The sequence below is a fragment of the Pristiophorus japonicus genome, chromosome 1 (genome assembly GCF_044704955.1).
Source record: "Pristiophorus japonicus isolate sPriJap1 chromosome 1, sPriJap1.hap1, whole genome shotgun sequence".
NCBI classification, from domain to species: domain Eukaryota; kingdom Metazoa; phylum Chordata; class Chondrichthyes; family Pristiophoridae; genus Pristiophorus; species Pristiophorus japonicus.
In genome coordinates this window covers 121,891,000-122,467,715 of record NC_091977.1, presented here as the reverse complement: position 1 = coordinate 122,467,715, position 576,716 = coordinate 121,891,000, and the positions used below count along the sequence as shown (strand labels likewise).

General features: G+C 45.2%; 2 protein-coding genes across 2 annotated transcripts; one reads left to right on the top strand and one right to left on the bottom strand.

Annotated features, from left to right (window-relative positions):
* The first annotated feature begins 177,687 nt into the window (after nucleotides 1-177,687).
* Nucleotides 177,688-271,626, top strand: rorb (RAR-related orphan receptor B). The gene is made up of 10 exons (XM_070868423.1): nucleotides 177,688-177,878; nucleotides 178,319-178,421; nucleotides 191,202-191,343; nucleotides 198,976-199,392; nucleotides 232,257-232,378; nucleotides 245,269-245,401; nucleotides 247,161-247,268; nucleotides 251,978-252,088; nucleotides 252,262-252,374; nucleotides 271,471-271,626. The coding sequence occupies exons 1-10, from the start codon at nucleotides 177,688-177,690 to the stop codon at nucleotides 271,624-271,626; spliced, it is 1,596 nt and encodes a 531-aa protein (XP_070724524.1).
* A 56,330-nt stretch (nucleotides 271,627-327,956) lies between these two features.
* On the bottom strand, nucleotides 327,957-566,087 carry trpm6 (transient receptor potential cation channel, subfamily M, member 6). The gene is made up of 40 exons (XM_070867525.1): nucleotides 565,932-566,087; nucleotides 565,165-565,311; nucleotides 561,403-561,482; nucleotides 556,312-556,350; nucleotides 554,027-554,207; nucleotides 550,510-550,723; nucleotides 539,751-539,875; nucleotides 538,392-538,563; nucleotides 530,031-530,205; nucleotides 516,293-516,416; nucleotides 514,790-514,862; nucleotides 514,597-514,697; nucleotides 510,281-510,415; nucleotides 509,130-509,183; nucleotides 506,444-506,584; nucleotides 490,571-490,720; nucleotides 489,169-489,449; nucleotides 465,973-466,201; nucleotides 463,464-463,619; nucleotides 455,432-455,575; nucleotides 450,149-450,277; nucleotides 430,972-431,223; nucleotides 429,010-429,184; nucleotides 421,115-421,229; nucleotides 415,685-415,884; nucleotides 413,066-413,198; nucleotides 398,052-399,241; nucleotides 388,553-388,665; nucleotides 386,822-386,954; nucleotides 384,182-384,282; nucleotides 370,845-370,900; nucleotides 366,119-366,141; nucleotides 365,040-365,090; nucleotides 362,669-362,734; nucleotides 358,670-358,956; nucleotides 340,171-340,253; nucleotides 336,828-337,033; nucleotides 330,548-330,599; nucleotides 328,140-328,246; nucleotides 327,957-327,961 (listed from the first exon to the last, which is right to left on the bottom strand). Exons 1-40 carry the CDS (start codon nucleotides 566,085-566,087, stop codon nucleotides 327,957-327,959), a joined length of 6,354 nt encoding a protein of 2,117 aa, XP_070723626.1.
* Nucleotides 566,088-576,716: the final 10,629 nt, after the last annotated feature.

The window sequence follows — 576,716 nt, the reverse complement described above, 5'->3', positions numbered from 1 at the left end:
ATTAATCGCCGCTGCTCCTACAACAGGACGCCTCCTATAATGAGGGTCCTACTCAACGGGATATCTGCCAACATGGAGCTGGATATGGGAGCGAGTCAATCTCTCATGGGCGTTCAACAATTTGAACAACTGTGGCCGCATAAGAGACAGACCAAAACTCACAAGGGTCGACACCACACTAAGGACTTATACCAAAGAAATCATACCAGTCCTCGGCAGCACCATGCTCTCTGTCACACACAGGGACAGTGAACCGACTTCCCCTGTGGATTGTCCCCGGAGACCCCCCAGCACTGCTGGGGAGAAGCTGGCTGACAAAACTAAACTGGAAATGGGATGATGTCCATGCCATGTCATTAGAGGAATGGACCTCCTGCTCAATAGTTATAAAGCGATTTGAACATCTCTTTCAGCCAGGTGTGGGCACTTTCAAAGGGGCCAAAGTCAAAATCTACATCACACAGGATGCTAGACCGGTCCATCACAAGGCCAGAGCTGTACCCTATGACGAGGGAAAAGATTGAACACGAACTAGACAGGCTTCTGCGGGAAGGCATTATATCACCTGTGGAATTTAGCGACTGGGCAAGTCCCATCGTCCCAGTCATGAAGCCTGATGGATCCGTACGAATCTGTGGGGACTACAAATCTACCACAAACAGCGTCTCCCTACAGGACCAGTACCCGCTGCCCAGCGCGGAGGACTTATTTGCCACATTGGCTGGAGGTAAACTTTTCTCAAAATTAGACCTCTCATCTGCATATATGACGCAAGAATTGACTGAGGAATCCAAGCTACTCACCACCATCAACACACATCGAGGCCTTTTCATGTACAATAGATGCCCATTCGGCATCAGGTCAGCAGCTGCCATATTCCAGCTCAACATGGAGATTCTGCTCAAGTCCATCTCTGGGACAGTTGTATTTCAAGACGGCATACTTATCATGGGCAGGGACACCGACTCCCATCTCCGTAATTTGGAGGAAGTACTAAAGCGGTTGGATCGGGTAGGCCTACGAGTCAAGAAATCCAAGTGCCTGTTTCTCGCACCCGAGGTTGAATTTTTGGGCAGAAGGATTGCCGCTGATGGAATCCGCCCAACAGAGCCCAAAACAGGAGCAATTCGCCTGGCACCTAGGCCCTGGAATGTCTCAGAACTGCGCGCCTTTCTCGGGCTGCTCAATTACTTTGGGAACTTTATGCAGAACTTAAGCACGCTGCTGGAGCCTCTCCACGTGCTACTCAGGAAGGGGTGCGAATGGTTTTGGGGGGACGTCCAGGAACGCGCCTTCAATAAGGCACGCAACCTTCTGTGTTCCAACAGTGTTTTGACTTTCTTTGACCCAGGTAAAAAGCTAGTTCTCATAAGCGATGCGTCAGCGTATGGGGTCAGGTGCATTTTGCAACATGTCAATAGTGCGGGCAAATTACAACCCATAGCTTATGCCTCCAGGTCACTTGCACGGGCGGAGCGTGGGTACGGAATGGTAGAGAAGGAAGCGCTCGCGTGTGTGTACGGTGTCAAAGATGCACCAATACCTTTTCGGGGCCAAGTTTGCGTGAGAAACCGACCACAAGCCCCTCACGTCCCTCCTATCCGAGAGCAAGGCAATAAACGCCAACGCCTCGGCGCAAATTCAACGGTGGGCACTCATGTGGCCGTCCTTCGACTATACCATAAGGCACAGACAACTGTGCCGACGCGCTCAGCAGGCTACCCCTGGCAACCACGGAAGGGTCTGATGAACAGGACTGATAGTCATGGCAATCGATGCCTTTGAGTCCACAAGTTCTCCCATAACGGCTCGCCAAATCAGAGCCTGGACGGCCAGCGATCCCATGTTATCCCTAGTAAAAAGATGTGTCCTAACCGGTGACTGGGCAGAGGCTCGCGATGCCTGCCCCGAGGAATTAAAACCCTTTCACAGGCGCATGCATGAGCTATCACGACAAGCAGACTGCCTGATGTGGGGCAGCCGAGTAGTCATGCCTCTGCGAGGCAGAGAGGCATTTGTCCGGGAGCTCCACCGCAAGCACCCGGGGATCGTTCTCATGAAGGCCATAGCCAGATCCCACGTCTGGTGGCCTGGTATTGACGCGGACTTGGAGCTCTGCGTCCGAAGGTGCACCATTTGTGCCCAACTCAGCGATGCCCCCAGGGAGGCTCCACTGAGCCCCTGGCCTACCAAACCGTGGTTGCGAGTGCACGTAGACTATGCAGGCCCATTCATGGGCAAAACGTTCCTCGTAGTTGTAGATGCATTTTCAAAGTGGATCGAATGCATCATTTTAAACTCGAGCACCACCTCCACCACTGTGGAGAGCCTCGCAACCATGTTTGCAATGCACGGAATCCCTGACCTATTGGTCAGTGACAATGGTCCATGTTTTACCGGCGCAGAATTCCAAGACTTTATAATTGACCACGGCATAAATTACGTCAAGACGGTACCGTTCAAGCCGGCCTCCAATGGCCAGGTGGAGAGAGCAGTGCAAATCATTAAACAAGGCATGCTTAAAATCCAAGGTCCCACGCTGTAGGGTCGCCTGTTGCTGGCATACAGATCTCGTCCACACTCACTGACTGGGATCCCCCCCGCGCAACTGTTGATGAAAAGGACTTTAAAAACAAGGCTCTCATTAATCCTCCCAGACATGCACGAAATCGTTGAGGCAAAGCGCCGTAAGCTGACTGAGTACCATGACAGAAATTCGAGGGGGAGATGGAATGAGATAGGGGGCAAAGTGTTTGTTCTAAACTATGGCAGGGGTTCCAAATGGCATGCAGGGACAGTAACGGGCAAGGAAGGAAACAGGCTACTGGTAGTACGAATGGACAATGGCAAAACCTGCCGGAGGCATGCAGACCAAGTCAAAAGCAGATTTACCAACAACACTGTGGAACCAGAGGCAGACTACAATGTGGAACTCGCACCACACCTGGTGGACAGATAGTGGGAACAACCTGAGGAAAGGGCAATCCCAACAGACAGCCCAAGCGAGTCAACAACAATCACACCAATTGAAACACAGCCCAGGCGAGATACCAGCAACCACACCCAAAGAAAAACAGACACCAAGGCAAACAACTGAATCACAACTCAGACGCTCCACACGAGAGCGTAGACCACCTGAGAGACTGACCCTATAAAGACAATAAGACCTTGGGGGAGGGTGATGTCATGTATCTTACATTATTATATATAACTGTATCCTAACATGCTATACATGACTGTAATAAGATATGACCTGAAACCACCAGCATACCTTACCACCAGGGGTGCACTTGCAAGAGACAGGTATATAAGGACAGGTCTCCGGCAAGTGCAGCATTCCAGAGCTGTGAAATAAAGGTGCAGGTCCAGAGTGACCTTGACTTCACTACATGCCTCGTGTGAATTTGTACTGAGGGGACAGGACTTTACACAGGATGTAACTAAACATTTGCATTTATATAGTGTTTTTCATTTCCTCAACATCCCAAAGTGCTTCACAGTAAATATTTTACTTTTGAAGTGAAGTCATTATTCTTATGTAAGCAACTGCATCAGCCAATTTGGGCACAACATGGCCCCACAAATGGCAAATGATATAAATGATCAATTAATCTGCTTTGCCGGTTTTGGTTGACCAGATGAATGTTGGCCAGCACATTAGAAGAACTCACTGTTTTTCTTTGAACAGTGCTGTGGGATCTTTTAAATCTACCTGAATAGACAGACAGGTTCTTGGTTTAAAGTTTTACCTGAAAGATGACACTTCCAACAATATATTGCTGCACTGAATTTTCAGTCCAGTTTATGTACTCAAGTCCTGGAGAGTAGACTAAACCCACAATGTTGGGACTCCAAGGCAAGAATGCTACCAACTAAGCCAAACTGACACAATGTGAGGAACTTTCAACTTTGGCAAGAGTGTAAAATGGTCGGTATCAGATTCGATGTCCACTATACACTCTGCCTGATTTTTCTCTCTATTGTAAGAAAGATCAGGCGGGGCATATAATGCCAACTGATCTGATATCTGTTTTTCTCACCTGTCAAAGTTGAAAGTTCTGGCCAAAGTATAGGATATAGGATTGAAGAAATTACATTCTGACGGTTATAAAGATCGAAGAATGCTCACACTGCCAGTAGTTCCGTCCAATGCAAATCCTTAGAGTTGGCTATAAGTGGGTCACCAATTGCATTAGCCAACTTCTGCTATTAGTGGAAAAATAGAAACATAGTAAATCTTAACCTAACTAATCGGGCGGGAAACTACTAAGTTCAGTGGAGAGCAAAATCGGGTGGGGTGTAAAACCAGTGTCGCACCCGATCTTGTCAGTTTACCAACAGGCAGGTTAGGTTAAAATTGTCCCAAACTTGAATTTACTTGTTGTTGTAAAATTCAAAATTGCAATAGTTTGATAGTCCTTAAAGAATTTACAGAAACTAATCACTTAACATCTGAAAGAACTTCATGTACAATGAATTAATTTGAAGTGCATTTACAGCGATGGAGTGTGGTGTATAACAAGTGGCCAATCCAATGCTGTCAGTTTTCTGCCTCTGCAGAAGTTGAAATTTACCACCGGCCCTCATCATAGTTTTAGAGACAGAATGAAAATATTCGAAGAAAGGCATGGACTGATGGCATGGTAAAACGTGGCTTTGTAAAACTTGGATAATTGAGAACGGAATGTATAGACAAGAGAAATGCAGAAGATCTTATTTGATAAAGTGCCACCGAAAATATGAACATTATGGATTATGCTATAAAAGGGCCAGTGGCAGTATGGATAGAGAGATGACTGGAATGTCGAGAACAAAGGATTGCCTTAAATGGATTCTTAGACTGATAATCGTGTACACAAGGACCAGTTTTCTTCGAGCATATATGTATGCATGGAAGATAAACAAATTCCAAAGTGTTGGTGGATAAAAATCCCATTGTGATGACAAATGTGATTTTGGGGGTTTATTTATCCTCCATGTTGGAGAAGATAAATTACAGATTTACCAGGGATGAGGGGCCTGAGTTATGAGAAGATTAGAGCAAACAGGTCTTTATTCTATTGAGGGAAATTTCAAAGAGGTGTTCAAAATAACAAAAGGTAAAGATAAGCTTTATTAGATATCCCTTTGTAGGTAAATTCAAGATAAGAGACTGTGATAATCACTAGATACATAAAGCAGGACATTAGAAGAAATGTTTTCATGCAAAACTTAGCAGAATATGGCATGCTTTACCCCAAATGGCAATTGAGGCCAAATTGATTAAAGCATTCAAAAAGGTATCGGATAGTTACTTGAAGAATATCAGGGGATATGGGGAAAAAAAAATCAGGATTAATACGATTAATGTGTAAAATCAGCTCCCAAAGGAGCAGTGATTTAGTTGGTGGTCAGGAACAGGAGGATGAAACTGCAACTCAGGCTGATAAGGGACCACAGATGCAGAGGGGAAGGAGCTTCGGTTTTTGCCACTGTCCAACAGATTCGAGGATGAAAACAAAGACTGCAGGGAGGATGACCAAAAAGATCATGGCACTGTGGTACAGGCGGTCTCTCGTAGGGCGAGCATGAAGGAATATGGCAGTGGTAGGGGATATTCTAGTTAGGGGAATTGAGACTGTTCTCTGCAACCATGACCGAATGTCTTAAAGGCTGTGTTGCCTGCCCGATGCCAGGGTTAAGGATATCTCCTCACAGCTGGAGAAGAATTTGGAGAAGGAAGGGAAGGATCAAGTTGTTCTGTTCCATGTATGAACCAATGACATAGGTAGAACTAGGAATGAAGTCCTGCTGAGGGAGTTTTGGGGCAGCTAGGTAAGCTGTGAGGAGGTTTCAAAGAGGCTGCAAAGGGATAAAGAAACATAGCAAATAGTTGCAGGAGTAGGCCATCTGGCCCTTCGAGCCTACACCACCATTATCATGGCTGATCATGCAGCTTTAGTAACCCCATTCCTGCTTTCTCTCCATACCCCTTGATCACTTTAGCTGTAAGGGCCACATCTAACTCCATTTTGAATATATCTAACGAACTGATCTGAACCACTTTCTGTGGTAGAGAATTCCACAGGTTCACAATTCTGAGTGAAGAAGTTTCTCCTCATCTCTGTTCTAAATGGCTTACCCCTTATCCTTAGATGGTAACCCCTGGTTCTGGACTTTCCTAACATCAGGAACATTTTTCCTGCATCTAACCTGTCCAATCACTTCAGAATTTTATGTTTCTGAGATCCCCTCTCCTTCATCTAAATTCCAGTGAATATAAGCCTAGTCAATCTAATCTTTCTTATGTCAGTCCTGCCATCCCGGGAATCAGTCTGGTGAACCTTCGCTGCACACCCTCAATAGCAAGAATGCCCTTCCTCAGATTAGGAGACCAAAACTGTACACAATATTCAAGGTGTGGCCTCACCAAGGCCCTGTACAACTGCAGGAAGACCTCCCTGCTCCTATACTCAAATCCTCTCGCTATGAAGGCCAACATGCCATTTGCCTTCACCACCTGCTGTATCTGCATGCTAACTTTCAATGATTGATGTACCATGACACCCAGGTCTCGGTGCATCTCCCCTTTTCCTAATCTGTCGCCATTCAGATAATATTCTGCCTTCCTGTTTTTGCCACCAAAATGGATAACCTCACATTTATCTATATTATACTGCATCTGTCATGCATTTGCCCACTCTCCTAACCTGTCCAAGTCACCCTGCAGCCTCTTAGCATCCTCCTCACAGCTCACACTGCCACCCAGCTTAGTGTCATCTGCAAACTTGGAGATATTACATTCAATTCCTTCGTCTAAATTATTAATGTATATTATAAATAGCTGGGATCCCAGCACTGAACCTTGCGGTACCCCACTAGTCACTGCCTGCCATTCTGAAAAGGATCCGTTTATTCCCACTCTTTGCTTCCTGTCTGCCAACCAGTTTTCTATCCACATCAATACATTACCCCCAATACCATGTGTTAATTTTGCACACTAATCTCTTGTGTGGGGACCTTGTCAAAAGCCTTTTGAAAGTCCACTGGTTCTCCCTTGTCCACTCTACTAGTTACATCCTCAAAAAATTCTAGAAGATTTGTCAAGCATGATTTCCCTTTCGTAAATCCATGCTGACTTGGACCGATCATGTCACTGCTTTCCAAATGCGCTGCTATTACATCTTTAATAATTGATTCCAACATTTTCCCCACTACTGCTGTCAGGCTAACCGGTCTATAATTCCCTGTTTTCCCTCTCCCTCCTTTTTTAAAAAGTGGGGTTACATTAGCTACCCTCCAATCCATAGGAACTGATCCAGAGTCTATAGAATGTTGGAAAATGACCACCAATGCATCCACTATTTCTAGGGCCACTTCCTTAAAGGTTGAGTTATTCGGCAAGAAAGTGGCAGATGGAGTATAATGTGGGGAAGTGTGAAATTATCCACTTTGGTAGGAAGAATGGAAAAGCAGAATGTTTTTAAAAGGTGAGAAAAAAGTAAATGTTGTTCAGAGGGATTTGGTTGTCCTTGTACATAAATCACAGAAAGCTAATCTGCAGGTCCAGCAAGCAATTAGGAAGGCAAATGATATGTTAGCTTTTATTTCAAGGGGGTTGGTGTATAAGAGTAAGGAAGTCGTGCTGCAATTATAAAGGGCTTTGGTGAGATCACACCTGGAATACTGTTACAATTTTGGTTTCCTTACCTAGGGAAGGATATACTTGCTTTAGAGGGGTTGCAAAAAAGGTTCACTAGATTGATTCTTGGGATGAGAGGACTGTCCTATGAGGAAAGATTGAATAGAATGGGCCTAAATTCTTTGGAGTTTAGAAGAATGAGATGTGATCTCATTGAAATGTATAAATGGGCTTGACAGGGTAGATGCTGAGAGGCTGTTTCCCTTGGCTGGAGATTCTAGAACTCGGTCACAGGATCAGGGTCGGCCTATTCAGACTGAGATGAGAAAAATACTACTATCTTTGGAGGGTTGTGAATTTTTGGAATTCTCTACCCCAGTGGGCTGTGGATGCTCAGTCGATGAGTATATTCAAGACTGAGAATAATAGATTTTTGGGCACTAATTGAATCAAGTAATATGGGATAGGGTGGGAAGGTGGAGTTGATGTAGAAGGTCAGCCATGATATTAAATGGTGGAGCAGGCTCGACTTACCAAATGGCCTACTCCTGCTCCTATTTATTATGTTCTCTTGTGCTAAAATTTCTATATTTCTAAAAGCTTCAACATATCAATTCGTAAAATCTGATTATAAATACAGACTTTCATTTACATAGTGCCTTTCAGGACCTCCAGAAGTCTCAAACCACTTTTCAGCCAATGAAGTAAAGTCACTGTTATAATGTAGGAAACAGGGCAGCCTGTTTGCACACAGCAAACTCCCACAAACAGCAATAAACTAAATAACCAATTAACCTGTCTTTATGGTGTTGCTTGTGGGATAAATGTTGGGCCAGGATACCAGCAGAGCTCCCTGCTCTTCTTCTAATAGTGCCATGCAATCGTTTACTTCAACCTGACAGTGCAGTCGATGTTTTGGCTCAATGCCTCATCCAAAAGACTTGGCCCTTCGAAGGCTTTTCAAATGTTGATCTCTTTTTTTCTATAAAGAGAGCCAAATGAGCACACTATTGGGATCTAACCAGATGCCTTTCTCATAGGCCTAGTCAAACTAAAATAGTTAGCAAGCTAAAGAATATTGTGATGGGTGACCAAAAATTGATCCATGAGATGGGTTTTAAGGAGGGCCTTAAAGGAGGCAAGGGAATTGCAGATATTTTGTGAGGTGATTCCAGAGTATAGGGCCTAGATTGCTGAAAACACAGTTGCCAGTGGTTGGGCAAAAGGAGGAAGATGCACAGGGGAAATAGTACAGCAAAAGCAATTCACTGGATCTGGAAACTTTCAGAAAAGTCTGTTTGGAAAATCTCATTAGTCTGTAACCTTTGACAGCTTGCAGAAAGATTTCTACACCAAAATGAAAGATATTGTTCAAAGGAGAGTAATATAACAAGTGACTCATCAGTCTGTATACATCTCCAGTCCTGTTAGTGTTGAGTAGCTGAGTTTTTAGAATTTTAGGGATTTTATGGTTAAATTATGTAAGATATTTACCATAAAAGATTAATGTGTAAGTTATACTTTTTATACAATTTCACGGCCATCAAACCTTAGGAGGCAATAGTGTTATCCCTAGTGTGGGAGGAGGATCAGCTGGAATCAGGATCTCACTGTGCGTGCAACTTTTAAAATGAGATATAAATATTTTCATTGGGAAAAATGTATTTCAGTGCATCTTTAAGTAAATGCATTAATATAGGTGCAGTTTATAACTGGATTCTGTTGAGTGATAAAAGTTTTGCATTGGAATTAAATTAATGCAGCTATTTATTATTCACTTAGGTGATCAGCGATAAATTTAATAAACACTATCATGCAAAAATGTACTGATAGTTTGTATAATAACACAATCTGCACTTCCCCCCCCCCCATTTTAATTTCACCCCCCTCCTTCTATGCACAGTGCATTCCCCTGCCTAGACGAGACTGTCTGCTCATGGATTTCTAATGCAGATCTATAATAGACCACTAGGGGGTGCATGACAATGCCCTACAGTAATTTATCTCCTGAAGCTTCTCCACCTGGTTGCATAACTGAAACTGGGAGCTTGCTGTGTAGGAGTCATAGGTGTGAAGAAGCCAGCTTTTGTAACCTAATAGAACATTTGGAGAGACTGATTTTACTGAAAAAATATCAGTCTCTGTATTAAATAAGGCAAGGTGGTACTTGCACATGTGCAGACTCGTGACCTATTTTTCCATGGTGGAACATGTTTGAACACCATTGGACTGTGCCATTCAGTCAAACTAACAGCCTCTTAATGAGAGTGCTTCTCCTATTTAAGGAAACACTGTACAATGTGCAGGGAATTAATCAATGTCTGAGCAACCTATACCTTCAAACAAATGTCTTTAAACTACTGCATATTGTGGATAGAAATAATTTATAACCTTTGGAGCTTAATTTTGTGAAAATAAAAAAACTTTAGTATGTAGTACCATTAAGTACAAGGACAAGAGTCACACCGGCAATTTTCCGTATGGAGAGCAGGGCTGCTGGGAGATTGGGACAGAGGTTAGGTGCTTTCTAAGCAAGACTGATGAATATGAGACCAGCATCAGTACCAGCACAGTAGGACAAAATGGAGGGGATAAAAATACATTAATGATGGTAGAAAATAATTTTAATAAGAATTTTGCAAGGTCATAAGACCTTTTGCAACTTAAAATAATCTCTGAATATTTCATCAATTCAAAGCCCATACCATAACCAGTGTATAACACAAATTTTATAAGAAGCACAGTAATATATATTGTGATGAAGCCAGAATAATATGTTTGAGTTCTATGGAAATTTCACATGTAATTTACCCTGGTTGAAATTTACTGAGCTTTTGCATTCCGACATTAAATTATTTTACTTCCATTTCATGTCTTCTGATACACCTCAGAAATATTCTAAAGCACTTTGCATACAGTGAAATGCTGTTATGTAGGCAGATGTAGCAGCCATTTTGTACACAGCAAAATGCCACAAACAGTGAAATGAATGACTAGTTAACCTGTCATTGGTACTGATGTTTGAAGGAAGAATGTTGTCCAGAATCTCATGAGAACCCACTGCTTTTCTTCAAATTGTGACATTGGGGCTTGGATACTCTTCGGAGTTGTCCTAAGACTGCATGTGAAACCATTGCTAATCCACTACACGTTTCTCACACAGAAACATAGAAAATAGGTGCAGGAGTAGGCCATTCGGCCCTTCGAGCCTGCACCACCATTCAATAAAATCATGGCTGATCATTCCCTCAGTACCCATTTCCTGCTTTCTCTCCATACCCCTTGATCCCTTTAGGCGTAAGGGCCATATCTAACTCCTTCTTGAATATATGCAATGAACTGGCATCAATAACTCTCTGCAGCAGGGAAATCCACAGGTTAACAACTCTGAGTGGAGAAGTTTCTCCTCATCTCAATCCTAAATGGCTTACCCCTTATCCTTAGACCGTGTCCTCTGGTTCTGGACTTCCCAACATCGGGAACATTCTTCCTGCATCTAACCTGTCCAGTCCTGTCAGAATTTTATGTTTCTATGAGATCACCTCTTATCCTTCTAAACCAATGAATAAAGGCCCAGTCGATCCAGTCTCTCCATGTCAGTCCAGCCATCCTGGGAATCAGTCTGGTGAACCTTTGCTGCACTCCCTCAATAGCAAGAACGTAGCTCTTCTGATTAGGAGACCAAAACTGAACACACTATTCCAGTTGAGGCCTCACCAAGGCCCTGTACAACTGCAGTAAAACCTCCCTGTTCCTATACTCAAAACCCCTAGCTATGAAGGCCAATATACCATTTGCCTTCACCACTTGCTGTACCTGCATGCCAACTTTCAATGACTGATGAACCATGACACCCAGGTCTCATTGCACCTCCACTTTTCCTAATCTGCCGCCATTCAGATAATATTCTGCCTTCGTGTTTTTGTCCCCAGAGTGGATAACCTCACATTTATTCACATTATACTGCATCTGCCATGCAATTACCCACTCATCTAACCTGTCCAAGTCACCCTGCAGCCTCTTAGTGTCCTCCTCACAGCTCACATCGCCACCCAGTTTAGTGTCATCTGCAAACTTGGAGATATTACACTCAATTCCCTCATCCAAATCATTAATGTATATTGTAAATAGCTGGGGTCCCAGCACTGAGCCCTGCGGCACCCCACTAGTCACTGCTTGCCATTCTGAAAAGGACCAATTTATCCCGACTCTCTGCTTCCTGTCTGCCAACCAGTTCTCTATCCACGTCAGTACATTACCTCCAATACCTCGTGCTTTAATTTTGCCACCAATCTCTTGTGTGGGACCTTGTCAAAAGCCTTTTGAAAGTCCAAATACACCACATCCACTGGTTCTCCCTTGTCCACTCTACTAGTTACATCCTCAAAATTCCAGAAGATTTGTCGAGCATGATTTCCCTTTCATGAATCCATGTTGACTAGGACCGATCCTATCACTGCTTTCCAAATGCGCTGCTATTTCATCTTTAATAGTTGATTACAACATTTTCTCCACTACTGATGTCAGGCTAACCAGTCCATAATTACCCATTTTCTCTCTCCCTCTTTTTTTAAAAAGTGATGTTACATTAGCTACCCTCCAGTCCATAGGAACTGATCCAGAGTCGATAGACTGTTGGAAAATGATCACCAATGCATCCACTATTTCTAGGGCCACTTAAGTACTTTGGGATGCAGACTATCAATCCCATCAATATCCCTAACACAATTTCCTGTCTAATAAGGATATCCTTCAGTTCCTCCTTCTCACTAGACCCTCGGTCGCCTAGTACTTCCGGAAGGTTATTTGTGTCTTCCTTCGTGAAGACAGAACCAAAGTATTTGTTCAACTGGTCTGCCATTTCTTTGTTCCCCATTATAAATTCCCACGTTGGCCATGTAGGGCAATTTGGAGGCCAGAAAGAAGCCCCTTATTGTCTTGCCACCACTGGGAGGGAGGTAAATGCAATTTTGAAGCAACCTGTAAAATACTACAACACTTTTCAGTGAAATGGCAGAAGCAGCAGCAGCCTTGGGGTTGTCAGTAGCTGGAAGGTCATCCAGATTTTCTGATGTGTCCATTAAGGTGCTAGGAGGTAGCAGCTGATAGACACAACAGGCAGGAGGCCTTATATGAGAGTGATCATAGGCAGTCCCTCAGAATTGAGGAAGACTTGCTTCCACTCCTGAAGTGAGTTCTTTGGTGGCTGACACAGACTCTGTCACAGGTGGGACAGATAGTCGTTGAGGGAAGGGGTGGGTGGGGGCAGGTTTGCCGCATGCTCTTTCCACTGTCTGCGCTTGATTTCTGCATGCTCTCAGCGTTGAGACTCGAGGTGCTCAGTGCCCTCCTGGATGCACTTCCTCCACTTGGGGCGGTCTTGGGCCAGGGACTCCCAGGTGACAGTGGGGATGTTGCACTTCATCAGGGAGGCTTTGAGGGTGTCCTTGTAGCATTTCCGCAGCCCACCTTTGGCTCATTTGCCATGAAGGAGCTCCGAGTAGAGCACTTGCTTTGGGAGTCTCGTGTCTTGCATGCTGACTATGTAGCCTGCCCAGTGGAGCTGATCGAGTGTGGTCAATGCTTCAATGCTGGGGATGTTAGCCTGAATGTGGATGCTGATGTTGGTGCACCTGTCCTCCCAGGGGATTTGTAGGATCTTGCGGAGACATCGTTGGTGATATTTCTCCAGTAACTTGATGTCTACTGTACATGGTCCATGTCTCTGAGCCATACAGAAGGCCAGGTATTACTGCAGCCCTGTCGACCATGAGCTTGGTGGCAGATTTGAGGGCCTGATCTTCAAACACTCTTTTCCTCAGGCGACCGAAGGCTGAACTGGCGCACTGGAGGTGGTTTGGATCTCATCGTCGTTGCCTGCTCTTGTTGATAGGAAACTCCCGAGATATGGGAAAATAGTCCACGTTGTTGGGGCTGCGCCGTGGATCTTGATGACTGGGGGGCAGTGCTGTGTGGTGAGGACAGGCTGGTGGAGGACCTTTTGTATTACGGATGTTTAACATAAGGCCCATGTTTTCGTACGCCTTAGTAAATATTTTGACTATGTCCTGTAGTGCAGCCTCTGTGCGTAGACGCAGGCATCATCCGTGTACTGTAGCTCAATGACAGAGGTTGGGGTGGTCTTGGATCTAGCCTGGAGATGGCGCAGGTTGAACAGGTTCCCACTGGTTCTGTCATTTAGTTCCACTCCAGCGGGGAGTTTGTTGACTGTGAGGTGGAGCATGGCGGTGAGAAAATTGAGAAGAGGGTTGGGGCAATGACGCAGCCCCGTTTGACCCCAGTCCAGACGTGCATTGGGTCTGTGATGGATCCGTTGGTAAGGATCACGGCCTGCATGTCATCGTGGAGTAGGCGGAGGATGGTGACTATCTGGAGGCAGTCAGTGCAACCTTCACCACTCCAAAACTTCCATACAATGCAGAATGAAGTTTAATTGCCTCAAAGGTGGACCAGGTAAGTTCTGATGCCTTTACACACCCACTACCTCTCATGCAGCATCACTCATCCTCTTGTCTTTCAAATTCTTCCACAGCACCTGGGTGTCAGGGAAACACACTTCTGCAAAAGGTAACCTCTCAAAACACTGAAGCACATTCTTTGCTTAAAACCACTCTCAACTCTATGGGCTCAAAATTGCCCAGGAGTTGCTCTTTTTTTTTTTGGAGCAACTTGATTTTTCTGGAGTGTCTTAAAAATCCCTATTTTGCACATTCAATTTGTGCCAGTGTAAGTGAATTAGTTAGGATTTTTTAGTTTTGTTTTTTCAAAAGGGGGCGTTACCAGCTACTTTTGGCCATTTAGGCCACTTTGGACAGCTAATAGTTACTCCAAACTAACTTAGGCCAGCATATGTGGCCGCACAGAAAACCCTTCAATTAAGAAATTAGCACAGGTAGGTACTAATGACTTGACTAAAGAATGTGAATAGGATCAAATGGCTATACAGGACATCATATGACAAACTTCGCAAAGTTAATTTACTATACAACAGAAGCATTCATGGAAGCTTAAACTACAAAAATAAAAGAAGTAAAGAGACAAAACATGTTTACATCATTTTTTCAAAATATCCAAATAAAAAATAGAAGTACCTCCTGCTCGTAATTCTTATGTTCTTATGTAAGAAAGTATTTTCATCGACAGGGTTAAGGAAAGTCTTGAGTCAGCTCATTAAAATTACTGGCTGCACAGTTATCATCTTCCCCCCCCCCCCCCGCCACCCCCACCCCCCCCCCGCCGGATCAAAACTCTTGTCCCCCCCCCACCCGACGCCCCCACATCATAACTCCTTTTTTTGCCCCCCTCCCCCCCCGGATCAAAACTCTCCGCCTCTCCCACCTCCCAGATCAAAATCTCTGCCTCTCCTCCCCCCCCCGGGATCAAAATCTCCGCCTCTCCCCCACCCCGGATCAAAACTCCGCCTCTCCTCCCCCCACCCCCGATCAAAATTCTCCCCACACCAACTTGTTTGTTGTAGCCTTAGCCCGGGAAGGGCAGGCCACTCGGCCCAGGATAGGGGTGGGGTCCCACGCTGCAGCACTCCATCATCATCGGCAGAAACTACTGCACATGCGCGAACGCTCCAGTGTGCATGCGGAGAGCTGCTGGCACTGTTTTTCACACAGGGCCCTAGCTCCGCCCCCTAATCAACAGACCATGCTGTGCCAAGCCATGGGAGAGGCCACAGAGCGGCCAGAATCCGGAGACATCTTTTTGGCGCCGTTTTCAGCCCATAAAGTCGGCGTATCTCTAGTGAATGCGCCAAAAAAAACGGGTGACCAATTTTGAGCCCAATGTGTGTGCCACAAGGGCTTCTGATAGTCTTCAAGATTTCACAAGGCACACTCACTTCTCATCACGGCATGCCTGACCTCGTATGTAGGAAGTCTCCATGACACTCAGAAGCCTGCAACATTGCTTTCTCTCCATTCAAAGGAATAAATAGTGTACAACAAGCTCCACATGAAGGACAACCGGGAGGACTACAGTCACACAAAACTTGAATCTGCAGAACGAAGAGGCATCAGATATAATAGACAGATGCACAGGTGACCCTATAAGAAAGAATGAAAGAATGGGGTTAGAGGTGAGCTGGCTGGAGAAGGTTTACAAAGGCTGGGCAAGGTACATCATGCATCAGTTGAGCTTTATGTGCTTTTTCACAAGTATTGCAATGCTTTTACACATACCCACTTTTTTTTCAAAGGCACAGCTAAACAAGCTTCTGTTTTGGAGGAAGATGCCAGCCATTCCGATGACTGCCTGGGCACTTCCAGTTTAATAGCTGCTGCCACATCCTCACCAACTCTGTCTTTGCATCTTGTCTGCACAACAACCAGCAAAAGAGACATCCATCCTTGAGTAATTAGTTAGAGGGTTATCACTGGGTGAGTCATTGGGCACTAGTAAAAATGGGGGCCTTAGAGTGAAGGAGAAAGAGAGTGTAATTATTTCATGGAAGTGTGAGGGAGGGATTTGACTCTTCATGGCTGAGGAGCCGACGGATCTTAGGGGCTCTATCTTCAATGATTCAAAAGTATCAATCTTGTGGGCAGACAGTGTAGACTTTTTCCATTATATGGTTGAGATAATGGATGAGGAGGAGTCCACTTCCCACATCTGAAATACATTGCAGGACATGCAGGAGACTGACAGCCCAGGAGACTTCTGCACCATCAAGATGCCAGGAAGAGTTTCTAAGGATGCTGCTAGAATGGCAGCTACCACTGCTTCAATAAATACCTTGAGGATCAACCTGAACAACACACTTGCACAGGACTTCCAAGACTTAATTGGGACTATTCGGTTTGTAGCACTCCTGCACATGTACCCAGTATTAGGATGCAAGGAGTGAACACAGATGTCGCTACGTCTTCAGAAAGTGGTAATGAATCTGCTTCTTTAACAACCCCATCCCTTCCAATGTCTTTATCTATAGGAGCTCCAGACAGGGCCTAGCACCCCATGCTACTGCAAGCACCAAGCTGTCAGAAGTGGTCCCTCTGGGACAGCAGGTGCTTTGAGTCAAGGGCCACCTTCAGTCTCAAAGGCACCAGAGGAACCATCCCAGTTGCCCATTATTCAAACATATCTTTCTTAGGGAGCACTTTGAAAGAATAATAGATTAGGCACTGCTGGAATTTTAATTGGCATTCAGCATGGGGGGTAAGCTCAGAAGCAGTTGGGAAACCCAGGAGAATGCAGTACTAGGCCACAGAGATAAGGGAGGGAAGGTGGGATCGAGTTGGGGCTGGGGTCTGATTAGGGACCGGACTCGACCATCAGGGGGCCGGGGGCTTATCGGGGAGCCGGACATGAGCATCAGGGGGTCGAGATGGTGATCAGTGGCCGGATTCGAGTATCGGGGGGGGTCGGACTCGAGCATCAGGGGGCCGGGAGCTAATTAGGAGGCTGGAATCGAGCATTGGGGGGGGCTGGGACTGGGGAGTGATCAGGGCGGCTGGAGAATAATAGGGTAGTTGGAGTTTGATTAGGGTGCCGGACTCTAGCAGTTGGGGCTGATCGGGTGGGAGGCCGGAGGATGATCGCAGGATCATGGGATGGTCAGGTGACTGGAGTCTGATCAGGGGGACTGGTGGATGATCTGGGGGATGATCAGGAGGCCTGAGGATGATCAGAGGGTGGTGCCTCGGGTGGGTGGTGGGGTGTTAGTCTCTGATCCTGGGGGCTGGTTGAAGCATGGTACTGGATCCAGGAGGTAAGTGTAAAGGCACGTACCTCCTGGGTCCAGCAGTCATCGACTTCCATTAGCTGTCGGGTTTCCCGAGGCCTGGGAAACCTGACCAGCCACAGTTAAATTTAAAATGATGGTTAAGGCTGAGGCACACCAGCCTCATTATAATATTTAAATGGCTGACCCACCTCCTGGGAGTGGGTTGGCTGTATGTCCTCCCACCCCCCGACCACCACACCCCCGTCTCATCTCCATTAAAACCGGAAGTGGCGGGTAGGAGGCAGGTTGGGGTTGAGTTTCAGATTTTTAACACTTTAACTTCCTACCCGACCCCAACTCACCGTTTTTTGGGATTAAAATTTGCCCCTGTAAGTTAGTTGGCACCAAAGGGTAGCCACAATACTAAGAAGTAGAAAGGAAGAATCTATATTGTTGCCACTTTCTGGTGAATGTTGTTTAAGGTAGAGACAACTTGATCATATAGAGTCTATTTTCTATGTCTATTTTCAGCATTTGAGAATTGGATAATGGCAGGGTAAGAGTAGACTTCTGTCTTATGGAGGATTTTGGCAGAAATCTTAGTGAAAGATGGAGGGTGTTGGGGGAGCAAGAGAACAGGTATGTGCAGAGTGACTTCATTTGGGGAGTCAACCTGCAAATTTAGAAAGTATTAGGCTGTTGTTTGTGCTGTCTTTGCTCTGGCAAATGGTTGCTTGATCTCCTGTTCCACTTCCTCCTCTTCGGGCATCCTATTCATGCTGTGTGAATGCCTAAGTCTTTATTGATCTGTATACCCGGTCAGTGAGTATTTACATACAGGGAAGAGATACTTTCAGCGATGCTTGATTCACAAAGCCTTCCACATCTTCATTCTTCTCCTCAACCTCAAAATAAAAGTATTCCCATTGAGAAATCCGTGTCTAGACTATAAAGCAGTACTTTGAGCAGAGTTGAGTAAAAGTATCAGCAAACATCCTGACTCAACCCCCAAAATAATAAAAAGATCACTGTTGTGTATCTGTAAAGCATGCACTCCCATGTTCCGCCACCAGGGAGTGCACCCCCTGAAGTCCCAAGGGATCCCAGCATCCCTTGGGAGCACTGTATATAAGCCAGCCCCTAAAGCCTGTTCCTCACTCTGGAGTGCCTTAATAAAGACTGAGGTCACTGTTACTTTAATCTCCGTGTGCAGTCTCATCTGTGTTAGGAACACAACAACTGGTGACGAGTATACGAATCCAACGCAAACATGCAGGAAACTGTGGGCATCCTGGAGAAGTTCTCAGAGGGTGAGGACTGGGAAGCCTATGTCGAATGGCTAGACCAGCACTTTGTAGCCAACAAGCTGGACGGAGAAGGAAGCGCTGCAAAAAGGAGAGCGGTCCTCCTCACGGTCTGTGGGGCACCGACCTACAGTCTCATGAAGAATCTTCTGGCTCTGGTGAAACCCATAGATAAACCGTATGAGGAGCTGTGTACACTGGCTCGGGAACATCTTAACCCGAGGGAGAACGTGCTGATGGCGAGGTATCGGTAGTGCACGTGCCAGCGATCTGAAGGCCAGGAAGTGGCGAGCTACGTCGCCGAGCTAAGGCAACTTGCAGGACAATGTGAGTTTGATGGCTACCTGGAGCAAATGCTCAGACTTTTTTGTACTGGGCATTGGCCACGAGACCATCCTATGAAAACTTTTGACTATAGAGACACTGACCCTCATTAAGGCCATTGCGATCGCACAGGTGTTTATGACCACCAGTGATAACACCAAATAAATCTCTCAAAACACAAGTGCTAGCAATGTTCATAAATTAACTGGAACTGTGTTTGCGAGCAGAAATGTACAGGGCAGAAACCACGAGTCTGCAACTGCCAGCAGGCCTCAGGTGACCCAGATGACTGAGTCCGCAACAAAGGATGAATGCAAGGCAATTCACACCTTGTTGGCGTTGTGGAGGCTTCCATTCAGCCAATTCATGCCGCTTCAAAGGGTATGTTTGCAAGAGCTGAGGAACAATGGGGCATCTCCAACGAGTTTGCAGACAAGCTGCAAGCTCTGCAAAACCTGCCAACCACCATGGTAGATGAAGATCGGTCCATGGTGGATCAAAGCAATTTCGAGCCTCAGAGGAGGCAGATGCTGAAGTACACTGGGTGCACACATTTTCGACGAAATGTCCACTTGTAATGCTAAATGTAAATTTGAATGGCTTACCTGTTGCCATGAAACTGGACATTGGCGCTAGCCAATCCATCATGAGTAAAAAGATGTTTGAGAGACTGGTACAACAAGGCACTCAGACCAGCCCTGAGCCCCATCCACACAAAACTGAGAACGTACACCAAAGAGCTTATCACTGTCCTGGGCAGCGCCATGGTCAAGGTCACCTACGAGGTCACGGTGCACGAACTGCCACTATGGATTGTCCGGGGGGATGGCCCCACACTGCTTGGAAGGAACTGGCTGGGCAAAATCTGCTGGAACTGGGATGACATCCGAGCGCTATCACATGTTGATGAGGCCTCATGTACCCAGGTTCTTAACAAATTTCCTTCCCTTTTTGAGCCAGGCATTGGAAACTTTTCCGGGGCGAAGGTGCGGAACCACTTGGTCCCAGAGGCACGACCCATTCACCACAAGGTGCGAGTGGTACCTCACGTGATGAGAGAGAGAGTGGAAATCGAGCTGAACAGGCTGCCATGCAAGAGCATCTCCCCAGTGGAATTCAGCGAGTGGGCCAGCCCGATTGTTCCAATATTCAAAAGTGATGGCATGGTCAGGATTTGCGAGGATTATAAAGTGACTATTAATCGTTTCTCGCTACAGGACCAATACCCGCTACCTAAGGCAGATGACCTATTTGCGACGCTGGCAGGAGGCAAGACGTTCACCAAGCTCGACCTGACATCGGCCTATATGACGAAGGAGCTGGAGGAGTCTTTGAAGGGGCTCACCTGCATCAACACGCACAAGGAACTGTTCTTCTACAACAAATACCTGTTTAGAATTCGGTCAGCTGCAGCGATCTTCCAGAGAAACATGGAGTGCCTACTCAAGTCGGTACCACGCACAGTGGTTTTTCAGGATGACATATTGGTCACGGGTCGGGACACTGTCGAGCACCTACAAAACCTGGAGGAGGTCCTCCAGAGACTGGATCGTGTAGGGCTGCAGCTGAAGAGGTCGAAATGCGTCTTCATGGCAACAGAAGTGAAGTTTTTGGGGAGAAAGATCATGGCGGATGGCATTCGACCCACAGCCTCTCTCTTGGCATCTATCGGGAATGCGCCCAGGCCACACAACGTCATGGAGCAGCGGTCGTTCCTGGGACTGCTCAACCATTTTGGTAACTTTCTACCGGGGTTAAGCACCCTCTTAGAGCCCCTACATGTGTTATTGCGTAAAGGTGAAAACTGGGTATGGGGAAAAAACCAAGTAATTGCTTTTGAGAAAGCCAGAAACATTTTATGCTCCAACAAGCTGCTTGTATTGTATAACCCATGTAAAAGACTTGTGCTAGCATGTGGTTGGTGAGGCCTATAAAAGGCCCAAAGGCGGCAGCAGTCGGAGAGGCGGGAGTTCGTGGTTGGTGAGGCCTATAAAGGGCCCAGCGGCAGCGAGAGGCGGCAGCAGTCCGAGAGGTGGGAGTTCATGGTGAGGCCTATAAAAGGCCCAGCGGCAGCGAGAGGCGGCAGCACTCCGAGAGGCGGGAGTTCATGGTGAGGCCTATAAAAGGCCCAGCAGCTGCGAGAGGCGTACTTGTGCAGCTGCAGAGGGGAGAGAAGGCAAAAAAGAGGTAGAAAAAAATCAAAAGGTGATGTCACAGCCAAGGGGGTAAGTGATTGGCTGGTGATTAGTGAGTAGCTTTTCTTTTTTTTTATATCAGTAAATAACCTGTTAACCCTTAGATACCCTTAAATTAACAATGTTAAGTCATGGCAGGAGAGCTCGGTCACGTGATATGCTCCTCCTGTACCATGTGGGAACTCGGACGCTTCCGGTGTCCCTGACGACTACGTGTGCGGTAAGTGTATCCAGCTCCTGACGGACCGCGTTGCGGAATTGGAGCTGAGGGTGAATTCACTCTGGAGCATCCACGATGCTGAGAATGACGTAAGTATCACGTGTAGCGAGTTGGTCTTATCAGAGGTGAAGGGTCCACAGCCAGCTAGGGAATGGAAGACCAGCAGGAAGAGCAGTGCAAGGAAGGTAGTGCAGGAGTCCCCTGCGATCATCCCCCTGCAAAACAGATGCACTGCTTTGAGTACTGTTGAGGGGGATGACTCATCAAGGGAGGGCAGCAGCAGCCAAGTTCATGGCACCATGGCTGGCTCTGCTGCACAGGAGGGCAGGAAAAAGAGTGGGAGAGCGATAGTGATAGGGGATTCAATTGTAAGGGGAATAGATAGACGTTTCTGCGGCCGCAACCGAGACTCCAGGATGGTATGTTGCCTCCCTGGTGCAAGGGTCAAGGATGTCTTGGAGCAGTGCAGGACATTCTAAAAAGGGAGGGAGAACAGCCAGTTGTCGTGGTGTACATTGGTACCAACGACATAGGTAAAAAAAGGATGAGGTCCTACGAGACGAATTTAAGGAGCTAGGAGCTAAATTTTAAAAGTAGGACCTCAAAAGTAGTAATCATGGGATTGCTACCAGTGCCACGTGCTAGTCAGAGTAGGAATCCCAGGATAGCGCAGATGAATACGTGGCTTGAGCAGTGATGCTGCAGGGAGGGATTCAAATTACTGGGGCATTGGAACCGGTTCTGGGAGAGGTGGGACCAGTACAAAACGGCCGGTCTGCACCTAGGCAGGACCAAAACCAATGTCCTAGGGGGAGTGTTTGCTAGTGCTGTTGGGGAGGAGTTAAACTAATATGGCAGGGGGATGGGAACCAATGCAGGGAGACAGAGGGAAACAAAAAGGAGACAGAAGCAAAAGAGAGGAGATGAGTAAAAGTGGAGGGCAGAGAAACCCAAGGCAAAAAACAAAAAGGGCCACTGAATATAAAAGGGCTGCAGGAGGGGTCAAAACTAAAAACTAGGATTAAAACACTCTACCTAAATGCACGCAGCATTCGAAATAAAGTAAATGAGTTGACGGCACAAATGATTACAAATGGGTATGATTTAGTGGCCATTACAGAAACATGGTTGCAGGGTGGCCAAGACTGGGAATTAAACATACAGGGGTATCTGACGATTCTGAAAGATAGACAAGAAGGGAAAGGAGGTGGGGTAGCTCTGTTAATAAAGGATGATATCAGGGCAGTTGTGAGACGATATTGGCTCTAATGAACAAAATGTTGAATCTTTGTGGGTGGAGATTAGAGATAGTAAGGGAAAAAAGTCACTGGTGGGCGTAGTTTATAGGCCCCCAAATAATAACTTCACGGTGGGGCGGGCAATAATCAAGGGAATAATGGAGGCATGTGAAAAAGGAACGGCAGTAGTCATGGGGGATTTTAACCTACCTATCGATTGGTCAACTCAAATCGCACTGGGTAGCCTGGAGGAGGAATTCATAGAATGCTTACGGGATTGTTTCTTAGAACAGTATGCAACAGAACCTACAAGGGAGAAAGCTATCTTAGATCTGGTCCTGTGTAATGAGACAGGAAAAATAAACGATGTCTTAAAAGATCCTCTCGGAATGAGTGATCACATTATGGTTGAATTTGTAATACAGATTGAGGGTGAGGAAGTTGTCAGAAATGAGAGTCCTATGCTTAAACAAAGATGACTACAGTGGGATGAGGGCAGAGTTGGCTAAAGTCGACTGGAAACACAGACTAAACGGTGGCACAATTGAACAGTGGAGGACTTTTAAGGAGCTCTTTCATAGTGCGCAACAAAAATATATTCCAGTGAAAAAGAAGGGCGGTAAGAGAAGGGATAACCAGCCGTGGATAACCAAGGAAATAAAGGAGAGTATCAAATCAAAGACCAATGCATATAAGGTGGCCAAGGTTAGTGGGAAACTAGAGGATTGGGAAAATTTTAAACAGCAATGAATGACTAAAAAAGTAATAAAGAAAGGAAAGATAGATTTCGAAGGTAAACTTGCGCAAAACATAAAAACATAGTAAAAGCTTTTACAGATATATAAAATGGAAAAGAGTGACTAAAGTAAATGTTCTTCCCTTAGAAGACGAGAAGGGGGATTTAATAATGGGAAATGTGGAAATGGCTGAGACCTTGCTTCGGTCTTCGTAGTGGAAGACACAAAAACCATGCCAAAAATTGCTGGTCATGGGAATGTGGGAAGGAAGGACCTTGAGATAATCACTATCATGAGGGGGGTAGTGCTGGACAGGCTAATGGGACTCAAGGTAGACAAGTCCCCTGGTCCTGATGAAATGCATCCCAGGGTATTAAAAGAGATGGTGGAAGTTATAGCAGATGCATTCGTTATAATCTACCAAAATTCTCTGGACTCTGGGGAGGTACCATCGGATTGGAAAGCAGCTAATGTAACGCCTCTGTTTAAAAAAAGGGGGCAGACAAAAGGCAGGTAACTATAGGCCGGTTAGTTTAACATCTGTAGTGGGGAAAATGCTTGAAACTATCATTAAGGAAGAAATAGCGGGACATCGAGATAGGAATAGTGCAATCAAGCAGACGCAGCATGGATTCATGAAGGGGAAATCATGTTTAACTAATTTACTGGAATTCTTTGAGGATATAACGAGCATGGTGGATAGAGGTGTACTGATGGATGTGGTGTATTTAGATTTCCAAAAGGCATTCGATAAGGTGCCACACAAAAGGTTACTGCAGAAGATAGAGGTACGTGGAGTCAGAGGAAATGTATTAGCATGGATAGAGAATTGGCTGGCGAACAGAAAGCAGAGAGTCGGGATAAATGGGTCCTTTTCGGGTTGGAAATTGGTGGTTAGTGGTGTGCCACAGGGATCGGTGCTGGGACCACAACTGTTTACAGTATACATAGATGACCTGGAAGAGGGGAGAGAGTGTAGTGTAACAAAATTTGCAGATGACACAAAGATTAGTGGGAAAGCGGGTTGTGTAGAGGACACAGAGGCTGCAAAGAGATATGGATAGGTTAAGCGAATGGGCGAAGGTTTGGCAGATGAAATATAATGTCGGAAAGTGTGAGGTCATCCACCTTGGGAGGGGGGGGGGGGGGCGGGGGGGAAAAACAGTAAAACAGAATATTATTTGAATGGGGAGAAATTACAACATGCTGCGGAGCAGAGGGACCTGGGGGTCCTTGTGCATGAAACGCTTTTGGAGTTTACCTGAAAAAACATAAACATTAAACCGTGCCACCCGCCCTGGATGACACCAGACATTTACAAGGCCCTTTTTTTTTCTTTTTTTTGGGCACTAAAATCACATTTTTTTTCCTCCAGTGCCCCCTATAAAAGGGGAGGGGGACACTAAAAGCACCGGCAATTAAAACAAATTAAACTTTAAAACATAAAATCAAATTAAAATTTGGTTGCCGGGCGTGATGATGCACTCCAGTCCCTCCGGAGCCCACCTCTCGCGGAAGGCCGCGAGCGTACCGGTGGACACCGCGTGCTCCATCTCCAAGGACACCCTGGCGCGGATGTACGCGCGGAAGAGAGGCAGGCAGTCAGGTTGAACGACCCCCTCGACCGCCCGCTGCCTGGACCGGCTGATGGCACCCTTGGCCGTGCCCAGGAGCAGTCCTATGAGGAGGCCCTCGGACCTACCCGCTCCCCTCCGCACAGGGTGCCCAAAGATCAGGAGAGTGGGACTGAAGTGCAGCCAGAATTTCAGGAGCAGCCCCTTTAAATAATAAAACAGGGGCTGCAACCTCGTGCATTCCATAAAAACATGGAACACGGACTCTTCCAGACCGCAGAAATTGCAGGCGGCCTCGGAATCCGTGAACCGGCTTAAAAATTTGTTGCACGGCACTGCTCCGTGCACCACCCTCCAGGCCAAGTCCCCGATGAATAATGGGAGGACTCCCGCATAGAGTGCCCTCCATCGGGGACCCCCGCCTCCTCCAGATGGCAAGATGGTACGCCATGGCGTGTCCGGACGGCCGGCGAGGATGGCAAAGTTGAGAGTGTGCAGGAGCAGCCCGTACAGGAAACCCCTCCGCACGGAACTGAAAGGCACGGAGGGGATTTCCTCGAGGCGGCTCAAGTTGTGAGGCGCTGGCTCCCGAGGGAGGTTCCGGGGTTTGGCGCCGATGAGGAATTCCGTCCGGACGGGGGTCAGTTCGGACGGGATCTCCCCACGTGCTTGAGCCTCCTCGATGCACCTAACGGAGTCAGGGCCCAGAGCTGTTTTTAGCGACTCGATGGCTTCGGCCGTGCGGCAGACGTTGGCTGAATTTAGGCGCCGCGCCAGCGTGCCTGGCGCCATCCAGCCCGCTCCTCCGCCATCGAGCAGGTCCCTGACCCTGGTCACCTCACCAGCCACAGCCGTCTCTTCCGACCGCCACATAAAACCTCGGTCGTGGACGTATGGATTCCCGAGCAGCGGCTCCTGCAGGACAGCCGCCACTCCAGCCGGCGGAGAGCTGCGCTTGGTGGAGACTTTGTTCCAGACCCTGATGAGTTCCTTGTAAAAGACAGGCAGCTCCTGGAGGGCGGTCCTGACACCCCCCAAGTTCACAAACAGGAGCTGCGTGTCGTAATTGAGGTCGCGCTGCTGGTGGAAGTAATACGTCGCCAGAGCACACCACCTAGGAGGGGGCTCGACGTAAAGGTATCTCTGCAGGGTCTGAAGACGGAAAGTCGCGAGCTGGGCGCTGACGCACACCAACGACTGACCGCCTTCCTCAAGCGGGAGACTCAAGACCGCGGCAGAGACCCAGTGCTTCCTGTTGTTCCAGAAGAAGTCCACCAGCTTCTTCTGTATCTTGCCGATAAACGCAGGGGGAGGGGTCAAAGTGACCAGCCGGTACCACAACATTGCGGCCACCAGCTGGTTTATGACTAGCGCTCGATCCCTGTAGGACAGCACTCGGAGCAGTCCTGTCCTGCGCCCTAGGTGAGCGGTGACCTTGGCCTCCAGCTCCTGCCAGTTCGCCGGCCAGGCTTCCTTGTCGGGGCTAAGGTAGACTCCCAGATAGAGGAGATGGGTCGTGCTCCAGGCAAAAGGCCTGAGCTCCTCCGGCAGGGAGTCCACCCGCCACTGACCCACCAGGAGTCCGGAACATTTTTCCCAGTTGATTCTGGCAGAGGATGCGGCCGAGTAAATCTCCTGGCACTCACGCATCCTCCGCAGGTCAGCGGGATCCTCTATCGCGAGGAGCACGTCATCGGCGTAAGCCGAGAGGACGACCTCCACGCCCGGCCCTTGCAGAGCCAGTCCCGTCAACCTCGTCCGCAGGAGGCGCAGGAAAGGCTCCACGCAGATGGCATATAACTGGCCGGACATGGGGCATCCCTGGCGCACCCCTCTCCTAAAGCGAAGGGGCGCCGTCAACGACCCATTAACCTTAATCAGACACTCCGCAGCGGCGTACAAAAGTCGGATCCGGGCGACGAAATGCGTCCCGAACCCGAAAGCGCGCAGAGTTCCAAGCAGATAGTCGTGATCCACCCTGTCGAACGCCTTCTCTTGGTCGAGAGATAGGAAGGCGACCGACAGACCAGCTTCCTGGGAATGATGGATGAGGTCCCGGACCAGATGGATGTTATCGTGGATTGTCCGGCCCGGGACCGTGTAGGATTGGTCGGGGAGGATCATGTGGTCCAGCACGGTGCCAAGGCGAGCAGACATCGCCCTGGCGAAGATTTTGTAGTCCGTGCTGAGGAGGGAGACCGGGCGCCAGTTCTTAAGGAGGCGGAGATCGCCCTTCTTAGGCAGCAGGACGATGACTGCCCTGCGCCAAGAGAGGGGCATCTCCCCGGTCGCCAGACTTTCCCCCAGGACCCGCGCGTAGTCGCTCCCCAGGACGTCCCAGAACGCCCTGTGGAACTCCACGGTCAGCCCATCCAGCCCCGGGGATTTTCCCCTCGAGAGCCGGTCGAGGGCACCGGTCAGCTCCGCCAGGCTTAGCGGAGCTTCCAAATTTTCACCGCCCTCCGGGCTGACTTTCGGCAGGTCCTCCCACAAAACTCTACGCGCTTCCTCGCTGGACGGATCCGGAGAGAACAGAGCCCCGTAATATTCACGGGCCCTGTTGTTGACGCCCTCCGGATCCGAGACGAGAGAGCCGTCGTCGGCCAGCAGCGTCAAGAGCTGCTTACGGACACTCTGCCTTTTTTCCAGCGAGTAGAAGAAGGGGGAGCCGCGGTCCAGATCCCGCAGGAACCGGATCCGCGACCTCACGAACGCGCCTCGGGACCCGATGAGCTGCAGGTCCTTCAGCGCGGTCTTCTTCACTTTGTACACCGTCCGCAGGGCCGGGTCCTGGACGACTTGACCGAGACGGGATTCCAGGTCGAGCACCTCTTTTTCTAGGCGCCCGACTCCGGCCGCCCGCCTCTTGGTCGACCCCCTCGCGTACTCTTGACAGAAGACGCGGACGTGAGCCTTGCCCACGTCCCACCATAGCCTCAAGGAGGGGAAGCCCCCCTGCTTCCTTCTCCAGTCGGACCAGAATCGACGGAACGAGTCCTGGAACCGCACGTCCTCCAGCAGCCGGTTGTTAAAGTGCCAGTACCCGGACCCTGTCCTCGCGCGGAGCGAAGCGAGCTCCGCCCACACCAGGTGGTGGTCCGAACATGGCACCGGCCGCATGGAGGCTGCCGGGGCGCAGGAAACGTACGCCCGAGACACGTAAAGGCGGTCGACTCTGGACCATCCTACTCCAGGCCTCACCCAAGTAAAGGCGCTGGAGTCGGGGTGGAGATTTCGCCAGACGTCCACCAAGTCGAAGGACCCGACCAGGTCCCTCAACTTCTCCATCGCCGTCATGCTCTGCGGGGCACCGGAGCGGTCCCTCGCCTCGAGGGTGCAGTTAAAATCCCCCCCGAGGACAATGCAGTCGCCGACGTCGACGGAGCCAAGAAGACCGGACACTTCTTTGAAGAAGCGCGTTTGCTGCGGGCCGGGCTGAGGGGCGTACACGTTCACGAGATGGAGCGGCACGTCCCCCAGGCGAACCGTTACGTGCAGCAAGCGGCCTGGCACGGGCTCCTCGACCCCCAAGATCTCCGGCTGAAAATGCGGGCCCAGCAAGATGGCCACCCCACTAGAAATGGCGGTGAGGTGGCTCATGCGGACCTCTCCTTGCCATTCCAGGAGCCACGTGGCTTCGTCTCCTGGAACGGTGTGGGTTTCTTGCAGGAAGCACACCGCATATTTCCCCTCCCGCAGGAGCGAAAAATTGTCAAATCTACGACGTGCCCCTCTGCCGCCATTGAGGTTGAGGCTGGCTATAGTTATCTTCATGGCAAAAGCATAGTGCAACCTCTACCTTAACCTATTGCGGGGGAGGGAGCGGAGTCTTTGTTGACCTCCACTCCTTCAGCCCAGCGAGGAACTTTTTGAGCCGGCGCAGCTCAAGGCCTTGCGCCCTTGATAAGGGCCTGCCTGCGGCCATGGTTTTAGCGGCAACGCGGACGGAAGCGATGAGCAGCCCCGGCTCGGACCATCTTTCCCGGGCCAGATGGGCTTGGTTGTGGCGACCCTGGCTCTCGACCAAAAAGTCCCGGAGATCCTCTACGGGAATGAGGGGGATCTCAGCGGCGGGCACGAGGAGATCTACCGCCTCACTGGCGATGGACTCGAGATCTTCACCCGCGTCCTCCACCGAGTCCCCGTCCTCCTCCGGGAGGTCGCCGCTAGCAGCCGGCCCGTCGACCGCACGAGGTACGGCAAACAGCCCGGCCGCTCCATCCGGCCCTGGCTCTGCCCCGATCCCACCCCCAGGATCGTCGGCAGAGGAGTCCCCACTGGGCTCTTTTAGAATTGGTGCTGGGTCGGGAAGCGACAGCGGAAGGGGTTCCTCCTCCGCCCCAGGAACCGGGGAACAAAGAGACCCGGCCATAGAAAATCCCCAGGCCCTCCAAGCGCTCCTGCTCCAAAGTAGGGGGCGAGGGTGGGTGTTCCTCCCCCTCCCCGCCGCCACCCCCCGGCCCAGCGTGTACAGATTCATTAAAAGTGTTAATACTTTGTATTTCTGCCGAGTCGAGCAAATCCCGGGGGAAGTTGGATATTGGCTGGGCGGGCTCAGGTTCGGCCTTTTCGGCCCCGCCTGCCTCAGTCCCCGGGACGCCCGGCCCGGCGGCAATGCATTCCTCCGTGATCCCCACGCCCCCCACGACAGGCAGATCTTTCACGCCATCCCCGGGAGGCAGCGGCTGGGCAGCCTCGACTGCCTCACCCTCCCCGGGGACAGATTCCTCGTGCCTACGGCGCAGTTTGGGGGCGCCGGTGGAGGGCGCGGGACACGCGGCGGGCACCGACTCCTCCGCGGAGGGATGTTGTTTCCCCCCCCCCCGCCTCATTGGAGCGGCGCCTCCTTTTTTTTCCTGGGGGGGCACGGAGACAGGGAGACACCCGTGTCTGCCGAGCCCTCCTGCTCCACTCCCCCCTTTTTCTTATCTTGCCCGCGCCCGAACTCCTCTGCGGTATTAGTCAAGGGCTCGGGCACGGGCTCAGGGCACCCCGCGCTCGCCGGTGACGGGATTGGGCCGAGCCGGTGAACAGCCTGTCTGGCGCACTAAGGGGACCCGCCTCTAGGTGTTTCGCCGCCTTCTTTCCGGCCGGACGCTGTCCCTCCCCCCCGCCAGAGGCCGTGAAAACAAAGGCCTCCGACGATGCCCGCGCACCCACAGCTCCCGGCACGCGGACGCTACTAGGGGGAGGGGTGGCGGCGGCGCCAGCCTTGTCCACCCTCGGTGGTTTGGCGGCTTTGGAGGCGGGGCAGTTCTTGCGAACGTGCCCCACCTCCCTGCAGGCATGGCACCACACGCCGTCCAACGTCCAAAAGACGCGGTAGGCAGTCCCCTCGTGCACCACATTAAAATTGCCCTCTGTCGTCTCTTCCCGCGCCAGCCGGACAAAAAGCTGGCGGCGGAAGGAGAACACGTGGCGCGGGCTGTTCTCCCTGAGGCCAAGCGGTATGGGGTTGATCCCCGACCTTACCTCACCCAGTTGGTGTAGGTGAGGGAGGAGGAGCTCAGCGGGAACAAAGGGCGGGACGTTTGATAGAATGACCCTCTGCGGAGTGGCCTCGAGAGGGTCCACCGGCAGGAACGCCCCGCCCACCGTGAGCCCCTTTTCAATGGCCAGGGACACCGCCCGCTCCGACCCCAGGAAGAACACGGCCTTCCCAGACATCATAGAGGCTGCGACAATGGCCGAGGGGCCGACTACCCCAGCCATCGCCCGCACGCACTCCTCAATGCTCATTGTGGGGTGAGTGTAGCTCTTGACCCCGTGTTTCATAGTTATAAGTCTGAATGGTGGCAGGGCAGCAGGTGGCGCAGGAGTTGGATGCCGCCTGCGCATAAGTCCTAGCTGGCCCTGCAACCGGCGTAGATGGGGTCGCCATCACGGGGTCCCTTTAAGGGCTACACCCACCCCAAAGTCACAAGCCTTAATGGTCTTTAAATGGCCTCGTTTAATAGACTGAGCAGAGGAGCTCTTAACGAGGCACACCTCTCCCCTAGTTGACAATTGGGGAGGGGCCTTGCTCCCTCTGCTCAGTTGTCTTAATTGTTTTATATTTTTCCAATCAATTTGGGAGGAAAAGGGCTCAGAGGGGAGAGACAGAGAGTAACAGAAAAAGAGAGAGGGGGGTGGGAAGGGGGGAAACTGCGAGGGCAGGTCTCCCCTCACAGCTGTGGGTGGGTGCAATCCCCAGATGGCAAACAAAAATAGTCTTTGGGGTGGTCTTCGGGTGAGGGGAGAAGATGTCTTCACCTGGGGCAGCTAGAGCCAACCAGGCACACACTCCCAACGATGTTAATTAGGGTGGATTAATTGTTTCTTCAGCCTGGTAGCTCCAGCTATCCCAGGCTAGGCAATGGGGGAGGGGTGCTTCAAAGGTGTGTGGGGCCTAGTTGTAAGCAAGGCCCCCACACACACACACCCCCCGCGATGTTCCGGCCCCCGACTGGTCTTCTTTCCTCCCCCCACCGATACAGCAAAGTCTTTTAGGGACTGCACCAATACACCCACCTGTAGAATGGTAGAGTCTCCCTCCTTCCACACTGGATGTTGTTGTTGGTCTTTCCCCCTCTCTCCAACTCTTTGTAGAAATGGTGAAGTTGTTCAAGTTTTCTGCTTTTTCCTCCTCTCCCTCTGGGTGAAAGTTGGTGGTGAAGCCCCTTCCTTCCTTCCTTCTCTTCCTGGGCTGATTCACAGGCCCAGCCAGGAGCAAAAGCAGCAGCTCCTACTCTCACTGCTCACACAGTTTAGGCCACGCCTCCACTGCTCCACAATTGGCCCAGGTGCAGCAGGTAATCAGGAAGGTGAATGGAATGTTGGCTTTCATTGCGAGAGGGATGGAGTACAAAAGCAGGAGAGGTCCTGCTGCAACTGTACAGGGTATTGGTAAGGCCGCACCTGGAGTACTGCGTGCAGTTTTGGTCACCTTACTTAAGGAAGGATATACTGGCTTTGGAGGGGGTACAGAGATGATTCACCAGGCTGATTCCGGAGATGAGGGGGGTTACCTTATGATGGTAGATTGAGCAGACTGGGTCTTCACTCGTTGGAGTTCAGAAGGATGAGGGATGATCTTATAGAAACATTTAAAATCATGAAAGGGATCGACAAGATAGAGGCAGAGAGGTTGTTTCCACCAGAAGGGGAGGCTAGAACTAGGGGGCACAGCCTCAAAATACGGGGGAGCCAATTTAAAACCGAGTTGAGAAGGAATTTCTTCTCCCAGAGGGTTGTGAATCTGTGGAATTCTTTGCCCAAGGAAGCAGTTGAGGCTAGCTCATTGAATGTATTCAAGTCACAGATAGATTTTTAACCAATAAGGGAATTGAGGGTTACGGGGAGAGGGCGGTTAAATGGAGCTGAGTCCACGGCCAGATCAGCCATGATCTTATTGAATGGCGGAGCAGGCTCGAGGGACTAGATGGCCTACTCCTGTTCCTAATTCTTATGTTCTTATGTGATGCGTCGTCGTACAGAGTCGGGTGTGTATTGCAACAAGCTAACATTGCTGGGAAGTTGCAACCTGTCACCTATGCCTCCAGGAGCTTGTCTAAGACCGAGAGGGCACACAGCATGATTGAGAAAGAGGCACTAGCGTGTGTGTTCGGGGTAAAGAAAATGCATCAGTACCTGTTTGGCCTCAAATTTGAGCTGGAAACCGATCACAAGCCCCTCATATCCCTGTTCGCTGAAAACAAGGGGATAAATACTAATGCCTCAGCCCGCATACAAATATGGGCACTCGCGCTATCAGCGTATAACTATACCATCCGCCACAGTCCAGGCACCGAGAACTGTGCGGATGCTCTCAGTCGGCTACCATTGCCTACCACAGGGATGGAAATTGCGCAGCCCGCAGACTTGTTGATGGTCATGGAAGCATTTGAAAATGATAAATCACCTGTCCTGGCCCGCCTGATTAGGACTTGTACCAGCCATGATCCTCTGCTGTCCCTAGTAAAAAACTGTGTACTGCATGGCAGCTGGGCCAGCATCCCCGTTGAAATGCAAGACCTAATCAAGTCATTCCAGCGGCGAAATGACGAGCTGTCCATTCAGGCAGACTGCCTGTTGTGGGGTAACCACGTAGTGCTACCCAAAAAGGGCAGGGAGACGTTCATCTCAGATTTCCACAGCACACACCCGGGTATAGTAATGGTAAAAGCGATAGCTAGATCCCACGTGTGGTGGCCCGTTATTGACTGACTTAGAGTCCTGTGTACGGCAATGCAGCGTGTGTGCTCAGTTGAGCAACGCCCCCAGAGAGGCACCACTAAGTTTGTGGTCCTGGCCCTCCAGATCATGGTCAAGGATCCATGTCGACTATGCGGGCCTGTTTCTCAGTAAAATGTTCCTGGTGGTGGTGGATGCTTTTTCAAAATGGATTGAATGTGAAATAATGTCGGGAAACACCACCACCGCCACCATTGAAAGCCTGAGGGCCATGTTTGCCACCCACAGCCTGCCTGACACACTGGTCAGTGACAACGGGCCATGTTTCACCCAGTGCTGAATTTAAAGAATTCATGACCCGCAATGGGATCAAACATGTCACCTCAGCCCCGTTTAAACCAGCCTCCAATGGGCAGGCAGAACGGGCAGTACAAACAATCAAACAGAGCCTTAAACAAGTCACCAGAAGGCTCACTCCAAACTCGCCTGTCCCGAGTACTGCTCAGCTGTCGCACGAGACCCCACTCGCTCACAGGGGTGTCCCCGGCTGAGCTATTCATGAAAAGGACACTTAAAACCAGACTCTCGCTGGTTCACCCCAACCTGCATGATCAGGTAGAGGGCAGATGGCAGCAACAAAATGTAAACGATGGTTGCGCCACTGTGTCACGGGAAATTGATCTGAATGACTGTGTATGTGCTAAACTATGGACATGGTCCCAAGTGGATCGCGGGCAGGGTGATAGCTCAAGAAGGGAGTAGGGTGTTTGTAGTCAAACTGGACAATGGACAAATTTGCAGAAAGCACCTGAACCAAACGAGGCTGCGGTTCACAGACTGCCCTGAACAACCCACCGCAAACACCACCTTTTTCGAGCCCACAACACACACCCAAAGGATCAATGACACCATCCCGGATCAGGAAATCGAACCCATCATACCCAACAGCCCAGCAAGGCCAGGTTCACCCAGCAGCCCTGCAGGGCCAAAAACACGCCAGCCCAGCAAGGGCACAACCAACACACCAGAACAGACATTTGTACCGAGGCGGTCCACCAGGGAAGGAAAGGCTCCCGACAGCCTCACCTTGTAAATACTTTTCACTTTGACTTTGAGTGGGGGAGTGATATTGTGTATCTGGAAAGCATGCACTCCCATGTTCCGCCACCAGGGAGCGCATCCCCTGCCGTCCCAAGGGATCTCAGCATACCTTGATCACTGTATATAAGCCGGCCCCTGAGGCCTGTTCCTCACTCTGGAATGTCTTAATAAAGACTGAGGTCACTGTTACGTTAACCTCCTGTGTGCAGTCTCATCTGTGTAAGGAATACAACATTTACCACACAAGCAAAGAAACAGGAACCTTCAGTAGGAGCATACAAAATGGCCTCCTCAGTGTGGTATCCATCCCAGAGGTATCTTGCAAAAGTTTACTGTCACTGATAGAGTGGTAATGTTGTGCGACGGAAGTGGTGGGGAATGGGGTGGAGGAGTTAGCCATGCCCCTTGATCTTATTTAAATATGGCGGAGCAGATTTCTGGCAGGCCTTAAAGGGAACTTGCATTTTTTGGCGAGGAGAATACAGGTGCAGTTTTTCATTGCGAATTTGAGGCGGTAGCCTTTAAGAACTCTCTTCATGCCAAAAGGAGTGGTAATTCAGGGGATCTGATCTTAACATTTACCTGAACTACCAGATCAGGTAAAAAAAAAGAACTTGCTGCTTCATCTTTTCACAAGGATGGAACCTCTGTCAATGCAGCGTCCTCTCAGTATTGCATTGGAATGTCAATTTAGATTATGTGCTGAAATCCTGAAGTGGATCTTAAATTTACAACCCTACATCTGAGGTGAGACTGTTACCAACTGAGCATCATTACTGGTAATAAAGTTTAAATTCAGTAACATTTCTCAAAAGAAAAATTAGCTCCTGGTTTTAGAATTTTCTCTTTTAGATTTCCCTCCCAAGAGAGCAGGCAGGTGACTTGCTGTTCTGTAACGTGTTTCAAAGATATACGACTAAAGAGGACAGAGAGGCTGCAAAGAGATTTAGATAGGTTAAGCGAATGGGCTAAGGTTTGGCAGATGGAGTACAATGTTGGAAAATGTGAGGTCATCCACCTTGGAAAAAAAACAGTAAAAGGAATATTATTTGAATGGGGAGAAATTACAACATGCTGCGGTGCAGAGGGACCTGGGGGTCCTTGTGCACAAATCCCAAAAAGTTAGTTTGCAGGTGCAGGCAATCGGGAAGGCGAATGGAATGTTGGCTTTCATTGCGAGAGGGATGGAGTACAAAAGCAGGGAGGTCCTGCTGCAACTGTACAAGGTATTGGTAAGGCCGCACCTGGAGTACTGCGTGCCGTTTTGGTCACCTTACTTAAGGAAGGATATACTGGCTTTGGAGGGGGTACAGAGATGATTCACCAGGCTGATTCCGGAGATGAGGGGGTTACCTTATGATGATAGATTGAGCAGACTGGGTCTTCACTCGTTGGAGTTCAGAAGGATGAGGGGTGATCTTATAGAAACATTTAAAATAATGAAAGGGATAGACAAGATAGAGGCAGAGAGGTTGTTTCCACCGGAAGGGGAGGCTAGAACTAGGGGGCACAGCCTCAAAATACGGGGGAGCCAATTTAAAGCTGAGTTGAGAAGGAATTTCTTCTCCCAGAGGGTTGTGAATCTGTGGAATTCTCTGCCCAAGGAAGCAGTTGAGGCTAGCTCATTGAATGTATTCAAGTCACAGATAGATAGATTTTTAACCAATAAGGGAATTGAGGGTTACGGGGAGAGGGCGGGTAAGTGGAGTTGAGTCCACGGCCAGATCAGCCATGATCTTGTTAAATGGCGGAGCAGGCTCGAGGGGCTAGATGGCCTACTCCTGTTCCTAATTTTTATGTTCTTATGACTGACTTAATGATTTTATGTTTTAAAAAAAAAAATGTTTTCCTCTGGAAGTCCCATCAGAGCATCTCATCCCCTTGATCCCTGATTACAGAAGCAGCAAACATAACCTGAAACAAAGGGGGTGAAATTCCTCAAAGCTTCACCAACTCCACCACCATAACTTTTTGGCAGAAATCTTAATTTCCCGTGGAATGGAAATTTACCCACAAAATGTCAAATAGACATTTCAGCAAAGTTTCTTATCTTGAGCTCCCTGGACAACAAGACAGAGATTAAATTTGCTGTCAGAAATCCGGCCCACTAATCTGATACAAAACAGAAGTGATGAACAAGTGCAAGTGCTGAAGTTTTCTTTCAGAAACCTCATACTGTTTATTAAGTATGAACAGATTATAGGGGAGCAGTTAATATTTGTTTCATATTTTAATAAGCAGGGAATAAGTCTCTCTGATCAAGAAATTAACTTTGTACCAATGCGCATGTGCTGAGTAGAACTTTAGAGCCAGGATGAGAAAGTTAATCAGACAACCTTGTTTCACTTGCTCAATTGTGAGTTGGATTTTGCAAGAGGTTCTGGCCTGAAGGGTTGCAACATTTAGCTGTACTGTACACCCAATACAAGAAAGTAAGACTGGGAGGATCATGTGTTAGGTCAATGCCATTCGTACCTGGGCTAAAAAGTAGCAAGCGTTCAGGGAAAAAACAAAATCTAGCTTTTAATCATCAGATATGCAAGGCTAGAAATGATGGACCACAGGAGGTCAAAGTGTTACCACTACCCAAAGCAGCTGCTCTGGAATTGTTTGGATGGAGCTAAAATGGGTGTATCTTGCTGCAACAATGATAAATGTTTTTTTTATTATTTAATACTTTTTCTTACTAGATGAGAACTGTGTAATAAATGTTGGTCCTCACAATACATTCAATTATCTGCCTTGCAATAGGTATATACAATCAATATTTTGGACCATCATACTTGTACAATAAGTAAATATTAGTTAACCTTATGCTCTTTCCACCAAACAAACTAGATTGTTCAATTTCCAGATTACAGCTGAATCACATACCACATTGCAAAAACCCTCACAACCACGCTTATTTTACCAGATACCAGTAAAAACACAGAAGCACCTACATCTCAATGCGAGGAGCATTCGTAATAAGGTGGATGAATTAACTGCACAGGTAGCTGTTAACGGATATGATGTAATTAGGATTATGGAGACATGGCTCCAGGGCGACCAAGGCTGGGAACTCAACATCTAGGGGTGTTCAATATTCAGGAAGGATAGACAGAAAGGAAAAGGAGGTGGGGAAGCATTGCTGGTTAAAGAGGAGATTAATGCAATAATAATGAAGAACATTAGCTTGTATCATGTGGAATCTGTATGGGAAGAGCTGCGGAACACAAGGGCAGAAACCGCTAGTGGGAGTTGTGTACAGACCACCAAACAGTAGTAGTGCAGTTGGGGATGGCATCAAATAGGAAATTAGGGATACGTGCAATAAAGGTACAGCAGTTATCATGGGTGACTTTAATCTGCATATAGATTGGGCTAACCAAACTGGTAGCAATGCAGTGGAGGAGGATTTCCTGGAGTGTATAAGGGATGGTTTTCTAGATCAATATGTCGAGGAACCAACCAGAGAGCTGGCCATCCTAGAATGGGTGTCGTGTAACGAGAGAGGATTAATTAGCAATCTTGTTGTGCGAGGCCCCTTGGGAAGAGTGACCATAATATGGTAAAATTCTTCATTTAAGATGGAGAGTGACACAGTTAATTCAGAGGCTAGAGTCCTGAACTTAAAGAAGGGTATCTTCGATGGTATAAGACATGAATTGGCTCGGATAGACTAGTGAATGATACTTAAAGGGTTGACGGTGGATAGGCAATGGCAGACATTTAAAGATCACATGGATGAACTTCAACAATTGTACATCCCCGTCTGGTGTAAAAATAAAACGGGGAAGATGGCCCAACCATGGCTAACAAGGGATTAGGGATAGTGTTAAATCCAAGGAAGAGCTATATAAATTGGCCAGAAAAAGCAGCAAGCCTGAGGACTAGGAAAAATTTAGAATTCAGCAGAGGAGGACAAAGGGTTTAATTAGGAGGGGGAAAACAGAGTATGAGAGTAAATTTGCAGGGAACATAAAAACTGACTGCAAAAGCTTCGATAGATATGTGAAGAGAAAAAGCTTAGTGAAGACAAATATAGGTCCTTTGCAGTCAGAATCAGGTGAATTTATAATGGGGAACAAAGAAATGGCAGACCAATTGAACAAATACTTTGGTTCTGTTTTCACTAAGGAAGACATAAATAATCTTCCGGAAATACTAGGGGACCGAGGGTCTAGCGAAAAGGAGGAACTGAAGGAAATCCTTATTAGTCAGGAAATTGTGTTAGGGAAATTGATGGGACTGAAGGCCGATAAATCCCAGGGCCTGATAGTCTGCATCCCAGAGGACTGAAGGAAGTGGCCCTAGAAATAATGGATGCATTGGTGATTGTTTTCCGACAGTCTATCGACTCTGGATCAGTTCCTGTAGATTGGAGGGTAGCTAATGTAACCCCACTTTTTAAAAAAAGGAGGGAGAGAAAACTGAATTATAGACCGGTTAGCCTGACATCGGTAGTGGGGAAAATGTTGGAATCAATTATTAAAGATGTAATAGCAGCGCATTTGGAAAGCAGTGACAGGATCGGTCCAAGTCAGCATGGATTTGTGAAAGGGAAATCATGCTTGACAAATCTCCTAGAATTTTTTGAGGATGTAACTAGTAGAGTGGCCAAGGGAGAACCAGTGGATGTGGTATATTTGGACTTTCAAAAGGCTTTTGACAAGGTCCCACACAAGAGATTAGTGTGCAAAATTAAAGCACACGGTATTGGGGGTAATGCACTGACGTGGATAGAGAACTGGTTGGCAGACAGGAAGCAAAGAGTAGGAATAAACGGGTCCTTTTCAGAATGGCAGGTAGTGACTAGTGGGGTACCACAAGGTTAAGTGCTGGGACCCCAGCTATTTACAATATACATTACTGATTTGTACAGGGTCTTGGTGAGACCACACCTTGAGTATTGTGTGCCGTTTTGGTCTCCTAATCTGAGGAAGGACATTCTTGTTATTGAGGGAATGCAGCGAAGGTTCACCAGACTGACTCCCGGGATGGCAGGACTGACATATGAAGAAAGACTGGATCGACTAGGCTTATATTCACTGGAATTTAGAAGAATGAGAGGGGATCTCATAGAAACATATAAAATTTTGATGGGATTGGACAGGTTAGATGCAGGAAGAATGTTCCCGATGTTGGGGAAGTGCAGAACCAGGGGTCACAGTCTAAGGATAAGGGGTAAGCCATTTAGGACCGAGATGAAGAGAAACTTCTTCACTCAGAGAATTGTGAACCTGTGGAATTCTCTACCACAACGTTGTTGAGGTCAGTTTGGTAGATATATTCAAAAGGAAGTTAGATGTGGCCCTTATGCTAAAGGGATCAAGGGGTATGGAGAGAAAGCAGGAATGAGGTACTGAAATTGCATGATCAGCTATGATCATATTGAATGGTGGTGCAGGCTCGAATGGCTGAATGGCCTATTCATTCACCTACTTTCTATGTTTTTTAGAGGAAGGAATTAAATGTAATATCTTCACGTTTGCAGATGACACTAAGCTGGGTGGCAGTGTGAGCTGTGAGGAGGACACTAAGAGGCTGCAGAGTGACTTGGACAGGTTAAGTGAGTGGGCAAATGCATGGCAGATGCAGTATAATATAGACAAATGTGAGATTATCCACTTTGGTGGCAAAAACAGGAAGGCAGAATATTCTGAATGGTGACAGATTAGGAAAAGGGGAGGTGCAACAAGACCTGGGGGTCATGGTACATCCGTCATTGAAAGTTGGCATGCAGGTACAGCAGGTGGTGAAGAAGGCAAATGATATGTTGGCCTTCATAGCGAGAGGATTAGAGTATAGGAGCAGGGAGGTCTTACTGCAGTTGTACAGGGCCTTGGTGAGGCCACACCTTGAATACTGTGTACAGTTTTGGTCTAATCTGAGGAAGGACATTCTTGCTATTGAGGGAGTGCAGCGAAGGTTCACCAGACTGATTCCCGAGATGGCAGGACTGACATATGATAGACTGGATCGACTAGGCTTATATTCACTGGAATTTAGAAGAATGAGAGGGGATTTCTTAGAAACATATACAATTCTGATGGGATTGGACAGGTTAGATGCAGGAAGAATGTTCCCGATGTTGGGGGTGCAGAACCAGCAGTCAGATTCGAAGGGTATGCCATTTAGGACCGAGATGAAGAGAAACTTCTTCACTCAGAATTGTGAACCTGTGGAATTCTCTACCACAAAGTTGTTGAGGCCAGTTTGTTAGATATATTCAAAAGGGAGTTGGATGTGGCCCTTACAGCTAAAGGGATCAAGGGGTATGGAGAGAAAGCAGGAGTAGGGTACTGAAGTTGCAAAAATGTTCAGCCATGATCATATTGAATGGTGGTGCAGGCTCGAAGAGCTGAATGGCCTACTCCTCCACCTATTTTCTATGTTTCTATCTCCACAATCAAATTAGTCCCCAACACAGAAGCGCATACACAACATGGAGAAATAGAAACTCTGCTGGCTGAGATGATTTTGACAGGTAAATGAGGTGTTGTGGGGATCATAGAATCATGGCTAAAGCAAAAGACCTGATAGCTACAGAGCCCACCATCAGACTGAGAGTCATGGGCACCATTCACATTGTGGAAGAAAAATTGGGCAGAATGGAACATCCATCTCAGTGACTTCTACATCTGAGCTGATGACCTGTATTTTAGAGTTGTGCTTGACAAACAGTTGTCTGAAGTGGAAATCCCACAGAAAGCATAAAATATGAGCATTGATCCACAATACTGCAACTACTGCTATATCTTTCATTGCATCTAGTATCCAAAAAGGCCTGCAGCTAGACATAGATAGGCTTAGTGCAAAATTTTTCTCATCTTTATAGATGTGCATTGTTCTGTCCTCAGACAGATCAGTGCTAGCCATGTGGAAATGCCCACCACCAATGGCCTACAAGGGGTACCACAGATTCAGAGGGAGGATGCTGGAACCTGTGCCAGCAACTATTGTTTATATCCTGCCACTTTAGCCATATTCTCTATGCCCCATTAGAAGATGAAAAAAGTTATGTGGTAGCTGTTTAACATATTCTTTACCATGATACTCCAGAATCAATGAGTGCATTAATCCTTTTAATATTCCCTAAAGAGTCTGAACATTCATAGTTGATTGATCCACCTACCTCAAATGGTACCCTTGCCAGATGGGGAGTAAAGAGAGGGTACCACTACAAGCACTTACTGTGATAGTTCCTGTGAAGCATCAACAGTGAATGCTAAATCATTTCAATGGGTGAGTATGTGACCTGGCATCAGCCACTTCTGTATATGAAGTAACTTTCCCTCGGTTATATGGAAGGTTCCCTTCCTTGAAAAGAATTGCAATTATCTGATTTGCTCAAGACTCCCACTGGTCTGTCTCCACAACTAAATGTTGCTGTGCTGCTGCTAGATTTGGTGGAGAGTTTGGGGCAGAAATTGCCCCTTTTTATAAGGCCTAAGGCCGCCTGAAATTGGCGGCCACGGGTTGATGTGGACTGGCCGGCGAGCCTCCGCGGAGGTGCCGCCATGTTAGGAATTGCCCTTCCTCAGGTTTGGAACAGTGTAGGGGACCACCCTACCCGTTTTCCCGCTGCAGCGTGCACACACCGACCCCTTGCCAACCGGGGGTGACCCCTTCCCGAAATTGCCCCACGGGAAATTGCCCCTTTCCTAAAGTACTCCGCGGGAGCGGTATCGCCGCCGGTCGGTGCCACTGACAGCTTTTGCTGTCGGTAGCCTCGCTGTGGCTGCCCTTAAAGGGGGGGTGACACTGCCAACGACTCCATGTTTTTTTTGTTGGCCAACTGCCAGGTCGGGTTGACATTTATGGCCGCAGGTTTGGCTGGGTCACCAACAGGCAGCCTGTGACGCCTTGTTGGGTGCCAAGCTGCTGGCCTGGCCAAAATACTCCCTGGTAGCTCAGTGTTTGCTACTGAAGTGGCTGCAGAATTCACAGCACCCCTCCCCGTAAGTGCGACATGGCACATCCGCATTGTGCTGAGGTCATCAGCGCGGCGCTGACGTCTGGTTGGGGAAGCTGACCCGCTGCAAGGGCACTTCCGCCTCACAGCTGAGTGGAACACTGCCCCCACCCAAAAAAATATAAAAAATTGGGAATTTCTCTGGTATCTTCACCCCATGGGTTGGGGTGGAGAAAAATTTGCAAAAACGGTAGGTGTGCCCGTTTCGGGTGGGGCTGAATTTCGGCCCCTTGATATCTTCGCTGGACTTACAGGTGACAGGTCTGTAGGCTCCTTAAGTAGCAACTTGCTTTTATATAGCCCCTTTAACAATTAATGTCTCTAATTGTTTCACAGAGGCTGAAGGAAAAATTGAAGGTGAGCCAAAGAGAGAGGGTTGGATTTTAACGAGAGTCTTAAGGGAGGAAAGGGTGGTAGGGAAACTGAAGGGTTTAGGAAAGAAATTGCAGAGAGTGAACCTAGTGGGCTGAAGGCACAGTTTTCAATGTTGAGGTGGAGGGTAATGGAGAAACACAAGAGGCTGGTGTCGGAGGAATGAGAGGTTTTGGGGCTGAGCTATACATCTGGAGCAGTTAGAGATAGGGAGGAATAAAATAGATTTAAAAATCAGGATGAGAATTTTAAATTTGAAGCTTTGGAGAATCAAGAGTTAATGTAAGTCAGAGGACAGGAATGATGAGTGAACAAGACTTTGTGCAGGATAGAATGTGTGCTGGTATTATCAGAAACTGATTTTGGAAACTTTGTAGCCTCTGCTTACTATAGACGAACATTTGAAATTCTGGAGCATGCAATTTCCATGAACTATTCCACATTCAGAAAATATTCTGATGTGGAATTTCCCCTGCCATATTTTTTTAAGTCAAACAATAAATGAGTTTTGCAAGACTGCATTTCCACTCTGACCGCTCTGTCCTCTGTCTCCTACATTGTTCCAAAAAAAGCTCAATGTAAGTTCGAGGAACAGCACCTCGTCTTTTGTCAAGGCATTTTACAGCCTTCTGGACTCAACATAGAATTCAAAAATTTCAGAGCTGCCAATCTTTGGGACCCTTTCTCCCGTCCCCCTCAGAACCTGTTTCTTTCTTTTTTTCTCCTTGTCTCTCATGGCAGTTGGTCATTATCCCACTATTCACATCCTTTCTTGACTAATGTTTTTCTAACACCTGGCATTACCATTTGAATTTGGGCCATCATCCTTTTTGTGTCTCTAATCTCTCCTGTCTTCCAACCTATCACAGATCTTCCCTTTTGTTCTTTCTTCCCCTCCCTCTTTCAGTGCTTGTTAAGAATCTGTTCTTTCCAAACACTCTCCAGTTCTGACGAAGGGTCATCGACCCGAAACGTGAACTCTGCTTCCTTGCCATAGATGCTGCCTGCCCGGCTGAGATTTCCAACATTTTCTGTTTTTTTTTATTCCAGTTTCCAGCATCCACAGTATTTTGCTTTTGTGTAGTTACTACTTATTTGTAAATCTAATATTCTGTGTAATAACAAGCGTGCCTGCTTTGTGCATATAAAATCAGTAACTATCAACAGGTCCACAAGGATGCAGCAGGTGCCATTGTCAGTACCACAGACTTTTTCAGCAGCTTGTCATAAATAATTACACTGAGCACCAGAACTGCTGTAGATGACTTCTAGAAGTTCAGTATAATGGAGACTTTGAGATGCTCTGCTTACCAATGACAGTTGGGCAGTCAGAGGAATCCTGTGTGGTATAATACAGATCTGCAAAAGTAGGAAAGGTCATTGAATTTTAAAATTTGATACTGATCTGTGAATGAATTGTCTGTTTCAAGTTGATTGTATTTTTGGGACTTGAGTTTTTCCAGAGTTTTCAGCTCAGTATGTATTTGACTGCACATAAACCACCAGAAGGTCAAAAAATCACATTAAAAGTAAAGATTTAAATTCTCTGCACATACTGTATCTTGGAACAAAATACCATGCACTGTTAATTGTGTGACTTTGTTCTGCTGTAGCAAAACTGTCAGTTAAGTGACCCTCTGCTTCCTTGAAGCAGAAAAACGAAAGAGAATCACTTTTTAAAAGGAGCTCCTGGGACATGGCCGTTTACCAGAACAACATTTTTATTATGTCATTATGGAATTGAATAATGTTGGGAGTGCTTCAAGTATACCACTCCTAAGAATTCCAGTGGGATGCTCCTTCTTTAGTGGGGTTGGATTCCTGGACCTACACACGAGAAGTTGGAGAGATTAATGTATGAATTTGTTCTGACCATTTTAGCATAAATAAGTTTTAAATGTGTAAAGTAATACACAGAACCAGGAATTAAGTAAGGTGTTAATGTTAAAAATCATGGAAAATAGAATCAAAATGACTGCTTTCGAAGCTGTAGAGTGCATGGATTCCACAATTTGTAATTAGATTATGGATATTCCTAAAGATTGAATTTTGATTGACTAAAATCGGTTATAAAATCTCATTCAATGCAATCTTAGTGTCAGACACAAAACACAGAATAAAAATAGTTGGGAAAAATTGACAACTGGATAGCAAAGTAAAGTAGAATAATATATTAGAATTCTGAGTCCTGGACTCATTTTAAATTTGATTTTTCTTTCACACACATCTCAACCAGTTGTAATGGTCTTAAGCGAAATGTGTTTGGCCAGTCTCAACCCAATCTGTAGAGAATGTCAGTTCACAACCCAAAACTCCTATTTTCCATGCTAATTGGCATTCTTCATCAATGAGTCAAAAGTAGAAAATTAATTGGAATCTTTTCAAAAGGAAATGAATCAAGCATCTATTAAAAGTAAAAGGAATAAATTGAAATCAACATAGGCTTATAAGAGGAAAGTCATTTCTACCAAACTTAATGGAATTCTTCTGAGACTGAAACAAAATTTGTGGATGAGAGTTTGGAAGTGCACATTATACATCTTGACCTTCAGAAAGTAATTCAGAAAGTCACTCATAGACTTAAACCTTAAAGGATTCAACATGAAACTGTAAATTAGATTATTAATTGGGTACATAAAGTAAAGGGAAACCTCTTTTTTTTTTGCTTGCATGAATCCCAAGAAAATAGATGGCAGAATGTGATTCATACTTACCCACAAGAAGTAGGCTGATCCTATTGTAGTTTCTGGGGTCAGCCTAATTAATGTAATACTGTAATGGTGAGCTTCCAGCTTCAGGAACACCAATCATTGGGAGTTTGTATTTTGGAGGCATGGGAGCTAGCCTGCTGCTTAAAGGGGCCTAAAACACAAAAAGTAATTTCTGATGCAGAATAAAGTTTGCTCACTTGAAGAATATCCGTGAGCTCTGCAAGGTTTGCAGGAGGAGCCTGAGGCACACAAATGAAAGTTTAGAAGTTTCTTGGCATGAAGTCAGGCAGAGGAGGGAGGCATTGTTTTGCACAGTAACGATGACTCACAAGGAGCAGTGGAAGGTGGTGGTCAAGATAGTCAGTGCCAACTCAACCACCCCACGCAGTGCAACTCAGTGCCGGAAAAAGCTTAATGACCTTACCAGATTAAGCAAGGCAAAATGCGCCAGTCAGACCTTCGAAGAATGCATTGTAACAAAAATACCAACCACTTTTACTGACACAACCTTACTGTGTTAAAGTACTTAACTTGCTTACCATCAGCACCCAGGAAGTTGTGCGATGCCCTTTACATCTTTAACCTTCACCTGAAAATATTCCTTCACTTACATCCTCGCATACATTCACCCACAAAGTCTCACATGGAATCTAATTGCTTGGTTTTTGCATCATCAACCTCCTCCATTATAGGTTGCATGTTGCAAGATCATGTCATTCCCATCTGCTTCGGGTGAGAGTCTATGTCTGGATATGCTAATAGAACCTGGGAGCTAAAATCTCCTGGGTCTCACACTCCACCACCCACTTCAGTCCCCACACCCGATTCCCATTTGGAGTTAAAATCAGGGCTCTTGTTTCTCTCTCTTTTTTATCCTACTTTACCCTGCAATACCTTAGTATCAGCAAACTAGATTTGGAAACTTCATGTCACTCCTATTGAAAGTCACAAACGGACTATGCTCCTTGGCAACTCATTTAAACTTCTCCTCTTTTCTATTATAGATGTGGCCAAAGAAGAAGCAAAGGAAGAGAAAGAATCAGGGCCCCTCTACATGCAGCCATCACTCACTCTCCCTCACCAGCACCAACGCAGAGATATCTGCCCCAGTGAAATTAGGGAGTGATTCAATGGAGAGTGCACTGAGTGAAGCACAAAGTTAGGGTGGAGCATGAGGAAGCAGACATGGCTGATTGAAGGGTCAGGACAGATTGCCCGTCAACTGAAAAGTCTGAGGATCTAGATCTTAGAGGTCCTGCTTTTAAAGCCAGGATACTTGCAGAGCATCAAGTGTATGTGGAGGCACTAGGGAACACTTGGGATAGTGTGCAGCAGCATAATGGATAACTTTACAGTACCACAATCTATCCTGGAGTATGTGACAAATCCAGGCAGATTTGCAGTGAAGACTACCATGACAGGATCTAAGGGCAGTCTGCACTTCCTTCATGGATACTCTGACTGCTGCCAGAGAGGCCTGAGTTGCCAGATTGGAGAGGGTTGTCTCTCGCAGGCAATTAGGCCAGGGTTGCAGATAAGTATATCTCAATGATCTTATGGGTCTCATTGTTATCATTGGGACTGATTTCCTGCAGATCAATAGCCAACAATACAAGTAGCATTGCAAGAATGGGGTCCCTAGATACTGCTCTAACTCAGGGTGGCAGGATGTTCAGGCATTCCCACCATCCCTCTCCAATTCTGCACATGTGAGCAAAAGGATGCAGAGCCAAGCTGCACATGCAGCAGCACAGAAGATGCAGCTTCGTGAGACAACCTCCCTCCTAAGAGGCACCTATTGATATGCAACAAAAATTAAGGTAGTGCTATAATTGTTGTGCATGCAAACATTGTTCTTGGCAAGGTTTGGAAATGGCTTTGGAGAGAGCACAAATGGCGGCTTTGTGAATTGATGGACATAGGGAAGGCTTTGTAGATAGTGGCATTCTTGTGGTAAGAGGGAGAAATATGTAGATTGGACTACCGATGCACTTGGCAGATAAGGCAGTCAAATGTAGGCCTCCCATAACAAACGGCATGAATGTCTCTTTCCACCAGTAGTAGGTTATCCTCTGTATCTTCAAGCTGCCACTCCTCCTTTTGAAACCCTTGCTTTTCATGGGGGGCCTTTATCCATTGTGGCCTCCATAAGCAGTATACAACACTCCACCACACACCTTGAGAACTTTCCCAGACTATACTACATCATTTCCTCAGATTGATCCAAGTATCTATCATGCTTCTTCAATGTGCCCATAGCGTGTTCTAAGATTATTTTAGTGAGTGGAGCATTATGCAGCTGGGACCCTTGGAACGCACACAGATATCATCAACCATGGCTACATAAGAGAGCCTTGATCTCCAAGGATCCACTCAGAATCTTGCCTTTCCATGTTAGAGTGCTGGCACAGTGGAGCTCCTTAACACAAATGCATTACGGCAGCTCCTAGGGAAGCAAATGTTCACTTGAAAGCTGCAGTATTCCTGGTCTCAAACAAGCTGCATACAGAGGGAGTAATGTTCTTTAATGTTCACATATGTATGGGTGTTGATCAAAGAAGCACATGTGACCACATAATTGCAATCTATGACATTGCAGTGCCCTATCATGTTGCTGATAGTTGTCCATGGGGAACGTGATGAATTTGCTAGATCTCAAGAGCAATGCATCCGTGACTTACAGCTGTTTGCTTTGCTATAATATCTCCAGTGACATCCTAGAATTACTCCATGGCAAAGAAATTAAGGGTAGTTGTGGTCTTAATAGCCATTGGCAGAGCAGTGTGTCTGGTGGAGGTGGTCTTCAGGTCTGCTTGCAACACATTCCATAACTCTCTGAGCACTTCCTTTGAAAAATGAAGCCTCTGCAGATGTGGCACCTGCAAGTACGATTGTTCTTTTCTCATCAGCCTGCCGCCATCTATTGCTTCCTCTCTTATTCCAAGAAGCAAATGTAGAAGGGAATTCCAATATAGCCACGATTTTGCCTTGTCTAAAAAGGGAAGAGGCAAATGGTAACCCTTCAGCTATTGGCACAAAGACAGTTTAGAGTAGATGACAACAGCAAGAAATTTTTTTTAAAAACACACAAAAAGTGACACCATAAGGTTTTTGCAGCACTATTGGTTTGCCACTTTAATTTACTTCTGTCTTGAAGGTGGTGCTTAGCAAATTTGGGCGTCTGTTTCATAGTGCTGTAATTATGACTGAGCACAAATGAGGTGGAAATGATGGTCAAAGGGACTTAGGACATCAACACAAGATTACATCTTTTGTGCATATCTGCTGGCTGCCATGAATGACAACAGAGAATTGTGGAGGTGCAAATGTGAGTGGGGATTCTGTGTAATAGAAACATAGAAAATAGGTGCAGGAGTAGGCCATTCGGCCCTTCTAGCCTGCACTGCCATTCAATGAGTTCATGGCTCAACATGCAACTTCAGTACCCCCTTCCTGCTTTCTTGCCATACCCCTTGATCCCCCTAGTAGTAAGGACTTCATCTAACTCCTCTTGAATATATTTAGTGAATTGGCCTCAACAACTTTCTGTGGTAGAGAATTCCACAGGTTCACCACTCTCTGGGTGAAGAAGTTTCTCCTCATCTCGGTCCTAAATGGCTTACCCCTTATCCTTAGACTGTGACCTCTGGTTCTGGACTTCCCCAACATTGGGAACATTCTTCCTGCATCTAACCTGTCTAAACCCGTCAGAATTTTAAACGTTTCTATGAGGTCCCCTCTCATTCTTCTGAACTCCAGTGAATACAAGCCCAGTTGATCCAGTCTTTGTTGATAGGTCAGTCCCACCATCCCGGGAATTAGTCTGGTGAACCTTCGCTGCACTCCCTCAATAGCAAGAATGTCCTTCCTCAAGTTAGTACACAATACTCTAGGTGTGGCCTCACCAAGGCCCTGTACAATTGTAGCAACACCTCCCTGCCCCTGTACTCAAATCCCCTCGCTATGAAGGCCAACATGTCATTTGCTTTCTTAACCGCTTGCTGTACCTGCATGCATGGATTTTTGTCCCCGGCTGATTACTGCCCAAAATTGGTGGTACATAATAACATAAGAATTAGGAGTAGGCCATACGGTGCCGTGAGCCTGCTCCGCCATTCAATAAGATCATGGCTGACCTTGGACCTCAACTCCCCTTTCCACCCAATCCCCATACCCCTTGATTCCCCTAGAGTCCAAAAAGCTATCTATCTCAGCCTTGAATATACACAATGACTCAGCATCCACAACTCTTTTGGGTAGAGAATTCCAAAGATTCACAACCCTTGAGTGAAGAAATTCATCCTCATCTCATTCTAAAATGGCCGACCCCTTATCCTGAGACTATGTCCCCTAGTTCTAGACTGTCTAGCCAGGGGAAACAATCTCTCAGCATCTAACCTGTCAATCCTCCTCAGAATCTTAAATGTTTCAATGAGATCACCTCTCATTGTTCTAAAATTCAGAGGGTATAGGCTCAATCTACTCAAAAGTCCTCATAGGATCAATCTATTGAACCTTTGTTGCACCGCCTCTAATATGTATGTCCTTTCTCAGCTAAGAAAACTGTGCACAGTACTCCAGGTGTGGTCTCACCAAATCCCAGTACAATTGTAAGAATTTTTACTCTTGTACTCCAACCCCCTTGCAACAAAGGCCAACATGCCATTTATCTTCCTAATTGCTTGCTGTACCTGCATGCTAACTTTCTGTGTTTCCTGTATGAGGTCATCTAAATTTCTCTGAACACCAACATTTAATATCTCCCCATTTAAAACATTTTGGCTGGATTTTCGGCTTTTAAGATTTTGGGGCAATAATGACAGCAAGGCGGTCCTGATACCGCCTGGAAAAAGTTTGAGCCTCAGTCAGCAAAATTGGGCAGCTGGGCCGTGAGTGTGGGACAGAGAGCTAAGGGAGGCGTTGCACACCTCTCTTAGAGCACTAGGCCAGCTGAGCAAATGAAAATCCCGAGCTCAAGAGTCGGCCTCTGTGCATCTGGGGAGAAAAAAAAACACTAAAGATATTCCCAATAAATAACTCACGCTACCACAACATAAATCGCCAAAAAAAAAACAATTACTTACCTGAGGTCGACATTACTTGACTCACTGCAGCCACGAAAGGTCGGACTTCCCATTTTCATAGATGGTCCCAGCATGGCGCTCTCTGCAGCGTTATGGGACGGGCAGGAGCCAAAAATCGAGCCGGAGTCACAACCAGAGGTGTTGCACACTGGCTCGCCTCTTCCGGGCGGCAATGCTCCATGCCCCACCAAAACCGGCCTCAAACCCCGGCGGGGTGCTGGACGCTGGCCCCCTGCTCAGAAAAGCTTACCACCGCCATTGCCACCCCTCCGGGGCGAAAACAGAGGCGCCAACGAGGCGAAAATCCAAATTCTGTATTTCTATTCATCCGACCAAAGTAAATAACCTCACATTTTGTAAAGTCCTTACTCTACAGCATGAAACCACACGAGGCACATTCCAGGGACAAGGCCACTCTCTGATCTTAACTCTTTATTACATGACTCCAGAAGTGATGACCCTGCGTGGGACCGCCCTTTATATACCTGTGTGATCAGGTAAGGAGTGTCTCCCACAAGTTCACCTCCTCTAGTCAAGGTGTGCATCTAAGTTGAGTGTATACAGTAATACAGTGGTGTTACATTGTAGTTACAAACATGACATCACCTTCCGCCCCCAAAATCTTACTGGGATCATAGGTTTAGTCTTTCAGGCAGTCTACGCTCCCTCGTGGAGCGCCGCAGTTGGGGCTCTGGTTGTTGGACACTGACGTGAGTGTCTGTCACCTGTGGTGATTCCGGCCTGTCTGGGCTGACCTCAGGGACTGTGCATTCTTCTGATTGCTCTTGTTGCACGTTCACTGGCGGTGTTGTGAGCTCCATCTCATGGTCTTCTTCAGGTTCCTCCGTGTCCATGCTGAACCTTTTTTTTACTTGGTCCAGATGCTTACGGCATATTGTTGAGTTTTACCACGATGACCCTATTACCCTCTTTGCCAATTATAATACCCTCAAGCCATTTGGGCCTCATGGCGTGATTGAGGACGAATACAGAATCATTTATTTCTATACATCTCCCCCGAGAATTGCGGTCATGGTACTCATTTTGTGACTTGCGCTTGCCCTCAACTATGTCGGTCAGGACTGGGTGAATGAGGGACAACCGAGTTTTGAGTGTCTGTTTCATGAGTAGCTCTGCGGACGGGACCCCCGTGAGCGAGTGCGGGCAGGATCTATAGGCCAACAGGAGGCGCGATAGGTGGCATTGTAGGGAGGGTCCTTCAATCCTGAGCATACCTTGCTTAATGATTTGGACTGCACGTTCCATCCGGCTTGAACAGTGCAGTCCTGACGTGGTTGATGCCATTGCCCGACATAAACTCCCGGAATTCATAGCTCGTGAAACACGGGCCATTATCACTAACCAGGATGTCCAGCAAGCCATGGGTTGCAAAGATCGCACGTAGGCTTTCCACGGTGGTGGATGACGTGCATGAATTCAGGATGATGCACTCGATCCATTTCGAGCACGCATCTACTACAATGAGGAACATCTTCCCCATGAATGGGCCTGCGTAGTCAACGTGAATGCGTGACCATGGCTTGGTGGGCCAGGGCCACGGGTTGAGCAGGGCCTCCATGGGGGCATTACGCAGCTGGGCACAGGTCGTGCACCTGCGAACAGTGTTCCAGGTCTGAATCAATTCCAGGCCACCAAACATGTGACCGGGCAATGGCCTTCATCATCACAATGCCTGGGTGCTCGCTGTGGAGTTCCCTGATGAATGCCTCCCTGCCCTTCTGGGGCATGACTACCCGGCTTCCCGATAGTAGGCAGTCGGCTTGGATGGAGAGCTCATCCATCCGCCTGTGGAACGGTCTGACCTCCGGGCATGCTCCATGTGAGGGCGCCAAATCCCCAGTCAGGACACATTTCTTAATCAAGAATAGGAGAGGATCTCTATCCAGATTTTGATCTGGCGGGCTGTGATGGGGGAGCCTGCACTGTCAAAAGCATCGACAGTCATGACCATCTCAGCGCTTTGCTCAGCTGCCCCCTCGGTGGTGGCCAGTGGGAGCCTGCTGAGTGCATCAGCGCAGTTTTCAGTGCCGGGCCGGTGCCGGATGGAGTAGTCATAAGCAACTAGCATGAGAGCCCACCGCTGTATGCGAGCTGATGCGTTGGCATTGACAGCCTTGCTGTCTGACAACAGGATGTGAGTGGCTTGTGACCCTCAGCATTACCCTGCTGCAACACGCACCCAACCCCATAGGATGATGCATCACATGTCAGAACTAAACATTTACAGGGGTCGTACAGGGTCAACAACTTGTTTGAACAAAGTAGGTTTCGCGCTCGATCAAAAGCCCATTCCTGACAGTCCCCCCAAAACCAATCGCAACCCTTATGCAGAAGTACGTGTAGCAGCTCGAACAACGTGCTCAAGTTCGGCAGAAAGTTCCCGAAATAGTTCAACAGTCCCAGGAATGAACGCGGCTCCGATGTATTGCAGGGCCTGGGTGCTCGTCGAATCGCCTCTGTTTTGGATTCGGTGGGCCGAATCCCATCTGCAGCAACCCTCCTGCCCAGAAACTCAACCTCAGGAGCTAAGAACATGTATTTCGACTTTGAGTCGCAGGCCTACCCAGTCCAGTAGGCATAGCACCTCCTCCAGGTTGTGGAAGTGTTCCTCGGTGTCTCAACCCGTGATGAGGATGTCGTCCTAGAATACGATCGTTCCAGGAATGGATTTAAGCAGGCTTTCAATGTTACATTGAAAAATCGCCTCCGCTGATCGAATGCCAAACGGGCACCTGTTATACGCAAACAGTCCCTTGTGCGTGGTGATGGTGGTCAATAGTTTGGATTCGTTGGCCAGTTCCTGGGTCATATAGGCTGAAGTGAGGTCCAACTTGGTGAACAGCTTGCCACCTGCCAGCGTGGCATAGAAAACATAAACATAGAAAATAGGTGCAGGAGTAGGCCATTCGGCCCTTCGAGCCTGCACCGCCATTCAATGAGTTCATGGTTGAACATGCTTGGGAGTGGGTATTGGTCTTGCAGGGACACCCGATTGATGGTGGCCTTGTAGTCGCCACAGATCCTGACAGAGCCATCCGCTTTTAGAACGGGAACGATGGGGCTCGCCCAGTCGCTGAATTCAACAGGCGAGATGATGCCCTCTCAACAGCCGGTCCAATTCACGCTCTCTTTTTTTCCCGCATCACATGGCACCGCTCTGGCTTTGTGGTGCACTGGCTGGCATCCAGGATGATGTGTATCACTACTTTGGTGCCTTTGAAAGTCCCGACGCCCGGTTGGAATAGTGACTCGAATTGTTGTAGGACTTGTGAGCACGAACTTCGCTCCACCGAGGGCATTGAGTGAACATCCCCCCCCTCCCCCCCATTTCCAGTTCATCTCGGCTAACCAGCTCCTCCCCAACAGTGCAGGACCATTGCCTGGGACAATCCAGAGTGGCAGCTGGTTTACTAACCCATTGTGTGTGACAGCCACCATTGCACTGCCTAACACCGGAATGATTTCTTTGGTGTAAGTCCGTAATTGTGTCCCAATATGTTCTAATTTGGGTCTACTGGCTTTGAGTGGCCACAGCTTCTCAAATTTCTGAACGCCCATGAGTGACTGACTGGCCCCAGTGTCGAGCTCCATGCGTACTGGGATACCGTTCAACAAAGCCCTCATCATCATTGGTGGCGTTTTGGTGTATGAACTGTGAATATTCGCCGCATGGACCCGCTGAACCTCAGCGTCCATCGATTTGCCCCAAAAGTCATCCTGCCTCTCAGAACCCTCTTCTGGACAATCTGCCTCATATATTAGTCTGGTTGCAGGTTTTCTGCACATTCGAGCTAAATGGCCACTGGCTGAGTGTTTTCCCCCACACCTCCAGCATGAGTTAAAATTTCCATTGTTGGGGACAAAAGGACTATGGCCAGGAATTCCGCACTGACTGCCCCTTTGACTGCTCTCAAGTACCCTATTAGTGGGTGTCAATGGCCCCATCCCGGGCCGCATTGTCCACTGTAATGGCATGAACGTCCGCTCAGCCTGCCATTGTCTCTGTTGAGGTCCTGCTTTGGGGTCTATTGCTGCCTGGTAAATGTCGGACTGCCCCTGCCTGCCTGCGGGGCTCTGAGTAGCATTGATGATGTTGACTCCCTGATCCATCGCTGCGTTAGAGCCAGAATTGCGCACGTAAATCATTTTCGTCTCTCCCTCCCCCACCATGAAACTTTGAGCTAACAACGCTGCCGCTTCCAAGGTCAAGTCCTTGGTCTCAATTAACTTCCGAAAAATGCCCACATGACCGATACCCTCGATAAAGAAGTCCCTTAGCATCTCCCCCCTGCAGGTGTCTGTGAACTTAGAGGCTGGCCAAACACCGGAGGTCCGCTACAAAGTCCGGTATGCTCTGTCTTTCACGACGTCGGTGGGTGTAGAATCTGTGTCGAGCCATGTATGTGCTGCTCGCTGGTTTGAGGTGCTCCCGGATTAATTTGCTAAGCTCTTCAAAGGTTTTGTCCGACGGCTTTTCGGGTGGCAGTAAGTCCTTCATGAGCACAAGTCTTCGGCCCGCAGCTGGTCAGGAGATTAGCCCGTCGCTTGTCGGCTGCTGCATCCCCTAGCCAGTCTTTTGTAACGAAGCTTTGCTGAAGCCTCTTGACAAAATCATCCCAGTCTTCCCCAACACAGTACCGTTCCTCTGTGCTACCAGTGGCCAATTCTTGTGGGTCGCGAATTCCCGTTTCTCTTCGCCAATGTAAAGTCCTTACTTTACAGCATGAAACCACACGAGGCACATTCCAGGGACAAGGCCACTCTGTGACCTTAACTCTTTATTACAGGACTCCAGAAGTGATGACCCTGCATGGGACCTCCCTTTATATACCTGTATGATCAGGTAAGGAGTGTCTCCCACAAGTTCACCCCCTGTGGTCAAGGTGTGCATCTAAGTTGAGTGTATACAGTAATACAGTGGTGCTACATTGTAGTTACAAACATGACCCATTTCCCCACATTATACTCCATCTACCAACTTCTTATCCATTCATTTAACCTAGCCCTGTGCAGGCTCGGAGTCCTCACAGCTTTGAATAGTCAGCAAACTTGGATACATTACACTCAGTCCCTTCAACTAAATCATTAATATAGATTGTAAATAACTGAGGCCCAAGCACTGATCCTTGTAGCACCCCACCAATTACAGCTTGCCAACTGGAAAATTACCTGTTTATCGTTACTCTTTGTTTTCTGTCAGTTAACCAATCCTCTATCCATGCTAATATATTACCACCAACCACATGAACACTGGAAAATCCAGGCTAATAGCTCAAGTTAGGTGACTTTGTCAAGTAGAGCCCCCGTGCTGTTCATAATATTAATATTCGGTGTGTTGCAAGTACAATGTCTAAGTTTGCAGATGTCATAAAATTGAAAGGATAAACTGGGCTTCTGTGAAGCCTGTTATCTTGTGAGTTTATAGACACAACGACAAAGAAGAATAGCAAGTAGCTATTAATACTGAAATATATAAGGTAATGCATATCATTATTAAAAATAATATAATTTTCATTCCAGAATATATCAAATAGAGGGCAATAGGTAAGATCTGAATTTGCTAGTGAGCCAAGCATTGGAAGTGTTACTCTGTATGGCAGCAATTGCCAAGGCAAATAGAATGTGTAATAGATCCCTAGCATTTAAATCAAAGTGGGTAACACTGACAGCATAAAGGCTTGATAAAGCCACACGTGACGTATTGCTTCCAGTTATAGACTGTGACAAGACATGGAGGCACTAGGAAGAGCTCAAAAAAAGGGCAACAGAGATGGCACAGGATCTTAAATCAATCAAATATGAAGAGAGGCTAAGGGAACTAAATCTTTTTGCAATAGAAGACGACTAGGGAGATAAAACATAATCCTTTGAAACAGCCAGGGGAATTGGTTAAACAGTCCTGATTGAATAGGGAATACATAGGTAAAGCTTGATGCGAAAGCAGGAGGAAGAAAAAAATAATCTGAATGGGTGCTGTAAAGTGATTTTGGCCCTGAATTTCCTCAAACTGACTGAAGCCAACATTATGCTGAAATCTACACCGAACATGTCATCGGCAACTTACGACAGAAGTTTGAGAATCTCATTAGCGCATGCCAGGATGTAAAAACAGCGTAAAACAAACAGAAATCAGTGCAAACAATTAGGGCCTAAGGAAAGTGTGTAACATATGTCACCTTCCTGCTTTAAGTCCCTCTTTATCTTTACTGATGTTATGAAAATCAAAGCTTGAAGCCATGAAACTATCATGTACATTCAGCACAGCATGCTTAAGCAATGCAATTGTAGAAGCTTTTCTCCTTTTACTATAACAGATTCTGATGCCATAAAAAAGCATTGGAAGATCAAGAAAATACAATGCAGGTCTCAGTAAGTAGAAATAACAAAAGATTGCCAAGAAACATCACTGTAAAATACCAGAAATAGCGACTTTGTGTCCTGCTGCACCTAAAACTTTGGGCGTAAATTTACATCTGTTCAGAACTGGAGTCAATGCAGGAAACTTTCATTCTACGATCTTTTGCATAGGGGCGGGGCTATAGTAATGAGCTAAGCGAGGTTTCAGGACATTAGTCAAGGAAATTTGCACACAGCGAACAAAAACGACTCTCATACCATTGTTGCACAAGAAATTACGAAGAAATTCCAGGCTGTAAATTGCAATGAGATGGGTGGTGGTTTGGTGTCTTTTAGATTCTTGTGGTGTAAGAAATGGAAATATCAACCCCAACTTAGTAGTGTTGCACTTATAATAAGGTTCTTCCTCTTTTTGTGGACAACATAGGTGTGCCCTGGCTCAAACCTATTTTCATTCTGCTATTCCTGACCTGCAAATGCTTGACACAGATTTGGGGTACAAAAAGGGAATATGTTCCGTCTCTCAATACTGTCCTCCTCACTTTATTGATCGCATAGGAAAACTATCTTGCCTCATATAAAAGGAGCAGCTGACAGTTCCCTGTTTGTAGTTGTGAGGAGAGGATGTTTTGACACTCAACTACAGCTTGTAACAAAGGGTTCACCGCTGTGGTGATGCTTATGAAAAACACATTTTGTTGCTTTTGCAGTTTGTGGATTTGTGATGTGCAGGGTAAGCAAATGTTACGATCAAAATGGTTGGCTAAAATTTTCCCTTATTTAGGCATGAAATGAGTCCAACCTCAAGTGAATCCAGACTCAACCCAGATCATCTACAGCTGTCAGAATACACATGCTTATGGTACATTATAGAACATCTGTAAAAATGACTACCCAGAAATGTTTGCCACTGAATATCATGAAGTAGAAATGGAAATTGAAACAGAATTGTGGGATGCCTAAAAACACTTATTTTATGAAATTAATAATTGTACTCAAATTATTTTTTTTGATGCACAATGCTCATTGCTATTCTCAGCAGGTTAAAGTTTCATATGTTTAAAAGTCCCAGTGATGAAACTTAAACAGCTTCATTAAAAGTCAGCAGAATGCTTTCAATCTCTTTATAAAGAAGGGTTAATGTCATTATTGGGCAGGACCATTTAGAAATCGAGCAATGAAATGTTCCATGTCCTGTGCCACCCTGGTGTACATTTTCATAGTGAACACAAGAAGCTCGCTTGTTTTTCCAGATGGATCATATGACCCCCTTAGATTATTCATTTATGGAGATATTTCAGCCCTATGGCAAAATCATCTCTCTCAGGAAAACCCATAGACTGGGCAAGTAGAGAACATGAGAACTGTTCTTCTTAGCTGCCAGTCTAAGTCGGTGCTTATAACTGTCGTTGGCATAAAATTTGACCCAAAACATTAAATCCACCCAAAAAAATGAGCTGTGTATACATACACAGAAACCTTGAAGTGATATCAAAGCTGCACTTTGTATATTTTTACATTTTCCTCCACTTCCCTTAAAGCCTACTCATGGTGCACATAATCCCTGACTATAAAGGGGAGTAATACACCCCTAATGTCGCTGTGTATCCAGCCATTAGAATGTACACAAGAGCTGCCCAGGATAAGTAACGCTTTGGGGCCGAAATTGATCAACTTGCCGCCCACGGCCGCCGACATTCCTCTGGAAGATGCGCCCAGTGTCACTTTTGAGGTGGCCTGGAGCGGGCGGGAGAGGAGAGCCGCCGGAAACCGCCCGCTGACGTTAGCGGACGGCTGAGTGGCGCGACTTGACCTTCCGCCCGCCGAGCTCCCAGATTGAAGCGGGCAGGAGTCGCCGGAAGTGGGTGGACCGCTGGCTGGAGGCTGGTCTGTCCCCGATGGTAAGTATGAAGATCCTGAAAAAAAGGTGAGTGAATATTTTTTTTTCCACAGCGTCTTACCTAGATGGAATCCCCTGAAGGAATACCGATTATTTTTTTTTTTCAGCTGTTCAACCCTCCAGGAGCCCGACTCCATCCTTGACAGCACTTGGGTGGCAAGCACCTCTGCCGCCGAGAATGAAACCTCCTGCCTGCTGCTGCCCAGATTGGCAGCATACGTCGTTCATTTGCTGCCTGCTGATCTTTGAGGGACGTCAGCGATGAATATCCCGCCCAAAGTACTGTCCGGTACCTCGGTGGCTATCAGCGGCACTTTGGGCAGCATTTGGGTGGGCGGAGGCCTTGATCAAAATTAGCCCCTTTAACTTCCCTTTCCTCCCGCCCTGTGAGGAAATGTCTGGCCTCTGCTCTGCACCTCCTTATAATGATATGGAATATAGAAACCTAGAAATTAGGTGCAGGAGTAGGCCTTTCAGCCCTTTGAGCCTGCACCACCATTCAATAAGATCATGGCTGATTATTCAACCTCAGTACCCCTTTCTTGCTTTCTCTCCATACCCCTTGATCCCTTTGTCTGCAAGGGCCATATCTAACTCCCTTTTGAATATATCTAACGAACTGGCCTCAACAACTGTGGTGGAGAATTCCACAGGTTAACCACTCTGAGTGAAGACGTTTCTCCTCATCATGATCCTAAATGGCTTACCCCTTATTCTTAGATTGTGAACCCTGGTTCTGGAACTCCCCAGCAATGGGAACATTCTTCCTGCCTCTAACCTGTTCAATCCCGTCAGAATTTTATATGTTTCCATGAGATCCCCTCTCATTCATCTAAACTCCAGTGGATACAAGCCCAGTTGATCCAATCTCTTCTCATATGTCAGTCCTGCCATCCCGGGAATCAATCTGGTGAACCTTCGCTGTACTCCCTCAATAGTAAGAACGTCCTTCCTCAGATTAGGAACTGAACACAATATTCCAGCTGTGGCCTCACCAAGGCTCTGTACAATTGCAGTAAGACTTCCCTGCTCCTATACTCAAATCCTCCAGCTATGAAGGCCAACATTCCATTTGCCTTCTTTACCGCCTGCTGTACCTGTATGCCAAACTTCAATGACTGATGTACCATGATACCCAGGTCTAATTGCACCTTCCCTTTTCCTAATCTGCTACCATTCAGATAATATTCTGTCTTCACGTTTTTGCCCCCAAAGTGGATAGCCTCACATTTATCCACATTATACTGCATCTGCCATGCATTTGCCCACTCACCTAACCTGTCCAAGTCACCCTGCAGCCTCTTAGCATCCTGCTCACAGCTCACACCACCACCCAGCTTAGTGTCATCTGCAAACTTGGAGATATTACATTCAATTCCTTCATCTAAATCATTGATGTATATTGTAAATAGCTGGGATCCCAGCACTGAACCCTATGGCACTTCACTGGTCACTGCCTGCCATTCTGAAAAGAACCCATTTATTCCGACTCTCTACTTCCTGTCTGCCAACCAGTTCTCTATCCACGTCAGTACATTACCCCCTATACCATGTGCTTTAATTTTGCACACTAATCTCTTGTGTGGGGACCTTGTCAAAAGCCTTTTGAAAGTCCAAAGACACCATATCCACTGGTTCTCCCTTGTCCACTCTGCTAGTTACATCCTCAAAAAATTCTAGGAGATTTGTCAAGCATGATTTCCCTTTCATGAATCCATGCTGACTTGGACCGATCCTGTCACTGCTTTCCAAATGCGCTGCTATTTCATCTTTAATTGATTCCAACATTTTCCCCACCACTGATGTCAGGCTAACTGGTCTATAATTCCATTTTCTCTCTCCCTCCTTTTTTAAAAAGTGGTGTTACATTAGCTACCCTCCAGTCCATAGGAACTGATCGAGTCAATAGAATGTTGGAAAATTATCACCAATGCATCCACAATTTCTAGGGACACTTCCTTAGGCTGCATCCCAAAGTACTTATCAGGTCCTGGGGATTTATCGGCCTTCAATCCCATCAATTTCCCTAATACAATTTCCTGACTAATAAGGATTTCCTTCAGTTCCTCCTTTTCGCTAGACCCTCGAATCCCTGGTATTTCCGGAAAGTTATTTAGGTCTTCCTTAGTGAAGACAGATCCAAAGTATTTGTTCAATTGGTCTGCCATTTCTTTGTTCCCCATTATAAATTCACCTGATTCTGACTGCAAAGGACCTATGTTGGTCTTCACTAATCTTTTTCTCTTCACATATCTATAGAAGCTTTTGCAGTCAGTTTTTATGTTCACTGCAAGCTTCCCCTAATGCTCCCTTTTTCCTCTCCTAATTAAACCCTTAGTCCTCCTCTGCTGAATTCTAAATTTCTCCCAGTCCTCAGGTTTGCTGCTTTTTCTGGCCAATTTATATGCCTCTTCCTTGGATTTAACACTATCCCTGATTTCCCTTGTTAGCCATGGTTGAGCTACCGTCCCCGTTTTATTTTTACTCCAGACAGGGATGTAAAATTGTTGAAGTTCATCCATGTAATCTACAAATGTCTACCATTGCCTATCCACAGTCAACCCTTTAAGTATCATTTGCCAGGCTATCCTAGCCAATTCACGTCTCATACCATCGAAGTTACCTTTTCTTAAGTTCAGGATTCTAGTCTCCTGAATTAACTGTGTCACTCTCCATCTTAATAAAGAATTCTACCATATTATGGTCACTCTTCCCCAGGGGGCCTCACACAACAAGATTGCTAATTAGTCCTCTCATTACACAACACTCATTCGAGGATGGCCAGCTATCTAGTTGGTTCCTCGACATATTGGCCTGGAAAGCCATCCTTAATACACTCCAGGAAATCCTCCTCCACTGCATTGCTACCAGCTTCGTTAGCCCAATCTATATGTAGATTAAAGTCGCCCATGATAACTGCTGTACCTTTTATTGCACGCATCCCTAATTTCTTGTTTGATGCCATCCCCAATCTCATGACTACTGCTTGGTGGTCTGTACACAACTCCCACTAGCATTTTCTGCCCTTTGGTATTCTGCAGCTCTACCCATACAGGTTCCACATCATCCACGCTAATGTCCTTCCTTACTATTGCGTTAATTTCCTTTTTAACCAGCAACGCTACCCTACCTCCTTTTCCTTTCTGTCAATCCTTCCTGAATGTTGACTACCCCTGGATGTTGAGTTCCCAGCCTTGGTCACCCTGGAGCCATGTCTCCGTAATCCCAATTATATCATCATTGTTAATAGCTGCCTGCGCAGTTAATTCTTCCACCTTATTAGGAATACTCCTTGCATTGAGGCACAGAGCCTTCAGGCTTGTCCTTTTAGCACTCTTTGTCCCTTTAGAATTTTGCTGTAATGTGGCCCTTTTTGATTTTTGCCTTGGGTTTCTCTGCCCTCCACTTTTATATTCTCCATTCTTCTGCCCCCATTTTATTTCCTTCCATCTCCCTGCATAGGTTCCCATCCCCCATCCCCCTGACATATTAGTTTAACCCCTCCCCAAAAGCACTAGCCAGCACTCCCCCTAGGACATTGGTTCCAGTTTGTACTGGTCCCACCTCCCCCAGAACCGGTTCCAATGTCCCAGGAATTTGAATCGCTCCCTCTTGCACCACTCCTCAAGCCACGTATTCATCTTAGCTATCCTGCAATTCCTATTCTGACTAGCACGTGGCACTGATAGCAATCCTGAGATTACTACCTTTTGAGGTCCTACTTTTTAATTTAACTCCTAGCTGCCTAAATTCAACTTGTAGGACCTGATCCCACTTTTTATCTATCGTTGGTACCTATATGCACCACGACAACTGGCTGTTCACCCTCCCACTCCAGAATGCCCTGCAGCCGCTCCGAGACATCCTTGACCCTTGCACCAGGGAGGCAACATACCATCCTGGAGTCTTGGTTGTGACTGCAGAAATGCCTATCTATCCCCCTTACAATAGAATCCCCCACCGCTATAGCTCTTCCACTCTTTTTCCTGCCCTCTTGTGCAGCAGAGCCACTCACGGTGCCATGAACTTGGCTGCTGCTGCCTTCCCCTGGTGAGCCATCTCCCCCAACAATATCCAAAGCGGTATATCTGTTTTGGAGGGAGATGACCGCAGGGGACTCCTGCACTGCCTTCCTACTCCTGTTCTGCCGGGTGTCACCCATCCCCTATCTGCCTTTGTGACATTTGCCTGTGCTATCCACGACATCCTCAGCATCGCGCATTTAATGTCTGCTATAAAATTAGCAAATTATTGCTCACTGTATAAGAAATGTGTTGAGATGGTTGAGACATGTGATAAGGTGCTGCATAAATTCAAGTCCTTTGTCTTATTAATTCATAAACTTATCTTGTCAGGAGTATTAACTAGAATAAATGACATTAAGAATCTGTTATAAATTCAGTAGTTACCAATATTGTACCAGAAATATTGCAGAATCTTAACAATGTAATTTATACAAGACTTTGGAGTAACTTTAACTTTATACAATAGTGTACAAAGGGTGATATTGAATTGGCCTCCCATTATACATCTTGCCCCATTTACCTTTCTATTGACTTCACTGGAAAGCAAACTCTGGAGCAGTGGCTGATCCAATATCACCCATTGTACACTTGCGGCAAAAGTTGAAATTACCCTCCTGCTCCTTGATTGTGCAGTTTATCCATTCCCTGTATTTTGTTGTGGTGATGCTGGTCAGGAACTCTAGAAACAACACGCTATGATGAATCTGGGTAGAAGATTTAGACGTCACTCCGATATGGAATAATAGACACAAGACAAATTCTTGGGAAGCAGAACACTGACAATGTTACAGAATCTCATTCTCCGTTTGTAACTGAATGAAATCAGGTTTTATGGTGCAGAATAGAATTTAAAGTGTTAATGGAGCTGCTGTTTAGTAATACAGACATGAGAGGCCCTCTTGTCTTTGCGAGCTGAAGGGTGCAGTACGAATAGTCTCTGGCTCTTACATAACCCTGAAATCGGATATGCTGGATTGTTTACTCTGGCCTGTGTCAGTTCTAGTCATTTTTTTGGCAGGCATTAGTTTGCATAGCATATGACTGGGAAAATCTCCTGTTTCGCATTCCATGGGCATGCAGGAGACCTTTGTACAGTGTCCACCATGGCCCAAGATTTTGACGTTGTGCAATGAAAAAGCAATTTTGCAGTTCTAGTTGCCAATGTTTTTCTGTAAAAGTAAATGAGCTTTCTACGTGTCCTGTTGAGTGTTTGTGGAAGTATAAAATATTACAAGATTTAGATACGTTAGATTATTCAAATAATAAGCCTGGATTTAAATTCCAGATGTGCATGCAGGTGGCTAGGTAGGCAGCAGAACCTCTCGCCACCTCCTCACAGCAAGAGGCCTGGCAGATTTCAACTCCTGGACCTCGTTTGCATGTTCCAAGGCTGAGTTGTGACTGAACCTAGTGGGAATCGGCATGTGGCCGGTGGGTGCAAGTGGAATCTTGAGCATCAGAAGGCCGCCGCCTGGGACCTGAGGGAATGATCTGTGGCACCATAGTAAAGGAACAGGGGATCTGGAGACAATCACAGTCAGATGAGTGGAAGGGATGCCCGGAGGAGCGCACTTCTTTTTTGAAAAGGAGTTAAAACTTAGCCAGGCCTCTTGTGGCCACAATCCTACCTACTGTCAGGCTTCATTGGCGGGCGCAGCACAGAATGTCACTGCTGCCACCGGCGGTTAAAATCACATCAGGATCCAAATAAGGCCCCTGCCTGCCTGTGGCATGCTGTTGCCCTGACGCTGCTGAAACCCTGATGGTTAAAATGGTGGCGGGCACAAATGTGTCAGGAACTCAGCAAAGCACCCAACCGCCATTTTAACCATCCACCCACCTGACCCATTCTCAACAGTCAGGCAGGTATAACAAAAACATTGTATGTTATAATGTTTTTTTAATAAAATATTATAGCCTTCTGGCAATGGTCAAAATTGTTATATATAATTTCATGAAGTGTGCATGTTTGCACAGACACATACACATTAGGGAGTGTCCCATAATATAATGCAAATTATAACATGACTATGCCTCCTTACTGAAAGCCTAATAGTGAGTGTTAAGTATTGAATAACTGCACGAGGCTACGTACAGTGAGCTAGTTCAGGCATGACCTTACTCCAGTTTATTTATTCTCAGTGAGGATTCAACATGACTGCCAACATTATATACACGGTTTGCGCGTGTCTGCCAATGACCATTAGGACTCTTGACAGTCGCGCCCTCCGGTGGCAGGTAAAACCCAGCTAACATACATAACGTCATTCCCCCCAAAGTTCTTGGTGCAGGTTGTATTTACAAGTTGAGACGGTCCGGGGCCTTCTGCTCCCTGGTTGATCTTCTCAGTTCGAACCCAAGCTTAGGTGAGTTAGTAGGACTATTGCTGCATTGCGGAGCAGTCTGTCTGACAGGACTGTCGGGGATGGTAAGTTAGTCTTCGTGAATGACACAAAGGTCAACTGATGGTTGGATGTGTGTTGGTTGGTCGATGATGTTGTCATCAATTTGTTCTGGGTTGTCTGTGAATCGCAGTTTGGTTTGGTCGATGTGCCTCTTGCACATTTGGCCATTTTAACAGTTTGACTACAAACGCCCTGTTCCCCTCCTTGGCCAAAACCGTGCCAGCAACCCACTTTGGACCATAATTCAGGACAAACACAGGGTCATGAACAGCAATGTCACATGATACGGTCGCGCGATCGTGGTACCATTGCTGCTGTTGCCTTCTGGTTTCAACATGATTATTGAGATCCGGGTATACAAGGGAGAGCCTGGTTTTGAGGCCTCTCCATTAACAGCTCGGCAGGAGGGACCCCGGTGAGCGAGTGGAGTCTCATCCGGTAACAGCAGAATGCGGGACAAGCAGGTCTGTAGGGAGCCATGAGTCACGCGTTTTAGGCTCTGGATAATGGTTTGGACAGCCCGCTCCGCTTGACCGTTAGACGCGGGTTTGAAAGGAGCAGAACTGACATGCTTGATGCCATTACGGGTCATAAACTCGTGGAACTCTGAACTGGTGAAACACAGTCCATTGTCGCTGACAAGGACATCGGGCAGGCCATGGGTGGCGAACATGGCCCAGAGGCCTTCAGTAGTGACTGTGGACGTGCTGGATGACATGATTATGCATTCAATCCATTTGGAGTAAGCGTCCACTACCACTAAACATTTTGCCAAGAAAGGGGCCGGCAAAGTCTATGTGGATCCTTGACCATGGTTTGGATGGCCATGACCACAGACTCAGCGGAGCCTCCATGGGTGCGTTACTCAGTTGCATGCAAGTGTTGCACTGATGCACGCATGACTACAAATCCGAGTCAATGCCGGGCCACCAAACGTGAAACCTGGCAACGGCCTTCATCGTGACAATGCCTGGGTGGGTACTGTGTAATTCTCGCACACAAGTAGTTTCCCTGCCTTTTTTGGCATAACACAATTACCCCATAACAGACAATCAGACTGAATAGACAATACATCTTTGCGGCGGCTATGACTTAATTTCATCCTGCATTTCCCTGGGAATGGCAGACCAATTTCCATTTAGGACATCTTTTTACGTTTGACCGTGCAGGATCCTGGCTGGTCCAGGTCCTAATTTGGCGAGCCGTGACGGGTGACCCCTCGCTCTCGAAGGCATCCATGACCAGCAGCAAGTCTGCCAGCTGTGACATTTCCACTCCGGTTGTGGGCAAGGGTAGCCGGCTAAGTGCATCAGCACAGTTTTCAGTGCCTGGTCTGTGGCGGATGACAATCATAAGCGGATAATGTCAGTGCCCATCTTTGGATGCGGGATGAGGCATTGGTTTTTATACCTTTGCTCTCAGAAAACAATGAAATGAGCGGCTCGTGATCTGTTTGGGCTTCGGTTTGAGCTTGAAACAGGTATTGGTGCATTTTCCCAACCCCATATACGCATGCTAAAGCCTCTTTCTCTACCATACAATAGACTCTTTCAGCCTTAGACAGACTTCTGGATGCGTATGCAACTGGTTGGAGTTTGCCTGATATATTGGCTTGCTGGAGCACACAACCGACACCATATGATGAGGCGTCGCAGGCCAGCACTAACCGCTTACATGGGTCATAGTGTACCAGTAATTAATTGGAACATAGCAGGTTCCTGGCCTTAAAGGCTCTGTCTTGAGATTGGCCCCAAACCCAGTCGTTACCCTTTCTCAGCAACATGTGCAAGGGCTTTAGCAATGTGCTCAAACTAGGTAGAAAGTTACCGAAATAATTGAGAAGACCCAAGAACGAATGCAGCTCAGTCACTCTCTGGGGTCTGGGTGCATTCTTGATGGCGTCTGTCTGAGTCTGTAGGCTTGATGCTGTCTGCTACAATCTTTCTCCCCAGGAATTTGACTTCTGGTGCCATGAAAACGCATTTGGAGCGTTTTAGCCTGAGTCCCACTCTGTCCAGACGACGTACAACCTCTTTCAGGTTGTGCAGGTGCTCGGTGGTGTCACGACCAGTGATCAGGATGTCATCTTGGAGCAAAACGGTTCTTGGGACGGACTTCAGCAAACTCTCCATATTTCTCTGAAATATGGCTGCCGCCGAGCGAATTCTGAAAGGCCATCTGTGGTATATAAACAGTCCTCTGTACGCTTTGATGCACGTCAGTTTTTTTGAAGATTCGACCAGCTCCTGTGTCATGTAAGCGGAGGTCAGGTCCAATTTGGTGAACGACTCGGCCCCCGCCCCCTGCTAACTTTGCAAACAGGTCGTCAGCCTTTGGTAACGGGTACTGATCCTGTAGCGAGACTTGGTTGATCGTTACCTTGTAGCCTCCACAGATCCTGACCGTGCCATCACTTTTCAACACCGGTACAATTGGACTGGTCCATTCGCTGAACTCGACTGGTGATATGATTCCTTCCCGTTGAACTCTGTCCAATTCGATCTCTACCTTCTCCCTCATCATGTACGGAACCGCCCGAGCCTTGTGATGGATGGGTCTTGCATTCGAGCCTAGGTGGATCTGCACCTTGGCTCCCGTGAAATTGCCGATGCCTGTTCGAACAACGAGGGAAACATGCTCGGCACTTGAGCACACGAAGCGTCATCCACTGATAAGGCTTTAATATCATTCCAGTTCATTTAAATTTTCTCAAGCCAACTCCTGCTGAACAGCATTGGACCATTGCCTGGAACGATCCACAAAGATAAATCATGCACACCTCCATCGTATGATACCTTTACTGCCACACTGCCAATGACTGGTATGAGCTCTTTGGTGTAGGTACGCAGCTTCGCATTGATTGGGCTCAGTTTGGGTCTTTTTGCTTTAGTGTCCCACTGCTTTTCGAAAGCCCTCTGGCTCATTATTGACTGACTCGCACCCGTGTCCAATTCTATGGATACTGGAACCCCATTTAATTTAACTTCCAGCATTATCGGAGGACGCTTGGTAAAAGAATGTACCTCATCCACTTCTTCATCCTGTACCTCGGGTTAAATTGCCTGTGCTGCTTGATCCACGCTGGATTGATTATCCTCAGCCACGTGGTGTGTTGCAGCACGCTTGCTCGCTTGCGGACACATTCACTGAAGGTGCCCCATTGTTGCACAGCCTTTGCACACATATTGCTTGAATCGGCATTGATGGGCCCGATGATAGCCACCGCAAGATTTGATTCACCCCCGATGGCGGACTTTGAGCAGTTACTGGTCGTACGAACGCAGACGAGTAGGTCCTGCCATGTGCAGCTCTGCCTGCCGACGATATTATTTTATGCACAGTATTTGCTGGTGAATTTCGATGCTGGGAAGAAATCTGTTTCGAATTTTCGTCTGTGGACATGCATGCCTGAGCGATCGTAATGGCCCTGCTCAGGTCTAGAGATTCAGCAGCCAGTAGCTTTCGAAGGATGACCTCGTGGCCAATGCCAAGCATGAAAATGTCCCACAGCATTTCCTCCACCGCAGCTCTGAAGTTGCACGGCCCAGTGAGACGTCTCAGGTCGGCGACAAATTCCGCCACATCCTGGCCCTCTGAGTGATTGTGCGTATAGAAACGATACCTCGCCATGACGATGCTTTCTTTCGGTTTAAAGTGGTTCTGAACCAGCATACACAATTCATCATAAGTCTTATCTGTTGGTCAAGTCGGTGAGAATAGATTCTTGATAAGGCTATAAATTTTTGACCCACAAACGGTGAGAACTGCCCTGCGCTTAATTGCATTATCGGTTCCTTCCAATCCGTTGGCTACGAAGTACTGGTCGAGGCGATCAGTGAAATCCCCTCAGTCTTCCTTTTCCACGAATGCCATCCTCGTCGCCAATTGTTAAGTATCGAATAACTCCACGAAGCTAAGTATGGTGAGCTAGTTCAGGCATGACCTTACTCAGTTTATTCTCAAAGTAAGGATTCAACATGGCAGCCAACATTATATACACGGCTTGCACGTGTCTGCCAGTGACCATTAGGACTCTGACAGTCGCGCCCTCTGGTGGCAGGTAAAACCCAGTTAACATACATAACATCGAGGGTGATGACTTGCGATGCAGAAATTGAGAACATCTGGGGCTAGAAATTGCATAGCCCCCCCGTTTGGGGTGATAACTTTTCAGGGAGCACAAAAGCATTGCCGAGCGGTAAAGATTTGATTTTGCTAGGAACTTGCGCTTTAACGCTCCAAGAGGGAAGTGGAGTGCCAAATCATGTGCTACCACTTCCCTTCGAGTGCTAAAGGGAGTGAGCATGGCGGTATTGGCAGAGCGCTGAGCAATGCTCGGGATAGCGCTGCCATCTTTACAGGCTCCTTCCCTCCCTTAAAGGGAAGGGCCAATGCTGCGTTGAATGAATCTTCAGACTGTGCCTGTTGGGCAACGGCACCTTTGCTACGTGCATAGCAGCTCCAAACACTGAGGTAACCCCTTAGCACCCCGTTACCACCCCCACAAGCGCTTATGGGAGGCGCAAACCAAGCCAATTTCCCGCCCCCCCCCCCCCCGCGCCACCGGTCTTATTAAGCAGCGGTTCTCAATTGTGGGTCGGTGTCCCCCTAGGGGTTCACAAAAAGATTTCAAGGGTCAACGCCATGGGAAATTGACAAGAATCATAGAATAGAATCATAGAAAAGTTACAGCACAGAAAGAGGCCATTCGGCCTGCTGAGCCAGTGTCGACTCTCTGCAAGAGCACTTCAGCTAGTCCCACTCCCCGGCCCTTCTCCCTCTAGCTGTGCAATTTTTTTTCCTTCAGATACTTATCCAATTCCCTTTTTGAAAGCTATGAATCTGCCTCCACCACTCTTTGAGGCAGTACATTCCAAATCCTAACCATCATGTCGCCTTTGATTCTTCTGCCAATCATCTTAAATCTCTGTCCTCTGGTTCTCAATCCTTCCGCCAATGGGAACAGTTTCTCTCTATCTACTCTGTCTAGACCCCTCATGACCTCTATATTAAATCTCCTCTCAACCTTCTCTGCTCTAAGAACAACAACTCAAGCTTCTTTAGTCTCTGCATGCAACTAAGGTCCCTCATCCCTGGAAACATTCTTATGAATCTTTTCTGCACCCTCTCTCTAAGGCCTTCACATCCTTCCGAAAGTGCAGTGCCCAGAATTGAACAGAGTACACCAGTCGAGACCAAAGCAGTGTTTTATAAAGCTTCATCATAACTTCCTTGCTTTTGTACTCTATGCCTCTATTTATGATGCCCAGGATTCCGTATGCTTTTTTAACCGCTTTCTCAACCTGCCCTACCACCCTCATTGAATTGTGCACATATACCCCCAGGTCTCTCTGTTCATGTGTTCTTCCAATAAAAATGTATCACTTCGCACTTTTCTGCATTAAATTTCATCTGCCACATGTCCGCCCATTCCTTTTGAAGTCTATCACTATCCCCTTCACTGGTTACTTTGGCCCCAAGTTTCCACATGATTTGCTCCTGATTTTTAGCAGCAACTGGTGTAGAACGGAGTATCTTAGAAATCGGAATTCTCCACATTTAGTTTTCTGCAGTTCTAGTCAGGTAGAACAGTTTCACTTTGGAACAGAATTTTTTTTTCAAAAGGGGGCGTGTCTGGCCACTGACGCCTGATTTCAAAGTTTCCACAGTGAAAACGTACTCCAAACTAACTTAGAATGGAGTAAGTGAAGATTTTTGTACGCTTGAAAAAAACCTTGTCTACACATTTAAAAAAAAAAATCAGGAGCAGGTTACAAATTAGGCGTCGGGAACGAGGGGGGGTGGAGGGGGAAGGAAAGTCATTAAATTCTACAATAAATCCTTAGTTATACTTATACAAATATTATACAAATAAATCCAACCTGAATAAAAATTTATAAGCAAAGAAAAGATTAAATAAACCATGTTCCTACCTGTGTGAAAGTGCTTCAGGCAGGCCTTTCAGGCAGCGGTTTGCCGTCGGGACCGAAGGCTGAATGGGCTGGGCCCGAGACTTCGGGCAGGGCCCGTCCCCAGCACCAGATTTACAGGTAGGTGGCGTTGGGTCGGGTCGGGGGGAGGGAGGTTCGGTTTGGGTCGGAGGGAGGGGGAGGTCAGATTGTGGGGGGAGGGAGGGAGATGGAGGTCAGGTCGGGAGAGGGAGGTCAGGTCGGATCCAGTCCGGGGGCGGGGGCAAGAGCAGGAGCGGGAGTCGTGTCGGGTCCAGTCGGGGGGGGACCGGGAGTCGGGTCGGGTCCAGTCGGGGGGTGGGGGGGAGCGGGAGTCAGGTCCAGTCGGGGGGGCGGGGGTCGGGTCCGGGGGGCGGGTGTCGGGTCGGGTCCGGAGGGCGGGGGGTGGGGGGGGGGGCGCGGGTGTCTGGTCTGGTCCGGGGCAGGGGGAAAGCGGGGGTCGGGAGGAAGCAGAAGCTGGCCGTGGTAGGAGCCTTATTCATGCAGCACCAGTGAGGCCATTCGGCCAGGGCTAGGGGCTGCGTGCTTCGCGCCCCTCCCACATAGTTTCGGGCGCCTGGAGCTACTGCACTTGCGTGCCCACTGTAGCGCGCATGTGCAGAGGTCCCGGCACTGTTTTCAGCACAGGGACCTGGCTCCGCCCCCCCACAGCTCGTGCTGCGCTGCGCCAAGGGCCAGAGGACCTGCAGGGAGGTGGAGAATACGGAGGGTTTTTTTAGGCGCACTTTGTGTGGCGCGAAAAACAGGCGTCCAGGTCGGGACTGGGCCGTTCTAGGCGCGGCTCGAAACTTGGGCCCATAACTTCCAAGTTTTGTGTCTGCTGCAAATTTTGAAATTGTGCCCTGTACACCAAAGTCAAAGTCATTAATGTACATCAAAAAAATCTGTGGTCCTAGTACCACCCCTGGGGAACACACTGTATTCCTTAAGTCTAAAAACAACCATTCATCACGACTTTGTTTCCTGTCACGCAGTCAATTTTGTATCCATGCTGCCACTGTCCCTTTTATTCCATGGGCTTCAACTGTGCTGGCAAGCCTAGAACATAAGAACATAAGAAATAGGAGCAGGTGTAGGCCATAGAGCCCCTTGAGCCTGCTCCGCCATTTAATAAGATCATGGCTGATCCAATCATGGACTCGGGTCCACTTCCCTGCCCGCTCTCCATAACCCCTTATTCCCTTATTTTTTAAGAAACTGTCTATCTCTGTCTTAAATTTATTCAATGTCCCGGCTTCCACAGCTCTCTGAGGCAGCGAATTCCACAGATTTACAACCCGCAGAGAAGAAATTCCTCCTCATCTCAGTTTTAAATGGGCAGCCCCTTATTCTAAGATTATGCCCCCTAGTTTTAGTCTTCCCCCATCAGTGGAAACATCCTCTCTGCATCCACCTTGTCAAGCCCCCTCATAATCTTATACGTTTCGATAAGATCACCTCTCTTTCTTCTGAATTCCAATGAGTAGAGGCCCAACCTCCTCAACCTTTCCTCATAAGTCAACCCACTCATCTCCAGCATCAATCTTGTGAACCTTCTCTGAACTGCCTCCAGAGCAAGTATATCCTTTCATAAATATGGAAACCAAAACTGCATGCAGTATTCCAGGTGTGGCCTCACCAATACCCTGTATAACTGTAGCAAGACTTCCCTGCTTTTATACTCCATCCCCTTTGCAATAAAGGCCAAGATTCCAATGGCCTTCCTGATCACTTGCTGTAACTGCATACTAACCTTTTCTGTTTCATGTACAAGTACCCCCAGATCCTGCTGTACTGCAGCACTTTGCAATTTTTCTCCATTTAAATAACAACTTGTTCTTTGGTTTTTTTTCTGCCAAAGTGCATGACCTCACACTTTCCAACATTATACTCCATCTGCCAATTTTTTTTCCCACTCACTTAGCCTGTCTGTCCTTTTGCAGATTATGTCACATGTTATCAAGCGCCTTTTGAAAGTCCATGTACCACATCAACCGCATTGCTGTCATCAGCCCTCTCTGTTACCTCATCAAAAAAACTCAAGTGAGTTAAAATCCTGACTAGTTTTAGCAGGTGGCTTTGGGTGGACCTGCTTCACAGCTGCTGCTTGCAGATGGCAATCTGCTGGAAGGTTGGCAGTCGGGCCTGGCTCGCCGGGCTTTCGGAGCTGGTAGGGCACACACAGGTTGTGGGTGCTTGGCGAACCAATTGAGAGCAGCAGGTGGAGGAGTAGAACAGTCTGGAGCTTCTGCGGGAAAGCAAAGACTTGGGGCCCGTCGGACTCTGCCAAGTCAGCCCATGTATCTGTTATACATTGGCGCGGATGGGCCTGAGGTTAAAAAATCCCACAAAATTACCCCATAAGAGCCATGGCAAAGGTGCAGGTAAACAATGTAGAGACACTGGACAGCTTGTCACCATTTTTCAACCCTTTTCAGTTTGAGGTCACTATTGAGTGCATAATCGATCTGTTGGAGGATGAGTGAGGCCTAGGGCCTGGAAGCGAGGGCCTCCAGGCACCATAAAGTGGGTGAAAAGCTATCGTTCTTTGTGTTGAGGGGCCGAGGCTTTGTGAAATTTGACAGTTGCTCATGGCAACCATGTGAGATGAACCCTCCATCCTCGCCCCTTACACACTCCTTCTCACCCCCCTGCCCACAGGGAGTCTGTGCAATTTTTAAAAACCGGAGGGAGGCCTCAGTAGCAAAAAAGTTGAGAACCCTTGTTATTAAACACTAAAATGTACATTAACAGACATCAGACAATCTACTTAGAGGGGGGTATCAGAATTTCTGGTGTGAATATCTTCCTAGCTTTACTGTAGCTTTGCACCGATGTATATTCTGAATGTTTCCCCCCTGATATTTAAGGCACAGGGGTGTCTTGGACCCTTAGGAATGAAATGGTTTAAAGAGCTAGGTTTTATTTTTGGCAGTGTCACTTGAACCACTTTGTGTGGTCTAACAATTGACAGTTTAAGAGCAGTTTGAAATGCTAATGGCTGAGGAATCGAATCATGGACTCCAAAAAGAAAGCCTTTCAGTGCTATACCAAAAGAAACTTGCTTCCTAATGCCAAAATTAGGGGTTGGGCTGAATTACATCAAATGTTTAGTTTGCTGTCTATCAAGAATAACTTTGGAGAATGGCACAGTAATAGATCTTTTTAAACAGTAACAGAGTATAAAATTAAACAAGAATGATCTGTAAGATTGCTGGAACTTAACTTTCTGTTTTACTCTAATCAAGAGCTTTGTCTTTGAGCTACGCTGTAGGTAACACTAGATGTGATGTTGCCTCTTAGTCAGAAGGTTGCGGGCTCAAGTCCCACTCCAATGACTTGAGTACGAAATCTAAGCTGACACTCCAGTGCAGTCCTGAGAGAGTGATATCTCCAAGTCTGCAGATGACACTAAACTGGGTGGCAGTGTGAGCTGTGAGGAGGACGCTAAGAGGCTGCAGGGTGACTTGGACAGGTTAGGTGAGTGGGCAAATGCATGGCAAATGCAGTATAATGTGGATAAATGTGAGGTTATCCATTTTGGGGGCAAAAACACAAAGGCAGAATATTATCTGAATAGTGGCAGATTAGGAAAAAGGAAGGTGCAATGAGACCTGGGTGTCATGGTTCATCAATCATTGAAAGTTGGCATGCAGGTACAGCAGGCGGTGAAGGCGGCAAATGGTATGTTGGCTTTCATAGCTAGGGGATTTGAGTATAGGAGCAGAGAGGTCTTACTACAGTTGTACAGGGCCTTAGTGAGGCCTCACCTGGAATATTGTGTTCAGTTTTGGTCTCCTAATCTGAGGAAGGACGTTCTTGCTATTGAGGGAGTGCAGAGAAGGTTCACCAGACTGATTCCAGGGATGGCTGGACTGTCATATGAGACTGGATCAACTGGGCCTTTATTCACTGGAGTTTCGAAGGATGAGAGGGGATTTCATAGAAACGTATAAGATTCTGACAGAACTGGACAGGTTAGATGCGGGAAGAATGTTCCCGATGTTGGGGAAGCCCAGAACCAGGGGACATAGTCTTAGGAAAAGGGGTAGGCCATTTAGAACTGAGATGAGGAGAAATTTCTTCACTCAGAGTTGTTAACCTGTGGAATTCCCTGCCGCAGAGAGTTGTTGATGCCAGTTCATTGGATATATTCAAGAGGGAGTTAGATATGACCCTTACGGCTAAGGGGATCAAGGGGTATGGAGAAAAAGCAGGAAAGGGGTACTGAGGGAGTGATCAGCCATGATCTTATTGAATGGCGGTGCAGGCTCAAAGGGCCAAATGGCCTACTCCTGCACCTATTTTCTATGTTTCTATGTCGGAGGTGCCGTCTCTCGGATGAGACATTAATCCGCTTTACGTCTGGCCTCTTTGGTGCATGTAAAAGATCCATGGCACTATTTTGAAGAAGAGTAGGGGTGTTTTCCCCGGTTACCTGGCCAATATTTGTCCCCTCAGCCAACATCACCAAAACAGATTACCTGGTCATTATCACATTGCTGTTTGTGGGACCATGCTGTGTACAAATTGGCTGCTGCGTTTCCAACATTACAACAGTGACTACACTTCAAAAGTACTTAGTTGGCTGTGAAGTGCTTCGGAATGTTCTGAGGTTATGAAAAGCTCTATCTAAATGGAAGTCTGTCTTTCTAAGCATGACCTCTTTCAAGAATAACTTCAATTGCTCCTTCTTCAACGGGGTGGTGTCTTCATAAAAAAAATAAGGAAAATGCTGTGATTTTAACCAGGTTAAAACCAGGCAGGACAGGCACATTTAAAGTCGAGCGAATGACATATCCAGTCCTTTCCCACCCCAATCTGGCCAAGCTGGAAGGTGCAGATCGGGCTCCGATTACATCACCATGGCCCATGTCTGCTATTTTAATCCGAGGCCAGAGCATGTGAGCAGTAATGACTTCCCTGCCAGGCCCAACCTACTGGAAACATCAGCCAGGGCCAGATACGTACCAGCAAGGTGAGTTTTTAAAATTTTATTTGGTTCTCTGTGGACCAGGAAGTACAGGAGTGTTCCTCTCTGCTTAACAAAGAATTCTTTGGCTCTCTTCCCTGGGCTTCCCTTCCCCCTCCCAGACCACAATTCGCTTGCAGGTCCTCAATGTAGTTTTTATGCCGAAACAATTTGAATCATCCAATACTTTGAATTAAACAATGTAAATAGAACAAAATGGGAACTTAGTGCCAAAAAATGTAATTCTCCAATAATTTGAATTAAACAACTATGGTTCAAGAATAGTAGATTGTATTAATGGAGGCGGGTTGGTGGAGAATTTGGATTACTTCTAGCATTTGTTCATTGACATCTAGGCCTAGGCTTTCTGCTGCTGCCCATTCCCCCCGCCCCCAGGGTCATTCACCCCCAACCCCAGGGTCATCTTTAGTACTCATTACTGAAAATATTCAAAATAGATTTTTTAATTTTACTAGTTAAAAAGTTAAATATTCCTAGTTTTAAAAAAAAACTAGGACATTTCTTTTAAAAGCTCGAATTCTACTGTGGTTTAGCCAAACCAGCCAGAGCCAGCAATGTCTGTTTTCTAGATCTAATTTAGTGCACAGCAAATTAATCTTTAATTTCCCATTAGGTTTGCATGGAAACTCAATGAGAGAGGATGGACCTTATTACACAAATCCCAGCACATTCAATGCTGTAGGGTTTGAAGCTAACCTCCAGAATATTATTAAATCATGCCCATAAACAAATAATCTTACAGGAAGTTCTCTACAATATTCTAAGATGGGTAAGGCTCTTCCAAAAACATGACTGGTAACAATTACTGGATATACTGCTGAATTTAACCGATATACAGTGACACGCAACTTTGTATGTGCTGACCTACATTGGCTTTGGATCCATCAATGCCTCGAACTTAAAATTTTCATTCTTCTCTTCAAATCATCGCACCTCCCTATCTTTGTAATCTCCTCCAATCTACAACCCTCCAAGAACTCTGCATTCCTCCAATTCTGGCCTCTTAACACCCCCGGTTTCCTTCGCTCCACCATTGGTGGCAGTTGTCTAGGCCTTAAGCTCTGGAAACTTCTCCGCCTCTCCACCTCTCTCGACTCCTTTAAGTCACTCCTTAAAATCTATCTCCTTAAGTGACTCGGTGTCCATTTTTGGCTGATTACGCTCCTGTGAAGCACCTTGGGATGTTTTACTCTATTAAAGGCACTATATAGATGTAAGTTGTTCGAATAGAAAAGGCTGTACAACTGCAAAAAAACAGAAGAAGAACATACTTTATGACACAATCTTTTCCAGCTCGTTAAACAACAAAAAAACACTTTCGAGGTAGGGAGACTGAGGTCTAGATTTATCTAACCAGGGAAACTTGCCAGATTGGCTTTGCGCCTGCCCATCTCTGTGCTGATGTTCAGGTGTCAGGCTCATTTGTAAATGTGGCTGGCTCCCGGTAATGGTTCCAGTGCCGGGTCACACATTACAGGTTGTGGGAGGAAGGAAAGTGTCTGTGGTACCTGCTTCCCCGATGCATGGCCAGTCCTGCAGGCTGAAGTGAAACATTTTTATTTTTCTTTCACTTATTTTAAAATCTCCCACTTTGCCCTCTGCGCTCCATTGCACAAGGCAGTGTGGCCTTTTAAATTTTAACCCCCTCACCTACTGTGCCTTAGCAATGCTGGATGCCAGGAATGCAACAGTCCAAATATGGAAAGGGGTATTCAATATCTGCCATAATTTCCAGTCACATTTGTCACTCCCACCCTCCCAGAACTGTGTCTCAAATGGGTGGCAATTCTCAAGTTAATCTAGGCTTGGATGTTGCAGTGGGTTAGAACAGTTGGTGATGTCATGATCTTGTTTGGATAGGGTATCTTGAGAAATCACAGCCACACAAGCTAGGATTTATCGAACCATTCAAATAAATGGGCAGAAAATAGTGGGCTGCAGGTCTGCGAGATCCCAAAATGCACTCATTGTGAACCCCATTTGCTGATTGGAGGGCCAAATCAGGGAATCACCCCTACTATTCCTTCACCCTCTGAATCAGGTTTTGAATAAATCTCAGGATCCATTCAGGGGGAATTTTAACATGGGTGAGCTTGTGAGATTGGGTGCGGGTTAAATCAGGAAAGATTTTGTGTGTCGGGAAGCCAACTCCAACTCGCCAACTTCCAGGTTTAATGAATGTGGCACAAGGGCTGGGAAGCCAACCCATTCCCAGGAGGTGGGTTGGCATTTAAAATATGTTAATGAGGTTGACAGCCTCTGATTTAACTGGCTTCCCAGGCTTCGGGGAACCCGGCAGCTGAAGCAAGGCGAGGACAGCCTCAGGGCTGCTTGTGGGCCAGGAAGAGCAGGAGTGCTTCCCCTCCCCGCCCCCTTCAGACCTCTCCCCGCCCCCTTCAGACCCCTTCCCTTATAAAGAACTCCAGGGTCTGGGATCGGACCTACCTGGTCCTGCGGCCTCCTCCGGAGTGCTCACTGACGGGAAGCCAAGCCTGTTAATTAGGCTGACTTCGGGGCGGGGAACCAGTCAGGGCCAAAAGATGCACACATGAGTGGGAAACACACACTTCTGGGTTTCCTATACTAAACTTGGATTTAAATAGTACTTCATAGCCAATTAATATTTAATCACTGTTTTATAGGAAAACAATGCAGTCAATTTGAATACAACAGCAGTAACCAATCAGATAAATGACGAATTAATCTGTTTTGGAGGTATTAGTTGAGACCACAATATTGGTCAGGAAAACGGGGAACTCTTATATGCTCTTCTTTGAAAAGGTACAAGCGATCTCTTGCAGCCACCTCAACAGTTAGAAAGAGTTTCGGATTAACAACTCATTGAAAAGACTGCACCTCCAACAATGCAGCAACAGCAACTTGCATTGATATCGTGCCATGAACATAGTAAAACATCCCAAGGTGCTTCACAGGAGCGCTATCAAACAAAATTCGACACCGAGCCACATGAGATATTAGGGCAGATGAAAAGAGAGAGGTTTTAAGGAGCGTCTTAAAGGAGGAAAGAGAGGTAGTGAGGGACAGAGGTTTAGGAAGGGAATTCCAGAGCTGGCCTAGGCAGCTGAAGACACGGCCACCAATGGTGGAGTGAAGGAAGTTGGGGATGTTTAAGAGGCCAGAATTGGAGGAGCACAGAGATCTTGGAATGTTGCTGGGCTGTGGGAGGTTAGAGATAGGGAGGGGCGAGGCCATGGAGGGATTTTCAAACCAGGATAACAATTTTAAAATTGAGGAATTGTCTAACTGAGTGCCAATGTAGGTCAGCGAACAAAGGGATGACTGGTGAACGGGACTTGGTGAGAGTTTGGACACGGGCAGCAGAGTTTTCGATGAGTTTAAATTTCTGGAGGGTGGTCATTGGGAGGCCAGCCAAGAGTACGTTGGAATAGTCAAGTCTAGAGCAAACAAAGGTATGGATGAGGGTTTCAGCAGCAGATGAGCTGAGGCAGGGGCAGAGTTGGGCGATGTTTCAGAGGTGGACATAGGCGGTCTTAGTGATAGCGCGGATATGTGGTCGGAAGCTTATCTCCCTCAGTACCATACTGAAGTCATTTCAGATTATTTGCTTAAATCCTGGTATGGGGCTCAGACCCCACAGCCTTCTGATACAATGATGAGAGTGCTATCACTCAGCCAAATTGAAACTGCAAATTTGCAAAAAGGCATACCATTCATTCTATCTATTTAAAAATGTAGTTTGCCCTTAGTTTAAACTAAGCTTTTAATTGAAATGCTTCTTTTGTACCGTAAGTGTATGTAAGAATGATTTATTAATGCATTTGTTTTTAAATCGTTGATTTAGGGTTTTTTTTCCCCCCAACATGGCACTGTGCATACTGGGTAATAAATTCAACTAAGAATTGTTTAATTCCACTTAATTTGTTTTAAAGTCTGTCACTTAAGAGCTCTAGCTATGCTTTATTTTTGCCAGAGTGTTGTACCTTGGCTTTAATTAAATCTGCAAATAATTCCAAAAGTGCATATATTGGACTAATCCAGATGCCGGCCTGTTTTATTAATATATTCACATTGCAGTAAAAAAATAGATTGCCCTGTAATGGCTCTGCTTAAACAGAAGATCTAAATGTCTTAAATGGAATGGCCATTGTTCACTTTAAGCATGACTCAGCCCCAATTGGCTGCTTCCTCTCACTCGTGCACCTTTAGCTGTAACTGAGAGCAACTCTTAGGACTTGTTTAGTATGAAGATCCTGACAATGTTTTCGCACACCGGCCAAGATCAGAGAGCAACCCTTCCAATCTTGGGATTGTCTAAGATTAGTACAGTATCAACAAGTGTATCTCCTAACAATCCCAAATGGTTTGAACAGTTTGCAAAGCACAATTCTTGGGGCTACAAAGAGAAAAAAAAATGTAAATGTTGGAAATACACAGAAGGCCTGTCGTCCCCTGGAAAGAGGTTACTGATTCCGATGTAAACTCCTCGGCAGAGATGTTGACGAGTCTGTCACTGAAACATTGAGGGAGATTTTCACTTTGCCTGCCTGGACGTTAATCTGGTGGAGCGAATCATTCAGCAGTTACAGAACCTGTTGGATTTGCGTTCCTTTGATTTCAATGCGATTCTATACGGGGCATGCAATTCACTTCTCCAGATTAGCACACCCGGATGTAAATCTAACCCATTAACCTTCTTTTATCTTTTTCAGATTTTAACAGACCTGTAGCATCTTTGTTTTTTATTTCTTAAAATATTAAATAGTTTACTCCAATGATGGATGCACTGTGTATATATTTTATTTACTTGGCATTTGCAGAAACAAGATTCATACAATGGGCAGTTGGAGCTGGGCTCCTCCATGCTCTAAGCCATTGCTTGCTAGCAGGCTGCCCAATGCACATAGCATTTCCTGTGTATGTCCATCAGCCTTGTTCAGTAGGCTGGGCCCTCAAAGTCAGCATCTGAGTCTTCTGCAGCAGAACTAGTATGTGATCTGGCACTTGTGGCATCCTATCCCCCTGCCCCAGCTCCTACACACTCGTGTCCAGTGATTCACTATGTGAAGACACCCTCCTCTATTCTACTCCGAAAAGTACGTGTGGTGCCAATATCTGAGCTGATGCTTGCGAGGGTGAGATCGAGTGATGGTGCATCTTCAGGAAGGCTGGCCTCCTCTTCCTAAAGTGGCACAGAGACATCAATATTTTCAGCTCCTGAAATAGAAAGTGGGATTAGGCTGGATAGCTCATAATTTTATACAACCAGAGGTGACTATGTGAGTAGAGATGCGTAGTCATTACATGAGATGTGCTAGCTACATGGGACAGCTCGGGATGGGGCCTTGTGGGAGCAATGCCATGGAGATTGCAATGGAGGAGGCTGATGTAGCTGACCATGTCAAAAGCTGCAGAGAGCTTGAAGAGGGTGACAATGCATCATTGTCACAGTCACACAGATTTTTGTGGCGACATTGACCAAGCTAGTCTCAACCAGATTGAAGGGATCAGAATATGGAGGAGTTGGATCGTGACAGCATGTTCCAGAATATAATACTGTACATACAAATCAAAAAAGCGCACCATAAAATCTGTACTAATCACTCATATCATAGAATAGAATCATAGAAAATTACAGCATGGAAGGAAGCCATTTCGGCCCATGTCCGCGCCGGCCGACCAAGAGCTATCCAGCCTAATCCCACTTTCCAGCTCTTGGTCCGTAGCCCTGTAGGTTACGGCACTTTAAGTTCACATCCAAGTATTTTTTAAACATGGTGAGGCTTTCTCCTCTACCACCCCTTCAGGCAGTGAGTTCCAGACCCCCACCACCCTCTGGGTGAAGAAATTTCCCCTCATATCTCATCTAAACCTTCCCCCAATTACTTTAAATCTATGCCCCCTGGTTGTTGACCCCTCTGCCAAGGGAAACAGGTCCTTCCTATCCACTCTATTCAGGCCACTCATAATTTTATACACCTCAATCAGGTCTCCCCTCAGCCTCCTCTGTTCCAAAGAAGACAGACCCAGCATCTCCAATCTTTCCTCATAGTCAAGTTTCTCCAGTCCAGGCAACATTCTTTAAATCTCCTCTGTACCCTTTCACATCTTTCCTGTAAATGTGGTGACCAGTATCATTGAGAATTGCACACGAAGGTTAGTAAATTGTAAAATCCTGCATAAAGGTACCATATATTCACTAAATTGTATATTATATGAATTTAATTTTAATTTAGTTCTGGGTATTTAGGTAGCTGTACATTTTGTTAACGTTATGTTTTTCTAAAGCTGTGTCGTGGCTTGGTTAGCAGTTACACAAAAAAAACAATGTATCTCAGCTAAGTGCATCTGCGCAGGTCTGTTCGAGCCTAAAAGAGAACAAACACCCAGTGAATGGCTTCAGCGGCTTAGTAAAGAAACGATGGTAACAGTTGCAATGAGGTAATCAATAGTAAACCATGATTGTGAAGTAAAAACGTCACGTCAGGTTTCTGCTGCCGTCTGCCATCCATTTCACAAGCGTCACCAAGATCCACTTAAGACTGAACAACAACGTTTTAATGTGAATGTTTTTAAATTATATAATTTCATTTCCAAATATTCATAAGCGCATTGCCTCCTACAGTCTCAGTGATTTTGTTCCTGTAAACACCAAATAAAAAGAAAGGATTCTTTATCTGAGAGGAAATAATGTTGAAAGAAAGCAGTTCAGCTTTGATGTAGGTGACACTGCCATCTTGTGGCTATTGCTGGTGTGTGCCGAACACTAGGAAGGGCTTCAAATTGTCAATGCTCAAAAAGGACATTTCCTCATCTGTGGACCATCACCATTGAGATCATTCATCACCCATCACCCCTTCTCTATTCTTATAATTTTTGGTAAATGTTATAAATTCCAAATGAACTGATTTGTGACCTCAAGTGCTGGAACCACTCCCAAAGCAAGTGGGTCAAAGATATAAATGGCAAGAGGGACAATCAATTATTTGCATTTTGTGACAGATTGGGACAGGTTCCTATGTAGAAGTAAATGACTGATGGGTAATGGAAGAAATAGTTATTCCCACTTCATGTGGATGCAAGAATTATTGTAAAAATCATTACATCTAAAAATGGTTTTAAAGAACAACTATTGGATTTTTATTGTAAAGTGTTGCAGTTTTTGTTTTGGTAAGGAATAACCAGAAAAGGCATGTGCCATTTCCATCTCAATGATGCTGTACTCAAATGTGGCAATGATGCATTTCAATCTGATTTAGGTCATTTCTTGTTCCCCTTTAATAATTTATTCAGTAGTATGCAGTAGTCAGCTATTAAAAGGAATACTATCTCTTGATCATAGACAGTACCTAATTAGATTTCGTGGCTAGGGTTGGTCTTGGGGACGGTATAAAAATGGCACAATTGACATGTCAACTACTTTACCATAGTTATTTTTAAAGTAACTATTAAATTTAAAATATTTACAATACTTAAATTAGGTTTGTGAACTTAGAAGGCAAGAAATATGAGCTTATGTTGTTTGCACTGTGTCTACTGATAATGAGAAGCTTAAATGTTTTATGCTGTATTTGATGTGTGTGGGAAACTATATACGCAATATAACCTTGGGTACGGAAAGCTCTCTTGTGTTATTTCTAGAATGCATGTCAATCTAAGACTGGGTGGCAGAATGTGTTAGATTGCTGCTTTCACCTCCATGATCCGGTTTGAATCCAAGCTGGACAGGTGGAGATAAATCTTTCATTCTATCTGTTCCTTCTGCCTTTGTTAAGCATCGGTGCAGTGCACCATTGTAATGATGCAGAAAGAGTATAATTATCTGCTAAAGGTAAACAGTCTTTGTTATTAATTGCACGACAACCCTTTTTTCTGTACTTGCCAAATGCTGTGATACAATTCACATCAGAATTCTGTCACCCTGTCACAATAAGTCATTACAATGAAAACAGCACAGGCCTATTCCTGCTTTTAACCAACCCAGTGCCAACCCAGTCGTCAGAATAGTGCTCCTCTGTTATTTCGATCTCCTCAGTGCAGTGTAGCATGTCTTGAGAGACAACTCCCAATACCAACAAGACAGATTTTATTTGAAGGTGCTCTCTTCTTCCAGCCAGTCAGGTTTAAAACAACTTGAGCATTGTTACCGCAAAACCATCTTTATATTTTACAGCTAAATGCCTCTGGATCTTTCCACCGCCTCGCATTCTGTTCTCCAGTGTACCAATTTATTTTATGTTTCAGGAGTGTTCTAAAGTAGCCAGTAGCCACATCATGAAGCAGTGCTGTGCCAAGTACAGATCACAATGCGCACTTCACTTTCATTGAAGGGGCTCAGTCTGTGCACAGGCACAATTCTAAAGAAAAAAAATGATCAAATCCGGGAGCAGAAGTTGACCAAGTTTTGATGTGTTGTCTTTGTTCACTTATTTGTGTAACTAGAATTGCTGGAGAATTTAGTTTTAATTGATTTGTGGATCCTGTAAAATTTTTTGAATGTACTCTTTATGCTGAGGTGACCTCTTGCACAGCAAATGTGTACACTTTTGATAATGTATGTTCCATTTCTGGTTTATGTGAATATGGGGAGACAAATCTTTCAGATGAAAGTAAATCTCTAGCTTTTCAAACTGATGACTCTAAAATTTCAGGATCCCATCAGAGCCTCTTGTAGGAACACCAGTGCACCTGAACAAACATAATTTGTCATTGTGAGATTTGATGCTGTTGTCAGGTATTCAATGTATATGGAAAGATGTTAAACAAATAGCCTTGCAGACATTAAGTGTTGTGATCAAATCTGCGTACCTAAATTGAAGTAGAATGGAGAGTAACTGGCCACAGAACTGTAAAATAAATTGCTGTGAGGTCTAGTTCAGGTCCCGTGCATTTATCAGCACTATATCCTACTGATATCCTACTAGAGCATGCCGGGGGATCTCAGAGATGCAGTAATCGTGACCATCTTTTAAAAAGGGGACAAGTCCGACTGTGGCAACTACAGAGGAATCTCCCTGTTATCAGCCACTGGGAAAGTCCTTGTAAATCTCCTCTGTACCCTTTCTAGTGCAATCACATATTTCCTGTAATGTGGTGACCAGAACTGCATGCAGTACTCTAACTGTGGCCTAACAGTGTTTTTATACAGTTCAAGCATAACCTCCCTGCTCTTGTATTCTATGCCTGGGCTAATAAAGGCAAGTATTCCATATAACTTCTTAACCACCTTATCCACCTGGCCTGCTACCTTCAGGGAGCTGTAGACATGCACTCCAAGGTCCAACTTTGTTAAATAACGCTGTCTGGTTTCAATGGAGTGTTTGAGTTAGTTGCATGGGTTGGTAAATGTCATTGTGTTTCTGTATTAATTTAACAATATTAAATCATGTAACTCAATTCATACCATGTCAAATACATCAATACTAAATGACTCTTTTGTTATCATACTTTCTTCTAAAATATGCTGGGAGTGAATCTAGGTAAGGCCCAAAAATGGGCGAGGACACAGTGATGCGAGATATGCCTGCACCTGTTCAGAGGGCGCAGGCAGCATGTCACTTTGGTGTTGCCTGCTAATTTAAATGATTGTAGCGCACAGCCTAGCGACTATCGTACTGCTGACGGGCTGTGCGCTCAGCAGGGGGGCCCAAGTTAGCGTTGTTGGAGCAGGGCTGCCTTTCCTTAAAGCTAGCCTGTTCCTTTTCAAGGCAGTGTCTCTAGCCCTTAAAGCTGAACTGCCTTCTGAAAAAAAAATCCTTCAGAACTAGGCAGTCTGCAGCTTTTGAAGCTGAACTGCCTTCTGCAAGTAAAAAAATGCAAAAGAGCTTCAGCACTAACACAAATGGATCAACAAGCCAGGGAAAGGGCACCCAAGATCTCGTATGCAGTACTCTAGCTTTGTGCAAGGGTCAACGCTGAAAGAGAGGTCCTGTACCCACAGGGGGCCAGAAGGCCATCCAGAAAGAACAATGTGAGACCAGATCGTTGAGACTGTCACCCCCAGGACCTGGCTCCAGTGCCCAAAGAAGCTTCATGAACTCAGACCAGTGGTCAAAATCAGTGAATGCATCTTCAAATGCCGTCTCCTACCTACTGCACCACTAGCCTCACATTGCTCAATGCACGACCCGACGCCATCACTCACCTACCAACAATCTCTACCAATCACGAGGCTCACCTCACATTCCTAGCTTCACCCTCAGCTCCTTGGAGGAGAAGGTGCTGGCAATTCTTGGCGGGGGCACGGCTGAGCCCTTGGCCAGAATACAAGCTGCTGGTATCCTCGTGCGTGATCCTCCTCCTCTCATCCCACTTCCCCTCAACCACAATACCTTCTGATGTACAAGTTGAACATGGTATAGGCATGCACTTGCTTTCCCCTCACCACAACTCTACCCTTATGCCGCCTTCATTTCAAAATCCCACAAAATCCAGCCTGCCCAGCCAGTGGTTGACCAAGAAGAGGAGAGTGAAGAAGAAGAAAAAACACCATCACTCAATTTCATACTCCCAGCCACCAGCTCCTCGAGGTCATCCTGAAAGGCCACCTGTCGTGTCCCTCACTGAAACTCAGTAGCCTTCCACTATTCATGCTGCAGCCACTGGGGTAACACTCTATGACATCACTCAGATACGTAAAGGCATGTGCAAGCCACTCACTAAGAAATTGTACAGGGTGATTAGTCGATTTTTTTGATTGTAATATCGGATGCATATATCGATAAAGTTGGATTGGAAAGTTTGCTTTGTGATGGTTTTTATTTCAACATTGTGGCAAAGAGGACACTGATGGTCAATAACAGGGAAGGTAAGGTGCAGGACAAGTGTTGAAAGGAGAATCGGGTTGTGTTCACTGGTACCACAGGTGGATGATTCAATCCTGGATATCCCAGCCAGAAAGCGACTGTCTGGGTTGTCTCCATCCTTCCGCCTCCTCCTCTTCCCGCTGCAGCTAATTGTACCCTTTGCTGCCTCCTCTTCACCTCTATGTGATGTTGCAGCCCAAAGGGGGACTGCAACTAGAGCACCAGGGACTGTGAGCAAGTTGTGTTCTCAGAGGTCTTCCTTTAACATCAAAAACCTTGCAAGCATCCAGCAGCACTCACTGGACACTTCAACATCATTTTAAATGTATAAGCCACTACTTCAATAAAATATTTTAAAAAATCCAAGATCTAAAATCTAAACTTAGCTGAACGATGTGCATGTCTCTTTAAGAATTGCCATATTACAGCTGCACACATGTTCTTCCATGCATGGTTTGGACAGGGCGGTATCCAGAGCGACCATGTCCAAAATCACAGTTGTGCGTCAATTCAGCCATTGCACACTAATTGATGTCACAATCTGCATATTTACATGTGGGCGGCGAGCGCAGATAATGGAAGAGCGCAGGCAACGGAAGCACTACCAACCTCCCCAAAATGGCGGCTGGAAGTGGGCGGAAGTAAGGCAGACACTATTTCCTCAACAAAACCAGCCTTAACGGCCGATGCTAGACCTCTGAGTTTGGTGGCCATTGTGTATATATAATAATTTTAATATAAATGTAATACATATATTAGAAATATAAAACATGTACTAATTCTTCTTTTAATTTTCTCCCTTGATGCATCTGGGCATTAGGAATTTCAATGAGACTGAATGTACCAGAATCAATCTAAGGATCCACCAGCACTGGATCCACTGCAAGCACAAACTGCAACATATAGGAATCCAAACTGGCATAAACATAGCCAATAGCTCCTCATCCACACACCCTCTCAAGATTATCTACAGTAAACACTTCTGTATGGCTAGGCTTTGCAACTCACTGTAAATACTTTGTTAGATGTATATTGAGGAAATCCAAAGAGAAATCTAAACAATGGAACTTTGCTTCAGGATGTCAAATATTCCTTTTATTTTCCTTCATTTTCTTCAATAAGCTCACTATACCTGTACTCTACCGGTGTTTAAATCTAGTGGAGGAGTGTCAAAAGATTTGTTTTTAATTTGTAACCATGATTCCAAGCAGTCATCCATTCATTACATTCTCTTCTTCAAATAACCTTGGCAACACAGAATAAAGGAATGGTGATTTGAAGCTAGAAAATTAGTAGTCATTAGAAAATTTCATGTTTTGTGTTAACACAGCCTGTGCACTAAAGGAATGATTTCCTTTCCTTTTGAGGTAGATGTTAAACTGTCCATGGTGTCGACATTCACTGCTCTAAACAATTGGCAACCCACCAATGCCGTAAAGTAGTTGTATGGTAGAAACCACTGCCACTGGTGATTTTGGAAATTGACTACCTCTCATGAGAAGAGTGCCTGCTGATTCCTTAAGAAAGAACATTTATTTATATTATGCATTTTCATATTTCAAAAGTATCCCAAAGCTTTTCACATACAATGAATTTACTTGAAGTGTAGTGACTGTTGTCTTGTCAGCAAACACAGCAACCATTTTGCACACAACATTAATAGGTGTTGCTGGTGGAGGAATATTGTCAAGGACATTTTCTTCTTTGGCTAGGGATCTTTATTTGACAGATATGATCTCAGTTTAACATTCAATCCAAAGGACATCACTTTGACAATGTACCACCCCCTAAGAACATACAAACATACAAATAATGACAGACAGGTAAAGACCATCTGGTCCATCAAGCCTGTCCCACACAATTGTGATACCTTGTGTATCACAACTTATACACTCCATCCTGTTATGTATTGTCCAGGTACATTAGATGTATAAGTACAATGGTGCGCCACAGAGGGCGCTGTGGTGGGAGACCTGAAAGTACCTGCAAGACAGAGTATAAAAGGCTGCCCACCACACCTGAGAGGCACCCTGGAGTTGCAGAATAAAGGACTAAGGTCACAGCAATCACTACAACACCAGACTGTGTGGAGTCAATGATTTGAGTGCTACATACATCATATTGGCAACAAGGACACGGACGAGTTTCACTCAACCATGGCTACTCTGGGCTCGTTAAAGGATTTTACAGTGGGCAATAATTGGGAGGCCTTTACGGAAAGGCTCGAGTATTACTTTACAGCAAATGACCTGACGGGCGGGGGGGGGAGCGCACGGACGCACTGAGAGAAGCGAAAGGCGATATTGCTTTCCAGTTGTGGCGATGAGGTCTACTGTCTCGTCAGGGATTTGCTGGCACCCGCGAGCGCTAGGGACAAGTCATATGAGGAGCTGATCGAACTCATTCATGACCAACTGAAACCGAAGGAGAGCATCCTCATGGCCAGGCACACATTCTACCATCACTGCAGACCTGAGGGCCAGGATGTCACCAACTATGCTGCGGACATCAGGAGACTCGTGGCGCCATGTGATTTTGGTACACACCTTGACGAGGCATTGCGAGACGTTTTTGTTATGGGGATTGGCCATGAGGGTCTCCTTCACAAGCTGCTATCCACTGAACCTACAGTCACCCTGAAGCAAGCCATCACCACCAGCAGGGCATTTATGACCTCGACTTGCAGCACCAAGCAGATGATCCACACAGTCTCGAACCAGGCAGGCACTGTCCACAGGATAGCGCCCGCCACGGACAGAACTGCAGAACATGGGGGTCCTGGAACTCCGAGTCCGCCGAGGGGGACTAATCAAATATCACCATGCTGGCGCTGCGGAGGAAGCCATGGGGCTCACCGGTGCAGGTTTGCGGAGTATACGTGCAGTGCCTGCTACACGAAAGGCCACCTTCAGCGTATGTGCAAAAGAAACCTGACTCACCGTGTGGCTGAGGAGATGGTAGAGGATCCCAGCGAGGAGCAGGCAGAAGAAGATGAGGCTTTTGGACTGTATATGTGTACCGACGATTTGGCCCTGGTGATTATGGAAATCAAGATTAACGGAGTCCCCATGAGTATGGAAGTGGATACTGGATCGGGTCCATCATTGATGAGTCAGGAAACTCTTGATAAACTGTGGGTCAACCCAGCTGCACAACCCAAACTGGTCCCGGTCACGGTGAAGCTGCGCACCTACACCAAGAAATGAATGCCTGTTCTTGGCAGAGCAGATGTGCAGGTATCTCACGGGGGCGAGACGCATGGTTTACCTTTGTGGGTCATTGCAGGCGATGGGCCGCGCTACTCGGCAGGAAGTGGATGGGGAAGGTACGTGGGAGCTGGGAAGACTTCATTCCTCCACAGACTGCTGTCCCCCGGGTTCCCAAAGAGCAGCGCTGACCGAGCTGGAGGAGAAAGGAGCAGTTCATCGGCAGTCTAAACCCCCACTCAGACGAGCAGACCCGGGAAGAGCAGTTTTGTAAGTACGGGCCGATCGCTGAGGTGCAAGCTGGCGGGGCGCTGCAGACAATGAACGGGAAATCCACCGATGGCCGGCAAGTCCGGGGCGCCCACGCGGAGAAAAAGCCGGGCAGTGGTGGTGGCGGCCACGGCGGCCGCAGGAGAGGCGGCAGTTACGGGGACAATGACAGGAGCGGGGACTACAACGGAACGTCAAGAGGAGCTGAGCCTTGCTCTTCCAACCGAGACGGACTTCGACTCAGACTGGGACTCACATACCGCAAGGCCGGTATGGAGCAGGTAGCCGAGACGTCTGGGAATAAGCTGAAAGCAAGATCAAGGGCAAGCTAGATGTTGCCTGACCTGCTGAGTATTTCCAGAATGTTCTGTTTCTATTTCCAAGGGCTGTTACTGACACTGAAGCAGGAACAATGACAGCAGAAGAAAATAAATGATGGTAAAAAAAAAAACTTGGCCCCCAACTCCTCTGCAGTGTTAACATCCCTTGGCAATCGATACGCAAAGAATCTGCCTTTGAGACTTGAAGAGGAACCCTGTGAGGCACTGCTTATTATAGACTCCTTGTATTCCTCCTTTAAACTCCATCCACAACTGCACGAAGAGAACAAAACGTCACGCCAGTGAACTCAAGATGGTGGCGAGCCTCATGGCAGCAGAGCTCTGCACAGAAAGGCAAGCAGAGCAACTAAAATGACGGTGCCCAGTGGAAGCCTCTTGAAAAAACAGACGATGGTGTCTTAAAAGGGAAATGCACCCGGGAGTCTTAAAAGGGCCTTACACTGTTGGCGGTCCCCACAAAGAGACCTTTGTAAGGCAAGAGCAAGTCTAAATGAGCAATGTGATTGTAGGATGACAGATTTATGATGAGTTAATATTTTAATGCTGAATGGTTACTGTGTTTAAAATAATGGATATGAATTATGAAGAGAGTTAATACCACGAAGTACAAGTAAAAGGGTAATGGATCCGTGACTAACATGACTAATGGACTAATGCGATTTTCGATTTATGAGATTCATGCACTGGTTCAGCGGCTGCAGATGAACCGCTAAGGCAACTACTTTCTGAGAACAGAGGCAACGCACTAGTTGCGATACCCTGTCTCAGCGCAGCCCATTACCTCGGGCAAAAAAGGCCGGTATACCACCACCGTACCTCATCCAGAGGAGCTGGGATTAAATAACTGTTCAGTGTACCTGCAACCTTTTGACATAACTTCTGTACCATATATTATATGTACCATACAAATGTACTGTCTATGAATACCTGCTTTCTGTTGGAGGTTATGCTCGTGTACTTCATCATCCATGTAAGGACTGCAAACACCACATGCTTGCACCAGATCGCAAGCATAATCTCCACATGGGGGAGAAGAAGGAAGTGGATGGTCATGGACTCAAACTCACAAATCAACCAGGACGAACAAGGCTGAGGTTACCGGCAATGGCTTTTGGAACTGGGGCGGGGGGGGGGGAGTGAGATGTTATGTATTGTACAGGTACATTAAATGTATAAGTACAATGGTGCGCCAAAGAGGGCGCTGTGGTGGGAGACCTGAAAGTACCTGCAAGACAGAGTATAAAAGGCTGCCCACCACACCTGAGGCACTCTGGAGTTGCACAATAAAGGACTAAGGTTACTACAACACCAGACCGTGTGGAGTCAGTGATTTGAGTGCTACATACATCACACATCCCACCCAAAACCATGTGATGTCCTGGGAGTGGCAAAAGAACAGATTAAAAACCCAGGCTAATTTTGGGGGGAAAAAATCTGGGAAATTCCTCTCCGACCCAACTAGTCCAGCAGATCACTCCCTGCAGTACCTATCATCTGTAAGAGGTGGGGGCCGAAATTCATCGTCCCCGCAGGTTTGGCGGGCGACCGATAAAATCGATCGTCCGCCACAGTCGGATGATTTTCCCTCCCCGAGCCATATTCAGCTCGGGGGTGATTTGAGCAGTCTGCACTTCTGCGGGGAATGGCACGGTGAAGCCGCTGTAAAGGAGACATTCCAGCAGAGAGGGAAACAGCGTGCGGGCCGCTGGAAGGTGGCAAGGACAGGGATTTTCAGCTGCAAAAAGGTAAGCCTTTCCCCAGCAATGCCCCCATGAGGTAATCGAGTCGGTGCTCGAACGGGACACCGCTGGAGTGCTGCCGCGATCAGGGCTCTTTGGTAAGGAAATAGTTTTATTAATTATTAGTGATTTTATTTAAGATTACAGTATCCACTGTATTTATCTTTTAGTAGTTTTATTAATTGTTTTGGCTCCATCATTCAACCTGCTGAGTGCTGCTCAGGTTTGCACAGCCCCCTGTCCTTTTGTACGACTTTAAGGTCTGACTCTTCAGTGGAGGCCTGTGGGCTGCAGAGACCTGCTTGGCATGGTTCACCCTGAGGATGGGAGGAGTACTGGGAGGGTGACACCTGGTACACCTGCGTGCCGTCCTGCTTCTGACCAGGAGAAGGCGTCACCGTCGGTACAGTGCAGACGGGCAGCGGACAAGGGAGGCAGCAGCCATGATTTGATCATTCTGCACCAGACCAGTGTGCCCGCCATCTTCACCGGCCTGAATCAGGATTGCAGTGGTTAGCTGCTTGGGGACAAGGGATATCCTCTGTCCACTTGGCTGCTCACTCATTTGCGGAACCCCAGGACAGCACCAGAGCCTGCATACAATGACACTCGTTGTGCAACCAGGTGCATCATCGAGCAGTGCATAGGCATCCTTAAGCAAAGGTTCCGGTGCCTGGACCACTCTGGTGGCACCTTGCAGTACTCTCCTCACTGGGTCTCCATCATCGTCGTGATCTGCTGCATGCTGCACAACCTGGCCATCATGAGGGGACAGCCGCTGGAGGTCGAGCCAGCAGTACTACCTGAGGAGGAGGAGGAGGGGGCGCAGAAGGAGGAGGAGGATCCCCATTGCCACAGAGCTAGGAGGCGTCGACCCATTGCCACCCTGGAAGGGCCGGGTGCAGACTGGCCAGCACCCTCCTGGGAGGGTGCATCCTCACATATATGGAGGTGTCTGACATCTCTCTCCATGCATTATGTACTGCCTGTCTGCCAGGTCTCCCCACGTCAGGAAACAGTATTCTTCTTCTGTCCTCCACACCGTCCATCAGTGTCTCCAGCTCCATATCAGTGAACCTGTTGGCTCTCCTTGCACCTCTTACACCAGCCATCCTTCCAACCTCCTTCCCCCCTCAGGGTCTTGCTGCAAACCCTGGCGAACAGCTGGTTCATTAGAAACCCTTACCTGCATGCTGAATTTCTTAGTGGTGATGACGCTCAAATTAAGACAGCCACACCACTGAAAAATCCACTTTGGAAGGGTTCATTAGCGCTAGAACCCATTGTTCACTTTTGGAGCTGAATATGGGGTGGACCAGCCACGAAAAAATGTTGCTGCTAATGGCCACAAAGGTGGGGGGAGCACCAGCTTTCCAGCGGTACTGAATTTCGGGCCAGTGATCTCTGCCGCAGCCAGAAACAAATCCAGCTTTCGCTTGAAAGAATTCAGCGAGTCTGTCATCATCATAGGCGGTCCCTTGATGAAGGATAACTTGCTTCCACATGAGTTCACAGATGTTTCAATGAAGGACCCGGTGTTCTAGTCCTGAACTCCAATTGAGGGGGTGGAAGATGCCTATGCATGGAATTTTTTTCATGTGTGGTGACCGTTGCACATCAGTCACCACACACGCTTGACAGAGTTCGGCCTTTATCCAGTTGCAAGGGTTAACCAGGACAACTGGAGGCCTGCTCTGCTGCACAGACCTTGTGCGCACACATATCGCAGTGTGGCTGGTCCGTGCTGCCCCTGGGCCCTCAGCTTTTCCACAACATGAAGTGGCAACTTGTTCCACAGGTCTATTATTCTCTGGGAAAAGAACCACTTCGTGACGTCTAACTTAGATCTAGCCATGTACAACTTAAATTTGTGACCTCTGGTCCTACCTAACCTATTTCATTGAAATAAACTGTTGGCTGGAACACCATCTATTCCCTTCATCATCTTATAAACCTCAATCATATCCCCCTAAGTCTACATTGCTCTAAGGTATAGAGTCCCAACTCTTTTAGCCTATCTGGATAACTAAGATGCTTTAGACTTGGAATTAGTCTAGTGGCCCTCTTCTGCACCCTTTCCAGAACCTCAGTATCACCGACCATGTGAGGAGACCAAAACTGGACACAGTATTCCAAGTGCAGTCTGACTAAGGTCTTGTACAAGGACAAAACAGTACGCCTCGTCTTAGACTCAATTGTCTTATGGATATACCCCAACACCCTATTTTCTCTAGCTATCGCTGCACGGCATTGCACTAGAATGGCCAATCTCTTTCTATCTCCACCATCTTTAATGCCTTTCCCTGGAGGGTGTATGAATGTTGAGCATTTGCCCTGCCCACATGCAGAACACTGCACTTATCTAAGTTGTACATCCTTTTCTAGTCTTGAGCCCAATCTCTCAACATATTAAGATCTGCCTGAAGCAGACGAGCACCTTCTACAGTTCTAACACTCGCACAGATCTTGGTATCATCTGCAAATTTGCAAATTGTGCCACCAACCCCAAAATCCAGATCATTAATAAAAATAGTAAAAAGCAACGGTCCCAACACTGATTCCTGCGGGACGCCACTGGTGACTGGTCTCCAAACAGATCCAAATCCATCTATAACTACTCTTTGCCTGCATCCTGCCAGCCAGTTCTGAATCTAACTAATTCCACTAATACCAGAGACTCCGATCTTACAGAGAAGCCTCTTATGTGGTACCTTGTCAAAAGCTTTTTGGAAATCTAAGTAGACAATTTCTACTGGGCTTCCCTCGTAACTTTTTCAAAAAATACAATTAGATTTGTGAGAAATGGCCTATATTTAATGAAGCCAAGTTGGGTGTCCCTAATATGTCCCTCTCTATCCAAGTATTCATCTATTGCATCCCTTATGATTCCTTTAAGCATTTGACCTACTACTGATGTTAAACTGATGGGCCTATAATTACCTAGGTCTGTCTTGTCACCTTTTTCAAAAATGGGGACTTCCAATCTGTAAGAACTATTCCAGAGTGCAGTGAGTTATTAAAAATACAAGCCAGGGACTCACACAGCACATGTCCCATCTCCCAAAGGGCCCCCGGGTGGATATCATCTGGTCCAGCTGCTCTATCTATTTTCAAATTCTTAATTATTTCTAAAACAATATGCTTAGCTATGTTAATGTTACTAACAAAACTAGTATTATTAAATTCTAATATTTGAGCCTCATCTTCAAGGGTGAAGACTGATGCAAAGTACTTATTTAATATTTACACCATACCTCTAGTGAGACCTTTGTAACCTGTCCTTGAACACCATTCAGTGGCCCAATACAGTCTTTGATATTTCTCTGACTCTTCAGATAACTAAAAAAGCTCTTCTCATTACTGCCACAGTTATCTACAATCCTTTTCTCCATTAGCCTTTTTGCTGATCTAATAGCAGCCTTCATTTTCTTTAGCTGTTCCTTGTATTCAACCCTATTTATTTGAGTATTAAATGTCTTTAATTTATAGAAACATTTCTGTTTACATCTTATTTGTCTTTGTGCATAGCTAGTCTGCCACCTTGGCTTTTTCTTACTACATTTCCTTCTTTTGATTTTGTTCCATTTATATTCAACATCGGTCGTATCTCCACTGAGGAGGGTTAGCCAATTTACTCGTTCCAAGTCATCTGCCATTTTGGAGCAATTTGCTCTTCTGAAATCCAGCACGAGTTGAAGCTTCTCAGTACCTATAGTTCTACTAGCCAATTGAAACCATATAATGTTGTGATCACTGTTGCCCAGATGTTCCCCCACATGGAGGCCTGATCCAATATATGATTATCCCTAATTACTTCATTAACATGTTGAGTCAGGAAACAGTCTTGTATATTTTCAATAACTTTTTCAACTGCAGTTCCCACCACAACAGCAGGTAAACCATTGTGCCACTGAATGGCAGGAAAATTAAAATCACCCACCAGACAAAGGTGGCATTTTAAATTAAAAGCATCAGTGATCCATAATAACTCATCATGTTCAAGTGTCTGACCCGGGGGCCGATAACAATTACCGATAATTAATCCCTGTCCGTGAGCTTGGTCCACATGAACCTAGATAGCTTGAGCTGTGCCTGGTGAGGCAATATCAAGTCTCTCTCTAGCTGTTAGATTCTCACTGATAAAAATAGCAACCCCACCTCCCCTTTGACCTATCCTATCCTTTCTGAAACCCTTGTAGCCCTTCAGGTGAATATCTGTGCCATTATCGTCATCAAGCCATGTCTCAGAAATACACTCTGGGGCCGAAATTGCCGCCCTCCCCAAACGGGGCACACTTACCATTTTGTAAGTGTGCTGTCCACCCCAATGTATGGGCCGGATAATCCGGCGAAATTCAGGACTACTTTAACGAAGCTCAGCACTGATAACTGCTCAATACTATATTATCTTCCTAGCAACTCTAATGAGCCTGTGGCCTAAAGATTGCAGCTATTACCTCCACTTAATTTGCCGTTGTCATCCCAGTGAGAATGGAGATTCCAGGCATTTGTTCACTCTTTGCCAGTTGGTGTATATGTTATCTCCATATACCGACACTGCTGCTCAGTCAAAGCCAAGAAAGTCATCCTTTGATGATGGGTCCTCTAAGGTTTGTTTCCTGTTCCAATCCGAACTACAGTGCATAGTATTGTACAGGGCCTATTCAAACACTTAACTCAGTTATCTTCCCCTTGCAGTGAGCCAGAGTAGGGTGGAGTCATTGGGGCTGAAATTCAGCTCCCTAAAAAGGCCACTTACCGCCACAAAGCAACGGCCAGGGGGCAGAGTCGAGCGACCACCGACTTCTGGTCCAGTGGCCGGCGGCGGCGAAATTCAGCTCGGGGATTTTTCTGCCAGTCCCCACTTCTGCCCCGCCGCTGCAGACCGTCCTAAGTGCGTCATCAAAGGGTGCACCATTGATCTCCTGCACCTCCATCGAAACTGCCGCAAAATTTAGCTCCAAAAAGCTTTCATCCGCTGTGCGGTGCCCCCGACAGGTTTTTCTGTCAGTGCACCTTGCTTTCAGTGTGTGAGCCACGGCAGCGCGGCGGCCCTTCAAGGGGAGAGCGCACTGCCACGGCCGGCATGTTTTTTTTTTGTTGGCCGACTGCCAGGTCGGGCTGACAATTATGCCTCCGGGTTCGGCCGGGCCTCTAACAGGCAGCCTGACAACCCCTCTTGGGTACCAGACCACTGGCCCGGCCGAAACCCTCCCTGGTGGCCCAGTGAACCGAAGTTTCAAAATGCTGAAGGCTCTCCCCTTTAAGTGAAGGGGAGAGCAAGGTGACACACATGCGTCATGACGTCATCTCCACTCCGCTGCTGACTGACAGCGGCAGAAACTCCGGCCCACCTCCACTTCCGCCCCTCGAGAGTACTTACCACCCCACTTCCACCCGCATTATGACCAACTTCCGTTCCACTTCAAAAAAAACGCCAAAGAGCTGAATTTACCAAAAGAGGTGACCTCATCCAACATAGCGGAAAAAACACTTCAGGAGCGGAAGGTGTGACCTGTTTCGGGCGGAGGTAAATTTTGGCCCTATTGGCACAAAGCTGCATTAGGAAACCGGCTGTGCTTAAATGCCACACACAGAACCAGTTATAAAGCATAGTCAGCACTGATTGATTTTCAGTGTGCAACTTTCAACTTTAAAATGCATTGAAGAGTGATACAGGATAGAGTTCGGAATGAGTGTGAACTAAGAGTACCTGGCTTAAGAAGATGATGTTGTAAACAGCATGTGCATTAGCATGTCTTTTGTTATTTGGGGGCGAAATTGCATTTTGCCCCGTTTAGGGGCGGTAACCTTGGTGAGATGCGACTTCCTGCGCCCGGCAAGGAAGTCCTGCCCCGCGATCTAAATTTGGGTTAACGCCCCCGAGAAGAAGTGGAGCGCAATGTCGGGCACTCCAATTCCTCTCGGGCGGGTCTGGGCTGCTAACTTCAGGAATGTCTGAACACTACATGGTCTCTCTGCATAGCATCGACGCTGTCATGTATTCAACCAGCATTGTAACCCATGTATAAACTGACCTAAGTTGTACACCATGAGAACACTGACCACTAGGTGGGAGACACTCCTAACCTGGACCTTCAGATATAAAAGGGGAAGCTCCACCCACCTTCATCACTTGAGGGATAAGGAATAAAGGACAGGTCACAGACTGACCTCTCAAGCATGGGCCTCGTGTGCATTTATACTGTGTAGTAAGGACGTATCAGACGCAATCATCGGGCACTCCCCTTCTGTTAAAGGGGAGGGTACACTGCGAGCTCTGCAGTGGTTTTGAGGGCCCTCCACTCCAGAAACGGAGTGCCGGGCTGCACCATCGTGGCACGGACCCAGTGAAAAATATCACGGAAGGCTGGATCAGTAAGTCGGTCGAAAAATCAAAATGGAGCCACCTCCCCTTTAAGTTTTGCCCCGCGAGCGGAGTACGGCCTGGTTCGCGACCCACGAGGCTGGTGTTGAAATTGCCTGCGATGGCCTCATGGGACTCTGGCCAATTTCCACCATGGGCCAAAAACAGGCTGCAGCAGCACAGGATACTACCGGCAGGAACAGGGCGCTTCCAGTTTTGTGCCTCCACTAACTCTCGCGCAAAACAGAAAGCGCCCGAGTCACAAACCATGAGAATTTCTCCCCCTTGGTTTTCTTGTATAGTACTGTACTCAACAGACTTACAAAGCACTTGTCAATAGTGAAAATACACCTCCCCCTGGAAAAGTGCTGGAAGGGAGAAGGTGCTCTAAATGCAATCAGCATTGTAATTCCTCAAGTCGACTGTTCTGTGTTGATGTATTCAATGGGGTACCTAACCAGCCAGAAAACATTGTAGTTCTCCGGAGATAGCTTCTTCTCGCCCATTCTAAGCTCTCTTCAGTCATATTTTAGGTCACTCATTCACAAAGGGTGAGCAGGTGACCTGTTCCTAGACATCTGTCTCGAGCTGGAAGTATTTGACAGTGGCATGGTTTGACACTCTGTCTCTCAAGGTTTCTTCCCCCCCCCCATTCTGCTACTTGCCCAAATGGACTGGTTTACGTCAGGGAATTGCTGAGTAGGGAATCACAGTGAGGAACCTTCATGCTACAACTAAATTACACAGCATGTCTGCACATTAATGTACTACTCTTTACTGCAGGGGTCCATATATTGGGGCCGAAATTCCGCCCCGCCTGGTGCCCCTCCCGTTTTTAAAGTTTTTTGACCATCGTTTTGGAAGAGGTCTCCTCTTTTACGAACTTGAGCGCTTTGTCTTTTTTTTTCAATCGGCCAGGAAGTTGGTCTTAAGGTAAGTGCTGGTGGGGGGAGGGCGGGAAGTGGCAGCGGGACAGAACCTCTGCCGCTGTCACTCAGCAGCGGAGTGGTGGTGACGTCATTGTGCATCTGTGTCACCAGGTATCTCGCCTCCATTAAAGGGGAGAGAATTGGCCATCACCCACGATCAGACACTGGACCACCCGGGAGGGTTTCGGCTGGGCCAGTGGCCTGTTGGCAGCCCGGCCGAACCTAGGGGCATAATAGTCCGGCGGACCAAATAAAATGGCAGCCGCAGCATTGGGCCCTCGCCTTTAATGGCCGCCTGCAGCCAGGGCAGAGAGAGAGCATACAAGGTGCAATGACAGAAAAAGCTGTCAGGGGCACCACTCGGCGGCAGTAAGATTTTGGTCGCCAATTTTCACCGGCGATGGGGGGGTCCGGTGGTGCATGCACTGATGACGCACGCACGGCCAGTCAGCAACAGCGGGGCGGAAGTGGGGACCGCCAGAAAACCCCCCGAGCTGAATTTAGCTTGCGGCAACCATTCGACTAGAAATCGGCGGCTGCTCGACTCCACCGCATGGCTAATGCAGACGGGCTAAATTTTGGCCCCATCATCTGATGTAATCAAAAAACAAATTAGCAGGTTCATCTGTAGCACCATGGAGTAATATTGGAATAGATTCTCATGACAAGTGTCACAGGGCTATGTCTTTACAACTGAACTTCATCTACATATCAAAAATCTGGGTTTAAGTCAGCTAGCCTAAGGTGCCGTCAAGTGCTGCATTTGGAGAGAAATTGCAGACAAGGCTCAGCTTAGAAACCTAGCCCTCTTTTAAAATCAGTTGAAGCACAATTATTATGTAAATATGCAGCCATTGACATGTGATCAGTCTGGGCAGCTGGAGACCGGTACACTAAAGCTCATCCAATTAAGTTGCTTCAAGTACTCTTACAGACAAGAATATTCTATTCATTCAATATGGACACTTCAGAGAACAAGATCCTTCAAAATCTTTTGAGACAGTAACAAGAAGCCAGGCACGGTGATACCTCCATTTCAATAGTGTATGTACAATTTTCATCTTTTTTCCGATCACTGCTCAGGTGAGCAAAACAGTAATATAATAACAAAATGCAGTCTTTTTACAAAAACAACTATTTTAAGTTTTGAGGTATTGAGTTAAAATTTATTCTGTGTGTAAGGGATTACTTTACAGCCTTATAACTAATACAATCGAGTGTCGACTATCAGCGACCTCAGATCCCTACTCTAATGGATGAAGGGAGGCCACATCTTTAGCAATGTAAAGTCACCAAAAAAATCATGGTGCTGAAATTCTGAGCTCCCTGCTCCTCCATTACATAAGAACGTAAGAGCAGGAGTAGGCCATTTGGCCCCTCGAGCCTGCTCCACCATTCAGTAAGATCATGGCTTATCTGATCTTGGCCTCAACTCCACTTTCCTGCCCACTCCCCATAACCCTTGACTCCTTTATCATTCAAAAACCTGTCTATCTCCACCTTAAATATGTTCAAAGACCCAGCCTCCACAGCTCTCTGTGGTAGAGAATTCCAAAGATTCACGACCCTCAGAGAAGAAATTCCACCACATCTCAGTTTTAAATGGGCGACCCCTTATTCTGAAACTATGCCCCCTGGTTCTAGATTCCCCCATGAGGTGAAATGTCCTCTCTGTGCCTACTCTGTCAAGCCACCTCAGAATCTTATGTTTCAATAAGATCACCTCTCATTCATCTAAACTCCAAGGAGTATAGGCCCAACCTGCTCAACATTTCTTCATATGACAACCCTTTCATCTCAGGAATCAACCTCGTGAACCTTCTCTGAACTGCTTCCAATGCAAGAATATCCTTCCTTAAATAAGGAGACCAAAACTGTATGCAGTACTGCAGGTGTGGTCTTACCAGTTGGAGCAGGACTTCCCTACTTTTATACTCCATCCCCCTGTGCAATTAAGGCCAGCATTCCATTTGCCTTCATGATTATTTGTTGTACCTGCATGCTAACTTTTTGCGTTTCATGTACAAGAACCCCAGATCCCTCTGTACTGTAGCATTTTGTAATCTCTCCCCATTTAAATAATAATTTGCTTTTTTATTTTTCCTACCAAAGTGGATAACCTCACATTTTCCCACATTATGGTCCATCTGCCAAATTTTTGCCCACTCACTGAGCCTATCTATAATCCCTTTGTAGATTCTTTGCGTCCTCTTCACCACTTGCTTTCCCACCTATCTTTGTACCATCAGCAAATTTGGCTACATTACACTCGGTCCCTTCATCCAAGTCATTAGTATAAATTGTAAATAGTTGAGGCCCCTGCACTGATCCCTGTGGCACCCCACTAGTTACAGTTTGCCAACCTGAAAATGACCCATTTACCCTGACTCTCTCTTTTCTGTTAGTTGGTCAATCCTCTAGCCACGCTAATATATTACCCCCAACCCTGTAAGCTCTTATCTTGTGCAGTAACCTTTTGTGGGGTACCTTATCCAATGCTTTCTGGAAATCCAAATATACGACATCAACTGGTTCTCCTTTATCGACTTTGCTCTAAACATCCTCAAAGAACTCCAGAAGATTTGTCAAACATGATTTTGCTTTCATAAAACCATGCTGACTCTGCTTGACTGTATTATGATTTTCTAAATGTCCTGCTACTACTTCCTTAATGATTGGTAAAATGCTGGAGCCCATGACAGATGTTAGGCTAACTGGTCTATAGTTTCCGGCTTTCTGTCTCCCTCCTTTCTTTAATAGGGGTGTTACATTTTAAGTTTTCCACTCTGCTGGGACCTGTCCTGAATTCAGGGAATTTTGGTAGATTGCAACCCATGCATCCATTATGTCTGCAGCCTCTTCTTTTAAGACCCTAGGGTGCATGCCATCAGGTCCAGGGGACTTGTCCACCTTTAGTCCCACTAGTTTGCCTAGTACTTGATAGTGATGGTGATTGTTTTAATTCGCCCCCCCCCTCCCCCGCAATAGCTCCTTGATTATCAATTATTGGGATGTTTTTAGTGTCCTCTACCGTGAAGACTGATACATAATATTTGTTCAAAGTCTCTGCTATTTCCCTGTTTCTCATTATTAATTCTCCAGTCTCATCCTCTAAGGGAACAAATGTTTACTTTAGCTACATATGTCTTATGTCTGTTTTTATATTTCTTGCTAATTTACTCTCATATGCTATCTTCTCTATCTTTATAATTTTTTTAGTCGTCCTACGCTGGTTTCTAAAAATTTCAAAATCCTCTGGCCTTCCACTGTCCTTCGCAACATTGTATGCCTTTGTTTTCAATTTGATACCATTCTTTATTTCCTTAGTTAGCCATGGATGGCAGAGTGGGTCTCCCAGCCATGAACAGCCAATGCTGTAGAAATCTATCCTAAATCATGTGATTAATCAGGTGGGCAGCCTGTGCAGATGCTGCAATCTGAGGAAAATCAGAACATGCCATTGAAACATAGAAAATAGGTGCAGGAGTAGGCCATTCGGCCCTTCGAGTCTTCACCACCATTCAATGAGTTCATGGCTGAACATGCAACCTCAGTACCCCATTCCTGCTTTCTCACCATACCCCTTGATCCCCCTAGTAGTAAGGACTATATCTAACTCCTTTTTGAATATATTTAGTGAATTGGCCTCAATAACTTTCTGTGGTAGAGAATTCCACAGGTTCACCACTCTCTGGGTGAAGAAGTTTCTCCTCATCTCGGTCCTAAATGGCTTACCCCTTATCCTTAGACTGTGACCCCTGGTTCTGGACTTCCCCAACATTGGGAACATTCTTCCTGCATCTAACCTGTCTAAACCCGTCAGAATTTTAAACGTTTCTATGAGGTCCCCTCTCATTCTTCTGAACTCCAGTGAATACAAGCCCAGTTGATCCAGTCTTTCTTGATATGTCAGTCCCGCCATCCCGGGAATCAGTCTGGTGAACCTTCGCTGCACTCCCTCAATAGCAAGAATGTCCTTCCTGAAGTTAGGAGACCAAAACTGTACACAATACTCCAGGTGTGGCCTCACCAAGGCCCTGTACAACTGTAGCAATACCTCCCTGCCCCTGTACTCAAATCCCCTTGCTATGAAGGCCAACATGCCATTTGCTTTCTTAACCGCCTGCTGTACCTGCATGCCAACCTTCAATGACTGACGTACCATGACACCCAGGTCTCGTTGCACCTCCCCTTTTCCTAATCTGTCACTATTCAGATAATAGTCTGTCTCTCTGTTTTTACCACCAAAGTGGATAACCTCACATTTATCCTCATTATACTTCATCTGCCAATCATTTGCCCACTCACCTAACCTATCCAAGTCACTAAGGGGCTTTAGACACATTGCAGTTTTTTCTTTAATTTCCCAAATGGGAAAAAAAGGCCAGTCATTTTACCGTAATCGTTCCCTTTTCCAATGATTCTTATGGGGCCTTTGAAAGGCCCAGTACATGACCACCCCCCAACGGTCCTGCTTGGCCTAGTGATAGCGTAATGGATGGATTTTCCCAAACACACCCCAGAAATTGTCAGCAGACTTAGGACGGTAGTAGAAAGACTTCCTCACCCTCCCCCGATAAGAAATTGAGGCTGAATAATACACTGGGTGGAAACCAGGTGGATCTGAGTTCCACCTCAAATTTCAACCCTCCCGTGGGTGATTGGTCCCTCTTCTGTCAGTATTTTGGGGCTATTTGGGTATTTTTGTATAGCAGCTGAATCACTGAGGATGAATTGTGGCACTTTCACCAATGAAAAAAGCTTTGTGCCCATTGTTGGTCCAGAGAGATATTTACACGAGAATTTCTTGGGTCAGCTTATTTGCATTACCATGATGCTCTTCTCTGTTTAGCTCTAGCTCTAATGAAGCCAGGGTCTCCTTGCCAGTAATGTCAAAGTTCAGCCTTCTTGAATGGCCAAGTCATGAAAGGCACAGTATCTATAACTATTCATTACACATGATCTGAAGCATACTGCTGAGCCCTTCCCAACCTGTCCAGGCAGTGTAGAATTTGCCATTAAGACTACAATAGTCTCTCACTAACCAACCATGTAGAGGCTTATGTCTCATTGTAGTGCTCTTCTGCTGCTGTTCGGGCCACTTTCACTGGGGTGAATATCCATGGGAGCAGGGAGTAGGCTTTGTCATCCAGAAGCTATCTGCTGATGTGATTTTCTTCCTTGAAGAGGTCGAGTGAGGATCAAATTTTAAATGATAAAACACTGACAACTGTCAGCATATCTGGTGTAGACATAGAGACTTCTCACCATATTGTTACATACAGTCTGTACATCAAGGGAGTGGAACTCCCTCCTGTTAAGGGAATGTTCTGCAGGAGCTGCAAAGCGACATAGGTGCCATTGATTGCACCCTGGTCCCTGGGAATGCCAGCAACTCCATAAAACTGGATGGCCCTATCTCACTGTGATGCCAAAGTTCATGAATTCTCCAGTTCCTCTGTAAAGTAAGCTGACTAATGCATATGTGCTGCAGCCTGGTTGATATTACAGAGAGCCTCTGTGGCTGCCTGAAATTTGTTGTAACAGTTGGGTGCAGTTGTTATCTTCCGAGCCTCAGACAGAGCAGTACGGGTGGAAGAATGTGGCTGCGGGACTTCAATGCATTAGAAAAGAGTTACCCTATTGCCACTGAGGTGAAGTGCACTCTTCTTATGCACAACTTCTCCATGACCTGTGCTGCCAGTATATTCTATGGAGAGGGTACTATTTGGTAAGATCCTTAAATGCAGCCTGGGCCTGCTTTGGTCCGTTATGTGCTGCTTCTCCTCCTCTGTACAAGGGTATTCTCATGAGAAATGACATTTCTCATACCTGCTCCTAAGGAGCTTTCACTGCGAGTAGGATGTTCACGGTGGGGGATGGGGGGGGCCGGAGGGAGATGGGAGGGCGGGGGTGTTGAAAATCCACCAAAGTTCTGACGCTGTCAGGAGCAGCAAGATGGAAGTCCAGGTATGTGTGGGCAGAATGGTAAAAAGAATTGTTGCAAAAAAACTCTTTCAGCTCAGAAACCCTCCACTTTTAACTCGACTGATATTGGCAGTAGCTGTACCTTAGACTTCTCAGTGTAAGTTACCCAGAGTCCATTTCCAGTGTAAAAGCAGAAAACTCAGAGCTGCAGTGTCACTGGCCTAAAATAAAATATATTTTAATGAGGTCAATTGAGACTAGGTGCTCAAGTCATGGGAAGGATCAAAGAGTATGGGAGAACTAGGGAAGTGACTAAAAGACACAAAACATGCACCTTGGGAAATGGCTCCTTCCCAATTGCCCTGCCAGAAAGATTTTCTTGTATCATTTCTGCACCAATATGTTGAAAATGGCATGGAAATTCACCCACACTGAATTCTGCACTCATTTATAATATATATTTATAATATATAAATTGACTCATTTGATTGATTAATCGCTAGCAAGACCAACCCAAATGGACAGCTTAGCACTAGAGAAGCATTGTTTTGGCAAATTGTATCTAACCCCACCAGCAATGTAAAATCGGAAAATTACCCCTCTCTAATTTGTGTTTTAAAATACAGTTTGCGTTTTTCACTTTTTGTTGGTCAGCAAAGTGCCTAGAAAGAGTAATAATAATGACTAGCATGGGAACTGAAGATAAATGGCATGTGAGAATAGTGCTATTGAAGATCCGACTTTGTCTCGCGCTGAGTACAGGGAACTATATTTTAATAAATATTGATATGCAAAATATTGAGTAAGTGGCCTGACCTAACACATAGCTGACAAAACATTGTATTCGTCTGCAGAATAGGAATTTGGTACAAACATCACATTACAAGATTGATTTATAAGCCACATTTCTGCATCAGTTCCTAGTTTGACATTCATCAGTAGAAATTTTTAATTATTCATTCTCGGGATGTGGGTGTCGCTGGCAAAGCTGGCATTTATTGCCCATCTCTAGTTTCCCTCAAAGCGGTGATGGGCCGCCTTCTGTTTGCTTCAATGGTCTGGCTTGCTAACCCACTCCAGAAAGCTGTGATTTTGGCAACAGCTTGCTAATTGAAAATGGTACCATTGAGAAAACTCAGTTCAGTGTCACCCTCCCATAAATGTATCAAATCAAACCATTTTGAAATCCTACAGAAAATGAACAATGTAAGAATATGCCACTTCTTGTTTGAAATGTATTATCAAACAGACTATTGCTAAATGTTTGTGTAGAATGCTATCAGACTTTCTTCTATCCGTATAATTGCTATAAAAGGGCATGATAATTATGATGGGTGGATTATATTCAGGGTTTAAGTAGATCCATTAAAATGACTCTAGTCTTTCCCTGAAGAGGGTCACACAAATTCAGTGCAATTGAAGGTAGGAAAGTGTCTTCCGCTGAACATTTTTCATTAACAATGGACTGTACCTTATATTAATAACATTTAAGCATATCTAGTTGCACTAAAATATGACATCTCATTGTATGGAAGATAAAATCAAATTGTATGAGAAGCTCTTTATTTTATAATTCACTCATATCGCGGATGTGTTCCCGGGCTGTACTGGGTGCTTCCTATTCCATTCTACCCCACACTATAGTCTCGTTGTTCTACAGTTCTGATAGCTGATAGGGATACGGTGAGAAGCTATTGAACTTTTAACAGACTAGTTATTTAACACTTGTCAATAGAAGGGGAAGAAGTTTGATACAGTGCAGGCAAAGTGCACAGTTTCACGGGCTGATTTACCCAGGACAATGATTACATTGTATTTCTGTCTTTTTTCAACATATCACAGAAACTCAATAATTAATGCAACATTGAGTGCTAGTAAATGCTTTGAGAGAGTTTTTGACATGGGAGGCTAAGTGCAATCTCAACTTCCCAGAATTGATAAAGGATCAGGACGTGATAGTTAACACCTTCCACCTCGAACTGCATTATGCTGGCTGCATAAAGCAGGCAAAGCCACTTTTTACACAGGCTCCTCGCACTTGCCACATTAGTTGGTGAAGACTGCAAATATATTTTAATTCTTTCGTGTCTGCGGAGATGGCTAGAGACAGTGAGAGGAAGGAAGTCAGTGGCAGTCTGCCATGTTAGAAATTGATAGTCATAAACTGATTTATTTAATCTTTTCTTCTTGTATAATTGCCCTCTAGTGTAATTTCACATCTACATTAACACAAAAACAGACTTAACCATAAAACTTTTGTTTTAAGGTTCAGTTCTCCATAAATAAATGGGGACATTTTAAACTATGAATTCCAGGTTATCCAGTTTGAAAATAGTTCCATTCTGGTGTATGTTCAATTTATCTGAATAAGAATGAGAGTCTCAGATGGCACTGTTTTCACCACAATAATTGATGTGTATTTTGTGATGTTGGTTGCTTCCAATCCTACAGCCAAACGCTTCTAGTACAGGTCTTGCTTCACTTTATAAATACTTGACACCATACCTCGTACTAAACATTTAAATGTGGTAAACAGGGCAAACTGAATCCACCATATGGGCCATATTTCCTCTTGGAATTTCTGTAGTTGTTTAATTGCTAATTTTATTTTCTCCATTAAGTTTGTTGTGACCTTGTCCTTTGATTCAAGATTCTCCGATTCATTGTCAATTATAGATAAGTGTACCACATATTGATTTTCAATTCTGTAAATTAATTTCTGTAATCTGAGATTCCCTCATCGCTCAACCCAATTCATCAACTATGTTAGGTCCAAAGGCTTCTTTCTGGTTGTGAACCTATCTACATTTAGTTGATGTACTGCATAAATGCTCGTTAATGTATGATGAGGGCAGAGATTGAAATCTCCTGAATGGTACAAAAGAATACTTATAGCTCATATAGTGTATTGTAAAGTGTTAACACACGCTTGAACAATCGGAAGCCCCATTTGTCAGTGCAGCTGGTTGAAAGCAGCATTAGAAGCTCATTCATTTTAAATAAACACAATGGTAACTACACATATAATTGTAGTTTGAAAATCCCATATTTCAGTGACAAGTAGTCAGCAACAAAGAAAAAGGGATTGATTTTGAAGATCGACAAAAAGACAACCGTACGAGGAGGTGGGAGGGAAAACAAGTGCTCTGAAGGAATGAATCACTTTGTGGAGGGCTGATTAATAGCATTATTAGAGAGCATTCTTTCCCTGTTGCGAATGTAGTTCTTCAATTCCCTAACATAACGAAGAGCCCGTGGGCGGATGCATCACGGTATTGTGTAAATATGGCAGCTTATACTCAACAGAGGGAGAATTTACCTTAATCAATGTTATGACATTGGGACTAAGTGAAGCTGTAGCTCTTTGACTAAATGTAATGTGCGAGAGTCGTTTAATCAAAGATTTCTACTTATAGGGCCCAAGTTTCCACACGATAAAAAACGGGCGCCCCTCTGAGCTGGCGCCCGTTTTTCGCACCACAAAGTGCGCCTAAAAAAACCCTCCGTATTCTCCACCTCCCTGCAGGTCCTCTGGCCCTCGGCGCGGCGCAGCAGGAGCTGTAGGGGGCGGAGCTAGGACCCTGCACCGAAAACAGTGCTGGGAGCTCTGCACATGCGCGCTACAGTGGGCCCCAGGCGCCCGAAACTGTATGGGAGGGGCCCGAAGCACGCAGCCCCTAGCCCTGGCCGAATGGCCTCACTGGGGCTGCGTCAATAAGGCTCCTCCCACGGCCAGCTCCTGCTTCCTGCCAACTCCCGCTCCTGCTTTCCCTCCGCCCCCCCCCCCCCCGGACCGGACTTGACCCAAATCGACTCGCATGTCGCTACCGCTCCTGCTTCCCCGCCGCTCCTGCTTCCGCCCCCCCCCCCCCGACCGGACCGGACCCGACTCGACCCGTCTGCCGCTGCCACTCCCGCTCCCACCCGACTCTACTCTCTCCCCCGGACTGGATCCGACCTGACCTCCCCCTCCCCGACCTGACCTCCCTCTCCCTGACCTGACCTCCCTCTCTCTCCCTCTCTCCCCCTCCCTCTCTCCCTCCCCCGCCGACCCGAACCGAACCTCTCTCCCCGACCTGACCCAACGCCACCTACCTCTGGTGCTGGGGACAGGCCCTGCCCGAAATCTCGGGCCCGGCCCGTTCAGCCTTCGGTCCCGACGGCAAACCGCTTCCTAAAGGCCTGCCTGAAGAACTTTCACACAGGTAGGAACATGGTTTATTTAATCTTTTCTTTGCTTATAAATGTTTATTCAGGTTGGATTTATTTGTATAATATTTGTAAGTATAACTAAGGATTTATTGTAGAATTTAATGACTTCCCTTCCCCCCCCCTCCCCCCCCCCACCTCGTTCCCTACGCCTAATTTGTAACCTGCGCCTGATTTTTTAATGTGTAGAACAGGTTTTTTCAGTTCTACAAAAATCTTCACTTGCTCCATTCTAAGTTAGTTTGGAGTACGTTTTCACTGTGGAAACTTTGAAATCAGGCGTCAGTGGCCGGACGCGCCCCCTTTTGAAGAAAAAATTCTGTTCCAAAGTAGAACTGTTCTACCTGACTAGAACTGCAGAAAAAAAAATGTGGAGAATTGCGATTTCTAAGATAGTCTGTTCTCCACCAGTTGCTCCTAAAAATCAGGCGCAAATCATGTGGAAACTTGGGCCCATAGTATGTGCAAAACATTTACAGGTCCTGTTGTATTGACTGATTTGTAAGATGCTGGCAGGTGTAGTATCTGATTATGTTGCATCCTGTGGGCTGCCATGAGCTTGAGTCACCCTGTTCTGGTAATCATTACAAGATATAGAGCATGTTCCATTCCCATTAGATCCTTCAGCTGATCTCTATTTCTTTTCTACACATAAGCTGACATCAGGGTTCCCAATACTGACAGTTTTCCATTTACAGAATACAAACTCATGTACAAAACCTATGTAATTCTTTAGCTGACAAGCAGAAATACAGAATTATCTTATTGAAGGTATTTTGCAGTCTGTTGTACACAGTTCAGTGCTCCTGTCTCTGCAACTTCTTTTCCTGAATTTTTCTGAAAAAATATATGTTCAAGTATGGGACAAGAAATAGTGAAATTACTGAATCACTGATTTGGAGCTCCTTTTTTCATTCCTGGTCCAAATTGGCCATCCCATACACTCAGAATGTTCATTGGAATGACATGAAGAGTTATGTGTACCACTCAAATAATCTCTAAAAGGGAGAAATTAGTGTTTACAGTAGATTTTAGACTTAGTAGAATAGATTCTCCAATCATTTGGGAGGTAACCAACTAGAGAATACACCAGTAATGCTTCAGATGGTTAGACCGATCAAGGGCTCCAATAATACAGCCCGGTCAAAGTCTTCTGGATCATTGCAGTCTGCTGCATGTTCCACCATATCGACATCCAGCAAAGCATCAATATAGAGCGCCCAGCTGAGGAAGGTAAATGAACCGCAGCAAAGCAATGATGAAGATGAACAGGAGGCTGAAGCCCCAAGCACTGAAGCACCTTTGCTCACTGCTAGATCCATATGCCAGACTCTCATTGAAGAGATTTTATCCTTAGTACCTGTCTACCCATTACTGCTCCATTGCCAGATATTGGAAACTATTATAAAGAGAGACTTGAGATATTAACACCATTTCCACCGCAGCAGGAAAAGCTAAAACAATATTTAATTGAGCATTTTAAAGTTATGAATGGTTTTGATGGATGGAATAGGAAAAGACGTTGATGAGTCAGGGACAAGGCATCATCAATTTAAAACTGTTATTAAGAGTCAGCAGAGAGGTTAGGTTAAATTTCCTTACACTGAGAGTTCTTGTAGCATGAAATATTCTGCCACAATAAATGGTTGACCAAGAGGTCATTGTATCTTTTAAGGGGAAGCAGGATTTATATTTGAAGCAGAGGAAAATATACGGCTTTTGGGAAGCAGCGGTATTAGTTTTGAGATGGTCTGTCAAATAACTGACTTAGACATGATGGATTTGGCCTCTAATGTATGCTCACAGGTTTGTAGAGCAGTCCAGGCAGCGGGCGGTCGAGGGGGTCGTTCAGCCCGACTGCCTGCCTCTCTTCCGCGCGTACATCCGGGCCAGGGTGTCCCTAGAGATGGAGCACGCGGTGTCCACCGGTACGCTCACAGCCTTCCGCGAGAAGTGGGCGCCGGAGGGACTGGTGTGCATCATCACCCTTGGCAATCAAATTTTAATTTGATTTTATGTTTTAAAGTTTAATTTGTTTTAATTGCCGGGTTTTAGTGCCCCCCTCCCCTTTTATAGGGGGCACTTGTAAATTATATGATTTTAATGCCAAAAAAAATTTTTTTTTTTTAAAAGAGGGCAGTTTAAAGTGTCTGGAGTGTCCCCCAGGTCAGGGGGCACTCATTCTAATGTTTATTTTGTCCCCCCCCCCAAAAGAGTTGTAGAGCGGTCCAGGCAGCGGGCAGTCGAGGGGGTCGTTCAGCCCGACTGCCTGCCTCTCTTCCGCGCGTACATCCGCGCCAGGGTGTCCTTGGAGATGGAGCACACGGTGTCCACCGGTACGCTCGCGGCCTTCCGCGAGAGGTGGGCGCCGGAGGGACTGGAGTGCATCATCACCCCCGGCAACCAAATTTTAATTTGATTTAAGTTTACTGTCCAAAGTTTAATTTGTTAATTGTGTCGGTTTTAGTGCCCCCCCCCTCTTTAATCAGGGAGCACTTGTATTAATGTTATGAATTAAAATAGTTGTAGAGCTGTTGAGTTGGGAGTGGCATAGCCAGTCACATGATGTTCGCAAGACTCCAGTTGGGTTTGGGAAGCCACAATGAGACAGGTGGTTTGTGAGCCTGGTGGATGAACTAGTCATGTGTAGTGTGATAAACTTTTTGCTAATAAACCAACTAGTTCTTAATAGCAATGTGTTGCTATGAATTCTTAAGCAAAGAACCCATGAAGCATGCACATTACAGCCACCTTCTCTGCTGTAAACTTCTATGGTTCTATGATGCTAACAGCTTTTCTTACACTCATACTCCTTAACCTACATTGTGTTTAGATCCTATTCAACTAGCAAAGACCCCATTCTGGCTAAATGATAATACATTATCCAATAGTATAACAAGAACAGTCTCAGGATGCAGTACAAATTAAGGGTAACACATTGTATTTCCCTAAATGTAATATGCATGTCTGCCTGGTTTGTAGCACCCAAGTACATCTGCTTGGTGACAGTGTGTGACTGATGTACAATTTTCTCCTGAGGCTAAATCTTGCAAAGAGGCAAGCCTGTTGTGGGACTACCTCTCATCCATATAAATAGGCCAGGACAGAAAATACCAGCACTCCTGGACCTGGATAGGAGCTAACATTGGGTGCACTGCTCCTATACAGTGTTGGAGTAGAACTCAGGCGAGGAAAATTGGCCCTCATATTAAAAAAAGAGAAGAGGGATGTAATAGATCACCCAAAGATTGACTATACTCCCTCCAAGCCCTCCCTGGATGTTAAACAATGCTGTGCATCAGAAGCAAATGGGTTTCCTACTGCTCAGCTTTGCGAAAGCGCAAATGACGGGAATTATATCGTATAGTGTATTTCTGCCGATTGCATTTCATGACAATGCTCTACCCATATTTGGACGGATGTATCGTGCATCCAACATCAATCCTGGAAGTGCCGACATAAGATTCCCACCTAATGTCTCTCATCAGTTTGTTGTGCAGAGAGGAGAATTGGCCGGCCTCTGCGTCTTTTATTAGAGTTGTAAAAAGTTTCAGTGCACGGGTTACATTTTTGAAACATATATTGGAGAACTTGGGGTGAAAAATTCAATCAATTCTAGTCCTTTAAGCTAGAGTACCTAGGAGAATCTTGATTTTTTTTATCATCCCAGTGGATTAGCTCCCAAATGCAAGTAACCTCCACTAAGTGGCTAACTATTAGGGGAAATTTAAAATCTTCCCTACAGGCTACCAATCCATTAGAAGCAGCTGCAATAAAATACCTGGGTTAATAGGAAAGTTTGAAACCTGTCCCCAGTGGCTACCTGTAGTAAGAACATTAAAAAAAGTCAAGGACAAGATAAGGCCATTCGGCCCCTCAAAGTTCATTTCCCCTAGTATCTAGGTCTCCCATTTTAGCTTTCAGCTGAACTGGAACAATATAGTTACTGGCTGCATATCACAATTTGTCCAAATAAACTTTCAATTACTGGATGAATGCAAAGGGTTAGCCAAAGAACTATCCCAGGGAAGGAAGATATATTGAATCTAGGTCGAATAATCTCTGATTTGGTATAAATTCATTTCCTTGTGAGATTGGAATACTCAAGTGCCCAAAGGAATTAATAATTGCCTGCAGTAAGGTTGTAGCAGTCAGTTGAGAATTTAAAGTGAAACAAGCAATTATTAAAATGTATTTGAAAAAGATTTTTAAAAAGCTAGTCTTGAAAAAAAATTAATTAAAGGAACCAATTATAAACAAAATGGTCAGAAACTGGAGGTGGTCATGTGAACAATTTGAAAACCATCATTATCAACACAACAAGCTAATAAACTGAAGGGTCTGGAATTTGTGGTAGTAACAATGGTGAGGCTGTTAGTTGTTGCCATTATTATTTTGTAAAACTGACAGCAACTTCTGGCGTTTGCACAGTTAAACACGGAAATTGAGAAGTTGCTGTCAGTGATACCCTGCTCCTCCACAGGGTGCGCTGTTGCAGTCTTCACAGATGGAATAGTTTAGAAATCAGTGGTTGGTCATGAACTTCAACTATTTACACATTCTCTCTATAAGGAACAATGATAGTTATGCCTTCTTCAGTCAGTAGTAACTGAGTTTTTAAACAGCATACAAAGTCATAATTATTGCTGAACAACCTCTATGGCCCTGAGAAACTAATTTTACATGTGTGGAGTCTCATTCCCTCAGAACATTTTAAAAAGGCAGATTTTTAATAAAAAAATGTTTAAGTTTTTTGTTCTGATTTACATTTTTCCCTTAACCCCATGTGTATTTCCCAACCTTTATTTCACTTTCTATACAATGATTTAAAGATGATTTATTTTCCCTGCTTTTTACTTCCTGCTTTGCTGTCTGAGAATTCTTCAATCTGATTGATTGGCTGATCAGCTTGTCTACTACTTGACCTGTTGCTGCACGCCATAGATTACCTGGCGTCAAATTGAAACTGATGTCGGAAAAGAGGAAGTCTATGCTCTAGACCCCACTAAATCTTTGTGGGCAGCTTTTTTCGAGGTCAACAACGAGTGTTGCCCCTTCACAGCTGGGCGCTAAATCTGGGCCAATATGTTTCTCATCAGATTCTGTACGATCATGCTTGAGGCAGGAGCACTGGTGAGAAGAACTTAAACTCATGTAACCTGAACAATAAAAGGACATGTCATGTAATGGACAACTTTCTTCCAAAATGGATGAACTTTAATGGAGGGCAGGGCAGTAGTGGTACATGCTGACCTAATGCAAATGAAAAGTTAGAAGTTTTTCAAAGACGATATAAAAATAACTAGGGGAAGAAATATAGAGAAACCAGCTGCAGAAAGAAAGCTAAATGCTCTCTAGAGTTTAAAAACACTTTGGGGTTCAGAGAGTGATCTAAATGGATAGAGGCACATCTGTAAGATTAAGCATTTTGTATATTTTAGTAGACAATTATTCCGACAGCAGAGGAATTGGGATTAATGAAGTGTTTCTCCATTTTAAGCTCCAATTAAACAATTATAATTGTTAAATAGATGATATTGTTAACGCAATGTTTCAAGAAAAATGGTTCCAATCCACTGGTACTCGGTTCCTCTGGTAATGTAAACCAAGACTACACATCTTTCTGAAACTCATTCATTTTACTAAAGGGCTGTCTTGATTAAGGTTAGTACAATTTATATTCAATTGGATTCATTTTGGTTTAACCTGTTCTGCCCTCTGTAGTGTCAAGATCATGCTTGGACTGAATTTTCCTCTTTTTCTCCTGACCAGCCTGGCAGTGTGTGCAAATGATCATGTTGCAATGCAGCTCTCAGCAGTCGATGTCAGAGCCTCCATTTTGAGTATTCTCTCATGTGGCATTGGGTGTAATCATCCTAGTAAGTTAAAACCTCCCTCCCATTTATTTAGGAAATAATGTTCAAATCAAATGAAAATTGAGATTTGATTTGAATGAGAGGCATTATCCCGTTTGAATGTATTTAATAATGCATTTGATTTATGTAAACAGATAATTTTGCAGTTGTCATTACTTTAAAGAAGAAAATATAGACTTACACACAACATTTTTCATGTTCTTAGGACATCTCGAAGCATCTCACAGCCAATTAATTATTGTTGAATTGCAGGTACTGTTATTACGTAGGCAAATACAGCAGCCAATTTACACACAGCAAGGTTGCAACAGACAGCAATGAGATAAGTGATCAGTTAATTTGGTTGAGGAATAAATGTTAGTCAGGATCCAGAAAGATTTCCCTGCTCTTTTTCAAATAATGCCATGGTATCTTTTCTATCTACCTGAACAGACAAAGGGGGAACAATTTGTGTCATTCACCAGCAAAGTTGCCGGTCACAACAGCAACTGCAGTTAACGGCCGCTGGAGATAGCCGCAACACTAACCGAGTGAAATTGATCTGGTGGGCATCGAGATAGGTGGCGCAGCATTCACCTTCCGTGCAACCCTATCCTGGTGGTGTTGCTGCCCAGACCCGGCGGTGCAGCTTGCCCAAGGCCTCTGTGAGCAAAGCTGTGGAGCTCGCAAGGAATTGTGGCCAATAAAGAGGTCTGAGAATTAAAGGGACCATGCACACTGAAGCAATACAAAATAAAATGCAGTGAATCAATACATTTTTCAACCCTTTCTGCCTTTTAAGAAATATTCAATATTTAAAAGAAATTCCAAATGTGAATATTTAGCTGTTAAAGCTGAATTACCTTCCTAACCTCAACAAATGGGGGAAAACTGCCTCAGCACTAACACAAATGGCTCAGCAAGCCAGGGAAGGGGCATCCAGGGTTTCACATGCAACAGTCTAGCTTTGTGCAGGGGGTCAACACTGCAAGAGCACCCCTCTACCCATGGGGGCCAGGAGGCCCTCCAGAAAGAACGATGTGGAAGTACATCACTAAGGCCATCACTGCCAGCAGTGTCACCCCACCACCTGGCTACAGTGCCCAGTGAAGCTTCATGATCTCAGACGAGTGTTCAAGGTCAGTGAATTCATCTTCAAAAACCATCCCCTTCGAACTGCACCGCTAACCTCACACACTGCTCAGTGCAGGACTCCCAATCATTCACCTATTAATAATCAATTGTCAACAAGGAGAGGCAGCCATCCCAGCCCGTGGGACCGCAGGCAGAGGATTCCATCCCAGATATCCCAGCTACAAAGGGCAGTCTGGGATGCATCCTTCCATCTGATTCCTCCTCTTCAGCTTCCTCCTCTTCTGCATCTTCCTCTTTTCCTCTGCAAGTGGATGCTGTAAATGTGAAATTACAGCATAAAATGCTGGAAATATTCAGCTGGTCAGGCAGCATGTCGACCCAAGACGTAAACTCTGTTTTACTCTCCACGGATGTTGCATGATCTGCTGAATATTTGCAGCATGTTCTGCCTTCTCAAAGGCCTTTATTTATCATCTGAGCCCTTGCAAGCATCCAGCAGCACTCCCTACACACTTAACAAAATAAACTTTTCACATCTATTGCAGTAAGCCACCATTTCAATAACATTTAAAAAAAAACAGTCCAAACCCTTAAATTCAAACTTACCTGAATGATGTGTGTGTTCTTTTAAGAGCTGCAGACATCACCACTCTCAGCCTGCTTGCACACCAGGTTAACCTGGTATGCTTAGGACCTAATTCAGCACTAGGGTCGAAGTTTGCATTGATGATAAGTCGGCCTTGACGTCACCACGCCGCCACTTTTTTCCAGGGTGCTGCCAGTTACCAGCAGCGCAAAGGGGGAGAGGAATATGGCGGCCATCACAGAACCCACAACCAGCTGGCAAAAGAGCAGCAGTGGCCATTTTATCGCCATTTCATGGCACTATGTAGTGTCGGTAAGTAGATAAATTTCTAGATCAAAGAGCTTTGCTTTAACGGCCTAGAATTGAAATCGTGCCGCTCCGTTTTTAAAGAAACAGACACTGAAGGGTTCAATATGACTTACAGTGTGCACGCACTCAGTGCTGGGAGAGCACTGCATGTCTAATTGGACGGGGTGCCCCGGAGTCATCCAGGATGTCCACCTGAAACCATCATTAGACCCATTGCCTATGTTCTGGAGCTCAGTAGCTTATCTGAGAGAGTGGAAATGAAGCTCTATCCCAGAGTGATCGACACAGAATCCATAGGATAGACCCGCCTCCTACACTTTCTGGAAGCTGATTACAAAGTGGCATTGGAAGCGGAATGGATACAGATTATCTGCCAGCCACCTCAGTCCAAGCTTAGTGAGCAAAAGAGGAGCAAACTGAAAGAATGAGGAAAAAAAAAGAATTTGCAAGTTTTTCAAAATTGATCATCATCCTATGACTCAGCATTTCTGACTGATATTTGTACCATAGATGAAATCCCTATTGAAATATTAGAGTAAATTAAGTGATAACATGCTCCCAGCAGGGAGCTGTGCTTAAAGGGAGCACATGTCAGAATTAGGCACTACAATCGTAGCCTTAACCCCAATCCGTGCGTCATTTCAGCATGACTTTCTGGGAGTGCAGGACTGCTGCACTTACTATATATGAAGCCTTTGAGATTTCTTTCAGTAGTGATTTTTTTTTTTCATTGTGTGATATATTCCTTAATTAGAGTTTGGAGTTAAATAACCTCATCAGCAGGGTTCAATGATGAAGGATGCTCTCCATTGTTGAACCGGGCTGATGAGGTGATTGGAACAATACACAAATGCATCAAATTCATTATCTGTAAAATGAAGTTCTGTTCTTAAAATTTTTTCTGTATTGTATTGTTAGCCACATTCACAGATTCCCCACAGTTTGTCTCTCACTGTCTGTGGTCTGTGTCTTCCCTTGTCTCTTTCTCTGTGTATCCTTTTCTTTCACTATCTCTCGTTATATGGATGTGTTTCTTTGTCTCCCTCTGTATATTTCCCTCTTCCTCTTCACTCTGTCTTTCCATCTCCTCACGAAGACATCATCTACTGTTACTACAAAAGCTCGCACCCACAAAGATAGCATACATGGATTGTCTTTTTAAAAGTACAGATGCTATTTGGGTGCTTGCCCATAAATACAGTATCATGACAACTGGACTTTGGTACGATTAGGAACAGAAGAGGAAGAAAAGTGTGAATAAGTTCCCTAGGAAGGGATACTGCTGAGACTGATTGAACATTAATACCAGTATGGGTAGATCTGAACATTCAAACACTTCTTTCAGAGCTATCACTTTTATCCTATGTATTAATTGACAGCACATGTGTTTATCTCCAGCCCTACTGTCAGCAATTAATTTAGCTCTGATAACTGCTGCAGTGATTCACCTGGAACACATACAAACCATTGAAGGATTCTGGTGGAAAATTCCATTTTTTTTTCTCACAGAAAATAATAATGAGATAGCCGGCACTGCTTTGTAAGTAAAGATTATGATATGTCCTTACTATACAGTATAAATGCACACGAGGCCCATGCTTGAGAGAAGGTCAGTCTATGACCTGTCCTTTATTCCTTAGCACTCAAGTAATGGAAGTGGGTGGAGCTTCCCCTTTTATATCTGAAGGTCCAGGTTAGGAGTGTTTCCCACAAGTTCACCACCTAGTGGTAATTGTTCTCAGTGTACAACTTAGGTCAGATTATACATGGGTTACATTGCTGGTTGAATACATGACATCACCTCCCCCCACCCCCGCCAAAGTCTTATTGGGATCACAGGTTGAGTCTCTCTGGTGGTTTATGCTCTCTTGTAGCTCTGGTTGTTGGGTACTGGCCTGAGTGTCTGCTGTTTGCGGTGCCTCAGGCCTATCCGGACTGCCCACAGTGACTGGGCTCTCCTCCCTTTGGTCCCTGTGTTCGGTCACCTGTGGAGGAGTGAACTCTATATTGTGTTCTTCCTCTGCTTCTTCTATAGGGTTGCTGAACCTCCTTTTTGTTTGATCCACATGTTTGCGGCAGATTTGTCCATTGGTAAGTTTAACGACCAGAATCCTATTTCCCTCTTTGGCAATCACAGTGCCTGCGAGCCATTTGGGCCCTGCAGCGTAGTTGAGGTCAAAAACAGGGTCATTTACATCAATACATCGTGCCCTCGCGTTCCTGTCATGGTAGTCATATTTTTCCCATGAAAGGACCTGCGTAGTCCACATGGATGCGTGACCAAGGCTTGGCGGGCCATGGCCAGGGGTTAAGGGAGGCTTCCCTGGGCGCATTGCCCAGCTGGGCACACGTGTTGCACTTGCGAACACAAAGTTCCAGATCTGCGTCTATCCCTGGCCACCAAATGTGTGACCTGGCAATTGCCTTCATTATGACAATGCCCGGGTGCTCATTGTGGAGTTCTCTGATGAACACCTCTCTCCTCATCTGGGGCATGACTACGAGGTTTCCCCACAGTAGGCAATCGGCCTGAATCGAGAGTTCATCCCTGCACCTGTGAAATGGTTTAAATTCCTCAGGGCATGCCCTGTACGTGGCTGCCCTGTCCCCATTCAGGACACATTTCTTGACTAGAGACTATAGCGGGTCTCTATTTGTCCAGACTTTAATCTGACGGGCTGTCAAGGGTGAGCCTTCGCATTCGAAAGCTTCAACAGCCATGACCATCTCAGCAGCATGTTCGGTAGCGCCCTCAGTGGTGGCTAGTGGGAGCCTGCTGAGTGCATCGGTGCAGTTTTTGGTGCCCAGTCTGTGCCGAATTGTGTAGTCATAGGTGGCTAACGTGAGTGCCCACCTTTGTATGCGGGCCGATGCGTTTGCATTTATGGCCTTGTTGTTGGCCAAAAGGGACGTTAGGGGTTTGTGATCCTTCTCCAGCTCACATTTCCTGCCAAACAGGTACTGGTGCATTTTCTTTACCGCATATACACATGCGAGCGCCTCCTTTTCTACCATCCCGCAGCCCCTTTCTGCCTGGAACAGACTTCTGGAGGCATAAGCTACCGGCTGTAACTGACCCTTGGCACCATAGGATGACGCATCACACGTTAACACAAGTTTCTTACATGGGTCATATAGCGTTAACAGATTGTTGGAACATAACAAATTGCGTGCTCTATTAAAAGCCCTTTCCTGGCTGACCCAGATCCATTCGCGATCTTTGCGTAGGAGCACGTGTAGCGGCTCTAGTAGTGTGCTCACTTTGGGAAGAAAGTTACCAAAATAGTTCAGGAGCCCCAGGAACAAATGCAGCTCCGTCGTGTTACGGGGCCTGGGTGCTCTCTGGATCGCTTCCGTCTTGGACGCAGTAGGGCTGATCCCGTCTGCTGTTACCCTCATCCCCAGGAATTCTACCTCTGGAGCTAGGAAGACGCACTTCGCCTTTTTCAGTCGCAGCCCTACCATGTCCAGTCTGCGTAACACCTCCTCCAGGTTGTGGAGGCATTCTTCAGTATCGTAACCCGTGATGAGGATGTCGTCCTGAAAAACCACCGGCCCTGGAATTGACTTAAGGCTTTCCATATTTCGTTGGAAGATCGCGGTGGCCGAGCGAATCCCAAACGGACATCAGTTGTACTCAAACAACCCCTTGTGTGTCATGATGGTGGTCAGCTTCTTTGACTCACTCGCCAGCTCCTGGGTCATGTAAGCTGAGGTCAGGTCCAATTTTGAAAAAAGTTTGCCACCGGATAGCGTCGCAAAGAGGTCCTCCGCTCTTGGTAGCGGGTATTGGTCTTGGAGTGACACTCGATTGATGGTGGCCTTGTAATCACCACATATCCTGACCGACCCATCCGCCTTGAGCACCGGCACAATTGGGCTCGCCCAGTCACTGAATTTGACTGGTGAGATGATGCCTTCCCTCAGCAGGCGGTCCAATTCGTCTTCTATCTTTTCCTGCATCACGTACGGCACCGCTCTGGCCTTGTGGTGTACTGGCCTGGCGTCCGGGTTTATGTGAATCACTACCTTGGCCCCCATGAAAGTGCCGATGCCGGGTTGAAATAATGAGTCAAATTTGTCCAGGATCTGTGAGCATGATACTCGCTCCACAGAGGAAATTGCATTGACATCGCCCTATTTCCAGTTCATGACAGCAAGCCAACTCCTCCCCAGTAGTGCAGGACCGTCCCCCGGGACAACCCAGAGTGGCAACCTGTTCTCCGAATCTTTGTGGGTCACGACTACCGTGGCGCTGCCTCGCACCGGAATGATCTCCTTTGTGTAAGTCCGTAGCTGTGCGTCAATCGGCGATAATGTTGGCCTCCTGGCCTTGGACGCCCACAATTTTTCAAACTGTTTGATACCCATCAGGGACTGGCTGGCCCCCGTGTCTAGCTCCATTGATACTGGGATGCCATTGAGGAGCACTTTCTTCATTATCGGTGGCGTCCTGGTGTATGAACTGTATACATGCTCCACATGAACTCGCTGAACTTCAGCTTCCAGCGATTTCCCCCAGTGTCCATTTCTGCAGGTATTTTGCTCATCTCTGCAAACTCCGGCTGAGTGTGTGCCTCCATGCCTCCAACATGAGCTGCTGTTGGAAGCAAAAGGTCCCTTGCCAGTCGATCGTCCCTGACTGCCCCTGTTATTGTCCTTGAGTGCGCCATTAACAGGTGTTGATGGCCCCATTACTGGCCGCATTGTCCCTTGCAAAGGTGTGAATCGCCGTTCATCTTGCCATTGTCTCTGCCAAACTCCCCCTCTGGGTTCGACTACACGTTGGGGCATGCCCGATTGCCCTTGTCTGCCTGGAGAACTGTGTGCTGCTTTAACAATGTTGAATCTCTGTCCCAACCATTCCTTAACACAGTACTTCTCGTCTGTTCTGCTAGTGGTCATGCTCGCGTGGTTTAAATCCCAGTTTCTCGTCGCCATTGATAAGTCCTTACTGTACAGTATAAATGCACACAAGGCCCATGCTTGAGAGGTAAGTCTGTGACCTGTCCTTTATTCCTTAGCACTCAAATGCAGGAAGTGGGTGGAGCTTCCCCTTTTGTATCTGAAGGTCCAGGTTAGGAGTGTCTCCCACAAGTTCACCACCTAGTGGTCATTGTTCTCAGTATACAACTTAGGTCAGATTATACATGGGTTACATTGCTGGTTGAATACATGACAGATTGTATTGTTCCATCCCTGTTAAAAAAACACACCATCATCCTGCAATTACTGATTGATCTTTGATGAGATGTCCTTCCGTGGTGAATTTCTTTCTCATTGTGTGATATATTTCTGAATTAGAGACTGGAGTGAAGGTCAGAGTGGTTTGAAAGGTTCCAGGAACAGATATACAGCTGTGTTGCATTCTGGGTAATCTTGTTGAGCTGTGGACTAGCATATTTAGTTTAAAAAGCACTCGCTAGGTTTCAGAACTAAGGAGAGATGAAAAGGTAATTGTTATCTATGTATGTAAACCTCACCAAAATGTAAGACTTGCCACTAGGGGACACACCTGTGGGAGACCTAAGGGTCACCTGTGCACTCTGGGGCAAGTAGGTATAAAAGGTGATTCACCATGCTGCTTCCCCACTCTGGAGTTTGAATAAAGAGACCAAGGTCACAACAGTTTGAGCTTGCAATACAGTCCTGTGGATTTATTCTGAACATAACAAATTGGCGACGAGTAACGGATCACGAACTTTCACATGGTAATGGCTGCCGTTGGTATTCTTGAGAAATTTGTTGAGGGTGATGATTGGGAAGCCTTCGTTGAGTGCCTCGACCAGTACTTTGTGGCCAACGAATTGGAAAAGGCTGAAAAGGCGATCAAGCGCAGGGCGATTCTCCTCACCGTATATGGGTCTTCGATATATGGCCTCAAAAATTTTCTGGCACCAGTCAAACCAATGGACAAGTCTTACACAGAGCTGTGTATGCTGAATAGGGAACACCTCAAGCCAAAGGAGAGCATCCTGATGGCCAGGTATCGCTTTTACACAAACCATCGCTCTGAGGGCCAGAACGTGGCGAGTTTTGTCGCCGACCTAAGATGCCTTGCGGGACAGTGCGAATTTGCAGGATCCTTGGGGGAAATGTTGTGGGACTTTTTCGAGCTTGGAATTGGCCACGAGGTCATTCTTTGCAAACTGCTGTCTGCCGAATCTCTAGATCTGAGCAAGGCCATCGCGATAGCCCAAGCCTTCATATCCACGAGCTATAACACAAAACAGATATCTTCACAGATCGAAGCTCACCGGCAAGTACTGTGCATAAAATAATGTTTTCAGCAGGTAGAACAGCACAGGGCAGGGACACACGACTGCAGAGGCCAGACCTAGGCCTAGAGTGACTCAGAGTCCGCCGTGGGGCGTGAATGCGTATCCATTAGCACCATGTTGGCGCTGCGGGGGCAGCCATAGAGCCCATCAATGTTGATTCAAGCCCTATGTGTGCAAGAGCTGTGGAATAATGGGGCACCTCCAGCGAATGTGCAAACAATCTCTGACTCACCACGTGGCAGAGTCAGGAGAGGACGACCGATCCAGCGAGGATCATGATGAACGAGCAGGAGAGGCAACTCAACCTGAGGATGAAGAGGATGTATATGGGATACACACCTTCACCACCAAAAGCCCTCCAATAATATTAAAAGTTGAACTTAATGGCACTCCAGTCTCCATGGAACTAGACACGGGAATGAGTCAATCAGTTATGAACCAGAAGGCATTCAAGAGAAGCACAGCGACCCAAGCTGATCCCGATTCAGGCAAAGCTGCGCACCTACACTAAGGAACTGATACCAGTTATGGGTAGTGCAGACATAAGAGTATCCCATGAGGGAGCAGTGCACGATTTACCACTGTGGATTGTTTCAGGCGATGGGCCAATGCTGCTTGGCAGAAGGTAGATGGGGAAGATTCGATGTAACTGGGAAGATCTCTGCGTACCTTCTCCAGTGAATGACGTCTCTCCTTCTCAAAGGCTGAGCAAACCCCCACCTTCAACTGAACCAGGCATCGAAGTGCAGATCCATTTGCAGATTCCCGAGGCACAGGCCATTCATCTCGACCACGAGGAGGTGAAGATCAACCAAGCGGTGATACAGGCGCGGTACCCACCACCCGAAGCCGACAACCTCTTCGTGACAATGGAAGAGACTCCAGGTCGCCCATGCAGAGTGGGACTCCAGCCGAAATGATCGAATGCGTCTTCCTGACGCCAGAGGCAAAATCCCTGGGGAGGAAGATCACGGCAGTCGGCATCACGGACACAGATGAGAGGGCGTCCAGACCACGGGACGAGAGTGCGTCCAGACCACGGGACGAAGGTGCGTCCAGACCACGGGATGAGAGAGCATCCAGACCATGGGACGAGAGAGCGTCCAGGCCACGGGAGGTCGCTGCAACGGAACAGAGGAATGTGTCGCCCAGCAAGGAAGACAACTGGGTTTGGGGCAAAGGTAAAGAGGCGACCGGTGAGAAGGCCAGGAACCCACCACATTCCAATAAGTTGTTTGCACTATGTAATCCACGTGAGCGGTCTTTTGCGGCCAATGATGTGCCATTATATGGGGTTGGGGGGACCTTACAACAAGCCAAAGTAGCGGGCGAATACCAACCGGTCATATATATATCTGACAAAGTACTTGTAACAAGTGATGTGTTATCACATGGGGTCGGGTGTGTTATACAGCAAGCCAAATTGGAGAGCGAACCCCAACCAGTTGTATATGTATTTAACAAAGTATTCATAGCAAGTGATATGTTACCGCATCGGGTCAGGAGTGTTGTGCAGCAAGCCAAAGTAGCGGGCGAGCCCCAAACGATTGAACATGTATCCAATAAGTTAATCAAGGCAGTAGCCTGTATTCACGCGACTGAAGAGATGTACCAAAGAGTGTCCCTAGTATGTGCTCCAGTTAGACAAGCTGTCCATCCCACAAGTTTAGGAGAGCGGAGGCACCATTATCGATGCGTTGTTTCGAGAATGTCTAACACTGTCTGTGCACTGTAGCATGAACCGCCACGGACCAGGCACTGAACGGTTCTAATGCCTTCAATTGGCTACCATTGTCCACCACCGGGGTGGAAACGGCGCAGCCTGCAGACCCACTCGCGGTCGTGGAAGTGCTAGAAAATGAGGGGTCAACCATAACAGCCCCCCAGTTTAGGACCTGTACCAGCCAGGATACCACGTTACTGCCTGCCAAAAGTGAACTGCTAGATGGGATGTTGCAACCTATCTGTTGCAAAGACGAAAGGCCCATTCCAAATTGCAAAGTAAGGCAGGGCGGCTACACACAGTCGGTGGTCCGGGCTCCCATACTACGGCCCAGGATCCATGGGGACCACTAGGCCTCCGACCACTACCGAAAGTCTCAAAGCCATTGCGGCCATCCTGGGTTTGCTAGACCTCAGAGTCAGCAACAATAGCCCAGAGCAGGCAGCCCAAATCACTAAACCAAGCACCACGCGCGCCACGGTAGACTCCCTACAGACCCGGCTATCCTGGGCGCTACGCAGTCACCAGACAGAGCCACTCAGAACCGAGCCTTCAGTAGGCCATCAGCAGAGAATGCACCATGATCACACGGCCCCCCACGCGACATCAGAATAAGTGATGTAGAGCATGTTCAGAACCCCAGTTGGGCTGCTAGCACTGCATTAGCCAAGGGGGGGGGAATGGAGTGTGTGTGATAAACGGAGTATTTGATTGTGAAACCATGTACTGGGCTAACGCGTAAAGCATTTGGACTAGACCAAACTGCGAACTACAGATAACCAGGAACCACTGTGAAAGGACCTGGCCCCCAGCGACCCACTAACACGATCGACTTCGCCATCAATCACGAGGATGAACCCATCACGTCAGGACTTCAACCCAGGCGATCAACCCAGGGACACGGGGCACCAGATTGCCTCAACTTGCAAATAACTTGCACATAAGACTTTAGTGGGAGTGATGTTATGTATGTATGTAAACCTCACCAAAATGTAAGACTTGCCACTAGGGAGCACACCTGTGGGAGACCTAAGGGTCACCTGTGCACCCTGGGGCAAGCAGGTATAAAAGGTGATTCACCATGCTGCTTCCTCACTCGAGTCTGAATAAAGAGACCAAGGTCACAATAGTTTGAGCTTGCAATACTATCCTGTGGATTTATTCTGAACATAACAGTAATGACTGGCAGCTAAATAGCAAAAGCCCCCCCCACTCCAACTCTTTAACCCTCAGCTTGACTAAGTTAGTATAACTCTTAAATTGAGTGTCAAAACTGCTGGCTAATACATCGCTGCAAAAGATTCACTGCTACACCTAATACAAACTACCGCGCATTGGGACTTATTGAAAAATATCTAGCTTTAGTGGCCGGAATATTCTATTCCCCTACCCCCATCCACCAAAAAGCCACCACAGATGTGGTGTGCATGAGTGTAACTTGGCTTGGCACTACAATCTGGTGAGTCTCCATCCACAAGATAGCCTTCTTCGACATTGGAAGTTGTGCTGCTGGGCCTTTCTGGAACGAAAGCAGAGCAAATTTGGAAGGGAGGACAGTGTGATTCAATCCATGAGATTTTCCCTCATCCCATCCTTCCTTATGGCACAGAACAGACAGGCCTGGCAGTCGGGACATAAGAACATAAGAAATAGGAGCAGGAGTAGGCCACCTGGTCCCTCGAGCCTGCTCCGCCATTCAATAAGATCATGGCTGATCTGATCATGGACTCAGCTTCACTTCCCTGCCCGCTCCCCATAACCCTTTATTCCCTTACTGCACAAAAATCTGTCTAATTCCACCTTAAATTATTTCAATGACCCAGCCTCCACAGCTCTCTGGGGCAGAGAATTCCATAAATTTATAACCCTCTGAGAAGAAATTCCTCCTCATCTCAGTTTTAAATGGGCAGTCCCTTATTCTGAGACTATGTCCCCTAGTTTTAGTTTCCCCTATGAGAGGAAATATCCACATAAAAGTGCAGTGCAGTATATTTGCAGCAGCAAATTCAAATTTGTCTTGTACCAAGATTAAATTTTTTGTGTGTTAGATGGTCAATAGCAGGAGAGTTTTTTCTGAAGCTGTCAGTTGGGCTTCTGAACTTCATGGCTTTTTATCAGTGAGGCCTGATTGCAGGGGAGAGCGGTTTACCTAGCATTCAGTTATCTCATAAAGGGGAATCCTCCTAGAGATGCGAGCAAGGATGATGTTATCTCTGGGCATTCCTCTGTACTTGGCCTTCCTTGAAGATGAAAAAGAATAAAAGGACTAGACAAGGGTCTGACTACATTGGAAGAGACTAGGGAGGATAAGGAGTTATCCAGCCATCAGACTATACAGAGACTTCAACTCTTATGTTCAACTATCTGAGGAGTAGGCTTGAGGAGATTCAGATTTCTAAAATATATGCTCCATGATTTATGCAGGAGACTTCAAGGAATACTCTGGTCTAGAAATTGGATATGGTCTGAAAACGGTGGTGCTGTGGTCCAGCACTATTTAGCTGTGCCAGGTCAATGTGCTGTAGGTAGTATGGAAAATTCATGCTGAGTGCTGATCTCAGTGCTAAACATGGTGCTCATTGGCTTACCGCTCAACAGATGGTCCAATATTGGTACAGTCTAATTGTCATGTTTGGCCAAGGCTGTCTCCACTACTTAAAGGGGAGGTGTTTTGATGTAGCACCACCTCATTGTCATTCCATTTGGAGCACCACTTGGAAGCAAAACTGATTTAGCAAGAGATGGCAGAACGACAGCAGAGGGAGAGAGCAACAAGGCTCTGGGCAGCAACTCTGGAGGCACTGGTGGTGGCCATGGCGAGGAGGAGGGCTGTCCTCTGCCTACACACCAGAAGGAAGTATCGACCCATATGTGTAGAAGGCTCAGGCAGGAGCTATTTGCACATGTAACATCCAACAGTAGGTCCCCAGGTCCTGGATCCAATGCCGCAAAAGGTTTAATGATCTCACATGGCAGGTCAGGGTGAGTGAAGACTTCAGCAAATGCCATATCCGCCAACTGTCCCACAAGCCTCACACACTGCTCAATGCATCACACCCCCATCACTTACCTACCAACCATCTTTACCTATCACCACTCATACCTCACAATCATTTCACTGTCTCAAGTTTATCACTACTAAAACACTCACACCCACATCGCACACTTTGCACACAGTGACAGCTATTCAGCTATAGAAGATGCATCACACAAGCACATTGCACCATACTCACGGATGCACGTTCCTTTCGCTTGCAGGTTAAGGACGTGCACAATCACTGGGAGCAGCAGCAGACAGGTGGGGACAAGCTGTAATACAGGCTTTGAGCCAACTGGAGGAGAGTGTGCTCGACATCATTGGACAGGAAGTCATCAATGCCATGGCAACAGGTGAAGTTGAAATCCTTGTGGCCAACAACGATATGTTCATTCCTAATCCTTCTCACATACCACTTTCCCCTCATCCCACAACCTCATCTCACTTACAAGCTGCTGATGCTGTACGCATGCATATCATCTGTCTCTCTGCTTTTGGATAACTAAGAACAAGCAGCCACAGAGCCTGTCTCAGAGTTCGCTAGAGGAGAACGAGGGAGAAGAAAATCCAGCATTGCCGCATCTGGCACTCGCAGACACCAGCTCAGAACTGGCACGGCGTGTAATTTAGAGGATAGTATAGATGCGGGATCTGAACAGGGTAAGGTACTGGGCACAAGTGGGCTGCAGCAAGGCCAGGGGGGAAAGGATAGCTTGGGGGCCAGCTCCATGGAAGGTGAGTTCACATGCAAATTCTGCTGCATACGACTCAGATGAGGACCTCGATGGGGCAGCCTTCAGAAGAAAGGTGATGGGCATGCACATCAAATTGCTAGGTGCAATGGCAAGCCTGCCAGAGAGCCTCTTGGCAATGTCACGATACATGGAGAAGTCCGACTCCAACATTGGACGGGGCTTTGCGCAGATATTGGAGCCCACGATTTCCAGGCTGGAAATGATGTAAAACGCTTGGAGAGGCCTTGTGGACCCAGCCATGATGCTGTGCGTGATGGGCGATTGTCGCGGCTGCCATTGTAGCATAGGCGGAAGTGACTCAAAGTCTTAGTGCTGCAGCAGCAGCGCAGACCACTGTCCTGTAGTCTCAGTTTGCTGCCACCCAGGCTCAAACTGTTCCCACCCAGGCTCAAACTGTTCCCACCCAGGCTCAAACTGTTCCCACCCAGGCTCAAACTGTTCCCACCCAGGCTCAAACTGTTCCCACCCAGGCTCAAACTGTTCCCACCCAGGCTCAAACTGTTCCCACCCAGGCTCAAACTGTTCCCACCCAGGCGCAAACTGTTCCCACCCAGGCGCAAACTGTTCCCACCCAGGCTCAAACTGTTCCCACCCAGGCGCAAACTGTTCCCACCCAGGCGCAAACTGTTCCCACCCAGGCTCAAACTGTTCCCACCCAGGCTCAAACTGTTCCCACCCAGGCTCAAACTGTTCCCACCCAGGCTCAAACTATTTGTCACCCAGGCTCAAACTGCTGTCACCCAAGTTCAGACTGCGCCCATTGTGACTGGGTTTACCAGAGTCGACTGGGGCTTGCAGGGTGTTGCAGCAGGCCAGCAATCTGTCCTACAACAGATTGCTAGCAATGCTGAGGCGCCGCTCTGGGGGAGTAGCAGTGGGTCTGTGGAGCAGGAACACACTGTCCCCTCTCAGAATGACAGCACTTCTGTTTGCACCTCTGACACTCCACCATTGCCCTTTCCGCTGCCTATCAGCCAGGCAGTTCATACTGCTGCCGCCTATGCCGAGCTGGTGCAGTCTACAGCCGGGAATTCTCAGTCCAGAGTTGCTCGAGGTCGTCCTGCAAGGCCACCTGAAGATTCCCCCTCGGAAACTCAGCAGTCTTCGACCAGCCATGCTGCTGCCACTTCGAAGAGCACTAGAGCAAGAAAGGGCACATGAATGACAGGCACTAAGAGATAGCAGACGGGTGATTAGTTGATGTCGTATTTGTGAACTGATTATTGATTGAATTTATTAATTTCGTTTTGAATCTTGTTTTGTGGTGGCTCTCATTTCAGCTTTGTGCCCAGGAGGACGCTGTGATATTCCATGACAAGGGGGATAGTATGATGAGGATGTGGTGAGCAACGGGGATCTGAGGTCTCACTCATTGGAATTGAAGTCTGATAAGGCGTTCAGAGACAGCCTGTGCCAAAGGGGATTTGCTGCCTGCCTCTGTCCTTCCTCCTCTTCCTCCTCTTCCTCCTCTTCCTCCTCTTCCTCCTCTTCCTCCTCTTCCTCCTCCTCATCCTGCTCCTCACCTCCTCCTCCTCCTGAGGAGGTCCCACAATCCCTGGTGGCAAGGGCTGGGCCATCATGATGACCGAGTTGTGAAGCATGCAGCAGAGCACCACGAAATGGGACACCCGCTCAGGCGAATACTGGAGTGTTCCTCCCAAGCGGTCAAGGCAGTGGAACCATTGTTTCAGCAGCCCAATGGTCTGCTCGATGATGTTCCTGGTGACTGCATGGCTCTCATAATGAGTGCTGGACATCAGTGATCGAGAGTCATAAGCCAGGTGCAGAGCAGATAGCTCTTGTCCTCGAGCAGCCACACTCAGGTTTGACATGGTGGATGGAAAATAGCTGGCACACCGGACTGCGTAAGGATGAAGGCATCATGACAGATGGCAGGCACAGACCATTAGGATATGGAATATCTCAGGATTGTTATGCAGCGCCTGTAAAACCATGCGTGTGCAGTCGAATGCGCCCTGCACCATGGGGAAGCCCACTGTCCTGGCAAAGCCACATGCACGCCTGTCCTGCTTCTCTCTGCTCAGAGAGAAGAAAACGTAGTCCCTTCTCCTGGTGTAGAGAACCTCTGTGACATCCAAGCTGCAACGATGGATGTCGAACTGGGAAATGTTCGCTATGTCTCCAGCTGCAGACTAGAATGATCTGCTGGTGAAGAAATTGAGGGCTATAGTGATCTTGAGGGCCACTGGGAGAGCCGTGGTCTCCCTGCTGTGAAGCTGCCGATCTGGTTGCAGGACATTGCAGAGTTCAGTGACCACCTCCTTGGTGAAGCGGACCCTCCTAATACACTGCTCCTGGCTTAAGTGAAAATAATATAAGTGCTCTCTGAAGACCCTTGGTGATGGGTATGGTCTCCTGTTAAGAGCCCTCCTCCTCCTCCTCCCTCTGTGCACATCTTCTTCTCTTATTCGCTACTTCTGCTCTCTCTCCCGAAGATTCTCAAGCATGAGGGGGACTGCCATTAGAGCCTCCATGGCTATGAGCAAGTGTTGTGAGCTGAAGCCTTTAAATAAGAATGAAGGCATTCTCCACTTGCCCCAACACTCTCTGTCACCATAGAAAGAAGTTTGTAAAGCCACTATATTTGCAGGTAGTTCCACAGAGCCAATCAAACTGAAGAGACATATCGGCTGTTAGTTGTTGCTGATTATGCCTTTAAATATGGCTACTGGAGCCTCCTTCTGGCTTGGCAATGCTTGCTCAGCTGGTCGCAATGAACACAGGCTGGTATGTTGTGCGGCACATTCAAAAATGGCATTGCACACTCACTGACATCACATCTGCATAATCTCCATAACTATAGCGAGCTCACACATTGGCAGCACTGCCGACCAGCCAACAATGGCAGCTGCCACAGGAACCACCAGCAGCGAGCAGAAGTGCCGCATCCGCCATTTTATTCTTGAACTGGACCTTAACGGCCAGTGGTAAGACTGCAAATTTCTGCACTCTTAGCTCTGACCGTGGAAGTGAGGATATCCACTACATTGACATTTTATGCATCGGGGTCCTTCCAGTCTAGTGCTGGAGATCTCTGCAACATTTCACGATCACCTTCGCATCAGGCAGTATTCATGAGAGCTGACCAATTCATTTCATTACCCATGGACTGCTCCTCTCAACATGAAAGGGCTTTGTCAGAGTGGTATGCCTCCCATGGGTTCCAGGGACAGTGGATTGCATTTGTGTTACTATCAGAGTTCCAATAAAAGCTATAGCAGTTTACAGTGAGAAAGGGGTACCATTTTCTAAACCTGCATTTGGTTAGTGACCAGAAGTATAAGATCCTGCATGTCAACATGAGGTTCCTTGACAGTTGCCATAATGCATTGTTGATGAGGTAGTCATCTGCACCAGCAGTTTTTGCCAATTTAAAGGCAGGTCACTGGATGGCTTCTGGAAGATAAAGGCTTACCCTCTTTAAACCTGGCTAATAATCTGGATCAGATTCCTCGCAGCCCACGTGGTCACCAGAATTATAACAGTGTGTACATTTAGAATGGACTGAACAAGTCTGGTGGTGCTCTCCAATATGCTGTAGCATGAGTACTTAGAATAGTTATCATCTACTACATCACTCATACTTATGCCCTGGAGAGAGTTCAGCTGCAGGAAGAGAAGGAACCATGGCAAGAAAGGAAAGAGGATATAGATACTGATGAGCAGGGAAATAATGAACATTTGGAGGGTTGCCTTGGTGGTGGGCAAATTGTTGGAAAAAATTCTGAGGGACAGTATTAATCATCATTTAGAAAGGTATGGATTAATCAAGGACGGTCAGCATGGATTTGTAACGGGAAGGTCATGTCTGACTAACTTCTTTGAATTTTCTGAGGGGGTAACAAGGAGGGTTGATGACGGTAGTGCGTTTGATGTTGTCTACGTGGATTTTACCAAGGCTTTTGACAAGGTCCCATATGGCAGACTTGTCAGTAAAGTAAAAGCCCATGGGATCCAAGGAAAAGTGGCAAGTTAGATCCAAAATTAGCTCAGTGGTTAGAAGCAAAGAGTAATGGTTGGTGGTGGTTTTTGTGACTAGAAGGCTGATTTCAGTGGGGTTCCACTGGTCTCAGTACTAGGTCCATTGTTTTTTGTGGTATACATCAATGATTTCGACTTGAATGAAGGGGGCATGATTAAGAAGTTTACAAATGATACAAAAATTAGCCATGTGGTTGATAGTGAGGAAGAAAGCTATCAACTGCAGGAAGATATCAGTGGACTGATCAGGTGGACAAAAAAGTGGTAAATGGAATTCAATCCGGAGAATTGTGAGGTAATGGATTTGGATTTGGCACAAAAAATCAAAGAGCAAGTTATTATTTAAATGGAGTAAAATTGCAACGTGCCGCATTACAGCAGGACCTGGGGGTACTTGTGCATGAAACACAAAAGGATAGTAGGCAGGTACAGCAAGTGATCAGGAAGGCCAATGGAATCCTGGCCTTTATTGCAAAGGGGATGGAGTATAAAAGCAGGGAAGTCTTGCTACAGTCATACAGGGTATTGGTGAGGCCACAACTGGAATACTGCGCACAGTTTTGGTTTCCATATTTACAAAAGGATATATTTGCTTTGGAGGAAGTTGAGAGAAGGTTCACTAGGTTGATTCTGGAGATAAGGGGGTTGATTTATGAGGAAAGGTTGAGTAGGTTGGACCTCTAATTGGAATTCAGAAGAATGAGAGGTGATCTTATCGAAATGTATAAGATTATGAGGGGGCTTGACAAGGTGGATGCAGAGAGGATGTTTCCACTGATCGGGGAGACTAGAGGTAGGGGGCATAATCTTAGAATAAGGGGCTGCCCATTTAAAACTGAGATAAGGACAAATTTCCACTGAGGGTTATAAATCTGTGGAATTCACTGCCTCAGAGTGCTGTGGAAGCTGGGTCATTAAATGGGTTTAAGACAAAGATAGACAGTTTCTTAACTGATAAGGGAATAAGGGATAATGGGGAGCGGGCAGGGAAGTGGACCTGAGTCCATGATCGGATCAGCCACGATCATATTAAATGGTGGAGCAGGCTCGAGGGGCCGTATGGCCTACTCCTGTTCCTATTTCTTATGTTCTTAAACAGGCAAGGGAATACTCAATAAATGGAAGGATATTGAGAAGTGTAGAGAAATAGAGGGTCATTGGAGTACATGTCCACAGATCCCAGAAGGTAGCAGGACACATAGATAAGGTGCTTAAGAAGGCATATGGGAAACTTTCCTTTATTAGACGAGGCATAGAATATAAGAACAGGGAGGTTATGCTTGAACTGTACAAAACACTAGTTAGGCTACAACTAGAGTACTGTCTACAGTTCCGGTCCCCGCATTACAGGAAAGATGTGATTTCACTCGAGAGGGTACAGAGGGAGATTTACGAGGATGTTGCCAGGACTAGAGAATTTTAGCTATGAGGAAAGATTGGATAGGCTGGGGTTGTTTTCTTTGGAACAGAGGCGGCTGAGGGGAGACCACACTGAGGTGTACAAATTATGAGGGGCCGAGAGAGAGTGAATAGGAAGGACCTATTTCCCTTAGAAAAGTGGTCAATAACCAGGGGGCATAGATTTAAAGTAATTGGTCGAAGGATTAGAAAGGAGTTGAGGAGAACTTTTTTTCACCCAGAGAGTGGTAGGAGTCTGGAACTCACTGCCGGAAAGGTTGGTAGAGGCAGAAATGTTCATCACATTTAAAAAGTACTTAGATATGCACTTGAAGTGCCGTGACCTACAAGGCTATGGCCCAAGAGCTGCAAAGTGGGATTAGGCTGGATAGGGAGAACTAGGCTCTTTTTAGCTCGCACAGACGTGATGGGCCGAATGGTTTCCTTCTCGGCTGTAAATTTCTATGATTCTATTCTGTGCCTGGCCCACGAAATGTCAGAAGTGCTGTGATAAAGGACATATTCCCCTGAAAATAAAAAACCTCATCTGAACTTTCATGGCGATATCCAGACCCCAATATCTGTAGTTGGCAGCCTCTCCTTACAACAGTGCAACTTCAACTTTACATTTTTGTGGAACTTTGCTCCCCTTTCCCAGAACCTTCAGAACTGCCAAGGAAATAAAAGGTGAAGAATAGTGTCAAGAACATTTATTACATCAACACCGGTTTTAAGTCACACTACGTTCCTCAATTTTCAACCTTTTGTGTGCCTTGGTACCTTCTCTAATTGTGAACTACTTTAAGTGCTACCTGAATGAAGGGGATGGCTGGCTGCTCTCTATCTATTTGAGCTTCATGACACTGATTTGTTGCCCATGGCTGTCGCTGTCCTGAGAAAGATGAGGTGCAGGTTGTATGTTCAAATCAGACACCCAGGCAACCAGAACCTGCTGCTGCGAATGAGCATGTTCAAGAAATGTAAATCAGGAGTGAGTAGTACACCAATGTTCCACAACATTGAACTAGGCCTGAGGTGACAGCTGGATAAATAAATTGTATCAATACCAGAGATGTATAGCTGCTGGCAAGAGCTGAAGAGTATGGCATTAGTTCTGCCAACATTAAGCTGGAAGAAATGTTTTGTCATGCAAATCATTATGCTGGAGAGGGATTAGGAGAGTGTAACTATGGGTTTAGGATTGATGGAGAAAGTGATGAGGTTAAGTTGGGTGTTGCTGGAATACATATGGAAGTGACCAGATAATATTGTTAAGGAGTAAATGTTGCCCTTGATATCAAGGAGCCCTAGTAAAACTGAAGTCAGTGGGAATCGGGGGAAAGCTCTCCACTGGCTGGAGTCACTCCTAGCAGAAAGGAGGGATGGTTGTGGTGGTTAGAGGTCAATCATCACAGCCCCAAGACATCTCTGCAGGAGTTCCTCAGGGCACTGTCCTAGGCCGAACCATCTTCAGCTGCTTCATCAATGAGCTTCCCTCCATCATAAAGTCGGAAGTGGGATATACGCTGATGACTGTTCAGTGCCATTTGCCACTCCTCAGATAATGGAGCACTCCATGCCCTCATGCAGCAAGACCTGGACGACATTCAGGCTTGGGTTGATAAGTGGCAAGTAACATCTGTGACAAACAAGTGCCAGGCAATGACTACCTCCAACAAGCGAGAGTCTAACCACTGACCCTTGAAATTCAACGGCATTACCATCACCAAATCAACAACCAGGTTGACCAAAAACTTAACTGGACCAGCCACATAAATACTGTGGCAACAAGAGCGGGCCAGAGGCTGGGGATTCTGCGGTGAGTGTCTCACCTTCTGACTCCTCAAAGCCTTTCCACCATCTGCAAGGCATAAGTCAGGAATGTGATGGAATACTATCCACTTATGCCTGGTTGAGTTCAGCTCCAACAACACTCAAGATGCTCGACACAATCCAGGACAAAGCATCCCACTTGATTGGCACCCCATCCACCATCTTAAACATTCAGTCCCTCCACCATCAGAGTATCGTGGCTGCAGTGTGCACTATCTACAAGATGCTCTGCAACAATTCGCCAAGGCTTCTTTGGTAGCACCTCACAAACCCTCGACCTCTACCACCTAGAAGGACAAGGGCAGCAGGTGCATGGGAATACCATCGTCTCCACATTCTCCTCCAAGTCACACACCATCCTGACTTGGAAGTATATCGCCGTTTCTTCATTGTCCCTGGGTCAATATTCTGGAACTCCCTCCCTACCAGCTTTGTGGGAGTGCCTTCACCACACTGACTGCAGCGGTTCAAGAAGACTTGACCACCATCTTGTCAAGGGCAATTAGGGACGGCCAAAGGGATCAAGCTGTATGGAGAGAAAGCAGGAAAGGGATACTGAGGTTGAATGATCAGCCATGATCTTATTGAATGGCGGTGCAGGTTCGAGGGGCCAAATGGCCTGCTCCTGCACCTAATTTCAATGTTTCTATGTTTCTATAAATGCTGGTCTTGCCAGCGCCACCCACATCCCATGAACACACATGGTTTAAAAAGTAGCATATAAATGAAAATGGGGAGGGGGGGAACTGAGATTGGAGTTTCAGGATGTACAGGAGGTAACCATATGGGCACAGGATGGGTACCCACTGTAAGTGATGTAATGTCTTCAATACAACAGGTATGAATGAACCTCTGAGAGATCTGTAAATGAGCGATCAAATTGTTGGTGATATCAAACGTAGCGTAAAGTTCAAGGAGGATGAGGAGAAACAATGAGCCACAGTCAGTGATTTGTGATTGACCAGAGCATTCGCAATGCTATGGGCAGACTTGAAGCCAGATTGGAGCAACTTGAGCAAGATATAATGGGAAAGGTGAGAACATAATTGTGAGGTAAGAAAAAGATGATTGGAGGTAGGGTGGTAAATGGAGAGGATGGAGGATTTGAATGTGATTTTTGTCAAAATAATGCAAATGGAAAATTGATAATCAATAATCAATGAGGGTGATTGGTTCCCTGGCTGTCTGTGCCAGTCCGGTGCTTAAATGCATCAGACTACTCTGCAGGTGTAAATGAGATATAAGACTAGTCCAGTGGTGGCCTAATACAGTGGTGCATTTGACTTCCTTCATGGTTTCCAAGCATAACCTGAGAGAAATTCGGTCTCAGTATGTCCATCAAGCCCGTTCCCTCCCACACCAGGTGCAGTTTGCCTTTTCATGGATTCTCCCGAACTCACTTCATCTCCTGATCGAGGCAACCAACCACAGATAAATCTCCAATTTTAAAAGGCTAGGTTCAGTGACTGTTTTATGAAAATTGACAGGTTTAAAATCAAGTTCAGTCTTAAAGTTTTTGGACCTGCTTGATGTGCACTGCTTGTCCACTTAAACAGTAGCAAGGTGTCCGTACAAGTTCTCTCCCCCACACCTGAGGTTGTTGCATGCTCGTCCAGCACTTTTAAATTCCCCTCACAGGCAAGGGACACCAGCAAGACTGAGTGGAAGATCTGTCTGCATCCTGGCTGCTGAAGAATTTTGGCTTCACTGGCGTTTTCCCATTCCATACTTTCTTATGCTCATATTATGATTCCTAGGATATGGGGAGGGCAGGGAAGGGGATATGCATTTGATTTTGTGGCATTCTAACTGTGGATTAATATCTGACTTCCCTAGAGAGCTAAAAATATATTTTTTCTTTAAAAATGTAAGATCTGCTCCTAAGGGTCTACTTTGAAGTGCTGACTGGAGTCTGAGCATTGTTACTCTACGAGGCTACATAATACATGACCATAGAAATGGCACATAGCGAGGTAACACACAGAAAATAAAAGTGAACGCACTATAAGGAAATGCTTCAAACAGATTTCATGAACAGTCTGAGTGTTATATATGTGACGTACACCAAATTCTACTGAACCAAGAATACAGCTGAAAAGTTGTTAATGTTATGAAGCAAGTCATCGATTGTAGCAAACACAGCAAAAACCAGCAGCAGAGCACATCAAAGGTCCGCTACTTGACTTCTTAATTAAATGCATTAAGTCATCCTAAGTCCCTGCACTTTGACCAAAAGTGGTTCTGAATTTCTCCACAATAATGTTCTGTTTCCTGTGAAGTCCAGCAGATGTATCCAGAAAAACAGCATTTTGCTAAAATTGTGTTCAAAGTGCATTGTCTTCCTGCTTCTTGAGTGGCTGTCTGAAATAAACAAAAGAAAGAAATAAAAACCATTTGATGTGCGAACAGCATCCCATCTGTTTGGCAGAATGATAAAAGGAAGCAACTTCCAGTGCCATCCACGCTAGCTTCTGCTTAAAATTTCCTGAACATGCTCAAAAGGAACTCGGGAAATGTAAATCAACCAGCAAAAGCAACTTCAAAACATGATAGACTCCAGGGCTGTTTCTTTGCCCCTTGTGTTTGACTGTCACTTAATGGAAGTCTGTTTATTGCATTTTCTATTAGGTACAGATTCACATGGATCCCTGTTAGTCAGACAATGCAGTGATGTCATTTTACAGGACAGTGCAACTCAGTTATAGGGCTAGATTTTCCATTATTTTTGCATGCATACCACCCACTTAAAATCCATTGTAATGCTGAAATGAGATGTAACGCCCATTTAGCCACAAAATGGAAACTGACACCCATTTCTCGGTCACTTATTGCCGAGCGTTGCTTTCGGCATGTACGTAACACCGAGAAAAAATAATACCGCCCGCCCACTTTTTTTGGCCGGAAACATCAGAATGGGTGAAACCAACACTCATAATAATGCCCAGCGTTACTTTCGGCACGTACTTAACGCCGAGATTCAGTAATACCGACCGTCCACTTTTTTTTGTCGTAAAGATCACATTTGCCGAAACTAACGGCCAGTATATCGCCCAGCATCACTTTCAGCACCTCGCACACATATTGCCCACAATATCGCTCGCCGTAAAAACTGCTGTGAAAAAGTTGATCTGAACTAATCACAGCGGTGTGGATGCCGTTTTGTAAATCGCAGGTCGCTTCATTGAAAAGGCTGCTTCAACTTCGGGGGAGTTTGGATTTACTCTGGAGTTCTTCTCAGGTGGTGTGGACGATTGGATTTTACTTTAGGTGTCAGTGGGGAAATTTATTGCTTGTGAACAATCGGCATTATACTTACAGTTATTGGAATGGAGCCAGCCATTTCTCAGTCTGCATCGATTGCAACACAGATACTGCAGAGTGCAAATGGCACAACGTCTAATCCTCAGCATTATGTGCCCAATCTTAGATGTGCCAGACTGATGAGGAGGACTGGATCATACACACCCCGCACTTACAGGGAGAAGCGGTCTTACCTCGACTTATCCGAGAACACCTGCCTTCGGAGACTGCGCTTCCACAGAGTGGTTATCAGTGAGATATGCCAGCTCATCAGGGCAGATGTGCAGCCTTCCAGCACCTTCAGGACCTCACTGTCTGTCGGTCAAGGTCACCGTGGCACTGGCGTTCTACGTGGCCGGTTCCTTTCAGGCCTCCGCAGTCGACATTTGCGCTATATCTCAGCACGCCACACATTACTGCATTAGACAGGTCACTGAAGCCCTGTATGCATATTGGACGGACTTTATCAGCTTCCCTATAACCACGAAGGCCCGGACTGACAGGGCTGGAGCATTCTACCGAATTGCTAACTTACCCAAGGTGCAGGGAGCAATACACTGTACGCACATCGCCATGCGGGCACCTTCTCAGGACGCAGAGGTTTATCGCAACCAAAAAGGATTTCACTCCCTGAAGATCCATCTCGTTGTCGACCACAACCAGATAATTATGATAGTGAATGCCAAATTTCCGGGCAGCATCGATGAGGCTCACATGCTGCGTCAGAGCGCTATATCTGACATGTTTACCAGTCAGCCACAAGGTCAATGCTGGATGCTTGGTGACAATATGGCCTAGCCAGCTGGCTGATGACCCCCTGAGTGACACCCACACCGAGGCCGAGAAGCGATACAATGAGAGCCACAGAGCCACATGCAATGTGGTCCAGAAAACCATTGGTGTGCTTAGGCAGTGCTTTAGATGCCTGGAGCACTCAGGAGGGTAGCTACAATACAACTCCGATCAGGTAGCTCAATTCATGGTTGTGTGCTCCATGCTGCACAACTTGGCTATCAGGAGGGGCAATAATTGCCAGAAGGGACTGATGGTCCATCTCAGGAGAGAGAGGCAGAGGAGGATGAAGGGCTGGGCACTGACCTAGGGCCAAACAATCAGGCTGGCTATGCAACCATGCTCACGCCCACGAAAGAAAGGGCCCATGGTAGCTACATAGCTGCAAGACTCTTACGTCAGCAGCTCATAAATGAGCGCTTTGCCTGAAAGAACATTGCTGTTATTGACAAAGCCGACACACTGTTGTGCGTGCAGCTCAAACATCAATGGTGGGCATCAACTTGGTGCCAGCTATAGTTTAAGTTGATTGAAGTTAAGTTTAATTATTCCCTTTCATGTTAAGGAATCACCAGTGTGTAACGGTCCAGCTATCTGAGACAATGCGCAACAAGGTTATATTAAATAAAAAACATTTAATACGACCATGGGTCTGAAATCATAAGTATAATGGTCAAAAACACCCCACCCCCCACAACACTTTTTAGAACATTGACATCAATCAAATGGTCAACATGTCCAGCAACACAGAACACAAATGCAAACCAACAGGGTGGCCCCCTCCCCCCATACCTTACAACAAATTGCATACACCCAGATGGAGAAATAACAAAGCCATCACCTGCGGACATGCATCTCACTTTCCTTCCCCCCGCCTCTTCTTCTCCCCACCTCTACCCCTTCCCCTCCTCACTCCACGCCGCCTGGCCGAGGTGCTCCTCAGATGGTGCCTCATTGGGGGAGATGAAGGCAGAGGCGGTGGCTGCACAGATACGGGAGCAGGGGGTACCGAGGTGGCAACATTCTCGGATCCAGAAGCAGGATCTTGCTCCTGCCTCTCGTGTGTCGTTGGCACTGGGGGTGCTGAACCTAGGGGTGGAGTGTCGCGCTCTGGGACCACTGGGAGGCTTGTGCCAGCAGTGTTCCTGGCTATTGCCTCCAGGGCCTCTGCCATCCACGGAACGTACTCTGTCTTGGTGCCGGAGATGTTGGCCAGCTGTCAGGATATGCCCCCCCAATGCCTGTAGGATCTGGTCACCTATGTCAACAGTCCTCCTGGACAACTCTACCATGTCACCGCTCTCATCTGGCCCTCGTGGAGCAGACTTGCCGCGTCTGCGAAACCTCCACGGGGTCGGCGCCGTCCTGGGGGCACCTGGGGTGCACTGTGATGAGGTGCTTGTGGAGATGGGAGTGGAGGTGGGAATGGCCGGAGGAGCACTAGATGGCCTTGAAGTCGAATACCTTCTGGAGCCTGGCGATGCAGGTTCTTCAAAGTCCGCACTGTCATCCACTGAGAACAGACCCAGAAGATTGACGGGCGAGAATCGGAGCTCCTCAGCACCAGATGTAGGAGAGTCCGGCCCTGCATCCCCACCTTCTGGCCTCTGTGGTCTTGCCTTGGGGTGTGGTGCTGGACAAGCTGCAAAACACAAATGAGGTTATTAGAGGAGAAGTGCTAGGGTCACAAGGTGAGTCCAGCACTACACACAGCATATGCACAACAAAAGCACCACCGCTATCAATCATCACAGACATCACATTTCATGACCAAGACATTCTGCATTGCAATGATTCTCATGGGGTCAGCATTATTTATAGGACACTTTTAGCAATCATCTATCATATATTATTGTTCGGATATGAGTGGGTATGGCATCTATTGACTTCACATCACGCAATGGTGTCAACTTTACTCATGTGGCATGTGTACTCAGAGTGTGCAGATGCTTCTGTGGCTGTCCGGGGGTGCTACCCTACGAATGCGAGCACTCGCTCCTCGATGTTCGTGAGGTCGATGATGACTGGTGGCCCCCTACCCGTTCGCCTCTGCTCAGCCCTATTCCTCGAAAGCTTCTTCTGTAAAAGGTAACAGGACAACATGGCATGAGATCATTGCATGATATCATTGCTAGGTACTGTCACAGAGACTGATACAACACATAACCGACAGATGTAATCATGATTATTATGATAATTATCATTCTTTACCTAAAGATGTAAACGGTGACCACAGGCGAGTCTGGCCCCGCGCCCCCGGACATTCCCGGTAAAAGTGAAAGACCTCACATTTGATTATAGTCACTCGTGATTCTTACAACTCAAATTATTTAAATATACAAGTACATGTATATAAATGTAATACTCTTGCGATCCGACAAGGTCGTTCCATCGTTTGTGGCATTGGTTGCCCTCACGCATCTCGTTGGCTGCCGACGAGACCACCTCGGCTATCTCAGCCCATATCTTCTGGTAGGCCTTTGGGATGTGCTTCCCACGCCCTACCTGGGTCAAATCACCCCAGCGTGACTCGACCTCCTGCATGAGAGAGGCATTTGCCTCGTCCGAGAACCTCCTCGCTCTCTTTCGTCCTTCCATTTGTTCCTCTCCCAGCTCACTTCTCTCACCAGCATCAGTCTCCACAGTGCTGTGTCGCCTCCTCCACTCCCTCCATTATAGGCACCAAATTCGCGAAAATATCTGGCTGGAGAACCTAACTTTTTTCACACAATTTGCTTTAAACTCGCAACTCTCCCTCCTACCTCCCAAAGCAGCCAAACAAACACACACCACACCCACACACGCCTTCATTCCCTCTCTCTCTTGTCTCCTCTTATACGCATGTAATGATGACCCCTGATCACCTGAATCGCGGGAAACGAGCGTTGCCGTGCTGTTGCTAAGGACAGCGACACTTTACGGCAGAAGGTCAGAGAGATTTGTTGCTAACGCCCATTTCAGATCGCTCGTGGTAACGCCCAATTTTTAAAATGGAAACTAGGGGCTTTGAAAATGGGCGACATTCTGGCGATCTGAAAACCCATATTTACTGCCCACACCAGAAATAACGCCCATTTTTGGGTGATATGCACAAAAGAGGAAAATCTAGCCCTATATAGTATGTAAAGCATTTTCCTGAAATGTAATTTTGTTCCATCTTTGTATTTATATCCATTCCCACATCTGCCAGTTTCAAATCCAAGTTTCCTGTTTCTGCTTCAGGGTTTTGAATCATTTGTTTGTCTTTGCAGTGTTATGTTCTGTTTTACTGATCCATTGGTTCTGGAGAGTTTTTCAGCTTTTTGTGCAAACAACTTTAGGCCTTTCAAACATGTTTCCATACTCTTACATATTTGGGGCTAAAATTTCAGTTGCATAGTTATGTTGTTTATGTTTTATGTGTGTCGACTTGGGTCCAAAATAGTGTCCGAGTCGTGCTCACACACTGGTGCAGGCTGCGCAGGGCGCCATATTGATGAGGGCGGTAGGGTGGCTGATAGGAGTGTGCACTGGAAGTACGTAGAGTAGGCAGATTGTGATGTCAATCAATGTGCAATGCCTATTTGATACCAGCGCTACCATTTCCATCATCATCGCTGGAGCTAGCACCCTGTGTTAACCTCGCACAGCTGAACATGCATTCAGCAGCACGAAGGATCCCTTACCAGCGATATTTAAAGGGATCATCACCAACTTTCAGGTAACTTTCAGATTTCTACTGGCTCTGTGTAAGATTGCAGCTTTCTAGAGCTGTTTAAAGTTGGTGAGGTGACAGGGAGTGGTGCTGCAAGTGGAGAAGACCTTGCTTCTGACTTCAAGGGTTCTGGTCATGGGTGCTCTAGTTGTCATCCTCTTGGCCTGCAGCTCTCAGCAGGAGGCCTTACCCATCTAGGGTCATACGAGAGCAATTCTCTTACCTGAGCCAGGAGCAGTGCGTGAAGCATCTGCGCTTTACAAAGGAGGTGCTCACAGAACTCTGCCACCTCTTGCAACCAGACCTGCAGCCTCATTCCAGGGCAAGGACAGTGGAGCCCAGGGGTCTGAAAGTGACCGCGGCCCTGAATTTCTTCACATCGGGATCCTTTCTGGCTCAAGCAGGCGACATCTGTAACATTGTTCGTCACCCATTGCTGCATAAGAGAGGTAAAAGATGCATTCTGCATTGTAGAGGACATGAGGATCACTTACCGGAGCAACCATTGATAATGAACCTGAGAGAATATCTAGTGCAATAACCCAAACGTTTTGAGAATGGTATAAACAGAAAGTTTGGGTGTGGGATAGAAGTCATATCCTATGGGTCTTCATAATATATCCTCTGCACATAAATATTCAGAATAAAGCATTACAACAACAAAACAACAACTTGTATTTATATTGCGCTTTAACATAGTGAAACTTCCCAAGGCGCTTCCCATGAGTATTATGAGACACAAAATTTGACTGAAAAAAATGTAATCCATTTATAGCCTCTGACTTCTTGGAAGCTGTCAAGAGAATGCATTGCTTAATGATTTTTAAAATATGTTGGGATTAATTGTTCACTTCCGTATCCTTGAAAATCATGTCTGAACCTAAAATCAAATTTGAGTTGAATGGCATTTTGTAGCTGACACAATTCTGCCCTTTTGTCTTTGATCGAAGTAGAGATACACGGACTATGTAAATTCTTGGATCATCCAAAGCTAATGGTACTGAACTACCGTGGAGATTTATGAACCATGTTCTGCAGCCAGCATGGTTCTTTGCATACTGAGCATTAATAAATCTCGTTGGGTGTTACTTACAGTATTCAGATGTGCATTGAAACCTGGAAAAACTCATTAATAAGCTAACTTATCCATCTGTCCCTGTGTGTCACTGAGTCTGTAGTAAGATTGAAATATTTGTGTATTATAAGCAAAGATATGATTGAAAACTTACCTTGGTTTAGGTCATTAATTTTCTTTGAGGTAATCTCCAGGAGTCAATCGAGAATGTAACTTTGGTGTGTTTGGAACTTCAACCCACAACTGTTTAAAGGGGATGGGCAATCAATGGCACACAAAGTGTAAAGGATAGTAGGTTCAACCACTAATTTTGAACAGAAGTAGTCAGTGGTATGTATACATGAGGAGATTTTATTTTTGTTTGGTCTGCCTGTCTTTAAAATGCCACTGGGTTGAATTCCTTGGGGTTTACCCAGACCTTCCTCTGAAGTAGCGGTGGATGATTGGGAACCCCAAAGGAAATCCAATCCCTGTGTTTTGTATCTCCCCAATGACCATTTCTCTGTCTAATAGGTTGATTATGTAGCTAATGTAAGATGAGTCCTTGTTAAGATAACTGGTTACACTTATGCTTTGTATAAAAGCTGCCAATACTGAAACAACCTGGTGCCAAACATCTAAGCTGAGCAATGTACTTAGTCTTGTAAAACAACAGTCAAGTCAGTGGAAGACTGAAGAGATTATGTGGTACACTGATTGATCCACTCCATAAAAACAGAGAATGCTGGAAATCTCAGCGGGTCAGGCATCATCTGTGGAGAGAAAAACAAAATTAACTTTTCAAGTCGACGACCTTTCGTCAGAACTGCCAAATGTTCGAATAGAACACATTCTTAAGCACTGAAAGGGGGAGAGGAAGAAAGAACAAAAGGGAAGGTCTGTGATAGGGTGGAAGGCAGGAGAGATTAGAGAGACAAAAGGGATGATGGGCCGAATTGAAATGGTAATGATAGAATTAGAAAAAGGTTAATTGAATAGGGTGTGAATGGCAGAGTAATGACCAGCTGCCATTATAGACAAAGAGAAAAAAAACTAAGGTGGGGGAGAGAAAGGGAGCCAAAGATGGCCAGAGGTTATGCTCTGAAATTGTTGAACTCGATGTCAAATCCAGAAGGCTGCAAAGTGCCTAAACGAAAGATGAAGTGCTGTTCCTCGAGCTTGTGCTGATTCCAGCATCCGCAGTATTTTGTTTTTGTATCAATGTATCATGATGCTGCGTTGATGACTTCTGAATCTAAAACTGAAATTAAAGAAACAAGAGCTCTGAATTTCCTCAGACTTTCTGCTGCCACACTGTCATTCGTTACCCAGGACTGGGATGGGAACCCCACTTGCGTGCATAAAGTCCCAGGGAATTCAGGGACATGGAAGGCAGATGATGTAGTCAGGAAGAACACTTGGAAAAATGTGAGCATCCTCTTACCTGCAGACTGGAAGCAGGCCTGTCCAGCGCTTGGGTTAAAAGCAATAGAAAAAAAACACATACAAAAATAATACTTTTGTCAAATGCAATGCTTGCCAATCCTTTTGAATAGATTTTACATGTTGAATAATCAGTGTTGTAACTGGAGATGTAACTAGAATAAAAGATACAGATTCCCTGTAATCTTTCATATATAATGTATATCATTGTACATTGAAAGATGAGCTTTAAACCAAGATGTGCAGATATGTGTGTCTATTTTTCAACTGAGGTATCTGTGCCACCAGTGAGATTTGGGCCTGAAGGACCGTGAATGCAGCAGGCAAATAAAGCATTTAGATATTCATAGAAACATAGAAAATAGGTGCAGGAGTAGGCCATTCAGCCCTTCGAGCCTGCACCGCCATTCAATGAGTTCATGGCTGAACATGCAACTTCAGTATCCCATATTCCTCAGAATATCTTTGTGTTTGGTTGGAAGTATCACCCAGTGTTAATTCTGCCATTCAGATCAAATGTTGAAAGTAACTTCAAAATTAAAAGGATGCAAAGGCCTAGAAATTCCATGCAATTGTCGGTGTAATTTCAGTGTATAATCAGGGCAAATATCTTTCTCAGCAGTAAAATCAGGTAGCAACTGTTCATGGCAGTCTTCCATCCCAAAATCAAGCCCTGCCCCCAAAAAAGTTCCCTTGTGCCTTTTGGTCCTTCCCACAGCCAAGTCCCAAGTGAGCCTATTTATATAAGTTATAATGAGGGCCAGTGGGCTCGAGCCATGACCTGGTAAACATTGCAACCTCATGTTCAAAGGTTATTCAGGCACAAACAATGGTTTTAATAGTGGACAAACAATTCCTAGAAATTTGCCGAGTGATGTTTTGCATCCTGTATCGACAGAAGAACTGAGGGGTATCATTCTGCAATATGATTCTAATTGCAATGATATGTAATTTATTTTACTTTACCTTACACAAAAATAGCAGACCCTATATCAATAAAATCAAAAGATCACATCATCGGCAGCAGTAATGCAAAAGACTCCATTTGCTGGTATTTCTGTAAATGGCTAGAATGCAGCCTGTCATCAGTGCACTCAAATCTAGATGTATGCAATCTGCTGTCAAGCAGCTCCTGACAGATCCATGAATCTACAAATTCCTAATTAGCCATTCCAGTTATCCCTACGAATCATCAAGTTGTGTGTAGCCATTAACATTTTTACATTCCTCAAAATAACAATCAAACAGATGAATTTGATATTCAGCTGCTAATTAAAATCATCATGATTTTGCAGAATTCCTTGTGGAATCAGCTTTTCCAAGAGCCTTCTCCAAAAACTTAGCTTCAGAACCATCGCATGCGGGGAGAATTTGTTGGGAGCTACTCGCGCTCCGCCACCGTACCTTCACCAGAAGTGCTGGGGAAATTCTGTTTATACACCTGACTGAGGGTTCCACCACGCTTCCAACAAAGTTACACGGAGCAGCTCCGGGGAAATTCCCAGCCAGTAGCTGCTGGTAACAATGGCATTGCAGCAACTTCCAAAGTATAAAATTTTAACACAGGAATAGCAGTAGGCCATTCAGATCCTCGAGCCCGCTCCGCCATTCAATTAGATGGCTGGTGTGTGCCACAGCTCCATTTACCCGCCTTAGTTCAATATCCCGTGATAATCTTACCTAACAAAAATCTATTGATCTCGGTCTTGAAAACTTCAATTGTCTTAGCATCAATAGCCTTAAAATGTATTTCTTTAAGATCTTCATTTTTATTTATTTAATTGTTTTAGTAATTAGTGTGACAACCACATTGTTCTGTAATTCTGTGGCAAAATTAATATAATCTTATGTGGGTCACTTTTTACCAGGATACAAGGTGGGATGGATCTTGCTGGAGGGGGCATCTCCCATTAATTAGATGTTATTCTGCACCCTTCTGAACAAAAAAGTTTTTATGCCGTAACTTACTGGAAGTGCGAGTTGATACTAAGTTGCAATGAGGGCAAGGGGGCATCTGGGAGCTCCGTGAATGGTGGGCTAACAGTCTAACTCCTTAACCAATAAGAATTAAGGATTGAGAAAGAAACAGGAAAGACTAAAAAGGAGTGTAAATTTGAATCAAATCAGTTACAGAAAGAGAAGTGTGGGAAAGAAAGATTAGATTAAGAGCGAGTTAAAAGAAATGGGAAAAATAATAAAACAAATTAAAAATATTGGGCTCAGTTTTCCCCAATGCCATTTTTGGCATATTGAAAGAGTTATGGATGTTTCTTTTGCCCCCGATTACTCCAAAAAAATAACTAGCAAGTTTCCCCGTTCTAATTTTTGAAATTGGCTGCGCGTAGCCTCGGGGTGGGGGGGTGGAGTCTAATGTCTGCGCAGAAAAAACGATGCCCCTCCACTTCTGCACATACGTGGAAAAAAAATGTTGTTTTTTTATATGACTGCTATGGGCACGCATGCCCAGTACAGCTCCCGGTCTGCATTCAGTCATTTTTAAAGAGCCAGTTGTGTGTGAGAACTTTAATTCTCAGTGGAAAAATCGGAGCTGCAATACAAGATGCAACGTGGCTCAAGGACCAAGAATTTCTCACAGGATGAAGTGGAGGCACTGGTTACTGTAATTGAGGGCAGATGGCACGAGCTGGACACCAGCAGAGGTCACATAAAAATTTCACCAAAAGAAATGAAGAAACGCTGGAACCAAGTTGCAGAAGAATACAGTGTAATGGTGATCTGGAGGCCAGTGCAAAAAGAAGCGGCAAGACCTTGGTTAAGTAGTTAGTGTAAATAATATTTTCATTTATTCACTGGAATTGCAATTGTAAATGTGACCATCTGTATATGTCCCACCCAGCAGAAAGTTATATTTTCATCTTTGCAGAGGAAGGTGGCACACAAAAAATGAGGAGGCCCGGCAAATCTGCACCCACTGACACCCTTGGAAGAGAGGGCCGCTGCTTTGATGGGTCCTGCCTGGAGAAAAGCAACCACCACTGCACAAGCTGGGCCCACACTTGAGGGAGAGGGCAAGTACTGCAAATTCCACATTCTGGCTTTGTTAAATGTTAAGTACTGCACGGGCTAGCCATGCTTCGGTTCATGGGGATGTCTCCATCAGCTACGCTTCGGTTGATGCAATGTGCTATCATTCATCGTGGTCCTTCAAATGAGCCTGCTGCCTGCACTGTGTGAGCCTACTCATACCACCCACCCTGCCCCCTCCTCTGCTGCTAACCATTTGTCTGTTCTGTTATATTTTGCAGAACTTGAGGCCAACCCTGACGAGGCTGAAGCCGATGCAGAAGAAGATTCCGACGCGGACGAGTCTGAAGAGGAGAACATTTTCTAATCTCACCTCCAGACCAAGAGCATTGAGGTGCCAGGCCCTTTCCTGAGTGGTACGAGTGTTGGGACATTCCATGGTTTCTCACAGTCCGAGGCTGGGGATTCCAGTGGGATGCAGCGAGGCACACCCAGGGCCCCACCATCCGAGGCTGCAGGTCCCAGTGGGATGCAGCGAGTCACACCCAGGGCCCCACTGTCCAAGGCTGCAGGTCCCAATGGGATGCAGCGAGTCACACCCAGGGTGAAGAGGGGAAGGCGAGCTCGACAGCAGGACTGAGGTGCAGGATCTAACAGATGTGGTTCAGATGATGGCAATGAGCGCGGAGAGCATTGACCTTAGGCGATCACTCCTGGACACCATCAGTAGGGTGGGTGATGAGGTGTCAGGACTGTCGGGAGAAGTAACAACACTCTCATGAGAAATGGGAACACTGTCCAGGCACATGATGGAGGGAATGTCACAGGTAGCTGATACACTGTCGGCAAACATGAGGGAGGGAATGTTGCAGGTAGTTGAGACACTGCCAGGGCACATGAGGGAGGGAATGTCGGAGTTAGCTGCTGCAATAAGGGAACACGGCCAGACCCCGCGACCATTGACAAAATCAACTGCCACTCCCACTCCAATCCCCAGACCAGCCTCTAAAGAGCTCCAAACCGGGCCTTCCACATTACCGCCTGCGCACCCCCCCAATCAAGAAATGCGCATTACCCGAGATGCTCTAAAGAATAAGCTTGGTAGCAACCCGAGAAACGCTGCGCCACCGCCTGCGAGCAGGGGTAGAGTTACCAAGACCAAGCACAGTGGGCGGTCTTAGAATAAGGAGGAGGAGAGATGGATGCAGCCTTTCTTTGCTGCAGCTGTTGTTATTATTATTATGTTGTTACCACTGTTAATGTTCTCAAGTTAAAAGTTTTTTGTAAGTTATATCAATTTACAAGTTTAAAAGTTTTTAAGTGATCTTAAAGTTTGTAAGTGATGTTAAATGAAAACTTTAAAGTTTTATTCAAGAATAATTTTATTAAAGTTAAGTTAAGTACAAACAAGTGTTAAACTTTTGAATAAAATATATTTTAAATTATAACTGAATCATTTCCATTATTTGTTCCATTAACACAACTCACATTACAGAACAGGTCCAAACAGTAAACATGGTCCATGTGGAATAGTTGCCGCTGAGCCTTAAGGCAGCAAAGCGTTCACGGATGAGCTGCTGGCGCAAGGCTCAAGCAATCATTAAAGGGGCATGATGGTCCACCCTCCTCCGCCGTCATGCTCCGGGTTTAGGTAGGTGCATGTCGTCGTCGTCGTCGTCGTCCTCCTCTTCCTTGTCATCATCATCATCATCATCATCCTCCTCCTCTTCCTTGTCATCATCATCATCATCATCATCATCATCCTCTTCCTTGTCATCATCATCATCATCATCATCATCCTCCTCCTCTTCCTTGTCATCATCATCATCATCATCATCCTCTTCCTTGTCATCATCAGCCACTCTCACCTCAGGTGGGTCTTCTACTACCAGCTACTGCTGCCTCATGATGGCTAAGTTATGCAGCATGCAGCACACAACAGTGAACTGACAAACAATCTCAGGGGAGTATTGCAAGTAGCCTCTGGAATGGTCCAGGATTCGGAAATGCTCTTTCAACATCCTCTCTATTATAGAAACATAGAAACATAGAAAATAGGAGCAGTAGTAGGCCATTCAGCCCTACAAGTCTGCAACGCCATTCAATATGATCATGGCTGATCCTCTATCTGAACACCATATTCCTGCTTTTTCCCCATACCCTTTGATACCTTTTGTTTCTAGAAATCTATCTATCTCCCTCTTAAATACATTCAGTGACTTGGCCTCCACAGCCTTCTATGGTAAAGAATTCCACAGGTTCACCACCCTCTGAGTGAAAAAAAGTCTCCTCATCTCGGTCCTAAATTTCCTACCCCGTATCCTGAGACTGTGACCCCTTGTTCTAAACTTCCCAGCCAGGGGAAACATCCTCCCCACATCGAGTCTATCCAACTCAGTCAGAATTTTATACTTTTCAATGAGATCCCCACTCATTCTTCTAATCTCTAGTGAATACAGGCCTAGTCGACCCAATTTCTCTTCATATAACAATCCTGCCATCCCAGAAATCATTCTGGTGAACCTTCGCTGCACTCCGTCTATGGCAAGTATATCCCTTCTTAGGTAAGGAGATCAAAACTGCACACAATACTCCAGATGCGGTCTCACCAAGCCCCTATATAACTGTAGTAAGACATCCTTGCTCTTGTACTCAAATCCTCTTGCAGTGAAGACCAACATACCATTTGCCTTCCTCACTGCTTGCTGCACCTGCATGTTTGCTTTCAACGACTGGTGTACAAGGACACCCAGGTCCCTCTGTACATCAACACTTCCCAAGCCATTACCATTTAAATAATACTTTATCCTTATGTTTTTCCTACCAAAGTGGATAACTTCACATTTATCCACGTTATACTGCATCAGGCATGTGTTTGCCCACTCACTCAACCTATCTAAATCGCCTTGCAGCGTCTTTGCATTCTCCTCACAACTCACAATCCCACCTAGTTTTGTGTCATCAGCAAACTTGGAAATATTAGATTTGGTTCCCTCATCCAAATCATTTATTTATTTATATATATATATATATATATATATATTGTGAATAGCTGGGGCCCAAGCACTGATCCCTGTGGTACCCGACTAGTCACTGCCCGCCACCCCGAAAAAGACCCATTTATTCCTAGTCTCTGTTTCCTGTCAGTCAACTAATTTTCAATCCATGCCAATACATTACCCCCAATCCTATGTGCTTTCATTTTGCACAATAGCCTCTTATGTGGGACTTTATCAAAGTCCTTCTGAAAATCCAAATACACTACATCTACTGGTTCTCCCTTATCTATTCTATCAGTTACATCCTCAAAACACTCCAGTAGGTTTGTCACACATAATTTTTCCTTTCATAAATCCATGTTGACTTTGTTTAATCCCATTGATATTATCGAAGTGTGCCGTTATGACACCCTTTACAATAGACTCTAGCATTTTCCCTACTACTGATGTTAGGCTAACCGGTCTATAGTTCCCCGTTTTCTCTCTCCCTCCTTTTTTAATTAGTGGTGTTACATTTGCCACCCTCCAATCTGCAGGAACTGTTCCATAATCTATAGAATTTTGGAAGATGAAAACCAATGCATCTACTATTTCCATGGCTACCTCTTTTATTACTCTAGAATGCAGATCGTCAGGCACTGGGGATTTATTGGCCTTCAGTCCCATTAGTTTCTCCAGCACTATTTTCTTACTAATAATCATTTCCTTTAATTCCTCTTGCTCAGTAGACCCTTGGTTCCCTTGTATTTCTGGGACATTATTTGTGTCCCCTTCCGTGAAGACAGAACCAAAGTATTTATTTAATTGTTCTGCTATTTCCTTGTTCCCCATTACAAATTCTACCACTACTGTTTGGAGGCCTACAGCCAACTCCCACCAATGTTTTCTGCCCCTTGGTGTTCCTTAGCTCCACTCAGACTGATTCTACATCTTGATTTTCTGAGCCAATATCCTTTCTCACTATTGCTCTGATTTCATCCTTTATGAACAACGCCACAATGCCCCTTCTTTCCTTTTGCCTATCTTTCCTAAATATTGAATATCCTTGTATATTCAGTTTCCAACCCTGGCCACCCTGCAAGCATGTCTCTGTAATTGCAACTATATCGTATCCGTTTACATCTATTTGTGCTATTTACCTTATTACAGAAGCTTCGTGCATTCAGATACAATGCATTTAAATTTGTCTTTTTAACATTATTAGGCATCTTAACATTATTTTGTACTATTGCACGTCGCAATGTGCGACATGTTTCCCGGTCAGCTTCCGTCTGGATTACACGTAGGGGAGCCATGAGCCAGGTGGCGAGGCTGTACACTTTGTCTCCCAGCAGCTAGCTCTGTCCTGCCTGCTGCTGAAACATGGCAGATAAAGCACTCTCACGTAGGATGAACGCATCATGGTTGCTCACAGGGTATCTTGCATCAACTAACATGATGTGATGCATGTCGTCACACACGAGTTGCACATTCATGGAGTGGAAGCCTTTTCTGTTCCTGTACATCTCGGCATCCTCCAAAGGTGCTTGCAAGACAATGTGGGTACAATCAATGCAGCCCTATACCTTTGGGAAGCTAGCAATCCTGGAGAAGTCCACAGCGCTGTCTCACATTGCCTGGGTGGTCATGGGGAACTTTATGTAGTCATTCCTCTGGGCATATATTGCAGCAGTCACCTGCCAAATGCAGATATCTGTTGCATGTTGAGAAATGGCGCATACATCCCCAGTTGTGGCCTAGAATGATTCTGATGCAAAGAATGAAAGTGCAATTGTAACCTTCACTTCGACTGACAAAGCAGACCTCCTGACACTTATTGGTTGCAAGTCTGCTTTTACTAACTCAAAGATCTCGATTACAACTTCTTTGCGGAAACACAGCCTTCTCACACAGTCTGCATCACTCAGGTATAGATATGAATGCCTGTCTCAAAATACCCGACGTGGGTAAGGCCTCCTGCTCATCATCCGATGTGCTCTGAGGTTCCTCATGCAATGACATCGAATCAATCATTTCCTCTGCAGCACCACCATGAAAAGGCCTGCACGAGGTATGTCAATATTGCCTCCATAATTAAATTGTAGCTTTGCAAGAAGTCAAAACAGCAAGACAAGGAGCAAAAGCTTCTCTCCTCTCTCTCTCCCCAAGGTCGACGCCCTAGTATGGACCACGCCCTGGTCTGCGCATGCGCAGTAGGCTTGCTTAGAACGGGAAGCTAGGCATTCAAATGAGGACATTTGGGGCAACAAAGCCTAATGCAATTCCTTAATTTTAGATTTTTTTCAAAGTGCCACCCCAACACCGACCGAACGTCCCCTCACCGGGCTTGAGGGTCAGTTGGCACAATCGCTCCCTTGCCTGGACACAGGGGCTCAGCAAACACATTCCTCCCCCCGCCCCCCCAGGCTTCTTTTGAAGTTGCTGTATAGTGTAAAGCTTCTCATACCTTTAGTTCGGCTTCCACCAGCCCCCCCACCCCCCCCGGCTTCTTTTAAAGCTGAGCCCGAGCCCCTGTGTCCAGGTGAGGATGCGATTCTGCTGGCCGACGCTCCGACCCTTGAGCCAAAATTAAAGAATTGCATTAGACTTCCATTTTCTCCATTTTGAGTTTAAAAAAATTAAGCTTCATGATGCATATTCTTTGCTTTCTTGACTCCCTCCAAAACATCACATAATAATAATGGCGTCTTTCTGCACTGATTTTTTTAATATGCGCTTGTTTTCCTTAAGTGCCAAGAAGATTTTTTGGGAGTGGTCACATATGTAGGATTTCTGAATCTCTCTGGGCTTACATTTGTCAGTGAGACGATTCATTCAGAACAATTGGCACTGTTTACTAAAACATACACACATGCACATTAGCAGCAGTGATCAGTTATCTTAAAAAGACACACACATGCACATTACCAACAGTTGTCAGTTACGTTATAACAGAGCTACAATGAGGTTATAATAACTAGTGATATACGTTACGTCCCTTTTGCTGGCTGGATTGGACATACGGCATGCTGATTTGGCTGGTCTTCAACAGGAGGTCTTTTGCCGCGTGTCCAGCAGGGAGAGAAGAGAGAGAAAAGTTCCTGGCTTGCGTTTTTTATATTCCTCAAGGCCATTGTCCTCAGAAAAGCCCCACGATTGGACCTTGGCTCTAGGGCAGTTCCCCATTGGCTCTCCTCACACATTTGGCTGTCTGGCCTGGTTCAGCCATCTCTTGATTACATTAAATGGCTTTCCAATACACAAAACCCATGCGGTAGTTCTGGGGGCTTTCATTTTGTTTCTTGCAAAACTTAGCCCATGCTGGCAATCTGTGGGCTTCAATTTTATTTCAACACAAATAGGCCTTTCCGTTAATCTACACTTTTAACATTTATACATACACAGAATCAATAAACACTTTTATTCTTACAAACTCCCCACCTTGAGGGGGAAATTTCCTTATTAACCCCTCATATGGCTTATCTCCTCAGGGATCACATATTATAGACATTGAGATGGAGAGAGAGAAAAGTGGGTGGCCTGACTTAGTCCCCACCTCGTAAGGTGTAGGCCACGTAGGGGATTTATTATAGTCCAATCACATCTTCAGCGGAGACTCTCCCCTTCCCATATCTTCAATGCACCGTCACTTCTCAAAGCACATTGATGATTGATGATGTTCGTGAGTCATGCTGCAGCTCCCGCTTCTCCATCTTCCCTCGGCTTCGGTCTTGGCCGGTATAGTCCTGACAATCGTGAGTATCCGTAACATGGTCTGTGGGAAACAAGATCAGTGCAGTATTTACTCTTTGGTAGTTGTTAACTGATTAATGTGAAACCACTTCTTGTACTTAACACCCTTACTCCCCAGTAACTGAATCAAATAAACCGTGGGGTTCAATCAGTCTATAATTTTATGCGGTCCCCACCGCCTGGGCTCAAAGGCAGCTACTTTTTCCCATAATTTAGAATCATTACTGAGTCTCCACCTCATATTCAAAGGGACGTACTTTCTTATCAAAGTACTTTTTAATTTGTCTTCTTGACTTCCCCAATTTTGTGGCCACAAATCGATTGATCTGATCGGTGTGATCTACCACTTGTTCCAGCCACTTGGAACGACATGTTTTCATTGTCAGGGGACTCATCACTGTTAGTGTTAGCTGGCCTGGTGTTCTCATGAGCCTCCCCATCATGGCCTGATATGGGGAGACCCCTTTTGTTCTATGAGATGTGGACCTCGTTGCCATTAAGCACATTGGCAGCATGTTAGCCCATTGAGTGGGTTGGTCCGCGCACAATTTTTTTAACATTAACTTGAGGGTCCTGTTCCCCCTTTCAACTCCTCCGGACAACTCAGGGTGGTGAGCAATATGTAATTTGTGTTTTATCCCCAACATTTCCTGCAGGTGGGTAAAAATGTTACCAGTAAAGTGTGAACCTTGATTGCTGTCCACTTGTACTAGTACTCCCCACCTACAAAACACATGATTCAATAGTGTTTTGGCTGCTGTGAATGCGGTGTTGGAGCGGCAGGGGAATGCTTCAATCCATTTAGTGAATTGATCCACCACCACTAGGGCATGCTGGAAATTGCCTTGTGCCTGTGGAAGTGGCCCAATGAAATCTATCAGGAGGTGAGTCCATGGCTCTTGAGGTGGGGGTGCGCTTTGAAGCAAGGCTCAGTTAGTGCATGCGGGAGGATTGTGTTGCAGGCACGGTAGGCATCGTGCCACGTATTGGTTGATTGTTTCCCTCTTGGAAGGCCACCGAGCTTTGGATGCTACCTTACAGAAGGTTATCAGGGCCGAATAGTACCCTGCGGTGGGGTGGGAGTGAAAGAGGGAGAGCAGTTCCTGTCCCACCTCTGGTGGAACACACACCACCGGGCAGGCGTTTGTCTTTCTTTTTGAACATCAGCAGTTGCTCATCTGAGTCAGGGACAGTGGCTAGTATGGTATTGGGAGCCCAGGCTGTTGGTTGAGGAAAAATAGAAACATAGAAACATAGAAAATAGGTGCAGGAATAGGCCATTTAGCCCTTCGAGCCTGCACCGCCATTCAACCAGTCTGCCTTCCTCGTGCCAGGCGCTCACAACAGCATATGACCAGTTTTGCTGCAGCAGGGATTTTAAATCTAGGTGATCTGTTGGGGAGGCCTTGCTAACAGCATTGCAGGCCTCAACAATTATAGAAACATAGAAACGTAGAAAATAGGTGCAGGAGTAGGCCATTCGGCCCTTCGAGCCTGCACCGCCATTCAATGAGTTCATGGCTCAACATGCAACTTCAGTACCCCATTCCTGCTTTCTCGCCATACCCCTTGATCCCCCGAGTAGTAAGGACTATAACTCCTTTTTGAATATATTTAGTGAATTGGCCTCAACAACTTTCTGTGGTAGAGAATTCCACAGGTTCACCACTCTCTGGGTGAAGAAGTTTCTCCTCATCTCGGTCCTAAATGGCTTACCCCTTATCTTTAGACTGTGACCCCTGGTTCTGAACATCCCCAACATTGGGAACATTCTTCCTGCATCTAACCTGTCTAAACCCATCAGAATTTTAAACGTTTCTATGAGATTCCCTCTCATTCTTCTGAACTCCAGTGAATACAAGCCCAGTTGATCCAGTCTTTCTTGATATGTCAGTCCCGCCATCCCGGGAATCAGTCTGGTGAACCTTCGCTGCACTCCCTCAATAGCAAGAATGTCCTTCCTCAAGTTAGGAGACGAAAACTGTACACAATACTCCAGGTGTGGCCTCACCAAGGCCCTGTACAATTGTAGTAACACCTCCCTGCACCTGTACTCAAATCCCCTCGCTATGAAGGCCAACATGCCATTTGCTTTCTTAACCGCCTGCTGTACCTGCATGCCAACCTTCAATGACTGATGTACCATGACACCCAGGTCTCGTTGCACCTCCCCTTTTCCTAATCTGTCACCATTCAGATAATAGTCTGTCCCTCTGTTTTTACCACCAAAGTGGATGACCTCACATTTATCCACATTATACTTCATCTGCCATGCATTTGCCCACTCATCTAACCTATCCAAGTCACTCTGCAGCCTCATAGCATCCTCCTCGCAGCTCACACTGCCACCCAACTTAGTGTCATCCGCAAATTTGGAGATACTACATTTAATCCCCTCGCCCAAATCATTAATGTACAATGTAAACAGCTGGGGTCCCAGCACAGAACCTTGCAGTACCTCACTAGTCACTGCCTGCCATTCTGAAAAGTACCCATTTACTCCTACTCTTTGCTTCCTGTTTGCCAACCAGTTCTCAATCCACGTCAGCACACTACCCCCAATCCCATGTGCTTTAACTTTGCACATTAATCTCTTGTGTGGGACCTTGTCGAAAGCCTTCTGAAAGTCCAAATAAACCACATCAACTGGTTCTCCCTTGTCCACTCTACTGGAAACATCCTCAAAAAATTCCAGAAGATTTGTCAAGCATGATTTCCCTGTCACAAATCTATGCTGACTTGGACCTATCATGTCACCTCTTTCCAAATGCGCTGCTGTGACATCCTTAATAATTGATTCCATCATTTTACCCACTACTGATGTCAGGCTGACCGGTCTATAATTCCCTGTTTTCTCTCTCCCTCCTTTTTTTAAAAGTGGGGTTACATTGGCTACCCTCCATTCCATAGGAACTGATCCAGAGTCTATGGAATGTTGGAAAATGATCACCAACGCATCCGCTATTTCCAAGGCCACGTCTTTAAGTACTCTGGGATGCAGACCATCAGGCCCTGGGGATTTATCGGCTTTCAATCCCATCAATTTCCCCAACACAATTTCCCGACTAATAAGAACTTCCCTCAGTTCCTCCTTCTTACTAGACCCTCTGACCTCTTTTATATCGGAAGGTTGTTTGTGTCCTCCTTAGTGAATACCGAACCAAAGTACTTGTTCAATTGGTCTGCCATTTCTTTGTTCCCCGTTATGACTTCTCCTGATTCTGACTGAAAGGGACCTATGTTTGTCTTTACTAACCTTTTTCTCTTTACATATCTACAGAAGCTTTTGCAGTCCGTCTTAATGTTCCCTGCAAGCTTCCTCTCGTACTCTATTTTCCCTGCCCTAATCAAACCCTTTGTCTCCTCTGCTGAGTTCTAAATTTCTCCCAGTCCCCGGGTTCGCTGCTATTTCTGGCCAATTTGTATGCCCCTTCCTTCACTTTAATACTATCCCTGATTTCCCTTGATAGCCACAGTTGAGCCATCTTCCCTTTTTTATTTTTACGCCAGACAGGGATGTACAATTGTTGTAGTTCATCCATACGGTCTCTAAATGTCTGCCATTGCCCATCCACTGTCAACCCCTTAAGTATCATTCGCCAATCTATCCTAGCCAATTCACGCCTCATACCTTCAAAGTTACCTTTTTTAAGTTCTGGACCATGGTCTCTGAATTAACTGTTTCATTCTCCATCCTAATGTAGAATTCCACCATATTATGGTCACTCTTCTCCAAGGGGCCTCGCACAACGAGATAGCTAATTAATCCTCTCTCATTACACAACACCCAGTCTAAGATGGCCTCCCCCCTAGTTGGTTCCTCGACATATTGGTCTAGAAAACCATCCCTTATGCATTCCAGGAAATCCTCCTCCACCGTATTGCTTCCAGTTTGGTTAGCCCAATCTATATGCATATTAAAGTCACCCATGATAACTGCTGCACCTTTATTGCATGCACCCCTAATTTCCTGTTTGATGCCCTCCCCAACATCACTACTACTGTTTGGAGGTCTGTACACAACTCCCACTAACGTTTTTTGCCTTTTGGTGTTCTGCAGCGCTACCCATATAGGCCCCAAGTTTCCACATGATTTGCTCCTGATTTTTAGGAGCAACTGGTGTAGAACGGAGTATCTTAGAAATCGGGATTCTCGACATTTAGTTTGCTCCAGTTCTAGTCAGTTAGAACAGTTTCACTTTGGAACAGAATTTTTTTTTCAAAAGGGGGCATGTCCGGCCACTTACGCCTGTTTTCAAAGTTTCGTCAGTGAAAACTTACTCCAAACTAACTTAGAATGGAGTAAGTGAAGATTTTTGTACGCTCGAAAAAACCTTGTCTACACTTTGGAAAATTAGGCGTAGGGAACGAGGTGGGGGGGGAGAGGTGGGGGGGGAAGGGAAGTCATTAAATTCTACAATCAATCCTTAGTTATACTTATACAAATATACAAATAAATCCAACCTGAATAAAAATTTATAAGCAAAGAAAAGATTAAATAAACCATGTTCCTACCTGTGTGAAATAGCATCAGCCTTCGAGCTGCTGTGCTTCAGGCAGGCCTTTCATGTTGGAGACAGGCAGGGGTGTGGCGTCAGTGTCTCGACGGCAGCGGCAGCAAGCTTCGAGCTGAGCTGCAGTGCTTGAGGCAGGCCTTCATTCTCTTCGTGGCTGGCCGCGAAGAAGCAACACCGGACGGACCCGAGGCCATTCGACCATGAGATATCAGCGGCGTCAGTGGCTGGCCGGCAGCCGAAGAATCAGCAGCGGACCGACATGAGGCCATTCGGCCATAGGATATCAGCAGCGTCAGTGGCTGGCCGGCAGCCGAAGAATCAACACCTGACACACGCAGCTCTTTATGGTGCTTGAGGCCATCCTGGAGCCACGTCTCTGTAATCCCAATTACATCATATCTGTTAACATCTATTTGCACAGTTAATTCATTCACCTTATTACAGATACTCCTTGCATTAAGACACAAAGCCTTCAGGCTTGTTTTTTTAACACACTTTGTCCTTTTAGAATTATGATGTAGTGTGGCCCTTTTTGTTTCTTGCCTTTGTTTACTCGGCCTTCCACTGTTGCTTTTTATCTTTCTACCATCTGTTTCTGACTCCATATATCCTCTATCTCCCCATCAAACGCAGCATCCTTGGCTGCTCTGCCTGCTCTGGAATTTCCCTCACTATGTGGACTTCCTTTTCTATGGGCTTGCCTATGAAGCAGGGCTAGGATTGCTGTTTAAGGTATAACCAGGGCCCATGGACCAGGGCCTTACCGTCTATCGTACAATAGTCCTTTTTGTGGTATAGGGGCAAGGAGAGTATGATGTTTATAGCATAGGCACTATCAGACAAAATATTCACAGGTCTAAATCTGAGGTTTCCTTGACAGCAGTTAGAAGTGCGGCGATTTCTGTCTATTGTGAAGACTGTCTATTGCATCTTCGCTGGATGGTCCTTTCTGGCAATACCACAGTATACCCAGTGTGAGGGGATCCTTCAATGTGATCTGAGGACCCATCGATGTAGACATCTGGGGCACCCTGTATGGGCTCTTTCTGCACAGGATGGGTGGCAAAAGTTAATCAGGGGTAACAGATATTCATGCGGGTCCCCCTCATAGATCAGAAATTGTGGCAGCAAGATGGTGGGTTTGAAAATGGTATCAATGTCTCCATAAATTCCAATGTCTATTTGCTGAGGCGCTGCGAGGAAACTAGCGAATCTCCAGGTTTCATCGGTAGTTTCAGAACTGTGTGTCTGCTGTGCAGGATTGTAGCCTGTAACCCAGTAATAAAGGTAAAGTGATGTACCGACCAGAAGACAGCCAGTAGGTGGCGCTCGCATGCGGTATATGTCTTTTCTGCCCTCTGCAGGATTCGAGACGCATATACAATGGGCTGTAGTCGATCAGCTCGCATTTGGCACAGAACTGCAGTGAGGCTTTGCTCTGTGGCCCCGACCTCCAAATGGAAGGGCTGCGTGGGGTCAGGAGGAATCAGACATGCGGCTTGTATCACTGCAGTTTTTAATTTAGCCACAGACTAGGTGTGGGTATCAGTCCATGCCAGGCGTATGTCATCACCCAGCAGTTTTATTGAATCATACAGGGGCTTTGCACACTGCAAATTCTGGGATAAAGTTCCTTTGGTACCCCACCAAACCCAAGAATGATCGTCGGGCTGTTTTTGAAGTGGGTAATGACAGTCGCTGTATTGTCTCCACCTTGTGAGAGTCGGGGGATGATCCCTCTGGAGAAATGGACACTTCTAGAAAGGTGACACGTTCTTTTACTAATTGAGGCTTACGGGGATTCACCTTTAGTCCCACCTGAGCCAACAATGTCAAAAGTTTGTGCAAAAGGGACAGATGCTCCTCCATGCTGTCGGTTGCCAGCAGTAGGTCGTCTACGTACTGCAGCAAGCAGGTCGGGCGGGAAATGTCTTTCAAAATGGCAGCCATTCTTTTGTGGAATATTGTGGGGGTATTGTGGAACCCCTGAGGCAAGCATGTCCAGGTGTAGCTCTGGTCCTCAAATGTGAATGCAAATTTGTACTGGTCTTCCCCTTTAACAGGGATACTCCAGAATCCATTGGCGATGTCGAGGGTCGAGAAGTACTTGGAACCAGCAGGAATTTGAGATAATATTCTCTTACTATCGGTGAGCAGGCTGGTGTTACAGAATTTAACTTTCTGTAATCAATAGTCAGTCGCCAGCTGTAATCAGGCTTTTTAACCGGCCATGTGGGTGAATTGGTCATGAAAGTGCCTGTCCTAAGAACATCCTGCTTGACTAGGGATTTTATGATGTCTCGGATGTAAGGGTGACTCTCCCTGGGATGGGGTACTGTTTAGTGAATGAGTGGGGGGATCCTCAATAGATTCCTCGCCTGCCATTTTTCCACAGTCAAGCTTGCATGTGGCAAACACCGCTAGGTGTTCCTGAATTAATTTCGCCACAGCTTCATTTTCGCTCCATGGGGCGTCATACTCAGATGGCTTTTTAATAGCAAAAACCGAGTGAGCATCTGAAATTTCTATCACTCCTCTTATCTCCCAATCCCATCCAAACACAGTCCTGATTATAATCGATCACCACGCCATACTGATCCAACACATCAGGCCCTAAAATTCCCCTTCTGTCGGGGGTGGTCATCAGCATAGGTGCTGGGACCTTACAGGTGAGGCCCCCCGACTGAAGTTCAGTTGCCTTCCCCGAATATGCGGCGGTTGTATAACCCTTGCCCACCGCCGCATGGCGTTCAGGGTATGGGGTGTGGATGATGGTAACAGCTAAGCCAGTATCGATAAGCATAAACTGCTGCCTGCCCCCTTTTAAGACAACAAGGACTACTGGTCTCCCGCTACCATCATGTCGGAACCCCACTTCTGACCAATCTTTGGGGGCTGAACCTTGTCATAGGGTCGATCCTAGAATGGGTCTCTCTAATGAGTGTGCATTGTCGATTACATGCTCCTATAATGATTTTGCATCCTCCCCATGGCAATTTGGGTTTGTATAAGGGTTATCAATTTATCCAATCTTTGATCTGTCCCAGAGGGCTTGATTCATCCCTCGGGAGGTATCTATGCATTGCATCATAGTTCGGTGCTGGTCTGGGTCTGCTGCAGTTTTTTGCTAGATGGCCTACCTTCTTACAATTAAAGCACTGTCCCTTAAAGGGATAGTTTCGAGATCCCTCCACCATTGACACTGGTTTATTTGCAGTTGGTGGTGACTTCCCCTTTAACTGGTCTTTTATCATCTCCGAGGCTATTTGAGCATTGGTCTCTATATCTGTCCCCCGTTTTGATGGGCCTCATGGCTATTCCCAGGGTGGTTTTAACTAAAGGGTGGAGTTGGGTCACGAACATCGATTTAAATTGTTCCTGATTCTTTCCTACTGTAGCATTTGCAGGTGCCTGGTTCTGCTTACGTTGGTAGATATCGTACAGGCGATTACTGAAGGCTCTAGGGGTCTCTTCTGGGCGCTGCTTGGTCTGATTAAGCAGAGCCACTGTTCAAATTTCGGATTCTTAAATGGTTTAGGATCTCGGTCATGAGTACATCGGTCGCTGCGGCAGCCTGGAGGAATGCTTCTGGCAGATTATCTTTTAGGGAAGTGGAACAGGTCAAGAAGAGGACCCGTGTTAAGTCTCTCTCTTCCAACTCGGAGTGACCCCTCCTGAAATTTGCCCACCTCCTATTAATTTCCAGTGGGTTGTCCCCATCATTAATGGGCCCCAACTCATGGCTACACGCCGTGGCGTCAGCACCAGATATGGGCCGTGAGTCAGTATAGTTACTGGTGATGTTGCTGTGCGCATTACGTCGTGAAGAAGTGGTTATTACAGCTACGATTGGCTCTTGTGTCTCCAGGGTATCCCATTCTATATCACTTTCCTGGGGATTATACTGATTTCCTTCCTCTTCCCAATCTGTTTCTCCATTTTCCCCTTCTTCTGTCTCTATTATGGCTCCCTGTGTTACTGCGGATACCAGGGTCTGCTGCTCCCCTAACTTACTTTTTAGCCTCACTATTTCTATTGGCACTTGGAGTGATCTGTCCCCTATGTGACTTCTTAATAACTTCTCTTAATGCACCTCTTGAATCTTCTATCTCTTGCTGGAGCCTCAAATTTTCCAATTTATATTTTTTTAACTCTAATTTGTTTTCATTTGCTTCAACAATGGCTGTGGTGGCATTTAAGTTTGAAAGGCTTTGTTGCTGTAGCAGTGAAGCTGCCTGTTCGGCCCCTCTTTCTAATTGCTTAATACTGTGGTTTAAGTGGCCAATTTCTTGTCTTAAATGCTGTATTGCTCCCTCTTTTAACTGCTTCACAAGTTGGAGGCCTTCTTCTTTTTGCTGTTTTATACCTTCAATCTCTTTCTTTTAACTGAATCTCTTTTACTTGCAATTCTTTCAAATCACTTTGGTGTCTTGCCTCATTAATTCCTCATCTCTCCTGGCACAATAAAAAGCGCTAAACGCCACGAGACTGTTTGCCCATTTTAATCTCAGCTCTCCCTATCTACCCTCTCCTGTATAATTTTCACCATCTCCCCAAATGAAGCAGGCCTACCATCGTGCTGTGCTGTGCCCTTAACTCTTCTGCGTATTGTATTGGGAGCTTTTTGGACAATCTCTCCTGATAAGCTAGCTCAACATTACTTTTTATTGTTGGCTTTCTGTCCATGACCGATCCCTTCATCCTGTGTCTTTTGAATATAACTACTCGTGGGTTTCCACTTAAACACTTCCAACCCACCCTACTTAAACAGTTCCAACTATCAAGACGACTGCTCCCCTAAGACGCAACTCCTGATCCGTTCAATTTTTTCAATTATAATCGCAACACAGTTTAGAATCACAACTCCCGAGATTTCCAATTATTCAAAAGAATCATCAAAAAGCTGTCTCGCCAATTGCCCGCATTCTCCACCAATTTTGTAGGATTTCTGAATCTCTCAGGGCTTACATTTGACAGTGAGACGATTCTTTCAGAACAATTAGCACCGTTTATTAAAACATACACACATGTATATTAGCAGCAGTGACCCGTTATCTTAAAAAGACACACACATTCACATTACCAACAATTAAGTTATAACAGAGCCACAATAAGGTTATAATAACGAGTGATATACGTTATGTCCCTTTTGCTGGCTGGATTGGACATATGGCATGCTAATTTGGCTGGTCTTCAACAGGAGGTCTTTTGCCATGTGTCCAGCAGGGAGAGAAGAGAGAGAAAAGTTCCTGGTTTGCGTTTTTTATATCCTTCAAGGCCATTGTCCTCAGAAAAGCCCCACGATTGGACCTTGGCTCTAGGGCAATTCCCCATTGGCTCTCCTCACACATTTGGCTGTCTGGCCTGGTTCAGCCATCTCTTGATTAGATTAAATGGCTTTCCAATACACAAAACCCATGCGGTAGTTCTGGGGGCTTTCATTTTGTTTCTTACAAAACTTAGCCCATGCTGGCAATCTGTGGGCTTCCATTTTATCTCAACACAAACAGGCATTTCAGTTAATCTATACTTTTAACATTTATACATAAACAGAATCAATTAATAAACACTTTTACTCTTACATATACGCCGTCCTATTAAAAATGTAAGTTGGCCAACCTTGCATAAATCTGAGAAACTGGCGCAGACATCAGGTTACGGCCCCTATGGCGCAAAATATACTAACCTAAAAAAATCATAACTAACTGAGTTACGCTGGTGCAGAAACTTTGGGAAAACTTGGATATTTTAATTTACACCAAAAAAAATGGCGTGCGCCAAAAAAACGGAGAAGATAACTGGGGAAAATTGAGCTCTTAAAGTTTACCACTTTTAAAACCTCAAAGAACAATTTATCTTCTGAAGAAATGAGATTCTACAGTTTCAATTGTTAAATTCCTAGGTCAGAGATGTTTATTGGCAGTCATTAACAATTATCACAATGTTAAAAAGGTACTTATCCTGTTAATTGCCAGATTTATCACTCTGTGGCGAGTTTAATGGTTAATTAATGTACAAATCCAGCAAGTTCTTAAAAATAGTGGGAGGCTAAGGGTGAGATGCGGAACAATGTAAATTGACCAGCAAGTTCTAAAGATTCGCAACACCCAGTATATCTCTTAATCCCCAAACAAGCCATTAACACACCATTATTTTTTTGAGCAAGATTCTGCCCAACTCCTCTTTAACTCTTTTAGAGTCTACCTGCAAAACATAAAACATGTATCCGTGCCACCCGACCTGGATGACACACACAAGACATTTACAAGGCCCTTTTTTGTTTTTTTGGTTTTTTTTGTGGTTTTTTTTTTTGGGGCACTAAAATCAAATTTTTCCTTTTTCCAGTGCCCCCTATAAAAGGAGAGGGGGACACTAAAAGCACCGGCAATTCCTCTTTAAATATTGACACAATGATTGCACCTGCACGTTAATTGCACACCATGTTTTACCTCCATGTGGTCAGTTGAAGAGGCTTGCTCACAATTGCATAGCCATTGTGTCAGACATTGCAGGTATCTAGGTGCATTCATCAGACTAATGTACCAGCACAGAGATGTCTGTAAAAATTAACTGAAGTTTACAGGAGCGTTTTCTCAAAAGTTACTTTACCTGCTAATCACAGTTCAGGGGACAGGGAAGGTAATGAAAGTAACAATGATGTCAAAGTTCTCTAGACACCCCTGTCTTATTAATATTGGAATGGTACAGTCCATCTCTTCAATAATTCTTCCTTTTTAATGCTATTAACGTATTGCGCTGGTTGTCAAGAGGATCATTTTTGTCTGTTAAGGAAAAAGGACCAGTATTCTGTGCCATTGTTCTCACTGATAGCACATGTCAAACACAGCAGAAAATGAAAACTGAAGTTATAAGTAAGTAGAGAACTTTGCACCAAAAGACTTACATAGAATTTATATTATGTTAATATATTCTATTATGTATATAGAAGCTATAATGGAAAGGATTGTTGTCTTAAGAATAGAATTCAGGACAGATTGTACCATGTCATCATTTGTATATTTCTGTTCTATTTGTTGGTTTCCCATTCATCGCTAATAATGACTATAGGCCCAAGAAATGAGAAATGATTGTGTTCATACAACTCCATTACCCTCTTGCTGTAATGTATCTTAAGACCCAGGTCTAACTTATTTCAACAAAATGAGGTGTAAGGAGGCAATACACAGAGCCCTACTTAAACATTGAATAGGAGCAGCTCAAGATTTCATGACGAACATTGCATATTAAGCTGTATTTTGAAGTGGGCCCATAGTGCACAATGGTATTTAGGATTAGATTTTAATCTATTTAAGAAAAATGTGCAGTATCAGCTGAACCAGATCGGGTTTCCCTTTAGTCTTTGGCCAGTTTGCTTAGTTAAGTTTGTGTCATATTGAGATTACCAATAACGTTGAAAAAGATAGTCTATTTTTGAGTTAATAATCAAAATCTGATAAGATCACATAGTTTCTATCTAGTCCTTTAATAGCACAGCTTTTAAAGGGGAAATGTCTTCATGAAAAAGTGTTTGGCAAACTTTTTCTTATTTTTTTACAAACACTTAATGTGAAGGTATAAATCACATTGAAATACATGCTCACATAATATTTTAATGTCACAATTGATAACTGCTTCTTCACTCCCTCCTTCCCCATGCAAAAAAAGTTTACTAAATGTTTTTTTATGAAGCCAGTGCCTCTGCAAAAAATAGAATTTTTGCCTCCAACATTTGATATACAGGTAGAAATAAATGTTTGCAATTACAAATGATTCAGGGTTTTAAAATCCGATTCTTTCATTTCACTAAACAATTCTTTTACCTTGCGTGACCTTTTGGAAAGGCTTATGAGAATGATTTGCATATTACAGCAGTCCTATAGAATGTAATAGGCAATCAGAATACTAAGCACCATCTTCTTTATACACCAATATATTTACAATTGCAAGCAATAAATTGTCCTAGTTATCTGTAGTGGAATAGGATGATGTCAGCACAAACCTGATCAGACCACCCAAATTTACTTTGATCACAATTTCACCTTGTCCTATTGATGACGTGATCTTACGAAGCGTTGCCGTTTGTCCGTGCAAATAAGCAAATAGCATTAAAATTGTTGAAGTCTCTAGTTGTAAATATACAACATGGTATGGTTCTGAATGTAGGCAAGATCCAGATTCAATCCCAGTTCGATGCTGAATTACTTGATCTCAGCAACCTTGGCTTTGGGAAGGGGAAAAAAATCAGCCAGGTTTCCTGCTCCTGATCATTATTCTGTGATTCTCACTGGAAAGACTCCACCTCTTCTTCCTTAACACCCTCCATAAAGCCCAGCCCTTTCACCAATCTTTTGGTCACCCCTCCTAATATCTCCTTTATCTCGCCATCCATTTTTGATTTATTACCCATTATGTGAAGTGCGTTAGGACATTTTTCCTTGTTAAAGGTGCTACATAAAGTCAAGTTGTTGTTTTTGATATCTGAGAGTTCCCAGACATGTGTTTTTTTAAGACTTATGGGGTTAAAAGCACGTTGAACACAAAACTGTTGGCCAGAACAGATTATCAAATTCTCAGCAACTTTTCAGCTTCAAGCTGGAGAGGAGACAGAGTGCACAGTGCAATATGAAGAAGATTATTCATCACATTGACAGAGACACTTGAACTAAATTGGAAGCTTTTTTTGTTGAAATTAATTAGCCAATTATGTCTCTTTTCTTTTTGTATTAATTATATTGTACCTTTTGTATTTGATATTCGTCATGCTACATATTACTATTTGTAAATAATTGTTCATGGCTTTGATCTGGGTGGTAATATCAGCCATTTTTAAGAGAATTTGGAAGTAAAGTGAAAGGCTATGTTAACTCCAGTGAGAATTTACTACAGGTAGGACAATTGTTATTTCCTACGGTATGCAGTTTTGTGAGGGCATAGTTTTGTTTAGAAAGTGATAGGGGAAAAGTGCCCTTTTCAGATTTACAGCATCAGCAGTATTTTACTTCTGTGTCTGTTTATGAGGATGCCTGTTAAACTGTTGGGAGAGGAGACAGTGAGAATGTGAATAGAAGAGTTGTGAATGTGTCAGTAGAATAGGATCATGGGAAGATAGCTAAAAGAAAATGTCAAGCTGCGATATTTGCAATGTCGACACAAAAAGTGGTTACTCAGAGTTGTGGTCAAACACGAGTTACGCGAAAAAGCAAAGTCAGGCATGAGTCAGACGAGGGGCTGCTAATAACCAGCCATAAAATAGGGAAATGCTATGTAAATCGAAACTATAAACACATCCCTGGAGCCCGCCCTATTTGGAGAGTTGTTAGCCTGCAATTGGGTATGCTATGGGGGAAGCCGACCAATGATTGTATAAACTGAGTGCCACTCAAATATGTTCTGCTGTAACAATGTATAAATATTGAGCTTTTGTACTGTTACGAGACTTGTCAAGAGAGAGGTGGACAGGCTCAAATCGAGGGTGTTCCCTTTATCTTAACAGATCCCGGCCGGAGAATCTCTAATAAAGGTCTTATGTTGCTAAGACTAAAAGTGTTCGTGTGTCAGTGAATTCGCTGAAACAGATTGAAGGGAAAAAAATCCAGTATCTACATTTGGTATCAGAAGTGGGATCTCAACGGATGACTGCTGAAAACTTGCGAATTAAGAGCCAGACTAGCCTTGGACGAGACGAGAGGAAAATGGCCACTGGAGTAAGTATAATTTCAATACTGCTCCAGTTTCCTCCGGTTTCAAAAGTCTGAGGAAAGTTTAGCCACTCGCTGGTTCTCAGGTGGTGTCTGAACGAGATCCAGGTCAATCTGGCAAACACTTTCTAAACTTAGGAAATAAGTGTCCAAGTCAGGTGTGACGTCGACCTTGTATATCACTTGGCCCGTCTAGGCACTGATTGGATTTAAATCTGGAACCTAGAACAAATTAAGTAAGGATCGTGCGGCAACACGAACAGGAAAACCGTGCGGCGACACGGAGGGATAGAGAATCGCGCGAACCACGTAGGGAAACGCGGAGGTTAGGGAATTACGTAAAATTAAGCTGCGGGACTACGCGGGACTGTGTAAATTTTAAATTGTACTTACGCCAGGTACGGTGTCGATCTTGTATATCACTTGGTCCGCCTCGGCTCTGGGTAAGATAACTGAAACCACCACGGGGCGATGTGGGGACAATCAGGACTAATTAGGACCCTGATCCAACGTGCGGCAACACGAGGATGGGTAATTTAGATAAAACTACGAATTCCCTGAAAGGTCATGGATCCAAAAATTAATAGAAAAGAAGAGAGACTCTTGTGAATGTCTGTTTTAAATGAGAAATGCTTGTATGATTTTTACTGTGGATAAGGAAGCTTGTGTGGGGAAACCGGGGAGTTGTGGTTTGTTTTAGCTCCACCCACTTTTTGAAACAGTGAAAGTTTTTTTAACCCTTCGTAGTGTGTGGGAAGTTTAAGAGTGTGAACCTTATTGAATTACGTATATTTGGATGATAAGTTACAGAGCCAGGAAATGCACAAAGGATAGGTTTGTTGAGTAAAAAAAAAATATGATCCTGGTGGTTAAAAAAGGATTTAATAGCCAAATGGAGACAGTACTGTCAAAAGCTGAAAGATGAGTCTCTTCTGTCAAGCTGGCGGGAAAACGCCACTAAACTGGGACTCTCCTTGACAGAAGGAGAACATGTTAAAACTGTAGATGTCTTAAAGAAAGAGTGCGCGCACGAGAAACGTACTAAGAGTTCCCCTGGGACCTCTGTGAAGGGTACCGATAGACTACGTAGTTGAATGGTTGGCTTTGCGTTGACCGAGGCTGATGATGAATTTGATGAATGGTCACTGACTCGGCGCCCAACCCCAGCAGCGCCTCCCGCAGCCCCGGGCCCCTCACCACAGTCCCCTTCCCGCCAACCTCCACCCTACACTCCGGCGGTAGGAGATGATGATAACCGTAACCCCACACCAATGAACCGACAAGCCCAGACGGACTCTTCCTCTTCAGATAGTGACTCAAATCCTCAGTTCACAGACCCTATAGCTGGTAGGACCAGATCTAAGACTAAAGGACGTAACCTGACCGTTCAGACCCCTAGTCCAGAGAGGCGACGCGGGTGCTCTCATCAGCCCCACTCTCAGTCTGAACCTCGGGGCCATCGGTGACAACTCACTCGTCATAACCGAAGCTCCAGCATTAGTTCTACAGGCTTGGAGTGCTCTTCGGATAGAGAAACGGTCTCAGGAAATAATACTTCTGTCCAGAAAACTAGGGTAGGAACTAGGCAGTTCCCAGTTCGACCCATGCCAAATCCCAATCCAGAGCAGGTTGTGGACCACCCCACCATAGAAGTATATATGCCATGGAAACCGAATGAGATTATGGCTATCCTGGCTACCATACCAGATCAAAAGAGAGAACCTATCAAGTTTATAGATCGCCTCCGACTCACCATTGGAGTTTATAATGCGGAATCAAGAGACTTGTGGTCCTTAGTGCAGCAGACCCTGAGCCCGACTGAACACGTCCGGTTCTTAGAAAATTTGGGGCGAGCCACCCATGATGCATTAATGACTGCTCACCCTAATAATGCCCAGGATCACCTAGACGCTATCTTTAATGCTCTCAGCAAGACCCTTCAGAAGCCCATCAGTATGGCAGCAGTGTTAGAAACTAAACCCAAACGAGAAGAAACTGCCGACGAATTCATGGAAAGGTTTATTGAGATATACGGAAGCCAATCGGGAGATAATGCCTTCAGGGCAGGGGATAATTCACCTCAATTCTGCGCTATCCTACTTCAGTGCCTGCCCTATTCGATTGCTCACGCTATCCGGATGAATAATATGAATTGGGCAGATAACAGTAAAGCCCAAATGGAAAGAGCGGTAAAATATTATTGGCAAGAGAAGAAAGGGGGAGAAGGGGGAGGTGCGCCCCCAACCCGGGTCAAGACTGAATACGTGACTAGAAAGGAAGAGCCGCCTCGGGTGGAAGGACCAAAACCCGACCCAAGGGGATACCAGATGGAACCGCAGTATTGCGTGCAGGGTTGGGTGGATAAACAGGGATACGGTTATACCAAACACCCAAATGGCCCGGGCCCTGCTAATTACGGACCGCCCTACTGTCCCCGGCCTGGTATGGGAAGAGGTCAGGGCTGGGAAAGACGAGATGGATGCTTTAATTGTGGGCAAGAAGGACATTGGAGTAGAGAGTGTCCCTCCCGTCGGCACGAAAGAGGAAGAGGAGGAAGAGGAGGGGGGCAAGGGGGGAGAAGACGGGGATCTTACACTAACTTCTCCCAGAACAACCCCTTTGGCCAACCGTCCCCCGATTACGTAGCTTGATTGTACAGAGAACCTCCCCGGATGACGAACCAATTTGCCAGTTTCCAGTCCCTAGCACGGCTAAACAGATGCGGCAGTGGTTGGGAATGATCAATTACTGTGGATCCTGGATCCCTAACGTTGCCCTGATGACTAAGCACCTTACACCGTACACAACTAAAGAAGGCAGCTTTGAAATAGAAGCCACAGACGTCCAAACCTTTAAGGAACTAAAGACAGCCCTGTTGCAAGCTCCGGCTTTGGGCCGGTCCCTCTATGACCAGCCCTTTCAACTGTATTGTACAATCCTGAAAGACTGTGCTACTGCTGTCTTAACTCAGAAACACTGGGATAAGCATAGGCCTGTTGCCTACTACTCTTCCAAAATAGACCCCGTTGCCTTGGGGCACCCTGTATGTACTCAAATATTAACCGCCATCTACAATAGCCTTCAATCCGCTGCCAACATTACCCTCCAGCAGGATATTGTTGTGTACACCTCTCACTCCGTAGCTGCCCTCCTGGGCCAACTGCAGACAATGGCCAGGCAAAGCAGATATGAGATCTACCTACTGAATAATCCTAAACTGACCTTTCGGCACTGTACTGCCATTAATCCGGCCTGTTTTCTTACTGAGCCACCCCAAGATGAGGAAGAACCCAGTCATGATTGTTTATCTTTAATTCAGGAGGCCTCATCGGTCAGGGAAGATTTAGTTGACGTACCAATGGAAGACCCAGACTGTATTATGTATGTTGACGGAAGTTCTTCTATTAATCCAGAAGGTGCACGAATCTCAGGATACGCCATAGTAAACCAGGAGAATCAGGTCTTGGAATCTGCCACCTTTGAAACCGCCTATTCCGCCCAACAAGCTGATCTATTCGGCCTCACCCGAGCCTGTATCTTGGCCAAAGACCTCAAAGTCAATATCTATACCGACTCTGGGTATGCCTTTGGGGTAGCCCATGATTTCGGACAATTATGGGAAAATAGGGGATTCCTAACCTCACAGGGGAATGAGATATCCCATAGGCAACTAGTATCTGATTTGTTGCAAGCCCTCATGCTCCCCAAGCGTATTGCCATTGTCAAGTGTACCGCCCACACTACCGGAAAGTCTCCGGTTGACATAGGAAACCGCTGTGCTGACAGAGAGGCTAAACAGGCCTCTTGCGGACAACAAATGGTGGTGCCTAGAATGATGAGTCAAACTAAAAATCCTGCCAAGGATAAGTTAGCCTCGGAAAAACCAATGCCAACCATCCAAGATGTCATTAAAGCACAGGAGGACGCTCCTGAAAAAGATAAACTGTTGTGGAAAGATTATGGATGTACTTATGACAATGTTTCTAAACTCTGGACCACTCCTGCGGAACAGACTTGCATATCTGACGAGTTGGCTCTATGGGTTATTGAATGTATGCATTTTGCTACTCATTGTGGAGCAAGGACCACGAGTGACACACTTTTGGCTACTTGGTGGCACCCTAGACTCCAGATGCTAGCCCAGAACATCAGTAGTCGCTACCTTGTTTGCCAACAGCATAATCCAGGGAAGGGAGTCCTCTGTGATTGGGGTACGACGCCCCTACCAGAAGGTCCCTTTGAAACCTTGCAGTTGGACTACATTGAGTTGCAAAGAGTTCAGTGTTACAAATATGTGTTAGTAATAGTAGATGTGTTTAGTAAATGGATCGAAGCCTATCCTACCCTGGACAATAAGGCTCAAACTGTTGTTAAGGTGTTAATGATGGAAATTGTTCCTAGATATGGTATCCCAGCTCGACTGAGTTCCGATAATGGCCCTCACTTTATTGGCCAAGTTAACAAAGAATTCTGTTCCCAGATGCGCATTAACCAGCAGCTGCATTGTACCTACCGACCCCAAGCTGCGGGACTAGTTGAACATGCTAATCAAACTCTTAAAACCAAGCTTGCAAAACTGGTAGCATCAACCGGACTCAATTGGCTTAAACTCCTTCCCATAGCTCTATTCCAGATCCGAACTACTCCCACCGGTAAGGCTAGACTGACCCCGCTAAGGTCATTTATGGTAGGCCCCTTAGGACCCCATGGAATCAGAATGTCCCCTCCACTGTCCAATTTCACCACATGACTGAGGAAATGACTACCTACATTCTTGCCCTGAATCAGGCTCTGCGAATAGCCCACAACCAGGTTCGAGATGCTCACCTTGACATCCCAGTGTTACCCAAATCATCTCTTGTGTGACCAGGAAAGTATGTCCTGATTAAGAAATGGATTCGAAAGGGACTAGAGCCACGATGGGAGGGGCCCTTTCAGGTGTTACTCACTACCCCCACCGCAGCTAAGGTTGAAGGGAGAAGTGCCTGGGTTCACCTGCACCACTGTAAACTTATTACTTCATAATGAGCCTATCTCACTGGTCGTCCTAACCCTTGTTTCTGTTCCAGACTTCCTCTCCTCCATAGCTGAATAAACCACATCCTTGGGGCAGGAAGAAAAACACCAAGAACACGGCAGGAGAAAGAAACAAGCAAACTTAGCTGTTTTCTGATCTATCCTTATCTTATTGTTAACTAATGTATAGTATCGTCTAAAATTATCTAAACATGTGTAAGCTAGCAGGTATAATTGTGCTATCTTGTGCTATCCTAGCAGAACTAGAAGGGCTACAGGATAACTTATTTTATCAGACCCATACCTGATTGCATGGCAATCGAACTGTGTGTTACCCACTAGCCCAATCAGTAGAGGCCCTGTTCGTGGCTACCCCTGGGTGAACCCCCCGCAACTTATATACGGCGGATACCTCGGACGCACCCTGTCAGGGACAAATGGGCGAATATAAAAGGGGGCATACCCAGAGAAGGATAGTAACACGGGCCATCAGCAAGGAGTTCTGTGCCGATTGGGAGGATCCTATCACGCTGGGATCATCACTCGGCTACGGGTTCCTCGGGGCCCTATCTGTAGGTGGATCGGCAGAGGTAATTAGTGCCAAAAATAGGAACTACCTTATTTGCGGATTGACCATTTTGGGAAATAGTACGTCTAAGGGACTGGATGCCATCAACAGAGAGCTGTCTGAACTAAGATTGTATACGCAGAAAACCCGCTATGCCGTGGATTATCAGCTGGCCCAACAAGGAGGAGTGTGCACAATTATAGGGGACAAATGTATAACACATGTCACGGATGAATCATACAATATCACCCAAGCCATTGATGCCATAAAAAAGCAGCTGGATGAGTTTAGGCAGGGCCCAGAGAAAGGAAATAGTTGGTTGGATTGGTTATTTGGAGGATCTTGGGGATCTTATTTAGTGCATGGAGCAGTTATTCTCGTTGTGATAATAATTACCTGTTGTCTGATTATTGGTTGCTTTAATGTCTGTTGTAAAGTAATGATGGCAAAATTGGAGCAAACTCTTACAGTTACGAGCTCCCGGAATCTGGTTCAACAGACTAAAAGTTTACTCGAGGATCAAGAAGAGTATGAGAAACAAGAATGCGAACGGCTGAATGCGATACTCCTGGAATAATCACCAGGGTTATCATGGAATGATAAAAGGGGGGAATGAGAATGTGAATAGAAGAGTTGTGAATGTGTCAGTTGAATAGGATCATGGGAAGATAGCTAAAAGAAAATGTCAAGCTGCAGTATTTGCAATGTCGACACAAAAAGAGGTTACTCAGAGTTGTGGTCAAACACGAGTTACGCGAAATCAGGCATGAGTCAGACGAGAGGCTGCTAATAACCAGCCATAAAATAGGGAAATGCTATGTAAATCGAAACTATAAACACATCCCTGGAGCCCGCCCTATTTGGAGAGTTGTTAGCCTGCAATTGGGTATGCTATGGGGATGGCGACCAATGATTGTATAAATTGAGTGCCACTCAAATATGTTTTGCTGTAACAATGTATAAATATTGAGCTTTTGTACTGTTACGAGACTTGTCAAGAGAGAGGTGGACAGGCTCAAATCGAGGGTGTTCCCCTTATCTTAACAGGTCCCGGCCGGAGAATCTCTAATAAAGGTCTTATGTTGCTAAGACTAAAAGTGTTCGTGTGTCAGTGAATTCGCTGAAACAGATTGAAGGGAAAAGAATCCAGTATCTACAACAGTATAATGACCCAAAAGTATAACACGCAGAAAAATAAATGAGGGGAATTGGAGAAAATAAGTAACTTTTTTCTTTAAAATATGTTTTAACATTAAACTAATTGGTAATAGTCAGGGTGCATTGCCTACATGGATGAGTATGCTACTATCACTAAAAAGTCATGTATATTTTTTGTCAAAGGTAAAACTGTAAACTTGTTTTATGGAAAATTCAATATGCTCTGGCATAACAATGTAAAGATTCGCAAGATAGATTACTTTCTGAAAATACAGAGTAATAAAGATAAAACTAAAAGTTTGAAAGAGCACTACTGGCACAAGTGAACCAGTCTTTCACATGGCAGAAAATACTACCAGGATATCTCTGTCAGTTCATAGCCTCTAGTACATCCTTAAGCACATCTTTAAATTCATTCTGGAAAACCGCTTTCTGCTATAAACTGCAAAGTGTTGTTTATGTGTGTAAATTTTTAATTTTTAAATTTCCCCTTGTGGAATGTAGCCATGAGGGCAGAAATTTAATTTTCATAACCACAGGAGGTTATTATATAAAAAGAACTTCAATCAAGTTGCTGTTACATGGCCAGATTCAGAAAAAATGAACAGAGTTTTGGCTAGACATTTGAATCTGGTTTCACACTTTTCACATTGCTTATTTTTGATCTTTTTATAATGGTAAGATAATGTCCAATTAGACACAGACTTTCTGACTTTCTTTCTCACTTGTCTACTATTGATTCATGCAGTATTGCTAATACATATTTACATTTTTTGTAGCTCAAATTGAAGTGATACCTTGCAAGATCTGTGGTGATAAGTCCTCTGGGATCCATTATGGAGTCATTACTTGTGAAGGCTGTAAGGTAAGAGAGAGATTTTTTTTAAAATATTGTTAATAATAAACTGGCTTAGTTCCAACCTATTTTTATCAGTAACATTTTGAGGACAGTAATAGTGTGCTTTATTGCTTAGACTCAGGTGTTCGCACACTCCTGAATATAAATGTCCCAATTAATGCAGCAAAGTGTGATGCTTTGGCTCCTTAACATTGCACTGTTGATACTGATAGCAGCTTTCACTTGGGCGGAAATGCTAGAAAGTAAATGCGGTAGTGCTGCTGCATGTGAAGAAGTACTTCAAGAGGCAACTGTGAGCATCCCTGCCAGAGGCAGCAGATGACATTTTTGGGGTTGCACAGGCTGAGTTCTCAGTCTGTCTGTATGCAGTGATGTAGTTTTCTGTTTGCTCATGTGTACAGACATCTCCAAACACTAGGAAAGATCCTTCAGCGAAGTGAAAGTCAAAATTGTTCATCTGCTGGTGTCAGTGCTATGGAATTTATCTCAAAATGTAAAAGGAACGGGTTCTATGCCATCACAAACTCAAGTATATCACAGAATTAATTTTATTCAGAAGTTATTTAATATAAAGAGGGTATACAATTGAACATATGAACATAAGAAATAGGAGCAGGAATAGGCCATACGGCCCCTCGAGCCTGCTCCGCCATTTAATACAATCATGGCTGATCCGATCATGGACTCAGGTCCATTTCCCTGCCCGCTCTCCATAACCCTTAACCCCTTACCGGTTAAGAAACTATCTATCTCTGTCTTAAATTTATTCAATGTCCCGGCTTCTCCAGCTCTCTGAGGCAGTGAATTCCACAGATTTACAACCCTCTGAGAGAAGAAATTCCTCCTCAGCTCAGTTTTAAATGGGCGGCCCCTTATTCTAAGATTATGCCCCCTAGTTCTAGTCTCCCCTATCAGTGGAAACATCCTCTCTGCATCCACCTTATCAAGCCCCCTCATAATCTTATACATTTCGACAAGATCATCTCTCATTCTTCTGAAATTCCAATGAATAGAGGCCCAACCTCCTCAACCTTTCCTCATAAGTCAACCCCCTCATCTCCAGAATCAACCTAATGAACCTTCTCTGAACTGCCTCCAAAGCAAGTATATCCTTTCGTAAATATGCAAACCAAAACTGAACACAGTTTTCCAGGTGTGGCCTCACCAATACCATGTATAACTGTAGCAAGACCTCCCTGCTTTTATTCTGCAACCCCTTTGCAATAAAGGCCAAGAATCCATTGGCCTTCCTGATCATTTGTTGTACCTGCATACTAACCTTTTGTGTTTCATGCACAACTACCCCCAGGTTCCGCTGTACTGCAGCACTTCGCAATTTTTCTCCATTTAAATAATAACTTGCTCTTTGATTTTTTTTCTGCCAAAGTGCAGATTGGTGCTTAACAACATTGCAAATGGGCTAATATCTTGCATCAATCTGTAGTGATCTCTGAACAATATTTGAGAACGTTTTGTGACAGTGCAGTGCAACAGAGAAATAAAAAATAGTCTTTTCCAGAAGTAGGTCATTCCAAAAGCTCTAGAAAGGTATTCAGTACTTTAAGGGTCAACTAACTCTCTGAATATTGTTACAGTAGTTCATACAATGTCACATTTCTTCAAGTAATTTAAGTCTGTTGAACATTTTGAGAACAAACTAAGAAAATTTTTCCAGGCATTTAAAAGAATTTAGAAGAAAAGGAAATAAATGCAATAAAAATTCCATCTCACAGTTTTAGAACTGACTTGACACTCTGTGATCCATTCTCCCAATGGGGGTTGCGCTCACAGGGAGTTCAGATCTGACAGGACTAAACATTGTCGGCCCGATTCTTCAACCTATGCTGTCTGCAAGTGGAGCTCTCTGCTGGCAGCATGCAATTTTGAAATTACCCCCATGTGTAAGGTGAACCAAATGCATAAGCTAGAAAATTCTACTGCCTGTGCAGTAACAGATATCATTGGTTAACACTTGTGTTTGGCTTTCCCCTAGTTGAATAGAGTAGATGGCACAATTTATTTACAGTAGTTAATAGCAACCTTTCATGCCGATTGACTGGCTACATCACCACCATAAAACTGCTTAACCCACCAGACCAAATTTTAAAAATATATATTTGTTTTAAAGACTAAGGAAATGAACACATTCAACCAATATTATCATCAATATTTTGTCACTACACAGAGAGACTTTATGGTGCAGACCAACTGAACATGTCCAAATTGGGCCACATTCAGTTAATGGCCAAACTTGGTTACTTGAGCTTTGGAATGTAGCCCTCAGCCCTTCCTAATCCAGTGCTGTCTAGTACATTAGCCACTAGCCACATGTGGCTAATTACGAATTCAGATGTGGTTAATTGCATTGCTGATTAGTAAATATAAATGAGTAATAGATACTCTCCTTGGGCATATGATCTCAATATTCATATTCGCACACCGCATGCATGCGTACTTTACCTTTTTTGTGTGCATGTTGGTAAAATAGCAAGACAAAAACCAGAGTGTGCCAGTGTTTTTTGATCATTTGAGTGCTGAATTTCCTTGGTCATTCAATGGTGGTAGATGTTTGTTAAGTAAATAAACACATGTGAATGACTTTTGCCTGTATTGTGTGAATGTATATAAGGCATTTTGTACTAAAATTAGTGCTTCTGGCTAAAATGGTATCATGTAGCCACACATGTGGCTGGTCAGCAATGTCTATTGGACAACACTGTCCTAATCCTAGATCCAGTGACTTACTCATCAATTTCAGATCCGTTTTCTTGTGTACAACTACCTGACAATCCAACAACGAGAGGAATCTTTATCGAAGGTACACAGGTACAGCAGGCGGTAAAGAAGGCAAATGGTATGTTGTCCTTCATAGCTAGGGGATTTGAATATAGAAGCAGGGAGGTCTTAATGCAGCTGTACAGGGCCTTAGTGAGGCCTCACCTGGAATATTGTGTTCAGTTTTGTCTGAGGAAGGACGTTCTTGCTATTGAGGGAGTGCAGAGAAGGTTCACCAGACTGATTCCAGGGATGGCTGGGCTGTCATAGGAGGAGAGACTGGACCAACTGGGTCTTTATTCACTGGAGTTTAGAAGGATGAGAGGGGATCTCATGGAAACATAGAAGATTCTGATGGGACTGGACAGGATAGATGCGGGAAGAATGTTCCTGCTGTTGGGGAAGTCCAGAACCAGGGGACATAGTCTTAGGATAAGGGGTAGGCCATTTAGGACTGAGATGAGGAGAAACTTCTTCACTCAGAGAGTTGTTAACCTGTGGAATTCCCTGCCGCAAACAGTTGTTGATGCCAGTTCACTGGATATATTCAAGAGGGAGTTAGATATGGCGCTTATGGTTAAGGGGATCAAGGGGTATGGAGAGAAAGCAGGAAAGGGGTACTGAAGGAATGATCAGCCATGATCTTATTGAATGGCGGTGCAGGCTCGAAGGGCCGAATGGCCTACTCCTGCACCTATTTTCTATGTTTCTATGTTTCTATGAAAGGGTATGAAATCAAAGCAGAATCATTAGTTGTCAAATGATCACAGCTGCAAGAATCTCTGAAAAGAAATATTTTGGAATCATTTCAGAACCACAGATGGTATGCACTGTTTTTATTTTGAAGTGGGCTTCAATGTAAGTCCATAAAATATGAAGGAATATAAACATTGCAGTAATAATAAAAGGGAGTATTTTTTTCCTGCAAACTTAACACTGTTCTGTTAAATATGTTCGGTTGAAGTTTAACTTGCTCCCTATTTGATATGCTTAGAGCCTTAACTAAATTGTAATTGTCTTCCAGCATCTTTAACAAGCAGCTTGGTCCTTTTTTATCTCAAATCACTTCCACTTTAATTCCTTTGCAGCTCCACTCAATCCTGTGCCAGAGATTCACTTGCCACCTGTATTAATGGTGTCAATATCAACATTGGATTTAAAGAAAGAACATTCTTTAATCCCAGTGAAAGTGTTGACATTTCTCAGTAGTGTGTTCATGTTTAAATGGAATAGCTGATGGATATTGGCAGTCAGCTGCCCATTTCAAAGCCGGATTTAAGCTTTACTCTCAATATGCTTGATACTATTTTTTTTTAAATTCTTTACAGCCAATGCCCCAACCAGACATAACACAGTTGTAACTTCATAGCTCATGTATTATGCAGTCAGATCATCAGTTGTGAAATATGGTATTATCCTATCCTTTATATTTTTTGCTTGATGTCGACAAACTAAGACTAGTTTTGCTCTGTGTGCACACCTATGCAATGCAGTCTGTCAAGTTCCCTGATAATTGAATCTACTGCTTCAATATATATACCTCTAGTTATCACCAGTCTGTTTTCTCTCACTGTGAAAATGACAGTCACATCAGTTGTGCTTCTGGCAGATCAATAGAAAAGGTATAACTTGAGCTCTTTACCTGATTAATGAAGATGACATTTTCAGAGATCAATGACAAGAGGACCATTATTTCAATCAGATCTGTTTTTTGTTTCCTATTTCATTCAATTTACACTTTTTCTCTTGTGGTAAATATAGTAACTCAATACCATGGTGGATTTACATGCAGCAATTCTCATTCGGCTTCTTTAGTCCTGATTTTAACCTACCAGCCAGTAGGAATGGGGTGGGTTCAGATCAGATGCCTGTTTTACACTTTGTCCAAATTTACTGTTTATTAAAGTCAATGGAGACTAAAATTGGGCAGGCATAACATGGGTGACCGACTTAACCTGCTCCGTTCCTACCACATGGGTGAGGTTAAAATCAGGGCTTGTGTGCAAGATTAGACAATGAGATTTGGTGAGTTATTTGACAATGGATTCTTTTCCCAACAAACTTGATTTTATTCTCATCTGGCATTCTCAAATACACATACTTTCCAGTGAGAGTCACAGAATAGTGATCAAGAGCAGGAAGCCTGGCTAATTTTTCCCCTTCCCTAGCCCAGCAGTGCCCATCCCTACTGCCGTCGGACTTCAATCAGCTAACTCAGTAGAGAACACAAATCGAACCTGGGGCATTGCCGGTGTGAAAGGATTAATACCAAGCCACACGGTACATTTACCTCCTCATTTCATGAGGGGGGTTGTTGGAGATTATTTGTACTTTTTTTTAAATGATCATGATAATAAATTAATAATGCCCTTCACAGCACTACAGCAGAATGGGAGTAATTGGAAGTACAATGCAACTCAACAACAATTTGCATTTAGATAATGCCTTTAATGGAGAAAAACATCCCAAAGCACTTCATAATCAAAAAAATGTACGGCAAGCCAAAGAAGGAGATATTAGATGTAAAAATCTTGCTCAAATAGGTGGGTTTTAAGGAGGGTCTTAAAGGAGGTGGAGAGGGTTAGGAAGGGTATTTCAGAGCATGGGGCCTAGGCATTGAAGCAACAACTGCCAATGGTTGAGAGGGAGGGATGCACAAGAGGTTCATTCGGAGTAACAAAGAGTTTTGTGGAGATTGTAGGGTTAGAGGAGTTTACAGAGATAGGGAGGGGTGAATTCATGAAGGGAATTAAACACACTGACAATTTTAAATTTGAGACTTTGGGAGATTGGGAACCAATATACATCAGCCAAGATAGGACTAATTGATGAACACAATTTCCTGTAGGATAGGATATGGGCGGCATAGTTTTGGATGACCTGGTGTTTTTGGAAGATGCAGGATGGGAGGTGAGCCAACAGAGCATTGTAATAGTTGAATCTGAAAGTGACAAAGGCATGGACAAGGGTTTCAGCAGCAAATGCCCTGGAGTAGGGGCAATGTTATGGAGGTGAAAGTAGACAGTCTTTGTATTGGAGAGGTTATGGGGTTTGAATAGGATGTTGTGGTTGTGAACAGTCCAGTTTAGCCTTAGACAGGGGCCAGGAAGGAAGTTGGAATATGTGGCAATCATATGGCATTTGTGGTGGGAGCTGAAGACAATGATATCTGTCTTCCCAGTGCTTTGCTGGAGGATATTGCAGATCATCTAAGACTGAGTATTGGACAAGCAGTCCGACAACACAAAGGCAGTGGAGGAGTCAAAAGAGGTGGTGACCAGGTAGAACTGGATGTCATCAACTTTATGTAGAAGCTGACCCCATGGAAGCAGAGGGAGAGAAGCATTATCCTTGGGGAATTCTGAAGGTAACAGTGTGGTGGCAGAAAGAGACGCCATTGCTGGAGATGTTCTGGCAATGAAAGTGAAACCAAGTAAGGACAGTCCCACTGAACTGGACAATGGAGGAGAGGTGTTGGAGGAAGATGGTGTGGTCAACCATGTCAAAAGCTGCAGGGAGGTGGAGGAGGATGGTCACAGTCACAGATCCTGTCATTAGTGACTGGGAATTGTGGGATAGATGGCCATGAATTTCGATGGTGAAACACATTCAAGGACTGTGGAGAGGAAATGGAGATTGGAGTTGTGGCAGTAGTTTGCAAGGGCATAGGAGTCAAGGATGGTTTTTTTGAGTTGAGTTTAAGGATGGTGGTTTTGAAAGTGCCTGAGAAGAGGGTAGCATTTGCAAGGGGCAAGGAAGGGAAGTTGGATGAAAAAGATTTTAATGGGAATGAGGTCAAGGAAGCAAGAGGTAGGTCTTATGGACAAAATAAACTTAGAGAGAGCAGGGAGGAATGGAAACAAATTAAAGACAAATAAGGGATTCGTGTTTTGGACAGGAAGAGCCTGGGGGAGGGTTGGCCTTGTGGGCAAGAGGAACGATGAAACAGCAGATGGAGAAAATAAACTGTGGGTTATCGTTGCTCTCATGGATGGGGTTTTGATAGAGCAAATAGGAAGAAACTGGTTCCTCTGGTAAGTGAGTCGGTAACCAAAGGTCATAGATTTAAAATAATTGGCAAAGGACCAAAAGGGGAAATGAAGAGAATGTTTTTCACACAGAGGGTTGTTAAGATCTGGAACACACTATCTGAAAGGGTGGTGGAATCAGATTCTATAGGAACGTTCAAAAGGCAATTGGACGTGTGTTTGAAAAGGACTAATTTGCAGGGTTATGGGGAAAAAGCTTGGGTCTGGGACTAATTTGGACTGCTCTTTCAAAGAGCCAACGCAGGCACGATAGACTGAAAGGTCTTCTTCAGTGCTGTAGGATTCTATGATCCTGGAATAATGAATGATTTTGGCAGAGGAGCGTGAAGCTCAGTAACATCCATAGTGATGGATGGCTAAACATAGAAACATAGAAACATTGAAGCAAAAATAGGAGCAGTAGTAGGCCATTTAGCCCTTCGAGTCTGCAATGCCATTCAATATGATCATGGCTGATCCTCTATCTCAACACCATATTCCCGCTTTTTCCCCATACCCCTTGATGCCTTTTGTTTCTAGAAATCTATCTATCTCCCTCTTAAATATATTCAGTGACTTGGTCTCCACAGCCTTCTGTGGTAGAGAATTCCACAGGTTCACCACCCTCTGAGTGAAAAAATTGCTCTTCATCTCGGTCCCAAATTTCCTCCCCATATCCTGAGACTGTGACCCCTTGTTCTAAACTTCCCAGCCAAGGGAAACATCCTCTCCGCATCCAGTCTATCCAACCCACGGAATTGTATATGTTTCAATGAGATCCCCTCTCAATCTTCTAAACTCTAGTGAATACAGGCCTAGCCGACCCAGTCTCTCCTCATACGACAGTCCTGCCATCCCAGGAATCAGTCTGGTGAACCATCGCTGCACTCCCTCTATGGCAAGTATATCCTTTCTTAGGTAAGGAGACCAAAACTGCACACAATACTCCAGGTGTGGTCTCACCAAGGCCCTGTATAACTGTGGTAAGACAACCTTGCTCCTGTACTCAAATCCTCTTGCAATAAAGGCCAACATACCATTTGCCTTCCTAACTGCTTGCTAAACTAATTGTGCACCAGTCTAAGCCTCTAGGACTTGAGGAAGGAAGAATGGGATCCATACCAGGGGCAATGAGCAGGAGGGGAGAGAATAAAGGTTTGCTGGGGTTAAGGGTATCAAAAGTGAAGGTGAGGAAGTAGTTGAGAAAATTGAAGTATTGTGGTGAATGGAGGCCAAAAGATAGGCAGTTGGGAACTCAAATGAAGATGCCTAATTGAACCAAGAATATCATGTTTTATGCATCATAACTGTGTGAGTAAGGCTTAACATAGAAACATAGAAACATAGAAAATAGGTGCAGGAGCAGGCCATTCAGCCCTTCTAGCCTGCACCGCCATTCAACGAGTTCATGGCTGAACATGAAACTTCAGTACCCACTTCCTGCTTTCACGCCATACCCCTTGATCCCCCAAGTAGTAAGGACTTCATCTAACTCCCTTTTGAATATATTTAGTGAATTGGCCTCAACTACTTCCTGTGGTAGAGAATTCCACAGGTTCACCACTCTCTGGGTGAAGAAGTTTCTCCTTATCTCGGTCCTAAATGGCTTACCCCTTATCCTTAGACTGTGACCCCTGGTTCTGGACTTCCCAAACATTGGGAACATTCTTCCTGCATCCAACCTGTCCAAACCCGTCAGAATTTTAAACGTTTCTATGAGGTCCCCTCTCACTCTTCTGAACTCCAGTGAATACAAGCCCAGTTGATCCAGTCTTTCTTGATAGGTCAGTCCCACCATCCCGGGAATCAGTCTGGTGAATCTTCGCTGCACTCCCTCAATAGCAAGTATGTCCTTCCTCAAGTTAGGAGACCAAAACTGTACACAATACTCCAGGTGTGGCCTCACCAAGGCCCTGTACAACTGTAGCAACACCTCCCTGCCCCTGTACTCAAATCCCCTCGCTATGAAGGCCAACATGCCATTTGCTTTCTTAACTGCCTGCTGTACTTGCATGCCAACCTTCAATGACTGATGTACCATGACACCCAGGTCTCGTTGCACCTTCCCTTTTCCTAATCTGTCACCATTCAGATAATAGTCTGTCTCTCTGTTTTTACCACCAAAGTGGATAACCTCACATTTATCCACATTATACTTCATCTGCCACGCATTTGCCCACTCACCTAACCTATCCAAGTCACTCTGTAGCCTCATAGCATCCTCCTCGCAGCTCACACTGCCACCCAACTTAGTGTCATCCGCAAATTTGGAGATACTACATTTAATCCCCTCGTCTAAATCATTAATGTACAATGTAAACAGCTGGGGCCCCAGCACAGAACCCTGCGGTACCCCACTAGTCACTGGCTGCCATTCCGAAAAGTACCCATTTACTCCTACTCTTTGCTTCCTGTCTGACAACCAGTTCTCAATCCACGTCAGCACACTACCCCCAATCCCATGTGCTTTAACTTTGCACATTAATCTCCTGTGTGGGACCTTGTCGAAAGCCTTCTGAAAGTCCAAATATACCACATCAACTGGTACTCCTTTGTCCACTTTATTGGAAACATCCTCAAAAAATTCCAGAAGATTTGTCAAGCATGATCTCCCTTTCACAAATCCATGCTGACTTGGACCTATCATGTCACCATTTTCCAAATGCGCTGCTATGACATCTTTAATAATTGATTCCATCATTTTACCCACTACGGAGGTCAGGCTGACCGGTCTATAATTCCCTGCTTTCTCTCTCCCTCCTTTTTTAAAAAGTGGGGTTACATTGGCTACCCTCCACTCGATAGGAACTGATCCAGAGTCAATGGAATGTTGGAAAATGACTGTCAATGCATCCGCTATTTCCAAGGCCACCTCCTTAAGTACTCTGGGATGCAGTCCATCAGGCCCTGGGGATTTATCGGCCTTCAATCCCATCAATTTCCCCAACACAATTTCCCGACTAATAAAGATTTCCCTCAGTTCCTCCTCCTTAATAGACCCTCTGACCACTTTTATATCCGGAAGGTTGTTTGTGTCCTCCTTAGTGAATACTGAACCAAAGTACTTGTTCAATTGGTCTGCCATTTCTTTGTTCCCCGTTATGACTTCCCCTGATTCTGACTGCAGGGGACCTACGTTTGTCTTTACTAACCTTTTTCTCTTTACATACCTATAGAAACTTTTGCAATCCGCCTTAATGTTCCCTGCAAACTTCTTCTCGTACTCCATTTTCCCTGCCCTAATCAAACCCTTTGTCCTCCTCTGCTGAGTTCTAAATTTCTCCCAGTCCCCAGGTTCGCTGCTATTTCTGGCCAATTTGTATGCCACTTCCTTGGCTTTAATACTATCCCTGATTTCCCTAGATAGCCACGGTTGAGCCACCTTCCCTTTTTTATTTTTACGCCAGACAGGAATGTACAATTGTTGTAATTCATCCATGCGTTCTCTAAATGTCTGCCATTGCCCATCCACAGTCAACCCCTTAAGTATCATTAGCCAATCTATCTTAGCCAATTCATGCCTCATACCTTCAAAGTTACCCTTCTTTAAGTTCTGGACCATGGTCTCTGAATTAACTGTTTCATTCTCCATCCTAATGCAGAATTCCACCATATTATGGTCACTCTTCCCCAAGGGGCCTCGCACAATGAGATTGCTAATTAATCCTCTCTCATTACACAACACCCAGTCTAAGATGGCCTCCCCCCTAGTTGGTTCCTCGACATATTGGTCTAGAAAACCATCCCTTATGCATTCCAGGAAATCCTCCTCCACCGTATTGCTTCCAGTTTGGCTAGCCCAATCTATGTGCATATTAAAGTCACCCATTATAACTGCTGCACCTTTATTGCATGCACTCCTAATTTCCTGTTTGATGCCCTCCCCAACATCACTACTACTGTTTGGAGGTCTGTACACAACTCCCACTAACGATTTTTGCCCTTTAGTGTTCTGCAGCTCTACCCATATAGATTCCACATCATCCAAGCTAATGTCTTTCCTAACTATTGCATTAATCTCCTCTTTAACCAGCAATGCTACCCCACCTCCTTTTCCTTTTATTCTATCCTTCCTGAATGTTGAATACCCCTGGATGTTGAGTTCCCAGCCCTGATCATCCTGGAGCCACGTCTCCGTAATCCCAATCACATCATATTTGTTAACATCTATTTGCACAATTAATTCATCCACCTTATTGCGGATACTCCTTGCATTAAGACACAAAGCCTTCAGGCTTGCTTTTTTAACACCCTTTGTCCTTTTAGAATTTTGCTGTACAGTGGCCCTTTTTGTTCTTTGCCTTGGGTTTCTCTGCCCTCCACTTTTCCTCATCTCCTTTCTGTCTTTTGCTTTTGCCTCCTTTTTGTCTCCCTCTGTCTCCCTGAATAGGTTCCCATCCCCCTGCAATATTAGTTTAACTCCTCCCCAACAGCACTAGCAAACACTCCCCCTAGGACATTGGTTCCGGACCTGCCCAGGTGCAGACCGTCCGGTTTGTACTGGTCCCACCTCCCCCAGAACCGGTTCCAATGCCCCAAGAATTTGAATCCCTCCCTGCTGCACCACTGCTCAAGCCATGTATTCATCTGCGCTATCCTGCGATTCCTACTCTGACTAGATATTTGGAACTGTTTTCCTGTGTCCCTTTCAATTCCAACTTATTTACCCTCTACACAATATCAGTTTTATGCTCATTGAAATGGGTCATTGATTGCACGAGTGCCAAAAATCTGATCATCACACAGCTTATTAACACGGGCTCTAGTTTCCTCTTTTCTGCAAAAAATAAAAGGGCTGACTCTCTTCTCCATCCATTACAACTTGCAAACAACTTGGAAGGAGCACATGGTTTTGAGGAATGCTACTTTGTTAGCTAACAAAGTAACAGCTAGTCACAAAGCACCTGTGATAATTATCCTTCAACCTTCCTCAAATATCTAGTCTCCCATTTTATCAGTATAAATTAACGGATCATATGGTATTTTTCTGCCCATTATTTTCATGTCTTATATCATCCAGCATTAGTTTTGCTAGGACATACTTTTCCTTCTCAGTGTAGTTCTACCATTCTCAGGTTTCTAGTTCATGAAATTGTTCTCTTTAGTTTCCTTCTGAAAACTATGAAACAGTTCCATAACACATAGATGCTTAGTGTAAACACAGTATTTAATCGCTATTTAAAATCTAGTTGAGAATAGAATTTGCAGTTAGACGTGACTGCAGGTGCAGATGGTCAAGGATGGCACCAAATCGAATGGTTCTTGTACAGAAGGAATATTGTCTGTGTAGGGCAGCAGGTCAGGATTGAATAGTGGAAATGTGGAGCTGAATGCATATTCTTGAGTTTATATTGTTCTCATCTGGCTTCTCAGGGAAGAAACTGGTGTGGAAATAGCCCAGGTTGTTTTTGTACAACCCAGAAGAGCATTTATGCTCTTCCTGGCCCTACAATTAAAACCTACCTTCTGGGCTCCTCTTTGGAGCTGAAACTGTGTGGAATGTACATGCTGCTCTCATCGCCCAGTAGAGTCCTAGAATGGCAGTTGGGGTCCTGTGCATATTATAGGATCCTGATTTGCATATTAAAAATGCCTGACTCAGGTCGGTGCTACCCAGAGATAGAAAATTGAGAATGTAGTTTCAGCCAACACTTCAGTGGGAATAGGGCGGTAAGTCATATTCACCATTTTCGGAGCACTGCTGCCCCGTTTCCACTGGCCAAGGGGCCTCAAAATCTCTCCCCACATTTGTATAAATCAGTAACAGTGGAATAAAAACTGATTCATAAGCACTTTTACTGTTAATACCTACTTGTTAAAGCACTTATTTTAACTCAAAGAAAATTCAACCCAAAGCAGGTTAACATGATTGCTTCCACAAATCAACTAACAAGTACTTCATGCAGCAAAATTGGTACTCAAAGAAGTAAAGTCACATTAACATAAAAAAGCAATATAACCTATAACTCTCTTATTATTTTAGGGATTCTTTAGGAGGAGTCAGCAGAACAATGCCTCTTACTCCTGTCCTCGACAGAGGAACTGTTTAATCGACCGAACTAATCGAAATCGTTGTCAGCATTGTCGTCTGCAGAAGTGTCTTGCCCTTGGAATGTCTCGTGATGGTAAGAACAGGAGAAATTTTAAGATCCTAATTCAACCTAATTAGTGAACATGAATTTTCTTCTCTCCAGAGGTTCTCAGGACTTGCCACAACCTTTCTGGAAGTTATACACTGAGTGACACTGGTCTCAGTCTATCTGGGGAGAATCAAAATAACAATATAGTGAATGGAAAGATCATGCTGGAATAGTAAGGAAATTATTTTCTGCAGCTAATATTTAAAATACATTGTTGTTACATTATAGGGAGGAGAGGGTAGGCTGTTTTGAGATGGACTTTTGTGCCATCCAACCTGTGAGTGCTTACTGATGATTATAAGGTCAAAATAGGTAAAGAAAATATTTCTCCAGTACAGTAATCTCTTACTTTGTTGACCATTAGTACTATACATGTCACTGTATGGAACATGAGTTGTAAATCCAGTAAAGAAATGTTATCTATGCTGTCATGTATCTTACATTATTATATATAACTGTATCCTAAAATGCAATACATGACTGTGATAAGATATGACCTGTAACCACCAGCATACCTTACTACCAGGGGTGCACTTGCAAGAGACAGGTATATAAGTACAGGTCTCAGGCAAGTACAGCATTCCAGAGCTGTGAAATAAAGGTGCAGGTCCTGAGTGACCTTGACTTCACTACATGCCTTGTGTGAATCTGTACTGAGGGGACAGGACTTTACAGTGGCGACAGGTTACGGGATTACAGAATCCACAGAATGGCGAACAACGGATCAGATGAAAAGTACAATGCGGGAGACAATTGGGAGGACTTTATAGAAAGGTTCCAGCAAAGCTTTGTAACCAAAGACTGGTTAGGCGACGATAAGGCAGACAAGAGAAGAGCCCATCTCTTGCCCAGCTGTGGCTCGAAAACATACGCTTTAATGAAGGATCTGTTGGCACCCGAGAAACCAGCAAGCAAGCAAGCCGTTTGAAGAATTGAGCACACTGGTAAGAGACCACCTGAAGCCAGCGAGCAGCCTACACATGGCCAGACACAGGTTCTACAACTACAGACGCTGTGTGGGCCAGAGCATACCCGACTTCGTGGCGGAACTTCGGAGGTTGACTAGTTTATGTGAGTTCTCCGATGAACTGAGGAGAGAAATGCTGAGAGACTTTTTCATTGAAGGAATAGGCCACGCAGGCATATTCCGAAAGCTCATAGAGACCAAGAACCTGACCTTAGAGGCAGCAGCACTGGTTGCACAGACATTCTTGGTAGGGGAAGAAGAAATGAGGTTGATTTACAATGCAGGTACGACAACTAACAAAATATTGGAACAAGAAGTTCACAGCACTAAACAAGCTGCTACCCCCACACACAGACAAAACCGGGAGAGCAGGTCCTCGACAGCAGGCAGAAGCCATCAAAGGCCACAGGAACGGCCGTTCACACCTCATCAACCCACAATGCGAGCAATCAACTACAAACTGAGAGAAGCTCAAGAGAGATCAGCCAGACGCAGCTCATTCTTTGGGAACACTTTAAACAATAGAACAGGTCTGTGCTGGAGGTGTGGGGGTGGGCACTCGTCAAGAGGTTGTCGATTTCAGCAGGCTGTTTGCAGAAATTGTGAATATACAGGGCATTTGGCCCGCATGTGCAAAAAAAACGGCAGCTCAGCTAGTATACGAATCGGATGGATCGGAAAGCGGACCAGAAGATGGTGGGGACAGTACCCGGGACACCGATGTACAGCGGGTCAACAAGATCAATGGCCGCTGCTCCTACAACAGGACGCCTCCTATAATGATGAGGGTCCTACTCAACGGGATATCTCTCAATATGGAGCTGGATACGGGAGCAAGTCAATCTCTCATGGGCGCTCAACAATTTGAACAACTGTGGCCGCATAAAATAGACAGACCAAAACTCACAAGGGTCGACACCACACTAAGGACCTATACCAATGAAATCGTACCAGTCCTCGGCAGCGCCATGCTCTCTGTCACACACAAAGGGACAGTGAACCGACTTTCCCTGTGGATTGTCCCCGGAGACCCCCCAGCACTGCTGGGGAGAAGCTGGCTGGCAAAACTAAACTGGAAATGGGATGATGTCCATGCCATGTCATTAGAGGAATGGACCTCCTGCTCAACAGTTATAAAGCGATTTGAACATCTTTCAGCCAGGTGTGGGCACTTTCAAAGGGGCCAAAGTCAAAATATACATCACACAGGATGCTAGACCGGTCCATCACAAGGCAATAGCTGTACTCTATGTGATGAGGGAAAAGATTGAACACGAACTAGACAGGCTTCTGCGGGAAGGCATTATATCACCTCTGGAATTTAGCGACTGGGCAAGTCCCATCGTCCCAGTCATGAAGCCTGATGGATCCGTACGAATCTGTGGGGACTACAAATCTACCACAAACAGAGTCTCCCTACAGGACCAGTACCCGCTGCCCAGAGCGGAGGACTTATTTGCCACATTGGCTGGAGGTAAACTTTTCTCAAAATTAGACCTCACATCTGCGTATATGACGCAAGAATTGACTGAGGAATCCAAGCTACTCACCACCATCAACACACATCGAGGCCTTTTCATGTACAATCGATGCCCATTCGGCATCAGGTCGGCAACTGCCATATTCCAGCGCAACATGGAGAATCTGCTCAAGTCCATCCCAGGGACGGTTGTATTTCAAGACGACATACTTATCACAGGCAGGGACACCGACTCACATCTCCGTAATTTGGAGGAAGTATTAAAGCAGTTGGATCGGTTAGGCCTACGAGTCAAGAAATCCAAGTGCCTGTTTCTTGCACCCGAGGTTGAATTTTTGGCAGAAGGAATGCCGCTGATGGAATCCGCCCAACAGAGTCCAAAACAGAAGCAATTCGCCTGGCATCCAGGCCCTGGAATGTCTCAGAACTGCGTGCCTTTCTCGGGCTACTCAATTACTTTGGGAACTTTATGCAGAACTTAAGCACGCTGCTGGAGCCTCTCCACGTGCAACTCAGGAAGGGGTGCGATTTGTTTTGGGGGGACGCCCAGGAACGCGCCTTCAATAAGGCACGCAACCTTCTGTGTTCCAACAGTGTTTTGACTTTCATTGACCCAGGCAAAAAGCTAGTTCTCACATGCGATGCGTCAGCGTACGGGGTCGGGTGCGTTTTGCAACATGTCAATAGTGCGGGCAAATTACAACCCGTAGCTTATGCCTCCAGGTCACTTTCGCGGGCAGAGCGCGGGTACGGAATGGGAGAGAAGGAGGCGCTCGCATGCGTGTACGGTGTCAAAAAGATGCACCAATACTTTTTCAGGGCCAAGTTCGCGTTAGAAACCGACCACAAGCCCCTCACATCCATCCTATCCGAGAGCAAGGCAATAAACGCCAACGCCTCGGCGCGAATTCAATGGTGGGCACTCATGCTAGCGTCCTACGACTACACAATAAGGCACAGACCAGGCACAGACAACTGTGCCAACGCGCTCAGCAGGCTACCCTTGGCGACCACGGAAGGGTCTGACGAACAGGACTGTGAGATAGTCATGGCAATCAATGCCTTTGACGGCTCGCCAAATCAGAGCCTGGACGGCCAGCGACCCCACGTTATCCTTAGTAAAAAGATGTGTCCTAACCGATGCCTGCCCCAAGGAATTAAAACCCTTTCATCGGCGCATGCATGAGCTATCACTACAAGCAGACTGCCTGATGTGGGGCAGCCGAGTCGTCATGCCTCTGCGAGGGAGAGAGACATTTGTCCGGGACCTCTACCGTGAGCACCGGGGATTGTTCTCATGAAGGCCATAGCCAGATCCCACGTCTGGTGGCCTGGTATTGACGCGGACTTGGAGCTCTGTGTCCGAAGGTGCACCATTTGTGCCCAACTCAGCAATGCCCCCAGGGAGGCTCCACTGAGCCCCTGGCCCTGGCCTACCAAACCGTGGTTGCGGGTGCACGTAGACTATTTGGGCCCATTCATGGGCAAAATGTTCCTCGTAGTTGTAGATGCATTTTCAAAGTGGATCGAATGCACCATTTTAAACTCGAGCACAACCTCCACCACTGTGGAGAGCCTCGCAACCATGTTTGCAACGCACGGAATCCCTGACACATTGGTCAGTGACAATGGTCCGTGTTTCACCAGCGCAGAATTCCAAGACTTTATAATTGACCACGGCATAAATCACGTCATGACGGCACTGTTCAAGCCGGCCTCCAACGGCCAGGCGGAGAGAGCAGTGCAAATCATTAAACAAGGCATGCTTAAAATCCAAGGTCCCACGCTGCAGGGTCACCTGTCGCGACTGCTGCTGGCCTACAGATCTCGTCCACACTCACTGACTGGGATCCCCCCCACGCAACTGTTGATGAAAAGGACTTTAAAAACAAGGCTCTCATTAATCCTCCGAGACATGCACGAAATCGTTGAGGCAAAGCGCCATAAGCTGACTGAGTACCATGACAGAAATTCGAGGGGGAAATGGAATGAGATAGGGAACAAAGTGTTTGTACTAAACTATGGCAGGGGTCCCAAATGGCTTTCAGGGACAGTAACGGGCAAGGAAGGAAACAGGCTACTGGTAGTACAAATGTACAATGGCAAAACCTGCCGGAGGCATGTAGACCAAATCAAAAGCAGATTTACCAACAACACTGCGGAACCAGAGGCAGACTACAATGTGGAACTCGCACCACACCTGGTGGACAGACAAAGGGAACAACCTGAGGAAAGGGCAATCCCAACAAACAGCCCAGGCGAGTCAACAACAATCACACCAACCGAAACAGACAGTCCAGGCGAGATACCAGCAACCACACCCAAAGAAAAACAGACACCAAGGCAAACAACTGAACCACAACTAAGACGCTCCACGCGAGAGCGTAGACCACCTGAGATACTGAACCTATAAAGGCTATAAGTCCTTGGGGGAGGGTAATGTCATGTATCTTAAATTATTATATATAACTGTATCCTAACATGCTATACATGACTGTAATAAGATATGACCTGTAACCACCAGCATACCTTACCACCAGGGGTGCACTTGCAAGAGACAGGTATATAGAAACATAGAAAATAGGTGCAGGAGTAGGCCATTCGGCCCTTCTAGCCTGCACCGCCATTCAATGAGTTCATGGCTGAACATGCAACCTCAGTACCCCATTCCTGCTTTCTCACCATACCCCTTGATTCCCCTAGTAGTAAGGACTTCATCTAACTCCTTTTTGAATATATTTAGTGAATTGGCCTCAACAACTTTCTGTGGTAGAGAATTCCACAGGTTCACCACTCTCTGGGTGAAGAAATTCCTCCTCATCTCGGTCCTAAATGGCTTCCCCCTTATCCTTAGACTGTGTCCCCTGGTTCTGGACTTCCCCAACATTGGGAACATTCTTCCTGCATCTAACCTGTCTAACCCCGTCAGAATTTTAAACGTTTCTATGAGGTCCCCTCTCATTCTTCTGAACTCCAGTGAATACAAGCCCAGTTGATCCTGTCTTTCTTGATAGGTCAGTCCCGCCATCCCAGGAATCAGTCTGGTGAACCTTCGCTGCACTCCCTCAATAGCAAGAATGTCCTTCCTCAGGTTAGGAGACCAAAACTGTACACAATACTCCAGGTGTGGCCTCACCAAGGCCCTGTACAATTGTAGCAACACCTCCCTGCCCTTGTACTCAAATCCCCTCGCTATGAAGGCCAACATGCCATTTGCTTTCTTAACCGCCTGCTGTACCTGCATGCCAACCTTCACAGGTCTCAGGCAAGTGCAGCATTTCAGAGCTGTGAAATAAAGGTGCAGGTCCAGAGTGACCTTGACTTCACTATATGCCTCGTGTGAATCTGTACTGAGGGGACAGGACTTTACATATGCAAAACATTCTGGTAACATTTTTTGCACAAATGCAAATCAAGTTTTGATGGACATGATTTTGATAGACTTTCTCCCCGTATTTTCATGTTATCAGGAAAAGTGCCAGTGGTGGTATAAACGTTTACCACCACTGATGTATTAAAAATGGAACAAGAAAGGATTAACCAATCTGTTGCAAGTCCTTATCTTAACTTACAATAAAGGCACAAAAGCATTTAATTTTAGTATCCAAATTTGTCACAATCAGTGTTCCCTCTTATTTTTTTTTGTGTACTGCCCGTTTAACTCACTGCATAGCCCATTCATATTTTCGCTCATGGGCAGTTTCTTCCATGTATAAGCTGGTGAGCAGCCTGCGCGGGACTGCCAGACCACAGCTTAGCAAGAACATTAGTCATGATACATGGTTATTGATTATTCTAACTGTCTGTCATTAACAAATAAGTTTACTCTTCCTGGTGCCTTTGGAATGAATGCAAATACAACTTATTAGTAACAGCATTTCGGTGTTTGGATAAAATTGTCAACATGAACTGAAAATGAGAAAAACTGATCTGCTCAAGAAGCTAGGTGTTTCCCTAAACGTGCTTGCAGACTGAATGGCGACTAATGCGATGGAAAGTGACTGAAGTGCCGCAGTGCTTCAAGTGCCAGGATCCTATAGTATCAGGTGTGGAAGCTTGAGGGCCTCATCACATTCAGTGTGATTATAAAGGACAATGAGGCCAGAAAGCACCCAGTGCACTCGAACCAACTGTATGCAAGGCTCATTATGGCGCTTCATATGTTTAGTGCCAGATCTCGTCGTTTAGTGGTTATGGCATTGAACTAGCAACCCACAGCTCAGTAGTTCAAATCCCACCATAACAAATTGCATTTCATAAATGTGGTAATTTGTGGGCTAGCAACCAGGGGAAAAAGGATCATAAAAGCTGTCTAATTGTAATAAAAGCCTAACTGGTTCACTAATGTCCTTCAGTCAATGAAACCTTCCATTCCCTACCCAATCTGGCCTAAATATGACTCTGTGGTTGACTCCTAACACTCTCTGAAGTGGTCTAGTGAGCCACAAACAATTGCTTCAAAAAGGCACATAGACAACTATGGATGGACAATAAATGTGGCCTTGCCAATATTGACCACATCCTGAGAACAGAACACTGAAGGAGAGCCCCAGTTTTAGAATTAAAACTTTTTCTCCTGGAAAGCCCTCTCCTTGTATTAGGGCCACGTTGTGTTTATGTCCCTGGATCTGTTTAACCTCCAGTGGCTAATTATTGAAAGGGATCTTTGTGCTTTAGGTAATTTAGCCAGAGGAGCAGCCTTCTCTTACGACTGGCACCCAACATTCTAGTCCTAACCCCTGTGGCACTCCCAGCATATCATACTCTAAGCACCAGAATTGTCATGCATCTATTTAATGAATTAACCTCGAATTATCGTGCAGTGCCTGGAGTAGTTCCAGTGGCTAGAATGTGGAACTTGCTACCGCATGAAGTAGTTGCGGTGAATAGCATTGATGCATTTAAGGGGAAGCTAGATAAGTACATGAGGTAGAAAGGAATAGAAGGTTATGTTAATGGGGTGAGATGACATAGAGTGGCAGGAGGCTCATGTAGAGCACAAACACTGGCATGGACCAGTTTGGCTGAATGGCCTGTGTCTGTGCTGACCACATTACCCATCCCTATGTATTTTATATACAGTTCTCACGAGAATATGATGGTTAGAAATAAAGTAGATTCTTTCAGTTTCAATTTACTTAAGGGAAATCCTCCTTTTCTCTTTTCACAGCTGTAAAATTTGGGAGAATGTCTAAGAAGCAGCGTGACAGTTTATACGCCGAGGTCCAGAAGCACCAACAGAGGCTGCAAGAGCAGCGACAGCAGCAGAGTGGCGAGGCAGAGGCCCTTGCCCGCGTCTATACAAACAGCATCAGCAATGGCTTGACAGACCTGAACAACGAAATTGGCGGCACTTACTCAAATGGACATGTAATTGATCTGCCAAAAGTACAATCTGAGGGAGCTAATGGATATTACAGTGTAGATTCTGCTCAACCATCACCGGATCAGTCCGGGATAGACATGGCTGGAATCAAGCAAATAAAACAAGAGCCTATTTATGAACTCACACCTGTACCAAACGTGTTTACGTATAGCTCTTTTACAAATGGTCAACTGGCTCCTGGAGTAACAATGACTGAAATAGGTAGGTATGGCAAGGAATAACATATCCATTGATTTAAAAAATCCTAATTGTTGCCGGTGCAATTCATTCAGGAATATGAAATAAAAACAGAAAATGCTGGAAATACTGAACAGGTCAGGCAGCATCTGTGGAGAGAGAAACAGAGTCCTGACAAAACGTCATCGACCTGAAACAGTAATTCTGTTTCTCTCTCTCTCGCTCTCGAGTTTTTGCAGCATTTTATGTTTTTATTTCAGATTTCCAGCATCTGCAGCATTTTGCTTTTTCATTCAGGAATAGGTTTAATTAGCACCTGGTGTACAACGGTGACTGTGATACTGTAGAAATTGTTAGTCAGATGTTGTTATGAAGCTCGCCACTGAAATTCAATTGATAATCGATGGCGGAGATTATTTGAGAAGTTTGCATGTAAAATGCACGTGTCAGAAACCTTTGGTTCACTGTCTCATAAACCAATAGTACTGGGGTTAGCATCTTTTTGATTTGGAGTAGGTAATCTGCTTTTTGAGTGGACTGTTCCAAAATTCTTAAAATGCTAACTGGCACAAAAATATAAGACCACTTATTTCCTGTGTGTATGATGTGGCGGCATTAATTATTAAAATTTTCAATGTATTTTCATCAGCAACAAAAAGCTCAAACAAGCTCAAGCTCAAAGCTCCATGGCCCTATTTTCTTTCTTCTTCAGTTGGTAAGATGTGTCAATCTTAGATGGCACACTGTTAAAATGTTGTATTTTCAACTTTCTAACCTGGGATTCAATTTACCTAAACCAAGGGAAATGGAGGTCTCTTTCTCCTCTCTGTCTCTATCTTTCTCTCTGTCTGTCTCTCTCATTGATGAACACTAGTTTGATAATTGTCAGCCTGGTAACAGGGTATGGTGGCTTTGTGGCTGTCCTACTGGACTAGCACCGCAAAGATTGAGAATTCAAATCCCACAATGGCAAGTTGTGAAATGGAATTGATAAATTAAGTCATTTTGGACAAGCATCAGAACGTGATCATGAAAGCTGCTGGATTGTTATAAAAACCTAATTAGTTCACTAATCTCCTTCAGGGAAGGGAACCTGCCACCCCTACCTGATTCAGTCCCACTGTATGTGATTTACTCAAAATGCTCTCTGAAGTGGTCCCACTACATTCGCAGGGCAACTAGAAATGGGTAATAAATGTGGCATGGTCAGTGTTGCGCACATCCTGAGAACATATTTAAAAAAACAAGTCCAGAACTGGAGAAAACAATCCAACCACAGTAATTTCTAGCACTTAGAGGATCAGAATCCCACCACTGTCAGACATTTGAATTTACGTGCCCTTGTTGGGTGAATGTTATCATATCTGGCTGCTAAATAAAGGACTGTGAGGCTTGGAGCATGATATCTCAACATGGGTTAAACTCATAGAACCAGACTTGTAATGTAGCAGCACATATCCTGTTAAATAGTCATCTATCCAGATTCTACGCATCTTCCTGCTCTTCCTGAAAGAGGAAACTTGGCTCTATGGAGAACTAATAAAGATAGGGAGGGTTAGGAAACCATACAATAAAAAGTCAATCTGTGGCACTAAATTGTGTTAATTTGTCAATCTCGGCCCCTAAATATATTAGAATCAGGACTGTCGCTCAGGTATAGTGCAGGATAGAGATAAGCATTAAAATTGAATTGGTAGAAGTTCATTTGGTCCAAAGTCAAACTTCAGATTGAAAAATCAGAAGTGTTTATTAGGATTGGATTTGAAGTTTGGATTAATAGCATTTAATTTCAACTAAATTGGTTGCAGTTCAGAAAAGACAGAACTGATTCAGCTTCGAGTTTTTATTAGCTACGCAGTCCGAATTGGGAAATATTACTAAGTTTATGAAAGGATGCTGTATACTATTTTTCTAACTCCTGGCATTACCATTTGAATTTGGGTCGTCATCCCTTTTGTCTCTCTAATCTCTCCTGTCCTCCAACCTATCACAGACCTTCCCTTTTGTTCTTTCTTCCCCTCCCCCTTTCAGTGCTTGTTCTTTCCAACACTCTCCAATTCTGACGAAGGGTCATCGACCTGAAACATTAACTCTGCTTTCTCTCTACAGATGCTGCCTGACCTGCTGAGATTTCCAGCATTTTCTGTTTTTATTCCACATTCCAGCATCTGCAGTATTTTTCTTTTGTATTAGTGCTCTATACTTTATCTGACTGGTGCTATTTCTGACCAAGTAATCTATAGCGTTATCCCCTATTTCAAACTAGAAACACGCTCAATCGTTTACCTTCTGGAACTAAGAACTGTACATATAAACATGGCAGTGTAAAACGCGACCGTAACATCAATCTAAAATTCATTTTTATCCTTTAACACTGATGCTCCTTGTGAGGTTGTCCTTTGTTCTTGCACCAAATTTTAGCCTGACAAGACAGACAATTAGGTATGTGTGATCTCCAATAGATCTTTTTTAACTGTTGGTATTCTCAGAGGGATAATTTTCAAATTTTGATTGGTTTTCTCTAAGCCATTAGTGTATTTTGTGGGTGATTAAAATAAAAGCCAAATAGTTTGTCATTAATTGAATGTCCTAAAAAGCATTTGGACAGATAAACTTTCTCCAACCATAAGGATAACGGTTTGACCATTTACGACTAAGATGAGGAGGAATTTCTTCACTCAGAGGGTGAGTGGATACTGAATCATTGAGTATTTTCAAGTCTGAGATAGATACAATTTTGGGCTCATGGGGAATCCAGGGATATGGGGATAGGGTGGGAAAGTGGAGTTGAGGTCGAAGATCAACCATAATTTTATTGAATGGCAGAGTAGAGTAGAAAGGCCATGTGGCCTACTCCTGCTCCTGATTCTTATGTTCTTAAGATCACAGTGCTTGTCATGTATTGTTATTTTTTCATTTCAATAACCAGAAAAGCAGTAGATGGGTGACAAGGTCACGGTGAGAAGAAAGGGAACATTTTAATTATATGTAACTCCTGAAAATGAGCTGCAGGCTGTAATTGATCAACATCAGATGACATCTCTAAACTCCTGGAGTTTTGCTATCTCAATTTATGAACTCATCTGTTCTCTTCGATTTGAGCTACAGTCTTGTAACAGCCCCAGGCATCTATTGTCTCCATGGTGACATGTTGTAGAATGCATTCAAAGATGACCCAAAGAATATCTAAAAGGCAGTGAATTAGCATGAGAATCCTTGATGATTTTTCCTTCACTAGTTAAAGGGCACAGAGGCCAACTCTCACTCCTACATCACCACGCCAGTTGAGATCAGCTAGGGTGTATGGCTCAGAAACCACACCCAATGATACCTTTGAGCACTGAGCCATTGGGGAAGCCATTGTGCTGCTTTTTATTATTTTATAAGATTCAAAAAATGCTTTGTGTATATATAGTATCAAATACAATTATAGGGACCCCAGAGATTGTTCAAAGCTATAACACAGATGGCATTAATAAATAGTGTGTGCTTTGCTCATACAGTTTATGATGCCAGCTGAGGCCCTCAATTACACTCCAGCTTGTAACAATATTTGGTATTTCTGTCTACAGACCTCCTGCATTTTCTATAATTACTTTCATTTGTCGACCAATAAGTCAAATTGTGCAGATCATTTTCTGTCATTCAGTTTACCTCTGAGACTCAATAGCTGTAGCAGTACATACATATTTTCCTTCCTTATGTCTCCTTGTCTGTGCAATTATTCATCTTGAATGTGTTACCAGGAAGTGCCAAACCTAGATGAGGTATTTCCCACAGCACAATTAACCAAAGAAATGAAAACGCCTTCTTCTCCTCTCACATTTTAAGTAGCCATTGTAAGTGTTTCCGCTTGAATACTTTAGTAATATATTAAAATATAACCTGTAAATAAGGAACCATTCAATTGTTATACCTATTGTCGAACGATGCAGTAAGAATCAGACAGGTAAAGAGGCCACTGATGTTTACTGGCATGTTGAGCTAATACTTTGCTACATGGCTTTAAGTGCTTTATTTTGCCATGTAGGGAATGCCTAATCTGTCAAGGTGAGGGAGAGGAGAACCAAGCCTAGTAAAGGTGTTTCCCTATTTGTGCAAGAATTGGTACATAGTATTGCAGTTACCTAAAAGGGATAATTTATTTATCATGAGTAATAAAAAAAATGTTAAACTATTCGGGAGATTTGAGTTTAATTCCGGACTGGATGGTGGAAAGAAAAACTGGAGAGAAGTTCCTTCTAATAACTCTCATCTGTTTTTTAAGTCAATGAAGAGAGGCTAAAGTGAGCTCTCGTGTCAGCTCAGTTGCGAAATGCACTGTGTGTTGTGGGGTACTGGTCCACACAGATTAGGAAGGTTCCGGTTTAATCTTTGGTCTGTGTTGAATTAGCAAATTTCAGTTTTCACTTTTAATTGATATCCAGTAACTTCCTTGCTGTGTGTGGATATAGGTGAGGATAGTGTAAGACTCAGCTGCGATGTTCCCAACGATTGAATAGTCTTCCAGCTTTCTCTGTCCAAACTCCTATTTGGTGAACCTGCTAGTACCTGTAGACCCATGAGTCACTGTCTTCAAGAAAGATAGATTATTAGAAGAGGGGAAAACATAGTGAAGCTAAGAGAGCAAAATGCCTTCTCATTGGAAAAAGAATAGCAGACATGATTCATGTATTTAAAATATGGACGGGAATGTATGTGATAAGCAGGGAGAAATTCTTTATGTTGACATATGAGACAATAAATGAAGGAATAATACAAACTAAGTAAATCTTAAACTCAATATAATGCAATTTACTCTTAAACTTCACTTGTCAAATAGACTACCACCAAGCACAGCTACTGCAGACTCAATAAAAATATTAAAAAGGTAAACAGACAGGTTGCTGATTCGACAGAGAATAGGGAGATGTGTACAATGACAAGATCAAAGGGAAGTAAAAGTAATCTGGGTGGGTCTAACACTAAATAATGAGACAAGCTAGAAGTGATGGATGATCTTGTGTGGTACTTAACTTATTCTCTTATGTTCCATGGTGCTTTCTGTGTGAGAGGGCCACAGTGCTGGATAAAACTTCCCCTTGTGACCAAGGATGCAGGCAATAAACCTGCACGAGAAGTAAATAGAAAAACATTTTGTGTGGGAGTGCAGCTGCCAGTGGGTTAGTAAATTAGAGATAATAGAGATAATACAGCAGCTGCTTCATTCTTTTTACATTGTTACATTATTTTAAAACTTGTCCATTTTTGACACAGTCCTTACTAATAACAGAATAATAATGGATCATGGAAAAATAGTAATTTGCCATCACAGTAGGATCAAATGATTAACCGACTGCAGAGTAGTCTGTAATCATGGTAATGTTCTTTTTTTTTCTTTTTGTACAGAATAAATGACTTTCCATTGAACAGCAGCCCCAAAAACAAGTAATTATTTTGTCTGTAATTGAGACAGGTTGTTTGAACATTATGAATACTCAGTTATTCAATCTGAAAGAAAGAGAAGGGGCAAGACAGTAGCCCTGAAAATGATGTCGGCACAAAGCACTATTCCAGTGGAAATTGTGTAATGTGGGGCATCAGTCTTATTGGCTCTGAGCTTTGCATGCTTCTGGCCCGCTGAGGGCCTGATACAAATTTCAGTGGGTGGTGAGGTTGTTTGATATCTAAACCGAGTCATTATTGCTACTTAGAAAGGAAGCCCACACAATATTTGTCTTCATGCATGACACATATTTTTGCTAATTTCACCTATATGAAGTGGACATTAGAGCCAGGCAATGCTGTCTCATGTCATGAATTAGGAACTAAAGGAAAGCAATGTCAATCAGCTATGAGAATTGCTTTCAGTTCTTCCAGTGGAGTAGGCCAAGCAGGAGCATAGAGAGGCTGCCAAGGGTGACACCAGAGGTGCTTTCATCAATATACCACTCGCTTATAGCTCCAGGCACAGCTACCTGGCAATGATTGCCAAACACTGCCTCCAGAGGGTCTGGTTTAGCAGTGCTGTTCCTTTCGTGTATGTTCCGTACTACATGTCCTTCTGTCCGTTTGTCTGTTCGTTCTTTCGACCTGTGTCCATCTGCACACGTGTCCCCTACTTCTTCTGTGTGCTTCTTCTTCTGTCTGTTCCTATCCTTCTTCTGTCTTCTGCTGAACTGTTTCTAGCTCACATATTTATATCCAAGTTTTGACTGATCCCCCGCCACTGCGGTTTCTGATAAAGTGTTTGCATCGAATCATTGTTTTGTGGTCACCTTGGTTGATTGACTGCAATAATGGACTTGTCTGTTTTCCCATTTGCACACTGAGTCTGCAAGGTTCAAGTTGATTTCTCATCTTAACACCTCATTCCCCCACAAATGTGCACCTGGTGTGGTTCCTTTGATGTCCGGTCTTTTGACAGACTTGGTGTCTCCAGTGGGTTTGTATTCCCCACCCTGGTCAATCAAGTTCAGGGCCTCACGTAACAACTCCATTGTTATTATGCATGAGATCAGTTTTGGTTCCTGGCCACAGAATGTCCTTAATTGTCCAGCTTAATTCCAAAAGCTTGTATTAATCAATTTTTAGTTCATGATCTACTTCTGTGCTTTTCTGAAGATTAGTAACCTTACACTATCTTCACTGTAAATATATTCAATGACCCAGCCGCCACAGCTCTCTAGGGTACATAATTCCAAAGGTTCACGACCTTCTGAGAGAAGAAATTTCTCCTCATCGTTTTAAATGGGCGATCCCTTATTCTGAAACTGTATCCCCTAGTTCTAGATTCCCCCATGAGGAGAAACATCCTCTCTGCATCTACCCTGTCAAGGTTCCTCAGGATCTTATATGTTTCAATAAGATCAGCTCTCATTCTAAAGTCCAATGGTGGCTCTGGGGAGTGCAGCCAGAGCCAAATCCACGGCACCACAGATGTCTCAGCTGCACAGGGGGGAGGAAGAAGAATGGAAGAGCTATAGTGGTAGGGGATTCGATAGTGAAGGGAGCAGACAGGCGTTTCTGCAGCCGCAGATATGACTCCAGGATGGTAGGTTGCCTCCCTGGTGCCAGGGTCAAGGATGTCACTGAGAGGCTGCAGGGCATTCTGGGGGGAGAGAATGAACAGCAAGAGGTTGTGGTCCATATCGGAGGGATGAGGTCCTGCCGGCAGAGTTTAAGGAGCTAGGAGAGAGATTAAAAAGCAGGACCTAAAAGATAGTAATCTCTGGATTACTCCAGCTGCCACAAGCTGGTGAGTACAGAAATAGGAAGATAGAGCAGATGAATACGTGGCTGGAGAGATGGTGCAGACGGGAGGGCTTTAGTTCCTGAGGCATTGGGACCGCTTCTGAGGGAGGTGGGACCTGTACAAGCCGGACGGGTTGCACCTCAACAGAGCCGGGACCAATATCCTCACGGGGGATGGAGTGGGGGTGGAGGGGGGGGAGGTTTGCTATTGCTGTTGGAGAGGGTTTAAACTAGCTTGGCAGGGGGATGGGAACCTGAAAATAGATTCAGCAGTGAGGGGAGTAAAGCTGGAATTAGAAAGCAAAAATAAAGAAAATGAGTTTGAAGGAGAAAAGAAACAAGCAGGAAGGGTAAAAAAAACAAATTTAAAGGCACTTTGTCTAAATGCACGTAGTATTCGCAAAAAAATAGATGAGTTGACGGCACAAATAGATACAAATGGGTATGATCTGACAACCATCATAGAAACGTAGTTGCAAGGTGACCAGGACTGGGAATTAAATATTTGGGGGTATTTGATAATCCGGAAGGACAGACAGAAAGGAAAAGGAGGTAGGGTAGCTCTATTGATAAAGGATGGAATTACTGCAATAGTGAGAAACGATATTGGCTCAAATGATCAGTCTGTTGAAACAGTTTGGGTGGAGATAAGGAATAATAAGGAGAAAAAGTCACTGGTGGGCGTAGTCTATAGGCCCCCTCACAGTAGCAACTCTGTTGGTCGGAGCATAAACCAGGAAATAGTGGGGGCTTGTAAAAAGGGAATAGCAATAATCATGGGTGATTTTAACCTCCATATTGATTGGGACAAATCAAATTGGTCAGGGTAACCTTGAGGAAGAGTTCATAGACTGCATAAGGGACGGGTTCCTTGAGCAGTTTGTAACGGAACCAACCAGGGGGCAGTTTATCTTGGATCTGGTCCTGTGTAATGAGACAGGATTAATAAACAATCTCCTAGTAAAGGATCCCCTTGGAATGTGTGATCATATTATGGTTGAATTTCAAATTCAGATGGAGGGTGAGAAAGTTGGATCTCAAACCAGCTTACTAAGCTTAAATAAAGAAGACTATGAAGGTATGAGGGCAGAGTTGGCTAAAGTGGACTGAGTAAATAGATTAAAGTGTAGGAGGGTTGATGAACAGTGGCGTACATTTAAGGAGATATTTCACAACTCTCGAAAAATATATTCCAGTGAGGAGAAAAAGGTGTAAAAGAAAAGATAGCCATCTGTGGCTAACTAAAGAAATAAAGGATGGTACCAATTAAAAACAAGGACACACAAAGTGGCCAAAACTAATGGGAGGACAGAAGATTAGGAAGCTTTTAAAAGCCAGCAAAGAATGACTAAAAAATGATTAAGAAAGGGAAGATAGACTATGAAAGTAAACTAGCACAAAATATAAAAACAGATAGCAAGAGTTTCTATAGGTATATAAAAAAGTAAAGAGTAGCTAAAGTAAATGTTGGTCCTTTAGAGGACGCGACCGGGGAATTAGTAATGGGGAACATGGAGTTGGAAGAAATTCTGAACAAATATTTTGTATCAGTCTTTACTGGGCACAAACAATATCTCAACAATAGATAGTCAAGGGGCTATAGGGGGAGGGGAGGAACTTAACACAATCACAATCACTAAGAAGGTGGTACTCAGTAAGATAATGGGATTAAAGGTGGATAAATCCCCTGGACCTGATGGCTTGCATCCTAGGGTCTTAAGAGAAGTAACGGCAGGGATAGTGGATTCATTGGTTGTAAATTACCAAAATTCCCTGGATTCTGGGGAGGTCCCAGCAGATTGGAAAACTGCAAATGTAACGCCGCTATTTAAAAAAGGAGGCAGATAAAAAGCAGGAAACTATAGACCAGTTAGCCTAACATCTGTGGTTGGGAAAATGTTGGAGTCCATTATTAAAGAAGCAGTAGCAGGACATTTAGAAAAGCATAATTCGGTCAGGCAGAGTCAGCATGGATTTATGAAGGGGAAGTCATATTTGACAAATTTGCTGGAATTCTTTGCGGATGTAACGAACAGGGTGGATAAAGGGGAACCAGTGGATGTGGTGTATTTGGATTTCCAGAAGGCATTTGACAAGGTGCCACATAAAAGGTTACTGCACAAGATAAAAGTTCACGGGGTTGGGGGTAATATATTAGCATGGATAGAGGATTGGCTAACTAACAGAAAACAGAGAGTCGGGATAAATGGTTCATTCTCTGGTTGGCAATCAGGAACTAGTGGAGTGCCGCAGGGATTAGTGCTGGGACACCAACTATTTACAATCTATATTAACATCTTGGAAGAAGGGACCAAGTGTAATGCAGCCAAGTTTGCTGACGATACAAAGATGGGAGCAAAAGCAATGTCTGAGGAGGACACAAAAAATCTGCAAAAGGACATAGACAGGCTAAGTGAGTGGGCAAAAATTTGGCAGATGGAGTATAATGTCGGAAAGTGTGAGGTCATGCACTTTGGCAGAAAAAAAATCAAAGAATAAGTTATTATTTAAATGGAGAAAGATTGAAAAGTGCCGCAGTACAGCGGGACCTGGGGATACTTGTGCATGAAATACAAAAGTTTAATATGCAGGGACAGCAAGTGATCAGGAAGGCCAATGGAATTTTGGCCTTTATTACAAAGTGGATGAAGTATAAAAGCAGGGAAGTCTTGGTATTGGTGAGGCCAAACCTGGAATACTGCGTGCAGTTTTGGTTTCCATATTTACGAAAGGATATACTTGCTTTGGAGACAGTTCAGAGAAGGTTCACTAGGTTGATTCCGGCGATGAGGGGGTTGATGTATGGGGAAAGGTTGAGGAGGTTGGGCCTCTATTCATTGGAATTCAGAAGAATGAGAGGTGATCTTATCGAAATGTATAAGATTGTGAGGGGGCTTGACAAGGTGGATACAGAGAGGATGTTTCCACTGATAGAGGAGACTAGAAGTAGAGGGCATAATCTTAGAATAAGGGACCGCCCATTTAAAACAGAGATGAGGAGAAATTCCTTCTCCCAGAGGGTTGTAAATCTATGGAATTCGCTGCCTCAGAGAGCTGTGGTTGCTGGTACATTGAATAAATTTAAGACAGAAATAGACAGTTTCTTAAACGATAAGAGGATAAGGGGTTATGGGGAGCGGGCGGGGAAGTGGAGCTGAGTCCATGATCAGATCAGCCATGATCTTATTAAATGGTGGAGCAGGCTAGAGGGGCTATCTGGCCTACTCCTGCTCCTATTTCTTATGTTCTTATGTTTTTATAAACACTAGATAAACACACCTATAATTCAGGAACCATTATATTAGCTTAAATAGTTTCTGTCTTAAGTTCTTATGCAACCAGCAGTGGGGGGAAGGATCTGTTACATTTTGGGGTTTTACTGATTTATTTCTCCTTGTGCTCAGTGCCAGAGAACATGCCTGTAAGTGAGCTCTTGATCCATACTAACAGGAGTCTAACTTTATATGCATAATATCTTAGAATGTAGAGAACCCAAGGGATAATAAAAGCTCTTTTACTCTATTTAGTTTACTGGATATGTCACATTCGGATCATGACTACCTCGACTTCAGAAACTGGTAAAAGAAACATTCTATCAGACTGTACTTCAGGCTATAAACTAGAGAACAGGTTCATTAAAAAAAAGCAGATAAGTAGTAGAACTTAAAAATATAGCAGACTACAGTCATTTACAGAACTTTCCCTACACATGCTCAATGAAAAAATAGCAAATGACCCAACTTTCTGCTTATTTTCTTAGTAATACTCACCCTGTATCTGTGCCTGGAACAGACAGAACTTATACATGGGTTTCATTGTCACCCCAGAATCTCCAGACCATGGGCTCATTTTTCCCCGATTTTTGGCGTGCACCGTTTTTTTGGAGTAAATTAACATTTCCAAGTTTCCCCAAAGTTTCTGCCCCAGCGTAATTCACGTAGGTTAGTTTTTTTTCGGCTACGATTTTTTTTTTACCTTATTGCGGGCGTAACCTGCCATCCGTGCCATTTCTGGCTATTTATGCAAGTTTGTACAACTGCAATTTTTCGTAAGACGGCGTATTTGTCTACTCTGAAAAATCTTCTGGGCAGTTAACAAAATCATTGCAGGTTAAGAGAATCAGCACAGAAGATCCAGTTCCACGGCCGGGACAGCAGCGGCAGAGAGGGAGAGAGAGTGGGTAATTATAACCTCTTTTACTTACAGGTTCTGTAGTACAACTCCATTACTGTAGTAATCTCCTGTTTGTCTTTAATCTCGAATTCACTTTAATCTGAGGCTTTTGGTCTGGTCTGTCCACCCTTTCGGCCTGGGCTTGGAACAATACCGGCTCTGGGGGGGAGGGATGGAGGCCTTTCGGCCTGGGCTGGGAACAGCACTGGCTCCGGGGAGGACGCCTTTCGCTTGAGCTAGGAGCGGCACCGGCTTGGGGGGAGAGGGAGATCTTTCCGCCTGGGCTAGGAGTGGCACCGGCTCCAGGGGCGGGAGGGAGGCCTTTCCAATTCAGTTTACAGGATAGACTTTTGGCACAAAGACTCTTTAATATTTTCATGTTGGTAAGCTACAATGTGCAAGGTGCATATGCCAGCATGTGTCGTATGTTTTACTTTCAGCCCACAGTGTGTCCCTCGTTACCCTGGCAACCCAATCTTTTTGTGCACATCTTAGGCTTCACCCACAAAGCTTAAGGACAATGTGCGCCAGGCCACTTTCACAAGTTAAAACAGGGAAACTTTCAACTGTTTTTTGGCATAGTCGGGCCCAAAATAAACAGGCGTAACTCTTCAAATACGCCAAAAAACAGCATTGGGGAAAATTGAGCCCTAAATGTTGATAGACTCAGAAGAAGTGAAGAGTTCGAGCAAGACTAGAAAGATAACTTTGAAGTTCAACAAATAAACAAAATCAAATATATATCTTTCACAATCACATCAAGCTATCAGATATGTATAGGGTTTAATACACAGGGAATGCTTTCCAGCTAGGATTACAATGAAATTAACACCTGGCATACAGGAGGAGGAAAAGGTACCTTCTATAGCGGAAAGCAGTTCATTAGCAAAATATTAACTTCCTGAACGTCCGTGAGATGTGAAAGAATCAGCCATTTACACATCTCACCAAGTAATATCAGAACAAAGCAATCAATGTTAAGTGGTTTCGACAAGCTTAGCAATCAAAACTAACTTGCATAGGAATGATGCTTTTGAAGTGACTTTTTGCATCAGCCTGCAATACGTATTCTAATGGTATGACAGCACAGTGGTTATATTACTGGACTAGTAATCCAGAGGCTTGGACTAATAATCCGGAGACATGAGTTCAAATCCTACCACAGCAGCTGGGGGAATTTAAATTCAGTTAATTAAATAAATCTGGAATTAAAAAGCTAGTAGTGGGGATCATGAAACTACCGGATTATTGTAAAAACCCATCTGGTTCATTAATGTCCCTTTTGGGGAAGGAAATCTGCCGTCCTTACCTGGTCTGGCCTATATGTGACTCTAGACCCACAGCAATGTGGTTGACTCTTAACTGCCTTCTGAAATGACCTAGCGAGCCACTCAGCTGTATCAAGCTGCTACAACAAAGTCAGCACTGTGGGAGTACCTTCACTACACGGACTGCAGTGGTTCAAAAAGATGGCTCACCACCACCACCTTTTCAAGGACAATTAGGGATGAGCAATAAATGCTGGCCTTGCCAGCGATGCCCGCATCCCATGAACGAATTAAAAAAAAATGTCTGCAGCCAATGGAAAACAAGCTAATAGTAACCAAAAATTAATAAACAAGTATTAAAAATATATATTTTTTATGATTCAAATTATGATTAAACATTACAATGGTATCTAATTTATTGGTTCTCCAGTCGTGCCTTCAAATGTATTTGTTTCTAACTGCATTCAGTCACCCCCATCCAACTGAACTGATTGGTTCTGCCAGGCTCCAAGTAACCATATAAATTTACATTGCATAAGGAGGCCATTGGGCCCATCATATCTGTGCTGCCTATTGGCATTATAAAACTAATTGCGTTGCTGTTATGTCTCCCCATAGTCGCGTATCTTCCCCTGCTTCAAATACTTTTCCATTTTATCTTAAAAGATGCTATGATGTCTGCTTCAAGCATGGTCTATTATGAAAGCATTCCATGCTTCAACAATCTCCTATGTAAAGAGATTTCTCTTAATTTCTCTTTCTTAGTAATTTGAAATTGATGACCTCTTGACTCACTAACCGAAGGAAATAGTCTTCCTATTTGCTCCAATAAAAACCTTCCAATGCCTATGTTAATCTCTATTACTTGCTCCCTGTGTCTCAGTTGCTCTCCTTTCTCAATATTTCTCACTGTTAATCAGTCATTGCATTTCTGTTTCCCTTCACTGTGTCTTTCTCTCTATTGCACTCTTCTTAGGTTTCTGTTTCTCTCTCTCTATCTCTTTCTCTGTTGCTTCTTTCCACTGTGTCCCTTTTTTCTCTACATTTATCTTTCTCACTACTCCTGGTGCTTTCTTTGTTACTCTAACATCTTTGCCAAGTGTTGGATTTTCCCCCAATATGACCAGAGCTGCAGCATTGTGGAGACCCCTTGAAGGGAGCAAGTGGGAGAGCAGGGAATTGGTATAAGCAAAGAGCCATTGGAGGGACTGAGCAGGAGAATACAGAATGGCAGGAAGCAGCAATGGAAGTGAACAAGCATAGGCCTTTGATCTACTGCCTGTGAACATGGGTTCTTTACATGAGGCCTTAAGACATCTGACCTGAATGGGTCAGACCTTGGATTATTGGGTTCAAGGCTGTTGATTTGTGTGAACAGCAGAGAGGAGGATACGTCACTTTGATTCAAACATGGGAACATATGTCATTTCTTTTCATTTTTAACTATGGCCAAGAATTTACTAGGAGCTGCTTCCACTCCACTGTGGTAACTTCTCCGGCAATGTTGCGGATTCCCTATTTATGCACATAAATTGGATTTCCGCTGCACTTCCAGTGAAGTTACGCCGGCAGAACAGGTACAGCTGAGGAATTTCCTGGCCTATATTATTGCTGATCATTTGAATTGTTCGATCATTCTGTGATCCTGCTCTCCCAGTGGGAAGCAGCACTTGCGAGGAGTGCATTTTTGGAAATGCCAGGAATGCTGCCTGTGATTTTCCATCTCTAATGAGCAGAAAATCATGGGCTGTGCGACTGTGAATGATCAAAATGTGATCTATACAGTCTACTGGGGCGGGGGGTTGGGGGAAGGGTGCAATTCCTCATAAAGCGTATTTTTAGAGGAAATTAGCAGTACGGATGAGGAACTGTTATGGCAGTCAAAAATAAACAAGTTTTTTTCCAACTATCTCATTGGTTCATGGTGCCATGTTGTTAGCACAAGCCAATATAGGGATATGATTGGTACCATGTAATTAGCTTGGACAAGTTAGTGATATTAGAAGCTCATTATAATCATATATTGCAGACGCAAGGGGGTAGAATTTCTCCAGGGCTTTTGCCAGATTTCCGGCTGAAGTTATGGCAGGAGTTTGGGAGAAACCCCGTGGAAAATCCAAGGGAAAGTTTTTACTAATATAGATAGATTTAAGTTAAATAACAGGGAGGTCCCTTGATTAATATGCAAAGGGTGGGTGTATCTGCACCAGTCAGGGTGCTTGCCACCCGAAATGTCTGGTGCATGTATCAGTTCTGAGGATGTGCCAGGTGACCGCTCCCAGAAAGAACTTAGATGTGTAAGGGGGCTGCATTTAAATAATTTTTAAAAATATATTTTTCTCTTCAGGGATCGAGGAGACCATCCCAGCCTATACCTAAAGTTTTGGTCCACGACCACAATCTCAGCAGGCCAGTACCTCTGGTTTCAATGGAAGTACTGCTGCCAATGAAACCCTGGGTCTTATGGAAAACCGAGAATGGGAGAACTCCTGGAATCGAGAGTCCGTGCCTCTGGCGATCACCCCTCCCACGTTGCCAGCTTTCCTTGAGGCGGATAGTGGCTCAATCCCTTACAAGGTCATCAGGGAACTCCAGATGTTAGGCCAGGTCCAGTATAACGGAACTCAACTTGATTTCTGTCCTTCAGCTGCATTCCCACCACAGTAATTGGAGGGTCTGCAGATTCTCAGTCTCATTTTATCCGTGTCAAATACTCCCAGGTCAGGCATAGCAAAGTTGGGTACAAAGTTAAGCTGCCTTTGTTCTGCCTCAACCATATACCTCAGTCCCAGACTCGGAACAGCAACGCTACTGCATTAATGTGACAGTTCCATTTTCCTTCAGTAGTTGCTAAGTTAGTGGGCAGTTTTGAGCTGTGGGCCTGTAGCCACTACAAACTGAGTTTGAGACTACTCAAACTAATTTCATGTACGATCTTTACAGTGTATAGGTCCAAGAGATATCCATTTGATCAGACAGCCTGAATTTGAACCCAGGTACCAGTGGTGAAAGGCCAATGTACTAGTCCACTGCACACTCAATCAATTCCTTTTGTAGCTCCAAATTAAAATTATTGGCCTAAAAATTGGCCTCATTAGCGCCTCCCGTTATCGCCTCGATGGGGTGGGTAACGGGACGTTAACGACTTACCGACCGGGTGTGACGAGATGAACGACTCCCGTGAAGGTTTACGGTGGCGGTAATAGACCGTGACATCATTGCCATGCGCATCGCCCCAGTAGCACCCCGGACCCAAACTTTGGTTCCGCCCCCTGCAGCATTGCTAGGCAAAAACACCAGCAGCTGCAGGAAATGTTGATCGGGAGGCCGGACACTGAGGGAAGAAAGTTAAGGGGGATGTTGCCGAGGTAAGTACAATATTTCAAAAATGATGCTTATCAATTTTTTTAATTCGTCTTTGTTGTGTATCGAGGCTGTGTTCTGTGAGCTAAACTTTGTGTGACCTTAGTCTTCTTTATTACAACTCCAGAGTGCCTAAACAACATGGCAGCCAATCTTTTATACAGGCCCTGCACATGTGTGCAGGTGACCTTTAAGACTCCAACAGTCATGCCCTCTGATGGCAAGTATTACATAGTTACATATATAACATCACTCCCCCCTGCCCCCCTTCCTCCCCCTCCCCCCCCCCAAAGTCTTCGGTTTAAGTTAGTTACAAGTTGAGGCGATCCAGAGCCCTTCGCTCCGTGGTTGATCGTCTATATTCAAACCCTGGCATGTGTGAGTTGGCCGGACCTTTGCTCTTTGCTGCACGGCACCGCGGCTGGTCTGACTGGACTGTCAGGATCGGTGGGTTCATCCTCGTGATTGACAGCGAGGTCGATTCCTGGTTGGGTGTGTGTTGGTGGATCGTCGATGGTGATGTCCTCTTCAAATCATTACTGGTTGTCAGTAAATTGCAGTTTGGTCTGATCTAAATGCTTCCTGCACGTTTGGCCATTTAACCGTTTGATTATAAACACCCTATTCCCTTCCTTGGCCAAAACAGTGCCAGCAACCCTCTTGGGACCATAACCGTAATTCAGGACAAACACCAGGGTCGTTAACATCAATGCCATGTGAAACAGCCACGCGATCGTGGTACATGTTCTGCCGGTGTCACCGAGTTTCCACATGATCATTAAGACCCGGGTGGACTAGGGACAGCCTGGTTTTGAGGGTTCTCTTCATTAACAATTCTGCCGGGGGAACCCCGGTGAGCGAGTGGGGTCGTGTCCGGTAATTAAGCAGAATGCGTGACAAGCGGGTATGCAGGGAGCCGTCCGTCATGTGTTTCATGCTCTGCTTGATTGTTTGGACTGCCCCCTCCGCTTGACCATTGGATGCGGGCTTAAATGGAGCAGACCTGACATGCTTGATGCCATTGCAGGTCATAAACTTGTTGAATTCCGAGCTGGTGAAACACGATCCATTGTCACTGACAAGGATGTCGGGCAAGCCATGGGTGGCGAACATGGCCCGGAGGCTTTCAATGGTGGTTGTGGACGTGCTGGATGACATCATTACACATTCAATCAATTTGAAGTAAGCGTCCACAACTACTCAAAACATCTTTCCGAGAAAGGGACCAGCAAAATCTACGTGGATCCTGGACCACGGTTTGGAGGGTCGTGACCACAGACTCAGTGGAGCCTCCCTTGGTGCATTGCTCAGTTGCGAGCAAGTGTTGCACTGATGCACGCATGACTCCAAGTCCGAGTCAATACCGGGCCACCAAACATGTGACCTGGCAATTGCTTTCATCATGACAATGCCTGGGTGGGTACTGTGTAGGTCACGTATAAACGTTTCCCTGCCTTTTTTTGGCAAAGCCATGTGATTACCCCATAAGAGACAATCCGACTGGATGGATATTTCATCTTTGCGTCGGTGAAACAGCTTAATTTCATCTTGCATTTCCCTGGGAACGGCCGACCAGTTCCCATTTAGGATGCAACTCTTTACTAATGATAGCACAGGATCCTGGCTGGTCCAGGTCCTGATCTGGCGAGCTGTGATGGGTGACCCTCGCTCTCAAAAGCATCCATGACCAGTAGCAAGTCTGCGGGCTGCACCATTTCAACCTCAGTGGTGGGTAATGGTAGCCGGCTGAGAGCATTGACACAGTTTTCAGTGCCTGATCTGTGGCGGATAACATAGTCATAAGCGGATAATGTTAGTGCCCATCTTTGGATGCAGGACGAAGCATTGGTATTTATACCTTTGCTCTCTGAAAACAGCGAAATGAGCGGCTTGTGGTCAGTTTCAAGCTCAAACCCAAATCCAAATAGGTATTGGTGCATTTTCTTAACCCCAGATACACATGCTAACATCACTTTCTCGACCATACTATAGGCTCTCTCAGCCTTAGACAGACTTCTAGACGTATGCAACCGTTTGGAATTTGCCCGATACATTGGCTTGCTGTAACACACAGCCGACCCCGTACGATGAGGTGTCACAAGCTAGCACTAAAGGTTTACATGGGTCATAGTGTGCAAGTAATTTATTTGAACATAGCAGGTTCCTGGCCTTGTCAAAGGCTGTGTCTTGAGATTTGCCCCAAACCCAGTCATCACCCTTACGTAGCAACATATACAAAGGCTCTAACAACGTGCTCAACCCGGGTACAAAGTTATCGAAATAGTTGAGGAGTCCCAGGAACGAACGCAGCTCCATCACATTCTGTGGTCTGGGTGCAATTTTGATGGCCTCTGTCTTTGAGTCCGTAGGTCTGATGTCATCTACTGCAATCTTTCTTCACAAAAATTCGACTTCTGGCACCAGGAAAACACACGGAGCATTTCAGCCTGAATCCCATTCTGTCTAGGCAAATTAGACCCTCTTCCAGGTTGTGTAGATGTTTGATGGTGTCACGACCAGTGATCAGGATGTTGTCTTGAAACACGACAGTGCGCGGAACAGATTTCAGCAAACTCTCCATGTTTCTCTGGAAAATGGCTGCAGCTGAGCGAATCCTGAAAGGGCACTTGTGGTATATGAACAGCCTTTTGTGTATGTTGATGCACGTCAGTCCTTTTGACGATCCAGCCAGCTCCTGTGTCATGCAGGCGGAAGTTAGGTCCAACTTGGTTAAAGACTTCCCCACCCCCCCCACTAAAGTTGTGAACAGGTCATCCACATTGGGCAGTGGGTACTGGTCCTGTAGTGAGACTCGGTTAATCGTTACCTTGTAGTCTCCACAAATTCTGACCGTGCCATCGCTTTTCAACACCGGAACAATTGGACTGGCCCACTCATTGAACTCGACTGGCAATATGATTCCTTCATGTTGGAATCTGCCCAGTTCGATCTCGACTTTCTCCCTCATCATGTACGGAACCACCCGAGCCTTGTGATGGACGGGCCGTGCATCGGGGCCTAGATGGATCTGTACCTTGGCACCTGTGAAGTTGCCGATGCCTGGTTCAAATAGCGAGGGAAACTTGCTCAGCACTTGAGCTCTCAAGGTGTCATCCACTGAAGTTAGTGCTTTGATGTCGTTCCAATTCCATCAATCTTTTCTTGCCAGCTTCTGCCGAACAGCGTTGGACCATTGCCTGGAAGAATCCACAATGATAGGTCATGCACAGCTCCGTCATACGATACCTTCACTGCCGCACTTCCAAAGACTGGTATGAGCTCTATGGTGTAGGTACGCAGCTTTGCATTAATCAGACTCAGTTTGGGCCTTTGTGCTTTATTGCCCCACAGTTTCTCGAAAGCCTTCTGGCTCATTATTGACTGACTCACACCCATCTCCAACTCCATGAATACTGGAACTCCATTTAATTTGACTTTCAGCATTTTAGGAGGGCTCTTGGTAGTGAAGGTATGTACCTCTTACACTTCTTCCTCGGGTTGAATTGCCTGTGCTGCGTGATCCGCGCCGGATCGATCATCCTCTGCCACGTGGTGCGTCGCAGCACGTTTGCACATTCGCTGGAGGTGTCCCATTGTTTCGCAGCCTTTGCACACGTAGTGCTTGAATCGACATTGATGGGCCCGATGATTACCCCCGCAGCGCCAACACGGTGCTAATGGATTCACATTCACTCCCAATGGCGGACTCTGAGTCATCACAGGTCTTACAGCCGCTGATGTATAGGCCCTGCCATATAAAGTTCGGCCTGCTAGCGACGTCATTTTATGCACAGTATTTGCCGGTGAGCTTCGATGTTGAGAAAATATCTGTTTGTTGTTATCGTCAGTGGCCGTGCATGCCTGGACGATCGCGATGGCTCTGCTCAGGTCTTTCGGCAGCCAGCAGCTTTCAAAGAATGACCTCGTGGCTGATGCCCAGCACGAAAAAGTCCCATAGCATTTGCCCCAACACAGTTCCAAAATCACAAGGTCCCACGAGGCGTCTCAGGTTGGCGACATAATCTGCCACATCCTGGCCCCCGGAGCGATGGTGCGTGTAAAAACGATATCTAGCCATGAGGATACTCTCCTTCGGCTTGAGGTGGCCTCGAACCAGCGTGCACAAATCTGTGTATTTCTTCTCTGTTGGTTTTGTCGGTGCGAGCAGATTCTTGATGAGGCTGTATATTTTAGGCCCACAGACAGTGAGGAGAACCGCCCTGCGCTTGGCTGTGTTAGTGTCTCCTTTCAGCTCATTGGCCACAAAGTACTGGTCGAGACACTCGACGAAGGCTTCCCAATCATCACCCTCTACAAATCTCTCTCATATACCAATGGCAGCCATGGTTGCGTGAAGTTTCGTATTCTGTTACTCGTCGCCAGTTGTTGTGTATAGAAGAACTCCACGAGGTTGAGTACTGTGAACTAAACTTAGTGTGACCTTAGTCTTCTTTATTCCCACTCCAGAGTGCCTAAACAACATGGCAGCCAACCTTTTATACTGGCCCTGCACGTTTGTGCAGGTGACCATTAAGACTCCAACAGTCTGGTGGCAAGTATTACATAGTTGCATACATAACAATCTTCAGCCACGACCTCAACCCGACACTCTGCCGGAGTGCATCGGACTGATTGGGCCGGATTGCTGCTGCCGTCGGGGACCAGGTAACTGGTCCCAATGCAGAGCCTGCAGCAATGGCCCTTCCCATTAAGGGAGGGAAGGAGCCTCAGAATGCAGCAGCACTGCACGGCCCATTGTGCAGATTTCCAGCCCATCATGTCCGCGCCATCCGCCAAAAAGCTATCCAGCATAATCCCACTTTCCAGATCTTGGTCCGTAACTTTGTACGTTACGGCACTCCAAGTACTTTTTAAATGTGGTGAGGGTTCCTGCCTCGACCACCCTTTCAGGCAGTGAGTTCCAGACCCCCACCACCCTCTGGATGAAAAAACTTTCCGTCAAATCCAATCCAAACCTCCTACCAATCACTTTAAATCTATGCCCCCTGGTTGTTAACCCCTCTGCTAAGGGATATATGTCCTTCCTATCCACCCTATCTAGGCCCCTCATAATTTTATACAGCTCAATGTGGTCTCCCCTCAGTCGCCTCTGTTCCAAAGAAAACAAACCCAGCATATTCAATCTTGCCTCATAGCTAAAATTCTCCAGTCCTGGCAACATCCTCGTAAATCTCCTCTGTACCCTCTCTAGTGCAATCACATATTTCCTGTAATGTGGTGACCAGAACTGCATGCAGTACTCTAGCTGTGGCCTAACTAGTGCTTTATACAGTTCAAACATAACCTCCCTGCTCTTGTATTCTATGCCTCAGCTAATAAAGGCAAGTATTCCCAATGCCTTCTTAACCACCATATCTACCTGTCCTGCTACCTTCAGGGATCTGTGGACATGCACTCCAAGGTAACTTTGTTCCTCTGCACGTCTCAGTGTCCTACCATTTATTGTGTATTCCCTGGCCTTGTTAGCCCTCCCCAACTGCACTTACACTTCTCAGGATTGAATTCCATTTGTCACTGTTCTGCCCACTTGACCTGTTCATTGATATCTTCCTGCAGTCTACGGCTTTTTTCTTCATTATCAACTACACAGCCTATTTTAGTGTCATCTGCAAACTTCTTAATCATACCCCCTACATTCAAATCTAAATCATTAATATATACCACAAAAAGCAAGGGACTGAGTACTGAGCCCTGCAAAACTCCATTGAAGACAGTCTTCTAGTCATAAAAACACCCATCGACCATTCCCTATTCCTGTCTCTGAGCCAATTTTGGATCCAACTTGCCACTTTGCCCTGGATCCCATGGGCTTTTACTTTCATGACCAGTCTGCCATGTGGGACCTTATCAAAAGCCTTGCTAAAATCCATATACACTACATCAAATGCACTGCCCTCATCGACCCTCTTCATTACCTCCTGAAAAAATTCAATCAAGTTAGTCAGACATGACCTTCCCTTAACAAATCCATGCTGACCGTCCTTGATTAATCCGTGTCTTTCTAAGTAGTGAACACTGGATTAGTCAAGACTAGAATAAGGCAACATTGTGACTTGCTGCTTATTATTACTGAGTCTGTTTCTGCACAAAAATCTGAGAATTGTTCCTCATACAGCACAGCAACTCCTATACAATGCTGCCTCTGGGAATCATAAGAAAACTGTTAAGTGAAGGATGTCACGTTATAGACTTCGATAGTTAATCAGTCAGCTGTAACATTGAAAGGCTGTGGTGTATCTAGAGTGCTGTAGTGCTGAGGTTTCTGCAAGAGCTGTTCAATCTTTCAGCCCTTGTTACATTATTGATAATCCTATGACTGACTCCGATTTATCCATAGCTAAATCTCATGCGCTAGATGCAATCTTGTGGTCACATCAGGTTAGAATGACAGGACTTTGCAGTTCATCTCATTGGAATTATCTGTACATACTGAGAAAAAGTATTATTGGTTCATTGTGTACAGATTTACCAGACTTCCCAGTAAACAGCTGTTAATTCTCTCTATAAACTTGCAGTGATTACATCAAAATCTTTCAGGGTGGGCATCAACTCCCATCAGCAACAGGGAAGGTACTGCCCATTATTCTCTACTATGGCATCCAATGTTGGCAAATAAAGGACCAAAAACAAGATACACCTACTCCCAAGAAGGCCACACTATATATTCTAAGAATACCAGATACCTGGAGGGATTTAAAGGATGTAATGTTATCTCTTGATTCAAATAATGATTAAAATCAATTAGAGCTTTGCAAGGTTTCTGATATCATGAGATAGATGACCGCATTTTTATCACTCCCAGGTATCTATTGTTCTCTTCATTTAGGTGTTGCAGTATTTTGATTCACAAAAATAGGATACTCTACTTTCTGATCCTTTTGCAATGTGAAGATCCTTCACAGACATTTTTTTCAATTTTTGATTTCTAGTTTCATCCATTAAAAACATAGTCCATATTTCTCCACCCGCCCCCCACAACCTCCCCCCCCCCCCCCCCCCCCCACAACAATGTAATCCCTCCAGATTACTGACTATTGTTAGGGTACAAGTTTAACAGGCACCAGTAGCTCTTGCTCCCTTGGCCTGCAGCCATTAGTGTCCGCACGTGTGCACTCTCCAGTGGAGATCAATGAATAGCGATGAAGAGAAGATACTCTGGCTGATCCTTTACCCTCTGTATCCCAACCGAACTGAGGCCATTTTTAGGCTGCCATCTGTTGTCCTGGCAGAGATCTTGATCTGATCAGTTAACTAAGCACATGCCAAGAATCAAATCTGGCACCGTTGGGTCTGTTTGGTTAAGTTCTACAGCAGGCAATAATTTTTGTTTATTAGGGCATTGGGGAGGCTCTTGCTAATAAATTGGAGTCATGCTATTCAGATCTGAAAGGTCCCAGTTTCAATCCGCAGTTTGCTCTGAACTAAGCTGAGGTGACAGGTTCAGACGCTACAACTGTCCTCAGTGTCCCTGGGATCAGAATAGAGGAAAGTCAGCTAAGATTCCTGCTTCTGATCCCTGCCACTACTCCTTGTGGTAAAGTGCATGAGTATGAGGGAGTGGGCTCAGCTGTGATGTCCTCTAGAGTCAAACAGGCTGCTAACACTCACTGGGGGTGAAATTGGTCTTTGGCAGTAGGAACATAGAAAGAGGAGTAGGCTATGTGGCCCCTGTTCCACCATTCATGGCTGATGTGCAACCTAACTCTATATACCCGCATTTGCCCCATATCCCTTAATACCATTGGTTAACAAAAATCTATCAATCTCAGATTTAAAATTAACAGTTGATCTAGCATTAATTGCCATTTGCAGAAGAGAGTTCCAAACTTCTAGCACCCTTTGTGAGTAGAAGTGTTTCCTAATTTCACCCCTGAAAGGTCTGGCTCTAATTTTTAGACTATACCCGCCCTAGTCCTATAATCCCCAACTAGCGGAAATAGTTTCTCTCTATCTACCCTATCTGTTCCCCTTAATATCTTGAAAACTTTGATCGGATCACCCCTTTACCTTCTAAATTCTAGGGATTACAACTCTAATTTGTGTAATCTCTCCTCGTAATTGAACCCTTGGAGTTCGAGTATCATTTTGGTAAACCTACGCTGCACTCCCTCCAAGGCTCAAGGCCAGTATATCCTTCCTCAGGTGTGTTGCTCAAAACTGCTTACAGTATTCCAGGTGTGGTCTAACCAGGGCTTCATATAGCTGTAGCGTAACTTCTACCCCCTTGTATTTAATCTTCAAATAAAGAGGCCAGCATTCCATTAGCCTTTTTGATTATTTTCTGTCCTGTTTATGACATTTTAATGATCTATGTACCTCGACCCTCAATGTCTCTTTGGACCCCCACTGTTTTTAGCTTTTCACCATTTAGAAAGTACCTTGTTCTATCCGTTTTAGGTCCAAAGTGGATGACCTCACATTTGCCTACATTGAAATCTATTTCCATAGTTTTACTCATCCATTTAATTTGTCGATATCTCATTATAATATTATGCTATCATCTACACTGCCTACAATGCCGCCTATCTTTGTTTCATCGGCAAATTTTGATATATGGCTTTCTATGCCATCATCTAAGTCATTGATAAATACAATGAATAGTTGATCATTAATTATAGACTCTAGTAATTTACTGACAACAGATGTTAGGCTAACTAATCTATAATTCCCTGGTTTCCCTCTCTCACCATTCTTAAATAGCAGACTGGCGTAATTGTCCAATTTAAAGGAATGGTTCCTGAATCAACAGAACTATGGAAGATTATAGTTAGGACATCTGCAATGTGCTCATCTACATCCCTGGGATGGAAACCATCTGGTTCTGGGGATTTGTCACTCTTTAATGCCATTATTTTCTTTATTACTGTTACTTATGTTATTTTTATTGAGTCCCTGTCCCTGATTCAGTGTTAGTTTCCTTGGGATATCCGGCATGCTATCCTCTTCGTCTACTGTAAATACTGACACAAAGTAATTATTCAACATGTCTTCCATTTCCTTATCATTCTTAATATAATTGTAAAAATTCTGTGTTAATTTTGATATCCCTTGCAAGTTTCTTTTCATACTCCCTTTTTGTCACTCTTACTACCTGTTTTGTGACCCTTTGCTGTTCTTTGTAATTTTCTCATTTGCCAGGATCTGTGTTATTTTTTGCATTTTTGTATGCTTTTTCTTTTAGTTTTACACTGTCCTTTACCTCTTTCGTTGACCATATGTGTCTCTTTTGTCACGTAGAACTCTTGCCCGTCAAGGGTACAACTTGGTTCTGTGTTACGTTAAAGTTGGCCTTACCTAAATCTAGAATCTTAGGGCTAGAATTTCCTATCAACCCACCAGCGATTGATCGCCGCCCAAAAGATTGCTAAGACTAGGAAGATTATCGACGGCGAAAACTTGCCCCCCTGCCAAACAAAATCCGCTGAGCGAAAAACATGGGCCTTGCACCCCCATTCTGGGTGAAAAAATGCAATTTAGGTTCGATTGGGCAGTTCGTAAACAAAATGAGCGAAAAATTAAAAAAATCAATAAAAATTTACCCCAAGGTTGCGAGTTGGGCCTAACACCAGAAAAACAATAAAAATAATTTTTCAAAAACATCAACTAAAAAAATCAAAAAAACATTCCCAAGACACTTTACAACTAAATCACCACAACATATTTTTAAAATAATTAGTAAAAAATCAATTGCTAACCTTTTTCTTGAAGAGCTACTCACCGGCCGCCCAGCTCCTCTGATCCTCGTGGGCGATTTAAAAAAACTTACCTATGGGTCACCGCTCAGCCAAATATCGCTCCAGGGCGATCTGAGGAAGGTGCACGCTGGCAGTCCGTTCCCCAGCGGTACCTCGAAACCCCTGGCGTAACTCAGGTAAGGAATTTTTCACTCACCTGATTACCGCCCACAATGGCCAATACCGCCCAGAAACCGGACGGTAAGCCATAGGAAATTCTAGCCCTTGTAGCTGTTTTACGATTCTCCCTTTCAAACACAACGTTGAACTCGATCATGTTATGATCGCTTTGGCTAAATGTTTATGCACTGTTAGGCTGTTAAATAAATCTGGCTCGTTACTCCTTATTCAATCTAATACAGCATGCTCCCTTGTTACTTCTAGGACATGTTGTTGTAGAAAATTATCCTGGACGCACTCAAAAAATTCACTGCATTTCTGACAAGTGCTTGTCTGCTTATCCCAATCTATATGAAAGTTAAATCCCCCATTAAAACCATTTTGCCTTTGCTATACACTTGTCCAATCTCTGCACTTATACAATCTCACATTTCAGAGCTGCTACCAGGGGGCCTTTACACAACTTCCATTACAGTCTTAAATCCTTTCCTATTTCTTAATTCTACCTGTAAAGTCTCCACTGCCTGCTTACCTCTCATTATATCCTCTCTTATTATTGAAGTGATTTCATCCTTAATCACTAAGGCTACTCCTCCCCCTCTGCCATTATCCCTATCTTTCCTGTAGACCTAAGAACCTGTAGATCATCTTGCATCCATATCTCAGTAATGGCTACCATGTCATACCCTCTAATTTGAATTTGCGCCTGCAGCTCATTCAATTTGTTCCTTAAAGTCCATGCATTTCTACAAAAAAAATGTGTATTTGGGCCACAAACCCTAGCCTGCCCTTCAACTCTAATGTTTTACTGTAACACAAAATGGGCGATAATGAATCAGCAGGCTGTGTTACAGCACAACTGATGTTCTTTTCCATTGAAATTAAATTTATATTATTTATGTGACTTTGCAAACAAAAAATTTGAATTTGCCTCATTTCCCACTCCATTGGCTGCCTGCTCACTTCTGGCTGAATGCATATCTGCTTGAATCTCTGGAGCTACAGGTTAGTGGGTTAATTTAGTCTAAATGCACCTACAGCATTGCAAGGAACAAGTTCAAATAGAGGGAAGTTCAGAAGAAGTTTGAACAGAGAGAGAAAATTATATAGAATTGCATACAAATTACAACACAGAAACAGGCCATTCAGTCCAACCAGTCTGTGTTAGTGTTTACCCTCCGCTCAGTACTGCCTGTCCCTTATCCCTTTATCTCCCTTTCCTTCTGCCACCTATCTACCCTATTCTCAGTTTTGACAGGGGAGAATTAAAAGTTCAGAGCGAAGGAGAGATTTAAACAGAAAAAGATTCAGGCACAGAGACGAATTGAGAGCGAGAAAGGAATTCAGACTGCCAGAGAGGGACGGAGAGAAAAAAGTTCAGACAGAGAGGGGAGAGAGAAAGAGAAAGTAGTTCAGACAAGTCATCCTCAACGCCAAGGGACTGCCTAAGAAGAAGAAGAGTTCAGACAAAGAGAGAGAGAATGTTCAGAAAGGAAGAGAAATAAAGACAGAGATGTTCAGATGCACACAGGAGTCAACTCAAAGGGAGTGGAGGGGTCGAGAGAGATGGTGGTGAGGTAGAGCTGGGTGTCATCAGTGTGCATGTGGAACCTGATGTCATGTCTTCAGATGGTGTAGATGAAAAATAAGAGGGATAAAATGTAATTCTATTAATTTGGGGTCTGTCTGAAAATCTCACTGACAATATCCCAGTACTGATATCACTGTGTTATGATTGCATGTCATAACTTGGTGTAGTCTGTGGTACAATTTTTTGAACAAAAGCAAAATACTGTGAATGCTGGAAATTTGAAATAAACCAGAAATGCTGGAAATAGTCAGCAGGCCAGGCATCGACTGTGGGGAGAGAAATAGAGTTAACATTTCAGGTTGATGATTTTTCATCAAAACAGGAAGAAGTTAGAGATTTAACAATTTATAAGCAAGTACAGAGCCAGGGAAAGGGGCAGAGAGGCAGGAAGTAAAGAATAAAAGAGAAGGTTTGTGACAGGGTGCAGGGCAAGGCTGATTAAATGACAACAGTGATGATGGTGCAAGGCAAAAGGGCGGAGTAATGGGACAAGTAAAGAAACAAAAGATGGGTCCGAGAGGAAGTGTAAATGGTTACAGCAGGACCATTACTAACACCTGTTGAGTAAGGGTTTTTTTTAAAGTTCAGTGAATTCCCAGAGTAACTGCTCAATATTGTAAGCAGTGATTTTAGTATCGAATATTTAAACATTTTTATAGAATGATATTTTCATTTGGGACGATCTTTATGGCATTTTGTATAGAAATTCCTCCAATTAAGTCAGTGTGACCCCACAGTACTATGTCACCTAAAATAAAGGCAGATTTAGCACTTCCCCAGTAAACAAATTAAAACGTGAAGTGACCAGTCCCAGTATTTCTCTGGTCCTTGTGTTATTCAATGTGAGTAGGCTAGTGAAGGAGAGCTTTCATTCATGGCTGCACTCAGGGTCCTATTCCCATGAATCAGATACTTATATCATGTGACATTCCATTGTCCAAGATTTGCACAATGGAAAGTACACATTGAGATCAAATAGATTGGACCTGTAGCCTATATCCTAGTATTTTTACATTAGTTAGTCCTACACCTTAAATAATACAACAATAAGCTGTTTAACACATCCATCCTTGTATGGGTTCTTTTCATTTTAATAATCTAATGTGAAATCCAGACAAATGATGAGCTCACGCAATGCATCACATAGGACTGAGTCCAGATCCTTTTATTCATTATTTTACCTTTCACTGAAATCAGTGTGATGTTTTATTTGTACCTCTCAGAAACTTTCATTTAGCAGAATAATTATTTTCACTTGTACAATGCCTCTCGCATCTATTAATTATCATTCTTATTATGAACCTCACCCCTGTAACATAGCCATGACTTGATTTTGGGAAAATCCCTGGTCATCTTTGAATTCTTTTTAAGTCATAGAAATAAAGTAAATTTTCCATACTGTTGCAGAGAGTGGAGACACTGTAGCTGAGACAAAGAAAGAGCATGCATTTCTGTTTCTATAGTGCCTTTCACATCCTAAATTGTTTCACAGCAAATTAATTACTTTCAACGTGAAGTCACTATTACTATGTAGGCAAACCCAGTAGCCAATTTGTACACAGCAGGTCATACAAAGAGCAATGAATTAAATGACTAGCCAATCTGTGTTTGATGATGTTGGTTGAGGAATATATGTTGGCTAGGACACCAAGGTCTAGAAATTCGATGCAGCCACACCTGTTTTTCGGACACTAAATGGGCATCTAAGCCTCCAATATAGTAGGCAGGAAGCATACATTTATTACAAGCTGGAAATGCCCTGCCTACCATAATGGTATAGGCAAAGACATAGGCATAGCTCATGCCTGAAACAGGTATTCGACACTTTGCATTAGTAAATAAATGGCCTAACACCCCTGTTTGAGGCTCCCTGTGCAAGATTGGGTTGCCCTGAACACAGCCAGTACCGGACGAGCTGCATTCATGAAAACCAGGTCTACAAGCGGCCTAACCAGCAGTCCTTAAAGGGACCCCTGCAGGCTGCTACAAAAATGTATGTTTTTAAAATATACTTACCTGAATGTGGAGCTAGGGGATGCAGGAGTGCACCTGCTGGCTCCACATTCAGACCACTGACCACAGACAGCCATCACTGCCCCCCACCCCACGCAACATCAAGTCCCCTCCCCCCATCCACTCCCCAATCGCTGCTTCCACCCTGTGCGGATCACCCTCCTCTCCCAGTCGCTCTCCCGCCCCTCTGCCCCTCCAGATTGGCCCTGCTCTCCTGATCGTTTTCCCCTTTAAGGACTTATCTGAGGGCCACTTCCCGATATTGGAAGTCTCTTCACTGGCGAGCTGCCTGGGGACACCCAGTAGGACCAAATATTGGGTGCTCCTCAGGCCTATCCGTTCAGGCACAGATATCGATCTATTCTTAGGAGAACTCCCTGCTCTTCGTTGAATAGTGATATGGGCTCTTTCATGTCCACCTGATCAGGTAGATGGGAGCTCAGTTTAACATCTCGTCTGACAGGTTGAATTTAGAATCTTTATTAGAATTAGAAAAATCAAATCCCTGCGAATAACCCAACTGTCTATAGTTCACCACTATCCTGGAGTCAGTCTGCCTGTCTCACTCTGATCTCAAATGCCTGATGTGTACTGATTTCTCCAGCAGCTAAGTTTCTTTCAGGCTAAATGGGCTGAAAATAATTATTGGTAGAAATTCAGCTCATGCCAGTTTCTGACGCACAAAGGGCGGCGTGATCTGAATGCGGGCCCGGTGACATCAGCCTGACCAGTTCTGGTTGGCAAGACACAAGAGAGGTATTCAATCGCTGGAGGCACTGCAAAGAAAGACCACAAGGCTGATCCTCAGTGTCAGGATTCTGAATTATGAGATTAGGATAGAATAGGGCTATTCAGCTTGGAAAAATGATGTCTGAGAAATAATCTTATAGAGGTGTATAAGATTGTTAAGGGTACGGAGAAAAGTTAACCCTGAATACTATTTTGAATTAAACTGTGGAAGTAGGGGACACAGATTCAAACCAGCAAAAGGTAATTTTCATATATATATATATAGATCAGGAAATTCTTTGTACAAAGATTTATCAATGTGTGGAATAAACTTATACATGGAATAGTGGAAGCAAAAGCCTTGCAAATATTTAAGCAACAATTGGATATTACAGTGAGGGGATATTACTAACTCTCTGGATGGATGAATTAGGAAGGACTGAATGGCTTTCCTCAGTTGTAATTATCTTGTAATTTTGCATAACAGATTTTACCCACCTATAACTGAAGCGAAGGGATGAAATTTAACCCTCCAAAATAGGTATTATGGGATTAAGTGAGAGGTAAAGATGTTAAAAATCACAAACCTGACCTGAACCCGCCTCCAACCTGTCCACTTCCGGGTTTAAAAGAGGCAGGACAAGAAGCTGGCAGCCAACCCACTCCCAGGAAGCAGTTTGTCTATTTAAATATTATAATGAGGCTGGGAGTTTCTCATTTAACTCCCCTTGCAGGTTTAACCCTGGCTAGCCAGGTTTCCCAGACCACCACACCCACTACAACCCACGCTCCCATTAGCAGCTGCAGGCTCCTTATCTGCGGCTCCCGCCTGACTGGAAGCTAAACCTGTCAATCAGGCTGACTTCCGGGCGGGAATCCTGTCCAAAAAAAAAAATCTGCACGCTGTGGAGTTAAAACTCGACAGCATGTGGGGAAACTCAAACTTGACCAAAACTCTGCACCCTCCCCCTCCCCCCGCCTCCGGCCCAGAAAACCCGCCCCTCTCAATATCGGGGCCAAAGTGCACTGTAGAACAGTAGTTTATTCTTAGAGCAGTAGGAGATTTGGGACTATTTGAAGAGCTTGACTATCATATATTTACATTGGCTAGACTCTAGCAGTAAGAGGAAGAATCAACAGATCAGTTAAGAATAGGGTGTGGACTGGAAAAAACTGCAAATGGAATAAAATAGCTCAGCTATCTTTAAAGAAAAGTTCTACTGTAGAAGTGAACAGTGTGGCATTGCCTTCCAAATCACCATCAATGTAGCAGGGGCACACACCTCAGAACTGTCAGTGTAATATGATAACCACAAGGTGCACGAATGTTACCATTTTGTGTCGGCACCTTGGCCCCAAAACTCCACTTTGAAATTGGCACAAAAACATCATAGTCTCGGTAGGCAGCAGAAATTGAGGCAAGAGCTATCCCTTGCCCATCAGAACTTCTGTAGCATTTGGAGATGAGCTTCTAATACGCCCACTCAGATATGGGCGGGTCTATTCCATCGCCATGCAAATGAGGAAAGTACATCCTATGATGTGTGTCCCCCTATTTACACCCGAGCAACGCCAAGCACAAGGGATGCCTGTGTGTCCTTGATGCCCAGCATTGCTAGGGGCCTCAGGGAAGTGGAATTTAAAATTTAATAGGCCATATTTTCTGTTTTTATTTAATTTTTTCAACATTTACTTTCTATGCGTATCTTTAACTTTCCTTCTTGATTTGCTAAAGGATAAACTACAAAATAAAGTTAGCTCTACTTATTCCTTTCACTGATATTATTACATAAATCTGGGTCATTGATTGCCTTCCATGTTACAATATAGCTCCATCCAATATGCATTCAAAAAACCAATTGTAAATTCCTATTGCTTTCCCCACCTCCATAGCATCACCATGGGACACTTGCTGCTGATGCATCTTGTTACATATTAACTTTCTTTTTAAATATTTAAATAGCTATTTAATGATTCGCATTTTTATTCAGTATAAAAGTTGATACAGTACATGACAATAAAGCATGAGAAGCATTTTAAAACCAATCACAGTGCGAAACTGCATGTACAGTCTGTAAGATATCTGCTTTTCACACTAGTGGGACAGACATATCTCACTCCCAGCACAGAGTGATCTCAGAGAGGAGTGGCCTGCAAATCACAGGCCTATGGAACCTGACTTTCCACCCATGCATTGATCAGGCACTGTAGGCCTACAATTTTCCAACCAAAATTCCTTGCCGATGCCATTTCACGCCAGTAGCACCCATTCAGGGAATCGGTCCTCATCCTGCCTATAGGATCTAAATTATAAGGAGAGCTTACAGAGGATGGCCTTGTCTTCTTTGGAAAAGAGGAGACTTTGCAGTATTGAAAAAGCTGTTCCAAGCAAATTGTTCAAATACCAGAGGGAGCACAAGTTAATAATTAAGAAATTAGAGGTAAGTTTGGAAATATTTCGCGGGTCGGAGACGTACTCCAGATGTACGCCTCCGACCGCAAATTCAGGGCCATTATAATTTGCGAGATGAAGTTTTTACTATGTCTATAGTGCACATCTTCAAGCCATCGTGGTAGCAGAATTAAAATGTATGAGTCTATCAATTCATTTATTTCATGATTTTATATACTGCAATCCCTCAGATCGTATCGCACAGAATATTATAAAGTCCCACTTGGAGACATGTCAGTATACACTGGAGGAACTTCAGCAGTTGGCATGGCAGACGCACACATATGAAGAAATTAAAGTTTACCAAAACAAGGTAACCATGGTCTCCAGAGGACATTTACATTTCTTCTCAAATAAGAAACGTAAAAAGGTAGGAATGGGAGGACACAAGGATTGTATTAGCATTGGGGCTGCAAATGATAATAGATGTGGTAATGGTGTGCTGAAAGGAAAACATTGTAACAACAGGCTTTCAAGAGGTGAGACCTGGGTCAGTAGAGAAGTAGAAAAGTGAGGTCACTTTTAAGAACATAAGAATAAAAGTATGGAATGAGAACAGACTACTTGGTTTATCATGTTCTTTCCTTCCACAGGCTATGTACTTTTATCCCCTTTTTCCAAAAGTCGTATCTGAAGAAAGCTACATGGCCAAAATGTAATTTCAAGTCTTCTCAATATGAATTGCTGGACTGCTCCTTGTTCACTCGTATTAAATATCAGGTGCAATCCTATGATCCGGCATTCCCAGCAGAGAATGGTGCTGACAGGGAGTGCACCATGGGAAATTTTGAATGCGCAGCCCATGATTTTCTCTCTATGGATAGAAGATCACGATCTCTGGGTACCTGAGATTTCCTGAGATGTGCTTCCTGCGAGTGATTCTCCTGGGTGTGCCAGATTGCGGAATCCCTCCTGCTGTCCCTACCCATGAAAAAAATCATGCAGATACAGTTCAAAGCTTTGGAGTTATACCGATGGTTGGTTCCACCAATGGGCTACAGCCAGATTTATTTCTAATTATTATGTTGAGAAAACTAGGTAAAGGGCCATGACCTATAGTGTAGGATTGCACCACGGTTGAAAGGAACCAGATAGAAGAAAATATAAATGAGGAAGTAGTGATTAGGTGACCCATGAATGACTGTTTAAAGCCCAGATTGTAGGTGGAAGGAGAAAATTGTATAGTTTTAATTGTAATTAAAATAATTGGACAGAAATGATCAAATTTTATATTATCATCCACTCTGAAAGTGTATGCAAAAGTTCAAATCAGAAATAAAAGCAGAAAGTGCTGGAACTACACAGGAGCTCTGTCAGTATCTGTGAAGACAAAAAGTAGGTTATAAGAACTGGAAAATGAGAAAAACAAGGAGGGGAGAACAATATAAAAGTTACGAGTTACTTATGGTAGCTATTGACACGAAAGCCGGAATTTTCCCAGTCCCAAGTGTGCAGGTTTGGGGGCGGGTTGGTAGTCAAAATCGCCAAAATTGCCTGCGTGTCGGAAACCCACCGTCATCTCGCCATCTTCCGCATTTAACTCGTGCACATTTCCCAGTGTGCCACGGACCTGCTCAGGAGAGGCACGCGACCTCATTGAAGTACTTAAATGCTTGTTGAGAGACCCTTAAGAGGCTTTTTAACATCATGTTTTGGCTTTAACTTCTTGAGCACAGGATTCTCGCACCTCTGGAACCTCGTCAGTGAAGGGGAGGCGGGAGCTCATGGCCATTGTGCAAGTTCAATAAGTGACAGCTGGAAAAAACACATCAATACTCTCACATTACACCTGCTTCCTTGTCTAATGGAAAAGCTCTTGCTGACTCCATTTGGTGCAGAGATTTAGCTGCCAGCAGTTCGTAGGTCATTTCTGCAGCCATGGAAGCCACTCTCACCATATTGCTAGCCACTAGTCTCTGATCTCCACTTTACCTGCCATCTGTTGCATCTATTACAATACATGAGTGCTGCTTATGCCCTCTCACCTTGAACCTCAGGATCGGACCAAGATGAGCATCAGCACCAATAACACCAGCCACACCAGCAGCAACAACAACCACACCAGTAGCCTTCTCCTCAACGACCTGGTGCTCCACAGGAGAGAGGGTGTCAGCACAGGGCTGCAGTGTGCCAGAGGCAATACCCTCAACACAGGGTACACAGGCAGAGGATAAGCTTCCTGGACATGACTGAGTAGCAGTGCTTCAGGTGGCTCAGGCTTTTGTGCCAGGTCATCGCAGATATTTATAGTTTGCTAGAGCAAGACCTGCTGCCCTGAGGATTTGGAGGACGTGCCTTACCAGTAGCTGTCAATGTCACCACTGCCCTTAACTTCTTCACCTCAGGCTCCTTCCAGGGATCTGCAGCAGATATTAGCAGGATCTCGCAGTCGGCTATCCACAGATGCATCACCTAAATGACTGATGCCATGTTTGACAAGTCAGCCAATTATATAAACTTTTCCACTGTTGAAGCCAGTGTTACTGAGTGGGCGCTCGGCTTTGTGGCTCTGGCTGGCTTCCCACAGGTGCAGGGCAATATCAACTATACATGTGGCCATCAGGGCACCCCCACATCACCCAGGAGTGTTTGTGAACTGCAAGGGCTTCCACTCCCTCAATGTGCAGCTTGTCTGCAACCATAAAAAGATCATCATACAGGTGTGTGCCAGATTCCTTGGCAATTTGTGTTGCGCCAGTCCACCCTCCCTCAGCTCTTTTGTTGGAAATAGTCAAGTTTAGAATATCTCTGGTCACTTTAATAATCAGGATCGAGTGTAAACCAATATGGTGGGTATATTGCGTATATTACTCCACATCATGCCATCCGATACAAGCCATCTCGGGCTTTCAGGTGATCTTATCAAAAGATTGTCTGCCGATTTTTGCTCATCTTCCACTGCATGTCTCGGGTAGTGGCCAGGCTATTAATGCAACTTTTTTTTAAAGTTCATAGGTAAGGGCACAAATGTCTCCAAGAGAAAGATATCAATTTACTATTCTTAACAACACTTTCTTACTTTCACTAGAGTGTTAGAAAAATTCACATTTGATGGTATAATTTTCCTGTTTCTATCTCGAGTAGGCATCCCATTAATTACTATTCATATCCATGAGCTCTGGAGAAATCTTACTATCCAAAATACAATATTAAAGATAAACGTTTTTTTTTAAATTCTTTATAACCATCTATATTGTGCCTGAGTTCATTTCATCATTTCCAACTTATCACAAATCCAAACAGCAATATTGTTGCACTGACAGGTTTTGTCAATGTTCAATTTTATTTCCGCACAAACGTTTTCTCTTGATGCACAGCAATTAGTGGGACCACCTAGATTGTTTTCAACTAGTTTCTTTTAGTGAAAAATTAATTATCCGTTTAAACTTCAATTAGATTTTCCCTTTTCGAGTGCTTGAAACAACAACTCATGTCAATTTATCTTTATCAATTTATCTTATTAATTCCAATTTCAGAAACACAAGATTCCCAAGCTTGGTAGTTTACACTGTGTCTTAACATTAGAAACACAAGTGCTCACAATTCATTTGCAAAGTAACTTCCATACTTTATCTTGACTCCCTACCTCGAGCACGTTTTGTCTCTCATCAGAGAAAACAGCGTTTCAGATTATTCCTAAAGTTTTTAGTATTATTTATTTTCAAAAGGTTATGTTATATATGTAAACTTGTATTTACCTTGTACAGCCACCAGAGGACTCATCCCCTGGAGTCCCAAGGGATCCCATAATCCCTTGTGAGCACAGGTACTTAAGGAGGCCTCACAGGCTGGAGACGTACTCTGGAGACCTGCAATAAAAGATAACGTCACACTTTACTTTGAGCTCACAGTATCCAGTCAGACTCTTTCTTCATACACAACAGCTGGCGACGAAATAGAGATAACGAACCCAACGATGCAGAGAACAGTGGGCATCCTGGAGAAATTCTCGGAGGGAGATGATTGGGAAACCTTTGTGGAGCAACGCGACCAATACTTCGTGGCCAACGAGCTGGAAGGAGAAGCGAAAGCTGGCAAACGAAGGGTGATTCTTCTCACTGTCTGCGGGGCACCAACGTATGACCTCATGAAAAATCTGCTTGCTCCAGCAAAACCCACAGAGATCGTACGATGATTTGTACACACTGGTCCGGGAGCATCTGAACCCGAAGGAAAACATTCTGATGGCGAGGTACCGGTTCTACACCTACAAAAGGTCTGAAGGCCAGGAAGTGGTGAGTTATGTCGCCGAGCTGAGACGCCTTGCAGGACATTGCGAATTTGAAAGACATTTGGAGAGCATGCTCAGAGACTTATTCGTACTTGGCATTGGCCATGAAATGATACTTCGCAAACTTTTGACTGTAGCGACCCCAACCTTGTGTAAGGCCATAGTGATAGCCCAGGCGTTCATTGCCACCAGTGACAATACAAAGCAAATCTCTCAGCACACAAGTGCTGTTACAAGTACTGTGAACAAAGTGATGTTGTTTTCAAACCATAACATACAGGGCAGGCCCCACTTTCCTGCAGCTGCACGTCCGCAGATGTCTCAGAGTCCACCATCAAGGGTGAGGAATGCAAGGCCATTAACACCTTGTTGGCGCTGCGGGGGTGATCATCGTTTCCATTCATGCCGCTTCAAAGGGTACGTTTGCAGGGGCTGTGGAACAATGGGACACCTCCAACGTATGTGCAGGCAAGCTGCTAATCCTGTTAATCCTGCAAACCACCATGTTGCAGAGGAGGACAGATCCACGGTGGATCATGACGAACCAGAACCTCACACCGAGGAGGCAGAGGTATATGGGGTGCACACATTTACCACAAAGTGTCCCCCGATAATGCTGAAGATTGAACTAAATGGACTCCCGGTGTCAATGGAGCTGGCCCCGGCTCGAGCCAGTCCATTATGAGCAAAAAGTCTTTTGAAAAATTGCGGTGCAGCAAGGCCTCAAGGCCAGTCTTGACTCCAATTCGCACAAATCTGAGAACTTACACAAAGGAACTGAGTCCCGTAATCGGCAGTGCTACTGTAAAAGTCTCCTATGATGGAGCGGTGCACAAGCTACCACTCTGGGTGGTACCGGGCGATGGTCCCACGCTGCTCGGCAGGAGCTGGCTGGGAAAGATACGCTGGAACTGGGACGATGTCCGAGCGCTCTCGTCCGCTGATGACACTTCGTGTGCCCAGGTCTTAAACAAGTTCCCCTCGCTGTTTGAACCAGGCATCGGGAAGTTCCAAGGAGCAAAAGTGCAGATCCACCTAATTCCGGGGGCGCGACCCATCCATCACAAGGCAAGAGCAGTACCGTACATGATGAGAGAAAGGGTAGAGATAGAGCTAGACCGGCTGCAATGAGAGGGCATCACTCCACCGATCGAATTCAACGAGTGGGCCAATCCGATTGTTCCTGTCCTCAAGGTAGACGCCACCGTCAGAATCTGTGGTGATTACAAAGTAACTATCAATCATTTCTCCCTGCAGGTCCAATACCCACTACCAAAGGCCGACAGCCTCTTTGCAACACTGGCCGGAGGAAAGATGTTCACGAAGCCGTATTTGACTTCAGCCTACATGACGCAGGAACTGGAGGAATCATCGAAGGCCCTCACCTGCATCAACACGCACAAAGGTCTTTTCATTTATAACAGATGCCCATTTGGAATTCGATCAGCGGCAGCGATATTGCAGAGAAACATGGAAAGCTTACTGAAGTCAGTCCCGCACACCGTGGTCTTCCAGGGCGACATCTTGGTTACAAGTCGGGACACAAGCGAGCATCTGCAGAACCTGGAGGAGGTTCTTAGTCGACTCAACCGCATGCGGCTCAGGTTAAAATGCTCGAAGTGCGTTTTCCTGGCGCCTGAAGTGGAGTTCCTGGGGAGGAGAATCACGGTGGACGGCATCAGGCCCACTGATTCGAAGACGGAGACAGTCGAGAATGCACCGAGGCCACAGAACGTGATGGAGCTGCGGTCGTTTCTAAGACTCGTGAACTACTTTGGTAACTTCTTACCGAGTCTCAGCGCACTGTTAGAACCACTGCACGCCTTACTGCAAAAAGGAGATGAATGGGTATGGGGCAAAAGCCAAGAAAATGCCTTTGTAAAAGCTAGAAAATTGTTACGCTCAAACAAATTGCTTGTGTTGTATGATCCATGTAAACGTTTGGTACTAACATGTGATGCGTCGTCATATGGCGCCGGATGTGTATTGCAACAAGCTAATGGTTTTGGGAAATTGCAACCGGTTGCTTATGCATTCAGGAGTCTGTCTAAGGCTGAGAGAGCCTACAGCATGATTGAAAAAGAGGCGTTAGCATGTGTCTATGGGGTAAAGAAAATGCATCAATACCTGTTTGGGCTAAAATTTGAATTGGAAACTGACCATAAGCCACTGATATCCCTATTTTCTGAGAGTAAGGGGATAAATACTAATGCATCGGCCTGCATCCAGAGATGGGTGCTCACGTTGTCCGCATACAACTACGCCATCCGCCACAGGCCAGGCACAGGCAACTGTGCCGATGCTCTCAATAGGCTGCCGTTGCCCACCACGGGGGTGGAAATGGCGCAGCCCGCAGATTTAGTCATGGTTATGGAAGTATTTGAGAGTGAGCAATCACCCATCACAGCCCGACAGATTAGAACCTGGATGAGCCAGTACCCCTTACTATCCCTAGTTAAAAACTATGTGCTTCACGGGAGCTGGTCCAGTGTCCCAGTGGAAATGCAGGAAGAGATAAAGCCATTCCAGTGGCGCAAAGATGAAATGTCTATACAAGCAGACTGCCTTCTGTGGGAAAATGGAGTAGTGGTTCCCAAGAAGGGCAGAGACACCTTCATCAATGACCTCCACAGCACCCACCCAGACATTGTAATGATGAAAGCGATAGCCAGATCCCACGTATGGTGGCCCGGTATCGATACGGACTTAGAGTCCTGCGTGCACAGAATTAACACATATTCACAGTTAAGTAATGCACCCAGGGAGGTGCCACTAAGTTTATGGTCTTGGCCCTCCAAACCGTGGTCCAGGGTCCATGTCGACTATGCAGGCCCGTTCTTGGGTAAAATGTTCCTTGTTTTTGTCGATGCATATTCCAAATGGATTGAATGTGAGATAATGTCGGCTAGCACGTCCGCTGTCTCCACTGAAAGCCTGCAGGCCATGTTTGCCACGCACGGGCTACCCGATGTCCTTGTGAGCGACAACGGGCCATGTTTTACCAGTGCCGAGTTCAAAGAATTCATGACCCGCAATGGGATCAAACATGTCACATCTGCCCCGTTGAAACCAGTATCCAATGGTCAGACAAGAGAGAGCGGTGCAAACTATCAAGCAGGGCTTGAAGAGGGTAACTGAAGGCTCAATGCAGACTCGCCTATCCCGAGTCCTGCTTAGTTACCGCACGAGACCCCACTCGCTCACTGGAATTCCACCTGCTGAGCTGCTCATGAAAAAGGCACTTAAGACAAGGCTCTCGTTAGTTCACCCTGATCTACATGAACAGGTAGAGAGCAGGCGGCTTCAACAAAGTACATATCAATGATCCTGTATTTATATTGAATTATGGATGTGGTCCTAAGTGGCTTCCCAGCACTGTTTGGCCAAAAATGGGAGCAGGGTGTTTCGGGTCAAACTTTCAAATGGACTCATTCACCAGAAACACTTGGACCAAATCAAACTCAGATTCACAGACTATCCAGAGCAACCTACCTTGGACCCTACCTTCTTTGACCCTCCAACATACACACCAGTGGCAACTGACACCAAGGTTGGCCATGAAGCAGAAGCCACCATCCGCAGCAGCCCAGCAGGACTCACCGCACCAGGCAGCCCAGCAATGCCAGCTGCACAGCAGCCCAGCGAGGGTCCAACAGACGGTTCACCAATACCAGCATCTGCACCGAGACAATCAACCAGGGAAAGAAGGGCCCCAGATCGTCTCACCTTGTAAATAGTTACAGTTTTGACTTTGCGGGGGAGTGTTGTTATCTATGTAAACTTGTATTTACCACCAGAAGGCTCATCCCCTGGAGTCCCAAGAGATCCCATAATCCTTTGGAAGTACAGGTACTAAAGGAGGCCTCATAGGCTGGAGACGCACTCTGGAGACCTGCAATAAAAGACTAAGGTCACATTTTACTTTGAGCTAACAGAATCCAGTCAGACTCTTTCTTCATGCATAACAAGCTAATAGATTTTCCAAAGATTTTCCAGTACAACCAAAATAGTTAACAAGGAGAATCACCTTAAATGTCTCAAAATTCTAGTTCAAATACTGTCAATTTTTTTAAATGTGAGAATTTCTTTTACGGAACTAGAAACTCTCTCATGATCTAAAATAACCAGAATTTCACTATGGTCACAATGTAAGGCAGGTTTTTCACAACTTATAATTTCAAGAAAACTGTCAATAACCAAATTAAGAAGGCAATGCTTTGTTACAATTTGAATTGATTTAAAACTAAACATTTTAATCAACAAACTTAACAGCACAGCAAGGGTTAAACAACTCTTCCCTCTCAGCACAGAAAAGTGGGTGGAACTAAAACAAACGTAACGCATCTTTTTTCAAAGACAGATGTTCACACAAACTGAAATTCCAGCATCTCTTTTAAGGTCCCTTTCACTCAACAAATGTTTGATGTTTCTCGGCACAAAAGCTGAAGATTCCATGTCGGTTTCATTTTATCATTTTTTTAAATTCTCATCTCAGCAACTTATTCTCTAATTCCTTTGCTGAGTTCTCAGATGGGTAGCATGCAGCTTAGATGTTTGCTTCTCTTTATCTCCCACTCTCTCTCCTGCTCTTTATGCTTCTCCTGTTTGTTACTGAAGTCTACACACCACACAGAAGTGGGTTGTGTATGCCACTTTCTATCCAGCTTCTTTAAATTTAATCTTCTCATTCACTTGCGATACTCTCTAATCCAAGTGCTTGGAGTAACTACATCCATCCTCTTGGACGACTCCGATAATCTTTTTCTCTGAGAGACTGCTCACAACTTTATCTCTACAATGAGCACCCGCCATTCTGTTTTTGGTTTCAGTGATGAAACACACCCCCTTACGAGGTTTTCTACCCAGTCTTCCCATCTGGTGCCTTGTGATGACGTTATAGACCAAGTCCATCTCCACAATAATCCTTTTTACAGTCCTGCCGCAGAAGCCAATTTGTTGGAAATAGCCAAGTTTAAGACTATCTCTGGTCACTTTAATAATCATGATCGACTGTAAACCAATCTAGTGGGTATATTGTGTTTAATCAGAGTTTAAGATGGAATATAGCACATTAGTTATACAGCAAAAACACATGACCATAACAAGTAGACAAACGGCTGGTGCATGTGAGCAGTTCTCTGGCTTGCAGTCTCTTTCTCTTTGTCTAGAGCTTCCTTCGGTAAAGCATGGGATCACTCGAAGAGTGTTCGACCATCCCAACTTATAGAAACATAGAAACATAGAAAATAGGTGCAGGAGTAGGCCATTCGGCCCTTCTAGCCTGCACCGCCATTCAATGAGTTCATGGCTGAACATTCAACTTCAGTACCCCATTCCTGCTTTCTCGCCATACCCCTTGATCCCCCTAGTAGTAAGGACTTCATCTAACTCCTTTTTGAATATATTTAGTGAATTGGCCTCAACAACTTTCTGTGGTAGAGAATTCCACAGGTTCACCACTCTCTGGGTGAAGAAGTTCCTCCGCATCTCGGTCCTAAATGGCTTACCCCTTATCCTTAGACTGTGACCTCTGGTTCTGGACTTCCCCAACATTGGGAACATTCTTCCTGCATCTAACCTGTCTAACCCCGTCAGAATTTTAAATGTTTCTATGAGGTCCCCTCTCATTCTTCTGAACTCCAGTGAATACAAGCCCAGTTGATCCAGTCTTTCTTGATAGGTCAGTCCCGCCATCCCGGGAATCAGTCTGGTGAACCTTCGCTGCACTCCCTCAATAGCAAGAATGTCCTTCCTCAGGTTAGAAGACCAAAACTGTACACAATACTCCAGGTGTGGGCTCACCAATGCCCTGTACAACTGTAGCAACACCTCCCTGCCCCTGTACTCAAATCCCCTCGCTATGAAGGCCAACATGCCATTTGCTTTCTTAACCGCCTGCTGCACCTGCATGCCAACCTTCAATGACTGATGTACCATGACACCCAGGTCTCTTTGCACCTCCCCTTTTCCTAATCTGTCACCATTCAGATAATAGTCTGTCTCTCTGTTTTTACCACCAAAGTGGATAACCTCACATTTATCCACATTATACTTCATCTGCCATGCATTTGCCCACTCACCTAACCTATCCAAGTCGCTCTGCAGCCTCACAGCATCCTCCAAACAACTCACACTGCCACCCAACTTAGTGTCATCCGCAAATTTGGAGATACTACATTTAATCCCCTCATCTAAATCATTAATGTACAGTGTAAACAGCTGGGGCCCCAGCACAGAACCTTGCGGTACCCCACTAGTCACTGCCTGCCATTCTGAAAAGTACCCATTTACTCCTACTCTTTGCTTCCTGTCTGACAACCAGTTCTCAATTCATGTCAGTACACTACCCCCAATCCCATGTGCTCTAACTTTGCACATCAATCTCTTGTGTGGGACCTTGTCGAACGCCTTCTGAAAGTCCAAATATACCACATCAACTGGTTCTCCCTTGTCCACTCTACTGGAAACATCCTCAAAAAATTCCAGAAGATTTGTCAAGCATGATTTCCCTTTCACAAATCCATGCTGACTTGGACCTATCAGGTCACCTCTTTCCAAATGCACTGCTATGACATCCTTAATAATTGATTCCATCATTTTACCCACTACCGATGTCAGGCTGACCGGTCTATAATTCCCTGTTTTCTCTCTCCCTCCTTTTTTAAAAAATGGGGTTACATTGGCTACCCTCCACTCTATAGGAACTGATCCAGAGTCAATGGAATGTTGGAAAATGACTGTCAACGCATCCACTATTTCCAAGGCCACCTCCTTAAGTACTCTGGGATGCAGTCCATCAGGCCCTGGCGATTTATCGGCCTTCAATCCCATCAATTTCCCCAACACAATTTCCCGGCTAATAAGGATTTCCCTCAGTTCCTCCTCCTTACTAGACCCCCCGACCCCTTTTATAACCGGAAGGTTGTTCGTGTCCTCCTTCGTGAATACCGAACCAAAGTACTTGTTCAATTGGTCCGCCATTTCTTTGTTCCCCGTTATGACTTCCCCTGATTCTGACTGCAGGGGACCTACATTTGTCTTTACTAACCTTTTTCTCTTTACATATCTATAGAAACTTTTGCAATCCGTCTTAATGTTTCAATCTCCCCTCACACCATTTGTGAGAACAACCTTGAGAAGGTTACATTTATTCTCTTTTTAGAGGTGGGCCTGACATGGGATATTAACAAGACCTTTTGACCTACAGAGGTTCCCGATAAAATGTAATATCTAATAAGTCTTCTAGTTCTTTGTCTCAATCCTTGTGTCCAGAATCCGCCCTAAAGATTTTGGACACATGTCTTTTTTTGTTCACACTTCCCAAGGTTCATTATTTGAAATTCATATCTTATCTCTTTCATCTGTATCCTGCCTTTGATGCCATGAGGCCAAACCAGAAAACTGTTCGCTTCAGAGTGTTACTTCCTTTATGACATAGCAACTTATTTATATTAACTCTCACAACTTCTATCCATTCTGATTCTTTCTATAACAAATTGTCTAAAAGGTACCTAAACAAAGTTGAAGTCTTAACTTGAAAACAACAGATAATGGTTGTCATAGTGCAGAATACTGTGACATCTCAGCAGGGTACCAAAACATTAGCATTTCTAAGCATCTAATACCAATCTGAGGAGACATTTTGTCTCCAGTTCAAAAGAACATTTAAACACAGCATTCTTCATATCAGTTTTATACATTTTGAACCCTTGATTTCTAACACTTCCCACCTTCAAATAGACTTACTGGCTGGCTGCTTGGAGACAAGGGCTATCCACTGAAGATGTGGCTGATGACACCCATGAGTGCCAGTACATAGTACACTATGAGTAAGTACATTGAGGCAGAAGGATGGGTGGACCTGGAAGGTAGGTTTGTGTGAGGAGTAACATTCAGGAGTAGGCTTGGGGATGTGGTGATAGGCACATCAGACTGAAGGTGAGTGTGGCATTGTACTCACCTTTCCTGACCTCATAAGATCATTGAATCTTTTCCAGCACTGGATCCACGTCCAGCTCAATACATTGCTGCTACTGACCTCCTCTGCGAACTCTAGCCATACCTTTTTTGTATCTTTCGGTGGTCATTTTTGGCCATCCCCAGGGAAAAGGACCTCCGTGTGTGGTCTTACTGCCTGCACCAGCACTTCCAGGGAGGCATCTGTGAATCTTGGTGTTGCCCTCTGTCTTGTCTCTTTGACCCACAGATTTGTCAGTCTTATTCTGTTATTTAAACCTCTGGAAACCACCTTCTACACTCCTACATCAACCTTCAAATTAATTGTGTTCAAGGCTGCTTTAATTATCCACGCTGAAAACTGGTCATCAGTGACGTCATCAGACACGCTCCATTTAACTGGGCCAGGAAATGCACAAGACTGTTTTAATTGGGGCCACTGAGTTAAAAACGCACAGTGCAGAACGCGCTGTTTAATTCTTCGGTTTCCCAACCCGCTATGCAGTCCACATGCACCCGAGTCCAAGGTAAAGATGCCAGCCAAATAAGCAACTAATAAATTTAATACTCTGCAAAAGAAAATTAAGTAGTGAAGAGATTAAGGTTATTTCAGTCAGGCAATAAAAAGGTATTTTTAAAAAAAAAGGTAAAAATAGCTCCAAATTGGAGGAGAATGAAATGGAAAGTAGATAGGAGAAATAGAGAGGAAAATGGGGGAGTCAGCTCTGGTCCAAAGACAGAATTCAAATCTGAGCAGTACAGGATACCTAGGAGAAAGTTGAAGGTATTTCAAATCCTCCACCCATTCTCATTCTAAGACATCTGCAATTGGCTTCCTAGACTGTTCCAGGAAAGTCCAATGCAAACTTCAGGAACAATGCCATGTCTTTCTCCTTGATAGTCTGCTCAAAGTGCGTTTGCTCTTCTTTTCGGCCTATGTTTCTTACACACCCAAAATACCCTGTGCAGTTTGTTTCTCTTCCCCTCCTGTTACTGTACCTTTTTTCTTTTAAAAGGTGAGGGAAGTCATATGGCAGCAGTGTGCAATTCAGGTCACGCACGCAATTCAGTACGTGGTCGAGTTTGCCAAACGGATTACAGGGTTCATGGACTTGTGTCAGAATGATCAAATTCTCCTTCTCAAATCAGGTATGGGTTATATATATACTTCAGTAATGTGTAACGTGGCTTCCATTTAGTTGCTGGGATATGTCGTAAGTATCAATACAGATGATATTTAAGGGGCAATGTCATCGTGGTAATAGTTGCTACAAGACCATTTTGCATGTTTACATTCACAGCCATGCATAACAGAGTCAGTGACAAAATGATACAATTTCAACTATAATCATGTCTTGCAATGTTAAATTATTATCCTTTATCTTAATTTAATCAAAGTTAAGATGGAAGCACAAAACTGAATTGTGGCAGTTCATCCTGGTATAGATCTGGCAGCTGCTATGGCCTGAACTTTCCCCAGTGATCTATATAAAAACAGGGCAGTGAAGTGTTTAGAGCAAGCTTCTTCAGGTATTGAGCGTCACTTCCCAAACACTCCACTGAGCAAATAGCAGCTCCTTCACCCAATAGCATGTGATTCTAAATTATATCAGAAAGGCTCAGTCAGGATTTCCTGTTTGTTTCGTGAATAAATGCACTATCTAGTGTGATTCTGAATCATACTGTCCTGGAAGGTTCCAGGATTGATTTCTCAGTCTGTGCTGAATTAGCTGATCTCCGAAGCGTCAGAAGTTGAAATACTACAATTAGCTTAGGCATAATTTGGAATGCACTGCCTGAAAGGGTGGTGGAAGCAGATTCAATAGTAACTTTCAAAAGAAAATTGGATATATACTTAAAAAGGACAATATTGTAGGGTTATGGGGAAAGAGCATGTGAGTGCAACTAACTGTATAGCTCTTTCAAAGAGCCGGCACAGGCATGATGGACCAAATGGCCTTCTTTGCTGTAAGAATCTATGATAGAGAGGACAAATCTGCCTGCCCCTAATCTCTTTCCAGTAACTTTACCTGTTGTAAAGCATACATGTTGGGTGAGGATATAATCCATCTCAACTGTGATACCATCCTCATTTGAATAATATTTTCACATATGAATATTAGGTATTGTAGATTTGAGGACTATACCCCAGTAAGAGTTACTGCCTGAAGGAAAAGAGGGAAAGAAGCAGTAAACTGGAAGAAAATAAAAGGTCCAACTCACCACCATCTGAAATAACTAGAATATTATACAAATGTATTAAAATACTATAGGTGCGCAAGTGAACTGAAAACGTTTAAACTTTAGTCCTCGGGATAAACATTAAATTTCCTATCAACGCACTGTTAAATAAAAAGTTAAAAGTTTCATATTATTCAACAGTAACAAACCTCCACTTGTGGCCCATGACCTGTGAAATTACCAGCACACTTCTCACCCCTTTGTATAAACTGTACATTGAACAGGTCAAGGGAGAGTAGAGGGTTTGATAAGTTTTCAAAGATTTGTATACTTCTACATAGGAACCTAACTTTCAAACCTACTCACAAGATAGGTAACTGTCGCCTTACTGCTGCATATCTCTTCTGAGTTTTGATCATCAGTCTGTATTTAAATTTTCAAAATTAATTCATGCAATATTTTTTTCTAATTAATTCATATTCTGTAATAGCAAACCACAATGTGACGGTTCCAATTGAAATGATTTTCACAACACAGAAATTAAGCAGTGTAGTTTTCAATTTAGGAAATTGATCTAAAATTGTCAATTTGGTGGAAATACTGCAGCTTTAAATCTGTCCTCAATAATTTAGATTATGCATTTTTTAAATACTTGTTTTGCTTTCGTATAAACAGTGTTATCACACCACTGCTCAATCTGATAAACTGGTCTGTCTCTGTATTTTAGGTTGTTTGGAGGTGGTATTGGTCAGAATGTGCCGTGCTTTTAACCCGCTGAACAACACAGTGCTTTTTGAGGGAAAATATGCAGGCATGCAAACATTCAAAGCTCTCGGTAAGACAATGCTTTTGTACTGATCATGTTTCGAAATCTTTCCAATGTGTAGATTTAACTGACACACCACACCTCCAAACTACGGGAGCTAAATATTCAGTAGGGCACTGTGTTAAAAAAGTTAATAGGACTAAACGTAGAACAAAATCACCAGACCCAGAAGAAATGCATCCCACAAGAAGATCAGAGAGGTGATAACAGAGCAACCGTCATTTTCTTAATAATCATAGAATCATAGAATGGTTACAGCACGAAACAAGGCCATTTGGCCCGTTAAGCCCGTGTTGGCTCTCATCTAGTCTCACTTTCCCACCCTTTCCCCGTAGCCCTTCAATTTTTCTTCCTTCAGATACTTATCCAACTCGCTTTTGAAAGATAAGATTGAGATTGCTTCCACCACCCTTTCAGGCAGTGCGTTCCAGATCTTAACTACTCGCTGCGTAAAAAAGTTTTTTCTTGCGTCGCCCCTTTGGTTCTTTTGCCAATTACCTTAAATCAGTGTCCACTGGTTCTCAACCCTTCTGCCAATGGGAACAGTTTATCTCTATCTACTCTGTCCAGACCTCTCATGATTTTGAACACTCTATCAAATCTCTCAATCTTCTCTGCGGCAAGGATAACAACCCCTGCTTTTCCAGTCTATCAACGTAACTGAAGACCCTCATTCCTGGAATCATTCTCATAAACCTTTTCTGCACCCTCTCTAAGGCCTCCACATCCTTCCTAAAGTGCGGTGCCCAAAATTGGACACTGTGCTCCAGTTGGGGCTGAACCAGTTTATTACAGATTCATCATCATTTCCACACTTATATACTCGATACCTCTATTTATGAAGCCCAGGACCCCATGTCTTTTTAACTGCTTTCTCAACCTGCCCTGCCACCTTCAACGATTTGTGCACACATACCCCCAGGTCTCTCTATTTGTGCATCCCCTTCAGGATTGTACTAGTTAGTTTATATGTCCTCTCCTAATTCTTTCTACCAAAATATATCAGTTCACACTTTTCTGCCATGTGTCTGCCCATTTCACCAACCTGTCTATGACTTCTTGAAGTCTATCACTATCCTTTTCACTGTTCACTATACTTCCAAGTTTTGTGTCATCTGCAAATTTTGGAATTGTGCCTTGTACACGATATCCAAGTCATTAATCAAGAAAAGCAGTGGTCCTAGTACCGAACCCTGGGGAACACCACTGTTCGAAAAACAACCGTTCACCACTACTCTCTGCTTCCTATCAGTTAGTCAATTCCGTATCCATGCTGCCACTGTCCCTTTTATTTCATGGGCTTCAACTTTCCTGGCAAGCCTATTAAGTGGCACTTTGTCGAATGCCTTTTGGAAATCCATATACACTACGTCAACCGTATTACCCTCATCAACCCTCTCTGTTATCTCATCAAAAAACTTGATCAAGTTGATTAAACATGATTTGCCTTGAACAAATCCATGCTGGCTTTCCTTAATTAATCCATACTTGTCCAAGTGACTATTAATTTTATCTCTAATCTTTGAAAGCAGGAATTGTGCCAAAGGACTGAACTGTAGCAAATGTTGCATTGCTGTTCAAAATCAGGGAAAGGGTTGAGATTAGTGATTACAGGCCAATTACTCTTACCTTCACTCTGGTTACCTTCAGGGAGTAACTTCAAGGAGTTACTTTGATGAGTCCATGTTGCTGGGGGAGGGGCAGCAAATTACCCACTAATCCTTGACCAGTCAGAACATTTTGGCCAGTACATGCCAAAATTTCCAATTAACGCTGTTGACAGGCAAGGCTGCCGCAGCAGCACGGACTCATAAAACTACACCCCATCCCGCCAAGACAGGGGATGAAATTTGTGAACACTGAGAAAGGCATAGCCTGATCAAAGACAGTCAGCGTGGATTTATAAAAGGAAGGTGGTGTTTGACTAATCCAATTGAATTTTTTTTTGAGGAAATCACAGGGTGTATAGATTAAGGGATGCATTGGATATTGTATATATAGATTTTCAGAAGGCTTTTTTACGACATCACATAAGAGGTGTTGCAAAGTTTACATGCTATTAAAGGGAATATATCAGTTTTGCCAACCATTAGAAATAATCATTACCCTATCTGAATTTTGGAAACCTCCTAACTTTCTCTCTTACAATGAACAAAGCCCCAATTTTTCAAGCCTTTTTTCAAAAAATGACATGGATATAAGGGGTTCTGACAAAAGATCATCGGCCTGAAACATTTCTCTCTTCACAGATGCTGCCTGACCCGCTGAGTATTTCCAGCATTTTCTGTTTTAATTATGGATAGAAGGATGGCTGGGGCGGAGGGCAGAAACAGAGTGTAGGGTCAAATTATTTTATGTATCTCAGTCTGACAGGGTGTTGGCAGAGATCTGTGCCAAGATCTCTTTTCCACATAGTATATTTTGGGAAAAAGAATAGTGAAGGTAAATTCTTAACCAAATGAAGAACAGAGAGATCTAAGGGTATATCTAAGATACTTGGTGTGGGGGTGGGGGGGGCGGGGTGGAGGGGGGAGGGAGGGGTATGGATTTCCATAGGGATTCTTGAGGTTTGCATACACTTCCATCAAGGTTATGATGGACAAATGGAAGAACTCCCATGGAAATTCACCCCAACAGCAATTTGTATTTATATAGCGCCTTTAATGTCGTAGTGTCCCAAGACGCTTCACAGGAGTGTTAAAAGACGAAAAATTTGACACCGAGCCACATAAGAAGAAATTAGGGCAGGTGACCAAAAGCATGTTCAAAGAGGTGGGTTTTAAGGAGGGTTTTAAAGGAGGAAAAAGAAGTAGTGAGGTGGAGAGGTTTAGGGAGGGAGTTCGAGAGGTTAGGGCTGAAGGCACGGCCACTGATGGTTGAGCGATTATAATCAGAGGTGCTTAACGGAGCAAAATTTGAGGTGCACAGATATCTCGGGGGGTTGTGAGGCTGAAAGACGTGACAGAGATATGGAGAGCCAAGGCCATGGAGGGATTTATCCCTTTACCCCTCCCCCATCCCAACCGTAGATCTTTAAATGTGGAATTGCAGGTTGAAAAGACCATAAGGAACTCAAGTAGGATTCTGGGTATATGGAATTGAGAGTAATTTAATGGTAGTTACATTTGAATAAGATAGTGGTTAGGCTACTCCATTCTCCTCCTTAAACCCCACCTCTTTAACCTGATTATGCTTCTGTGAAACAGGTTGGGGTGTTTATCTATGTTAATGGCACTGTATAAATGCTTATTATTGTTGTTGTAAATTGTACATCTCTGTCCTCTTCACCGGAGCTCAGATGTGAAAATACCCTTTGATGACCTGTTTCCTTGCTTGCCTTTTCCTAAGTTGTCTAACTCATCATCTATACCATGCAAAGTACCATTTTATGTGCTTGGAAGGGAGAGGCTGAGTGATGTTGCCTCTTTGGGAGGATTCTCCCCCTCAATCTGTGCAACAGCAAGACCTGTGTCATCTGATGGACCCATCACAAGGGGAGAATGAAAGGTTAGCATGTAGTGGCAAAGGTAAGCAGTAGCAGATGAGTGACAGCAGAATGCACCATTCACGCTGAGTGATGTTGTGAATGTGTCAGTGAGAGAGTCAAATAGAAAAAGAAAAGGAAAAGAAGATGCCCAAAACACCCAGCTGTGCCTTGCCTCCAAGCTTGGGCATTTTCAATGCTGTGTGCCCTCTCTCTGCTAATAATAAAAGTGGCCCCTTCCATTGGTGTCATTGTCCATATAGAGGTTGGTTCTCAGCCTCTTTCTTCTGTTGTATGCCAGTTTCTCCTGCCAGAAGAGTGGAAGTCAGTTGGTGTGTACCCTGTTGTAGGTGATTTCAAGCTGTATAAGGCATCTTAGCATAGTGTGCATGATGAAAGGAAAATGCAACAAGTTATGACCAAGTGTGGGAAATTGCTGTGAAGGTAATAGCAGCTCGTCCATATGTGAGTACAAACAGAATGCGGTGCAGTGAAGTATTCCATGCTGTCTTGAGGAGAGAGGCATGAGAAGCAGGGAAGGGAAGGATTGATAGTGCTGGGGTGAAACAAGGATCATGCAGGGTTATATAGAGAGTAAGAGAGACGTGAAAGAGAATCTTACCTTCGCAGTTCTAGTGAGGTCATTCATTTTTTTTTCCTGCACTGCAGCCAATCCTGTGTACAATTCTTATGACATTTACATGCTTTGCCACCATTGTACATTCCTGCTGAATCATTTGTTTGGGCACCTGTTCCTTATTGGAGAAGAGAATCTCCTTCCTGCTACTGACTTGGTCTGTGACTATGTCATTCTGCCTACTGCTCCAGAATATTGTGGTCTACTATCGCCTATCAAAAATTGCACCTCCTTTTACGAGTCTGATCACTGCCTTTAATTAATGGCCACCCCACCGAAATTCTTGTCCTCCTAATCAGTAATCCTAATAGAGAGCGTGATTAGTGCTGGCAGCTCACCAATTTCATTTCAGTTAATCCCAACCACCGTTTTTATGGGCAGGCAGAGCACTCCCCGCCCACTTTATATGATATACAAAAACTTGCCACCTTGCTTTACTGTTACTTCGATGCAGAAATAAAACTGATTACTTTAAATGAGTATCAATAGAATGAAAATAAATGTCAATCAAATACATTTTGAGCACAATATTAATGTGATAATGTTCTCTAAGTGCTAAACTTTTGATCTTAGTGTTGATATTTATTTCCCATGCAGGATGTGATGACCTAGTGAATGCGGTATTTGACTTTGCTAAGAGTTTGTGCTCCCTCCAGCTGACTGAGGAAGAAATAGCTTTGTTTTCAGCTGCTGTTCTGATATCACCAGGTGAGTGTGTTTACCTAATACACACAGGTAATATTCAAACTGTTTCTCGAAAATTAAAGGAAAGTTTGTGATGCAGTGGTCTAGTTAATTCACGATTTAAATGGTTCTGCCTTTAAAGAGCAAAGATCATTAGTCTTGTGACTGTACAGCTGTATTTTCTCTACTTCCTTCAGATCGCCCATGGTTGATGGAACCTAGGAAAGTTCAAAAGCTACAGGAAAAGGTTTATTTTGCACTACAGCATGTGATTCAGAAAAATCACCTGGATGATGACACATTAGCAAAGGTACTTTTTGATCTGACTAATTGGTCAAATAGGACTGTGAGAGTTGTGGAGGAGCACAAATGGCGTAGACTTGGGGCTGGATTTTCCGCCTTCTGTTGCCCTTGTTAGCACCCCAGAGGGATGGCAATGGCAGCAGTAAGCTCTTCCGGGCGGGCGGCCAGCTTCCAGTGTCCCGTCGGGACTTTCGATGCCAGTTTCGACGGGGTGCGGAGCATTACCGCCCAGAAGAGGCGAGCCAGTGTGCAACTTCCCTGGTTGCGAAACTGGTTTGATTTTTGGCTGCCGCCTGATCCTTAGCGCTCTGTAGAGTGTCCTGCTGGGAGTGCCTGTGAAAGATGGTGGTCCGAGCTGTAGCGGCTGTAATGAGGTAAGTAATGTTGACTTCAGGTAAGTATGATTATTTTTTATTTTATTGTTTTTGCAATTTATGTTGTGGTGGCATGTGTTATTTATTGGGAATATTTTTGGTGGGCTTTTTTCAGGTTTCCTCCACCACCTCCCCCACACACCCCCGCCCCCCCACCGCCTAGGCCTCTCTTAGAGTACTCTCAGGCTGGCTATTTAGCTCAGGATTTTCGCTTGCTCAGCCGACCTAGCGCCCTAATAGAGGTGTGTAACACCTCTCTTAACGCTCCGCCCCACATTCCGGGCCCAGATGTTAAATTTTGCTGAGTGAGGTGCAAACTGTTCCTGGGTGCAAACTTTACCGCCCCGCTGCCATTACCGCCCTGAAATGAGCAGAACCGAAAATCCAGCCCTGATTCTAACAGAAACTGCCACAATTATGTGGAAGTTGCTCAATAATACCAAAGGAGTGCAAACGTGTCTGTAAAATATCTAGCACTCTCTTCATTGTTGAAAACTAGATGGGCTTTGTCTACATTCCAGGTAGATTAGTCTACCAGTGTGCTGCTGGACTGTGTGGAGCTGCTGCAGTATATTGAGGATCAGGGGAATGAAATTCCTCCTGTCAGTAATTTAAGCAGCAATGTTAGCATAAGTGTATAACAGGAAATCACATTTTGTACTCATGCTGAAATTTGGACTAAAATTATTGACAGGAATATCTCAGCCCCGTGGAGTTTACACGGATGATTTAACTGTGGCTATGTGACTATTAGCATTGGAGAATGGTGTCACTGTATTATGTACATAATTAAATTCAATATTGTAGTGTCACTAGTTGTTATAATTTAGAAGAGTTTAAAAATCACTCTTGGGATCCTGTGTATGTTTTATCACAAAGCAGTAGGATATGCATTCTCATTCACTGTTCCCCAGATAAAGACTTCATGATCTCAAATGGAGTGCGATCAGACAGAGGTGATGGGTACTTCCAAACAGGGAAGGAGGGAGTATCAATGAATGATGAACCCATTAAATAATTTCATCACATACCTGGTAATGTTGCAATTCGAACCATGCCAAATATTTAAAGTAAAGCTATTCACTGTGATAGAAACATAGAAATCTACAACGCAGAAGGAGGCCATTTCGGCCCATCGTTTCTGTGCCGTCCAACAAAGTGCCACATGGCCCTCTGTCAGCCGTCCTGAAGGTTACATATAAACCTATGAACAATAAACAATGGCGGAAAGGTAAAGAGCACCCAGCCTGTCATGTATGTAACCTTCATAACAACACTGCATACTGCATACACCTAAGAAATGCATACCTTGACCACAGTGGGTGAACTTGTGGGAGACACTCCTCACCTGGTCATCCAAGTATACAAAGGGGGGTCCCACGCAGGGTCATCACTTCTTGGTCCTGTGAATAAAGGTTCAGGTCACAGAGTGACCTTGTCTGCAGAATGTGCCTCGTGTGAATTTATAGTACTGTGTAAGGTCATTACATTTGGTGACGAGAAACAGGAATCAATGACTCACGAGAATGGCCACCTGTAGCACAGAGGAATGGTACTGTGTTGGTGAGGACCGGGACGATTTCGTCGAGAGGCTCCAGCAGAGCTTTGTCACGAAGGACTGGCTGGGAGATGCAGCGGCTGACAAGCGAATGGCGCATCTACTGACCAGCTGTGAACCTAAGACGTACGCGCTGATGAAAGACCTGCTCGCACCCGAGAAGCCGGCGGACAAAACCTTTGAAGAGCTCAGTAAACTGATTGGTGAGCACCTCAAACCGGCGATCAGTATACACATGGCCCGACACTGGTTCTATACACACCGACGTAGGGAAGGACAGAGCATAACGGACTTCGTTGCAGACCTTCGGCGCTTGGCCAGCCTCTAAGTTCACAGACGCTTGCAGGGGGGAGATGTTAAGAGATTTCTTTATTGAGGGTATTGGTCATGCCGGAATTTTCAGAAAGCTAATTGAGACCAAGGACTTGACCTTGGAAGCGGCGGCGTTGATGGCTCAGACCTTCATGGCGGGGGAGGAGGAAACCAAGATAATATATGTGCGCAACTCTGCTTTCAACGTGGCGATGGATCAGGGAGTTAACATTGTAAACGCGTCTCAGAACCCCGCAGGCAGGCAAGGGCAATTCGACAGCACCCAGGCAGCAACAGACTCTAGAGTGGGTCCTCAACAGAGACAATGGCAGGTTGAACGGACATTTACGCCATCACGGTGGACAATACGTCCCGGGATGGGGCCATTGACACTCATTAACAGAGTGCTCAAGAGTACTCAAAGAGACAATCAGAGAGGAATGCCTGGCAACAGCCCTTTTGTTCACAATGATCTCAGCTCATGCTGAAGGTGCGGGGGCAGACATGCTGCAAAAACCTGTAGGTTTCAACAATTTATCTGTAGAAATTGTAACTTCAGTGGACACATAGCCAGAATGTGCAGGAAGCCTGCAGCGAGGCTAATTTACGAGGCAGATGAACCAGAAGAGGGGTTTGCAAGGCAGGTTGATGCTTGGGACAAAGCAATGGACGCTGAAGTTCAGCGGGTTCATGTGGCAAACATCCACAGCTCGTATACCAAAACGCCACCTATGATGATGAAAGTCCTATTAAACGGCATCCCGGTACGCATGGAGCTGGACACAAGGGGCAGCCAGTCACTTATGAGTGTCCAACAATTCGAGAAACTGTGGCCACTCAGAGCTAGCAGACCCAAACTAGAACGCATTGACACGCAATTACGGACGTACACCAAAGAGATCATCCCAGTGCTAGGCAGTGCAATGTTGGTGGTCACACATAATAGATCAGAGAACCGGCTGCCACTCTGGATTGTCCCGGGAAATGATCCCGCGCTTTTGGGGAGGAGCTGGCTAGCCGAGATGAACTGGAAATGGGGGGATGTGCAGGCCATTTCATCTGTGGAGCGAAGTTCACGCTCACAGGTCCTACAGAAATTTGAGTCACTATTTCAACCTGGTGTCTGGACTTTCAAAGGTACCAAAGTAGTGATACGCATCACCCCGGACGACAGAGCTTTGCTGTATGTGATGCAGGAGAAAATTGAGAGTGAGTTGGACAGGTTGCTAAGAGAGGGCATAATTTCACCCGTTGAATTCAGCGACTGGGCAAGCCCCATCGTCCCTGTCCTAAAAACGGATGGCTCGGTCAGGATCTGTGGCGACTACAAGGCCACCATCAACCGTGTGTCACTACAAGACCAATACCCTCTTCCGAGAGCGGAGGATCTTTTTGCCATGCTGGCAGCCGGCAAGCTGTTCACCAAGTTGGACCTCACTTCAGCCTACATGACCCAGGAACTGGCCAAAGAATCCAAGCTACTGACCACCATCACCACGCACAAGGGGCTGTTTGTCTACAACAGCTGTCCGTTTGGCATTCGATCAGCGGCCGCTATCTTTCAAAGGAACATGGAAAGCCTACTCAAATCCATCCCCGGAACAATCGTATTTCAGGACGACATCCTTATCACGGGTCGAGACACCGAGGAACACCTCCACCACCTGGAGGAGGTGCTACGCAGACTGGACCGGGTAGGCCTGCGACTAAAGAAGTCCAAGTGTGTGTTTTTGGCCCCAGAGGTCGAGTTTTTGGGCAGGAGGTTTGCCGCTGACGGGATCCGGCCTACCGAATCCAAAATGGAGGCGATTCATCGTGTGCCCAGGCCCGGCAACACATCAGAGTTGCGTTCATTTCTGGGACTGTTGAACTATTTCGGGAACTTTCTGCCGAACTTAAGCACATTGTTGGAGCTGCTACATGTGCTCCTGTGTAAGGGTTGTGATTGGTTTTGGGGGGGACTGTCAGAAATGTATTGCAGCAGAGTAATGACGAGGGCCAACTCCAACCTGTGGCTTATGCCTCCAGGTCGCTCGCCGAAGCAGAACGGGGATATGGGATGGTTGAAAAGGAAGCACTCGCATGTGTCTACGGGGTGAAAAAGATGCACCAGTACCTTTTTGGCAGAAGGTTCAAGTTAGAAACGGACCACAAACCGTTAACATCCCTGTTGTCAGACAGCAAAGCTGTCAATGCCAATGCGTCAGCTCGCATACAGCGATGGGCTCTCACACCATATGGCACCGGCCAGGCACCGAAAATTGCGCTGACGCACTCAGCAGGCTTCCACTGGCCACCACTGAGGGAGCAGCGGAGCAAAGCGCTGAGATGGTCATGGCCGTTGAAGCCTTTGACAGTGCAGGCTCCCCCATCACAGCCCGCCAGATCAAAATCTGGACCAACAGAGATCCTCTCCTATCCTTGATTAAGAAATGTGTCCTGACTGGGGATTGAGCGCCCGCACACGGAGCATGCCCCGAGGAGGTCAGACGATTTCACAAACGGATGGATGAGCTCTCCATCCAAGCCGACTGCCTACTATGGGGCAGCTGGGTAGTCATGCCCCAGAAGGGAAGGGAAGCATTCATCAGGGAACTCTACAGCGAGCACCCAGGCATCCTGCTAATGAAGGCCATTTCCCGGTCACATGTATGGTGGCCGGGAATTGACTCAGACCTGGAACACTGTGTTCACAGGTGCACGATGTGTGCCCAGCTGGGCAATGCCCCCAGAGAGGCCCCATTCAGCCCGTGGCCCGGGCCCACCAGGCTATGGTCACGTATTCACGTAGACTACCCAGGCCCGTTCATGGGAAAAATGTTTCTCATTTTTGTTGATGCGTACTCGAAATGGATCAAGTGCATCATATTGAATTCGTGCACGACATCCACCACTGTGGAGAGTCTGCGTGCGGTCTTTGCGACCCACGGCTTGCCGGACATCCTGGTTAGCGACAACGGCCTGTGTTTCACTAGCTATGAATTCCGGGAGTTCATGTCGGGTAATGGCATCAAACATGTCAGGACGGCACCGTTCAAGCCGGCTTCCAATGGCCAGGCGGAACGTGCAGTCCAAATCATAAAACAGGACATGCTCCGGATTCAAGGACCCTCCCTTCAATGCCGCCTATCGCGCCTCCTGCTGGCATATAGGTCCCGACCGCATTCGCTCACGGGAGTCCCGCCCGCGGAACTACTCATGAAACATACACTTAAAACTCGGCTGTCCCTCATTTATCCTGTCCTGTCAGACATTGTTGAGGGCAAGTGCCAGTCCCAAAATGAGTGCCATGACCGTAACTCAAAGGGGAGATGCATAGAAATCGATGACCCTGTATTTGTTCTTAATCATGCTTTGGGGCTTGAGGGTACTGTAATTGGCAAAGAGGGGAATAGGGTCATAGTGGTCAGACTTAACAATGGACAGATATGCCGCGAGCATCTGGACCAAGTAAAAAAAAAAGGTTCAGCATGGACACTGAGAAACCTGAGGAAGATCATGAGATGTTGCCCACACCACCGCCAGTGAACGAGCAAGAAGAACATTCAGCAGCATGCACAGTCCCTGCGGTCAGCCCGGACTGGCCGGAATCACCACAGGTGACAGAGACGCATACCAAGGCTCAACAACCGGAGCCCCCAACTGCGGCGCTCCACGAGAGAGCGTCGACCACCCGAAAGACTTAATCTTTGACCCCATAAGACGTTGCGGGGGGGTGAGGTGATGTCATGTATGTAACCTTCATGTTACTGTAACCTTCATAACAACACTGCATACAGTATACATCTAAGAAATGCACACCTTGACCACAGGGGGTGAACTTGTGGGAGACACTCCTCACTTGGTCATCCAGGTAAATAAAGGGTGGTCCCACGCAGGGTCATCACTTCTTGGTCCTGTGAATAAAGGTTCAGGTTACAGAGTGACCTTGTCTGCAGAATGTGCCTCGTGTGAATTTATAGTAGTGTATAAGGACATTATACAGCCCAACCAGTCCGCCCCACACAACTGCACCGCAACATTCTACACTCCACCCCAACCGGAGCGATGTGATCTCCTAGATAAAAAAACCCAGGCCAATTGGGGGAAAAAATATGAGAAAATTCCTCTGTCACCCATCCAGGCAATCAAAAGCAGTCCAGGAGATCACCCTGGCCGTATTCGATTCCCTGCAGTACTTACCATCGTATCTGCGCCAGTCAACAAGAGGTTATCCAGTGTAATCCCACTTACCAACTCTAGGTCTGTAACCCTGCAGGTTACGGCACATCAAGTGCCATCCAAGCACCTTTTAAATGTGGTGAGGGTTTTTGCATCCACCACTCTTCCAGGCAGTGAGTTCCAGACCCCCACAACCCTCTGCGTGAAGAAGCCTCCCCTCAAATCCCCTCTGAACCTTCCACCAACCACCTTAAAACTATGCCCCTTTGTAATTCCCTCCACCAAGGTAAATAGGCCCTTGTTATCCACTATATCCAGGCCCCTCAAAATTTTATACACCTCAATGAGTTCTCCTCTCAGCCTCCTCTGTTCCAATGAGATCAAACCCAGCCTATCCAATTTGTCCTCATAGCTAAGATTCTTCTTCTAGTGCAATCACGTCCTTCCTATAATATGGCGACCAGAACTGCACGCAGTATTCCAGCAGTGGCCTAACTAGAGTATTATATAATTTAAGCATAACCTCTCTGCTCTTGTATTCTATGCCTCGACCAATAAAGGCAAGCATTCCGTATGCCTTCTTAACCACCTTATCCACCTGGCCTGTGACTTTCAGGCATCTGTGGACAGGGACTCCAAGGTCCCTTTGTTCATCTACACTTTTAAGTGGCCTACCATTTAATGTGTATACCCTTTCCTTATTAGCCCTCCCCGAGTGCATTACCTCACACTTTTCCGAATTAAATTCCATTTGCCACTGTTTTGCCCACCTGACCAGTAGATTGATATTCTCCAGTAGTCCATAACTTTCCTCTTCATTATCAACCATACAGCCAATTTTAGTGTTATCTGCAAACTTCTTAATCATACTCCGTATATTCAAATCTCATCATCATAGGCAATCCCTCGGAATCGAGGAAGACTTGCTTCCATTCTTAAAATGAGTTCTTAGGTGGTTGAACAGGCCAATGCAAGAGCCACAGATTCTGTCATAGGTGGGACAGATAGTCGTTGAGGGAAGAGGTGGGTGGGGCAGGTTTGCCGCACACTCTTTCCATTGCCTGCGCTTGATTTCTGCATGCTTTCGGCGAGACTCGAGGTGCTCAGTACTCTCCCGGATGCACTTCCTCCACTTAGGACGGTCTTTGGCCAGGGACTCCCAGGTATGAGTGAGGATATTGCACTTTATCAGGGAACCTTTGGCTCATTTGCCATGAAGGAGTTCCGAGTAGAGCACTTGCTTTGGGAGTCTCGTGTCTGGCATACGAACTATGTGGCCTGCCAGCGGAGCTGATCAAGTGTAGTCAGTGCTTCAATGCTGGGGATGTTGGCCTGGTCGAGGACGTTAATGTTGGTGCGTCTGTCCTCCCAGGGGATTTGTAGGATCTTGCGGAGACATTGTTGGTGGTATTTCTCCAGTGACTTGAGGTGTCTACTGTACATGGTCCATGTCTCTGAGCCGTACAGGAGGGCGGGTATTACTTGTAATGTATGTAAGCCTGGGTTTACCTGCCACCAGGGGGAGCAATTGTCGGAGGTCATTGGGCCACAGACACACACGTGCAACCCTTGTATATAAAGAAAGCCTCCATGTTTAATCCTCACTTTGAGAGCTAATAAAATAGTCAGGTCGTACCTGATTGAGTTCACGGTACTAAGCCTATTAAGTTATTGCACCTGCAACATTGGGCGACGAGGCACAATACGAACTTTCATGCACACAATAAAAATGAGCACCATTCGAATCCTGGAGCGATTCGTGGAGGGAGAAGACTGGGAGGATTTTACAGATCACCTCGATCAGTACTTCGTGGCCAACAAGATGGATGAAGAAGCTGACACAGTTAGGTGCAGGGCGGTTTTCCTCACTGTTTGTGGTCCAAAAATCTATGGCCTCATAAAGAATCTGCTCTCACCTGTACGTCCAACGGAAAAGACCCATGAGGAATTGTGTGCCCTGATTCGGGACCATCTCAAACCTAAAGAAGGCATCATTATCTCGAGATATCGCTTTTACAAGCATGGACGTTCTGAGGGCCAGGACATAGCGGAATTTGGTGCCGAACTGCGCGATGTCTTTGTAATAGGCATACACCACGAGGTGATCCTGCGGAAGCTGCTGGCTGCGGAGATGCTGGATCTGAGCAGGGCCATCTCGATCGCCCAGGCTTGCCTGACCACAGTCAATAGCACAAAGCAGATATCCTCGCAGAGTCGGAACTCCACAGCAAGTACTGTGCACCAGATTGTGTCGTCGGTTGGCACAGCTACACCTGGCAGGGCCTACCGACTGTGTTTGCGAAACCTGTAGCTGCTTGAAGTCCGCCATTAGGCACGAATTCGATTTCATCCTGTTGGCGTTGTGGGGGCAATCATCAGTCTCATCAGAGCCATTTCAGACAGTATATTTGTAGAGGCTGTGCGAAAATGGGGCACCTTTAGCGGATGTGTTCGCAGCTCAGCAAGCGTGCTGCGACACACCACATGGATGATGATGACCGATCCGAAGTGAATCCGGCAATGCTCCCTGAGAAGGAAGTGTATAGTCTATGTTCATTCCTGACAAAGAGCCAACCGATAATGATTGAAGTAAAATTGAACGGCGTGCCGGTATCTATGGAGTTCGATATGGATGCGAGTCAGTCAATTATGAGCCAGTGGACTTTCGAAAAGCTGTGGGACACCAAGGCCGTGAAACCTAAGCTGAGTCCAGTAATTGCAAAATTGCGTACCGACATCAAAGAGCTCATACCAGTGATTGGCAGTGCAGCAGTCAAGGTGTCGCACGATGGGGCAGTTTATGATCTATCGCTGTGGATCGTTCCAGGCAATGGTCTAACGCTGTTCGGCAAGAGTTGGCTCGAAAAAATAAAGTGGAACTGGAACGATATTAAAGCTTTGTCATCGGGGAATGACGCTTTGTGTGCTCAAGTGCTGAGCAAATTTCCCTCGCTGTTGGAACCAGGCATCAGCAACTTCACGGGAGCTAAGGTGCAGATCCACCTGGACTCGGATGCAAGACCCATCCATCACATGATGAGGAGGAAGGTCGAAATTGAATTGGACAGACTCCAATGTGAAGGGGTCATTTCACCGGTCAAATTTAATGAATGGGCTAGTCCCATTGTTCCTGTGCTGAAGAGTGATGGCACTGTCAGGATTTGTGGAGACTACAAGGTTACGATCAACCGAGTTTCAAAGTAGGATCAGTACTCATTACCAAGGACTGATGACCTGTTTACAAAGCTAGCCGGGGGAAAGTCATTCACCAAATTGGATCTGATGTCGGCCTATTTGACACAGGAGCTTGTCGGATCGTCGAAGAAACTTACGTGCATCAATATGCATAAAGGGCTGTTTGTTTACAACAGGTGTCCTTTCGGAATTCGCTCGGCTACAGCCATATTTCAGAGGAACATGGAGAGTTTACTGAAGTCCGTCCCTAGAACCGTGGTGTTCCAAGATGACATTCTGGTCACAGGTCGTGACACAGCCGAACACCTGCACAACCTGGAAGAGGTTCTACGTCATCTGGACAAAGTGGGGCTCAGACTGAAACGTTCAAAGTGCATCTTTATGGCACTGGAAGTCGAATTCCTGGGAAGGAAGATTGCTGCAGACGGCATCAGGCCTACGGACTTGAAAAATGTGGCCATCAAAAATGCACCCAGACCCCAGAATGTGATGGAGCTGCGTTCGTTCCTTGGTCTTCTCAACTACTTCGGTAATTTCTTACCTAAATTGAGCATGTTATTAGAGCCACTGCACATGCTGCTCAGAAAAGGCGACAACTGGGTTTGGGGTGTATCTCAAGACAGGGCCTTCGAGAAGGCTAGAAATCTGCTTTCTTCCAACAAATTGCTGCTACATTATGACCCGTGCAATCATTTAGTATTGGTCTGTGATGCTTCATCATATGGGGTTGGTTGCATGCTCCAACAATCCAATTAGTCGGGCAAACTACAACCCGTTGCGTACGTGTCGAGAAGCATGTCTCAAGTGGAAAGAGCCTACAGCATGGTAGAGAAAGAAGCTTTAGCCTGCATATATGGGCTTAAAAAGATGCACCAGTATCTGTTTGGGCTTCGTTTCGAGCTTGAAAACAATCACAAGCCGCTGATACCTTTGTTTTCAGAGCATAGAGGTATCAATACCAATGCGTTGTCTCGCATCCAGAGGTGGGCGCTGACATTATCTGCCTAGATTATGTCATTCGCCATAGACCTGGCACCGAGAATTGTGCCGATGCATTGAGCCGTTTACCATTGCCCACGCCGGAGGTGGAAACGCCACAGCCCGCAGACCTACTGTTGGTCATGGATGCCTTTGAGAGTGAAGGGTCGCCTGTCACTGCTCAACAAGTTAGGACCTGGACCAGCCAGGATCTGATCTTATTGGTTGTAAAACGTTGTGTCCTTAGTGGTGATTGGTCGGCCATTCCCAGGGCAGTCTGTGATGAGACCAAACCTTACAACTGTCGCAAAGACGAACTCTCCATTCAATCTGATTGTTTGCTATGGAGTAATTGTGTTGTTACGCCCAAGAAAGGCAGGGAGAGATTTGTACGGGATTTACACAGTACCCATCCCGGTATTGTGATGATGAAGGCCATTGCCAGGTCTCACGTTTAGTGGCCTGGCATTGACTCTGATTTGGAGTCATGTGTGCATCAGTGCAATACTTGCATGCAGTTAAGCAATGCACCAGTGGAATCTCTGCTGAATCTGTGGTCGTGGCTCTCCAAACCATGGTCAAGGATCCATATCAACTATACGGGCCCTTTCGTAGGCAAAATATTTTGGTGGTGGATGCGTATTCCAAATGGATAGAATGTGTAATCATGTCATCCAGCACATCCACAGCCACCATTGAGAGCCTTCGTGCCATGTTCGCCACTCATGGTCTGCCCGACATCGTTGTGAGTGACAACGGATCGTGCTTCACGAGTTTGGAGTTTCAAGAGTTTATGAGACTCAATGGTATCAAGCATGTAAGGTCAGCAGCATTCAAACCCGCGTCCAATGGTCAAGCGGAGCAGGCCATCCAAACCATCAAGCAGAGCCTGAAATGCGTAACTCGCGGTTCTTTGCAGACTCGCTTGTCACACATACTGCTTAGTTACAGGACAAGACCTCACACGCTTAACAGGGACCCCCCTGCTGAACTGTTGATGAAGAGCGGTCTCAAGACCAGGCTCTCGCTTGTTCACCCTGATCTTAACGATCATGACGAAAACCGACGTCAACATCAGCAGTGGTATCATGATCACACTGCCGTGTCACGTGACATCTCTATTGATGATCCTGTGTATGTGCTAAATTATGGTCAAGGTCCCAAGTGGGTCACTGGCACTGTTACGGTCAAGGAGGGTAACAGGGTACTTAATGTCAGGCTCACTAATGGGCAAACATGCAGGAGGCACATTGATCAGACGGAATTGCGGCACACAGACTAACTGGAACAGCTTGAAGAAGATATCATCAATGACCAACTGATTCATATTCAGCCATCAGAAGACCCTGCTATTGTCAATGGATCTGGACCTTCAATCCCCGAAATGGACACTTCCATTAGATCGGCTACCCAGTCTCAAGTCATGAATGACTCAGAGAGCTCACCCAGATCTGGAATTGAACTGAGATGATCAACTAGGGAGCGGAAAGCCCCGGACTGTCTCAATTTGTAAATAGGACTGATACCAAGATCTTGGGGGGAATGATGTAATATATGTATGCCTGGATTTACCTGCCACCAGGGGGAGCGACCGTCAAAGGTTATTAGGCCACAGACACACATGTGCAGCCCTTGTATATAAAGAAAGCATCCATGTTTAATCCTCACTTTGAGAGCTAATAAAGTAGTCAGGTGGGACCTGATTGAGTTCAAGGTACTAAGCCTTTTGAGTTATTGCATACGCAACATTACTACAGCCCTGTAGACCATGAGCTTGTAGGCAGTTTTGAGGGCCTGGTCTTCACACACTCTTTTCCTCAGGTGGCCGAAGGCTGCCCTGGCACACTGGAGGCGGTGTTGGATCTCGCTGTCAATGCTTGCTCTTGTTGATAGGAGGCTCCCGAGATATGGGAAATGGTCCACGTTGTCCAGGGCCGCGAGGAGAGACTGGTGGAGGACCTTTGTCTTATGGATATTTAGCATGAGACTCATGCTTTCGTATGCCTCAGTAAATACATCGACTATGTCCTGGAGTTCAGCCTCTGTATGTGCGCAGACGCAGACGTCATCCGCGTACTGTAGCTCAATGACAGAGGTTGGGGTGGTCTTGTACCTGGCCTGGAGACGGCAAAGGTTGAATAGGTTCCCACTAGTTCTGTAGTTTAGTTCCACTCCAAAGGGGAGCTTGTTGACTGTGAGGTGGAGCATGGCGGCAAGGAAGATTGAGAAGAGTGTTGGGGCGATGACGCAGCCCTGTTTGACCCTGGTCCGGACATGGATTGGGTCTGTGATGGATCCATTGTTAAGGATCACGGCCTGCATGTCGTCGTGGAGTAGGCGGAGGATGGTGATGAACTTTTGGGGGCATCCGAAACGGAGGTGGACGCTCCATAGACCCTCGCGGTTGACAGTGTCAAAGGCCTTTGTACGGTCGAAGAAGGTCATGTATTTTTCCTGTAGCTGTCGCACTGCAAAAATCATGTCCGTTGTGCCCCGTAGGGGACAAAATCCGCATTGTGACTCCAGGAGGAGCTCCCTGGCCACAGGAAGAAGACGGTTGAGGAGGACTCTAGCGATGAATTTCCCAGTGGCTGATAGCAAGGAGATTCCTCTATAGTTGCCGCAGTCGGACTTGTCCCCTTTTTTAAAGATGGTCACGATCACTGCATCTCTGAGATCTCCCTGCATGCTCTCCTCCCTCCAGATAAGAGAGATGAGATCATGTATTCGCGCCAGCAATGCCTCTCCGCCATACTTCAGTGCCTCAGCAGGGATTCCATCTGCACCCGTAGCCTTGTTGCTTTTAAGCTGTCTCATGGCTTTTTCTACCTTGTGTCGTGTTGGGGTCTTACTGAGGTGGTGGCGGGTAGCATGCTACGGGATGGAGTCGAGAACACTCGAGTCAAAGGCAGAGTCTCGATTGAGGAGATCTTCAAAGTGCTCCTTCCAGCGGGCCCTGACTGCCTTAATAAGTGTTTCCCCGTTCTTGGCCAGCAGTGAGGTGAGGCCTTGGGTATTTGGACCATAGGTGGCCTTGACTGCGATGAAGAATCCTCACACATCATGGCTTTCAGCCAGCTGCTGTATCTCCTGTGCTTTCTCCATCAACCACCTATTCTTTAGGTCCAGGACTTTTTGTTGGCCCTTAGCCTTGAGCCATCTGTGATGCTGCTTTCCTGCTCCCAAGTTGGGCTGTTGTTTAAGGCTCAGAAATGCCCTGCGCTTGCGATCTATTAGCTCTTGGATCTCCTGATCATTCTCATCAAATCAGTCCTGGTGTTTCCTGTTTGACTAACCGAGCGTCTCTTTGCAGGAACTGGTTATGGAGGCCTGGAGGGCAGACCAAGCACTGTGGGCATTCTGCGTCTCGTGGTCATCAAGGCACGCCAGGTTAGCTGTGAGGCGCTGACTGTATAGGGCTCTCTTAGCTGTGTCCTTAAGTGCCCTGGCATTGACTTTTTTGTGGCACTGCTTCTGCTGCCCCCTCTGCTTTGGGGCTATGTTGATGTCAATGATGGATCGGATTAGACAGTGGTCCGTCCAGTAGTTGTCAGCTCCTGTCATGGCACAGGTGATGCGCACATCTTTGTGATTCCTGGCTCAGATGATGACATAGTCAAGCAGGTGCCAGTGTTTGGAGCGAGGGTGTTGCCACGATGCCTTGTATTTGTCCCTCTGGCAGAACAAGGTGTTGGTGATGACAAGTTCATGCTCTAGACATTTTGTCAGGAGTAAGGTACTGCTGGAGTTGGCTTTCCCTACCCCTCTCTGCCAATCACTCCACCCCAGAGGTCTGTGTCCTTGATGACCCTGGCATTGAAGTCACGAGGAGGATCAGCTTGTCGCCCGTGAGGACGCAGGACAGGGATTTTTCAAGGTTGGAGTAAAAACCCTCTTTGGCCTCATCAGTTGCATCAAATGTCGGGGTGTATGCACTGATGACTGTGGCGCACTGGTTCCAGGATAGGCTGAATCGAAGAATCATGAGGTGTTCGTTAGCCCTGCAGAGGGAGTCTTTGAGGTGGTTGACCAGTTCATTTTTGATGGCGAAGCCAACTCCGTGGGCAGCGTTCTTCCTCTGGTTTCCCTTTCCAGAAGAAGTTATAACCTCCACCTTGTTCCTTGAGCTGGCTTTCCCCTGCCTGCCGGGTCTTGGTTAGGGCGGCAATATCAAAGCGTCTAAGTTCCTGGGCAACAATGGTGGTGCGGCGTTCCGACCTGTCGCTGTTGGAGTTGTCCATGAGGGTCCTGATGTTCTTTGTCCAGAACTTCATGTTAGAAGAGTGGAAGATGCCTGTGCTTGAGTTATTTTAACGTGGGGTGGTCGCTGCACACCGGCTACCACATGGGCTTAGCTGAGCAAGGTCTTGATCCAGTGGCAAGGGGCTCCAAGTCGACTGGAGACCAGGCACTGCTATATGGGCCTAGTTTCCTACGGCGAGATGTTGGCCGCAGGCTCAGCGCTGGGTGGTCCAAGGCCTGGTTGGGGGCAGGCATTGGGAGGGTCAGTGGCCCACTGGGGTTCAGGGTGGGAGGGCAGGGAGGTCACAGCCATGGTACTCACCACGTGTTGGAGGAGGGGAAGAGGCCGGGTCACCAATGGGGAAGGAGAGCTCCAGTCGTCGCTGAAGGAAGAGGGGAGGCCAATCGCCGTCATAGGAGAGGAGGACCCGGTCGCCGTTGAGGAGGAGGTCGCCTTTCACCGCAGGAGGTCCAGCTGTGGTCGAGGAAGCCCAGACTCCGTCGTGGGGGAGAGGCCCATCTGCCGTCGCTGGAGGTGTTCCAATCGCTGCTGGAGCGGGAGGGGGTGGAGAGTGGAGGTCCGATAGCCAGGTCCAGGTCGTCACTTCCAGAGGTCCAATCACAGCAGGAGGCCACAGGAGGCCCAGTCATCGCAGGAGGTCGCATGAGGCTGCAGGAAGCCCAGTCACTACTGGAGGTCCAGTCTTCGCCAGAGGCCCAGTATAAATCATTGATATATACCACAAAAAGCAAGGGACCCAGCACTGAGCCCTGCAGAACCCCACTGGAAACATCCTTCCAGTCACAAAAACAACCATCAATCATTACCCATTGCTTCCTATCTCTGCCAATTTTGGATCCAACTTGCCACTTTGCCCTGGAGCCCATGGGCTTTAACCTTCATGACCAGTCTATTATGTGGGACCTTATCAAAAGCTTTGCTAAAGTCCATATACACTACAATGTATGTACTACCCTCATCGACCCTCCTGGTTACCTCCTCAAAAAATTCAATCAGGTTAGTCAAACACAATCTTCCCTTAACAAATCCATGCCGACTGTCCCTAATTAATCCTTGTCTTTCTAAACGTAGATTTATCCTGTCTTTCAGGGTTTTTTCCCAGTAATTTTCCCACCACTGAGGTTAGGCTGACAAGCCTGTAATTACCTGGCCTATCCCTTTCTCCCTTCTTAAATAAGGGTACTACATTAGCAGTCCTCCAATCCTCTGGCACCATGCCCAAATCCAAAGAGGACTGGAAAATGATGGTCAAGGCCTCTGCTATTTCCTCTTTTACTTTGCTCAACAGCCTGGGATGTATTTCATCCGGGCCTGGGAACTTATCTACTTTCAAAGCTACTAAACCCTTTATTACCACCTCTCTCACTATGTTTATTTCATCCAGAATTTCACACTCCTCCTCGATAGCAGTATCTGCATTGCCCTTTTCCATGTGAAAACAGATGCAAAGTATTCATTAAGAACCAAACCAATATCTTCTGCCGCCACACAAAGATTACCCTCATGGTCACTAATAGGCCCTATCCTTTCTTTAGTTATCGACTTGCTCTTAATATATTTATAGAACATCTTTGGGTTTTCCTTAATTTTACTAGCCAAGAATTTTTCATAATCTCTCTTAGCATTCCTAATAACCTTTTTAATTTTACCTCTGAATTTTCTATATTCCTCCAAAGATTCTACAGTATTTAGCCATCGGTATATGACACATGCTTCCGTTTTTTTCTTTATGCTCCCCTGTAAGTCCATAGCCATCCAGGGGGCTCTAGATTTGTTATTCCCACCCTTTTTCTTTCAGGGCACATGTTTGGCCTGAGCCTTCCAGATCGCTTCCTTGAATGCCTCCCACTGTTCCAACACTGATTTACCTACAACTAGCTGTTTCCGTCCACTGTGGCCAAATCACTCCTCAACTTAGCAAAGTTAGCTTTTCCCCAATTTGGGACTTTTATTCCTGGTCTATCCTTGTCCTTATCCATAACTAACTTGAATCTGACTGAATTATGGTCACTGGCACCCAAGTGCTTTCCCACTAATACCCCTTCCGCCGGCCCAGCTTCAGTCCCCAAAACTAAACCCAAAACCGCCCCCTCTCATGTTGGGCTTGTTACATACTGACTAAAAAAGTTCTCTTGAATGCATTTTAAGAATTCCACATCCTCTAAACCCTTCACACTATATTTGTCCCAATCAATATTAGGATAGTTAAAATCTCCTACTATTACTGCACTATGGTTTTTGGACCACAGAAATTTGCCTACCTATTTGCTCTTCTCTCTCCCTCCTACTGTTTGGGGGCCTATAATACATGCCCAGCAGTGTGATTGCCCCTTTTTTATTTTTCAAATCGACCCATATGGCCTCATTTGATTATCTCTCTAACATATCATCACTCCTCACAGCTGTAATAATTTCTTTAATCACTACTGCGACCCCCCCCCTTTTTACCCCCCTCTCTGTCTTGTCTACAAATCCTGTAACCAGGAATATTGAGCTGCCAAACCTGCCCCTCTTTCAGCCATGTCTCTACAATGGCTATAATGTTATACTCCCAAGTTTTACCTGTGCTCTCAGCTCATCCGCCTTATTTGCTATACTCCCTGCATTAAAGTATAAAGCATTCAGCACAGGAAGACCTCTTTGATTATTACTTACTAACCCTTGTTTCCTCTGTCTTACAGATTCACGTTCCAAATTTGCGCTATCCAATTTCAGCTTTACTTCCTTCCCGATTAAATTTGTTCTCAGATTCCCAACCCCCTGCCAACCTAGATTAAACTCTCCCCAACAGCATTAGCAAAACTCCCTGTGAGGATATTGGTCCCAGCGCTGTTGAGGTGCAACCCGTCCGGTTTGTACATGTATCATCGTCCCCAGAAACGGTCCCAATGCCTCAGGAATTTAAAGCCCTCCCTCCTACACCAACTCTCCAGCCATGCGTTCATCCTCTCCATCTTTCTATTCTTATACTCATTAGCACGTGGCACTGGTAGTAACCCAGAGATTACTACCTTTGAGGTCCTACCCTTTAATTTTTCTCCTAGCTCCCTAAGTTCTGCCAGCAGGACCTCATCCCTCTTTCTACCTATGTCATTGGTCCCGATATGGACCACAGCCTCTAGCTGTTTACCCTCTCCCCCCAGAATTCCCTGCATCCGCTCTGTGACATCCTTGACCCTGGCACTAGGGAGGCACCATACCATCCTGGAGTCATGTCTACGGCCGCAGAAACACCTCTTTATTCCCCTAACTATTGAATCCCCTACCACTACACCTGTTTTATTCTTTATCCCAGCCCCCCTGTGCATCAGAGCCACCCATGGTGCCTTGGACTTGGCTCTGGCTGCACTCCCCAGAGGCACCATCGCCCTCACCGGTGATCAGAAGGGAATATCGGTTGGAAAGCAGGATGGATTCATGAGGGGACTCCTGCACTACCTGCCTAGCATTCTTACTCTGTCTGGTGGTCACCCACTTCCCTTTTACCTGCATGCTTTTAAGCTGCAGTGTGACCACCTCCTGAAATATACTATCCATGTAGCTCTCAGCCTCGCGGATGCACCGTATTGACTCCAGCCACTGCTCAAGCTCCAAAACGCGGAGCTCAAGTAGTTGAAGCTGGAGACACCTCCTGCACACATGGTTGTCTAGGCTGCGTGAAGCATCCAGGACTTCCCATATGCTGCAGGACATGCACTCCACAGGACTGAGCCACCCTGTCATCCCTCTAATTAGACTTATCTAATTAAAATCTAATTAAAAAGAAAAAGAGAGAGCGATACTTACCAATCAAACAACCAATCACTTATCTGCCCGGACGAGGGCTGTGAGCTCCTCGCCAGAAGTAAACTCATCGCCTACCTCCGGCCCTCCTCCTCCTCGGACTCCTGGCCTGCTGAACTCACCGAACTCTCTGGCCTCTCGGACTCACCGAGGTCAGGGCCGCTCTCTCAAATACTGCTGAGATTGAAAGATGCCAATGCAAGCAAGGCAAGGCTTGTTGGAAGCCAGGAGAATATTGCACTTTGAACCTATCCACTGCTAAATTTATTTTGTCTTCTCTCCTGCTTTTCTCACCCTTGGTTGCGTCCCTGCATTATGCTCCTTTTCCTTCCTTCTGATAATCTCAATTTTAAAAAGGTGGCCAGCCATGCTAGCCCAGGTTTACTGTCAGGATTTATGCTGGCACCATCAAAATGGGGTGAAAGGACCATTGTTTGTAATGGAATTTAAGGTTGTTTTTTTTTGTTTCTTCTTTCAGCTGATCTCCAGGTTACCAACTTTAACTGCACTTTGCAACCTGCACACTGACAAGCTCCAAGCATTCAAGCTGTTGCACCCAGAGACAGCTAACAGCCTGTTCCCTCCTCTCTACAAGGAGCTCTTTAACCCGGACTCTTCGGCCATCCCCAAGTGACGGTGGCGGCTGGCACGTGCCACCGCGCTTGGAACGAAGCTCTCTTCAGACAAAGACACACATCGTGTAAATTTGAGACTTCTAAATGAAAAAAAAATCACTACTGCAACACTAGGAATGTCCTGCACTTAAATAGATTCTTTTTCACCATTACCGATTAAAGAATGTAAATACTGCACCTGACTTTGGAGCTTTGTGGGACCGGTCAGAAAATGTACAAAAGTTAAGTTGTTCTACTTTTATCTGTTTTGGGGGTAAGTTTTAACAATCAGATGCTGGTTAATGCTGTTTTAAAACTAGAATCGTGATTTCACAGTATTATTCCTTCTGTTCGTGGATTGGATATAATTTAAGAGTGTTCGGCCTACTAGGCTTAACTGTTTCTGTGTGTATTTTTTTTTTCATTTTTTTTTGTTGGGTCTTGTAATTTTATTTTTAATGTTTTTAAGAATTTAACATTTCCAATATATATGTATGAAAATATATATTGGGAAAAGATGTGGGAGAAAAAAAGATATAAACAAAAGCCTTGTCTGGATTGTTGAGAAATTGAGTGTGGATTCTGGTATACTATATGTAAAGAGGGTTTTAGGGATTTGTTGCTTGTAAATGTAAATTCTAGATAAAAGAAGCACTAGTTTTCCACATTAAACTATATTTTTATGTAGAAAGTTGCACAGAATGACAAAAACACAAAACAAAAAAGATAGTATCTGGCCTTTTAGCCGCAGAGACGACCACCGAGTAATTTCTGTTCCAAAACCTTGTGATGGAAGCTTTAATAGTCCATTTTTAAGTAACATTTGTGTCTCAGTATGTTTCAGACAGAAGCTGGTATAAAGTGTTACTGATCTACAAGGAAAGGCTTTGAGTGTATTTTTAACATTCCATGGCAGAGCTGTCAGTCAGTGAGAGCAGTCAACATTATCACCCCATTCATACTTTTGTATTACAACCCCCTCCCACTCACTGTTTTGCATACAAGGCCCTACTTTTGTCCTCAACATTGGCCTACTTTAACACATTCTTTTCTAAATATTTCAACTTATTTCAGCTTGTTTTTTTTAGGACTGCCAATGCTCTTAGCCTAATTGCAATTTCAACCACCAAAATGATTATAACTTTAGAAAAATAAATTGTCTTATCTTACAACAGTTTCAAATGGAAATGTGCTTTGGTTATTGCAACTCCTGCATTAAGAGTTTGCTTATTGCTCAATAAATAGTGGTCATTTTTCTTTCTAAATGTAATGCAGCCATCAGCAAACAGGCCTCTGCATGGCCATATGCATCACTAGATAAAAGCTTTTTCTGAGTGCTCCTTGTCCTTTACCAAATTCATAACTGGAAAGGGAAAGAGATCAGGATTGTGGTTTCAGATATTTGCTCTACCGATGATGAAAATTCACTGAAAATCTAATAACACTAATGTCTGCATAATCAAACAGTTCCAAAGCCAACCAGGCAGCATCCCTACATTTCATGGCTGTAAATGTAAACATTAGACTTTGTGATGTATCTGTAAGAAGGCTTGTGTATAACACAATGAGTTATTTGCGATCTTTTATGTTTGTGAGATCTATAAAATATACCTTTTGAAGGCTAACTCTGCAGAAAAGTGACGCCAGCATCCATTGCTACATTTTAATTCTGGTTACAATTTGACATTCGAACATTCTAGCAAATCAACAATTAGTCGGGTACAGGGTTTAATTTTTCCACAGTTCAAGAGAGAGACCCACATTTGAAGGTCATGTCTGGATGGCACCTTCCATAGTAGCTGCATGGTGACTAACTTTCTTAGAAATAAAATTGCTTTCATTTATAAACACCAATATTCAGACAGATTACAAAACTAAAAACAAGAGAGAAAGAAAAAATAATTACAGTTTAGTCAATAAAACTTTTAACTCAAGCACCCTGATGGCTCAGAGCACTGCACGGTGTGCTATTGAGCTGTTCAGACTGAGAAGGTCTTAGATTCAATCCCTGGTCTGTGCTGAATTAGCTGATCGCAGCCCAGAGCAGTAGTGGGGTTACTGCATTTGCCCACAATAGTTTGGACTAAGGAGGTTAAAAAATAGCCAGGATTCCTGTCCAGCGATGCCTGCTGAAAAGCAGGTGGAGCTGTTGAGTAAGGAAAGGATCAGCTTGATTGCAATGCCTTCCATGCACCAATAATCTGCCAACACTCACTGTGTAGGCCGAAACATAGAGAATGACCACTTAGGTGAGGTACTGGAGAGCTGCCCCAGCACAAATCAGTTCCTTCAGGAGAAACGGGGAGAAAATTGGAGGGGGTGAAACTTCTGGACTCAAGATCGGCTCCCCATTATTATGAACAATTTCATTCATTTTTAACTGCTGAATAAATGTAAGAATCGGATTGGAAAGAAATTTATCCAATTGACCTCTATGATCAGCACATTTGTGTCAACATTCAGATGGGTGTAGGAGTAAGTGCCAGGTAGAGACAATACATGGCTGTTGCTTTACTGGAATAATGCCACCCACATGGCGCAGAAAAGCACGCAGACCCAGTGTTGTACCATAGCATTTGAAGATGAATGTCTCTTGTTCTTGATACCTTGCCCTCTCAATATAACAAGAAAACCAAATGTTATCTTTGCAAAAGTGTATTGTGCTTTCAATATAGCTCTTTCTAATTGTTCTTTTCTCTCTCCTGGAATGAAAGGAAGCTTGCAAAGTATTACAATCCTAAAATTTCTAGATGCATCGACTTTTTATAGTCTCTATGTGATTGACAATCATGTACTACAAGCTTGGCAGTTCTACCTGAGTTTCAAGGCACTTTTCCAAGCCAATTCATTGTGTTTTTAATTCCTACATGAAACCTTTGTTTTGCTCACAGTGTAATGATCTCCTTACAGTGCTGGAAGCCAGCCATTTTATTGCTTCCTACTGACTAACTTTACTGCTCAGGGAGCCTTCTCTATTGTGTCAATTTTGTATTCAGACTGACCTGTCTCTGTTCATTTATTATCACAGAAAATCAGTCTGATTTCAAAATTAAAATTCCAAGTACTATTTTAGAAAGCTATGGTGGATGTTCTAGACTGCAAGTAGCAGCCAATGAAGCACTGAAATTCTCCATACTGATCGGAATAGGGGGTGAATTTCAGTGAGGGTTCTCCTGCTCATCTGCCATACCTTCAGAAGAGCCATGGAAATCCTGGAAAAACGGAGCAAACACCAACATACAAATTCACCCCATCACGTCCCTCACTGTTATGCCCCCAAGATAAATCTATGACTATAGTTAATAATAATGCTGAAATGTCTGTGGAGGGTGGAATTAGTAGGGTAGCTACCCATCTGGTTTTGGCAGTCATTTTGAGAAATGAAGGATGGTCTGAAATTGTCTGGCTTTCCAGTGATGGAATTTTAAAAAGCGGGTGCGCATGCATGAAGAAGTTCTGATCATATATGTGTGAAATGGAGGGGTTCAAGCGGGGAATCGGCCCATTAGCACATGTGTGAGTTGACAGATGTGCACATGCATGATCAGTCCCTGTTTTGTGCAGTTGAGTGACTGATACAGTGGGATCCAACACTTCTTTTCACTTCTGAGATCTAGTTTGAAATGTAATCCCGTCTAATGGGAAGTTTTTTATCCTCCAAACATTCCAACATACAAAATAGAGGGATAGAAAAAGACCAGCTGGTCCATCAAACCTGCCCCACACCATGATGGCCAGACCATCATAGTTAAACACTTCTTCCCAACCTTCCCTGCAACCCCCCCTCTCCTCCACTCCACCCCCACCCCCCAGTTATGTAATCTCCTGGGAGAGGCGATAAACAGAGAAGATATGAAATGAGTTTGGTCAGTGTCAACCCCGACCCCTGTAGGCAGCGTTTCATGGCATACAATTGTCCCTAAATTAGCAGTAATTTGACAATCTCATTCAGGCAAGCCACTGGGAAAGCTAGTTTGGAATGTATTTACAATGTCACTACACATAGTGACCACAGCAGCTCTTCTCCCAATGGGACAGCTGTGTTGTCGCGGAGCTAAGCTCGATTGTCAGAGCAGCCCAGTGCAAAATCTTCACTTTATTAATATTTTTAGATGGTTTTTACAACAAAAAAATATTTAAAATGAGTAACAGAAAGCACAACCAGTAGTGTAATGCCATCACTAACAAATGCACTATTTTTTAATTCACACCCATTATTTTAAATCATGATTGCAATTTCTCACGAACTTGCTTCATTACAAAGAACCCTGCACAGGCAACATTTGATTATAACACGGAGGGGAAAATGAAGCAAACATTCTAATCGCAAAACAAGAACCCAAATTTATATACTTAGAAATGATTCCTAGCATTGCAAGCAATCTTGTGTGCAGCAGGAATGCAGTTTACCATTCAGGAAGGTCTGAGGTTTGAGAGAGCAGAGAAAACACATTTGTGGACAAGAACCTGTTTGGAGCAATGAAAACTTGAGTCTTGTATGTAGGCTCCCTGCTGGAAGTATGAGGTCAGAAATGTACCCTCTGACATACTTGTTTTAAGGATACAAACTTATCCTGACAAGATGTTTCAGTCTGTTTCTTACCAACAGAAAATAGCTGTGGTGACAACAGTGGGATAGATTCTGACTTTGTGCAGGAGAGTAAAATGGCCACTAGCCAATCGGCAGTCCATTTCACATCTCTCCCGATTTTTATTGCCATTAACTTCAATGCCAATTCGCTATCACCCGTTTTACACTAACGCACAAAGTCTGAATCCACCCCAGTGACCATTTTTTGATGATCGGTAAGCTTTAGTGCACAGCAGCCTGTAGAAGATCTTCTCCTAAACCCTCCACCGGAGTCAAGTGTAACCATTTGGCTTACAAGTTTTTTTTATTTTGCCATTTTTGCTCGTAAAGCTTGGCAGAACTCTATTAACAAAATTAACCAGCAGTAAACTGATTTTTTTTAACTGCCTTACCTACAGAACCAAAACGACATCAATAAAGGCAGTGATACAAAGTCCTAACACAAAATAAACAGTCAAACCTTTTTTGATTTATAATTCTGTCACAATCTGCTGACATTTTTACAATTTTTTGAAATATATCTGATACATTTTGATATATTTGTCACAGTTACATTTAGCATCTTTTGGGAGGAAAAATATTTTTGTAAAAATAGTTTAACTTTTTGCTTACCGAGACAGTCGGACATTTGTAAATTGCTGAACTATGTTAAAGGGAAAATATATTTTGTTTTCAAATCATTCAATGTAAAAGTGACATAATTTACTTTGTTCCCCTTGCAAAGCTTCTAGCACTTAATTGTATAGTTCTGATTATTGTGAGTTAAAATTGTAAATATATTTATGGGGGATGCATGCAATGTGATTTTCTCTTGCCCCCAGTGGTTTGTATATAACTATACGAAAGCATGGCTGCATTTTATAGGTTATTGTTTTGTACATTTTGAAATTCTCCCTTTTCAAAACATCTCGCTATATTGAATTTCATAGAGGTTTACAGCCATTTTGTATGAATGCAGGTCCAATTGGTTTTTACAAGTTGTGAACTTCAAGGGACTGGGTGACTCAGTGTATTTAGCAAACTGTCCCTTCACTTCAGACTAATGGGATGAAGATCTCCTCACACTGGTGGCTGTAAGGGTTGTACATAGAATAAGTTACCGTAGTCTAAAACCAGCTCATATCAACCGAGTCGTTGACCCAAAACTCCCTCCCCTCACCCCCATTCCTAGTAATTGTGGTAAAGGGAGATAGAAATGGCAAACAGATGTAGTGGCGGTGCTTTTTATGGCTTTGAATAGCAACCTCAAGGTTTATCCTCAAAGCATTTGAAATATGGGGGGGGTAAGGAATCTCTATTAGCACTTATCTTAGAGCATCAATCACTTTCTTTTTGAAATAGTTCATGCCTATAATTTTAGTTTGTTATTTTAAAATCTGGCGTGTGAGAGCATAGCGGGCTCAACATAGATTAGTCACACTCAGTCACAAGTCCAGGGCACTGGCATATTATACAGTTAAGCTTTTCAAATTAAGGAATGGTGGTAATATTCTGGTTACTTGTACACATTAGCAATTAAGATGTTTGGGCAGTGTGCCCCACATCAGGGAGGAAGTTTGTTTTTGGTGTGCTATGTATTATAAAATCATAAAACCATTTATAAAGAACTGGTTTACAATGTCACAGAGGAAATGTTCCCACATTATGATTGTCTAAGCCTTTTAGCAGATGCACAAATGCAATGGAGGTAATTTTGACTTCGGGCATTAGTGTAAAACGGGCCATATCTATTCAGCTGCCCATTATACATCTCTCCCGATTTTCATTTTTGTTGAAATAAAAGGAAGTGAAAATCAGGAATGATGTATAACAGGCGGTTAAATCAATATCACCAGCTTTACACTATTATCCAAAGTCAAAATCACCCCAGAGATAAAGTGACATCACTTGTAATTGTATACAGCCCTACATAGATTCTCCTGATACACATTTCAATGTATCTACTTTGGGGTGATACAAGTATACGACCTAAAAGTGCTGGATGCTGTCACTGGGTGAAGAGAGAAGAAATATTTCATTCCTTATCACCACCATTTATCAACCTAGCCTCAAGCATTAAAAACACTTTAATAAACTCCAGGTACCTTCATTTCTTAATCTGCATATTGAATATACTGTAGATATTGACTGCAGAATATAGTTTGTATCTGCTAGGACAAAAGAAATACTATCTGGCTATTGGTACAAGAATATTAATAGTCTTTATTTATTATATATTATTATATATGAACTGGAAGAAAATGAACAACTTTATTACAGTTTTGAGTTGAAACAGAAATAAATATTGGCTTTTTGTCTTTTTTTCCACCCAGCAGCTCTGAGTGGACAATGTTTAAGCTAGGCATTATTTAAAATAATATTTTTAGGAGTACCCTTAAGTTTAGCACACATGACCATTAGCACTTGAAAAGTTGATGCACTGTTTTTAATTTGTTTTGTGATTTGGTGATGTGAGCTTTGCTAATGAAGTAGGTCAGAAGACAAGACCAGATAGAGATGAACAATCTGAGATATTGATAATCCCTGGCAGATCTACATATAGAGCTACCTGCCCATTACATGCAGAATTTCATATAGATTACATGTACATGACAATCAGGAAATAGCAACATGTATGTCATAGGATTTCTCACATAAACAAGCAGATTCAAGCTGGAATTTCAACAATTTAGCCTGGTTGCAGTTTTACTCTGGGATTGAGGAGCTTCATTTGACAACATTTTATGTTTTAAGGTCCTGAACCAAGAAGCAGCAATCTCTAATGTTTAATTTATCCCTTGTGTCCCAATAGTTCAAGGCAGTCATTTCTTATTGAGAATAGTAGACGTTCCTAAAGTTGCAAAGAGTTAGCAGTGATAGAGATGGCAGTGGAACTCATGATGATTTAACAGTGTGTATGTGTTAATTGTACAGTGATTAAGACCTGGTTTGCTTAAGTTCTTGTAAAAAGAATCCCTCCTTGGCACTAAACCGGGAAAGAGCAATGCTATACGCATTGTTTTTGAAAGCAGCCGTCCAAATTCAGCTCTTCACCTTTCATTAAATATTACATAAATTCTACTGTGGGAGTTAGCTCGCACAGAATGCTGTTTCTTTTTGCAGTATCCGACTGTGTCACCAGGAGCATTATATTAAAAAAATCAAATAAAAAATGCTATTTACTTGAAGCAAAAAACAAGTTTTCGCTGTCCCCTAAATGACATCCCCACTTAGCTCATCTGTAAAAATGCAGTTTTGCAGCAGTACTTGGCAAGTAGTTGTGATGAATTTTGGGCCAGTTTTTCATTGATGGAGTAGTTTCAGATGCACAATGATGTAAAGCCAGCAGTATAACCCAGGAATCAGATGTGACTGGGAACTGCACTAAGGCAAGAGAAGGTGTGAGAGCCTATCCAGGACAGAGGCTGACACAGCCTGGGTTTCACAGTGCCTGTACTGCACTACAGTACAAAGCCAAATTCTAAAAGTTTTGAGGTGATCCATCTCGGAAATATTTTAAACTGAATTTCAAATCCTTTTCATTTTAGTGCTGAGCCATCTGCAGTTGGCTTTTTCCTAAGATCAGAAGTTTGGCTTGCATTCAGAAGTTTATGAGCAGAGCTCAACACCTGCATGCAAGCGTGGTTACACAGCACTCAAGTGTCCCTGAGCAAAGAGAGACACAGGAGGTGGCAGTGTAACTCAGGTCTGCCAACCCTTACATCACACTCACATCACCGACTCCTTAAGATTATGAACAATGTACCATGCTCACAGCAATATCTCATCTAAGCACATCTCAGTAAATAGCATAAACAACACAATCAGACATCTTTTGTTACAGGTATACTAAATCTTTTAACGGTGTTTTGGTTAAAAGTGTTTCTTGGCTTGGTTCTAAGTGTATAAAATGAGAGTCTTTTTTGGACTTAACGTAATCATCCTGTTAATGACAATCACTGCTGGATGCAGTTATTGCACTGTTTGCCACTCAGGGATCTTGGTCAGTAGAACATCAGAGGAAAGGTTTGGAATGCACAACTCTGAGGTGAAAAAGTTCCCCAGACAAGGCTTTGTGAGACATTAGGAATATTGGCTGAATTTTCAGGTACACTGTATCATTTTGCACACTTGAAATCCTTCAAAACAACTGAGTGTATCTTTCGAGTTGGAAAAAAAACCCCATGATTATTGGATATCCAAAATAAAAATAAAAAACAAGCAATTTGAAATAGGTTAATGTTTCAGGTGGGGCTTTTCATCAGAAGTGTTAAGCAACCTTCCCTTTTCAGATCCTTACTGGCCCGTTGTGTACTTCCAGAATTTTCTGACTCTATCTTTACTTTGGAGTAATAATGGAAAATGACTGAAGATTTGTAAGGGCTGATTTTCCTGACCTTTGCCCCCAGGGAATGCCCATACTCTGATTCTGTTGCTTGCAAGCTCAGAGGCTCTTTGAGATGTTATATACCTAATACTAATCCTCAGTCACGGGCAATAGAAAGCCCATGGTGACATGTTTATAAATCAATAAATATCTGTTGATTAGACTTTAGCTTGATGGGAACAGGGTTCATACTCGCAAATCCCAGTTTTCGATTCAGACTCTTGTCAGTCTCTTCCAGGATAGATTTGGGACTATTGATGAAAAATTCCTGTACCACCAAAGTGATGAAGTGTTACTGGGCCAGTTGTTCATGTAATAAAAACAGAAAACGCTGGAAATACTCAGCAGGTCAGGCAGTGTCTGTGGAGACAAACACAGAGTTAGCATTTCATGTCGATGACCTTTTGTCAGAACTGTTCATGTGTTATTTGAATATCTGAATAGATCTGATGAAAGACTTCAGAAGACATCCAAATTAATCCAAATTGAGAAATTCAGAAACAACTTCAGCCCCCCATCCTAATGCTCATATTCCTTAATGTGTAGCACCAAAAAGATAATTAGCAACACCATGTCTGTGTTTGAACTCTGTAAATGCAAATATTTATACCCCGCAACTATTTAACCTTGCAGCAAGTGCCGTGCCACTCTAGTCATCTGTGTGGACTGTTTAGATTTGCCCATCCAATCAAGCAGGCAGATCCAACATTTGATTAGCGATTTGAGCTATAAAGGGGAAACTCCACTACCACATTCTCAATCTTTTCACACAGTGCAAAACATATATTTAAAAAAAAACAGGAACTGAAAGTTGGAATAATTTTACTAATTCACTATATTGTGTTCAGGCCCTTATCGGAATCTGGATTAAATTAATCCTCCGTGTCCAATGGTCAGTCACCATTGTATGCAACCTTAGTTGATTTTGGCATGATACAGCTGAAATAATCTAATTCCAAAGCTTGCTGTGACTGCAAAGAAGGATTTCTTATGTGCAAAACTGGAATGTAGCGAATAACGTTTGTTGTATGTCCCTTGTCTTGTGTGTCACAGACAAAAAGGATTCTATTGAGGTTTAGAGTTCCAAACATACACTAGATACAGTAGCAATAATTCAAGGTATTTGTTTTGTGAAAATATCTGCTATGTAATAGCAGAAAACAAGAGGTTTGCTTTGCATGCTGTCGCCTTTACAATATACTAAAACTCTGGCCCTTGTTTTCTGTATATTTGTCTAACTTGTATTTGATAAAACCGTGGCCACCTTTTCAGAGTAAAAGCATCGAGTTGCTGCTGCTGTTCTCTATTCATTCTGTTAATAGAAGCTGTAAATAATACAGGCCAGTAGTTCAGATTGGCATTCCGCTTTGTAATTTTCTTATAAACAAAGAAACATTTTCTGAATAATTAAGAGACAGAGCAAGATATATTGATGCAATTGCCTCATCTGAGTGTGATCAACATTTTTTGTATCAGAGAACTGATTGTAATTAGAATCTTGTGGGTTTTTCTACTATTAGGATTTATTTCATTAAATGACAAACAAATCCACTGACAGGACTGTCCATCTTAACTTATAGTTCCCAAAGAGTTTGTCAAATGAATGTTATTAATAATAAATATGCAAAGGATTTGGGAAATCACTAAAAATTATGAGTAAGTTGGCAGTTGTTTCTCAGTCCTTTGAGGTTCAGTCTGTATATATTTATAACTCTTCACAACATTCACCCCAGTGCTGAGCATCTATTTACTTTTACGATTAAACATTAAGATTCTGGAGATGGCGGCATGTCCTCTACAGGCTTGAGGGCTTTCTTCTATCTGGAGTGCCATAACTCACGCTAATAAAGACATCTGAGGGGCATGGGATCTTTTATGTACAAATGTTATACACAAAAGGGACAGGCAGTCTCAGGGTCCCATTATGTTTAGAAAGTGACATTTATATTGCGTTTATACTGTGCATGCCTCAAAAAGAGATCACAGCAATCCACTTTTCTGTCCAGTTCAGTTGTTGAACTTGAGAAAGCACATTTCATTGAAGCACTGTGCTAAATACAGCTCAGTACAACTATAAGATGGATCTATTTAGACCAAACAAATAAAACCATATCATTCCAGTCAATTTAATATTCTCTATTTATAAAATTCTCCCTTCACATGTTTTGGAATCTCCTCTGATTTCTATGACTACTATGATTTTATATATGCTCTGACCCAACACACATATTAATCCAAGGACTATGGTGGCACATTAGTACCATTATGAAATTAAAACAAGACTTCAAATTTTCCATTACACTCAACTATCAGTATTCTATTTGCTGTTTATATTATTGTAACCCTGTTAACAGAAAAATAACCATCTAAACATGAATATTTGTCTTTATTAATAAAAATGCTTTAAACCGGACATTGATTGCAATAGTAAATTGCTGCATAAACTGTTACAGAATAGGTGGGAACTCAAACTATTAAAGTTAATCAGGATTTATATTCCATTTTGGAAATAGCTAAATTGTCAATCTTCTAAAATCATTTACAATATTACAATCAATTGGTAGTTTGGATTTCTGACAGTAGCTGAACTGGTTTAACATTAAAAATTGAATCCCATCATGAGATCTGTTAAAGGAAATTGAGACAATCTGCAATGTTTACTAGTTTAACAAACGTAGTGTTATATTTTCCTATTCTTTTCATCCATGCACTATTGGCCTTTGCACTTCACCTAGGTTTCTCAATATAGAATAAAGATAAAAGGATAGTGACATTTTAAGATCCATAACAAATGACCGTCTCCAAATCAGGACAATTAATTTAACTTATCCTTGCCATAGCCCTTAAAGGTTAATGAGAATGAGTTGGGAGGAGTCTGAAGAGTTTCTATTCAAAGGCTTTGTTACAAAGGCTTTAGAGAATTCCTAATGCACTGGGGGAAGGTACTGTAAAAGTTTAGTCTTCTGTTTTCTTGTATATAACAAAATTCTTCTGTTTGTTCTGTTAAGTAACCTGCAAATACTCAAAAGTTTTAAGTTACCTTGTATTTGAAAACATTGACATTTTGAATTCTGTAAGCAAAATAGTTTAACGATAGTAGAGGTCTTTTTAATGCACATTAAATATTTCTGAATGTTTACTGTAAATGACAATCTATGTTTATGTTCCTTTAATGAAGAATGGAGAATAAAAACAATAAAATGTATAATAAATCATTCTAAAATCTGTGTTTGTGTGTGTGCGTTTTTAAATGGGGGTGATCAGAGGGAATTGAAAGGTGATTTGGCACAAAAAAGCCGAGCTTTCCACAGAATAGTACAATCGACCTTTCCACAACATCTAATAGCTTCAGGAACAGATCTTCCACCATGTAGTCAAGCAAAACTCCAGGTTATCTTCTAACATTCCAATTTGCTTTATTCGATCCAGGCTACCTGTTATATAAGAACATAGGAACAGGGTAGACCATTCAGTCCCTCAAGCCTGTTCCACCATTCAATGAGGTCATGGTTGATCTGCACTAACTCCATCTACCTGCCTTGGCATGCGAGACCCTGGGTGCCCCATCCCTATCTTGTTGAGCCATTTGGGTTAGCGCTGAAGCATTTTTACCACTTTTTATGTGCCGAAGGCAGTTCAGCTTTACGAGTTGAAGACTACTATTTGGGAATTATTTTTAATGCTTTTTTTCAGTAGGCAGTTGAGCTCTAATGGCTAAAAACAACCTATTTTTAAATGTTTTTTTTTCATTTTAGAATGCAGTTCCCTTTTAAGGGACCGACACTGCTTTCTAAAATGACAGCCATGCTTTAAAAGAATGCTGTTTTTGCTTCAGGGATGCTACGGCCACACTACACTGGACCTCCTGCTGAGAATAGTGGCAGAAAAAGAGGGTTGTACGGTAGGTTTAGCACTGCACTAATTTAAATTAGCAGGCGGCACCAAAATACCTGCGCTATGATTTCGGCTGGCTGTTAACTTCGGCCTGCGGTGATACCAGCAGGTTACTGGCATAGTGCAATTTCTAAGCCCTTATTAAAAGTTAAGTCTTGTTTGAATAGGTTTAACTGGGGATTTAATGGCATATTGACTGTTGAACAACCATTCTGGCCATGAAAAACAAACTTTATTTTTGTGGCATGTCAAATTCCTCCATTATGATAGAAAATTACTAGATTTTTAAAATAATAATATTTTTTTTTTAAGTTTGTTTATGGTATTTCAGCTTCTACCTTAACTCCATGCGTATGTCCAATCTTTATTTCACTCTCTAAAAATGTCTTAAAGTGAATCAATGCTTTTTATTTCCTGGCTTGCTGTCTGTGAGAATTCTTCAATGTGATTGGCTGCTTCGACAGCTTGATGACATCACCACTGCTCTGTGCTAGGGATCACCTTTCAACAGCTCTACAATTAATTACATGTCGAGGAAGCTTAGGTGTTTGCCACAGAGATCACAAGACCTTTGTGGGCAGCTTTCATTGAGGACAGCGCCGATCGCAAATTCCGGATCAATATATTTAGCATCAGCTGTTTTTGTGAGTGTTTTTTTTTCTATGCTTACAACATCTTCTAATCTGGCATCTTCACAGAATGAAATACATACAATCAGATCAAGGTTTGATACTAACGAAAGCCAGGTAGGTGAACAGTGCATTAATGAGCTCTGCTAAGGATTGGAAGGCCCAGATTTAAGTCCCATCTTTTTTTATCACATCCAGATTATTTCAGAACAGGGACCTATCTGCAATGCCACAGCACCACCCAGTGGCTAAATCAGGAACAACATTGAAAGTGCCCATAGAAAAAATTACAGCTTCCATCACTCCACGTTGGGTAGAAACTTCTGAGTATGAGAGTTGCAACTGGGAAGGTGAGAAGGAATGTAAAAAGGTGTTGACAAAAATTGGGTCAACAATTTTTTTTAAAAAGCAGCCACCTGCACAACATTTTATGTGTGCCAGTGTAAAATCGATTTTGATCTGTTTGAAATGTATAAGATTATGAGGGGGCTTGACAAGGTGGATGCAGAGAGGATGTTTCCACTGATGGGGGAGACGAGAACTAGAGGGTATGATCTTAGAAAAAGGGGCCACCCATTTAAAACAGAGATGAGGAGAAATTTCTTCTCGGAGGGTTGTAAATCTGTGGAATTTGTTGCTGCAGAGAACTGTGGAAGCTGGGACATTGAATAAATTTAAGACAGAAATAGACAGTTTCTTAAACGATAAGGGGATAAGGGCTTATGGGGAGCAGCAGGGAAGTGGAGCTGAGTCCATGATCGGATCAGTCATGATCATATTAAATGGCGGAGCAGGTTCATAGAAAATAGGTGCAGGAGTAGGCCATTCAGCCCTTCTAGCCTGCACCGCCATTCAATGAGTTCATGACTGAACTTGCAACTTCAGTACCCCCTTTCCCTCGACGAATGTCTGTCCTACCTGTAACTCGAGTATCAACCTATTCAGCCATCAAAGAACTCACTTTGGGAGTGGAAGCAAGTCTTCCTCGATTCCGAGGGACTGCCTATGATGAGTGAAGACAGAACCAAAGTATTTGTTCAATTAGTCTGCCATTTCCTTGTTCCCCATTATGAATTCACCTGATTCTGGCTGCAAGGGACCTACATTAGTCTTCACTAATCTTTTTCTCTTCACATATCTATAGAAGCTTTTGCAGTCAGTTTTTATGTTCCCTGCAAGCTTACTCTCATACTCTATTTCCCCCTCCTAATTAAACCCTTAGTCCTCCTCTGCTCAATTCTAAATTTCTCCCAGTCCTCAGGTTTTCTGCTTTTTCTGGCCAATTTATATGCCTCTTCCTTGGATTTAACACGATCTCTAATTTCCCTTGTTAGCCACAGTTGAGCCACCTTCACTTTTCTATTTTTATGCCACACAGGGATGTACAATTGTTGTAGTTCATCCATGTGATCTTTAAATGTCTGCCATTGCCTATCCACCGCCAACACTTTAAGTATCATTCGCCAGTCTATCCTAGCCAATTCACGTCTCATACCATCGAAGTTTCTTTTCTTTAAGTTCAGGACCCTAGTCTCTGAATTAATTGTGTCACTCTCCATCTTAATGAAGAATTCTATCATTTATGGTCACTCTTCCCCAAGGGGCCTCGCATGACCAGATTGCTAATTAAACCTCTCTCGTTACACAAGACCCATTCTAGGATTGCCTGCTCTCTTGTTGGTTCCTCGACATATTGGTCCAGAAAACCATCCCTCATACACTCCAGGAAATCCTCCTCCACAGTATTGCTACCAGTTTGGTTAGCCCAATCAATATGTAGATGAAAGTCACCCATGATAACTGCTGTACCCTTATTGCACACGTCCCTAGTTTTTTGTTTGATGCCGTCCCCAACCTCCCTACTACTGTTTAGTGGTCTGTACACAACTCCCATTCACATTTTCTGCCCTTTGGTGTTTCGCAGCTCTACCCATATAGATTCCACATCAGCCACGCTAATGTCCTTCCTTATTATTGCGTTAATCTCCTCTTTAACCAGTAACGCAACCCCACCTCCTTTTCCTTCCTGCCTATCCTTCCTGAATATTGAATACCCCTGGATGTTGAGTTCCCAGCCTTGGTTACCCTGGAGCCATGTCTCTGTAATCCTAATTACATCATATCCGTTAACAGCTATCTGCGCAGTTAATTCATCCACCTTATTACAGATGCTCCTCGCATTGAGACTCAGAACTTCAGGCTTGTTTTTTTAACACTCTTTGTCCTTTTAGAATTATGTTGTAATGTGGCCCTTTTTGATTTTTGCCCTTGATTTCTCTGCCCTCCACTCTTGCTTTTCTCCTTCCTACCTTTTGCTTCTGCCCCCTTTTTACTTCCCTCTGCCTCCCTGCATTGATTCCCATTTCCCCTGCCACTTTAGTTTAAACCCTCCCCAACAGCACTAGCAAACACTCCACCTAGGACATTGGTTCCGATCCTGCCCAGGTGCAGATTGTCCGGTTTATACTGGTCCCACCTCCCCCAGAACCGGTTCCAATATCCCAGGAATTTGAATCCCTCCCCCTTGCACCATTCCTCAAGCCACGTATTCATCTGAGCTATCCTGCAATTCCTACTCTGACTAGCACGTGGCACTGGTAGCAATCCTGAGATTACTACCTTTGAGGTCCTACTTTTGAATTTAACTCCTAACTCCCTAAGTTCAGCTTGTAGGACCTCATCCCGTTTTTTGCCTATATTGTTGGTATCTATATGTACCACGACAGCTGGCTGTTCACCCTCCCCCTCCAGAATGCGCTGCAGCCGCTCCGAGACATCCTTGACCCTTGCACCAGGGAAACAACATATCATCCTGGAGTCTTGTTTGCAGCCGCAGAAATGCCTATCTATTCCCCTTACAATAGAATCCCCTATCACTATAGCTCTCCCACTCTTTTTCCTGCCCTCCTGTGCAGCAGAGCCACCCCTGGTGCCATGGATTTGGCTGCTGCTGCCTTCCCCTAATGAGTCACCTCCCTCAACAGTACCCAAAACAGTGTATCTGTTTTGGAGGGAGGTGACCGCAGGGGACCCCTGCACTACCTGCCTTCCCTTGCTCTTCCTGATGGTGACCCATTCCCTATCTGGCTGTGCAACCTTTACCTGCAGTGTGACCAACTCACTAAATTTGCTATTCACGGCATCCTCTGCTTCGCCAGACGTATGTTCATGAGGTCTGGCCTCACCATTTTTAAAATCGAATAGGAATGTAGAATATGGCTAACCATTATATTCTTTTATTTTTTTGTATTGATCTTATTTAAAAAATAAATGCTGCTGATATATATTGGGTGCTGGCTGAGAGAAGTGAATGAGCTCAAATTTGAATGAGCAAAATTAACCTGTACTTAAAAAGCTGACCCACATCGGGTTCATGATTGATAGCTAGTAAAACTATGTTATTTACTGCTGGGTAAAACTCTCCAAAAATCAGATATCTGAACTGGTGGTAAGCAGCCTTACACTATCAGGCTCAGCAAATTATCTGAACTAATATCCCATATTAAAGAAAACCAAAAAATGGAAAAAGAAATGAAAGGACATTCACCAATTGTAGATCTCTTCATCTGTTAGTTTAATAGGTTCCACATAGTAACAGTAATTCTTAGGTCAAATAGAAAATCGCAATAATAAATTGATTTAATTTTGTTCTGGTGCAAAAGTTTTATTGCAAATTAGAAAAATATGCTGTGTTGAAGAAGTTGCAAAATGAGAAACTTCAACAAGCAAGTAACTCAATAGTGTGGGGTGCAAATGTAATGGGATTTTCATATGTTTAAAATGCAAGCATCAACTCCCATCCAACACTCCTTAGCAGTTGGGTAGCGAAGAAGGGTGGAAGTAACGGAAGGTTTACTTAATGTAATACTAAAAAACTCAACTCTCTGTTAACTGCTTCCAACCTTCACAAAACATTCCTTTCTGGTTTTCTATAGGCTACTTTCACATATACAAAACTTATATTCATGATGCATTTTTCTGTAATTTAAACAGACTTTCACCACTCGTGAAAGGAACATCAATCCCAACAAATCTCAAGGTATTCCTAAACTGTATAATCCAAACATTCTGGTTTAAATCTGTCGTTTGACATCCTTGTGGTTATAATATTTTCATTCAACAAATTATTATCTTATCAGTACTCCACTCAGAATTTGACAGACATGCCTGGCTTCCAAAACCTTTTTGTAACTACTAGTTACTTCTCCACAGAAATTAGTCTAATGTGGATAAATGTGAGGTTATCCACTTTGGTGGTAAAAACAGAGAGACAGACTATTATCTGAATGGTGACAGATTAGGAAAAGGGGAGGTGCAAAGAGACCTGGGTGTCATGGTACATCAGTCATTGAAGGTTGGCATGCAGGTGCAGCAGGCGGTTAAGAAAGCAAATGGCATGTTGGCCTTCATAGCAAGGGGATTTGAGTACAGGGGCAGGGAGGTGTTGCTACAGTTGTACAGGGCATTGGTGAGGCCACAGCTGGAGTATTGTGTACAGTTTTGGTCTCCTAACCTGAGGAAGGACATTCTTGCTATTGAGGGAGTGCAGCGAAGGTTCACCAGACTGATTCCCGGGATGGCGGGACTGACCTATCAAGAAAGACTGGATCAACTGGGCTTGTATTCACTGGAGTTCAGAAGAATGAGAGGGGACCTCATAGAAACATTTAAAATTCTGACGGGGTTAGACAGGTTAGATGCAGGAAGAATGTTCCCAATGTTGGGGAAGTCCAGAACCAGAGGTCACAGTCTAAGGATAAGGGGTAAGCCATTTAGGACTGAGATGCGGAGGAACTTCTTCACCCAGAGAGTGGTGAACCTGTGGAATTCTCTACCACAGAAAGTTGTTGAGGCCAATTCACTAAATATATTCAAAAAGGAGTTAGATGAGGTCCTTACTACTAGGAGGATCAAGGGGTATGGCGAGAAAGCAGGAATGAGGTACTGAAGTTGAATGTTCAGCCATGAACTCATTGAATGGCGGTGCAGGCTAGAAGGGCCGAATGGCCTACTCCTGCACCTATTTTCTATGTTTCTATGTTTCTATGCAGATGTTTTCATTTGCACCAAAAGGCTCTTCATTTGTATCTTACAGAAAGCATGATTATGTTCATTGCCCAATTAGATGGATGATCCTGATGATAAACTACCCAATTTCCATATTTAAACAAATGATATTGAAAGAACTCAGTATAAAACTATCTGGAGATTATTGAGCATTTGTTCATTAACGCCCAAAATTGGGCACAATCTGTGTGGCGTCTGGCCAAGACACACCAGAACAGAAAGGCCTGAGGACCATCCTAAATTGGTTCTTGGGCCTTGTCAACATAATTACAATGATCTGCACGCGCCAATCAGGTCTGGGCTTTTCGAATTTCTGTGAGGTGCACAGGTGAATGTGGGGCAGCTGGGGAATTTAAATTCAGTTAAGTAAATCTGGAATTAAAAACTAGTATCATCAGTAATGGTGACCTATCTGGTTTACTAATGTCCTTCAGGGGAGGAAATCTGCCATCCTTACGTGGTCTAGCCTATATGTGACTCCAGACACACAACAATGTGGTTGATTCTTAACTGCCCTCTGAAATGGCCTAGCAAGCCTGACATAGTCAGATTCACAGAATCATACCTCTCAGCCAATGTTCCAGACTCCTCCATCACCATCCCTGGGTATGTCCTGTCCCACCAGCAGAACAGACATGCCAGAGGTGGCGGCACAGTGGTATACAGTCAGGAGGGAGTGGCCCTGGGAGTCCTCAATATTGACTCCAGACCCCATGAAATCTCATGGCTCGCGGTCAAGCATAGGCAAGGAAACCTCCTGCTGATTACCACCTACCGCTTTCCCTCAGCTGATGAATCAGTACTCCTCCATGTTGAACACCACTTGGAAGAGGTACTGAGAGTAGCAAGGGCACACAATGTACTCTGGGTGGGGGACTTCAATGGCCATCCCTAAGACAAGCTCGGTAGCACCACTACTACTGACCGAGCTGGCCGAGACCTGAAGGACATAACTGCCAGATTGGGCCTGTGGCAGGTGGTTAGAGAACAAACACGAGGGAAAAACATACTTGATCTTATCCTCACCAATCTATCTGTCGCAGATGCATCTGTCCATGACAGCATTGGTAGCAATAACGACTATACAGTTCTTGTGGAGACGAAGTCCATCTTCACACTGAAGACACCCTCTATTCTGTTCTGTGGCACTACCACCATGCTAAATGGGATTGATTCAGAACAGATCCAGCTGCTCAAAACTGGGCATCCATGAGGCGCTGTGGGCCATCAGCAGCAGGAGAATTATATTCCACCACAATCTGTAATCTCTTGGCCCAGCATATCTTTCACTCTACCATTACCATCAAGCTAGGGGACCAACCCTGGTTCAATGAGGAATGCAGAAGAACAGCACAAGTCATGCCTGAAAATGAGGTGCCAACCTGGGGAAACTGCAACTTAGGACTACATGCATGCTAAACAGCAGAAGCAGCATGCTATAGTCAGAGCTAAGGGATCCCACAATCAACAGATTAGATCAAAGCTCTGAAGTCCTGCCACATCCAGTCATGAATGGCAGTGGGCCATTAAATAACTAATGGGAGGAGGAGGCTCCATGGATATCCACATCCTCAATGACGGTGAGTGCAAAAGACAAGGCTGAAGTTTTTGCAACCATCTTCAGCCAGAAGTGCCAAGTGGATGATCCATATTGGCCTCCTCCTGAGGTCCTACCAACACAGAAGCCAGTCTTCAGCCAATTCAATTCACTCCACATGATATCAAGAAATGGCTAATCGCACTGGATTCAGAAAGGACTAGGGGCCCCAAAAACATCCCGGCGATAGTGCTAAAGACATGTGCTCCAGAACTACCCGCGCTTCTAGGCAAGCTGTTCCAGTAAAGCTACAACACTGGCATCTACCTGACAATGTGGAAAACTGCCCAGGTATATCCAGTCCACAAAAAGCAGGAGAAATCCAATCCAGCCAATTACCGCCCCAGCAGTCCACTCTCAATCATCAGCAAAGTGATGGAAGCTGTTGTTGACATTGTTATCAAGTGACACTTACTCACCAATAATCTGCTCACCAATGCTCAGTTGAGTTCCACCAGGACCACTTGGTTCCAGACCTCATTATAACCTTGGTCCAAACATGGACAAACGAGCTGAATTCCAGAGGTGAGGAGAGAGTGACCGTCCTTGACATCAAGGCAGCATTTAACCAACTGTGGCATCAAGGAACCAATAACATTGAATTCAATGGGAATCAGCGGGTAAACCTTCCTGTTACATATGTAAACCTGTAAACCTGTAGCCACCAGAGAACTCATCCCCTGGAGTCCCAAGGGATCCCACAATCCCTTGGGAGCACCTGTACTTAAGGAGGCTTCACAGGCTGGATAAGCACTCTGGAGACCTGCAATAAAAGACTAAATTCGCACTTTACTTTGAGCTCACAGTATCTAGTCAGACTCTTTATTCATACATAACAACTGGCGATGAGATACAGATGATGATCTCAACGATGCAGAAAACAGTGGGCATCCTGGAGAAATTTTCAGAGGGAGATGATTGGGAAACTTTTGTGGAGCGACTCAACCAATACTTCGTGGCCAACGAGCTGCAAGGAGCAGCGAACGCTGCCAAACGAAGGGCGATTCTCCTCACCGTCTGCAGGGCACCAACATATGGCCTCATGAAAAATCTGCTTGCTCCAGCGAAACCCACAGAGAAATAGTATGATGATTTGTGCACATTGGTCCGGGAGCATCTGAACCTGAAGGAAAGCGTTCTGATGGCGAGGTACCGGTTCTACACGTACAAAAGGTCTGAAGGCCAGGAAGTGGCGAGCTATGTCGCCGAGCTGAGACGCCTTGCAGGACATTGCGAATTTGAAGGACATTTGGAGCACATGCTCAGGGACTTCTTTGTACTTGGCATTGGCCATGAAGTGATACTTCGCAAACTTTTGACCGTAGAGACCCCAACCTTGAGTAAAGCCACGGCGATAGCCCAGGCGTTCATTGCCACCAGTGACAATACCAAACAAATCTGTCAGCACACGAGTGCTGCTACAAGTACTGTGAACAAAGTGATGTTGTTTTCAAATCAAAATGTACAGGGCAGGCTCCACATGCCTGCAGCTGCACGTCCACAGATGTCTCAGAGTCCACCATCAAGGGTGATGAATGCAAGGCCATTCACACCTTGTTGGCGCTGCGGGGGTGATCATCCTTTCCATTCATGCCGCCTCAAAGGGTACATTTGCAAGGGCTGTGGAACAGTAGGACACCTCCAACGTATGTGCAGGCGAGCTGCAAACCCTGCTAATCCTGCAAATCACCATGTTGCAGAGTAAGACAGATCCACAGCGGATCATGACAAACCAGAGCCTCAGACCAAGGAGGCACAGGTATATGGGGTGCACATATTTACCACAAAGTGTCCCCCAATAATGCTGAAGGTTGAATTAAATGGACTCCCGGTGTCAATGGAGCTGGACACGGACGCGAGCCAATCCATTATGAACAAGAAGACTTTCGATAAATTGTGGTGCAGCAAGGCTACAAGGTCAGTCCTGACTCCCATTCACACTAAACTAAGAACTTACACAAAGGAACTGATTCCCTGGGTGGTACCATGTTGCTCGACAGGAGCTGGCTGGGAAAGATACGCTGGAACTGGGACGACGTCTGAGCGCTCTCGTCCATTGACGACACTTCGTGTGCCCAGATCTTAAACAAGTTCCCCTCGCTGTTCGAACCAGGCATCGGGAAGTTCCAAAGAGCAAAAGTGCAGATCCATTTGATTCCGGGGGTGCGACCCATCCATCACAAGGCGAGAGCAGTACCGTACATGATGAGAGAGAAGGTGGAGATCGAGCTGGACCGGCTGCGACGAGAGGGCATCATTTTGCCGATCGAATTCAACGAGTGGGCTAGTCCAATTGTTCCAGTCCTCAAGGGAGATAGCACCATCAGAATCTGTGGTGATTACAAAGTAACTATCAATCATTTCACCCTGCAGGATCAATACCCACTACCAAAGGCAGGCGACGCTGGTGGGAGGAAAGACGTTCACGAAGCTGGACTTGACCTCGGCCTACATGACGCAGGAGCTGGAGGAATCATCGCAGGGCCTCACGTGCATCAATACACACAAAAGTCTCTTCATTTACAACAGATGCCCATTTGGGATTCGATCAGCCGCGACGAAATTCCAGAGAAACATGGAAATCGTGCTGAAGTCAGTCCCACGCACCGTGGTCTTCCAGGACGACATCTTGGTTACAGGTCGAGACATAGTCGAGCATCTGTAGAACCTGGAGGAGGTTCTTAGCGACTCAACCACGTGAGGCTCAGGTTAAAACGCTCGCAGTGCATTTTCCTGGTGCCTAAGGTGGAGTTCCTCGGGAGAAGAATTGCGGCGGGCGGCATCAGGCCCACCGATTCGAAGACGGAGGCAATCGAGAATGCACCAAGGCCATAGAACGTGATAGAGCTGCAGTCATTTCTAGGACTCCTGAACTATTTTGGTAACTTCTTACTGGGTCTCAGCACACTGTTAGAATCACTGCATGCCTTACTGCATAAAGGAGACAAATGGGTATGGGGTAAAAGCCAAGAAAATGTCTTTGTAAAAGCTAGAAAATTGTTATGCACAAACAAATTGCTTGTGTTGTATGATCCATGTTAGCTTTTGGTACTAGCATGTGATGCATCAGTGTACGGGGTCGGGTGTGTATTGCAACAAGCTAATGAATCTGGGAAATTGCAGCTGGTTGCTTATGCATCCAGAAGCCTGTCTTAGGCTGAGAGAGCCTACAGCATGATTGAAAAAGAAGCGTTAGCATGTGTTTATGGGGTAAAGAAAATGCATCAATATCTGTTTGGGCTCAAATTTGAATTGGAAACTGAACATAAGCTACTGATATCCCTTTTTTCTGAAAGTAAGGGGATAACTACGAATGCATCGGCCCGCATCCAGAGATGGGTGCTCACGTTGTCTGCATACAACTATGCCATCTGCCACAGTCCAGGCACAGAAAACTGTGCCCATGCTCTCAGTAGGCTGCCATTGCCCACCACGGAGTGGAAATGGCGCAGCCTGCAGAATTAGTCATGGTAATGGAAGCATTCGAGAGTGAGCACTCACACATCACAGCCCGACAGATTAGAACCTGGATGAACAAGGACCCCTTACTGTCCCTAGTAAAAAATTGTGTGCTTCACGGGAGCTGGTCCAGTGTCCCAGTGGAAATGCAGGAAGAGATAAAGCCGTACCAGCAGCGCAAAGGTGAAATGTCTATACAGGCAGACTGCCTTCTGTGGGGTAATCGGGAAGTGGTCACCAAGAAGGGCAGGGACACTTTCATCAGTGATCTCCACAGTATTCACCCAGGCATTGTTATGATGAAAGCGATAGCCAGATCCCACGTGTGGTGGTCCCGTATCGATGCGGACTTAGAGTTCTGCATGCACAAATGTAACACATGTTCGCAGTTAAGCAATGCAAAGGGAGGCGCCAATAAGTTTATGGTCTTGGCCCTCCAAACCGTGGTCCAGGGTCCACGTCAACTATGCAGGCCCATTTTTGGGTAAAATGTTCCTCGTGGTTGTAGATGTGTACTCCAAATGGATTGAATGTGAGATAATGTCGGCAAGCTCGTCCGCTGCCACCACTGAAAGCCTGCAGGCCATGTTTGCCACGCACGGCCTGCCTGATGTCCTTGTAAGTGACAACGGGCCATGTTTCACCAATGCTGAGATCAAAGAGTTCATGACCCATAATGGGATCAAACATGTTACATCTGCCCCGTTCAAACCAGCATCCAATGGTCAGGCAGAGAGAGCAGTGCAAACCATCAAGCAGAGCTTGAGGATGGTAACTGAAGGCTCACTGCAGACTCGCCTACCTCGAGTCCTGCTTAGCTACCGCACGAGACCCCACTCGCTCACTGGGATTCCACCCGCTGAACTGCTCATGAAAAGGGCACTTAAGACAAGGCTCTCGTTAGTCCACCCTGATCTACATGAACAGGTAGAGAGCAGGCGGCTTCAACAAAGTACATATCATGATAGCGCAAATGTGTCGCATGAAATTGAAATCAATGATCCTGTATTTGTGTTGAACTATGGACAAGGTCCTAAGTGGCTTCCCGGCACTATTGTGGCCAAAGAGGGGAGTAGGGTGTTTCGAGTCAAACTTTCAAATGGACTCATTCACTGAAAACATTTGGATCAAATCAAACTCAGGTTCACAGACTATGCAGAGCAACTCACATTGGACCCTACCTTCTTTGACCCCCTAACATAAATACCAGTGGCAGCCGACACCGCGGTTGACCATGAAGCAGAACCCATCACCACAACAGGCAGCATAGCAAGGCCAGCTGGACAGCAGCCCAGCGAGGGCCCAACAAATGATTCACCAAAACCAGCATTTGCACCGAGACGATCAACCAGGAAAAGAAAGGCCCCAGATCGACTCACCTTGTAAATAGTTACACGATTGACTTTGGGGCGGGGGAAGTGTTGTTATATATGTAAATCTGTAAATACCTTGTGTAGCCACCAGAGGGCTCTGGAGTCCCAAGGGATCGCACAATCCCTTGGGAGCACCTGTACTTAAGGAGTCCTCACAGGCTGGAGAGGCTGGAGACCTGCAAAAGAAGACTAAGGTCACACTTTACTTTGAGCTCATAGTATCTAGTCAGACTCTTTATTCATACATAACACTTCCACTGGCTGGAGTCATGCTGAGCACAAAGGAAGATGCTTGTGGTTGTTGGAGGTCAATCATCTCAGCCCCAGGACATCAATGCAAGAGTTCCTCAGGGCAGTGTCCTAGGCCCAACCTTCTTCAGCTGCTTCATCAATGACCTTTCCTATATCATAAGGTCAGAAGTGGGGATGTTCGCTAATGACTGCACAGTGTTCAGTTCCATTCGCAACTCCTCAGATAATGAAACAGTCCATGCCCATATGCAGCAAGATCTGGACGACATTCAGGCTTGGGCTGATAAGAGACAAGTAACATTCATGCCTCACAAGTGCCAGGCAATGACTATCACCAACAAACGAGAGTCTAACAACACTCAAAAAGCTCAACACCATCCAGAACAAAGCAGCCCGCTTGGTTGGCACCTCATCCACTGCCTTAAACATTCACTCCCTCCACCACCAGTACACCTTGGCTGCAGTGTGTACCATCTACAAGATGCAGTGCAGCATCTTGCCAAGGCTTCTTCGGCAGCATCTCCGAAAACCACGAGCTAGAAGGACAAGGACAGCAAGCGCATCACCATCAGTTGCAAGTTCCCCGCCAAGTCACACACCACCCTGACTTGGAAATATATCACCATTCCTTCATCGTTGCTGGGTCAATACACTGGAACTCGCTGCATAACAGCTCTATGGAAGTACCTTCAGCACATGGACTGCAGCAGTTCAGGAAGGCGGTTCACCACTACCTTCTCAAGGGCAATTAGGGATGGGCAATAAATGCTGGCCTTGCCAGTGATACTCACATACCAGAAACTAAAACAAAAGGTGGGACTAGAGCTCACCAGAACCAATACAATGAATGATACTCTGCTCTATTGTTGATTGAACACAAACATAAGGCAGGAATGTTTTAAGATGAAATGATGGTTTCTGACAGTCACAGCTACAGGTGTGTTTAGTTAGTGTTTTTGTCCAGAGAAGCTATGTAAAATAAACTGCAAAAAGCAGCTTTTAAAAATGTTTTCCTCAAAGTAATTGTGAGGATGGGGTGGGAGTTAATTAAGTACGTAAAATGATGTATAGTGATGTATTATGAGTCACTGTGATCCCGTGGAGTTTCCTAGATTGCCTTAGCGAGTTCGGCAGGAATTATCCTGAGATTGCTTGTAGGTTTTTTGCTGTGTTTTCTTATCTTCCCAGGAGTTAAGGGAAGAATGGTGCACGGTGTCCCATTGTTTATCAGAAACCGTTTGCAATGATAGTCCTGATGATCTTTTGTATGTTTGCATGTTTCTGGGTCATGCCCGTGTTGCGTGACACTTTCATTCGAACTTCTTGGTTGTTTGTGAGATAATGTGAGGGGCGGGCTGATTTTTCAGATTTTTTTAAAGCTGTAAATCAGTTTTTGCTCATTTTCTATGGTCAGCAGTGAATGATGCACCTACAGGGGGCACAAATAAACGGCCCAAAATTCCACATGCACTTTTTTGGTGCAGTTGAAGAGGCACGTCCGATTTTTTAGTGGCCCAACTGCACCAAAAAAAAGTTCCAAGTATCGCCAGCATAACACTTTCATTTTGGAACGGCGCAGATTGTCCTTAAGCTCTGTGGGTGGAGCTCAAGTTCAGCGTCGAAAAACTGAGGTTGCCAGGGTAACGAGGGATGCTCTGAAGGACTGAGGTACAGCATTTCTCCTTTGTAAAATAGATCACTAAGTGAGATTTTTTTTCTCCTCTTCAGTGCTGGTGCCGCTACAATCCCGGGCCAAAAGGCCCCCGCACCGGCACGCTGCAATCCCGAGCTGAAAGGCCCCGCCGCCACCACCACTGGTCCGCTCCTATCCCGGGCCGAAAAGCCCCGCCCCGTTCCCGTTCCCCCCCCGCCCCCCACTGGCCCACTTCTATCCCGGGCCGAAAGGTCCTGCACCGGCCCGTTGCCATCTGTTTAATTTGTCTTCTCTGCATTTTATGAACATGGTTTATATCTTGCCTCATTCTTTGCTTCCATGAAAACGAGTTTAGTTCTGATTCTTTCTTCATAATGAAGGTCCGCTTCCCGATCCGATCTCCCGCCCGGCCCTGGCCCCGAGTGCACCCACGATCCGCTCCCCACCCTAGCCCAGGCCGAATGGCCTCCTCCGATTTACTTACCTGCGCCGATTTCTTTAACTTTCTGCAAAGGTTTTCTGGAGAGGCCACAGAAATAGAGTAACTATTAGCTGGCCAAAGTTCCCTAAATGGCCAGAATTGACCACGCCCCCTTTGGCTGAAAAAAAAGTACCTAAAAAGATGGTAACTGAGTTAAGTTGGTGCAAATTGATTGGGGAAACTGTGGATTTTTACCTTTGGCCAAAAAAAGCAGCCTGCTCAAAAAAAACGGTGCAAATCACTGGGGAAAATTGAGCCCAATATGCCGATATTAATACACATCGATTCTGAATTTCCACAGGACTGTCACGATCTCAGCTGCTTTCAGCTGTTTACACAATTTCTCCAGAGATTTCACCGTTCTCCGGCGGGTTATGGATTGAAATTGAAAGAATCCCTGTGGAAATGAAGAGCCATAATCCAACTTGTACAAGACACATTGAGCAGCAGGATTCTTTTCCACTCAAGAAAGGAATGCATCAAAAAAGCAGGACTTAAATAGAAACATAGAAACATAGAAAATAGGTGCAGGAGTAGGCCATTCAATGAGTTCATGGCTGAACATGCAACTTCAGTACCCCATTCCTGCTTTCTCACCATACCCCTTGATTTCCCTAGTAGTAAGGACTTCATCTAACTCCTTTTTGAATATATTTAGTGAATTGGCCTCAACAACTTTCTGTGGTAGAGAATTCCACAGGTTCACCACTCTCTGGGTGAAGAAATTCCTCCTCATCTCGGTCCTAAATGGCTTCCCCCTTATCCTTAGACTGTGTCCCCTGGTTGTGGACTTCCCCAACATTGGGAACATTCTTCCTGCATCTAACCTGTCTAACCCCGTCAGAATTTTAAACGTTCCTATGAGGTCCCCTCTCATTCTTCTGAACTCCAGTGAATACAAGCCCAGTTGATCCAGTCTTTCTTGATAGGTCAGTCCCGCCATCCCGGGAATCAGTCTGGTGAACCTTCGCTGCACTCCCTCAATAGCAAGAATGTCCTTCCTCAGGTTAGGAGACCAAAACTGTACACAATACTCCAGGTGTGGCCTCACCAAGGCCCTGTACAATTGTAGCAACACCTCCCTGCCCCTGTACTCAAATCCCCTCGCTATGAAGGCCAACATGCCATTTGCTTTCTTAACCGCCTGCTGTACCTGCATGCCAACCTTCAATGACTGATGTACCATGACACCCAGGTCTCTTTGCACCTCCCCTTTTCCTAATCTGTCACCATTCAGATAATAGTCTGTCTCTCTGTTTTTACCACCAAAGTGGATAACCTCACATTTATCCACATTATACTTCATCTGCCATGCATTTGCCCACTCACCTAACCTATCCAAGTCGCTCTGCAGCCTCATAGCATCCTCCTCGCAGCTCACACTGCCACCCAACTTAGTGTCATCTGCAAATTTGGAGATACTACATTTAATCCCCTCGTCTAAATCATTAATGTACAATGTAAACAGCTGGGGCCCCAGCACAGAACCTTGCGGTACCCCACTAGTCACTGCCTGCCATTCTGAAAAGTACCCATTTACTCCTACTCTTTGCTTCCTGTCTGACAACCAGTTCTCAATCCATGTCAGCACACTACCCCCAATCCCATGTGCTTTAACTTTGCACATTAATCTCTTGTGTGGGACCTTGTCGAAAGCCTTCTGAAAGTCCAAATATACCACATCAACTGGTTCTCCCTTGTCCACTTTACTGGAAACACCCTCAAAAAATTCCAGAAGGTTTGTCAAGCATGATTTCTCTTTCACAAATCCATGCTGACTTGGACCTATCATATTACCTCTTTCCAAATGCACTGCTATGACATCCTTAACAATTGATTCCATCATTTTACCCACTACCGATGTCAGGCTGACCGGTCTATAATTCCCTGTTTTCTCTCTCCCTCCTTTTTTAAAAAGTGGGGTTACATTGGCTACCCTCCACTCCATAGGAACTGATCCAGAGTCAATGGAATGTTGGAAAATGACTGTCAATGCATCCACTATTTCCAAGGCCACCTCCTTAAGTACTCTGGGATGCAGTCCATCAGGCCCTGGGGATTTATCGGCCTTCAATCCCATCAATTTCCTTAACACAGTTTCCCGACTAATAAGGATTTCCCTCAGTTCCTCCTCCTTACTAGACCCTCCGACCCCTTTTATATCCGGAAGGTTGTTTGTGTCCTCCTCAGTGAATACCGAACCAAAGTACTTGTTCAATTGGTCTGCCATTTCTTTGTTCCCCGTTATGACTACCCCTGATTCTGACTGCAGGGGACCTACGTTTGTCTTTACTAACCTTTTTCTCTTTACATATCTATCGAAACTTTTGCAATCCGTCTTAATGTTCCCTGCAAGCTTCTTCTCGTACTCCATTTTCCCTGCCCTAATCAAACCCTTTGTCCTCCTCTGCTGAGTTCTAAATTTCTCCCAGTCCCCGGGTTCGCTGCTATTTCTGGCCAATTTGTATGCCACTTCCTTGGCTTTAATGCTATCCCTGATTTCCCTTGATAGCCACGGTTGAGCCACCTTCCCTTTTTTATTTTTACGCCAGACAGGAATGTACAATTGTTGGTAGATTGTAGGAGAATTGGTAGATTGGAACCTCATCAATAGAACAGAAAAGAACCTGAAAAGGCTGAACTTCTGAGAGGAAAGACTTTTCAAAGAAAGCCAGAGATGAAGGTTGTTAAAGGGAAACCAACCAGTCAGATAATCAAAAAAGCTTTCTTCCTCCATAAACAGAAAAAGGAAAGATCTATTTCTTTCTGTACTTAGCTTTATCTATAAATAAAATGGAATTATGTTTATTTTAGAAAGATGGAAAGTGACAGAAATGAATACGAGATGCCCTTGTACTGAAAAGAATGGCTTTATGATTTTGCTTGAAATGAGCATCAGAGAAACTCTTCCTTTGTTTATGATGTCACTAACACACAGTAACCAATGAAATCTTCCCCCACTGTTATATCAGAGTTCACTCTATTTTGGGTGACTACACAATGGACAAAAGCAGCACATCGACACAACAAACTTTATTTCCAACAAATTCATTATTTCCAGTCATAAGGATATTAGAAAACAGAAATGAGAGAGCCCTTTCTGCTCATTTAAGTCAATGTTCAGATCCAGCTGAGCTTATTCTCTTCATTCTGCTTTGGGCCGATGCCAGTATTCTTTTAATCTATGTTAAGACAGGAATCTGACCATTGCTTTCTGAATGCTTCAATAGGTTTAGTTGAAGATAAGAAAGATCAGATATTACAATAATTAATGAGGTTTATCACATAACATGTCTGTACATAATATTACCTTGCAGAAACAGTATTTTGTGGACTACAGTAGGAGTAACTACAATGGTGAAAAACAATATTCTACCATCTCTCCATTGAGGGTACATTCAATAGATTCCCATCACACCACACCGTGACCAATATTCTTGAATTATTCTTGTGGTTGTTTTGACAATGAGTGTTGGGAGGCTATTTGAGTACAAGAAGCATCACAGTTGATCATCTTCTTACCCAACACCCATATGCCCAATTACATCAACAACAGCACCTTGAATTTATATAGTATCTTCAACATAGAAAATTGTCCTAAGGCACTTCACAGAGTGTAAGGGGAAAAAATGGGTGCCGAGCCATAAAAGATATTGGGAGAGGTGACCAAAAGTTTGGGTTTTAAGGAAGGTCTTAAGGAGGAGGGGGAAATGAGAGGCAAAAGGTTATAGGGAAATAATTCTAGAGCATGGGGCCTAAATGGCTGAAGGCACTGTCACCAATGATGAAGCAAAGAAAGGGTAAATGCATAAGAGGCCATAATCAAAGCAATGGATAGATCAGGGGAGATTGTAGGGCTGAAGGAGGTGACAGAGATAAGGAAGCCTGAGGTCACGTGGGGATTTAAATGTGAGGATGAGAAGTTTAATGCTGAGACATTGGAGAACCGGGAGTCAATATAGACAGAGGTGATGGGTGAGCGGGACAATGGCATTGGATGGATACGGGCAGCTGCGTTTTGGATGAGCTGAAATTTACAGGAGGTAGAAGATGGGAGACTGGCCAGTAGAACATTGAAGTGATCGAATCAGGAGGTGACAAAGGTATGATTGAGATTTTCAGCAGAAGATGAGCTGAGGTAGGGGCGGAGCCAGGTGATATGGAACAACAACAATTTTTATTTATACAGCTCCTTTAACGTAGTAAAACGTCTCAAGGCACTTCACAGCAGTATTATAAGATAAAACAAATAAATATGACACCGAGCCACATAAGAAGAAAATACAGCACGTGAGCACGTGACCAAAAGCTTGGTCAAAGAGGTAGATTTTAAGGAGCGTCATAAAGGAGGAAAGAGAGGTAAGGAGGTGGAGAGGTTTAGGGAGGGAGTTCCAGAGCTTGAGGCCCAGGCAGCTGAAGGCACGGCCACTGATGGTTGAGCGATTATAATCAGAGATGCTCAAGAGGGCAGAATTTGAGGAACGCAGACATCTCGTGGGGTTGTGAGGGAAAGTAGTCTATCTTTTTATGGAGAGAATATGGGGTCAGCTCAGCTCGGGGTCAAATAGGACACTAAGGTTGCAAACAATCTAGCTCAGCAATGCTAGATAGTAATCTGAATTAGATGCTAGCCAATATTCCCTTCTCACTGAGGTCAACGGTAGAACTTCTACTACTGCCCCAGCTGAAATCACATAACTGAGCACTGAGCAGGGATCGAAGCTGGGACTTTCCTGATCTGTATGAACTCACTGAGCCAGCAAGGAAATGTTTTGAATTAGTATGGTTCAGTACTGTTTATCTTGGTCTGGTATCAGTATTTAGAAGTTACTTATTTCTATCTTTTTAGGCAATCTTTTTACATACAATCATGTAGCTAGCCTGCATCTTGAACATAAATTGTTAGAGTTCCAACACAACTCACAGACTATTTGTAACAGATTTATACCAAGGAAGCTATATCTGGCACCAGTGACTTATTTTAAGAACATTTCCAGCTAGAAATATATTTATTCAATGCTCCGTGAAATCTCTTGGCCCTGAATTTTCATGGGGGTTGTCCCAATGTCCTGCTATAACTTTAGTGGAAGGTCGACAGTATCCCTGGACATACAGCATAAACAGCCACTTCTTCAGGAGTTTCACCAATTTCCCACCAAGGCCACATCAAGGAATTTGGAAAACCTCACCTGAATTCAGGACCCATATTTTACAAACATTGCAAATGTCTGCACCAACTATGCTTGTGGAGACTTAAATAAATGATAATCCCAATGTGTTGATTTTTCTTTGTTTAGCCAAACAACATTCTAACATGAAAAGATGTAACAGCAACAATTTACATTTATATAATGTCTTTAATGTAGAAAATGTCTCAAGATTAATAGAGGAGAAACATACTCGAAAAGAATAGCAGTACTAGAAAAATTAGAAGAGATGACCAAAAGAAAGTTTGAAAGGATAGGTTTTGAAAAGGCTTCTGAAGGTGAAGAAATAATTTGCAAGGAGGGGTTGAGGAAGGGAGTTCCCGAGTGGGGAAAAGACAGCTGAAGGTCCTGCTACCAATGGCAGAATGGAGGGATGTGCCAGAAGATGACATGTAGAAAAACGAAGAGGGTAAGATGGGACTTATGGCAGGAGAATGCTGCAATTTTCGAGTAGGACAGGCCCATGGGGGAATTTGTAAATGAGCACAGGATTTTGAATTTGATTCACTAGTAACAACGAGTCAATGAAAGTATGCAAAGGCAGGGGTGATGGGCAAGCAGGACTTAAGTGTAAAACAGCATGTGAGCAGCAGAGTGTTGGATGAGTTTGAGTTTGTATGAGGTGGAATTCAGAAGACTCCTGATCATCCATTGTAATTTTGATGGCGGATCGTGGAAACCCAGAGAAATACTATAATAATGTTTCCATAGATTCTCCACTGAGGTTATGGTGGATGATCACGAGAACCCTCATGAAAATTCAAACCCCATATTCAGGAATACTTTATTTATTTATTTATTTATGGGTTGTGGGCATCGCTAGCAAGGCCAGCATTTATCGCACATGCCTCATTGTCTTTGAGAAAGTGGTGGTGAGCTGCCTTCTTGAATGGTTGCAGTCCATTGTAACAGTTTGTTGATACGAATGAATGGCTTGCAGAGGGATTATAGATTATATCCTATGATTCTTCTTAAAACAGCTCATTATTATGTGGTACATTCTCTCCTATTTATAATTTCTGGCAAGTTAAAGTCACTTATTGTATAATTAAACAGAGATTTTTGTTCAGCTTTACATTAACTGTATTCCCCCGCCCCCTGCCACCACCACCACTATGGTTCCCCATGCTAATGCACTATGCGAGCGATTGAGTTAGACCTCTGCCAATGACACCCATGAGCCAGCCATGGGGAGGTGTGAGGGAGGCAGGTCATAGTCACAAATGCTCTATTTTTCCCTCTTTCCCAGAGGGTAAATCCCTGGCCTTCGATCTGGCCTTTGCTACAGATGGCAAATCTGAAATTGTGTGCTTAATATCTGGAGAGTATTGTGGGCATAATTCCAAGTCCCTCCACTTCTTTCTGCAATATGTTAATGTTCCAGTGTGCTGCAATATCACTCCATTGTGATGACTCTTTCTGCTCCAGTCAGTAAATCAGCTGATATCAGAAACTCCATTAGAGTTATAGATACTAAAGGAACACCTTAATAGCTTTCTTTTCAAGGACAATTCACAGATATTTAGGGATAGAAATTGGTTATCTTAATGCCTGTTTGGAAAATGTAGGCAAAAATCACCAATTTCACAGGGCCTGTGCCTCAAGACGCCTGAAAAACTCCCAACATCATTTGGCAGTGGACAATTTTCAGGTGGATGCCTGGATGTCCAAAACAGGTGTTAGGTGCCTTGCATATGCTAATGAGAGGCCTAACATCTATTTTAGGATATCTAAGAGAAATTGGGTTCTCCTCGAGCCTGCACTGTTCAAGTTTACCAGGTGTGAATGCGAACGCCACCAAAAAGGTACGTTTATTATTTTCTTTCATTCATGTGGATCCAGGAGGAGCTCATCCTGGCTCCACAGCACTGGTAATAGCCACCGCCAGCCTCGATTTTTCCCCCTTCGGCACTTACACCAGGCTGGCTGCCAGTGAGGCAAGCAGTCCGAAATTTGGTTTCTGAATTGGGTGAGCTGCCTGTGGAGTCATGACAAGCTCCAAAAATGGGACTAGTCAAAATTGTATCCCTTAGTCGCCATTACATACTGAAAGAGAAACAATTCATCAAACAACAAAATATTAGCAGTCTTTGACACCTGGGCCCTGAAGTAGCATGGGGATCTACCGGTCTTCCACCATCGCGCTGACAGGAAGCCGGTAGAACACACAAGGAAGCACCATAAGCAGCCAGGGGGAAATGGTTCACTCGTCTACTGCCAGAGTGACAATGAGAGACCAGTAGAGCCACTCGTGGAATTTCAAAGCCCTGTTATTCTTTTCTTAAATATGAAATGGCATTAAATAAAGTCTGTTAATGACGGAAATGAAATGGTTGCAGCAGAATTCTTTATCACAGGAAGTGACATAACTCAATTTCCTGGGTACTGCACTGTGAAAAAGCAAAATGGATTTGCCTTACAATTGGAAGCGCTGAACCGATTACCAGCAAATTCTTGACCTGTAACTTTGCTCACATGAATATACGTCAAAAGCTGACTGTAATGGCCAACAACCTTTAACCGTATTCAGAATTAGAATAAGAGGTGAAAATATAAGATAGCGACACATACCTTTAAATCAAAAAATTCAATAGTTAACTTGCAGAAATAATCTTGTTAGTTGAATAATTACTAGATTCTCAATTTACCGAGCAATCAATCTTTCAGAGGTTCCCAGCTTTCTTTTGAATGCTTTGACAGGAAGTTACAGGGAAAGATGTTTCAGTTCATCAGAGAGAGAGTCCTGCCAGAATCTCTCCTGAGACTGTCACAGAATTTTACAATATTAAATAAAAACAGAAAATGCTGGAAATACTCAGCGGGTCAGGGAGCATCTGTGAAGAGAGAAACAGTTTCAGGTCAAAGACTCTTTGTTAGAACTGTGATATTTAATAACAGACTTCTGACGAGGGGTCTTCGACCTGAAACGTTTCTGTTTCTCTCTCCACTGACGCTGCCTGACCTGTTGAGTATTTCCAGCATTTTCTGTTTTTATTTCCAATTTCCAGCAGTATTTGCTTTTGTACAGAAGTTTACAATTTCACACAGCATTATGCTGAACAGTTGATTGTTCAACCTATTGATAAACTAGATGCTGACACCAGTGAACCTCTGTGGCAGACTTCTTTGAGTGGCAGTGATTGCTGGCGTGTTTTAATATGAAACAAATCCTAAATTTAAGCATAAAAATTATTGCCGTGAAATTAACTCTGGCAACTTTGCAATTGTTGAATAGATATTTAATAACAATCTGCACTTCTGTAATGCTAAAAAAAGAGCTAAACATTCCATGCAATGTAGACATTGTCCATTTCTAAACAAAAGATTCTGGAAGATTCTGGCCTTCTTCCTTATGAAAACATTAGAAGCCAATAATCATAATCTCGTGTTGACTTCTGAAGCATCATTATCAAGTGGAGGGTTTATTTTGCCTGGGTTATAAAAATTTCTTCTCAAATCTGCAAATAAACAGAAAAGATTATGCAAAGATTTGAAAATACCTAATGGATGAAGAATTACTCTGGTTACTATGTGCAGTGAAATGGTAAATACATTCCTGAAGATTTTGTGCAGTTGGTATTTATAGAGAGATTAACAGCACATTCTTTTTCAACATGCTTTTGAAAAATTTCCCTAGATATACAATCTAGTGGAAATCTTTGTGAATGAATTCACAATGTCACAACACAGTAAGCAGAGCAATTCCTCCCCCATTTGAAGATGATATTGTGAGCTGTATTTTCTTCCTCTATCCCCCCAAATCAGGCAGAGAAACAGCAGAAACAGCTAGAAAATGAACTGAGCCTGTTGCTGCCTCTCCACCCCAACATTAATTTTCCTCCCCACCTCCATCAGACCCCCACTGGCTGCCCCTTGCTCACCTTACACATGCAAATGTCGGCGAATAGGTGGAGCCCAAATTCCCAGCCTATTTCCCTCCCATCCACCCTTCTAGATGCTGCTCCCCAAGACCACCAGGTGAATCCCTGGTGCTGGGGTGTGAAGGCCCTGAACTCCCTGGATGGACAGACAGTCTGGTAGTGGCCTCCTCTCCTTTCCATTTCATCGTTATTTCTCACTGAGACTTCAGTAAAAATTTAGATGTAGTCCTTGGGGCTCTTTGTGCCACTTTAATTGTCTTCTCATCTCTTCGGGTACTGCTGCAGCACTAGAAAACGTGGCCGCCATTGCAGTATCAGGCCCCCACTTGCTACCAGGGATCCTACTGGAATACATAACGGCCCCTGACCGAAGCAAATGGATTGAGGTAATGGCTGGTAGAAGTCCAGCCCCAACTCTACTGGGGTGGAAAGCAATGAATTCAGACTGATGGGGTTTTACTACTGAGTGCAAACAAATAGATCTGGGCAAGCAGGAAAATAGGGAAGCTGCCACAGACAATGTTGCTGATAGTGGCTCGGATTTGGATCTCAGCACTCACCATTATTACTGGGTAAAACATAACAACATAAGAAATAGGAGCAGGAGTGGGCCATTTGGCCCCTCGAGCCTGCTCCGCCATTCAATAAGTTCATGACTGATCTGATCTTGGCTTCCACTTCCCTGCCTGCTCCCCATAACCCTTCACTCCCTTAACTGTCTATCTCCACCTTAAATATGTTCAATGACCCAGCCTCCACAGCTCTCTGGGGCAGAGAATGCCACAGATTTACAACCCTGAGAGAAGATATTCCTCCACATTTCCGTTTTAAATGGGCGACCCCTTATTCTGAGACCATTTCCCCACAAGGGGAAACATCCTCTCTGTATCTACCTGGTCGAACCCCCTCAGTACCTTATATGTTTCAATAAGATTACTCTCATTCTTCTAAACTCCAATGAGTATAGGCCCAGCCTACTCAAACTTTCTTCATAAGTCAACCCCTTCATCTCAGGAATCAACCTTGTGCACCTTCTCTGAACTGCCTCCAATGCAAGTATATCCCTCCTTAAATAAGGAGATCAAAACTGTATGCAGGTTTTGTCTCACCAATACCCTGTACAATTGTAGCAGGACTTCTCTGCTTTTATACTCTATCCCCCTTGCAATAAAGGCCAACATTCCATTTGCCTTCCTGATTACTTGCTGTACCTGCATACTATTTGTGTTTCTTTCACAAGGATCCCCAGCTCTCTCTGTACTGCAGCATTTTGTAATTTCTCTCCTTTTAAGTAATAATCTGCTTCTTCATTTTCCCTGCCAAAGTGGATAACCTCACACTTTCCCAAATTATACTCCATCTGACCACTCAGCTTGTCTATATCCCTTTGCAGATTTTTTGTGTCCTCCTCACAACTTGCTTTCCCACCCATCGTTGTATCATCAGCAAACTTGGCCACACTACACTCAGTCCTTTTGCAGTAAAGGTTCAAACTGAGTACTGTTTAACTAAGCAAGGTACAACTGGCTCTTCTTTATTTCGGCCCAAAGTGTCTGACTCTCAAAATGGCTGGCCTTATATATCTGAGTAGCACCATGTGCGTGCTGCTCAGTGGCCTCCAACAATGACACATCTGGTGGCTACAAATAAAATGTGCATACATGACAATACCCCCTCTGAGATCTTATCACAGTCTTTCACAGGTTGAGACGGTCCGGTGCTGTGCGCTCCCGGGTTGACCATCTCAGTTCGATTCCAGCCTTGGGTGAGTGTGCGGGGTCTGTTGTGGCTGATGGCTGGATGACTGACTTGTTGGGGGTGGCAGTGGCCATGTCAGGAATTGCAAGTCCATTTTTATTGAACAGGTTCGTGATGAAAATTCACTGATGACCCTTGAGTCCTCTGAAGACTGCTGGTAGGTTGGTTGGTCGCCGATGGTTTCTTTGTCCGACTGTTCTGGCTCGTCTGTGTGCCTCAGCTTTGTCTGATCCATGTGTTTCCTGCAAGTTTGCCCATTCTTGAGCTTAATAATGAATATTCTGTTGCCCTCCTTGGCCATGACCATACCAGCGATCCATTTGGGACCCTGACCATAGTTCAACAGGATCATTAACAGAAATCTTGCGTGACAAGTTGCGCGATTGTGGTACCCTTGTTGACTTTGTCTTCTGTATTCAACATGATTATTTAAATCCAAGTGTACCAGAGATAGCTTGGTCTTAAGACCTCTTTTCATCATGAGTTCAGCAGGCGAGATCCCTGTGAGTGTGTGGGGTCTTATCCTGTAACTCAACAGTATGCAGGACAAGCGGGTCTGCAGTGACCCTTGGGTTGCTCTCCTCATGCTCTGCTTGATAATTTGTACTGCACGTTGAGCTTGCCCATTGGATGCAGGCTTGAACGGTGCTGACCTTACATGTTTTATGCCATTAAATTTCACAAACTCCTGAAACTCCTGACTGGTGAAGCACGACCCATTGTCGCTCACCACTATGTCAGGCAGACCATGTGTCGCGAACATGACATTGAGATTCTCTATGGTTGCCGTGGACGTGCTGGATGACATGATTATGCATTCTATCCACTACGAATAAGTGTCCACCACCACTAAAAACATCTTGCCCAGGAAGGGATCTGCAAAATCTACATGGATCCTGGACCAAGGTTTGGATAGCCACGACCACAGACTCAGCGGCGATTCCCCTGGTTCTTTGCGCTGATGCAGGCATGCATCCAGCTCAGAATCAATTCCTGGCCACCATACATGGGACCTGGTGATGGCCTTCATCATCACTATACCAGGATGTGTGCTGTGTAACTCATGCACAAACTTCTCTCTCCCTTTCTTGGGCATTACAAAGCGATTGCGCCACAATATGCAATCTGTTTGAATAGACAGTTCATCCTTGCGACGAATGTATTGTTTGGCCTCCTCGTTCATTTGCTTAGGTATGGCAGACCAATCCCCTTTGAGGATACAACCATTTACCACCGATAAAATCAGGTCCTGGCTGGTCCAGGTCGTAACTTGTTGAGCCGTGACTGGGGTTCCTTCACTCTCAAAAGCATCCATGATTAACATTAGATCTGCCGGTTGTGGCATTTCCATCAACAGGGTTTCAAAACAAGATCATTACCCATTACAGAAGGCTGATGACTTGTTTACGGCGCTAGCCGGAGGGAAGTCGTTCACAAAACTGGACTTGACGTCGGCCTATATGACACAGGAGTTGGTCGAGATGTCGAAGAGACTTACGTGCATTAACACGCACAAAGAACTATTTATTTAACACAGGTGCCCTTTTGTAATTCACTCGGCTGCAGCAATATTCCAGAGGAATAAGGAAAGTCAGCTGAAGTCTGTTCCCAGAACCAAGGTGACATCCGGATCACCGGTCGTGACTCCAAGGAACATCTAAACTACCTGGAAGAGGTTCTACTGCATTTGGACAGTGTGGGACTCGGACTGAAACGCTCGAAGTGCGTCTTCATGGCACCAGACGTCGAATTCCTCAGGAGGAAAATTACCCGTGGAGGTCACTGATGAAAGTGTCTCTGCACTTCTTGGGGACCACTACCCGATTGCCCCACAGAAAGCAGTCTGCCTGTATAGATATTTCATCTTTGTGCTGCTGGTACGACTTTATCTCTTCCTGCATTTCCACTGGGACACTGGACCATCTCTCGTGAAGCACACAATTTTTTACGAGGGACAGTAAGGCGTCCTGGCTCGTCCAGGTTCTAATCTGTCGGGCTGTGACGGGTGATTGCTCACTCTCAAATGCTTCCATAACCATGACTAAATCTGCGGGCTGCGCCATTTCCACCCTCGTGGTGGGCAACGGCAGCCTACTGAGAGCATCGGCACAGTTTTCTGTGCCTGGCCTGAGGCGGATGGCGTAGTTGTATGCGGACAATGTGAGCACCCATCTCTGGATGCGAGCTGATGCATTAATATTTATCCCCTTACTCTCGGAAAACAGGGATATTAGTGGCTTATGATCAGTTTCCAATTCAAATTTTAGCCCAAACAGATATTGATGCATTTTCTTTACCTCATAGACACACGCTAACGCTTCTTTTTCAATCATGCTGTAGGCTCTCTCAGCCTTAGACAGACTCCTGGATGCATAAGCAACCGGTTGCAATTTCCCAGAATCATTAGCTTGTTGCAATACACACCCGACGCCATACAATGATGCAACACATGCTAATATCAAACGTTTACATAGATCATACAACACAAGCAATTTGTTTGAGCATAACAATTTTCTCGCTTTTACAAAGGCATTTTCTTGGCTATTGCCCCATAACCATTCATCTCCTTTACACAGTAAGGTGTGCAGTGGTTCTAACAGTGTGCTGAGACCCAGTAAGAAGCTACCAAAATAGTTCAGGAGTCCTAGAAACGACCGCAGCTCCGTCACATTCTGTGGCCTCGGTGCATTCTCGATTGCCTCCGTCTTCGAATGGGTGGGCCTGATGCCATCCGCAGCGATTCTTCTCCCCAGGAACTCCATTTCAGGCACCAGGAAAATGCACTTCGAGCGTTTTAACCTGAGCCCCACGCGGTTGAGGCGACTCAGAACCTCCTCCAGGTTCTGCAGATGCTCGACTGTGTCCCAACCTGTAACCATGATGTCGTCCTGGAAGACCACCATGCGCGGGACTGACTTCAGTAGGCTTTCCATGTTTCTCTGGAATATCACCGCAGCTGATCGAATTGCAAACGGGTATCTGTTATAAATGAAGAGACCTTTGTGCGTGTTGATGCAGGTGAGGGCCTTCAATGATTCCTCCAGCTCCTGCATCATGTAGGCTGAGGTCAAGTCCAGCATCATGAACGTCTTTCCTCCTGCCAGCATAGCAAAAAGGTCGTCAGCCTTTGGTAGTAGGTATTGATCCTGCAGGCAGAAATGATTGATAGTTACTTTGTAATCACCACAGATTCTGACGGTGCCGTCTCCCTTGAGGACTGGAACAATCGGACTGGCCCACACATTGAATTCGATCGGCGAAATGATGCCCTCTCTTTGCAGCTGGTCTAGCTCGATCCCTACCCTTTCTCTCATCATGTATGGTACTGCTCTCGCCTTGTGATGGATGGGTCGTGCCCCCAGAATTAGGTGGATCGGTGGATATGTACTTCTGCTGCTTGGAACTTCCCGATGCCTGGTTCGAACAGCGAAGGGAACTTGTTTAAGACCTGGGCACACGAAATTTCGTCAGCGGACGCGAGCGCTCGGACGTCATCCCAGTTCCAGCGTATCTTTCCCAACCAGTTCCTGCCGAGCAGCATGGGACCATCACCCGGTACCAACCAGAGAGGTAGCTTTTGCACCACTCCTGTGTAGGAGACCTTTACAGTAACACTGCCGATTATGTGAATCAGTTCCTTTGTGTAAGTCCTCAGTTTCGTGTGAATGGGAGGCCTTGCTGCACCACAATTTTTCGAAAGTCTTTTTGCTCATAATGGACTGGCTCGCACCCATGTCCAGCTCCATTGACACCGGGAGTCCATTTAGTTCAACCTTCAGCATGATCGGGGGAAACTTTGTGATAAATGTGTGCACGCCATGTACCTCTGCCTCCTCGGTCTGAGGCTCTAGTTCGTCGTGATCCACCGTGGATCTGTCCTCCTCTGCAACATAGTGGTTTGCAGGATTAACATGGTTTGCAGCTCGCCTGCACATAAGTTGGAAGTGTCCCATTGTTCCACAGCCCTTGCAAACGTACCCTTTGAAGCGGCATGAATGGAAACGATGATCACCCCCGCAGCGCCAACAAGATGTGAATGGCCTTGTATTCACCACCCTTGATGGTGGACTCTGAGACATCTGCAGACGTGTAGCTGCAGGCATGTGGGGCCTGCCCTGTATGTTGCAATTTGAAAACATCATCATTTTGTTCACAGTACTTGTAGCAGCACTCATGTGCTGAGAGGTTTGCTTAGTATTGTCACTGGTGGCAATGAACGCCTGGGCTATCGCTATGGCCTTACTCAAGGTTGGGATCTCTACAGTCAAAAGTTTGCGAAGTATCACTTCATGGCCAATGCCAAGTACGAAAAAGTCTCTGAGCATGTGCTCCAAATCTCCTGCAAGGCATCTTAGCTCGTCGACATAACTCGCCATTTCCTGGCCTTCAGACCTTTTGTAGGTGTAGAACTGGTACCTCGCCATCAGAACGCTTTATTTCGGGTTCAGATGCTCCCGGACCAGTGTGTACAAATCATCGTATGATTTCTCTGTGGGTTTTGCTGGAGCAAGCAGATTTTTCATGAGGCCATACGTTGGTGCCCCGCAGACGGTGAGGAGAATCGCCCTTCGTTTGGCAGTGTTCGCTTCTTTTTCCAACTCGTTGGCCACGAAGTATTGGTCGAGTCACTCCGCGAAAGTCTCCCAATCATCTCCCTCCGAGAATTTCTCCAGGATGCCCACTGTTCTCTGCATCGTTGGGTTCGTCATCTGTATCTCATTGACTGTTGTTAAGTATGAATAAAGAGTCTGACTGGATACTGTGAGCTTAAAGTAAAGTGTGACCTTAGTCTTTTATTGCAGGTCTCCAGAGTGCCTCTCCAACCTGTGAGGCCTCCTTAAGTACCTGTGCTCCCAAGGGATTGTGGGATCCCTTGGGACTGCAGTGGATGAGCATTCTGGTGGCTGTACAAGGTACATACAAGTTTACATATATAACAGTAGGCTCTTTCTGCTTTAGACAAACTTTTGAATGCATACACGGCAGGTTGAAGTTTCCCCGACTCATTGGCTCAACCAATTCCATATGGCAATGCATCACAGGCCAAAACTAAACGTTTACATGGGTCATAATGTACCAGCAGCTTGTTCGAGCAAAGCAGATTGGTGACTTTCTCGAAAGCTCTGTCTTGCGATGCGCCCCACACTCAGTTGTCACCTTTTCACACTGCATGTGCAGTGGTTCTAGTAAGGTGCTCAATTTAGGTAGGAAGTTACCAAAGTTGTTGAGCAGACCCAGGAAAGAACACAGCCCCGTCATATTCTGCGGCTTGGGTGCATTCTTGATAGCCTTGGTTTTCACGTCAGTAGGTCTGATGCCATCAGCGGCGATTTTCCTCCCGAGGAATTCGACCTCCGGTGCCATGAAGATGCACTTTGAACATTTCAGTCCGAGTCCCACTCTGTCCAAATGCAATAGAACCTCTTCCAGGTTATTTAGATGTACCTTGGAGTCACGACCGGTGATTAGGATGTCATCTTGGAACACGACGGTTCTGGGAACAGACTTCAGTAGACTTTCCATATTTCTCTGGAATATTCTGCAGCCGAGTGAATTCCAAAAGGGCACCTGTGTTAAATAAACAGTTCTTTGTGCGTGTTAATGCACGTAAGTCTCTTTGACGTCTCGACCAACTCCTGTGTCATATAGGCCGACGTCAAGTCCAGTTTTGTGAACGACTTCCCTCCAGCTAGCGTCGCAAACAAGCCATCAGCCTTCGGTAACGGGTACTGATCTTGCTTCGAAACCCTGTTGATCGTAGCCTTGTAGTCTCCACAGATTCTGACTGTGCCATCACTTTTCAGCACAGGAACAATGGGGCTGGCCCATTCATTAAATTCAACCGGTGATATGATCCCTTCACACTGGAGTCTGTCCAGTTCAATTTCGACCTTCTCCCTCATCATATACGGCACTGCCCGAGCTTTATGATGGACGGGTCTTGCATCTGAGTCCACGTGGGTCTGCACCTTGGCTCCCATGAAGTTGCCGATACCCGGTTCGAACAGCGAGAGGAACTTGCTCAATACTTGGGCACATGTATCTTCCTCCGATGACAACACCTTCATATTGTTCCAGTCGCATCTGATTTTCTCCAACCAGTTCCTGCCTGGAACAATCCACAGCAGTAACTCGTGAACCACACGGTTATATGGCACATTCATTCGTGCACTGCCAATCACCTTTATCAGTTCTTTGGTGTACGTGCGCAGCTTGGCATTAACAGGGCTCAGCCTGGGCCTCACAGTCTTAGTATCCCACAGCTTATAAAATGCCCTCTCGTTCATGATTGATCGACTAGCCCCCATGTCCCGTTCCATCGATACCGGTATCCCATTAAACTTTACATTAATCAAAATTGGTTTACTCTTGGTTATGAAGAAGTACAGTCCATACACTTCCTCCTCTGGCATCTCGGATTGCATATCCGGATCCGTGCTAGTCTGACTCTCATCCTCCACGTGGTGTGTTGCAGCTCGCTTGCTCATCTGCGAACACTGAGATGCCCCACTCTCAGACAGCCTTTGCAACTATCTTGCTTAAATTGACACTGCTGATGCTGATGATTTCCCCCACGACACCAACATGGAGAAGTCGGATACATTCCCGCTGGCGGACTTTGGGCAGCCACAGGTTTCGCGAACGCAGCCAGATAGGCCCTGCCATGTGCTGCTCTGCCAAACGCTGAATCAATCGCATTTACAGTACTTGCTGAAGTTTTGCTTTAGACTCCTGTCCATCGTCATACATGATTGAGCGATCTGGATGGCCCTTTTTAAATCCAACTCCACCACCGCCAGAAGTTTATGCAGGATTACCTCGTGGTTGTTACCGATAACAAAGAAGTCCCGCAGCATGTCTGCCAACACCGTCCCAAACTTGTACGGTCCCGCTAGATGTCTCAGGTCGGCAACGAATTCCGCCACGCTCTGGTCCTCCGATCGAACGTGTGTATAAAACCTGTATCTCGAGATGATGATGCCGTCATCTGGCTTGAAGTGCTCCCATATCAATGTACACAACTCTTCGTATGTTTTCTCTGTTGGATCACTAGGCATGAGTAGATTCTTTATCAGACCGTAGATCTTTGAACCGTACACAGTGAGGAACACAGCCTTGCGCTGATCTGCATTGTCGACCCCCTTCATTTGTTGGACACGAAGTACTGGTTCAAATGGCTCACAAAGTCTGCCCAATCTTCTCCCTCCATGAATCGCTCTAAAAATCCAATCGTGCTCATTTTGCAAACAAAGATTCTTATATTCTCGTCGCTAAATGTTACATATGCAATAAAGGTTCAAACTGAGTACTGTTTAACTAAGCAAGGTACAACCTTGGCTCTGCTTTATTTAGGCCCAAAGTGCCTGACTCTCAAAATGGCTGGCCTTTTATACTTGAGCAGCACCATGTACGTGCTGTTCAGTGGCCTCCAGCAATGATGCCATCTGATGGCTACAAACAGAATGTACATGCATGACACCCTTCATCCAAGTCATTAACATATGTGGACAACTTCTGACATCTGCACAGGCACATTGAAATGCAGAAATCTGGAAGTTGCTGTCAGTGATACCCTGCTCCTCCACAGGCAGCCTTCGCTGATGGAATCGCAACAGAAATCACTGCTAAGGTATAAGCTTATTACCCACTATTATCGCACTAAACACTGATGGAAATTTTCGCCCCTGTTCAATCAGGAGTAAGTGAGTTTTTAACGGCACAGTAATTCAAAATTACTGCTGGAAAACCTCTATGTGCCTGAAATATTAATTTCAAAAGTGTGGAATTTCATTCCCTAAGAAAGCTAATGTTGCACATTTTTTTTAAATATAGGAGAAAAATTGCAAAGTGCTGCAGTACAGAGAGACCTGGGGGTCCTTGTGCATGAAACACAAAAAGTTAGTATGCAGGTGCAGCAAATAATCAGGAAGGCAAATCGAATGTTGGCCTTTATTGCAAGGGGTTAGAGTATAAAAGCCGAGAAGTCCTGCTACAACTGTACAGGGTATTGGTGAGGCCACACCTGGAGTACTGTGTACAGTTTTGGTTTCTGTATTTAAGGAAGGATATACTTGCATTGGATGCTGTTCAAAGAAGGTTCACTAGGTTGATTCCGGAGATGGGGGGGTGTTGACTTATGAGGATAGGTTGAGTAGGTTGGGCCTATACACATTGGAGTTTAGAAAAATGAGAGGTGACCTTATTGAAACTTATAAGATAAGGAAGGGGCTCGACAAGGTGGACGCAGAGAGAATATTTCCACTCATAAGGGAAACCAAAACTAGGAGACATAGTCTTAGAATAAGGGGCTGCCCATTTAAAACTGAGATGAGAAATTTCTTCTCTCGGAGGGTTGTAAATCTATGGAATTCTCTGCCCCAGAGAGCTGAGGAGGCTGGGTCATTGATTATATTTAAGGCGGAGATAGACAGATTTTTGAGCGATAAGTGAGTAAAAGGTTATGGGGAGCTGAGTCCATGATCAGATCAGCCATGATCTTATTAAATGGCGGAGCAGGCTTGAGGGGCCAAATGGCCTACTCCTGCTTCTATTTCTTATGTTCTTATGTTCTTATATATACTTTTATATCATTTTTGTGTTTTTGTCTCTCCCTTAATCCCATGTACATAAGTTAATCTTTATTTGACTTCCTGTACAATGATTTAAATGTAAATTATATTTCCTGCTATTTACTTTCTGCTTTGCCATATGTGAGAATTTTTCAATCTGTTTGGCTGAATAGCCTCCATGCTGCTTTCCTGCTCATAATGCCACAGATCCCCTGTAGGGGGCGCTGAATTCAAACAGATGCCATGAGTAGAAATCACAGCTGAAAAGGTCGGTAAAAGTCTGTGGACAATTGTACGCGAGGTGAATGGCGATACCTTCGCTGCTCATAGCAAAATACGGGACATTATTTCTTCTAAAAAATTTAGTTCATATTTTATTTGAATGTGATCATTACCTAGCTTAACTATTCAGTAGACGTGAAGCAGCAGTATTAAGATCCAGTAGCAAAATAGACTTATATGCCTGCAACTGGCTGAAAAAACATAACATTTGCAATGGGAGTGCCCTGAACTTACATTCTTACAGTAACATTTCTGTAAGGAATATTATATTTTCAAGGTCACTGTCTGTGCAATTGGAAATATTTTATAATCAAATTAAATCAGGGGTATTACATTACTGCAGTTCCTTTACATAGTTAAAGTGTTACCACCACTTCTTAGAAAATGTTTAGATTTAACAATAATTGTTCCTCTGCTGTTGAAAATACACTCACATCTGCACACAATTCAGTGCATGACAATATTCATTGATTAATCACCAAGAACTACAATTTGCCTTTTACAAAAATTAACACCATATATATTTTTTCCAAAAACTGTGGGGTAGCTTTTGACTTTGTGAGATCGTGTAAAATGACAAATGGCGAATTGGCAGCCTGTTTTACACCTCTCTTGATTTTTATTTCCATTGACTTCAATCTATATCTGTCTGTTCTTTGCATATGTGTTCTATTTATGAGATAAAGAACACCAACATCTTGTATTTATATAGCACATTTATCGTAGTAAAATTTACCAAGGCGTTTCACAGCAGGTAAGTCTAGAGGTAAGTCTAGTAGTAGTGATGTTGGGGAGGGCATCAAACATGAAATTAGGGGTGCGTGCAATAAAGGTGCAGCAGTTATAATGGGTGACTTTAATATGCACATAGATTGGGTTAACCAAACTGGAAGCAATACGGTGGAGGAGGATTTCCTGGAGTGCATAAGGAATGGTTTTTTAGACCAATATGTCGAGGAACCAACTAGGGGGGAGGCCATCTTAGACTGGGTGTTGTGTAATGAGATAGGATTAATTAGCTATCTCGTTGTGCGAGGCCCCTTGGGGAAGAGTGACCATAATATGGTGGAATTCTGCATTAGGATGGAGAATGAAACAGTTAATTCAGAGACCATGGTCCAGAACTTAAAGAAGGGTAACTTTGAAGGTATGAGGCGTGAATTGGCTAGGATAGATTGGCGAATGATACTGAAGGGGTTGACTGTGGATGGGCAATGGCAGACATTTAGAGACCGCATGGATAAACTACAACAATTGTACATTCCTGTCTGGTGTAAAAATAAAAAAGGGAAGGTGGCTCAACCGTGGCTATCAAGGGAAATCAGGGATAGCATTAAAGCCAAGGGAGTGGCATACAAATTGGCCAGAAATAGCAGTGAACCCGGGGACTGGGAGAAATTTAGAACTCAGCAGAGGAGGACAAAGGGTTTGATTAGGGCAGGGAAAATGGAGTACGAGAAGAAGCTTGCAGGGAACATTAAGACGGATTGCAAAAGTTTCTATAGATATGTAAAGAGAAAAAGGTTAGTAAAGACAAACGTAGGTCCCCTGCAGTCAGAATCAGGGGAAGTCATAACGGGGAACAAAGAAATGGCGGACCAATTGAATAAGTACTTTGGTTCGGTATTCACTGAGGAGGACACAAACAACCTTCCGGATATAAAAGGGGTCGGAGGGTCTAGGAAGGAGGAGGAACTGAGGGAAATCCTTATTAGTCGGGAAATTGTATTGGGGAAATTGATGGGATTGAAGGCCGATAAATCCCCAGGGCCTGATGGACTGCATCCCAGTGTACTTATGGAGGTGGCCTTGGAAATAGTGGATGCATTGACAGTCATTTTCCAACATTCCATTGACTCTGGATCAGTTCCTATGGAGTGGAGGGTAGCCAATGTAACCCCACTTTTTAAAAAAGGAGGGAGAGAGAAAACAGGGAATTATAGACCGGTCAGCCTGACATCGGTAGTGGGTAAAATGATGGAATCAATTGTTAAGGATGTCATAGCAGTGCATTTGGAAAGAGGTAATATGATAGGTCCAAGTCAGCATGGATTTGTGAAAGGGAAATCATGCTTGACAAATCTTCTGGAATTTTTTGAGGATGTTTCCAGTAGAGTGGACAAGGGAGAACCAGTTGATGTGGTATATTTGGACTTTCAGAAGGCTTTCGACAAGGTCCCACACAAGAGATTAATGTGCAAAGTTAAAGCACATGGGATTGGGGGTAGTGTGCTGACATGGATTGAGAACTGGTTGTCAGACAGGAAGCAAAGAGTAGGAGTAAATGGGGACTTTTCAGAATGGCAGGCAGTGACTAGTGGGGTACCGCAAGGTTCTGTGCTGGGGCCCCAGCTGTTTACACTGTACATTAATGATTTAGACGAGGGGATTAAATGTAGTATCTCCAAATTTGCGGATGACACTAAGTTGGGTGGCAGTGTGAGCTGCGAGGAGGATGCTATGAGGCTGCAGAGCGACTTGGATAGGTTAGGTGAGTGGGCAAATGCATGGCAGATGAAGTATAATGTGGATAAATGTGAGGTTATCCACTTTTGTGGTAAAAACAGAGAGACAGACTATTATCTGAATGGTGACAGATTAGGAAAAGGGGAGGTGCAAAGAGACCTGGGTGTCATGGTACATCAGTCATTGAAGGTTGGCATGCAGGTACAGCAGGCGGTTAAGAAAGCAAATGGCATGTTGGCCTTCATAGCGAGGGGATTTGAGTGCAGGGGCAGGGAAGTGTTGCTACAATTGTACAGGGCCTTGGTGAGGCCACACCTGGAGTATTGTGTACCGTTTTGGTCTCCTAACCTGAGGAAGGACATTCTTGCTATTGAGGGAGTGCAGCAAAGGTTCACCAGACTTATTCCCGGGATGGTGGGACTGACCTATCAAGAAAGATTGGATCAACTGGGCTTGTATTCACTGGAGTTCAGAAGAATGAGAGGGGACCTCATAGAAACGTTTAAAATTCTGACGGGGTTAGACAGGTTAGATACAGGAAGAATGTTCCCAATGTTGGGGAAGTCCAGAACCAGGGGACACAGTCTAAGGATAAGGGGGAGGCCATTTAGGACCGAGATGAGGAAGAATTTCTTCACCCAGAGAATGGTGAACCTGTGGAATTCTCTACCACAGAAAGTTGTTGAGGCCAATTCACTAAATATATTCAAAAAGGAGTTAGATGAAGTCCTTACTACTAGGGGGATCAAGGGGTATGGTGAGAAAGCAGGAATGGGGTACTGAAGTTGCATGTTCAGCCATGAACTCATTGAATGGCGGTGCAGGCTAGAAGGGCCGAATGGCCTACTCCTGCACCTATTTTCTATGTTTCTATGTTTCTAACAAATGCATGGATGAGGGTTTCAGCAGCAGATGAGCCAAGACAGGGATGGAGTCGGACACTGTTCTGGAAGTGGAAATAGGCTGTCTTAGTGATGGCATGGATATGTGATTGGAAGCTCATTTCAGGGTCAAATACAACACCAAGTTTGCGAACAGTTTGATTCAGCCTCAGACAGATGTTAGAGAGAGGGATGGAGTCGGTGGCTAGGGAACAGAGTTTGTGACTAAGACTAAAGACAATGACTTCTCAATATTTAGTTGGAGGTCATTTATGCTCAACCAGTACTGGATGTCTGACAATTTAGACAGTGGAGAGTTGAGAGAAGCAGTGGTGAGTTAGAGATGAGTGTTGTCAGTGTACATGTGGAAACTGAAGTGTATTTTCAGAAGATCTCCCCAAGGGGCAGCATGTAAATGAGAAATAGGAGGGGGCCAAGTGTAGATCCTCAGGGGGCACCAGAGGTAAATGTATGGGTATGGGAAGAGAAGCCATTGCAGGTGACTCTCTGGCTACGATTACAGCGATAAGAATAGAAGCAGGCGAGTGCAGTGGGCACAGATTTGGGAGGCGACAACACATTCAAGGACTTTGGAGCTAAAGGAGGTTGGAGATGGAATGGCAGTTTGCAATTTTAGAGGGGTCAAGGGTTGTTTTTTTCAGGCGAGGGAGATTTAAAGGAGAGGGGGACAGTACCTGAGAAGAAACTGACAATAACATGGGAGCCAGGAAAGGAAGTTGCATGATCAGCAGTTTAGTGGAAATGCTCAAGGGAGCAGGAAGTATGTCTCATGGACAAGATGAGCTCGAAGAGGGCATGAGGAAAGATCGGAGAGAAACTGGAGAAAGATGCGAGTTCAGGGCTAGGGCAGGGGGGATCTTTAGAATAAGATTGGTCAGGTAGCTAGGGGAAGGGAGTGAAGTGGCAGAGGCAGCTGATCGGATGGTCTCAATCTTAGAGACAAAGAGAGCCATGAGTTTCTCGCTCTTGTTGGAGGTGAGGGTGGAGGAGAGAGGAGAAGGGGGTTTAAGAAGACGGTTTGCAGTAGAAAAAAGAAGCTGGGTATTACCTTTCCATTCCAGAATGATCCTGGAATAGTGAGTAGTCTTGGCAGAGGAGAGTAGGACCCAATAGTGCTTTATGTGGTCGAGTCAGATCTAGCGGTGAATGGCTAAACCAGTTTTCCGCCATATCAGTTTGAGCCTGCGTCCCTTGGACTTCAGGGAGCGGAAATGAGGGCTGAAACAGGGGAAACAGCCACGGTAAGAGAGTAATGGTTTTAATAGGGACTAGGGCATCAAAGGTGGTGGTGAGTGTGTACTTCAGCAGATCGATAGTTGTAGAAATGTCATAGTGAATGGAGGGCCAAAGGCTAGACAGTTGGGATTTTGAAAGTGCAGTTGTAAGTGAATTAGGAGAGAGTTTTTTCCAGGGGCAGACATAGAGGAAGTAGGGTTGGGAGAGGGAAGGGGGATGAGGGTGGAGAATAATACAAGCAAGTGGACAGAGGTGGCCTTATCTGTGATTGTTACGATGGGAGTAGAAAGGTCATGTGAGATGGCAAGGTCGAAGGGGATGGGGAGTTCACATGGAGGAATAAATGAAGAGAGGATAGGGGGGCAGTGAACTCCGAGGAGAGAGAGCATGATAAATTGAGATGGAGATTGAAATCACCGAGGATGAGAAGTCGCTCAGTGCAGAGGGAGGAAAGGAGTGAAGATATCGCGGTGAGAATATTTTTATGATAAGTGGGTGGGGGGTAGAGTCAAAATGAGAGGTGAGAGGGATGGAACAAGGTGAAATGCTCAAAGGAGGAGAAAGTGCCAGAGGAGTAGGGGAACAGACCAAGGTGTGATTTGATGATAAGAGCCAGACTGCCAACGCGATGGTGTGGGAGGAGCAAGTGGTGGAAGGTATAGCCAGGTAGGGTGGTTTCATTTAGGGGGAAGGTGTCATCACCCCCAGTCAGGTTTCTATCAAGGCCTTGATGTCGATGCAATCATCCACAATAAGCTCATGGATGGCAAGGGCCTTGTTCACAAGTAAATGGACATTCTGGAGGGAGATGTGTAGAGGGGTGATGATAGCTAGTCTGCTGCCAGAGACCACAGGTTCAGCACTGGGAGGGGTGAGTTGGGCAGGGAGGAGATTGGCAAGTTTAGCCGAAAGCAGGCGTGCTGGGAGGGAAGGTCGGCGAGAGAGTAGGATGGGGCAGTTGGCAGTAAAGAACTAGAAATATAAGACATGAATGTGACACATTAAATATTTAATAGTGAATTTTAGAATGCATACTGCAGATGCCTGTTTTATTGATTGCTTGTTCTCTGATAGATTAGTCAGGGAGGGAGTGCATGACATTAGCTTGGATGATGTGGAATCTGTATGGGTAGAGCTGCAGAATACCAAAGGGCAGAAAACTCTAGTGGGAGTTGTGTACAGACCACCAAACAGTAGTGAGGTTGGGGACAGCATCAAACAAGAAATTAGGGATGCATGCAATAAAGTTACAGCAGTTATCATAGGCGACTTTAAACTACATATAGATTGGGCTAACCATCCTAGCAATTCGGGATGGTTTTCTAGACCAATATGTCGAGGAACCAACTGGAGGGCTGGCCATCCTAGACTGGGTGATGTGTAATGAGAAAGGACTAATTATCAATCTTGTTGTGCGAGGCCCCTTGGAGAAGAGTGAACATAATATGATAGAATTCTTTATTAAGATGGAGAGTGACACAGTTAATTCAGAGTCTAGGGTCCCGAACTTAAGGAAAGGTAACTTCGATGGTATGAGATGTGAATTGGCTAGAATAGACTGGCGAATGATACTTAAAGGGTTGACGGTGGATAGGCAATGGCAAACATTTAAAGATCACATGAATGAACTTCAACAATTGTACATCCCTGTCTGGAATAAAAATAAAACGGAGAAGGTAGTTCAACTGTGGCTAACAAGGGAAATTAAGGATAGTGTTAAATCCAAGGAAGAGGCCAGAAAAAGCAGCAAATCTGAGGACTGGGAGAAATTTAGAATTCAGCAGAGGAGGACAAAGGGTTTAATTAGGAGGGGCAAAATAGAGTATGAGAGGAAGCTTGCTGGGAACATAAAAACTGACTGCAAAAGCTTCGATAGATATGTGAAGAGAAAAAGATTAGTGAAAACAAACGTAGGTCCCTTACAGTCAGAATCAGGTGAATTATAATGGGGAACAAAGAAATGGCAGACCAATTGAACAAATACTTTGGTTCTGTCTTAACTAAGGAAGACACAAATAACCTTCTGGAAATACTAGGGGACTAGGGGGCTCTGGATCAGTTCCTATGGACTGGAGGGTAGCTAATGTAACACCACTTTTTAAGAAAGGAGGGAGAGAGAAAACGGGGAATTAAAGACCAGTTAACCTGATATCAGTAGTGGGGAAAATGTTGGAATCAATTATTAAAGATGAAATAGCAGCGCATTTGGAAAGCAGTGACAGGATCGGTCCCAGTCAGCATGGATTTATGAAAGGGAAATCAAGCTTGACAAATCTTCTAGAATTTTTTGAGGATGTAACGAGTAGAGTGGACAAAGGAGAACCAGTGGATGTGATGTATTTGGACTTTCAAAAGGCTTTTGACAAGGTCCCACATAAGAGATTAGTGTGCAAAATTAAAGCACATTGTATTGGAGGTAATGTATTGACGTGGATAGAGAACTGGTTAGCAGACAGGAAGCAGAGAGTCGGGATAAACGGGTCCTTTTCAGAATGGCAGGCAGCGACGAGTGGGGTGCCGCAGGGCTCAGTGCTGGGACCCCAGCTATTTACAATATACATCAATGATTTAGATGAAGGAATTGAGTGTAATATCTCCAAGTTTGCAGATGACACTAAGCTGAGTGGCAGTGTGAGCTAAGAGGCTGCAGGGTGACTTGGACAGGTTACGTGAATGGGCAAATGCATGGCAGATGCAGTATAATGTGGACAAATGTGAGGTTATCCACTTTGGTGGCAAAAACACAAAGGCAGAATATTATTTGAATGGCGGCAGATTAGGAAAAGGGGAGGTGCAACGAGACCTGGGTGTCATGGTACATTAGTCATTGAAAGTTGGCATGCAGGTACAGCAGGTGGTGAAGAAGGCAAATGGAATGTTGGCCTTCATAGCTACGGGATTTGAGTATAGAAGCAGGGAGGTCTTACTACAGTTGTACAGGGCCTTGGTGAGGCGTCACCTGGAATATTGTGTTCAGTTTTGGTCTCCTAATCTGAGGAAGGACGTTCTTGCTCTTGAGGGAGTGCAGACAGACTGATTCCCGGGATGGCAGGATATGAGGAGAGACTGGATGGACTGGGCCTGTAGTCACTGGAGTTTAGAAGGATGAGAGGGGATCTCATAGAAACATATAAAATTCTGATGGAACGGGACAGGTTAGATGCAGGAAGACTGTTCCCGATGTTGGGGAAGTCCAGAACCAGGGGACACAGTCTAAGGATAAGGGGTAGGCCATTTAGGACCGCGATGAGAAGAAACTTCTTCACTCAGAGAGTTGTTAACCTGTGGAATTCTCTACTGCAGAGAGTTGTTGATGCCAGTTCGTTGGATATATTCAAGAGGGAGTTAGATATGGCCCTTACTGCTCAAGGGATCAAGGGCTAAGGAGAGAAAGCAGGAAAGGGGTACTGAGGTGAATGATCAGCCATGATCTTATTGAATGGTGGTGCAGGCTCGAAGGGCCGAATGGCTTACTCCTGCACCTATTTTCTATGTTTCTACGGGCTCAATTTTCAGACGCCCGCTAGAATGGAGTGCATCAGAGAGGCCCGCCTAATTTGTAGAACAAAAATTGCGCCGAATACTTACCTCGTGGTTCTCCGATAGTTGTAGGCCCATTTCCAGGTCGGTGCAGCGCAGCCGCAGCTGCTGGGGGTGGAGCTACAGCCCTGCGCCAAAAACAGTGCCAGCAGCTGTGCACGTGCGCCGTAGCTCCCGGTGTCCGGGGCGACGACCCTATCCCAGGCCGAAGGGACGTCGCCCCTATCCCGAGCCAAGTGGCCTGACGCATCTTACCTCGTCGGCGGGGCCCGCCCGCCTGGCCTCTTGCTCGGGGCGGGCCACGCCTGAAGGCCCCGAATTCGTCCTTGGAACCGGCGACGGCGGAGGTGCCCGTTCAGCCCCCCCCTCCCCCCACCCCCGTTCAGCCTCCTTCTCCCCCCCCGTTCAGACCCCCAGTTCAGTCCACCTCCCCCTTCCTCTCCCCCTGCCCCCTCCCTCTCACCTCTCCCCCTCCCCCTCTCCCTCTCGCTCCCTCGCACCCCTCCTCTCTCTCCCTCCTCTCCCCTGCACCTCTCCTCTCTCTCCCTTCTCTCTCCCCCAACACCCCCTCTCCCCCACCCACCCCCTCCCCCCCTCTCTCTCTCTCTCTCTCTCTCTCTCTTCCCCCCCCCTTCCCCCCCACCCCTCGCTGTCAGAAACACAGAGAGACAGAGACAGAGAGATACTGACAGAGACCGAGAGTGAGAGAGAGAGACACTGACAGAGGGCTCTTGGTGTTGCAGTTGGTGAGTAGAAATGTAATTTTTTATTTATTGATTGATTTTTTATTATTTTTTTTTATTTTTTTAGATTGATTTATTGATTTATTTATCATTTATTATTGATGATGTCTCTTTATTTGTAAAAGTGAAGTGTTTAATGCTTGTAAGCCTTCCCCCATCTCTCGTTCCCTACGCCTGATTTATAAGTGTAGGCAAGGTTTTTCTAAGCGTACAAAAATCTACACTTACTACATTCTCAGTTAGTTTGGAGTAATTTTTCGCTGCCTATACTTGCAAAACAGGCGTAAGTGAATGGACACGCCCCCTTTTGGAAAAAAATCTGTTCTACAATGAAACTGTTCTAACTCACTAGAACTGGAGCAAACTAAATGCCGAGAATTGCAATTTCTAAGATGCTCCATTCTAAACTAGTTGCTCCAAAAAAATAGGAGCAACTCAGGCCGAAACCCGACCCCAATGTTTCTATGGAGCAAGTATACATACATCTAATTCTTGCTATTAAAGCAGCAAGAAGAAGTACCTTTATGGACCCATCCTCTTCCCCATGTGGATTTGCAAATGTGAAATGCCCGACTATAATCTTACCTGGTAGTTTCAGTTTTGTGCAGCAGGTGTTACAGTGATGTTTTACAGTGAAGTTTCTGATTGCTTCTTCTCCAAGGTTTGCTGGTCCAAACACCATTTCCTGTGACCTAAATATCACAGAGTTAAATTGGGGAGGTGGGTGGGAGAGATGGAAATCAGACAAAGAAAAAACATTCGGGGGTTAAATTGGATAACTCACAAAAACCGGCGCAGGAGTCGTGATGTGCAATTAACAACCGCAGAGAGTTGTTGATGCCAGTTCATTGGATATATTCAAGAGGGAGTTAGATATGGCCCTTACAGCTAAAGCGATCAAGGGGTATGGAGAGAAAGCAGGAAAGGGGTACGGAGGTGAATGATCAGCCATGATCTTATTGAATGGTGGTGCAGGCTCGAAGGGCCGAATGGCCTACTCCTGCACCTATTTTCTATGTTTCTATGTTTCTAACCTGCACCAGTTGATTGAAATGAAGGCATGACACAAATTTTGTGCTGCCTATGCATTAGAATGATTTCTGTTTATTGGCTGCACACATCAGCAGGGGGTTTAATATCATGAGTGCCTAGCACTACTTAAAGCTAGCCTGCACCTCTTAAAGTGGAGGTGAATTGTGGCTGCTGGAGTTCTGAGATCATTGGGAATCATTGGGAATAGTGTGCTGTACAACAATCAACAATGACTGATTATGGGAGAGAGCAGTCACCAAGGTTTTTGGTCGCTGCACTGGAAGTCTTGGTTGAAGAGATGGAACGGAGGAGAGATGTCTTATATCCTCAGGGAGTAGGGGGCCCTCCAGGCACTTGCTCAGGAACCAGTAGCAAGAGATAGCAGAGGAGGTCAATGCCAAGAGTATAGCTCCAAGAACATGGATGCAGTGCAGAAAGAAGTTTAATGATCTCACACGCGTGGTCAAGGTCAGTGAATGCATCTTCAAATGCCATATCCAATCAACTGCACCACTAGCCTCAGCCACTGTTCAATTCAGCACACCCCCATCACTCACAATCTCTATCAATCAGGACTCATACCTAACATTTATATGCTTCACCTCGCCCTCACACACGTAGCACTGTTGCATTACACACTGGTTGAGGTCATGATGTGCCTGCTGCCGACAGTCGCTAGGTGCGTGCATGCAAATCCCTTCACAAATAAGGCATCCATTGCACTTCCTATCGGAAGTGTGTGCATGCATCGTGGATGCCATTTCAGTAGTATAAGAGGTCAATTGCTCCCCCTAGATCTGTGGACAATGATCAGAGAGATGCTTTACTACAACTGTTTTCTACAAATTTGTTTCGAGCTGCACCTGGTGATCCTCCAATAGCCTGCTGGACCAGCCCTGCATTTCGAACCATCTTCCAACTCACCAGAAACTAAAAATAAAAACCCTGAAATTCTGAGACGCTTCTCCCGGTCTCTCGCTATAATTTCAGTAGGAGATCAACGTAATCCCCAGAGAAATAATGCAAATGGCTGAAGTCTATGGTGATGCCGCCAGTGTCCTATCAAAGTTATGGCAAGAGATCAGGAGGGCTCTTATGGAACTTCAAAATGAAAATATCAACATGTCCTTTCACCTGTCCACATCCCATATGGAGTTGTCAATGTTAAATGTGTCCACGTCTGGGTACGTTTGTAATTGTCTGTGATGTCTGTAGTTGACGCTCTAATAGGGTTTTCAAAAATCCAAGACTTAGTCCTTGGTCACCTTTTTCAATCACAGTCTGTGACTGTGCAATTTCCCTATGGAAAAGCTTGGTTGGAGTTCCCACAGTCTTCTCCACATGTGCACAATGAAGTACACCTTTAACAACATTGGCCACTGCACTAATTCAAGCGCCATGAATGCCAATTCTTTGATCTGATTATAACTTATTCTACATCAGCAGAAGAAAACTCTCTGCATACACCTGAAATAAGGTGCAACTAAATTTAACATGGCTAGTGCTTTTTGCCCCATGTGTCCTGTTGATGACAGTGCAAGATTTGTGTGCTCTTCAACCTAATTTTGTGCTCCTTTAGGTATTTTCTGTAAGTTGACCGCTGCTCGGTGTCAGTGGGAGTCACATTGGTGTTTTGGTGACTGGTTTCGCCCACTTTCTGGCACATCTTTAGTCATTGGGGGCAGGAACTTGGATAAGCACGAAAAGCTGCAGCCCCATCCATGCCTGCTTCAGCTGCACATTCCTCAATGTATCCACTGACCTCTCCAGGAGCAGACATCTGAGCTGCGTTTCTTTCATTGTTTCATCTGTACTGTGTGATTTTAAATAGATTTTCCCATATTACTGCTTTGTGAAAGCTCAACCATTTTACACATAGGTCCTTCGCTGAGATTGGAAATCTTTCCCAAGACAAAACTGGAAGAAGGTGCTGAATCAAAACACACACGAATGTAACTTACGTTTTCTCTTCAGCTTTAATAACAGATGGATCTGTAAGATTTTCTCCAACACCTTGAGAAGAAAAAAAACATTGTTGATCATGTTTACCAAATATATGTTTAAAAGTAATAAAACTTTGGACTTTGTTAGTGCAGGAATCCCTGATAATACGCAACTGTGAAGAAAAGGCACCCTCACAGTAATTTCTACCTCATTGCATTTGAATAATGGGCCCAAATATTGCGGCCTCTCTGGGTGTGTACGAAGAGGCAAATGCCAGTTCTCGGCGTGTGATGTGCTTGTGCCGAGAACCGGCTTTTGTCCTCTGTCAAAATTCCTTTTGACAGATCGCACACATCCCCACAGGAAGGACATCCGCGGGGCAAAGATTGGGCTATTTGCCCAACTCTTGCCCAGCGAATGTCCTTCAAACTCTTCCGACTGGTAAAGGCAGAGGTATAGCCTACTTTTACCAGCATAAGAGTTTTAAATCAAGAAAAATTAAATTTAATCACTCATTTTTATATTAAAAACACTGTCCATTAAGGCAAGTTTAATTTTAACCCTAATAAAACACATTTTAAAAAATTTAAATGTTTTTTTTTCTAAAACATTTAATTACATTCAATTTTAATTAATTTTAACTATGTGATGTATTTTTTTATTTATTGTGTTGTGTTTCTTGTTTTTTGGGGGTATTCTCATTGATAGTAATGGGAGCTCATACAAATGGAGCTCCCATTATTATCAATGAGCATACTAGATGTTCATTGGTGGTCCAACCCACGTGATCCCAGAATACGAATACATACCTGGAAGATATGTTCCTGTACGCTGGACTGCAAATGAAGGCATCCAACTGGAATCCTACGTTCCTCCAAGACCACCAGGTATTTTCATAAAAGAATTTCGGGTTGGAGACGTTCACCCGAAGGTTGAATTAAATGGAGTCCCAGTGTCAATGGAGCTGGACACGGGCGCGAGCCAGTCCATTATGAGCAAAAAGACTTTCGAAAAATTGTGCTGCAGCAAGGTCTCAAGGCCAGTCTTGACTTCCATTCGCACGAAACTGAGAACTTACACAAAGGAACTGATTCCCAAAATCGGCAGTGCTACTGTAAAGGTCTCCTACGATGGAGCGGTGCACAAGCTACCACTCTGGGTGGGACCGGGTGATGGTCCCATGCTGCTCGCAGGAGCTGGCTTTGAAAGATATGTTGGAACTGGGACAACGTCCACTGATGACACTTCGTGTGCCCAGGTCTTAAACAAGTTCCCTTCACTGTTCAAGGAATCGGGAAGTGCCAAGGAGCAGATCCAAAGTGCAGATCCACACAATTCCAGGGGCGCGACCCATCCATCACAAGGCGAGAGCAGTACCATACATGATGACAAAAAGGGTAGAGATCGAGCTAGACTGGCTGCAAAGAGAGGGTATCATTTCGCCGATCAAATTCAACGCGTGGGCCAGTCCGATTATTCCAGTCCTCAAGGGAGACGGCAACGTCAGAATCTGTGGCGATTACAAAGTAACTATCAATCGTTTCTCCCTGCGGGATCAATACCCACTACCAAAGGCTAATGACCTTTTTGCTACGCTGGCGGGAGGAAAGACATTCACGAAGCTGGACTTGACCTCGGCCTACATGACACAGGAGCTGGAGGAATCATCGAAGGGCCTCACCTGCATCAACACGCACAAAGGTCTCTTCAATTATAACAGATGTCCATTTGGAATTCGATCAGCCGCAGCGATATTCCAGAGAAACATGGAAAGCTTCCTGAAGTCGGTCCCGCGCACGGTGGTCTTCCAGGACAACATCTCGGGACACAGTCGAGCATCTGCAGAACCTGGAGGAGGTTTTTAAATCGACTCAACTGTGTCGGGCTCAGGTTAAAATGCTCGAAGTGCGTTTTCCTGGCGCCTGAAGTGGAGTTCCTGGGGAGAAGAATTGCGGCGGACGGAATCAGACCCACCGATTCGAATACGGAGGCAATAGAGAACGCACCGAGGCCACAGAACGTGACGGAGCTGCAGTCGTTTCTAGGATTCCTGAACTATTTTGGTAACTTCTTACCGGGTCTCAGCACACTGTTTGAACCACTGCATGTCTTACTGTGTAAAGGTGACGAATGGGTATGGGGTAAAAGCCAATAAAGTTCCTTCGTAAAAGCTAGAAAATTGTTATGCTCAAACAAGTTGTTTGTGTTGTATGATCTATGTTAGCTTTTGGTACTAGCATGTGATGAGTCATCGTACAGCGTCGGGCATGTATTGCAACAAGCTAATGATTCTGGGAAATTGCAACCGGTTGCTTATGCATCCAGAAGTCTGTCTAAGGCTGAGAGAGCCTACAGCATGATTGAAAAAGAAGCGTTAGCGTATGTCTATGGGGTAAAGAAAATGCATCAATATCTGTTTCGGCTAAAATTTGAATTGGAAACTGACCATAAGCCACTAATATCTCTGTTTTCCGAGAGTAAGGGGATAAATACTAATGCATTGGCCCGCATCCAAAGATGGGCGCTCACGTTGTCTCCATACAACTACGCCATCCGCCACAGGCCAGGCACAGAAAACTGTGCCGATGCTCTCAGTAGTCTGCCATTACCCACCACGGGGGTGGAAATGGCGCAGCCCGCAGATTTAGTCATGGTTATGGAAGCATTCGGAAGTGAGCAATCACCCATCACAGCCTGACAGATTAGAACCTGGATGAGCCAGGACCCCTTACTGTCCCTAGTAAAAAATTGTGTGCTTCACGGGAGCTGGTCCAGTATCCCAGTGGAAATGCAGGAAGAGATAAAGCCGTACCAGCGACGCAAAGATGAAATGTCTATACAGGCAGATTGCCTTCTGTGGGGCAATCGGGTAGTGGTCCCCAAGAAGGGCAGAGACACCTTCCTCAATGACCTCCACAGTACCCACCCAGGCATCGTAATGATGAAAGCAATAGCCAGATCCCACGTGTGGTGGCCCAGTATCGATGCGGACTTAGAGTCCTGCATACATAAATGTAACATATGCTCGCAGTTAAGCAATGCATCCAGGGAGGCGCCACTAAGTTTATGGTCTTGGCCCTCCAAACCGTGGTCCAGGGTCCATGTCGACTATGCAGGCCCGTTTTTGGGTAAAATGTTCCTTGTGGTTGTAGATGCGTACTCCAAATGGATTGAATGTGAGATAATGTCGGCAAGCAAGTCCGCTGCCACTACTGAAAGCCTGCGGGCCACGTTTGCCACGCACGGACTACCTGATGTCCTTGTGAGTGACAACTGGCCATGTTTTACCAGTGCCAAATTCAAAGAGTTCATGACCCGTAACGGGATCAAATATGTTACATCTGCCACATTCAAACCAGCATCCAATGGTCAGGCAGAGAGAGCAGTGCAAACTATCAAGCAGGGCTTGAAGAGGGTAATGGAAGGCTCACTGCAGACTCGCCTATCCCGAGTGTTGCTTAGCTACTGCACGAGACCCCACTCACTCTCTGGGATTCCACCTGCTGAACTGCTCATGAAAAGGGTACTTAAGACAAGGCTCTCGTTAGTTCACCCTGATCAACATGAACAGGTAGAGAGAAGACGGCTTCAACAAAGTCCATATCACGATAGCGCAAATGTGTCACGTGAAATTGAAATCAATTATCCTGTATTTGTATTAAATTATGGACAAGGTCCCAAGTGGCTTCCCGTCACCATTGTGGCAAAGAGGGGAGCAGGGTGTTTCGGGTCAAACTCTCAAATAGACACATTCATCGGAAACACTTGGACCAAATCAAACTCAGATTCACGGACTACCCTGAGCAACCCACTTTGGACCCAACCTTCTTTGAGCCCCCAACATACACACCAGTGGCAACCGACACCGCGGTTGGCCACGAAGCAGAACCCATCACCCGCAGCAGCCCAGCAGGACTCACCGCACCAGGCAGCCCAGCAAGGCCAGCTGCACAGCAGCCCAGTGAGGGCACAACAATCGATTCACCAAAACCAGCATTTGCACCGAGACGATCAACCAGGGAAGGAAAGGCTCCAGATCCGACTCACCTTGCAAATAGTTACACTGTTGACTTTGCGGGGGCGGGGGGTGTTGTTGTATATGTAAGCTTGTATATACCTTGTACAGCCACCAGATGGCTCATCCCCTGGAGTCCCAAGGGATCCCACAATCCCTTGGGAGCACAGGTACTTAAGGAGGCCTCACAGGCTGGAGAGGCACTTTGGAGACCTGCAATAAAAGACTAAGGTCACACTTTACTTTGAGCTCACAGTATCCAGTCAGACTCTTCATTCAGACATAACACTACCCTCTGCAGAAGAGAGGTGTCCAACAAGCATGGCAGAATATAGCCGACAGGGAGAATGCTATCAGCAACACCCAGAGGACCTGGCTGAAAATTCAAAAGCAGGTGGCAGAGCTGAAGAAGGCTGACAAGGTTACCCAACACTCTCCCATACCAGTAGGTAACCCGAATATATATGCCACAAAGCATCTTCTTATAACATGTTCATCTTTCACTCCCATCCGAAGCATTCATGAGGTTGATTTACAGGTCTGTGCATGGATCAGGCAGGCAGCTGGTGCAGTGGGATTTCCAATTGGAAGATCCAAACAGCACCTCCAGGCTCTGTTAATTATAATAAAGACACCAGAATCACAGCCAAATCAGGATTGGTACTGGGAACTTGCTGGGGCAGGAGGAGGGAAAATCACTGCTGACAAATTTAAATGGTTGCGGCCAATTCAAAGGAAATTGCCACATTTAGGACAAAAATTCTAAATACATGTTTCAGCCTTTCCAAAAGTTTAGGGTACAAACTGTAGCATGAAGTGGGTGCATGAAGAGCTGCCCGGTTTGCTACTCCAGGGCACCCATGACAAAAGGCAATCCATGCCTGGCAGGAAGAGGCACACAGATTCAACACTACATGAACTATCCACAAGACCCTTCATTTCAATAGAAAGACTCAGAATCCTGGTGATAATGGCTGAGGATCAGAGCAAGGACCAGCATGGTTGATATGGAGTGCACCAATGTTAATTCTTACAAGGTCGTGGATAGGTTTACTCATCTGCAGCAAGCACATCCTGACATGCACAATATTTTTATGTCAAACATTAATATGGTTGCATCATAGATGTTAGGGGGAGATTTGACCATATCTGGTGCATAAATATACTACCCCTTCTCATCATTCTTGACCTCTCTATAGTATTTGGCATGGTTGACCACCCCATCCTCCTCCAACACCTCTCCTCCATTGTTCAGCTGCATGGAACGGTCCTCGCTTGGTTCCACTTTTACCTATCCAATCGTAGCCAGCGAATCTCCAACAATGGCTTCTTATTCCACCATTGCAACATTAGCCCTGGAATACCCGAAGGATCTATCCTTGGCCCCCTCCTATTCCATATATATATATACGCTGCCTCTCAACAACATCAGCTGAAGACATAGCATTAGGTTCCACATGTACGCTGATGTAACCCAGCTCTACCACTCCACCACCTCTCTTGACCACTCCACTGCTTCTGTGTTGTCAACTGTTTATTTGACATCCAGTCCTGGATGAGCTGCAATTTCCTCTATTGTCCACAAACTCTATTCCCTCACTACTGAATCCTACCCCCTCGTCAGCCAGTCTCAGTTTCTGGTCGGCACTGATCCCCAGGATCTTGTTGCTGAGGAACTCAGCAATGTGAGTGCAACTGAAGGTCAAAGGGAGATAGTTGGCCTTCTTTGTGTTGGAGATGGTCATTGCCTGCCACTTATTTCAGACCAAGCATGTATGTTGTCTCGGGTCCTGCTGAAGGCTGGCATGAGCTGCTTCATTATTGAAGGAGTTGTGAATGAAGCTGAATACTGTGGAATTAACAGCAAATGTCCCCACTCTTTGATGAAGCAGCATCTCCTTCTGGCCCCACAAGGAAAGGTAAAAAAAAAACTTCCATTTCTGGGCATCTTGTGGCCATGATCCACTGCACTGCTGAAACCCATCGCAGCTTCTCACTCAGGCCATTGAGTTAAAATTGCAGTCAGTTAATAACGACATCACTGGGATCCAACATCCACGTGCAAAAAAGTACCCTAGTGACTTTAGGCAAGTTTCCACATCGCCTGGTCAGTTGAGCAGATTAAAATTGCAATTGGTCAGCTCCAGAATGGGTTAGTAACTTAGTGCTCCTTACTCACTCCAGCAGGTGAAATGCAACAAGGCCTTAGGAGAAAGGGTCCAAACCAAAATATCGAAAAACACAAGCCATTGTGATTTTCAGCCCGAAGTCCACACACTAACCTTGCAAATCCAGCACAAGGAGTTCTCCTCGCGTGTACTCATACGACCAGTGGGAAAAAGCTAGCATGGTCTCTTCCAGAAAATTTGTTGGGATTAGCTCATCTCCATTGTTGTTGTTGTACTTTCTGAACTGGCCATTCATGTATTTCTCCATTGTCAGCCATTGATCGGCAGAATGGCAGTACACCAGAAAAACTTCCAAAAACCTTATAAAAGAAAAAAATTATATTTCTATTAAAGCAAAAGCCTGTGCCTTTTCTCAAGGGATCATTTAGAGGCTTCCTGAAGGTTGATAAATGCCCTTACTAGTGTGTTATTGAGTCATACAGACCTGGGAGACCCCAGATTCAGTGCCTATTTTTGCAAAGTTAGCTGATCTCAGATAGAGTGACAATAAGGTTCGAGTATGTGGCCTCAGCATCACTTGGCTAGGGAGGAGGAAAATAGGCCAGGATTCTCACTCCTTATCTCTATCGAAAGATCAATGCTGGAAAATGTATATACGTGGAAGTCAACTGAGCACAGTACGGGCTTAACTGTGATGGCCTTGAAGTTCACCATTAAGGCTTAAAGATAATGGTCACTTGGTTGAGGTTCCAAAGGGCTGCTGGTATCTATTAACTTATATCCTAGTATGTCAGCACCTTCACACAGGGCAAACTGAAAAGAAAACGGCCTATTTACAGAGAGATATCTAATTTTGTACTCATGATTACATTTTTGGTAAATTTATCAACAGCAGGAATTGATATAAAGAAGGTATTGATTTATGTTAGTTAAAGTTTATTTACAAATTTATGAAATGATATTCGTTATAGATAAACAGAATGCAAATTCCACTTCTGTTGACTAGACCTCTCTTTCAATAAATTAGAGCCTAGAAATTGGCCTCCATAGACCTCTGGGGGATGATAATGGGACACTAACCAAGTACTAACCAGGCACAGCGATAACATCAACTCCTGCCATATTCGGCGGGAGGTTTGTGGCGATATGGCGTGATCTCCTTCGCCCTGAAGATTGTGACATCATCGCCGTGTGCACCGCCCCAGTAGCACCCCGGACCCAAACTTTTTTTTCTTTTGCAGAGCCCACAGCGATGGCCCTTCCCTTTAAGGGAAGGAAGGAGCCTTTCAATGTGGCAGCACTCCACGACCCATTGTGCTGCACTGTCCAACTTACCGCCCTGCCTGCTGCCTTTTGTGCTCCAGGAAGGAAGTGGAGCGCCTGATTTAGCGCTCCACTTGCTTCCTGGAGCGCTAACCAAAACTTTTTTTAAGTAGAGAAAGATTAGTGCCTGGCGCTAATTTTTTCTACTTTTAAAAGTTAACACCCCAAATGGGGCGCTCCTGAATTTCTCCCCCTAGGTATCTTTAAACTGGCCCTTTAGCCCTATTCACAAGACTGTTTTAGTGTTCGACCAGAGAGGTTTAGTCAAAACCATTTGCCATGCCGGCAGTATTTATTCCTGATGACATTTTTCCAGAAGGATCTAAATGTTTCAACATTTTCCAACTCTTTGTTTCAGGAAGGTCAATCAGTAACAAACTACAAGAAACTTCAGGGCTTACAAACAAGTCTGTAACCTGCTTCAACCCTACAACCCTTTAATATATCTGCACTCCTCTTGTACATCCCCGATTTTCATCGCTCCATCATTGGCAGACGTGCTTTCAGCTGCCTAGGCCCTAAGCTCTGGAATTCCCTCCCTAAACCTCTCCGCCCCTCTCTCCTCCTTTAAGGCGCTTCTTAAAATCTACCTCTTTGACCAAGCTTTTAGTTACTAGCCCGAATATCACCTTATGTGGCTCAGTGTCAAATTTTGTTTCATAAAGTTCCTGTGAAGCACATTGGGACATTTTACTACATTAGAGGTGCTATATAAATGCAAGTTGTTGTTGTTGTTGAATTCTTTATTGATTTGCTGTTTTAAACTAATTACATGCATCTGTCAATCATACAAATACTTTCAGGTCAGAGGGAACAGACATGGCATTTCCTGTTCTGGAGCATGGATAGGTGATGCAATTTGTCATCATGAATATAATGCTCCAGATGTACCAAAAACATTCTATCAGAAAATGTATTGATAACTTCCCTAGTTTTTGATGCTGTGAATACAAAGATGCTCTTTCTAACTGAAAAGTATAGAACAGTATTTTAATGCCTAGCACAGCAATTTGTGAAAAAGTAATTACGAACCACTCTTGTCACTACATCACAAATTGGAAAATCTACAATTTAATAAGCACTATGTTAAAGCAGAAAATACTTTGAAATTCCCATTTAAAGCTTGTTTGGAATTATCCACAGGAATGCTATTTAAAGGCACATTGCTTTGTTCATTCTTTCTATTTAAGACAATCACCATTTTGTACCTGTAATTTTATAAATTAGTTGTTAATTCGGGCCAATAAGAGCTAATCTCCTTGTTACATGAGGAATTTCACCAAGTTCAGGTAGCAGTGGTTCTGTTGTGTTATGTGGAGCTCCTGCTGCTGGGAAATTCAGCTCAGTTTGTATTTTGGAGGCCGGGGATATTCTGCAAAACCAGCAGTGACACAAAAACAAGCAGAGCTCCCGGAGCTAGATGGGGGTGAATCCTCAGGCTTCAAACTCGGTAAAACCGGGGCAGGAGCACTCTGAAAATGGTGGGCAGTGACGGAACGTTCTGTTCTCGCTGTCACAATGGTTGCAGCAATGTTCCTCGGGGCCTACTGTGTGGTAGGAGTAGCCCCAAGTCAGACTGTTGGCCCATTTAAAATAAAGAAAGACTGGTATTTATATAGTGCCTTTCATGACCTCAGGAATACCCAAAGTGCTTTACAGCCAATGAAGTACTTTTGAAGTGTAGTCACTGCTGTAATGTAGGAAACACAGCAGCAATTTTCACACAGCAAGCTCCCATAAACAGCAATAAAATAAATGAGCAGATTATCTGTTTTTGGTGTTAGCCAGGATACCAGGAGAAACGCCCCTGTTCTTCTTCGAATAATGCCTTGGGATCTTTTACATCTGAAAGATAGTACGTTCGACAGTGCAGCACTCCCTCAGTGCAGCAATGGAATGTCAGCCTAGATTATGCCCTCAAGTCTCGGGAGTGGGACTTGAACTCACAACCTTATGATTACTGAGCCACAGCTGCTACCTAAATTTAAAATGCAGATAAGGGTCTTTTGATATATCTAATACTCCGATTGCCATTTCTGGACTGAACTTGCCAGGTGCTCAATGTCAATTCGGAGCGAGGGCTAGTGAATCCACTCAATGGTGTGATAATTTTGATACTGCACAGATATTTGTCCATATTTGTGTTAATTATCTGTTAAATCAAGCTTCTTACCTTGGAGTGTAAGGAATAGTTTGTGGCTTCACTTGATTGAAAGTGTAAATGAGTTTTTGTGCAGCCCTTTGCTGTTGAATTTCCTGAAAGAAACCAATGAGACAGATAATTATTGCTAGAGAAGAGACCAAAATGAATCTCTCTATGGATTATATAATATTTTAGCAATTTCTTTTGATTAATCTGTTCACGGAAATTGTTGAGGAAAATGTTCAAAAGATTTATTTATGTATAACAAAACTGTAAATATGTTTACAAAGAATGTGATTATCATTGTACTGCTCACAGAGTACAGAGGAAACTTACCCTTGTAAATTCGTCAGTTAATATTGGCCCGTAATTTGCAGTTGCAGCTGCTCCCGAAGTAAGCTTCGCACAAAGATCTTGCAATCTCTGTGATGCGAAGTTCGGGTTTTCCGACGCGTAATTGAAATCAACACAAGTTAATGGGGAATCCCTAACACGAGCTGCTGTGATGTCGACAAGCAGCCAATCAAAACACAGAAATTCTCACAGGTAGCAAACAAGGAGGTGGGTAAGTTCCTTTGGCCGCGTACTTGGTGGGGGCTAAGGCCCGCACGTTGCTCGGCGGTCCCCATGAGTTTTTGCCACCCGCTGCTGCTGGGGCTAGTCGGGTGGGAGTTTAGTCGCAGTTCTGACAGTGGCAGTGGCAGCTGCAGGCAGCAGGAGTCGCTGGGCGGGAGCGGGTGGCAGCAGCAGTGGGCGGTGGGTGCAGGCCTCTCGACTCAGCAAACATCGGAGGCCATGCACCGCACATGCACGAGATTTAGATTTTTTTGTAGTTTCTGTGGGCGATGACATAACTTTTCCCTGATTGGGGCTGATGGCACAGCTGTGCATGCGCATAAAAGCTCACTGCTCACTTGCACCTGCCAGTTGCAGAGGGGTCAGATTTGGAGAGAGAAAAACGAGATCATCATCAGCCATCCATCTAAGAAAGCTGTCATGAATCCAAAAAAAGCTTCCAAGAAGTCTAATGGAGGATGGCCCAGAGCTCCCTGGTTTACTGAGGAGGAGCTGGAGGAAATTGTATGTGAGGTAGAGCGCCAATATAAAGACCCTCACCCGGGATGGTTGTGGCAAGCCTGCACCACCCCAATATAGAATCATTTGGCGGGAAATTGTGGAGGCAGTGTCCTCAGTGGGCAACATTGTGTGGGATGGAGACCAATTCAGGAAACGATGGGACGATATTGTTGCGTCAGCAAGGGTAAGTAAACATATATTATTGCACTCCCGTACTACTCCAAAAGGTTCTGTGTCCATTGTGTGTGTGTGTGTTGCATATGCAAATGGGTAAAGGCTGCAACTTTTATTTCTGCAGAAGAAGAGCATCCAACGCATCAAAGCAGAGTGGTATGGGAGGGGGCTCACCAAAGGTCATCGAGGTGACTAGCCTAGAGGAGCGTGCCTTGGCTATGGTGGGTGACCACCACCATACCACCACACAGGGTGATGCAGATCCCGTGCTAGAGCATGGTAAGCATATCCAAATCTCCGGTCTGTGTCACACTCATGTCACGCAAGGTCATGTAATGTTATGTCAAATGCTTGTCACTGCACTGTGTGTCACCCATTAGCGGTGTGCTCATGTAGCGATTGAAGTCCTTGAAGTAAGAATGTGAAATGTGACGGTACATGTCAGCATGACCAACCCTTCCCCCCCCCCACCCCCCCCGCCCCTCTCACTATACACTTAAATGTGGTCCTCTACTTCCAGATGTTGATTCGGACAGCACCAATTAATGCAACCCATCCACCTCTGACACACAAAGGCAGTGTCAAACACCAATGCCTTCCACCTCAATGCCATCAGCAGCCCAATACACCAGCTCCTTCCTCTATCTCCCCCCCACCCCCTAGATCACCCATATCCACTGCATCCACCTCTGCCACCCAGAGTCACAAACACCAGATGGAAGAGGAGGGAGAAGGCCCAGTGTTTGTACCACTTGAGGTCGAGGAGTTGCAGGAGGAGGACTCCAGCCTCCTGACATGTGTGCCACCTGTTCGGCCAACATCGGTATTGGAGTCCGACTTTTTGGGGTTCGAATCGGACGACGCGGGAACAAGTGTTGGGAGGCGCAGAAGCCGGGCCGGAAAAGCCACCAAGCCGCAACCACCCACGATGATGCAACAAGCCGATGATAATGCAGCACAGGTGGCAGCAATCCAGGAAAGGGTCCAGTTGTCGAGGACGAGTGTCGAGATAGGTCGAGATCTGCTGCAGGCCATGGCTGGGATAGCTGCCAGCATCGCCACCTTTGCGGAGGAGCATTCTGCCAGTGCGGTAGAGCGAAACACCGAATCTGTAGAGGCCATGCGCCAATCAATGCTTTCGAGCCATTTTATGCAACCCTCCGATGACACACCAGCGAGGCCGACAGATCCTGAGGAGCCGGAGTTGCCAGCGGCTTCCATCTCACCCCTTACATTCTCTCCAAGCGAACACGGCAGCAGCGCTCCGGCTGCCCTCCTGCACAACATCATGGAGCAGAGGCAGTGAGGGGCATGGGTGCGTGTCGCCGTGGTGAAGCCGTGGAGCCACGAAGAGGACTATGGGCCTCACATCGACGGGGGGGGAAAGAGAGGTGGTGGTAGTTGATAGAGGGTTGGGTGTTGGTGCTGGTGATGTTGTTCAGTCTTCATTAAGTTGTTGCTATTGTTTCACATGGTTGACTGGTTTTGGAAATAATGTACACTTTTTGATTCACTTGTTTGCATGTTCTATCACTTGCCGTGCTGCACTATTCAATACAGACACATTGTTCTCTAACTCTTGGTCAGTGTTTAACTTTTATATCATCTGGGGTACGTGCTGAGAAACAGACAAATCTCCTTCAGGTGTACTGATCTCTGAGCAATGGCATCCACATATGTTGCGACTCTTTAATGGGTCCTGTCATCAGGCTCTCTCGAATGACAAGTAAGGATGACCAATGCAGGAAGGCTGCCACTGAATGATGGTTGCACAACTTGAAAGCCACACATTAACGCTTGTACTTCAGCCCACATTTTCTTAGGTGCAACATCGCCGAGCCCCAGCCCTGATATGACATGTTTTTCAGTGACATTGCAGTCCATTACATATATATTCCCGTATTCTATACCTGAGCTCATGTTGTTCTCAGGTCCACATCCTCTGACAGAACCTTACATGATTTCATTATTGCCTATATATGTTGACATAAGCTCATACCATCTGAACACTCACATTGTCTCAATAAATCTGTTGTGCCTGCAATGTTGTAAAAACCGTTATAGCACATCTCCATCAAGCCTGACTGTTTCTCGTAGCCCATTTCCGCTTCCTATACCACACCTGCCCTTCAACGGAGCACTTTTCATTTACATCTGTGAAATCTTTCTGTGCAGTTTAATTTCCATCTGTGAACTCATTCTGAGGGTGTGATAATGGTGCAGCATATGTACGTTACCTGGAATGTGCAGCACTGGAGCACTCTGCGCGACTGTACCTGCCGCCCGATTTACAGCCATCTCAGACCATTTTTTTCCTAGCAGTCCTTCTGGCGGGCGGGAACAGCATCTTAGAGGATCCTACACCATCAAAATCACATTTTTGGAGCCTCTAGCATGGACGGGCAGTAGGAAGTTGCGCCGGTGGTACTTCCCCGAAGAAACTCCTGCTGCACGGGACCTGGGCAGCAGATGGGTGGTACATGAGGAATTTTGCCAAAAATATTTTGGGGGGCTACCTCGGGGGCTGTGGGCGGTATTGGGTGGCTCAATGACCAAGTTCGGGCCCTTTGAATCTAACTTTTAAAAATGTTAGAGAGAGCAAAACAAAGATTGGGGCTATCACATGGGGAAAAGGCAAACCTAAAATAAAGATGAACAAACTTTAACAAAAATGTTACATTTTTTAAGTTCTTTGAAAAATTTTATTTTTATTAGAATGGATAAATTTGACACTCCACAAAATTAAAATGGGTTTTTCAGTGCTATAACCTTTGTTTAGCAGTTAATATGCTGTTAAAACCCCAGTGACTCCTAATCCTAAAGGGTCTAACTTTCAATGAAATATTTAACAGTGGTATTACTGCAGAAGATCCATTACAGACCCAATCCACATCCAGGCCGGGGTCAAACAGGGCTGCGTTATCGCTCCAACCCTCTTCTCAATCTTCCTCGCTGCCATACTCCACCTCACAGTCAACAAGCTCCCGGCTGGAGTGGAACTAAACTACAGAACCAGTGGGAAGCTGTTTAACCTACCACGCCTCCAGGCCAGGTCCAAGATCACACCAACCTCTGTTGTCGAGCTACAGTATGCAGATGACATCTGCGTTTGCACACATTCAGAGGCTGAACTCCAGAATATAGTCGACGTATTTACTGAGGCATACGAAAGCACGGGCCTCACGCAAAACATCCATAAGACAAAGGTCCTCCACCAGCCTGTCCTCGCTACACAGCACTGTCCCCAGTCATCAAAATCCACGGCGCGGCCCTCGACAACGTGGACCATTTCCCATACCTCGGGAGCCTCTGATCAACAAAAGCAGACATTGATGAGGAGATTGAACATTGTCTCCAGTGCGCCAGCGCAGCCTTCGGCCGCCTGAGGAAAAGAGTGTTCGAAGACTAGGCCCTCAAATCTACCACCAAGCTCATGGTCTACAGGGCTGTAGTAATACCCGCCCTCCTGTATGGCTCAGAGACATGGACCATGTACAGTAGACACCTCAAGTCGCTGGAGAAATACCATCAACGACGCCTTTGCAAGATCCTACAAATCCCCTGGGAGAACAGACGCACCAACATTAGCGTCCTTGACCAGGCCAACATCCCCAGCATTGAAGTGCTGACCACACTTGATCAGCTCCGCTGGGCACGCCACATTGGCTGCATGCCAGACACGAGACTCCCAAAGCAAGCGCTCTACACGGAACTACTTCATGACAAACGAGCCAAAGGTGGACAGAGAAAACATTACAAGGACACCCTCAAAGCTTCCCTGATAAAGTGCAGCATCCCTACCGACACCTGGGAGTCCCTGGCCAAAGATCACCCAGAGTGGAGGAAGTACATCCGGGAGGGCGCTGAGCACCTCAAGTCTCATCGATGAGTGCATGCAGAAAACAAGCGCAAGCAGCGGAAGGAACGCACGGCAAACCTGTTCCACCCTCCCTTACGCTCAACGACTATCTGTCCCACCTGTGGCAGGGACTGTGGCTCTCGTATTGGACTGTTCAGCCACCTAAGGACTCATTCTAAGAATGGAAGCAAGTCTTCCTCGATTCCGAGGGACTGCCTATGATAATGATGATGATGATACTGCAGAAGAGCCAAAGTTTTTGTCAGTTTCCACGACTTGACAGATTACACTGATCGTCAGCTCTGGGGGTGGTGGTGGGGAACAGTGCAACCCCTGTGGAGAGGCAGCAAATGATACACCTCAACGTCAGGATTTCCGATTTAGACTGCATATGCACTAAATCCTGAAGTTGCAGTCAGTTTCAACGGCGAAATGATAGTAAATTCCAGGCTATCATCATGACCAGATCCTAATCTTCATGGCCATTTCAATGACTTTCAAGATTGATTTAAATGTTACTTTTCAAAAGTAAAAGTCAAGTCATCATAGGCAGTCCCTCGAAATCGAGGAAGACTTGCTTCCACTCTAAAAGTGAGTTCTTAGGTGACCGAACAGTCCAATACGGGAATTACAGTCTCTGTCACAGTTGGGACAGACACTCGTTGAGGGAAAGGGTGGGTGGGGAGTCTGGTTTGTCGCACGGTCCTTCCGCTACCTGAGCTTGATTTCTGCATGCTCTCGGCGACGAGACTCGAGGTGCTCAGCGCCCTCCCGGATGCACTTCCTCCACTTAGGGCGGTCTTTGGCCAGGGACTCCCAAGTGTCGGGATGTTGCATTTTATCGAGGAGACTTTGAGGGTGTCCTTGAAATATTTCCTCTGCCCACCTGGGGCTCGTTTGCCGTGTAGGAGTTCCGAGTAGAATGCTTGCTTTGGGAGTCTTGTGTCAGGCATGTGAACAATGTGGCTTGCCCAACAGAGCTGGTCGAGTGTGGTCAGTGCTTCGATGCTTTCCAAGGACCTAAAAGTCAAGTAATTAATTGCTATCTGTAAAGCTCTACCAGCTCAAATGTTGCTATTACACATCGTGACAAAATTAAAAAAATGTTCACTAGTTTTAGATGGGTCTCTTAATTCACTTATACATATAAAAAGAGTTAAAAACTAATTGCAATCAAATAAATGATGTCCCTATCTAAATTGATACAATATTGTGTTTTATTTCCTTCAGTCACATGATTCAAACGGAAACATGTTGCGTTGGATTCTCCTCCAAGATCCCAAAATGGGTTGCAACAGCATAATAACATGAAATAGGAGCAGAAGTAGGTCATTTGGCCCCTCGAGCCTGCTCCGCCATTTAATAAGATCATGGCTGATCTTCTACATCAACTCCACCTTCCCGCACTATCCCCATATCCCTTGATTCCCTTAATATAAAAATATCTAGCAATCTCCGTCTTGAATATTCTCAACGACTGAGCATCCATAGCCCTCTGGGGTAGAGAATTCAAAGATTCACAACCCTCTGAGTGAAGAAATTTCTCATCTCAGTCCTAAATGGCCGACCCCCTATTCTGAGACTGTGAGCCCTACTTCTAGATTCTCCAGGCAGGGGAAACAGCCTCCCCGCATCTACCTTGTCAAGCCATCTAAGAATGTTATACATTTTAATGAGATCACCTCTCATTCTTCTAAACTCCAGAGAATATAGGCCCATTCTACTCAATCTCTCTTCATAGGACAACCCTCCCAACCCAGGAATCAATCTAGTGAATCTTTGTTGCAGCCACTCTAACACAACTATACACTTCCATAGGCAATGAGACCAAAAATATACAGTACTCCAAGTATGGCCTTGCCAAAGCCCTATGCAATTGCCGCAAGACTTCCTTATTCTTATACTTCAATCTCCTTGCAATAAAGGTCAACCTCATCTCCTCTGGACATCTTCCCTCTACAGCCACCAACCCCGCAGAGCCCGCGTCTACCTCCTTCCCAAGATCCACAAAAAGGACTGTCCCAGTAGACCCATCGTTTCCGCCTGTTCTTACCCCACAGAACTTATTTCTTCCTATCTCTTCCTATTTTTTCTCCCCTTGTCCACGCTCCTCCCACACCCACTGTCACTTTAACAGTTTCCAGTTTCCTGGCCCCAACTGTCTCCTTTTCACCGTGGATGTCCAATCCCTCTACACATCTATCCCCCCACCAGGATGGCCTGAGGGTGCTCTGCTTTTTCCTCGAGCAGAGGCCGAACCAGGCCCCATCCACCATGACCCTCCTCCGCCTGGATGAACTTGTTCTCACGTTGAACAACCCGCATGAGTCCTAGCTATGTCTGCCTTATCGTGGGATATGTGGAACATTCTTTGTTCCAGTCCTACTCGGGTCCCCTCCCTCACCTCTTTTTCCGGTACATTGATGACTGTATTGATGCCATTTCCTGCTCTCGTCCTGAACTAGAACATTTCAGTCACTTTGCATCCAATTTCCACCCTCCCCTCTGTTACATATGTGGACTTGTATTTACTCTGTACAGCCACCAGAGGGCTCTTCGCCTGGAGTCCCAAGGAATTCCATAATCCCTTGGAAGCACAGGTATTTAAGAAGGCTTCACAGGTTGGAGAGGCACTCTGGAGACCTGCAATAAAAGATTAAGATCACACTTTACTTTGAGCTCACAGTGTTCAGTCTGACTCTTTCTCCATACATAACAACTGGCGACGAGATACAGATAGCGAACCCAAAGATGCAGAGAACAGTGGGCATCCTGGAGAAATTTTCGGAGGGAGATGATTGGGAAACTTTTGTGGAGCGACTCAACTAATACTTCGTGGAACCCAACGAGTTAGATGGGGAAAGAGAGTGCTGCCAAACAAAGGGCGATCCTCCTCACCGTCTGTGGGGCACCAACGTATGGCCTCATGAATAATCTGCTCACTCCAGCGAAACCCACGGAGAAATCGTACGATGATTTGTGCATACTGGTCCAAGAGCATTTGAACCCGAAGGAAAGCATTCTGATGGCGAGGTACTGTTTCTACACCTACAAAAGGTCTGAAGGCCAGAAAGTGATGAGTTATGTCACTGAGCTAAGACGCCTTGCAGGACATTGCGAATTTGAAGGACATTTGGAGATGCTCAGAGACTTTTTCGTACTTGGCATTGGCCACGAAACCATACTTTGCAAACTTTTGACTTCAGGGACCCTAACCTTGAGTAAGGCCATAGCGATCGCCCAGGTGTTCATTGCCACCAGTGACAATACGAAGCAAATCTCTCAGCACACAAGTGCTGCTACAAGTACTGTGAACAAAGTGGTGTTTTCGAATCGTAACGTACAGGGCAGGTCACACATACCTGCAGCTGCATGCCCGCAGATGACTCAGAGTCCACCATCAAGGGTGATGAATGCAAGGCCATTAACACCTTGTTGGCGCTGCGGGGGTGATCATCGTTTCCATTCATGCCGATTCAAAGAGTACGTTTGCAAGGGCTGTGGAACAATGGGACACCTCCAATGAGTGTGCAGGTGAGCTGAAAAGCTTGTTAAACCTGCAAACCACCATGTTGCAGAGGAGGACAGGTCCATGGAGGATAACGACGAACCAGAGCCTCGGATCGAGGAGGCAGAGGTATACGGGGTGCACACATTAACCACGAATTGTCCCCCAATAATGCTGAATGTTCAACTAAATGGACTCCCAGTGTCAATGGAGCTGGACATGGGCGTGAGCCAGTCTATCATGGGCAAAAGAAACTTACGAAAGGTTGTGGTGAAACAAGGCCTCAAGGCCTGTCTTAAACCCAGTTCGCACGAAACTAAGAACTTACACAAAAGAACTGATTCCTGTAATCGGTAGTGCTACCGTAAAGGACTCATACCCTGGAGTGGTGCACAAGCCACCACTCTGGGTGGTACCGGGTGGTGGTCCCACTCTGCTCGGCAGGAGCTGGCTAGGAAAGATACGCTGGAACTGGGACAACGTCCGAGCGCTATCGCCCGCTGACGACACTTCCTGTGCCCAGGTCTTAAACAAATTTCCTTCGCTGTTCGAACCAGGCATCGGGAAATTTCAAGGAGCAAAAGTGCAGATCCACCTAATTCCGGAGGCACAAACCACAAGGCAAGAGCAGTACCGTACATGATGAGCGAAAGGGTAGAGATCGAGTTAGACCGGCAGAGAGGGCATCATTTCACCGATCGAATTCAACGAGTGGGCCAGTCCTATTGGCCCAGTCCTCAAGGGAGATGGCACCGTCAGAATCTGTAGCGATTACAAAGTAACTATCAATTGTTTCTCCTTGCAGGACCAATACCCACTACCAAAGGTCGACGACATCTTTGCAACGCTGGCAGGAGGAAAGACGTTCCCGAAGCTGGATCTGACTTCAGCCTACAAGACGTAGGAACTAGAGGAATCATCGAAAACCCTCACCTGCATCAACACGCACAAAGGTCTTTTTGGTTATAATAGATGCCCGTTTGGAATCTGATCGGCGACGGCGATATTCCAGAGAAACATGGAAAGTTTACTGAAGTCGGTCCCGCACACGGGTGGTCTTCCAGGACGGCATCTTGGTCACAGGTCGGAACACAGTCGAGCACCTGCAGAAGCTGAAGGAGGTTCTTAGTCGACTCAACCGCATGGGGCTCAGGTTAAAATGCTCGAAGTGCGTTTTCCTGGCGCCTGAAGTGGAGTTCTTGGGAAGGAGGATTGTGGCAGACGGCATCAGGCCCACCAACGCGAAGATGGAGGCAATCGAGATCGCACTGAGGCCACAGAACGTGACGTAGCTGCGGTCGTTTCTGGGACTCTTCAACTATTTTGGTAACTTCTTACCGGGTCTCAGCACACTGCTAGAACCACTACATGTCTTACTATGAAAAGGGGTCAAATGGGTTTGGGGCAAAAGCCAAGAAAATACCTTTGTAAAAGCGAGAAAATTGTTATGCTCAAACAAATTACTTGTGTTGTATGATCCATGTAAGTGTTTGGTACTAGCATGTGATGCATCGTCATATGGCGTCAGGTGTGTATTGCGACAAGCTAATGATTTCAGGAAACTGCAACCGGTTGCTTATGCATCCAGGAGTCTGTCTAAGGCTGAGAGAGCCTACAGCATGATTGAAAAAGAAGCATTAGCGTGTGTCTATGGGGTAAAGAAAATGCATCAATACCTGTTTGGGCTAAAATTCGAATTGGAAACTGACCATAAGCCACTTATATCCCTGTTTTCCGAGAGTAAAGGGATAAATACCAATGCATCGGCCCGCATCCAGAGATGGGTGCTCACGTTGTCCGCATATAACTATGCCATCTGCCACAGGCCAGGCACAGAAGACTGTGCCAATGCTCTCCATAGGCTGCCATTGCCCACCACGGGGGTGGAAATGGTGCAGCCCGCAGATCTAGCCATGATTATGGAAGCATTTGAGAGTGAACAATCACCCGTCACTGCCCGGCAGATCAAAACCTGGACAAGCCAAGACCCCTTATTATCTCTAGTCAAAAGCTGTGTGCTTCATGGGAGCTGGTCCAGTGTCCCAGTGGAAATGCAGGAAAAGTTAAAGCCGTTCCAGCGGCACAATGATGAAATGTCTATACAGACTGCCTTCTGTGGGGCAATCGAGTAGTGGTTCCCAAGAAGGGTAGAGAAATCTTCATCAATGACCTCCACTGTACCCACCCAGGCATCGTAATGATGAAAGCGAAAGCCAGATCCTACATGTGGTGGCCCGGTATCGATGCGGACTTGGGAGTCCTGCATTCACAGATGTAATACATGCTCGCAGTTAAGCAATGTACCCAGGGAGGCACCGCTAGGTTTATGGTCTTGGTCCTCCAAACCGTGGTCTAGGGCACACATCGACTATGCAGGCCCATTCTTGGGTAAAATGTTCCTTGTGGTTGTAGACGCGTATTCCAAGTGGATTGAATGTGAGATAATGTCGGCTAGCACATCCGCTGCCACTACTGAAAGCCTGCAGGCCATGTTTGCCACTCACAGCTTACCCGATGTCCTGTTGAGCGACAACGGGCCATGTTTTACCAGGGCTGAGTTCAAAGAATTCATGACCCGTAACGGGATCAAACATGTCACATCAGCCCCGTTTAAACCAGAGGGAGCAGTGCAAACCATCAAGCAATGCTTGAAGAGGGTAACTGAAGGCTCGCTGCAGACTCGCCTATCCCGAATCCTGTTTAACTATCGCACGAGACCCCATTCACTCACTGGGATCCCACCTGCTGAACTGCTCATGAAAAGAGCACTTAAGACAAGGCTCTCATTAGTTCACCCTGATCTATATGAACAGGTAGAGAGCAGGCGGCTTCAACAAAGTGCATACCATGATAGCGCAAATGTGTCACGCGAGATTGAAATCAATGATCCTGTATTTTTATTAAACTATGGATAAGGTCCCAAGTGGCTTCCCGGCACTGTCAAAGAGGGGAGCAGGGTGTTTCAGGTCAATCTTTCAAATGGACTCACCTGCAGAAAACACTTGGACCAAATCAAATTCAGATTCACAGACTATCCTGAGCAACCCAGCTTGGACCCTACCTTTTTTGATCCCCCAACATACACACCAGTGGCAACCGACACCACGGTTGACCACGAAGCTGAACCCATCATCCACAGCAGCCCAGCAGGGCCCAACACACCAGGCAGCCCAGCAAGGCCAGCTGCACAGCAGCCCAGCCAGGGCCCAACAAATGATTCAACAACACCAGCTTTCACACCGAGATGATCAACCAGGGCAAGAAGGGCCCCAGATCGACTCGCATTGTAAATAGTTACACTATTGACTTCGGGGGGGGGAAGTGTTGTTATATATGTTGGCTTGTATTTACGCTGTACAGCCACCAGAGGGCTCTTCCCCTGGAGTCCCAAGGGATCCCATAATCCCTTGGGAGCACAGGTCTTTAAGGAGGCTTCACAGGTTGGAGAGGCACTCTGGAGACCTGCAATAACAGACTAAGGTCACACTTTATTTTGAGCTCACAGTGTTCAGTCTGACTCTTTCTCCATACACAACACCCTCACCTTCAAAATGTCCATCTCCGACTCTTCCCTTCCCTTCCTCGACTTCTCTGTCTCCATTTCTGGGGATAGGCTATCGACCAGTATCCACTATAAGCCCACTGACTCCCACAGCTACCTGGACTACACTTCCTCCCACCCTGCATCCTGTAAGAACTCCATTCCATTCTCCCAGTTTCTCCATCTCCGTCGCATCTGTTCTGACGATGCGACCTTTCACAGTAGTGCCTCTGCCATGTCTTCCTTTTTCCTCAATCGAGGATTCCCCTCCGGCCAGGTTAACATGGTACTCGACCATGTTCGTTCTATTTCCCGCACCTCTACTCTTACCCCTTCCCCTCCCTCTCAGAATCACGATGGGGTTCCCCATGTCCTCACCCTTCACCTCACCAGCCTCCACATTCAATGGATCATCCTCTGCCATTTCCGCCACCTGCAGCGTGATCTCACCACCAATCACATCTTTCCCTCCCCTCTCAGCATTCCGAAGGGACCGCTCCCTCTGCGACACCCTGGTCCATTCCGCAGTCACCCCCAGCACCCTCTCCCCTTCCCACGGCACCTTCCCGTGCAAGTGCAGGAGATGCAACACCTGCCCTTTTACCTCCTCCCTTCCCACTATCCAGGGCCCCAAATACTCCTTCCAGGTGGTACAGCGATTTAGTTGTACTTTCAATGTAGTATACTGTATTCGCTGCTCATGATGTGGCCTCCTCTACATTGGGGAAACCAAACGCAGATTGGGTGACCACCTTGCGGAACACCTCCGTTCAGTCTGTAAGCGTGACCCCGAGCTTCCGGTTCTCCGCCATCTCCGTCCTTAGCATCCTACACTGTTACAATAAAGCTCAATGCAAGCTCGAGGAACAACACTTCATCTTTTGTTTAGGCACTTTTTAGCCTTCAGGGCTCTGCCCCCCCCGGGCCAACCGCCCAACCTTCTGTTTTTTCTTTTTGTCTGCAATGGCAGCTGCTCATTATTCTGTCATTCACACCCTATCTAGACTAACATTTTTCTAACTTCTGCCATTACCATTTCAATTCGGCCCATCGTCACTTTTGTCTCTCGAATCTCTCCTGCCTTCCACCCTATCACAGATCTTCCCTTTGTTCTTTCTTCCTCTCCCCCTTTCAGTGTTCCTTAAGAATCTGTTTTTTTTTAAACTTTCACCAGTTCTGACAAAGGGTCATTGACCTGAAACGTTAACTCTGTTTTTCTTTCCACAAATGCTGCCTGACCTGTTGAGATTTCCAGAATTTTCTGGGTTTTTTCAGGTTCCAGGATCTGCAGTATTTTGCTTTTGTGCTAACATACCATTTGCCTTCCTAATTGCTTGCAGAACCTGCATATTAACATTCTGTGAATTGTGTACAGTAACACCCAAATCCCTTTGAATACCAATATTTCCTAGTCTCTCACCTTTTTAAAAAATATTCTGCTTTTATATTCTTCCTACCAAAAATGATAACTTCACATTTCCCCACATTATACTCCATCTTCCACCCTCTTGCCCAATCACCTAACCACACTGTATCCCTTTGCAGCCTCTTTGTGTCGACTTCACAGTTTACTTTCCCACCAGTTTTGTATCATCAGCAAACTTGGAGAATGAGGTAAAATCTGGCAGTGAAATCTACCACTGCCTCACTGCCCAACTTGGATTTCCTCCCTCACCCCTGCTGAGACTGCCACACACCACTCTCCCACCCACTGCATGGAAATGGTGGTGGGGCAATGCTTGGGTCTCCAGTGGATTTTCCTGGCATCCTCATCCAGTTTCCTCTACTTCCTGGGATCCAGGAAGCAGTAGTAGTCACCTGGAGGTTCTCCAGTGGAGGGAGAGGAGGCAGAGGGTTTTGTAGCAACCTCCATTGCCTCCAATCTGGTTGCTACTTTCCTCAGTCTCTGCTGAGGCCAAACAAGGCTGCCAATTTTCCAATCCTTAGAAGTCTTCTGCCCTTTTAAATGCTCTTCTGTGCTCCATTGGTTGTTTTGCTGCTGAGATTTTGTGGCCTGGCACTGGTGGGTTTGTCTTGTCAAAAAAGCCTGCTGTGCATATTCAGTGACTCCCAACTGAAGGCAATGGTTTGGGGTTGAGGTGGAGTAAAAGGGATGGCCATAAATTCTGCCCCACCAGAACTCAATCCCAAAGAGCCTGTGTGTGATTGGTTCAGATAGGAGTGTAATTTGCCAATCCTTTTGTGTTTACAAAACATTTTAGTGTTCATGACCTGGGCACTATTCTGGTGGAGCAGATCGCACGGCTGTTGTGGAACTTAGCTGGTTTTCATAAAATTATTCAAATTTCACAAACCCCCCATAACCCCAGTAACATGGAACATTTATTAGTCTGGAGCTATTCAACAATCATTGAGGCCGATCTGAATTCTATGATGGGGCATAGGCTATTTTGTAGCTGTGAGAAGAATCAGCTAACCAAACACTTGAAAATATTTTTAAATTAAACATTGAGTTTGCAAACCTTTTGTTATATTTATATGAGACATTAACATAGACTCATATTTACTGTAAGTATATTAGTTTACTATTATTGGAGTGAGTGGTAGTGGAAGCATTCCCACCTCTGAGTCAGAAGGCAGGGTTCAAACCCCACTCCTGGCGGGAGGAGATCAGAACTCTGGCACTGAATTGTGGGTTGATATTCAGTGGGATACTTGAGTCCGATGAGTGTGGGTGACCTCGCCACATCGTATGAGTTGTGGGAACCTATAAAACCTCCCATCACTTAGGACTAACAACCCTATCAGCTAATATAAAATTGGTAGGCCACGGAAGGAGCGTTCACATCGTGGCCTGTCAGACTGTAAAAGGGAACAGCAATAATTATGGGTGATTTTAATCTCCATATTGATTGGACAAATCAAATTGGTTAGGGTAGGCTTGAGGAAGAGTTCATAGAGTGCATAATGGACGGATTCCTTGAGCAGTATGTAACGGAACCAACCAGGGGGCAGGCTATCTTAGATCTGGTCCTGTGTAATGAGACAGGATTAATAAACAATCTCCTAGTAAAGGATCCCCTTGGAATGAGTGATCAAAGTATGGTTGAATTTCAAATTCAGATGGAGGGTGAGAAAGTTGGATCCCAAACCAGCGTACTAAGCTTAAAATAAAGGAGACTACAAAAGGTATGAGGGCAGAGTTGGCTAAAGTGGACTGGGAAAATAGCTTAGATTAAAGTGTAGGACAGTTGATGAACAGTGGTGTACATTTAAGGAGATATTTCACAACTCTCAAGAAAAATATATTCCAGTGAGGAGGAAAGGGTGTAAAAGAAAAGATAGCCATCCGTGGCTAACTAAAGAAATAAAGGACGGTATCCAATTAAAAACAAGGGCATACAAAGTGGACAAAACTAATGGGAGGACAGAAGATTGGGAAGCTTTTAAGAGCCAGCAAAGAATGACTAAAAAAATGGTTAAGAAAATGAAGATAGACTATGAAAGTAAACTAGCACGAAATATAAAAACAGAGAGCAAGAGTTTCTATAGGTATATAAAAAAGGAAAAGAGTGGCTAAAGTAAATGTTGGTCCCTTAGAGGACGAGACCGGTGAATTAGTAATGTGGAACATGGAGATGGCAGAAACTCTGAACAAGTATTTTGTATCAGTCTTTACAGTAGAGGAGACTAACAATATTCCAACAGTGGATAGTCAAGGGGCTATAGCGGGGGAGGAACTTGACACAATCACAATCACTAAGGAGGTGGTACTCAGTAAGATAATGGGACTAAAGGAAGATAAATCCCCTGAACCTGATGGTTTGCATCCTAGGGTCTTGAGAAGTAGCAGCAGGGGTTGTGGATGCATTGGTTGTAGTTTACCAAAATTCCCTGGATTCTGGGGAGGTCCCAGCAGATTGGAAAACTGCAAATGCAACGCCCCTATTTAAAAAAGGAGACAGACAAAAAGCAGGAAACTATAGACCAGTTAGCCTAACATCTGTGGTTGGGAAAATGTTGGAGTCCATTATTAAAGAAGCAGTAGCAGGATATTTAGAAAAGCATAATTTGGTCAGGCAGAGTCAGCATGGATTTATGAAGGGGAAGTCATGTTTGACAAATTTGCTGGAATTCTTTAAGGATGTAACGAACAGGGTGGATAAAGCGGAACCATTGGATGTAGTGTATTTGGACTTCCAGAAGGCATTTGACAAGGTGCCACATAAAAGGTTACTGCACAAGATAAAAGTTCACGGTGTTGGGGGTAATATATTAGCATGACTAACAGAAAGTCAGGATAAATGGTTCATTCTCGGGTTGGCAATCAGTAACTAGTGGGGTGCTGCAGGGATCAGTGCTGGGACCCCAACTATTTACAATCTATATTAATGACTTGGAAGAAAGGACCAAATGTAACGCAGCCAAATTTGCTGACGATACAAAGATGGGAAGAAAAGCAATGTGTGAGGAGGACACAAAAATCTGTGAGATCATGCACTTCGGCAGAAAAAAAATCAAAGAGCAAGTTATTATTTAAATGGAGAAAGATTGCAAAGTGCCGCAGTACAGCGGGACCTGGGGGTACTTGTGCATGAAATACAAAAGGATAGTATGCAGGTACAGCAAGTGATCAGGAAGGCCAATGGAATCTTGCCCTTTATTGCAAAGGGGATGGAGTATAAAAGCAGGGAAGTCTTGCTACAGTTATACAGGGTATTGGTGAGGCCACACCTGGAATACTGCGTACAGTTTTGGTTTCCATATTTACGAAAGAGTATACTTGCTTTGGAGGCAGATCAGAGAAGGTTCACTAGGTTGATTCCGGAGATGAGGGGGTTGACTTATGAGGAAAGGTTGAGGAGGTTTGGCCTCTACTCATTGGAATTCAGAAGAATGAGAGGTGATCTTAGCGAAACGTATAACATTATGAGAGGGCTTGACAAGGTGGATGCAGAGAGGATGTTTCCAGTGATTAGGGGAGCCTAGAACTAGAGGGCATAATCTTAGAATAAGGGGCCGCCCATTTAAAACAGAGATGAGGAGGAATTTCTTCTCTCAGAGGGTTGTAAATCTGTGGAATTTTCTGCCTCAGAGAGCTGTGGAAGCCGGGACATTGAATAAATTTAAGACAGAGATAGACAGCGTGTTAACCGATAAGGGATTAAGGGATTATGGGGAGCGGGCAGGGAAGTGGACCTGAGTCCATGATCGGATCAGCCATGATCGTATTAAATAGCGGAACAGGCTCGAGGAGCCGTATGGCTGACTCTTGCTCCTATTTCTTATGTTCTAAATCAGCCTGCAAATCCTTCCACTACATCACATTATTCTCCAAAGAGTGTGAAGATACGACAACAACAACATTACTAATATTTATTCACTTATTCGTAATTGTTCAATAAAGTCACCTAATAATTTAAGCTAAAAAGTGAAGTATGTCATGGTGTCATTCAATTGCTTTTTGAAGATGAGGTGGGTCCTGTGTAGGTATAGGGTAGAACCAACAAACAAAACCAATTTAAAGAAGGATTTACTGTTCATTATTCTTGGCACATGATCAAAATTGCTGATTTAAAAAGAAGAAAAAATAAAGACTTGGATTTATATAGTATTAGGCAGTCCCTCGTGTTGAGGATGAGCCACTTCCACACCAAAAAAAGGATGAGTTCACAGGTGGTTCAAATGAGGAACCTGACATTCCAGGTCGCGAACTACATCTTGAAGGGTGGAAGATGCCTGTGCATGAATTCTTTTAACGTTGCACACGAGCCACCACACGGGCTTGACAGAGCAAGGTCTTGGTTCAGTGGCAAGGGTTAACCAAGACGACTGGAGACCAAGCTCTGGCTGCATGGATCTAGTATGCACACATACTCCTACTGTCCATGGGATTCATAGGTTGTAGTGTGGGCTGGCCCATGCTGCACCTTCCCTGGGCCCCGACCCTTCGGTTTTTGTATGTTGCACCATTCCTGGGCCTCTGCCTTGCTGCTAGGCTCCTTGACTTCGACCTCTTGCCTCTCCTGGGCCCCGACCTCTCGCCCATTGCGTCACCACCGCTCCGCCGCCGAGTGACAGCGGCTGAAACTCCATCCCGCCTCCACTTCCACCCCTCACCAACACTTACCGCCGCACTTCCGCCCCCTTTATGACCAGCTTCCAGTCCGATCCAATAAAAGTGGCAAAGAGAAGAAAATCGATCGAGAGCCCACCTCATCGGACCCAATGGTAAAAACATCTGAAAAAAGGTAGGTGCACCAGCTGTCTGGCGAGCCTGAATTTCAGTCCCAGCATATCTAGAGTCATAGCAGAAGTATACTGGTAGGGCAAGGAATCTTTGACCCCCAGATATTGAATAGAACTGAATAAAGTGAGAACTATTCCCGTCCGCCCCCGAATCACTTACCCTCAGACAGAGATGGAGCACTGTGCCTTCACTAAAGATCTTCTGCCAGGTTTTGACTACCTCTGGCAGGAAAGACTTTATGATGTAAGTCTGCCCAGTTTTCAGCACATCCTCTTCTGACCAAGTGCAATACACCTTCATAGCTCTGCGAAGACCCCCATCCATTTCCTCCCTGGAAAGGACGTGAATCATGGCAGCCAAACCACGCTGAGACCATGAGGACATGCTCTTGTCCAGGTTCACGGCCGAACTCTCCTCCAGTTTGTAGATAGTTACCTCCTCACCAGCTGCACAGAAATACAAAATGATGGGGATTTTCATGAGTACGTTAATGACTGCAAAAGGCAGAATGTTGCACTAACATCAGCACTGACAACTTTTACAAAAGTATGATGTTCAAAACAAATGTAAACTTCGAAGCAGCATAAACTAATTTGTCATCCAGGCACTTCTGGGCATCAACACATTTTCCCTTTTGCAAGCCCTTTTCTAATACTGGTGCATAAAACACGAGAAGATTAATCTCAGTGCACCTGGCTTGTGCTATCGATTGGCTGAAACATTAGCCTTCAAATCCAGTTTTCAGCCAATGAAAACTGTTTTTTCAAGAATTACTTTGTTTTTTTTCATGAATTACTCCCACCCTCCTCAATGGGAACCAGAAGAAAGGAGAAAACAAACAAGAAAAGAAAGTTTCAAACTTTGTTTCACAGAAATAAATAAAATTAATGATAGAATAGGTCAGATTGAGTAGAAAACAGTAATTGTAGAAGTAAAAATAAAAGGGCAGACACATAATGGGAGTGAGGGGATTATAGCTTGTTACTTCTGACCATGTATATGTTTTTGGTGTAAAGGGATATCATAAATCATAGAATCATATAGTACAGAAAGAGGCCATTTGGCCCATTGTGCTTCTGTGGCTCTTTGAAAGAGCTATTCAATTAGAAAGAAAAATGAAAGACTTGCATTTATATAGCGCCTTTTATGGCCACCGGACGTCCTAAAGCTCTTTACAGCCAATTAGGTACTTTTGAAGTGTAGTCATTGTTTTAATGTAGGAAATAAAGCAGTCAATTTGCACACAAGCTCCCACAAACAACAATGTGGTAATGGCCAGATAATCTGTTTTAATGGTATTGATTGAGGGTTAAATATTGGCTAGGACACTGGGGATAACTCCCCTGCTCTTCTTCGAATTAGTGCCATAGGATGTTTTACGTCCACCTGAGGGAGCAGACAGTGCCTCAGTTCAACGTCTCATCTGAAAGACAGCACCTCCAATAGTGCAGCATTCCCTCAGTACTGCACTAGAGTGTCAGCCTAGACTTATGTGATCAAGTCCCTGGAGTGCGACTTGAACCCACAACCTTCTGACTCGGAGGCCAGATCCACAGTTGGCACATCCTATTAGGCCCATTCCCCTGCTATTACCCTATAGCCCTTTAAACGTTTTCCTTTTCAAGTATATATCTAATTCCATTTTGAAAGTTTGAGCATGTGGATGACTCAAGACTGGAATTTTCACACCTGGAATCCCCTCAATGTTAACAACTCTGCACAAGGAAAGCACTCTGGTTCAAAAATCAAAATATAATAAGCTGCATTTTTAAGCAGACATGATCATCGAAACATAGAAACATAGAAAATAGGTGCAGGAGTCGGCTATTCGGCCCTTCGAGCCTGCACCGCCATTCAATGAGTTCATGGCTGAACATGCAACTTCAGTACCCCATTCCTGCTTTCTCGCCATACCCCTTGATCCTCCTAGTAGTAAGGACTACATCTAACTCCTTTTTGAATATATTTAGTGAATTGGCCTCAACAACTTTCTGTGGTAGAGAATTCCACAGGTTCACCACTCTCTGGGTGAAGAAGTTTCTCCTCATCTCGGTCCTAAATGGCTTACCCCTTATCCTTAGACTGTGACCCCTGGTTCTGGACTTCCCCAACATTAATAAGAACATAAGAACATAAGAATTAGGAACAGGAGTCGGCCATCTAGCCCCTTGAGCCTGCTCCGCCATTCAACAAGATCATGGCTGATCTGGCCGTGGACTCAGCTCCACTTACCCGCCCGCTCCCCATAACCCTTAATTCCCTTATTGGTTAAAAATCTATCTATCTGTGATTTGAATATATTCAATGAGCTAGCCTCAACTGCTTCCTTGGGCAGAGAATTCCACAGATTCACAACCCTCTGGGAGAAGAAATTCCTTCTCAACTCGGTTTTAAATTGGCTCCCCCGTATTTTGAGGCTGTGCCCCCTAGTTCTAGTCTCCCCGACCAGTGGAAACAACCTCTCTGCCTCTATCCTGTCTATCCCCTTCATTATTTTAAATGTTTCTATAAGATCACCCCTCATCCTTCTGAACTCCAACGAGTAAAGACCCAGTCTACTCAATCTATCATCATAAGGTAACCCTCTCATCTCCGGAATCAGTCTAGTGAATCGTCTCTGTACCCCTTTCAAAGCTAGTATATCCTTCCTTAAGTAAGGTGACCAAAACTGCACGCAGTACTCCAGGTGCAGCCTCACCAATACCCTGTACAGTTGCAGCAGGATCTCCCTGCTTTTGTACTCCATCCCTCTCGCAATGAAGGCCAACATTCCATTCGCCTTCCTGATTACCTACTGCACCTGCAAACTAACTTTTTGGGATTCATGCACAAGGACCCCCAGGTCCCTCTGCACCGCAGCATGTTGTAATTTCTCCCCATTCAAATAATATTCCCTTTTATTGTTTTTTTTTCCCAAGGTGGATGACCTCACACTTTCCGACATTGTATTCCATCTGCCAAACCTTAGCCCATTCGTTTAACCTATCTAAATCTCTTTGCAGCCTCTCTGTGTCCTCTACAAAACCCGCTTTCCCACTAATCTTTGTGTCATCTGCAAATTTTGTTACACTACACTCTGTCCCCTCTTCCAGGTCATCTATGTATATTGTAAACAGTTGTGGTCCCAGCACTGATCCCTGTTTCACACCACTAACCACCGATTTCCAACCCAAAAAGGACCCATTTATCCTGACTCTCTGCTTTCTGTTAGCCAGCCAATTCTCTAACCATGCTATTACATTTCCTCTGACTCCGCGTACCTTTATCTTCTGCAGTAACCTTTTGTGTGGCACCTTATGGAATGCCTTTTGGAAATCTAAATACACCACATCCATCGGTACACCACTATCCACCATGCTCGTTATATCCTCAAAGAATTTCAGTAAATTAGTTAAACATGATTTCCCCTTCATGAATCCATGTTGCATCTGCTTGATTGCACTATTCCTATCGAGATGTCCCGCTATTTCTTCCTTAATGATAGCTTCAAGCATTTTCCCCACTACAGATATTAAACTAACCGGCCTATAGTTACCTGCCTTTTGTCTGCCCCCTTTTTTAAACAGAGGCGTTACATTAGCTGCTTTCCAATCCGCTGGTACCTACCCAGAGTCCAGAGAATTTTGGTAGATTATAACGAATGCATCTGCTATAACTTCTGCCATCTCTTTTAATACCCTGGGATGCTTTCCTCAGGACCAGGGGACTTGTCTACCTTGAGTCCCATTAGCCTGTCCAGCAGTACCCCCCTAGTGATAGTGATTGTCTCAAGGTCCTCCCTTCCCACATTCCCGTGACCAGTAATTTTTGGCATGGTTTTTGTGTCTTCCACTGTGAAGACCGAAGCAAAATAATTGTTTAAGGTCTCAGCCATTTCCACATTTCCCATTATTAAATCCCCCTTCTCATCTTCTAAGGGACCAACATTTACTTTAGTCACTCTTTTCCGTTTTATATATCGGTAAAAGCTTTTACAATCTGTTTTTATGATCAGTTACTGTTCAGTTTGGCAGCAGCTGCGAGAAGGCAGCAGATCTACGCTTTCATTTGGCTGAACACCCCTCCCAACTATGCTGCTCTTCTTCTCGCTCCTCCCACCCCACCCCATAGCCATGACAACATTTTAAAATCAAATAGTTAGCAAAGCATGGATATTACCAAAGAGATCGACAGGGGTGAATGGTATTGTCTGGGCAAGCCTCATTAAATTATTTCTTTCAACAGCTGCAAGAAAAACAACACATATTTAAATAGTGTTAACAATCTATATAAAAACTTTTCATTTCAGTTCTTTAAGTGTATTTATTTTTCCCTGTCAGTAGCATGTACCATTTCCTTAACTAAGACAGGTGTCACACCATCTCGTTGAAGTCACCTTATTTCCCTCCCTATTGGGAAGCACTTTTCAGCTCATCCCCTTAGTTAAATCAAGGAACCAGTCATGCAGAAAAACAAGGAACAAATCAATACCTTACTGCTTTACTGCCACACTGAGTCACCAACTACATACTTCCACTGACACATCCTTAAGACTCTTTTAAAATCAAACAGCACCTCTGAGCTGAAAAATCTTGGGCCCGAACTTGGTGGCGTTACCGCCCGCTGCCACCGAGTTTTTTCTGTTGTCTCTCCTCGGGGCCGATTTCCACTAGGCCTCCCGCCGGCGGGAGGGGAGAACCGCTGGGAACCGCCCACTGTCGGCCGCTAGCGTGCAAGGGGCCTCCTGCCCGCCGAGCTGGCAGATTCCTCCAGGCGGGAGTCGGCGGCAGCAGGGGGAAGATCTAACCCCAACGGTAAGTATGAAGACCTGCAAAAAAAGGTTAGTGAACTTCTTTTATTTTCTTTTCAGCGATTTATGTGGATGGGGTCCCCTGAAAGTTATCCGTTGGGTTTTTTTTTTGTGTAAATTTTAATTTTTTTATGTGTTCCCCCCTCCCTGGGCCTGCCTCAATTCTTGGCGGCACTTTGGCGAGGATTGCATTTGCTGTCGAGATTGGGAGCTCCCACCCACTGTCGCCCAGATTTATGCCGTAAGTCCCTTTTGTGCTGCTGAGTGGTCTTTCAAGGACCTTTTTACGAAACTCCCACCCAAAGTGCCATCAGGTATCTCGGCGGTTGGTTGGGCAGCACTTGGGCGGAACTTAGCTTCCACCAAGTTTGGACCGCTTGTTTTTAAAATATGACTAGCTGCGTTCTGGTAGTATTATTCATTATATGGCTGAGATGTTTAGCTTCTAAAATGGAGCTGTGTTTAAGCTGGACTATCCCCACAATCCTGTCAATTTGGCCAGCTGCCAGGCAGGAAACACAAGAAAAAAATTATAATGTGGTCCCACTGTTAAATTCAGCAGGTCCTCTGCATCCCCAGCCTTCCCGAGCTACTGCATTCCGCCACACTGTCCCATAAATATCAGGGCTAATCTCTCGGCTTTTTAAAATATGCTCAATATAAATCTGACTTCACAAAACCTTTTTCAATGTGTCCTTTTCTTTTTCACAATTATCTAAAGGAAAGCTACTGAGCAAAAAGTGTTTAGATTCTAATGAAAAATATTGCATCAGAACAGCTGACTCAACAATACTGATGCATCCTGGGGAATTAGATAAACTGCACATGCTCAGACTGCACGATCTAAATTCAGCTACAGAGTTACAGTTCGAAGAAAGATTATCACGTCCAAGCTCAGGCTTTTTGGAAAGGCTTAGGTCTTGAGGCAAAAGCTTTAATGAAGACATTAAAATACATTTCAATTCATAAGTTTAATTATGTTACATGTATTAGAAACATAGAAAATAGGTGCAGGAGTAGGCCATTCGGCCCTTCTAGCCTGCACCGCCATTCAATGAGTTCATGGCTGAACATTCAACTTCAGTACCCCATTCCTGCTTTCTCGCCATACCCCTTGATCCCCCTAGTAGTAAGGACCTCATCTAACTCCTTTTTGAATATTGTCTGAATATTTTATTTTATTTATACCCATACTTTGGACTGCAAATGTTAGTTACCGAGGGAAAAACATGACAGAAGTAAATAAAAGATTCAGAAAGCATTTTGAGCAATATGTGGGAAACCAGTGGCCAGATCGCACGATCACGGTTATAAATTCCATTATAAATGTGAACATAGGAATTTATAATAGGAAAAAGTTGACGACAACAGGAAGTATGCACAGATGTAAGTTTTTAAGACATTATAGATAGCAAACTCACTTCTTAATACTACATTATTAATAATGAGTTTGTTGAAGAACCTATACCTAAAACACCTTTGAATACATATAGTGGTACTTGCACAGCCTGAAATTGCGATTTGCAAGTGAAAACATTTGTCTGCATAGGAGCCAGTTATTTAATATAACACACACATACATAATACAGTATATAGTTATTAACAAAAATGTATGAAATGCTGTATAAGTTGATGCAGGCTTATCGCAAACTTTGTGAGCAGGGAACAATAAAAACCTTATTTTGTGAACTCAGAATAAATAACTTGCGATTGTGTGAATTGTGTTCATTCTCTCCTTACCAGAGTAATGATAGTTCAGATCCTGAGAAGTTTTAAATGAAGTACCAAGTCCTGAAACAAAATACATCGCGATTATCAAGAAATAAACATCAAGACATGGATATTACTCTTGTAGGTTTATTTTAAATGTATATTTTTTACTGGATAAATATTATTCCTCTCTTCCCCCTTTAGTAGATTCCAATTGCTTCCATTACTGCAGCTCCTTCAGTGGAAGAGTCTGGAACAAGATCCTCTCAACAACTAACATATCGGCCCTGATTTTAAAGTAGGAGGTGGGCATGTGTACACAAGCCCCAAAGCCAGTGGCAAACCAGGGAGTCTGGGGATTCATTTGCATGAATTCTTCCGGATTCCCACCGAAACCTAGCCAGATCCACTACCTGGCCAGCGGGTGAGAACAGGAATTAGGCAGCAAGTGGCTGCAGCAGGGGACCTATGGGAACAGTTCTCAGCAGTCAGTTGAAATAGGATGGAGGAGGGGGGGTTCTAGTGGTGATCAGGGGACCAGGGGGGAGGTTCTGGCCGCGATCAGGGAGCAAGGTGCAAGGGAGGTCCAAAGCTTAATTGTGAGGCCTAAAGGAGTAATCCTACTACTCTTTTGTAATAGATCTGATGAGGTAATTCAATGATAAAGGTGAGTTTGTCTGGAAATAACAGAATTTTGAAAATCATGTTGCTTCTGGGGAAAATTGGGTGGGATAATACAAGAGCAAGCAGGACTAAAGTCTGGAATCAGCAGGGAGAGGACATGTCTGGTTCAAATATTTTTTTTACCCAATCTAGGGGAGTGGAATTGGCTGCTTAATGTGATTACTGAGCTGGTTTGCAGACGGGAGCAGTTGGAATATAGTGAGTCAGATCAGAGACAGACTATCACACAGTCCTACTTGGGTCTTGCTTTCAGAAAGAATGACTTTTTGATTTTACACACAACTGCCTGTAATTTTGAGCAAAATATCCAATGACAAATCGCTATCCTCAATTATTATTATAAAAATTATATAAAAGAGAGATTCACTGCAAGTACATATACATATTGAATATTCAAAAGGTTTAGGACAAAGCCTACTACTTACCATCAATAACACACGAATTTGACCTGTATGGGGTGGAAGTAATAGCACATAGTCACGCATTGAAATATTGAAAGTACATCAACAACTTACATGTCTATAGTGTGCCTCCAATAAGGAAAACCTTTTAGAGCTCTTTACAGGCTGGAAGGAAAGTGTTTTTAGAATGTCTTTGTGGAGTATTGTATCACCATCGCATGGTGAGATGCTGAAAGTAACATCACACTGTCACACCACCCCGAGACTCTGAAAGTACTGTCACAGTCTGAGATTGAAAGTACCATCACACAGAGACATCCAGAGACAATAACATTGGACCCTAAGATACCGTAAGTATCATAGACCAGGAGATTATCCCAAGCTGCTCCCACTCTGCTGGTGATATGGCAAAAAACCATTTACCCACAAACTAGGGGCTCAATTTTCCCCAATGCTATTTTTTTGCGTATTGCCAGAGTTACGCCCATTTTTCTTGGCCCCAACTATTCAAAAAAAAAGTAGCAAGATTCCCTGCTCCATTTTTTTAAATTGGCACTGCCTGTCCTGTAGCCTTGGGGAGTGGAGCCTAATGTCTGCGCCAAATAAACCGATGTTGTCTCTTCTGTGCATGCACGAAAAAAAAGGATGTTTTTGACGTGATTCCTATGGGCGTTGCATGCCCGTTACAGCTCCCGATCTGCATTTGGCTATTTTTAAAGAGCCAGTTGTGTGTGAGAATTTTAATTCCCATTGGAAAAATCGGAGCTGCAATAAAAGATGCAACACAGTGCAAGGACCAAGAATTTCTAACAGGATGAAGTGGAGGCACTAGTTACTGTAATTGAGGGCAGATGGCACGAGCTGGACACCAGCAGAGGTCGCATAAAAGTTTCACCAAAAGAAATGAAGAAACGCTGGAATCAACTTGCACAAGATTACTGTGCATTGGTGACCATGCAGAGGGCTGGAGGCCAGTGCAAAAAGAAGTGGCAGGACCTTGGTCAAGTAAGTAATATTTTCATTTATTCAATGAATTGCAATTGTAAATGTGACTAGCTGTATATGCCCCACGCAGCAGAAAGACACCCTCTCTAAAAAGTTATATTTTCATCTTTGCAGAGGAAGGTAGCACACAACAAATGAGAAAGAAGGAGGAGGCCCGGCAAATCTGCACCCACTGACACCCTTGGAAGAGAGGGTCGCTGCTTTGATGGGTCCTGCCTGAAGAAAAGCAACCACCACTGCACAAGCTGGGCCCACACTCGAGGGAGAGGGCAAGTCCTGCAAATTCCACATTCTGGCTTTGCTAAATGTTAAGTACTGCGCGGGCTAGCCATGCTTCGGTTCATGGGGATGTCGCCATCAGCTACCCTTCGGTTGATGCAATGTGCTATCAATCATCACGATCCTTCAAATGATCCTGCTGCTTGCACTGTGTGAGCCTACTGATGCCATCCTGCCCCCTCCTCTGCTGCTAACCATTTGTCTGTTATATTTTGCAGAACTTGAGGCCAACCCTGACAAGGCTGAAGCCGATGCAGAAGATTATTCAGATGCGGACGAGCCCGAAGAAGAGAACATCTTCCAATCCCACCTTCCAAACCAAGAGCATGGGGGTGAGGGTGAGGGGGAAGGAAAGGTGAGGGATGAAGCCCACACTGTTATACTCACTCTGGAGGAGGTGCAGGTGCCGCCTATTGAGGTACCAGCTCCTTCCCGGAGTGGTACGAGTGTTGGGACATTCCATAGTTTCCTACTATCCAAGGCTGGGGATTGTAGTGGGACGCAGCAAGGCACACCCAGGGTGGGCAGGGGTGAGAGGAGAGCTCTCCTGAGGTGCAAGATGTAACAAATCATTCCTGCACACCATCAGTGGGGTGGGTGATGAAGTATTGGGACTGTCAGGAGAAGTAACAACACTCTCACGAGAAATGGGAACACTGTCTGGAAACATGAGGGAGGGAATGTCTCAGTCAGCTGAAACAATGTCATTGCACATGAGGGAGGGAATGTCACAGGTAACTGAGACACTGTCGACGAACATGAGGGAGGAAATGTTGCAGGTAGTTGACAAACAGTCAGGGCACATGAAGGAGGGAATGTCGGAGTTAGCTACTGCAGTAAGCTAACACGCCCAATCCCAGTGGCCATTCACAGAATCAACTGCCACTCCCATTTCAATCCCCAGACCATCTGAAGAGGCCCAAGCCGCTGCCCCCACCCCCCCCATCAAGACGTGCGTCTTACCCTAGGTGATCGAAAGAACAAGCTTGGTACCAACCCGAGAAACACTGCGCCACCGCCTGCGGGCAGGATGGAGTCATCAAGACCAAACGCAGCGGGCAGTCTTAGAATAAGGTGGAAGAGAGATGGATGCAGTCTTTCTTTGCTGCTGTTGTTGTTGTTGTTATTTTTACAGCGCGACAGCTGCAGGAAAAATGCAGGGAACAGCACCAGCCCTTATACATGGCCTTCTTCAACCTTACAAAGGTCTTTGACACTGTCAAACGTGAGGGTCTGTGGAACATCCACCTCCATTTCGGATGCCCCCAAAAGTTCGTCACCATCTACCGCCTGCTCCATGACGACATGCAGGCCGTGATCCTTACCAACGGATCCATTACAGATCCAATCCACGTCTGGACCGGGGTCAAAAAGGGCTGTGTCATCGCCCCAACCCTCTTCTCAATCTTCCTCGCTGCCATGCTCCACCTCACAGTCGACAAGCTCCCCGCTGGAGTGGAACTAAACTACAGAACCAGTGGGAACCTGTTCAACCTTTGTCGTCTCCAGACCAGGTCAAAGACCAATCCAACCTCTGTCGTCGAGCTACAGTATGCGGACAACACTTGCGCCTGCGTACATACAGAGACTGAACTCCAGGACATAGTCGGCGTATATACTGAGGCATACGAAAGCATGGGCCTTACGCTAAACATCCGTAAGACAAAGGTCCTCCACCAGCCTGTCCTCGCAGCACAGCACTGCCCCCCAGTCATCAAGGTCCACGGTGCGGCCCTGGATAATGTGGACCATTTCCCATACCTCGGAGCCCTCTTATCAACCAGGGCAGACAGCGACGTCGAGATTCAACACCGCCTCCAGTGCAGCCTTTGGCCGCCTGAGGAAAAAAAGAGTGTTTGAAGACCAGGCCCTCAAATCTGCCATCAAGATCAGATCAGCCATGATCTTATTGAATGGCGGAGCAGATTTGAGGGGCCAAATGTCCTACTCCTGCTGCTATTTCTTATGTTCTTATGTTCAATACCCCAGCGTGAATCAATGCCTCCAGGATATGGGGGGAAAAACTGAAAAAACACAAGGCTTGTAACCAGATCTTCAGTTACCCAATCAAACTCCAATGCATTTTATTTTAAATGCTCATCATCTTCACTAAAATTACTTTAGAACTAACAGTAGAGCCACTTATAATCCAGGTCCTTGTACTAACAAACTAGTAAGCTATATATGGGAGATATACCACAGCAACAGAGAAAACCAAAACAGCAGTACACACTGATTCCATAAAAGGAATAATATTTCTAAATTAGCATTAGTAGCAGCAGAATATGTACATTTATTATCCTGCCACAAACAATTATTGTATGGAAAGGACCTTGGTATGGTGACTTCAAGTTAAAAGTAAAATATTGCGGATGCTGGAAATCTGAAATAAAAAACAGAAAATGCTCGAAGTACTCAGTAGGTCAGGCAGCCTCTGTGGAGTGAGAAACGGTGTTAACGTTTCAAGTTGACGCCATCCACAGCCCCTCCCTTTCCCACGCCACCTTCCCGTGTAACGGGATGCTAAGGGATTACTATCCCGGCGCGGCAAATTCAGCAATGCCCGCGAACGTCTCTGCCTGCTTTGCACTGGTGCTAACACTTGCCGCCTTGGTCACTAGCGCCCCGTAGGTTGTGACATCATCAATTGCGCAGCACTCCGTTACTGCCCCAGATGTAAAACTCACTCCCAACCCCTGCTGCATCGCTGGATATCAACAACGGCAGCAAGAGGAGGTGTTGTCACCTCAGCTGGCCGTTTGGGGAGCGATAATTAAAGGCAGTGGTGTTCAGGTAGGCCAAGCCTTATTCTTTGCACCAGCCTGGTGCGTGCTGAAAGGTTTTGAAGCCTCAGTGCTGCGCGATGTCTATGTCTTGCACTCTCGGAGCATGATTGGAGCTGCAATGGCAGTCGTGCAGGTCCCCTAGCCACATAGAACTGACGACAAGAATATTGCAAACCATCATTGGCCCTTCCCTTTAAGTGAGGGAAGGAGCCTCTGATGCTGGTAGCACTGCCCTGCACATTCTTCAGCGCTCTGCTACTACTGCCCCCCTCACACACGTTAGTGCCCTCAGAGAAGTGGTTAGCACTTGATTTAGTGCTCCACTTACCTCTTGGAGCCCGAAAGCTGAATTTCCCGGGATCAAAAAAGAATTAATCGCCCGGCGATACTTTTCACAGATTTCAAGTTTTCGCCCCAAACAGGGCACAACAGAATTTCTAGTTCTTAGTACCTTATTATGTGAAAACATTTCAAAGCACTTCATACAATGAATCACTTTTGAAGATCGATCTTACTGTAAGCAAAGTATTTGAGTGCAGTGACTGTTCATATGTCGTGTGACCTGGTGTAGTATGGTAGGTGAGATCTACTGGAAATTCATTCCTGCCTTATCAATAGAAAATGGCACATATATAGTATAAAAGTGGTCTTCTAATATAGAAAATCACTGAAATACTTACGAGGATTTCCGACTTAGGTTACTTCTACTTTGCCAAAATGTATCTTCAGTTAAATCCTGAAAATTGAGAAATATTCTATTAATTTGGTTTTATACATCTTGGAGTTATTTTTTTCATTCTGTTTCTCAGTACTGGTCAGAGGTTGTAGCGAATAACTTAGTTTACACAGCACCGAATACTAGCTGAGGGACACAACCAGCCCACAAAACCATCAGCACAGAAAAATAATATAGCAAGATTCAGAAATGTTTGTCTTGCGTCAAACACCTCCTCTTGCTGCCGTTGTTGATGTCTGACTTGAATCTATTAAATAATTGGTGTCTGATGGGAAGTTTTTCTCATCAAGAGAGCTGTCACCCGGAAAGATTAGTTTTTTCTATATATTTCCAAAGTTAGCAGACAATTATTGTTAGTTGCCTCTTTTTTTCTGGACAAGTCCCTCATGCCCCTTGATTCCCAAATGATAGTTAAATGTTTGAATGCAGAATTTACTTGCACTGACCTATTGTGCACAACTGAAAATAAAGTGGGTGAAATTCCTTGGCCATGCCAGTTGACTCCTGCTGTAACTCCAGTGGAATGGCCACCATCTTTGCCTGGAACTCGGCCTGGACCCAGATACACTGCATCATGGGCATGTGCAGGAATTTCCTGTGGCTTCACTTAGGGACAAAGCCTCCGCCCATTTCAAGCAAGGCCATTGACGTGGATGGGGAAAGACTTCCCTGCACTGGGAGCTCCTGGGTCTTTGGCCTCACGGGAATCCAGCGTAAGTTTGGAGGCCGGAATGCTAAATGGAGACAAACCGTAAAGGCTTTCTGAGGAGCCGAAGTGGGCCCCACCTGGAGGAGGTGAATCCAGGGCAGGATTGTAGCTTGTATCCCCAAAGGTGGCAAGATCAATTCAAAAAAATATTAGTTTAGCGGTAGCTTAGGAGCTGGGGGCATGAGTGAACTGCCTCCAATACAGGTAGCTTTTGCTGGACTGTGAGTCAAGGTGAGCAATCGAGAAGTGCCCTTAATGGTAGTCACTTGTTGAGGGGATGCAAATTAGCTTCCCTCCCCTTGGTGCCGCTAATTCTGCCAGGGGCCTTTTTTCACTTGACGTACAATTGCATATATTTCCAGCAGAGGTCCCTGACTAATGATACGGAACTGGAATTCCAGGTTCATACCCCCTCTCTTCCCCAGGAACACCGAGGATGGTTGTCACACCCCTACTGTTACTCCAGCTGAGACCAGGAATCAAACCTCATCTGTACTGATGATTGATTTTCACATTATCATCTGCATCAAGACAGTAAACCTGTGAAACAGGATTAGGCTGGAGTTTGCAATAGGAATAACAGTGAGGCTGTCAGCGCTCACCATTATAACAGTAAATTTGACAGCAACTTCTGGCTTCCCCATATGCACAGTTAAACGTGGAACTCGGGAAGTTGCTGTCAGAGATAACCCACTCCTCCACATGGTGCACTGGAGCAGACCTTAGGCTCAGCACTGAAATTAATGCAAAGGCATGAAGTTGCAGTACTTCCCACTAGTTCTCCACTAAAGACGGCAGTAAAAGTTAGGGTTGGTGCATTCAGGAGTAAGTGAATTTTTAACGGCGTGATAAGCAACAATTACTGCCAAAAGAACCCCTATGGCCCTGAAAATTTAATTTTACAAGTGCGGAGTCGCAGTCCTTCAGAAGTTAATGGCCTAGAAATTAGTGTGGCCCTGAAAACGGTGTGGGGGTCACGAGGCTCAATCATCCCGCACCCGTTCAAAGAAATGTAGATATCACGCCAACTTCTTGCTGCCTGCTGATTGGCATGATTGTGGCGTTCAGCCCAGAGTCGATCGTGCTGATGGGAGACTAAACACTCAGCAGGCGGCTAGCACCAATTAAAGCTAACATGAAATTCTTAAAGGCCGCTGCACCTTGTAAGGTGGGGGGTTGCATTCAGCCTGCAGCAGCTCATTCTACTGGCTGGGGAAAAGAGGGAGAGGAGGAAAAACAACAATTAAACAACATCTGTCACCTCTCTAATACAGCAGTGAATGACGAACTGAGAGATGTTGTAGATGTCGTCTGCTCCGACCTGGAAGGATCCCCACATGAGGAAATTCAGGGCCACAGGCACCTCCACAGCCACTAGCAGCGCTGTCCTTGCCCTGGTGTGAGGCTGCAGGTCTGGTTGCAAGAGCTGGCAGCGTTCAGTGAGCACATCCTTCGTAAAGCCTCACACACTACTCCTGGCTCAGGTTTAGGTAAGAGAATTGCTCCCAGAAGACTCTAGGTGGGTAAAGCTTCCCTGCTGAGAGCCCTTCTCCCCCTCCTCCTCCTCCCGCTGCGAGCAGCTTGTCCTCTTCTTCGCTGCCTCTGCTCCATCTCTCTGTCATACTGCAGGCCGAGGGAGAGGACAACTAGCGCACTGTGATATTTTCACAGAACACAGCACACACAGCTTCCTAACATGGCAGGCAGCTCTCTTGGAAGTCTCCGGAAATCTGCCTAGTTCTGTTTATTATTAACCCTGCACTTGCAGTACACAATACGTCCACATCCACAGTCTGAAACTACAAACATTACACTTCTCCCTCCTTAATGAAAAAGCCATCATAACAAACATCATACATAACTTTCAGGTTTATACATAACACAGGATATAAACTTTTTTTTTCCATATTTACAAATTTAACTTTATCACTTGTTTTCTGTTTCGAAGAGGATACCTTCGCTCTTGAACAGAATCTTCCAAACATGGTGTCGATTTCACACTCATTTGAGACTCATTCTGAGGAACGTTTTCCTCCATGGAATTTCCCTGATTTTCATTTGAACACACTCTAACTTCAGGCTCTTTGTTTTCCTGACTCGGACTCAGACTTTTATTCGGATTCTCTCCAGGATTTGTTTCCAGTACACTGGATTTAGGATTTGCTACTGGTGTATCTTTGTCTGTTACCTGGTTTGGTCATCCATTTGCAATATACTCATACACCTTTGGCACCACTGGGTTATGTTTGGTTGCTCTACCAATCTCTTCAGCTGTGACTGGCAGTTCATCAATGTATGAAAAATAAAACACTTCTTCCCTATTGGGTGTAACTTGTGATGGGGAAGGCAATCTAGACATTGCATCAGCATTACTGTGATCAGCTGATCGTCTGTATTCAATATTAAATGTATATGCTGACAAAATCAAAGCCCATCTCTGCATTCGGGCTGCAGCTAATGTTGGAACTGGGGACTTTGGATGGAGGATTGCTGTAAGGGGCTTATGGTCCGTAACGATGGTAAGCTTGTGACCGTGCAAGTATTTGGGAAACTTCTTGACCCCAAAGCTTCCCTTTCAATTTGTGCATAGTTACTCTCACTGGCATTGAGAGTGCGTGAAGCAAAAGCAATTGGTCTCTCCTCCCCACTACTTAATACATGAGAGATTACTGCCTCAACTCCATATGGAGAGGCATCACATGCTAGCTTAATCTCCTTCGATATGTCATAGTGAACTAACATGGTGCTCTCTACCAATTTGCTTTTACACTCCTTGAATGCTGTATCGCATTCTTTTGACCACTTCCAATGGACCTGTTTTTTCAAAAGTTCATTCAGTGAATGTAATACTGTAGTCAAATTTGGTAGGAACTTCCCATAATAGTTCAAAAGACCCAAGAATGAACGAAATTCAGTGATATTCCTGGGAGTGGGTGCATTTCTAATTGCATCCAATTTTTCCATGGTTGGATGTAAACCATCTTTGTCTACTCTGTACCCTAAGTACTCCACTGAGTTTTTAAATAACTCACACTTACGAGCAGACACTCGTACTCTGTGCTTCTCTAGCCGTTTGAGGACTTCATTCAATATGTTATTATGAATTTGCCTATTTGGTGCTGAAATTAGTATGTTGTCCAAATAACATACTACCCCTTCAATACCTTGCAAAATCTGGTTCATCACCACTTGGAATATGGCAGGGGCGGAAGACACTCCAAACGGTAGCCTATTAAATTGATATAGGCCTAAATGAGTATTTATAGTCAAACATGACTTGTACTCCTCATCTAGTTCAAGCTGTAAGTAGGCATTCATAAGATCCAGTTTTGAGAAGATCTAACCACCTGTCAGTGTTGTGAACAAATCTTCTATATTCGGCAATGTATTGGGGACATTACCCTCTAGAACCTGGTTTATGGTTACCTTATAATCACCACACAATCTTTCCTTACCATTGGACTTAGGTACAACAACAATGGGTGTAGCCCAATTACATCGATCTATCTTACAAATAATGTTCTCAGTCTCTAGTCTTTTGAGTTCTTGCTCAACTTTCTCCTGGAATGCATATGGTACGGAACGTGGCTTGTAGTAAGCCGATCTAGCGTCCTTCTGTACCCTGACACTTGCCTTGAAGCCTTGGATCAGACTGCCCATTTCGCAGAACACCTTCGGATACTTCTTGATAACCTCATCCGTTGATGAAAATCTCGCTTCCACACAGAAAATCTTACTCCAATCCAGCTTCAGTGAGCTCAACCAATTTCTTCCTAGTAAGGCAGACTTGGCTCCTTTCACTACTATTAGAGGCAAGTTCTGAAATTGATCTTTATATTTCACCGGTACGGAGATACGACCTACCACAGGAATTTTCTCTCCCGAGTAGCCTCGCAGCTCTATCTTGGATTTCTCCAGTTGAAAATCACGCAATTTTTCGCGGTATAGTGACTCCGGTACTACACTCATGGATGCACCCATGTCAATTTCTATTGGTATCTTGAATCCCGCAACATCTATGTGGATTTTGATGCTTTCCGAATCGCTGTCTGTTAACCTCGTGCTCCTGATGACGTGTAACTCTAACATCTCCTCGTCCTGTTGTTGTTCTTCCATGCTATGTAGTCTCTTTGGATTTCTACTCATAGCTTTGAACGCTGGACTCATAGCTTTAAAAGCTGGTTTACCCTTCAGTCAGCATGCCTTTGCAAGATGCCCAGTCTTTCTGCAGAAGAAACATTCTATCTTCACATATGGAAAACTTTGAGCAATGTGTTGTCCCAGGCACCTATAGCACGACTTCGATGCTCTGTTAGAATTTCCAGTTTCTGAGACTTTGGGCCCCCATCTTTTACTTTGAACCTGCAGGTGATTTACCTCGGTTGACTGGCGACCATAATCATTATTTAATTCTCGGGAATATTGTTGCCCATCGGTCTCGCTGTCTGACAAGCAATCTTAAAAGTCAAGTCATCCGTCGTCAATAACTTCCTTCTGATCGCATCATTTTTCACCCCACAAACAAAACGATCCCGTAATGCTCGGTTTTGAAAGTTTCCAAAATTACAGTGCATCGAAAGCTTTTTTAATGCTACGATGTAATCACTGATACTTTCATCAGCTTTTTGATTCCAAATCCCGAAACGATAGCTTTCAGCAATTTCTAACAATTTGGGGTTATAGTGCTGCTCCAGCTTCATTAAAATCTCTTTAAGCATTGTGTCCTTTGGCTCGTCAGGCACAAGCAGATTTACAAGGGTTTCATATAATGTCGGACCCGCCTCCGATAAGAAAAATCGCTTTCTTACGTGCCAACACAGCCTGATTCTGGACTGCATTGTCTGGAACTTTGATTATGTTATTTGCAATGAAATACATTTCTAGCCGATCCACAGACACTTTAAAACGTTCCCATCGTGTCTATATTCACCCAAATGTCCCAATCCACCTGCCATTTTAATCTCTAGCTGTTCACACCGTGTGCTGTATTTTACCTCGGATTTTGTAGCTTTTTTCAAAGACAGAAACTTCCAAAGTCTCTCTGTCAGCTGGCTGAATCCTTCCCCAACAAAATTTCAGCTTTAAATCATCTGAAAAATCCCATCTCAATCGCCAAATGTGATATATTCATAGAGCACAGCAGACACAGCTTCCTAACATGGCCAGTAGCTCTCTCGGAAGTCTCCGGAAATCTGCCTAGTTCCGTTTATTATTAACCCTGCACTTGCAGTACATAATACGTCCACATCCACAGTGTGGAGCTACAAACATTACAAGCTTACAGACATTACACGCACCCATGACTGGGAGCAAGTGCACGCTGATTTACACCACAATCTGCCTATACAATTTGCTCCAGCGCATGCTCCTAGCGCCCGCCCTACTGCCCTTACCAAGATGGCGCCCACATCGGCACGCACTAGATGTGTGTGCACGTGGTGTGGATGTCATTTCTGGCACAAAACGGCACCCATAGCAATGAAGTTTCAGGTGCTACGGAGCCTAATTTCCAGCTCAGAGTCTTGGAGATTTAAAAAACAAAAATGATTATTTTTTACTTTTTCTATTTATCTCTTTTATCTCTTTCTCTTAATCCCATCTGACTTTCCCAACCTTTATTTTGCACTGTGGATTATTTAATTCCAACTTTATACTTCCTGGTTTAGACTCTGCGGGCTGGATTTTGCCAGCGCTCAGAGGGTGGGTTCGGAGGCAGTAACAGATTGACAGTGGGGCGGTATCCCACTCAGCGGCAGTTGGTGAGAGGCGGGAGCAGCGTCGGAGCGGCCTATAAAGGCCCAGCGGGAGCTCGAGAGCCAGCGGCAGTTGGTGAGAGACGGGAGCAGCGTCGGAGCGGCCTATAAAGGCCCAGCGGGAGCTCGAGAGCCAGCGGCAGTTGGTGAGAGGCGGGAGCAGCATCGGAGCAGCCTATAAAGGCCCAGCGGGAGCTCGAGAGCCAGCGGCAGTTGGTGAGAGGCGGGAGCAGCGTCGGAGCGGCCTATAAAAGGCCCAGCGGGAGCTCGAGAGCCAGCGGCAGTTGGTGAGAGGTGGGAGCAGCGTCGGAGCGGCCTATAAAAGGCGTACTTGTGCAGCTACAGCGGGAGAGAAAGCAAAAAAGAAGTAGAAAGGAATCAAAAGGTGACGTCACAGCCAAGGGGGTAAGTGATTGGCTGGTGATTGGTGAGTAGCTTTTCTTTTTATTTTTTATATCAGTAAGTAAACTGTAACATTGTTGTTACCAATTTAAGTGTATCTAAGGTTTAAGGCATGGCAGGAGAGCTCGGTCACGTGATATGCTCCTCCTGTACCATGTGGGAACTCAGGGACACTTCCGGTGTCCCTGACGACTACGTGTGTCAGAAGTGTATCCGCCTCCATCTCCTGACGGACCGCGTTACGGAATTGGAGCTGAGGATGGATTCACTCTGGAGCATCCACGATGCTGAGAATGACATAAGTGTCACATGTAGTGAGTTGGTCTTACCGCATGAGAAGGATCCACAGTCAGCTAGGGAATGGAAGACCAGCAGGAAGAGTAGTACAAAGAAGGTAGTGCAGGGGTCCCATCTGGTCATCCCCCTGCAAAACAGATACACTGTTTTGAATGCTGTTGAGGGAGATGACTCATCAGGGGAGAGCAGCAGCAGCCAAGTTCATGGCACGGTGGCTGGCTCTGTTGTACAGGAGGGCATGAAAAAGAGTGGGAGAGCGATAGTGATAGGGGATTCAATCATAAGGGGAATAGATAGGCGTTTCTGCAGCCGCAATCGAGACTCCAGGATGGTATGTTGCCTCCCTGGTGCAAGAGTCAAGGATGTCTCCGAGCGAGTGCAGGACATTCTAAAAAGGGAGGGAGAACAGCCAGTTGTCGTGGTGCACATTGGTACCAACAACATAGGTAAAAAAAGGGATGAGGTCCTACGAGACGAATTTAAGGAGCTAGGAGCTAAATTAAAAAATAAGACCTCAAAAGTAGTAATCTCGGGACTGCTACCAGTGCCACGTGCTAGTCAGAGTAGGAATTGCAGGATAGCACAGATGAATACGTGGCTTGAGCAGTGGTGCAGCAGGGAGGGATTCAAATTCGTGGGGCATTGGAACAGGTTCTGGGGGAGGTGGGATCAGTACAAACTGGATGGTCTGCACTTGGGCAGGACCGGAACCAATGTCCTAGAGGGAGTGTTTGCTAGTGCTGTTGGTGAGGAGTTAAACTAATATGGCAGGGGGATGGGAACCAATACAGGGAGACAGAGGGAAACAAAAAGGAGACAAAAACAAAAGACAGAAAAGAGATGAGTAAAAGTGGAGGGCAGAGAAATCAAAGGCAAGACACAAAAAGGGCTACTGAATATAAAAGGGCTGCAGGAGGGGTCAAAACTAAAAATCATGGTTTAAAAACTAGGATGAAAACACTCTACCTAAATGCACGCAGCATTCGAAATAAAGTAAATGAGTTGACGGCACAAATCATTACAAATGGGTAAGATTTGGTGGCCATTACAGAAACATGGTTGCAAGGTGGCCAAGACTGGGAATTAAACATACAGGGGTATCTGACGATTCAGAAAGATAGGCAAGAAGGGAAAGGAGGTGGGGTAGCTCTGTTAATAAAAGATGATATCAGGGCAGTTGTGAGGGATGATATTGGCTCCAATGAACAAAATGTTGAATCATTGTGGGTGGAGATTAGAGATAGTAAGGGGAAAAAGTCACTGGTCGGCGTAGTTTATCGGCCCCCAAATAATAACTTCATGGTGGGGCGGGCAATAATCAAGGGAATAATGGAGGCATGTGAAAAAGGAACGGCAGTAGTCATGGGGGATTTTAATCTACATATCGATTGGTCAAATCAAATCGCACGGGGTAGCCTGGAGGAGGAATTCATAGAATGCATATGAGATTGTTTCTTAGAACAGTATGTAATAGAATCTACAAGGGAGCAAGCCATCTTAGATCTGGTCCTGTGTAATGAGACAGGAAAAATAAACGATCTCCTCGTAAAAGATCCTCTCGGAATGAGTGATCACAATATGGTTGAATTTGTAATACAGATTGAGGATGAGGAAGTTGTGTCAGAAACGAGCGTACTATGCTTAAACAAAGGGGACTACAGTGGGATGAGGGCAGAGTTAGCTAAAGTAGACTGGAAACAAGGACTAAACGGTGGCACAATTGAGGAACAGTGGAGGACTTTTAAGGAGCTCTTTCATAATGCGCAACAAAAATATATTCCAGTGAAAAAGAAGGGCGGCAAGAGAAGGGATAACCAGCTGTGGATAACCAAGGAAATAAAGGAAAGTATCAAATCAAAGACCAATGCGTATAAGGTGGCCAAGGTTAGTGGGAAACTAGAGGATTGGGAAAATTTTAAGCAACAGCAAAGAATGACTAAAAAAGCAATAAAGAAAGGAAAGATAGATTACGAAGGTAAACTTGCGCAAAACATAAAAACAGATAGTAAAAGCTTTTACAGATATATAAAACGGAAAACAGTGACTAAAGCAAATGTTGGTCCCTTAGAAGATGAAAAGGGGGATTTAATAATGGGAAATGTGGAAATGGCTGAGACCTTAAACAATTATTTTGCTTCGGTCTTCACAGTGGAAGACACAAAAACCATGCCAAAATTTGCAGGCCACAGGAATGTGGGAAGGGAGGACCTTGAGACAATCACTATCACTAGGGGGGTAGTGCTGGACAGGCTAATGGGACTGAAGGTAGACAAGTCCCCTGGTCCTGATGAAATGCATCCCAGGTTATTAAAAGAGATGGCGGAAGTTATTGCAGATGCATTCGTTATAATCTACCAAAATTCTCTGGACTCTGGGGAGGTACCAGCGGATTGGAAAGCAGCTAATGTAACGCCTCTGTTTAAAAAAGGGGGCAGGCAAAAGGCAGGTAACTATAGGCCAGTTAGTTTAACATCTGTAGTGGGGAAAATGCTTGAAACTATCATTAAGGAAGAAATAGCTGGACATCTAGATAGGAACAGTGCAATCAAGCAGACGCAGCATGGATTCATGAAAGGGAAATCATGTTTAACCAACTTACTGGAATTCTTTGAGGATATAACGAGCATGGTGGATAGAGGTGTACCGATGGATATGGTGTATTTAGATTTCCAAAAGGCATTCGATAAGGTGCCACACAAAAGGTTACTGCAGAAGATAAAGGTACGCGGAGTCAGAGGAAATGTATTAGCATGGATAGAGAATTGGCTGGTGAACAGAAAGCAGAGAGTCGGGATAAATGGGTCCTTTTCCGGTTGGAAATCAGTGGTTAGTGGTGTGTCACAGGGATCAGTGCTGGGACCACAACTGTTTACAATATACATCGATGACCTAGAAGAGGGGACAGAGTGTAGTGCAACAAAATTTGCAGATGACACTAAGATTAGTGGGAAAGCGGGTTGTGTAGAGGACTCAGAGAAGCTGCAAGGAGATTTGGATAGGTTAAACGAATGGGCTAAGGTTTGGCAGATGGAATACAATGTCGGAAAGTGTGAGGTCATCCACCTTGGGAAAAAAAACAGTAAAAGGGAATATTATTTGAATGGGGAGAAATTACAACATGCTGTGGTGCAGAGGGACCTGGGGGTCCTTGTGCATGAATCCCAAAAGGTTAGTTTGCAGGTGCAGCAGGTAATCAGGAAGGCAAATGCAATGTTGGCCTTCATTGCGAGAGGGATGGAGTACAAAAGCAGGGAGGTCTTGCTGCAACTGTATAAGGTATTGGTAAGGCCGCACCTGGAGTACTGCGTGCAGTTTTGGTCACCTTACTTAAGGAAGGATATACTATCTTTGGAAGGGGTACAGAGACGTTTCACTAGGCTGATTCCAGAAATGAGGGGGTTACCTTATGATGATAGATTGAGTAGACTGGGTCTTTACTCCTTGGAGTTCAGAAGGATGAGGGGTGATCTTATAGAAACATTTAAAATCATGAAAGGGATAGACAAGATAGAGGCAGAGAGGTCGTTTACATTGGTAGAGGAGACTAGAACTAGGGGGAACAGCCTCAAAATACGGAGGAGCCGATTTAAAACCGAGTTGAAAAAGAATTTCTTCTCCCAGAGGGTTGTGAATCTGTGGAATTCTCTGCCCAAGGAAACAGTTGAGACTAGCTCATTGAATGTTTTCAAGTCAAAGATAGATAGATTTTTAACCAATAAGGGAATTAAGGGTTACTGGGAGAGGGCGGGTATGTGGAGCTGAGTCCACGACCAGATCAGCCATGATCTTATTGAATGGCGGAGGAGGCTCGAAGGGCTAGATAGCCTACTCCTGTTCCTAATTCTTATGTTGTTCTTATGTTGAACCTGCCTCCGTGTAAGTTTCCCAAGTGTCGGGTCTGCCTGCCCTTTACAGACCTGGCACTGAGAGGCAGGTGAGTCAATTGAGTTAAGAGGGTGTTTAAAGGTAGTTGAACACCATTTTATCACCTACTAACCATTTTTCCAAATTTTTCAGGAGGTCCACATCGCTCTGGGATCACGTCAGGTAAGTAGGTCGATTTTTCAACAACTCTCCTTTGCATTGAATAGATGACAGTTACAAATGTTGTATTAAAAACTACCATTTCACAGCTGTTCACTTTCCAATGTTAGAAGCTAAAGTCTTCAGGATTTGGAGCACACTTTTGAGCTTTCAGAAGGTTGGAAGTGTTTGGAGTAAACTCTCTAACAACAGTCACATCCTTGGAGCAACCTCTCTCATCATTGACAGATCGCTTCTGTCATCTCAACTTCAGCAGCTATCTATGCCAGCAGCATCAGTGCCCTTGAAATAAAAAAACTTTTTCCTCAGAATCCCACCACGATCAGCCCAATACCATCATCACCAGGCACATCAGCAGCACCAACAACAACACCAACCTTCTCCGCAATCACCTGATGCTGCACAGGACATCAGCACCTGACCACATTGCTGCTCGGGAGGCCAGGGATGACCTCGCCATGGCCAGATTTACTTCAGTTGATGCTGTACACCCTGACTACCACATGTGCCAGGTTGGCACCAGCCCACACCAGCTCCATAAACCACCCCCGCAATTCCCAAGCCATTCCTTTCATACTCATCAGCATTGCGGGTGGTGCCCTTATGTCTCACCATAACTTACTAAGCCACTTCCAAAGGCGCACACAAATCTGTCCAAGAAGGCAAAGGGGGAGAAATTCGTGTTGTTTACACCTCCCGGGACGCAAACAACTTCTCGCCCAGGGCCACTATTGCCTCCCATGAAATTCCGCAGGAGGTGTAAACCAGTAGCGCCCCTGGCTGCTGCGCCGGGATGACGCAGCGACCCATTTTCACCCCGGAGCGAAAATTTGGTAGCGTCACGTGAGGCCACCAGCTTCGCGGGTCGCAATCCGGGCCACACCCTGCCCACAGGGTCGCGATCTGGGCCACACCCAGCTCCGCGATTCGGGCCATACCCTGCCCGCGGGATCGCGATCTGGGCCACACCCAGCTCCGCGATACGGGCCACACCCTGCCCGCGGGGTCGCAATCTGGGCCACACCCAGCTCCACGATCCGGGCCACACCCTTCCCGCAGGGTCGCGATCCGGGGCCACACCCTGCCCGCGGAGTCACGATCCGGGCCACACCCTGCCCGCGGGGTTGCGATCCGGGCCACACCCAGCTCCGCGGGGTCGCGATCCGGGCCACACCCAGCTCCGCAGGGTCGCGATCCGGGCCACACCCAGCTCCGCGGGCCGCGATCTGGGCCACACCCAGCTCCGCGATCCGGGCCACACCCTGCCCGCGGGGTCGTGATCCGGGCCACACCCAGTTCCGCGGGGTCGCGATCTGGGCCACACCCAGCTCCACGATCCGGGCCACACCCTGCCCGCAGGGACGCGATCCGGGCCACACCCAGCTCCGCGGGGTCGCGATCCGGGCCACACCTAGCTCCACGGGGTCGCGGTCCGGGCCACACCCAGCTTCGTGGGGTGAAAATTAATGGGGATATGCGGCACACACTTTTTATAAAATGGCCTTGCTTTGTACAATTCGCGGGGTCCGTGTCGCGATGTTGCAGCCCGGCACTTTGTTCTGTGCTGGGCTGCTGCCACGGCACCCCTTTCCCTGGTGGTGAAGTGGTGGCCCCTTCTCTCCGATGCATAGTTGGCAGCGTGCCCTCCCGTTTAATGGACGCCGGATTAGAGCAAGTTTCCACTCAAAAGCCCAAGAAAACTCTGCACGCAGCTGTCAGCAAGCTGAAGGGCAAGCGCTCTTCCTTCACTGCTGACCACAAAATCTGGGCCATTGTTTTCCAGTCCAGTGCTGTAAAATGAGCTATCTTTTTTTTCCCTTCAGGGTTATTATTCAGGTTAAAAAGCAAACAAAATCCAACACTTTATTTTCTACAAAATGTTTTATATCTGCTGTACATAATATTAGCATATATAGATGAAGTATGTACTTCTAAGAGGATTTTTGTTTACTGCTATTTTTTATGCAAATTAAAACTAATTCTACTCAGTTGTGTGAAGAATAGCTACAGATTTACTTTGTCCACATTAAGTCACACCGTCTGATGTTCATTGAAATATGCATAACAATACATCACCTCAAATGATGTCCTCAAAACATCACTGTACGACTTCGATATTGTGTTGGCATCTTCATCATGAACTTTTTGGTTTGAAGAACTGATTGCCTCATAACCTGCTGAAGCAAAGCACGGGGGCAAGAATGTCAATGTTGTTGACGTCCATATATAGTGACCTCCATTTCTTTTTCCTGATTCAGAAGCTAAAGCCTTAGCAAGGAACAATCATGCTTATCACCATTAAAATGTTATTTGTACAGTAGGAGGCCAGTGAAAGGAGATAAAAGAATGTGGTCTTGGCCACAACGGAGGTTAATAATCCAGATCAATTGAAAGGTTTCAGAATGGGATACAAAAGCAAAATACTGCGGATGCTGTAGCATTTCAGGATGGGATAGCCTTTTCTGCCAATATTTTCTCCCCTCCCTCACACTGTTAAAATCTAATCTAGGGTGTGATGTGAACCTAAAGCCTCTTAGTGGTAGTGCAACTCTCTGCCAGAAGAGCTCCCAGAAATATGCCTTTAACAAATAAGCATACAATATACATATAAGGTGACCCGTGTATGACAATTTCCCAAAATCCACTCAAAACAAAAAATCTGTCGCTCACATAAAATGGAGAAGGAAACCAAAGGAGATAAAATCTATAAAAAGATTACATTTAGCTCAAAAATTGGACAAAAAATTCAACTCTTGTGTTTGAGTGTGGTGCCTTGAGTGAGTTCGGATGGGTCAAATATCATGGTTAAACGGATTCCCTGATATTCAGCCTCTGCTACATACTGGAATCCTAATGCAAGTTTAGTGTTGGTGCAAAGCAATTCCAGCTGTGCACTGACACTAAACTGGCAGCGTAAATCCCGAGTCTGACCTGACTCTGGAGAGAAGTGGATTAGGTTCCCTGGAGGAGATATTTTCACACCATTCCAGTCTGACACCACATGGAGGGTAAATCCAGCGTAGTGTCATATTTGATTTGCAAATTTCTCAGGTCCATTGGACACTTTGCAAAGCAACTTTAATTTAAAATGTTTAATAATTCTCCCATCCTCTCCTTCTAAACACCAAAAGGTGAATTTGCATTCTGGCTGTAAGTGTTAGTGCAAAGGAATTCACTGCAAACTGATACTGCAGTTATAAGCCTGAATCTGGAGTCAGATACTGACCTGAAATTGGAATGAAGCTTTGAAGTCAGTTCAGGTCCCTGAAAAACATTTTTAGCTTCACACTGATGCTAAACATTTGAAATTTGAATGCACCATAAATTTGTAAATTTTGGAGATAACTCTACCCACTTCAATAGGGTCTGAAGTCAAAATAAGCTGAAAATCACTACAAAAGCGCAGCTGTATCAGACCCGTGTCCTGCCCATACTGTTGCACGGATCTGAAATGTTGATTTTGCTTAAGAAAGAGAAAGACTTGCATTTATAGTACCTTTCACAACCACTGGACATCTCAAAGTGCTTTACAGTTAATGAAGTACTTTTGGAGTGTAGTCACTGTTGCAAGACATCCAGAGACTGCAAGCATTTAATTTGTGCTGTCAGAGGTGACAGCTGGGAATTAGATTGCTCAACTTCGTCTGCAACACAGATGTAACGAGAACCAGACTTGAGAAGATTGAAGTCATTGTTAATCATTGTCGCCGGGCATACTTTGGTCACGTCACTCGTCTCAAAGACAAAGTTCCCATAAACTGGGCACTGAAGATTAAAATTGAAGTCAGGAAAGGACACGACCGGCTCCAGATTGGACGCGGCCAGGGAATCATGCTGGGTTAACCTGACTATTACTGATCTGATACAATCAATGGAATTCTATGATGCTTGGAATGAAGCCATACAGTACAATTCTAGACGGTTGATGCTATGGACCTCTGCTTTCTAAGCATAATTACTTGTTTGCTTTGTCCTCAAATGGATCTAGATGCACAGAATTACATAGAATTTTACAGCACAGAAACAGGCCATTTGGCCCAACTCACCTATGCCAGTGTTTATGTTCCACATGGGCCATCTCCTACCCTACTTCATCTCACCATATCCTTCTATTCCTTTCTCCCTCAAGTACTTATCTAGCTTCCCTTAAATGCATCTATGTTATTCGCCTCAATTACTCCATGCAGTAGCGAGTTCCATATTCTAACCACTCTACGAGTAAAACATTTTCTCCTGGATTCCTTATTGGATTTATTAATGACTATCTTATATTTATGGCCCCTTGGTTTTGGACTCCTCAGCAAGTGGAAAAATCTTTTCTATGTCTACCCTATCAAACTATTTCATATTTTTAAAGACCTCAACTAGGTCACTTCTCAGTCTTCTCCAGCCCTAGCCTGTTCAGTCTGTCCTGATAGATGTGTGCGGACCTTTCTCCTAATAAGGACAATTAATGTGCCAGCCAAGTAGGATACAAGTAATGTAAAGATAGTTGAAACTTTAACTATACCTATTGCAATGCAAATACACCTTAATAAACAAAGTTTAAAAGAACCACATTTAGGCAGCAGGTCCTCATCATGTTCAATATAAGACAAATCATGGAAAAATAACACTCTTAAAAGTCCTTATTACCCAGAATCAATGTGATTACATAAATTTCATCTTTTCTTAATCTTCCACTTTAACATGCAAGTGATCAGTAAAGTAACATACTGATCTGGTTGAAAGTGGAGACAGTTAACCAGTTTTTGTTACATTCCTTCTCATCCATATTCTCCTCACTTCCAGCATTGCTTTGTTGAGCTGAGTCCGAACTCTTTAGAGAGCACCCGTCTACTGTGATTACCTGCAACAAACCACATTGAGCACTTTATTAGGTGAAACAAATACAGAAAGCTTACATTAAGAGCAAACTCCCCAAGGACCATCTGCATGTTCAGCTCAGCACAATGTAAACTTTCCACAGTTCATCCAACTCAAAGCCAGCACTGGAGTAGCTGACAGTCAGTGGTATGAGTGAAAATCTGGCAAATCTCATAAGAGCTGTCAGTCCAGGTTCAGATTTCTTGCAGAACTGAGAATCCCAACGTTTTCCATGATACACAAGACAAACTCAATCAACCCAAGCAGGTTGTGATTAGCTCAGATTTCTGTCTGGAGTCTGATTTTATTAAAGGTGATGATGAAATGATATGATCCAGCTGAGATAATTCACTCCATTGCTTCTTAATGCTGATGAAGGAATCTTTTGTGCTGTGCTTAAAAAAATAAATGGAAGTAAGTCTGCCTTAGCAGTTTTTAAATCAATAATTAATGTGAAAAGGTGGAAAATCTTTACTCATTTGCTTGCAAAAACAGTGATATGACACAAACCAAAACACATTGGGATAGAAATACTACATCATTGACGAGGTGCAATGATGACAACATTAACGGTGGCAAGAAATTTACCATTGCTTATTAATCCTGTGTCATTACACAGGATCAGATCTAAGATAGCCTGGCCGCTGGTTGGTTCCGTTACAACTCTTTTTGGAGAAACCAAAATTAAACATTAAATCAAGTGTCCCCAATCTGGGGGACACTCCAGACACTTTTCAATTGCCCTTTTTAAAAAAGTTTTTGGGGTTTGTTTGGGGGTTTTTTTGTGTTTTTTTGTGATTTTTTTTTGGGCATTAAAATCTTACATTTTACAAGTGCCCCCTATAAAAGGAGAGGGGGACACTAAAACCGGCAATTAAAACAAATTAAATTTCAAAACATATAAAATCAAATTAAAATTTGGTTGCCGGGGTTAACGGTGCACTCCAGTCCCTCCAGCGCCCACCTCTCGCGGAAGGCGGCGAGCGTACCGGTGGAGAAATTTATCACTGTTTTTTTTGGGCAGTAAAACCATAATTTACAAGTGCCCCCTATAAAAGGGGAGGGGGACACTAAAACCAGCAGTTAAAACAAATTAAACTGTAAAACATATAAAATCAAATTAAAATTTGGTGGCCGGGGGTAACAATGCACTCCAGTCCCTCCGGCACCCACCTCTCGCGGAAGGCCGCGAGCGTACCGATGGAGAAATTTACCACTGTGACCTCGCTGAGTGAGACTGCTGATACTAATGCTGCTGTAATGAGGCACTTACCAGAGGCCACATGGTTTCCCTTGGAGTGGACAGAAATGAATGGAACAGGCCATTTATTGTATTGACAAGACTTGGAAGTTACCATGACAATCTTTCAGTAAGAGATGATGATGCATATTGTAGGGAGGCCAATAGAAGTGACAGCACTACAGCACACACTGCAGTGTTGTAAGGCTCCTATATATAAAACCTGTATATATCACACTGATAAACACTCCTGTATACAGTGTAAAAACAGTCTTGTTTAAAATATACTGCAGTATCTTTAGGTTGCCACTAAGTGTACATCTTTATCTTCTCTTACTCACCGGTACTTGCAGTTTTGGAAGTTTCTTTTGTTCTTTTAACAATGTTCTCCTATCATTTCGTGACTTGGTTTTTGACCTCATTGAATGGCAAAGCTGTGAAGATTTTGTAAAGGCTAAAGAGGGAAAAAAAAGTACATACATTAAATACTATATAGGGCAGAGTGAGAACTTGTGAGATGACTTCTAAACTTTGTCACAAAGTATCAGATTCAAAGTAGGGCATAAAAGAAAGATCTGAACAACAAAAAGATGGGAGCCAGATGAAACCATGTTTAAGGCTCAAATTTTCTTGAGGGCAATATGGATGCCACACAGGACATAGACAGGTCTCTATTGATATGAGCATTGAAGATCATTTGTCAATTTTATAATGGGATCAATTCAGTGTAATAATTCAACAATACAGCTGTACCATCAATTAGCTTAAAAAAAGGAACCCAGAGAGAATTTGTTTAGAATACAGGAAGAGACAAAGCATTACATGATGCCAATATGGGGCGGATACCCTGGTTTTATTACAGTTGCAGTAGGATTGCTGCTCTTTCAGTGCTTTGTGCACTTGCAGGATTGTAGGCCAACTTCCCAACAAAAAAAAAAGGGCCTTGAAAAATGTTTGGAGTGTCCCCCAGATTGGGGGGCACTTGACTTAACTGGTTAATTTTGTCTCCTATCAAAAGAGTTATAGGCCAACTTCCCACTATATGGTGAGGTGAGCTGGTGAACATGTTTTAATCGCCTTGAAACAGTGGCCTTGATTATAGACTGTAATTAAGGAGTATTTTACAATCATACATCGTTTTTCAGTTGCCAGTTTTATTGGAGTTATAGCAGCTTTTTAAAAAACTGTTGTCAGCTTTTTCAAGGTTGTCATGAATGAAGTGTGCTCACACTTTACATCCTCTTACAATATACTACACTGTAAATGTGGTGGAATGTCACAGAACAATAATACATTCTCAGGCAACTATTTACTACGCAAATGTACAGGTATAGCTATATATTTTGCCGGGCTTCCTGTATTGGTGCTGTACCAATGTGCTGACACTGTGCATCTAACAAGCTCCAAACACCAAATACTTCAGGGACCGCCTATGATGATGATGATGACACTGCAACATGTTCATAGACTTACATAAGGTGGCTAGTTAGCTGGGCACTTGGGTTACATACGTCTTCTCTCATCTTTCTCATTCCAACAAAGATCCTTCTTCTACCTACTTGCATGAGAAGACTCTTTTATGTTATTGATTGGTTTCTATAGGAAAATTAAGAAAATCTCTTGTCTGAAAATACAATATATCTGTCACCTGGATGACACACCTGGCTGTGAGATTCGACAAATAGTTCCTGATGCTGCTTGGAAAGAACCAGTGGCAAAAATAAAATGAAGACAGCCGTCACTTTGACAGCCTCTGACAGAGCCATCCCAGTCTTCGGAGTGGTTTCAAGATCTGGCTGCAGGGGACTGCACAGTTCTGCATTGCTTCGTGTGGTCATAGTCCCTGCATGCAGTCTTCTTCAAACATGTTCAGGGGTCTGATTGCTTTGCCCTCTATTTGCTTGAGGCAGCATAAATGTTACTACATCGTGAGTGCCTTAGGTGGAACTGTAACTACTTTGCATGCCTTGTTTAAATGTTTTCAAAATACATTTTATTCCAGTGCCCCTTTTTTTTTGGGGGGGGAGGTGTTTATGGCACTAAAAAGAGAAATTATACAAGTGCCGCCCGGCTAAAAGGGGGGGGGAGGGACACTTGTATAATTTCTCTTTTAAATTTTTGTTTTTTTTGTTTTTTTGTGTTTTTTTTTACATTTTTGGGGGCATTAAAATAATATATTTTACAAGTGCCCCCTATAAAAGGGGAGGGGGACACTAAAAACCCAGCAATTAAAACAAATTAAACTTTAAAACATATAAAATCAAATTTAAATTTGGTTGCCGGGGGTGATAATGCACTCCAGTCCCTCCAGCACCAATTTCTCTTTTAGAGTCTACCTGTAAAACAAAAAACATTAAACCGTGCCACCCGCCCTGGATGACACAGCAGACATTTACAAGGCCCTTTTCTTTTTCCTTTTTTGTGGGTTTTTTTTGTGTTTTTCTTTTTATGTTTTTTTTTTTGGGCACTAAAATCAAATTTTTCCCCAGTGCCCCCTATAAAAGGGAAGGGGGACACTAAAAGCACCGGCAATTAAAACAAATTAAACTTTAAAACGTAAAATCAAATTAAAATTTGGTTCCAATTTCTCTTTTAAAAACTCTTTTTGAGTTTATCTGTAAAACAAAAACATTAAACCGTGCCACCCGCCCTGGATGACACAGCAGACATTTACAAGGCCCTTTTTTTTTTCCTTTTTTTGTGTTTTTTTTTTGTGTTTTTCTTTTGTTTTTTTGGGGTTTTTTTAGGCGCTAAACTCACATTTTTCCAAGTGCCCCCTATAAAAGGGAAGGGGGACACTAAAAGCACTGGCAATTAAAACAAATTAAACTTTAAAACGTAAAATCAAATTAAAATTTGGTTCCAATTTCTCTTTTAACTCTTTTAGAGTCTACCTGTAAAACAAAAAACATTAAACCGTGCCACCCGCCCTGGATGACACAGCAGACATTTACAAGGCCCTTTTTTTTTTTCCTTTTTTGTGTTTTTTTTTGTGTTTTTCTTTTTTTTTGGTTTTTTTTTTGGGCGCTAAAATCACATTTTTCCAAGTGCCCCCTATAAAAGGGAAGGGGGACACTAAAAGCACTGGCAATTCAAACAAATTAAACTTTAAAACGTAAAATCAAATTAAAATTTGGTTCCAATTTCTCTTTTAACTCTTTTGAGTTTACCTGAAAAAAAACATAATCATTAAACTGTGCCACCCGCCCTGGATGACACAGCAGACATTTTCAAGGCCCCTTTTTTTTTTCCTTTTTTTGTGGTTTTTTTTTTGTTTTTCTTTTTTTTGGGAGTTTTTTTTGGGCGCTAAAATCACATTTTTCCAAGTGCCCCCTATAAAAGGGGAGGGGGACACTAAAAGCACCGGCAATTAAAACAAATTAAACTTTAAAACGTAAAATCAAATTAAAATTTGGTTCCAATTTCTCTTTTAACTCTTTTTGGAGTTTATCTGCAAAAACAAAAGACATTAAACCGTGCCACCCTACCTGGGTGACACACCAGACATTTACAAGGCCCTTTTTTTTTCCTTTTTTTTGTTTTTTTTTTGTGTTTTTCTTTTTTTTTGGGCGCTAAAATCACATTTTTCCAAGTGCCCCCTATAAAAGGGGAGGGGGACACTAAAAGCACCGGCAATTAAAACAAATTAAACTTTAAAACGTAAAATCAAATTAAAATTTGGTTCCAATTTCTCTTTTAACTCTTTTTGGAGTTTATCTGCAAAAACAAAAGACATTAAACCGTGCCACCCTACCTGGGTGACACACCAGACATTTACAAGGCCCTTTTTTTTTCCTTTTTTTTGTTTTTTTTTTGTGTTTTTCTTTTTTTTTTTTGGGCACTAAAATCACAATTTTTCCCCAGTGCCCCCTATAAAAGGGAAGGGGCCCAATTTATCTTTTAACTCTTTTTGAGTTTATCTGTAAAACAAAAAACATTAAACCGTGCCACGCGCCCTGGATGACACAGCAGACATTTACAAGGCCCTTTTTTTTTTTCCTTTTTTTGTGTTTTTTTTTGTGTTTTTCTTTTTTTGGGGTTTTTTTTTTTGACCGCTAAAATCACATTTATCCAAGTGCCCCCTATAAAAGGGGAGGGGGACACTAAAAGCACCGGCAATTAAAACAAATTAAACTTTAAAACGTAAAATCAAATTAAAATTTGGTTGCCGGGCGTGATGATGCACTCCAGTCCCTCCGGTGCCCACCTCTCGTCCTTGTGCATGAAACTCTTTTGGAGTTCTTGTGCATGAAACTCTTTTAGAGTCTACCTGCAAAACATAAAACATGTATCCGTGTCACCCTACCTGGGTGACACACCAGACATTTACAAGGCCCTTTTTTTTTCCCTTATTTTGTGTTTTTTTGTGTTTTTCTTTTTTTTTTGTTTTTTTTTGGGCACTAAAATCACAATTTTTCCCCAGTGCCCCCTATAAAAGGGAAGGGGCCCAATTTCTCTTTTAACTCTTTTTGGAGTTCACCTGCGAAAACATAAAACATTAAACCGTGCCACCCGACCTGGGTGACACACCAGACATTTACAAGGCCCTTTTTTCCTTTTTTTTGTTTTTTTTTTGTGTTTTACATTTTTTTGGGGGGTTTTTTTGGGCGCTAAAATCACAATTTTTCCCCAGTGCCCCCTATAAAAGGGAAGGGGCCCAATTTCTCTTTTAACTCTTTTTGGAGTTCACCTGCAAAAACATAAAACATTAAACGGTGCCACCAGACCTGGGTGACACTCCAGACATTTACAAGGCCCTTTTTTTTTTGTGTATTTCTTTTTTTGGTTTTTTTTTTTGGGCGCTAAAATCACAATTTTTCCCCAGTGCCCCCTATAAAAGGGAAGGGGCCCAATTTCTCTTTTAACTCTTTTTGGAGTTCACCTGCAAAAACATAAAACATTAAACGGTGCCACCCGACCTGGGTGACACTCCAGACATTTACAAGGCCCTTTTTTTTCCCCCCTTTTTTTTTGTGTTTTTCTTTTTTTTTTTTGGGCACTAAAATCACAATTTTTCCCCAGTGCCCCCTATAAAAGGGAAGGGGCCCAATTTCTCTTTTAACTCTTTTGAGTTTACCTGCGAAAACATAAAACATTAAACGGTGCCACCCGACCTGGGTGACACTCCAGACATTTACAAGGCCCTTTTTTTTTTTGGTTTTTTTTTGGGCACTAAAATCACAATTTTCCCCAGTGCCCCCTATAAAAGGGAAGGGGCCCAATTTCTCTTTTAACTCTTTTTGGAGTTCACCTGCAAAACATAAAAACATTAAACGGTGCCACCCGACCTGGGTGACACTCCAGACATTTACAAGGCCCTTTTTTTTTTGGTTTTTTTTTGGGCATTAAAATCACAATTTTCCCCAGTGCCCCCTATAAAAGGGAAGGGGCCCAATTTCTCTTTTAATCCTCCAGATACACTGGTCCAGCTGTGGGTTAATCTCTGGATGCTACTTAATCTCTGTGTAATTATGTTTCTATGTTTCTAATTAGAGACCCATAGCAAACATCCATTGATTGGGTGTGGGGTCCAGCATTAACAATCTATGATTTATTTCAATCATGAAGCCATAAACAAATAAATTGCTAGGTCAATTTAAAGCAACTGGTTGCAACTACCAATCTGACATCTGAAGCATTGTTAAAGTGCTCTGGACATATTATGAAGGTTGTCTTTTTATTTGCGTACTTTTGGGACCTTAGTGACCCTAGTACGTGGCAGGTCCTCTGCATCACATGCGCTTTCCAGCCATATGATGGTACACTGTGTGAAAAAGGTACACAATTGGCCTAATACAGATCACCCATGGCTGATGCACATCTGTGCTGCTCGCACCAACCACTGGATTATTGACTGTATGGAGAAGGATGCTTAATGCAAAGGTAACTAGTAGGGATGATTATTTTTAACCACTGGTTCAGATTCAGCAGCCCAAAATGTCAGCTTCTTTGACACAAATCTGAAATACTAAAGTCACATACTGAGTAGTAAAAATCCTTTTTATAAATTCATTCTCAGATTGTGGGCATTACCAGCAAGACCAGGCCTTTATTGCCCATCCCTAACAATTGAGTGGCTCACTCATCCACTTGAGAGGGCTGTTATGATTCAACCACCTAGGTGTGACACAGAAGTCATATATAGGCCAGACTGGGTTAAGTTGACAGGTTTACTTCCCTAAAGGACATTAGTGAACTATTTGAGTTTTTACAACAATCTGATAGCTTCATGGTCACTTTTCTTGACTGGCTTTTTATTTCCAGATGTTTTTTTAAAGCTGAATTCAAATTCACCAAATGCCACAGTGGGATTTGAACTCCAAGTCAAAGATTACTAATCCAGGCATTTGGATTACTAGTCCAGTATCCTAACCATTGTGCTACCATATCCATTAAAATATGTAAAATCTAAGTTCAAATAGTAGTATTTCTTATCCATGTTCCTTGGCTTAGTCAAACCTAGTCATATAAGACTATTGGGAATCATTTGGACCAGTTCTCATCATCACTACAACAACAACAACTTGTATTTATATAGCGCATTTATCGTAGTAAAAGGTCCCAAGGCATTTCACAGGAGTGTTATAAGAGAAAACAAATACATTTGACACCGAGATACATAAGAAGAAATTACGGCAAATGACCAAAAACTTGGTCAAAGAGGTAAGTTTTAAGGAGCATCTTAAAGGAGGGCGAAGAGGTTTAGGGAGTGAGTTCCAGAGCTTAGGGCACAGGCAGCTGAAGGCACAGCCACCAATGGTTGAGCAGTTATAATCAGGGATGCTCAGAGGGCAGACTTTGAGGAGCGCAGACATCTACAGGGGGGTTGTGAGGCTGAATGAGATTACAGAGCTAAGGAAGGGCGAGGCCATGGAGGGATTTGTAAACAAGGATGAGAATTTTGAAAACGAGGCGTTGCTTAACCGGGAACCAATATAGGTCAGTGAGCACAGAGGTGATGGGTAAGCGGGACTTGGTGCGAGTTAGGACACAGGCTGTCGGGTTTTGATGACCTCAAGTTTATGTAGGGTAGAATGTGGGAGGCCAGCCAGGAGTGCATTGGAGCAGTTAAGTCTAGAGGTAACAAAGGCATGGATGAGGGTTTCAGCAGCAGATGAACTGAGGCAGGGGTGGAATGGGTAATGTTACGATGGTGGAAATAGGCAGTCTTAGTTATGCTGCAGATATGTGGGCGGAAGCTCATTTCAGGGTCAAATATGACACCTAGGTTGCGAACAGTCTGGTTCAGCCACAGACAGATGCTGGGGAGAGGGATGAAGTTAATGTCTAGGGAACGGAGTTTGTGGCGGGGATCAAAAACAATGGCTTCGGTCTACCCAATATTTAATTGGAGAAAATTTCTGCTCATCCAGTACTGGATGTCGGACAAGCAGTCTGACAACTTAGAGACCACGGAGGGGTCGAGAGAAGTGATAGTGAGGTCGAGCTGGGTATCATCAGCGTACATGTGGAAACTGACGCCGTGTTTTCGGATAATGTCGCGAAGGGGCAGTATATAGATGAGAAATAGGAGGGGGCCAAGGATAGCTCCTTGGAGGACACCGGAGGTAATGATGTGGGAGAGGGAAAGAAACCAATGCAGGTGATTTTTGGGTTATGATCAGATAAATAAGAATGAAACCAGTCTAGTGCAGTCCCACCCAGCTGGCCGATGGTGGAGAGGCGGTGGAGGAGGATGGAGTAGTTAACCGTGTCAAAAGCTGCAGACAGGCTGAGAAGGACGAGGAGGAATAGTTTACCTTTGTCACAGTAACAAAGGATATAATTTGTGACTTTGATGAGAGCTGTTTTGGTACTGTGGCAGGAGTGGAAACCAGACTGAAGGGATTCAAACATGGAGTTCCAGGAAAGATGGTCACGGATTTGGGAGGCGACAACACATTCAAGGTCTTTGGAGTGGAAAGGGAGGTTGGAGATGGGGTGGTAGTTTGCAAGCACAGTAGGGACACATATACCTCCACCACCGCTAAAATTATTCTGCGAAAGCATTATTTACTACAGCATGTGTCGACATATTAACAACAACTGGTTCTGTCTTTACGAAGGAAGACACATATAACCTTCCGGAAATACTAGGGGACCGAGGGTCTAGCGAGAAAGAGGAACTGAAGGAAATCCTTATTAGTCAGGAAATAGTGTTAGGGAAATTGAGGGGATTGAAGGCCAATAAATCCCGAGGGCCTGATAGTCTGCATCCCAGAGTACTTAAGGAAGTCGCCCTAGAAATAGCGGATGCATTGGTGGTCATTTTCCAACAGTCTATCGACTCTGGATCAGTTCCTATGGACTGGAGGGTAGCTAATGTAACACCACTTTTTAAAAAAGGAGAGAGAAAATGGGGAATTATAGACCAGTTAGCCTGACATCAGTAGTGGGGAAAATGTTGGAATCAATTATTAAAGATGAAATAGCAGCGCATTTGAAAAGCAGTGACAGGATCGGTCCAAGTCAGCGTGGATTTATGAAAGGGAAATCATGCTCGACAAATCTTTTAGAATTTTTTGAGGATGTAACTAGTAGAGTGGACAAGGGAGAACCAGTGGATGTGGTGTATTTGGACTTTCAAAAGACTTTTGACAAGGTCCCACACAAGAGATTAGTGTGAAAAATTAAAGCACATGGTATTGGGGGTAACGTATTGATGTGGATAGAGAACTGGTTGGCAGACAGGAAGCAGAGAGTCCTTTTCAGAATGGCAGCAGTGGCTAGTGGGGTACCGCAGGTTCAGTGCTGGGATCCCAGCTATTTACAATATACATCAATGATTTAGATGAAGGAATTGAGTGTAATATCTCCAAGTTTGCAGATGACACTAAGCTGGGTGGTGGTGTGAGCTGTGAGGAGGATACTAAGAGGCTGCAGGGTGACTTGGACAGGTTAGCTGAGTGGGCAAATGCATGGCAGATGCAGTATAATGTGGATAAATGTGAGGTTATCCATTTTGGTGGCAAAAACAGGAAGGCAGAATATTTTCTGATTGGCGACAGATTAGGAAACGGGGAGGTGCAACGAGACCTGGGTGTCATGGTACATCTGTCATTGAAAGTTGGCATGCAGATACAGCAGGCGGTAAAGAAGGCAAATGGTATGTTGGCCTTCATAGCTAGGGGATTTGAGTATAGGAGCAGGGAGATCTTACTGCAGTTGTACAGGGCCTTGGTGAAGCCTCACCTAGAATATTGTGTTCAGTTTTGGTCTCCTAATCTGAGGATGGATGTTCTTGTTATTGAGGGAGTGCAGCGAAGGTTCACCAGACTGATTCCCGTAATGGCAGGACTGACATATGAGGAGAGACTGGATCGACTGGACCTGTATTCACTGGAGTTTAGAAGGATGAGAGGGGATCTCAGAAACATATAAAATTCTGATGGGATTGGACAGGTTAGAAGCAGGAAGAATGTTCCCGATGTTGGGGAAGTCCAGAACCAGGGGTCACAGTCTGAGGATAAGGGCTAAGCCATTTAGAACCGAGATGAGGAGAAACCTCTTCACTCAGAGAGTTGTTAACATGTGGAATGCTCTACCGCAGAGAGTTGTTGAGGCCAGTTTGTTGGATATATTCAAGAGGGAGTTAGATATGGCCCTTATGGCTAAAGAGATCAAGAGGTCAGGAGAGAAAGCAGGAAAGGGTCACTGAGGTGAATGATCAGCCATGATCTTATTGAATGGCGGTGCAGGCTCGACGGGCCGAATGGCCTACTCCTGCACCTATTTTCTATGTTTCAAGTGAAAAAATCACTCTAAGTTTAGCTTTTGGCTTCCTGATGTTATAGACTTATGTCCATTAGGAACTTGACAAAATATAATCCAAATAAACACCTTTTATTTTACTTCGGTGGCACAGATTTTCTTCCTTCTGAATCTTGAGCTTGAAGCTGCTCCTTCGAGAAGACCAGCTGTTTCTTCTCAGTGGATTTATCCAGTAGGAAATGCTGTTATATTTGTGCTTGGAGGAAAACTCCAAGCTGTCACTGCTATGTCCAGATTTGTCTGAGTTGTATGAGAAAGATTGAGACTTTTTGACCTGAGTATGACATGATCCATCATCCCTACAGTTACAGTCAGTATTGTACAAAGAATATACACACTTTTTATTTTGATTCTTCAAGCTTGCACTGAAGATCCCTGGTTCATCATCTTCATTGAATGCCCAATTGACATAACCACCTTCAATCTCTTCGCTGTGACTGTCTAATAATAGGGAAGCATCACTAACAACGGGAGAAGCTAGTGGGCTGAGGGAAAGTTTATCTACTCTCACATCAGTTCTCACTGGTGATATATGGATAACATCCCATTGTTTCCCATGAAGGTTTTCAGCCTCATTTTGTTCAGGGACTGTCCTTTGAAAGCTGAGTTGTACTGGTGTGCTGCATGGGCTCTTTTCTCGTTTCTGAACAATCAAGTTTACATTGGACAATGTTGGAGTGCTCGGAAGTGACATATTAAAACGGACTTCTGTACACTTAGGTGAGGGGACTAGGAATAACTGTCCATATTTATGAGGTGATTTGGGCTCAGATGACACCTCTGACATGACAGTACCACCTTCCAACTCTCTTTGCTCAGAAAATGTCCGGTCAGCATTTGACATCCATTTGTTATCATCCTGTTTTTCTGATTCAGGTGATTCAGGTACAATGTTTGTGTTGTGATAACATATTGATGGGTTTTGGCTGTTTGTTAAGTTCCGAAGTAGTGAAGGTGGTGTGCTATAATAATTTTGCTTCGCTTGAATCTCAACAGAAAAGTTGTCTAAGGGATTCAGGTGGATCACATTGCTCCAACTGTGTGGCAGCTTTCGAAAGTCACTGTTTTCTGTGTTATTCCCTAGGAATGCATCATCCACTTTTAAACTATCCACAGCAGAGATCACTTTCAGAGTGTCTACAGTCAGGGCGGAGAGGTCCTGCAGATGTCCAAGTTGACTGTCCAAAGAGTGCAAAGATTCCTTGACGTAATGCATTTTTTCATTTACTTCTTTCAAATGCATAGCCATTTCTTCAACTCTAGAAAATAAGACATATTTTAACCATTTTGTTTCCTTAAGTTTATCACATTTTCTGAAACAGCCAATTAGGAATCTCCAGCTGAAGCACCTTGGGATGTTTTACTATGTTAAAGGTGCTATATAAATGCAAGTTGTTGTTGGATCAGAATCGGCCAATCCTCTCTATTGTGATGTTTAGTCCAATGGCAGGGGTTTTCCAGTTACACCTCAATCAGATAGGAAAAACAGATACATCCTAACTGCAGCAACAATTCAGTAGATACAACTAACTTGAATGGTATCATAAATGTTCTTGTTCCAAACATTTTTCTAACATCCATTTCTGCAGTCACCTCCCCTATTTCCTGTTTGTTCTTCCCGTCAAGCAAGCAACTTGAGATTTTTTTTTTACTTGAAAGGCACTCTCGGGAACTAAGGGTCCAGCAAGAAGGAGGAACTGAAGGAAATCCTTATTAGTCAGGAAATTGCGTTAGGGAAATTGATGGGATTGAAGGCTGATAAATCCCCAGGGCCTGATAGTCTGCATCCCAGAGTACTTAAGGAAGTGGCCCTAGAAATAGTGGATGCATTGGTGGTCATTTTCCAACATTCTATAGACTCTGGATCAGTTCCTATGGATTGGAGGGTAGCTAATGTAACCCCGCTTTTTAAAAAAGGAGGGAGCGAGAAAACAGGGAATTATAAACTGTTTAGCCTGATATTGGTGGTGAGGAAAATGTTGGAGTCAATTATTAAAGATGTAATAGCAGCGCATTTGGAAAGCAGTGACAGGATCGGTCCAAGTCAGCATGGATTAATGAAAGGGAAATCATGCTTAACAAATCTTCTCGAATTTTTTGAGGATGTAACTAGTAGAGTGGACTAGAGAGAACCAGTGGCTGTGGTGTATTTGGACTTTCAAAGGTCCCACACAAGAGATTAGTGTGCAAAATTAAAGCACATTGAATTGGGGATAATGTATTGATGTGGATAGAGAACTGGTTGGCAGACAGGAAGCAAAGAGTAGGAATAAATGGGTCCTTTTCATAATGGCAGGCAGTGACTAGTGGGGTATCGCAAGGTTCAGTGCTGGGACCCCAGCTATTTACAATATGCATTAATGATTTCCATGAAGGAATTGAATGTAATGTCTCCAAGTTTGCAGATGACACTAAGCTGGGTGGCAGTGTGAGCTGTGAGGAGGATGATAAGAGGCTGCAGGGTGACTTGGACAGGTTAGATGAGTGGGCAAATGCATGGCAGATGCAGTATAATGTAGATAAATGTGAGGTTATCCACTTTTCTGGCAAAAGCAGGAAGGCAGAATATTATCTGAATGGTGACAGATTAGGAAAAGGGGAAGTGCAACGAGGCCTGGGTGTCATGGTACATCAGTCATTGAAAGTTGGCATGCAGGTACAGCAGGCGGTGAAGAAGGCAAATGGCATGTTGGCCTTCATAGCGAGGGGATTTGAGTATAGGAGCAGGGAGATCTTACTGCAGTTGTACAGGGCCTTGGTGAGGCCTCACCTTGAATATTGCGTTCAGTTTTGGTCTCCTAATCTGAGGAAGGACATTCTTGCTATTGAGGTAGTACAGCAAAGGTTCATCAGACTGATTCCCGGGATGGCAGGACTGACATATTAAGAAAGATTGGATCGACTAGGCTTATATTCACTGGAATTTAGAAGAATGAGAGGGGATCTCATAGAAACATAAAATTCTGATGGGATTGGTCAGGTTCGATGCAGGAAGAATGTTCCCGATGTTGGTGAAGTCCAAACCAGTGGTCACAGAATAAGGATAAGGGATAAGCCATTTAGGACCGAGATGAGGAGAATTCTCTACCACAGAAAGTTGTTGAGGCCAGTTCATTAGATATATTCAAAAGTGAGCTAGATATGGCCCTTATGGCTAAAGGGATCAAGGGGTATGGAGAGAAAGCAGGAATGGGGTACTGAAGTTGCATGATCAGCCATGATCATATTGAATGGTGGTGCAGGCTCGATGGGCCGAATGGCCTACTCTTGCACCTATTTTCTATGTTTCTATGTTTCTATGACAGGTACATTGTTGCTGCACTATATAGAATGGAATCTGAAATAAAATCAAAAAATGCTGGAAATCTCAGCAGGTCAGAAAGCATCTGTGAAGAGAAAAACAGTTAACATTTCAGGTCGACGACCCTTCGTCAGATCTTAATAGAATGAGGGATGTTTGAGAGTAAGTAATAAAGTTGTTGGTTGCAAAAAACCTCAGCTATTCCAGTATATTCCCACCGTGACATCAACGGGGGTACGTCCGAACAGTTGTAAACTAGGGCGAGGCCCGGATATACCAGGTTATGACCTAGCAGTGAACCTTCCGGAATGATCTTGTGATGGTGGAAACTTCACCAGCCCGTTACAAGACTATTAGCATGAGTGGGGCAGGACAAGGGCAGTAACACCCTGCACTTGGAATTCCTGCATCTGAGCCTTCAGAAGGATCTGATATATGGTCAGCAGAGGCACCATTGGTCACCAGGCATATTTGCTGGCCCACTAATGGAAATTAGGTCCAAGCTATAATTGTGGCCTGGAACTTGAAAGAATTTTGCAGGATTTGAACCTGAACGTCTGGTTCATGAGCCTTAGTGCTACACCAGGCAGTGCCATTATACAATGGTTCATCCAGGAGCCATGCCAGGACAGCTTAATTAATGCTAAAACCACCATTCCTCTACCCAATGTGACCATTTCATTTGCTACAAGTTCTATGTTCACAGCTTTTCAGTGAAAATGCTTTGTGCTGTGCTCTGAGATAGAGTTTAATTTCACCACCAAGAGAGAAAACTACAGTAAAGGAATAGGTGCACACGTAATCTGCTTTCCTGACTACCAAGAGAAATAACATACAGGATTGTTTTTGAACTCATCTGAAGGGTGTCAGGTACAGAAGTGGTTCACATGTGGAGCCAGCCAGTGTCTATACTGGTGTTAGCTCAGTATTTGCAAAACTTGGAACAAACAAAACCCACCAAAAGGTTTTTAACTACTTAAAATTTCAGTTTCAAAAAAGTAAAGTTCACCAGCTAGAATATGGTAGAAATGTTCCAACAAGATAAATTTGCTTTATCAGAACATAAGAAATAGGAGCAGGAGTAGGCCATTTGGCCCTTGGAGCCTGCTCCGCCATTCAATAAGATCATGGCTGAACTGATCTTGGCCTCAACTCCACTTCCCTGCCTGCTCCCCATAAACCTTGACTCCATTATCATTCAAAAATCTGTCTATCTCCATATATACAATGACCCAGCCTCCACAACTCTCTGGGGTAGAAAATTCCAAAGATTCACAACACTCTGAGAGAAGAAATTCCTCCTCATTTCTGTTTTAAATGGGTGACGCCTTATTCTGAAACTATGCCCCCTAGTTCTAGATTCCCTCAGAAGGAGAAACATCCTCTCCACATCTACCTTGTCAAGCCCCCTCAGAATCTTATACGTTTCAATAAGAGCACCTCTCATTCTTCTAAACTCCAATGAGTATAGGCTAAACCTGCTCAACCTTTCTTCATAAGTCAAGTATGCAAGTATATCGCTCCTTAAATAAGGAGACCAAAACTGTACACAGTAATCCAGGTATCGTCTAATCAACGCCCTGTACAGTTATAGCAGGACTTCCCTGCTATATACTCCATCCCCCTTGAAATAAAGGCCAACATTCCATTTGTCTTCATAATTACTTGCTCTACCTGCATGCTATTATTTTGTGTTTCATGTACAAGGACCCCAGATCCCTCTGTACCTCAGCATTTTGTAATCTCTCCCTATTTAAATAATAATTTGCTTTTTAAATTTTTCCAACCAAATTGGATAACTTCATATTTTCCCACGTTATACTCCATCTGCCAAATTTTTGTCCACTCACTTAGCCGATATATATCCCTTTGCAGATTCTTTGTGTCCTCCTCACAACTTGCTTTCCCACCTATTTCTGTATCATCAGCAAATTTGGCTACATTATACTCAGTCCTAATATGTCCTGACTATACAGTATACTTTTACTGCAGTTGTACAGGGCCTTGGTGAGGCCCCACCTGGAATATTGTGTTCAGTTTTGGTCTCATAATCTGAGGAAGGACGTTCTTGCTATTGAGGGAGTGCAGCGAAGGTTCACCAGACTGATTCCTGGGGTGGCAGGACTGACATATGAGGAGAGACTGGATCGACTGGGCCTGTATTCACTGGAGTTTAGAAGAATGAGAGGGGATCTCATAAAAACATAAAAAATTCTGACGGGACTGGAATGTTTAGATGCAGGAAGAATGTTCCCGATGTTGGGCAAGTCCAGAACCAGGGGACATAGACTTAGGATAAGGGGTAAGCCATTTAGGACTGAGATGAGGAGAAACTTTTTCACTCAGAGAGTTGTTAACCTATGGAATTCCCTGCCACAGAGAGGTGTTGATGCCAGTTCATTGGATATATTCAAAAGGGAGTTAGATATGGCCCTTACGGCTAAAGGGATCAAGGGGTATGGAGAGAAAGCAGGAACGGGGTACTGAAGGAATGATCAGCCATGATCTTATTGAATGGTGGTGCAGGCTCGAAGGGCCGAATGGTCTACTCCTGCACCTATTTTCTATGTTTCTATGTAAATGCACACGAGGCCCATACTTGAGAAAAGATCACTCTGTGACCAGTTACCTTTATTACCAAAGCCTCAAGAGACAGATGGTGGGTGGAGCTTCCCCTTTTATACCAGAAAGTCCAGTTTAGGAGTGTCTCCCACAAGTTCGCCCCCTGTGATCAGTGTTCTCAAGGTATACAACTTAGGTCAGTTTATACATGGGTTACATGGACAGTTGAATACATGACATCACCTCCCCCCTAAAGTCTTATTGGGATCACAGGTTTAGTCTCTCTGGTGGTTTACGTTCCCTTGTAGAGCGCCTGAGTTGGGGCTCCAGTTATTGGACGCTGGCCTGAGTGTCTGCTGTTTGCAGTGCCTCAGGCCTGTCCGGACTGCACACAGTGACTGGGCTCTCCTTCACTTGGTTCCGGTGTTCGGTCACCTGTGGTGTAGTAAACTCTACGTCATGTTCTTCCTCTGCTTCTTCTTTGGGATTGCTGAACCTCATTTTAGTTTGATCCATGTGTTTGCGGCAGATTTGTCCATTAGTAAGTTTAACTACCAAAACCTTATTCCCCTCTTTGGCAATCACAGTGCCTGCAAGCCATTTGGGCCCTGCAGCGTTATTAAGGACAAAAACAGGATCATTGACACCAATACATCGCGCCCTCGCATTCCTGTCATGGTAGTCACATTGTGACTGATGCCTGCTCTCAACAATTTCTTTCATAGTAGGGTGTATAAGGGATAACCTGGTTTTGAGCGTCCTTTTCATTAGCAGCTCTGCGGGTGGAACCCCTGTGAGCGAGTGTGGTCGGGATCTATTGGCCAACAGGAGGCATGATAAGCGGCTTTGTAGGGAACCCCCTTGGATTCTGAGCACCCGCTGTTTGATTATCTGCACTGCTCATTCCGCCTGGCCGTATGAGGCCGGCTTGAACGGTGCCATTCTGACATGGTTGATTCCATTGCCTGCCATGAAGTCCTGGAATTCAGTGCTTGTGAAGCACGGGCCATTGGCGCTGACCAAGACATCTGGTAGACCATGGGCGGCGAACATTGCCCGTAGACTTTCTACCGTGGCAGAGCAGGTGCTTGAATTTAAAATGGCACACTCAATCCATTTGGAGTAGGCGTCTACTACAACCAAAAACATTATTCCCATGAAAGGACCTGCGTAGTCCACATGGATGCGTGAACATGGCTTGGCGGGCCAGGACCAGGGGCTAAGGGGGGCTTCCCTGGGTGCGTTGCCCAGCTGAGCACACGTGTTGCACCTGCGAACACAAAGTTCCAGGTCTGCATCTATCTCTGGCCACCAAACGTGTGACTTGGCAATTGCCTTCATCCTGACAATGCCCGGGTGCTCATTGTGAAGTTCTCTGATAAACACCTCTCTGCCCTTCTGCATATTGCATATACACAGGCTACTCGGTTTCCCCACAGTAGGCAATCGGCCTGAATCGAGAGTTCATCCTTGCGCATATGAAATGGTTTAAACTCCTCAGGGCATGCCCTGTATGTGCTGCCCAGCCCCCATTCAGGACACATTTCTTAACTAAAGACTATAGCGGGTCTTTATTTGTCCAGACTTTAATCTGATGGGCTGTCACAGATGAGCCTTCGCTTTCGAAAGCTTCAACAGCCATGACCATCTCAGTATCATGCTCAGCTGCCTCCTCAGTGGTGGCTAGTGGTAGCCTGCTGAGTGCATCGGCACAGCTTTCAGTGCCCGGTCTGTGCCGAATTGTGTAGTCATAGCCAGCTAACGTAAGTGCCCACCTCTGTATGCGGGCCGATGCATTCGCATTTATGGCCTTGTTGTCGGCCAAAAGGGACATTAGGGGTTTGTGACCTGTCTCCAGCTCAAATTTCCTCCCAAACAGATACTGGTGTATTTTTTTTATTGCATATACACAGGCTAGCGCTTCCTTTTCTACCATCCCGTAGCCCCTTTCTGCCGGGACAGATTTCTGGAGGCATAAGCTACCGGCTGTAACTGACCATTGGCAGTCACATGCTGCAACACACACCCGACCCCATAGGACGACGCATCACACGTTAAAACTAGTTTCTTACACGGGTCATATAACTATAAGTTTGTTGGAGCATAACAAATTGCATGCTCTATCAAAAGTCCTTTCCTGGCTGTCCCCCCAGAGCCAATCGCGATCTTTCCGTAGGAGCACATGTAGCGGCTCTAACAGCGTGCTCAATTTGGGAAGAAAGTTGCCAAAATAATTTAGGAGCCCCAGGAACGAACGCAGCTTCGTCGTGTTATGGGGTCTGGGTGCTCTCTGAATCGCTTTTGTTTTGGACGCAGTAGGTCTGATCCCGTCTGCTGCTACCCTCCTCCCCAGGAATTCTACCTCTGGAGCTAAGAAGACGCACTTCGCCTTTTTCAGTCGCAGCCCTAACCGGTCCAGTCTGTGTAGCACCTCCTCCAGGTTGTGGAGATGTTCTTCAGTATCGCGACCCGTGTTGAGGATGTCGTCTTGAAAAACCATCGTCCTTGGAATCGACTTGAGGCTTTCCATATTTCGCTGAAAGATCGCGGCGGCCGAACGAATCCCGAACGGGCATCTGTTATACTCAAACAACCCCTTGTGTGTCATGATGGTGGTCAGCTTCTTTGACTCACTTGCCAGCTCCTGGGTCATGTAAGCTGAGGTCAGGTCCAATTTTGAGAAAAGTTTGCCACTGGATAGCGTCACAAAAAGGTCCTCCGCTCTCGGTAGCGAGTACTGGTCTTGGAGTGACACCCGATTAATGGTGGCCTTGTAATCGCCACATATCCTGACCGACCCATCCGCCTTGAGCACTGGCACGATCGGGCTTGCCCAGTCACTGAATTCGACTGGCGAGATGATGCCTTCCCTCAGCAGGCGGTCCAAATCGCATTCTATCTTTCCCCGCATCGCGTACGGCACCGCTCTGGCCTTGTGGTGTACTGGCCTGGCGTCCGGGTTTATGTGAATCACTCCCTTGGTCCCCATGAAAGTGCCGATGCCGGGTTGAAATAATGAGTCAAATTTGTCCAGGACCAGTGAGCATGATATTCGCTCCACAGAAGAAATTGCATTGACATCGCCCCATTTCCAGTTCATGTCAGCCAGCCAACTCCTCCCCAGCAGTGCGGGACCATCCCCCGGGACAATCCAGAGGGCAACTTGTTCTCCGAATCTTTGTGGGTCATGACTACCGTGGCGGTGCCTAGCACCGGAATGATCTCCTTTGTATATGTCCGTAGCAATGCGTCAATCGGCAATAATTTTGGCCCCCACAACCTTTCGAACTGTTTGATACTCATCAGGGACTGGCTGGCCCCCGTGTCCAGCTCCATTAATACTGAGATGCCATTGAGGAGCACTTCCATTATTATCTGTGGTGTCCTGATATATGAACTGTATATCTGCTCCACATGAACTCGCTGAACTTCAGCTGCCAGCGATTTCCCCCAGTATTCATTTGGCCTCAGAGGGCTTACATCGGGCCCATCCTCCTCGTATATCAACCTGGCTGCAGGCTTCCTGCACATACACGCCACGTGATCGCTGACTTTGTAGTTTCTGCAGGTATATTGCTGATACCTGCAAGCTCTGGCTGTGTGTTTGCCTCCACGCCTCCACACCTCCAGCATGAGCTAGAGGCCACATTGTTGGAAACAAAAGGTCCATTACCAGTCAATCGTCTCTGACTGTCTCTGTAATTGTCCTTAACTGCACCATTAACAGGTGTTGATGGCCCCATTACTGGCCGCATTGTCTATTGCGATGGCATGAATTGCCATTCAGCTAGCCATTGTCTCTGTTGAATTCCCCCTTTGGGTTCGATTGCATGCTGGGACATGTCCGATTGCCCTTGTCTGCCTAAAGAACTGTGTGCCACATTAACAATGTTGACTCCCTGGTCATTTGCCGCATTTGAGCCAAGATTTTTGCCATAAATCATTCTGGTCTCTTCCTCCCCTGAGATAATTGTCTGGGCTATCATAGTTGCCGCTTCCAAGGTCAAGTCTTTGGTCTCAATCAGTTTCCTGAAAACCCCAGCGTGCCCGATGCCCTCAATAAAAAAGTCTCGCAGCATCTCCGCTCTGCATGCATCTGGGAACTTACATAGGCTCGCCAGTCGCCGGAGGTCTGCCACGAAGTCTGGAACGCTTTGCCCTTCTAGCCGCCGGTGCGTGTAAAACCGGTGTCTCGCCATGTGCATGCTGCTCGCCGGTTTAAGGTGTTCCCCGATCAATTTACTGAGCTCTTCGAACATCTTGTCCGCTGGCTTCTCTGGCACTAGAAGGTCCTTCATCAGGGAGTACGTTCTGGATCCACAAACCGTCAGGAGATGAGCCCTGCGTTTGTCGGTCAAATCCTGTCCCAACCATTCCTTAGTGACAAAACTTTGCTGCAGTCTCTCAATAAAGTCATCCCAATCATCACCAACACAGTACCTCTCTTCTGTGCTCGCCAGGTTTAAATCCCAGTTTCTCGTCGCCAATAATATGTGCTTACTATACAGTATAAATGCACACAAGGCCCATACTTGAGAAAAGATCACTCTGTGACTAGTTACCTTTATTACCAAAGCCTCAAGAGACAGACGGTGGGTGGAGCTTCCCCTTTTACACCGGAAAGTCCAGGTTAGGAGTGTCTCCCACAAGTTTGCCTCCTGTGGTCAGTGTTCTCAAGGTATACAACTTAGGTCAGCTTATACATGGGTTACAATGACAGTTGAATACATGACAAGTCCCTTCATCCAAGTCATTAATATAGATTGTAAATCGTTGAGGCCCCAGCACTGATTCCTGTGGCACCCCACTCGTTACAGTTTGCCAACCTGAAAATGACCTATTTATCCCAACATCTCTGTTTTCCGTTATTTAGCCAATCCTCTATCCTTGCTAATATATTACCCCCAATCTATCAGATCATACCCATTTATTTCTATTTGTGCCGTCAACTCATCTATCTTGTTACGAATGCTGTGTGCATTCAGATAAAAGAGCTTTTACATTTGTCTTTTTACTATTTTTCCCTACTCTGAACCCACTTTCTGATGCACTCTCATGTTTATACACTCTGTCCCTTCCTGTCACACTCTGGTTATCATTACCCCTATCACTACTGTGCACTATTGCCTTCTCCTTTCTTTTTGACTTTTTACATTTCCGCTCACCTGATCCCTCCCCCCACTATTTAGTTTAAAGCCCTAGCTACAGTCCGAGTTATTCGATTCGCCAGGACACTAGTTACTGCCTGGTTCAAGTGAAGCCCATCCCGATGAAACAACTTCCTCCTATCCCAGTACTGGTGCCAGTGCCTCGTGAATCGAAACCCATTTCTCCCACACCAATCTTTGAGCCATGCATTCATCTCTCTGATTTTATTTACCCTATGAAAATTTACTTGTGGCTCAGGTAGTAATCCAGAGATTATTACCTTTGTGGTTCTGCTTTTTAATTTAACCCTTAGCTGCTTATACACCCTCAGCAGAACCTCTTTCCTTGTTCTACCCATGTCATTAGTACCTACGTGGACCACGACAACTGTATGTTGCCCCTCCCAGTCAAAGTTCCTCTCCAGCCCTGAGGAAATGTCCCTAACCCTGGCACCGGGCAGGCAACACAGCCTTTGGGACTCATGCTCTCGGCTGCAGAGAACAGTATCTATCCCCCTAACTATATTGTCCCCTACTACTACTATATTTCTTTTTACTCCCCCAACTTGAATGGCCCCCTGTACCATGGTTCTGTGGTCAGTTTGCTCATCGTCCCTGCAGTCCCTGCCCTCGTCCACACAGGGAGTAAGAACCTCGAACCTGTTGGACAAGAGCAAGAGCTGAGGCTCCTCCATCACTACATCCTGGGTCCCCATACCTGCCTCACTCGTAGTCACACCCTCCTGTCCCTGACCACGGAACAAATTTGAATTATTTAACCTAATGGGTGTGACTCTCTGCTGGAACACAGTGTCCAAGCAACTCTCCCCCTCCCTGATGTGTCGCAGTGTCTGAAGCTCGGACTTCAGCTCATCAACCCCAAGCCGATGATGCTCGAGCCGCCAACACTTACTGCAGTCTTGGTTGTCCCACCAGCTCCCTGCCATCTCTTAAATATTTTATTTTAATAAGTTTTCAAGATAGGAAATATCAATTATCTGTGTATAGTTTTTAATCCCGGCTCTTAACTTAAAGCAATGCCAAAGTTTAGAAACAAAGAGAGAGAAATACTGACCAACCGATCACTTACGTGCTTTCCTGTGACATCACACTTTGATTTCTTTTTACTTCTCAGGTTTGTGCATGTTGCTCCGGGTCCGCTCTTTGTACTCCTCGCTGGTCTGCTGGTCTCCCGCTCTTTGTACTGCTCGCTGGTCTGCTGGTCTCCCGCTCTTTGTACTGCTCGCTGGTCTGCTGGTCTCCCGCTCTTTGTACTGCTCGCTGGTCTGCTGGTCTCCCGCTCTTTGTACTGCTCGCTGGTCTGCTGGTCTCCCGCTCTTTGTACTGCTCGCTGGTCTGCTGGTCTCCCGCTCTTTGTACTGCTCGCTGGTCTGCTGGTCTCCCGCTCTTTGTACTCCTCGCTGGTCTGCTGGTCTCCCGCTCTTTGTACTGCTCGCTGGTCTGCTGGTCTCCCGCTCTTTGTACTCCTCGCTGGTCTGCTGGTCTCCCGCTCTTTGTACTGCTCGCTGGTCTGCTGGTCTCCCGCTCTTTGTACTGCTCGCTGGTCTGCTGGTCTCCCGCTCTTTGTACTGCTCGCTGGTCTGCTGGTCTCCCGCTCTTTGTACTGCTCGCTGGTCTGCTGGTCTCCCGCTCTTTGTACTGCTCGCTGGTCTGCTGGTCTCCCGCTCTTTGTACTGCTCGCTGGTCTGCTGGTCTCCCGCTCTTTGTACTCCTCGCTGGTCTGCTGGTCTCCCGCTCTTTGTACTGCTCGCTGGTCTGCTGGTCTCCCGCTCTTTGTACTCCCTGCTGGTCTCCCGCTCTTTGTACTGCTCGCTGGTCTGCTGGTCTCCCGCTCTTTGTACTCCCTGCTGGTCTCCCGCTCTTTGTACTGCTCGCTGGTCTGCTGGTCTCCCGCTCTTTGTACTGCTCGCTGGTCTGCTGGTCTCCCGCTCTTTGTACTGCTCGCTGGTCTGCTGGTCTCCCGCTCTTTGTACTGCTCGCTGGTCTGCTGGTCTCCCGCTCTTTGTACTCCTCGCTTGTCTGCTGGTCTCCCGCTCTTTGTACTCCCTGCTGGTCTGCTGGTCTCCCGCTCTTTGTACTGCTCGCTGGTCTGCTGGTCTCCCGCTCTTTGTACTGCTCGCTGGTCTGCTGGTCTCCCGCTCTTTGTACTCCTCGCTTGTCTGCTGGTCTCCCGCTCTTTGTACTCCCTGCTGGTCTCCCGCTCTTTGTACTGCTCGCTGGTCTGCTGGTCTCCCGCTCTTTGTACTCCTCGCTGGTCTGCTGGTCTCCCGCTCTTTGTACTCCCTGCTGGTCTGCTGGTCTCCCGCTCTTTGTACTCCTCGCTTGTCTGCTGGTCTCCCGCTCTTTGTACTCCCTGCTGGTCTGCTGGTCTCCCGCTCTTTGTACTCCCTGCTGGTCTGCTGGTCTCCCGCTCTTTGTACTCCTCGCTGGTCTGCTGGTCTCCCGCTCTTTGTACTGCTTGCTGGTCTGCTGGTCTCCCGTTCTTTGTACTCCTCGCTGGTCTGCTGGTCTCCCGCTCTTTGTACTCCTCGCTTGTCTGCTGGTCTCCCGCTCTTTGTACTCCCTGCTGGTCTGCTGGTCTCCCGCTCTTTGTACTCCCTGCTGGTCTGCTGGTCTCCCGCTCTTTGTATTCCTCGCTGGTCTGCTGGTCTCCCGCTCTTTGTACTCCTCGCTGGTCTGCTGGTCTCCCGCTCTTTGTACTGCTTGCTGGTCTGCTGGTCTCCCGTTCTTTGTACTCCTCGCTGGTCTGCTGGTCTCCCGCTCTTTGTACTCCTCGCTGGTCTGCTGGTCTCCCGCTCTTTGTGCTCCTCGCTGGTCTGCTGGTCTCCCGCTCTTTGTACTCCTCGCTGGTCTGCTGGTCTCTCGCTCTTTGTACTCCTCGCTGGTCTGCTGGTCTCCCGCTCTTTGTACTCCTCGCTGGTCTGCTGGTCTCCCGCTCTTTGTACTCCCTGCTGGTCTCCCGCTCTTTGTACTCCTCGCTGGTCTGCTGGTCTCCCGCTCTTTCTACTGCTCGCTGGTCTGCTGGTCACCCGCTCTTTGTACTCCTCGCTGGTCTGCTGGTCTCCCGCTCTTTGTACTCCCTGCTGGTCTCCCGCTCTTTGTACTGCTCGCTGGTCTGCTGGTCTCCCGCTCTTTGTACTGCTCGCTGGTCTGCTGGTCTCCCGCTCTTTGTACTCCCTGCTGGTCTCCCGCTCTTTGTACTCCTCGCTGGTCTGCTGGTCTCCCGCTCTTTGTACTGCTCGCTGGTCTGCTGGTCACCCGCTCTTTGTACTCCTCGCTGGTCTGCTGGTCTCCCGCTCTTTGTACTGCCCGTTGGTCTGCTGGTCTCCCGCTCTTTGTACTGCTCGCTGGTCTGCTGGTCACCCGCTCTTTGTACTGCCCGTTGGTCTGCTGGTCTCCCGCTCTTTGTACTGCCCGCTGGTCTGCTGGTCTCCCACTCTTTGTACTGCTCGCTGGTCTCCCGCTCGTTGTACTCTCTGCTGGTCGACCGCTCTTTGAATCTCCCACCTCACATTGTGCAGTAATCTTGTCCACAAGTTAGCTTAAAGCTCATACATGTGGACTGGGTACCATGCCTTGGGACATTCTATCAGGTTAAAGGTGCTATATAAATGAAAGCTGTTGTTGTTGTTGCAATGGGTTAGCACACTGCCCTTTCACCTATGAGCTAAGGGTTTAATCTGGCCCAGACTGATTGATGAAAATGTTCTCTTCTTGTTGCCAATAAAAGAGTTTACAGAGTCTCAATCAAGTTTATATTGGGCACAGGCTCAAAGCCCAAAATTGCCCTATTTCAGTGTCACACAAGGACATTGTAATAAAGAATGGAAGTATCATAGTGGTGCAGTAGAGGGTGCTATTCTGAAGATGGAGGAAGGCACATTTTTGGAGCAGAGTTGAGCATTACTCTGCAGTTAGCTATACTATATCCGACCTGGGAGTGCTTGCTACTGACACTGGGTGAAAAATGTTCCCAGCACTTTCATTCCTCACTTTAATTTGCTGAAAACTTATCAATAATACCATAAATCAGGAAACTGATTCAGATTTACCTTTCAGTTGTTACTCTAATTCTTTCATTGTCACTTGAATGAAGATTTTCATTCTTCTCATGAAAGTACTTCTCAACACATAGTTCTTCAAAGTCATGAAGCTTTTTCAAATCCTCCTTACTCAGATACAATTCTATTCAAAACAAAATGGTGATTTTTTCATTTATTTACTACATTGATTAAATATTCAACATCAAACAAGTCATTCTTCTTTTATTGAATTTATTATTTCCTTTCTCTCATGGTCTTCCGCTGCCATGCATCTTATGTATTACTGGTTATCAGGCAGGTACCTGCTCCCAGACCTTTAACCATGTAGCTCTACAGACAGCTCTACAGACACACGCCCCACCTGATGCTCCGTTCCATTGAAGTCATTGGATCTGCTGCTGCCAGTTTTCCGCTCGTGCCCAAAATACTTATGGCAGTAGCTTTAATATTGACCTCTTCACCCACATAACATGAGCTATTAACCTACACAGAAAGTGAAGTCTCTCGCTTTTATGATAGAACATAAATATATTGATGGCCTTAAATGACTTCAAAAATGCCGATTCTTCTGTCTCTTTGAATTAAACTTTCATTGTGCTGCTTTACATATACTCTGCTTTGTTCCAGTGTCCAAAAAATGAACCACTCTCTAACTGGGGAAAAGTAGATTCCAGTTGTATCCAGGACAGATTTCTTCACAAACCCATCATAACTGAAAATTCATTCATGGAGCACCCTTCAGTGTCCAGTAGAGGGCACCAAACTAACATCATTGGTGCTGCGACTGTTTAGTAGCAATTTTGTTTTACATATTTTGTATGTCAATCAATTTGGTTACAGTAAAGGGCCCAAAAAATCTGTAGTATACTCCCGATGTAACTCCCGTGGGGTTTTTCAAGAACAGTTGGAAACTAAACTGGGTTCCGGCCTTGCACTGAAAAAAACAGGATGGCCTTGTGAGGTAGAACCACGGACCACCGCTTATAGACCTATGTCACGACTCCCCATATCCCAGGCCTTCAAAGGAACTCAGCGTATGGTCAGTAGAAGTGCACTTGGTCAGACTAGGCATAAATTCAAGCCCACGGGCAAATGCATGGACCACCTAGGGGTCCAAACCGGGATCATGGTCTGGGCTCTCAAAACAAAAGGGGCACTTAGGTAAAAAAAAATTAAATTAGATCCCCAAGAGTTCGGGCCAAGAAGTCAGCTTTTAGTATTTCTAGCCAAGGCCCAGATATTGTCTTCCCTCCCCAGGCCAGCCTCTCTCTGAGGATGGTCCTGCTCTTTCCCTGGCACCTCACCACAGTGCCTCACCTCAGATAATGGAGGTAATCTTCAGTTTGGGCATGGTGGCTGTAGATCAGCCGGCCATTATGCAACCCGCCCGATTTTCCATTCCAACATGTGACGGATCGCAGGCAAGTACCAATGAGCCAGCATTCCATGCTGCAGCTTGTTAGGGCTCCAATATACTGGGGCTAAAATTCCGGCCTTGCCATTCGTACGGACCCAGTGAGGCCCTGCAAAAGCCATTTTTTGGCGCGCAATGCGCATGCGCCGGAAACTGGTTTTTCCAATCTGTCAAGTTTTGCCTTGACAGGTTGAACGCATCACCACAGCCAGAACATTTGCGCGGGCAATATTGGTCTATTTGCCCAACTTTTGCCCAGCAAATGTCTTTAAAACTCTCGTGCCTGGTAAAAGCAGGCGCATAGCCTACTTTTACCAGCGTAAGCATTTTAAAACATATAAAAATAAAATTGAAATACACATTTTTATGTTAAAAACCCTGTCCACCAAGGTAAGTTTATTTTAAATCCTATTAAAACACAAAAAAAATCCCCCAAATATTTTTTTTCTAAAACATTTAATTAACTTTAATTTCAATTAATTTTAAATATGTGAGGTGTCTTTTTTATTTTTTTGTGTTGTGTTTAATGTGTTTTGGAGTTTTTTCTCATTGATAGCAATAAGAACTCGGAGCTACAGAGTTCTCATTGTTATCAATGAGAATACTGTGCCGTGATTGGTTGTCCAGTCACACGTGACTCTAGCTTCTACGTGCGAACCTCAAGGATGGTGGCATGCTCCGAAATACGCGAAGCGAAGGCCTCCCATCAGAATCTCAGGCGCCTCTGGGACCGCCAGATACTTTCGTAAAAAATTCTCGGGAGGGAAGCCTCCGACCCGAATTTCAGGCCCACTGTGTCATGGTGCTAATTTACACCACTGATCCTTCTTACTGGTTGAGCTCATTTACAAATCACAATGCTAGCTTCAAACCAGAACACTGGCAGCTTTTAAGCTCCATAATAACTCCTGCAATTGTTCACGCTATACTGTATGTAAAACATTAGAAAGACTCCAACTACTGATATATGGATAGAAACCTTGATTTGTACTGATGTACCAATGCAAAGAACAGCACTTAAAACTAAAAAAATATTGCCACCGTGCTCTTTACAACATACTGTAGAAACAGAAACGGCTCATGAAATGACTGTGTAGAACAAAATTATCGTTACATAATGAAGAACAGGATCATGTCTATAACGATATCACCAGCAACACTCACATCATTCATTATTGTAATATTGCTGTTAGAACAAGAATTTAATGACTTACTTAAACCAACGTCTTCTTCCTCTTGATCCACTTCATTCTTTGCTCGATGTTGATAAATTCGACTCATGAGCAAAGCTACATGACTGAAGATAATAATTGGTGGCGGCAGCCAAGGCTTTTCATGATAGGTCATAATGTAACGATAGCGATTGTATTTCCAAAGTCTGTTGGACATGGATTTCATCTCATAATACACATTGCTATAAAGGAAAAAATAACCGTAACTGTTAATAGAGCTGGGCCATCTGCTTCAGACCTCTGTATAGGTATGCAACATCCGTATGTGATTGGCAGTGGGTATCAAAGAGCGGGCACCTTAAATTGTATGTATTGGGGTGTTCTAGGCCAGTAGTTGCCATCTACAACATGTTCTGATGAAAGGTCATTGACCTGAAACGTTAACAGCAAAAGGTTTGTCAGAGGAGCGATGGGGCCAATTAGAGGCCAAAACGGAAAACAATTGATGGAGGCAGAAGGCATGGCTGAGGAAGTAAATGGGTACTTTGCACCGGTTTTTACCAAGGAAGAGGGCTTTGCCAAAGTTATGGTAAATGAGGATAGGATACTGGATGAGATAAAAAGAAAGAATGGGTACTAGACAGGCTGGCAGTAATTAAAGTGGATAAGTCACCCGGTCCGGATGGGATGCATCCTAGGTTTCTGAGCGAAATAAGGGTAGAAATTGCAGAGATGCTGGCCACAGTCTTCCAATTCTCCTTAGGTACATGGGTGGTGCCAAAGAACTGGGGGAATGCAAATGTTACACCATTGTTCAATAAAAGGGAGAAGGATAAACCTGGCAATTACAGGCCAGTCAGTTTAATGTCGCTGATGGGGAAGCTTTTAGATGGTGGGGACTGGGCGACAGTATACAAGCTTCTCGGCAGAAACTAGCCGCAGTTTGTTGATTTGCCTTCTCTGGGTTTTGAAGAATGCAGATGACATGGTTCTGCAGAAGTGGTTTCGGATCTTTCCATCCTGCAACTGAACCGTTTGTTGGACTTGATGTATCTCTGTACTTTGGTTCTGTCTTCACGAAGGAAGACACAAATAACCTTCCGGAAATAGTAGGGGACCGAGGGACTAGCGAGAAGGAGGAACTGAAGAAAATCCTTATTAGTCAGGAAATTGATGGGATTAAAGGCCGATAAATCCCTGGAGCCTGATAGTCTGCATCCCAGAGTACTTAAGGAAGTGGTCCTAGAAATAGTGGATGCATTGGTGATCATTTTCCAAGTCTATCGACTCTGGATCAGTTCCTATGGACTAGAGGATAGCTAATGTAACCCCACTTTTTTAAAAAGGAGGGAGAGAGAAAATGGGGAATTATAGTCCGGTTAGCCTGACATCAGTAGTGGGGAAAATGTTGGAATCAATTATTAAAGATGAAATAGCAGCGCATTTGGAAAGCAGTGACAGGATCAGTCCAAGTCAGCATGGATTTATGAAAGGGAAATCATGCTTGATAAATCTTCTAGAATTTTTTGAGGATGTAACTAGTAGAGTGGACAAAGGAGAACCAGTGAATGTGGTGTATTTGGACTTTCAAAAGGCTTTTGACAAGGTCCCACACAAGAGATTAGTGTGCAAAATTAAAGCACATTGTATTGGGGGTAATGCATTGACGTGGATAGAAAACTGGTTGACAGACAGGAAGCAGAGAGTAGGGATAAATGGGTCCTTCTCAGAATGGCAGGCAGTGACTAATGGGGTGCCGCAGGGCTCAGTGCTGGGACCCCAGCTATTTACAATATACATCAATGATTTAGATGAAGGAATTGAGTGTAATATCTCCAAGTTTGCAGACGACACTAAGCTGGGTGGTGGTGTGAGCTGTGAGGAGGATGTTAAGAGACTGCAGGGTGACTTGGACAAGATAGGTGAGTGGACAAATGTATGGCAGATGCAGTATAATGTGGATAAATGTGAGGTTATCCACTTTTGTGGCAAAAACATGAAGGCAGAATATTATCTGAATAGTGGCAGATTAGGAAAAGGGGAGGTGCAATGAGACCTGGGTGTCATGGTGCATCAGTCATTGAAAGTTGGCATACAGGTACAGCAGGCGGGAAAGAAGGCAAATGGCATGTTGGCCTTCATAACTAGGGGATTTGAGTATAGGGGCAGGGAGGTCTTACTGCAGTTGTACAGGGCCTTGGTGAGGCCACACCTGGAATATTGTGTTCAGTTTTGGTCTCCTAATCTGAGGAAGGATGTTCCTGCTATTGAGCGAGTACAGCGAGGGTTCACCAGAATGATTCCCGGGATGGCTGGACTGACATATGAGGAGAGTCTGGATCGACTGGGCCTGTATTCACTGGAGTTTAGAAGAATGAGAGGGGATCTCATAGAAACACAGAAAATTCTGACGGGACTGGACAGGTTAGATGCAGGAAGAATGTTCCCGATGTTGGGGAAGTCCAGAACCAGGGGTCACAATCTAAGGATAAGGGGTAAGCCATTTAGGACCAAGATGAGGAGAAACTTCTTCACTCAGACAGTTGTTAATCTGTGAAATTCTCTACCGCAGAGACTTGTTGATGCCAGTTCGTTAGATATATTCAAGAGGGAGTTAGATATGGCCCTTACGGCTAAAGGGATCAAGGGGTATGGAGAGAAAGCAGGAAAGGGATACTGAGGTGAATGATCAGCCATGATCTTATTGAATGGTGGTGCAGGCTCGAAGGGCCGAATGGCCTACTCCTGCACCTATTTTCTATGTTTCTATGTTTCTGTGTGTCCTGCTATGTGTACAAGGGCAAAAAAGCTTTTGAACGAATGAATAGTCTGACATTCAAAAAATCGAAGGACGTGAAAGCAAAACTGGAAGAAGCAATTCTTGGAGCATTGGAGCTCGGCAGGAGATGGTTCATCGTAGCAGAGGGCAACTGGAGCAAGTCCATCTGGAAGTGCGTTTAGAAGCCAAAAAAATCTGAGGTGGACGAAAGATATGACGTACTGGTGCCTAAACAGTGAAAAACTCGACAAATCAAGGGCTGAGTTCGAACATGAAGCACTGTTTGAACGGAGGCAAACCTTATTATTTTGGACACTTTGGAAATAATTGTTCAGACTGTTTCAATGACAGAGCCCAAAGAGAGTGTGCTTGGAGGGGTCTTGCAGGTTCTTATTCATACTATGGCATGTAATCAGAGTGCCCTTTACCTGCAGCATTGTTTCGCCACCCAGAGAGCCTTGGTATCTAAACCTGTCTATGTCCTTCGGAGGCGGCATCCTCGACCGGACCTGACTTTGGACAAGCATAGACTAATAAAGGAGAGCTGGCACAGATTCAGGACCAATATGTTTTTTATGTTGGTGTTGGTCGATTGTTGGTCAGGACAGCAGAAGAACTCCCCTGCACTTCTTCAAATAGTGCTGTGGGATCTTTATGTCCAACTGAACAGGCTGATGGGATCTCTGTTTAACATGTAATCCAAAAGACGCCACCTCTGACAATATGGTCAGCCTAGATTGTGCGCTCAGGTTCTCGAGTTGGGCTTGAACCCATGACCTTATGACTCAGAAGAGTGCTAGCAATATACCAAGGCTGACACTTATAGCTAAACATTGAAGCCATTCTTATTTGAAAGGGAACTACGAGTGGAAGGATGATACCTGGGAGATATATGCAGCCATGGCTCATGACACAAACCAAAGCAGAATGTAGGCTTGACAAAACTCATACTATGATTTATTGCACTACTGGGATCTTGAAGCAGTGTTTCATATGTTGGGACTAACTGGGGGGCATCCTTACAGTCTACCTCCTTCTGCCCAGAATTATTGTCATCTGCTGCATGCACCATAATTGCCCTGAATTAAAACCTTATTATTCATCTCACTGATGAGGATGGCAAAGCGAAAAATGGAAATGAAGAACTTGCAGCTCTACCAGCAATGCAGCAAGGAAGGTTGTGTGCCAGGCATTAATCCCAGATGCCTTCCAAGAAGCTACAAATTTTCTTAAAGGCAAACCACTCTGCAAAATAACTGTGCCCAAACCATACTGTTCCACAGCTTCATGCTCTTTAAATCCCATCTATTACCATCTTATATATAATCCTGCTATATTGTAACCAATGACAAATAAATCTGCAGCACAATTAATCGAATGTAATGCATTTATTTCCTCTATTATGTTGTGTGTGAATGTTGGGAATTTGACTTTTCCCAGTGCTATCTGCTTGTGTTTTGTGACATTTAAGCTACCATTCCTTCTAAATGATCCTCTTGTGGCAAGGGTTAATGAGGTGGCTGGAAGAAGGGTTTCCCTGACAGCTTGTTAGGATTGTGAAAGCCCCAGACCTCCCTGGGCTGTGCATTGCAGGGGCCCTGGATCGGAGTCCAGAGCTATGGCAGCTGACTGGTGTTGCCATCCCCTCCCATGCATTGTGAATGAAGGATGGAGAGATAGCCATCAATACCACAAAGTGTGTCCCTCCCCACCAGGATTCCTTACAGAAGGGGCTATTGCTTTCCCTCATTCTGTAATGTCCAATTCTACAGCAACTTTGCTCATAAGCTTGCCTTCCCACTATGAGTTCATCTGCTTAAATGCTTCTGAATTGAAGTTCACAGCTGTTTAAGGGGATCCTTGTTTCTCCTCATCACTGGTTGCAAAAGGGAAAGGGAGTAAGTTACAAATTTAGGAAAAGTACAAATAAAGAAGTAGATTTCTGATTGAGATTTAATTTGAGAACATAAATTACGCCGCGACTCAGATACACTGGAGGGAGCAGGGCAGTGACTGCTAATGCCAAGATTTCATGCATCCCCAGACTTTCAAGTGCGCTGCAGAGCATCAGCTACCAGTATGCTGCGTGAAACCAATGTACCAGCCAGCTGATTGGTAATCATGGGGACCATCTGGGGTTCCAGGAATGGATCATCACCAAGACTCTCCAAGATTGAGGAGTGATTTTTTTTTTTAAGTGGTCATCTTAAAAGGCAGCTGAGGAGGGCCCTTGTCTCTCATTTCCAGATGAGGAACAGGTACCGTCCCCAAGTCAGCACCATGCATTGCAATATGTGGATTCTGGGAGCACACCGGCACCCTAGATGCATCTCTAATTTAAGGAGCTCCTCCTGACCCACAAAGTTTGGCACTATTCGTGGCAGAGGTCCCAGCTGTATGCATCCCAGCACTTATGCCAGGACACAGCTGCCATGGATTTTCAGTCCCATTATCTTAATTATATATTGGAGTATATATAGATAGTATACAGAAACTCAACTTTCACAGTGAACTCTCAGCCTTAATAATAACTGTCAGGTAGTGACACTGAGCATTATTTTTCAACCCCATGCTTATCTCAAGGATTCAAAATGTTTTCTAGCTATGTAAGATGTCTTTCTATAATTTAATTAACTATGCAATTACACAGAAAGGGAGATATAGTTCATCCTCTTTCAATAAGTAGTTCTTACTTGAAGAAAGCGATGAGCAGGTTGACCAGTATAATATATTGCACGAACAGATAAACTGCCTGAAGAAAGGGATTAAGAAACGAACCAGGAGGGCAATCTTTATCTTCTTCACAAGCTGCAATTATAAGAGAACAGAAGATTAAAATAATCAGCAAATGCAGTGCACTTCTCTGCTGATGTAATGTAAAGTCTCCACTGCTGATTCAAAGTTCAGAACAAACTGCTATACTGCGTCTGTCACACATATCAGGAATATCAGGCAGACCTCAGCCATCAGATAGGAAGTCTATCATTCAACTCTTGCCACAGTTGCTAGTTGCATTCCAGTGCAAAGTGTTTGCATTTAGCCACAGACCTTTCATAAACTTTGCCAGGTGTCTTATTACTACATGTCCCTGCACCCAGTAAAGTACAGTCTCATATTATATATTTAATGCTCTGAACAGTGCAGAACCTGGTGTCTTTATTTTGGAAGCAGAAATGTTGAAGGACCACTTTTATCTGAAGCTGTTGTAATCTGAAAACTCAGTCCATGGAAATGTATTCCCTCACAATCTGAGGTCAAACATTTTGATGCACCCTGTCATGTTTGTAACTACAATGTAACACCACTGTATTACTGTATACACTCAACTTAGATGCACACCTTGACCACAGGGGGTGAACTTGTGGGAGACACTCCTTACCTGATCATACAGGTATATAAAGGGAGGTCCCACACAGGGTCATGACTTCTGGAGTCCTGTAATAAAGAGTTAATTCACAGAGTGGCCTTGTCCCTGGAATGTGCCTCGTGTGGTTTCATGCTGTAGAGTAAGGACTTTACATTGCCGACGAGAAACGGGAATTCACAACCCACGAGAATGGCCACCGGTAGCACAGAGGAACGGTACTGTGTTGGGGAAGACTGGGACGATTTTGTCGAGAGGCTTCAGCAAAGCTTCGTTATGAAAGACTGATTGGGGATGCAGCGGCCGACAAGCGACGGGCTCATCTCCTGACCAGCTGTGGGCCAAAGACTAATGCGCTCATGAAGGACTTACTGGCACCCGAAAAGCCGGCGGACAAAACCTTTGAGGAGCTCAGCAAATTAATCGAGGAGCACCTCAAACCGGCGAGCAGCATACACATGGCTCGACAAAGATTCTACACCCACCGACGCTGTGAAGGACAGAGCATACCGGACTTTTTAGCGTACCTCCGGCGTTTGGCCAGCCTCTAAGTTCACAAACGCCTGCAGGGGGGAGATGCTAAAGGACTTTTTTATCGAGGGTATCGGTCATGCGGTAATTTTCACAAGTTAATTGAGACCAAGGACTTGACCTTGGAAGCGGCAGCTTTGTTAGCTCAAACTTTCATGGCGGGGGAGAAAGAGACGAAAATGATTTACGCGCGCAATTCTGCCTCTAACGCGGCGATGGATCAGGGAGTCAACATTATCAATGCGACTCAGAGCCGCACAGGCAGGTTGGGGCAGTCAGACATTTACCAGGCAGCGATAGACCCCAGAGCAGGACCTCAACAGACGTTCACGCCATCACAGTGGACAATGCGGCCCGGTATGGGGCCATTGATACCCACTAATAGGGTACTTAAGAGTAGTCAAAGGGACAGTCAGCGCGGAATTCCTGACCACAGTTCCTTTGTCCCCCAACAATGGAAACTTTAACTCATGCTGGAGATGTGAGGAAAAACACTCAGCTAGATCTTGCAGATTCCAACAGTTTGTCTGCAGAAATTGAAATCTCAGTGGCCATTGAGCTCAAATGTGCATAAAACCTGCAACCAGACTAATTTATGAGGCAGATGGGCCAGAAGAGGGTTCTGTGAGGCAGGATGGCTTTTGGGGCAAATCGATGGACGCCGAGGTTCAGCGGGTCCACGACACCAAAACGCCACCAATGAGGATGAGGGTTTTGTTGAACAGTATCCCAGTACACATGGAGCTGGTCACTGGGGCCAGCCAGTCACTCATGGGCGTTCAGCAATTTGAGAAGCTATGGCCACTCAAAGCCAGTAGACCCAAGTTAGAACACAATTGCGGACTTACACCAAAGAAATCATTCCGGTGCTAGGCAGTGCAATGATGGCTGTCACACACAATGGGTTAGTGAACCGGCTGCCACTCTGGATTGCCCCGGGCAATGGTCCCGCACTGTTGGGGAGGAGTTGGTTAGCCGAGATGAACTGGAAATGGGGGGATGTTCACGCAATGTCCTCGGTGGAGTGAAGTTCATGCTCACAAGTCCTATAACAATTCGAGTCACTATTCCAACTGGGCGTCGGGACTTTCAAAGGCACTAAAGTAGTGATACACATCACCACGGACACCAGGCCAGTGCACCACAAAGCCAGAGCGGTGCCGTATGTGATGCGCGAAAAAGTCGACAGCGAATTGGACCGGTTGTTGCGAGAGGGCATCATCTCGCCTGTTGAATTCAGCGACTGGGCAAGCCCCATCGTTCCCGTTCTAAAAGCGGATGGCTCTGTCAGGATCTGTGGCGACTACAAGGCCACCATCAATCGGGTGTCCCTACAAGACCAATACCCTCTCCCGAGAGTGGAGGACCGCTTCGCCACGCTGGCAGGCAGCAAGCTGTTCACCAAGTTGGACCTCACTTCAGCCTATATGACCCAGGAACTGGCAGACGAATCCAAACTACTGACCACTATCGCCACGCACAAGGGACTGTTCATTTATAACAGGTGCCCGTTTGGCATTCGATCAGCGGCCGCGACTTTTCAACGTAACATGGAAAGCCTGCTTAAATCCATTTTGGGAATGATCGTATTCCAGGACGACATCCTCATCATGGGGCGAAACACCGAGGAACACCTCCATTACCTGGAGGAGGTGCTACGCCGACTGGACCGGGTAGGCCTGTGACTTAAGAAGTCTAAATGCATGTTCTTAGCTCCTGAGGTTGAGTTTCTGGACAGGAGGGTTGCTGCAGATGGGATTTGACCCACAGAATCCAAAACAGAGGCGATTCGACGAGCACCCAGGCCCTGCAATACATCAGAGCTGCGTTCATTCCTGGGACTGTTGAACTATTTCGGGAACTTTCTGCCGAACTTGAGCACGTTGCTGGAGCTGCTACACATGCTCCTGCATAAGGGTTGCGATTGGTTTTGGGGGGACTGTCAGGAACGGGCTTTTGATCGGGCGCGAAACCTACTTTGTTCAAACAAGTTGTTGGCCCTGTACGACCCCTGTAAAAAATTGGTTCTGACATGTGATGCATCGTCCTATGGGGTTGGATGCATGTTGCAGCAGGGTAATGCTGAGGGTCAGCTACAACCTGTGGCTTATGCCTCCAGGTCGCTCTCTCAAGCAGAACGGGGCTATGGGATGGTCGAGAAGGAAGCGCTTGCATGTGTCTATGGTGTAAAAAAAATGCATCAGTACCTCTTCGGTAGGAAGTTTAAATTAGAGACAGACCACAAGACACTCACATCCCTGTGGTCAGACAGCAAGGCTGTCAATGCCAACGCATCAGCTCGTATACAGCGGTGGGCTTTCATGCTAGCTGCTTATGACTACTCCATCCGGCACCGGCCCGGCACTGAAAACTGAGCTGACGCGCTCAGCAGGCTCCCACTGGCCACTACCGAGGGGGCAGCTGAGCAAAGCGCTGAGATGGTCATGGCTGTCGATGCCTTTGACAGTGCAGGCTCCTCCATCACAGCCCGCCAGATCAAAATCTGGACAAACATAGATCCCCTCCTATCCTTGATTAAGAAATGTGTCCTGACTGGGGATTGGGCTCCCGCGCACGGAGCATGCTCTGTGGAGATCAGACCGTTCCACAGGCAGATGGATGAGCTCTCCATCCAAGTTGACTACCTACTATGGGGCAGCCGGGTAGTCATGCCCCGGAAGGGCAGGGAGGCATTCATCAGGGAACTCCACAGCGAGCACCCAGGCATTGTGATGAAGGCCATTGCCCGGTCACACGTTTGGTGGCCTGGAATTGATTCAGACCTGGAACACTGTGTTCGCAGGTGCACGACCTGTGCCCAGCTGGGTAATGCCCCCAGGGAGGCCCCGCTCAGCCCGTGGCCCTCGCCCACCAAGCCATGGTCACGCATTCACGTTGACTACACGGGCCCATTCATGGGAAAGATGTTCCTCATTGTAGTAGATGCGTACTCGAAATGTATCGAATGCATCATTCTGAATTCATGCACGTCATCCACCACTGTGGAAAGCCTACGTGCGATCTTTGCAACCCATGGCTTGCCGGACATCCTGGTTAGTGATAACGGCCTGTGTTTCACGAGCTATGAATTCCAGGAGTTTATGTCAGGCAATGGCATCAACCACGTCAGGACTGCGCCGTTCAAGCCGCCAATGGCCAGGCGGAACGGGCAGTCCAAATCTTTAAGCAAGGTATGCTCAGGATTCAAGGACCCTCCCTACAATGCTGCCTATCGCGTCTCCTGCTGGCCTATAGATCCCGCCCGCACTCGCTCACGGGGGTCCCGCCCACAGAGCTACTAATGAAATGGACACTCAAAACTCGGTTGTCCCTAATCCACCCAGTCCTGACCGACATAGTTGAGGGCAAGTGCAAGTCACAAAACAAGTACCATGACCGTAATTCAAGGGGGAGATGTATAGAAATAAATGATCCTGTATTCGTCCTCAATCACGCCGTGGGGCCCAAATGGCTTGAGGGTATTATAATTGGCAAAGAGGGTAATAGGGTCATCGTGGTAAAACTCAACAATGGTCAGATATGCCGTAAGCATCTGGACCAAGTAAAATAAAAGGTTCAGCATGGACACGGAGGAACCTGAAGAAGACCATGAGATGGAGCTCACACTACCGCCAGCGACTGTGCAACAAGAGCAATCGGAAGAATGCACAGTCCATGAGGCCAGCCCGGACAGGCCGGAATCAGCATAGGTGACAGACACTCACGTCAGTGTCCAACAACCAGAGCCCCAACTGCAGCGCTCCACGAGGGAGTGCAGACCACCTGAAAGACTAAACCTATGATCCCAGTAAGATTTTGGCGGGGGGGGGGGGGGAAGGTGATGTCATGTTTGTAACTACAATGTAACACCACTGTATTACTGTATACACTCAACTTAGATGCACACCTTGACCACAGGGGGTGAACTTGTGGAAGACACTCCATACCTGATCACACAGGTATATAAAGAGAGGTCCCACGCAGGGTCATCACTTCTGGAATCCTGTAATAAAGAGTCAAGGTCACAGAGTGGCCTTGTCCCTGGAATGTGCCTCGTGTGGTTTCATGCTGTAGAGTAAGGACTTTACACACCCAAATTCTATTACTTCTAGTTTCAATTTGTTTTGTTGCTATTACTATTCTATGGCAGGTGTCAATCTCTTTTATGACTTCCAGGGTCCCCGCTGGCATTTGGTGCAATATATTCATTGGATATTGGAACAGTTTAATTGAATATTATTTTACCCTTTGTCTTTGTTAATATTTCTTATGATATTTCACAAATAATATAAAGGGTTTTCTCCCTTTTGCCTCAAATAGCTGCTATGCAATCTGTCCTGTGACACACGCACAGAAGTGTCAAGAGTGGACCCATGTAATTTCACCCACTGTTGAATCCAAGACAGGTTTCTTTTAATGTTCATATGAAACACCATTTTTTTTTACACCTACCTTTTGTGCCACTTTTGCTATACCACCCATTAAACTGAGCAGAGTGTACACAACGCATGCTCTGTCCAGTTAGAATCATAGAATGATACAGCACAGAAGGAGGTCATTCAGCCCATTGCACTTGTGCCAGTTCTCCCTCAAAAATGACATACTTAGGAGCCCAGCTTGCATATTAAAGGAGACTATGACCAGAAACAGTAGGATGCTCCAGCCATCCAGTGGAAGGACCCTTTCAAGTAGGCAATGCCAGCGCGCCAACGTAAACGAGGCAGTAAGGCTGTTTACACCTAGTGGCACAAGTTAAAATCTATCCCAGTATCTCTGATCATGCCAACATGGAACTATAAAAACCATAACAGTTTACAGCACAGAAGGAGATCATTCAACCCATCATTTCATTGTTGGCTCTTTATTAGAGCAATGCAAAACTAATCCCACTGAACTGTTCTCTTCCCACAACTGTATTCCTTCATCTACTTCAAATGTTTAACCATTACTTTGTATATTTTGTGCCAGAAGACTATCCTAATCTAGCGTCCGATTCATAAATTTATGGTTGCCTTTTTGTGGGATATGTGGAACACTCTTTGTTCCAATCCTACTCGGGTTCTCTCCTTCACCACTTTTTCCAGTACATTGATGACTGTATCATTGCTGTTTCCTGCTCTCGCCCTGAACTGGAAAATCTCATCAACTTGGCATCCAATTTCCACCCTTCCATCTCCTTTACATGATCCATTTCCGGCTCTTCCCTTCCCTTCCTCGACTTCTCTGTCTCCATTTCTGGGGATTGGCTATCAACCAATATCCACTATAAGCCCACTGACTCCCACAGCTGCCTTGACTACACCTCCTCCCACCCCACATCCTGTAAGGACTAAATTCCATTCTCCCAGTTTCTCCATCTCAAACGCATCTGTTCTGACGATCCCACCTTCCATACCACCGCTTCCAATATGTCTTCCTTTTTCCTCAACCCAGGATTCCCCTCCACCATGGTTGACATGGCCCTCGACCGTGTCCATTCCATTTCCTGCACTTCTGTCCTCACCCCTTCCCCTCCCGCCCAGAACCACGATAGGGTTCCCCTTGTCCTCATCTTCCACCCCATCAGCCTTCGCATTCAACAGATCATTCTCCGCCATTTCCGCCACCTCCAGCATGATCCCACCACCAAACACATTTTCTTCTCCCTTCCCCTTTCAGCATTCTGAAGGGACCATTCCCTCCACGACACCCTAGTCCGCTCCTCTATCATTCTCAGCACCCCCTTCTCCTCTTCCCACAGTACCTTCCGTGCAAGCATAGGAGATGCAACACCTGCCCTTTTACCTCCCCCCTTTCCACCATCCATGGCTCCAAACACTCTTTCCAGGTGAAACAGCGATTTACTTGCACTTATTTCAATTTAGTATACTGTATTCGCTGCTCACGATGCGGTCTCCTCTACATTGGGGAGACCAAACTCGAATTGGGTGACCGTTTTGCAGAATACCTCCATTCAGTCCGCAAGCTAACCTTGATCTTCTGCTCGCCTGTCACTTTAACTCTCTGCCCCACTCCCACTCTGACCACTCTATCCTTGGCCTCCTATACTGTTCCAATGAAGCTCAACGTAAGCTCGAGAAACAGCACCTCATCTTTCTATTAGGCACTTTACAGCCTTCCGGACTCAACATCGAGTTCAACAATTTCAGTTCATAAATTCTGCCCCCATTTTTCGGACGATAGCTGTTGATGATTCTGTTATTGCCATTTACATCTCGTCTAGACCCATCTTTTGTTTCTTTACTTGTACCATTACTAATGTTCTGCGCAGCCGTCTGTCAGACCCACACAGCTCAGGACCGGCTTTCCCAATGTGAAATTGCACGGAATTTGAATGGGCCGCGCAGTGCGTTAAAGAGACTGCGCACCCAAATTTAAAATTAGGGGGAACATTGGCCATTACCATCTCCTTTCGCCTTGCACCATCATCCCTTTTGTCATTTCATCTCTCCTGCCTTCCACCCTATCACGGACCTTCCCTTTTGTTCTTCCCTCCCCTCCCCCTACCCCCACCGCCCCCCTCCCGCTTCTGTACTTGCTTAAATCTTGTTATATCTCTAACTTTTCCCAGTTCTGACAAAAGATCATCAACCTGAAACTCTGTTTCTCTCTGAACAGATGCTGCCTGACATTTTCTGTTTTTATTTCATATATTTATGTTGCATTTGTAAATGTAAATATATGAATACATACGATCAATTTCAGAAGCAAAGACTTCACCAAATATCATCCAGTAAGGCTGGAACACTATATCTCGAGCAAGGCGCCAGGAGGGTTGTTCTGCTGGAGAAAGTATAGCCTTTCTTGACACCCCAAAGCTCAAAAGAACAATTGCCATCAGAATCACTATATAGAACATGTTTGCTGTCTAAAAAAGAAAGAAATATATTTTTAATTTGCTATAGAAATTATAATGTATATATAGAATAATTTGCATATTCATATCTACAGTTTGAAGTGGTTTCAGATTAGTACAAGCCCAAAACTAACAAGGGATGCAATTTATCTCTAACCCTCTGTTATTTTGCATAATATATGCAAGAATCTTTATTTCCATTTGAAGAAAAATGTCCACAGTCTCAGAGGGAACTGGTTATCTACTCAGGAGCCAGTTTCCAAATTAGGATCCACGATGGTACGATATGACAATTTCCCCAGAATCCTCTGCATGATCTGGTATAGGAAGTTGTAGATTATAGATATTATGGTATTCTTATGGGGCTCCACTCCCGTTGTGGAGCCCCGCTAGGGGCAAGTACAGTAGCTCTAATTTTCCAATCTATGCTTGCTGCTAGTGAGACTTTGTGCCAGGAATGAAGCCTCACAAAAGTGCCCCCATAATGTTCAGGAACTACAATGTGACACTGAAATGTATGACCTTTCACTACAAATAAGAAGTTTCATTTGTAATTATTATGGATGCCTTTTTTGTTATTGGCATTTCTTTTAGTTGCATAAGATAGTGTGCATTAGTACAGCTCAAAATTTCCTCTATCATAACAGTTTCCAAGGTGAAGTATGGCATGCAATAGATAGACCATAAAGATCTCTCTCCTCTAACAATATGCCAATTCACCAATCTTAGAAGCCACCTACTATTGCACAACAAGGAATGTTTTATTTTATAGATAATAAACATGTTGGCAGAGAAAGGAGCCTTTCATCACATCATTCTATGCCTGATGTGAACCGAGACCTCTGAGGTAAAAGGACGGTTTGCTATTGCCCTGTGCCACCCAGTCTGCCCTTCATAGTCTATAATATATTAAAAGTTATTTTTGCATTTGCTTCCTGTCTAAAAAAAAACTTATTTCCTATTGTCGCATTTTTGTTACTTTTGTGGCAACGTTTCCATTATAAATTCCTATGCCCACATTTATAATGAAAACCATCTATGTAAACATCATACTGTAATTACACCCGCCTACCAGTGGTGGCACTGTAGTGCATCAGTTTTACATCTCCCAGCTCCTTAGCCGTTACTGCAGACAAACTCCTATGTCCAATAAAATTGTCATAAGTTTTGTTGTTTAACTTAAATAATAAATATAAATTCACAGTATTATATAGAGATAAGGATCGAATATCTGATTTTAAAATGTGGACTGAGCTGAATGTTCCCATTTAAATAGTTCCTGCCTGAAGCTCCCTTGCAGCTCGTTTGTTGGTTTCTCAATGGAAAAACTGAATATGCATGGAAGTTTGAATAGACCACAGAGCCCCTTAAAGGGGTCGCACATCTAAAAAAAAATAGAGGAAACATTGCTGCACACCCTGGTCCAATTAATCCCTACCCTCTAAACACCCTTCACCTGAAGGTTACACTTGATTTTGACTCCCAGGGAAGTCAATGGAAATAAAAATCAGGGGAGATGTAAAACCAGCTGCTGATTCACTGTTACCCATTTTACACTATTGCACAAAGTGAAAATCTACCAATCCAATCAGGTTGTGATTAGCTCAGATTTCTGGATAACAGCGTGAGAAATTGACCAGTACTAAAAAAAATTTGAAACTGATACAAATGAGCTTCAATATAATTGAGAACAACAGTTGTTGGAAATATATGTTAATACATGCAATGTATCTACTTAAAATTTAAATCAGAACTTATTTTTTCACTGGAAAGGTACACTGAAGATTTTAAATACTTACCATTCTCCCAATCATTGTCAAGTATGGTCCGGCATGTTGATTCACTGCAAAGAAGTCCAGAAGCCTCACAAACCAAAATATAATGTCCAGGGAGTATATAATCCTTCCAGCTGTCTGTAATGGCTGGTCAGTCCAACGTAAACCAAACCCAACAGCAAATAGGACGATAGCCACTGAATCATTGAAATTCCAATATTCTTGGACCCAAACTTTAACCTTCCGGCTGAATTTTCCTGGCTCTGATACGAAGATCTGTGCAACAAAGGTTAAAATTAGGATGAAATCAGGCCAATTTCAACGGGCTCGAACCTGGTGGCCATACCGCCCACTGCCACCGGCTGCCGCCGAGTTTTTTGGGCAGTCTCCCCTCGGTGCCATTTTCATGGAGGCCTCCCACCGATGGGAGGGGAGGAACGCTGGGAACTGCCCGCTAACGGCCACTGGCGCGCAAGGCGTGTAAATGTCCTCCGGCCCACCGAGCTGACAATTTGGTGCAGGTGGGAGTCGGCAGCAGCAGGGGACAGGACTGCCACGTGGAGGCAGGTCGAACCGCAATGGTAAGTAAGAAGACCTGCAAAAAAAAGGTTAGTGAACTTCTTTTATTAATTATTTTTTCAGCGATTTACGTGTATGGGGGTCCCCTGAAGGTCTTCCAGTGTTTTATTTTTGGTGAAAATTTTAACTTTTATGTGCTCCCCCCCTCCCTGGGCCCGACTCAATCCTCGGCGGCACTTTGGCGAGGATCACATTTGCCGTTGAGATTGGGAGCTCCTGCCCGCTGCCGCCCAGATTCACGGCGTAAGTCATTATTTTGCCACCGGGCGGTACTGGCATATCTTTTAGAGGAATCTTCCTGGCAAAGTACCACCAGGTCTCTCGCCGGCCCTTTGGGTGACACTTGGGCGGGCCTTAACTTTGACCAAGATCGGGCCAATATTTCCTTTGAGTAAAGCTAATCTTTTCAGACAGCTCATTTGTCTATTCGGAATTAACTTGTTGCCGTAAAGAAGCAGCCTTAAGTCAGGGCTATATATCAAAAACCATTTGAAATATGACCAAATTTACATTTCATAGGGCAGGTAAAAGTTATCCCTTTAACTAAAACAGCTCTCCAGGCGAACAGGGCTTTCAATTACGATATGTTTACCTGTAATGACCATCAATAACTGTAAAGATCACTGTATGCACAAAATGAGGGTCCGAATACTTGAAAATCTTTGTCGGAACAACAGTGATGTTCAAGGATGGAATTAATCACGAGAGATTTCCTTTTTCTGAAAGACTTATTGGCCCTCAGTGCCAATTAAGTTGTACTGACAAATTGATTCAGTGAACAGATCGATTATTCACTGTTAAAGTTTATGAGCTGTGCATTTCCATTAGTTATAAATGTTACAGGGAGTAAAACAAACTAATTCAAAGTTGCACAGTAACCATGTGAAAAGGTTGAAAAATGCACAGCAGAGACGGTGATTCCCATTGAGAAATATTGTTTGCATTATGGATATAGCTGTGGCTCATAACAACTTGGGGCGGGGGTATAGGGACAGGAAAGATGAAGTATGGATTTCCTTTTTTAAATTAAAAAGAGTTGAGTAATTTAATCCCCTATCGGTCTCGTGAATTTTGGGCCAAGTTTCCACAGGAGCAACTAGCTTTTTTTGGAGTATCTTAAAAATCGCAATTCTCCATATTTAGTTTGCTCCAGTTTCAGTGAGTTAGTTCAGTTTCTTTTTAGTTCAGTTTTTTTTTCAAAAGGGGGCGTTACCAGCCACTTATGCCTGTTTTGGCCATTTAAGCAAGTTTAGGCAGCCAATAGTTACTCCAAACTAACATAGCCCAGCGTATGTGTCCACTTTTGTACGCTCAGAAAAACCTTGCGGACACTTTAGAAATCAGGCGCAGGTAGCCAGAGATGTGGGGTGGGGGGGTGGGGGTGGAGGGAAGTTAGAGGATTTTCCAAAGCACTAAACACCTTCACAACAACATTAAAGAAGCATAAGTACATTTAAAGCACTAAACACTAAACAAAGCACAAAAATAAACATTCAATAACAAATAAAAAATACAAGGAAAGCACCAAGACTTACAAAGCACTAAACAAAGCATGAAAAGTAATAAGCAATTAATTAAAAAATTAAAAAATAGAAAGAACCCTGCACCTAAAGCACCAAGACCAAAGTAATAAGCAATCAATAACAAAGAAAAAATAGAAGTCCTACCTTTATGTGAAGGGAAGGCAGCGGGCTGCCGATGAGGGAAAGGGAAGAAGGGAGAGGGGGAGGAGAAGGAGGGGGGAGAGAGAGGAGGGGGAGAGAGGAGGGGGGAGGGGTGGGAGAGGAGGGGGAGGAGGAGGGGGAGAGAAGGGAGAGAGAGGGGCGGAGAGAGGGGAGGAGGAGAGGAGGGGGAGAGAGGAGAGGGGAGAGGGGGGAGGAGAGGAGAGGAGGGGGAAAGAGAGGGGGGAGAGAGGAGGGGGAGGAGGGGGGTGGAGGAGGGGAGGGGGGTAGAGGAGGGGAGGGGATGTAGAGCAGGGGAGGGGGGGGGTAGAGGAGGGGAGGGGGGAGAGGAGGGGAGGGGAGGGGGGTAGAGGAGGGGAGGGGGGAGAGGAGGGGAGAGGAGGGGAGGGGGGGTAGAGGAGGGGAGGGGGGGTAGAGGAGGGGAGGAGGGTGCAATGTTAAATATACGAACCTGCCCAGGTCCCATCCTACTCACATCTTGCCCCTAATCTCTTTGCTTTTCTGCTACCCCCGCTCCTCTGAACATCTCCGAGACAGTCCCAAGAAACACTCGATGGCCTCAGTCATCTTCCTTCTTGATGGTCACTTTTGCCAGCTCCTTCTCCCTTTCTTGTTTGGCTTTCTGTTCCCGGGATCTCCTGTCTCCGATGACGGACATTGCCATCTGTTCCCTCGCAGGTCACAGTGGGGCGGCCATTCGGCCAGGGCTTGGGGCGGCATGCTTCGGGCCCCTCCCACACAGCCTGCAGCACACGCACACAGAATTTGGGGACAAGGAGCTACTGCACATGCGCGCACACTCTAGCGCGCATTTGCAGAGGTCCCGGCACTGTTTTCAGCGCCGGGATCTGGCTCTGCCCCCTGGTTCTGCTGCGCTCCGCCGAGTCCGAAGGAGGCCTGGTGAGCGTGGAGAATACCACGGTAAGGATTAGGCACGCTTTTTGTTCCAGAAAGTCGGCGGACCTCACGGAGGTGCGCCATTCTAAGGGTTGGTGGAAACATGGCCCCTTTATTTCTATCTTCTACCATCTCAATTATCATGTGTTCAATTTTCCCCAGTTATCTGTGCTGTTATTTAGGCATGCACCGCTTTTTTTGGAGTAACTTAAAATATCGAAGTTTTCCCAAAGTTTCTGCGCCAGTGTAACTCAGTTAGTTACGAATTTTTTCGGTTAGTATTTTTTTGCGTGATGAGGTCGTAACCTGATGTCTGCACCAAGTTTTTCACATTTAAGCAAGTTTGGCCAACTGACATTTTTCCTAGGGTGTATGTGACCACTCCCAAAAAACCTCCTGGGCACTTAAGAAAAAGCAGCGCACATTAAAAAATCGGCGCAGAAAGACGCCATTGTTTTAGATGAAGTTTTGGAGGGAGTCAAGTAGACAAAGAATATGCATCATGAAGCTTAATTTTTCAAAGTCAAAAGGGATAAAATAGAAGTCTAATGCAATTCTTAAATTTTTTATTTTTTTCAAAGTACCACGCCTAGCTTCCCGTTCTAAGCAAGCCTATTGTGCATGCGTAGAACAGGGTGTGGTCCATACTAGGGCGTCGACCTTGGGTAGCAAGAGAGAGGAAAGAAGATTTGAGTGCTATGTCCTGCTGTTTTGAGCTTCTTGCAAATGTTACAATTAAATTATGGGGATAATATTAACAATGCCATACCTTGTGCAAGCCTTCTGCATGGAGGAGAAGATTCATTAGGCATCATTGCATGAGGAACCTCAGAGCACGTGGGATGATGGGCAGGAGGCCTTACGCATATCGGGTATATCGAAACAGGCGTTCATACCTGCACCTGAGTGATGCAGTCTATGTGAGAAGTCTGTGTTTCCACAGAGAAGTTGTAACTGAGATCTGTGAGTTAATAAAAGCTGACCTGCACCCTAGAAGCATCAGGAGGACTGCTTTGTCAGTTGTAGAAGACTCACCTGAGGTGAGAGTGGCAATGGTGAGGAGGAACATGCTGATGATGAGGAGGAGGAGGAGGAGGAGGAGGGGGAAGAGGAGGAGGAGGAGGAAGCCATGCAACTACCTGAACCAGAGCATGATGGCGGAGGAGGGTGGGCTGTTGTGCCCCTTTAACGAATGCTCAAGCCCTGTGTCAGCAGTTCATCTGGGAACACTTTTCTGCCTGAAGGCTCAGCGACAACTATTCCAAATGGACCATGTATACTGTTTGGACCTGTTCCGTAATATTGTGTTATGTTAATGGAACAAATAATGGAAATGATTCTTCTTTAGTTCAAAAAGTTGTGTTAATAATGGAACAAATAATGGAAATGATTCAGTTATAATTTAAAATATATTTTATTCGAAAGTTTAACACATGTTTGTACTTAACTTAACTTTAATAAAAATATTCTTGTATCAAACTTTAAAATTTTCGTTAAGATCACTTACAAATTTTAAGATCATTTACAAACTTTAAGATCACTTAAAATCTTTAAGATCACTTAAAATCTTTAAGATCACCAACAAACTTTTAAACTTTTAAACTTGTAAATTTATTTCACTTAAAAAAACTTTTAATTTGAGAACAGTTACAACAGTAATAACAAGAATAACAACAACAGCAGCCGCAAAGAAAGACTGCACCCATCTCTGCTCCATCTTCTTCTAAGACCACCCGCTGCGCTTGGTCTTGGTGACTTCACCCCTGCCCGCAGGCGGTGGAGTAGCATTTCTCGGGTTGGTACCAAGCTTATTCTTTCAAGCATCTCGGATAATTTACACTGTTTTATTGGGGCGTGGGCAGGCGGTAATGTGGAAGGCCCAGCTTGGGCCTCTTCAGAGGCTGGTCTGGGGGTTGGAGTGGGAGTGGCAGTTGATTCCATTAATGGCCGCGGGGTCTGGCCGTGTTCCCTTATTGCAGCAGCTAACTCCGACATTCCCTCCCTCATGTGCCCTGACAGTGTCTCAACTACCTGCGACATTCCCTCCCTCATGTTCACCGATAGTGTATCAGCTGCCTGCGACATTCCCTCCCTCAAGTGTTCACACAATGTTTCTATTTCTTGAGAGAGTATTGTGACTTTTCCCGACAGTCCCGATACTTCATCACCCACCACACTGATGGTGTCCAGGAGTGATCGCATAAGGTCAATGCTCTCCACACTCATTGCCATCCTCTGAACCACATCTGTTACATTCTGCACCTCAGGAGAGCGCTGTCGAGCTCTCCTTCCCCTCCTCACCCTGGGTATGGCTCGCTGGGACCCCCAGCCTCGGACAGTGGGGCCCTGGATGTGGCTCGCTGCATCACACTGGGACCCACAGCCTTGGACGGTGGGACCTTGGGTGTACCTTGCTGCACCCCACAGCCTCAGACTGTGCAAAATCATGGAATGTCCCAACACTCATACCACTCAGGAAAGGGGCTGGCCCCACAATGGATGGCATCTGCATCTCCTCCAGAGTGAGTACAATAGTGGGGACTTCATCCTCCCCCTACCCCTCCCCTCCCCCTCACCCCCATTCTCTTGGTCTGGAAGGTGGGATTGGAAGATGTTCTCCTCTTCAAGCTCGTTCGTGTCTGAATCTTCTTTTGCATCGGCTTCAGCCTCGTCAGGGTTGACCTCAAGTTCTGCAAAATATAACAGAACAGACAAATGGTTAGCAGCAGAGGAGGGGGCAGGGTGGGTGGTATGAGTAGGCACAGTGCAGGCAGCAGGCTGATTTGAAGGACCACGATGAATGATAGCACATTGCATCAACCGAAGCGTAGCTGACGGAGACATCCCCATGAACCAAAGCATGGCTAGCCCGCGCAGTACTTGACTTTTAGCAAAGCCAGACTGTGGAATTTGCAGGACTTGCCCTCTCCCTCGAGTGTGGGCCCAGCTTGTGCAGTGGTGATTGCTTTTCTCCAGGCAGGACCCATCAAAGCAGCGACCCTGTCTTCCCAAGTGTGTCAGTGGGTATAGATTTGCTGGGCCTCCTCCTGTTCGAGTTCTTTCTCATTTGTTGTGTGCCACCTTCCTCTGCAAAGATGAAAATATAACTTTTTAGAGAGGGTGTCTTTCTGTTGGGTGGAACATGGTCACATTTACAATTGCAATTCCAGTGAATAAATGAAAATATTACTTACACTAACTACTTGACCAAGATGCTGCCATTTCTTTTTGCACAGGCCTCCGGACCACGGGGTGGTCACCATTGCATTGTAATCTTCTGCAACTTGGTTCCAGCGTTTCTTCATTTCTTTTGGTGAAACTTTTATGTGACCTCTGCTGGTGTCCAGCTCGTGCCATCTGCCCTCAATTATAGTAACCAGTGCCTCCACTTCATCCTGTAAGAAATTCTTGGTCCTTGAACCGCGTTGCATATTGCAGCTCCGATTTTTCCACTGAGAATTAAAGTTCTCACACACAACTGGCTCTTTAAAAATGGCCAAATGTAGACCTGGAGGTGTACTGGGCATACGCACCCATAGTAGTCACGTAAAAATCATCATTTTTTTTTTCCTGCGCATGCGCAGAAGGGGGGGCATAATTTTTTTCGGTGCAGACATTAGGCTCCACCCCCCTGAAGCTAAAGGCAGGCTGCGGGGTGCCAATTTCAAAAATTAGAATGGGGAAACTTGCAAGTTATTTTTTTGGAGTAGTCGGGCCAAAAATAATGGGCATAACTCTTGAAATACGCCAAACAATGTCATTGGGGAAAATTGAGCCCTATGCTTTATTTTCTCCATGACTTAAGCATCCTTCTCATTGCCCACATTGTATACCTGCTCATTTGAAAGGGCAGGTATACAATTATAGGTCTCTGTCTCTGTTCATAATTGGCTACTAGAAACTGCTTCAGACAGCAGAGGTTTACTCAACCTCCAAGTTCCCTTCTCTCCCTGCAATGCAGAATCTCATCTCTGATTGACATTTCTATCTGCCAGTAACATGGGGAATGGGAACTCTGTGGTCAACTGTAGGATGAGCAGTCATACTCGCACTGTTGGAACACCATACTAATAGTCTTTAGGAGATTGTTTATAGAGACACCTTTTTCAAAATTTACTGGGTCTGGACTAATGTGGTACCTCTGTTTAAGAATGGAGAAAGGGATAGACCAAGTAATTACAGGCCAGTCAGCCTGACCTCAGGATTTATTGGAAAAAATCCTGAGGGACAAGATAAATCTACATTTAGAAAGACACAGGTTAATCAGAGCCAGTCAGCACGGATTTGTTAAGGGACGGTTATGTCTGACTAACTTGACTGGGGGTCGATGAGGGCAGTATATATGATGTAATGTATATGGATTTTAGCAAAGCTTTCGACAAGGTTCCACATGGTAGACTGGTCATGAAAGTAAAAGCCCATGGGATCCAGGGCAAAGTGGCAAGTTGGATCCAAAATTGGCTCAGAGGCAGGAAGCAAAGGGTAATGGTTGATGAGTGTTTTTGTGACTGGAAGGATGTTTCCAGTGGGGTTCCGCAGGGCTCAGTGCTAGCTCCCTTGCTTTTCGTGGTATACATCATTAATCCAGACTTGAATGTTGGGGGTATGATTAAGAAGTTTGCAGATGATACAAAAATAAGCTGTGTAGTTGATAATGAAGAAGAAAGCAGCAGACTGCAGGAAGATATCAATCAACTGGTGGGCAGAACAGTAGCAAATGGAATCTTATCCAGAGAAGTATGAGGTAATACATTTGGGGAGGGCTAACAAGGAAAGGGAATACACATTGAGAAGTGTAGAGGAACAAAGGGGTCTGGGAGTGCATGTCCACAGGTCCCTTAAGGTAGCAGGCCAAGTGGAAAAGGTGGCTAAGAAGATTACGGAATGCTTGCCTTTATTAGCCGAGGCATAGAATATAAGAGCAGGTGGGTTATGCTAGAACTGTATAAAACATTGATTAGGCCACAGCCGGAGTATTGTGTGGTCACCGCATTACAGGAAGGATGTGATTGCACTGGAGAGGGTACAGAGGAGATTTACGAGGATGTTGCCGGGAGTGGAGAATCTTAGCTATGAGGACAGATTGGATAGGCTGTTTTTTTTCCCTTGGAATAGAGGAGGCTGAGGAGAGACCTCATTAAGGTGTATAAAATTATGAGGGGCCTAGATATAGTGGATAGAAATACTTATTTCCCAGCAGAGGGGTCAACAACCAGGGGGCATAAGTGTAAAGTAATTGGTAAAAGGTTTAGCGGGGATATGTGAGGAAATGTCTTCACGCAGAGGGTTGTGGGGGGCTGGAACTCACTGCCTGAAAGGGTGGTAGAGGCACAAACCGTTACCACATTTAGGGCCCAAGTTTCGAGCCGTGCCTAGAACGGCGCAGTCCCGACCTGGATGCCCGTTTTTCGCGCCACAAAGTGCGCCTAAAAAAAACTTCCAGATTCTCCAGCTCCCTGCAGGTCGTTTGCAGCTGGGCGCAGCGCAGCACGAGCTGTAGGGGGCGGAGCCAGGTCCCTGCGCTGAAAACAGTGCCGGGACCTCTGCACATGCGCGCTACAGTGGGCGTGCATGTGCAGTAGCTCCAGGCGCCCAAAACTGTGTGGGAGGGGCCGAAGCACGCAGCCCCTAGCCCTGGCCGAATGGCCTCATTGGGGCTGCATGAATATGGCTCCTCCCATGCCCGGCTCCTGCTTCCTCCCGACCCGACTCGACTCCCGCTTCCCGTCCCCCGCCTCCGGACCAGACCTGACACCGACCCGACTCCCGCTCCCCCCCCCTCCCTTCCCCTAGACCGGACCCGACCCCCTCGGACCCGACACCGACCCGACTCCCGCTCCCCCGCCCCCCCCCACCGGACCGGACCCGACACCAACACCGACCTGACTCCCGCTTCCCCCTCCCCCCCTCCCCGACTGGACCCGACCTGACCTCCCTCTACCTCCCTCCCTCCCCCCGACCCGAACCGAACCGACCTCCCTCTCACCACCCCCCCGACCCCGACCCGCGCTCCCCCCGACCCGACCCAATGCCACCTATCTGTAAATCTGGTGCTGGGGACGGGTCCTGCCCGAAGTCTTGGGCCCTGACCGAAGTCTCGGGCCCAGCCGGGCCTGGCCCGTTCAGCCTCCCTCCCCCTCCTTCCCCCCCCATCTCCTTTCCCCCCCTCCCCATCTCCTTTCCCCCCATCTCCTTTCCCCCCATCTCCTTTCCCCCCATCTCCTTTCCCCCCATCTCCTTTCCCCCCATCTCCTTTCCCCCCATCTCCTTTCCCCCTCTCCTTTCCCCCCCTTTTCCTCCTCCCCCCTTCCCCCTTCTCCTCCTCCCCCCTCCTCCTCCTCCCCCCTCCCCCTTCCCTCCCTCTGCTCCCCCCCTCCTCCCCCTCCCCTCGCTGTCAGAAACACAGACACTGACAGACAGAGAATGAGAGACACACACAGACAGATAGAGAGATAGAGACACTGATAGAGACACACTGGGGGGGGGCATCCCAGCACGCTGTTGGAGGGCTCCCGGTGCTGCAGTCGGTAAGTAGAAAATGTTTTATTTATTGATTTTTTTAAAAATTATTTCTTATAAAAATTTTTTGATTGATTTATTGGTTGATTTATTGATGTTTTTATCATTTATTATTGATGATGGCTCTTTATTTGTAAAACTGAAGTGTTTAATGTTTGTAAACTTCCCTTTAAACCCACCCACCCCCCATTCCCTACGCCTGATTTGTAACCTACGCCTGATTTTCTAAAGTGTAGACAAGGTTTTTTTGAGCGTACAAAAATCTTCACTTACTCCCTTCTAAGTTAGTTTGGAGTAAGTTTTCACTGACGAAACTTTGAAAACAGGCATAAGTGGCTGGACACGCCCCCTTTTGAAAAAAAAATTCTGTTCCACAGTGAAACTGTTCTAACTGACTAGAACTGGAGCAAACTAAATGGCGAGAATTCCGATTTCTAAGATACTCCGTTCTACACCAGTTGCTCCTAAAAACCAGGAGCAAATCATGGCGAAACTTGGGGCCTTAAAAAGTACTGGATGTGTCCCTTAAGTGCCCTAAACTGCAGGGTTACAGACCTAAAGCTGGAAAGTGGGATTAGGCTGGATAGCCTCTTGTTGGCCGGCGCGGACACGATGGGCCGAAATGGCCTCCTTCCGTGCTGTACACTTCTATGATTCTATGACTCAGACTTTTCCTTTTCCATAGGAAAGTTTTGTAGCTCAGTAAAGTTATCAGTTTCAGATCAACTGGAAGATGAGATTTCTAAGTTGGTCTTTCTGATGTGGTTTGAACTACTATCCCATTTTCAGGGTGAATTTAATTTATTTTAATCCATATAAAAATAAATAAGGGTGTAAAAATCTATTACATGAAGCCACAACATTTATATCCATTTCACTTTGGTCTAAAATACATATCCAGAACTTACTATTTTTGCAGACAAAGTTAGATTAATTATTCTATTTTACTGCAACTGTCGGTTTGAGACCAATACTACTTAGAGCAATGTAAAACATGCAGCTCTGAGTTATACAGCTGATTCAATGCTACGGTCTGGTCAATCAGAGGTCTTCTCACTGATTTACATTTTTTATGTTTACAAACAGTTAAAAGGATATTCAGTTTTAAGTCAGCTCTAGAAAGTACAAGCATAAAATCTAAAAATATCTCTTTGCACCTGTTATACTACTCTGAGATATTCAGTTTTAACTGAATGCTTATTTCTTAGTTTTCATACTGCTACCTCATATTGCTTGCCGTTAATCAACTCCCCCGTTATATAAAAACAAAATACTGCAAATGCTAAAAATCCAAAATAAAAACAGAAAAAGCTGGAAACAATCAGCTGGTCAGGCAGCATCGGTGGAAAAGAGCCGTCAATGACTCAAGCCGTTGGCTCTTTCCCACGACTAGGAGATATTACAAATGAGTAGCATTTATTAAAAAGGAAAGCAACAAGGGACAGGGGGAAGGGAAAAGATGCACACGTGAGGGGAAAGAAATAGAAAGACCTGTGAAGTGTTTGAATGGAGTACAAGAGATGATTGAATGGCAGACATGATGATAGCAGGAGACAAAAGGAGACTTAATGAAAGAAATAAAAGTCATATACAAGACACAGAACGCATGTGAATAGCTAAAGGGGGATAGGTAGAAAGGGATACAGGCTCCAGGGGCCACAAGAGTCTGGTGGAAGAAGAAGAAAAGAAGCAGGTCAACACCAGGGACATAGACCATCCCACTAATATTGTTCCGAGGGGGGAACCCCACCACAAGTATCAACCTGCTCCAGTCCCCCATCCCTGGAAACGGCAACATATCCATCCCGCATTACCAGCACTGACAGCCAGAGAGAAAATAGGAATTTTAGTTAAGCTTGAAATTGTTCAAATCAGTGTTTGGGTCAGAGGGCTGCAAAGTGCCAAGTAGAAAGATGAGATGCTGTTACTTGAGCTTACGTTGAGATTCACTGGAACAGTGTTGAAGGCCAAAGACGTAGCGGTCAGAATGGGAGTGGCACAGAGAATTGAAATGCTAAGCGACATGGAGGTCGAGGTCACTTTTGAGTCGATGCAATGTGAAAACTGCATCACATATGCACAAAATCTGCAGTAAAATGTGTCCCTTAGTACAACAAAGGCTTAGTGCTACCTCAATGGCAAATACATCAAGGGGATTTCAGTCCTACAAGCCCTGGGAGAACAGTTACAGGTTCAGTGAGCAAATGTAGTTAACGGATCACGTATGTACTCTGGAAACATTGTGAACAACTAATTTAATAGCACAAAGCAAGATAAAGGTGATAAGCAGCATACAAGTGTAGAATTTTACGGCATTTGGTTGTCACATTTACCTGATAGCCTCTACATGAAGAGGTCTGTGTGTGGTTACCCATAAAACACCAGTTATGAATCAACAAAACGTGTCAGACCTGAAATCCTACATAGCTTCTGGCACCAGTCCACTGACCTTAGGGGATTCTACTGCTCATTGTAATCATTAGCAGAGTCAAATATTCCTATTTCAGTGTGCCTTGGAGTGCAAATTCCAGGATCTCAGAAAGGCATCAGAGAAGAAATGTCCTTCCACAATACAATAGCTAAGGCCATTTCCTCCCTGCAGAAATAAAGTCAGTGGGAGCATTTGTTAGCAAAATTGAAGCCCATGGGATTAAAGGGACAGTGGCAGTGTGGATATGAAATTGGCTGAGAGCCAGAAAGCAGGGAATAGTGGTGAATGGTTGTTTTTCAGACAGGTGGGAAGTAGGGTGTTCCCCAGGGATCGATATTAGGACCACTGCTCTTTTTGATATATATTAATGGCCTGGACTTGGGTTTACAGGGCGTAATTTCAAAATTTGCGGATGACACAAAGTTTGGAAGTGTAGTCAACAGTGAGGAAAGAAAGATTTGCATTTATAGAGCACTTTTCATGACCTTAGGATGTCCCAAAGCACTTTTCAATCAATGAAGTACTTTTGAAATGTAGTCACTGTTGTAATGTAGGAAACATGGCAGCCAATTTGTGCACAGCAAGCTCCCACAAGCAGCAATGTGATAATAGTCGGAACATTTGTGTTACAGATGTTGGTTGAAGGATACATATTGTCGAAGACACCAGGGATAACTCCCCTACTCTTTATCGAAATAGTGCCATGTATATCTACCTGAGAAAGCAGACAGTTTAATGTCTCATCTGAAAGACCGCATCCCCGACAGTGCAGTACTCCCTCAGTATCACTGGAGTGTTGGCCTGGATTTTTGTGCTCCAATCTCTGGAGTGAGACTTGAACCCACAACCTTCTGACTCGGAGTGCAGCAGCTCAGAGTGGGAAAACAGAGTTTGGTAAGTGGGAGAGTTCGGTGAAGTGGGGGTGGGAGATGTTGCTTTGCCTTGTTTTTCCTAACTTTTTCTGCAGAGCAGTGGTGTACCTGAGCGGGAGCAGACCGAGGTCTGAGAGTGGGGATAAAAGCCACAGCAGGCTGCAGCATACGGCCAATGTGATCTCCTGGACTAGTTTCGATCGCCTAGTTGGGTTCGAAGAGGAATTTTCCCAGATTTTTTCCCCTATTGGCCTGGGTTTTTACCTGTTTTATTGCCTCTCCCAGGAGATTGCACGGCTCCGGGTGAGGAGAACTCTTCTGTGTGACATCACAGGTAAGGCAGGTAAGTGACTGGTAGTGATTGTGAGCTGAGGTTTTCTTTTAAATTAACATATAACATATAACTAAATTCTAAAAAAGTGCCTTTATTTGTTTAACTAATTTAATAAACTATATAGGGTAAATACATGATTAACGATAAACTAATTAGCTTAATAAAATAATGGGAAAACAGGATGTGTGTTGCTGCTGCAATATGTGGGAGCTTCTGGACATTTTGGTCCAGGGTGACGACATCTGCGGTAAGTGTCTGCAGCTCGACGAACTTCGGCTCCGAGTTGAGGAGCTGGACTCTGAGCTGCAGACATTGTGAGACATCAGGGAGGGAGAAAGTTACCTGGACCTTTTGCTCCAGGAGGCAGCCACACACTCTAGATTAGATACTTTAGAATTGACACCTGGTCAGGGACAGAAGGAAGCAGGTAAGGAGATCCAGGAGGTAGTATTGCAGGAGCCTCAGTCCCTGCATTGTCCAATAGATTTGAGGTTCTGGCAACCCTTGTGGACAAGTGTGCAGACTGCGAGGTGGACAAGCAGATCGACCAAGGCACCATGGTGCAGAAAGCCATTCAAGTGGGGGGCGGTTGTAATAGGGGTCAGTATAGTTAGGGGATAGATAGGGTTCTCTGCGTTGAGAGCGTGCATCCCGAAGGTTGTGTTGCCTACCCGGTGCCAAGGTAAAGGACATCTCCTCCAGGCTGGAGAAGAACTTGAAGTGGGAGGGGGAGGATCCAGTTGTCGTGGTACACGTAGATACCAATGACATAGGTAGGACTAAGAAAGAGGTTCTGCTGAGAGAGTTTGAACAGCTAGGGACTAAATTGAAAAGCAGAACCACAAAGGTAATAATCCCTGCATTATTACCTGAGCCATGAGCAAATTGGCATAGGGTCAATAGAATCAGGGAGATGAATGCGTGGCTCTGAGGTTGGTGTGGGAGAAGTGGGTTTCGATTCGTAGGGCACTGGCACCAATACTCGGGAAAGAGAGAGCTGTTCCGTGGGGACGGACTACACCTGAACTATGCTGGGACCAAAGTTCTAGCGAACCGAATAACTAGGGAGGTAAACAGGGCTTTAAACTAAATAAGGTGGGGGAAGGACGGTCGCAGTGCAGAGAAATCTAGAATGCTAAAGAGAAAAGAAAAGGAAGCAATGCAGGAAAGTGATTGTGGTAAGGATAACCAGATTATGTCAGGAAGGGACAGAGCATACAAACAAAAGAGTGCACAAACAAATAGGGTCCAGGTCAGAAAAAAATAGCGATAAGACAAATAGGGCTATAGTACAAAATAATGTTAAGATTTCTAATAATGTTAAAAGGACAAATCTAAAAGCATTGTATCTGAATGCATGAAGCATCTGTAATAAGGCAGATAAATTAACAGGGCAAATATATGTAAAGGGATATGATATAGTTGCAATTACGGAGACATGGTTGCAGGGTGACCAGGGTTGGGAACTGAATATCCAAGGATATTTGATATTTAGGAAGGACAGGCAAAAAAGAAAAGGGGGGAGGTGGGGGTGCGTTGTTAGTAAAGGATGAAATCAGAGCAATAGTGAAAAAGGATATTGGCTCAGAAAATTGAGATGTAGTCTGGGTGGAGCTAAAGAGCACCAAGGGGCAGAAAACATTAGTAGGAGTTGTCTATAGGCCTCCAAACAGTAGTGGTAATGTAGGGGACGGCACCAAACAGGAAATTAGAGAGGCATGTAACAAGGGTACTACAGTAATCGTAGATGACTTTAATCTGCATATAGACTGGCCAAACCAAATTAATAATAATACTGTGGAAGATGAATTCCTGGAGTGTGTACGAGATGGTTTTTTAGACCAGTATGTTGAGCAGCCTACTAGGGAACAGGTTATCCTAGATTGGGTATTGTGTAATGAGAAGGGGTTAATTAACAGTCTTGTTGTGCGGGGTCCTTTAGGGAAGAGTGACCATAACATGATTGAATTTTTTATTAAGCTGGAAAGTGAAGTAGTCCAATCCGAAACTAGGGTTCTAAATCTAAACAAAGGAAACTACAAAGGTATGCGGAATTAATTGGCTATGATAGATTGGGAAGATTCATGAAAAGGCATAGCGGTGGATAGGCAATAGCTAACATTTAAGGAATGAATGCATGAATTGCAACAGTTTACATTCTTTTCTGGCATAAAAACACAAAAGGAAAAGTGGCCCAATCATGGCTAACAAAAGAAATTAAGGATAGTATTAGATCCAAAGAGGAGTTATACAAAGTTCCCAGAAAAAGTAGCAAACCTGAGGATTGGAAGCAGTTTAGAATTCAGCAAGAAAGGACCAAGAGATTGATTAAGAGGGGAAAAATAATGAGAGTAAACTTGCAAGGAACATAAAAACCGACTGCAAAAATTTTTACAGGTACGTAAAAAGAAAAAGATTAGTGAAGACAAATGTTGGTCCTTTACAGACAGAAACGGGTGAATTTATAATGGTGAACAATGAAATGGCAGAACAATTAAATAAATACTTCGGTTCTGTCTTCACGGAAGAGGACACAAATAATGTCCCAGAAATGCTAGGGAACCAAGGGACTAGTGAGCAAGAGGAATTAAAGGAAATGATTATTAGTAAGAAAATAGTGCTGGAGAAACTAATGGGACTGAAGGCCGATAAATCTCTAGGGCCTGATTATCTGCATCCTAGAGTACTAAAAGAAGTAGCCATGGAAATAGTGGATGCATTGGTTGTCATCTTACAAAATTCTATAGATTATGAAACAGTTCCTGCAGATTGGAGGGTGGCAAATGTAACCCCACTATTTAAAAAAGGAGTGAGAGAGAAAACAGGAAACTACAGACCGGTTAGCCTAACATTAGTAGTAGGGAAAATGCTAGAGTCGATTATAAGAACATAAGAATATAAGAAATAGGAACAGGAGTGGGCCATATGGCCCCTTGAGCCTGCTCCGCCATTCAATAAGATCATGGCTGATCTGATCATGGACCCAGTCCCACTTCCCCACCCGCTCCCCATAATCCCTTATCCCCTTATCGTTTAAGAAGCTATCTATTTCTGTCTTAAATTTATTCAATGTCCCAGCTTCCACAGCTCTCTGAGGCAGCGAATTCACCCTCTGAGAGAAGAAATTTCTCCTCACCTCTGTTTTAAATGGGCGGCCCTTATTCTAAGATCGTGCCCTCTAGTTGTAGTCTCCCCCATCAGTGGAAACATCCTCTCTGCATCCACCTTGTCAAGCCCCCTCATAATCTTATGTGTTTCGATAATATCACCTCTCATTCATCTGAATTCCAATGAGTACAGACCCAACCTACTCAACCTTTCCTCATAAGTCAACCCCTCATCCCCAGAATCAACCTTGTGAACCTTCTCTGAACTGCCTCCAAAGCAAGTATATCCTTTCGTAAATATGGAAATCAAAACTGCACGCAGTATTCCAGGTGTGGCCTCACCAATACCTTATATAGCTGTAGTAAGACTTCCCTGCTTTTATACTCCATCCCCTTTGCAATAAAGGCCAAGATACCATTGGCCTTCCTGATCACTTGCTGTACCTGCATACTATCCTTTTGTGTTTCATGCACAAGTACCCCCAGGTCCCGCTGTACTGCAGAACTTTGCAATCATTCTCCATTTAAATAATAACTTGCTCTTTGATTTTTTTCTGCCTCACACATTGCATCACATACACAAATCTTTGAACGTGGTAGGACAAGTTAATAAACCTGTTAAAAGAGCATACATGATCCTTGCTTTATAAATAGAGGCAAAAGCAAGGAACTTATGCTAAACCTTTATAAATTACTGGTTAGACCTCAGTTAGAGTATTCTATCCAATTCTGGATACCACACTTTAGAAAGAATGTCAAGGCCTTAGAGAGGGTACAGAAGAGATTTACCAGAATATTATCAGGGATGAAGGAATTCAGTTATGTAGAGACTGGAGAAAGTGGGATTGTTCTCCTTCGAGCAAAGAAGGTTAAGGGAAGATTTAATTAAGGTGTTTTAAATTCTGAGGGGTTTTAAACAGGGAGAAACTGTTTCCACTGGCAGGAAGGTTGGTAACCAAAGGGCACAGATGTAAGATAATTGGCAAAAAAAACAAAGGGGACATGAGGAGATTTTCTTTACTTAGCAAGTTGTTATGATCTGGAATGAGTGGTGGAAGCAGATTCAGTAGTAATTTTCAAAGGAAATTGGATATATACTTGAAAAGGAACAAATTGCAGGGCTATGAGGAAAGAGCAGGTGAGTGAGACTAATTGGTTGCTCTTTCAGAGGCACAGGCATGATGGGCCGAATGGCCTCCTTCTGTGTTGTGTTATTCTATGATTCTATTTAAACGGATTTACAGAAACAAATAAAAGGTAACCTTTTCAGATCAGATGTACACAACTTTAAAACATACTTAAATATAGCTGAAAATGGTGTCAGCTTAATATTGTAGGATTAAGTTGGCAGCACTGAAACACAGAACTAAGTCAGTCTTTCTGCTATCCTTCATTCTACACTACACAACAGAATTGGGAGAGGAGCATATTCCTATCTTAGTTCTAGTTAATCACATTTGTCGTAACAACACAGAAACTGCACTCAACCAGCATTTTAGTCCTTTTCAAATGTGTTTAAATTAAAATATATTTGCTGCTTACTGAATGTTTAAGCAGAGGTCAAGGGGGAGAAATTGGTCTCCTTTGTGCCTCCCGTTAGCACCTCCGGGGGGTGATAATGGAGTGCTACCGGCTTTCTGACTGGGCGCAGTGTAAGTACCAATGTCTGCGACCTCCCTTGCAGGTTAGCACTGGCTAACCTTAATCTTAACGCTTCGATCTCCTGCGCCCCCGGGGCTCGTGACGTGATCCAGTGCGTAGCGCCCCATTACTGCCCCGGATTCTAAATTCACTTCCACCCTCTGCAGCATCGCCAGGCGTCAACAACGGCAGCTACAAGAGGTATTGTGGGCTCGGCCGACTGCTTGGGGAGCGGTAATTAAAGGCATTGGTGGCCAGGAAGAGTGCTTGGTGCTGATCACAGCTGTCGTTGTCGACCAGTCGAATCCTTACCTTGCAACTCCCTCACTTTTGGCCCTTCTCTTTAAGGGAAGGAAGGAGCCTGGAATCCAGCAGCACTGCACGGGACATTGTGCAGCACTCTGCCGTTACTGCCCCTCTTGCTTCGTTTAGCACTCCAATGGAAGTGATAGCGCTTGATTTAGCACTCCAGCTCCCTCCTGGTGCACTAAACTGGAAGTTCGCATCCGCTGCAATTGTGTAGCGCCCGGCGATACTTTGCACTCCCGCAAAAAGTATCACACCGATACCCAATTTCTAGCCCCAAGCATCTGAAATAAAGACAGTCAAGTACTAATACAAGACTGACAGAACAAGGGTTACAAATATGATTCCATTCTGACGTGCCTGCAAGTTCAATCTAAAAGTTATTTCTTATTATTCAATCAGAAGCCTCTTCAACACTGGAGGGTATGAAGGTCTTGTTTTATCATTGCCCAACATCCATTTGCACTTTCTAGCAGGAGTTGCTGGATAGCAGCAATTCTGATGCTGGAGTTTAAGAGCAAAACTGAAGATTGAGAACTCTGGTTATTTTTTCACCGCTCTAGCCCAGGGTGCTGAGGCTAATTGTTGTGTCCCATACGACACTCCAGCTGAGATCAACTAACTCAGCACTGACGAGGAATCAAATCCGGAGCTTTCCTCTGTATGATGGTATTACATTGGGCAATGCTTTTACTCACTAAACCTTCGGGATAGCTGTTACTATTCTAATTGCTCTACATTTGAATTAAAACATGATGCTATTAATGCTATATAAAGTCAGCTACATTATTTCTTCTTAGAAGCTGGAAGAAAATGCTCTGGTCCTTGCTCACCTCTCTGGTTTTCTCCACAGCTGTTGTGAAAATGTAGATGATGACAATCCATTCTTGAACACTGGGCAGCGGTTCCATTTTCACCAACACTGTGTAGGTAAACAGCATCAGGAATCCCAAATAAGCTATCTGTGAAGGAGAATATGAGAATAAAAGTGTTGCACTGGAAAATTAAAGAGCATTTTATTACAAAAAGATAATTGTCAAGACTTGTATTTGTTTTCCTTCAGGGCAGAGGAAAAATGAGAAAAGCCACAAGCTATTCTTATCATACCGACATCAGATGAAAGGGGTTTGCTGATGCATTTTGCCACAATTCACATCCCTATCTCGTGTGCTTCTAAGCTAATGAAGAAGTTCTGTCAAACGTTTTTTTTCATGAAGACCCTTTCAATTGTACAGAAACAATGATAATCAGTTCAAGGAACCCCAAGGTTTTTGGTTACAATGAGAACAATATTTTCTTAAAGGTCCAAAGGCGACGTGTTTACATCAAAGGTTTGACCACCATTTTCATTGATATTTTGAGAAGAGGAAGAATTCTCCTGATCAATGGTCCCATAGGACACATTAACCTATTTTAGTCTTTCAAATGCTAATCAATCTACTGTGCCTTTCTAGCATGGACTTTGCTAATATATAACCTTGGTGTACAGTCATTGCTTATATATACAGTAACAAACATACCAGGTAAACTGATGACCAGAGTGCTTCAGAAGAAATTATGGGTTTATTCATAATAAGAATGTTTTTTTTATAAGTAGGAGCAGGAGTAGGCCATTTGGCCCCTTGAGCCTGCTCCGCAATTCAATAAGATCATGTCTGATCTGATCTTGGCCTCAACTCCACTTTCCTGCCCGCTCCCCATAATCTTTGACACCCATGTCGTTCAAAAATCTGCCTATCTCCACGTTAAATATATTCAATGACCCCAGCCTCCACAGCTCCCTGGGGTAGAGAATTCCAAAGACTCATGACTCTCTGAGAAGAAATTCTTCCTCATCTCCATTTTAAATGGGCAACCCCTTATTCTGAAACTATGCCCCCTAGTTCTAGATTTCCCTACAAGGGGAACCATCCTCTCTGCATCTACCCTGCCAAGGCTCCTCAAAATCTTATACGTTTCAATAAGATCACCTCTCATTCTTCTAAACTCCAATGAATATAGGCCCAACCTACTCAACCTTTCTTCATAAGACAACCCCTTCATCTCAAGAATCAACCTAGTGAACCTTCTCTGAACTGTCTCCAAATCAAGTATATCCCTCCTTAAATAAGGTGACCAAAATGGTATGCAGTACTCTAGATGTGGTCTCACCAATACCCTGTTCAGTTATAGTAGGACTTCCCTACTTTTATACTCCATCCACCTTGCAATAAAGGCCAACATTCCATTTGCCTTCTTAATTACTTGCTGTACCTGCATGCTTACTTTTTGTGTTTCATGTACAAGGACTCCCAGGTCCCTCTGTACCACAGCATATTGCAGTGTCTCTCTGCATTTAAATAATCATTTGCTTTCTTATTCTTCCTATCATTATTTTCCCACATTATATTCCATCTGCCAAATTTTTGCCCACTCACTTAACCTATCTATATTTCTTTGCAGATTATTTGTGTCCTCTTCACAACTCACTTTCCCACCTATCTTTGTATCATCGGCAAATTTGGCTACATTACACTCTGTCCCTTCATCCAAATCATTAATATAGATTGTTAATAGTTGAGGCCCCAGCACTGATCCCTATGGTACTCCACTAGTTACAGTTTGCCAACCTGAAACTGACTCATTTATCCCAACTCTCTGTTTCCTGTTAGTTAGCCAATCCTCTATCGTGTGCAGTAACCTTTTGTGTGGCACCTTATCTAATGCTTTCTGGAAACCCAAATATACGACATCAACTGGTTCTCCTTTATCTACCCTGCCCGTTACACCCTCAAGGAACTCTCGCAAATTTATTAAACACGATTTCCCTTTCATAAAATCATGCTGACTCTGCTTGACTTTATTATGATTTTCAAAAAGTCCTGATACTACTTCCTTAATAATAGACTCCAGCATTTTCTGAATAACAGATGCTAGGCTAACAAGTCTATAGTTTCCTGCTTTCTGTCTCCCTCCTTTCTTGAACATGGGTGTTAAATTTGCTGTTTTCCAATTCGCTGGGACCTCTCCAGAATCCAGGGAATTTTGGTAGATTACAACAAATGCATCTATTATCTTTGTAGCTACTTCTTTTAAGACCCTAGAATGCAGGCCATCAAGTCCAGGGGAATTGTCCACCTTTAGTCCCATTAGTTTGCCTAGTACTTTTTCTCTAGTGATATTGATTGTTTTATGTTCCCACCTCCCTATACCCCTTGATTATCGATTATCATTGGGATGTTTTTAGTGTCTTCTACCGTGAAGACCGATACAAAATATTTGTTCAATGTCTCTGCCATTTCCCTGTTTCTCATTATTAATTCCCCAGTCTCATTCTCTAAGGGATCAATGTTTACTTTAGTTACTCTCTTCCTTTTTATGGGCTCAAGTTTCGGCTCGAGTTGCTCCTAATTTTTTGGAGCAACTAGTTTAGAATGGAGCATCTTAGAAATTGCAATTCTCGGTATTTAGTTTGCTCCAGTTCTAGTGAGTTAGAATAGTTTCATTTTAGAACAGATTTTTTTTTCAAAAGGGGGCGTGTCCAGCCACTTACATCTGTTTTGCAAGTTTAGGCAACGAAAACTTACTCCAAACTAACTTAGAACGGAGTAAATGTAGATTTTTGTACACTCAGAAAAACCTTGCCTACACTTAGAAATCAGGCGTCGGGAACAAGATATGGGGGGGGCGCGGTGGGGAGGGGAGAGGGAAGTTTACAAACATTAAACACTTCACTTTTACAAAGAAAGAGCCATCATCAATAATAAATGATAAATAAATCAATAAATCAACCAAAGAATCAATCAAAAAAATGAAAAACAAATAAAAAAATCAATAATTAAAAAATTAAGTTTCTACTCACCTACTGCAGCAACAGAATGCTGGGATGGCCCTCCGTTCCCCCACCCCCGCCAACTGTCTCTGTCAGTGTCTCTCTGTGTTTCTGACAGTGAGGGGTGGGGGAGGGGGGGAGGGGGTTGAGGAGGGGAGAGGGAGGGAAAGGAAGGGGGAGAGGACGGGGAGGGAGGGGAGGGGAAAGGGAGGGGAGAGAGGAAGGGGGAGGAAGTGGGGAGAGAGGAGGGGGAGGAAGGGGGGAGAGAGGAGGGGGAGAGGAGGGGAAGGAGGGGGAAGGGCTGAATGGCAGGGAGGGGGAGCTGAATGGGAGCGAGGGAGGGGGGAGCTGAACAGGAGGGAATGAGGGGGAGGGGGAGTCCCAATCTTTGCCCGGAGAGCCCATTTGGCCAGGGCTAGGGCCAGCATGCTTCGGGCCCCTCCCACGCAGCCTCGGGGGTGAGAAGCTACTGCACATGCGCGCGCACTCTAGCGCGCATGTGCAGAGGTGCCGGCACTGTTTTCAGCGCCAGGACCTGGATCCGTCCCCGACCCCTTGTGCTGCATCACGCTGAGCAGCACAAGGGGTCGGGGGAGGATCCAGGTCCTGAGGAGCTTGCAGAATCACAAGGTAAGTTTTTGGCGCCCTTTTTATTCCAGAAAGTCAGCGCACCTTATGGAGGTTTTTAAAGAGGGCGGAAACTTGAGCCCTATATATCCGAAGAAGCTCTTACTGTCTATTTTTATATTTCTTGCTAGTTTACTCTCATAATCTATCTCTTCTCTCCTTATTATTTTTTTAGTCGTCCTTTGCTGGTTTCTAAAACTTTCCCAATCCTCTGGCCTACCACGAAACTTCACAACATTGTATACCTTTGTTTTCATTTTGATACCATCCTTAACTTCCTTAGTTAGCCACGGATAGTTCAATCTTCTCTTAGAGTCTTTCTTTCTCACTGGAATATATCTTTGCTGAGAGTTATGAAAGATCTTAAACGTCTGCCACTGTTTATCTACCATCGTATCCTTTAATCTATTTTCCCTAACCACTTTAGCCAACTCTGCCTACACACCTTTGTAATTGTCTTTATTTAAGTTCAGGACATTAGTTTGAGATCCAAGTTTCTCGCTCTTAAACTGAATTTAAAATTCCAACATGCTATGATCACTCTTCCCTATAGGATTTTTTTACTATGCTATCATTAATTAATCCGATCTCATTAACATTACCAGATCTAAAATAACCCACTCCCTGGTTGGTTCCACAAAGTATTGTTCTAAAAAACCATCCTGAATACACTCTATGAACTCTTCCTCAAGGCTACCTTTGCCAATTTGATTTGTCCAATCTATATGAAGATTAAAATCGCCCATGATTATTGCAGTACTTTTCTTACAAGCCTCCATTATTTCTTGAGTTATAATCCATCCTACAATGTAGCTACAGTTAGGGGGCTTATAGACTACTCCCATCAGTGACTTCTTTCCCTTATTATTTCTGATCTCCATGCAAACTGATTCTACATCGATCTTCTGAGCCAATATCATTTCTCACTACTACACTGATCTCATCCTTTATTAACAGAGCTACCCCACCTCCTTTTCCTTTCTGCCTATCCTTCCGAAATGTCAAATACTCCTGAATATTCAATTCCCAGCCTTGGTCACCTTGCAACCACATCTCTGTAATGGCTATCAAATCATACCCATTTACTTCTATTTGTGCCGTCAGCTCATCTATCTTGTTACGAATGCTATGTGCATTCAGATAAAGAGATTTTAATTTTGTCTTTTTACCATTTTTCCCTACTCTGACTCAACTTTCTGATGTACTCTTATTTTTCTACGCTCTGTCCCTTCCTGTCACACTCTGGTTATCATTACCCCTATCGCGACCCTGCAATCTTGGGTTTTCCTTTCTCTTTGACTTTTTAAATTTCCCCTCACCTGAACTCTTCCCCCCCCCCCCCCCCCCACTCCACCACCACCCCACTATTTAGTTTAAAGCCCTGTCTACAGCCCTAGTTATTTGATTCACCAGGACACTGGTCCCAGCATGACTCAAGTGAAGCCCGTCCCAACTGAACAGCTCTCTTTTCCCCAGTACTGGTGCCAGTGCCCCATTCTAAAGGTTAACATTTCATGTTGCCCACTTATGCTACCCTTGAAGACTACTGGCAGCTGAAATCAATTAGAAGGCAGTAGCAGTGCAGATTTTCACCCCCAGTGATGACTGTTCCAATAAGCATATCAATCGACATAACAGAATATTTTAATTGGAAAAGTATCTGTGAGGTAACGCAAACCGTATGGAACCAGAACTTGACAATTGGTGCATTGTAGAATTCATAGGCCTTTCTTGTCCAAGGCAGTCCTCTGTGTCTTGTGCCAATGATTTCGTCTTGACTTTCTTTGGGATTTTCTGGTCCTTTTTCTGTGTCATACTCCATCTTTTGTTAGAGAAATGAAAAGCACTCATGTAAAGACTATTGTAGACTATTGAACAGATATTAAAAATTATCTGAGTGTTGAGTACACACCAAAGTTTAAATAAACGTATGTACTGAGGCATACAAAAAAATGGGCCTTACACTAAACATCCGTAAGACAAAGGTCCTCCACTAGCCTGTCCTCGCTGCACAGCAATCCCCCCCTCCCCCAGGTCATCAAGATCTATGGCGCGGCCCTGGACAATGGGGACCATTTCCCATACCTCGGGAGCCTCTTATCAACAAGTGCAGACATTGATGACGAGATTCAACACCGCCCCCAGTGCACTAGCGCAGCCTTTCGTCCGCCTGAGGAAATGAGTGTTTGAAGACCAGGCCCTCAAATCCACCATCAAGCTCATGGTATGTAGTAATACCCGCCCTCCTGTATGGCTCAGAGATATGGACCATGTACAGTCGACACCTCAAGTCGCTGGAAAAATACTACCAATGATGTCTCCAAAAGATCCTACAAATCCCCTTGGAGGTCAGATGCACCAACGTTAGTGTCCTCGACCAGGCCAACATCCCCAGCATTGAAGCATTGACCACACTTGATCAACTCCGCTGGGCAGGCCACATTGTTCGCATGCCAGACACGAGGCTCCCAAAGCAAGCGCTCTACTCGGAACTCCTTCACGGCAAGCAAGCCAAAGGTGGGAAGAGGAAACATTACAAGGACACCCTTAAAGCCTCCCTGATAAAGTGCAACATCCCCACCGACACCTGGGAGTCCCTGGCCAAGGACCGCCCTAAGTGGAGGAAGTGCATCCGGGAGAGCACTGAGCACCTCGAGTCTTCTCGATTCCGAGGGACTGTCTATGATGATGATGATGATGAAATCGAGGAAGACTTGCTTCCAGCCTAAAAGTGAGTTCTCAGGTGACTGTACAATCCAATATGGGAATTACAGTCTCTGTCACAGATGGGGCAGACAGTGATTGAAGGAAAGGGTGGGTGGGGAGTCTGGTTTACCGCATGCTCTTTCCGCTGCCTGCGCTTGTTTTCTGTATGCTTACGGCGACGAGACTCGAGATGCTCAGCGCCCTTCTGGATGCTCTTCCCCCACTTTGGGTGGTCTGGGGCCAGGGATTCCCAGGTGCCGGTGGGAATGTTGCACTTTATCAAAGAGGCTTTGAGGGTGTCCTTGAAACGTTTCCTTTGCCCACCTGGGGCTCGTTTGCCATGGAGGAGTTTGGAATAAAGTGCTTGCTTAGGGAGTCTTGTGTCTGGCATGCGGACAATGTGGCCTGCCCAGCGGAGCTAGTCAAGTGTGGTCAGTGCTTCAATGCTTGGGATATTGGCCTGAACGAGAACACTAACGTTGGTGCGTCTGTCCTCCCAGGGTGTAAAGTCCTTACTCTACAGTATGAAACCACACGAGGCACATTCTGGGTACAAGGTCACTCTGTGACCTTAACTCTTAATTCACAGAACTCTAAAAGACCATGACCCTGCATGGGACGTCCCTTTTTATACCTGTGTGATCAGGTAAGGAGTGTCTCCCACAAGTTCACCCCTTGTGGTCAAGGTGTGCATCTAGGTTGAGTGTATACAGTAATACAGTGGTGTTACATTGTGGTTATGTGGTTACATACATGACATCACCTCCCTGCCCCCCCCCCCCACCCACCGCAAAGTCTTATTGGGATCATAGGTTTAGTCTTTCAGGTGATCTACACTCCCTCGTGGAGCACCGCAGTTGGGGCTCTGGTTGTTGGACACTGACGTGAGTGCCTGTCACCTGTGGTGATTCCGGCCTGTCCGGGCTGACTGCAGGGACTGTGCATTCTTCTCATTGCTTTTGTTGCTCGTTCACTGGCGGTGTTGTGAGCTCCATCTCATGGTCTTCTTCAGGTTCCTCCGTGTCGATGTTAAACCTTTTTTTTTTACTTGGTCCAGATGCTTACGGCATATCTGACCATTGTTGAGTTTTACCACGATGACCCTCTTTGTCAATGATAGTACCCTCAAGCCATTTGGGCCCCATGGCATGATTGAGGACGAATACAGGATCATTTATTTCTATACATCTCCCCGTCAAATTACGGTCATGGTACTCGTTTTGTGACTTGCGCTTGCCCTCAACTATGTCGGTCAGGACTGGGTTAACTGGGACAATCGAGTTTTGAGTGTCCGTTTCATTAGTAGCTCTGTGGGTGGGACCCCCGTGAGTGAGTGCGGTCGGGATGTATAGGCCAGCAGGAGACGCGATAGGTGGCATTGTAGGGAGGGTCCTTGAATCCTGAGCATACCTTGCTTAATGATTTGGACCGCACGTTTCACCTGGCCATTGGAGACCGGCTTAAACGGCGCAGTCCTGACATGGTTGATGCCATTGCCCGACATAAACTCTCAGAATACGTAGCTTGTGAAATATGGGCCATTATCACTAACCAGTATGTCTGGCAAGCCATGGGTTGCAAAGATCGCACGTAGGCTTTCCACGGTGGTGGATGACGTGCATGAATTCAGAATGAAGCACTCGATCCATTTCGAGTACGCATCTAGCACAATAAGAGACATCTTTCCCATGAACGGGCCCGCGTAGTCAACATGAATGCGTGACCATGGCCTGGTGGGCCAGGGCCACGGGCTGAGCGGAGCCTCCCTGGGGGCATTACACAGCTGGACACACGTCGTGCACCTGCGAACACAGTGTTCCAAGTCTGAATCAATTCCAGGCTACCAAACGTGTGACCGGGCAATGGTCTTCATCAGCACAATGCCTGGATGCTCGCTGTGGAGTTCCCTGATGAATGCCTCCCTGTCCTTCTGGGGCATAACTACCTGGCTGCCCCATAGTAGACAGTCGGCTTGGATGGAGAGCTCATCCATCCATCTGTGGAACAGTCTGACCTCCTCAGGGCATGCTCCGTGTGCGGGCGCCCAATCCCCAGTCAGGACACATTTCTTAATCAGGGATAGGAGGGGATCTCTGTTTGTCCAGATTTTGATCTGGCGGGCTGTGATGGGGGAGCTTGCACTGTCAAAGGCATTGACAGTCATGACCATTTCAGCGCTTTGCTCAACTGCTCCCTCAGTGGTGGCCAGTGGAAGCTTGCTGAGTGCGTCAGCGCAATTCTCAGTGCCGGGCCGGTGCCGGATGGTGTAGTCATAAGCAGCCAGCGTGAGAGCCCATCGCTGTATGCGAGCTGATGCATTGTCATTGATAGCCTTGCTGTCTGACAACAGGGATGTTAATGGCTTGTGGTCCATCTCTAATTCAAACTTCCTACCAAACAGGTACTGATGCATTTTTTTTACACCATAGACACATGCAAGCGCTTCCTTCTCGACCATCCCATATCCCTGTTCTGCTTGAGAGAGCAACCTGGAGGCATAAGCCACAGGTTGTAGTTGACCCTCAGCATTGCCCTGCTGCAACATGCACCCAACCCCATAGGACGATGCATCACATGTCAGAACCAATTTTTTACAGGGGTCGTACAGGGTCAACAACTTGTTTGAACAAAGTAGTTTCGCGCCCAATCAAAAGCCCATTTCTGACAGTCCCCCCCCAAAACCAATCACAACCCTTATGCAGGAGCACATGTAGCGGCTCCAAAAACGTGCTCAAGTTCGGCAGAAATTTCCCAAAATAGTTCAACAGTCCCAGGAATGAACGCAACTCCGATGTGTTGCAGGGCCTGGGTGCTCGTCGAATCGCCTCTGTTTTGGATTCGGTGGGCCAAATCCCATCTGCAGCAACCCTCCTGTCCAGAAACTCAACCTCAGGAGCTAAGAACACACATTTAGACTTCTTGAGTCGCAAGCCTACCCATCCCAGTTGGCGTAGCACCTCGTCCAGGTTGTGGAGGTGTTCCTCGGTGTCTCGACCCATGATGAGGATGTTGTCCTGGAATATGATCATTCCAGGAATGGATTTAAGCAGGCTTTCAATGTTACGTTGAAAAATCGCGGCCGCTGATCGAATGCCAAACGGGCACATGTTATAAACGAACAGTTCCTTGTGTGCGGTGATGGTGGTCAGTAGTTTAGGTTCGTCGGCCAGTTCCTGGGTCATATAGGCTGAAGTGAGGTCCAACTTGGTGAACAGCTTGCCGCCTGCCAGCGTGGCGAAGAGGTCCTCCGCTCTCAGGAGCGGGTATTAATCTTGTAGGGACACCCGATTGATGGTGGCCTTGTAGTCGCCACAGGTCCTGACAGAGCCATCCGTTTTTAGGATGGGAACAATGGAGCTCGCCCGGTCGCTGAATTCAACAGGCGAGATGATGCTCTCTCACAACAGTCGGACCAATTCGCTCTCGATCTTTTCCCACATCACATACAGCACCGCTCTGGCTTTGTGGTGCACTAGCCTGGCGTCCGGGGTGATGTGTATCACTACTTTAGTGCCTTTGAAAGTCCCGACGCCAGGTTGGAATAGTGAATCGAATTGTTGTAGGACTTGTGAGCACGAACTTCGCTCCACAGATGACATTGCATGAACATTCCCCCATTTCCAGTTCATCTCGGCTGACCAGCTCCTCCCCAACAGTGCGGGACCATTGCCCAGGACAATCCAGAGCGGCAGCCGATTCACTAACCCATTGTGTGTGACAGCCAACATTGCACTGCCTAGCACCGGAATGATTTCTTTCATGTAAGTCCATAATTGTGTCTCAATACGTGCTAATATAGATCTACTGGCTTTAAGTGACCATAGCTTTTCAAATTGCTGAACGCCCATGAGTGACTGGCTGGCCCCAGTGTCCAGCTCCATGCGTACTGGGATACCGTTTAATAAAACCCTCATCATCATGGGTGGCATTTTGGTGTATGAACTGTGAATATTCGCCACATGGATCCGCTGAACCTCGGCGTCCATCGATTTGCCCCAAAAGTCATCCTGCCTCAAAGGACCCTCTTCTGGTGCATCTGCCTCATATATTAGTCTGGTTGCAGGCTTACTGCACATTCGAGCTAAATGACCACTGAGATTGCAGTTCCTGCAGACAAACTGTTGAAATCTGCAAGATCTAGCTGAGTGTTTTCCCCCACACCTCCAGCATGAGTTAAAGTTTCCACTGTTGGGAACAAAGGGACTATGGCCAGGCATTCTGCGCTGACTGTCCCTTTGACTGCTCTTAAGTACCCTATTAGTGGGTGTCAATGGCCCCATCCTGGGCCGCATTGTCCACTGTGATGGCGTGAATGTGCGTTCAGCCTGCCACTGTCTCTGTTGAAGTCCTACTCTGGGGTCTATTGCTGCCTGGGGAGTGTTGGACTGCCCCTGCCTGCCTGCAGGGCTCTGAGTCGCATTGATGATGTTGACTCCCTGATCCATCGCCTCGTTAGAAGCAGAATTGCGCGCGTATATTATTTTCATCTCTTCCTCCCCCGCCATTAAAGTTTGAGCTATCAACGCCGCCGCTTCCCAAGGTCAAATCCTTGGTCTCAATTAATTTGCGGAAAATTACCGCATGACCGATGCCCTCGATAAAGAAGTCCCTTAGCATCTCCCACCTGCAGGCGTCTGTGAACTTACAGAGGCTGGCCAAACGCCAGAGGTCCACTACGAAGTCCAGTATCCTCTGTCCTTCACGACGTCAGTGGGTGTAGAATCTGTGTCGGGCCATATGTACGCTACTTGCCGGTTTGAGGTGCTCCCTGATCAATTTGCTAAGTTCTTCAAAGGTTTTTTCCACCAGCTTTTCGGGTGCCCGTAACATAGAAAACATTGACATAGAAAATAGGTGCACGAGTAGGCCATTCGGCCCTTCGAGCCTGCATCACCATTCAATGAGTTCATGGCTGAACATGCAACTTCAGTACCCCATTTCTGCTTTCTCGCCATACCCCTTGATCCTCCTAGTAGTAAGGACTACATCTAACTCCATTTTGAATATATTCAGTGAATTGGCCTCAACAACTTCCTGTGGTAGAGAATTCCACAGGTTCACCACTCTCTGGGTGAAGAAGTTTCTCCTCATCTCGGTCCTAAATGGCTTACCCCTTATCCTTAGACTGTGACCCCTGGTTCTGGACTTCCCCAACATTAGGAACATTTTTCCTGCATCTAACCTGTCTAAACCCATCAGAATTTTAAATGTTTCTGTGAGATCCCCTCTCATTCTTCTGAACTCCAGTGAATACAAGCCCAGTTCATCCAGTCTTTCTTGATAGGTCAGTCCTGCCATCCCGGGAATCAGTCTGGTGAATCTTCGCTGCACTCCCTCAATAGCAAGAATGTCCTTCCTCAAGTTAGGAGACCAAAACTGTACACAATACTCCAGGTGTGGCCTCACCAAGGCCCTGTACAACTGTAGCAACACCTCCCTGCCCCTGTACTCAAATTCCCTCGCTATGAAGGCCAACATGCCATTTGCTTTCTTAACCGTCTGCTGTACCTGCATGCCAACCTTCAATGACTGATGTACCATGACACCCAGGTCTCGTTGCACCTCCCCTTTTCCTAATCTGTCACCATTCAGATAATAGTCTGTCTCTCTGTTTTTACCACCAAAGTGGATAACCTCACATTTATCCATAAGTCCTTCATGAGCACGTAAGTCTTTGGTCCGCAGCTGGTCAAAAGATGAGCCCTTCGCTTGTCTGGCACTGCATCCCCCAGCCATTCTTTTGTGACGAAGCTTTGCTGAAGCCTCTCGACAAAATCGTCCCAGTCTTCCTCAACACAGTACCGTTCCTCTGTGCTACCAGTGGCCATTCCCGTGGGTCGTGAATTCCCGTTTCTCGTCGCCAATGTAAAGTCCTTACTCTACAGTATGAAACCACACGAGGCACATTCTGGGGACAAGGTCACTCTGTGACCTTAACTCTTTATTCACAGGACTCCAAAAGACTGTGACCCTGCATGGGACCTCCCTTTTTATATCTGTGTGATCAGATAAGGAGTGTCTCCCACAAGTTCACCCCTTGTGGTCAAGGTGTGCATCTAGGTTGAGTGTATACAGTAATACAGTGGTGTTACATTGTGGTTACATACATGACACAGGGGATTTGCAGGATCTTGTTGAGACATCATTGATGGTATTTCTCCAGCGACTTGAGGTGTCTACTATATATGATCCACGTCTTTGAGCCATATAGAAGGGCGGGTATCACTACTGCCCTGTAGACCATGAGCTTGGTGCAAGATTTGAGGTCCTGGTCTTCAAACACTCTCTTCCTCAGGCGACCGAAGGCTGCGCTGGCGCACTGGAGGCGGTGTTGGACCTCAGGACGTGGACAATGCTTGTGTCTGCGCACATTCAAAGGCCAAACTTCAAGCCATCGTCAACATCTTCACCAAGGCGTACGAAAGCATGGGCCTTACACATCCGTTAAACAACCTGACCCCACCACACAACACTGCCCTCCAATCATCAAAATCCATGGCACGGCCTTGCAGAACGTGGACCATTTTCCATACCTCGGGACCCTACTATTAGCAAGGGCAGACATTGATGATTTTAACTAGCTGAAAATGACTTTAAAAAACTATGCAGAACCATTTATTATTTATTGGTGTATAATAGTCAGTTTCTGAGTAAATTAAAATATATATTTAAAAGCTTTCAAAAAGTGCCCTTGTACCTAATAAAAAATCTTAATTTTAAGAGTCTTTTCGAAGGCCCGCAAACGGGCGCAATTAGCGGAAACTTGCAATGGTGATTAATTCAGTCGGGGGCGTGGCCTGTTTTGCGGGCAGGGTTGGCTTCCAGCGCAATGTTTTTAAACTAGCACAAAGGTCGCAGAAACTCAAGTTGGGCTGAGTGTAATTTGCGTTTGAAATTCTTCGATTTTTTGTGCTGGTTTGACTGATTTCGGGTGAATTGCGCTTACCAGTGCAACCGAGTGAAAATTCCAGCCAAGGTGTTTTAAGATAAACTGTTAAACTTACGGAAGGGTGATCATCCTTAACAGCACTGGCGTTTTGTATACTGTACTGTCGAGCAAACTGATGGGACTCCTGAGACTGAGGGATGTGGGACATTTCAGCTTTGCTCTTAAACTCCAGCATCAGAATGCTGGGAGGTAGAAGAATGCTCAGAATGACCTAACAACAAAAACAGTCAGGTTAGAAATAGAGAACCGCAACAGAATACCTGCATGGTGTACCTATCAAACCGATAATTATTTGACTTTTCAGGTCAAATAAACACAAAGCAATGTTTGCTTTTTTAACTGTCCGATCTATAATATTCTTAACCTGTATGAAAGCAGCCACATCATCAGCATTACATATAGAGGAACAAAGTCAGTTTGATGGGCATGTTTACATTCAGCAACTTAGCATTTCACCATTGAAAATGGGTTAATTGTTACTAATTTATAGAATTATAGAATGATACAGCACAGAAGGAGGCCATTCGGCCCATCGTGCCTGTGCCAGCTCTTTGAAAGAGCTATCCAATTAGTTCCACTCCCCTGCTCTGTCCCCATAGCTACCCTAACACGTTTCTAGGGAATTGCATCATCACACAACATGAGACCAGGCATTACATGGAGCTGTTCCCGATCTACCACTGTTATTATGCCGCAAGTGTGGCAGAAATGGCCTCACTGAATCTTTTGACTATGGTCTTGAAGTGAACTATCGGATCCAACTGACCCCATAGCAAACCTGCATGACTATTATACAGAGTCCTGCATGAATGTCAGGAAATTACATACAGAATGAGATTATGTCATCACCTTGACTTCAACATTAAGCTCCTGTTTATTTCAGACTGAGCTTCCTGCCCCTGTATGCCTGGGCCCTGGTAAAGTGGGTGATGCTTAAAGTGAGCAGAGATTCAGTGTAACTGAACTCCACACAATTTTCTGATCAGGTGTGTCCAAATTTTAACAATTAATTGGCCAAATTGCTTCAATATTTTTTTGTGTGATCTTGTGTCAGCTTGGTAGCCACTTTAATTTTGGATACTGCAACTATATGCTGGGAGCGAATCTCACAGCTGTTTGTTAGAACTGGTGGGTTTCTATGTCTTGTCTAATGTGTTACTATTATTTCTGTACCCCGATGAGATGGATTATCCTGACAAGATGGTTAATTTGTAAAGTATCATAGATGTCTGCCATTATGGGTGCTGGCCAGCCCATCAGAGCGATGGGATGCAACCACCCATTTAATCAGAGGTGCTGATCTCAGTGTAAATATTACATCAGCAAAACCTCAGGCAATTTTTGAGCTTTTGACCATACTTTGATTGACAGCTTCATCAATTACAGAGGTATCTCTCTTGATCTTCCTTTGTTGCAGCTCAGATTTCAAAGCAATGAAGGGAATTAATTGTCACCCCGTTTAAGATTTTATTTCACCGAGTTTCTTCCTCGCTAGGTAGTTGATGAACTGTAGCCAGTGGAGCAATCGATGAATACCTAAAAGTTTGCATCATGGATACTAATGGTGTTACTTCCGAGATCTATGACAGCTTCAAGTTACTTTATTATTTTGAAGTACATTTGCTAAGTTAAGTGAACTGCTGTAATTTATCTGCTATTATTTGATTTTCCTCTCTGTTCATTTTATTTCCAATTAATCTGATTTGTAGTCTGAGATGGCAGAGTGTCATTTGTCTATCCTTCAGAGAGCCCAGGAAAGTATGAGATGTCTCACACTATTTCCAGTCAGCCCATCAGCTGCCTAAGTTATTTATTGTACACCACAGACTTTTTTTTTAAAACTCTTTTCTCACTTCAGTTGCCTAAGGTCCTGATTCTTGCAGGGGCGTGGTTTCATGATTCACCTTAGGCAATGTTTAAGAGAACAAATGAGTTCCTCAGTAATAAAACAGCAGAGTAAAGGAAATAATGAGGGAGCACTCTAATTATTTACAGCAGTTTTCACCACAGAGATTTGATAGCTGGGTGAGAAAGTGAGGTTCGTAAAAAATTATAAATTTATCACAAAATGGTTTTTAAAAACTGTCACACTTAAATATTTATAAGGCAACTAAGCCAAATGGAACACATCCAAAGGTACTTAAGAAAATGAGAGTAGAAATACTGTAGAGGAAGCTGTTGCTGACATTTTTCACAGCTCATTAAATACAGGGGTAGGAGCAGCAGATTGGAAAATAACTAATGTGTTTTTCCAGAATACGGTTATTCTGGGAACATCAGGCTGACAGCTTAATAACTACCCTAGGAAAAATACTGCAATATAGTATAAAGAGAGTAACTTAAACACATTTAAAAGGCAATAGTTCCAAACTGACATAGAAGATCTGTCTAATCTATTGGAATCTTTTGAGGCTATATTAAAATCAGTGGATTCTAACAACACGGTGAATATTTTCAATTTGGATGACAAGGGGTCTTACAAGACTGGGTCCTGAAACAGACTTTGGATGAAAGAGCAATCTGGGATGAATAGCATTTCCCTCTTCCCACTGCTACCCCTTTACCTTAAACCATGAGTTCTTCCTCATGTTCAGACGCCCCATCCAGATGTCAGTTAAGAGCATCTGAGTGCATGTGTGGGAAACAAAGGGCCGAAGCCCAGATGACACAGCCAGTTTCAAACATGTGGAGTTGCTCCAATTCTTCAGCTCATATGTCAGCAGTTTCATGGCCATTCTCTCATTCTGTTTGAACGCATGGTCCAAAAGATCCACAGCAAGCTGGCCAAATTCCCTAGGATGCATGAAAGAAGGATATAAACAATTTTGTTGTGACAAATAAAACCTTTAAGTGTGTAAAAAGCAGCAAAAAGCTTTTGCAGAACCATTAATATAAAGTTTTATATACAGTTTTAGCAAAATTGCAATGATTCGTAATTTGAAAATGCATTGTACAGGTAATTTAAATCAAGCTGCAGAATGAGAGATTGCCAGTAGACTTTTCACTGATCACTGTTGTTTAAGCTCTATGGATTCACAATATGTACAGGTATCATCATATTTTCTTACCAAATGACGTTGAACAAGTATAAGGGGGGTGGGGGGGGTGGGGTGGGAAGAGTGGGAAGGGGAGACCTGTGATATGAGTTTTACATTTTGCTTATGCATGATTCCTATGCATATTTTGATAAAAAAATGTTAAGGGGCAATTTTTCTGTCATTGCTCTCAGAGTTCCCCAGTCAAAAAGGTCAGGATAAAGGTGAGGAAACCTGAATCAGCATAGGAACATAAGAAAAGGAGAAGGTCATTTAGCCCCTCGAGCCTGTTCCACCATTCAATAAGATCATGGCTGATCTGTGACCCATATCCCTTAGTACTTTTGCTTAACAAAAATCTTTCTGAGGGAGTGCTACACTATTGGAGGTGCTGTCTTTGGGTTGAGACGTTAAACCAAGATCCTGTTCGTCCTCTCAGATGGACATAATGTTTCATGGCACTATTCAAAAAAGAGTGGGATGGTTCTTTCCAGTGTACTGGCCAATATTTAACGTTCAACCAACATCATTAAAATACATTTTCTGGTCATTTATCTCACTGCTGTTTATTTGTGCAATTTGGTTGCAGCGTTTCCTACATTAAAACAGTGACTTCACATCAAATAATACTTAAATTGCTCTAAAGAACTTTGAGATGCACTGAGGTCGTGAAAGGCATCAGATAACTGCAAGTTCTTTCTTTTTTTATTTCAAAACCAACGTAAACTAACCCTGATGCTGAAGTTTAAGCAGCAGCACTGCAAATGAAGCATTAGAGTAAACATTTTCCATGTTTCCCTTGGTGAATGTCGTTTAGCACTACATCAGGTTGAAGTCATTGCTGCACAGCTGAGGAAGTGTCAGGAATGAAAAAGAATAATTAGATGGGAGCCAAAATTCAGTGACCATTCTGCCGACTCCCCATCATAACTTCGCTGGGAATCCGCTGCAATGGCTGTAAACTCGGCTGGAACCCGATATGCTGGTTCCCAAGCTTGCAGTGGAGTTACCAATTGGCCAAGTGGGGTTGGACCCTCTGTAGATTTCTACAAGGCCATTGAGTTAAGGTGAACCACAAACTCCCTAAGTTGGGAGTTCAAATGCACAAGTCCGCAATTGGGACTCAGCGTGCCAGCGATGAAGATACACCTAGTCAGACACGCATACCTCTCCAACACCCAGTGGAAATAGGGCCCACCCTGGAGATCCACGCTGGGATTTGGGCCTGCACTGCCAAAGAAAAGGAAATAATTTTCTCCAGCCAGTGTACTGCAGTTTCAGTCCAGAGTGCCAAAGGCCTACTCCTTGTGGCCCCTCCCCCTGACTCTGTAAACTTCGGTTGAATTGGGAGAGGGCTATAAGGAGTGACGGGGTAACTCCACACACATGGATTTTCAACTCCAAAATTGTTACAACACAGAAAAATATATTGGTCCATAATTTGCGGTCAGCGGCGATGTGACGGCGATCGCCGCTGATGTCATGCGAACTCTGTGGCGAGAAGTTTAGTTTCCTCGAGGTGTGATTGATTGTAGCACTGTCAATAGGGGATTCCTAGCATAGTGGAGCAGTGTTGAGCTCGAGTCTGAGGTGCAGACATTGCGGAGCATCAGGGAGGGGGAGAGTTACCTGGGCACTTTGATCCAGGAGGCAGTCACACCCCTTAGGTTAGGTAGTGGTACAGGTCTGGTTAGAAATAATAAGGATAATAAGAAATAATAAGGGTGAGAAGTCACTGGTAGGAGTTGTCTACAGGCCCCCAATCAGTAGCCACACTGCAGGACAGAGTGTATAATCAAGAAATAATAGAGGCTTGTAAGAAAGGTACAGCAATAATCATGAGCGATTTTAATCTATATTGATTGGACAAATCAAATTGACAAAGATAGCCAGGAGGAAGAGTTCAACGAGTGTATGCAGCATGGATTCTTAGAACAATACATTGTGAAACCAACCAAGGAACAGACTATTTTTGATTTGATAATGTGTAACGAGTCTGGATTAATTAATGATCTCATAGTAAAGGATCCTCTTGGGAAGAATCATCATAGCATGGTAGAATTTCAAATTCATTTTGAGGGTGAGAAACTTGGGTCTCAAACTAGTGTCCTGAACTTAAATAAAGGTAATTACAAATGTATGAAGACAGAGCTGGATAACATGGACTGGGAAAATATATTAAAGACTGTAGAAAAGGAGTGGCAAACATTTAAGGAGATATTTCATTACTCTCAGCAAAGATGTAATCCAGAGAGAAAGAAAGACTCTTAAGAGAAGGATGAACCATCCGTGGCTAACTAAGGAAGTAAAGGATGGTGTCAAACTCAAAACAAAGGTATACAATGTGGCGAAGCACAGTGGAAAGCCAGAGGATTGGGAAATTTTTGGAAACCAGCAAAGGATGACTAAAAAAAATGATATTTAGAGAGAGTAAACTAGCAAGAAGTATAAAAACAGACAGTAAGAGCTTCTACAGGTATATAAAAAGGAAGCAAGTAGCTAAAGTAAACATTGGTACCTTAGAGGATAAGACTGGGGAATTAATAATGGGAAACAGAAAAATGGTGGAGACTTTGAACAAATATTTTGTATCGGTCTTCACTGTAGAAGACACTAAAAGCATCCAAATAATTGATAATCAAGGGGCTATTGGGGGAGGGGGGAACTTAAAACAATCAATATCAATAGAGAAAAAGTACTAGGCAAACTAATGTGACTAAAGGTGGACAAGTCCCCTGGACCTGATGGCCTACATCTTAGAGTCTTAAAAGAAATGGCTGCAGAGATAATGGATGCATTTGTTGTAATCTACCAAAATTCCCTGGATTCTGGAGAGGTCCCAGCGGACTGGAAAACCACAAATGTAACACCCCTTTTTAATAAAGGAAGGAGGCAGAAAGCAGGAAACTATAGACCAGTTAGCCTAACATCTATCGTTGATAAAATGCTGGACTCCATCATTAAGGAAATAGTAGTAGGGCATTTAGAAAATCGTAATGCATTCAAGCAGAGTCAGCATGATTTTATGAAAAGGAAATCATGTTTGACAAGTTCTTTGAGGATGTAACGAGCGGAGTGAATAAAGGAGAACCAGTAGATGTCATGTATTTGGATTTCCAGAAAGCATTCGACAAGGTGCCACATAAAAGGTTACTGCACAAGATAAGAGCTCACGGGGTTGGGGGTAATATATTAGCATGGATACAGGATTGGCTAACTAACAGAAAGAAGTCGGGATAAATAGGTCATTTTCTGGTTGGCAAACTGTAATGAGTGGGGTGTCACAGGGATCAGTGCTGGGACCTCAACTATTTACAATTTATATTAATGACTTGGATGGAGGAACCAAGTGTAATGTAGCCAAATTTGCTGATGATACAAGTTGTGAGGAGGACACAAAGAATCTACAAAGGGATATAGATAGGCTAAGTGAGTGGGCAAAAATTTGGCAGGTGGAGTATAATGTGGGAAAATGTGAGGTTATCCACTTTGGTAGGAAAAATAAAAAATCTAATTATTATTTAAATGGGGAGCGATTTCAAACTGCATTGGTACAGAGGGATCTGGAGGTCCTCGTACATGAAACACAAAAATTTAGTATGAAGGTACAGCAAGTAATCAGGAAGGCAAATGGAATGTTGCAAGGGGGAAGGAGTATATAAATAGGGAAGTCCTGCTACAACTGTACCGGGCATTGGTAAGATCACACCTGGAGTACTGCATACAGTTTTGATCTCCTTATTTAAGGAAGGATATATTTGCACTGGAGGCAGTTCAGAGAAGGTTCACAAGGTTGATTCCTGAGATGAAGGGGTTGTCATATGAGGAAAGGTTGATGAGCTTGGGTCTCTACTCATTGGAGTTTAGAAGAATGAGAGGTGATCTTATTGAAACGTATAAGATTCTGAAGGGGCTTGACAGGGTATCATAGAAATCATAGAAATAGAAATTTACGGCATAGAAGGAGGTTTTCGGCCCATCGTGTCTGTGCCAGTCGAAAAATAGCTAATACCACCTTCCAGCTCTTGGTCCATAGCCCTGTAGGTCACAGCACTTCAAGTGCATATCCAAGTACTTTTTAAATGTGATGAAGGTTTCTGCCACTACTACCCTTTCGGCAGTGAGATCCAGAACCCCACCACCTTCTGGGTGAAAAAGTTCTCCTCAACTCCCCTCTAATCCTTCCACTAATCTATGCCCATTTCAGCAATACTCCGATCTAATCATGAGCTGAGATTTGTCACTGGTAGATGCAGAGAGGATGTTCCCCTAGTGGGGGAATCTAGAACTAGGGGACATAGTTTCAGAATAAGGGGTCGCCCATTTAAAATGGAAATGAGGAGGAATTTCTTCTCTCAGAGGGTCGTGAATCTTTGGAATTCTCTACCTCAGAGAGCTGTGAAGGCTGGTCATTGAATGTATTTAAGGTGGAGATAGACAGATTTTTGAATGATAAGGTAGTCAAGGGTTATGGGGAGTGGGCAGGGAAGTGGAGTTGAGACCAGGATCAGATCAGCCATGATCTTATTGAAAGGCGGAGCAGGCTCGAGGGGCCAACTGGCCTACTCCTGCTCCTATTACTTATGTTCTTATGTTCCTATGACAGGAGGATGTGAATACAACTCAGGCAGATATGATGATCCCAGGTGCAGTGCTGGAGGAGCCTCAGCCTTTCATAGAATCATCGAATCATAGAAATTTACAGCATGGAAGGAGGCCATTTCAGACCATCGTGTCCACACTGGCCGAACACGAGCTATCCAGCCTAATCCCACTTTCCAGCTCTTGGTCTGTAGCCCTGTAGGTTATGGTCCTTCAAGTATCTTTTAAATGTGGTGAGGGTTTCTGCCTCTACCACCCTTTTAGGCAGTAAGTTCTAGACCCCACCACCTTCTGGGTGAAGAAATTTCCCTTCATATCTCCTCTAAACCTCCCCACAATTACTTTAAATCTATGCCCCCTGGTTGTTGACATATCTGCCAAAGGAAACAGGTCCTTCCTATCCACCTCATAATTTTATACACCTCAATCAGGTCTCCCCTTAGCCTCCTCTGTTCCAAAGAAAACAGACCCAGCATCTCCAATCTTTCCTCATAGCCAAAATTCTCCAGTCCAGGCAACGTTCTTGTAAATCTCCTCTGCACCCTTTCCAATGCAATCACATCTTTCCTGTAATGTGGTGACCAGAACTGCACACAATACTCCAGCTGCAGCCAAACCAGTGTTTTATACAATTCAAGCATAACCTAATTGCTCTTGTATTCCATGCCTCGACTTATAAAGCCAAGTATTCCATATGCCTGCTTCACCACCTTGTCTACCTGGCCTGCTACCTTCAAGAATCTGTGGACCTACACTCCAAGCTCCCTTTGTTCCTCTACACTTTTCAGTGCCATACCATTGAATGTGTATTCCCTTGCCTTGTTAGACCTCCCCAAATACATTACCTCACACTTAATCGGAATTGAATTCCATTTGCCACTGTTCTGCCCATCTGATCAGTAAATTGATATCTTCCTGCAGTCCGCTGCTTTCTTCTTCATTTTCAACAACACAGACTACTTTAGTGTCATCTGCAAACTTCTTAATCATACCCCCAACATTTAAGTCCAAGTCATTGAGATATACCACAAAAAGCAAGGGACCCAACAATGAGCCAAGCGGACCCCCACTGGATACAGCCTTCCAGTCACAAAACAACCCATCAACTTTGCTTCCTGCCTCCGAGCCAATTTTAGATCCCACTTGCCACTTTGCCCTCGATCCCATGGGCTAGTACATTCATGACCGTTCTGCCATGTGGGACTGTATTAAAAGCTTTGCTAAAATCAATATACACTACATCATAAGCACTGTACTCATCGACCCTCCTGGTTACCTGCTCGAAAAATTCAATCAAGTTAATCAGACACAACCTTCCCTTGACAAATCCATGTTGACTGTCCTTGATTAATCCATGTCTTTCCAAATGCAGATTTATCCTGTACCTCAGGATTTTTTCCAATAATTTTCCCACCACCGAAGTTAGGTTGACTGGCCTGTAATTACTCGGTCTATCCCTTTCTCTCTTTTTAAACAAAGGTACAATATTTGTAGTCCTCCAGTCCTTTTGCAATGTACCTGTAGTCAGAAAGGATTGGAAACTGATGGTCACAGCCTCTGATATTTCATCTTTTGTTTCTCTTAAGAGCTTGGGATAAATTTCATCTGGGCCTGTGGATTTATCCACTTTCAAAGCTGCTGAGCCCCTTAATACTTCCTCTCTCACTATATTTATCTTGTCTAATATTTCACACAACTCCTCCTTCATTGCCCAATGCATCGCTCCTCTCTTTTGTGAAAACGGATGCAAAGTATTCATTAAGAATCCTACCCACATCTTCCGCCTCCACACACAGATTTCCTTTATGATCTCTAATAGGTCCCACTCTTTCTCTAGTTATCCTCTTGCTCTTAATGTATTTATAAACCATCTTTGGGTTTTTCCTAATTTTACTTGACAACATTCTTTCATCTCTCTCTTTGCTTTCCTGATATATTTTTTTATTGCACCCCTGCACTTCTTATACTCCTCTAGAGTTTCTGCAGTGTTGAGTTTTTGGTATCAGTCATAAGCTTCCGTTTTTTTAGTTATCTTACCCTATAGTCCCTTGACATCCAGAGGGCTCTAAATTTGTTAGCCCTACCCTTTTTTTTAAGGGAACATACATGCTCTGTACCTTCAGGATCTCCTCCTTGACTGCCTCCCACTGTTCTGACACTGATTTACCATCAAGTAGCCGTTTCCAGTCCACATTGGCCAAATCCCATCTCAGCTCAGCAAAATTGGCTTTATCCCAATTGAGAACTTTTATTCCTGGTCCCCCTTTGTCCTTTTCCATAACTACCTGAAATCTTATTGAATTATGATCATTAGCACCAAAATGCTCTCCTTTTCCACCTGCCCCTCTTCATTCCCCAAAACCAAGTCCAGAATCTCCCCCTCCCTTGTTGGGCTTGTTACATTCTGGCTAAAGAAGTTCTTCTGAATGCATTTTAGGAATTCCGCACCCTCTGTACCATTCACACTAACTTGTTCACAGTTAGGGTAGTTGACAACCTCACTATTAGATAAGAACATAAGAAATAGGAACAGGATAGACCATACGGCCCCTCGAGTCTGCTCCGCGATTCAATAAGATCATGGCTAATCTGATCATGGTCTCAGCTCCAGCTCCCTGCCCGCTCCCCATAACCCCTTATCCCCTTATCGTTTAAGAAACTGTCTATTTCTGTCTTAAATTTATTCAATGTCCCAGCTTCCACAGCTCTCTGAGGCAGCGAATTCCACAGATTTACAACCCTCTCTGAGAGAAGAAATTTCTCCTCATCTCAGTTTTAAATATCAGTGGAAACATCCTCTCTGCATTAACCTTGTCAAGCCCCCTCATAATCTTATACGTTTCGATAAGATCACCTCTCATTCTTCTGAATTCCAATGACTAGAGGCCCAGCCTACTCAACCTTTCCTCATAAGTCAACCCCCTCATCTCCGGAATCAACCTAGCGAACCTTCTCTGAACTGCCTCCAAAGCAAATATATCTTTTCGTAAATATGGAAACCAAAACTGCACGCAGTATTCCAGGTGTGGCCTCACCAATACCCTGTATAGCTGTAGCAAGACTTCCCTGCTTTTATACTCCATCCCCTTTGCAATAAAGGACAAGATTCCTCGTGGCTGGAGAATAACGTGGAGTGGGAGGGGGAGGATACAGGAACCAATGACATAGGTAGAATTAGGAATGAGGTTCTGCTGAAAGTGTTTGAGGAGTAGGGGCCCAAATTAAAAAGCAGAAACTCAAAAGGTAATAATCTCTAGATGTTACCTGAGCCACGCGCCAATTGGTATAGGGATAAGCAGATTAAAAAGTTAACTGCGTGGCTCAAAGAGTAGTCGGGGAGGCAGGGTTTTGCTTCATGTGGCACAAGCACCAGAACTGGAGAAAGAGGGAGCTGTTCCGTTGGGACAGGCTACACTTGAAGAGGCCTGGAACCAGTTTCCTAGTGAATCGAATAACAAGGGGAGTAAACAGGGCTTTAAACAAATGAAGGGTGGTGGGAGGATTCAGGAAAGAGTAAATTTATAAGCAGCAAGAGAAGTGTCAAGGCTCTAGAACAGAGCAGAGTTTGGGTTAAAAATTAGCAGAGTGGGTCAGGAAAGTAACGAGAGAGCAACAAAGGTAATAGGGCATCACTGACTAAGGTGACATCAGAGAAAATAGAAAAAAGCCAAAGCTAAAGGCACTATATCTGAATGTGCAAAGCATTTGCAACAAAATAGATGAATTAATAGCGCAGATAAAAATTAATAGGTTTGATCTAATAGCCATTACGGGGTTGGGAACTGAATATTCCACAATATTTAACTTTTAGAAGAGATAGGCAAAATCGAAAAGGAGCAGGGGTAGCCTTGATAATAAAGGATGGGATAAAGACAGTAGAGTCAAAGGATCTAAGCTCGGAAAATCAAGAAGTAGAATCAGGTTGGGTGGAGCTAAGTGTTGTGTTCCTAACACAGATGAGACTGCACACAGGGAGGTTAAAGTAACAGTGACATCAGTCTTTATCAGGACACTCCAGAGTGAGTAACAGGCCTTAGGGGCTTGCTTATGTACAGCGCTCCCAAGGGATGCTGGGATCCCTTGGGACTTCAGGGGATGAGCTCCCTGGTGGCGGAACATGGGAGTGCATGCTTTACAGACACACAACATCACTTCACCCCCAAAGTCAAAGGGAAAACTATTTACAAGGTGAGGCAGTCGGGATCCTTTCTTTCCCTGGTGGACCGCCTCGGTACAAATGTCTGTTCTGGTGTGTTGGCTGTGCCCTCGCTGGGCTGGCGTGTTGTTGGCCCTGCAGGGCTGCTGGGTGAGCCTGGCCTTGCTGGGCTGTTGGGCGTGATGGGTTCAATTTCCTGGTCCGGCGTGGTGTCGTTGATCCTTTGGATGTGTATTGTGTGCTCGAAAAAGGTGGTGTCTGCTTTGGGTTGTTCAGGGCAGTCTATGAACCGCAGCCTCATTTGGTTCAGGTGCATTCTGCAAATTTGTCCATTGTCTAGTTTGACTACAAACACCCTACTCGCTTCTTTAGCTATCACCGTGCCCGCGATCCACTTGGGACCATGTCCATAGTTTAGCACATACACAGAGCCATTCAGATCAATTTCCCGTGACACAGTGGCGTGACCATCGTTTACATTTTGTTGCTGCCGCCTGCTCTCTACCTGATCATGCAGGTTGGGGTGACCCAGTGAGAGTCCAGTTTTAAGTGTCCTTTTCATGCGTAGCTCAGCCGGGGGCACCCCTGTGAGCAAGTGGGGTCTCGTGCCGTAGCTGAGCAATACTCGGGACAGGCGGGTTTGGAGTGAGCCTTTTGTGACTCGTTTGAGGCTCTGTTTGATTGTTTGTACTGCCTGCTCTGCTTGCCCATTGGAGGCTGGTTTAAACAGGGCCGAGGTGACATGTTTGATCCCATTGCAGATCATGAATTCTTTAAATTCGGCACTAGTGAAACATGGCCTGTTGTCACTGACCAGTATGTCAGCCAGGCCGTGGGCGGCAAACATGGCCCTCAGGCTTTCAATGGTGGCGGTGGCGGTGCTTCCCGACATTATTTCACATTCAATCCATTTGGAAAAAGCATCCACCACCATCAGGAATATTTTACCGAGAAACGGGCCCGCATAGTCGACATGGATCCTTGACCATGGTCTGGAGGGCCAGGACCACAAACTTAGTGGTGCCTCTCTGGGCACGTTGCCCAACTGAGCACACACGCTGCATTGCCGTACACAGGACTCTAAGTCAGAGTCGATACCGGGCCACCACACGTGGGATCTGGTTATCGCTTTCATCATTACTCTACCCGTGTGTGTGTGTTATGGAGATCCGAGATGAAAATCTCCTTGCCCTTTTTGGGTAGCACTACACGGTTACCCCACAACAGTCAGTCTGCCTGAATGGACAGTGTCATGTATCTCACACAACTGTACATAACTGTATCTTACCGTGCTATACATGACTGTAACTAGAGATGACCTGTAACCACAAGCTTACCTTACCACCAGGGGTGCATTTGCAGGAGACATTGGATACCTGTCCCAGACAGGTATATAAGGACAGGTCTCAGGCAAGTGTGGCATTCGAGAGCTGTGTAATAAAGGTGCAGGTCCTGAGTGACCTTGACTTCAGTATGTGCCTCGTGTGAGTCTGTACTGCAGGGACAGGACTTTACAGTGGCGACGAGTTACGGGATTACAGAATCAACAGAATGGCGACCAATGGCTCAGATGAAAAATACAATGCTGGAGATAATTGGGAGGACTTTATAGAAAGGCTCCAGCAAAGCTTCGTAACCAAAAACTGATTAGGCGATGATAAGGCAGACAAGAGAAGAGCCCATCTCTTGACCAGCTGTGGCTCAAAAACATACGCCTTAATGAAGGACTTACTGGCACCCGAGAAACCAGCAAGCAAGTCGTTTGAAGAGTTGAGCACACTGGTAAGAGACCACCTGAAGCCAGTGAGCAGCCTACACATGGCCAGGCACAGGTTGTACAACTACAGACGCTGTGTGGGCCAGAGCATACCCGACTTCGTGGCGGAACTTCGGAGGTTGGCTAGCTTATGTGAGTTCTCCGATGAATAAGGAGAGAAGTACTGAGAGACATTTTTATTGAAGGAATAGGCCACGCAGGCATATTCCAAAAGCTCATAGAGACCAAGAACTTGACCCTAGAGGCAGCAGCACTGGTTGCACAGACATTCTTGGCAGGAGAAGAAGAAACAAATTGATCTACACTGCGGGTATGACAACTAATGAAACATCGGTACAAGGGGTTCACAGTGTGAAACAAGCCGCTACCCCCACACACAGACAAAGGCAGGAGAGCAGGCCCTCAACAGCAGGCAGTGGCGCAAGAAGCCATCAAGCGCCACATGAACAGCCGTTCACACCTCATCAACCCACAATGCGAGCAATCAACTACAAACTGAGAGAAGCTCAAGAGAGATCAGCGAGACTCAGCTCATCCTTTGGAAACAATGGAAGCGGTCTGTGCTGGAGATGTGGGGGAAGGCACTCATCAAGGGGGCATCGATTTCAGCATGCTGTTTGCAGAAACTGCGACTATACAGGGCATCTGGCCCGCATGTGCAGAAAAACGGCAGCTCGGCTGGTATACGAATCGGAAGGGTCAGAAAGTGGACCAGAAGACGGTGGGGACAGTACCCGGGACACCGAGGTACAGCGGGTCAACACGATCAATGACCACTGCTCTTACAACAAGACGCCTCCAATAATGATGAGGGTCCTACTCAACGGGATACCTGTCAACATGGAGCTGGATACGGGAGCGAGTCAATCTCTCATGAGCGCTCAACAATTTGAACAGCTGTGGCCGCACAAAAGAGACAGACCAAAACTCACAAGGGTCGACACCAAACTAAGGACCTATACCAAAGAAATCGTCCCAGTCCTTGGCAGCGCCATGCTCTCAGTCACACACAAAGGGACAGTGAACCGACTTCATCTGTGGATTGTCCCTGGAGATCTCCCAGCACTGCTGGTGAGAAGCTGGCTGGAAAAACTAAACTGGAAATGGGATGATGTTCACGCCATGTCGTCAGAGGAACGGACCTCCTGCTCAACAGTTCTAAATCGATTTGAACATCTCTATCAGCCAGGTGTGGGCACCTTCAAAGGGGCTAAAGTCAAAATCTACATCACACAGGATGCTAGACCGGTCCATCACAAGGCTAGAGCTGTGCCCTATGCGATGAGGGAAAAGATTGAACATGAACTGGACAGGCTTCTGCGGGAAGCATTATCTCACCCGTGGAATTTAGCGACTGGGCAAGTCCCATCGTCCCAGTCATGAAACCTGATGGATCCGTACGAATCTGTGGGGACTACAAATCTACCACAAACAGAGTTTCCCTACGGGACCAATACCCGCTGCCCAGAGCGGAGGACTTATTTGCCACATTGGCTGGAGGAAAACTTTCCTCAAAACTAGATCCCACATCTGCGTATATGACGCAAGAATTGACCGACGAGTCTAAGCTACTCACCACCATCAACACACCTCGAGGCCTTTTCATGCACAATCGATGCCCATTCAGCATCAGGTCGGTGGCTGCTATATTCCAGCGCAACATGGAGAGTCTGCTCAAGTCCATCCCGGGGACGGTTGTATTTCAAGACGACATAATTATCACGGGCAGGGACACCGACTCCCATCTCCGTAATTTGGAGGAGGTACTAAAGCGGTTGAATCGGGTAGGCCTAAGAGTCAAGAAATCCAAGTGCCTGTTTCTCGTGCCCGAGGTTGAATTTTTGGGTAGAAGGATTGCCGCTGATGGAATCCGCCCAACAGAGTCCAAAACCGAAGCAATTCGCCTGGCACCCAGGCCCCGGAATGTCTCAGAACTGCACGCCTTTCTCAGGCTACACAATTACTTTGGGAACTTTATGCAGAACTTAAGCACGCTGCTGGAGTCTCTCCACGTGCTACTCAGAAAGGGGTGCGATTGGTTTTGGGGGTACACCCAGGAACGCGCCTTCAATAAGGCATGCAACCTTCTGTGTTCCAACAGTGTTTTGGCTTTCTTTGATCCAGGTAAAAAGCTAGTTCTTACATGTGATGCGTCAGCGTACGGGGTCGGGTGCGTTTTACAACATGTCAATAGTGCGGGTAAATTACAACCCATAGCTTATGCCTCCAGGTAACTTTCGCGGGCGGAGCGCGGGTACAGAATGGTGGAAAAGGAGGCGCTCGCGTGCGTGTACGATGTCAAAAAGATGCACTAATACCTTTTCGGGGCCAAGTTCGCGTTAGAAACCGACCACAAGCCCGTCATGTTCCGACTTTCCGAGAGCAAAGCAATAAACGGCAACGCCTCAGTGCGCATTCAACGGTGGGCACTCATGCTGGCGTCTTACGATTACACCATAAGGCACAGACAACTGTGCCGACGCGCTTAGCAGGCTACCCCTGGTGACCACGGAAGGGTCTGACGAACAGGACTGTGAGATAGTCATGGCAATCAATGCCTTTGAGTCCACAGGTTCACCCATGATGGCTCACCAAATCAGAGCCTAGACGACCAGCGACCCCATGTTATCCCTAGTAAAAAGATGTGTCTTAACTGGCGACTGGGCAGAGGCTCGCGATGCCTGCCCCGAGGAAATCAAACCTTTCCATAGGCGCATGCATGAGCTGTTACTACAAGCAGACTGCCTGATGTGGGGCAGCCAAGTAGTTATGCCTCTGCGAGGCAGAGAGGCATTTGTCCGGGAGCTCCACCGCGAGCACCCGGGGATCGTTCTCATGAAGGCCATAGCCAGATCCCACGTCTGGTGGCCTGACATTGATGTGGACTTGGAGCTCTGCATCCGACGGTGCACCATTTGTGCCCAACTCAGTAATGCCCCCAGGGAGGCTCCCCTGAGCCCCTGGCCCTGGCCCACCAAACCGTGGTCACGGGTGCACGTAGACTATGTGGGCCCATTCATGGGCAAAATGTTCCTCGTAGTTGTAGATGCATTTTCAAAGTGGATCGAATGCACCATTTTAAACTCGAGCACCACCTCCACCACTGTGGAGAGCCTTGGAACAATGTTCGCAACGCACGGCATTCCTGTCATATTGGTCAGTGATAATGGTCCGTGCTTCACCAGCGCAGAATTCCAAGATTTTATGAGTGACCACGGCATAAATCATGTTAAGACGGCACCGTTCAAGCCGGCCTCCAACGGCCAGGCAGAGTGAGCAGTGCAGATCATTAAACAAGGCATGCTCAAAATCCAAGGTCCCACGCTGCAGGGCCGCCTGTCACGACTGCTGCTGGCATACAGATCTCATCCGCATTCATTGACTGGAGTTCCCTCCGCGCAACTATTGATGAAATGGACCTTGAAGACAAGGCTCTCATTAATCCTCCCAGACATGCATGAAATCGTTGAAGCAAAGCGCCGTAAGCTAACTGAGTACCATGACCAAAATTCGAGGGGGAGGTGGAATGAGATAGGGGAAAAAATGTTGTGCTAAACTATGGCAGGGGTCCCAAATGGCTTGCAGGGACAGTAACAGGCAAGGAATGAAACAGGCTACTGGTGGTACAAATGGACAATGGCCAAACCTGCCGGAGGCATGTAGAACAAGTCAAAACTGCTGAACCAGAGGCAGACTACAATGTGGAACTAATACCACACCTGGTGGACAGACAGAGGGAACAACCTGAGGAAAGGGCAATCCCAACAGACAGCGCAGGCAAGACACCAACAATCATACTGAATGAAACAGACAGCCCAGGCAAGATACCAGCAATCACACCGAAAGAAAAACAGACACCAAGGCAAACAACTGAACCTCAACTAAGACGCTCCACGCGAGAGCGTAAACCACCTGAGAGACTGAACCTATAAAGACAATAAGACCTTGGGGGAGGCTGATGTCATGTATCTCACACTACTGTACATAACTGTATCTTACCATGCTATACATGACTGTAACTAGAGATGACCTGTAACCACAAACTTACCTTACCACCAGGGGTGCACTTGCAGGAGACACTGGATACCTGTCCCAGACAGGTATATAACGACAGGTCTCAGGCAAGTGTGGCATTCGAGAGCTGTGTAATAAAGGTGCAGGTCCTGAGTGACCTTGATTTCAGCATGTACCTCGTGTGAGTCTGTACTGCAGGGACAGGACTTTACAGACAGCTCGTCCTTTCACCGCTGGAACGGCTTGATTAGCTCTTGCATTTCAATGGGGATGCTGGTCCAGCTCCCGTGCAGTACACAGTTTTTACTAGGGACAGCAGAGGATCTTGGCTGGTCCAAGTCCTAATCTGGCGGGCCGTGACAGGTGATTTATCATTTTCAAAAGCTTCCATGACCATCAACAAGTCTGCGGGCTGCGCCACCATCAACAAGTTTGCAGGCTGCGTCATTTCCACCCACATGGTGGGCAATGGTAGCCGACTGAGAGCATCCACACAGTTCTCGGTGCCTGGCCTGTGCCGGATGGTATAGTTACATGCTGATAGCACGAGTGCCTACCTTTGTATGCGGGCTGAGGCATTAGTATTTATCCCCCTGTTTTCAGCGAACAGGGATATGAGGGGCTTGTGATCGGTTTACAGCTCAAATTTGAGGCCAAACAGGTACTGATGCATTTTCTTTACCCCGAACACACATGCTAATGCCTCTTTCTCAATCATGCTGTAGGCCCTCTCGGCCTTAGACAAGCTCCTGGAAGCATAAGCGACAGGTTGCAACTTCCCCGCAACGTTAGCTTGTTGTAATACACACTCGACTCCATACAACGACGCATCACATGCTAGCACAAGTCTTTTACCTGGGTTATACAATACAAGCAGCTTGTTGAAGCATAAAATGTTTCTGGCTTTCTCAAAAGCAATTACTTGTTTTTTCCCCATACCCAGTTCTCACCTTTTCGCAATTACACATGTAGGGGCTTAATCCCGGTAGGAAGTTACCAAACTAATTGAGGAGTCCCAGGAACGACTATAGCTCCATGATATTCTGTGGCCTGGGCACGTTCCTGATAGCCTCTGTCTTGGCGTCTGTGGGCCGAATGCCGTCCGCCGCGATCTTTCTCCCCAAAAACTCCACTTCTGTTGTCATGAAGATGCATTTCGACCTCTTCAGCCGCAGCCCTACGCGATCCAGTCGCTGGAGGACTCCTCCAGGTTTTGTAGGTGCTCGACGGTGTCCCGACCCGTGACCAATATGTCGTCCTGAAAAACTACCATGTGTGGTACCGACTTGAGCAGGCTCTCCATGTTTCTCTGGAAGATCGCTGCAGCCGACCGAATTCCAAACGGGTATCTGTTGTAGATGAACAGTCCCTTGTGCGTGTTGATGCAGGTGAGGCCCTGCAAAGACTCCTCCAGCTCCTGCGTCATGTAGGTCGAAGTCAGGTCGAGCTTGGTGAACATCTTGCTTTCTGCCAGCGTCGCAAATAGGTTGTCTGCCTTAGGTAGTGGGTATTGGTCCTGTAGCGAGAAACGATTAATAGTTACTTTATAATCGCCTCAAATCCTGACCGTGCCATCACTTTTGAGTACTGGAACAATCGGGCTGGCCCACTCGTTGAATTCCACTGGGGAGATGATGCCCTCGCATTGCAGCCTGTCCAGCTCGATTTCCACTCTCTCCCTCATCATGCAAGGGACTGCTCACGCCTTGTGGTGAATGGGTCGTGCCTCCGGGACCAAGTGGATCCACACCTTCGCACCTTCACCTGGCTCAAAAAGGGAAGGAAATTTGTTAAGAACCTGGGTACATGAGGCCTCATCGACGTGTGATAGCGCTCGGATGTCATCCCAGTTTCAGCGGATTTTGCCCAGCCAGCTCCTTCCAAGCAGTGATGGGCCATCACCCGGGACAATCCAGAGTGGCAGTTCATGCACCATGCCCTCATAGGTGACCTTGACCATGCCGCTGCCCAGGACAGTGATAAGCTCTTTGGTGTACGTTCTCAGTTTCATGTGGATGGGGCTCAGGGCTGGTCTGAGTGCCTTGTTGCACCACAGTCTCTCAAACATCTTTTTACTCATGATGGATTGGCTGGCACCAGTGTCCAGTTCCATGGCTACAGGTGAGCCATTCAGTTTTACGTTTAGCATTATAGGTGGACATTTCGTCGAAATGTGTACACCCCGTGTACTTCAGCATTTGCCTCCTCTTTCTGAGGCTCGAAATTGCTTTGCTCCACCATGGACCGATCTTCCTCTGCCACGTGGTGGTTAGCAGGTTTTGCAGAGCTTGCAGCTCGTCTGCAAGCTCATTGGAGGTGCCCCATTGTTCCACAGCTCTTGCAAACATACCCTTTGAAATGGCATGAATGGGCTGAAAGGAAGCCTCCACAACGCCAACAAGGTGTGAATTGCCTTGCAGTCATTCTTTGTTGCGGACTCTGAGTCATCTGGGTCACCTGAGGCCTGCTGGCAGTTGCAGGCTCGTGGTTTCTGCCCTGTACATTTCTGCTCGCAAACACAATTCCAGTTAATTTATGAACATTGCTAGCACTTGTGTGCTGAGAGATTTGTTTGGTGTTATCACTGGTGGACATAAATGCCTGTGCTATCGCAATGGCCTTACTGAGGGTCGGTGTCTCTACAGTCAAAAGTTTTTGTCGGATGGTCTCGTGGCCAATGCCCAGTACAAAAAAGTCTCTGAGCATTTGCTCCAGGTAGCCATCAAACTCACATTGTCCTGCAAGTCGCCTTAGCTCGGCGACGTAGCTCGCCACTTCCTGACCTTCAGATCGCTGGCACATATAGAACCGATACCTCACCATCAGCACGCTCTCCCTCGGGTTAAGATGCTCCCGAACCAGTGTACACAGCTCCTCATACGACTTATCTGTGGGTTTCACCGGAGCCAGAAGATTCTTCAGGAGGCTGTAGGTCGGCGCCCCACAGACTGTGAGGAGGGCCGCTCTCTTTTTTTGCAGTGCTTCCTTCTCCGTCCAGCTCGTTGGCTACAAAGTACTGGTCTAACCGTTCGACATAGTGCAGTCCTCACACTCCGAGAACTTCTCCAGGATCTTTGCCTTGGATTCGTGTACTCGTCGCCAGTTGTTGTGTTCCTAACACAGATGAGACTGCACACAGGGAGGTTAAAGTAACAGTGACTTCAGTCTTTATCAGGACACTCCAGAGTGAGTAACAGGCCTTAGGGGCTGGCTTATGTACAGTGCTCCCAAGGGTTGCTGGGATCACTTGGAACTTCAGCGGATGCGCTCCCTGGTGGCGGAACATGGGAGTGCATGCTTTACAGATACACAACTTAAACAGCAAGGGGCAGAAAACATTCATAGGAGATGTTTATACACCCCCAAACATGTGTTGTAATGTAGGGCTCAGTATAAATCAGGAAATTAGAGGTACATATAACAAAGGTAATACAATAATCATGGGGGACTTTAATCATGGAATCATAGAAATTTACAGCGTGGAAGGAGGCCATTTTGGCCCATTGTGTCTGTGCTGGTTGACAAAGAGCTATCCAACCTAATCTCACTTTCCAGCTCTTGGTCCGTAGCCCTGTAGGTTACAGCACTTCAAGTGCACATCCAAGTACTTTTTAAATGTCGTGAGGGTTTCTGCCTCTACCACCCTTTCAGGCAGTGAGTTCCAGACCTCCACCACCCTCTGGGTGAAGAAATTTCCCCTCAGATCTCCTCTAAACCTCGTACCAATTACTTTAAATCTATGCCCACTGGTTGTTGACCCCTCTGCTAAAGGAAATAGGTCCATCCTATCCCCTCTTTCTCGGCCCCTCATAATTTTATACACCTCATACAGGTTTCCCCTCAGCTCCTCTGTTCCAAAGAAAACAAACCCAGCCTATCCAATCTTTCCTCATAACTAAAATTCTCCAGTCCAGGCAACATCCTCGTAAATCTCCTGTGTACCATCTCTCGTGAAATCACATCTTTCCTGTAATATGGTGACCAGAAGAGCAGGTTGTACTCTAGCTGTGGCCGAACTAGTGTTTTTAAATACATATACACTGGGCAAACCAAATTTGCAGCAATAGTGTGGAGGACAAATTCATGGAATGTCTACAATGTGGTTTTTTAGTATGTTGAGGAACCAACTAGAGAACAGGTTATTTTAGATCTAGCATTGTGCAATGACAATGGGTTAATTAATAACCTTGTAGTAAAGGGGCCTTTAGGGAAGTATGGCCATATATGATAGAATTTTACATTATGTTTGAAAGTGATTTAGTTAAATCCGAAACCAGTGTCTTAAATCTAAACAAAGGAAACTACATCGGTATGAGGGGAGAGTTGGCTAAGGTAGATTGGGAAACTACACTAAAAGGTATGATGGTAGACAAGCAATAACTAGCATTTAAAGAATTAGTAAATCATTTACAACAAACATACATTCCTTTAAGGCACAAAAACCCCACAAGAAAAGTGGTCCAACCGTGGCTAACATGAGAAGTTAAAGATAGTATTAGATCAAAGAAAGAGGGTTATAATGTTGCCAAAAAGAGTGGTAAGTCTGAGGATTGGGAGGATTTTAGAATTCATCAAAGAAGGACCAAGAAATTGATAAAGAAAGGGAAAATAGAATATGAAAGTAAACTAGCGAGAGACACAAACACAGACGGTATAAGCTTCTATAGGTATGTAAAAAGAAAAAGATTAGCGAAAGTAAATGTGAGTCCCCTACAGGCTGAGATAGGAGAAATTATAATGGGGAAAAAGGAAATGGCAGAGAAATTAAACAATAACTCGGTGTCTGTCTTCACGGAAGAAGACATAAAAACCTCCCGGAAATAATGGAGTATCGGGGTCTAATGAGAATAAGGAACTGAAATAAATTAGTGTTAGTAAAAGAAATAGTACTGGAGAAATTAGTGGGACAGAAAGCTAATAAATCCCCATGACCTGATGGGCTACATCCTAGGGTTTTGAAAGAGGTGGCTATAGAGATAGTGATAGTGGATGCATCGGTTGTCATTTTCTAAAGTTCCATAGATTCTCGAACGGTTCCCGTAGATTGGAAGGTAGCTAATATAACCCTGCTATTTAAGAAAGGAGGGAGAGAGAAAAGGGGGAACTACAGATCAGTACTAGGGAAAATGCTAGAATCTATTATTAAGGACGTGGTAACAGGGCATTAGAAAATAATAATAGGATTGGGCAGAGTCAACACGGATTTATGAAAGGGAAATCATGTTTGACAAATCTGTTAAGAGTTTTTTGAGGTTGGAACTAGTAGATTAAGTAAATTATGATCGCACTTATGATCATTCAATAGCGTGGTTCCCAGACACGGCGAGATGGCTACAGGGGTGGCAGCTCCCAAGGGGGCTCCCCTGCTAAATCAACTTTACCCTTGTCATCTTCCGCCATCCGACAACTATTCCCCCCTCCCACTGTCTAAACTCTCCCTAGCCCTAATAGACCCCAATAGGGGGTGCATCTTTCATAAATCCTTACTTTAAACTCTAATCCTGCAAATCCCCAAAATTCGTGCCTACCACAGGCTTCCCTCCAAACCACCAATCGGCAATGACAACCAGACTATCAGTGATGACCGAGCCTCCTGCAGTGGTGACCTGGAGCTCTTCCCCCACTTCGGTGACCTCCTCCTCCGACCTCAACCCAGCTGCTCCACCTGATCCCTGATCCTAGACGATGCCCGGTGAGCCAAGTGAGCCTCCGACCAGGCCTCCTCCAGCGGCGACCAGGCCCTCTCCAGCGTCGACTAGGCCCCCTCCTGCGGTGACCAGGCCCCCTCCAGCAGCGACTAGGCCCCCTCCAGCAGTGACCAGGTCCTCTCCAGCGGCGACCAGGCCCCCTCCAGCGGCGACCAGGCCCTCTCCAGCGGCGACCAGGCCCCCTCCAGCGGCGGCCAGGCCCTCTCCAGCGGCGACCAGTAGATGTGGTTTATTTGGATTTTCAGAAGCATTCAATAAGGTATCACACAAGAGATTATTGAACAAAATTAGGGTATAGGATTGGGGGTAATATACTAGCATGGATTGAGACTTGATTAACAGAGAGTAGGAATAAACGGGTCATTTTCAGGTTGACAGGCTGTAACTAGTGGGGTTCCACAAGGATCGATTCCTGGGCTCCAGCTATTCACAATCTATATCAATGATTTGGATGAGGGGACCAAATGTAATACTGTATATCCAAGTTTGCTGATGATACAAAGCTAGGTGGGAATCTAAGTTGTGAGGCAAATACAAAGAGACTTCAAGGGGTTATAGACAGACTAAGTGAATGGGCAAGAACATGGCAAATGAAATATAATGTGGAGAAATGTGAAGTTATCCACTTTGGTAGGAACAATAGAAAAGAAGTGTATTTTTTAAATGGTGGGCAATTGGGAAGTGTTGGTGTTCAGAGGGACCTGGGTGTCCTAGTACACAAATCACTGAAAGTTAATATGCAGGTACAGCAAGCAATTAAGAAAGCAAATTGTATGTTGGCCTTTATTACAAGTGGATTTAAGTATGAGTACAAACACCTGACTGTAATTATATAGGGCCCTGGTGAGACCACACCTGGAGCATTGTGTACAGTTTTGGTCTCCTTACCTAAGGAAGGATATTCTTGCCATAGAGGGAGTGCAATGAAGGTTCACCAGACTGATTCCTGGGATGGGGGGATTGTCCTTTGAGGAGAGATTGAGTAGACTAGGCCTATATTCTCTAGAATTTAGAAGAATGAGAGGTGATCTCATTGAAACATACAAAGTTCTAACAGGGCTTGACAGGGCAGATGCAGGGAGGATGTTTCCTCTGGCTGAGGAGTCTAGAACCAGCGGTCACAGTCTCAGAATAAGAAGTTGGCCATTTAGGACTGAGATGAGGAGAAACTTCTTCACTCAGAGGATGGTGAATCTCTGGAATTCTTTACCTGAGAGGGCTATGGAGGCTCAGTCTTTGAATATATTCAAGACAGAGATCGATAGATTTTTGGATATTAAGGAAAACAAGGGATATGGGGACAGTGCAGGAAAGTAGAGTTGAGGTAGAAGATCAGCCATGATCTCATTGAATGGTGGAGTAGGCTCGAGAGGTCGAATGGCCGACTCCTGCTCCTAATTCTTATGTTCTTATGTGATGTCATCAAGCAGTCTAAGCAGCCAATCACACTGATGAATTCTCAGAGACAGCAAACCAGGTAATGAAAAGCATTGATTATCTGCACTTTTTAAAAAATGTTACAGAGAGCAAAATAAAGATTGGGGTTAAAGTAGAAGCTGAAATATCATGAACAAACTTAATTTTTTTTAAATTTACTATTTTTTTATCATAATGAAGACACGTTCCACAAATATAACATTTGTTTTCAGGGCCATAACGGTTGTTTAGCAGTCAATATGCTGTTAAAACCCCACTTAGACCTATTCTAACAAGGCTTAATAATTAATGGGGGTGTTTAACAGCAATATTAATGTGGAAAAGCTTAAGTTTTCGATAGTTCCATTGATTTCACTGATTGCCAGCTATGGGAGTGGGGGGTAGGTCGACAGTGCAGATTGTGTTTGTGAGAGCTTGCTGTGCACAAATTAGCTGCTGTGTTTCCCACATTACAACAGTGACTACACTACAAAAGTACTTCATTGGCTGAATAGCTCTTTGAGACATCTGGTGGTCATGAAAGGTGCTATATAAATGCAAGTATTTCTTTTTTTTCAGTGAATGACTGACTGCAACTTCAGGATTTCTGCGTTTAGTTGCGCAAGCGTTAAATCCTGAAGTTACGGTCAGTTTCAAAGGGGTAGTGACAGCAAATGCTGACAGTTCACTCTCATTACCCGCCGCAAAATCCAGTGCCATTTGTAATAGAGAGCTCGAATTAGTGGACTACTGTGATAACACAACTCCTGATGTAAATACAATAAAAGTCACATGATGTATTGGAGCCATCTGTATGTTTGTGATCTCGTAGAGAATATAGCACACCATTATTGCTTACTTTGGAAGCTGATTAATATTGAATACGCAAAATGATTTCACATGGGAGAATGCATGTTTTTGGATACAGTTCTCAGAGAACACATGGGATAACATAACTTACTTCTAGGTCTCTTTCAACTTCATTCTTAGCCATTTCAACACATTAAAGTTATTGAAGAGAAAAGTAGAAAGTGACTAGTGGGTAATCCTACTTGGAATACTGTTTTAGCTCTTCCGAGGTGTCATCCATCATGTTGCTCTGCTTAGCCTCGTTAGCCATTGCCCTGTATAGTTTGCAGGCCACCACTGCCTTAGCCATGGCTTCCTCCCCATGCTGCCAGAAGAACATGGCCATCCTCTGCCGTTTCATCAACACCGCCCACACCAGCAGGTCATTGTAGGGGTAGATAAAACCCGCAGAATCGTGCTCCTCTGAAAAATTTAAATCATCTTTCTGCTTCCTTCTTGACTTACAGAGTGAAACAGATTTCTCCTGTAAAAATCAACATCAAATTTAGAGCAGATAGAAACTAGCAAAGTCATTGCATTCAAAATTTTCAGTTGCTAAGCAATCGGACAACGTAAGAATATACTTGGAGAGAGTTTTTGCTTTGAATGCACTATACAATTAAATAATGTCGCAAATGCAGTACTTGTGCAATTCCCTAGAATTCCCTCGAAACATGCGAAGTGCCATTTCCACAAATGCCATTTTCCATAAGAGGAGAAGCCTACAAGTTGTATATGAGTGTAGATATCTAAAAAAATAACAGACATTGCCAAATAAAAATGCCTGAACTTTCTTCAAATTCTGATCATTACAAATGCCTGAGCTTTTGCCTGGTTTGAATTTGAAATTTTCTTCAATGCTTCTCAGTTACATTTCCCCAGTTCTCTCCCAGGTGCTCAGATATCGGATTCTAAAACTAGAGTTCCATTCAGGACTTCCAGGTCTAATTTACATGAATCCAAGGCACCAATTTACATGAGTTCAAGGAATAAAAATGGAGAAAAAGTTGGTGCATTCATGATATTCTATCCCTTGGTTTTTTTAACTTGTTTATTGTATTGAATAAAAATATTAGTACCAGCTAGTGACAGAATTCAATAATGTGCAATGCATTGTATTGAGAAGGAGTCCCATCTTAGTTATATGCTTTGAAATTGCACTTGGCAAAGAAAAGAACTATTAAATACAGCTGTATTTGCACCAAACTCACAGTAATGGGCCAAATTGATAATGAGCATCTCTGCAAACCATAGTTTTGTTAAGTTTTACAAAGATCAATGCACCCAATTAAACATAATTTCAGTAATGCTTAAAAACCCCTATCCAACTGTTAATGAAGTCGTTTTGAGGTGACCTTTTATTTTGGTATACTGCTGGATTTAACATTGTTCCCATTTATCCATTATATGTTCCATATAAATTTGGAAATTGTAAGGCAATAAATGGGTCACATGTTCTGAATAATGTGAATTTGACAGGTCAAACTGCTTATTAATGGATTGGATAAGACTTATCTTTAACATCATCATTCTCCATATCATATTGCAAAGTAAATATAAAAGTTAATACTCATAATTACTAAACTTAGAAGGAGAGTGCTGTACCTTGCGTTTGTATGGCTGGGCTGTTCTAATGAACTGGGAATGTAGCCGCTGCTCACCGCTTCCCAGTCTGGGAGCTGGTTCTCTGTTTTGGCACGAGGATTGATGGCTCCAGCTTTGAGTAAAACTGGTTACACTATGACGTCCAACTCGCTGTGGAAAATACATTTCTTTCTTAGCCATGTGTTTAAGTAATATATCTACACTTAAATTGACAATATTCCTGAGAATCAATGTGCATTATCTACCATACTTCTAATTGCAATTATAAAATTAAAATATTAAAGCCCTATCCACATAACTGTATAAGTTGTTAACACTGAACTGTGTACAGAATTGTGTAAATACGGACTGTGTGAGTGTGTATATGTATGTGGATATCTCAAAGTATGTTACAGCAGTAATTTCTAACGAATGTTGAAGAAACATATTAAAGAATGATAGGGCAATACCGTAACATGACACAATATGATACGTGCAGTCAATCAGCACATAGATGGGAACTTCACAAGTTCTAACACAATATGTTACTCAAAACCATAGTAAATTAATACACTTAATCAGAAGTTATAGAATCATAAAATAATTATAGCACGGAAGAAGGCCATTCGGCTTATCGAGCCAATGCCGGCTCTCTTCAAGAGCACCTCAGCTAGTCCCATTCCCCATAGCCCTGCAAATGTTTTGCTTTCAGGTACCTATCCAACTACCTTTTGAAAGCAGTGATGAGTCTCCCTCTACCATCCTTTTAGGCCGTGCATTCCAGATCCTAACCACTCTCTGTGTAAAAAAGTTTTTTTTTATGTGCCAATCACCTTAAATCTGTGTCCTGTGGTTCTCAAGCATTAAGAACATAAGAACATAAGAAATAGGAACAGGAGTAGGCTATTCGGCTCCTCGAGCCTGCTCTGCCATTCAATAAGATCATGGCTGATCTGATCATGGACTCAGTTCCACTTCCCTGCCTGCTCTCCATAACCCCTTATCCCCTTATCGTTTAAGAAACTGTCTATTTCTGTCTTAAATTTATTCAATGTCCCAGCTTCCACAGCTCTCTGAGGCAGCGGATTCCACAGATTTACAACTCTCTGAGAGAAGAAATTTCTCCTCATCTCAGTTTTAAATGGGCGGCCCCTTATTCTAAGATCGTGCCCTCTAGTTCTAGTCTTCCCTATCAGTGGAAACATCTTCTCTGCATCCACCTTGTCAAGCCCCCTCATAATCTTATACATTTCGATAAGATCACCTCTCATTCTTTTGAATTCCAATGAGTAGAGGCCCAACCTACTCAACCTTTCCTCATAAGTCAATCCCCTCATCTCTGGAATCAACCTTCTCTAAAATGCCTACAAAGCAACTATATCCTTTCGTAAATATGGAAAGCAAAACTGCACGCAGTATTCCAGGTGTGGCCTCACCAATAGCTTGTATAGTGGTAGCAAGACTTCCCTGCTTTTATACTCCATCCCCTTTGCAATAAAGGCTAAGAATCCATTGCCTTCCTGATCACTTTCAGTATCTGCATGCTATCCTTTTGTGTTTCATGCACAAGTAGCCCCAGGTCCCGCTGAACTGCAGGACTTTGCAATCTTTCTACATTTAAATAATAACTTGCTCTTTGATTTTTTTTCTGCCAAAGTGCATGACCTCACACTTTCCAACATTATACTCCATCTGCCAAATTTTTGCCCACTCACTTAGCCTGTCTATGTCCTTTTGCAGATTTGTTGTGTCCTCCTCACACATTGCTTTTCCTCCCATCTTTGTATCGTCAGCAAACTTGGCTACGTTACACTCAGTCCCTTCTTCCAAGTCGTTATATAGATTATAAATAGTTGGGGTCCCAGCACTGATCCCTGCGGCACCCCACTAATTACTGATTGCCAACTAGAGAATGAACCATTTATCCCGACTCTCTGCTTTCTGTTAGTTAGCCAATCCTCTATCCATGCTAATATATTACCCCCAACCCCGTAAACCTTTATCTTGTGCAGTAACCTTTTATGTAGCACCTTATCAAATGCCTTCTGGAAGATCAAATACACCACAACCACTGGTTCCCCTTTATCCACCCTGTTCGTTACATCCTCAAATAATTCCAGCCAATGGGAACAGTTTCTCTCTATCTACTCTGTGCAGAGCCCTCATGATTTTGAACACCTCTCTCAAATCTCCTCTCAATCTTCTCTGCTCTAAGGAGAACAACCCCAGCTTCTCCAGTCTATCCACATAACTGAAGTCCCTCATCCCTGGAATAATTGTCATAAATCTTTTCTGCACCCTCTCTAAGGCCTTCACATCCTTCCTAAAGTGCAGTATCCAGAATTGGTCACAATACTCCAGTTGAGATCGAACCAGTGTTTTATACAGGTTCATCATAATTTCTACGCTTTTGTACTCTATACCTCTATATATTCATGAAGCCCAGGATCCTATAAGCTTTTTTAACTGCTTTGTCAACCTGCCCTGCCATCTTCAATGATTTGTGCACATATACCCCTAGGTCTCTCTGTTCATGCACCCCCTTTAGGATTGTACCCTTTAGTTTATATTTCCTCTCCTCATTATTTCTATCAAAATGTATCACTACACACTTTTCTGCGTAAATTTCATCTGCCACGTGTCCGCCCATTTCACCAACCTGTCTATGTCCTCTTGAAGTCGATCACTATTCTCCTCACTATTCGCTATACTTCCAAGTTCTGTGTCATTTGCAAATTTTGAAATTGTGCCCTGTACACCCAAGTCCAAGTCATTAATATTTATCAAGAAAAGCAGTGGCCCTAGTACCGACCTCTGGGGAGCACCACTGTATACCTTCCTCCAGTCTGAAAAACAACCGTTCACCACTATTCTCTGTTTCCTGTCATTTAATCAATTTCATATCCATGCTGCCACTGTCCCTTTTATTCCATGGGATTCAACTTTGCTGGCAAGCCTATTATGTGGCACTTTGTCAAACGCCTTTTGGAAATTCACGTCAATCGTATTGCTCTCATCAACCCTCTCATTTACCTCATCAAAACACTCAATCAAGTTGGTTAAACACGATTTGCCTTTAACAAATCAGTGCTGGCTTTCCTTAATTAATCCACAGTTGTCCAAATGACTGTTAATTTTGAATGTGATTATTGTTTCTAAAAGCTTCCCCACTGCCGATGTTAAACTGACTGGCCTATAGTTCCTGGCTTTATTTTTACACCCTTTTTTGAATAAGAGTGTAACATTTGCAATTCATCAGTCCTCTGGCATCACCCCTGTTTCTAAGGCGGATTGGAAGATTATTGATACGTCCTTACTATACAGTATAAATGCACACAAGGCCCATGCTTGAGAGAAGGTCAGTCTGTGACCTGTCCTTTATTCCTTAGCACTCAAGTGCAGGAAGTGGGTGGAGCTTCCCCTTTTATATCTGAAGGTCCAGGTAAGGAGTGTCTCCCACAAGTTCACCACCTAGTGGTCATTGTTCAACTTAGGTCAGATTATACATGGGTTACATTGCTGGTTGAATACATGACATCACCTCCCCCCCCCAAAGTCTTATTGGGATCACAGGTTGAGTCTCTCTGGTGGTTTACGCTCTCTTGTGGAGCGCCTGAGTTGGGGCTCCGGTTGTTGGGTGCTGGCCTGAGTATCTCCTGTTTTACATAAGAACATAAGAATTATCAACAGGAGTAGGCCATCTAGCCCCTCGAGCCTGCTCCGCCATTCAACAAGATCATGGCTGATCTGGCCGTAGACTCAGTTCCACTTACCCGCCCGCTCCCCATAACCCTTAATTCCCTTATTGGTTAAAAATCTATCTATCTGTGATTTGAATACATTCAATGAGCTAGCCTCAACTGCTTCCTTGGGCAGAGAATTCCACACATTCACAACCCTCTGGGAGAAGAAATTCCTTCTCAATTCGGTTTTAAATTGGCTCCCGCGTATTTTGAGGCTGTGCCCCCTAGTTCTAGTTTGCGGTGCCTCAGGCCTGTCAGGAATGTCCACAGTGACTGGGCTCTCCTCCCTTTGGTCCCTGTGTTCGGTCACCTGTGGAGGAGTGAACTCTATATTGTGTTCTTCCTCTGCTTCTTCTATGGGGTTGCTGAACCTCCTTTTTGTTTGATCCACATGTTTGCGGCAGATTTGTCCATTGGTAAGTTTAACTACCAGAATCCTATTTCCCTCTTTGGCAACCACAGTGCCTGCGAGCCATTTGGGCCCTGCAGCGTAGTTGAGGACAAAACCAGAGTAATTTACATCAATACATCGCACCCTCGCATTTGTGTCATGGTAGTCATATTGTGACTGGCGCCTGCTCTCGACAATTTCTTTCATGGTGGGATGTATAAGGGATAACCGGGTTTTGAGCGTCCATTTCATTAGCAGCTCTGCGGGTGGAACCCCTGTGAGCGAGTGTGGTCGGGATCTGAAGGCCAACAGGAAGCGTGATAAGCGGCTTTGTAGGGTTCTGAGCATCCCCTGTTTGATTATCTGCACTGCTCGTTCTGCCTGGCCGTTTGAGGCCGGCTTGAATGGTGCCGTTCTGACATGGTTAATTCCATTGCCTGCCATGAAGTCCTGGAATTCAGTGCTTGTGAAGCACGGGCCATTGTCACTGACCAAGATGTCTGGTAGACCGTGGGCGGCGAACATTGCCCGTAGACTTTCTACCGTGGCAGAGGATGTACTTGAATTTAAAATGTCACACTCGATCCATTTGGAGTAGGCGTCTACTACAACCAGAAACATTTTTCCCATGAAAGGATCTGCGTAGTCCACGTGGATACGTGACCATGGTTTGGCGGGCCAGGACCAGCGGCTAAGGGGGGCTTCCCTGGGCGCATTACCCAGCTGGGCACACGTGTTGCACCTGCGAACACAAAGTTCCAGATCTGCGTCTATCCCTGGCCACCAAACGTGTGACCTGGCAATTGCCCTCATTATGACAATGCCCGGGTGCTCCTTGTGGAGTTCTCTGATGAACACCTCTCTGTCCATCTGACTACGCGGTTTCCCCACAGTAGGCAATCGGCCTGAATCGAGAGTTCATCCCTGCGCCTGTGAAATGGTTTAAATTCCTCAAGGCATGCCCTGTGCGTGGCTGCCCAGTCCCCATTCAGGACACATTTCTTGACTAGAGACAATAGCGGGTCTCTATTTGTCCAGACTTTAATCTGACGGGCTGTCACGGCTTCCGAAAGCTTCAACAGCCATGACCATCTCAGCAGCATGCTCGGTAGCCCCCTCAATGGTGGCTAGTAGGAGCCTGCTGAGTGCATCGGCACAGTTTTCGGTGCCCGGTCTGTGCCGAATTGTGTAGTCATAGGCGGCTAACATGAGAGCCCACCTCTGTATACGGGCCGATGCGTTTGCATTTATGGCCTTGTTGTCGGCCAAAAGGGACGTTAGGGGTTTGTGATCTGTCTCCAGCTCAAATTTACTGCCAAACAGGTACTGGTGCATTTTCTTTACCGCATATACACATGCAAGCGCCTCCTTTTCTACCATCCCGTAGCCCCTTTCTGCCTGGGACAAACTTCTAGAAGCATAAGCTACCGGCTGTAACTGACCCTTGGCATTGACATGCTGCAACACACACCCGACACCATAGGACGATGCATCGCACGTTAACACAAGTTTCTTACATGGGTCATATAGCATTAACAGATTGTTGGAACATAACAAATTGCGTGCTCTATTAAAAGCCCTTTCCTGGCTGTCCCCCCAGGCCCATTCACGACCTTTGCGTAGGAGCACGTGTAGCGGCTCTAGCAGCGTGCTCAATTTGGGAAGAAAGTTACCAAAATAGTTCAGGAGCCCCAGGAATGAACGCAGCTCCGTCGTGTTATTGGGTCTGGGTGCTCTCTGGATCGCTTCCGTCTTGGACGCAGTAGGGCTGATCCCGTCTGCTGCTACCCTCATCCCCAGGAATTCTACCTCTAGAACGAGGAAGACGCACTTCGCCTTTTTCAGTCGCAGCCCTACCCGGTCCAGTCTGCGTAGCACCTCCTCCAGGTTGTGGAGGTGTTCTTCAGTATCGTAACCCGTGATGAGGATGTCGTCCTGAAAAACCACCGTCCCTGGAATCGACTTGAGGAGGCTTTCCATATTTCGTTGGAAGATCACAGCGGCCGAGCGAATCCCGAACGGACATCTGTTGTACTCAAACAACCCCTTGTGTGTCGTAATGGTGGTCAGCTTCTTCGACTCACTCGCCAGCTCCTGGGTCATGTAAGCTGAGGTCAGGTCCAATTTTGAAAAAGTTTGCCACTGGATAGCGTCGCAAAGAGGTTCTCCGCTCTCGGTAGTGGGTACTGGTCTTGGAGTGACACCCGATTGATGGTGGCCTTGTAATCACCATATATCCTGACCGACCCATCCGCCTTGAGCATCGGCACGATCGGGCTCATCCAGTCACTGAATTCGACTGGCGAGATGATGCCTTCCCTCAGCAGACGGTCCAATTCACCTTCTATCTTTTCCCGCATCAAGTACAGCACCGCCCTGGCCTTGTGGTGTACTGGCCTGGCATCCGGGTTTATGTGAATCAATACCTTGGCCCCCATGAAAGTGCAAATGCCGGGTTGAAATAATGAGTCAAATTTGTCCAGGATCTGTGAGCATGATACTCGCTCCACAGAGGAAATTGCATTGACATCGCCCCATTTCCAGTTCATGACAGCAAGCCAACTCCTCCCCAGTAGTGCGGGACCGTCCCCCGGGACAACCCAGAGTGGCAACCTGTTCTCCAAATCTTTGTGGGTCACAACTACCGTGGCGCTGCCGAGCACCGGAATGATCTCCTTTGTGTATGTCCGTAGCTGTGCGTCAATCGGCGATAATTTTGGCCTCCTGGCCTTGGACGCCCACAACTTTTCGAACTGTTTGATACCCATCAGGGACTGGCTGGCCCCCGTGTCTAGCTCCATTGATACTGGGATGCCATTGAGGAGCACTTTCATCATTATCGGTGGCGTCCTGGTGTATGAACTGTATACGTGCTCCACATGAACTCGCTGAACTTCAGCTTCCAGCGATTTCCCCCAGCATTCATTTTTGAAATTTCTGCAGGTATTTTGCTCATCTCTGCAAACTCCGGCTGAGTGTGTGCCTCCACGCCACCAATATGAGCTGCTGTTGGAAACAAAAGGTCCTTTGCCAGTCGATCGTCCCTGACTGCCCCTGTTATTGTCCTTGAGTGCGCCATTAACAGGTGTTGATGGCCCCTTTACTGGCCGTATTGTCCCTTGCAATGGCGTGAATCGCCGTTCAACTTGCCATTGCCTCTGTCGAACTCCCCCTTTGGGTTCGACTACATGTTGGGGCATGCCCGATTGCCCTTGTCTGCCTGGAGAACTGTGTGCTGCTTTAACAATGTTGAATCTCTGTCCCAACTATTCCTTAACACAGTACCTCTCGTCTGTTCTGCTAGTGGCCATGCTCGCGTGGTTTAAATCCCAGTTTCTCGTCGCCATTGATACGTGCTTACTATACAGTATAAATGCACACAAGGTCCATGCTTGAGAGAAGGTCAGTCTGTGACCTGTCCTTTATTCCTTAGCACTCAAGTGCAGGAAGTGGGTGGAGCTTCCCCTTTTATATCTGAAGATCCAGGTTAGGAGTGTCTCCTGCAAGTTCACCACCTAGTTCTCACAGTGTACAACTTAGGTCAGATTATACATGGGTTACATTGTTGGTTGAATATATGATAATTATGGCCAGTCCCTCCGCGATTTCTTCCTTCACTTCCCTGAGTGTCCTAAGATGCATCCCATGATTAACATGGCCCTCGACCGTGTCCATTCTATTTCCCGCACCTTTGCTCTCACTCCTTCCCTTCCCTCTCAGAACCATGACAAGGTTCCTCTTGTCCTCACCTTTCACCCCACCAGCCTCCACGTTCAACGGATTATCCTCCGCCATTTCTGCCACCTCCAGCGTGATCCCACCACCAATCACATCTTCCCCTCCCCTCTCAGCATTCCGAGGGACCGCTCTCTCTGCGACACCCTGGTCAATTCCGCAGTCACCCCCAGCACCCCCTCCCCTTCCCACGACAAATTCCCGTACAAGCACAGGAGATGCAACACCTGTCCTTTTACCTCCTTCCTCCCCACTATCCAGGGCCCCAAATATTCCTTCCAGGTGAAACAGCGATTTACTTGTAATTCTTTCAATTTAGTATACTGTATTCACTGCTCACGATGAGGCCTCCTCTACATTGGGGAGATCAAGCGTAGATTGGGTGACCGCTTTGCTGAGCACCTCCGTTCAGTCCACAAGTGTAACCCTGAGTTTCCAGTCACCTGTCACTTTAATTCTCCACTCCATTCCCACTTTGACCTCCCTGTCCTCGGTCTCCTACACTGTTCCAACGAAGCTCAACGTAAGCTCGAGGAACAGCACCTTATCTTTCATTTAGGCACTTTCCGGCCTTTTGGACTCAACATCGAGTTCAAAAATTTCAGAGCATAACTGCTGCCAATCTTTGACTCCCTTCCCCCACCCCCACCCCCATCCCTGTCCCCTGCCCCCTCTCAGAGCCTGTTTCTTTTTTTCTCCTTGTCTCTAATGACAGTTGGTTATTATCCCACCATTCACACCCTATCTTGATTAATGTTTCTCTAACTCCTGGCATTAGCATTTGAATTTGGGCCATCATCTCTTTTGTCTCTTTAATCTCTGTCTTCCAACCTATCACAGACCTTCCCTTTTGTTCTTTCTTCCCCTCCCCCTTTCAGTGCTTGTTAAGAATCTGTTCTTTTCAAACACTCTCCAGTTCTGACAAAGGGTCATCGACCCGAAACGTTAACTCTGCTTCCTCGCCACAGATGCTGCCTGACCTGCTGAGATTTTCAGCATTTTCTATTTTTATTCCAGATTCCAGCATCTGTATTTTGCTTTTGCATCCCATCTGGTCCTGGTGACATATCGACTTAAAGTACAGCCAGCCTTTCTAGTACCTCCTCTTTATCAATTCTTATCCCATCCAGTATCTCCACTACCTCCTCTTTCACTTTGACTTTGGCAGCATTTTCTTCCTTGGTGACAACAGATGCAAAGTAGTCATTTAGTACCTCAGCCATGCTCTCTGCCTCCATGCATATGTTTCCCGAATCAGCCCCACGCCGCTCCCCCACCCCCCCCCCCGCTTACTACCTGTTTACTATTTATATGCCTATAGAAGACTTTTGGATTACCTTTTATGTTAGCTGTCATTCTATTCTCATACCCACTCTTTGCCCCTCTTATTTTCTTTCTCAGTTCTCCTCTGAACTTTGTATATTTAGCCTGATTCTCAGATGTATTCTCAACCTGACATCTGTCATAAGCACTCTTTTTCTGCTTCATCTTGCTCTATGGGCCCGATATTGGTGGTCTTACCACCCACTGCCACCTGCTGCTGCCGCCGAGTTTTGCCTCCAGTTTCCTCTCTCTCCTAGTTTCCACTTGGGTGGGAGGGGAGTACCACCGGGAACTGCCCGCTGACGTCCTCTGGCGGCCAAATAGCACAAGTGGCCTCCCGCCCACCGAGATGCCAGATTGGTGCAGGCAGGAGTTAGCAAGAGTCGACGCCAGCAGGGGAATGACCTCTGCGTGCAGGCTGTTCTAACTCTGACGATAGGTATGAAGAAGGGAAAAAAAGATTAGTGAAAATATTTTAAATATTTTTTTTTTACAGAGACTTATTTGGATGGGATCTCCTGAAGGTGTTCCGGTGGTTTTTTTTTTGTTTCCTATGATTTTTATTTACAGGTCTTCCACCCTCCCTGGGACCGACTCCATCCTCGGCGGCACTTTGCGGCAAGGGCCTTTGCCGCCGAGATTGAGAGCTCCCGCTCGCTGCCATCCAGATTGATGGCATAAGCCATTGTTTGTCAGCCAGGCAGTATTGCCACATCTTTTAGAGGAATCTTCCAGGCAAAGTACCGCCCGGTCTCTCGGCGGCCATCGGTGGTCCTTTGGGCAGCACTTGGGTGGGCCTTGACTTTCATCAATTTCGGCCCCTATCTCTTTTGTCATCCAGGGAGCTCTGACTTTAGTTGCCCTACCTTTCCCCCCAGTGGGAATGTACCTCAAATGTACCCGAACTATTTTCTCTTTAAAGGCAGCCCATTGTTCCATTCCAGTTTTGCCTGTCAATCTTTGATTCCAATTTACTCGGCACAGATCCATTTTCATCCCACTGAAATGTAAGTATTTTTACTCTAGATTGCTCCCTGTCCTTTTCTGTAGCTAATCTAAACCGTATGATACTATTATCACTGTTCCCTAAATGTTCACCGACCGACACTTGCTTCAATTGACCTATCGCATTCCCTAGAACCAGATCCAGCAATGCCTCCTTTCTCGTTGGGCCGGAGACATACTGATCAGTTAGCGGAGTTAGTCAAATTAACTGCCTCAATGAGGGAGAATCAGGCTAACGTATTCCATTTTTAAAAATAAAAGTGCCAGAGAACAACAAACGTACATAAAGATACAAAAATTGGAGGGGGAGATACAGTTCATAATAGTGGAATCCAATACTCAAATGAAATCATCATTACAAGATTCATCTCTAAACTAGGAGCAATATCTGGGCTCATTGATAGACACATTTTCCTATCATGCAATGAATAAAGAAAATATTCAAATGATTTCCCAGCATGTTAATCCTATAGCAGATTATTGTAGCAATTATACTCAAATATGACTTGCATAATAATAATAAAGGCTGTTTCTAGGCGTTACAGCGAGCATCCAGCTTTTACTGCCCAGTCAGCAAATTCAGCTCATGGCTTGTGGCAGCGCAAAAACTTACCATTGCCCTCTAGTTTCATTGAGATCATGACATCAATCGTCGTGCAAAGCTCTGCTAGAGCCCCGGATGCAAAATTAAGCCCTAACGCCTCATTATATGCCCGCCCCAGGAAATGCCTGAAAAAACGGGCGTTCTCACGATGCAGCAGGCAATATTGGTGGCGTATTTAAATGGAGGGAGGAAGAGCCTACATCGCAGGTCACATTGACTGCAACGTTTGCACACAGCATGCTACGTGAAGCTCAGACTTGAAAACGGCTGTTTTATCTTCCATTGCAGTGTCCTTACACCTTCAGTGAGAGAATTTAGTGGGGGCATTACTAGTTCACCAGTGTATCATGCTCCATGCTATTGCCAGGCGGCATCAAGCTAGAAGTAGGGCTCTTGGCCATGTCGGCCCATGGATGAGGAGAGGCAGAAGACATCAGAAGAAGGGGGGCTTACCCCCCACGGGTTTATAGGAACCACACTCATAAATCCAGCTCACCGAGGAGCAGTGTGTGAGAAGGCTGCGCTTCCGAAAGAAGTGCTGACAGAGATATGCCATTTGCTACAGGAAGACCTACAGCCTACGAGCACCAATAGGACTGTGCTGCCCGTCGCAGTGAAGATGACTATGGCGCTGGCCTTCTATGCCTCCAGCTCCTTCCAGGCAGCAGCAGGGGACATATGCAGAATATCTCAATACGCTAGACATTGCTGCATTCGGCACGTCGCAAAGGCTCTGTATGCCCTCAGAATGGACTTCGTAAAGTTCCCAATGAGCAGGGACAGCCAGAATGAGCGAGCATTTTGGTTTGGCAGAATTGCGGGCTTCCCGAGGGTTCAAGGGGCCTTGCAAGCGCCGTTCCACAATGCAGAGGTATTCAGAAACCAAAAGGGATACCATTCCCTAAACATCCAGCTGGTGTGCGACCACACTCAATGCATCCTCGCAGTGAATGCCCGCTATCCAGGGAGCACACGTGATGCTTTCATCTCGAGTGAGAGCAGTGTCTCACGAATGTTTCAGCGATAAAGGGAAGGGTGCAGCTGGCTACTCGGAGACAAAGGATACGGCCTAACCACCTGGCTCATGACCTCCCTCCGCAACCCCACCACAGAAGCCAAAGAGCGCTACAATGAGAGCCATGCAGCCACCTGCAACATCATCAAACAGACAATTGGGGTGCTCAAGCAGCGCTTCCATTGCCTGGACCACTCTGGAGGCAGCCTTCGATACTCCTCTCAACAGGTCTCCGAATTCATTGCTGCATGCTGCACAACTTGGCCATCATGAGGGGCCAGGTATTGCCCGTGGGGATTGCAGGCCCACCGCAGGAGGAGGAGGAGTATGGTGAAGAGGACCCTGGTGAGGCCCCGATTGGACAGCTACCCCATCCACAGGGGATGCCGCGTGGAGATGCTGCCGGATCAAGAGCCGCAGGTCGCCAGCTCATATTGGACCAGTTTGCTTGAATGGAGGAAGCTAAGGGTTGAAGCTAAAACTGGCCATGCTATGTGCCACCATAAAGGTACATATCCAGTGAACTTTGGAATGATACACATGACACCAATGGCAAACGGTCAAGTTGAAAATTTACTCCCACAAAGTAACCCCCCCCCCCAACAAAACAAAACCATGCAATAAACAGCAAGGCACTCAAGAACAATGCATTTGATTACTTCGACTGAACTATTTACAAGCATCATCACAATACGTGAGGGCATCTACACAACATTCTCACATCCTTAAAGGGACTTGCCCTTTGCTTTCCCACCCCTTCCCTTCATTCCCTTCCATGCCCGCTGCTCCTCCTCAATGAGGCCTCAATGCCTCCAGCAAGGCAGCTTGAGGGCTGCTGTGTTCGTGGGACAGACAGTGCAGATGGCCAAGGAGGATGCCCTGGGCCAGCTCTTAGCCTGGAAGGCCCACCTGTGACTGCTGCGCTGCAGCATCGGCTGAAGCACTCTCTGATGGCTCGGGAGTGGACCGCGTAAGATGCATGGTGGGAGAGTCAGTGGTGGGAGCCAAAATGCTGCCAACCTTCTATTTCCTGGGTACCAATAACACTCACACGGGACTGGGCCTCAGCATTCGGAGCATGATATGTCACCACAACTTGCTGGCCTGCTTTGGCACTGTCACTTCCCCATTGGACAGTGGGGAAGAAAGAGCTGATGGCAGCAGTCAGCGACCGCATGACATCACCAAGCTGGAGCTTGGCTTGTGTCTGCGATGTGATCGCCTCTGCACCCTCACCCATGGCACGCGCCACACACTCTGGAATGCCACTGTCAGTGCTGGAGCCCACCTGCCTCTGTGAGTGAGCAAGGATGGCCTCACTGGAGGCCACAGATGCAGGGACAATGCGTGGGGCAGCCTCCGCAACACTCGCAGCAAGTTTGTCGATGCTCATGAGCTCACGGTGCATTTCCGTGTTCTCCCTGGGCATTGCCAGGACTACTGCACTGACTCACCCTCTGGGGAACTGGCCTCCGAGCTTCCCCTCCTGCTCATCATTGCTGTACACCACTGGAGCCAGGAACCTCTGAGTCCTCAAACTTCTGGAAGTCGCCTTTGTCCCCCGATGTTGTGTCCCCAGGCGGTATGTCTGGTGGGGTCTGACGCTCAGACAGCAAACTATCATCCCCCCCACTCATCATCTCCCCGTGGCCAGTGTTAGATGGCTCACAGGAAGGCTGGCGCACTTATGACTGGTTATCTATAAGCAGAATACAACAGATGTGTGGTTAGCAGCAGGGGAGGGGGCAGGGTGATAGCAGGGAGGTGGCATTGGAGATGTATATGTAAAGGGGCTAGGCCAGTTCATATTAGGTGCCGAGGAAGTCACATCAATTGCAAGTTCCATTCACGTACCCTCACTACCCGAAGGGGGGCTCGGCATCGCCCCCGGCCACTGTGCGAACTGGGGTGCACATGAGTGTCGACACTCGCTGCTCGACCTCAGTGAGCTCCAGCAGCTCCAGCTGTTTACCTCATGTTCGATGTTGCTCCCTTCTATTATGGGAGAGCTTCGCCTGCAATAAGAGCAAGAAGGAGGGTTCAGAAAGGGTCCACCTCCTCTTGTGCCACATGTGCCTTCCATAGTTCAACAGCTGCTACTGTGTAGATGTGAAAATGTCTTCAGTTCAATCTGTGTGGCTGTTGACTGAGGCTTTTCAAAGAGTGGGCGGAGGTGAGAGGTAGATAGCATAGTGGCTCAGGGTGATGCTTGGAAAATGCATATCAACAGTGGGATTGGAGTGCGAGGATGGTTGACAATGATTAGGGGACAAGAGGGTATGTGCATCCCTCCCTGCAGAGGCAATGGTTTGAGAGGTAAGCCTCCAGCTTTCTGCTGGATTGAACAACCCACACCATGGCCTGTAACACATTGAGAAGGGCAGCTCCATCAAAGACTTAGCATTGTGAGAGACATTGATCTTGCAAGCATAGCAGGCTGACATAAATTTGAAGGGTACTCACCCTGATGACCCTCATGAGGTCGTTGAATTTCTTGTGGCACTGAGTGCCAGTTCTGGCCACCGTGTCTACCACTGACACCCCCTGGGCAATCTCTCTTCAAATTCGCCTAAAGATGCTGGGCACAGGCCTCCTTCCCCCAACCAGATGGAGTGCAGGCCACCTCCACTCAATGGCCTGCACTAAGGTCTCAGCAGCCGCCGGAGAGAATTGCTTTGCACACTCCCCGCCCTCTTGCTGCACCATTTCTCCCGCTGTGTTTGAAGTGGACTGGGTCATCTACCATGTATGAAGGAAACCATCGCACCCTAAAGTACTACATGTGCCCGGGAGGATTGGAACGTGTCTGCACATGCACGAAATGTTGAACTTTTATCACATTGCGATTTTCGGCTGGGGTGCAAGAACGTCCTTGTGTAACACCTGATTTTTGCGCCCCTGATCATGGAACCTCATTTTTTGTCGAATGTTGCAGACGAGGACGCAAACTTTTCCAGGCGATATCAGGACCGCCCCACCGTCATTACCGCCCCGAAATCATAAAAGCTGAAAATCCAGTCCAATAATTTGAAATGGCTCAAAGTGCTTCAGACAATGAATTATTCTTGAAGTACAGTGAGTGTTGTGCAGGAAAACACAGCAACATTCTGTGCTAGCAATTACCTACACACAACACTGGATAGGTGACCAGTTAATCGGTTTTATTTTTGGTGTTGATTGAGGGGGAATATTTACACGGACATCCGAAGAACTGCTCTAATTTGAACATACCATTGATTCATTAACATCCTCCTGAAATATGCAGATCAGTTTAACACCTCCTAAGAACATAAGAATTAGGAGTAGGAGTAGGCCATTCGAACCCTCGAGCCTGCTCCGCCATTCAATGAGGTAATGGCTGATCTTCGACCTCAACTCCACTTTCCTGCACTGTTCCCATATCCTTTGATTCTCTTAATATCCAAAAATCTATCATCTGAAGTATGTCACTGCTGACAATGTAGCAATCTCTCACTATTGCACTGGAGTGTCAGCTTATATTATACAGTCAAACCGGGTTATGTGGCTCATACCTATAACCCACTGACCCAGAGGCAAGAGTGCTATAGGTTAAGACAAGCTGACACACCTCGACTGTCATCTACAACATGGCAGAAAGTCAGTGTGAATATTACCTACGCTCAAGAAATCCTGCCTTCCCCCAAATAAAGTGGGGGGAAATGGTTAGGTCAAATCCCAATAAATTATGGTTGCAGGTATAATCTTAATAACACTGACTTATTCCACTTTCTTCTATCCCAGAACCGACAGATCCACATTTATCAAAAGAAAGTGTTTAAGGTAACTTAACAGTGATTAATGATCCAATGTGATACCACTGTAGTATAGAGCTACCCCTAGTGGACTACTGCTCCACCTAGTGCATACTGTGGTAACGCAACTCCTGATATATTATAATGAAAGGGTCATGTGACAAGGTCACATGATGACAGTTTCCAGTAAGAGCTATCCTGTGTAATGTGTGTGTTAGTGATGTCGTAAATAATAGATGACAATCACCAATACAGCAATAGAACTATCCGCTCAAGGGCACTAGAGCAGTCAGCCTGTTCCTTACCTTGTGCTGTCTGTAGAGGTTGTTATACAGGAGTCTGAAGGATTTCCGTGTGTAGCTGCTTCGGTATGCACCTCCGACCAGGTATTCCATCACCAAACCAATATCAATCAAAGTAACCTTGTAACCAGGAGGAAGGTTGCTCTAGAAACAGAAGCTTGCATTAAAATTCTCAATAAAATCTGCATCACTTTATTTCTGCTGTAAATTCTCTTCAATCATATCATTCCCTACTGATGTGAGTCATTTCAGTTTAATTTCTACAGACAATCATTGAAGCAGAGATGGCATACTGGGACTGAAAATGCACAACGGTGCCTGCAGACTCCACCAGAATTTCAGCAGAATCCACTGGTACAGCCACAAACTCTGCATGACCTGCATACATCAGGTTCGGGCAGCAGGGCAAAGTTTCCTGTACAGCCTTGTGGGATGGACCTTCTGCCTTCCCCTGCAAAGTCATTGTTGCCAAGGGAGCTGGGACTAGGAGTGGAAACTCCCTAAATCGGGAGTTCCCATGTCCTCTGCCCACAGTCTAGACCCTACCTAGGATCAGTGCAGCGTGCTGTTGGACATCCTAGAGAGATGTATGTTGGACATCTTGGGGATTTAAAGGTTAACAGTCAAACTTCTTTGTATCATGGAGCAATAGACTTTCCAATATAAACAGGATGAGTGTGAGATGTCGTGAGGAGAATGCACAACTTGTCTTCTGATATTTAAAGTGCTTGTGCAAAGAAATATATGATGGTAATGATGTCAGCTATGCGTGATTAAAGTATAACTTTAGGATAATAAACATAGCTTGGGTAATAAACAGGAGTAGTAGTTATCCATTAGCTATAGTATGAAAAGATAACAGATGATAAAGCTTATTCTTCAAAGATGTTAGTAACTGTCACATCAAGAAATCATGTGTATGGGGAAGTAGCTTCTGAGTAAACATAGAAACATTGAAACATAGAAAATAGGTGCAGGAGTAGGCCATTCGGCCCTTCGAGCCTGCACCGCCATTCAATGAGTTCATGGCTGAACATGCAACTTCAGTACCCCTTTCCTGCTTTCTCGCCATACCCCTTGATCCCCCTAGTAATAAGGACTACATCTAACTCCTTTTTGAATATATTTAGTGAATTGGCCTCAACAACTTTCTGTGGTAGAGAATTCCACAGGTTCACCACTCTCTGGGTGAAGAAGTTTCTCCTCATTTCGGTCCTAAATGGCTTACCTCTTATCCTTAGACTGTGACCCCTGGTTCTGGACTTCCCCAACATTGGGAACATTCTTCCTGCATCTAACCTGTCTAAACCCATCAGAATTTTAAACGTTTCTATGGGATCCCCTCTCATTCTTCTGAACTCCAGTGAATACAAGCCCAGTTGATCCAGTCTTTCTTGATATGTCAGTCCCACCATCCCGGTAATCAGTCTGGTGAACCTTCACTGTACTCCCTCAATAGCAAGAATGTCCTTCCTCAAGTTCGGAGACCAAAACTGTACACAATACTCCAGGTGTGGCCTCACCAAGGCCCTGTACAACTGTAGTAACACCTCCCTGCCCCTGTACTCAAATCCCCTCGCTATGAAGGCCAACATGCCATTTGCTTTCTTAACCGCCTGCTGTGCCTGCATGCCAACCTTCAATGACTGATGTACCATGACACCCAGGTCTCGATGCACCTCCCCTTTTCCTAATCTGTCACCATTCAGATAATAGTCTGTCTCTCTGTTTTTACCACCAAAGTGGATAACCTCACATTTATCTACATTATACTTCATTTGCATCTACAGGTGTTTACATGAATAGTCCATCTTCAAAAGATTTCGGAATAGATACATCATAAAGTCTTATCTATGAAGTGCCATAACTTACAAGGTTACAGACCAAGAGCTGGAAAGTGGGAATAGGCTGGATAGCTCTTTGTCGGCCGGCACAAACACAATGGGCCAAATGATCTCCTTCTGTGCTGTAAATTTCTATGATTCTATGATTTTCCTTTTATGTAGCCAAAATATGGTGTATAAAGGAGCATGGTTTCAGCATTTCTTTTGGGGGCCCAAAAGATACAGAAACCAAAAAGCCACTCTCTGTATATAGTTAGGCTGATCACCTATACTGTGTATCACGACAGAGATAAACTATTTCCTCTGGTGGGGGAATCCAGATCAAGGGAGCATAACCTTAAAATTAGAGCTAGGCCATTCAGGGGTGATGTCACGCAAAAGGCAGTGGAAATCTGGAACTCTCCCCCCTAAAAAGTTGTTGAGGCTAGGTCAATTGAAAATTTCAAAACTGAGACTGATAATATTTTTGTTAGACGAGATTATTAAGGATTATGGAACCAAGGCAGGGAGATGAAGTTAAGATACAGATCAGCCATGATCTAATTGAATGGTGGAACAGGCTGAATGGCGTACTCCGTTTCCTATGTTCCTATCAATACACGTAGCTAGTTGTCTAGTTTTCTCACAACAAAGGAGGAAGGAAGGTCATTCTAGGAGGATAGTGCTGACCACTAAGGACATGAATTGCTGAGAGGGTTTACATGACCACATTCCTTTAACACATATAACTATGGCATCCACACTTGATTAGTAGATCTCTATAGAATTGAGAATCAGTCTGACAGCAATGTCACAACACTGCTAGCACTGCACAGTCATTGTTTTAACTCTGTATCCAATGTTACCTGCTTCATGTCTCGAACCAGGTGGTGCAACAGAAGATTAACCGGACCTTGTTTCTGTGGAGTAAATCATTGATAAATCAGTATATTTTCAATGAAAATTCAGATAAAAAAAATAATATTAAAGATTAGCCATAGCCTCAGCACAGTCCAGGGATCAAACAGAGTACTCTGCTTCTCCACTATCCACTAGGTCCAAGTCAGGAGTGTGATGGAACACTCACCACTCGCTTGGATGGGTGCAGCCACAACAACACTCCAGCAGTTAGACACCAACCAGAACTGAGCAGTTCACCTAATCGCGCTGCTGCCATTGGACTCAATATCCATCCCCACCACCACTGGTGCACTGTGGCTGTAGCATATACTGTCTATAGGATGCGTTGTACCAACTCACCATGTTTATTTTAATCGCTCCTCTCAGCCCCGTGGCTCTACCTCTAAGTGATATTTAACAATCACTCTGCAACACTACTGTGATCACCACACCTCAGTCAGGACACTGCCGACTCACATGTAGCGGGAGCAAGCTTGACAATTACCTGCTCCTTGTGACTTTTGCTTTGACATCCTGTTCCCTGGCTGGTTAAGGAACCCATCCAGCTTTTGTATCTTCCCCCTGCTAATCACCACTGGAGGAAGTACAGTGTAAAGAAAACTGTTGAAGAGGCAAAAAGGAGGAAGGGTAAGAAAGAGAAGAACAAGGGAAAGTAAAAAGTGAAAGAGAAGAGAAATGAGGGAGGAGAGGGAGACAAAAGTAAGGGAGTTGAGAAATAAATTAGGAGAGACAGGAGTGTGAGGGGAAAAATGAGAAATACATGAATAATGGAGACAGTGAGAGAAAAAAAAACAGAGGTGAAGGAGGAGTGAGGATGTTTTTTTTAACAGATGTATATTACCAGTATCTTTAGCTAGAGGGAGGTGACAGTTTGAGAACTACTGAATCAGGTAGTTTTTAAAATACTTATTTCAAGACTGAGAATGATCTTGAGCGAGCAAGTGTACAAAAGCATCTGGTTGGGGCAGCCATGTGCGTACAGCAGCCTCTGGTATCCCTACCAGCCTTCTGTTGTGGCAATGCTCTGCAAATAAATCTTTTTGTTCACAGTGAAACCAAGCTATGTGAATTTAAAGGATGTAAATGGTGTGCAGACCGTGTTGTAGAGTTCCTCAAGCCTGGAGATGGTGAGAAAGCGGTGCATGCTCACTCCATTCTCGATCAGTAGTCTCACAAAGTCCACCCGATCCATTACCAGAGCATCAAGCATGGCCTGCTCCAGGGACCCCACCTACACCACAATCAAATAAAGCACATGGTGTAAGGTTTGAATCTCTCAATATAACTCTAAATCCGTGAATTATACCTTAACAGATTCCAATTAAAACCATCGACTTGCTTTATGAAAGCAAGCCTATCATATAGCTCCAGTCGGGACACGGTAATTAGTAAATATGATGTGCATTATATGCTTGTTAATTATGTTAGCAGGACAAGTGAAAATTCTGAAAAGCAGAGCAGGTTGATCAGGATCTGAAAAGGAAAATTAGGTCACACTTGAAATGTTAACCTCTCCTTCTCTTCAGCATCTGATCAATCTGCTCAGCCTTTCAGCATCTTCTGTTTTTGTTTCAAGTTTCCAATAGTCACAAGCTTTCTTTTGCTCTCTACTGGGCTACAAGTGATGGTGATTGTAATTGGAAAGCTATTGGCCCTATTGGTACTTCAGTAATGCTTACTGAGTTACCTCATAAGAGTAGACTTAACTGCAAGCATGGAACGGGTGGGCAATGGACAGAACGCCGGTGGGAAACCCGAGCCATTTCGGGCACCAGAGCTCAGTATCATGCCGCCGGCAAGCTGCACAGCCCTAATAGGAATCCACAGCACATCGACTCTGGGTCGGTCAGGAGTTCGAGCTAGTCGGTAAACAGATAGCACCAAGGGAGGAGGGAGGGGAGGGGATGGGAAGGGAGGAGAGGGGGAAGAGAGGACCGACCACAGTCCACAGTATTCTTATGGAAAGCAGACCCAGAAAAATAATTCTGAATTTATCTTGTTGGACCTTTTCTGTTTCACCGCCCATTATGGGTTGGAATTTGTTCTGCCAAGATTCCACCTCATGTACACTGAGGAAATTGGAAAACAGAGCAAGCCTGGGGAAATTGCCAGGCTGCCCCAGGAATGGCACCCAGTGCACCCTTATAAGGCCTGAATGGAGCTCTTGCCAGCTGAGATCTGGCATGAGTACCATTAAGGCCCTTGGAAAGGCCCCAAGCCTTACCTAGGCAAGTAAAAAAACATGTTGGCTTCCTGAGGAGGGATGGGTCCCCGTGTCGGAGTGGTTGTGGGCCGCTCTGACATCCACTGGCGGACTGGGGTGTGTATTTCAATAAACAGAGTCCCAATTTCTCTCGTCTCTTCTCATAACTAAAGGTACTCATCCCTGGTGTCATCTTGGTGCATTATTTCCGTGGCCTTGACATCTTCTGTAAAGCAAGGCACCAAAAACTGGACACAATATTCCAATTGTAGCCTAACCAATCATCCATGTAAGTTCAGCATTAACTCCTCTGCTCACTATTTTTAGTGGAAAGGTAGACACAGTATAACACTTTATGCCCACCTCTACCTTTTTCACGACAAATAGAAAACACATGAAAATGCAGCTCAAAATGAAGAATTTGGGGCTGGATTTTCCAGTCCTTTGTACTCCAGGTTTCACCTCGGAGCAGCATGAATCGCGGCAGTGAGGTCTCCAGCGCCCCGTCGCGATCCTCTGGTCGGGTTTTGCAGCGGCGCTGAACAGCACCGCCGGGAAGAGCTGCGCCGGGTGTGCGACGCCCCTGGTTGCGACATTGGCGAGAGTTTGAGCTCCAGCCCAACCCGTCCGCCCGGAAGTGCGCCCACAATGACCACCTAGGAAATCAGAGCGGTTCAGCCATGCTGCCAGAGAAGAGGAAAGTAAAGTACTACAAAAGTAAGTACGAGTGCTTTTTGTTTTAATTTTTTGCGTGATTTGTGTTGCGGTGGTGTGGGCAATGATTTAGGAATGTTTTTATGTATTTTTTTTAAGTCCCCACCCACCCCAGGCCTCTTTCGGAGTGCACACGCCCCAGCTCTTTAGCTCGGGAATTTCCCATCCTTGTGCCACGAGAGGTATACAAGGCCTCCCTTTGCGCTGTGCCCCCCGGCGCAGGGCCCAGATGCCCAAACTTACAGACTAAAACACAAACTATTCCCACTATATGCCGCTAACTTTCCTGCCCCACCACTATTATCGCCCCGAAAACAGAAAAGCTGAAAATCCAGCCCAAGGGTTCTTGACACTTGTGGAAATGTATCTGGCTACAGTCAGCATTTTCTTGAGAGGAGGAGAAAATGTTGGGGAAAAATTGAACTCACAGTTACTTCAGGGATCCCCATAATTTAATAAGTCCTTTTGATTTTCACAACACAAATTGTCGAGGAATCAACTTTAATCAGTTCAGTAGGTGGGTAGGAAGGAGAGGAGACAAAAACACTTCACAGATCGTGGTTAAAATTGCCAGAGAGGTTTGGCACATCAGAGCTAAAAGTAACAGGTTGCAAAAACTGAATTTTCCTTTCTGTGCAGAAATATGAAATCAACAAACACAGCAAAATATTATTTTTGAAAAAACAGCTACTATTTACTGAACACACCAGCTGCTCAGATCTCTTCCAGAGGGTACTCATTGTACAAGTATAACCTCGGAGGCAGCTAAACAAAAACCACTGATCCATGGTGTGATTTTTACCTGTACGTTATAGACTTCCGCAAAGTCTGGGAGCTGCTCAATTAGTATAGTACAGGCTGTACTCAGGAGACCTCAGCATCAAGACATTTTCTTACCATTGAATGCTTTTTACAGAAAATTGGATATTTTAGATTTTGCAGGTGTGCTACTTTGAATAGGAATGTTACACTAATTGTGTGCTTGGAGACTTCTTTTTAATGCACTTTCAACCTAGCATTCGTAAAAAGTATCTCAATTCTGTATTAAATGTTACCCATCCTTTCTGATATCACCCAATTATAAGCGTCGCATCACATCTCTCAGGATGTCCCAAAGCACATCATATACAATTACTGCTGAATTGCAGTTACTGTTGTTATGTAGGAGAATAAAGGACTATTTTGCACACAGAAAGGTCCCATAATAAGATGAATGACCAGTTAATCTGCTATTGGTGACAATGGTCGAGGGAAGAAGGTTGCCAGGACAACTCCCTGTTCTTCTTTGCAAAGTTCATGTGACCTTCAACCTCCACTTGAACAGGTAGGCAAGGCCTTGGTTTAACATCTCAACTGAAAGGTGGCAACTCCAACAATGCAGCAGTTACTCAGTACCAGATTATCGTAGAATCATAGAAAGGTGACAGGGCATGCGGATTTTATAATGTATAGATTTGGAGAACCATAGGACAGAATTTTAATTTAGAGGCCGAGAGGGAGTGGGGAAGGGGTCTAGAAAGCGGTCGGGAAACTGGGGAGAATAGGTTTCTCACAGGCTCTGTCGAATTTAATGGCAGGGCCTGATTAGCATTTCAAATCACTGACTCCTGCCCGCAGCCAGCCAGATGGAGAGGCTGGCCAGCTGCCGGGCGGATAATCCTGCAGCAATCGGGAGGGGGATCGGAGGCCAGAAGGGGATCACAGGCCAGAGGGAGGAGGTCGGATGGGAATTGGGGGCTGGAGGTGGGGGCAGGTCAGAAGGCCAGAGGGTGATCGGAGGCCGGAGGGGGGAGGTCGGAAGGCTGAAGGCAGATCGTAGGCCTGGGGGCGGGGGGGGGGATTGGAAGGGTTAAGAGGTGTCCAATCGCAGGGAGTTGGTGAGGCAGGAACATTGGATCCAGCCGGCAAGTGGAAAGACACTTACCTCCTGGATCCAGCCGTCCTTGCCTTCCTTTAGCTGGCGGGTTCCCCGAGGCCCGAAAAACCCTAAATTTAAACTGGTTGATCACCATGAGGCATGGAGCCTCATTATAATATTTAAAGTGCCAACCTGCCTCCTGCGAAAGGGTTGGCTGCCGCCCCTGTCCCGCCTCCATTAAAACCCGAGGTGGGCGGGTTGGAGGTGGTTTGGGGAACGGGACTCATATTTTTAGTTCTTTAACCTCTCACCCAACCCCAACCCTCCTGTTTTTGGGGTTAAAATTCCCCCATAGAATCTTACAGCACAGAAGGCAGCCATTCGGCCCATCGTGTCTCTTTGAAAGAGCTATTCAAGTAGTCCGACTCTCCTGCTCTTTCACCATAACCCTGCAAATTGTTCTCCTTCAAGTATTTATCCAACCGAGTCTCCGCCTTTTCCCCAGCGGCTCTGCCAGTGTCCTGCCAAAGTTACGGCAAGAGATCAAATTTAAGAGTACAGGTGTTTTATTAAATATAAATTATCAAAAGTGTCTTTCAGATTTTAATGCTGAATATATTATTAAAATATTGAATACCTTCCAGTGTTGTCCATAAACCAAAATGTTTTTCTTAGCAATGTCCACTCTGTCCCATGCCAGTGCCAAACTTAGCTGATCTGATGCAGAAGTATTTGTACCTTTAGAAACAAAAACTGATATTATTTTAGAACATTATGAAATTAAGATTCCTGTAAAGGAAGCTATAATTATTTAACATGGGACTGACTACCTTTGAGGAGAGCAGTTAATATTGCCAAGTCAATGTCCTGCTGTTCTTCTGAGTCTGCATCAAAAATTGTAATCTGTGTTCACAAGAGAAAATGGAGCTGTTATCCTTCCACATACATTCACGCACAATCTTAATCTACAAGTTTTATCTAAACCACTTTATTTTCTTTCACATTTTGTAGCTATTTTGTTTTCCCCCCATTTCTTCTCCCTCCTTTTATTACCAATTTTCTTCTTTCCTCCCTTGAAGGCATAGGGGCCAAAATTCAGGGTCTCAAAGAGACCCGTTAATGCCCGTTTGCGGTGGCCATTCCTAAAAATCGAATGGCTGTCACTTTGGGGTCAGCAGGCCAATCCGATCTAAATTCAGGTCGGGGATTTTTCGACTTGGACTCCATCCCGCCCAAGTAGTTGCCCGCCAATAGAAACAATAAAAAAGCAATAAAAGTACCCATCGATTTTCACCTTAATCCGTCGATTCCCCGACAGGTTTTTCTGCCAGTGCACCATCTCCACACTGAGTGCGGCCCGGCAGCATGGCAGCCATTAAAGGGGATGGCCCACTGCCGCAGCTGCAATGAAAACAATTTTGCCAGCCGACTTGTTGATCGGCCAGTAAAATACTGCCCCCAGGTTCGGCCGGGCCGCTATCAGGGAGCCTGGCACCACCTCTTGGGTACCAGGCCACTGGCCCGGCCAAAACCCTCCCTGGTGGCCCAGTGGCCAAAGTTAAAAAATGATAGAATCTCTCCCCTTTAACAGAGGGGAGAGAGCGTGCACGCGTATACGCACTGTGACGTCACCACGACTCCACCACTGATTGACAGCGACGGAGGCCCCGACCGATCCATTTTCAGCTAGTCAGCCTGGCTTTGAATCTAAGGCCCGCCCCCATCATGATACATTTCCTGTCGGACTTTGAAAAAATTTCAAAGAACAGGAGGATTATAGACTTGACCCAGAAGCAGATATAGAGAGTACCATTAAAATACAGGCTGGCACCTTATCCGGATGCATACAAGTTGAATGCTCACTCTGCCGGTACAGGCCATCGGTGTTGATTTGCAAACCATAAGTCTTCAGAGAAGATCCTGCACTCACAGATTAATTCTTTCAAACAACTATGCATGGACAAGTTTGTATATGTGTAATTATTTACTTCCTACTCCTAGGGTTGTGGAATTCACCCTGTGGAACATACAGAGCAGATTCCACAGCATCGGTTGCCTGAGGTGTCATAAAGTCTCTCCTTCCTGAAGTGAATCAGCAAAATAAACATGGCATCAATATCAAGCTGGAAAAATATTCCATTCACCGTCAGTGACCTTATATTAATGATGACAAACTTCAGCACACCCACCCAAAAAAGTATGAACTGAAGTCTTACTTTAACACAATTGATCTACTGCATGTATCAATAAACTGCCACTGAACAGCCTCATGGGGTCTTTGAAAATTTTTTTATTATTTTCTGTATTTTCAATGCTGACTCGAACATACTCACCGATTCTCTGTGCTCCATACATTCCATAAGAATTTTAAATAAATGATCTGATTGTTTCTGTCCAAAATTAAAGGTCTTCTGGATCATTAATATTAATTCATCTTCCAAGCCAGGATACAATTTTCTGTGATAAATGAAACCGTGTATGTCACTGTTAAGTGTTTGAATAATGGCTGAATATTAGGTCTGTGCTTTATTTAAAACACTTTTAAAATTATCTATAGAAGAAATCTTATTAAATTCAAATAGAGTCTAACTCTTAAAATATTATGATCTACATGCAAGGGCCGACTGTGTTCTCGCGCTCCCAGCAGGGAATAGCACCTGCCAGCCGCACGTATCTGGAAACTGTGAATGTGCTGCCCGGGAGTTATGGTCTATAATGAATGGAGAATTGAAGGCAATAGGCCCACACTATCCAGATATGCACAACTGGCCATTAACTGGAGTTTACAGCACAGAGGAGACCATTCAGCAATCCAAAATTCATCCCATTTCCTTGCTCACTCTCCAATGCTTAACATTTGTATGCAATTTTTGCCTTTTAATAATGCAATAATCTTGCCTCAACTAATCCTTGCAGCAAAGCATTCCCTCATCCTGCATAAGGAAATTTCTCCTAATCTCTCTTCTCACTCTCTGAAGTCATAATTTTAAATTGATGACCCCTCATCACTGACTTCACAACAGGAGGAAATTTCCTTTCCCTATTCGCTCTGTCAAAAACCTTCATCTTTTTCAAAATCTTTATTGAGCCTCCTCTTATCAATCCCTGTTCCAGTGAAAATAATCCCTGTACCTTAAGAATTAAGGTTTCTCAATTATCTGGCAAAAGTACCAGAGAGAAGATGAGGAGAGAGGTTACGATCTGGAATGCACTGCTTGAAAGGTTGATGGAGGCAGATGAAATAGTAACGTTCAAAAGGGAATTGGAAATATCCTTAAAAAATAAACATTTGCAAAATTATGGGGAAAGAGTAGGCCGAGTTGGATAATCCTTTCAAAGAGCCAGCACAGGGACAATGGACCAAAGGGCCTCCTTCTGGGCTGTAACATTCTATGGCCCGAAAGCAGGTGGTGTCATGGCCTGGTGCTATTAAGCTGCACCGGGTCAAACTGGTCCAAGGAGCATGCAAAATTCGTGCTCAGTCCTCATTAAGATGATTATAGTGCTGATCTCAGTGCTAAGTCCACTGCTCATTGGTTTACCTCTCAACTGGTGGGTCAATATCGGGTGCAGTCTAATTCTCAGTTGTTTGGCCTAAGTTTTATCCACTACTTAAAGGGAAGGTGCATTGATACAGCATTCCACTTGGAAGCAGACGCTACTTTAAAGAGATGGCTGAGCCTCAGCACAGGGACAGAGCAAGAAGATTCTCAGATATGCCTCTGAAGGCACTGCTGGTGGCTGTGGAGAGGAGGCAGGCTGTCCTTTCCTGCCAGCCAGCAGGAAGCCATCAGCCCATACGTCCAGAAGACTGTGGCAGGAGATAGACAATTACGTGACAGACACCAGTGTGGACCTGGGTCCTCCATAAAATGCTGCAAGAAGTTTAATGGCCTCACATGGAAGGTCAAGGTGAATGAAGACTTCAGCAAATGTCATATGCCACCATCTGCACCTCAAATCTCACACATTGCTCAATGCATCATACCCCCATCACTCACTTACCAACAATCTATACTTACTATCACTCATAACTCACAATCAGAGCTTCACTTCACTCTCACAACCTTACTGCTGTTGTGACACTCACCCCCACAATGCACACCTTGCACACACTGACAACTATTCAACAATGGCAGGCACATCACCCAAACACATTGCACCACACTCATTCATACACTTCCCTTTCTCTTGTAGGCCAAGGTGGCATATAATCACCGGGAGCAGCGGCAGACAGGCAGAGGCAAGCTGCCATATAGGCCCTGAGCTAACTGGATGAGCGAGTGCTGGACATCATTGGGCTGGAGCTCATGGAAGCCGTGGCAACGGACGAGGTTGAAGCCCTTAGGGACAACAAAAGTATGCTCATTCCTAATCCTTCTTCTCACATCCCACTTCACCCTCTTGCCACAATCTCTTCTCACTTACAGGCTGCTGATGCTGCATGCATGCATATTTTGCTTACCATCGCACCGCAACCCCCCGCCCCCCCGTCCCCACACACGCCCAGTCCCCTCAACATAACCCGACCCTTGTGCCTTTCTGCTTTCAGATAATCAAGACCAAACACCATCCCAGCCTGTCCCCGAGGTGCTGGAGGAGAGCAAGGGGGGAAAGAAGCCACAGCATCACCGCATTTGTTACTCGCAGACACCAGCTCAGAAACTGGCACTGCACGTAATTTAAAGGCTAGTGTAGAAATGGGATCTGCACAGAGTGAGGCACTGGGCACGAGTGGACTGCCGCAAGGCCAGGGAGTAAGGGAAGCTCTGGGGCCATCTCCCCGGAGGGCAAGTTCGCGCACAAGTTCTGCTATACAGGACTCAGATGAGGACATCGATAGGGTGGCCTTCAGAAGAAGGGTGATGGGCATGCACAACTAATTACTAGGTGCAATGGCAAGCCTGCCAGTGAACCTCTTGGCAATGTCAAGGAGTATGGTGGACTCCACCTCCAACATTGGCTGGGGCTTTGCGCAGAGCTTGGAGCCCATGATTTCCAGGCTGGAAATGATGGCAAACTCCCAGAGAGACCTTGTGGATGCAGCCTTGATGCTGCATGTGATGGGCGATGTCACAGCTGCCATTGTAGCACAGGCGGAAGCGACTCATCATCTTAGTGCTGCAGCAGAAGCGCAGACCGCTGTCCTGCAGTCCCGGCCTGCTGCCCCACAAGATCAGACTGTTCTCATGCAGACTCAGCTTGCGTCCACCCAAGCTCAGACTACTGCCATCATGGTTGGGTTTACCGGGGCTTGCAGGGTGTCTTAGCAGGCCGGCAATCTGTCCTCCACCAGATTGCTAGAAATGCTGATATGCTGCCCTGGGGGAGTGGCAGTGGGTCAGTGGGGCAGGACCCTGATGTCCTCTCTTAGGATGGCAACATTCCTACTCCCACCACTGCCACTCCATCATTGCCCTTACCACTGCCCATCAGCCAGCCAGCCCAGACTGCTGCAGTCCATGCCGAGGAGGTGCTGTCTACAACCAGGCCTTCTAGGTCCACAGCTGGTCAAGGTCATCCTGCAAGGCCATCTGAAGTCTCCCCCATGGAAACTCAACAGCCTTGCACCAGCCATGCTGCAGGCACTGGGGAGCACTACATAGGAGCACTAGATCAGGAAAGGGCACCTGAATGACAGGCACTAAGGGATTTCACAAGGGTGATTAGTTGGTATCGTATGTGTGAATTGATTGTTGATAAAGTTAATAATTTTGTTTGGAATATTTGTTTTATGGTGGCTCTCCTTTTAGCATTGCACCCAGGAGGACGCTGTGATATTCTGTGACATAGAAATGGTATGATGGAGATGTGGTTAATAGAGATGTGGTGAGCAATGGGAATCTGAGGTTTCATTCACTGGAGTCTGATGAAGCGTTCACCGATAGCCCGAAAGAGGATGTCTGCCTGCCTCCTCCCTTCCTCCTCATCCTCCTTGTCCTCCTCCTCTCCCTCATCCTCTTCCTGAGGTGGTCCCATAATCCCTCAGGATGGCCAAGTTGAGAAGCTTATAGCAGACCATCATGAAATGAGACACCCGCTCTGCTGAGTACTGGAGGGCTCCTCCCAAGCGGTCAAGGCAGCGGAACCGTTGCTTCAGTAGCCCGATGGTCTACTCAATGATGTTCCTGGTGGCAGTATGGCTTTCATTTTATGAGTGCTGGGCACAAGTGTTGTGGTTGCCGAGGGGAGTCATCAGCCAGTTGCAGAGCGGATAGTCCTGGGCTCCGGTTTTCATGAGCTGCAAGGCCTGCCCATTTGTCGCCCAAAGGACCGCCGATGGACGGCGAGAGACCGGGCGGTACTTTGCCTGAAAGATTCCTCTAAAAGAGGCGGCAGTATCGCCCAGTGGCAAAATAACGGCTTGCACCATTAATCTGGGCAGCAGCAGATGGGAGCTCTGAATTTCGACGGCAAAGGAGCCTGCTGCCCAAGTGCTGCCAAGGATGGAGTCGGGCCCAGGGAGGGCGGAAGACCTGAAAAGTAAAAACATCACAAAGGTAAAAGAAAATCACCGGAACACCTTCAGGGGACCCCATCCACATAAGTCGCTATAAAAAAAATGTTTTTAAGATGTTCACTGTTATGTATGCAACACCTTGTAACCAGCATTCTACCGTCACCAGAGGGCTCATCGGTTGGAGTCCCAAGGCATCCCAGCATCCCTTGGGAGCACTGCATATAAGCAGGCCTCCCATGCTGTGCCAGGACTCTGGAGTCAGAATAAAGAGACAAAGATCACACTTACTCAAGTCTGCACTACTCAGTCACATTGTTTTATTTGAGACATAACAACTGCCAACAAGTAACAGATAACGAACCATCACACAAAAATGCAGAGAACTGTTGGTATCCTGGAGAAATGCTCAGAAGGTGACAATTGGGAAGCCTTCATGGAGCGACTCGACCAATACTTCATGGCTAACGAGCTGGAAGGGAATAAGAATGTTGCCAAACGAAGGGCGATCCTCCTCACCGTCACCATCTATGGCTTCATGAAGAATCTTCTTGCTCCGGTGAAACCAACTACCAAATCGTATGAAGAACTGTGTACGCTGGTCCGGGAGCACCTAAATCAAAAGGAGAGCGTTCTGATGGTAAGGTATCGATTTTATACATGTCAACAGTCTGAAGGCCAGAAAGTGGCGAGCTACGTCGCCGAACTAAGGCGCCTTGCAGGACATTGCGAATTCGGTGGATTCCTGGAGTAAATGCTAATAGACTTTTTTGTGCTTGGCATTGGCCATGAGGTTATCCTTCGCAAACTATTGACTGTTGAAACACCAAACCTGAGCAAAGCCATAACGATAGCCCAGGCATTTATGTCCACCAGCGATAACACTAAACAAATTTCACAGCATAAAGATGCATTGGCAAGTACCATACACAAAGTAATGTCATTTTCAGGCAGGAAGGCATATGGCAGAATGTACACACCTGCAGCTGCACGACCTCAGATGACTCAGAGTCCGCCATCAAGTGTGAATGCGAGGCAATTAGCACCTTGTTGGCGCTGCGGAGGTGATCATCGAGCCCATCAATGCCACTTCAAACACTATGCATGCAAAGGCTGTGGAACAATGGGATGCCTCCGGTGAATGTGCAGACGAGCTGCAAACCCTGCAAACCACCACATTGCAGAGGAAGACCGATCCATGGCAGATCAAGCTGAACGAGAGACTCAAACCGAGGAGGCAGAAGTGTACAGCGTTTACACCTTCACCACGAAATGTCTACCGATCACGTTAAAAGTTGAAGTGAACGGAATTCCAGTGTCCATGGAATTGGACACGGGTGCAAGTCAGTCTATCATGAGCAAAAAGGTCTTCGAGAGGTTGTGGTGCAACAAGCCACAAAGGCCCATGCTGAGCCCTATTCATACCAAGCTGAGAACTTACACTAAAGAGCTGATCCCTATAATTGGCAATGCAGCAGTAAAAGTCTCCTATGATGGAGCGGTGCACGAACTACCACAATGGATTGTACCAGGAGATGGCCCCACACTGTTCGGCAGAAGCTGGCTGGGAAAAATCCGCTGGAACTGGGACGACATCTGAGCGCTTTCGTCTATCGATGACGCTTCATGTGCCCAGGTTTTGAGCAAATTCCCGTCGTTCTTTGAGCCAGGCATCGGAAATTTCTCTGGGCAAAGGTGCAGATCCACTTGGTTCCTGGTACACGACCCATCCACCACAAGGCACATGCGGTGACATACATGATGCGAGAGAAAGTGGAGATCGAGCCGGACAGGGCATCAACGAGAGGGCATCATCGCACCGGTTGAGTTCAACAAGTGGGCCAGTCCGATTGTTCTGGTTCTCAAGGGCAATGGCATGGTCAGGATTTGTGGAGACTATAAAGTAACGATTAACCAATTTTCGCTGCAGGACATTGTTGGGGAAGTTCAGAACCAGGGGTCACAGTCTAAGGACAAGGGGTAAGCCATTTAGGACCGAGATAAGGAGAAACTTCTTCACTCAGAGAGTTGTGGGCATGTGGAATTCTCTACCACAGAAAGTTGTTGGGGCCAGTTTGTTGGATATATTCAAAAGGGAGTTAGATATGGCCCTCACAGCTAAAGGGATCAAGGGGTATGGAGAGAAAGCAGGAATGGGGTACTGAAATGCATGATCAGCCATGATCATATTGAATGGCGGTGCAGGCTCGAAGGGCCAAATGGCCTACTCCTGCACCTATTTTCTATGTTTCTATGTTTCAAGGACCAGTACCCGCTACCCAAGGCAGATGACCTATTTGCGACGCTGGCAGGAGGGAAGATGTTCATCAAGTTGGACCTGACCTCAGCCTATATGACGCAGGAGCTGGCGGAATCTTCGAAAGGCCTCACCTGCATCAACACGCACAAAGGTCTGTTCATCTACAATAGATGCCCGTTTGGGATTCGATCAGCCACGGCTATTTTTCAAAGGAACATAGAGAGTCTGTTAAAGTCGGTTCCGCACACCATGGTTTTCCAGGACGGCATATTGATCACAGGTTGGGACACCATCGAAAACATTTTCAGAACCTGGAAGAGGTTGTAAGTCAGCTAGATCGTGTGGGACTCAGGTTGAAATGCTCGAAGTGTGTTTTCCTGGCGCCAGAGGTCGAGTTCTTAGGGAGAAGAATCGCGCCAGACGGCATCAGACCCACCAACGCCAAGACAGAGGCCATCAAGAACGCGCCGAGACCACAGAATATGACGGAGCTGCGGTCATTCTTGGGACTCCTCAATTATTTTCGTAATTTCCTACCCAGGTTAAGCACCTTGCTAGAACCTCTACACGTGTTGCTACGCAAGGGAGGTGACTAGGTATGGGGGAAATCACAAGAGACAGCTTTTGAGAAAGCCAGAAATCTGTTATGCACCAACAAACTGCTTGTTCTGTATGACTCATGTTTACTGCTAGCTTGCGATGCATCTTCGTACGGGGTCGGGTTTGTATTACAACAAGCAAACAAATCGGGAACATTGCAACCAGTCGCTTATGTATCCAGGAGTTTGTCCAAGGCCGAAAGGGCTGACAGCATGATTGAAAAAGAAGCTCTGGCATGTGTTTACTGGGTGAAAAAAATGTACCAGTATCTGTTTGGGCTTAAGTTAGAGTTAGAAACTGCTCATAAGCCGCTCATATCGCTATTCTCAGAGAGCAAAGGTATTAATACCAATGCCTCTGCTCGCATCCAAAGATGGGCGCTTACGCTGTCTGCATATAACTATGTAATTCGCCGCAGGCCAGGCACAGAGAACTGCGCTGATGCTCTCAGTCGGCTACCATTGCCCACCACTGGGGTGGAAATGGCACAGCTTGCAGACTTGCTCTTGGTGATAAATGCATTTGAAAACAAAAAGTCACCCGTTACGGCCCGCCAGATCAGGACCTAGACCAGCCAGGATCCTTAACTATCCCTTGTAAAAAAAAACTGTGTCCTCCATGAGAACTGGTCCAGCATCCCAGCGGAGATGCATGAAGAGATCAAGCCGTTCCAGCGGCACAAAGACGAAATGTCCATACAGGCAGACTGTCTTTTGTGGGGTAATCGCATGGTTTTGCCTAAGAAAGGCAGGGAAACCTTCATATGCGACCTACACAGTACCCACCCATGCATAGTAATGATGAAAGCTATAGCCAGATCCCATGTGTGGTGGCCCGGCATCGACTCAGATTTGGAATCTTGCGTGCGCCAATGCAACACTTGCTCTCAACTGAGCAATGCACCCAGGGAGGCACCGCTAAGTTTGTGGTCATAGCCCTCCAAACCGTGGTCTAGGATCCACGTTGACTTTGCTGGCCCGTTTCTAGGCAAAATGTTTTTGGTTGCTGTGGATGCTTATGCAAAATGGATTGAGTGTGTAATAATATCTGTAAGCACATCCACTGCCACCATCGAAAGCCTACGAGCCATGTTTGCCACACACGGCTTGCCTACTGTTCTTGTCAGCGACAATGGGCCGTGCTTCACCATCGCTGAATTCAAGGAATTTATGACCAGCAATGGGATCAAGCACGTCACATCTGCCTCGTTCAAGCCCGCATCTAACGGCCAGGTAGAACGGGCAGTCCAAACCATCAAGCAAAGCTTGAAACGCGTGTCGGAAGGCTCCCTGCAGACCGGCCTGTCCCGAGTCCTGCTCAGCTACTGCACCAGTCCCCACTCGCTCACCGGGGATCCCCCTGCCGAACTGCTCATGAAAAGGGCGCTCAAAACAAGGCTCTTGCTAGTCAACCCTGATTTCCATGATCATGTCGAAGGCAGGCAGTAACGACACAGCATGTACCATGATCGCGCAAATTTGTCACGCGATTAGGAAGTCAATGACCCTGCATTTGTACTCAACTATGGACATGGTCCAAAATGGCTTGCTGGCACTACCGTAGCCAAAGAAGGGAGTAGAGTCAAAACTAAAAATCATGGTTTAAAAACTAGTATTAAAACACTCTACCTAAACGCACGCAGCATTCGAAATAAAATAAATGAGTTGATGGCACAAATCATTACAAATGGGTATAATTTGGTGGCCATTACAGAAACGTGGTTGCAGGGTGGCCAAGACTGGGAATTAAACATACAGGGGTATCTTAAATTCGGAAAGATAGACAAGAAGGGAAAGGAGGTGGGGTAGCTCTGTTAATAAAGGATGATATCAGGGCAGTTGTGAGAGACGATATTGGCTTTAATGAACAAAATGTTGAATCATTGTGGGTGGAGATTAGAGATAGTAAGGGGAAAAAGTCACTGGTGGGCGTAGTTATAGGCCCCCAAACATAAAAACAGATAGTAAAAGCTTTTACCGATATATAAAACGGAAACGAGTGACTAAAGTAAATGTTGGTCTCTTAGAAGATGAGAAGGGGGATTTAATAATGGGAAATGTGGAAATGGCTGAGACCTTAAACAATTATTTTGCTTCGGTCTTCACAGTGGAAGACACAAAAACCATGCCAAAAATTGCTGGTCACGGGAATGTGGGAAGGGAGGACCTTGAGATAATCACTATCACTAGGGGGTACTGCTGGACAGGCTAATAGGACTCAAGGTAGACAAGTCCCCTGGCCCTGATGAAATGCATCCCAGGGTATTAAAAGAGATGGCGGAAGTTATAGCAGATGCATTCGTTATAATCTACCAAAATTCTCTGGACTCTTGGGAGGTACCAGAGGATTGGAAAGCAGCTAATGTAACGCCTCTGTTTAAAAAAAGGGGGCAGACAAAAGGCAGGTAACTATAGGCCGGTTAGTTTAACATCTGTAGTGGGGAAAGTGCTTGAAGCTATCATTAAGGAAGAAATAGCTGAACATCTACATAGGAATAGTGCAATCAAGCAGACGCAACATGGATTCATGAAGGGGAAATCATGTTTAACTAATTTACTGGAATTCTTTGAGGATATAACGAGCATGGTGGATAGAGGTGTACCGATGGATGTGGTGTATTTAGATTTCCAAAAGGCATTCGATAAGGTGCCACACAAAATGTTACTGCAGAAGATAAAGGTACACGGAGTCAGAGGAAATGTATTAGCATGGATAGAGAATTGGCTAGCTAACAGAAAGCAGACAGTCAGGATAAATGGGTCCTTTTCGGGTTGGAAATCGGTGGTTAGTGGTGTGCCACAGGGATCGGTGCTGGGACCACAACTGTTTACAATATACTTAGGTGACCTGGAAGAGGGGCAGAGTGTAATGTAACAAAATTTGCAGATGACGCAAAGATTAGTGGGAAAGCAGGTTGTGTAGAGGACACAGAGAGGCTGCAAAGAGATTTAGATAGGTTAAGCGAATGGGCTAAGGTTTGGCAGATGGAGTACAATGTCGAAAAATGTGAGGTCATCCACCTTGGAAAAAAAAACAGTAAACGGGAATATTATTTGAATGGGGAGAAATTACAACATGCTACGGTGCAGAGGGACCTGGGGGTCCTTGTGCGTGAATCCCAAAAAGTTAGTTTGCAGGTGCAGCAGGTAATCAGGAAGGCGAATGGAATGTTGGCCTTCATTGCGAGAGGGATGGAGTACAAAAGCAGGGAGGTCCTGCTGCAACTGTACAGGGTATTGGTGAGGCCGCACCTGGAGTACTGCGTGCAGTTTTGGTCACCTTTCTTAAGGAAGGATATACTAGCTTTGGAGGGGGTACAGAGACGATTCACTAGGCTGATTCCGGAGGTGAGGGGGTTCCCTTATGATGATAGATTGAGTAGACTGGGTCTTTACTCGTTGGAGTTCAGACGGATGAGGGGTGATCTTATCGAAATATTTAAAATAATGAAAGGGATAGACAAGATAGAGGCAGAGAGGTTGTTTCCACTGGTCGGGGAGACTAGAACTAGGGCGCACAGCCTCAAAATATGGGGGAGCCAATTTAAAACCGAGTTGAGAAGGAATTTCTTCTCCCAGAAGGTTATGACTCTGTGGAATTCTCTGCCCAAGGAAGCAGTTGAGGCTAGCTCATTGAATGTATTCAAATCACAGATAGTTAGATTTTTAAACAATAAGGGAATTAAGGGCTACGGGGAGCGGGCGGGTAAGTGGAGCTGAGTCCACGGCCAGATCAGCCATGATCTTGTTGAATGGCGGAGCAGACTCGAGGGGCTAGATGGCCTACTCCTGTTCCTAATTCTTATGTTCTTATGTTCTTATGAGTGTTTGACGTCAAACTTGCAAATGGACTAACTTGCAGAAAGCATTTGGACCAAACTAAACTGTGATTCACAGACAGCCACGAGCAACCTGAAGAGGACACCACCAACTCGACCCTCCGATACACACATAAGTGGCAACCGACATCACGAATAACCACGAAGCTGAACTCATCATCCCCAGCAGCCCAGCAAGACCAGCTGCGCAGCAGCCCAGCGAAGGCCCAACTAACTCACCTGCACCTGTGTTTGTACCGAGACGATCGACTACGGAGCGGAAAGCCCCAGATCGTCTTACCCTGTAAATACATGTACTATTGACTTTGGCGGGGGGGGGGGGGGGGGGAGGGGGGAGTGATGTTATGTATGCAACACCTTGTAACCACCATCCTACTGCCACCAGAGAGCGCATCTGTTGGAGTCCCAAGGCATCCCAGCATCCCTTGGGAGCACTGTATTTTAGCAGGCCTCCCATGCTGTGCCAGGACTCTGGAGTCAGAATAAAGAGACTAAGGTCACACTTATTCAAGTCTACAGTACTCAGTCACATTGCTTTATTTGAGACATAACATTCACTAACCTTCTTTTGCAGGTCTTCATACCTACCGCCGGGGTAAGAACAGCTTCCTCGCAGCGGTCCTTCCCCCTGCTGGCGCCGACCTCCACCCGAACCAATCTGGCATCTCGGTGGGTGGGAGGCCACTTACGCAACTTGGCCGCCAGAGGACGTCAGCGGGCGGTTCCCGGCGGTGCTCCCCTCCAACCTGCTCCAGCCCAAGTGGAAACTGAGAGGGAGAGGAAAACGGCAGGAAAACTCGTCGGCAGTCGGCGGTAAGGCCACCAATATCAGGGCCTTTGTCTCCGAGCAGCCATCTTCAGGTTTGATGTGGTGGCTGAAAGATTGCTGGCACACCGGACTTACATAGGATGAAGGCGTCATGACTACTAGCAGGATAGCAGGCATTGGCATTGGGAAATCGCTGGGGATGGTCACACACCGCCTACACATTAAGTAAATGGTTATGGAATATCTCAGCAAGATTATGCGGCAACCAAAAGCCACATGGGTGCAGTCGATAGCGCTCTGCACCATGGGGAAGCCTGTTATCCACCACTGGCATATCGTGGCTGCAGTGTGTACCATCTACAAGATGCACTGCAGCAACTCACCAAGGTATCTTCGACAGCACCTCCCAAACCCACGACCTCTGCCACCTAGAAGGACACCTAGCAGGAATTACCACCTCCGAGTTACACTTTACCCTGACTTGGAAATATATCGCCGTTCCTTCATCGTCTCTGGGTCATAATCCTGGAACTCACTCCCCAACAGCACTGTGGACTACAGCGGTTCAAGAAGGCTGCTCATCACCACCTTCTCAAGGGCAATTAGGGATGGGCAATAACTGCTGGCCTTGCCAATGAGGCCTACATCCCAGGAACAAATATAAAAAACATTATCAATAGGGGCTATAGAATTTTCAATGTTAATTGTATCCACTTTTGCTGTCCTGTCAAGGTTTTAATGGGATTTTCCCAATAATATGACAGCCTGTAATACTGCTCTGCTCATCAGGTGGCTGCACAGAGACAACTTGCTCTGCTATCTCTTCTTTGACACCCCTTTGATTTTTTTTAATTAGTTCAGATAAGTTAATATTTAGTAACTTTTTAAGTTTAAATATTGTTTTGGAAAGATGTTGTTTGATTCTTTTTGGTTACCAAACCGTCCTCTGCCTCCAGCCAGACCAATATTTGTTATTTATTTTCAAAACTAAAACCACACATTAATTACTTATAACTCAAATAGGAGCCCCAATATTTGTACTTGGATGCTCTTGGAGTCTATTTGTGCATCGTGCCCTACTTTAATTATTTATATTCACATCGGAGTCCCTAAATCCTCCAATTTGGTCCTCAGTGCCTCCATGTGATTGTGATGCTCTTTACAGAGAAGGACTTCAGAGATCTGACTCCACAGGCCCGAGAGTCAGGGGCTGACCTGTGCGATGGCTCCACTCCCCACAGTCAGATCAAATCTTCACCTCTGATTCCTGTGGCACCATGAGGGTAATGAATGAAGGAGTGCCAGACATATAAAGAGACTATAAGTACGGGTCGAGGGAGCAGGAAGCTTATCTTGATTGATCTGGTGTGGTCATTAAACTCTGCAATGCAAAGGAGTCCTGGGGTTCGAGGAGATAAGAATCACTGTCACAGCCACCCCTTTCTCAAAGTGAGTATCATATCCTTGACATCCGACCCCAACCAGCCTGGCCCTCCTGTTTCATATCTCTATTATGTAGACATAAAAACCTCACTCCCTGAACCTACCACTTGTTTCTTCAGTCTTGCTGTCATCCTAATTGTCTAGGTTACCTGTTCCTCCAATGCTCTAAGCGCCTTTTCAAAAAGATTTTATATCCTGCTGCTGTACCAGGTCCCTGCCTTTCCTCCTGGTATCTTCCGGCCTCCATCCCCTGCCGCCTGCCTCCTCACCCCCACCCCACACACACATGCACACAATTTAAGCACTGCGGCCTTAAAATTAACAAAAGTCTTACCCCAGATATCTAACTCCAACTGCTACATCTTGCATGCCACTTTTCTGTGTATTCTCAGCTTTAAAATTAGTATTGTATAAAAATTAAATATATATATGTAAAAAAATATCTCTATATAGAAAATAAAGGCCACTGATTTATAGTTTTCACGGTTTTATTGCAAGACATGTGGCATTCAATAATCAAAGCAACAGCAAAAATTTCAGAATGCCATTTTAATAAAAATCGGTTTGACCTATTCAGTCACTGCAAAACAGTAGCCCTGAAATTAATCCCGACATGGCATGAACAACACTGTTGTTATATAATATAAACCCCAAGTATCCTGATACTCACTGTATATAAATATATAAAAGAACAAGGAACATACCCACCATCTGCAGTATGTTTATGAGCAAAAGCCAGGAGATCAGCCGCCCTGCCTGTTCCCTCACACACAACGACAGGCACAGGGGAGGCATCCCTTACATATTCCCACACCGTCAGGATGACATTGGGACCACCTTCGATCACCAGCCCCACCACAGGGACACCTTGGCCCATCCCTATGTTGGAAAAAAGGAAGATCCCTATTGCATCAAAACATCTTATGAGCCTGTTAACCTTCAAAGAAAATATTTACCAAATATCGTCAGCCTGTACTTGGGACTCTGCCAGACCATCTGATCAGAAATGATCCAGAGATAGCCCATAGTGTCACATTTCATGGGCACCCTTACAGTGGGGTGATCAGTGAACTCTACATTGGTAAAGAAAGGCAGGAGGCTAGTCACACCCCATCTCACCTCATTTATGGTGCTACCATGTTTTATTGCACACCCCTGCGGCGATGAGCACTCTGAACGTTATATAAGAACATAAGAAATAGGAGCAGGAGAAGACCATACCACCCCTCGAGCCTGCTCCGCCATTTAATATGCTCATGGCTGATTTGATCATGGACTCAGGTCCACTTCCCTGCCCGCTCCCCATAACCCCTTATTCCCTTATTGTTTAAGAATCTGTCTATTTCTGTCTTAAATTTATTCAATGTCCCAGCTTCCACAGCTCTCTGAGGCATCGAATTCCACAGATTTACAACCCTCAGAGAAGGAATTTCTCTTCATCTCAGTTTTAAATGGGCGGCCCCTTATTTTAAGATCATGCCCTCTAGTTCTAGTCTCCCCTATCAGTGGAAACATCCTCTCTGCATCCACCTTGTCAAGCCCCCTCATAATCTTATACATTTCGATAAGATCACCTCTCATTCTTCTGAATTCCAATGAGTAGAGGCCCAACCTACTCAACCTTTCCTCATAATTCAACCCCATCATCTCTGGAATCAAACTTGTGAACCTTCTCTGAACTGCCTCCAGAGCAAATATATCCTTTCGTAAATATAGAAACCAAAACTGCACGCAGTATTCCAGGTGTGGCCTCACCAATACCCTGTACAACTGTAGGAGAGTTCCCTGCTTTTATACTCCATCCCCTTTGCAATAAAGGCCAAGATTCCATTGGTCTTCCTGATCACTTGCTGTACCTGCATACTAATCTTTTGTGTTTCATGCACAAGTACCCCTAGGTCCCGCTGTACTGTAGCACTTTGCAATCTTTCTCCATTTAAATAATAACTTGCTCTTTGATTTTTTTTCTGCCAAAGTGCATGACCTCACACTTTCCAACATTATACTCCATCTGCAAAATCTTTGCCCACTCACTTAGCCTGTCTATGTCCTTTTGCAGATTTTGTGTGTCCTCCTCACACATTGCTTTTCCTCCCATCTTTGTATCATCGGCAAACTTGGCTACGTTACACCCAGACCCTTCTTCCAAGTCGTTAATATAGATTGTAAATAGTTGGGGTCCCAGCACTGATCCCTGCGGCACCCCACTAGTTACTGATTGCCAACCCGAGAATGAACCATTTATCCCTACTCTTTGTTTTCTGTTCATTAGGCAATCCTCTATCCATGCTAATATATTATCCCCAACCCCGTGAACTTTTATCTTGTTCAGTAACCTTTTATGTGGCACCTTGTCAAATGCCTTCTGGAAGTCCAAATACACCACATCCACTGGTTCCCCTTTATCCACTCTGTTCGCTACATCCTCAAAGAATTCTAGCAAATTTGTCAAACATGACTTCCCCTTCATAAATCCATGCTGACTCTGCCTGACCGAATTTTGCTTTTCCAAATGTCCTACTACTGCTTCTGTAATAATGGACTCCAACATCTTCCCAACCACAGAGATTAGGCTAACTAGCCTATAGTTTCCTGCTTTTTGTCTGCCTCCTTTTTTAAATAGGGGCATTACATTTGCAGTTTTCCAATCTGCTAGGACCTCTCCAGAATCCAAGGAATTTTGATAAATTACAACCAATGCCTTCATTATTCCTGCCGCTACTTCTCTTAAGACCCGAGGATGCAAGCCATTAGGTCCAGGGGATTTATCCGCCTTTAGTCCCATTATCTTACTGAGTACCACCTCCTTAGTGATTGTGATTGTGTTAAGTTCCTCTCCCCCATAGCCCCTTGACTATCCACTGTTGGAATATTATTAGTGTCTTCTACTGTAAAGACTGATACAAAATATTTGTTCAGAGATTCTGCCATCTCCATGGCAGAAACTCTAAATGTTGGCCTCTAAAGGACCAACATTTACTCTAGCCACTCTTTTCCTTTTTATATACCTATAGAAACTCTTACTATCTGTTTTTATATTTTGTGCTAGTTTACTTTCATCGTCTATCTTCCCTTTCTTAATAATTTTTTTAGTCATTCTTTGTTGGCATTTAAAAGCTTCCCAATCTTCTGTCCTCCCACTAGTTTTGGCCACATTGTATGCCCTTGTTTTTAATTGGATACAGTCCTTTATTTCTTTAGTTAGCCATGGTTGGCTATCTTTTCTCTTACGCCCTTTCCTCCTCACTAGAATATATTTTTCTTGAGAGTTGTGAAATATCTCCTTAAATGTACACCACTGTTCATCAACCTTCCTACACTTTAATCTATTTTCCCAGCCCACTTTAGCCACTCAGCCCTCATGCCTTCATAGTCTCCTTTATTTAAGCTTAGTACGCTGGTTAGAGATCCAACTTTCTCACCCTCCATCTGAATTTGAAATTCAATAATGCTATGATCACTCATTCCAAGGGGATCCTTTACAAGGAGATTGTTTATTAATCCTGTTTCATTACACAGGATCAGATCTAAGATAGTCTGCCCCCTGGTTGGTTCCGTTACATACTGCTCAAGGAACCCATCCCTTATGCACTCTATGAAATCTTCCTCAAGGCTACCCTGACCAATTTGATTTGTCCAATCAATATGGAGGTTAAAATCACCCATGATTATTGCTTTTTAACAACCCTGAGAAACTCTTGAAATAAATTGGGAATTTTTATCAACTTTTAACTTTTAAAATAACTTTGTAAGTCACCTTCCTAATGCCTGCCCCCCAACCTAGCCTCGGGCCATCTACCATCAATGGTGCTACCCGGCGCTGAGCTTGCGGCCAACACTTCGCCGTAGGCAATTCGGCTTATCGAGCTGTGCCTGGTCTCCAATTGTCTTGGACCCCCTAGCCACTGGACCAAGACCTTGCTCAGCTAAGCCTGTGCGGTTGCCGATGTGCAGCGGCCGCCCCACGTTAAAAGAACTCACGTACAGGCATCTTCCACTTCATCAGTATGAAGTTCTGGACCTGGAACGTCAGGACCCTCATGGATAATCCCAACAGCAAAAGACCAGAACGCCGCATCGCCATAGTTGCCTGGGAACGCAGGCGTTTTGACATTGACATCGCCGCCCTAAGCGAGACCCGGCGGGCAGGGGAAGGCCAGCTGAAAGAACATGGAGGTTACATCTTCTTCTGGAAAGGGAAACCAGAGGCAGAACGCCGCTTTCATGGAGTCGACTTTGCCGTCAAGAATGAGCTGGTTGGCCACCTCAAAGACCCCCCCTGTGGGGTTAACCTACGCTTCATGACTCTCCGTATCACCCTATCTCGGAACCAATGTGCCACAGTCATCAATGCGTACGCCCCCACACTCGATGCAACGGATGAGGCTAAAGAGGGATTTTATTCCAACCTCGAGACATCCTTCTCCCACGTCCCCACGGGCAACAAATTGATCCTCCTGCGTGATTTTAATGCCAGGATTGGCAAAGATACAGCCCTCTGGGGAGGCGTGATTGGCAGAGAGGGGGTAGGGAAAGCCAACTCCAGCTGTACCCTACTCCTGACAAAATGTCTAGAACATGAACTCCTCATCACCAACACCTTGTTCCACCAGAGGGACAAATACAAGGCATCGTGGCAACACCCTCACTCCAAACCCTGCCACCTGCTTGACTATGTCATCATCCGAGCCAGGGATCGCAAGGATGTGCGCATCACCCGCCCCATGACAGGAGCTGATGACTGCGGGACAGACCACTGCCTAATCCAATCCATCATCAACATTAACATTGCCCCAAAGCAGAGGGAACAGCAGAAGCAGTTCCGCAAAAAAGTTAATGCCGGGGCACTTAGAGACCCAGCTAAGACAGCCCTATACAGCCAACGCCTCACAGCCAATCTGGCGTGCCTTGTTGACCCTGAGATGCTGAATCCCCATAGCGCTTGGTCTGCCCTCCAGGTCTCTATAACCAGTGCCTGTGAAGAGACACTTGGTCACTCAACCAGAAAACATCAGGACTGGTTTGATGAAAATGATCAGCAGATCAAGAACTAATAGATCACAAGCGCAAAGCATTTCTGTGCCTCAAGCAACAGCCCAACTCGGGAGCTGCAAAACAACATTACAGACGGCTCAAGGCTCAGGTCCAACAAAAAACTCAGGACCTAAAGAACAGGTAGTGGATGGCGAAAGCACAGGAGCTACAACAACTCGTCGACAGCCACGATATGCGAGGATGCAGTCATGTCCACCTATGGTCCAAACTCCCAAGGCCCCACCCCACTCCTGACCAAGAATGGGGAAACACTCATCAAGGACACCGAGGGAAGGAGCACTTTGAAGATCTCCTCAATCGAGACTCTGCCTTTGACTCGAGTGTTCTCGATTCCATCCCGCAGCATGCGACCTGCCACCACCTCAGTGAAACCCCAATGTTGCACAAGGTAGGCAAAGCCATAAAACAGCTTAAGAATAACAAGGCTACGGATGCGGATGGAATCCCTGCTGAGGTGCTAAAATATGGCGGAGAGGCGCTGTTGGCGCGGATACATGACCTCATCTCTCATCTGGAGGGAGGAGAGCATGCTGGGAGATCTGAGAGATGCAGTGATTGTGACCATTTTTAAAAATAGGGACAAGTCCGACTGCGGCAACCACAGGGGAATCTCCCAGCTTTCAGCCACTGGGAAAGTTGTCGCTCGAGTTCTCCTCAATCGTCTTCTCTCTGTGGCCAAGGAGCTCCTCCCGGGATCACAATGTGGATTTCTTCCCCTACAGGGCACAACAGACATGATCTTTGCAGCGCGATAGTTGCAGGAAAAATGCAGGGAGCAGCACCAGCCCTTATACATGGCCTTTTTCAATCTTACAACGGCCTTTGACACTGTCAACCGTGAGGGTCTATGGAGTGTCCTCCTCCATTTCGGATGTCCCCAAAAGTTTGTCAACATCCTTCGCCTGCTTCATGATGACATGCAGGCCATGATCCTTACCAACGGATCCATTACAGACCCAATCCACGTCCGGACCGGGGTCAAACAGGGCTGCATTATCGCTACAACCTTCGTCTCAATCTTCCTCGCCACCATGCTCCACCTCACAATCAACAAGTTCCCCGCTGGAATGGAGCTAAACTACAAAACCAGTGGGAAGCTGTTTAACCTACGCCACCTCCAGGCCAGGTCAAAGATCACCCCAACCTCTGTCGTTAAGCTGCATTATGCGGACGACGCCTGCGTCTGTGCACATTCAGAGGCCGAACTCCAGGATATAGTCAATGTATTCACTGAGGCTTATGAAAGCATGGGCCTTACGCTTAACATCAGTAAGACAAAGGTCCTCCACCAGCCTGTCACCGCCGCACAGCACTGCCCTCCAATCATTAAGATCCATGGCGCGGCCCTGGACAATGTGGACCATTTCCCATACCTCGGGAGCCTCTTATCAACAAAGGCAGGCATTGATGCAAAGACTCAGCATCGCCTCCAGTGTGCCAGTGTAGCCTTCGGCCGCCTGAAGAAAACAGTGTTTGAAGACCAGGCCCTGAAATCTACCACCAAACTCATGGTCTACAAGGCTGTAGTAATATTCACGCTCCTGTATGGATCTGAGGCATGGACGATGTATAGAAGGCACCTCAAGTCACTGGAAATATATCACCAATGATGTCTCCGCAAGGTCCTGCAAATCCCCTGGGAGGACAGGCGCACCAACATCAGTGTACTCGAACAGGCTAACATCCCCTGTATTGAAGCACTGACCACAATCGATCAGCTTCACTGAGCAGGCCACATAGTACGCATGCCAGATACGAGACTCCCTAAGCAAATGCCTTATACGGAGCTCCTTCATGGTAAACGAGCCAAAGGAGGACAGCGGAAACGATATAAGGACACCCTCAAAGCCTCGCTGGTAAAGTGCGACATCACCACTGACACCTGGGAGACCCTGGCCAAAGACCGCCCGAGGTGGAGAAAGTACATCCAGGAGGGCGTCGAGCTCTTCGAGTCTCAACGCAAAGAGTATGAAGAGGCCAAGCGCAGGCAGCGGAAGGAACGCGCGGCAAACCAGCCCCACCGACCCCTTCCCTCGACAAATGTCTGTCCCACCTGTAACAGGGTCTGTGGCTCTTGTATCGGACTGTTCAGCCATCAAAGAACTCACTTTGGGAGTCGAAGCAAGTCTTCCTCGATTCCGAGGGACTGCCTATGATGATGATGATTATTGCTGTTCTCTTTTTACAAACCCCCATTATTTCCTGGTTTATACTCCCAACTAACAGAGTTGTTACTGATAGGGGGCCTATAGACTACACCCACCAGTGATTTTTTTCCCCTTTATTATTCCTTATCTCCACCCAAACTGTTTCAACAGCCTGATCATTTGAGCCAATATCGTTTCTCACTGTTGCAGTGATTCCATTTTATCAATAGAGCTACCCCACCCCCTTTTCCTTTCTGTCTGTCCTTCCAGATTGTCAACTACCCCTGAATATTTAATTCCCAGTCCTGGTCACCTTGCAACCACGTCTCTGTAATGAATATCAGATCAGACCCATTTGTCTCAATTTGTGATGTCAACTCATCTATTTTGTTACAAATGCTACGTGCATTTAGACAAAGTGCCTTTAAATTTGTTTTTTTACCCATCCTGCTTATTTCCTCTCTCCTTCAAAGACACTTTCTTTATTTTTGCTTTCTAGTTCCAGCTTTCCTCCCCTCCCTACTGAATCTATTTTCAGGTTCCCATCCCGCTGCCAAGCTAGTTTAAACCCTCCTCAACAGCACTAGCAAACCCTCCCGTGAGGATATTGGTCCCGGCTCCATTGAGGTGCAACCCGTCCGGCTTGTACAGATCCCGCCTTCCCCAGAAGTGGTCCCAATGCCTCAGGAAACTAAAGCCCTCCCGCCTGCACCATCTCTCTAGCCATGTATTCATCTGCTCTATCCTATTTCTGTACTCACTAGCTCGTGGCACTGGGAGTAATCCGGAGATTACTATCTTTGAGGTCCTGCTTTTTAATCTTTCTCCTAGCTCCCTAAACTCTACCTGCAGGATCTCATCCCTCTTCCTACCTATGTCATTGGTACCGATGTGGACCACGGCCTCTGGCTGTTCGTTCACCCTCTCTCCCCAGAATTCCCTGCAGCCACTCAGTGAGATCCTTGACTCTGGCACCAGGGAGGTAACATACCATCCTGGAGTCACGTCTGCGGCCGCAGAAACACCTGTCTGCTCCCGACTATCGAATCCCCTACAGCTCTTCCATTCTTCTTCCTCCCCCACTGTGCAGCTGAGCCACCCGTGGTGCCGTGGACTTGGCTCTGGCTGCACTCCCCAGAGCCACCATCGCCCCCACCGCTACTCAGAACAGAGTAGCGGTTGGAGAGCGAGATGGACTCAGCGGACTCCTGCACTACCTGCCTAGTCCTCCTCTTCTGTCCAGGGGTTACCAATCCCTATCTGCCTGCATACTCTTAAGCTGTGGGGTGACCATCTCTAGAAATGTGCTATCCACATTGCTCTCAGTCTCACGGATGCACCGCAGTGACTCCAGCCGCCACTCAAGCTCCAAAACACGGAGCTCAAGTTGGTGCAGCTCGAGACACCTCCTGCACACGTGGTCATCCCGGCTGCGCAAAGCATCCAGGATTTCTCACATGCCATAGGATGTGCAATCCATGGAACTAAGCTGCCCTGCCACAGGAAAATGAAGTGTGAGGAAAGGAATGTTCACCACATCCCCAAACCCTGCACACCGATCCCCACACCCACCCCCCACACCTACACTACCCGCACCGCCACTTCCCCGCCCCCCACCCCACCCCCACCCCACTCACCTCCACTCTCTGCCTCAGGAAAGCTTGCAATATCCGGGGGCAACATAAATTGAGTGGAGACCAGGCAAAAGGATTTCTGGCCTTTGCACCCAGGGAATTGAGTGTTCCTCAGAGTCAATGGTCAGGAAAATGGGCCCCTACATGTGAGTGCAGTTTTTGGAGCTAGAAAAGGGAGGACTCACCTTCTCCACAAACACCAGCATAGTAATTGTCTGCGTGTACTTACGAGTATGGATTTTCTGAAGTGCAATGTATTTTTCCAGGTTTCTTCTTAGCTTCATTTCATTCCTGTATTTGCCAACAGTCCCATCATCTACCAGGATGAAGTGTGAATGCTTGCTATTTAAACTGGTCAGCTTGCTCAGGGGATTACCAAGCGTCTGGTAGGGACACACTACCTAAGGAAATACATTATACACAACCAGCTTAAAAACATTACAAAATCTTCAGTATTTTATTGCATGCAAACTGTCCAAAATTCCTATAACATAGAGATTTTTGTTGACAATACTTTAAGTTAAAGCAGCCACCATTAAACAATGTTATGCGGCAGCATGTATTTTAAATACATGCACAATGCTTCACTCAATAGTAGCCCAATGTTAGTGAAACTTTCAAAATTAGTGAAGAGCTGTCTGTGTTGCTGCCTGTTTACAAAATCCAAACCTTAAAATGCAGTGTAATGGATGCTAAAGCACATTTAACACTTTGATTTTCAAGATTAAAGATGTATCTTTGCATTGATTGTAGTTATACTGCTGCCAGTGTGAAGCTGAAGTCGGGTGAGTCTACATACTACAGATGGTTTCAAAAGGATTGTGCAAGCTGAGTGCAAATCAATTTCACATAAACTATCCCTGGTTCTTTATAAGCTATCTGGATTACAGCGAATCTAAGTGTATCAGTTGCATTAGTTGAAAAAGCACATACTCTTGGGTGTTTCTTTTAAAAATGTATATATTCACTGTTCATTTTATGGAGTGGTTTTGATTCATTTTTAGGTCCGTATTTGTGGCAGTTGTCAGTATAAGCATATCAGATACAGTAGCATAGTGATTATGTTACTGAACTAGTAATCCGGGGGCCTGGACAAATGATCCAGAGATGTGAGTTCAAATCCCACCACGACAGCTGGGGAATTAAATTCAGTTAATTAAATAAATCGGGAATTAAAAGCTGGTATCAGTAATGGTGGCCATGAAGCTATCAGATTGTCGTAAAAACCCACCTGGTTCACTAATGCCCTTTCGGGAAGGTTAATCTGCCGCCCTTACCCAGTCTGGCCTATATGTGAATCCAGGCCCACAGCAATGTCGTTGACTGCCCTCTGAAATGGCCTAGCAAACCACTCAATTTCTACAAAGTATAACAACATGGACTGCAGCGGCTCAAGAAGGTGGCTCACCATCAGTTTCTCAAGGGCAATACGGGATATGCAATAATAAATGCCAGCCTTGCCAGCGACCCCCACATCCCAAGAACGAATAAATCAAGATTGTATTAATTATAGTTAAGTGAATTATTGTCACAAACACTGCTTTATTATAAAAAAGAATGGCTTGATCGTCAGACACAGGTTACTTACATCTTGTCCTATCAAATCTTGGCGGTTTTCTATGACTCCCCAGGGGGTAATTCCTATTATGCAGATTTTTCGTAAATACGGGGAAGTGTGATCTCTTACTGCATCGCCAACATGTCTAGAAATTCCTAATTTAAAAATGCAACATTCTTATGTTAATTATCCCATAACTAGAAAGAGAAAAAGAACACAGTTGTTGCTTAACCTAATTAAAATACTTGATTGGACAATACCAACTTGTATTTATATAGCACCTTTAATGTAGTAAAACGTCTGAAAGCGCTTCTCAGAAGCGTTATCAAACAAAATTTGACACCAAGCCACATAAGGAGATATTAAGGCAAATGACCAAAATCTTGGTCAAACAGGTAATTTTTATGGAGCGTCTGAAAGTAGGAGAGACAGGAGAGAGGTTTAGAGAGGGAATTCCAGAGTTTATGGCCTAGTCAGTTGAAGGCGTGCCATAACATTAATGATCCTATCCTATCTTACATATCTAGAAATTCCTAATTTAAAAATGCGACATTCTTATGTTAATTATCCCGTAACTAGAAAGAGAAAAAGAATACAGTTGTCACTTAAACTAATTCAAATATTTGATCAGACAGCAACAACTTTCATTTATACAACACTTTTAACATAGTAGAATGTTCCAATATGCTGCACAGGTGCATTATCAAACACATTTTGACACCGAGCCACATAAGGGGATATGAGGGCAAAAGGCCCAAAGCTTGGTCAAATAGGTAGATTTTAAGGAGGAGCGAGAGCTAGGCAGGTGAAGAGGTTTAGGGGGGGAATTCCAGAGCTTAGGGCAACGCAGCTGAATGTACGGCTGCCAATGGTGGAGCGATGAATATTGGGGCTACGCAAGAGGCTGAAATTGGAGGAATGCAGAGACCTTGGAGGGTTGTAGAACTGAAGGGGTTACAGAGATAGGGAGGGGCAAGACATTGTAAAAAGTCTGACAATTCAGGTGCAAGGTGCAGAGTCCCCAAATGTTTAAAGGCACCAATACAAGTGCTGCTGGCACAGAGCAAGATGAGAGAGAGGTCCTGTTTTCAGATGCAGAAAGCAGGTGAACTAGGAGATCTAGCCAAGCAGAGTGGAAGGAAGTGGAGATGGTATTGTGCTATGTCCATGATCCTCTGCATGCTATTCAGTGCCATAAGATTAATGATCTTACCCGCCTACCATTAATAACCAGGAGATTTTAAAGGACCTTTACGGTATTCACTAAGGAGGACACAAACAACCTTCCGGATATAAAAGGGGTCAGAGGGTCTAGTAAGGAGGAGGAACTGAGGGAAATCCTTATTAGTCGGGAAATTGTGTTGGGGAAATTGATGGGATTGAAGGCCGATAAATCCCCAGGGCCTGATGGACTGCATCCCAGAATACTTAAGGAGGTGGCCTTGGAATAGCGGATGCATTGACAGTTATTTTCCAACATTCCATAGACTCTGGATCAGTTCCTATCGAGTGGAGGGTAGCCAATGTAACCCCACTTTTTAAAAAAGGAGGGAGAGAGAAAACAGGGAATTATAGACCGGTCAGCCTGACATCGATAGTGGGTAAAATGATGGAATCAATTATTAAGGATGTCACAGCAGCGCATTTGGAAAGAGGTGACATGATAGGTCCAAGTCAGCATGGATTTGTGAAAGGGAAATCATGCTTGACAAATCTTCTGGAATTTTTTGAGGATGTTTCCAGTAGAGTGGACAAGGGAGAACCAATTGATGTGGTATATTTGCACTTTCAGAAGGCTTTCGACAAGGTCCCACACAAGAGATTAATGTGCAAAGTTAAAGCACATGGGATTGGGGGTAGTGTGCTGACATGGATTGAGAACTGGTTGTCAGACAGGAAGCAAAGAGTAGGAGTAAATGGGTACTTTTCAGAATGGCAGACAGTGACTAGTGGGGTACCGCAAGGTTCTGTGCTGGGACCCCAGCTGTTTACATTGTACATTAATGATTTAGACGAGGGGATTAAATGTAGTATCTCCAAATTTGCGGATGACACTAAGTTGGGTGGCAGTGTGAGCTGCGAGGAGGATGCTATGAGGCTGCAGACTGACTTGGATAGGTTAGGTGAGTGGGCAAATGCATGGCAGATGAAGTATAATGTGGATAAATGTGAGGTTATCCACTTTGGTGGTAAAAACAGAGAGACAGACTATTATCTGAATGGTGACAGATTAGGAAAAGGGGAGGTGCAACGAGACCTGGGTGTCATGGTACATCAGTCATTGAAGGTTGGCATGCATGTACAGCAGGCGGTTAAGAAAGCAAATGGCATGTTAGCCTTCATAGCGAGGGGATTTGAGTACAGGGGCAGGGAGGTGTTGCTACAGTTGTACAGGGCCTTGGTGAGGCCACACCTGGAGTATTGTGTACAGTTTTGGTCTCCTAACTTGAGGAAGGACATTCTTGCTATTGAGGGAGTGCAGCGAAGGTTCACCAGACTGATTCCCGGGATGGCGGGACTGACATATCAAGAAAGACTGGATCAACTGGGCTTGTATTCACTTGAGTTCAGAAGCATGAGAGGGGATCTCATAGAAACATTTAAAATTCTGACGGGTTTAGACAGGGTAGATGCAGGAAGAATGTTCCCAATGTTGGGGAAGTCCAGAACCAGGGTTCACAGTCTAAGGATAAGGGGTAAGCCATTTAGGACCGAGATGAGGAGAAACTTCTTCACCCAGAGAGTGGTGAACCTGTGGAATTCTCTACCACAGAAAGTTGTTGAGGCCAATTCACTAAATATATTCAAAAAGGAGTTAGATGTAGTCCTTACTACTAGGGGGATCAAGGGGTATGGCGAGAAAGCAGGAATGGGGTACTGAAGTTACATGTTCAGCCATGAACTCATTGGGGAATGGCGGTGCAGGCTCGAAGGGCCGAATGGCCTACTCCTGCACCTATTTTCTATGTTTCTATGTTTTCTATGTTAGGGCTGCCCAAGCTTTTGACCATGGGCCAAAATGTTGCATGCCAGAAAGCCTCAGGGATCACCTATAAAGTTTGCATTAATTTGCATGTATCTAAAGTTGCTGATATCAGTAGATCTTGTTGTTCTTATTAGGATTTATAAATCTGCTCCTCTTTCTCCAACCAGAGTAGAATGGCCAAAATGACTGATATCTTGAGCCTAAAGCCTCTTGAAGGTTTTGAAGCAGAAGAATACTTAAAATCAATGAATTCCAATGGAAAAACTTGTGAAAAAATCTAGTCAGGCCAATTGCATACAGATATCAATGATCTGAGTACTTGCAGGTGAGTGCCCCTTGAAATAGCACTTCCAATTGTTATTTCATGCTTACACCGCCAGTAATAGAGCAGTAAATGCAGTAGTTCAGACCTGTCAGGGAAATGTGGTGATTTTATGGTATGTGTAGGCGGGTTGAGAGGCCGACCCACCACAACCCGACCAACAGTTACAAAGGCAATAAATGTAACCTCGTCATCATCATCATCATAGGCAGTCCCTCAGAATCGAGGAAGAGTTGCTTCCACTCTTAACATGAGTTCTTGGTGGCTGTACAGTCCAATCCGAGAACCACAGTCTCTGACACAGGTGGGACAAGTAGTCGTGGGAAGGGGTGGGTGGGACCAGTTTGCTGCACGCTCTTTCCGCAGCCTGCGCTTGACTTCTGCATGCTCTCGGCGACGAGACTCGAGATGCTCAGCACCCTCTCGGATGCACTTCCTCCACTTAGGGCGGTCTTTGGCCAGGGATTCCCAGGTGTCAGGGGGGATGTTGCACTTTATCAGTAACGTTTCTGCTGCCTACCTTTGACTCGTTTGCCGTGAAGGAGTTCAGAGTAGAGCGCTTGCTTTGGGAGTCTCGTGTCTGGCATGCGAACTATGTGGCCTGCCCAGCGGAGCTGATCAAGTGTGGTCAGTACTTCAATGCTGGGGATGTTGGCCTGGTCGAGGACGCTAACGTTGGTGTGTCTGTCCTCGCAGGGGATTTGTAGAATCTTGCGGAGATATCGCTGGTGGTACGCCAGCGACTTGAGGTGTCTACTGTACATGGTCCATGTTTCTGAGTCATACAGGAGGGCAGGTATTACTACAGCCCTATAGACCATGAGCTTGGTGGCAGTTTTGAGGGCCTGGTCTTCGAACACTCTTTTCATCAGGCAGCCGAAGGCTGCACTGGAGCACTGAAGTCAGTGTTGGATCTCGTCATCAATGTCTGCTCTTGTTGATAGGAGGCTCCCGAGATAAGGGAAGTGGTCTGCATTGTCCAGGGCCGCACCGTGGATCTTGTTTTCTGGGGCGCAATGCTGTGCGGCGAGGACAGGCTGGCAGAGGACCTTTGTCTTACTGATGTAAGCTACCTGCTGCTGGATGCCATTGATTAACCTACTGCGGTCAGTGCATAACTGCCAGTGACACCAGTCAAAATCCTCAAGGGCAGTCTTGGTGCTACCAATGCATAGATACCATTACATTTACTTTGGAGGGTGTCCTTGATGGCATTCTTGCAATTGGAGGGCAGCATTTTAGTAAATGCTGGAAGAAATCGACTGCTGCCAAGACTGTAACATTTTTTTTTAAATCATTCACAGTGTATTGACATCGCTGGCAAGGCCAGCATTTATTGTCCATCTTTAATTGTCCTTGAGAAGGTGGAGGTGAGGTGCCTCTTGGAAAGCTGGCATCCCTGTGGTGAAGGTATTCCCACAGTGCTGTTAGGGAGTTCCAGGATTTTGACTCAGGAACAGCGATATATTTCCAAGTCAGGATGGTATGGAACTTGGAGAGAATCGTGGAGGTGGTGATGTTCCCATACACCTACTGCCCTTGTTCTTTTGGAAGGTAGAGATCGCAGATTTGGGAAGTGCTGTTGAAGAAGCCTTGGCGAGTTTCTACAGTGCATCTTGTAGATGGTACACACTGCAGCCACGGAGCGCTGGTGGTGGAGGGAGTGAATGTTTAAGGTGGTGGATGAGATGCAAATCAAACGGACTGCTTTGCCCTGGATGGTGTCAAGCTTCTTGAGTGTTTTTGGAGCTGCACTCATCCAGGCAATTGGAGAGTATTCTATCACACTCCTGTCTTGTACCTTAAAGATGTTGGAAAGGCTTTGAGGAGTCAGGATACTTCTGACATGCTCTTGTAGCCACAGTATTTATGTGACTCGTCCAGTTAAGTTTCTGGTCAATGGTGACCCCAGGATATCGATGGTGGAAGATTCAACTATGGTAAATAAGAACATAAGAACCTAAGAAATAGGAGCAGGAGTAGGCCATCTGGCCCCTCGAGCCTGCTCCACCATTCAATAAGATCATGGCTGATCAGATCTTGGCCTCAACTCCACTTTTCTGCCTTCTCCCCATAACCTTTGACTCCCTTATTGTTCAGAAATCTGTCTATCTCCACTTTAAATATAAGAACATAAGAGCATAAGAACATAAGAAATAGGAGCAGGAGTAGGCCACCTGGCCCGTTGAGCCTGCTCCACCATTTAATAAGATCATGGCTGATCTGATCATGGACTCAGCTCCACTTCCCTGTCCAGTCCCCATAAACCTTTATTCCCTTATCGCTCAAAAATCTGCCCATCTTTGCCTTAAATATATTCAATGACCCAGCCTCAACAGCTCTCTGATGCAGAGAATTCCATAGATTTACAACCCTCTGAAAGAATAAATTCCTTCTTATTTCAGTCTTATTCTGAGACTCCCCTAGTTTTAGTTGCCTCTACGAGTGGAAATATCCTCTTTCCATCCACCTTGTCGCACTCCCTCATTATCTTATATGTTTCAATAAGATCACCTCTCATCCTTCTGAACTCCAATGAGTATAGGCACAACCTACTCAACCTGTTTTCATAAGTCAACCCCCTCATTTCCGGAATCAACCTAGTGAACCTTCTCTGAAAAGCCTCCAATGCAAGTATATCCTTCCTTAAGTACGGAGACCAAAACTGTACGCAGTACTCCAGGTGTGGCCTCACCAATACCCTGTACAGTTGTAACAGGACTTATCTGCTTTTATACTCTATCCTCCTTGCAATAAAGGCCAACATTCCATTTGCCTTCCTGATTACTTGCTGTACCTGCATACTAACTTTTTGTGTTTCATGCACAAGAACCCCCAGGTCCCTCTGTACTGCAGCACTTCGCAATTTTTCTCCATTTAAATTATAATTTGCTTTTCTATTTTTTCTACCAAATTGGATAACCTCACATTTTCCCACATTATACTCTATCTGCCAAATTTTTGCCTACTCACTTAGCCTGTCTATATCCCTTTGCAGATTTTTTGTGTCCTCCTGACAATTTTCTTTCCAATCCATCTTTGTATCATCAGCAAACTTGGCTACATTACATTCGATCCCTTCATCAATATAGTTTGTAAATAGTTGAGGCCCCAACACCGATCCCTGCGGCACCCCACTAGTTACTGTTTGCCAACTGGAAAATGACCCATTTATCCCGACTCTCTGTTTTCTGTTAGTTAGCCAATCCTCTATCCGTGCTAATATATTACCCCCAACCCTGTGAACATTTATCTTGTGCAGTAACCTTTTATGTGGCACTTTATCGAATGCCTTCTGAAATCCAAATACACCACATCCACTGGTTCCCCCTTATCCACTCTGCTCATTACATCCTCAAAGAACTCCAGCAATGTATTCAATGATCCAGCCTCCACAGCTCTCTGGGGTAGAGAATTCCAAAGATTCACGACCCTCTGAAAGAATAAATTCTTCCTCATTTCTGTTTTAATTGGGTGACCCATTATTCTGAAACTATGCCCCCTAGTTCTAGATTCCCCTACGAGGGGAAACATCCTCTCTGCATCTAATCTGTTAAGCCCCCTCAGAATCTTATACATTTCAATAAGATCGCCTCTCAGTCTTCTAAACTCCAATGTGTATAGGCCCAACCTGCTCAACCTTTCTTCACAGGACAATCCCCTCATCTCAGGAATCAATCTCGTGAACCTTCTTTGAACTGCCTCCAATGCAAGTATATCCCTCTTTAAATAAAAAGACCAAAACTGTACGCAGTACTCCAGGTGTGATCTCACCCACACCCTGTACAGTTGTGGCAGGACTTCTCTACTTTTATACTCTATCCCCCTTGCAATAAAAGCCAACATTCCATTTGCCTTCCTGATTACTTGCTGTACCTGCATGCTAACTTTTTGTGTTTCATATACAAGGACCCCCAGGTCCCTCTGTGTTGCAGCATTTTGTGATCGCTCCCCATTTAAATAATAATTTGCTTTTATTTATGGTAATGCCATTGTAGTCAAGGGGAGGAGGTTAGGCTATCTCTTGTTGGAGATAGTCATTGCCTGACAACTTGTGTGGCGCGAATGGTACTTGCCACTTATCAGCCCAAGCTTGAATGTTGTCCATATCTTGTTACATGTGGACATGGACTGCTTCATTTTCTGAGGAGTTGCGAATGGAACTGAACACTGTGCAATCATCAGTGAACATCCCCACTTCTGACCCTATGATGGAGGGAATGTTATTGATGAAGCAGCTGAAAATGGTTGGGCTTAGGACACTGCCCTGAGGAACTCCTGCAGCGATGTCCTGGGGCTGAGATGATTGGCCTCCAACAACCATAATCATCTTCCTTTGTTCTACTAGTCAACCAGTGGAGAGTTTTCCCCAGTTTCAAATTGAGTTCAATTTTACTAGGGTTCATTGATGCCACACTCAGTCAAATACTGCCTTGATGTCAAGGGCAGCCACTCTCACCTCACTTCCTGAATTCAGCTCTTTTGTCCATGTTTGGATCAAAGCTTAAATGAGGTCTAGTGTTGAGTGGTCCTGGAGGAACAAACTGAGCATCGGTGAGCAGTGTTTGTTAAGTAAGTGCCACTTGATAGTGCTGTCGACGACACCTTCCATCAATTTACTAATGATTGAGAGTAGACTGATGGGACGGTAATTGGTTGATTGTTTACTCATAAGCTTGTATCCCTCCATTGCAATCAGAATATTCCTCAATATGAATAGCTGGGTAGAAGAAACCTATTATCTATGTCCTCACTTAAAGATGTTGAAACTCTTTTAGAGTTTATCTGTAAAACAAAACATTAAACTGTGCTACCCGAACTGGGTGACACACCAGACATTTACAAGGCCCTTTTTTTCCTTTTTATTTGTTTTTTTTTGTGTTTTTCTTTTTTTGGGGTTTTTTTTTGGGCACTAAAATCACAATTTTTCCCCAGTGCCCCCTATAAAAGGGAAGGGGGACACTAAAAGCACTGGCAATTAAAACAAATTAAACTTTAAAACGTAAAATCAAATTAAAATTTGGTTGCCGGGCGTGATGATGCACTCCAGTCCCTCCGGTGCCCACCTCTCGAAGATGTTGAATAAACCCTTTTTTTAAGTCCAGGTGTAAGATTATCTCCACTCTTTTCATGCAAGATATTAAAGAAGTGTGAATATTTCAGACTGTAGTATGTGCACTGACAACAGGTTCAGCTCTGTGTAATCTGTAAGGTAGCAATCTAAGATGTTGCCGTAATTTGGTAGTAACATAGGATACTACTGTGTATGAAACATTTTGTTGTTGTATTGTATTAAACAGTTATTTTGTTTTAGTTCTGTCCAAGTGGTGTCGAACATTCCATCCCAAAATTGGCAACATAAACGGGTCAAAGTCTATCAGAGAGTGTGGAACTGGAGGGCTTGAGGACACTCATTGTAAGAGCCTAAGGTTATAGCAAGGAGAAAAGGCCTCTCAGCTCACCCAGCTCATCCTGTTATTTAAATCCATGTAGGTTAAAGTTTCTCACAGTTCTGCCTCACCACCAATTCTAAATCTTCTACTGCTTGTTGAATAAGTCTTCTACACAATCTGTTACTAATGTGGAAAGCAACTGGCCATGGCTTCTTCTGCCAATATGAATATGTAAATGAGTCAAAAGAAAAGTATCATATAAATCTTTGAGATAAGATAAACAAAGTACAATTAATTACCTCGAGACAAACCCACACTGAGGCCAGAATTTTACCAGCGCTGACAGGGCGGGGTCGGAGGCAGGTCAGGTGTCAAAATAGAAATGATTGACAGCGGGTCAGGAGCCCACTGTCCCCAATGGGCTAGTTCCCCAGGGGTCAGGTTTGTCAATGCTTAACAGACCCGACACCAAGTGGCAGAGGAAGCAATTTAGATCTTTAAAAGGTAGTTAAAAGCCAATTAAACACCATTTTGACCATTTTCCCAGTGTTTTCATGAGGATCACGGCGCTCTAGGATCACGTCACGTAAATAGGTTGGGTGTTCCATCAGTATCCATAGTATCCATTCATCTGAATAGTTGACAGCTGCAAATGTGGTATAAAAGCTACCATTTCACAGCTGTTCACTTTCCAATCGTAGAAGCTGGAGACTTCAGGATTTGGAAGGCACATTTGAGCATTGTGCAGGTTGGAAGTGTTTGGAATGAACTCTCTATCCACTGTCACCTCCTTGGAACAACCTCTCTCACCAACATCACCAGGCACACCAGCAACACCAACAACAACACCAACCTTCTCCGCAATCAACTGATGCTGCACAGGACACAGAGCATTAGCATCAGACCACATTACTGCCCAGGAGACCAGGGATGGCCTCACCATGGCTAGATTTACTGCACTTGGTGCTGCACACCCTGGCTGCTGTGCTAGGTTGGCAACACTCCACACCAGCACCATAAAGCAACCCTGCATTGCCCAAGGCATTCTTTTCACATTCATCATTATTGTGGGAGCTACCGTTATGTTTCACCATTCACTTCAACTCACTAAACCACTTCCAAAGGTGCACACAAATCTGTCCAAGAAGGCAAAGTGTGAAAATAAAGATATTTATGTTTGACACCACATTAACAGAAACATTATATAAACATTAGATAAAAGACCAAAGTGACTACCCTTGTGTGTTGTTAGTTGGTATGATTGCACCAGGATGAAGGTGAGTGTGAGGGGTGGCTAGTGAGATGGGGAAATGATAATGTGGATAGAGAGAGAGGGATGGGTGGAGGTGCAAGGTAATTTGGTGTGATTAAGGATGTGCAGGAGTAAGGTAGGGTAGGCAGAGGGATGGGGATGTGATGAGAGGCACAGCAGGATGAGGCTTTGAAGTAACGTTTCATCATCTGCTGAGATCATTGAAAGGTTTGCGCCATTCCAGCCAGGTCCTTCTGACGACATTCCTGCTTGTGCCCTCCTGAACAATGAGCAACCAGGCTGCGTTGGTCCCCTGGGGAGATCTCTTCTGCCCATTGAAAGGAAAGAGAATCTCCCTGCAAGCTGTGACTCCCCCCATAATGGAGGGAGTCATGGAAGAGCCTGGTGCAGCGTGCACTTTGTGCAGTGCTTGACAGTGATTGCAGCAGCTCACTGCTGTAGAACACTGACAGCACAACTGTCAATATCAATGTGGACTTGGTCCCTTTAAGGAAACCTGCTGATGATGCATCATCAAATGATGTCATCAGACCCGCTTCCTTTTAGTTGGCCAGGAACCTCGCTGGGCAGGCTTAACAAGCCCATCAAGGTAAAATCACTTGTAGAGTGCGGGATGGAACTGGCATCAGGCCAGGACCTTGCTAAAGAACCCAGTCGTGTCGCTTCTAACCCGGTAGGCGGAATCGCGACCTCAAAATGTACAAAATTACTATGCAAAATGGGCTGTAGGTTTTGAATACTGGTCCACGTCAGTTACGCAGTTAAATTGTTCTGGCTTTTTCAAAACCTCAAATGTGACAAATAGAACCCAATACCTGTGTTGATGCCCTCAGTCACTATCCAGGCCCCAGTCGTCTCAGCTGCTTTGATAAGTCCTTTCCCAAAGATTTGTTTCACTTTTGGAGGAAGTTCAAAGTTCTGGCTACCTCCATGGACAGATATCAGAAGCTTTGGAAGTTCCATCAGCCATTCCTTCAACATCAAATGGAGTAACTGGTGCAGTTCAGTATCATATGAGACTCTAATATACTGAAGAGAATTCACAATGGATACAAAATAAAGTACAATGAATTTGTTAGGAAATCTCCTCGGTTATTACTCAATATTATCACATTATAGGACTGATTATGTCATCCTGTTGCAATTTTGACAGAACCAGCTAGAAACATGTAACAGCAAGTAACCACATAAATATGTTTATTTAAGGCTGCATATGGGGGCAAAAATTAGTTCAGCTTTCTAAAAAGGTTTTTGATTACTTGTCAGCTTTTCAAAAGGCTGTGTAGGGGAAAGAAATAGCAAGGAAAGGCAAACCCAATGTGCAGGCAAGAAAGTGAGTTTTTTGGTAAGTCGGAACACTAGAGCACCCAAGCTGTGTTTGATGGTGAGCAATTTGGAAGATCTGCTGCAAGAGGTGGGTGTAAAGAAGGTTTCCTCTGTTTGGCACTTCAGGCTCTCGTATTGGACTGCTCAGCCACCAAAGGACTCACTTTAGGAGTGGAAGCAAGTCTTCCTCGATTCCGAGGGACTGCCTATGATGATGATGACTTCAGGACATCCTCCACAAAGACAACAGTGTCCCAGGCCTGGCATAAATTAGTAGTCAGCCTCAACACTTGGGAACAGATACAAAAGGAGACAGTATATATATTAAGAAACCTGTTAAGGGAAGACTACCCAACAGTAGCATGTGGCAAGCAAATAGCTCAATTATTCAGGCCACAAAGCATTGCCTGTCAATCCATTCTAGATTTACTGCTCCTCCATGTCATGCTCCCACACAACCTTACAGCTCTTTCCATAGCATCTCATGCATAAACATACATGCAGTGCATACATTCCAGTTCCAACTTACAATTGAAAACCTTGGTATGCTGATATCATTCAAGGACTTCACACATCAAATTACTGTAGCACAATCTAGTTGCATGATGTAAGGTCACTTACTGTACCCTGTCACTGTCTACGCAATCTCTCAGTTTACAACATCTCATGAATACTTCGCTGCGTGCACATAATATAGGAGAATAGACCAAATGGTATAGCGGGGTCAGGAAGCACAAGCCTTTGACTTCCATCAAGGAAATCATCTTAGATATTCTTATATACAAGGGCTCGGAGGGAGTAGTGTTAGGTGAATCAACAGGCCTCCCTCAATCTCAGGACTAGTACCATACAGTTCTTGGGGCTGAAATTGCCCACCGCCCGAAACGAGGCGCACCTACCGGTTTCGATGTGTTCTGACCGCCCCATGCTTTGGGGCGGCCTAACCGTCAAAATTCAGCACTTCTGGAATTTTTTGGGAGCAGGGAGGAAGTGGCCTCATCATGAGGGCGGAAGTGGGGGCGGGGCGGAAGTGGGGGCGGGGCAGAGCGACTGTCACTAGCGGGTCGGAAGTGGGGGTGGGGCGGAGTAGCCAAGGCTGTCAGTCATCGCGCTGGTGCATCACAATGTCTCTTCCCTTCAGTTAAAGGGGTGGACCACTGCGAACTCTGCAGCCACTTTAATGGCAAATACTGGGCCACCAGGGAAGGTTTTGGCCGAGCCAGCAGCCTGGCACCCAAGAAGGGGTGCCAGGCTGTCTATTGGTGGCCCGGCCAAACCTGTAGTCATAGTTGTCGGACCGGCCTGGCAGTCGGCCGACTAAAGAGAATGACATGCCAGCCGCGGCAGTGTGTCCTCCCCTTTAAGTGCGACCAGGCCGCCATGCTACAGAGAGTGTACCGACAACAAAAGCTGTTCGGGGCACTGGTCAGCGGCAGGGCCGCTCCCGTGAGGCAATATCAGAAAAGGGGAAATTTCCCGAGGGGCAATTTCAGGAAAGGGTCCCCGCTGGTCGGTAAGGGGCCGGTACATGCACGCCACGGTGGGAAAACAGGCGGAGTGGTCCCGGACACCGCTCCAAAACTGAGGAATGGCAATTCCCAAAATGGCACCCTTCCACGGAGACTCAGCGGCCATTCCCCGCCGATCCGTGGCCACCGCTTTCAGACAGCCAGAGGCCTTATCGGAAGTGACAATTTCGGCCCGCCTTTTGTATTATCCCTTTCACATTCACTGTCACACAGGTAAATTCACAACTATACACACATCATATTTTAAGGCATGCTGTATTTGAACCTATCTTTTACAATAAACATTTGCATCTTTCCGGTCCATGTAGGCCTGGAGGAGCCAACTGCCATTGGCCTAGAACATGATTGCATCACACATCACCCTGCATCCCTCTCATCAAAATGTTCAAGTACCAGCACAGCTAGTCTTTGCAGAGGATACAGGCACTGAACTTAAGAAGGTAGCACCGAGTGAGTCACAGTGCACAGGCGAGGAAGAGCAAGCAGTTGTAGAAAAGGAAGAGCAGGGAGCTGTTGGCTGGGAAGGTATAAGGTTGTCATAGATGTTGTGGCTCCCTGAACTCCTGTGAAAATTGGTATTGGAAAAACTCTCCTTCAAGTGACTTATTTTGTCATATGTTCCTGGTCTACTGAAGTACTGTAAATCCTTCAATTATTGGGGACGTAGAGGGCAATAATAGAGAATAATAATAGGCAATACTAGTAGACTATTTTGGGGACATTTAAAAACAAACTTATCAAATTGAGTAAGTAAAAAATATCCCTCAAAAGATTATTCCAACAATTTATAGTTAGCTAACTTTTATATTAAGATGGAAAACAGTACCAACCTCTGCACCGGAATTGTCCATTATATGCTCCTGTCATACAAAACGCTGCACTGGGAGAACTAAATTATTAAATTTATCCCACTATTTATCCCACTATTAATAAAAATGTCAGAAATTGAAAAAAATCTGTAACAAAAACACAGTACTAAAAACGGGAACCTGGGACGAGAAGCTGAAGGCTGTCTTGTGAGGCCCGGAGGAGGGCTCCTGTTCCTCTGGCCCACGAGAAAACCTAAAATTAAATTTTACAACTTATCTGCCTGGGCCTCTCCTAGCCCACAGTCCCACTCTCGACAGATCCGGCCTGAAGGGGAAGCCGCCACTGCTCGCCCGATCAGGCCTCCAGCTACAATTGCAGTCAGGACCCGAGGTCTGCATATTTAAAGAAAGGCCCCACATCCTTCCTTTGGATATTCCACTCGTCTACACAAAAAAGCAAGTTAATATGGGGACATGGTGGGAAGGCAGTGGGATCAGACGGGGTAAGTGACTGCCCTGATTTTAACTGCCTCCCTGCCTGGACCAGGCAGAGGAAGTTAAATCAGGGCCAGTGAGTCTGTTGGGGATATCACATCCTTTAATAAGAGGTGCTAGCAGCTTGGCTGATTCTCTGAGCCTGTATCTACTGCATGTGAAATGCAACCAACCTTAGCACGGTAGGAATAAGCACCATCCTGGAAGTCTATGGTACCAAAGGCATCAGTTGGACTTGCTATGGTATGATTCTTAACACACCACTCCTCCTCATCATCATCACGAGCTGATAAATAGACTGGCAACTTGCTATTTAAGCCAGGGTGATCCCCAACCAGTCGACCACAGCAGCATCTGCATTCAAAATACAAGGATCAAAGTCAACTTTAAAGCTACAGTGTTTTACTTTGGATGACGCAGATGTTCCCCAAGGCTTTAATAAATTACCTTCAAATATCCACCCAAAGTACCTTATCCTTTATATGTCTGCAACAGATGAACAAATCACCAAGTGGTAAATCAGTCCAGTTCAGCAGCGCCGATTTACTGCATTTGGAATAGAGACTGTGAATTTTGCAGTAAAATCTGGATAACTGAACATTATTAAATTCTCTTCAGAGAAAAAATAAAATCACCTAATCGATGGGAATTTTTTTTCAGCAGAGATGAAGGATTACTTTGTGAAGAATACATTATTTCATGACCTTCTTCTTCAAATAGATGGCACATTGTGAGTATATTTGTGTATTTCTATTCACCTACATTCTCCCTCTGCACCAAGGCAGCTACAGTAGAGTACAGGCCTACTTTCTCATGCGTTCCTCCATTTTATCTGGGGAGAGGTGGGACCAACTAACTACAGCTACTCAAGACAATCTCCTTTAATAATTTCAGGATCAAATTCCACAGGCTGCAATCCCAATGGCAGTGACAGGATTGCGCCTGATAGTGCCCTCCAGCACTGATCCCTGACAGAGTTTGTGGGGGTCAGTGGAAGGGCACCTCACTTGTATAGGGCAAGTACCACTTCAGGTGTACCTTTCACACCCACCTGCCCCATTCGCCCAGAAACTCAGACATCTGCCATTAACCAAGCCCCACCACCACTTTTCCCCCCATTTCTTTGGAAAGTACCTGGTCTTTGCTCCTTACTCCACTGCAGAGACATGGTTAGCAACAGTAACTCAGGCCTATGAGAGGTATGTGAGCCTGAATTTACATCCTACTACCCCATGATACTATCTATGGAGTGCCACTGCACTGTCGTAAAAATTCAATAATTATAAAACTTTGCTTCAAATATATTTTGTGCATGTACAGTGGAATGGCACGAGTCACAACGAAAATTGAAAAATATGAAGACTCCCCCTCCCCGAACACTCCCTTCATGATTCTGCTCTTACTACAAAGATCATCTACTGCTGGAACATCTGATCCATCAGCTCACAGCTCCTCCATACACCTACCCATAACTGTAGCTATTCCATCCAAGAAAGGCGGCCTAAATTCTACCCACATGTCACTCACAGCTCTTCAGCTACAAAAGTGAGGGTATCATACACTTACCTCCAGCAATCCAATCCCAGTCTCCACAATGCCTATCTCAATGGAGCTGCTGACTTTAAAATTAAGAGAGCCCACCTATTTAGCCAGATTGCTTTCTCAGTGAGGAGAGTGCACGCTGAATGTAACACCATTTAGTACAGGTTACACTGTAATATAAAACAATAGCCTTTCCTCATTAAACAACACTTTAATTTAAAACTCTGATAATAAAAATAAAATATTTTGGCTTTGAATTTTCTTGGAGCCTGAGGCACAATGAGGTGGTTAAACCAGCCGAGAGGGCCAAGAGGAGAAGATCAGGCATGACCTGATGTAACGCAGGCTACTGACTCACTATCATCTGTTTTACACTATTGGACAAAGTCACAATTATCCCTCAAGTCTTTGCCCAGAAGAAAATTCCTAAATAGCTTCCATTGGGGCTTGCGGTGGACAGAGCTTCTGTCTGCCCCATAGAAGACACTTGACATCACAAGGAGTTGGAGCCAGTGGTAGAGCTTCCTTCACTGGATTTTTCATGGCTCCTGCCTACTTTCCATCCATCAATTTAAACACTGGGAAGAAACCAGAATGCAGGTCATTGTAGGAGAAGAATTGGGGCTTACTAGGGTCACACACAGAATCTTGCCACATTTTACCCCCCTCCCTCCCCCCAGTAGGCACCCAAGATGTGCCCATACTGGCATGGGGACCAACTATGATTATTTAAAGTAGGTGACCTCACCCTGCAGAAAAAAGAACAGAGGTCAGTGGCAGAACTGCGTTCCCACTCTGCCGCACTTACGGAGGAGCAGGAGGTCTGAGGATCTCTGGGCTCTTCATCTGTGATTCAGACTTCATGTATTGTTTATAAAACTCTGCAAAAAATAATAAAAATAGAAAGTGCCCTTACCTCACCAGATTCTGGCAAATTTGGCATCCTGGAAGACACCTGCATAAATAAGAATTTGATTTAATTTTTTTGTACACTGAAAACGATTTCAAATCAGTAGAAGTTGTAACTGGCGTTCTGTTTCTTCCATTGGTGAACCTGTGTTCAGTGTTGCAGAATTAAATACCTTTCCACTCATGGACCCAGTACCACCATTAGGTGGAACACACCTCGTTGAAAGTACATATCCCGCTACTGTGTCTGAGCAATATACCTTAGCACCAACCTCAGAAGAGCAATCATTCCCTCACCATCATATTTCCATTTCCCACACCAACCATTCTTGTAGCCTTTCTGATCGCTAATATACTGCTAATGTTTGCTGAGTGGAACTTGTTTTGTCCTGTGGATCCAGTGCCAATTGGAGCTGGGTTTTGGATGTCCATTTTGATTTCCCACAAGACCATTGCAATCAGCAGAGAGAAAAGGCTTTCATCCTGCCAGGCTGGATTGAATACAAACCTGGGGCCCACAGGAGACAGAATTGTGTGCTAAACATATTATTAAGACAGATTTTCAGTTCTTAAGGCACAGGAGTGAAACTGACGCAGGGGCCAGGAAAATCTGGCTCAGATTCATATGCCCAGATCTGCTCCACTTTAGCACCTAGTATATTTTACAGCAGGCACTTTAAAATGGCCAAAAGTGGTTTAATGAAAAGGAGCCACAGTTTTATTTAAATATATTTAAATGAAGTCTTTCATCACTTTCTGTGGTCTTTAAGAACCCAGGAAAATCACCTCTGCCATATCTCCAAGGCCATGCATCTACCTGGCAATGATTGTGGCAATCTGGTTCCGCAGGCTTCAGCTTTGTACAGAGCCAGGTGAGATCTATGCCATCTGCTGGAAGGACACCTGCAGCCAACCAGTACCATGGTGATGGCACTATCACTGGCAGTCAAGGTCATCTCCTCCCTCAACATTTTTGTCACCATTTGCTGATGGCAGAAGGTATCCTGGAATGCCAAGCACAGCAACCCTCCTCACACCCAGCTCACTTGGCAGCATTTCCACTTCACCTGGATTGGGACTTGAACCCACGACCCACCGACTCAGAGGCAAAAGTGCTACCACTGATTCACTGCTTATCTTGTGGTTGCACCCATTTAAAATTTTAAAGCAGCCTTTTAAGGCTGATGACACTCACAATTTTCCACATCCCCTCCCTTTTGGTTAGCTCCTCATGCCAGGATCAATATAGACCTGTAGCTCGCTTGAATATTTTGTTCGGGGCAGTCAAAGGATATTCTGTGAAATCAACCTTGCTCCAAATCGATGAGCATTACACTTTTTAGTGCATTCCAGTGTCAGCTTTTAGCTGATTACAGAAAACTCTCCTGCCACCCAAGCCTGAGAGCTGTGATTTTTTATTACATAGAAACATAGAAACATAGAAAATAGGTGCAGGAATAGGCCATTCGGCCCTTCTAGCCTGCACCGCCATTCAATGAGTTCATGGCTGAACATGCAACTTCAGTACCCCATTCCTGCTTTCTCGCCATACCCCTTGATCTCCCTAGGAGTAAGGACTACATCTAACTCCTTTTTGAATATATTTAATGAATTGGCCTCAACAACTTTCTGTGGTAGAGAATTCCACAGGTTCACCACTCTCTGGGTGAAGAAGTTTCTCCTCATCTCGGTCCTAAATGGCTTACCCCTTATCCTTAGACTGTGACCCCTGGTTCTGGACTTCCCCAACATTGGGAACATTCTTCCTGCATCTAACCTGTCTGAACCCATCAGAATTTTAAACATTTCTATGAGGTCCCCTCTCATTCTTCTGAATTCCAGTGAATACAAGCCCAGTTGATCCAGTCTTTCTTGATAGGTCAGTCCTGCCATCCCGGGAATCAGTCTGGTGAACCTTCGCTGCACTCCCTCAATAGCAAGAATGTCCTTCCTCAAGTTAGGAGACCAAAACTGTACACAATACTCCAGGTGTGGCCTCACCAAGGCCCTGTACAACTGTAGCAACACCTCCCTGCCCCTGTACTCAAATCCCCTAGCAATGAAGGCCAACATGCCATTTGCTTTCTTAACCGCCTGCTGTACCTGCATGCCAACCTTCAATGACTGATGTACCATGACACCCAGGTCTCGTTGCACCTCCCCTTTTCCTAATCTGTCACCATTCAGATAATAGTCTGTCTCTCTGTTTTTACCACCAAAGTGGATAACCTCACATTTATCCACATTATACTTCATCTGCCATGCATTTGCCCACTCACCTAACCTATCCAAGTCACTCTGCAGCCTCATAGCATCCTCCTCACAGCTCACACTGCCACCTAACTTAGTGTCATCTGCAAATTTGGAGATACTACATTTAATCCCCTCGTCTAAATCATTAATGTACAATGTAAACAGCTGGGGCCCCAGCACAGAACCTTGCGGTACCACACTAGTCACTAAAGCCATTCTGAAAAGTACCCATTTACTTCTACTCTTTGCTTCCTGTCTGACAACCAGTTCTCAATCCATGTCAGCACACTACCCCCAATCCCATGTGCTTTAACTTTGCACATTAATCTCTTGTGTGGGACCTTGTCGAACGCCTTCTGAAAGTCCAAATATACCACATCAACTGGTTCTCCCTTGTCCACTCTACTGGAAACATCCTCAAAAAATTCCAGAAGATTTGTCAAGCATGATTTCCCTTTCATAAATCCATGCTGACTTGGACCTATCATGTCACCTCTTTCCAAATGCGCTGCTATGACATCCTTAATCATTGATTCCATCATTTTACCCACTACTGAGGTTAGGCTGACCGGTCTATAATTCCCTGTTTTCTCTCTCCCTCCTTTTTTAAAAAGTGGGGTTACATTGGCTACCCTCCACTCGATAGGAACTGATCCAGAGTCAATAGAATGTTGGAAAATGACTGTCAATGCATCCGCTATTTCCAAGGCCATCTCCTTAAGTACTCTGGGATGCAGTCCATCAGGCCCTGGGGATTTATCGGCCTTCAATCCCATCAATTTCCCCAACACAATTTCCCGACTAATAAGGATTTCCCTCAGTTCCTCCTCCTTACTAGATCCTCTGACCCCTTTTATATCCGGAAGGTTGTTTGTGTCCTCCTTAGTGAATTCGAGCCTGCACCACCATTCGATAATATCAGGGCTGCTCATTCCCTCAGTACCCCTTTCCTGCTTTCTCTCCATACCCTTGATCCCTTTAGCCGTAAGGGCCATATCCAACTCCCTCTTGAATATATACAATGAACTGGCATCAACAACTCTCTGCGGCAGGGAATTCCACAGGTTAACAACTGTCTGAGTGAAGAAGTGTTTTCCTCATCTCAGTCCTAAATGGCCTACCCCTTATCCTAAGACTGTGTCCCCTGGTTCTGGACTTCTCCAACATCGGGAACAATCTACCCGCATCTAACCTGTCCCATCTCGTCAGAATCTTGTATGTTTCTATGAGATCCCTTCTCATCTTTCTAAACTCCAATGTATAAAGGCCCAGTTGATCCAGTCTCTCCTCATTTGTCAGTCCGGCCATCCCAGGATTCAGCCTGGTGAACCTTCGCTGCACTCCCTCAATAGCAAGAACATACTTCCCCAGATTAGGAGACCAAAATTGAACACAATATTCCAGGTGAGGCCTCACCAAGGTCCTGTACAACTGCAGTAAGACCTCCCTGCTCCTATACTCAAATCCCCTAGCTATGAAGGCCAACATACCATTTGCCTTCTTTACCGCCTGCTGCACCTGTATGCCAACTTTCAATGACTGATGAACCATGACACCCAGGTCTCGTTGCACCTCCCCTTTTCCTAATCTGCCACCATTCAGATAATATTCTGTCTTTGTGTTTTTGCCCCCAAAATGGATAACTCACATTTATCCACATTATACTGCATCTACCATGCATTTGCCCATTCACCTAACCTGTCTAAGTCACCCTGCAGCCTCTTAGCGTCCCCCTCACAGCTCACACCGCCACCCAGTTTAGTGTCATCTGCAAACTTGGAGATATTACACTCAATTCCTTCATCCAAACCATTGACGTATATTGTAAAGAGCTGGGGTCCCAGCACTGGGCCCTGCGGCACTCCACTAGTCACTGCCTGCCATTCTGAAAAGGACCCGTTTATCCCGACTCTCTGCTTCCTGTCTGCCAACCAGTTCTCTATCCACGTCAGTACATTACCCCCAATACCATGTGCTTTGATTTTGCACACCAATCTCTTGTGTGGGACCTTGTCAAAAGCCTTTTGAAAGTCCAAATACACCACATCCACTGGTTCTCCCTTGTCCACTCTGCTAGTTACATCCTCAAAAAATTCCAGAAGATTTGTCAAGCATGATTTCCCCTTCATAAATCCATGCTGACTTGGACAGATCCCGTCACTGCTTTCCAAATGTGCTGCTATTTCATCCTTAATAATTGATTCCAACATTTTCCCCACCACTGATGTCGGGCTAACCGGTCTATAATTACCCGCTTTCTCTCTCCCTCCCTTTTTAAAAAGTGGTATTACATTAGCTACCCTCCAGTCCATAACGAACTGATCCCGAGTCGATAGACTGTTGGAAAATGATCACCAATGCATCCACTATTTCTAGGGCCACTTCCTTAAGTACTCTGGGATGCAGACTATCAGGCCCCAGGGATTTATCGGCCTTCAATCCCATCAATTTCCCTAACACATTTTCCCACCAAATAAGGATATCCTTCAATTCCTCCTTCTCACTAGTTCCCTAGTACTTTCGGAAGGTTATTTGTGTCTTCCTTCGTGAAGACAGAACCAAAGTATTTGTTCAATTGGTCTGCCATTTCTTTGTTCCCCATTCACCTGGATCTGATTGTAAGGGATCTACGTTTGATTTCACTAATCTTTTTCTCTTCACATATCTATAGTTACTTTAATTATTTTACAAAGTAATTACAAATATAAATTATAAATGCTTATCAATGAACAGTGATAAATCGACATTTTTGATGTTGTATGATTGATGTTTAACTCAGTCATCTGAATTTTAGAAAGGTTCCTGTCCCTCCAAACCTTATGAATGTGTTAAAATGGTCTCTAACCTGTGTGAATCTCTTGAACTGGTTATAATTTTTCCACATTCTCGTTTATAGAAAACTCCTTCAATCCACGATTTCTGGGTCTAGGCATAAGAAAAAGAGAAAATTAATTTGTGTATTGTAGCATTTCAGTGGATTTGAATTGATTTTTTGTTTGCTTTCGTTGTATTTAATTAGATACATTGGTTTCTTCAGACCACAATGTTTGCAAGCTTGGTGACATATTTGATCCCGATATGACCTTCTGACCACATATCCCCGTCATCACTAAAACCACCTTTTTCCACCTCCGATTCCTTCCCGCTTCAGCTCATCTGCTGCTGAAACCCTCATCCGTGCCTTTTTTTAAACCTCTAGATGCACTCAAGGCCGGCCTTCCACTTTCTACTCTCTGTAAACTTGGGGTCATCCAAAACTCGGTTGCCCATGTCCTAACTCACACCAATTCCCATTCACCCATCACCCCTGTGCTTACTGACCTAAATTGGCTCCTGGTTAAGCAACAGCTCGATTTTAACATTTTCATCCTTGTTTTCAAACTCCTCCATGGTCTCGCCCCTCCCTACATCGGAAATCTCCTCCAGCCCTGCAACCTTCGAGATATCTGCACTCCACCAATTCTGGCCTCTTGAGCATTCCTGATTTTAATCGCTCCACCATTGGTGGCTGTGCCATCAGCTAACTAATATGTCTCTACTTATCTGTCGAATAACTCCACGAGGCCTGGAGCTATGCTTGAACTGCTGTGACCTTAGTCTCTTTATTGTAACATCAGAGTGCCTTCACCGTGTAGTGACGAGCCTTTTATACAGCTCCTGCCTGGGCCTCCCACAGTTGCACCCTCTAGTGGTACCAGCATAGTATATACACAGAGTATACATATATGACAACATTCAAAGAACATAGAAAAATCGAAATTAGGTGCAGGATTATGCCATTTGGCCCTTTGAGCCTGCACCACCATTCAATAAGATCATGGCTGATCATTCAACCTCAGCACCCCTTTCCTGCTTTCTCTCCATGCACCTTGATCCCTTTAGCCGTAAGGGCCATATCTAACTCCTTTTTGAATATATCTAACAAACTGGCCTCAACAACTTTCTGCGATAGAGAATTCCACAGGTTAACAACTCTCTGAGTGAAGAAGTTCCTCCTCATCTCGGTCCTAAATGACTTAGCCCTTATCCTTAGACTGTGACCCCTAGTTCTGGACTTCCCCAGCATCGGGAACATTCTTCTTGCCTCTAACCTGTCCAATCCCGTCAGAATTTTATATGCTTCAATGAGATCCCCTCTCATTCTTCTAAACTCGAATGAATACAAGCCCAGTCAATCCAGTCTCTCCTCATATGTCAGTCCGGCCATCCCAGGAATCAGTCTGATGAACCTTCGCTGCACTCCCTCAATAGCAAGAATGTCCTTCCTCAGATTAGGAGACCAAAACTGAACACAATATTCCAGGTGTGACCTCAACAACGCCCTGTACAACTGCAGTAAGACCTCCCTGCTCCTATACTCAAATCCCCTAGCTATGAAGGCCAACATGCCATTTGCCTTCTTCACCGCCTGCTGTACCTGCTTGCCAACTTCCCCCCCAAAATCTTTAATGCAAGTTAGTTACAGGTTGAGGCGATCCAGAACTCTGCGCTCCCTGGTTCATCGTCTGAGTGTCACTTCTGGCTTGGGTGAGTTGGTCGGTCCACTGCTGCCTTGCAGCGCTGTTGGTCTGACTAGACTGTTGGAGATGGTGGGATCATCCTCGTGGTTGGCAGCTAGGTCTGTTGCTGATTGGGTGTGTGTAGGTGGATCGCTGAAGGTAAGGTCCTCTCCTGGTAGTTCCTAATTACCTGTAAATCGCAATTTGGTCTGGTCCAAATGCTTTCTGCATGTATGTCCGTTAAGCAGTTTGACAACAAACATTCTATTCCCCTCCTTGGCTAAAACAGTGCCAGCGACCCATTTGGGGCCATAACCGTGATTCAGCACAAACACCGGGTCGTTTACAGTGATGTCGCGTGATATAGCCGCACGATCATGGTACATGTTTTGCCGATAACGCCTGGTTTCCACCTGATCGTTGAGGTCAGGGTGGACTAAGGAGAACCTGGTTTTGAGTGCACGTTTCATTAGAAATTCCGCAGGGGTGACTCTGGTAAGCGAGTGGGGTCGTGTCCTATAATTGATCAGCACCCGGGATATGTGGGTTTGTAAGGAGCCTTCCATGATGCGTTTCAAGCTCTGCTTTATGATTTGGACTGCCCGCTCTGCTTGGCCTTTGGATGCAGACCTGACATGCTTGATGCCATTGCGGTCATGAATTCATTGAATTATGAGCTGTTGAAACACGGAACACTGTTGCTGACCAGAATGTCGGGCAAGCCATGGGTGGCGAACATAGCCCTGAGGCTTTCAATGGTGGCGGTGGACGTGCTGGATGCCATTATTACACATTCGATCCGCTTAGAGTAGGCGTCCACAACAACAAAGAACATTTTTCCTAGAAAGGGGCCCGCATAATCTACATGGATCCTGGACCATGGTTTTGTGGGCCAGGACCACAGACTAAGCGGCGCCTCCTTGGGGGCATTGCTCAATTGTGAGCAAATGTTACACTAGCGCACATACGACTCCAAGTCCGAGTCAATGCCGGGCCACCAGACTTGGGTCCTGGCGATAGCCTTCATCATGACTATGTCTGGGTGGGCACTGTGTAGGTCGCCTATGAAGATTGCCCTGCCTTTTTTTGGCAGGACAACGTGGTTGCCCCATAAGAGGCAATCCGATTGGATGGACATTTCGTCTTTACAACGGTGAAACGGCTTTATCTCGTCTTGCATTTCTCTTGGGACCGCTGACCAGCCCCCATTGAGGATGCAACTTTTTACAAGAGATAACACAGGGTCCTGGTTGGTCCAGGTCCTGATCTGGCGGGCTGTTACGGGTGACCCTTCGCTTTCGCAGACGTCCGTGACCAGGCGCAGGTCTGCGGGCTGCGCCATTTCCACCCCGGTGGTGGGCAACGGGAGCCGGCTGAGGGCATCAGCGCAGTTCTCCGTGCCTGGCCTGTGGCGGATCATATATCGTAGGCCGACAGTGTTAGTGCCCATCTTTGGATTTGCGATGAAGCATTGGTGTTTATGCCTTTGCTTTCCAAAAACAGTGGGATAAGGAGCTTGTGGTCGGTTTCTAACTCGAACTCGAGACGAAAAAATACTGGTGCATTTTTTTTACCCCATAGACACAGGCCAAAGCCTCCTTCTCGACCAGACTGTAGGCTCTTTCGGCCTTGGATAGACTTCTGGACGCATATACAACCGGTTGGAGTTTGCCGTTACATTTGCTTGCTGTAAAACACACCTGACACCATACGACGATGCGTCATATGCTAAAACTAGACGTTTACCTGGGTCATACAATACAAGCAACTTGTTCGAACACAGAAAGTTTCTGGCATTTTTTGAAGGCGGCCTCTTAATTTTGACCCCAAACCCAGGCATTTCCCTTGAGTAGCAACTTGTGCAACAGTTCGAGCAAGGTGCTCAACCCTGGAAGATAGTTACCAAAATAGTTGAGGAGTCCCAGGAATGAGCGCAGCTCCGTTACATTTTGTGGTCTGGGTGCATTCTTGATGGCCTCTGTCTTCGAGTCTGTGGGCCTGATGCCATCTGCCGCAATCTTCCTCCCCAGGAATTCTACCTCTGGTGCCAGGAAGACACACTTGGATCATTTCAGCTGGAGTCCGACTCTGTTTAGTCGACTTAAAACCTCTTGCAGGTTGTGCAGGTGTTCAGTGGTGTCGCGACCAGTGGTTAAGATGTCATCCTGAAATACAATGTACATGGAATCGATTTCAACAAACTCTCCATGTTCCTTTGGAAGATGGCCACAGCCGAGCGAATCCCGAACGGGCACCTGTGATACAAAAACAGTCCCTTGTGTGTGTTAATGCACGTTAATTTTTTCGAAGACTCAGTCAGCTCCTGGATCATGTAAGTGGAGGTTAGATCCAGCTTGGTGAACGCATTTCCCTCTGCTAATGTCGCAAAGTGATCATCGGCTTTGGGAAGCGGGTACTGATCCTGTAATGAAACTCGATTGATCATTACTTTGTAGTCGCCGCAGATTCTGACCGTGCCATCGCTCTTTAGTACCGGAACAACCGGGCTGGCCCACTCGTTGAATTCGACTGGTGATATGATTCCCTCGCGTTGAAGTCTGTCCAATTCGATCTCCACTTTCTCCCTCATCATGTAAGGGACCGCTTGAGCCTTGTGATGAACAGGCCGTGCCTCGGGGACCAAGTGGATCTGCACTTTGGCGCCTGTGAAGTTGCTGATGCCTGGTTCAAATAAGGATGGGAACTTGCTCAGCACTTGAGCACAGGAAGCATCGTCCACTGAAGATAATACTTTGACGTCTTCCCCGTTCCACCGAATCTTCCCCATCCAGCTTCTGCCAAACAGCATTGGCCCGTCGCCTGGTACAATCTACAGTGGCAATTCGTGTATCTCTCCATCATAGGATACGTTTACATTCGCACTGCCGATAACTGGGATCAGTTCCTTGTTGTAAGTGCGCAGCTTTGTCTGAATCGAGCTCAGCTTGTGTCTTTGTTCTTTGTTTCCCCACAGCCTCTCAAATGCCTTCTGGCTCATAAGTGACTGATTCGCCCCCGTGTCCAACTCCATGGAAACAGGAATGCCATTTATCTGGACTTTCATCATCATGGGGGGACTTTTGGTAGTGAAGGTGTGCACCCCGTGCACTGCTTCCTCGGGCTGAGTCGCCTCTCTAGCTTGTACTTTATGATCCTTGCTGGATCGGAAACCTCCTGCTGGCTCCTCTGTCACATTTTGAGTCGCAGTTCTTCTGCACATTCGCTGTGGGTGGCCCTTTTGGCTGCAGCCTTTGCACACATAATGTCTGAATCGACACAGATGGGCCCGATGGTTACCCCCGCAACGCCAGCATGTTAAACGATTCACATTTACACCCCTTGGCAGACTCTGAGTCGGACTAATTCTTTGATCAACAGTTATTTTCTGCACAATACTTGCCAGTCAGTTTTGATTCTGGTAGAATCTCAACGTTGAGATCGTGAACGCTTGGCTTAAGGTGATGGTCCGCTTCACGTCCCGCCCCGTCGCGAAAACGTCCCGCAACACATTGTTGAGGAGTTTGCCAAATTCGCACGGTTCCACAAGCCTTCGTAGGTCTGCGACATATTCCACTAAATCCTGGCCCTCGGTGCAGCGGTGTGTGTAGAAGCGATACCTGGCCAGTGAAACCCGAGTAAAGACTTCACCCTCTGTAAACTTTTCTAAACTACCAACGGCAGCCATCTCTGCATGTAAGTCCATGATCTGTGCTCGTCGCCAGTTAATATGTCTCTACTTATCTGTAGAATAACTCCACGAGGCCTAGTGCTGTGCTTGAACTGCTATGACCTTAGTCTCTTTATTGTAACTGCAGAGTGCCTTTACCACGTGGTGACCAGCCTTTTATACAACTCCCGCCTGGGCCTCCTACAGTTGCACCCTCTAGTGGTACCAGCATAGTATATACACAGAGTATACATATATGACACTAACAAGGTCCTAAGCTCTGTAATTCCCTCCTTAAACCTCTGCCTCTCTACCTCTCTTTTCTCCTTTAAGATGCTCCTTAAAACCTAACTCACATCCGCCCTAATGTGGCTCCATGTCAAATTTTGTTTGATAATACTGCTGTGATGCACCTGGGGATATTTTATTACATTAAAGGCGCTATATAAATACAAACTGTTGTAGTTTTGTTTTTCAATTTTCCATCCTTTTCAGATTTTTGTTGTTGTTATTGCTTTCACTTTTCAGATCATGGCATAGGTGAGAATGTAACTTTCTCATGAAGTACCATAAACTGGTAGGATAGGAATTCTCTGAGCCCACAGGGAGTTGGAGGACAAGGAGGAATTCCACAGGTATGCAAAGTCAGATCCACTTGTAACATGGGATAGATTTTCAATGGCCCCCGCCCCCACAGATGTATAACAAAGATTGGGTGGTTTCGCTAATGGGCAATTGTTCCGCAATACCAAGTTTTATGCCCAGGATGCAACATTAGATGCTGCGGTGGCCACCAAGATCCTGCCTTCTTTCTGGCTCATTTGAATGGGGGGGGGGGTTAGTGGCACAGATGTTACTTCACTGTGAGAGACAGTTTCCGTGCTTATACCTACTCCTGCAATGCCCTCGTTGCTGGACGCTTTTTCAACATGCTCTGTGATCTGTGTGGGAGCATTTTGAATCCAAACTGGTTGACTAATGGATACTGGAACCCAAGATCTCTGTAGCATCTGTTTGAAGATTCCTGAGATTCCTGTGGTTGCACTTAGGATCTTTGGGGTGGGGCCTTTGCTGCAGATGGCTAGAGAAGTGCCATGCACTACACAGTGGACCACAGTTTCTTTAAAAAAAAGGTGAAATACCGCTGCACAGTTGCAGCTAGATGAATTCTGCACAGTAGCCACCCTACTTGGCAGAGTGCTTTTTGTTCTCAAATGATTCCATGAATAAAGAGTGTTGAATTTTGTATATAGGTCCTGGATGACACTAGTTCTGGACCTCAGCATCTGAGGGTAGCCCCGAGCTGGCCCCCCTGTCAACATGTTCCTGCTGCTCTATCGCCACTTCTAGTTGCTCATTTGTGCATTTTGTTTCATTTGGTCCTCCCTTCTCACAGTCTAAAGGAGTAAAATTGGTCTTTGGCGGTAGCACAAAATGGGTGATAAAAAATTGGAAGCCTGTTTTACAGACCACCTGATTCACTTTTCCACAAATTCAGTGGAAAATCGAGCAGGGTGTAAAATGGGCTGATGATTCGCTATCACCCATTTCTTGACAGACTGATGGCCTTTTCTCACGATATCTTAAGCTATCAACAGAAATGGAAAGATGCACAAGTATTCAATCTTGCATCTTACTCCTTATGTTGTTGCCAGGTGCAGTTGTCAAATTGATGCTTCAGATCATTTTTTTTAAATGAAGCCTGAAATGAAAGTGAAGCAACCTTGGACAAAAATACCAAACTGAATGTCCCTAATGTTCCCTGTATAATAAATACACTAAGTTACCGCTAGGATTTATTTTCCATTTAACTAATTCCCATACCTTGGAATATTTCTGCAAACTGGAACCCCATAATCTGTTTGCCGGGCTGCTCCATGAGAACTGAACTGCAACACTTAGCAGTAAACCAACAACAACTTGCATTTATATAGCATCTTTAAAGTAGTACAATGTCCCAAGGTGCTTCACAGGAGCATTACAAAACAAAATTTGACACTGAGCCACATAAGGAGAAATTAGGGCAGATGACCAAAAGCTTGGTGAAAGAAGTAGGTTTTAAGGAGTGGCTTAAAAAGGAAAAGAAAGGTAGATAGGCGGAGAGGTTTATGGAGGGAATTCCAGAGTTTATGGCCTTGGCAAATGAAGGCACAGCCACCAATGGTTGAGCGATGAAAGTCAGGGAAACTCAAGACGGCAGAATTAGAGGAGCGCAGGCCTACATACATGCTAAACAGTGGAAGCAGCATGCTTTAGACAGAGCGAAGCAATCCTCAACCAACGCATCAGATAAAAGCTCTTCAATCCTACCACATCCAGTTGTGAATGGTCATGGACAATTCAACAACTAACAGGAGGAGGAGGCCCCAATAACATCCTCATTCTCAATGGTGGTGAAGCCCAGCACATGAGTGCAAAAGACAAGGCTGAAGCATTCACAACCATCTTCAGCCAGAGGTGCTGAGTGGATGGTCCATCTTGACCTCCTCCTGAGGTCTCCACCATCACAGAAGCCAGTCTTTAGCCAATTCAATTCACTCCACATGATTGCAAGAAACGGCTGAGCGTACTGGAGACAGCAAAAGCAGTTGTGCTGAAGACTTTTGCTCCAGAACTAGCTGTGCCTCTAGCCAAGCTGTTCCAGTACAGCTACAACACTGGCATCTACCCGACAATGTGAAAAATTGCCTAGGTAATTTTTGTCCCATTCACAAAAAGCAGGACAAATCCAATCCAGCCAATTAATGCCCCATCAGTCTATTCTCAATCATCAGCAAAGTGATGGAAGGTGTCATCAATAGTGCTATTAAGCAGTATTTACTCACCAATAACCTGCTCACTGATGCTCAGTTTGGGTTCTGCCAGGACCACTTGGCTCCAAACCTCATTACAGCCTTGATACAAAAATGGATAAAAGAGCTGAATGCCAGAGCTGAGGCAAGAGTGATTGCCCTTGACATCAAGGCAGCATTTGACTGAGTGTGGCATCAATGAGCCCTAGTAAAATTGAAGTCAGTGGGAATCAGGGTGGAAAATTCTCCACTGGCTAGAATCATACCTAGCACAAAGGAAGATGATTATGGTTGTTGGAGACCAATCATCTCAGCCCCAGGACATCGCTGCAGGAGTTCCTCAGGGCAATGTCCTAGGCCCAACCATCTTCAACTACTTCATCAATGACCTTCCTTCCATCTTAAGGTCAGAAATGGGGATGTTCACTGATCATTGCACAGTGTTCAGTTCCATTCGCAACTCTTCAGATAATAAAGCAGTCCTTGCCCACATGCAGCAAGACCTGAACAGCATTCAGGCTTGGGCTGATTAGTGGCAAGTAACATTCACACCACACAAGTGTCAGGCAATGACTATCTCCAACAAGAGAGAGTCTAACCATCATGCCTTGACATTCAATGTCATTACCATTGTCGAATCCTCCACCATCAACATCCCAGGGGTTACCATTGATCAGAAACTTAACTGCACCAGCCACATAAATACTGTGGCTAGAAGAGCAGGTCAGAGGCTGGGTATCCTGTGGCGAGTGTCTCATCTCCTGACTCCCCAAAGCCTTTCCACTATCTACAAGGCACAAGTCAGGGGGGTGATATAATACTTTTCACTTGCCTGGATGAGTGCAGCTCCAACAACACTGAAGAAGCTCAATACCATCCAGGACAAGGCAGCACGCTTGATTGGCAGCCGTTCCACCACCTTAAACATTCACTTTCTCCACCACCGGCGTACCATGGCTGCAGTGAGTATCATCTACAAGATGCATTGCAGTAACGCAGCAAAGACATCTTTGGCAGCACCTCCCAAACCCGTGACCTCCAGCACCTAGAAGGACAGGGGCAGCAGGAGCATGGGAACACCATCACCTTCAATGACATTCTCATGGAATTCTCTACCGCAGAAAGTTGTTGAGTCCAGTTCGTTGGATATATTCAAAAGTGAGTTAGATGTGGCCCTTACGGTTAAGGGGATCAGGGGGTATCGAGAGAAGGTAAGAGTGGGGTACTGAAGTTGCATGATCAGCCATGATCATATTGAATGGTGTTGCAGGCTCGAAGGGCCGAATGGCCTGCTCCTGCACCTATTTTCTATGTTTCTATGTTTCAAGTTCCCTTCCAAGTCACACATCATCCTGACTTGGAAATATATCAGCATTCCTTCATCATTGCTGTGTCAAAATCCTGGAACTCCCTCCCTAACAGCACTGTGGGAATACCTTCACCACATGGACTGCAGCGATTGAAGAATGCAGCTTGCCACCATCTTTTTAAGGGCAATTAGGAATGGGCAATAAATGCTGGCTATGCCAGCGATGCCCACATGAATGAATCAAAAAAAACTCGGTATTTTGTGGGCTGGCGGAGAATACAGAGATAGGGAGGGCAAGAAATGAGGGATGAGAATTTTAACATCATGTCATAGCTTAACCCAGAGCCAATGTCAGCAAACACATGAGTGAACGGGACTTGGAGTTAGGACATGGGCAGCAGAGTTTTGGATGACCTCATGTTTACGGAGGGTAGAACATGGGAGGCTAGTCAGGAGTGTGTTGAAATAGTCAAGTCTAGAAGTAACAAAGGCATGGATGTAGGTTTCAGCAGCAGATGAGTTGAGGCGATGTTACAGAGGTATAAATTGGCAGTCTTATTGATGGCACGGATATGTAGCCATTGGTCGGAAGCTCATTTCAGGGTCAAATACGACACCAAGCTTGCGAACAGCCTGGTTCAGCCTCAGACAAATGTTAGAGAGAGATGGAGTTGGTAGCTAAGGAATGTAGTTTGTGGCAGGGACCAAAGAGAATGGGGCTGAAAATCAGGGTCCCGATAAGGCCCGTTACCGCTGGAATGCGGCGGCCAGGCGGTGGAATCCAATGGCTGCTGAGTTCTGGTCAAATGGCCACCAAATTAAGCAGGAGTGTGAGTTTCTGGCAGTCGCCATTTTTGTCCCGCCACTGCCGAGCAGCTGTAAGCGCGTCATCAGTGCGCGCCCCACTAGGATCCCCCACCTCCATCGAAAATAAGCCTGAAAAATCTAATGCCCGCCGAGTGGTGCCCCCGACAGCTTTTTCTGCCAGTGCACCTTTCATTCCCTCTGTCAGCCCTGGCTGTGCAGCGGCCATTAATGGCAAGGGCCCAATGCCGCCGCCGCCATTTTATTTTTTTTGCCGGCCGACTTCCATGTCGGTAGGACTATTGTGCCCCGAGGTTTGGCCGGGCCACCAACAGGCATTCTGGCTCCCCTCTTGGGTGCCAGGCTGCTGGCCTGGCCGAAATCCTCCCTGGCGGCCCATTGGCCGATCCTAAAAAATTGCCGACGTGCTGATGCAGATGCGCAATGACGTCTCCACCACTCCGCTGCTGAGTGACAGCAGTAGAGAATCCAACCCGCCTCCACTTTCGCCCCTCACCAGCACTTACCGCCGCACTTCCGCCCCCATTATGACTGACTTCCTGGCCATTTAAAAAAAAGACAAAGAGCTGAATATTGTTCAAGAGTCAATCTCATCCGAGACGGCAGTAAAGACACTTAAAAAACGGTAAGTGCGTCAGGTTTCTGGCAGGCCTGAATTTCAGCCCCAATGGCTTTACTCTTCCCAATATTGAGTTTGAGGAAATTTCTGCTCATCTATTACTGGATGTCGGATAAGCAATCTGACAATTTTGAGACAGTGGAAGGGCCGAGAGAAGTGGTGTTGAGGTAGAGCTGGGTGTTGTCAGCATACAGGTGGAAACTGATGCTGTGTTTTTGGATGATGTCACTGAGGGGCAGCATGTAGGGGAGAAAATGAGGGGACCAAGGATAGATTCTTGGGGGATACCAGTGATAACAAGGCGGGAATGGAAAGAGAATCCATTGCAGATGATTTTCTGGCTACGATTATATAGATAAGAATGGAACCAGGCGAGTACAGTTCCAACCAGCTGGATGACAGTGGAGAGGCATTGGAAGACCATGATGTGGTCAACCTTGTCAAAGGTTACAGACAGATCACGAGGGATGAGGAGGGATAATTTGCCTTTGTCACAGTCTCATAGGATGTCATTTGTGACTTTGATGAGAGCTGGTTCAGCATTGTGGCAGGGCGGAAACCTGATTGGAGGGAGTTCCAGGACAGCTGGCATGGATTTGGGAGGCAGGTGGGTGGGGTGGCTTGACCCATCCACCTCCACGGAGGTGTGTGGGGGGCCTGACCCATCCACCTCCATGGCACGAACCTGGTATTGCAGTACTTCCAGGAACGGTGCAGTGGCTCTAGGCCTTTTGGCTAAGAGCATTGGCGCAGAGTGATCCTTGATGTGTGCAAGGTGACCTCTGGCGTTTGTGATTTGACAAAGAATTGGAAAGATTGGCTACGAATTTTAAAAAAAACAACACGTTCAAGGATTTTGGAGAGGAGCTGTTGTGTCAGCCGTTCACTCACATGCATATAATGACACCTTCAAAGTTGCTATCAACTCGAGATATTCTGGGATAATCAGGGTGGAGGTGGGGTGATTTTTCTCCAGAGCAGAGTCAGGGAGGACTTTTTTCTGGCTTAAGGCTAATAAGATATGCACTACGGGCTCCCAGCGGGACTCCCGCCATGAAGAGGGAACTTTCAGAAGGCGTTCGACAAGGTCCCACACAAGAGATTGATGTGCAAAGTTAGAGCACATGGGATTGGGGGTAGTGTACTGACATGGATTGAGAACTGGTTGTCAGACAGGAAGCAAAGAGTAGGAGTAAATGGGTACTTTTCAGAATGGCAGGCAGTGACTAGTGGGGTACCACAAGGTTCTGTGCTGGGGCCCCAGCTGTTTACACTGTACATTAATGATTTAGATGAGGGGATTAAATGTAGTATCTCCAAATTTGCGGATGACACTAAGTTGGGTGGCAGTGTGAGCTGCGAGGAGGATGCTGTGAGGCTGCAGAGCGACTTGGATAGGTTAGGTGAGTGGGCAAATGCATGGCAGATGAAGTATAATGTGGATAAATGTGAGGTTATCCACTTTGGTGGTAAAAACAGAGAGACAGATTATTATCTGAATGGTGACAGATTAGGAAAAGGGGAGGTGCAAAGAGACCTGGGTGTCATGGTACATCAGTCATTGAAGGTTGGCATGCAGGTGCAGCAGGCGGTTAAGAAAGCAAATGGCATGTTGGCCTTCATAGCAAGGGGATTTGAGTACAGGGGCAGGGAGGTGTTGCTACAGTTGTACAGGGCATTGGTGAGGCCACACCTGGAGTATTGTGTACAGTTTTGGTCTCCTAACCTGAGGAAGGACATTCTTGCTATTGAGGGAGTGCAGCGAAGGTTCACCAGACTGATTCCCGGGATGGCGGGACTGACCTATCAAGAAAGACTGGATCAACTGGGCTTGTATTCACTGCAGTTCAGAAGAATGAGAGGGGACCTCATAGAAACATATAAAATTCTGACGGGGTTAGACAGGTTAGATGCAGGAAGAATGTTCCCAATGTTGGGGAAGTCCAGAACCAGGGGTCACAGTCTAAGGATAAGGGGTAAGCCATTTAGGACCGAGATGCGGAGGAACTTCTTCACCCAGAGAGTGGTGAACCTGTGGAATTCTCTACCACAGAAAGTTGTTGAGGCCAATTCACTAAATATATTCAAAAAGGAGTTAGATGAGGTCCTTACTGCTAGGGGGATCAAGGGGTATGGCGAGAAAGCAGGAATGGGGTACTGAAGTTGAATGTTCAGCCATGAACTCATTGAATGGCGGTGCAGGCTAGAAGGGCCGAATGGCCTACTCCTGCACCTATTTTCTATGTTTCTATGTTTACCAGTACAAGTGAACAAACTCTATTACAGCACCAGAAGAGGCAATGTGGGACATTAAAGAGGCAAAAAGCTTCATAAAGATCAGAATGGAGGCCTTGAGCAGAAAAATGTATTGGACCAACTCGAGGGAGAGGAGGCTGTTACAATACTCTTTCCCTCCATTGGGGGAACTTGAAGCCTTTACTGCACCTTCCCAGGGCCTACTATGTATACTGCTATGTGTAAAGAATTTTCTCTTAATCACTCTCGTCATTCTAGGTGATAATATCGAATTGATGCGGTTTGGGATTTTTTGCAGTAGTAATTGAAGGAGAATTAATTCACAAAATGTAGTTCTTGTTATGAGCCAAAGGTGCGAAAGAGAAGTATCTGAGTAAGCAGTAAGCCTTTGTAATACAAGCAATGTTGAGGGCAGTCACAGGGAGAGAAAGTAAGCAAAGAAGGAAGAACTTACATTTATATAGCAGTTAATTCCACTCACAGGATATCCCAAACACAGGCAATGAATTATTTTTGAAGTGCACTCACAGTTGGTACATAGGCAAACATGGCATCTAATCTGCACACAGCAAGATCCCACAAACAACAAATGAGATGAATCACCAAATAATCTGTTTTTTTTAGAATGTAAATTGAGGGAAGATTGTTGACCAGGACACCAGGAGAACCCTGCCTTTCTTCAAATAATGTCTAAATATGCCTTGGTTTTACATTTCATCCAAAGGATGGTGCCCTTCAACAATGCAGCACTTCCTCGGCACTGAAGTGTTATATGAATAAGTGCTCAAGTCCTGGAGTGGGTATTGAAGGCACTAACCCCTGACTCAGAGGCAGCCCTGGGAGAGTAACCAGTGGAGGCAGACAAAAAGCAGGAAACTATAGACCAGTTAGTCTAACATCTGTGGTTGGGAAAATGTTGGAGTTTATTAGTAAAGAAGCAGTAGCAGGACATTTGGAAAAACAAAATTCAGTCAGGCAGAGTCAGCATGGATTTATGAAGGGGAAGACATGTTTGACAAATTTGCTGGAGTTCCTGGAGGATGTAACAAACAGGGTGGGTAAAGGGGAACCAGTGGATGTGGTGTATTTTGGACCTCCAGAAGGCATTTGACAAGGGGCCACATAAAAGGTTACTGCACAAGATAAAAATTCACGGGGTTGGGGGTAATATATTAGCATGGATAGAGGATTGGCTAATTAGCAGAGAACAGAGAGTCAGGATAAATGGTTCATTCTCTGGTTGGCAACCAGTAACTAGAGGGGTGCCGCAGGGCTCTATTTACAATCTATATTAACGACTTGGAAGAAGGGACTGAGTGTAACGTAGCCAAGTTTGCTGACGATACAAAGATGGGAGGAAAAGCAATGTGCGAGAAGGACACAAAAAATCTGCAAAAGGACATAGACAGGCTAAGTGAGTGGGTAAAAATTTGGCAGATGGAGTATAATGTTGGAAAGTGTGAGGTCATGCATTTTGGCAGGAAAAATCAAAGAGTAAGTTATTATTTAAATGGAGAAAGATTGCAAAGTGCCGCAGTACAGCGGCACCTGGGGGTACGTGCATGAAACACAAAAGGATAGTATGCAGGTACAGCAAGTGATCAGGGAGGCCAATGGAATCTTGGCCTTTATTGCATAGGGGATGGAATATAAAAGCTAAGGTTTTGGTGAGGCCACACCTGGAATATTTATGAAAGGATATACTTGCTTTGGATACAGTTCAGAGGAGGTTTACTAAGATGATTCCGGGGATGAGGGGGTTGACTTATGAGGAAAGATTGAGCAGGTTGGGCCTCGACTCATTGGAATTCAGAAGAATGAGAGGTAATCTTATCGAAACATATAAGATTATGAGGGGGCTTGACAAGGTGGATGCAGAGAGGATGTTTCCACTGATGGGGGAGACTAGAACTAGAGGGCATGATCTTCGAATAAGGGACCGCCCATTTAAAACTGAGATGAGGAGAAATTTCTTCTCTCAGAGGGTTGTAAACCTGTGGAATTCGATGTCTGAGAGCTGTGGAAGCTGGGACATTAAATAAATCTAAGACAGAAAGAGACAGTTCTTAAACGATAAGGGGATAAGGGGTTATGGGGAGCGGGTGGGGAATTGGACCTGAGTCCATGATCAGATCAGCCATGATCTTATTGAATGGTGGAGCAGGCTCGAGGGGCCATATGGCCTACTCCTG

What these genes read in the sequence shown, in the direction of transcription:
- rorb (XM_070868423.1), top strand. Translation starts at nt 177,688, where the DNA reads ATGGATGAGTATGCTACTATCACTAAAAAGTCATGTATATTTTTTGTC. An exon ending in AAAGAGCACTACTGGCACAA is followed by an intron (nt 177,879 to 178,318) that starts GTGAACCAGTCT and finishes TTGCTAATACAT; the next exon opens with ATTTACATTTTTTGTAGCTC. An exon ending in GCAAACATTCAAAGCTCTCG is followed by an intron (nt 247,269 to 251,977) that starts GTAAGACAATGC and finishes TTTCCCATGCAG; the next exon opens with GATGTGATGACCTAGTGAAT.
- trpm6 (XM_070867525.1), bottom strand. Translation starts at nt 566,087, where the DNA reads ATGGAGTTGGACACGGGGGCGAATCAGTCACTTATGAGCCAGAAGGCA. An exon ending in GGAAGAACTCATGGTTTAAG is followed by an intron (nt 463,620 to 465,972) that starts GTAAAGGGGTAG and finishes TTTTGTTGTTAG; the next exon opens with GTCATTCTGAGCATTCTTCT. An exon ending in TCTGAACTATCATTACTCTG is followed by an intron (nt 362,735 to 365,039) that starts GTAAGGAGAGAA and finishes TTTTTCTTGCAG; the next exon opens with CTGTTGAAAGAAATAATTTA.